Below are 576,716 nucleotides of genomic sequence, written 5' to 3'. Positions count from 1 at the left end.
CTTGAATGGTTGTGCAGGTCAACTCCGGTTTAAAGAGAAAGAACCATTAGGAGGAAAAGCTAGGCCTTGGAATTGCCCATTGACAACATCTGGTCAGCAAACCGAACAAGTGTACAGGTCAACTGATCACAGTCTTCACCACTTGGGTGAGATGTACTCTAGAATAATTATTTCCTAACTTGCATCTCTGTCTATAAATTAGCATATGCATTTTTGAACGAAAATATTTGTCCTCTTGTTTTGGTGAATCATGTTGACAATTCACAAGTGGCCACCTTAGTCAGATGGTCTATATAAGAAGTGTAGAGTGGAGAAGTCAAGGATGGTGAGCAGGAGATAGTAATGAGAAATGAGTGGCCAGCAGAAGGTACTGAAGGAGGCTAGCTCAGAGGGCACAGACACGAGGATGGTTTGGCTTTATGTCCAAGGAAACAGTCAAAAATCTCCAATGCTTGCTGGAAACCTTCTTGACCCCAAACCAGTCCGAGACCAGGAAGCAGGAGCGAACAGGAGATTAGAGCCAGCATCCTCCCTGACTTCTAAATATCTTGGTGGTTGCATGGGGAGAATCCCAGATCAGGAACTGACTAGCAAGGGCAGAGACGGTGGTCCCAGAATGAGGTGCTTAGTTTCCCTTTCCAAAAATAGTTTCTCCCAGCAAGCTGAGCTGCTGTATTCTCTCTTTTTGCATCCTGTTGTGTACTCTGTGCCTTCTCACGCTGCCACCGTAAACAAGCTGTCAGTTTTAATTGGATTGAGCTGTGGAGGGGAAAATATATATATACTTTGATAAAGAAAGAAAGGGCTGGTGACACTTAATGTCCTTGTAGGACTCTGCTGCAAACCTGATCTTCCAGTCTCATTCTCAGGAGCCGGATACAGGAGGCGTTTTCGGTGCATTTGCTAGGACATAGATTTTATTACATTTCCTCTCCTATTCTCCCCTAGGAGTAAGTCAAGCCAGCCTAAAGAGTTCCCTGGTCAAAGATATAAGAAACATTTTGTTTTGCCAAGTAATTCAGAAGGAAGGGAGGCCTAGATCCTAATCCAGACATTGTTTTAAGCAATTAGGTTCCATAAATTGGTGAACCAAATCCAGCAGATTCAAGCACTACATTTTTTAGAAGGTTGGATCTAAACTTTATAACTGATTCCTCTCAAGAGCCACTGTGCCCAGATCCTGTGGTCTGAATGAGGCAAAACAAAGTGAAGGGTACGGGCTCTGACCGATTTTACTTCCTGTTTCAGTTGCACAGCCCCTGCTTACCTTATCTCACTAGTGATGTGCTGAAGGCCTCAGGAGGAGCCAGGTTTAATAAACATTGCTTCTTCACAATTGGGGTCCTGCAGAATGGTCAGAAGGTGCATGACACAGTGCTGAAGCAAAGCGGACTTGAGTCTGGTGGTCACTGCCTAGACAAGGAATGCTGCCTTTGAGTTCCATGAGAGAATGGTGGGATAAAAGTGAAATTTAATTAATTCAAACTGCAGGGCTGCTGGAGGGGCTCCATTTAGCAGTGGCCACATATAATCATAGAATCAAAGAATAGCAGAGCTGGAAGGGTTCTACAAGGCCATTGAGTCCAACCCCCTGCTCAATGCAGGAATCCACCCTAAAGCATCCCTGACAGATGGCTGTCCAGCTGCCTCTTGAATGCCTCTAGTGTGGGAGAGCCCACAACCTCCCTAGGTAACTGGTTCCATTGTCGTACTGCTCTAACAGTCAGGAAGTTTTTCCTGATGTCCAGCTGGAATCTGGCTTCCTGTAACTTGAGCCCGTTATTCTGCACTCTGGGAGGATCGAGAAGAGATCCTGGCCCTCTTCTGTGTGACAACCTTTTAAGTATTTGACATGGCGATGCTCATCACTGTTTGCTCTCTCTCTCTTTCTCTCTTTGGTTGTGTTCGGACATGATAATCAATGGTGTGGTAATAATCAACTTGACAGTTGTTTATCAAGGGGTACTCCCCACACAACATGATAATAATCAATCGTGGTGTGGATTAGGATAAATGTTGAGTTGCCTATTAGTCCACACTGAATTGACTCATTCATCCCCCACTCTCTCTTCCTCCTCAGTCTTCCTGCTAGTATCCCATCAGCCATTGCTGCCGAAAATCTATATTGCTGCCGCTTTGACCACTCCTGCTGTGCAACTCTATGGCTGACAAAATAGCCAATGGTGGCCAAGGAAACAACCAGCAGTGCCCTCCACACAACATGCTAACCAAAGGTGATTCAAATAGCCAACTCTGCACAGCGTTGGTTATTTGGCTGAAATAACCAACCGTTGGTTAAAAAACTCCTGCCACGCAACATGATAATCCACAGTTGGTTAAATAATCAACTGTTGACTATTTAAACCACCATTGGTTATTGTGTTGTCTGAACCCAGTCATAGCCTGACTTGGAAAAAGGCAAGCTTCCTATGTGCCTAAACAGGTGGCATTGTGGTTGCATGTCTGTGGCGCCAGAAGAGAAGTGCATGGGAGGACGCATTTGTACAATAGAGAAGGGCATTGGCCTATGTTTCTCCTGAGGGCAGTTGAATTTGGGTGTCATGAAAGGGCATCCATTTGCTAGTTATTTTAATTTATGATTTCTATAATTTTTTCTTCTGCCAGGGAAGGGAAGGGCCACATGTGGGATTTCCTCGTGTGACAAAATAACTGGCTAGCCTTGGATATGATGCACGTAGAGTTGGGTGGTTACCGGATGGACACAATTTTCTGCTCAACCTGATTTTCAGTACACAGGACAAATACATCTTCTTCACATGCTGCCTCTGGTTGGATTGCCAGGTTGTATCCTTGGCTAAGTTCCCTTCATCCAGTCCTACTTGGCCTCCCAGGAAACATAGAGTGAGTTTCCCTTAAATCAGAATAAGCAGCCATGAGTCTCTCTCTCTCTCTCTCTGTGGCCTTAGCTAGACCTATCTTTTGTTCCAGGGCAGAGGAGGGGAGATCTCGCATTGGGATTAATGCAAGATCTCTGCTCCGTTTACACATAAGGCGCGCCGACCTCAGGAAGAGAGGCGCTGTGCCCACCATTTTTATTTTTTTTAAAAAAAGAGGACGCTTGTGCGCTAAAGGTAACTTTTTCTTAAAATTTAATTTGGTTTCCCCACTCCCCCCACCCTAACCCTGATGGGTGCAGTGCAGCTCCCGGCTCCGTGCGAGTAATGGTGCGGAGCAGAGTCAAGCCATGGAAGTGAGCCGTGATCTCGGGCTCAGCCCAAGACTGTGAAAAAAGCGGGCCCAAAGGGGAGGGCAAGGAAGAGATGATCCCTCCCTGATCCCAGGATCCCCTCTGCATCATGTGGATGCACAGGGACGATCCCGGGGTTTACCCTGGGATATAGCCTGATCTAGCTAAGGCCTCTCTCTCTCTCTCTCTCTCTCTCTCTCTCTCTCTCTCTCTCTCTCTCTCTCTCTCTCTGTGTGTGTGTGTGTGTGTGTGTGTGTGTGTGTGTGTGTTTTCCTACTTGCAGATTCCCCCTTTCTGTACAGGTTTGCCTGAAAAAGAATTACAACAAACTACCACTACAGCCTGAAAAGACACTAGACTGGTTATTTGGCTGTGTATTCTGAGCTCAACTGACAAGGATCCCTCGCTCCAGCCCAGCTGTAGAAATAACAAAAAGAAAGGGGCTTAGAGTGGCTCACTTTCTCAAAGCTCCGAGGATATACAAATTCTACAGGACCTTGTGATATATCCTTAGAACACAAGGGGTAGCTGAATGCTCATGCAGTCTAACACATGGGGAAGATTTTAGCAAGAAATCCCAAGGAAATGCACTCTTTTAAAACCAATGAAGTGACTGTCAATGTATATAAATACAGTTTATTTGGGAAAGGGTTTTTTGATACAGTGGGAAAAACAGAAGGCAGCAAATCACACACAGACTTTCAAATAAAATAAAGTAAATCTGTCAGTGCAATCCTGCCTATAAGGCTCAGTCATATGCCCCACCTGAGTTCAGGTGGGCTTACTCCAAGTTAAGTTGGTACAGGATTGCAGGCAGACTGGTTACATTTTACTTTCTTGAGTAGACTATTGGGTGCTAGAGCATGCGTAGCATTATTGGCAGAAAGCATGACCTGAGAGAACATTAATCTTTTGCAGAGCATTTTCAGTCACCTGATTCATATAGTGCCAAAGCAGACAAAGAAATGGGGGCTTAACACCACATATTTATGGGAGTCTGAGCCCCAGTGGAAGCTAAGCTCCTTCCGAGACAGGGATGTAGTTTGGACCAATGATGAAATAAGCACCATCTCTGATGCAAGTGGTCAAGGTAGCCAATTAGAAATGTACTTAGAGGTTCCACCTTCCTAATGGGCTTGGACCGCCATTACAAAAGACCTAGCAAGTTCAGGTCAGCTGGCTATTGTAAAAAAGGGATTCAACTGGGGAAGTGGATCAGATCTAAACCCAACAATATTGGTCCATGCAGGGGTTCTCAGCAAGGATCCAGAATCCCAGGCACTCTGGATCAGCCTCCTCTAACCTTGACTACAATTCCCATTATCCTGAACCAGCATGTTTGCTGGGGAGGATGGGATATGCAGTTTAGCACACCTGGACAGCACCAGGTTGGGAAAGACCAGTGGGATGGGGTTGCCACAGCAAACGTCTCTTTGACCTAGGGGGGATCTACACTACTGCTTTTAAAGCGCTTTAAAGCACTTTGAAAACGTTTTGAAACCTGTATATGCAGTGTGTCCTGGGCCCCAACAGTTGTCAAAACTGTTATAAAGCGCTTTAAAGCAGTAGTGTAGATCCCCCCACCCTAGTCTCCAGCTTGACTGCATTCCAATCTGGCAGTGGCTCCGATTTCTGCCCACTGAGTTCTGGTGACATTCAAGAGGTCTTGGAATCCAGGTAGTCATGTGTCAAGGCAGGTTATCTAGTTCTCCTTCAAAAAGAAACATGAAAGTAGCCGAAGGCATTGTGAAAAGTTTGGCAGAGGCTTTGTCTGCTATGTGCAAACAGGCAGCAGGAGGAACCGTGAGCAACTTCCACAATGTGAAGTTAGTAGGTCATCTTGAAGAACTTGTGATTAAAAATTGGGTGATGAAATTCTCTAGAGCTTAGGGATGAGCCCATTTGGCAAGTGCCTGATTTCTGCCTAACCTCAGATGTGCATGCACGTTAAATGGGTTGCCTGAGCATGTTGATCACAAACCATGAGCTTCACAATTTGGGGAGATTGTGGTGGTTAGCAAAAAATCAGTTTGTGCTTATGATGGAACAGCTTGTGTGGCTGATTCACCATGAACTGAAAACAAACAGGCTCACTACTGGTGCAGGAGTTGCCTGAATTGGCACTAACACGCTCTTCCCGCAATTTCTGCTGGCAAATAGATTTTGGGTCTACTTTCTTTCAGCCCAGAAATGAACACTGAACAAGTCCCATCGGGCTGACAAGCTCAGGGAAGGAACGTTTTCCTTTGATGGGTTGTAAAACCATGGGAATGTGAGTCCCCAAATCCCCGAAACTAGGTCAGTGTGAAGCTTGACAGAGGTGACCTGAGAACCCAGAACCCTTCCAACATCTTACTTAGGTAGGGTGACCATATTTGGGAAATCAAAAAAGAGGACACCTAGTGTGTGTGTGGGGAAGCAGCTTTCTGAGTCCTGCAGAAAGTACGTTATTCCCCCGCCACCTTAAAGAACCCGATTGGAGTGGAGGAGGGGAAAGGATTTCATTCTGCACCACCACCATCCACTCCAATTGGGGCCTTTTCTATAATGTCCACGAATGACCCACTTTCCCCGTTAAGACCTCAATTGGAGCTCGGGGTGGGGGAATGATGTGCCTCAAGAAAGCATGTCATTCCCTCCTGCCATGCTAATGGCAGCCTTAAAGGGGAAGGTGTGTCATTCCAGGACATTATTGAAAATTATAGAAAATCCCCCCTGACACCATGGAAAGAACAAAAACCAGGACAAATCCGGGGAAATACTGACAGTTGGTCACCCTAACTTAGGCCTGTGTCCACAACATATCCACCCCAGGCACCAGCTATGGATGCTCTGTGCACACAAATCATAGCGTCATAGAGTTGGAGCGTGGAGTGGGTGGGCTTGGACCACCATGCCCTCTAGTCCTATCCCCTGCTCGGTGGATCTCCTGCATTGAGCAGTGGGTAGGACTAGAGGGCATGGTGGTTCAAGCCCACCCCCCCCACGCTCCAACTCTATGGCCAAGATCCTAGCAAAAGATATCAAATGGGCTATAATAGAGCGATGTGGTATCTGAGCTACCGTCCTTGCTTCGCTTGCTCTCATAGACCTCCGCTATAGAATGACAGAGCAGCAGGAGGAGGACTTTGACTGCTTAGGACAGCTTCGTATGCTGATTGGTTATTCCCTGTGCTGTGCTGGTTATTATTTTGTAATGACTCTGGTGTGGGAACTGACAAAAGACTGGAGCATTTGGGACAGAAACCTGGCTCGTCAAACTCTAAACTGCAGCTGTATCGTATGTCTCTGCCACCCCTTGGAGGCTTCACAAAGTGCTAGTCTGCAACTGTGGGTCAGAAAAGGAGAAAGTTCTCACCTCCAGAAGGCCCAGCAAGTGAATTGTGGAGCAAACAGCTGAGTGACAGGATGCATCCTTTCTCTGACAGCCCCCCCTCCCAACCCCTACTGCAGTGCAGAGGTTTCCACTTAAATTTTAATTGCTTTTGCAGATTTGAAAAGAAAAGGAATGTAGGTTAAGACAGAAGCCGGTTCCCAGCTCTCTCTCTCTCTCATTCTCATTGCACTAGAGCAAAACTTCTATTTAAAGGAGCAAAAGCTGAACTGTGCAGGATCTGCAAAGAGGGGAGAAGAACACACACAGGGGGAAAAGATATATTATACAGCACAGGAAATGGATGGTCTAGCTTAAATCCCTCCAAAGAAAGGAATCAATGTACAAGTGCCTCTGGGGATGTAACGCCTTGCTTCAGCTCAAGTGTATCACATGCTTGGTTGTTTTTCCTCCTCCTCCTCCAAATGGAGAGGTAAAAAGGCATTGGTGTGTTGGCAACAGCAAGGTTAACCTTGGCACTAGATCCACAGCAGTTCCCAAAGTCATGCCATTGGGTAGGGAGCCCAGAGGGAGATGTCAGAGAGACACTCCCGGTGCTAAAGAAAGGGTGGGTTCCCCCAGGCATGTTGTCGCTGCCCGAGAAGAGTAGAGCAGCCGCTTCTACATTACTAAAGAGGAGGAACAGCATCACCGCAAAAAGAGAACACCGAGAGGGGACAGATTTGCATAAAAATTGCATATGCTAATTGATATGTATAGATGCACATTTAGAAATGATGACTGTAATTGAAATAAAAATGCATTCCATCTCGCCACAGTGGGGAAGAATTTGACCCGGAGACCTGTGTACGTTTAACCTGGACTTGAACCGGGCAAATAGAGGATGCCTTCAAACAGAGGACTGCCCTCTGTAAAGCAGGACACCAGGCTGCTGTACACACCTGTGTAGGCCACAGCTATGGGTGGGAGAGGGATCTGTAGGGTGTGCAGTGGCGCAGGAGTGCAAGTTGCAGTTCAGGTCATTTGGGAAGTCCGCACTGCTGGGGGGCCACGCAGAGCTCAGGAAAGGTGGGCCCAAAGAGATGGAAGGAGGGCAGCAGCTGGTTGTGTTGGCAGCCTAACAGGTATGACGCCCCTCGTGGCAAAGCAGGAGGTGTTGAATCGTCCCACTGTCAAACATCCCTGTCAGCTTCTAGATTTGTGGCTCAGTGGAGAGTGCGGCCCTGGAGAGCCACAACCCGAGAAGCTCAGAACTTATAAGCCATTAAAGCCCCTTCTATCCTCATTACATTTCCTGCCAGTAACTCACCCATTTCCCTGCAAATTACGTTGATTTGCTGAAACTGTTGTTTTCCACCCCTTGCTTGTCTGCACAATTAAATTAAAGTTTTGTTGACAGCCACAGTGCACAGACATGACAAGAGGCAGCGATGTGAAAAGTTTCCACTCGGTGACTCACATGCTGATTGTGTTCTGTGTTTAATGGGCCTCTGGTTCCTCCTCCTGGGATCGGTGGCCTCAGTGTCAAAGTGCCCGGCATATGGTGCAAGGGAGCTTTGGCCTATCGGCAAGACTGGCACAAAAGCAACTGTTACAACATGGGGACATTGAGCATCATCAGACGGAGGGAAATCTCGTTTCCCCACCATCGCTTTGCCTCCTGCTGCTGTTCCACAATAGGGATGAGCAGCTTCCTCTTTCTTCACATGGGAAAGAAAGAAGAAGCAAGCAACCACCACGTGGCCCGTTTAGTGGGCGTTTTTATCGTGCTGCTTCTCCTGCACACAGCAGGAAATGGTGGCAAGTTTTGCTGCAGTCCCCAAAATCGGATTTTCTCTGTCTTATTTTATAATGGAAAAAAGTCTAGAAGGAGCGGGAGACACACGGGAGGCAGATGCCGTCGTCAAAAGGATCCACGAAAAACTATGAGTGGTCAGTATGAGCTTGCTATAAAATGCTTGTCTGATGAGCCCCTCAATCCATGTCAAAGTGGGGAGAAAAACGTTGGACCCGTGCGTTAAAGGCCGATTTGGATCATTTAAAACTTAACAACAAAATAAGGGTTAAATCATAATATTTCTGTAAATTATATGTTTTAGATTCCTTGAAGGCTCAGCTCAGTGCAGGGGTGCAGCTACGGTTGGACCTAAGGGCCAAGCTCCAGGCCCCCACAGCCTAGGGGGCCAAATGACCAGCAAGGACATTTCTACCTGAGGCTTTCATGCTGAACCTTTACCAAGGCACCTACTTCCAGATTCTTTGCGGAATTAAGATCAGCTCCTTTACATGTACCCCGCCCTAGGGTTTTTCATTGTGTTTCCTTGTGTCAGGGTCTTTCTATGTGTTTCATTGTACAACCACTAGATGGTGCTGTGGTATAGCAGAATTGAGCAATTACAGGAGACTCTTATTCTGCCATTTCCAAATAATATCAGACTTTCATCATTAGGGGAAAAAACAATGGTTGCAAAGCATGGGAATGGTGATGATGACGTCATGCAAAAGACCTGCAAACTACCGTGAGTGAGTAATCAAAAGCACACAATAAAGGCCTCACGTAGAAAGGCTCCTAGAGAGTGGCAGCTGATGGGGGTTACAGCAAGCAGGTTCAACTTCAGCACCTGATCTTGCATGGGCTGCTGCTTACTTCTCTGGGCAGAGATCAAGTTACCGGGAGAGTCCAGCTGGGTGCTACGCTTAGCTTATATCTAATAAGGTGTTGTCTCCCCCCCTCCTTCTTCCTGGTAAGCATGAAATGGGCTGGGAGATTACTGAGTAGCAGAACAACCACAAAACCACATGATTCACAAAATTAAAACAAGGGCAAGCTTTTACTTAATACTTGGAAATTTACCAGCACATGCAAAAATGAAAGAAAACATCTCCCTTTATAGTATCTGAACAAAGAGGGGGAAATAAAACATCGGATAAACATTTACACCAGTGCCTGCTTCTATACACAACCTAAAGATGCAAAAGGACAAACCTCAGTCTGACTTGGCCTTTCCTTGCGATATTTCTATACTGCTTTTCTACATAGCTCAAGCTGAATCTCAGAACATCATCAGACAGGGGGAAGTCGTGTTTCCTTACCATTGCTTCCCCCCCCCCCGCTTCTGTCCCACAATACTACTACTTTCTTTACACGGGGAAGAAAGAGAAAGGAAACAAAGACCATGTGGCCCATTCAGTGGGTGTTTTTATCGCGCTGCTACTCCTGCACACAACAGGAAACAGTGGGACATTTTGCTACAGCTGAAAAAGTCAGATTTTCCAGGTCTTTTTTTTACAATGGGAAAATGAGAAGGGGCTGGAAACGCTTGGGAGGTGATGCTGTCATCAAGAGGACCCATGAAAAAACGTGAGTGTCCAGTAACAAGCGTGTGATAAAACACTCGTCTGATGATGCGCATAGAAAAATGGCGTTGGAAGGTCCATGTCAGCCACCACATTGATTCCCTTGCTCAGTGCAAGGAATCGAGAGCTACAGCATTCCCCAAAGACGGCTGCGCGGCCTCTAATTGAGAACCTCCAGTGAGGCAGAAGCTACTCCACCCCATTAGGCACATTGTTTTAACTGATTTAATAGTTTTACTGCTTTTAAATTCTACATTGTTTTAACTTGGTTTATGGTTTAATTTGTTTTTAGCTGTGTATATTTACTGTTTTTCTGTATGCTTTTATCTGTACCCCACCCTGAGATCTTGTTGATATAGGGCGGGATATAAATGTTTTAAATAAATAAATAAATTAGTACCATTGTCAAGTGGCTCTAACTGTTAAGAAGCTTCTCCTAATGTTTAACCAAAATCTACCCTCCTGCAACTTAAGCCTATTAAATTTAGTCCTACCCTCTGGGGCTGCAGAAAGCAAATCTTCTCCCTCTGTTATGTGAGTGTCCTTCAGGAAGTTGAAGAGATCTCTCATGACCCTCCTCAGTCATTTCTTCTCCATGCAAAACGAGCACAGTTCCGTCAACCTTTCCTCTAAGGCTTGTCTTCCATTGCCTTGACCATTGTCACCAACCTCATCTGAACCCAATCCAATTTGTCTGTACAAGGGATGTTGAACTTCATTCAGCCCTCCCCCTTGGGGGGGGATTCAGTATTAGAGAAGCTCTTGGAGGTGTCAATCCAGTGGTGGGTGGAGCCAAAATACAAGTAAATGAATAAATACCAGCCTATTTTAGAATAAAGCTCTTACTGCCACTAACTGAGCCTTGGGGGAGGCATTCCAACCTTCTGGAATTTTTCTATTTATTTATTTAATTACATTTATATACCGCCCCACAGCCGAAGCTCTCTGGGCAGTTCACAAAAGCTAAAAACAGTAAACATTAAAAATGTGCAACATTTAAAAAACCATCAGAGACATAAAAACAACAGTATAACAGCATGGGGAAAATGCGCAGAAGCTGGGAAACCATCCAATGATAGGTCAGGGAGGAAGGGCAGGAGCAGGGGAAGGACATAGTTGGGAAAGGAATTGGGAATAAAACTGCCCGTCTCATACTGCCTTTATACAAGTCTATGATGTGACCACACTTAGAATACTGTGTACAGTTCTGGTCACCACACTTAAAAAAAAAGGTAGTGTAGTGCTGGAAAAAGTGCAGGAAAGGCCAACTAAAACGATCAAAGGGACAGGGTATCTCCCCTATGAGGAAGGTTACAGCAGCTGGGATTGTTCAGCTTGGAAAAAAGGAGGCTAAGGGGAGACATGATAGAGGTGCACAAAATTATGCATGAGAATGTGGATAGGGAGACATTTTTCTCCCTCTCTCATAATACTAGAACCCAATGGGGTCATCCCATGAAACTGATTGGAGGGAGAGTCGGGACAGAAAAAAGAATTCCTGGAGGAGAAAGCTATCAGTGCCTACTAGTCCTGATGGCTATGTGCTCCCTCCACTATCTGAGGCAGAAAGGCTATATACACCAGTTGCTAGGGAACATGGGTGGGAGGGTGCTGTTGCACCATGTCCTGCTTGTGGGTCCATGGTCAACAGCAGGCATTCCAGAAGGCTGAATCCCCCCTTCCCCATGAGTTGGATTTGGCCCACGGGTGTGAGGTTTCACACACCTGATCTATACCCTAAGTCAGCCTTCCCCAACTTGGTGCCCCCAGATATTTTGGATTACAGCACCCATCACCCTGACCATTGTTATGGTGGCTGTGGTTGATGGGAGTTATAGTCCAGAACATATGGAGGCCCCCACACTGGGAAAGGCTGATTTAGGACATAGAGCTGTGCAGCAGCCTGGAACTGCACGCCGTACTCTAGGAGAGGTCTAGAAGGCCAGAAGGATCCAGTTAACGACACATAGTGCTTGTTCCAAACTATGATGGATGTTAATCCAGTTACCCCAACTGTTTTTGGATGAGATTGGGCATGGCGTGGGGGTTGGCCTCTATCTACTCTGAATGACAAACCTCTCCAGTGGTAAGAAAAGTACTTTATGGGGATCTCACCCAAGCAGGATATAACACTTTAAAAACAGTATGAAAACGGTATATGTAATGTGTCCTGGGCCTGAACAGTTGTCATAACCATTGTAAACCGTTATAAGCAGTAGTGTAGATCCTGCTCAGGTTACTGTGAACTGTGAGAGAAGCGTGTTCTCTGTTGTCTTTCAAATAAACACGCAGGGTCCTGATAAAAGTGAATGATGCCTAAGGTGGGATCTCATTGAGTCCTGATTATCCAAAGCCTTGCTCTTGCTAACCATAGCATTGCCTTGGCCTCTCTGGCAGGTTGCAATAATGAAGCTTTGCTTCTAATTCACCAATTAATATTCCCTGGAAAAGCCGACACTGCCTGATCAACAGCTGGTTCTGGGAATCTTGGCTTTTCATCTTGCTTGTATTGATGTTACATCAATGGGAGATGGGGACTTTGAAATCTGTTTGTGATGTTGGAGCCACGGGGGACAGCTCATAAAGCAAGAGGAGAGAACACAATAAGCAAGGAAAGCGAGCAGCGTTAACCTCGTGGAAAACATGTATGTTGTGACAGAAATGTTTCGGCACCGTGTTTTACCTCATTATATTGTCCGTCTCTGTGAAGTGAATGAGCTAGCTCATGGGGGTTGCTGCCGTTCCAGTAAGTGTTTTGCTTTGTAGTACACACCTGAAAAATATCTATGGTCCTGTTTCCTTCTACTACGTGAAACCACCAGTGTCACCAACATATGCATAGGTTTTATGTCACATTTCCCATTTGTTGTCTCCCAAGCTGCCAGTTGCCAGAAAATAGGTCAGTTTAGCCGATAAATTCACTTACTGCTGCTCTCTTCTTTATAGCCCCTGGGGAAGTTATAATGCATTCTGGGATTATGACATATCCCTTCCTGTGCCTTGTGAAGCACACCTTACTTGCTAGAGCTTTCTGCCTGCTGCCATTGTAAAATAACCACTTTGGTTCAAGAGACCACAGCAGTTTGTGTATCCCAGTTCCCTGCCCCCCCGCCCCATCTTCAGTGCCAGCCAAACACATGCTCCATGCACTATGCCCAAGGCCGTGCAGCTTCTGCCCTCAAAAGAAAGTGGTGGAACACAGGGTCCCAAGCAGAGGCCAAATGATCTGTCTACAGAAGGAAGCCCATCACTTTATGAGCTCTCCTATTCACCATCTCTCTCCCAGAATCACTGGGAGAGAGCCACTGTCATTGCCATGCAACGAGGAATGAAGAGGTAAAGGGTGTCCTTGGAGCCTCGCAGGTGTGCTGGTGAGGGAAGAAGTTGGAAGGTTACAAAGAGCAGATTTCTCTGTTGACTTTTTCACTGCATGGTGTGCTCATGTACAGATCACAACTTCGCTGCATGAAAGCTTGCTGCTTGCTTCTTTCATTTTTCAGCTGTTCTGTCAGTCTTTCCCTGCTCACATAGAGTTGCCTGGCATGGTTTTGGAGCTGTGTGTTCTTCCTGGCAAGGCCAGGCCACGCTATAAAACTTTTCCCCAGGCCTGTCCCACCTCTGCATTTAGTGCCAGATCCCATATAATGGGATAACGTTAGCCATGAGCAAAGAACAGCATTTTCCCCCAGGCGAATAATTCATTTTATTTTCCGTGATTTTACAGCAGCTAGCGGACGTTAGTTTGCATATTTCCAGGATGCATTGTGGGAGAGCGCTAAAACGCTTCCAAACTACCTTGTACTGCTGTTCATTGATGCATTGTCTGACTTCTGATGCTTTAATTAGTGCTTTTAATGGGCTTTTGTGGCTCAGAACTGTAATACTAAACAAGCCCTTCTCTCAAATCGAGCAGTGCAGGATAAACACTCTATTAGCCCTGTTGTAAACAGCAACCAGAGACACTTTTATTGGTAACAGAAGGGAATTTTGCCTCATTTCTCACACCGCATCTCTAACTGGGAGTCATAGGAAGAAAGACCCCAGTGGGGATAAGGTCATTTGCAACCCATATTTAACTTTCTTCCTGAGACATTCTCTAATTATTTATGTTCAAAATAGACCTAGAATGGTCCTGGATAGAGGACACAGGGTTAAACGATAGGTTAAATGGCTAATGGTGCAATTAGCCAGGGTAGCTGAATAGAGCATCCTTGAAGAGAGGCAGTATACCATACCATATACCGAACGTCATAGCATCAGGACAAACAACCGGAGAAGGGGGCCTCTTTCACACTCTGCAGCTTGTGAGCTTTCCAGAAGGATCTGGCTGGCTGCAGTTGCAAAACAGAATGTTGAGCTAGATGGACCCTGGTCTGATCCAGCAAGGCAGATCTTATGTTCTTATGCCATTTGTGTGGTGGGCGAGGGGATGAGTACATGGAAAAATAAGGAGGCTACTTGGCCACCCACCATTTAAATATCATCTTGCCTAGGTTTTCTAGCTTGTTCCTGGCAAAACAGGACTAGGCAAAATTTGAAACCCACACACACAACTTTATTATAGGTTCTCCTCTACAGCCCCTGACCTTTTTCTCTTTGTTTTTCTGTTCCCCTTGCAAAGCAGGAAGTCTAATCCTTAGGCCAGACTGCAGAAGCTCTTAAGGGGCAAATGAGTGGCACACAGGGTTTGCTTTCTTTAAAAAAGAATCTTGCAAATTCCCCTCTCCCCACAAATCTCTGTATTGAATTAATCAATCTAAGGATATAAGAGATGTATAAAAGTTCCTGTTAAACTGCCATCAGGAGAGTCCCATCACAGCGCATCAAAGGATGGCTTGCGAAGTCATACAATTTTCATTGATTTCCTACCATTGAAAGCATGTTTCATGCTCTGCAGCAATGGCATAGCTCATTTATTTAAAGCATTTTAACTCCATGCTTCAGTCAAAAAGGCTTGCAGAGCAGTTTACAATTCAACAAAAACAAGACACGCCCTGCTCTGAGGCTTACACTTTAAAAGACATGACACAAGAGGAAGAAGAGATGGAGAGGGAAGAGGAAAACAAATAAACTTAATAGGGTACTATATCCTATTGTGCCTGTGCACTCATAAGAGTATCTATTTGTGCAATGGAGCTTTCACACTTCTAAAAATAATCTGAAACAGGCAGAGATACTTGTTTCCAGAATGGGGCATATAGTGGAGTTTGTAGAAGGGAGCTCCCCTGACATGTCCCAATCTGGAAATGAGGGTTTCTGCTAATTTCTGGGGTTATTTTTAGAAGCACAAAAGCCCAGTTGCACAAACGGTCACTTCTACAATAGAACCTATGGAGGTGAAGCAGCCCCACTGAGTGCTACCCTCAGGTACCAATTCTTATTGGTATCAAATTCTTGTAACCACCAGTTGGTATCAAAATGGACTGCTTACTGTTGGAAATGGGCAAATAGGCCCACAGTCGGCCAACACTTATGCATGCTCTGGTAACAACAGCTTGTCCGGACTACTGCAAAGCATTGCACATAGGGCTGCCTTTGAAAAAGGTTCAGAAGCTTGAGTTGGTGCAGATAGCAGTGGCCAGATAGCACTGGCACTGTCCACTTGGGTCAAATATCTCCAGTTATTCACTTCCAAGCCCAGTTCTAAGTTCTGGTGCTTACCTTTAAAGTCCTAAATGTCTTGGGACCAAGTACTAGAAAGATCAATCTGCCCGCATGCTAAGGTCATTGGCCTATGCTTTTCTCCAAATGCCACCATTACAAGAGGTAAAGTTAGTAAAAACAAGGGAGAGAGCTTTTTGTACTCCTGCCCCACTTTTGCTTTTAGTCACCATCCATGCAAGAATTGTTTATTCATCCAGGCATTTTAAAACCTGTTAACCATCTTAAGTATTTTAAACTCTTTGGCTTTTAATTGCACATTTATGTACTGTTTATTTTGAGAGTATTGTTGTTTTACGTTTTTGTAAACCACCCAGTGACCTTGTCTGTGGCTCTGTATTTTTTAAATTATTATTATTATTATTATTATTATTATTATTATTATTAATAATAATAATAATAATAATAATATATTTATTTATTACCTGCCTCTCCCTCTGGATCGAGGCGGGGAACAACACTAAATACAATATAATACATGAAATTAATTAAAAGAGCTTATAAAACCAATACAATATTAAAATAACAATTACAGCATCTTAAAATTCTTAGGTTTAAAATTCATCTGGGAAGGCCTGCTGAAAGAGACTAGTCTTTATGGCTGTCTTAAACTCAGAAATAAAAACTCAGAAATAATAAAATAGATTCCCTCCCCACAAAGTCAGTTTGCTTATTTTAAAATGGGTTGTCTGCTTCATGTCTTCTAAGTCTTAAAACACCCGCAGTCATACATTACCAAGTTGCTCTTTGGTCTTTTATGAGTGGCTTGAGGAACTGCACTGCCAAAGAACAGACCTTAACCTCAATCATTCCGGAATAATTACTGTACTTTGACTCAGCTTGGGCTTCCTCCTTGTTTTAATAGGATGCATCGCGAAGTCTAAGAGGGTTACATAACCTCTGCTTACTGTTCAGTGTCTCTGTGTTTTCCCATTCTGCTTAACCTATCAAAACTAGTAACTGGAGAGAGAATTCCCCACTATCAGCAGCCTGGTTTGCCCCTGGCATCTTCCTTACTCTGTTCTGCCTTATAGACTTCTGTGACGGGATGCTGAATATGAAGGATGGTGCCTTGGTCCATGTGGTGGGACTTCCATGATTTTAAGTTTGAGTTAAGATTGATATGTCTAGAATCAGTGGAGGTTGGTGGCTCTGATTTCGGTGGGGCAGTGAATCCATTCCGGGTTTCAATCAGAACCATTCAAAATGCTAAAGGAGCTATCCAAAGTGCTGAACCCTAACCCTCAAATGGGTTCAGAACCTTGAAAAGCTCCCGTAGAGTTCTGGCTGACACTCAGAATGGATTTACTCCCCCACTGAAATAGGAGCTACCAGCCTGCCCTGTCTACACTTCTGAGTGGAACGTCTGAAGATTTCTTTTCCTGCTTTGGTTCGAGAAGCGCCATAGTTCAGTGACACCCAGAATGGATTTACTCCCCCACTGAAATAGGAGCCACCAGCCTGCCCTGTCTACACTTCTGAGTGGAACGTCTGAAGATTTCTTTTCCTGCTTTGGTTCGAGAAGCGCCATGCACATGCACAGTGCATGCAAAAGGTCTCAAGTGTCTCCTTGGAGGGCTGGGAGGGAATCCCATCTGAAACCTTGGGCAGCAACTGTCAGTGTAAACTCTCCGGCGTTGCCCTGGGATGGCAGAGCAGTAGAGAAAACCAGCCTTGCCCTGTTCATCATCTGGAGACGCAGCAGCTGCAGAGAGCTTGTTTCCCCCTCCCCGTCAGAAAGAACATTTGGATCCAACTGCCAGTGGCCCTGGGATGCTGAGCTGAAGAGAAGTGCTCTCCGGTCCTATCCATCAGCCAGGGCACTGAGGGATGCTGGGCAGTGTGGGCTTTGTAGTGTGTGTGTCTGTGTGTTTTGCTGCAATCTTTTGAGGCTCATTTGATCAACAGGCAGGTTAAGTATCTTCTAAATCAGGGGTGTTGAACCTCAGGCTGGGGGGCCAAATCCAGCCTACCTGGGGCCTCAATCTGGCTCTCAGGTATTTTCCAGGTGGTCACACCCCTGTTCCCCAAGCAGCAATCACTTGCTGGGGGCTGCCTAAGCACTTGGAAAGCCCCAGGGTTGGTGTGCAGTGGCACAGCATCGATTATAGGACGCCGCTGCAATCACGCACCCACCTTGGGCTTTCCGCTGAAGCTACGGAGAAAAAAAGCCGTGGACTTACCCCGACATTTTTCTCTGGAGCATGGCAAGTATGTGCAAGACGACAGCAAGACAGCCCCTTGCCTCACTCTGGAGTCGCAGCAGAGGCATGGCTGGGCAGTGCCTGCTGGAAGGTGACCTGCAATCAGTCGCCTTCCACCAGGAAGAGGGCAGGAGCGGCTCCAGTCCCTAGATGGCTGCCCAGAAACCCTGCACAACCTCCTCGGCATCAGGATTACCCGACGCCACCCCAGGGGAAGGGAAGCATAGGGGTTTTCGTGGGACCCAGTGCCATGAAGTTACCCCCTGGTTTCCCAGCTTTTCTTCAGGTTTCCCCACTCTCTTCTAAACGCTTGAACTGCCTCTTGCAAGGATTAGTTCTGGCAGTAAGAGTTTTCAGCTGAAATGTTTTTGGCCCCGCCCCCTTTGCCTCGGGCCCCGCCCAACACTGGGGGGGGGGGGGGCTTCCACAGCTTCTTTGAAACTGAATTTGGCCCGTGAGCTGAAAGAGATTCAACATTCCTGTTCTAAATAAATAATAGACAATACTCACAGATGGGCCAATGGCCTGACCCACGGCTCCCTGTGTTCTTAACTACCTCTACCCAACTTGGTTATTTGAGAACTTGGGTCCAAGATGTCTATTAGCAAGAAAGCCCTTGCACACCTCATGTCCTTCCTGCATTCTTCTGGGTTTATGGGTGCCATTAAGCTCATACTGCAGAACTAACACCCCTGACTATCTCTTTGGATTGGTAAATGAAATGGCTTTGGCAGCATTCCTGATTGCATGTCCGTGATTAAATGCTCCTCTAAAGCAGGTGCTTGTTGCGATCCACTTTCCATGGGAATTTGTCCCAGAACCATGACAAGCAAAAATCAAAACCATGTGTTTTCCATATCTAATTGCAACGACACAGCTTGGTCCACATTCTGAACAGCAGCCATTGTTCTAGGCAAGCTCTAGGGGAAATGGCAATGAATAATTTTGGTGCATAAATCCGATGTGCACAGCCAGACTATATCAGGATGTATGTGTGAAACAACTGATGAAAAATCCATTCCTTGCTGTTTCTATTTGATCCATTAGAGCATTGCTTAGAATACCCCCATTATCATAAGGGGATAATTCACAGGACAGAAGTGATTAAAGGGAGAATTACCCCACTCTTCAAAAACACACTGTAATGGTGTTGATGTGATGGTGAAAATATGCAGGTTTTAATAACTTGAAATGAATAGGTAGTTTTAGCAGGTGGCTGCTAGAGTACCCCTAAAAACAACTGAAGATGGAATAAAATCCTCTCTTTTATCCACATGGAGTCTAATCTCACCTGATTCTCAGCAGCTTTGTTCTTGCCTCACCTGGTTCTTTCCTTAGTTTTCTCCTGTGAGCTGCTTTTCTCAGCTAACTGACCCTGAGCAGCAATGTCAGGCAAGACCCTGATGAGTACCTACCTCTCTGGATGTTTCCTGACCTAGTTACTATTTGCTCACGTAAAGTCTTTGATGAACACGGCTGGTTCGCTGTTCAGTCTCTCTGCCCCATCCAGACAGGTGGTTGCTATTGACAGTTCACAGCACCAATCATTTCTCTGAGTGGCTGTGTATACTCAGGTATGTATACATAGCACTGCATAGGAAGCTTACAGCTGTGCATACATGCATAACTAGATCTATCGGGGGTTCATTTGTTTGGCCTTTTCTCATCAGATATAAGCAAACCTTCATTTTTATTTTTTAAAAAGAGGGTTACTTCCAAAATATTTTTAAGATCTGAAAACTGGTTCCTACATCTCCTTTTCTCTCCCCACCCAGCTCTGCTAACCATTCCAATTCTTTCTATAACTTGCCTTCTAGACCATTGATAGTCTTTACTCCTCTTCACTGAATTTCTTCCAATATGTGCCACCTAGAAATTGATACAATACTGCCATGAAAGGGGAGGGGGGAAAATCAGAGTTCAAGAAAACAGACCTTTTATATCCCAATTCCTGCCTTTTTAGCACAGTTCAGGTGTAGTACCTGCAGAGCACAAGTGGAAACAATCATATCATGGTCTCCATTCCTGGTTTGCAGGCAAACTATGGCTGCACAAACCATGATTTGCCTGGCTTGAGTGTAACAACAAACTATGGTTTGCCACAAAAGAGGAAGCATGAGAGGGAATCTGAGTGTGGAGGGGGAAGAAGAGATAGGAGTGAGGCTTGTTCATGTAATGCCAGATCATAGTTTGGTATTACGTCTGAAGTCAGCTTTGGGTTTAATGGCCGTTTGTGCTATAGGGTTATATTATTGCTGTTTATCCACAGTATTATGTGTTATAGTTCCAACACCCTAGCAATGCTCTTGCTAAGCCATGCCTCTCCTTATAATTTTCCATGTTTCTTTTTTTTTAATGTGTAATTTTTACAGCTGTCTTAACAGCACTTATTAAAATTATGTTGAATGTTTAAAACCTACTCCCATAATAGTTTACTGTTCCTTCCAGTTTTGTATCTGTGAAATCTGAAAATGTAATATATGCTTTATACAGGTAATTAATGGAGGAGTTAAATAGGGCCCAAACTAGGAATTTCTCCATACTTGATACCTCTTTCACATATGTGATTCTCTCCCTATTCCCCCCACCTGCCTGCCCATCTTTTCATCCCCTTTATGGGGATTATGATAATTAATTATTTTTTGTTCTGCTGAGTCTAATCGATTTAATGCACTTATTGGGTTTACTTTAACTAGCATCAGTTGGTTAATCTGCTTGCTAACCTGCAGGGAAGGAGCTGTGCTTTGTCTAAACGGATGAGCTCCCAAACATACTCTTACACATGCCTCACTTCTCCCAAGGGGTGAGCAGATCCTGGAGCACAGTGCTTAACTGGGTTTGGTTACCTTCAGAAGGAGGGGTCCCTGGAGAATTACGACATTTTGTCATTTTTGAGTTGATGTACAATCTTACCGGTTGAGGCATCACTTAACTTCAACAAATAGGACAACTTTTAAATCTGGTCACTCTAGTATAGCTCCTGCAGCTTTAACTGTTGTGATGAAGAGGGAATTTCACTAGGTTCTCCATATATACAAATGACACCTGCTGAAATTCCCTTTTCTATGAAACTGTTAAAGATACAGGAGGCCTGTCCTCCTTTTCATATGGTCACCCTATCTAAAAAAACTTACAGAAAGTGCTGTTTACAAACTGTAATAGTCACGTCATTGCCTAAAGAACCCGTAAACAAGCGTGAGTAGGGAATGACGAGTGCACAATGAATGCCTCGTGTCGAACAGCTCAAAGCTAGCCCACTCTAAATCTGCAATTTCTCTCACAATCACAGAACTTGCTTATATACACAACAAAGTCTCGTGGTACAAACAAATTTATTCTGGCACAAGCTTTCGTGGACCGCTTCATCAGATGGATGAAGTCTTAACCTCAAATTAGCAGATCAATACATCATCCTTAATGGAGGGGTGAGAGAGGGAGAAAAAAAGGTATGTCCCCATTCAAAACAGAACAGTCCAGGGCAGGTTCTACACTACTGCTTTAAAATGGTTTATAACAGTAGGGACAACTGTTGGGGCCCAGGACACACTCCATGCACAGTTTTCAAAATGTTTGTGAAGTGTTATATCCTGCTTGGTGTAGATGTGGCCCAGCTATTTCCTAGCTATTGTGAGAGCATCCCCTGTCCATTTAGCTTGCAATTTCCATAACCAAAGGAAGGCATAGCCATACCTGGTTTGTTCAAGTATAAGCAACCCTTCTGGCCTCATTAACTTTCTCATAACCAAACCCCAAAACTATGATCCAGCATTGCTTCAGGACAAACCCGACCCATAGCCCTGATCATGGAAATCTGATTGCAAAACCCTGTAAAATGTTTATTTTGTCCTCGTTGCCAAAAAGGGTTGTTTACATTGAGGTATCGTAACAATAAACACTTTGGATTAAACAAGATTAAAGGACAAATACATGTTATATTGGTAGCTAAGACCCAAAAGTAATAGAGAGGTGAATCAGGGTGACCATGAAAGATGTAGGCAAGGGAAAGTCAGGAAAATGGCAAGTTGTTGCCCTTATCCAATGCATGTAGTTTCAATGGATTCCCCTCTCCCCCCCACCCCGACACTTGCACAGTAGCTCACCCAACCTGGGGCTCTTCAATTGTTTTGGACCACCATTCCCATCAGCCTCATTCCACATAGCCAGTGGTCTGGGATGATGGGAGTTGTAGTCCAAAAACACCTGGGGAGCTCTGTGTTGGGAAAGCTGCTATACAGCAAAAATTAAATAACTCACTCAGCCGCAAGATGAGGTTAAGTTCCTTCAATAATTCTGTTAATTGTGAATATTATGCCTAGTGCAGTCTCTAGAGTATAATTAGGGTCTTTAAGCTGATGGGTTTTCTAGGACTTTGAATCATGCATTTAAATGTACATGAAGTTGTGCATTCCCTGGGGCAGGTATAGGGAGGGCAGGGCCTTGTTCAGGAGATGCCAGAACAGTGATGAGGTTATGCTGTGCAGCAAACTGTAATAAAGCAAAGCTAATCATGTCAATGGGGCTGCAAGCACCTCTCTAGGTAACGCAGTGAGTCACTTGAAGAATCAGGGGCAGGAGGGTGTCTCAGAACTTTCAGCCCCTGGAATGCTTGGGACATCTCTGCCGTCTTTATCAAGTGCTGTTTGTACTCTGCATGGAGACACTTAGCATTCTGTACCCCTAGCAGTCTGTGTTCTGCGCCAGACGAAGCAAAATTCTCTGGCCTGCCTAAATTATGGAAATGAGAAAAGCTTCCTCTTATTTTGCATAATCCTCACACTTTTTTTTTTCTATTTTGCAGATTTTTTTTTTTTTGAGGGGGAAACAGAGGACACCAAGTCCAAACTCCACCTATGGAAATCTTACTTAGGCCTTAGCTAGACCTAAGGTTTATCCTGGGATTGTCTCGGGGTCATCCCTGCCTGCCCCTGGGATATCCTGTGTGTCATTTACATGAACAGGGATGAACCTGGGATGATCCCGGGATAAACCTTAGGTCTAGCTAAGGCCTTAGTTACTCACACACACACACACACACACACAGAAAGAGAGAGAGAGAGAGTTTCAGAGATTTCAGCAGATGTTGTGCACACACTTAAGCACAACTTGCTTCTCCTTTTTTTAAGAAAAAAGAAAGAAGGAAACAAGCAAGCAGGGATTCCCCCCAAACTGCCCCTCTGTGCCCAGGATCAAGCCCATAAAAAGAAGTGCCCTGGCCCAGCCTTGTCTGGAGTGAGAGGCAACAATACAGGTGCTCAAATGCATTAGGAGGAACAGTTTGAAAACGCAGCGGTGGCACCAGCACACTTAGCGTAGCGCCTTCGAGGACAACCCTCTCTCTGGTCTGGAGAAGCAAGGGAACCATTAACAGACAAGCGAACCCTCTCTTCCCTTCTTACATGCTTTGCATCAAATCGCCCAGCTGTGCAGAAAGTGGCAGGCACAGGGGGATGGCTTCCTAATGGGCCACGTGAAAGAGCAGTAGTCATTATCAGCCAGGCAAAGAGAAAACACTGGATGGACCAGGAGACGCACACAGCATAGGCTTCTCTCCTTCGCGTTCATTTCACACGACCTTCGCTACTCACCAGCCTGAGTGGCACAGCTGCTAGCCCAGTATTTCTTGTGGCTTCTGCAGGCATCCAAATTCCACACACCATCAGCACGTCTTCCAAAGTCAGCTTAAAGGCCAGCCTACAGGGGTTTGAGACACGGATTTGGTTTTAGCTCTAATGGATGACGTTGCCAGCGCCTCACCTGGAAATAGTGCCTATATGCTTAACATTCTCAGTCGAGGGGCAGCTGCTGAAATTTCTGCTCTGTTTCTTTACGGGTCCCATGATCACCCACCCTCCTCACCTGCCGGCTGTGGTCTGAGCACTATAATTTGGATTCACACCCAGTGGGGGGGGGAAAGAGGAAATGAAGCCCATCATTATTGCCCATTTGGTTCCTTGTTTTGGCCCAATTTGCATAGTTCCTCTGTGGCAACTTGTATTGGCCCATGTTTAGGGTGACCATATGAAAAGGAGGACTTTGCTCCTGTATCTTTAACAGTTGCATAGAAAAGGGAATTTCAGCAGGTGTCATTTGGATATATGGAGAACCTGGTGAAATTCCCTCTTCATCACAACAGTTAAAGCTGCAGGAGCTATACTAGAGTGACCAGATTTAAAAGAGGGCAGGGCACCTGCAGCTTTAATTGTTGCGATGAAGAGGGTATTTCACCATATATACAAATGACACCTGCTGAAATTTCCTTTTCTATGCAACTGTTAAAGTTACAGGAGCCCCGTCCTCCTTTTCATATAGTCACCCTACCCATGTTGGAGACGTACGACTGGACTGTGTTAGGGTTGCCAGATCTTAAACCTGGAAATGGTACCTATGCCTTTAAGAAATCTGAAGTGATGTAATTTCTGCCTCCTGCTCTTCCAGAAGTCTCTTCTCCCACCATTTTTTTCTGGCTTGCTGTAGGAAAGTCCTACTTACTACAGGATGGAGTTGGTCAACTAGACGGAGTGAAGAGTAAGGTGGGAGATAGAGTAGTTCCATCCTCTCTTGGTCCTTTAAAGCAGGGGCACAGAACCTCGGGGCTCAGGACCACATCCAGACCTTGTGGGGGTGGGTAGTGTACCTCACAGGGAGTCATTCCCCAGGGGTTAATTTCCCTCCTCTGTGCCCCCCACTTTCCTCTAACTGTTAATGGTTTCCCAGCTTTTGTGGAGCTTTGTCATTAGCAATTAGATTTTGGTATTGTTGCTATTTTGCCCGCCCCACCCCCACCTACCACTAGAATGCCACCCCCTGGAGCTTCAAAATGGAATTTGATCGTTGGGCAGAAAAAGGGCCAACAAGATCTTCTAAAGGTGTAGGTGCACCTTCTGTTAATGCTTGGCGACCCTAGGTGATGATGATAACAACAACTGGACTCACTCCAGAAGGCTATTGTCTTTAGAAGCATGATGTTGCGCATGAGATCAGTGGTAGAACTGGGATTATTTAATCTAAGGGCACAATCCTATGCATGTTTAGACAGAAAAAAAGTCCTGCAACTCCCAGCATGCTCCAGTCAGCAAGGCTGGGAATTGTAGGACTTAATTTTCATCTACTGGGCATTGTAGGACTTAATTTTCATCTACTGGGAATTGTAGGACTTAATTTTCATCTACTGCTCTAATGAGTAGTCTACACTTCCCCACACCCATTTTCATGATTTTGCCAAGTCACCCACAATCTTTTTTTTTTTGCTCTTGCCCTTCTCTCCCTGCACGCGCTGCCCTGACACTGTCACTCAATAAACGTTCTGCATGTACCTCCAGCACAGCTTAAGTGCATCGATTCCCTCAGGGAAGGCAAACGGTTCCAGGGTTGAGAGAGCCACTTATCAATAATAGCCCACCCCAAAGTGGCGCATTCCAGCCAGGCTAACAGAGCGGTGCCACCTCACAAAACACTCTCTTTTGGTGCCTCCTCCATCCCAGAGTGACTTTCACAGTTGACTGCGATGTGAGCTGTGAGATGCTGTTTGACGGCGACATAACTGTGGTGTCACTGTAGATTTGTGCGCGCTATTGATATATTGATGAAAGTGATGAGAGGCAAGAGGAAGTGAGGGTTGCTAGTGGCAGCGGGGGAGGCAGATGACTATGTGCGCTCAACTACTGCGGGGAGTTTGAAGGCGTCACAGTTGCAGCTCTGTAGTTTCTGAGGGCTCCATCACACCAGCGATTTATCACACACTCGCCATGCCTGGTATGCGGTTTTGCAGCCCGGTACTCACATGGCGTCGTCCCTGTCCTGCACTCATTTCTCCTTTCCCCCTCCATTTTTTGTTTCAGTTTGGAGCGGGGAAAGTCTGGTTTTTTTTCCCTCCATGCGAAATAAATGCACTCCTCCCTCCCATGTATTGCTGACCTTGCTTTCTATCAGACCATCTCGTTCTTTGTTGGGGGCGTGTGGGTCTATGGGTGGTCTCACTAACAAAAGAGGAGGGTGGGGCAGTTCTCCTCTCAACTGTGAAGGGGGAGGGAGAGAGGTCCCATTTAACTCTATGTTGTTACTCCTGAGTAGGCATGACCAGAGGTACATTTTCACCTTAAAAGAAATATGGAAAATGCACTGGGACAGGGGTGGTGGTGGCTCACCCCCGCGCCTCCCTAGAACTGCAAAGCTTCGCAGTTAAAGACTTGGGTTTTTAGAAATGGAGTGAGGCAATGCACATTCATTCCCCCTTCCCTCCGGTAAACCTTTCCCAAGCCAAGGGGTAGCAACAGTAGAACCCTTCCCCCACCCCACCCCTCAAAGTCCTTTGGAAGAGAATTGTCTTAAGTGAGTTACTGGAAGTTAACAAGGTGGATAATGCAAGGGAAGAGTTTCATAATCTTGATGCCACCACAGAGGTGTCCCTGTCCTGTGGTACCTCAGAAGTTGGGAAGATAGAAAGTAGAAACACCAAAGATACAATGTTGTATCTCACCAGGATGGCATACATTGTCACCTCCACTTGTTTCTTTAACATTAGGACAGCGACATTGGGGAGATGGGCACATTTGGAATTTTGGGAGTGCCATGGGTGGTGTCACGAAATGTCTGCTATGGTGGGCATGGTGAGTAACAAAACACCCATTTCCTAGAAGATAACTTACACAAGGACATGTACAAGGCAGAGGTGGGATCTGAGTTCCCAAACATAACACTGGTGAATCCACAGTTTTCTGCATAAACTAATAAGGCTCAGATAAAAGTAACTTGACTAAGAATGTCACATTGGACTCAGAGACATTTTTCAAAATAAAAATGGCATATGCTTCTCTTTGCCATATGTCAGCCTCCCAGTTCATTTTTATTTTATTTCTTAAGATTTTTTAAATAATAATAATAATAATAATAATAATAATAATAATAATAATAATACAAATTAAAATAAAATAACTGGGAGACTGGCATGCTGCCAGACAAAGTGCTTCCTTCCATTACTACCTTTATTTAAGTTCAAAAGAGTGACTGTTTGTTTTGGATCTCGGACACCGTCTTCGCTTTGTACCTAGGTTCTTGGGCAAGTTACTTTTCTTTTAGTCTCACCAGTTTGCCTTCTAGGAAATAGTGTTTTGTGACTGGCCATGCCCGCCAAGGCAGCCATTTCAGGAATGAGCAAGCCTAGGGTGACCATATTTGGGAAACCAAAAAAGAGGACACCTAGTGTGTGTGGGGAAGCAGCTTTCTGAGTCCTGCAGAAAGTACGTTATTCCCCCGCCACCTTAAAGAACCCGATTGGAGTGGAGGAGGGGAAAGGATTTCATTCTGCACCACCACCATCCACTCCAATTGGGGCCTTTTCTATAATGTCCACGAATGACCCACTTTCCCCTTTAAGACCTCAATTGGAGCTCGGGGTGAAGGAATGATGTGCCTCAAAAAAGTATGTCATTCCCTCCTGCCATGCTAATGGCAGCCTTAAAGAGGAAGGTGTGTCATTCCAGGACATTATTGAAAATTATAGAAAATCCCCCCTGACACCATGGAAAGAACAAAAACCAGGACAAATCCTGGGAAATCCTGACAGTTGGTCACCCTAAGCAAGCCCTGCGTGGCAGCCATTTTTTGAGACCATCCACGACACTTCCTCAAAATTCCAAATCTGCCCACTGGCCCAGAAAGTGTGGTGCCCCCTGCTGTATGCAATAGATAGGTACTAAACAAGTCAAAACTAAAATCCCCCAATGAAAGAAAGTTCAAGGCTTCAGGTGTACACACACACATTTTGCGGTGGCACAAATTTCAGCTATCCAGGTCAGATGCTGAAATCTGTCAAGTCTTGCCCAGATACATTCCCACCTGAATGCTTCACTCTTCTGAAATTCACCACGGTCTCAGCTTCCAAAGGGTCTTCCCCTTTTCTATTTGACTTGCTGCTCTTTGGCAAAGGGCTTCCTTCCTTCTGGCCCTTCCTTCCTTCCTTCCCTCCCTCCCCGCCTCCCTCCCCACTGTCAAATGCCTACAGAGCCCCCCTACAGTTCTACTTCCATTCTCCTCACCATCCACAGAAATAGCCATTCTTCCAAGTGAAAATGAAAAGCGCATTTGCTCTGTGTGTCAAACCGTTTATTTTTGTGCTGATGTTGTCTAACAGGGGAGGACATAATAAACCAAGAAGAAAGAAATCAGACAGCTGCATTTCATCACTACTGCAGGTAAGTAAATGTTACCTCCATGTCATTAGCTAAATTGAGCCCACTAATTATGCCTTTACAGTCATTGTCTACCTCCACCTCTCTTTCCCTCCTCAGATGGCAAGCTCCTTGAAACATGGACCATGGTCTTACTTGATTATGTACATTGCATTTACCGTTCTTGGTAAAACAGTAATAGTGGTCATGGATTGGTTTCCTACTGGGAAGTGTGTTAATTATAAAACTCAGTCATGGAGAGGTAGTTTTTTGCTTATTGTTTCTAAATCAGGAAAAGAACACATGTCTCTATAACCAGTAGGCCACATTTTTCTGCGGCAAAAAATAGCACATTGGTTTGAGTGGCAAATAATGTTCTCTAATGTCAGATGACAAGCTCTTCAGGAAGTAGTTAGCAGGGGGACGTCTGAGCAGACTTCAAGGTTCCTGGATCTTCTTTCTCTTTTTACTAGAACAACAAGAGTCACCAAACAGTGCCTGGTTCAAAAGATGTACGTGTAAAGTGCAATCATGTGCATGTTTACTCAGAAGTAAGTCCCACGGAATCCAATGGGACTTACTTCCAAATGAGTGTTCATAGGACTGGAGCCTGAGAATTCAAGAATTCTGAGACTAGGAATTCATTTTGTGTAGCAGAACTGAACTCAGCCCACAGACTTTCCATACTAACATCCCACTCCTGATTAACCCAATATTTCTTTATTTCAGATGTATAATTTTTCAGGTGGTACATAATACCATAACAAGAGCCCTGTTGGATCAGACCAAGGGTCCATCTAGTCCAGCACTCTGTTCTCACAGTGGCTAACCAACTGTTGACCAGGAACCAACAAGCAGGACACAGTGCAATAGCACCCTTCCACCCATGTTCCCCAGCAACCGGTGTATATAGGCTTGCTGCCATTTTACGATAACAATAACAACAGAATTACTAAGTAAATGCTGTTATTATTGTTAAACAACCAGCGGTCAGAAATTCTTCCTTAAGTACTGAAAACCACTCAATGATCGATCAGTAGTTTCAGATCTATCTACCCCTGTTGTAAAGAATCTCTTGCTGAGCTCATTTCTCCATTATTAAGCTGGGGCTTGTCTAGATGATGGGTTTGCCCTGGGATGGATTCGCAGTAGCGGCAGGTTATCTACATGACGCAGCCGCCATTATGAAGCCATCCGGGGACAAACCCCAGAAACTCCGCTGAAAAAAAGTTGGACACTTACCCCGACTTTTTTGTCTGCAGAGGCATGTCACAGCCAATGGTGCCCCCTGATTGGGCACCATTGGCTTGACAGGGAAGGAGCTCAGGAGACCCCCTGGTAGATAAAATGGGGGGGGGGGGAGAGAAATGGGCCTGTTCCTCCCCGAGTTTTTTTTTTAAATTATCTATCTGCGAAGCTGTGCAGATCATCATCATCATCATCATCATCATCATCATCATCATCATCATCATCATCCAGGGGAGGGGAAGGAACGGGCAGCCAGAGGGAGGTCAGAGGGAGGAGACGTGGTTCAGGCTCCCTGCGTCCCTCTCCTCGTCCTCCTCTGGCTGCCTCGTTCATCCTCCATCCCTCCCGGTGCTCAGTGCAGCGGCAGCTGTGGCGGAAAGTCCGCATTTGTGTTTCTTCCTGTGCAGATGCTGGGAAGTAACGCAAGAGCCAGAAGCCTCCCGGTGCCAAAGCGCCACTGTCAAGATCGGGGCCTGATGTTGGTGGCAGGACAGAGGAAACAGTTGCAAAAGATGGCCTTTGCCAGCCCTTGTCTGGGTTCTCATGTGTGCTTTGATTTGTTTGAGAAGTGTCTTCCACTCTGTTTTTTGGTAGGGTTCTTTGGTTGCTGCTTCAATGAAGGCTGATGCTGTTAATAACTTCAAAATCTGCACCTTGTGACTGGGGAACGCTACAGCAATCTCATTAATTTATTATGGGACGATTGGCCTCAGCCACGACTCAAGAGAAATAAAAAAATATTGCTTAAGGCATCTGAGAAGCCGCTAATGCAACAACAGTGTGATAGGACAGAGGGAACGAGAAGTGGTCTGTTTGAGGTGAGCTGAAAGAGGGAAGGAGAGGGCAAAGCAGAAAGTGTGAGAGTCATTAGACAGAAGGATGTATGTGCGCAAGACACTTGGCCGTTATCCCTATTTTAAGCAGGGCTGGGCACCATTTTGTTTCCAAATCCCGAACTGAAGTGGGCAGATTTGGACTATTTCCATCCGAATCTGGATTGGGACTAGAGTGGGTCAGATCAGGTCTGAAGCTCTTCAGAATACTTTGGGCCAATCTGGAGCGATGGCGAGCTGCTGCCATCTGCCTGCTGAGTCACATGAGCAGCTAGGACTTACTTGACCCATCCTCTTGTGTACGACAGCCACCCGTCCTCCATGAGAGCTGCTGTTTTTAAGGAAGACGGGGACTTTTGGCGGCTTAATACAGGCGCTGATGACGAGCTATGCTTGCAGTGGGAGGAGTGATGAGTATTCAGATCAGGGGAGGCCGAACTGCAAGATTGTGGGAGTGCATTGGGATTCATTCACAAGAAGGTGCCCAAAGGGACTGACAGGCATGTAGCAGGGTGGCAATCAGGCAGAGGAAAGGCAGAAGGGCCAGGGGAGGAGGAGAAAGAAGGGGCAATTCCTGAGAGGAAAGTTAAATATACCTTGCTCCATCGAGGATGAGTTCTTCTATTGGAGGAACTTGCTGTTAAAACATTGGGCTTTCTGGTTGCACATTCTTCATCAGGCCTAGCCATTCAGAGCAAAAATGAAAAACATGTTCAAGTTGCTGGTAACTAGGATGGTCGCCTATGCCTTACCAAAAAAGAGGAAATGCACCATCAAAAAAGAGGATAAAAAAGGGCACTGGTTTGCATAAAATTTGCATATGCTAATTTATATCTCTAGATATTTATGTTTAGGCTATTGCAGTGTACTCTACATGCAAACAGTGTCCAGAAGTTTCAATTGGTGCAAAATGTGCCAGCAAGGCTGGTAACCGACGCAAGGTATCGCAACCATTTTGCACCTGTCTGGAAAGACCTGCACTTGATTGCTTTCCAGGCTCAATTCAAGATGTTGCTCTTAACCTTAAAGACCCAAACAGCTTAGGACCTTGCTGTCTAGGTGACCACCTGCCTAACTGTGAACCTGCCCTATTATTGAGATCTGCATAAGAGGCCCTTTTGAGGGCACCAATACCTATAGAGGTCTGTTTTGCAGGAACACATAACATGGCTTTCTTCTTTATCGCTCCTAAAGTGTGCAATGCGCTCCCTCAAGATCTACAGTTGACCCCCACTAACTTGGCTTTTAGGAAGGGTAAAAAGATGTATCTTTTTAATGTAGCTTTTTAAAATGTGTGGTTTAATGCGATACCATTTTAATGCTCTCATTTTATTATTTTAAAGTTTGGAAGTTTTAAATTGTTGAACACTGCCATGATGGCTTTTTAGATAAGGCAGTATACAAATGCTAATGCTAATAATAATAATAATAATGCAAATTTTGAAATAAATGAAACAGAAATACAATACCTCTCACCATTGTGGGGATGATTGTGATCAGGCAACTTGTATGCTTGCTGTGGTTGCTGTCCAGATGGAAATTGTCATGGCCCCTCCCTGCTCTCCCATCTGATGGTTCTTTATCTTTGAACCAGACTTGGACTGGACAGCCCTTCAAACAGAGGACACCTTCAAATAGAGGACTATTCCCTGTAATGTAGGCCACCCAGTCACCCAATTGGAAATCCCTGCACCCAACACACTTTAGAACAACCTTCCCCAACTTGGTGCCCTCCAGTAGTTTTGGACTTCAACTCTCATCAGCCCCAGCCAGCATAGCCAATGGTCAGGAAGGCTGGGAGTTATAGTCCAAAGGTCTGGAGGGCCCAGGTTGAGTAAGGCTGCTTTAGAACAAAGGAACTTCTGAACAAGCCCCTTTTCTCTGCTGCATCTATCTATTGCATTTCATTTCCACCTCTCTCTTTGTCATCTTATCAATTGATTGGTTGCAATTGTTGTTAGCCATCCTGAATAGTTCATAAGCACCAGATGGGTAAGATATACATATTTGTATAAATAAATAAAAAATAATTAAGCAGAAACCGCATTAATAATTACCAGGAGCTTGACCTTGCATGAGCTTCCTAGAGACAAGATGGTGTGTGTGTGGCGGGTGGTGGGGCGGAATGCAGCAAAAGAAAATAATGTTTTTGGAGAAACTGTTCATTGCTTTGTGAAGGTTTGCTTATCGCGCAGAAATTGCTAATGTTTGGAGCAATGTGCCATATGCCACTTGTTATGTCACTGTGTGCTTGTCTCCTTCAAACTGAGGTGCAATAGGAAATGTTCAGTTCCTTATTGACAGTGTTGTTCCCCCCGTCTCCAGACAGATGATCCCAGGCATTTCACACATCCTTCAAATTGCACGACTCGGCTTTTTAAGTGATGCAACTTCTTAGAGGCAATAATATCTGTGCACCTAAAGCAAATTTACACTAGGAGTCCTAGGACAACCAGTTGCCAAGAAGCTTGCATTGTCGTTGGTGGTGGGGTGTGTGTGGGGGGAACTGAGTGACCTACGGAGTCCTGAAGGGATCAGTTCTATTCTCCAACTGAAGCCAATGTTCTTTCCCCCCTCACAGTGGCCACCCTCAGCTTCAAGGAAAGAGCTGCAATGTGTGGGATGTCTGAAGGATCTCGCTCCTGCTTTGGCCCTTGGCTGGTCTTTTTATGCCCACCCCCACCCCTTTCAGGAGTGGTGGGTTTCAGGAAATGTTGAGAGACAGGCTTCCATTCTTGGGATCATCATCAGTCAACGAGTCCCCAGCAGTTGAGTTGTGGAGAGGAGGCCTGGTCCTGAGAATGGACACTTTTCACCAGCATTTGTTCTTTTTGCTTCAAGCCTCATGTTAATCATTCCACCCTTAGCTGCCCTTTTTGTATCACAGAATATTCCACAGCACACTCTTTCTCTGGCCACCCTGGTTGTGGAATATTTGACGTTAATGAATGTAACCCACCGGCCTTCGAAGGGTCTGTGTGCAGAACAGCCGTGGCTGGGTATGCCGTAAGCTTACATTTCAGAGGCGCAGACGCTCGATACTTCAAGCGTCTCACACAAGCGAGGCACTTGGTGTGAAGAAGCCCTCAGGATCCAATCCATCCTGTGCACTTTCTGCTGCCCCCGCAGCCCTGGAGGGAGAGATGCCACTCAAACCGTGCGTGGGTGTATGAGAGACCAAAGCAGCGAACACTGCTGGTTTGTGGTTTTTGTCCATAACAATGAGTAGCACAATCCATTTCTCCTGGAGCCTGGGATAAAAAGGATGCAGTGAGTGCAGGGACTAGCAGGTGTGTCCCTTTTTACTCTGAAGACCAATTCTTTCCCTACCTGTGACAGCGGCGGCAGAGGATGTGGTTTTTCACAAATGCCTCCGACAGCCCAATATTCCAAGGTGTCACAACCTGAAGAATTCAATAAGCCACCTTTGCGATGGCTGCTGGCATTGTTTGGTGCTCAGGTGTGTGCCGAGGGGGGTTGAAGAAACTGAACTGCTGGAGGAGACTTCTTTATCTTAGCGGCTATTATGAGAGGGCTAAATTAAACAAGCCAGTTACTGGGAAGAAGCGGGCACTAAAGTCTCCCAGGAAGACTCTCTTGTTAATCAAAACAGAAAAAGCTCTCTCTTTTTTCATTTATGGAACTGAAAGACTCCTGCATGTGTTGACGTTGTGGAGAATTCAGAAGGGGGAGGGGCATGCCACACGGGAGATCTGGTCCAAAGGCCTGCAGTTGTTTTTTTGCTGCCTTTTGTGCTTTAGAATTAAGGCGGGTTAACCCCTTTGACATTGGCTCTCACTGTTGACCATTTCGCAGGTACCGAATGTTAACGTTTATGTTTTACTGCCATGTCAGTGCAGTAAAAAAGGGGGCACAGCAGCAGATGGGTGGGGTAGCCAGAGAGCTACATTAAAAACAGGGCAAGCCTTTTAGGCACACTGCAACAAGAGAATCTGGGCCAGCTTTTCTTTAAGAGGGTGGTTTGATGTACTGTGGTTTTTAAGTTCTTTGTGTCGTCCTTTCTGAGGGTGCACCGAGCAACTTTCATGTGGCTCCTTCAAAGAAGCTGAAATGTGTGAGAGGCAGCGCCGTGCAGGAAAGAAATATGTTACTGTAGGCTCAAGATTTTGTTGCAGGATTTTCACAATGTCAGGGTGTTCATCGCAAGTCCTCACTCATATGGGGGTACATCTTGACACAAACAAAACCAAAGCCCTGTTCGTCCACACTTCATTAGAATGAGGATTAGGGCATAAACAGGTTCCTGTGTCATCCCACGAAACTGATTGGTAGGAGATTCAGGACAAATAAAAGGAAGTACTTCTTCACACAGTGCATAGTTCAGTTATGGAACTCACTACCACAAGATGTAGTAATGGCCACCAATTTGGATGGCTTTAAAATGGGGTTGGACAAATTCCTTGAGGAGAAGGCTATCAATGGCTACTAGCCTTGATGGTTATGTGCTACCTCCAGTATGCAAAGCAGTAAGCCTGATTGCGCCAGTTGCTGGGGAACATGGGTGGGAGGGTGCTGTTGCACTGTGTCCTGCTTTGTTGGTCCCTGGCCAACAGCTGGTTGGCCACTGTGTGAACAGAGTGCTGGACTAGATGTACCCTTGGTCTGATCCAGCAGGGCTCTTCTTATGTTCTTATCTTTAACCCCAACCATGATTACAAGAACTGTCATGATGCATTCCTGCACTTTATCATTTGTTACTATGCCACTGCATCAATTGAGATACACACATGTTTGTATTTGCCCATTGTCATTGTCATTCAATGGTCAGAGAACCACAGAAAGATGCTTCAACAGGAGGCTGACAATATTTGAGCGAGACATCAATGATAAAAGAAAAGAAAGATGTTTCCTTTGTTAAAAATCAAATGGCATGTCCAGTGCTTGCCATTTGAATATTGAATCTGCAGGGCCATTGGCTAGTTTCTTTGAAGGCAGAATATAGATCCAGTACATAGGCGCCTTTGTCCAGACAGCTGGTTTTGATCCCCCTTTTCAGCAAAGGAAGGAGTGCACACCAATAACTGAAGGCAACCCAATAGCTGACTTGTAATAAATTACCACACTAAATGGCAGCTAATTTAGCTTGAATTACGGAGACTAATCAGATCGATAGGTTGGAGTGAAATATGTGAACAAAATCAATGGCTTCTAAAAGATGAATTGTATAATGAAGAAGTGTGGCAAAGGTCAACATTGTTCATTCATTGCTAAGTGAGAAGGGTAATGAATGTTTAGTTACTGCTAAATTGCAGGCAGGGCTTGACTAAGAGCAGAAGGCTATGGCAGGCATACGTTGCTGTGGTGCATCATAGAAAAATAAATACAGAGCTGAAATCAGTGGGGCAGGCTTCAGAGCTCTGGCATGACGGACTTGGGCACTTGAAGCTTGTCAAGTCCCGACTGGGAGCCCATGGGGCAAGAGGAGTTTGCAGGAGGAGAGAGAGAGTTGGCTGTTAATCCATTAGCACAGGGGTGCACAACCTTTTCGGCCCTGAGAGCCTCATATCATGCTGGCTCAGGGGTTCGAGACCAAACATGCACATCTCAGTAATGCCGATACAGATTGCTCTTTCCTCGTTGGTGCTACCAGTGAGGAAGGAGTGATCAGTATCAGGATTGCTGGGTGCAGGGATTTGGTGGCAGTGAGGTTGGTGCACTCTTGGTGGGGGCAGAGTTAAGGCCTTGGAGGCTGCAGGTTGTACACCCCTGCATTAGCAGGTAGGTTTGTCTTTGAATATACAGGACCTTGGACAGCTCCAGTCTGGATCAACTCACTGCCCTGCCTTCTGACCCTTTGAGATTTATTTATTTATTTATTTATTTATTGCATTTTTATAGCGCCCAATAGCCAAAGCTATTGTGTAGAGAAGTTTCAAGAGGCAGTTCACATGCTGGAGCTTTGGATTCTCTTGCTGCTGGACTGTTTCTAGCCAGGTGTGTTTTCTGTTTCTGCAGGTGCGGGAAGGAAGGGGAGATTGGGAAGTCCTTGGGGATAAGGGGTTCCAGCCCTGGGGGTGCCACCCCAATGGACTGCAGTTCAGGGGGTTCTGTTATAGGATGCTCTGGCTGATTAGGTCCCACAATGGATGAGCGGGGTTTGTGTCTCACACCTCTGACACCAATACCACCGGGTTGGATCCAGAATCATTCCTCTGCCCATGTTAGAGTACCACTGGTGGGATGGAATGTCAGGGTCTTCTCCCCCACTTCAGCAGCCCCCATGCCATGCACCTTCCAGATATGCTCTGGAGGGCAGAGGATACAACCTCATGACTTCTCCAGACTTTCAGGTGCCTCTGCTTTTGAATCTTGGCCCTGGTCACTAGTCAGAGCTGGAAACAGTGTCTGTAATAATTCTTGAATGCTTACAAAGAGTGTTATTGATTATATTTACGGGGGAGATGATTCCCCTCATAATAACAAAGGAACTATCAGATTATTCGCTTCTGATGGATATGTGTTATTTGTTTGTCATTAAAACCCTCCCACTTCAGATTCCTTCACTGGAAAAGAAAGGTAGGATTTAGTACATGGTGGAGATATATTCTGCATCCTATGAAGCTAACATGCAGTCAGTAGGTTCCTCGGAAAAGTAATTTCCTTTGGTGGTGAGAACCATCGCTGAAATGAACAGCAAGAATCAGTGTGGAAGAATGACCAAAGTGGTCAACTGAATACCGAAGAGTAATCCCAAATGAGAATGTGTGGGGCTCTGGCCAAATCAATAGTACAATTTATTGGCTTCAGCTGACTGGCTGTCCAGTCAAGGACATATTCAAGATGAGAATGTAGGAGTGAATGAATTGTGGGTATTGAAGAAACAGGACCAGCCCAAGACATTTTGCTGCCTGAAACAAAGAACAAAATGGTGTCCACCCCCACCTCACCTCATTCTCTATACAGAAGCCAACTAGACTAGCAAGTCTGAGGCAGTTGCCTCCCTCAGGGCCAGCCCTGTCCAAAGCTCTTATCCAGTTCTATGCAATGAGGCCCTTTTGGTGTTATCTGAGTGTCCAAGTATCAACTAAGATGAGGATATGATTCACGCAAGTTAGGGGGCTTCACTGAAGTTGGAGTTGGATTCTACCTTCATTTCATCTGCCATTCAATGTTGCTCCTTGACTCTGCAGGTGCAGGGGTGTAGGCATGGCATACCTTTCATTTTCGATGGGTGGTTGGGATATATCCACAAAACCTGGAACCTAAAGAACAGCTTTGAGTGAAAATGCCTCTGCTGTGAATGTCTTGCCTGGGAATTACAGATAAGCTATTAGGAAAATGTCACTTGCCTGGAAAATAAATTAAAGAGGCCTGAAGGCATGTCTGCACCTTCAGTTTGAGGTGCATTCATAGTGCTTTATTTTCAAACGACTATAGCCATTTTGTCACGGCCCACAATGTTGCCCACAATGCGGCCCACAATGTTGCCATATTACACTATTTCCCCTGTTCCAGCTGTGTTGAATGTGATGTTGTCATTTCTCCTGAGAATTCCTTGCATGGATTGCTGGGTTACTTCACTGGCTGCAGTTCAACAGTGGTCCTTCATTGTTTTTTTCCTGTTTCTGCTTGAAATTACCTTATAAGCTTTGGGGAAAGGAGTAGCGATGGTTTAAAAGCACATTTGTGTTGCTCTATTGTGTTTCTGCTGCACACTTGGGGTCGAATATTCATAGTTCCAAAAGCAATATGTGAAGGGATAAACCTGGATGTTTTTTTAATATAGGAACAGAGGAGGAGTGATGCTGAACCAGACCGAAGGCTTATCTAGCACAGCATTTGTTTGCACAGGAACCAACCAGATGCCTAGAAAGCCTGACACAGCTTTACTGCTAGTTATAAAGGCTGCGAGGATCACGCCTTGCCTTAAGGACTACTGGCATGTGAAATCTGCACAATACTCTGGGTAGCCAGAGGAAAGGGAGAGTGGGGCTTCTGTGCCATTAAAAGCAACACAGGTGAGAGAATTTTGGCAGGTACAGCTTGCTGCGCAGAAACAGGTTGCATTTGCTGAAATTCTTTCATCTGCTCAGTCATTAAAGGTCTAGGAGCCCAGTCCTCGTTTGTATCTGGTCACTGTCCCAGTATGCCCATCTTGAAGGCTGCACTGGCTCCAAACAGTACCTCTTACATGATCAGCAGTGTTCCATGGGATGACCTGAGGTCAGCACTACCCCCTGCACAATGGCGTGGAGGTGTTAGAAGAGGTACTGTTAGGATTTCATTTGGAACTCTCCCAACAGGTAGCACTCAATTGCATTGGTTAGAATGAATTACTAAGGGGTAATGCCAGAATAAACTGGTTAGTCTTTAAGGTGCCGCAAGACTGCTGTTTTTATTAATGGTGTAGAAACTCAGGCAGACGACCCCTTTTCTCTCTTTCTGACACCCTCTCCCCAATCTTTCTGACATCCCCTCTCTGACCTCTCTCTCTCTCTCTCTCTCTCTCTCTCTCTCTCTCTCTCTCTCACACACACACACACACACACACACACACACACACACACACACACACACACCTCTTCCCTCTAGTGCTTTCTCCCCACCCAGCAGGGGAAGGACAGATAAGTATTGCCAGAGATCTGAACTGATCACTCATAAAAGGCTTTTGAAATGAGGCCTACGGCTAAATGCAACCCACCCGTTAGCCCACCCCTTGCGGTATCCTGTCCCATTCTCCTGTCTATTGCCTTGGATACGGGGGCAGCTCATGCAGACACAACTTCAGTCATTGGCGCACAAAGGAGCACCAAGTAAATGCTGCTTCCCCCTGCCCCAAGCCTCATGGAGCTCTTCAGTAACTGAAACATTTGCTCGCTCACTGTCACCGGCAGGGATAGGCGCACGCTATTCCATTTTCCCTTCTGCAACTACCCTAACAGTCTGAGATGCAGAGGCGGCATATGAGACAAGTTTGGAGCTCTCCATCCTGGGCGTGTGTGCGATTCAAACCATTGTGTTGCTGATGATCCAGCACACAATACAAACCAGTAGTCCCCTTCCAAGCAACTGATTAGGATGGAAAGCTGCTGGCCCTGCCTGCCAGCCTGATGCATTGTCGGGATTTGACAGGGAAACATAGCTGATTATGACTGTCATCATGGCTTTCTTACTGATGAGCAAACAGGGATTCTAAGCACACTCCTGCCCTCTCTATAGCAATGGGCAGATGAACTTGTAAGACAAATTGACATGGAGAACACCCAATTCCAAGTCTTGCCCAGGTTAATGGTTACCAGCTGTGACAAAGTGAAAATTTTTATCAGAAAAGGGAGAGGATGAGTGATTCTGATGAAAACTCCTCCTCCTCCTCCTCCTAATTTTGCTTAAAGTGACCTCATAAGCTTTGGGCAAGCCTTCACTGCCAAGATAAGCTGCCCACATGGCCTGTTTTGAACTGAATGAGCAATACATTGGGCTTTCCTCTTAATGTGCCTCCAGTGTTTCTGTTTTGCTCTAGCTAAAAATGATGTAATGAGCATCAACCCTGTACTGAGCTATTATGTTGGCAACTGAATATTTTATTTTATTTTATTTTAATTTAATTTATTACATTTATATCCCACCTTTTTTCCCCCAAGGAACCCAAGGCGGCATATGTGGCGTTACACCCCACAAGTCAATTCCAAATGTATGTCTGCCGTTTGTAAGTCTGTGGTTTGTAGAATGTTGGCCTGAGTGGGCGGAGTTAGAATGTCTTGGGAGTGGGGAGGAGTGATATATATATAAGGGAATGACTGAGGGGATTGGGAGTTCTTGTTCTTGTTCTTTTCAGGAAAGCTTTTCAGGGAGACTTGTTAGGGACTCTTAGAGTCTGTAGTGCTCTCTGTATTTATGGTACTTAAGTTCTGGGAAATTTGAGGGTCAGTGTAGTGAGTGGTGTCTTTAGAGTGTGGTGTGCACGTAGTGGAAGTATATTAATCAATACTGATAATAAAGAAAGTTCAAGAGTGATTGTGTGAGAAAAAGGAAAGCGCGAATGTGAGAGTGACAGGATTGTATGGAAGGTTTCAAAAAGGTTTTTAAATGTTGTTATTTGAAACAAAGCTTATGAACTTGTAAAAATAAATTTTGATTGTTTGTTTTAAAACTACCACAAAAATCCCACGTGTCTGTTTGGCGTTTATCATCTTAAGTTTACACATTTAACATCCACTCTGACAATCATTCACCTAAGCAGATATAACTCACAGCGCATTATTATATATATTAAAATCCATTCTCCATTTTAAACCCCTTTCTCCACATAGTTTGGAGGAAGGTGGGCTTTATCCCTTGCCTCAGGCGTATCAAGTGGTGGTGCTTGGCTTGAGCAGGGAGTAGCCTCGGCCGGGTCTGGTGTTCAGAGCCTGTATCGCCCCATAATAAGTGGTGGCAGACGTGAGGTCTGGTGTTCAGAGCCTGTGTCGTGGCAGCATACATAATCCTCCTCCTCTCCATATTATCCTCACAACAACAACCTTGTGAGGTAGGTTGGGCTGAGAGTCTGTCACTGGCCTAAAAGTCATCCAGTGGATTTCTATGGCCGAGTGGGGTCTAGAACCCAGATCACCCAACTCCCAGTCCAATACCTTAGCCACTATACCACACTGGCTATATTAATATATGTTATTTCTTTCTATAGCTATATTGAGTGTACCTTCCCATAGGACAAATTTAAGAGAATCATATTTTTGCAAATTCATTACAACTTCAATGTATAAGAGGAGTTGTTGTGTTGTTGTTGTTTTGCTGGAAGACAGGGGCAACCACAATATATTATTGTGGTTTCTCACCTTTCCTGCTCCCATCTGCTGCACTTGGTCCTACCTGCATACAAGTATGACCATGGCATGTGTAGCAACTATGGGCAGTTTAATTGATATTAAGATTTACATCAGGGACTTTTGCAGTTGTGATAGCTAGCAGTTTTCTGTTCGTTATAAATGGGAACTTGAATTCTCGAGGATTCATGATTTCATGGAAGGGGTGGGCATGACCAATAGTTAGGAATGCTAGGAGTTGAAGTCCAAAACATCTGGAGATCTACATTCTGTCCACTCCTGGTTCTTCCTATTTCACAGGCTGAGGGCAGCATTCCAGTCTTGGGAAAGTTTCGGGGGCTGCATTTTAGTGGAGGACTGGGCTGAAGGCAAAACTCAGCCAACACAAAGTTGCAGACTAAACTCAAAATTCTCCACTGCTAGCAACACAACAGAGATGCAGCACAAATTCCCCCACTACAGAAGAAGCATCCCAGAATCCCAGCCAGCAGCAAAGCAAAGGTCCCAAAAATCTCTAGGGCACATCAGTTTCAGTCTGATATAGGGAGTTAACTACAGCAAGCCTGTAGAGCTCACTCTGATTGGAGCATGCTGTGAAAATAAATACGGCCATGTGTTCTAGCATATGGTGGAGATGAAAAGGTGGCGATATTGCATTGGTCTGCAACCGTACTCTCTGCACTGTGCCTTGTATGCATCTATAGATGGCTTAATGTGGTGTTGTGGGACTGCAGGGCAAAGTGGCAGGAGGATTACTCTATTTCAAATGCTGTACAGAATACTGCCCTGAGCAAACAGAGAATGATATGCACTGGGGTATTTTTTAATGCTTACATTGTCAGAACGAATGGAAAACTAGAAGCACAGAAATTGCGTATGATCTAACGTGCTTAAGATGATGGCAAATATAATCAGGCCTTTCCCGGATACTCTTCTAAATAAGAACATCTTTCTGCTGCCGTTTTTATGAACTTGCTGTAAATTGTTTTTAGACGGTTTGTTGTTTATTGCAATGTTATTGTGTGGGCTAGGCTATAAGCTACTTTGTCTGTGTTAAAATGATCCAGACATTATAGTGGAATTCTGATCTCCATGATAGAAAACACTGGCCTGGTTCAGACAACACGCTAAACCATGCTGCTTAACCACAAAATGGTTAAGGGAATGCATTCCCGTTAAGCAGCATGGTAACGTGTTGTCTGAACCAGGCCACTGAGTCAGTTCCTTAATACATTTAGCCCAGTATTGTTGACACTGGCTGGCAGCAATGGCTTGCCAGGGTTTCAGCCAGGATTTTTCCAGCCCTACCTGGATTTGTCGGGGATCGAACTTGGGACCTTCTGCATGCAAAGCTGATGCACTATCACTGAGCTACAGCTCAGTATGCAGTGGATGGGGGGTGGGGGAGAGTTTTTCTTTTAATGCTCCTCCATGGAAAACAGTCACAACCCTGCATGTAGTTAAAGAATACACCAGAGAAAGACATTTATTATAGCTAGTTTACTACAGTCAGGTTATGTTTTATGTGTGTGTGTAGTAGGGGAGGGGGACAGGCAAAATATGAAACTGCTCCTCATGAGTCTGAAATGGTACTGTATAGAATTCTATACACACCCACACCCACACCCACCCAGGTCTAGCACCTGATGCAGAGCAATGGACAGATGTCGAGTTCAGTCTCCCCCAACCTGGTGCCCTCCAAATGTGCTGGACTAAAACTCCCATCATGGTAAGCAGTAGGAAAGGGCTGGCCTAGCTGCACTGCAGGACAGTTTGTGTTCCAAGAGTGTGTATAACAACAATTTAGAGCTTTTGGTGAGGTAGTGAGTCCTATACAGAGGCCATCAATGGGGGAGGAAGCAGCAGCCAGGTACGTCTCCATTGGGCCTGGGCCGCCTCCCTCCTGCTGCCAACTGTCACTGCTGAACTTTGCAACTAAGAATCTAGTGCCTGAATTTGGTTTTCTCTCCCCTCCCCCCGCCTCCCAATCCTCTTTCCTTTTGTGTCATTTTTTAAAATGTAAGCTTGTGGGCAGGAACTGTCATAAGAAATATTTTTGTAAGCTGCCTTGGGAGCCTTTTTGGCTAAAGGGAAGGATAAAAATGCTAAAATAAATAAATAAATACATACATAAATAAAATATACCACACTTGGACTATTCAGGTCATTACAGTCTTCCAGGATAAGATGCTCCCCACTCATGTAAATGAACAAAACTTCACTGATTAGAGAGCTCTTTTAATTCCATTTGCAGCTAGTTAGAATTTCTCTGTCCTTATCTCTGTCCGTCTTTCCTTCATTTCCAGCAAGGGAATGCAACCAGAGCCAGGATCCTTTTTCATAGCTGACAGTTTATGAATATTTATAGAGGAATATTAAAAAATGGGCACCACAATACAGAATTAGTCACGGAGACTGTGATGGATTGAGAATGCTTGTTTCAGTGGGACGTGAGTTCTTCTTCTTCTGGATCCCCTGGGTTGGCGCGTGAAATGCTGGGCCTCACTGCTGACCTTTTCAAGCCCCAGCATTGGTGGGGCTCCCACATCCCAGCAGGTTCTTCTCTTCCACCCAGCATCCATCTTGCTGCATACCCAAGTTCACTGCCACCACTGGGAGTTTTCCTTCCAATGAAGACAGCAGCCACAGGCTTCCTAATCTGAATTGGGACCGTGGCGGAGGCAAAAATTTAAAGTCTCCTTTCCCCACCTCCACATCACAGTTCCAGTCTGGATCATGGAGCAGGTGGTGGTATTTGCTTAACTAACCTCCCCCCCACCCACACACAAAGCAATTACTAAATCCATGAATAACTCCAGAGTCTCTTTGACCCACAGAAATGAGTGTGCATGTGTGGGGCCAGGGATGCTTCATGTCTACTCCATGCATGGCAGCAGGTGGGGCAGCGTTGCACCCTGTAAAACAAATGGTGCCAATAATTAGAAATGGCCGAGCCTCCTCCTTTTCTAACAGCTCGGGCTCAATTCTCATAGCTTGCACACAATGCACGCCATTAAATCAAACTTGGAACACAAATGGAAACTGATTCAGAACTGAACGCTCATCTCCCAGTCCAGCCATAACATGGAATCTAATCCATCTAAAGTTGCGCTAGTCTCAATTTCTCCCTTGTGCTCACTGAACATTTCCATCTTTTCTCTCCTGCTGTCCATCTATTATATTATATTTAAAACCCACCTGCACTATTGTTAGGAAATTGACGAAGCTAACAGGTCTTGCGTTCGCTACACCGCCGTGCGGTATTATTGTTCCTTGGCCGAGACGGCTCTCTGTCCTGCTGGCCGGAGGAACACAAGTGAGTTGACGAAACTGGTCCCCTGGGTGGCAGTTTCATTGATGGCCGTTTTAATAATCTGGGAGCCTTGCTCAGGCATGTTCCTTTCTCCACGCTTTATGAGGAAGACAGGCCAAAACATATATCCATATTTATTAAAACAAAACAAAACAAAACAAAACCCACCACCACATATGCGGACAAACTCCAAACAAACATTTTGGTTTGTGCTGTGCAGAATACAGCAGAATTGCTTGGGAGGAGGAGGAGGAGGGAACACAGTTTTTGAGCTTCTAAGCGGGTGATGGAGACTGAGCCGAGAGTGAGAAATGAAACTTAATTGGGAAAATGAGTGCTAGACAGAGATATGGGGTACGAGCGTGCATGCATGTGTGTGTGTGTGTGTGTGTGTGTTATGGAGGAGTTCTACCCAGGGATTCATAGCCAATAACATATTTCGCCAGTGGGGTCTGGTCAGAAACAGGACAGAGACTTTTGGGACCATTCACTGCCGTTCCGGCCCAATTACTCTGCACTCTTGCCTTCCAAGCCCTGTCATAGAATCATAGAATCATAGAATAGCAGAGTTGGAAGGGGCCTACAAGGCCATCGAGTCCAACCCCCTGCTCAATGCAGGAATCCTCCCTAAAGCATCCCTGACAGATGGTTGTCCAGCTGCCTCTTGAAGGCCTCTAGTGTGGGAGAGCCCACAACCTCCCTAGGTAACTGATTCTATTGTCGCACTGCTCTAAGAGTCAGGAAGTTTTTCCTGATGTCCAGCTGGAATCTGGCTTCCTTTAACTTGAGTCCATTATTCCGTGTCCTGCACTCTGGGAGGATCGAGAAGAGATCCTGGCCCTCCTCTGTGTGACAACCTTTTAAGTATTTGAAGAGTGCTATCACGTCTCCCCTCAATCTTCTCTTCTCCAGGCTAAACATGCCCAGTTCTTTCAGTCTCTCTTCATAGGGCTTTGTTTCCAGACCCCTGATCATCCTGGTTGCCCTCCTCTGAACACGCTCCAGCTTGTCTGTGTCCTTCTTGAATTGTGGAGCCCAGAACTGGACGCAATACTCTAGATGAGGCCTAACCAGAGCCGAATAGAGAGGAACCCGTACCTCACGTGATTTGGAAGCTATACTTCTATTAATGCAGCCCAAAATAGCATTGGCCTTTCTTGCAGCCATATCGCACTGTTGGCTCATATTCAGCTTGCAATCTACAACAATTCCAAGATCCTTCTCGTTTGTAGTATTGCTGAGCCAAGTATCCCCCATCTTGTAACTGTGCCTTTGGTTTCTATTTCCTAAATGTAGAACTTGGCATTTATCCCTATTAAATTTAATCCTCTTGTTTTCAGCCCAGTACTCCAGCCTATCAAGATCACTTTGAAGTTTGTTTCTGTCTTCCAGGGTATTAGCTATGCCACCCAATTTTGTGTCATTTGCAAATTTGATCAGCGTTCCCTGCACCTCCTCGTCGAAATCATTAATAAAAATGTTGAAGAGCACTGGGCCCAGGACTGAGCCCTGTGGTACCCCACTCGTTGCCTCTCCCCAGTTTGAGAAGGTTCCATTGATAAGTACTCCGATTCTGTAGCCAACAGTCCTTCAACTGCAGTGACAAATATAGGTGTCCAGATGTGGCACTGAGCAAGCAGATGGCAAGGGGAATGATAAGAGGACTGGGGAGCAAATTGGGGAGAATACCTATGGCTTCCTTGGCTCCTGCTGCATATTGAAAGGTCTACATATGGTGGCCAGGGGTTCATCCGCACAGGTGTTTTGTGCCTGAATTGCTTCGGAGTGGCGGCAGGTGATCTACGTGATGCAGACGCCAATCTGATGCAATCCAGGGGCAAAGCCCCTGGCTTTGTAGGTCCTGTTGACCTACAAAGCTTTTCACTATCTAGCTCCTTCTTATCTCTCCTCTCTCCTCTCACACTATTGCCCCGCTCGTGCTCTTCGCTCCTCTGATGCCATGTTTCTCGCCTGCCCAAGGGTCTCTACTTCCCTTGCCTGGCTTCGTCCATTTTCTTCTGCTGCCCCTTATGCCTGGAACGCTCTTCCAGAACATTTGAGAACTACAAGTTCAACCGCAGCTTTTAAAGCTCAGCTAAAAACTTTTCTTTTTCCTAAAGCTTTTAAAACTTGATTTTGTTCTGACTTTATACTGTTAGTTTTACCCTACCCAGTGCCTGTTTACCCTACCCTGTGCCTGTTTGCATTCTCTTCCCCTCCTTAATGTTTTATTATGATTTTATTAGAATGTAAGCCTATGCGGCAGGGTCTTGCTATTTACTGTTTTACTCTGTACAGCACCATGTACATTGATGGTGCTATATAAATAAATAAATAAATAAATAATAATAATAATAATAATAATAATAAATAAAGCCCCAAAGCTCTGCTCTAAAAAAGTCGGGGACTTTTTTCTTAACAAGTCTGCGCCTTGTTAAGAAAGAAAAGAAATAAAGGGGGAATCCCACTAGGGAGGGAGCACCCTGTTCCTATCCCCTTGCTTTTTAAAAACAAACACACACACACACACACCGACTTTTTTTTTTTTTAAAAAAAAACCTTTCGAAGACGGGGCGCAAATGCTCCGAGGCAACCCTGGGCTAGTGGTGTTAGTGCTTGTGTGGGCAGGCGCCACGGCAGCGGCGGGAAAGCCCAGGACTGCACTCCTTCTGATGTAGATGGTCGGAAGGAGTGTCAATGTGGCTTGCACCGCCGGGCGCAGCATTAGTGACATCGTGAAGATGCGGGCCAGGTCAAAAGGTGGTAACTCTACCAGAGATGCAAAATTGACTTAAGCTAGGGATGGGGAACCTCTTCCAGTCTGGGGGCCAAATTCAATTTTAGAGAAGCTCTCGGGGTCCATATTCCAGTGGTGAGTGGGGCCAAAGGCAAAAAGGGGGCAGGGTCAAAATGCTAGCTTAAAGCTTGCCAGTAGCTAAGCCTTAGGAGAAGCATCTCAACCTTTTAGAATTGGGTGAGGGAGGGAAACATACAAAAGCCATTAAGCCATTAAACAATCAGCCACCAGGGGGGAAAGGTTGAGGCCCGGAAGGGGGCATGGTTTCTGGAGAACCCTGGAGGGCTGGATCGGGACCTCAGGTGGGTTGGATTTGGGGTTCAACGCCCTGAATTAAATTGGTTATTTATTTATTTATTTATTTATTTATTGCATCTTCCATCTTTTCTATCTGAATGCGATATTTTCTAGATGAAATCAGAGATGTTTTACAGTGTAAGTCAAACCTACCCAGAGTCACTTTTAAGATACTTTTTGTTCTCGGGAAGTTAGGGCCAGTGTATGGTTATGCCATACACTCTCCATAGGGAGAGGCGGGTAACAAACAAACAAACAAACAAATAAATAATAATGCGTTCAGCAGAATCAAGAGGTACATTTTCCCTAGGTTGTACGGCTCCAGGCTTCAAATGAGAGAATTGCTTTGCTTGTTTGTACGTTCCCCTATGAAAACACCCCTCCCTGAAGCCTGAAGTGGTGCTGTTTGTTTCTGTTGATTGTATAACCCCTGATTCTCAGACAGGGTTGCCAACTGCTGGAGAGAGAAGCAAACAAAAGATAAAGAGGATCTGTTTGTTTCAAATTGTTTATGCATTACTGTAGTGGGGGAACATGGCAGCAACTGCATTTACGTTTCACACCTTGAAGGACTAGCAGAGGCCTGTTGTAATTCTGTTCAAATATACCTAAAGCTGTATTTGTTGACACTCACTGAACACTGAAGACATTTCTGGTTCTTTAGTTGTTAGCAGAGAGACCAGTTATCTGTGTCTGTTTGACAGCAAAACTACTGGAGGAAGTCTCCCTGTGTATTGCCTTGTCTGCCTTCCAGTGTTGCCAGATTATCAATTTGTAAGCCTCTTGTTCTAGGGCCTCAAACCTCCCACTTTTTTGTTTAGGAGTCCTATTCGGAGGGGTGTGTGGGTTGGGAGAGAAACTTTAACCTCCAACAGCATCCTCTTTTTTCTCACACAGAAGCCCCATAAACCACTTCACCTCAACAAAGTGCTTGGGAACAACACAATGACCAGACATCTTAGGGATTTCTCTTTTCACCTCAGTCAGCAGTGACCCCCAGACATATCACCGAGCCTAGTTTAAAGTGGTGTAAGGTTCCATCTCTTGGGTTATCTTCTCCCCTACCTCACCTGCTCTCCTAAAAAAGAACGCCCTCAGCCCATTCCATTTCATTACGTTTATGGGGTGGGTGGGGCGGAATCCTGATGTAGCTGCGAGTTGGTGGCTGCATCATAACACAGCGCCACTGTGCAGCCATGATAGGGTACACAGGGTGTACAGAGAAGCCTCCGGACACAGTACTCCAGGACAAGTCTAGTCTAAGCAGAATTGAGCAGCACCCTTCGCCGTTTCTAGTCCTCATGTGAAATCTCCATGTTGTTCATGCCTGGGTGAAGAGGAGTTAGTGGAGGCTGGAGACTGAGAGAAAACATTAATTATTTTCTCATCAGTGGCTAGCTTGCAGACTGAGTAGTTTATTTTTAAACATGCTTTCGTGGAGTTTTTTGTTTTTGTTTGTTTGTTGCCCCAAGCAACAAAGCCAAGTCTGGATGGTAACTCTTTTTGCCTTCCTCTGACATGAACATGACCAGACAGTTCCATTTTACAAGAGATTGATGAAGAGCATGTTCAAGTCCGGAGGCTCGTTTAGCCTCCTTTAGCCTTGCGATAATTGTGGTATCTAAGTAATTAACCTCTAGTGACAGATGTCCAAAGTCCTGACTGGCTGTTGTAGATCAGCTGTTTTGTGTGCTTCTTTCAGAAGGTAGATTTATTTATTTGTTTATTTTTAATGTGAGTCCATCTGATTTACGGATTCCAGATGAATAAAATATGCCATGGTCTAATCAGGTCACCCTCTTACACACTTACCTGGGAGTAAGTTTCATTGACCTTCATGGGACTTACTTTTTCAGAGGAGGAAGGTGAAGCATTCTCTGTGTCCAAAAATCTTTTGCCTTTTCCCAAAACTGCCACTTTGTCTCCAAACATACAGCTATGCTCTGGGTTTTGAAAAGTTCCATATTGAAAGTTGTCCTTTGAATGGAAACCTTACCTCGTAAAAGTATACAATTTTGAGTAAATTTGTTAACATGGGAGAAAACAGCATTTCCCAATTAAATTATTTTTCTTGGAGGTCTAGCTTTGAGAGTGAAAATGAATAAATTTGCTGGAATGTCATGAAAGTGGAAGACAGCTTGACCCTAGTAGATTTTCAAAACATACTAAGCATTGCTGTTAGCCTTGTCGATATTTAGTGAGAGAACATCTCTCTACTTATACAAAGCACTCTGGGCTTGTGTTAAATGACTAGAGGGTAGAATATTCCTGTGTGAATTAACAGAAACCTCCTCACTTTTCTCTGGGATGGAAATGCTTGTGTAAATAATAACACTTGCTATGTGACTCCATCAAGAGGGGCAGGTTATCCCTTTCTTAGAGGAAGGGCATAGACGTGCCTTCCCCAACCTGGTGTCCTGAAGGAACTCTTGGACTACAACTTCCATAACCCTGACAATTGGTCACGTTGGCTGAAGGTGTTGGGAATTGTGGTCAAACACATCTGGAGGTAGGGATGTACGGATTTTGTTAAACCTGTTCTGTCTGTGTTTTGCACATTGTCTTTTGTTCTGTTGCCTGCTCATAAACAGAACTGGATTTTTTTATATGAGTATTTTGTTAATCTTGCACACTTGCACATTTGCAAATGAAGAAAATTGCGCAAATCCCCCCCCCCAATTATTATTTTTTAAAACAGTTCACAAGTCTGTGGCATCTGGGCAACTTGGAAAAGGTTGGTCGGCTACAGAATCCAAAGGTCAGATTCATAGAAGTATGAACTCATTTGGATCCGTTGTAGATTCCTCTATCCCTATGGAAGGCACCAGGTTGTGGATGTGTGGCATAGATAGTACATCTAAGTCAACTCCTTGCCAGGAGGAAATGTAGAACATATTGGGCAATATTATACGAAAATATCTTACGTAAGAATACGGTAGTGTAAGGCTTATTACTTGAGATCTACCAGACCGATTTACTCATTTTTTTGTTTTACACTGAAGCTTGAGCAGCGTAGATGTGCAGAAAAATTTGAAAGCTCAAAAAAAGTTCAAAGCTCGAGCTTTAATAGCAATTAATTTCCTCTGCCCCATCTCCAGCAGCGGGATGACAAACAGCCCTGCTTGGCCAATCCCTCACATGGTTAGGCTGTCACTGCCAGCGGAGAGGGGGGAAAGGACAGAGGTAGCCAATCAAGGTGTGTGTGACAGAGGAGGTGGGGCTGCACCACAAGCAAATTTCAGAGGGGGGATTCACTATGCATGAGCCACATTTGCATTATTCATGAGCCCCCGTATGGTGAAGCGACTGAGGGGCTAAACACACACACACACACACACACACACAGGGAAAGGAGCAGGACATGGGTTTTACCCTAATGTGTAATGAGTCTTAGTGATAACTGAAAGCACAATCCTATACATGTTTTCTCAAAAATAAGTCCTACCGAGTTTAATGGGGCATACTTCCAAGTCATGGACTGCAGTCCTAAATATGCTCTGTAGAAAGTAAGCTGCCCTGTACTCAGTACGGTTGACTTCTGAGTAAATAGGTTTTTGATTTAGCAGATGGTAAATTATACAAATCTCTATGTATTATCACGTATTTTGTGAACAAATACTTACAAAATACATCAATGAGGGCAGGAGTCCGAAATGAGAAGGAGGGGGAGAATAGCCCCCGGATCCTCCTACATTTGACAACCTTTTCCACAGAAGGCAATGTAGAGCACCCATAGCAATCGTGTCTACTCAGAAGTAATTCCCATTAAGTTGAGTGGGGCTTAGTCCCAGGAAAGTGGGTAGAGGATTGTTCTCTTAACGAGCATGCTTGCCTTTCTGCCTGCACACTATGCCACCTATCACCCTTTGAAACCTTCTTACTCTGTTGTCTTGGATTTACATGGAATATTGTGAATAAACCCAATATGAATTTGATATGAAACATTCTACTGCAATGGGGGAATCATAGAATAGTAGAGTTGGAAGAGGCCTATAAGGCCATCGAGTCCAACCCCTGCTCAACACAGGGACAAAAGACCCCCTAGGTGGTGATGGCTAACAACTGCTGTTGTCCCTGACTATCGGCCATGTTGACTGGGGCTGATGGGAGTTGGACTCCAACAACTTCTGGGAGACCACAGGTTCTCCCATCCCTGGTTTACTCTCTTCTCTGTCCTACTCACACATCTGCATTTCCTAGCATGTTAGCTGATGTTCCAAAGCTCACATACTGTAGGGCAGTGTTCCCCAACCCAGTGCCCTCCAGATGTTGCTGGACTTCAACTCCCATCAGTCCCAGCTAGTATAGCCAATATTTAGGGATGCTGGGAATTGTAGTCCAACAACATCTGGAGCTCACCAACTTGGGGAAAGCTGATGTAGGCATTCCCCCTTTGCTAAGATTTCTGTAGTTCCAATTATTTTCAATGTCAAAAATACATACGCTCTTGCATACACACACACACACACACACACACACACTTCAGTCCCTCATGAGAAATGTCAGGCAAGAGGTGAACTGATGTATGCTAATCCACTGTGACAGCGGTTTTCATAGCCTGTAAGTATCTTTATCAAAGCTGTGACCCAATCTGTCAACAAACCTGACAAGGGATGGAGACCTTGTTTGGACAGGAGTGACTTCATCGCAGGTCGGATAGCGGGATGTGGGAGAGAGAGAGTCATAAATACTTCAAGAAGACAGGCATGCACTGTAATTGCCATCAAATCACATACACCGGGGACTGAAACTCGGTTCTGAGAAATGAAGCTCCTTTCCTCAAAATATAATGTGTAAAACCTTCGAATCATCAAACTCGAAGACGGGAAAGGATTGGAGTGTTATATAGTCCAACCCTATGGAACAAAGCGTAATCTGTGCTGAATGTAATGGCTGTCATGCAGTTATGTTCTTCATCCTTTTTTCCCTTCTAAAGTAAATCAGATAATTCCCCCCCGCTTAGTTGTATTATTCAAACCCAGCACAAGTCTCAACCCTTTCCCTACAAAATAATTGCACTGGAGAAGCAAACATGTGAATGTGATATCACATGTCAAGCCACTCTGCTTCCCTTGTCACCGCTTTGCTACTCCCTCCTTATCCTTGGCACAAGACATACGTTATGAATGGCCCCGCTTATATAAAGTCTAAAATAAACTGTCAACAAAGAAATTGGGGTCAGATAACCTTTGGATGATGTACATATAGGAAATATGAAAGACTTCAGAAGATGTTCAGTATCATCCCAAGCGTGTTTATGCAAGAGTAACTCCCAAGACATTCATTCGGACTTACTCCCTAGTAAGTGTGCATGGAGTCACAGCCTTAAGCTCTATGATAAGGTTTTAAAGAAGGTCTGTCAAATCTCTTTCAGCCCCAGGGCCAAACTCAGTTTCAGAGAAGCTCTTGCGGAGGGCATTCCAGTGGGGTGGGTGGGACGAAAGGCAAAAGGGGGTGGGCCCCAAATACCCCCCCCCAAACCCAGCTTAAAGCTCATACTGCCAGTAACTCAGTCTAAGAAGAGGTATTTCTACCTTTTAAAAATGCATGAAATCCATAATACCACCAAATGATTGGTGGTTGGGAAAAGGGGATGAGGCCAGGGAATGGGGGAGGAGCCATCTGGGGAATCCTGGAAGGCTGGATTGGAGCCCCAGATGACCACATTTGGCCCATGGGCCTGAGGTTCAACACCCCTGTTTTGAAGTTATCCAAAACAACAACAACAGCAACAACAAGAAGAAAGTCTGGTTACTTATCATCCGTTTGTAGTGATCACTTCTTGTCTTCAATTTTAACAATGGCTGTAAATTCCCTTGTTTTGACAATTAGCTTAATGATCTAGAAAGCAAATAACTTATGACTCAGGTTCAACCCAAAAGGTGAGTGGTTCTGGGTGGTTCTGCATGCCAGTTTCTTTGGCTCAGAGCAGTCATTTGACCGGTTTTCACACTTGTCGGGCCCAATGTTCTCTGGAGATGAGGAGAAGACGTACTCATGCTTGTTTCTCTAGCCGAGCTGTAGCTGGACTCTCCTGGAAGCCTCTTACATAAAGCATAAATATTTAAAGATGAAAAATGTTTCCTCTTGGAGGATTGCAGACACACACACACTTAAAACTATGTTCTGATCACAGTTCTTGAGGGAAGAGATTGAGCACTGTGGAATTAAGGGGCAAAGTTGAGTTACTGGGGCAGCATTGCTGGCATGATAGAAGGTTTGGTTCTACAATAATAATTGGCAGATCTGAACATGCTAGAAATGTTGCTCATTCGTGGCTTTTCTGAATGAATGGCAGCACCTTAGGTTCCTGACACACATTACTACAGAGCAGCTTGCCTGTGTGAGTAGGAAGGAGGTGCGCAGTGCAACTCCACTTGTGGTGCATCAAACTCCCACCCAGCATCATGGGAGGCATCAGCTTCTGCCTTCTTAGTTAATAATAGCTTCTAGAATGCTGGATCAGCAGGAAAGGGATAATTACCCTGCCTCTCTATTCCTCAAACTCAGAAGTATCCTCATCTACCTGGCCTGAATGTGCTGATATTAATTGCACTATTGTTTACATCATGGATGGGCAGAAGGTAGTCTGAGAACAACTGGTAGAGAGATTTTAGGTGGACCACTTTGTGCCTACTGGTTGCTGGAATTTGGGCAAAAACTATGTGGACCTTGAGCTGATCAAGAAAGTTACTGCTGATAATTACAAGCCAGATTGCATGGATACTTAGGTGGAGCCCTTAACACGGATTGATAATATGCAGAGGCCAGCAGCAATGTATGGCTCTTCAGATAGCATTAGACTGCATTTCCCATCAGTCCTAGTCAGCATAACCAATGGTGAGGGATGATGGGAGGTGTAGTCATACAACATTTGGAAGGCTGCAAGTTGCCTACCTCTGAATTATGCCTTTACTTGAGAACCAGTGTGGTGTCGTTGTTAGACTGTTGGACTGGTCTAGGACTCCGGAGATCCAGGTTCTAGTCCCCACTTGGCAATGAAACCCACTCCCAGCCTAACCTACCTCACTGTGGGGATAAAATGAAGAAGAGGAGGATCCTGAAAGATGCCTTGGGTTCCTTGCAAGAATGAAAGGGGAGGGGGAAGGCAGGATGTAATAATAAAAACTGTGAAAGTGTTCTCGAGGGTGCTGCCTTGCTTTGTACATGTAAATCACCAGTGGTCCATAAGATTCATGTTAAAAATAAAAAGTAGACCATGAACAATTGAAGTCAGCTCAACCTTGGTTTACATGATCTACAATTGGAAATGTATGTAGCAGTGGTGGGGGACATATGGTCCTCCAGATGTTATTGGACTGCAGTTCTCATCCAGCGTAACTGATGGTAAGGGATGATAGGTGCTGCAGTTCAACAACTTCTGGACGGCCACATGTTCCCCATCCCTAATATGTAGGAAGGGAGTGAGTTCTATTGTGGGATTTACTTCTGAGTAGGACTGGGATGATAGCTTGTTAAATGTTGGTGTCCTCTGAGACAAGAAAAGGTTACTTGATGATTGAATGTCTTCATTTGAGATCGCTATCTCTGAATACATGACAGTGCTGTGTTCCTTCTTGGACATGGGGCAGCTCCCTGAAATCTATTTATTTATTATTTATTTATTTATTACATTTCTATACCACCCAATAGCCGAAGCTCTCTGGGCGGTTCACAAAAATTAGAACCATTGTAAGACAACCAACAGGTTAAAAGCACAAATACAAAATACAATATAAAAAGCACAACCAGAATAAAAACCACACAGCAAAATTGATATAAAATTAAAATACAGAGTTAAAACAGTAAAATTTAAATTTAAGTTAAAATTAAGTGTTAAAATACTGAGAGAATAAAAAGGTCTTCAACTGGCGACAAAAGTAGTACAGTGTAGGCCCCAGGCGGACCTCTCTGGGGAGCTCATTCCACAACCGGGGTGCCACAGCGGAGAAAGCCCTCCTCCTAGTAGCCACCTGCCTCACTTCCTTTGGCACGGGCTCTTAAGGTAGATGACCTTAAGGTCTGGGCAGGTACATATGGGAGGAAGCATTCCTTCAAATAACCTGGCCCCAAACCTTTTAGGGCTTTGAATGTCAATACCAGCATTTTGAATTGGGCCTAGACCTGGACTGGCAGCCAATGAAGTTGTATAAGGACTGGCGTAATGTGATCTCGCCGGCCAGTTCCTGTTAGTAAACAGGCTGCCCTGTTTTGTACCAGCTGAAGCTTCTGGACCGTTTTCAAAGGCAGCCCCACGTATAACGCATTGCAGTAATCCAAACGAGAGGTTATCAGAGCCTGAATAACTCTAGCTAGGCTATCTCTGTCCAGATAAGGGTGTAGTTGGTATATCAACCTAAGCTGATAAAAGGTGCTCTTTGCCACTGAGTTCACCTGTGCCTCAAGTGACAGTTCTGGATCCAAGAGCACCCCCAAACTACGGACCCAATCCTTTAGGGAGAGTGCTGGTCCACTAACGCTGGTGCTCCAGATAGCCTGCCTGCCTTTCCCCAGGATGAATCAGAATTGTACTCTTCTTTCTCTACACCCTCCCTTCATGTCCTTCACCCCCGTGTGACCACTCCTGCTCCTCTCTTTCTTCCTTTGTTCCATGACACTTCAGGACACATCTGCTCATAGAATGGCATTAATGTGTTTTATCTCCTTTGGACTCCCCTGTTCCCAAGCTCTCAGGAAGAATAGAGCTATTTTATTACAGAGGACTGAATTAAGGTTTTGGGAGCTGGGAACATTTGTATAGATGCTCCATGAAGGTTTGGCGCCTTTGTGCAGGCTTTGTTCTTCTCTGTAGCTCTTCCTCGGCTTCAGTCTGGGGCTGGAGGGCAAAGCAGAGACTGCACTCCTCATGAAGCACTTGGAGGGAGGGGCAGCCAGGTGACCTCTTTTACAGAGGAGCATCCTCTGTTTGAAGGGCTGCCCTGAACAATTCCAGTTGCAAGATAAAGAACTATCAGATCTGTTGCTCATCCACAGTTAGCCCAACAGACTGAACAAACAGGCGCACTTTGACGAGATGTATTGTATTTCTATTTAAATTATAATAATGATTTCTAGATTTGCATCGATACGTATAAATGAGCCCATGCAAATGTTATGTGAATCACTGTCTTCTTTTTTTTGGGTGTGTGTGTGACACATTTCCTTCTTTTTGGGGCAATTCATGAATAGTCACCCCAGCAGGTGAGGGACTGAAAGTGAAACCCTTTGAACAGTATCAGATATAATGGCGCAACACAGGAAGCTGACTGATATGGAGAGAGACCATTGGTCTATGTAGGTCAGTATTGTCTACACCAGGGGCAGGCAACTGAAATTGAGTGGGGGACCAGATGACCCCAACCCAGCCCTCCATGTGACAAATGATGTTAAAGGGACAGGGCCATGTCCCCTGACGTCAAATGCAGGGCCACAGCCCTGGATGTCCTTTAGTCTCCAGTGGGTGTGTTGGGAGGATGACTCTTTTGGCACATTTGCCAAGAACCAGCTTTGCTACACACATGGCTTCTTCCATTGGCAGGCATGTCCACCAGGAAGCTCAGAGGGCTGCATTGGGATCCCAGCAGGCTGGATTTGGTCCCCAGATATGAGGCTTTACACCCCTTGGCTGACAGCAGCTCTTCAGGACTTTGGCCAGGTGTTGTTCCCATCTCATCCCTCCCTAGCCTGGAAACTTTTTCATGCAAAAGGTGTGCTCTTCCACTGAATGATGGAGACAGGGATTCCTGTTACCTTCAATAATTTGCGTTGAAGCAGGAATTTTAGCAGATGCAGCTTTTCTCATCCCTGAATGAGAAACATCCGCAAACATTTTCTCTTCCACCTAATTATGATAAAGGTACCAAGATATTATCTTTTGCAGAGGATCCACCACCTTCATGGGGGCATCTTGTTTGTGACTCTTCCATGCATGCAAACGTATTTATTTATTTATTTATTTATTTATTTAGAATATTTATATATCGCTCCCCATTGAAAAATTTCGGAGCGGTGTACAAGGTAAAATGAAAATAAAAACAGAATACAACAGTTAAAACAAAATTTAAAAAGAAGCAATAATCAGAAATCCAAGGCTGCATGTTAAAGAAAGGCTTCTTGGAATAAAGATGCTTTCAGGAGGCGCCGAAAGGAGTACAAGGTTGGAGCCTGCCTGACCTCCAGAGGCAGGGAATTCCACAGGAGGGGCGCCACCACACTGAAGGCTCTTCCCCTGGTGGACTCCAATCGGAGGATGGATCTAGGTGGAACCACCAGGAGCAAGCCCTCGGATGACCTCAGTGACTGGGCAGGTTGGTAAGGGAGAAGGCGCTCTCTCAGGTATCCTGGTCCCAAGTTGTTTAGGGCTTTGTACACAAGTACAAGAACCTTAAACCTGGCCCGGTAGCGAATAGGCAGCCAGCGCAGTTCCCTCAGCAGAGGAGTTACATGCTGGAAAGGGGCAGCTCCAGACAACAGCCGAGCTGCAGCATTCTGCACTAGCTCCAGCTTCCGGAGCAGCTTCAAGGGCAGCCCCACATAGAGCACATTGCAATAATCCAATCTTGAGGTTACCAATGCCTGTACCACCGTGGTCAAGCTATCCTTGTCCAGGAGAGGCCGTAGTTGGCGAACCAACCGAAGATGGTAAAAGGCATTCCGAGCCGTGGCGGCTACTTGAGCCTCCAATGACAGAAATGGGTCTAAGAGTACCCCCAAACTACGAACCTGTTCTTTCAGAGGCAGAGCAACCCCATCCAGAACAGGCAATGAGCCTGTCTCCCGGACTCGGGAACCACCACTCTGGCATTTGCCACATAGAGGGGATCCGAGCCGGATTTTCATTTTGTGTTTCCTGAGCCATGTCTCCTACCAAGACCTTCAACAACAAGACGACACTGCAAAGTGAAATGTTATTATCTTGCTCTGTGAGCAATCCTTTTTATCTGATACTGTGAAATGTTGAGGGTTAAATTCAGGTGGGGATCATGAAGTCATTAACCAGGGGTTGTGGGTTAAGGATAAAAGAATAGTGGAGGGCAGACAATGGAAAGAACAGAACAGAACAGGTGAAGGTTAGCACCCCTAACAAGATATGATAGCAATCATCTCGCCTTTACAAATGGCTCCTGACAAGAGCTGTTCGTTCACTACTAGTGAGTAAAACAAATACTCTGGCACACTCTGAAGTGGTGCTGTGACCTTTTCACCACCTTCACTGTTGGTGGGTTGATGTGCTGAGTATATCAGAGGCCGGACGGCTCAAACTGCGATGGGCAAGGACCCCGGGAAGAAGCACTCTCTTTGAGTACTGTGAAAGGGACCCATCTGGCTGAATAATCAGGTCATCCTCAGCTAGAGAAAAGGCAAGGATTTTGATACCTAAGCCGGCAAGAAGGTGAAATGAGACACTGCGCTGAGTTTAAGGCACGGTTGAAATAACTTGATGGTTGCTCCACATGAATCTGAAAGTGGCTGTGTGCACCATGGGCACTCTTGACATTTCCCATAATGTGAGAGCCAGAGATGCAACCTGGGCCCTTCTATATGCAAAGATTGTGATCCAGTACTGAGCTACAACCCTTCCTATACCGTGAAGTAACAGGGATTGCATGGGTGATGGATACAAGCTTCTGGGAAATGAAACTGCAAGGGTGCTAGCTACAGAAGCCTTTGCTCTGGGCCAGTGTTCCCCAGGCTTCTAATGTTTGAGGCATACTTTTTGTACCTCCATGTTTGTCTTGTATTCTTTTAAATATTTGTAATGTATTTTATATTTTTGACCGTTTGCAGTCTTTTAACAGCCTGTAATCCACCCAGACAACATTGGTTATTGGGTGGATTAAAAACTTATTAAAATACATAAATATTGCTGTTTTATTCTTATGAAAAAGCTCATATTTAGCAGGTGATTGAGGATCTGCTGGCTTCTGCAACACCAGCTGAGCCCCTTCCCCTGCTGCACACACCCAGATCAGGACGTGCGTGGTGTGGGAAGCAGGAGCCCAACTTGGAGAATTTTAAAAAATGTGGGCAGGGCTGGGGCAATGATGTCATAAGGATGGGGCTTCAGCGTGGGACCCCTTGATGTCATCTGGCCTGCCAGCTCAATATGGGGTTATAATCCAGCCCCTAGACCAAAAGTGGTTGCCCTCCCTTGCTATCCTGTTATGCTATTCTCTGTATAGGTTCCTAATTAGAAGCAGGCAAACCCAGAGCCATAACTCATGCAGAGGTGCAAGAGGCAGGCTCTCCTGAAAGCAGGTGGTTCTGCAGGGTCTCCACCTTGGGAGCGGCTGAATGATCCAACCATGCCTGATGCAGACTCACAAAGGCTGATTGCAAGGTGCATAGGCAGAGCCAGGCAGGCTGGGCATTTCTTGTACAGCCTGTCTGAAGTAGAAGTATAGACTATGAATACAGACTGGGGAGATTTCCGGAGCCAGTGTGGTATAGTGGCTAAGGTGTTGGACTGGGAGTTGGGAGATCCGGGTTCTAGTCCCCACTCGGCCATGGAAACCCACTGGGTGACTTTGGGCCAGTCACAGACTCTCAGCCCAACCCACCTTATAGGGTTGTTGTTGTGAGGATAAAATGGAGAGGAGGAGGATTATGTATGCCGCCTTGGGTTCCTTGGAGGAAAAAAGGTGGGATATAAATGTAATAAATAAATAAATTTCTGTCTGGGAGGGGTGTAATGCACAGGACAGAACTCTCCCTCCACTCCTCCATCTACGATGTCCCAACTTTGCTCACACTATATATATATTTTACCCTAGAGTTTCCAGTGGTGCAGCTGGACTTAACGTTCTTTTCAATTTTAGGTCCTGGACTTAATGTTCTTATGGGGGCTCCTTTAGATGGCCATCAGTATTACTTCAATTATGAAGCACACAACGAACCGTTCTTTTCAGCCCCTCCAACTGCCATTTTAATTGTTGTGAACCACCCAGGGAGCTTTGGCTATTGGGCAGTACAGAAAAATACATAGAATTCCATATTTTAAAACTGCTTTTACATTCCTGATATGTTAGAACAACAACAAATCTGTTTGCCACCTCCAATTAAAACACACACCCCATGAGGATGTGCTGTTTTTCATGTTAAACTCACGTAAATCACAGCACCATCATAACACCAGGAATAAAATGGGATTGGCTTCTGCACTTGCCACTCTCGGGGTAGTCATTTGGGGGCTGCCTGGGCTGTGGGCCCCTAGATTTTGGCCCCAATGTCTGGCCCTAGCTGAACTGTGAGAGAGTTCCCTTGGAAGGAGGCCATGCCAAAGCAATGGATCATACAGGGAGGCAGCAGGGAACTTCCTCTGCGGGCACTTTGGTCTCACAGGCACCATTAATGATTGGGTTAATGTATTGCTTGTGGCACACAATTGGGCCATTAGTTGCTCTAGGGGAAAGAGTTTCAGTGGAGACGGCAGCAGCTCCTATGCTCATATTACGGTCCGATGAGCTGTAGCAATGAGAATAGCCAAGCAGTAGTTATGCTGGTCATTCCTTTCAGGAGAAGTTAATATATGTGACTAATGTTCATGCTCAAAGGCCTCTAATTTTCTGGTCACTGCGACTGGCTTGACAGATCCCACTGCAGTGCTCCAGGTAGTACAACCGCCCCCCCCCCAGATGCCCTTTGCTACCTGCGATGAAACAACAAGCGCAGCCTGATTTGTAGCAACCCCCTGACGCCTCGTGTCGACCGGGCAGAGAACACCCCGAACTTGCGTTCCTGCTATCCAAGGTGCCAGGGCACCTGGCCGGACTCCCGGCCTGGGAGGCCTCTTGTTCTCCTGCCAGAGAGGAAGGGACACCTTGTCAGAACGAGTGAGAGTGGAAGGTGTTGCTGCCACGGAGACCCTCCTGAGGAGTTGGCAGCGTGGTTGAGCTGGCTTCTCTCCTAAACCTGTTACTCCCCCCCGCCCCTCTGCACCCCCACCTTCCTCTGGCTGTCAGTTGAATCTTCCACTTCTGCTGGAGTCAGGCAGGAGCACAGGGGGGGGGGGATGGGATGGGACTGTGAAGGTGAAAGTCTCCAAGGATGACAACCAAAGGCTCTTCCTGTGAGGGCTGTAGATTCCTGGCTGTGGAGAGAGAGAGAGATGCAGCTCTAATTTCTCTTCCCACTCTTCTCGCTGGATTCCCTTTCTTCTCTTTCTCTCTCTCTCTCTCTCTCTCTCTCGTCAATCGAAGCTCCTGTTTTAGACTTTAATGAACCTCTCAGTTACTGCCACTAAGGCAGGGCCATAAGATGAGCCTTCATTAACAGGCCATTTGAGACAAATTTCCTCGTGACTGAGTGCAACAGACAGGCCTCAAATGGGCCCGAAGGGGTGACAGCTCGCTTCCCAGGAACCAGGAACAAATGCTCTTATTTCTAATCAGGCTTCATCTGGGGTAAATGAGGCACCAAGATCCCTTTTATCTCCTCAGAACAAGGTGGGGCCTCTTTCCTACCCTATCCCTAAACCAGCCTCCTCTGTGAGCAATTACAGGACTGTTTTGCCTCCCAGAAGAAGGCTGCCCGCTGGGCTCAGGCTGGCGAGAAATTATAAAATGGTGAATAAGTGAGGTCTCTTTCTCTTGCTGCGTCCAGAAGAAAGCAGAGGTCGCCCAAAGGCAAATGCAGAGGGGACAGAGCAGGATGTACAGAGGAAGATGCTGATTCCACAAACACACACACGCACACTCACACACACTGCATTGCTGGCAGAAAGTGCTGCAGAAGAGGAACTGGTGTAAAGGGAGAAGGTGCATAGCATGCCCTCAGGCTGGTAAAGATAGTTGGTGGAATTGCAGACATCTGTATACTGTTGTGACTCAACTGTTTGTGTTCATAGTGATGACCACAACCACATCCAGCATCACAGGTTGGCATAGTTGGGCACTTGTTGAGGGCCCACACCCTAGCAGGGGGTCCACTGAGTAGAGCCCCTAGGAATATAAGAACCTAAGAAGAACCACGCTGGATCAGACCAAGGGTCCATCTTGTCCAGTATTCTGCTCATACAGTGGCTGCCCAGCTGCCCTTAAGAAACCCACAAGCAGGGCATGAGTACAACAGCAACCTTCTGCCCATGTGTCCCCAGCAACTGGTGTACATATACAGCCATCCACAGCCATGGCAAACTGCTTGTTCGCCTACCTCTCACTCTGGCCCAGACAATGGCAGTGGTGTGAAAGACAAGCGGTAGGCTTGTCACTTGCTGGCTTGTTGCCTCTTTGGCTGGCAATCAAGCAGATGGTAGCAATAATCAGGAAGAGGAGCAGCGGCAACTGATGGCACCGAGGGAGGGGGGCATGGAGGATGTCTTGCCCAAGGGCCCTCAGGAACTTGGAGCTGGCAGCGGCCACGATGTGAAGAAACTGCATTTGCAGCAAGTCCATTTCCTGTCCCCAGGGCAAGCACTAAAGAGCTGGCTTCCATTCTTCCCCTTACAGTATCCAGCAGGTAATGAATTTGATTCCAGTCCATGTCTGGAAGGATCTGTCACTTTCCACTATCTGTGCAAGGTGTTGGGGAAGAGACACTCAGAATTGATGTATGCGTCTAGTGTGTCGCGTTTTCATTTTTTGTTTCCACCAACTTTTTTGTCTGTGTAGAAAATCTTTGGCCTCTTTTCCATCCAGCAGGGGGTGCTGAAAGGAAAGGAGCAGAGTAGGTAGGAGTAGCTACTAGCTATTGGGATTGATGAGGATTTCTTTTCCGTGCATTTAAGACCAGGACTTGCCCTGTTTGCATCCTCAAACACGAACACAAGTGCATTTTGCAGGCAAATCTTGCATATACCCCAAGCTTGCAGTGCTCATTTGCAAAATGAACAAGTTAGAAAAACGCACACTTCAAAAATACGCATTTTGAAAAAGAGAGAGGGAGAGAGCCTTTCCACACTTTGGTGTGCATTTTCCTGTTTAAATTGGGGGGGGGGCAGGAAGCTCACAACTGGGAATGGGAATGATGGGAACCAAGCTTTGAGGTGGAACTTGGAGAACCTAAGAACATACGAAGAGCCCTGCTGGATCAGACCAAAGGTCCGTCTAGTCTAGCATTCTGTTCATACAGTGGCCAAGAAGCTGCCTATTAGAAACCCATGAGCAGGACACGGGTGCAACAGCACCCTCCCACCTATGTTCCCCAGCAACTGGTGCACATAGGTGTACTGCCTCTGACACTGGAGGTAGCATATAACCATTAGGACTAGTAGCCATAGATAGTCTCCTGCAGGAATTTGTCTACCCCCCCCCCCTTTTAAAGCCATCCAAATTGGTGGCCATCACTACATCTTGTGGTAGCAAATTCCATGTGCTCTGTGAAGAACTACTTCCTTTTATGTGTTCTGAATGTCACACCAATCAGCTTCATGGGATGACCCCACTGGGCTGTAGTATTATGGGATAGGAAGAAAAATGTCTCCCTATTCCCATTCTCCACACCATGCATAATTTTGTACACCTCAATCAGCTATTCCCTTACCATCTTTTTTTTCTAAGCTAAACACCCCAGCTCTTGAAACCTTCTCCTCTCATAAGGGAGATGCTCCAGCCCCTTGATCATTCCAGTTGCCCCTTTCTGAACCATATCCAAGCTCTGTAATATCTTTTGTTTAGGTGTGGTGTCCAGAACTGTCCACGCTATCCCAAGTTGTGGTTGCACCATAGATTTGTATAAGGGCAATATGACACTGGCATTTTTAGTCTCAGTTCCTCTCCTAATTATGCCTAGTGTGGCATACCTCAACGATCTCAGGCCTTCTTGTTTCTTCCATCTCTAGTAGCAACAATTGCTTCTACCACAACAGGCTACAGCTGAAGCTGGTTGTGGGCACCTGCTACTGAACAATGCATTATGGGAACATCAGAGTGAGAAAGTGACCTAAATATGAGTTAGAAGTGACATGCCAAAAGCCCAATGAAGCCCAAGTGTCTTGGCATGTCTTGAGAGCAGCTGAGAGCCAGAATAGGCAGTTTCCCCTCCTCCTGGCAGCCACCATATGCAGAAATGGTCACGAAAATGACTGAAGACACATCTTTTTAATTTAGCCTTTTAAATTATGTAGTTGCTTTAATGTATTACAGTATTTTTAATTATTATTATTATTGTTTTAAGCTTTTATTGTTTTAAACTGTTGTGTACCACCTTGATGGCTTTTTAGCAAATAAGGTGGCCTCTACATGTCAATCTGTCCATTGGTCAAAATAAGACCTCAAGCACAGTCAATTTGGCTATTGTTTCTGTCAGCCCCCTTTCAATCTGGCCTGTGGAATCATAACCCTGCAAAGTGTTGGCCTGCCATCTCCCATCTTCTATGAGATACGCACAGCCAGATGGGTAACTGCTCCTGGGAGCTGGCTTTTGTGGAACTGAGAGCCAGCATTTCCCTCTTCTTTATCCAGGATTACCGCCACAAACAGGAGGGCGTGGTTTTGTAGCAGGATAATGCAGACTTCTCCTGTGGCAGGAGGACCTCAGAGTCCAGAGATCCTTGTGTGAGGGTCTGTAGACCTGGAGAATGGAACACATGGGGACTGATGGCCAGTCTCTGTCACACAGGGGACAAGGATCCGTTTTCAGCCAGCAAAGGGCACTGCAGGAAATTTGACAGAGAGGCAACTATGGCAAATGTCCAGAGTTTTCCCATTAAATGCAAATAGACCACAGGAGCAGGAATGGGGCAGGGGAGAGTGAGATCACTGTCCTTTCATTTTGTTCCAAAATATTACAATATCATAAGATACTCAACAAACATTATTTAGTCAAATGAATATTTATATATAAGATGGAGGGAAAAGAGAAACAAGGGGAGTTGTATGGAAACATGTGTGAATAGAGGAGCTTGTGTGTGAGAGAGTGGGGGAGGGGGAGAGAGTGTCATAAGGTTGTGGAGCAACCTGTGTGTGCATATGTTGTGAGGTTGTGTATATTTGAAAGCGTGTGTTTCTGTGTCTGCATCTCTGCGAGTCGAGCCAATCTGCTATTTGGACGAGGTCTCGGAAAGGCTTGCTTTGCGTTTGCCTACTTTGCCTGCTCCCTCGTGGTTGGGATAATTCATGGGGTTACTGTATGTCCCTGGTGAGAGAGCTTGCGTGACTCGGTCTGGGTATGAAAACAATGGCAGCAATGAGAAGCCGACTGAGGCACTCCAACGCATTGGCTTCATTTCATCAGAGTATTTAGATCAAAATCTCACCAGCGGAATGCAAATTGGAAGCAGATTTGGGCACAGTGACTGGAGGCAGACGTTCAAAGGTACTGTGAGTGTGTGGGTGTGCGTGTGTAAAAAATAAATAAATGCTTAGCTGAAGAAATGCTGCCATTCTATCACCCTCCAAAGGAGCAGCTCAGCAATGATACAGGGAAGATACGAGGCTCTCAAGGAAGGGCTTCTTATTATTGATTCACGTAAGGTGGACATTCGTATTGCTTCATAGAGGATAGTCCTCTATTGGAAGGGTGGTTCAAACACAGTCCTCTACCTGAAGGTGTTCTCTATTTCAAGGGCTGTCAAGTCCAAGTCTCGTTTCAAGATGATGAACCATAAGAAGAGACAGCAGAGGCCGCGAAGTCGCTCATCAACAGCTGTTAGCACCTGGAGAGCAGGCTGAAAAAGCAGTCTGCCACACTAGGATGAGATGTATCACATTTCTATTTAAATTGTAGAAAATATTTTAAAATGTGCATCTATATGCATGTACATTAGCATCTGCAAATCTTTATGCAAATCTGTGTCCTCTTTTGTCCTCTTTTGAGTGATGTATTCCCTCTGTTTCGGCGATGCTACCTTCACCATATTGCAGAGAACAGAAATGGAACCTTCTAGAAGGCTCACATAGTTCTTAAGGTTGTTCCCCCAAAGGTGCATGACCATTTATTATTGAAACAGATGCTCATGTGTAGCAGGTATGTATATAAGGGTGGATTGGTTCTTCCCTATGCTCAGTGACATTTGCAGTGACCAAGTGGTGTAAATCTATGAATGATGTAGAGAAAATAAATAGAACGAACCCATTTTCTCCCTCTGTCTCTTTCTCTCCTGGAACATGGGCTTATTCAGAGAAACTGGTTGGTAGTAGGTTCAGGATACAAAGATTTCTTGAGACAACGTACAGTTAATCTACGGAATTCATTGCAGCTGGATATTCTGACAGCCATAAACACAAAAGCATTATAAAAAGGATTTGATGAGCAGTTTTTACAGGAACTGTGAGAGATGAAGCAGTTGGAACAGTGGCTTGTGCCAAGGTGGTGGAGAATATAGAATGAATCTGGGGCCCATTTGAAGTCCTACTCCAGAGTGGCACTTGCAGTGAAGAAATCTGTCTTCACTAGCATTGTATCCATAAAGTGTTGGCCGGTGGAGCTAGTTCTTGAAATCTCCTTATGGCAGGGTTGGGTACCTCTGCCCCACATGCCTAATCAGGCCCACAGAGGCTTCCTATCTGGCCCAGGAGCTTCTTCCCCTTTTCTAAGCGCTTTGCATAGGGAAGCACTTATCTCTGTTCAGCTGCTGATTGGCGGTAAGAACTTTTCCTTGCTGGAGAGAAGGCCCAGGGCCATGGGAGGAAGCTGTTGAGAGATTCAGTCCTGCTTCCTTCTGAATCTTGTCCTGCTTGCTTGTGAGTAGATATTATGCTCACGTTTACTTCTGCGTAGACATGCAAAGTCTTGATACTTAGGACGTTATCGAGTGAGTGGCTCAGTTTTGCTTTCTTCTGCTTACACAGCTGTCACCATGTTAGTGAGACTTCTACCGACGGTCCCAGATCCACCCCACAGGCTGCACCCCCAGAAACCAACCAGTGCTACTAAGTGTCCCCTGGGGCTCCGAGCCAGCTGTCTACGCTACCAGAAGAGGACTCTTTCTGCCTCTCTTGCAGAGCCAGTGCAAATGGGATCTCTAGTAAGTGGGGACCTGGGTTTCACATACCTCCATCCTTATATCTAGTATGTCCCTAATTAAACTGTTTGTGCTAAATTCTGGATTTTCTGCAATGGGAGAATGTGGTAAGTCATTCAGTATAATGTCACACATACCAATATATTTTTTATCCATCTGCAATGTCTTTTACCAAAGAGGAAAGAGCCACAATTCATGGGTGTTCCTATCCAGCCAGCGAAGGGGATTTAGTGTCTTCTCTCCCAATAGCTTCTGTTAGTTTTCTGCGTTGCTGTTGGGCTGCTATTGGGGTTTACCAGCTACTGAAAGCACCCCAGAGCTTTCAGGATTCTGGGACAGACAGGAGGCGTTTGCTAGTTCCGTTCCTTTCAGAGACCTTGGGGAACCTGGAAGGAGGAAGGGGAGTTTCGCTCAGTCACTTTCCGAGTATCCATGTAAAAAAAGCAGAAAGAGAAAAAAAGGAAAGAAAGAAAGAAAGAAAGAAAGAAAGAAAGAAGCATCTCTGTAGACTGTTTGTTCGCAAAATCCTGTTTCCATGGTGACATCCATTGCAGTGTATGTATATGTGAGCCAATAAGTGCGAGCCGGCAATGTACTGTACAGGGAAGGAAAACCTCTACCTCCCCCGTCCCCCGCCCCAGTTCTCATTGAGATGCATCTGACAGTGTTGCTGTGCTGAGGGGGAATCCCGGCTTCAAAAGGAGGAAACCCCGGCTCAGCCTTACCTGGCAGAAGAGAAGGAGCTGAGGCAGGAGAGAGAGAGAGAGAGGAGGAAAAGGCCCCCTATATCCCGGCTGGTCTGTCTACGACAGGGAGGGCCGTGGGGTCAGAGAGATACACCCCGACTGGGAGAGTACAACATGTTTTTGCCCAAATGGAAGTTATTTAAGGCCTCGTTTTCCTTCCCCTCCCCTCTCCCCCCACCCACCGATATTCCCGGACTCATTCTCAGTGATTACAAGTATCTCTCCCCGAGCCATAATTATGGAATTAAAACTCAATCCTTTTGGTCCCTTAATAGCTTTATCCAATCTGTCAGCGGCTGTCTGTGTGTGATGGGGGTAGAGAAGAAGGCAGGGGAGAGCCCTTACGTAAGGCTTCAGCAGCACGGGAGCTCCCCCTCCCCATCACCACCAGTGGCAGGCCGGAAAGAGCCCTCCTTGCTCCTCTATCGAAGTAATCACCAGCCCCGTCCTCTGACCTGAGCAAGCTACGCACCGGAGTCAGCCCGTTGTGCAAGGTGGGATTGTAAGGAATGGCCCCGAGCTTCTGGGACTTGAGGATCAGTTGACATATCTTTATCTCTTCAGGCAGCACAGCCAATTCATCCAAATATTCTCCCCCCACCCCTCAGGGTTCACAACTGTTTTATGCATTCTGCTGTTCCAGTTTTAAAAGGAGCCCCTTGTTTTACTTCTGCACAAATGTGCTCTGAAGATGTGCATGAAGTGATTGGGGTCGGGTGGCCGTGTGTGCTGCTTTACAAAGAACGTTCCTCCATCTGAAGGCCTCTTCAAAGGCTCCCTCTGTTTCAGAGGATGGCAACCTCTGGCCCACGTGTTTTAATCCAGCCTGTGCTTGGGCCCAGTCTGGCCCACAGAGGGGTGAGAACCCCCTGCTGGTCCCACCCCACTGGGGAGAGGAATCCACTGGCTATATCTGATCAAAGGGATTCCCTTTTTTGTTGTTCACCCCCTTCCCTCAGAGGACAAGCAGTGCAAAGGGGAATCCCTTTGTTATCTCCAATTGGGGATAAGCTGGGGGTTCCCTGCACCCTGCACCCCCTCCCCTGACATCACTGGCACTGTGTCAGCCACTTTTTTTCCATGCAGAGAGAGGATCAGGACATGAATAGGGTGGGAAGGAGGCATTCAGCCAGTGGTTGTTGAAGCCAGCTCCTACAAACCCTGGCCGTGTCACTTTCTGTGCACTTCAAATGGCTGTATTTCAAAATATCTTAAAGAGAAAGATTAATGTTGATTTTATATGACAGAGGCTTAGGTAGGATCTACACTACTGCTTTATAATGCTTTATAGCGCTACTGACAACTGCTGGGACCCATGACACATTCCATATACCATTTTCAAAGTGCTTTCAAAGTGTTATATCCTGCTTGGTGTAGTGCTGGCCTCAGTGTACTCATAACAACAAACCACGGTTTGGCCATCGGGGCTGTGCATTGTTCTCATACACTCCTCCTTATCCCTTATATATCACAATTCCCCTAGTTTGCCATAATGTCCAAACCGGGCAAACTAGGATTCATGCAAACCGTAGTTTGCCTCCAAACCAGCATTGGGAACCTTGATGTGAAGTGGGTTTTCCATTCTGGTTTGATGATGAACTACAGTCTGTACAATGTGGCTATAATGACAAATTATGGTTTGATCAAATCAGGAAGTGAAGGAAGGAATTGGAACAAATAGGAGGGTTAGAGATGGGGTGCATGAGCCTAAATCTCAGGCATGGATGCCCAAACTATAGTTTGCTATTCCCACAATGTGGGAAACAATCCAGATTTTAAAAAACCAATTCACTCAATATTGACATTTTCTTTTCTTTTTTCAATTCTCACTGAAAAGCAGCCAAAAGGTTAGTTTACATTTGTATATATTCACTCATATACATTTATGATTGTTATTATAAGGCACTGGTAGAATGCACTTGAGGTAAGTGTGAAGAATTTGGACATACCCTCCCCTTTCCTTGGCTCTTAGATGTTTGGGAACAGAATGTTGAGGAATCAGCCGAGGGTGGCAATGTGGTTATTCCCCAGGAAGTGATTGATGAACCTAATATTGTCTTTGGTCTCACAATAACATTTACCCTGCAATTACTTTTTGATCTTTATAATCCCAAAATGAGTGCACAGAGCCACTAACAGTTTGGTTCTACTCTGTCACTCTTCAGATAATAATATACAGGGTTATCTTAGGCTGCTCTTTCAATCTTCAGGCCTGTTGTTAGCTGGTGGTAAAAGAGGGGTTGTTTTGTGTGAACTCAACCGAGAAACAAAGGATATCTTCCAACTGCCCGGCTTTCAGATTCAGCAATTTCCTTCTAGGATTTTTGATGATGAAATGGGAAACATGGGTGGGAGGGTGCTGTTGAACCATGTCCTGGTTATTAATCCCTGGCCGATGGCTGGTTGGCCACGGTGTGAACAGAGTGCTGGACTAGATGGACCCTTGGTCTGATCCAGCAGGGCTCTTCTTATGTTCTTAAATTGTGGGATTGCACTTTGTTTGCACTTGTACTTAATATCTCTACCACCACCGGTTCCCATTTCTTACTTGAATGTGAAACAAATGGGAGCTAAGCTTCTCTGAACACTTGGGCCAATTTCTTGATACAAAACACTTCCAGAAAAAAGAATCTTGAACATAACACTAGATTGATCCAATAAACTTTCAGTCACACACTGGAAAAAGCTCTCTTTTGCTTAATTCTTGGTTTTCTGTTATTCTCATCATAACTACTGCCATTTGGGTAGCAGAGCTGTGCAAGAACCTAGACTGTCGATTCTGACTGTGTGTGTGTGCTTTAGTTACAACATGCTGCTTGTAATCTGCTTTAATCTCTTTCCTGGACTGGAAGGAAATGCCTGACTTGTGGACACATGGCCCTGCCAGACGTGTGGCTCTTGGCTGTATCAGCAGCAGAAGAATTACCCTGTTCCCTGCTCTGACCTTTGTTCAGGCATGGCTTGGCTTTGGTTCACTCAGCAAAGTGTTTACACAAGCCTGGCTTGAATGCTTTTTAATAAAGCATTCAGGTCTTCTAAGGCTTTGCCCTCCAATACACTGAGTGTGGCATGGGCTGGGTGGGGAAGAGAAGTGACCACCCCTTCCATCTCTACACCAAAACTTTAGGAACTTTGCCACGGTACTGAAAATAGCTTTTAGGTCAGTGGTTACAAGTGCCATGTGTAGTCTGGAAACATGGTTGGTGTTGGTCTTCCTGGGATTTCTTTACCAGCCTAGCTTAAAAGCACATTCCATGGGTCAGCATTCAAATTCAGAGCTGCTGTGGAGAGTGGTGAGAGCAAGTGTGGTATAGTGGTTATGACTGGAGGGATCCCAGTCCAACTCCCCACTCAGCCAAGAAACTCACTGGGTGACATTGGGCCTATTTCTATTTCTCACTCCAGCATTCCCCAGCCTGGTGCCTTCCAGATGTTTTGGATGTCAACTCCCATTGAGTCGACTTCTGGCCAGCATGGCAAATGGTCAAGAATTTTAGGAGTTCTAGACTAAAACATCTGTAGGGCTCTAGGTTGAGGAAGGCTCTGTCTCAGCCTAATAAATGGAGGGGAAGTTCACTGTCTTGAACTCCCTTGGGAGGAGGATGGACTACACATGTAACTAATAAAATAACTAGGGGTGTGCACGGACCCCCTGCTCTGCTTCACTTCCAGATCCGTGATTTTCAGATCGGCCCGCTTCGCTCCGCCCCCGCTCCGCCCATGTCCGCTCCGCTCGGAGCTCCGGATCGGAGCTCCGTTTCCCCCCCCCATAGGCTTGCATTACGCTAAAAAAGTATACAACTTTTTTTCTGTGAAAGTTAGAAACCTCAAGTTTGGCACCATGACACCTCATGGAGGTATACACACGCACGCCAAGACTCAAGGCAATCCCATCATCCCCTGATTTTTGGGGAATTTATGAAAATCAGGCACCCCATTCACACCCCTTTCCATAGCTACGTCAATTTGCACGTTAGAAACCTCAAACTCACCACCATGACAGCTTATCCAGGGATACACATGCATGCCCAGACTCAAGGCAGTCCCATCATCCCCTGATTTTTGGGGAATTTAGGAAAATCGGGCACCCCATTCACACCCCTTTCGATAGCTCCGTCAATTTGCATGTTAGAAACCTCAAACTTGCCACCAATGACAGCTTATCCAGGGATACACATGCACACCCAGACTCAAGGCAGTCCCATCATCCCCTGATTTTGGGGGAATTTATGAAAATCCAACACCCCATTCACACCCCTTTCCATAGCTCCATCAATTTGCACATTAGAAAGTAAAACCTCAAACTCACCACCATGATAGCTTATCCAGGGATACAGATGCACGCCCAGACTCAAGGCAGTCCCATCATCCCCTGATTTTTGGCGGGGCTTAAACCTGCAGACATCTCAATGGGGCCATTTCAAAGGAAATCCCAACATGCCATGAATTGGGGAGTAGAGATAAACCTATATGAATCTTCTTCCACACTTGAAAAATGGATTTGGAACTTCCAGAACTCCAAGTGAGCACAGGAAGGACTTCTCCCCTGAGTCAAAGTCAGACACACACAACATCCCTGCAAGGCGGGCAGGGGAGGAGAGAGGGAAGGCCGGCAGCAGACATTTCTGGGGGCATAAGGAAGTGAGCCAAGGATAAGCCAGTAATGCATATAAAATGGAATAAATAAATAAACGAAGGAGGGGTGGAATTAAAAGCAGCAGTGTTGCTGAATAAACAACAAGAACTTTTTTAAAAAGGCTATATCTGTCTTTTACCAGCAATAGGGGGACGTGCCCAGGGGAGGGGGAAGCAGCAGCTGCCAATTTGACTGGTGGTCAACCAGTCTTTTAAGAAGCAAGGCTGTCAGTTCAACTCATGAAAGCCATTGCTTCACCACAACAGAAAAGTGGAACTGTCACTTCAACTCATGATAGGCATCGCTCCACCACTAAGAGAAGTAGACCGCTCACTTCAACTCATGATAGGCATTGCTCCACTGGGTTACTCTCTTTGGAAGGCTCTGATGGCCTTCCAAGTACAGGAGAGAGTGAGGGCACGTCCACATGGGATGCCCTAGGGGAGCTCATCCCCTTGCACCACATCTTTTCAGTTGTTCCCCAAAGTTAGGGTGGGTAGCAGTGCTGTGTTTCTATCTCTTATTATTGGCTTAGTATATGATTTCACAGGTTGTGTTTGTGCATTTGGTGGGGCTACTGTTTTAAAAAACACTGGGAAAAGTCCGTTCAGACTAAGAAAGAGAAGTTCCCAGAATCCCATGTTACCCATTTTGCCTACCCCCTCCTCCAACTTTGGGATCATGTGATCATGACCGGGAGTTGACTCTGCCCCTCAGCCCTTCGAAAAAGGTATTTTTCCCGCCGGTTTTTTTAAAAAATTCTAGCGCGCGACCCGCACCACGCAGAGAGCTGAGAGTAGTCTCAAAATGACCCCCATCCACGACTCTCCAAGCACAAGAATTTTTAGAAAGATAGCTTCAAAAACAACACAGTTATCCCCGATTCTTTTCCGCAATGCAATCCTATGGGCGAAATGTTTCAAGATGGCGATAGAAGCGGAACGCGGAAACTGGAGCGCTCCGAAAATGGGCACTTCTCTTCGCCTTGCTTCTAGGGGTCCGCGGTCCGCTTCTACTCCGCCTCTGGGCAAGGCGGAGCAGGCCAATTCGCTCCTGCTTCTGCGCTTCTAATTGGAGCGGAGCACATGCCTAAAAATAACATAAAACAAAAGATGGATACAACAATAACATTCTCTCACTGCTGGTGTATCGAAAGTGGTAGAAGCCATTTATATTTTTCTCTCTACTTCCCCATGATAGAATCAAATGGAGATAAATTTGGATTCCATGGTGCTAAGAAGAAAGGGATGGAATATATGACGTTTTGGGCACCCTACTTCTTGGGAATTTAAATGTTACGAGTGACAAATCCTGTGGGCAGCCAGTGCCAAAAAAAGTTTGGAAATCGACTTAGATTAATTAGCTCTCAAATCATGAACTAAAAATTAGTGGCAGTCTGGAGCATTCAATATTCCATTGATATTCCAGTGGGTTTGTGGTTATTGTTGTGGTTTGGCGAGCAAATGTATAATGTCGTGTTTTAATAATGGAGATCTTGCTTTTCTGTGGCTTAAATAGCAGCTCACGCGATCATCTCGCATTCAAAAGGAACCTGAATCCAAAACTGGGGAGGGAGAAATAAGCAGCCTTGTAGTGGCATTAAGGTTCAGAAGAAGCTAATGGAAAGTTGGGGCTCTCCTTGGCTGAGTTCCTTCCAAGAGATATTTTGCAAAAGACCTTTAAATGGCACTGTCTATTCGCTTGCACGATATAGCATGCATCTAAATTATGTGCATGATCCAAAGTTCATAGCCATGGCCAAGCTGTTTACATGGGACAACATTGACATGAGCCAGTGACTTTGTGGAATTTTAGTAACGAAAAGCAGCCTTTGTCTCCAGTTTATAATTAGCTCCAGTATCACCACCTGACTCAGACAGAGGGTTGATCTGTGCCAAACAAGAACACTAAAGATCAAGGATACATATTACATTTAAATCTAGCATTATTAGACAGTAATTAAAACTGCATTCAGATGCTGCACAATGCATGTTGAGATAGCAACTGGCTTTATATGTGCCTTCATCTATTAGTACAGTGGCATGGGAGACACTTAAAGTATGGACTCATTCTACACTTCCGCTGTAATGTTTAAGGATATAGAACCATGTGGGCAGAGGTCCTCCCCAGGTCATCGTCTGGCTGGGGTTGGGGGAAAGAATTAGATGAGAAGCACCAGGTGGAGCTGGGCCTTTAAATGTTACGGTGACAACATGGAGCGTCTGCTCTCCCACCCAGGGCTGCAAGAGAGCTTGACCAAGCACAGATGAATAGAACTTTGAAGTTGTCATGTGGCAAACTCTGACTCTCTCTCTCTCTCTCTCGCTCTGTGTGTGTGTGTGTGTGTGTGTGTGTGTGTGTGTGTGTGTGTGAGTGTGTGTGTGTGTGTGTGTGTGAGAGAGAGGGAGAGAAAGTTGTAGTGTCTACCACCACCCTGGATCCATTTTTAATTAGAGCTCATTCCCATTCTGATATGGATTGATTTCAGCTAGGGATGGGTGAACCTGTCAATTTCAGTGTCGTTTGTATCCATTTTCATACAAGCCTTTCAAATATATGCATTTTTGTGTGCAGTGTTTCCCCAGTGTATGCATTATTATGTGCACTTTTTGGTAATCTTTTCCCCATTATAATGCATTTCTGTGTCCAATTTTCACTATTCTGCTCATTTTTGTGCACAATTTCCCCTAGAGTATGGATTTTTGTCTAAAGTGCCTAAATTTTGTCTAAATTTCCTCTAAAGTGCCTGAGGCAGGAGAGCACATGTGCTGCTACTGCATGAGCATTCCCCCACACACCTAAGTACTGTTGTATCATCCCCCACATTTTTGAACATTTCGGGGGTGTGCGAGGAAGTGAATTGCAGAATTTGGAAAAGTGCGATTTTCAGTGTGCAACCATATTCTGGTTCACATATTGGTTCATGTGTGAATTTGGTTAATTTGTATATAAATTCTCACCACCCCCTAGTTTCAGTCCCCCAACAGCTGTCCTGTCAACTCACACATTGGTAATTCAGAGAAGGAGAAGGTATGGAGAGTTCTTGATCGATGGAAGCCTCAGGCAAAGACGGTAGGGCTATGCACTGCCTTGGGTCCAAATCCGGATCCTGAACCAAAGTGGGCTGATTCACCCCACATCAGTCCAAATCCAGATTGGGCCTGGATCAGGCCGAAGAAGTCCAGAGCAGATAAGGCTGCTTTGGCCTGACCTGGGCTTACTTGATTCATCTGGTAGCCACCCATCCTCAGTGAGAGCAGCCATTTTTAAGGAAGATGGCGGCTCTGTCATTTTCTCGATCTAATGTTCAAACTGCAGCCACCAACTTCCTTAAAAATGGCAGCTCTAATCGAGGATGCGTAGCTACTGAACAAGTCAGGTAAGTCCCATGGGTGGGCTGGGACAGTGTGTCACCAGGTTTGCAGGGTGAAGAGGGAGTCCAGTGGACTCCCAGTAGGCCTCATAACCAGGAACTCACACCATCTGACCCACTTCAGATGTATGGATCTCACTCTGGACCCAGATCTGAAGTGGGTTGTACCAAGCCCGAAGTGGCCCAAAGTGGATCGGGCCTGATTCAGAAGTTCCAAATCAGCCTCTGAACCAGATCGGGGTGGGGGTGGGGATTGTCCCTGCACAGCCCTAGTCTGAGGCCTTATTATGTTCTGGATGAAGTCATTAAATAGGTCTAGAGTCTTATGGAACTTGGAATGGGTCTGCTAAAAGAATAGATTCAATTCAGAAATCCAGTGGACATCATACAAATCTATCTATTTTAATAGCTCCATTCCAAATTGAATCCAAGAGATGCAGAGGTGCTCGTCACTACATTGAACGTCTCTGTTTATCCCATATTGAAGTGGGTCTGGAATGCTGTGTAAAACTGAAGGTTTGCCAAGAACAGGGAGTTGCTGCAGGCAGAGGAATAATAAACTGTCAACTATGAAAAGATCAAGCATGTGCTCTAAATTGATGCCAAAGTGCTCTAAGTGATGGTTTCCTGGGTGGATGCACTAATGACAAAAATGGCTAATAATCATGAGCCGTGCCCAACCAAATGCAACAACCAGCTTATTGCATATGAGTAGGAGCGACCAATTTTTCTCTTTCCCCCTGATATCATTGACACAATTGCCCTGAATTTACGAGCTAAACATTGCATTATGCACAAACACATGTTTGGAAGCCTTGGGGAGTCCCCTTCCAGTGCTCTTTTCCTGCTCCAAATTGCCCGTTTGACAAAGGGACATGTGAGAGGTCAGTTAAGTGTGTTTACATACAATGTATGTTTGGCCCTACAGTTGAAGGTAAAATTGGCAAACGAAAACCATTCAGGTAGTAGAGTCAATGAGATGTCTGCATTAAATCCTCTTATCAGTTGTGCTCCCTTCTGGAGTGTTTATTGCTAGGTACATCTATATTAAAAATAAATACAAACCAGGATATTCTCTTGGGCGTATCATGGACTTTTACCCCTTTCTTCCCTCTGGTAGTTATTCCCACTTTGCAATGGGGACTGTAACACAGAAATGTGCTGCTTGCAGGGATCTCTGGGGTCCTGTTCTCCAATCACCTGCACACAGGCAAGGGTCATTTGACCAGTTCTGAATGGAGAATGGTGCTGTGAAGTCTATGGCGTGAGGCCTCAGACAGCTCGGGTTCCCTGTGCAGGATGATAATTTGGAATATTACTAGCCTGGCCAGGATGGAGAGGCAAATACTCCATGTACCAGGCAAGGTTCCAGCAAGAAATAAAGATGAGATGGATACTGGGATGAACAGGATAGAGAGCTTGGTCTAGGATTTGTGCCATAGGCGGAGTTTGTCTTCACATTCCGGCTCTCACCAACAATTACCTCCGTATCACATTTTCTAGTGAGACTGGCGCTTTTGTTTTGTTTGTCATGGGTGTATTTAGACTTCTAGAGTACATGGTGCTCTGGTTGTTTTTTCTCCTTTTTCTTCAAGTGTCCAGCGACATTTAACACAAGGCACTTTATTTCCTGCTCCTGCTCTCTACTAATTTTTTCCACCCTTGTGTGGATGTTGGAGTCAATCTGGGAATGTGCCGAGGGGTCAGTATGGATCGTGGTCTTCAGGTTGTTTGCAGCCCCGGGGATGATCATAATTTGGATCTGTAGATTGTCTGCCACTGCCACCAGAGGGCAAGTGAAGAAAGGGCGCAATCCCAATTCTATGGGGATATAATTCAACCATGTGGCATTTGTGCAAGCATCACTGTGTTGGCCAGTGATGCCATTGGTTCCCAGGGGTCATTTTGGGGTTGGTGGGCACGTTTGGAATTTTGAGAGCATTTCAGGTGTTCTCACAAAATGGCTGCTTGGTAGTTGCCCATTCATTAAATGGCTGCCAGAGTGGGCATGGTTGGTCACAAAACACTCATTTTTGAGGAGACAAAAAAGTGAGACTAAAAGAAAAGTAACTTCCTCAAGAACCCAAGCATAAGGCAGAGGTGGGGTCTGAGATCCAAAACACAAACCACTCCTTTGAACTCAAATGCAGATGGTGTTGAAGGGCAGCACAAAAATATATATCTTAAGAAATAAAATAAAAAACAGGAGAAGCAGGGAGCTGGGTGGGCCCCAAGGGAGGTGTCCATTGGTACCCACAAGCACCGTGTTGGAAACACCAGGTTTATACCATGGTAGGCCACAGCTGTGCCTTTACTATGCAAACCTGTCCAAAGTGCTGCCCCCCCTTTCCACATTACAGAACTGGTAGCCACTAGGTACATGGGCCAAACCACCGTGGTCATGGGCAGGAATGGTGGTGTGTGTAGCACTATTGCATAGGCCACTGTGGGATACTGGGTGTGATTTCTTGAATGTTTGATTGATTATATATACATATTTTATGGTGAGCAGCTTGGGAGCTAAGATTGTAAGAAGTAGAGGGGGCTGCATTTTTCCATGCCCCTCCACTGTACGTAAATGCTGACAGAGGCATAAGACCCCAGAATATAGCTGAGTAGAGGGACCCATATCCTTTAATTTGGCCCTGATCCAAACCGTACCAGACAAGGAATTATCCAGTTTCTCTGAAAAACTACAGGGGAAAAAAATGTAATAACTCCCCTGGGCAACTTGTTCCTTTGGCCAACTGTTCTTGCAAAGTTACAGCTTAAACCCGTTGATTCCTGTCCTTCCCAGAGGTATCCTCTATCGGCTTTATAGCAGCATTTTAAACATGTGAAAACTGTTAATCCCTTTTCCTCCAGGCTTAATGTACCCAGTTTCTTTTTGGTCCACTCTCATTTTTCTTGCATTCAAAACACTTCAACATCTTTGTTGCTCCCCTTTGAATCTTCTCCAATTTGTCCACATCCTCCTTAAAAATCTGGCAAAGGAAGCTGAACATAATAGTTCTTCAGCTTAGCCTTAAGTAGTGCCAAGTAGAGCAGTCCTATTCCTTCCTCTGTTCTGGATAGGATACTTATGGAGGGGAGGGCTAATGCAGCCCAAACTACCATTTTGGTAGGATGAAAAAAGGAAGCCCCTTACTGCAGACTCATGCTCAGCCTGTGATCCACTATGACCTAGGTATGGGGGAGAATTCCACTTGACCCACATTTTCAACTTATGCTACCTGGATTGATGCCACTCTTCTCTGAATGTTGCAATGCAATTCTCAGCTCAAAAATTGCACACAAAATTATTATTTATTTATTACATATTTATACTGCCCAACAGCCTAGGTTCTCTGGGCAGTTTACCACTAAAATCATAATATAACAGTCCAACCTAAAACTTTAAAAGTCTCATAAAAGTAGAGTAAGTTACAGTCCATGGAAGGCTTGTTTAAAAAGTTATGTTTTTAGGAGGCGTTTAAAAGATATTCCATTTTCCAGCCTCCCGAACCGCACGAGGGAGGGTTTTCCAGAGGGTGGGTGCCGCTACAGAGAATATATTAGATACAAAATGCATATAATATATATGAAAAGTTACATACAAAGTGAATACGTTTGGGGAAATTGCATATGAAAATGAACATGAATATTTATTCTAAAAAACATTTGCATTGATGCAGAAATTGGATTGAAGGGACTTCTGATTGAATATATGCGAAACAGACATTGACTGGAAAGAGATTGATTGGTCCATCCTTACCTGTAACCTCCAGATTTCTCTGGTTATTGCCAAATTAGCTATCCCCATCTCCTCTGTATGTGTTTAGCTATTTGCTTGGTGCTTTGTTTTCTCAAATGAGAGATGCTATGTCTCAAGTCTGACCCCAGTATCTGATTCATGAAAGGGCGATTTATTATTGTAGGAATAGGATGGTTCATTTGCGCCAAGACTCAGCCAGTTGCCATTGATACAATGGCAGGGTATGATATAAATGCAGTCATGCATTTTAAATTGTATTTATTATTTTATGATGAACATTTATATCCCGTCCATCCATTGTAACAATGTTTGGGGCAGCTTCTGCATTACAAACAAACCAAAAATAGATCACTAAAATGAGCTATATTGGATAAGTACATCAATCTCATTTCTCTCTCTCTCTCTCTCTCTCACACACACACACACACACTTTTCATAGATTTATTTATTTTCTGTCTCTATATGATAAAATTAATTAAGAATTATTGCTTGTAGCACAGGAGTAAAACTATATAAGGATGATATTTGGGCCAGATCTACACCAAGAAGGACATTGCACCATGAAAGTGGTACGAAAGCAGTATATAAGAGGCAGGAGCCGCACTACTGCTTTAGAGCAGTAGTGAAGTGCACTGGCAACTGTTGGGGCCCATTGACACATACCACATACCGCTTTCATACCACTATATCCTGCTTGGTGTGGCTCCTGTCTCTTATTTACCACTGTCATGCCACTTTCATAGGCCATAGCTAGACAGGGCGATATCCCGGAGCGATCCCCGGGATCATCCCTGTGTGTCCACATGATGCACAGGAGATCCTGGGAGCAGGGAGGAATGATCCCTACCTTGCCCCGGGATCTTGCCCTCCACTTCTAGCCCGCTTTTTCCACAGTCTTGGAACGTGTGGCCGGGTGTTGCGGTTCAACTCGGCTCCTCGCGAGTAACTGCGAGGAGCCTCAGGAGTGCTGTGCCCACTGGGGTGGGGTGGGGTGAGCAGGGATTTATTTATTTATTTTAAAAAAGACTTACCTTCTGCACATGAGTGCTTGTGCGCTCCTTCTTCTTTAAAACAAAAAAAATGGCGGCCGCAATGTTGCGCACCACATGTAGACCACTGCGATGATCTCACAATCATAAAATCGCAGTAAAAAACCCTGGTCTAGCTGAGGCCGTAGTGGTATATCCTGCTTGGTGTCGGTCTGGCTTTGGAGTCAAAAATATCCCCCACCCTGTCCCCACGTTAATTCCTTTGGAGTTTTGTAGATCCAGTTATATTGCCCATGCACTTTTCTTTTCAAAGTTCCCTGGAGATATGATTTTTTTTCCCTTTAAAAAAGAAACCACTAGCACTACCACTGTAGCAGCATCAAGTAGCTTTTGTGCTGTGAGATGATTACTCTGTGGCAGCACACACATGTTTTGCATGGAAATAGTCCCAGGTTCAGAACCCCTGAATGATCAGTTAAAAGATCTCAGCAAGGTGGTGCTTGAAAGGACTCATGGTTACGACCTTCATATTCTGCTGCCAGTCAGCATAGACTAGGGGTGGTCACTGCTCCCCTGTTGCCAAGCGGAAGGCAAAGGAGGCACTCTCCAAGTCTCCCACTCCCGGTGTTCTGGGCAGGAAAGCCATCTACCAGGGCTAGCAAGATTCTTTGGGGGTCTGAAGGCTGGCAGCCAGAGTGCTGATCAGCAGGGGAGCTGTCCAGCACTGTGTCATCAAGAGTCAGGAGGTCCATGTGCTAAACTGCCCAGGAGCTGTCCAGGAGGTTGATGGAACTAGAAACCAACTGGTGCTGTACCAGCAACATCCAGGCAGTAATTGAGGAGGAGGAGGTGGTGGTGGTTGTAGCTAGCCCTGACTTGTGTATTATTGCTGGAGCACCAGTAAGGCACTAATCCTGACCATTCCCAGGGTAAGGATTCCTTCTCCTGAGTAGGCCTCTGAAATGGGGTGTTTCATAGTGCCAGGCAAACGCTGCACCTTCTGGTCTTGGCTGTGGCTTGAGTTCATTGCTGTTCATTGCTTGAAAAGTTCATTGCTTTTCAAGTTCTAGGGATGACCAGATGACTGGGTCTAGAACTAGCATGGTGAGTGCAGTTGGGGTGGATCAGGTCTGCCAGTTCTCCAGGTTCCTTGGGTAGAGTGTCTCCGTGGGCCTGGGTTTTGTGGTTTCCCTCTGGGTGCTCTGCCTGTCCTCCTGCCTGCTGCTTCCCCCCTGGAAATGTCCCCCAACACATTCCAATAGATAAGCAGTGCACAAGGTGCTTAGATGCCTCTTACAAAGAAAATATTTTGTTCTACATTTAGTCATGATATGCAGAGCCCAGCCCAAGACATTCTGTTGCCTCAGGCGAAGAACAAGATGGCAACCCCACCCCCACCCCATATATAAAAATTTAGACTGCTTTTTCAACACTGGTGGTGGACCAGCATCCCCTATTGAAGCTGAAGGTATCATGATAGCTTAGGGAGCATAATGCAGGCCATGAACTACATAGCTCTCTCCTCCAACTTCTTGCTGCCACCTCAGAGCATCTCACACCTGAGGCAACTGCTTTGCCTTGCCTAAGGGTAGGGCCAGCCTCATGGTATGTATTTTTCATGGTAAAAGAGTGCTAGATTTCTTAGCAGGACCAGGCCAACCATTAAGTAGCTGCCACAGGCAGCAGATGCTGGGGAGCAGAGAGAGGCAGCAAACTTTTGGGAGCACACGGTTTTAGGTGCCCACCCTGCACCCTGTAAGCCAGGTCCTGTCTTCACGGCACGGCTTTGCCCCCTCATTGCCAGCAGGGGTGTAGGGGTTCCAGGTACTGGAAACCCCATCCTGCACTCTTCCCAGCATCTGGTGACCAATTAGGGTTGGCGTCTGCCCTGGAATTCCCCTGAGTGAGGTCATATGGCAGAAGAGCCATGGTGACCATGCTCCCAAGGGAAAAAATGGGCTAAATCCCTGACCTTTTTACACTGCAGCTTCAGGGAAAAGTCCCACGGTAGCTGTGAATTCATGGCTGCATCATGTAACCGATGCAGTGCCAATGCGCAGCCACTGCAGGACTTTGAAGGCATATAGACAGCCCCCTGGACTACTGCCTTCAGGTGTGGTGGTGGATGCATTGGTGTCCCATTGCCAGTGCTGAACTAAGATTCAACTGCCAGTCCAGTCAGTTTCTGTGTGTAGTTAGGGATGGTTTGAGGGCGAGACACCATCTTGTCCTTTGCTGCAGGCAGCAATCTAACCTGGGCCAGCCCTGCCTCTTACTAATCTACCTCCTATGTATTTTGGTAGGTTTTAGGGTCTGTAAGAATAACCCAGCCTTATGTGGGGGCACACTCCCATCCCTTCCTTGTTCTCCAAAAAGCCTTTGCCCCCTCGAGTGTTTTTTTCCATATTCTATGCAGCCTTGTGGCGATACCTGTGGGACTCCAGTTCTGTCCTCCTCACAATAATCTGGTAAGGCTGTAACAGGATGGTGCTGTAAAGATTTCAGCAAAAGAATAATTGTATATGAAGAGGTTCAATAACAGTTGTGGCCAAATCTAACAGCAAAAAGACAGCTGCCCAATAGATATATCCCTACTGTGTTTTGAGGAAACTCTTCATTGAGGGAAATATTTAATGCTTCTTGATGAAATTGGCTTGAGACTACTTTTCTACCACAGCTCACCTAATTGTTCAAAGCAGTTTTTATTCAGAGTCATTAAACAACCCTTATCGATTGTTCTGGGGGATTTCATCTTCTTTGCCAAGGCTGCTGGGTTCAGGGCTCTGGACTTCATGGCTGCCATGACAACCACAGGGACGTCTCAACATCTCGTTGGCTCAACAGATGTAAGAAGACACATGCTTGATTTGGTTTTCTTGACTGGGCAAGTGGATGGCGATCTGAAAGTGGGGGAATTAACATTCTAGCCTATTGTCGTAGTTGGATCACTTCCTATTGAGTTTAGACTCTCAGTGGCCTTTCTTCTCTTCAAGGGTGGGGAACCTAATAAAATGGTCTCCACACAGAGGCTAATGGATTCCAGGGGGCTCTGGAGGACTTTCCTGCTGGTATGGTTGGTGCTTCTATTGAAGCTCTGGTCATTCTGTGGAATGCAGAGATGACCCAGGACAAGCACCCTCTCTTTCTGATCAGAACCCAGCTCCTGGAGGTAGGAGCTAAAGGCAATGAAGCAAGAGGGAAAATGGCTGGAATGCAGGTGGAGGAAAACTAGTGTTCAGTCCAACTCCAGTCCAGCTCTGTGGTGGTGAAGGTAGCAAAGAGGAAGTTCTTTTCCACCAGCATTGCATCTTCTCAATGACATCCAGCAGAGCTTTTCTGAGTGGTTCATGGCCTGCTACAATCTGGGCCAGGAAGAGAGATGATGGAATCCTCGGTGGCACTTTATGACAAGTTTGTAGGGCATTTTGAAGTAAAATCACACAAATCCATCATGATTTAGACACTGCAGTTAATGCAGTTCCATTACTAGAGGTGCCAAAAGCATTTCTACTTCTGTATAGGTTGTCTGGGTTGGGAGTTTGAGGCACTCTGTTGTAATGGTTCTGCTCCTTCTTGGATGGCTGATTCTAGAAGATAGTGCTGGAGGATTATTGCTCTATGTCTTGGCAGCTATGCTATAGGCTTTCTTGGGGCTCTATTCTATCCCTGATGCTATTCAACATCTACATGAAACTGTCAGGGTAGGTTATCCAGAGGTGTGGGCTGAAGTGTCATCAATATGCAGATGACACCCAGCTCTATCTCTGCTTTTCATCAAATCCAGGTGAACCAATGGCTGTTCTGAATCAGTGCCTGGGCATGGTAATGGACTGGATAAGGGCCACTCAGTTGGCACAAGATTATGGCTCATCTGCCTGGCTAAGTCATGTTTAACCTGTTCAGGAGGGAGTTGCACTCCTCCTAAAAGATCAGGTTTGTAGTTTTACGGTGCTCTTTTATCCAGCATTGTCACTGGATGCACAAGTGAACGTGGCCACATGGAGCACCTTTTATCAGTTTAGCCTGATATTCCAACAATGTCCTTATCTGGTCAGAGATAGCCTAGCTACAGTTATCCATGTTCTGGTAACCTCTAATCTGGATTACTGCAATGTGTTATAAATGGGGCTGCCTTTGAAAACAGTCCAGAAATTTTAGCTGATTTTAATTGCTGTGAAACACCCAGAGTGCTTTGGCTATTGGGCAGTATAGAAATGTACTAAATAAATAAAATAAAATAAAAACATTGTGCAGCTGTCTTTTTTCTTCATTGGAGAGCTGCGAACACTCAGAGGCACCATATACATCAGCAGGAGTAGCAGTAGCAGCATTGTGTAAAATGGTAACAAAATGGTGGCAATGCCATTAAGGCGATAATCTTTACCCAGTCTTATTGCCAACATTGTGAAGTCAATTATGTATCTGAAGGCAGCCTAAAAGGCTACTAAACACTTTTTAAAAAGGAATACAAAGACATGCTTCAAAACAAAGCAATGTGTAAATTTGGATTGAAGTGTAGGGGTGATGGATGGCAGGAGGAATGGCATGGCAGCACCACAAGAAGTCTGCCTTTTGTATGACAGGTAGTAGTCAGAGGGGGCACAAAGCCCATATATTTACTGTCTTCCAAGAAGCTTTAGAACAAGTTCTAAAGCATCCCTGACAGGTGGTTGTCCAGCTGCCTCTTGAATGCCTCTAGTGTGGGAGAGCCCACAACCTCCCTAGGTAACTGGTTTCATTGTTGTACTGCTCTAACAGTCGGGAAGTTTTTCCTGATGTTCAGCCAGAATCTGGCTTCCTGTATTGAGAAGAGATCCTAGCCCTCCTCTGTGTGAGAACCTTTTAAGTATTTGAAGTACTCAATAAGATCTAGGGGTGTGCACGGACCCCCCGCTTCGGCCTGCTCCGTCTGCGCCGCTCTGCCCATACTCCACTCCTCTTCGCTGCGGAGCTCCGGCTCCGAATCGGAGCTCCGCAGTGGAGGGGAGTGGCACCAGGTAAGGCCGGGAGAGGAGGGCGGGGGGGGGGGTTTACCGGGCCCTGCCGCCGTTGCCGCCCGTGCGGCAATGGCGGCAGAGCCCGCTAAGGGACCAAGGGGGAGGGGGCCTTACCTGCCTCCGTCCGCGGTCCATCGGCTTCTTCAATTGAGCCCGCGGTTCAACCAGGAAGTCTGGGCCGCAAGTGCGGCCTAGACTTCCTGGTTGAACCGTGGGCTCAATTGAAGAAGCCGACGGACCGTGGATGGACGCAGGTAAGGGAGAGGAGGGGGGGTTTACCGGGCCCTGCCGCTGTTGCCACATGGGCGACAGCGGCAGGGCCCAGTAAACCCCACTTACCTTTCCGGCGGAGCTCCGGATCGAGGCGAAGGATCCGCCTTCACCTCGATCCTCTTCGCCACGCTCCGCCAGCCCCCCAATCCTCTTCGCCTCCGCCTTAAGGGCAGGCGAAGCCCCCCGCTCCGCTTCTAATTCGCCAGTCCGATTAGAAGCGGAGCACATCCCTAATAAGATCACTTCCAGCCAGCACCTCTGGGAGTTCTTTAGAAGAATAGAAAGTAAACTGCCTTTATTTCTGTAAATTTCTGAGACTTTTTTGAACTTAAATCAGGGATATCTTTACATAAGCCACAGTTTACATAAAATCTAAGTGGAAAAGAAAGAGGAACAACAGGCCCTCAAACCTCTTTGGGATGGCCTTGTGAATTTACTTTAGGTGGGAATGTAAATGAACTCTTTTTCACAATCAGTTGGACTGAGGTCAAGTCTACAATTTAACCAGTTTTCAATTGTCACGGTTTCTCCCAAGGGCGCCTGGGGAAAGTACTGTGTCAGGGTACTGAAAAGTCTGTGAGAGATCGATAGCTGCCTCACAGAACTACATTGCCCATGTTTCCTTGCAGAGAAACCCTAGCCATTTGCCCAGTCTATGTCAGTAATGTAGACATGCAGAAACTCTTATAGTTACATGTACCACCTACTTGACTCATTTTCAAAGGAAAAGACTTCTAGTTGTCATCTGCACCTGATTTTCCTAATCATTGCATAGTCCTTTAGTAAATCTTATGGCTGAATATTGTTTTAATAATCCATAGGAATTTGCCTTCTTCCTAGCTCTGTGCTGTATCATCGTCTTCATTGCAGGCAGTGTGGATTCTTAACTGGCCCGAGGGATTTTCGTGAAGGTTTTATTTCTAAAGGCTAATAAGTTGCAGCCTGATTACCTAAATGTGGAAAATGTTTCACCAGGCCCAGAATAAGATTTCTGAAATGCTTATAGGCCTGAATTGCTCAGTCAATGCTTTCAGGCTTGCCTATTTATAGAAACAATCATTGTCTTGATGTCTTGGTTTGCTCCCATCTAGCTGGTGTCACATTGCTAGCTTGTGAAAAGGAAACCCATTTTTTTTACTGTTCATGAGACAAGTTCTCTAGCTCTACTCTTCTTATCTGATATCCCATCTTTGGCTGTGGCCACAAAAACCCTCACACAGAGTCTCTCACTGAACTTCTACTTGTTACTGTTGCTACGATTGCTACCTTACAAGGAATATGGCCATGCTCTTCAGTCTTTCACAGGAGTCCGGTACACCAAGATTTAACTTTTTACACCACTTAACTTCCTTTCCAAGAAAAGTGATGCTGGCTTAATTTCTGCATGTTCTGCTTCTGCTAAGGTTACAGGAGGAGCAGGGATAGGGGTAAAAAATTGCTTGGTTCACATTTTAATACGAACCACTTTAATTCTCATTTCCTGGAGTAATACATGAACTGGAATGGGATGATCCTTTCATTTTGCACTTCTCTGAAAGTTGTGATGCAGTTTTCTGATAAAAAAACATACAAAAATACTTGAATTAGGAAAATTTGCATAGGAAAGTGCATACATTAGGGAAATTGCATACAAAAAAGCATATATTAGAGAGATGTGCTTGCAAAAATACATATGAGAAAAGGGTGTCCAAACATGTACACATTTTTCAGTGTGTGAAAATGCACATGAATTTTCAGATAGACTTTTTAAAAAATTGCAAACCGATGTGGAAATGGAATGGAACAAACTTGCACTTGAAGAAATGTAAATGTTACCGAAAGTGGAACAAACAGATTGCTCTTATCCCTAAGGAAAAGAAGAGTCAGCAAAAGATGCTGCAGCACTCTCTTTGGCAAGGAAAACAATTAATACCTGTTTATGCTCTAAATGATGGGTGTGCATCCTGGGCAGGATCTACACTACTGCTTTAAAGTGGTTTGACAACTGTTGGCGCCCAGGACACACTCCACAGACAAATTTCAACCCGTTTCCATATTCAGTTTTCAAAATGTTTTCAAAGTGTTTAATCCTGCTTGGTGTAGATCTGGCCCTGGTGCCTCTGGATGTTGTTGGACTCCAGCTCCCATCAACCCCATACAGCACGGCCAATAGTCAAGGATGCTGTGGGTTGTAGTCCAACAACATCCTGATGACTGCAAGTTCCCCACATCTGCTTTAAATGGTCAGTAAACTCATAGGAGAAAACACCTGCCCTTAAAAAATAAGGCCAAGATTTAAAACCTGATTTTAAATCCAATGAACATTTCAAGCTGGGAATACATTTGCCATTATCGTGACTTAATCTTGGTATAAGGCCAACCACCACACACAAATGTAGCCAGCCTGTGTTTTTAAGTTGCCCACCTCATCACAGTTTGTTTATTCACTGATTTCAGTAAAGTTTCAGCCGCCCAACGGTTCTTGCACAGGTTCCGATCCTAATGCTTCATCATTTCTAATTGACCTTTCATTCAGAAGGAAGGCAGTTCTGACAGTATTGTCTGACAGGTCTCATTTCATTGCCGCAAGTTCATTCATGGCGTTTGCGCTTTGCAAAGTTGCGCTTGTCCCTCTTCATTTTGCTGCTGTTTGTGTATGTAATTGAAGGCATTTCAAGTTGTTCTGCAATTGAGTTTCATGTGTCACAGGCTTGGGTAGCAAGGAAAATAAAACATTATTTAACGTCCTCCACTGGTAATGAAGATTTCCATTTACTGCATTTTGGGTTCTCGGCACATGAATATTCTGCACCACCGCTCTCTGGGTATTAAATTCATCCCTTGTTATGCAATATAATGTTAATGACAGGCAGGAAGCCAGATCTCTTAAAATGGTTAATGCCATTAACTCTTCTTAGCTAGTAGGGGAGTGGCAGGGGGCAGGGAGCATGTAGCTTAAGGACAGGCAGCTATTCAAGTGCTCAATACCTGGAAAAAATTGAGTAAAAAAAAATTAGAGCTTCAGACAACTTAAAATGTTTTCCTGCAGAGCTGCAGTGAGGGAGGTGAGCCACGTGAGTATCATTCACAGAGATTCACAATGAATTCATGCATCCCTGGCTGCAACCCTACGCACTACTGAGTGTACCTGCATAGGATCGGAATGTTCTCCATCTTTCCAAAGATGCATGTTTTCCCCACATGCCCCATTTGTACAGGTACGCATGTAAACTGGTCAGCTTCTGCTGTCCATGGAAATACTCTTACTAAAACCACACCATTAAAAAAAGAAAACAGCACCCTGAGGGCTGTTTTTTGCTGGCATAGTATTGGTAACAACGTTACTGGAAACAGTTTGCATGTGCAACCACATTCTAATGGATGCGCTGTCTTGGTAGAGGGGAAGTACCACATTTTCCCTGAGAACAAAAATGTTGTGGTTTGAATGCTCAGAAAATGCAGGATCCCTGCAACAGAATTACAGCCTCCAAGAAATACATATGGATGGGGCACAGCCAACAGGCATTTATTGCACAAAATACTGATCGCCCTATTCCATCCACCACCACCATCCCCTGAGACATATAAGTGCATATTTTAGTCTAAGCTGGTGGGGAAATCTGTACCACCACATCAGCCATCCCTAATCTGGTGCACTCCTGCTGTGTTGGACTACAACTCCCAGCATCCCCCATCCATTGGCCATGCTGGCTGGGGGGTGATGGGAGTTCTAGTCAAATGCACCTGGAGGGTACCCGCTGGAAGAAAGCTGCTTTACATAAATGTAAAACACAAGAGCTCAAGGGAACCTCTTGTTGCTGCTGAAAGCGAAGCAAGAGAACCGCCTTCAGGGCTCTTTGAAGCTGAGCTGGCAGGGCACAAAGCAATAAATAAAGGAATGAAACCATTGAGCGAGGATGTGCGCCACATAGAGTTACATATAACTCCTGGGGCCCTTCCACACGCCGTACTGAAGGCGCATGCATGCGCCCCAAGTACGACCCCAAAACGATAGTGTGTACTACAGCCAGAAGAGATGGAGGAGGAGGCGGCTGGGGAATCCGGCCGCCTCCTTGCCGCCGCCGCCGCCCCGCCGGCCTCCTGCTGCCTGGGTAAGAGTGACCCAGGTTGGAGAGCTCGGCTTCCGCTTCCACCGAGCTCTCCGACCCGGGTCGCTCTTACCCCAGCAGCAGGAGGCCGGCGGGGAGGCGGTGGCGGCAAGGACGCGCCCGGATTCCCCAGCCGCCTCCTCCTCCTCCGTCTCTTCTGGCTGTAGTCCACACTATCATTTCGGGGTCGTACTTGGGGCGCATGCATGCACCTTCAGTATGGCATGTGGAAGGGCCTGCACACAATGGACTGACATATAGCTTCATCCCATGTACCTGTTTCCCTTGAATTATCCCCTACAGCGTAACATTGTTGTTGTTGCTAGCTAAATCACACTCCGGGCGGTAGCACTCCTAAAATCTTTTGCAATACCAGGAAAGGGGTTAAGAGGGGAGAAATGTAAAAAATCAACGGATGACCCAATCCGATTGAAATTTGGTATGCTTAAAGCGCTCCTTAATATCTATTACTGTGCCAATTTTGATGTCTTTATCTTTAAAACTTACGCAGATGTAAGCATTTGTTTAATTGGTAGTTTAAATCTATCAAATCCTCCTCCTGCGCCCCCAGTGGCCGCTCGGAAAACAACAAATGATTTTCTCTTAAAGGGGTATCAAAATAGGGTGGGTTTTTTGGCTTTATAGCACAATTAAAGCAGGATGCATGGGAGTACTTCACAGTCAAAGCAGATTATAAACTGGAAAACTTCGGAGTCCTTTGCACGCAATTCGCAGTGGTTTCACAGTATAACCCTGGTGTGATGAAGCCTATACTGTTGAATGAATATAAATAAATTGCTAGTTAACAGCCTTCCTAGGAATCTTCGACAAGGACAAAGCAAACCTTGAGATGACAATTAGCAGACTCCTTAAACAACAGAAGTGTCCTGTCTCCATCTCTTTTTCAATATTAATGCCTGCCACCTCAAAAGGCGTTGAACCTGCTCCGCTACAGCCAGACCTCGAAGAGAAGCTTGTGTTTGCATAATGACTGATCCACTGGAGACAGCAAATTCATTTTATGAGTTGTTTTGGGGCTGGAGTCCAAAGGACAGGTGGCAGGTGATTAACTACATCTGCTGGAACATCAAGAAATTCAAATAAAGGTACTAACTCCGAACAGCATTACGAAGGTGAGCAAAGACATCTTGACTCCCAGCTAAGGGAAGGCCTTCCCAGTTCATCTGTTATAGTAGGCACCTGATTCTAAATGAAAGTTAAATGAGCTACTTCACTCCTAAAATGCTTCTGGAGCTCTGGACAAATGGCCCTCCAATCATCTTTGTTTTTTCCTCAGTACCCATCCCCTCTACTTTAATAGCTAGTAATAATAATACTTAGCATTACATAGGACTTTCAGTGTTCAAAGCAATAACCATCATACATGCAACAGCCCTGTGAGGCTGGCAAAAATTAGGATACATTGGGAGGAGGAGGAGGAGGGGTGGATGGAGGCTGAGAGGTAATGGCTCGCCTAAGTACGATTATGTCGGAGGTGGGATTAAAGTACCCCAGAGCATTAGAGAAGCATTATGCCCAATGCTACAGTGGCATTTGAGAGGGAAAGTCCTGGTTTTGAATAATTACTTAGCCATGGGCTTCTGGGATGGCTTTGGACAAATTAGTTATGCCTTATGCCTGACACTAAAGCTAGCGCCAAAGCTAACGGCTTCTTTTTCTTCGCTCGTTGACGCAATCTACATGGAAATGGTATGGGAAGTGCTTTCTGTTATATTGGATTTTTATGAAATCACTTTGGTCCGTCCGCAGCACACAAAGCAAGAAAAAGCAGAGTATGCACTACCTAAAAAAACACGTTTTCATAAATCAATCTGCATTTGAAGCCACAGTATTTCAGGGTTGGGTGGGTGGAGTCCAGTGTTGTGTGTAGCTTGAGTACCAAGGCTGAAAGCAACTACAGTAAACACTACCCATCCTTCCTCAATATGGCGTCCTCCCAGATATGTGGGACCAGCCCCACCACTGCACAGTTTTTGAAGCCCTGCTCCCCACATGAGTTACACTGGCAAAGTGCAACAGAAGGCAATGTGTGAGTAGACATTTTTATGCCCCATGCATGTAACTTTCCTTCTTGCAAACCAGACCCATTTTCATCAGCCCTTGCTGAAGCCAGGTGAGATCACACCGACTCCCAAACTGGACTGAAACTGCTGCGACTGGAGAACCTGTCACAAAATGAGTTTTAAGGGGTGGGGGGTGGGACAGATCCCAGGCAAGAAACACTGTGTGAGCTACAAGGGGTGGGGATGTGTCATCTGACATGATCAACCTGGTGGTGGTGGTGGTGTAGAACCAGAATAAAAGCCCCTGGGGCGGTTAAGGTCCCACCAGCTGCTCCCAGGTTACAGAGTGGCCAAGCGGCTCCTCAAACCACTTAAAGGAGGTTTAGCCTGTGGCTTTGTGGCTTCTTCCAAGTGACCATCATAGGTAGCCAAGTGTCCTCTTTTACAGAGGACCATCCTTTCTTAGAAGTCATTCCCTAGAAGTCATTCCCTAGTTAAAGGGCTGTCCTGCCTAATTCTAGTTTAAAGACAAAGATCCATCAGAACTGTTGCCCAACCACAGTCAGCACCTGGACAGAACAGGCTCACCTAGTCACAGTCTTCCATACTGTAGTGAGATAGACTGTATTTCTATTTAAATTATAATAACTTCTGAATTTGCTTCTATACCAATAAATCACAAAGTCCAAGTGTAATCTCTGTCCTTTTTTTGTCCTTCTTTTGTCCTCTGTTTTGGAGATGTTGTTCCTTTTCTTTGGCAATTCATCCATGGCCCTGCAATGTCCACAGCTGTGGGCATAGGGACCAATGGCTTTAGCAAGTGACAATGGCCCTCCGCTAACAGGAACCCACTCCAGACACATGCCTCCTTCCCAACCCCAAGAAACCCACTTCTAGAGTTTGAAGCCCATCACTCTTGAATGAAAACGTCACACTCCTTACCTGAACTGCTATACGCTCATCCTGCTTCCTCCAATCCTCTTTGCCAGTTTCCCTGGTCATAACGGGAAAGGTACAGGAAACCCCCAGCCCTGAAGTTGTGAGTAAAAGGCAGCAGCTGTGTTTCAGTTGGAAGCCAATTTGAATAGTCCTGACTTGATTTTAACCCCTTGGCATGCATTTGCCATTTGGCAGTGCTCTGGGAGCCATCAATTTGCTTGCAGGTGTTTCAGTTTTCCTATAATGCGCTTCCAGCTGATCTCATATGGCTTGGTGTGCTCAAATCCTACTCCAGGTGTTTCCATTTCTCCCTGCTTGCAGGCCTGTGAGTCTGTGGGGACACAAGTCCGGGAAATGATAGACTTTGTCTGAGCTAGTCAAAGCTTCATCTCCATTTCCTCCAAGACCGAAGCAGACAAAACAAACTGTTTGGAGGAGGGGATGGAGAGGAGGGGGAGTGAAGACTCCTTTCCACCAGAGTCCTTGGGCAGCAGATTGGATTTCCAAATTTCTGTCTGGATCTGCAACTGAGGTCTGCTTTTTCCTGCTGGATAAAGTGTCATTTCCACACACTTACTATACATTTTTTTTTTAAAAAAAGTTCTACTTTACATGAACAAGAGCAGATCTTAAAGGGGCCTATATTTCCTGCATCTGGCACATTTTTGTAAGGTGCAGCTGGCTTTGTGTCTTACTGTGAGTTGTAGATCAACCAAATGGAGATTGTAGCAAGCACCTCGCCTATACTAAAGGGGTAATCAGATGGCACAGATACAGCTCTGCGGCTACTTTAGGTTTCAGTGAGAGTCTGAGTCTCAACTCACAAGAGCCATTAGCCCTAATGACAGGCAGATGGAAAATGTGATTTTGTTCTTTGGTCTGCCCCTAAGTGGAAACCTTGGAAGCCAATCATTTTGGTTAGACAGATGGAAAAAGTCCACCTGGAATGATGAACAAGAGAAAAGTTCAACCATTGGACTTACCTGTAACTATTCTTCATTGAAACTGGTCTTGTATATCCATGCACTGCCGGTGCTTGATTTGATGACATGTACAACAAAATGGGAATGGTTCAGAGAAGATGAGAATGGCCGCTGTGCAGGGATGACAGGCACATTCGTAAAGAATTCCATATTTAGGATGAGGGGAGGGCTGTTGCTCAGTGGTAGATCCCTGGCATCTTCAGGTTGGACTGTGAAAGATGTTTGTTTGAAAACCTGGAGAGCAGCTGCTAGACAGAGTAGAGAGTACTTAGCTAGATGGGGCAATGGTCTGACTCAGTATAAGTTCATTTCCAAGGTTCCTGTGCTGGATCCTGATCACCCTTAGGTAGAAAAGTTTGGGATAAATTGTGTTGCTGTTGTTATTGTTTTTGTTGTTGATGATGATACATGAACACATCCTACACTCTCCTGACCTCTTATTTTGAGTTAATGGGGTTACAATCATGTATGGTCCAGAACAGTAGAGATGGACACAGGCGATTGAAGGATAGCCTGGCAGCATCTGGAAGCCAGAACTGAAGTTAGACATAAGGAAAATTGAAGGTTGAAAGATGGTTCCCAGCAAGCCAGAGAAACCACAATCAGCAACTAAGGACTTGTATATTATAGAGCCTCTTTTGTAAACACTTTCATCTCCTTGCAAGACCAGAGGCTGAACTGCTAACCTTGCCTTTCTTTGTCTCCATTGCATTTCATATGGAACCCATTTGTGCCGGATGTCCTAGGTCTATGGCAAAAATAAAAATAAAAGTATGGCAGCTCATCTAAAGCAGGGTTGGACAAATTGTGGCTCTCCCATCATCTCCCATTATTAGCTATGCTGGCTAGGGCTGATGGAAGTTGTGGAGCAAAACATCTGCAGGGCCACAAGTTGCCCAACACTGCTGTAGAGTCTCTTGAGTGTTGCAGGTTGCATATAGAACCTCTGGATGAACGATTCCCTGGGACTTTAAGAACATTGGAAGAGCCCTGCTGGATCAACCCAAAGGGTCATCTAGTTCAGCATCCTAGTTCCCATTCCCACAGTGGCCAATCAGATGCTTCCAGCAGAGCTTGTAGGTACTATCCCTCTCCCAGCGGTGCTCTCTGGCAACTAGAATTCAGTGGAACTGTGCTGAAAAGAAGGCTGTATAGAGATCAATAGCTATTGAGAGACCTATTGTCCATGATATTTTGGATAGGTAATCTCTTAATTAATGGTACTTTGGAACCCTCCTCTCCCATCTCCCTGAGATCCTTTTCATCTGATGTTGAGGCCTGGGTTACCTTCATGTCAAAAAGTGATTGGCATATAGACCAACTGTTCTGAAGCTATCTAGCAAGCCCTCCCCAAAGCTATCATCTTTCTTTCTTTTTTAACCACTGCTTGCACATAGACAGTAAAGGAAGGGGAAACAGGACAGCGCAGGAAGATAAGTACATTTTGAAGTTCAGGCACTCCTCATGACAGTCCCCATAGCCATGCCCCCAAGAAAAGTTCAAAATTGTAGGCTGCTGTATTGATCCATATCAACAAACCAGTTCTAGCAGTTTTCATCACCATCAGGAACAGGTCTTTGGTAAAGCTTATGGGTCTTAACGACCCATTTAAGACCAGGCCACCCAGGAGCACTCCATGTTACAACAGGGATAGCTTATAACTAAGGATGTTGGAGAAATCAGAAATGGATTCAAATGACTTTGAGTTCTCATGAATCTGACCCATGGATTCCACAGGGGACTGACATTGCCTCTGTTGCACAGGTTCTGCGAATTGTGGACTTTTTTTCTTTTAACTTTCTGGAATGGAATGCAAATTTAGTCATACAAAAGAATGAAAAGTATGCACACACATACATTAAACACATATACTATGCAACATTTTATACATCTCTGATCTCTCTTCAGCCTCTGCTGCACAGCACCCTTTTTTGTGCCCTCTGCTCATTGGTTGTATGCTGAACTAAGAAAAATATGCAAAATGTTGCATGCCAGTGAAAGTTATGTAAATTGTGCTAGTTGTTTTTGCATAGTTTTCTGAAGGGGGCGGGATTCTGAATCCATCAATGAGTGATGGAATTAAAGACTTCTGACAATCGGTGAAACAGATTAGACAAAATCCATACAATCTTACTCAAAGCAATATATTGTTGCTGGGAAAATACATCCCCCAAACGATTGTAAGGATTGCAGCTAAGCTCAGAGGGAACAGAAAATTCTGAAGGAGGGGTGCCAGATGACGTCACCATCTCTGCTAATCAAAAAGTGCTGGTGCTGCATCCCTTGTGAGCCCCGGTTCTATCCCATGGTCTCCGTTTCAGGTAGCAAAATGTCATGGGCCTGCACTGGCTCTAACATATGAAGTGGCCCTCATTTTGTCCTTATTCTTACACCTACCTGCTACTTTTCCTCTTGCTTTCCTATAGGCATGTATATATTTACACATCATAGAATCATAGAATACTAGAGTTGGAAGGGGCCCACAAGGCCATTGAGTCCAACCCCCTGCTCAATGCAGGAATCCACCTTAAGCATCTCTGATAGATGGCTGTCCAGCTGCCTCTTGAATGCTTCTAGTGTGGGAGAGCCCACATCCTCCCTAGGTAATTGGTTCCATAGTCATACTGCTCTAACAGTCAGGACATTTTTCCTGATACCCAGCCGGAATCTGGCTTCCTGTAACTTGAGCCCGTTATTCCGTGTCCTGTACTCTGGGACGATCGAGAAGAGATCCTAGCCCTCTTCTGTGTGACAACCTTTCAAATATTTGAAGAGTGCTATCATGTCTCCCCTCAGTCTTCTCTTCTCCAGGCTAAACATGCCCAGTTCTTTCAGTCTCTCCTCATAGGGCATTGTTTCCAGACCTCCAATCATTCCCATTGCCCTCTTCTGAACCTTCTCCAGCTTGTCTGCATCCTTCTTGAAGTGTGGTAGCCATTAAGACCCTGATTTGTCCATCTAGCTTGGTTTTAGCATTCCCTGACAAGCAATGTCTCCAGCATCCTCAAGGAGAATTATTTTCCAGGCATGCTATCTGAGATCCTTCAGCTCAGCCTTTTCCAACCATGGAATACCAGATGAGTCTGGACTATAGCCCCCATTGTTATCCCCCAAAATGGGGAGGAAGGCTCACTACCCTGCCGCATTATTTCCCAATTAAACACACCAGGCTGGAGAATTCAACTTAACCCTTTATATTCAATGCTGCAGCATTGGTGCTTTGGCAGAAATGCAAATCAAAGCACACAGAACAAAGGAATCTACATACATATATAGGCTCTGGTTACAAAAAGTGTGTTAGCCTCTTCATTGGTCATTGTTAGGTTAGCAAATTAGGTTACAGTGTCGATAGCCAGTTAGAGCACTTACATTTCATGAGTCATAGGTTACATTCGATGCCTCATTGGTTACAGGTTTTCTCTTTGTCTGCTAGCACATGGTGTCTGCCTGAGGAATGTACGCTTGGCATGTAGCCACTTTTGGTAGAGGGGTGGTCCTCAACCCTTCACCTGGTACATAACATTCCTTCACAAAATGAAATTCCCACTGCAGACATCACCATAGCTCCTGAACATTGGCTGGGGATAATGGGGATTATAGTCCAACACCACCTGTGGCTTCAAGGTTGGGAAAGGCTGCTTCAACCAGAGATTCCAGAAATGGGACCTGGGATTTTATCCATTCATAGCATGTGCTTTGCCACTCAGCTATAACTTCTCTCTTTCAATATGGTGGGAATGTTTCCCCCCCATTATGGAATTTTGTACCCCCTTGGATGCTAATGCTAATGCAGTGGTGAACACTGTTAGCTCTTGCTTGATGTCCTTCCTTGCTTGAACTTGCCAATAAATACATAAGCGAGTTCAACTGATGTGGCTCCCCCCACTCCATCTACCCACCATACTTAGCTTTGTGCTAGAACTTTGTTCCAGACCTTTGATCATCCCCCTTCCTTCCTCATCGTCACCTCTCTTCCTCCTCTCTCCCCCCCCCCCCCGGGTCTCTCAAGTACACACTGATTTCTTCTCAGGCCTGCATTCTGGGTGGCCAGCAGGCCTGAACAGAAACACAATGCCCTTGTTCCCTTATATGATAAAAGCAGCAGCAAGCTGAAGAGAAGGCCCAAAGTGCTTTTTAAATTATGTGCTGAAGGGTGGTGGTGGGGGAAGCGGTGCTGGCATTTTGACACTTGGAAGGACGCTAACGACAGACAAGATTACTGGGACAGGTTCAGTGGCAGAGGGCCAGGAGCCATCTGAATGTCTCTTTAAAAGGCAAATGTCAGGTCTGTCTATAAAATAATAACTAATAACCTATAAACAATGACATCACTGTCCACCTCAGTGCTGTGGAGGTGATTTAGAGACACTTTGCCAGCTTGAAATGAGAACAGCTGCTCTCTGCTGGAAAGAGAAGGAAATCTTCTCATTAGCATTAAATTTAAATGAGCCATTCTTCATTTGCATATTTCCGTGGTGCTCTATTTCCGTGAAAGGGTAACTTGGGAGTGACAATTTAGATCAAGGTTCAGTAATCAGGCTCTCCTTGACTGCATGTCTTAAGAGCATAAAACAAGGAGGATGAGCGTCTTTATTTGCCTGCACAGAAACGTCAGCCATCGCCATGCCTCCTCCGTGCCACGGAATAGCTCTGCAGAAGCCCATCTTCTCCACTGAGTGGGACTTTTGTCACCGCCTGCAGCTTCACACCATGACTTAGTTATCATCCATATCTAACAGGGCAAATAAATATTTGAGTGGCCAGTGTCTTATCTCATCTGATCCTGAACTGAAGTTCTGTGGGGCTCTTGTTTCTCCATTGAAACCACAGAGTTGCTTCACTATTATTATTATTATTATTATTATTATTATTATTATTATTATTATTATTATTATTATTATTTTATATAGCACCATCAATGTACATGGTGCTGTACAGAGTAAAACAGTAAATAGCAAGACCCTGCCGCATATATTTGTGGTGTATACCTAAAGTAGGGATGCGGAACTGTAGGTCTGGGGGCCCTATCTGGCCTATCTGGGGTCCCAGTCCAGCCCTCTGGAGTTCCCCAAAAGGCCATGCCTCTTCCCCTAGTCCCACCCCCTTCCCTCTCGACCACCGATCATATCTTCATCTTTTGCAACATTTTAGAAGATGCATGGCATTTTTTGGTATTTTAGCCCTGCCCTTTTTTGTCTTTGGTTCCACCTCCTTTCACCTTTGATCCTGTGGCCACCAAGAGCTTCTCCAAAATGGAATTTAACCCTGGGGTCGAAAGACGTTCTCCAAACCTGATCTAGGGTTTTTGAAGTATGCACCTAAAAATGTAACATGTGGATGAGACAAATCTGTACAGAAGCATGTTTATCAGGGAGTCAGGTGCAGTTGCAGCTTGTGGTGTATACTTCCTGTCAAGTATACACTCAATGGCATACCCATTTTGCTGCCAGGTTATTCCCTACGATCTCTCTCTCTCTCTCTCTCTCTCTCTCTCTGTCATACACAAACACGCACACTCATGTCATGTGTGGCTCATTGTTGAGGGTCTACTACACCTACAGGTTGCTTCACACAACACCATGTCTTTATTTATTTATTTATTTATTGCATATTTATACTGCTCAATAGCCGAAGCACTCTGGGTGGTTTACAAAAATTAAAACCATACAACCCATTCAAAATATAAAACAACCAGTATAAAAGCATAGTATAAAATACAGTATAAAGACACTATCTAAACAACCTGACGGTGGCTAAATATCGTATTGCTTTCTCCAAGGCCAGATGCAATGTTTATTCTATTGAATTACTTCAGGGCAGATATGCTGGTGTCCCCTATCAGGAACGACAGTGCCCCTGTAGGAACATGGAAGTGGAGACGATGGAGCATATCCTTCCATCCTGTAGCTTTTATAATCAGGCCCACCATCTTATGATCACCCCATTGTTGAGCAAACTGTCCAGAAGTTCAGACAAATTTTATGTTAAGTTTCTGTTGGAAGATAAGTCCTCAAGAATAACTTTGGTTGTTGCTAAATTTCTTACAGTGGCGGCCAGGATTAGAGCTCTCTATGTATTAGACATAAGTTGATAATAGCTCCAACTGTATGATTTCATGTTTGATTCTTGTTCTTTGGTTTTTTTCATGGATTTATGGATCGTAATAAAGAAGTATGTATGTATGTATGTATAAAGACACAACCAGGATAAAATCAAGCAGCAATGCAGAAATTAATACAAATTTAAAATACAAATTTAAAACAGCAAAGTTAAAATTAAATTGCGTAACAGTTAAAATGCTTAGAAAATAAAAAGGGTTTCACCTGGCGTTTCAAAGAGTATAGTGTAGGTGCCAGGCGAACCTCTTTAGGGAGCTCATTCCACAGCCGGGGTGCCACAGCAGAGAAGGCCGTCCTCCTGGTAGCCACATGCCTCACTTCCTTATACATGTAAAATGTGTTTATGACAAAAAGCACATTTACGAACATCAGGATTGGCTGTAGTTCTCTGTTGAGTATATGCTGGGTGGCAAACCTGGATTTTCTACCGTCTAATATGTGATGCAGCAAGGCATATGGCTACAGCTGCATGTGCCATATCGGCGACTGCATTTGGGACATGTTGCTTCTGGTTCAATTGGAATCATTTCTCTTGGTAAATTTGTCAGTCACAAAGATGAGCAGAGAGCTTATTATTTCTATATCTCTTCTTCACCTGGAAGAATTCACCTCTGACAGTAAGCTTGCATCAGCCACAACCATCTGGACCACAGTGTGTGTGTGTGTGTTTCCAGGTTCCTTGGGCACCTCCATTTTGGCTGTTGCGCAATCAGGAGAAAGAAATTAAATGCAGAGAAATGAAAACCCCAAGACCACACTTAATGGTTGCTGTGGATATTTTTGAGTGCTCTTGGAACTCGGACAGCCATTTCCCTGTGTAAACCTTTGTGCTGTGTCTTGTGCAGGTGTCTGGATTGGCCACGGGGAGCTGAATACAAACAAAGCTTGAATGAGTCTGGGTTTCCCCTCCCCTCCACCCGCCCCTGCCCCCAAAGACCAACACTTTCACTGATTCACAAATGGTCTTAAATCTAAATTAGGCCAGAGAGAGTGATACAGAAAGAGGGCCAATGCCTTAAACACAGCTGACATCAGGAGATTTAAATCTGAGCCCCAGGGCAAGTGTGGGTGTGTGAGGAAACAGGCAGGGAAGGAAATGAAGCCCATTCTGCAAAATGTGCTGCAGTGCAAACTCAGGCAGGCACTACTGAAAGCTCGGTTAATGTAAGGATGACATAACATCTTATATTGATAAGCGAAGCAGTTCCCTCCAGCGCACTAAGCAATGGCTGCGAATTCCAGGGAAGGCTCTTGGTCATGCCAAGCTCAAACCCATGTTCCTGTTTCACCAACTTTTGCTGTAAGTCAGGAGTGGGCAACTTTGGAAGGTCATGGGGCCGTTTTTGATCCCTGGACCCTCCCACGGCCCACTACAAGTGATGAAAATGGGAAGATTTTGTAAAGGTGTCCAGAGTTGCAACTGAATGTCAGAAAGGCCAAAATTAGCTAATTTGACCCTTTTGCCACTCCATACTTGCTCCAGGCACCATTTTATATGGGCCCACCTGAATTTTAGGGTGTGTTTTCATTGGAGGGCTGCCAGGGCCGGCGCTGCCATAGAGGCAGCTCAGGCGGCGGCCTAGAGCGCCAAGCAAAGGAGGGCACTGAACGGCGCACCCGGAAGCTGCTCTCCTAGTCTGGAGCAAAATAGTCTGGCGCCGGCCATGAGGGCTACATGGGACCACATGAGACCAAATCCTGCTGCAAATGAACCACCCTTTCCTGCTTCTATCCTTCCCTGACTCTTCCTAAAGCAACAGAAATATTTGTTAGGCATGAATAGGGATGGGTGAGAATTTCATTTCAGTTGGTTTTGATAAGAATTTACTAAGAATTTGCAAAAATTCTCCATATTTGGGAACAAAAAAAATTAGAGTTTTAAAAAATGAATGTGGGAAAAACCATTATTATTGTTATTATTATTATTATTATTATTATTATTATTATTATTATTATTTACAATGTTTATACACTGCTGCATATCTAAAATAGATTCTGAAGTGGTGAACAGAGGAATAAAACAATAAAAAGAAAGAAGATTAAAGCAGTACATTAAAACTGTTCAATTTAAAACAAAAGGGCCAATAAAAACAGTGGTCAGTTCAGAAACACTTCCTGGAAAAGAGTTGTTTTTTGGAGCCTCCAGAAGCAGCACAGTGTTGGTGCCTGCCTGACCTCCATGGGCAGGGAGTCCCAAAGAGAAAGGGCCACCACCCTAAAGGCTCATTTGTCCATCCAGGCCCAGGGCCTTGAATTCTCAACTGTGAAAAGTCTGGGTTTGAATCCCTCAGCTAGACCTACCTGTTGTTGTGTGACGGAGGGGTGAAGATCTCGCAATGTGTTTATCGCAAGATCCCCCCTCTGTTTACATGCAGCATGCGACGGCCTTGGAAGGAGAGAATGTCGCAGCCGCCATTTTCTTTTTTTAAAGACAACAGAAGATGCACTCGTGCGCTCAAAGGTAGGGATTTTTTAAAAATATGTATTTTCCCCGCTCCCCCCACCCCACCCCAATGGGTGCAGAGCACCTGAGGAGCTCTGTGCCCCGTGCGCAGTTCCTCACGAGGAGCTGGGACAAACCACGATGCCCAGCCACACGTTCCGCAGGCTCAGGCCCAGCCCAGGACTGCGGAAAAACCAGGCTCGAATGGGAGGGCAAGATCCCGGGGCAAGGGAGGAATCATCTCTCCCTGATCCCGGGATTCCCTGTGCATCATGTGGATGCACAGGGACGATCCTGGGGATTGCCCAGGGATTTCGCCCCATCTAGCTAAGGCCCATGTTAGTTCTGAATTAGGGTGATCATCACCTCTTTTTTTCCTGACAGGCTTTTCATCTCTAAAAGCTACATGACAGGCAGGTACATCCTCTCCATGCTGGGAATAGATGTTCCTATTGAATTTGGCCACTGTAGATGGGCAAGAATTTAGTTTCAGTTTGATTTCAATAAGAATTCCTCAAAATGTGCACAGTGCTTCATATTTAAGAGAGAAAGCACTTGAGATTTAAAACATCTGAATTCGGGAGAAACTGGAACTGAAAGATCCACCCATCCCTAGGCCCAAACTCCTACTGCTCCATGGGCTGGATCAGAGCCATCCGAGGGACAAGGGTCCCTTCCTACTCAGAGGTCACTTGGACTGCTTTCTTCTTCATCTGAAATGGGGGCAGCTGGTCTTTCCTTTGGCCAGTGGCCAGAACCAAAGCCTTCTGTCACTTACCTTTTGCCCCAGAACCAAACCCAAGGACAGTCTGTGGGCACTATGAGAGCGAAGAAACATGCTACATCCATCTCCTCCAGGTATATGACCCACAAGCTGCTGGGCAAAACACAGCAGTGGACATTTTCATATCAGTTGGGCTCAGACTGGATCACAACCAGGGTCAACCTGCACTTGCCAGACCAAAGGAAAGCTCTGCTACACTGCAGGAGGCTCCAATGATCAGATTTCCCCACTTGACATAAGAAGGGTAATATGGCCAAACCTTGCTGTGGACTTGAGTGGCTCTTGCTGTTATCATAGAGGAGAACACACCAAGCTCTTGTTTACCTTTCTGTGCTTGTGCTCATGGTGACATTTGTCAGGGTTAGACCCCAAAGAGTCTGCTTGGCTGGCAGCCTTTGAGCACTAGCCTTGGCACCAGCAGATGGTGTGTTGCTAGGATATTCAGCTTGGAACACCTGGGTTCAGTTCTGCACTCTGCCAAAGGTTTCCCTATGTTGTCTCCTTCATCCAGCTATGTAGAAAACATTCACCAGAACTACAACTTAACATAGCTTTAAACAGGGCTGGATAAATCGGTCAATTTTGTTTTCTCATTGTTCCAGTCTTAAATTCAGTTACTCGAGAGCTATAAGCCTTGAAAAAAGGCACATGGAAATTTCTCACATTCCTCTCAATCTGTACAAACATTTGCCTAAATATACTTTTTTAAATTTTTACAAACAATTGTATTGCATTTTAAACATTGTCCGTCCCCCATTTTTTGGGGGGGGGGGAGGACTCCATTGCAAAATACAGAGAAATGTAAAGTTGGAGGTTAACTGAGGCCTGATCTAGACCTACCATTCTAATGCGATGGAGGGGTGAAGATTTCGCAATGTTTTTATTGCGAGATTCCCCCCTCTGTTTACACACGGCATGCAACAACCTCAGAGGGAGAGGACGTTGCGCCCGCCATTTTGTTTTTTGTTTTGTTAAAGAAGAAGAGCGCACGAATACTCATGCCCAAAAGGTAAGTGTTTTTTATTTTAATTATTTTTCCCCACTCACCCCATCCCGCCCCAGATGGGCGCAGAGCTCCTGCGCCCCATGAGTGGGTCCTGGCTCCTCATGAGTAACTGCGAGGAGCTGGGATAAACCGTGACACCCGCACACATGTTCCGCAGTCTCGGGATCAGCCCAAGACCATGGAAAAAGCTTGCTCAAAGGGCAGGGCGTGATCCCAGGGAAAGGGAGGGATCATCCCTCCCTGCTCCCGGGTTCCCCTGTGCGTCACGTGGATGCACAGGAATGATCCCGGGGATCGCCCTGGGATTTCGCCCCTTCTAGCTATGGCCTGAGTTTCAGTTTTCATATTTCTCAAGAGTGTTGAGAAATATGTCAGTGAGAATAAAAGAGAATTATTTTAAAATTATATGGAGGTGGTACCTAACCCCGGTTAGATTGAATAAGATAAATAATCAGCACTCAGCAAATTGCTGGAGAGGTTGTGGGGGAAAAGGAACGTCCCACCAACATATGTGGTGGGAATGCAAATATGTACAAAGATTGTGGAAGATGGTGTTTCTGGAGATTGAAGAAATAGTGGGAATGAAGATAGAACGAGCACCAAAAGTTGCATTACTGTCACTATTTGAAGATTTAAAATGTAAAAAAGAAATTAAGGAATTGATATCGAATTTGCTGACTGCGGCATGATTGATTGTAGCTAGGAACTGGAAGATTCAAGGCGATTATTGTATTGAAGAATGGTATAAAGAAGTTTGGGATATAGCTATTAATGATAAATTGACTTGTAATATTAAATGGAGAAGAGGTATAGCTAAAACAAATGATTTTGAAGGAATTTGGAAACAGTTCCTAATATTTGTGTTTTCTAAGGGAAGTGGGAAACCGCCAGCAGAAGAAAGTATGAGATTTTGGAATCAGGAATGAGATCCCGAGGTGGGGGGGTGCACTTATATGTTAAGTTTGATTATGTTATGTAGATATGATATTATGTATTCAACATTTATTCAACATTTATGTAGTATGTTGTTTTCTTTAATTGTAATGTTGTATGTTTAAGTATTGTAGAAAAAAATATTATAAAAAAGTGCAAAATTAGGTAAGTTTATATTAAACTGTGAATTGAACAATCCCCCACCCCTATCCCTAGCCTTACATACCCTCTGCATCACACAAAGCGTGATTGAAGAGGAGTAAGAAAGTGTCAAGCAAGTGATGGAATGCGTCTGAGTCATATGAGTGGCTATGGGAATAGTCCAGATTAATTCATCAGGAGTGAAAAACAGGCTGGTCTGGGATAGTAAAAAGGCTCCCAAGGGACAGGCATGAAATTGCGGGGTGAGGGAAAGAATCCATCGCTTTATTTCTTTCTTTTTTAACCATGTATCCTTCCTGTGAATCCACATTATTCTAACCTGCATATTAAATGTGATTGAGAAATGTTTTGTATGGTGATTTCTAATCTAAGGCTGCAATCATAGTAAACACATTTACTGAGGCATAAACCCCATTGGGACTTACTTCTGAGTAAAAGTGAGATTTGCTATAGATTAGTGATTCTGTGTATAAGGAGCGATACCTGGGAGAATCTTCCCTGGTTTTATTATGTGAAATTATGGGGGTGAGGATGAGGTGGGATGGATGGATGGATGGATGGATGGATGGATGGAGAGAACTGGGGTCATGGGTGTTAATGGGGGTAGCATGTAAACATGGGAGGAATACAGAAATGACAAGAATAAAGTCTATTTAGCTGAATGTTCTCAGATGCCCTCTGCTCTATCTAATTCAGACTTTTAGCTGGAACCTGTGAATTGATGTTAACATGCTCTGTATTATTTTTAATGATATTTTCTTTCAAAAGGCCATTCATTATCAAGATTTCCCAGAAGATGCATTAACAGAAACTCGTTCTGCATCAAAAATTGGCTCAACCAGTGTGGCAAATGAAGCCTGATTGCAGAGATGATGATGCTTGGCTACATGAAAAGCACATCACGGAGCTGGGAAAAGTGGAGAAGCACTTTTGTGTGCATCCTGTAGTTTCAGAGAAAAGGCAGGCTGGGATTCTGTTGAAACATCCAAGCTCTGATTCAGCAGTGTTTTCAAGCATGCATCCAAGTTCACAGCTGCTCAAAAACAAAAATATAAACAAGTAGATCTTTGTGCTTATGTTAGTATCATTTTACTTATTCATTTATTAATTACATTTTGATACTGCCCAATAGCCAAAGTTTTCTGGGCAGTTCAAAAAAAATTAAATCCCCGATACATATGATAAAACATTATATAAAATCTTTACAAGTGCAAAAGGAAACTAAAACAGCGTAAAAAACAGCAGCAGGGAAAGATCTAAAAACACAAGACACATTGAAAAACAAAACTGACCCTGGGGTGGGGTGGGGTGGGGTGGGAGTTCTTCACCTGGTGCCAAAAGGATCACAATGAAGGGGCCAGGTGAGCCTCTCTGAGGAGGGCATTCCTCAGCGTGGATGCCATTGCCCCAAAGACCCTAATATACACTGATAGTGCAGTGGCAGAATTGAGCTGGGGAAAAGCCACGGCTCAGTGTTAGAACACACGCCACAGGGGCAGATGAAAGGTCCTAGGTCTAGTCTCTGGCAACTTCTCATAGACTCCTTTCTGAAACCCTGGAGAGTGGCTGCCAGTCAGTGAAAAGAATAAAGGAGGTGGACCAATGATCTGGGGCAGTATAAGGGAGTTTCGAAGAAGAAGAAGGAGGAGGAGGAGGAGGAGGAGGAGGAGGAGGAGGAGGTGCTGCTGCTACTAGAACAAATTCAACTATAATAACTCCATAACCATATTATTCTTCAGAAGTTCCTGGAAGTTCCACCATGGTAGATCTGCGTGCAAAATAGAGCATTTCCCCTCGATATTAGAATGACAAGAGTAAGTCACACATTTCATACATGTGACGAATCCGCTCACAAATTCACATTGAACTAATGGAAAAAAACACAGCCTGGATTATTATTATTATTATTATTATTATTATTATTATTATTATTATTATTATTTAAAGTTTTTCTCCACCTGCTTGCACACAATTGGTTGTATGAATTTAGCCTGATTCAACAAGAAGCAATAGCATAAGAATCTTGCGAGTTGCTATGGCAGGGATGGAGAACAGGTGGCCCTCCAGATGTTTTTGGATTGCAACTCCCATCATACTAGCCAACCTGGCCCAATCATGGGGGATGATGGGATTTGTAGTCTAACAGCAGCGGGAAGACCACACATTTCCCATCTCCATACTGTGGGTTTCTCTCTAGTAATGTTTGGATTAGGTATCCCTGTGAAATGAGTGAAAGGCTGCTGTTGCCTTATGTTAGTTCAAGAAAATGAAAGATTGAGGTATGTGCATGAGAGTCTGCAATTGGGATGGGTGAGAATTCCATTTAGTTCTATTACAAAAATTCACATATTTCCTTATAGCGGGTTGTACCTTGAAAGGTGGCCTACAAATCATTTAAAATAAATAAACAAATGGGATGGAAAAACTTTGAGATTTAAAAAAAAAGTGAATGTGGGGTAAAGCGAGTTTTGCAAGTTTTCAGAGCTTTACAAAGCTCTTTGCATTCTCTTTCCCACAGAGATGATTCAAAGAAAGTTGCCCTCTTATGTACTTTGTGGCTTCAAATATAGGCAGAAAAAGGCATTTTCTAAGCTTACAGGAAATGCTTTTCCTTGAAAGAAACTTTGAGTACTGAAGTGCTGATATAAAATAAAGAGACTAATGAAGTTATACAAAGTAATCGTTTGGATTTAATCCATTTTTATCTAATAAAAAGTTCAGTTTATTTTTTCAGGAATCCAAAGCAGATTGGCAAAATAAGGACATGCACGAAAGTGAATTCCACCCCCCCCTGCAAAAACAAAAACACACACAAAAACCACCATTAAGGCTGCAATCCTATATGCACTGAATATTGAACCCAGTGAACTGAATGGGACTTGCTTCTGAGTAGGCAATTGTACTGTAAGGAAATTGTGTACACACAATTAAACAGGTATTCGCTCTTCATTGCTTCATATTGTAAGGCTTTTTACTGCATCCCCTCTCGGCAAGATCTTAATGACATAATTAGAACCATATGATGAGTCCTATTGAAATGTATGGGATTACTCCCTTGCCTGATGTTGAAGTGATGTTAAACATAAGTTGATGTGTTAAACATGGTGAAGTGCTTTATTGACTATGGCTAGACAGGCACATGGTTACAATTTAGCATATTATGTTAGCTATTTTTTCCCTGCTAGGATCTATACGTTTAAGCCCTTCCCGAGCAATTTGATTTGGGTGTATTGGTTCAATGTGTATATGACAAACTCCCCTTTCAATGTTAATATTGGTCGGTCCATTCATTTTAAGATCTGGAGAGGGCAGATTCATATTCATACAGCTTTATGTGCGTAGAGCTTGACCCTTCATTGAATGTTCATTAGGGTTATATGTGGGTATATGCAGGGAGGAGCCATAGCTCAGTGGTAGAGCAGATGCTTTGCATGCAGAAGGTCCCAGGTTCAACCCCCAGTGTCTCCAGGTAGGACAGGAAAAAACCCTACCTGAAATCCCAGAAAGCCCTTGCCAGTCAGTGTTGACAGTACTGGGGGAGATGGACCAATCAATGATCTGAGTCGAACAAGGCAGCTTTCTATAAGTATTGCAGGTTGCCTCTTCATGCTGCCGATGACAAGTATATAAGTATGATTGAGGCATCAAATGTAACTGACAGAGCTTTTATATTGCCATTGAAAAACATTATCCAGAGAAATGCTATTCCAGCCCTATAAACACATAACACCATCAGCAAAATTCCATCATTTTCATCTGGTTATAACTCACACTCAGTTTGCACACACAGGAAAATGTTTGCATTGCATGGAAGGTGGTGTCACACCTTGGAGAAGAGTCCATAGCCAACAAGTGCCAAATGCTACCAGGTAAGTGCAGGTACATGAAGCCTTTTATTCTGGAAGTTTAACACAGTCTTGGGGCCTTTGTGGTTGACTCACTGTGAGTTGCCTGCTGACTGATTAGGTCTGATTCGGCACTAGTTAGGCCTCATCTTGAGTATTGGGTCCAGTTCTGGGTACCACACTTCAAGAAGGATGCAGAAAAGCTGGAGCGTGTTCAGAGGAGGGCAACCAGGGTGATCAGGGGTCTGGAAACAAAGCCCTATGAAGAAAGACTAAAAGAACTGGGCATGTTTAGCCTGGACAAGAGAGGACTGAGTGGAGGCATGATAGCACTTTTCAAATATTTGAAAAGTTGTCACACAGAAGAGGGCTAGGATCTCTTCTCAATCATCCCAGAGTACAGGACACGGAATAATGGGCTCAAGTTACAGGAAGTCATATTCCGGCTGGGCATCAGGAAAAACGTCCTGACTGTTAGAGCAGTATGACAATGAAACCAATTACCTAGGGATGTTGTGGGCTCTCCCACACTAGAGGCATTCAAGAGGCAGCTGGACAGCCATCTGTCAGGGATGCTTAAGGTGGGTTCTTGAATTGAGCAGGGGGTTGGACTCGATGGCCTTGTGGGCCCCTTCCAACTCTACTATTCTATGATTCTATGATGTGTGAATATAATACATGCCTATAGGAAAGCAAAAGGAAAAGTAGCAGGTAGGTGTAAGAATAAGGACAAAATGAGGGTCACTTCATATGTTAGAGCCAGTGCAGACCCATGACATTTTGCTTATAGGCCCCTTCCAACTCTACTATTCTATGATTCTATGATTCATTTCAACCCACGTGGCTCCCCTGCCACCCCCCACCTCTGGCAGTCTCCTCCTTTAGGAAGGGAATGTTGCTGACTTACAGCAAGCTTCTCCCGCCCAGTGTTCCAGGTCCTTTCCTTCTTTCCTTCCTAGCCAGCCCCTGAAGCTGGTAGGCCTGGTTGGGCCCTTGCCAAGGACCCACACCCCATCAAGACCCCCCCCCCCTAGCAAGAGCCCCTTGGACTGTTCATTGACTTCACTTTTGCTGTGGTCCTGACAACAGAAATGGTGGGAAGGAAGAACAGGAGATGCCACCGCCTACTTGCTCACTGGCTCTCTGCCTGCCAAGCAAACAAGTAGTAAAATAGCAGCTGGTGAAAATGGCTTGAGTGGATACTCAATGAAGAAGGGGACCATTGAGGATGGCTTTTCCAGGAGCCCTCAAAAACCTGGAGCTAGCAATGACAGCCTTCCCCCAGCCCAGAACCAGGCTACCCTATGTATCCCAATCCCTGAAGCACTGTCCCCCTCTTCCCAGCATTGACTGGGGATCCAGCCATCCAGTGTCTGTGACGATGCTCTTTCTGGGCACCGTTGGCTGCAAGAGCCAGCCATTGGTATGCAAATGAGGCAAGAAGGGCTGAGATGCCCCCAATATGTTGCCACAGTGGGGCAGAAGCCTGTTCAGATTAAGCTAAGCCATGTTCAGGCTTGGGAGAAGTGCATTTCTGTGGCTCCATTTTTTCCAGCATGCGGCCTTGAATTCAGCAGATATCAGGGTTCGGGAGAAGCTCAGCCACGAGCCATGCTCCCGAGAGGATTCATTTTTAACTAAGCTGCCATCTCTGCACCTGAACCAGTGTTTCATTTTTCTCCTCTTGTCTTTTTTTGTCAGGGAGGGTTTGAAGATTCAATTATAGAGGGAACTGGCCAGCATGGTGTTGTTGGCGCTTTGCTTCCCCACAGACTTACAGGCTTGCTGTAGAATTTGTGTTGAATGTGCACCAGATTGCATTTTAAGCTAAGATGATAGGTGCGGGGAAAAGACCATGGGAATTAAACTACAGTGACAAAGCAAAGCATACGAGTCAGGAAGAAAAACAGCAGGTGATGTTGTCTTAAAAGGCTTAAGATGTAGAACCAGCATTTTTCTTCTAAAAAGGGTACATAATATTATAGCTGATAAGTTTAAATGCCAATGAAACTTGCATTTCTTGGCCTCAGAAAATGGATTTCAGGGGTTCTGAGATGAGATTAGGAACCTCACATTCTTTTCTGGCTCCAAGGTAGCCCTGTTTCCTGTCTCAGCGGAGTCTTGCTTATGCAACAGATCTGGTGTGACTCTGTTCTCTCTTTCAGTCTCGGCTCTTGGTTTGCCTCCTGATCTAGCTTGCTCTACCCCTGGCTCCTTCGCCAGTTCCACTTCCTGGTTTGCCCCCGATTCTGATTGCTCTTCAACCCAGGTTCCTGGTTCCTGGCTCCCAGTTCACACCAGACTGCTACCCACGGCCCAGCCCAGGCTGGCTGAGATGTAGACTTGCCCTTGCTTTTCTGGCAATTGGCTCAAAAGCAAGAACAAAGACTAATACAAAATATAGTAGGTAGCCATAATCACAGTCAAAATTGAAATCTATTCCAAATGCCGCTTTTGACTGCAAAACCTAGCCATGAGCCTTCACCACATTATACAGTTATGGACATATGGTTCAGCCACAATGTCAACAGCCCATTAAAGACCATGTGTTTACAGATGAGAGGCACAATCTGATTTTTAAGCACATTTTAAGTTCCCTTTGGTAAAAGTTAAATATGTGCTTTGTAGAATGACATGTTCTGAATTGTATCTTCTCTCATTTTGCTGGTTGTAATTTTATCCTGTTTTGTTTTGGGGATTAATAGAATGATATGTTCTGAATTACTTCTTCTCTTGTTAAGCTAGCCACTTTTGAATTCTGTTGGCTTCTTTTAAAGTAATTTTTTATTTTTAAAGCATCTGCAGGCCATACTATAATGCCACCATGGTAATGCTTGGTTGTTAGTTTTTTGATCTATAAACTGAAATGATAATAAAACATAATTTTTAAAGAAGTTCTGCAACCTGATTAGTTAGCTTCCTGGGGCTACACATACATGCTTCATCACCATGCACGCTAGGAAGATGGCTCCTCCCTATGGCTCTGGAACCAGGCATGCAGAAACCCATATGTACCAGTCTTCAGGGGTCTACTTCACTGATTACACATCAGTGGAAAACCCATAACCCTCTGCTGATGGTGCTTATTACTCAAGTAAATATGATGCAGAACAAGAAAGTTTCTGGTCCTTGGCTCTTCTAGGTTTATTACCTAAAACAGGGATGTTGAACCTCAGGCCCGTGGGCCAAAACACAGAGTCCCAATCCAGGCCTATAGGGTTCCTGAGATGGCCATGTCCCTTTCCCCCAACCACTAATCATTTGGTGCTTACCTGGCTGCTACCGTTTCCCCCCACTCAAAAAGGTTGAAATGCCTCTCCTAAGATTTTGTGACTAGCATCAAGAGCTTTAAGCAAAAATATGCTGGCATTTCAGCCCTGCCCCTTTTGCCTCTGGACCTTGCCTTCAGCCTTTCACACCCCTGGAATGCGGCCCCCGAGAGCATCTCCAAAATTGAATTTGGCCCTTAGGCCAAATGGGGTTCAACAATCCTTACCAAAAGCAATGCATGCATACATAGACAGAGGTGTAAAGTACCAAAGGAGAGACTGCCCTACGGTAAAGTACTGAATGCACAGAGAAAGGGTGCTGGTACTGTTTGAGGTGGTCAGTGACTTGCTCGTCAATGAGCAGATGCACAAATGCGCCAGTTCAGGATGCAAAGGGAGAGATGCATTCGTTCCAGTTTTGAATACGCCCTGCTTTACTCTTCCATTGATTTTCAAAGATGATCATTAGCATGCTGTTCTGGGAGAATGTGCTAATAAGTTATTAGTCGTGTGCTGCTTAAAGAGTTGGCTTTGGCAAATGTAAATGCCCTGCAGCCTGATACGACAAGCTTCCATTGCACCAGTGTTGCTCCATTGACTATGTGGATTTAATATTGTGAAACTCCAGGCCTTTCTGGATTTCAGTGTGTTCGAGTAGTTGTGGTATGGAGAACCCTGGGATTCCTCTGAAGGTTATCAAGGCTTTCTCCATGAGATGTCAATTAATGGCCGGTAAAACATTTTGCCCACCACGGCCGATCATCCGCAGCAATACTCAGCCATCAAGGAGCATTGGAAGCGATCTATACAACAAGCAAAGTTCACGCAGACTGAAACGAAGGCTCAAGAGGCTTTGCAAGTGCTCTGTGTGAAGAGTCTGGGCATGCCCTAGAACATTTCCCAGAATGCTGGATCACACGGGGTTCTGTGACAGGTACTACTCAGGGGTTCCTCAACCCTAGGGTGACTATATGAAGAGGAGGACAGGGCTCCTGTATCTTTAACAGTTGCATAGAAAGAAAGGGAAGTTCAGCAGCTGTCGTTTGTATGCATGCAGTTCCTGGTGAAATTCTCTCTTCATCACAACAGTAAAGCTGCAGGAGCTACCCTAGAGTGACCAGATACAAAAGAGGGCAGGGCTCCTGCAGCTTTAACTGTTGTGACAAAGAGGGAATTTCACCAGGTGCTGCATGCTTACAAACGACACCTGCTGAAATTCCCTTTTCAATACCACTGTTAAAGATACAGGAGCCCTGTCCTCCTTTCCATAGGGTCACCCTACTCAACACACGCATCAGTGTGGAAACAAAGTGCTCCCTGAAGCAAGAAAATCTGACGATTGTCTTAGCAGCTATACAGCTACAGATTTATTTATTTTATTCCTCACTTTTCTTTTAAAATGTATATATTCAGAAGTGGTTAAAAGAAATTTACATTCAGCCTAAGACTGTTTTATTCTGCTGGTCCTGTTTTGCTGCAGCTCCTATTATATTTTGAGATGTGCTATGTTCACGTTATGCTTTCGAATGTTTGTTTTGCTTTCCTTTTCCTTTTTTTAATATGTTGTGAGCTGCCTCTGAAACTCTGAAAGGTGGCCTATATATAATGAAATAAATACCATCAAAATCTGTGACATCAAAAATCAGACGGGCTATCATAGCGATGGGGGAAGACAAAAAGACACCTGGAGGATGAATACACCATTGAACAGGTAACCTAATCTGAAATACGATGACGGCCATTTGTGAGAAGTAAAGGGTGTCCACTGATAATTCTGCAGACTCTGAGCAACCAGGACAGGGTGATAAACCCATAAGGCAGTGCCATTTTAATGTACCTACAGCTGCCAATATCCAATTATTATTATTATTATTATTATTATTATTATTATTATTATTATTATTATTATTATTTTATATAGCACCATCAATGTACATGGTGCTGTACAGATTACACAGTAAATAGCAAGACCCTGCCGCATAGGCTTACAATCTAATAAAGTTGTAGTAAACAATAAGGAGGGAAAGAGAATGCAAACAGGCACAGGGAAGTGTAAACAGGCACCGGGTAGGGTGAGGCTAACAGTATAGAGTCAGAACAAACTCAATATTTAAAAGCTATAGGGAAGAGAAAAGTTTTTAGCTGAGTTTTAAAAGCTGTGATTGAGTTGGTAGTTCTCAAGTGTTCTGGAAGAGCGTTCCAGGCGTAAGGGGCAGCAGAAGAAAAAGGACGAAGCCGAGTAAGGGAAGTGGAGGTCCTTGTGGGCAGGTGAGAAGCATGGCATCAGAGGAGCGGAGAGCACGAGCGGGGCAATAGTGTGAGATGAGAGAGGAGAGATAGGCAGGAGCTAGACCGTGAAAAGCTTTGAAGGTCAGCAGGAGAAGTTTCAAATTTCAAATTCATGTGAACTAATTCAAATCAATTCAGGGCTTTCTATTGCTTTAAGAAATCTCTCTTTCTTCTTTGGCAGGACAGCTTCTCCAGCTGTGGTGTGCTGCTGCAGTATTCCAACAGCCTTCTGTAAAGTTTGTGGCACTGGCTGTCAGCTTCAGCAGGGAAGAGGTGAGTGGCTGGACAGTAAGGCTTCCAAATAGCCTTTTTATCAAGAGAACATCTTTCCTTTCAGAACACCCCTGTCCACGGAATTCAAGAGCTGTGTTCTGAAACAAGGAAAGTACAGCTCCGCGGAAGAGATCCCATCACTTCAAAGCACCCCTTGTTTTGCAGAGGGTTTTTTTTTTAAATCAGATAAACCTAGTAGTGGAAGAAGCAGGAGAAGCTTGATTGTTCCTTCCCATGGAACAGTTGCCAGCCAGAACTTGGCAGCCTGAAGTGTACATCTTGCTTCTGCAGGATAAAGGCGGCCGAGTGGCAAGCAAGGGAATGGGGATGACCACAAGCCTTGCAGTGTTCTACGCAAATCCGAACCGTATGTCAAACTGACATGAAGAACTGTGTGGCTATATTATTATTACAAGCAAAGGTATATGGATTTGAAGACCCTGGCTTCTCCCAAAGAATCCTAGGAAGTGTGATTTCATTGACAGTGCTGAGAATTCTGTATCAGAGATCCTCTTAATTAGGGTGACCATATTTGGGAAACCAAAAAAGAGGACACCTAGTGTGTGTGTGGGGAAGCCGCTTTCTGAGTCCTGCAGAAAGTACGTTATTCCCCCGGCACCTTAAAGAACCCGATTGGAGTAGAGGAGGGGAAAGGATTTCATTCTGCACCACCACCATCCACTCCAATTGGGGCCTTTTCTATAATGTCCACGAATGACCCACTTTCCCCTTTAAGACCTCAATTGGAGCTCGGGGTGGGGGAATGATGTGCCTCAAGAAAGCATGTCATTCCCTCCTGCCATGCTAATGGCAGCCTTAAAGGGGAAGGTGTGTCATTCCAGGACATTATTGAAAATTATAGAAAATCCCCCCTGACACCATGGAAAGAACAAAAACCAGGACAAATCTGGGGAAATCCTGACAGTTGGTCACCCTATCTTAATGTACACCTGTGCACAGCTCTGCACATGCATGCATTTACAAACAAGCACAAGTAGAGTTTCCGGGTTTCCCTGGGGAGAAGGAGCTTGATGGTTAAACTAATTCAAATCAAAATCTATATTGTGTGTAGTGAGGTCAAGAAGAGATGAAAGTGGGGGAACTTAGGGTATATTTGAGGCTTTGATGATAAGACAGGCTGTTATTTTGGGCCTTCATCCAGTTCTGTCTACAAAATTACTGCCCCTCCCCCCACTTTCATGAGACCAAAGTGGTGATGTGTTCATAGGCATAGAATGCCTTGATTTCTCTTGTGCCTTTTGCCTTGACCGTGTGTGACTTATCTACAAAAAACAAAACAAAACAGAAAGTCCTGACCCTGTATTACGACAGAAATGCAGGCCAAAGAAATGGGAGGGGGAGCCACAGGTACGGCAAATGCTTTATTGATCAAGATCTACCACTGAAACCCTAATCACATTTACAAGGGAATATACCACAATGAATACGGTGTGACTCACTTCTGAGTAAACGTGCAGGGTTTGCCCTGCGTATGTCCAATGCATTCTGAACAAAAGTATTTCTCAATGATAGAATATGCTCTCTATCCGGACCTAGAGCATACTCTGGAGAATATTGAACTCAGATGGCATCTGAAAACAAAGAGGAAGGTGTTCAGCTCTATAGACGAATAATACAAGGCAGGGTAAGAGCTAGTGTTCATGGTGGCTAAGAGCATGAGCCGAGAAGTCCCCAGATCAGATCTCACTGGGTAGTCTTAAGCAAGCCCCTTTCTCTCTCAGCCTCATCCACCAATCTGTAAAAACATAAGTGCATAAGAATTAATTTATTTATTGAAGCATTTTTATGCCGCCATTCAGCCAAAAAAGGCTCTCACGGCGGCTTACAAAAGTATTTCTTGACAGTCCCTGCCCACAGGCTTACAATCTCAAAGACATGACGCATGGTTTCGACTGATTGCATGCTTTAGAGCCGTGCTGGCTCAGACCAAGGGTCCATCTTGTCCAGCATTCTGTTCATACAGTGGCCAACCAGCTGCCCACAGGAAACCCACAAGCACTACAAGTTCAATCGCAGCTTTTAAAGCTCAGCTAAAAACTTTTCTTTTTCCTAAAGCTTTTAAAACTTGATTTTGCTCTGACTTTTATACTCCCTGTTTGGTGCATTCTCTTCCCCTCCTTATTGTTTTATTATGATTTTATTAGAATGTAAGCCTATGCGGCAGGGTCTTGCTATTTATTGTTTTACTCTGTACAGCACCATGTACATTGATGGCGCTATATAAATAAATAAATAATAATAATAATAATAATAATAATAATAATAAAAGCAGGCATGAGAGCAACAGCATGCTGCCACCCCTGTTCTCCTGCCACTGGTAAAGTGGCAGGGGAACAGCATCCATCTGTCGGGGATGCTTTAGGGTGGATTCCTGCATTGAGGAGGGGGTTGGACTCGATGGCCTTGTAGGCCCCTTCCAACTCTGCTATTCTATGATTCTAAGTATAGGGATAATAAATAATACTGCCTTACTTTACAGGGACGTACTCTATATGAAGTGCTTTGAAACCTTAGGCAATGCAGTAAATATCTTCTAAATGTTTTTAATTATAACAGGATCCTAAGAACTGAATTTAAATATTTGCTAATTGGCTATAACTGAAGGTGGGACTCTGCTCATGCTGCCCTATTGTGGGCAGTCATTTGTTGGGGTGTTTATGAAATCCATATGCCAGTCTATAAAAAAAAAACATTGTCAGGGTGGCTCACTCAATAAAAGGTTAAAAACAATGAATGCAATAAATATAAAAGGCCTTGGAAAAATAATATCATAGTAATAAAAACTTAAAAATATATGAAATACCTGGGGGAAGAGAAATGTTTTTGCATAGAAAGTTAATAGTGTGGGTACCTGGCAAACCTCTTTGGGAGGATATTCCGTAAATGGGCCACCACAACTAAGATGCCCCCCTTTGTTGTAGCCACCTGCCGAACTCCATTCCTGTGACATAGCACCCTCCCACAGAGGCATTATGGGGGGAAATTGCCCCAGACCATGCTAGGAGTGACCCCTTGCCATGGTGGAAAAAATGTTTAAGGGAGAGAAAGAAAGAAAGAAAGAGGGGGGAAATGTCCCTAAGCTGTCCAGAAATTGAAGCCAAGGTAACCCCATAAAATGAAATTGACATTCACCACCCCTGAAAATGGCTGAAAGTGCCTTCCCACTCTTACAGTGTGAGAAGGGTTGTGAAGAAGGGGAGGCCCTTTCCGGCCCACTTTAGCCAGGTTACAGAAGCACATGAGCTGATTGACAGGAGTATTCTTCCTTGCAAGTCCTGAGGACCAGTGGTCATTTCCAATTTGCACAAGTGCTGCTTTCCACCTCTCTCTCTATCTCTCCCCCTACTACTGCTGCTTTAAAGCGCTTTATAACAGTTTTGACAACTGTATATGGAGTGTGTCCTGGGCCCCAATGTTGTCAAAACTGTTATAAAGTGCTTTAAAGCAATTTAAAGTAGTAGTGTAGATCCTGCCCCAATCCCTCTCCCTCCCCCTCTCTCTCCCCCCCTTCTCAACAGGGGCTCTGCAGCTTAGTCTTGTTGTTTGCGTCAGGATTGGGCTGACTAGTGGAGGAGGCTTCAGGGTTGAGGTCAGGAACCCTGCTGTCCATCAGTTGGCTGGAGGGGAGGGAAGAGGGAACTGCAAGAGAAACATGATTGGCTAGCTGCAGTGGTGCATTGTGCCAGCGCTGAAGGTGAAATTGAATGTGCAGGTGAGAGACAAAGTGAGAGCAATGTGCCTTGGTAATGGGAGATGTTACAGCACTGAGCAGAGCATTCTTACAGTGACAAGAAAAAATCCAATGCCAATCCAAGGACCAACTGAGCGTGTCAGAAATTTGTCTGTCTGATGACTGATTGACTGATGAGGCCTTGCTTGGAAGATGTGGAGAGGGATCTGGAGGAGAGGCCCGGAAAGGCATCCAGCTGAGTCCTGTGCACTTGACCAGGGGCTGAGGTTGGGGAACAGAAGAGGTCCTTCATGAATGTAAGAATATAAGACGAGCCCTGCTGGATCAGACCAAGGGTCCATGTAGTCCAGCACTCTGTTCACACAGTGGCCATCCGGCTGTCAACCAGGAACCCACAAGCAGGACAAAGGTGCAACAACACGCTCCCACTCATGTTCCCCAGCAAGTTCTGGCTGGCAACTAGTATAAATGGACTTACTGCCTGGGAAAGCCCCCCTTTCCAAGTGACCCCCAAATGCCTCCTCCTTAACAAATGGGGAGACCACTGATTTACAGTGCAAGACAGATGACTGAAAGTGAAGGGGAAACAAAAAGAGAGACAGGAAATTAGGCCTCCTAGTTCTAGCAAACCGGTGACGCTCTCCCTAATACAATTATCTGCATAAAGTAAGGAATCACATGACTGGGTGGGTTAGCAAAGTCCAATCCAGCATGTACTAGTAACTCTCGAGCACATCATTATGGCTAACCTAAATTTGTAAAAGCCAAAGCAATTACTCTCCCCGTGGAATTTGCTGTCGGTTCCGTCAGAGTTGCGGTTAAGAACAGAGCCAGCTGCTTTACCTGCTATCAAACCGTGTCTTAATAATGTTGCTGAATTTGAATAAACAGTTCTATACGAATCCTAGACCTACCAACCAAGTGTGACAGTGTAAGATGAAATTGAATCTCCACTTCGGTTTTGAAAGTCCTGGAATGAGCAAGCGCCCTTTTCTGAATATAATTTATCAGCTAGCAGCTGAGGCAGCTGCTGCTTACATGGGTTCCAGCCTGTGCTTCTTAGAACTGATCAAAAATATTATCCTGCCTTATTAAAATCACACTGCAGCTTTCCCAGTCAATGTCAACAGGAGAACAAGGGCAGAGCAGCCTCTCTAAGACCAGAACTTACCTTTTAGCAAGGGGGGGGGGCATTTACTAAGATTGAATGTTGCCATTACAAATTAGCAAAGCTCTTGGGATTTTGATAATTATTTTTCATCAGTCATAACCATGGTAGAATATATAGCCTCTTTGTTAAGAGTATATGCTTTTAAATTTCCTTGGGCTATATAAGAACTACATCTCAAGTCATTTCCCCCCTCACAAAACCACATTTGGATAATAGAATCATACATTTATCAAGCATAACAACACTATTTTATGGTGAGAACTGAGTTCCAAATGGTCTCATATTGATTCATTCATTGATTGCATTGCATTGCATTTTTATCCTCGCAACTAGATGCTGCAGAGAATAGCATATCTTAGTGTCTGTCAACAAGTTTGCTGGTTTTCACCTTATTTTTGTAGTTAAGTCAGATGCATACCTTACTGGACATCATGGAATCTACTCCTGCATGTCGTCATGGCCAATGGTGCAGCTAGAGATGGAACTTGAGATGAAAATCCAGGGCCCACCCCCTCCCCAGTGACCACCTAGAGACCAGCGGTTATAGAAGCAAACTCAGGGCTTTGCTAGACCTACCGGGTGTTCCGCCGTTGAGGAGCGGTGAAAGTGGCTTTTCCCGTTCAGCCGTGACGCCTCATCATCCACACCTGCCTTCGATTTGTGGCGGAAGTTTGCGCTGGTTGTGCTGCTGCCGCCGCGGGCACGGTTGCGCAGCCACACCGGCCTGATTGCCGTGGCTTTTTTTTCGCTCGGCGCACGGTTTGCGCAAGTCCGAAAGACCGCAAACTTGCGCAGCCGTCAGCGATGCCGCCGCCAGCCCCAGCGGCGGCGGCGGTGGCAGTGCCAGTGCCAGCTGAAGTGCTGCTGGTGCTATTGAGGGCATTGATGCGCTCACTTCCTGATGGGGGTCGTGGCGGGTGTAATATGACCCGAGGTCAATCGTCTGCATGGGTACTCTGTGCCTACATCTCCCATCATGCCTCTGAGGTGTCGGCGGCGATGACCGCCTCTGTGCCTTCTGCCCCATCCCAAGGAGCCAACCCACATCTGGCTGTAGCCATGGCAGCAGCCCACAAACAGCTCTGCCCTCTGCCAGCCTGGTACGCCCACCGCGAGGAGTCACCAACTCCCCATGAAGGCGCACTGTGGGATGCCCGGCTTTCCGAAAACTGACCCACGCAGAGGTTGCAGTAGAAAAAACAGGCGCACATGCCCCAGCAGCGCACCAGCCACTTTTCCGGTCCTCCGGTCCTGCGCAAATTGTCACTGTGGAAATAATAAAAAAAGCCGCTCCGCGCGCTGCCCCAGCTGGCGGGCTGGGTGCAAATGGCGGAGGCGGCTTGACCGAAGCCGCTGGCCACTCCCCTTAGCACGCCTTTTCCTGACCAGTGCGGACCGCAGTGACCTCCCATCCTCCCACACGTACTCCGAATTAGCGCGGGCCGCCAGGAAAAGGCGCACTAGAACTCACTTTTTTAAAGTCGGGAGAAAGAGGCTTCACCGCAGGATAACGACGGATCCTGTTGAACGTCATCTGGAAGCCTCGACACGACTGCGGAAGGTAACGCGCGCTACAGCCTCGTCTAGTAACGCCCTCAGTTATATTCCTGTAGTTTAAGATGGGGCTATGATGTAAATGAGCATAAAATGCAAAGCCACACATGCTTAACGTTTTGTTTTGTTTTAAAGCAGGGTTCACAAACAGTGGCGGTAGTTGTTTTAACATATCAGGAATGTAGAAGCAGTTTTAAAGCACAGAGTGACAGTGGAAGGTGAGAAATGTTAGCGATGTGCTTCATAACTGAAGTAATGCACATGGGCAGCTAAAGTGGTTGGTGTGTGTGTGCATAAAACCATGAAGTCCAGGGTCTAAAATTAACTAGTTGCACCACTGATCGTGGTAATACCTGTGGAGAGGAACCATGTAGTTTGGGTGAAAGATGTGGTCCCTTTCCACTCCACCGTTGCTCTAGAAGTCATCTCTCATGCTGCTTTGTTATCCTATAAATTCACCTTAAGAGGATACACTGGTGAAAGGCTATCCTCCTAAGAATGCCTGTCCTAACCATCTTCATTGGCAACTTTTATAGATCAGGCACATCTCTTAAAACATGACACCCAATGCACATTACTGATAGTGTGTGGTAGAGAGGGGAAAAGCACCGCTGGACAGGTGATAGACAAGAGATAGGCTCTGGTGCTATTGGAAAGTATAAAATCTTTAATAGTTCTTTTTGTGTCAAAGGCATGAGCCTTTGACACAAAAAGAACTATTAAAGATTTTATACTTTCCAATAGCACCGGAGCGTGTCTCTTGTCTATCACTTGCACATTTAGCCTGATCCTATGGATGTTTATTGGAAGTAAATGCCACTGAGTTCAGCGTGGCGTTTACTCCAAGGTTGGTATGCATTGGATTGCAGCTGTGCAGTGCAATCCTATGCATGTTTACATAGAAGTATCTCCGATTGTGTTCAACCGAGCTTATTCACTTATTCCGGACTTAATGTTCATAGGGTTGCAACCCAAACCATTCTCATATGTTTGGGGCTTATATCAGTCTCCCGGATATCAGATGGGACTAATACTTGCTGCCTGACAGCAGCATTAAATATCTTGTTTTTATGAATGCAAAACCTACGACTTTATTTGTTGACTTGTGGCAGCAAAGGCAGACAATCTCTTTACAGATCTGACATTCAACTGCCATACAGCTTTTGAAAGCCATGTTTCTAAATCTCGCTCTCTCTCCCTTTCTTTCTTGCAGTAAAGTGAAAGATTGGGGCATAGCTGCCTCTTATTCTGAAGCATACCCCCAATGCCTGGCACATAAGGAACACCATTTGGTGTTTGTTAGGACTGTCACCCAATTAATTTATTATTTGTAAGTTTCAGCTAATTAATAAATTATATTTGCATACATTATAGACAATAATTCTGAAAGATTGAGCATTCATTTCTTTGTTTTTAGACAATGCACTCTCGTATCATAGGAGGCACCATCATAAATGGCATTCCTTCTTCTGTGAGAAATCAAGACACTTCTAAGAAGATGCCTGCCATTTGCAGTTTTTTAGAATACTTTCACTGAAAATATTTAACTATTTTTTCACTAGGCAGCAGGCAGAGAAATACACTTTGAGGTCTGGTAGACCCAGCCCTCCACTTTCTTTTGCATCCTGCAGTATTTTAATTTTAACTCTTGGTTTTTTTGCTTACCATATAAACTTAGATATCTCTCTCTGCCACTGCTTAAATGGTAAATCTGATGTTACAATGGGCATTGTTTGGGTTCCACTAGGGTGACCATATGAAAAGGAGGACAGGGCGCCTGTATCTTTAACAGTTGCATGGAAAAGGGAATTTCAGCAGGTGTCATTTGTATATATGGAGAACCTGGTGAAATTCCCTCTTCATCACAGTTAAAGCTGCAGGAGCTATACTAGAGTGACCAGATTTAAAAGAGGGCAGGGCACCTGCAGATTTAACTGTTGTGATGAAGATGGAATTTCACCCGGTTCTCCATGTATACAAATGACACCTGCTGAAATTCCCATTTCTATGCAGCTGTTAAAGGTACAGGAGCCCTGTCCTCCTTTTCCTATGGTCACCCTAGTTCAATAAAAAAAGCCCTACAATTCCCAGCATGCTCAGCCAGCATGTCCGGCTGGGAGTGGTAGGGCTTTTTTCCCTGTTGAAACATGCCTAGGATTGACCTTAAAGGGTTTCTAACTGATTGATCGAACCAATTAACTAGCTAAATGCTGCAGCCCTAGCTTTGTTATGATGATTCACTGCTTCCCAGACAATAAACTGCTGACTAGTCAAAGCCCACAAAACTACAGTAGTTCATTGATAAGTTTTCTGTCACTCACTTCCTTGATACCTTCCTCCTCTGCTACAAGGAAAAACGATCCGTTCCCATCCTTCTGCCCAGGGAAAGCTGAGGTAGCAGCAGGTTGTGTCTTTTCTTTTCTTCCAGAGACTGAGCAGGTTTTCTGCCCATCCCTGCTGGTTCCACTACAACACAATGACTTGCAGTAGTAGTGAAACATGTGTTTGTTGCAATCCCATATTTTCCCAAACATATTTATTTTTATTTATTTATTTATTAAATTTATATACCACCACTCCATAGCCGAAGCTCTCTGGGCGGTTTACAAAAGTTAAAAACAGTGAACATTAAAAAACTATACAAATTTTAAAACCATCAAAAATATAAAAACAACAGTATAAAACAACAATATCCATTTAAACAGCAACAGTTCTGGGGTCCATTTTTTTTAAAAAATTTTTTAGCATATGTTGTTAAATGTTGTTAAATGCCTGGGGGAAGAGAAAAGTTTTGACCTGGCACCGAAAAGATAACAATGTTGGCGCCAGGCGAGCCTCATTGGGGAGATCATTCCATAATTGGGGGGCCACCACTGAAAAGGCCCTCTCCCTTGTTGCCGTCCTCCGAGCTTCCCTACAGACACTGGGGTGGCTACTTACACATCGCCAAGAAGAGGACACCAATTTGCCTAACATTTGCATATCCAAATTTATTTGCATAGCATATAGGTGCCAATTTAAAAACAATAGCTATTATTTAAACAGAAATACAAGCCATGTCACGAAAGTGGGGAGACTGACCAGGGCCAGATCTACACCAAGCAGGATATAGCACTATGAAAGCGGTATGAAAGCAGTATATATGGTATGTATCAATGGGACCCAATAGTTGCCAGTGCACTTCAATACTGTTTTATAGCAGTAGTGTGGCTCCTGCCTTTTATATACCACTTTCATAATGCTATATTCTGCTTCGTGTAGATCTGGCCTGGGTAACCTGTGTGCTGCTGGCTCTGTCTGTTTTCCTGATGCTAACTGTTGATGGGTAGCTTCAAGGCTTCAAGGTTCCTCTCCCTTCTTGTGGTTCTTCAGGCTTGAACCAGGCAGCCCAACAAACAGAGGGTGCTTCCAACTAGAGGAGGCCTCTGACAGCATTTCAGACTGAGGACTGTCCACTGCAATGCACAATACTTGGCCACTTTCCCCCATACAAACACAAATTTTCACTGGTGCAGTCAGGTAATTTTAGCCTCTGGAAGTAATGGGATTACAGAGGGTGGGGCCATTTTGATGGTAATATGTGCAATCCTTCACTTACTTCCAAATGTAGTAGGCTGGCCCCGTTGTGTTTGGGAGGCCCTCCGGCTCATCCTGCCTTCTGCTCTAAAGCCCTACCCTGAAGGAAAATATTTCCCCATACCCTAGATTTGCTCTCAGATGTCCTATAAGGCAGAGGGCAAAGCCCACCTTTATGGCAGGTTGCTTCTCTTCTATATTGCCTTGTTCCTGTGAGGAACCTCTTCATAGTCACCAGCCCTGACGTTCTCCCCGCTACCCTTATTGATTATTCAGAGGCTTCTTATGCAATGCTAACATGAGGACAGCAGAAGAGAGCTGCTGAGCATTCACACAGTCTGGGGACCCAACCCCTATTGTCTCCTCTCTCCCCGCCTCCCTTTTTGGACCATGCAGGCAGGAACTGGGTCTTCCAGCCATCTGTGTCCTCCATGCAAATCCTGGTCAGCTGCCCACGGACTTTGGAACAGCCACCACAAAAGTAGCGCTACCCCCCCCATTTGCCCATATGGCCCACTTCTCATCTCTCCCATGTGCAGGAGATTCCAAGGGACTGCCATAGCGGTAATCTCCTTGCGTTCCGACATTCCAGTGAGTCCAATTTCCTCATTAAGGAGCACAAAGTCTCTCCGTGTTCAGGCCTTCCTGTCCTTGTATCATCTGGGTCATCCTCTGCTCAGTATCATCATTTCCATTTCCATACTATCCTCACAATATAATTAGGTGGCCAGAAGAGTGTATGTGGGGGGGGGGGGGACTGACAAATGTGACCTCATTAGATTCTTAGGCAGTATCACAATATTATCCACTCATTTACATCTCAAATCTTCACTTCCTTTGCATTTAATCCTTTCGGTTGCTTCGTCCTTTGCTGAGGTTGTCAGGGTTTGATTCTCACTCCCCTGTCACTCATGTGTCTGGCAGAGAACACAGCAGAAGGACTCCAGCGTCCCTGGCATCTTAACGAACTCCAAAATAAGCCTACATCCATGCATAACTCAAATGTTTCCTTCCTAATCAGTCAGCCATGCTCCTAAATGTATTTTTAAAGGATGGGAAACTTGCATACTTTTACACAGGGGCCCGCTCCAAAAAAGCTTCAAAGTGCCAGCCGACTCCCCCGTTGCAGAATGATAACAAAAAATGTGGATGGCTTTAAAGGGGGTTTGATTAAATTCCTGGAGGAGAAGGCTATCGATGGCTACTAGCCATGAGGGTTATGTGCTACCTCCAGTATCCAAGGCAGTAGGCCTGTGAGGAACATGGGTGTGTGTGTGCTGTTGCACCGCGTCCTGCTTTGTTGGTCAATGGCTGGTTGGCCACTATGTGAACAGAGTGCTAGACTAGATGGACCCTCGGTCTGATCCAGCATCAGGGCCCTTCTTATGTCCTTACTCACACACATCACCAGGTCTAAGCTCTATGGCTCCCTTCCCTGAGCTGGTGTTCTCCAGAAGTTTGGTAATTCAACTCCCAACAGCCCCAACCAGCATGGCCAATGGTCAGAAATGCTGGGAGTTGATGCCCAAAACTTCTGGATGAAACCAGGATGTAAGGAGGCTGATCTATAGCCATTTGGGCATCAGGATAGCTTCATGTTCTCCCACTTCAGGGCAATCAAAATCCCAGAATTCCCAAGTGGACTTCACTAGTGAGTGTGAAACAGGGTGATCTAAATACACATAGCCTAATCTGTTTAATTGTAAAGAATTTAATTCATGAAATAATTTAATAACATGAAATAATTGGGGTGGGGAGTTTAAAGGGCAAATTAAGAATAGTCTCTGTGCATTTAGGCTTATTGGCCAGCAAATATTGGAAAGAGGGGGCAGGTTTACTTTTGATTGAGCAATTGGTAAAGTACTGCCTGAAAGCTTTTCCTGATTTCTCTATACTTGGTTGATCTAGGGCAGAATCCAATGGGATGCTTCTGACCCCAATGATTCATTTCTGCCCCACAGATTGTGTTGTGTAAGTGGGACCCATTGCTTGAACAATGGCGATTTAGCCCTTCTGGGGCACTTGAAATGAGCAGAAAGGCTTATTTCTGGATGGAGGCTAGTCTGGGGAGCTGACATTAGGGAGCGCTGCTGACCTACCTCCTTCCAGAGATGAGCACTTCCACTCAAGGCTTCCTCTAGGAAGCGCTAAATCTCCCTGGTGTAAGCAGTGGGTCCCACTTTCGCAATGCAGTTGTCAGAACCTATTGCTTGTGGAAGGGAATCAGTGGGGTGGAAAAGAATCGGAGTGGGCATAAGCGTCCCATTAAAGTCTGTCCCCAGAGATGGATGGAAGAAATACATAAATAAATCTGAACATTCAAGGGAAGGGCCTGGAATACCTGTGAGGGATGCAGGGCTTGTTCCTATCCCGGTTTTGAGGTTGTGAGAACTTTCAAAGTTTGGAGGGCCATGTTTGATGCTGTCTGTGTTGCATCTCTCTTTGGTCTGTGTAGAGCATTAGCATTTGACATGTTGGGCCTGTTCAGACAACACACTAAGCCATGATTAGGCTGCTAACATTTTTGCACCATAGAATCATAGAATAGTAGAGTTGGAAGGGATCTAAAAGGCCATCGAGTCCAACCCCCTGCTCAATGCAGGAATCCACCCTATAGCATACTTGACAGATGGTTGTCCAGCTGCCTCTTGAAGGCCTTTAGTGTGGGAGAGCCCACAACCTTCCTAGGTAACTGGTTCCATTGTCGTACTGCTCTAACAGTCGGGAAGTTTTTCCTGATGTCCAGCCGGAATCTGACTTCCTGTAACTTGAGCCCGTTATTCCGTGTCCTGCACTCTGGGAGGATCGAGAAGAGATCCTGGCCCTCCTCTGTGTGACAACCTTTTAAGTATTTGAAGAGTGCTACCATGTCTCCCCTCAATCTTCTCTTCTCCAGGCTAAACATGCCCTGTTCTTTCAGTCTCTCTTCATAGGGCTTTCTTTCCAGACCCCTGATCATCCTGGTTGCCCTCCTCTGAACACGCTCCAGCTTGTCTGCGTCCTTCTTGAATTGTGGAGCCAAGAACTGGATGCAATACTCTAGATGAGGCCTAACCAGGGCCGAATGGAGAGGAACCAATACCACATGTGATTTGGAAGCTATATTTCTATTAATGCAGCCCAAAATAGCATTGGCCTTTCTTGCAGCCATATCGCAGTGTTGGCTCATATTCAGCTTGTGATCTACAACAATTCCAAGATCTTTCTCGTTTGTAGTATTGCTGAGCCAAGTAACCCCCATCTTGTAACTATGCATTTGGTTTCTATTTCCTAGATGTAGAACTTGGCATTTATCCCTATTAAATTCCATTCTGTTGTTTTCAGCCCAGCACTCCAGCCTATCAAGATCACTTTGAAGTTTATTTCTGTCTTCCAGGGTATTAGCTATCTCACCCAATTTTGTGTCATCTGCAAATTTGATAAGCGTTCCCTGCACCTCGTCCTCGTCCAAATCATTAATGAAAATGTTGAAGAGCACTGGGCCCAGGACTGAGCCCTGTGGTACCCCACTCGTTGCCTCTCCCCAGTTTGAGAAGGTTCCATTGATAAGTACTCTTTGAGTCTGATTCTGTAGCCAACTGTGAATCCACCTAATAGTTGTTCCATCTAGCCCACTTTTAGCTAGTTTATTAATCAGAATGCCATGTGGTACTTTGTCAAAAGCTTTGCTGAAGTCAAGATATATGACGTCCACAGCATTCTCACACTCCACAAGGGAGGTTACCCTATCAAAAAATGAGATCAAATTAGTCTGACAGGATTTGTTCCTGACAAATCCATGTTGGCTTCTAGTAATCACTGCATTGATTTCAAGGTGTTTACAGATTGACTTCTTTATAATCTGCTCCAGAATTTTCCCAGAGATGGATGTCAGACTGACTGGTCTGTAGTTCCCAAGTTCCTCCCTTTTGCCCTTTTTGAAGATAGGGACAATGTTAGCCCTCCTCTAGTTGTCTGGCAAATGGTTAGTTCTGTGTTTAAACCATGGTTATGTATCCACCATGGTTAGGGATGGTTCAAATGTCACGCAAAGTCATGGTTCACACAACACACTAAGCCATGATGTTTAGCTCAAAATGCTTAACCACCATGGCTTGGGGCGTCGTCTGAACAGGGTCATTAAATTATGGGGTAACTCCACTGTAGGGGTAGCGGATGCAGGTCCAGGTTCTGTCATCCAGATTCCTTTTTGAAAAAGTGTTGTGACAGTTGCAAAACCACCATGCTGTTAAAAGAAGCATTTTTTGCTGTTATTTTCCCCCTAGGGAGTCCACTGAGGCTTATTACGAGAAAATGTGGATTTCTGTGTATACGCACACAACTAACGAGGCAAGAAAAAGAAAATTACAAAAGTGACAAACTTCTCCTTCTTGATCCCCGGAGGCTGGAGCAGAAAATGGAGTTGAGAAAAAAGGTTACAATGCGCAGGTGATCTTTCAGACAACCTGTTCACATTATTCCAGTCCAGAGGTGCACATTTTGAATGTGCAAGATATTCCATTGGGAAAATGTTTCCCTCCTCAAAAGCAATAATATGCCTGCACAGATTCCCAGATAATTACAATGTGGACAAACCAGCAGGGAATTCTCACTTACATAATGTTGGAAATGAGGTGGAGGCCTGGGCCATACCGTTGATCAAATTGCTACAAAAGTTCCATACCACAGTAATAATAAACTGGCTCCTCTCCCACACTCCTCCTATCCCACTCATGAACTCCTGAAAGGATGATTTGAGGTACATATAAAATGTTCGTGTACCTCCATCTGTGGCATCTGTATCTTATTACAGTGATTTGAGGCACATTTTTAGTGTACTTGATTTGCATTGGCAGGTTTGTCCATCACGGGGAAATTCGACCAGTTTTGGGCCTAGCTCAGCTTGCATTTGTGAACAGAACTGCATGATAGTTCGAGGAACCCAGGAAATTTACTGGGGGTAGGGGAGTTGTATAAAACATGACCATAAATAGCACAATCTGTGCATTATTATTATTATTATTATTATTATTATTATTATTATTATTATTACTTGTATCCCAACTTTTGCCCAATGCTGGGCCTCAAGGCGGCCTAATTACAGCTGTAATTGGTCCATTCTGCTCAAATTATACCGTTTTATGCAAAATGTGCTATTTGCAGCCACAATTTTGTGCAAATTGCAATTTGTGCAACTCCTCCCCACTGAAAAATCCATGCATTGGCGTGACTCATCACCCCAAGTCAGGCCAACTAGCAGATGATGCAGCTGGATCTGAGCAGCTGAGACAATGAGAACTTGCTGAGCTCCAACTCCCATCCCACCCCCAAATGGATTCTTCCAGCATCCCTATGCCTTGGTCATGTAATTTGTATGTTGGATAAAATGGTGGTCATTCACCAGCAGAATGGAAACTTCTACTGGAACAGAGCCCCCACCCCCACCTGTAGCCCCTCTGGAACAGGGGGAGGAGAGCAAGAGGAATTCCCATTGTGTGAGAGAAGGCATCCACTTGCATAACATTGGATAGAGTGGCCCTATGGAAAGGAGGACAGGGCTCCTGTATCTTTAACAGTTGTATACAAAAGGGGATTTCAGCAGGTGTCATTTGCATGCATGCAGCACCTGGTGAAATTCCCTCATCACAACAGTTAAAGCTGCAGAAGCCCTGCCCTCTGTTGTATCTGGATAGCTCCTGCAGCTTTAACTGTTGTGATGAAGAAAGAATTTCACCAGGTGCTGCATGCATACAAATTACCTCTGCTGAAATTCCCTTTTCTATACAACTGTTAAAGGTACAGGAGCCCTGTCCTCCTCTCCATAGGGTCACCCTAGCATTGGACTTAACCCCCAATGAAACCAGGGATGCTGCACATGTTCTTCAAACCACCAGCAACCCATACAGATAGCCGAATGGATATAGTCATTTTTTTTAAAAAAAAGTTATGAACCACTAGTGAGTTTTCATACACTAATATAATCAAGGATACTGTTTGATTTTCCTCCTTCCTATGAGCTGGAGTAAAGGAAGCTTAAAATTATTTGTATTAAATTTGTGTCAGTAACACAGAGAAGCTTCAGGAAAGGAGATGAACTCTGTGCCTTGTCCTGCATGTAGCCATGCTAGTCTCCTCTGGAAAAAAAAAAGAATCCCAAAAGATGTCTCATCTCCCCCCACCTCCGGTCTATCTTGCCCCGATAGCTGCAATGCCATTGTTTCCCTGGGAAGGCAGCTGTCATGAAAAGAGATGCTTCTATCCCCTAATCTTCTTACATATCATATATCTAAGAACTGGGTCTCAACCATTATGCTCAAAAAAAGAAGCAAGAAATGATGTGCAGTGAAAAACTCATGTCATCTTCGGTTTACACTTATCCTTGATCACAGAAGTCATGCAGTCCCCCTCCCTTTTCTTCCCTTCATATTGTAGACGTGGGTAGAGAACCGGCTTTTGTAGTTGGATCAGGATCTGCATCATAATGCGGCCAGAACATGAGGTTATCTAGCCGAGCTCTGTCTACTTTGGTGGTAGATCACTGGGGTCTCTAGCAGCATTGCCATCAGGACAGGGCTTTGGTCCAGTGGTCCAGAACCCTCTCATAGAATAAACACTGCAGGGCTGGCTTGTCCATTTTTGAAGCTAATGAATTGCCATCTAAAGAGGGGGCCCAGAAGATCATGAAGTCCATAGTCTAAACTTACTTAGCTGTATTACTAGTCTAAGTTAGAGATGTGCAGATTTTTGTTTGTGTTCCGCAGATTGCCAGGTGCCTTTTCCCCCCCATCTCCCACTCATTGGCAAAATCAGATTTCCCCCTATTTCCTGAATTTGCACAAATTTGCACCTTCAAAATTGTGCAAATCCCCCCAAATGCACAGATCCCCATGACTATTTTCATGCTTTACCCTATGGGGGAAATGTGCATTTGCAGCTGGTGCTTTTTTTAAAAAAACTTTACTTATTTTTATACAACTAAATTTGTGGAAAATTTTGGAAAGTAAAAGAAGTAGCTTGTAAATTTGTGGAATCTGAGCGACTCACGAAAAGCTGGTCTGCTGTGGAATTCACTAGTTGGATTCATAGAAATCCAAATTCATTTGATTCCATTGTGGATTTCTCCAACATCTCTAGTTTCAGGTAGAGGTCTTTCACACCACATACTGCTTGAGACCATTTTTAATGGAGAAGTTGGGAATTGAACCTGAGACCTTCCAATTAAACCCTTTCAGATGTATGACCAAATGCTTTCATGTGCAAAAACTCCTTTCAAGAGAGGAATAAAGGTTTTATCCTAATATTTTCCCTGATATATTAGTTTATAGTGTGCAGGGAGAGGTTTCAAGCCATTCAAACTTATGATCCTCCCCCTATGTGTGTTCTGAAGTGATACAGTCCCAAGTGGACTGTACCACATGTGCATTTTATGTGTGCTTTGCCCCATGTGCATGTAGATCAGCCTGGAATGCATCAGCCTATAAATGTTGTTCTCTGTTGCTCTAGAAGGGGGAACCTTAATGGAAGTACAGAAAGCAGGAGAGCCGTTTAAAATCAAATGTGCATTCTGGTCAATGTAGGTTTTCCATTCACTTTACAGACATGCAAAATGCAAAAACTGGTTTAAGGGCCATTTGTAAAAATGACTCCAGGGACAGGGAATGGGAGCTAAACTGGACCTAATGATACTCCTAAGTGGACCAGTCTCTGTTATGAGCATCATGTGTAGACTTTCAAGCACTCTCAACAATACTTGATGGTAAATTATACCACCTCTTGCCCACATTTTTCTACTAGAAAATCTCCCATTGCTAGAAAGAAATGCAATTTGACAGAAATGTACAAATTAAAAGGAACAAAATGTAATTAAAATGGTGATAGCACATAATCTGGTAACCCACTTACAGGCTCAGAGCTTTATCTGTTCTCACATATATATATATATATATATATATATATATATATATATATATATATATTTTATTTAAATGGATTTGAAGCAAACAAAATGACACACAAAGGTCCCCTGTACTTTATCAGTTTACAAAGCGAATCAGATCAAAAGTGTCTACTGCGTCCATCTGCTTTATCCGCAATGAGAGAAGCTTGATCTAAGATGGCACTGAGCTTATGCAAATGCATTTCCAGACCTTGCTCCAAAATTACAATATTAATACAGACAGCTAGACCAGTGGTAATGGAATATATATATATATATATATATATATATATATATATATGAACAATTGAAGATTGAGCTTAATATTTACAGAACTACTGACCATGTATGTGATATATAAGAAATACTCTGTGTGTGTGTGTGTGTGTGTGTGTGTGTATAAAAGGAGGGATGGCATTGTAACCCCCAAGAGTATAAGTCTAGTCTCTGAACCAAGTGCTGAGTCAGCCTTTTCTTGCAATGCAATGCAATGCAATGCAATGCAATGCAATGCAATGCAAACTTCCTAGCTACCTTGACTTTGGACCCTAGACTTGAAAGGCATGGATATAATTACAATAACAAAGCAGTCCTATGGAGTGGATCCATGGCAGAAGAACCACCAAATCTAAAATCCTACCAGGGTGGCTTTATTGTTGTCATTAAGTATTTGTCAGTCACAGCTTAACTTTTATATTTTTCCTCCCATTGCTTCCAGTGGAAATTTATTTATTTATTTATTTATTTAATTACATTTATATTCCGCCCCACAGCCGAAGCTCTCTGGGCGGTTTACAACATTTAATAGCTATGCCAGATCTAGGGATGATCAGGACTGGCTTCTCAAGGTGGGTGCCAGGTGAATGGGAGGGCTTTTGATCCAGCAGATCCAAGGGCTTCCCTGATCTGCCCCATTTCAGCTCCTACTGCTGTCAGAGCCTTGATGGCAGAAGACTCATATCGAAGAAGTTTTCTGGTACCTGAACAAGGAGGCTTCTGACAGTAGATCTCCACCCACAGAGAGGGCGGTTCTCAGGACCCTGTGGCAACAGAGGATTGTACCCCCTGTGCAATCAACTTAGGACTGTAGCTTTTGTCATAGGGATGCCAGAGAAATCTGCAATGGGATCAAATGAGTTCAGACTTTTATTAATCCTGCCTGCAGATTCTGCAGCGGATCATCTTTTCCTCAGTTGGGCAGATTCTGTGGACTTGCGGGCCATTTTTCTAATTTCTAATTTCACACATTTGGTAATAGAAAATACATTTTAAAAAAATAGAGCTGAAAATGTGCATTTCCCTTGTAGGCTAAAGCTTGAAAATGCACATTTGGGGGTGATTTGTGAATTTGCACAAAAATCTGTTTTCTTCATTGAGTGGACAATTAAACTAAAGGCACCTGACTAACCATGAAAAGCAGACAGAAGGGATTTTACACAATCTCCCAATTTGATTGTATCCCAGGCCAAATAAATGGTGCTTTTAAAAATAAGTAAATCTCATTCTCTTTGTAGATCTCACTGTAAGGGAGTGTCCTCTCCATAAATGGTTCTCACAGTCATGGTAAGACTCCTAAGTGAAGAAAAAGTGTTTAAATCTGCACCTACACAAACTATGACATGGTGGGTGAAGCCAGTGGGCTCTCAGTTTAAAGCAGCAAACAAACAAATAAACAAAACAAAAAGTAGGTACTGAAAAAGAAGTAACTGCAGTTGCAAAGAAAACTAAAACTAAATAGATAAAGTCATGTTTATTTTATTTATTTATTTATTTATTTATTACATTTATATACTGCCCCATAGCCAAAGCTCTCTGGGCGGTTCATATAGTTCTGAGACATAAGAGCACAAAGTTCACAGTAGCTGTCCAGGCTAGGTCATCCCAGACCAGCACCAATTCAAGCCTAGAAGTTACTGATTACAGCTGCATTCAGAGAATACCATTGTCAACGATGCAGTAATAATCAACTTGACAGTTGTTTATCTAGGGGGCACTCCCTACACAACATGATAATAATCAATTAGGGTCAGCGTTGAGTTGACTATTAGTCCATGCTGAGTTGACTCACTTATCCCCTATCTTCTTCCCCCTTCAGTTTTCCTGTTAGTATCCCATCAGCCATTGCTGCTGAAAATGTATCCTGCTGTCTGGACTAGAGTGGCAGCCTAGTCCAGGAGTGGCACTGCTCTTGCTTTGCAGCTCTGCAGCTGATAAAATAACCAATGGTAGCCGAGGAAATAACCAACAGTGCCCTCCACACAACTTGATAGCCAAAGGCTGTTCAAGTAATCAACTCTGCACAGTGTTATTTCAGCCAAATAAGCAACCATTGGTTAAAAAAATCCCCTCCACACAACACGATAATGCACCCAACCATTGACTATTAAAACCACCATTGGTTATTGTGTTGACCCAGTCAATGAGACACTTCTGAATATGGTGCTTGAATGGACCATTCACACATGAAAACCATCACTTCATCCTGCAGTCATCAAGCGATGAACAGGCATGTGTGATCTATCTCCAACTGATATTTATTTATTAAAGCAGAGGCCTTATTAATAATAATAATAATAATAATAATAATAATAATAATAATAATAATAACAATAACATATATATACCACCCCATAGCCAAAGTTCTCTGGGCGGTTTACAAAGTTTAAGAGTATCTCAGTCATGTTTTCATCTAGCCAGCCTGAGTGTTTGCGTGTTTGTGGCTATGCAATAATGTAGAGTCTAAAGAGACTGGATGGAAATTTTTAGGATAGAACTGGCATTAAATTTGGATTTGAAACCTCTTTGGCTTGAATTACAAATGTGTCCCTTTCAGAATTACCATTCAATCCTAAAGAAACTGAATATGTTTTAAAAGCCAAAACAAAACCACCATATATATATATATATATATATATATATATATATATATATAATCTGGTAGCGAAGTATGAAGAATCTAATTCTAGTTAGTTAACTGAATAAATCAACATTTGAATACTCAGACTTTGAAGTGTTGGGCTTTCAACCTACCAAACTCCAGTGAGCAGTATAGTTAATTGACTTTTAATATGTTGGCAGCTGTCAAAGCTACTCTAATTCCCCCTCTCCCCTCTTCTTCATTTGACGTTCTGACTGAAGCCATCAAGAGCTTCCTTGCTTCCAGGAATCCCAGCTAGGGAGAGACAAGGCCTGCAGGAGGAACCTTTTGTCCATCCACACATTCCCCTTCAAAGTGTCCCTGTTCTGGAAGCCAACTAGATCTTGGCTACTTCCAAAGCTTGTGTTGCTGGGCCAGTTGGAGACAGAATGTGAATTTTCATTGGCCAAGCTCCATGGCAAAACTAGGATGGATTTCGAATTTCTGACAAATGGGAAATGTCCAAAGAGAAAGTTAAATCACAGGGAAGAAAGTGCATAGTGCCCTTAGTTGCACCCTAAACTGCTGCTCCATCAAAAAGAGCAAGTATGAAAGAGGTCAGGGGGTGCCTCACACACTCTGAGGCACAAATATCTTAGAAACAAGGGAGAGGGAGACAACATGGAAAGTTATCACTATTTTTATTCCTGGGGCTATTTGAAAATCTTTAAATATGGGCTATTCCCAACACATGAGGGAGTTATGATTTAAAACCAGTTTAAGGCCCCCATATTGAAGTCTGATAGCATTGGAAGAAGAGCTATTTCAGAGTCCCATCCTTGCCCTCCCTCAAAACACACTGATTGGAGACCCCCTGATAAAATATGCCCTGTGATTAGAAAGTGGGCCTGCCAGTCACTCACCCCCCCTCCCTCCATCAGTGTTTAGAGAAATAAAAGGCAGAACACGCTGTTTATGGAGAGATGCTGTCTGTCTTTCTTAAGCCAAATTGAAAACTTAGCATTGTGCAGTGTCCAGCTTCAGTTCTAGTCACCTCCGGAAGCACCAGAAATGGTCCAAAGGTGCCCCATGTTGCTCAGGCTTTGAGCAACATCCAAAGCTATTACTAACGAAAATCTCCTTCCGCTCCCCCACCCCAAAACTGTCTATATTCTAAACGATACTAAGAGAATGGTTTTTAATTGTGCAAAGGTCAAGTCGTAATTTGAAACCACTTTATTAATGCTGATCACATTTCATGTTAATGTAGAATTAAAATACTTAAGATTAGCATAAAACAGCGAGAATTACTTAGATTAAAATAGAATGGTGAGACTTTCCCATAAATGTCCGTGCAATGGTGGACAAATTCTGAACTGTGACAACCATAAAGCTAGGATTACATATGAAAAGGAGGACAGGGCTCCTGTATGTTTAACAGTTGTATAGAAAAGGGAATTTCAGCAGGTGTCATCTGTATGCATGCAGGAGCCACTCCCTCTTTTGTATCTAGTCAAGAGGGCAGGGCTCCTGCAGCTTTAACTGTAGTGACGAAGAGAGAATGTCACCATGTGCTGCATGCATACTGATGACACCTGCTGAAAGTCCCTTGTCTATACAACTGTTAAATATACAGGAGCCCTGTCCTCCTTTCCATAGGGTCACCCTAAACAAGCCTGAGGAGTGAGCTGGGGATGTGTCCAGGTCTAAATCATGATAGCAGACACTGAAATTCCAAAGATTCATTATACCTTGTGCCATGAACAGGTGGGACAGCACCCATACTTGACTGGATGGGGCACACTTTTCTCTCTGCCCGCCCCCTCAGAATTACCTTCACATAAAATTAGCTTGAGTTGGCATCCCACTTTTCATTTCTATGGCCAGCTTGTAATGTTCTTCATGTATGTCCTCCTCAATAAATACACAGTAGCCCAGGGAAACACTTCATATTTTCTGGCATGGTTAGCCAAAGAACAGTTGTTCCTTGTCTGACGAAGAGGCGGAAAACCGCTCTGTTTTCAGAGAGATGCTCTATTATCGTCAATGGGAATTAACAAAAATGCTTACATCTCTGTCATTGTTTAAGATAAAGAGATGAAAATTGACACCCTGGTAGCTCTTAAGTGGGGCTTTAGCCATGCCAAGTTGAATTCAGATCCCTTCATCTCTTGATTGTTAGGAATTTTTAAAATTTTCTCCCTCCAACCATTCCCCACCCCATATGCGTGCACACACACACACACACACACACACACACACACAAACTTCAGATGCACTTCATCTTCTCTCAAGAGATCTTGCAGAAGTTTCAGAAACTAGCAACCTCCTACAAAAATTGAGGTGCCCTATCTCCATGTGTGGAAAAAGAACACACACACACACACACACACATACGAGCATGGGGTGGTACTGCAAACACCCACAGAGAAAAGAAAACCCAGCAAAGAAAGCTGGCTCTGGCCATGTTGGGAGAGGTGTTTCTTCTGGCCCCACCCTACCCTCGACCAAAATTAGATGCACCCTTTTCTCTGCTGCTGCTGATCCTTCTGAAGTGCAGAAGTCGGGTGTGGGAGGTCTTGAGGCTCCACCCACACCATCTCCTTCAAAACGCAAGTCTAGCACCTGGGATTATTTTTCTTTGGTGGCGGTGGAACCCAGGTGTGCTAGATCTTAAGAGGCGGAGCCCCTTCAAGCCAGTGGTCAGTCTCAGGCTGGCAGCAGCAGCAGCAGCAGTGCTGTGGGCAAGGCTCCCACCCCCTGCACCCAGAGGCAGGCTACTGACCCCACTGGACCAGTAGGGCAATGATAGAGGGGCCTTCAAAATGCCCCCAGATAGGAAGGTGCTAGGAAAAGCTGATGGAACTTTCTCATTTCCACGACTTTCAGTCAGCCTCAGCCACATTGTGAAAGAACAGTGCTACATGCTTTCTTTTATGATTTGCAATCCCTCCTCCTAAGCAATGTGATTGGAGGGGGGTTAGGGATGTGACTGTGGCTATTGGTTAGCCACATATGTCAATCTCAAAACTACCCCTTCCTCACCCCTCAGCATCTTCCTAACATGGAAGTGTTCAGTTAGCTGTCCATCAACATGAAATGAGCCTACACGTCTCGTTTCATTCAGGGCTCCGAACGATCTAAAAACCTTTCATTCAGGGCTCCGAACGATCTAACCACACTGTGGGTTTCCAACGGTTTTGAAACCGCCCTGTAACCACACTGTGATTTTGGAGGTCCATTGGACCCCCGGATTTTGGGTGTGGAGCGCACACCCCTAATAAGCATGTGCTACTTGTCTAATATTTCCACTTAAGGTACCAGCCCAGAGGTTATTCCCATGTTAGAATGACATGGGAATGGCATTTAGAATGTTAGAATGACATTTGGGGCCAAATGGAAGGCTACTAAATGTGACATACATGAATTGTCTGTTTCTTTCATTGACAACTTACTGTACAGCATGCGACACATATTCCTTGATCCACGTCTTCCTCCTTCTCAGGCTGTTCTTCTACACGCTCTTGATCTTGACATCTCCTCTGCTTTCCTCTTCAGCAGCATCCCTCAGACTTCATTTCCTCACCAGCTCTCACTGAACGCCTGTTGTTAAATCCCTGCTCTATTTTGCTGAGAGTGCTAATTCTGCACGCCTTTTGCTCTCTGCCTCTTGCCTGCCTATCCAGACATCAGAAACCCACCAGCCGGGTGACCTGCTTATTACTTGCTGCTTGATACTTATATCCCCAGGCTGTTTTTCCCTTATCAATTCTCTTTCCTTAAGCCATGTGCCTATCTTTCTTTTTTTGTTCCTCTTAAGTGGCATTCCCTCCTTGTGCTCACTCCTTTGCTTAGTTCAGCTGTTTTCTTATCCTGCCCTTCTGTGGTTGTCTTTGGAGGAGACTGAGCCAGAAAAGAGATCTCAGAGCACTAAAAGCTATGGAGTGTAGCGGGCAGGGAGACGTCCAAGGGAGAGGAAGGCGTTGCTGGGCCAAAGCAAGGAAGGGCGCTCTGGTTGCCTCTACACTTGCTAATGTGTAATATGCTTTTTATTTATTCCATTTATATCCCACCCCCTCCTCCAAGGGACCCAGGGTGGCATACATTGTTCTTTCCTTCCCCGGCTCCATTTTATCCTCACAACAAACTTGCAAGGTAGGTTAAGTTGAGAGATAGCAAATGGCCCAAGGCTGCTCAGAGGGCTTCATGGCTGAACCGGGATTCAAACTCAGGTCTTGCTAGTCCAGCATTCTAAGCAGTATGCTACATAGGCAGTATGTGCAACTATGAATGTGTTTTTTCAGCCTCAGTAGTGTTGGGGCAACATCTACCATGGCTAGATGTGTGTGTCTGGTTATCAGGTTGGATCCAAACTTAGTCACAAAGGACATGTAGCCTGCCTAGAGGCTTTCATGGGAAATTAAGATGGCAGTAGGCAGAAGCTCCTACTTCACTTTGAAACAATCCCAGCTGCCAGTAAGCACATTTCGTTCTTTCTTTTTAAAAAATTAAACTAAAATTTGGTAGGAGTAGGATGCCTCGCTGAGCATTGAGAAGGCATCTAGGGACACTTTGGTAGAGAGTGAACTTCTGCACCAGCTACTTCTCCTTTTAAAAAGGGAGCACTGCTCCTCCCTCAGAGACAGCGGCTTTGACCTGACCTGACCTGACCTCCTTCCCCGCCTGGGGAGTGGGAAGAGCCAAACTCCCCTGGGGCAGATTTCCCTTGAAGCTGGAGACGATCCTGCACTGGGTGCAGCCGCAGCACACGGTCAAGCGAGAGATGGGTGATGGCGGCGGACTACCAGGCAGCATCCCTGCCCAATGGCGTGCCAGGATGCGCCCCCTTTGACTTCTCGATCGGCGCCACCCGTCCCCGACCCTGCCCCCGTGGCGGACCGCGGACGTGAGGCGAGGAGCTGGGGATCACCGTCCCGATCCCTCGCCGAACGGCGCCCGGGCTTTCCGTGTCTGCCGCCGGCTCCTCGTCCTCTGTGCCGGCTGCCCAGTTGCTCGGGATCCCTCTCGGTGCGCACGGGCTGCCCGGCTGCCTTCCCTCCCTCTCTCCCGCCCTCGTTCGGTCCCCCTTTGCGCTCGCCTGGGACGCTCTTCTGCCTCCGCCTCCCGATGGGACACCGGGGTCCCCGGTCTGCAGCATCCCAGCCCTCCACGAGGGAACTTGGCGGCGGCGGCGAGCGCTTGGAAGCGCGCTGCGTCCCTGTCCCCGCTCGCGGCCAATCCGAGAGGGGGTTTACCCCGTCCTCTGGCCCCATTGGCTCCCCACGCCCCGTATCAGCAACTAGGCGGCGAGGCGGCGGCGGAGGGCGGGAGGGGACCCGGCGGAGCGCCCGTCCCCGGGGCTGATTCCAGCTGTGGCGGCTCCCTCGCCCTGGCTCTAGCCCTTTCTCACTGCTCCCTCCCGTGGCCAATGAGGAGGGGCCGAGGGGCCGAAGGCGGTGGCGGATTGGGCGACGCGGCGGCTGCGGGGCGGAGCTCCGGCTTGAAGTTGGAGTGAGGGATCCAGCTGTGAGGTGCGCGGAGCTCCCAGCTTCTCGCTCGCTTTTCCCGTCCGACGGAAGCAGCGGCGAGGAGGAGCATCCCTCGTTCTGCAGCTCCAGCTCCGCGCGCTTCTTCGGCTCTTCGCCCTCGCCGCCAAACCCGCCCCACCCTCTTTCTTTCTGACAGCCCCCCTCCCCACGCAGGGCCGAGGAGCCCAGCCCCCCCGGACGCCCCATCTTCTCTGCCCCCACCAGGGTTCCCGCAGGTGCTGACGCCGCGAAGATGAGGCGCTGGCGGGGCAGCAGCGGAGCCTCTGAATTCCGCCGGGCCGTCTGAATCCGGCGCCCCTTCTCCCCGCTCGCCCGGGGGATGCGCCGCGGAGTTGGCGGCGAGCGGAGGAGCGCGCCAGGGAAACGGGCGCTCGGATTCCGTCCTGCTCGTTAATCCGAGACCTCCCGGCTTCTTCCCGGCTGGCTCGGGATTTTAGAGGAGAGGAGGAAGAAGGCACCCAAGTGACGAGGAGCTCCCGCGCCGGCTCTGGTCTCGATCCCGATGGGGAGAGCGGGACTGACGCCACCGCCCGGGCGGGAGCGGACGACCCCTGGCCGGTGCTGCTGAAGCCCCCTTCCCGCCCGATCCGCCCCGTCCCCCGCCCCGCTCATGGCCAGCGCCTTCTCGCCCTCTCCGGGGCCAGCGGCGCCTGCTACCGCCTGAGAGCCGCCTCCGCCTCCCTCGCCCTGCCTGCCTGCCTGCTTGCCTCCCCCCGGGGGGCGCCCCTTCTCCTGCCACTTCGTCGGACCCGGGTCGGTTGGCCCGAGAATGGACGAGGATGTAGCCCGAGGAGGAGCCGAGGAGGAGCAGGAGGATCCCGCCGAGGACAACCTCTCCAAGACCTTCGTGCGCCTGAACGATCTCTCCGGAGATGGAGGTCGCTCGGGCCCGGGGGACAAGGAGAAGGACCCGGGCAGCGGCGACTCGGAGGGCGAAGCGCTCCCTTACCCGGCCCTGGCACCCGTCGTCTTCTTCTACCTGAGCCAGCACAGCCGCCCCAGGAGCTGGTGCCTGCGGATCGTCTGCAACCCATATCCTTTCCCCCGCCCGCCCCCCCCCCCACGAGCTGGCAGCAGGGCAGGTGGCGGCGGCCGCTCCCGCCGCTGCCAAGGTAACCCCTGCAGCAGCGCGGCCCCTCCGCCTCACCCCACCCCGCGGCTTCTAAGGTAAGAGAACTTTTCCGCCGTCCCACCAACACAAGGAGTGATGCCTCGCCTGGGGAAGTTGCAGGGAAGACCCTGGCAGCAACTGCGCACAAGTTCTTCCAGGTGGTTAAAAACGAGCCGGGCGTGGGGGGCAGCGCAACTATTGAAAGAGGGCGAAGCGATTTGTGTGTCCACATGTGTCTCTCCATCGCTCTCCCCGGGGGGGGGGAGACAGGCTCAAAGCCCAAGGGAGATCGGCAGCGCCCCCTTCTCTCTCGCTCGCTCTCGCTCCCCCCCCCTCAGGCGCTTTACCTCTTTCTTTCTTTTCTCTCTCTCTCTCTCTCCCCCCCCCCCCCCAAACAAATCCCATTTCCAAACTTTGACGCGTTTTGTACCGGGCCAGCAGAGGACGGGCGAGTGTGCGTGTGGTGCTAGTGGAGGTCTCCGTCTCTGCGTCTCCCTCGCACGTCTGTCTCCAATTCATGTCTTGGAAGTTTTTCCAGAATCTGTTGAGGGGGTTTCTCAATGTTTCCTGCCCTACTAGGCAGGGATTTCTCTCTCTCGGGCTGAAGTCATAACATGAGATTCCAGAAAAGAACTAGAAAATGGAAACAAGATGTAATTCTCGACGGGAGGGAAGAACGAGGGAAGGAAACAGAGTCTCTCTCTCTCTCTCTCTCTCTCTCTCTCTCTCTCTCTCTCTCTCTCTCTCTTTCTCTCAAGCGCGCTCGCCCTCCGAGACGGATTTGCTCTGATTCCCTCTCGCCTCTCTCCCTCCCCTCCCCGCGCCCGCGTTTCTTTCTCATCTTTTAGCTGAGGAGATGAGATGGAATAAAACTTAACGTGGATAATCCTGGATTGGTTTGATACAAAAACTCGCCATCTAAAGGTCCTTCTACACAGAAAGCTGGGCTAGCGGTGGCTGCAATGATACCATGATCGATGGGGGGTTTGGGAAAGCGGCATACAGCTCTAAGAGAAGTTTAAAGCGAGGTTTTGGTTTTTTTCCTTTTAAAAACCAACCAACCAAACCTTCTGTTCGTTTTTGCTGGGCAGTTCTGATTCAAATACTTGTACGATTTCTAAGGAAAGACGCACACACATGCACACACACACACACCCGCCAGAAACAGAGCTCAGGAAACCCACTGGCATGTATGAATGCAATGCATCTATTTATTTATACACCAAATCTACACCACACCACCCCTACCCCCAAATTTCAAACCCAGACATAACAATGTGTCCGGAGCGCCAATGTATTAAACAAAAGTTAGCATTTTCCAGACGCTTTTCTTTTCACTTAACTGTGGCGGGATGTAGAAAAAGGGTAGGTAAATAAAATCTTTAATAATTTCCCTTGCCTTAATAACCAGGCAGTTTTGGTGGAGTGGAAAGGGGTGTTTCTTAAAAAGTCTCTCTCTCTCTCTCTCTCTCTCTCTCTGTGTGTGTGTGTGTGTGTGTGTGTGTGTGTGCAAATTGGACTATAAGGGAGTTTAGGGAGGCAGAAACCTCTCCATTTCCACTGCAGTGACAAGTGAATGCGTTTCTGTTTTAAAATATAATTATTGTATTTGCATGAGAAAAAGAGAGAGTGTGTGTGTTTCTTTCTAGCAAACACACACACACACACACAAAGCTGTCCTAGCAGCAGTGCTTTTCACACCCATCCTGTTTATGATATGATATATAGTTACAATTGAGAGCACACAGACACACACCAACATTTGTGGCAGGCTCTTAAGGAGAGAAAGCAGTTTGGAATGTAACCTTGGATCTGATGTACATAAGAGAGGAGGGAGAAAGCCAATTAAATGGGAAGGGAGGGGAACGCTTCCTGCTGTAGGCCCCCCCACCCTCTCCTGCATAAGCCCACTGACCTGAATGGGAGTGCTATTACACAGCTCCTGTTCACTTCGAAGAGAGACTTCCTACTGGATTGGGTCCATGATTTCTGTCTACCCAGTGGTGGCAGCAGCAGCAGAGAGCTCACTTACCAGTTCAAATGCAATCCTGAGCCAGCAGCGGGAGTGAAATCTTAAACACTGATTCAGGAAAAGAGAGACAGGAATGTCGCTTGCCCATTCTGTTATTGCTTAAAGGCTGTGAGGATCCTTCCATGGAATTCCTTATGGGTTGCTTTTCTCCACTCTCTGACTCCTTTTTATAAACTTATGGACCACTCAAGGGCCAATCCATACAATTGAATGCCCTGGGGGTGGGAGGGGGCACAATCCTACAGGGAACACCAAATAGCTAGCTGCCAGCCATTTTGCCCAACAAGGAACACTTAGCCACATCGAAATTACAATCTGAACCTATGTTAATTATCAGAATTTCTTTGAAGTATCTTGACAAGTGTACTTTTGTGATTCCAAAGCTGATTATGATTTATTAGAGACCCGTAATCCCATCGTAGTTGTGCTCCTGAGGTTCCTTTGTTGGAAGCCATGAAGCCAGTAGGTAGATTGATGATTATGACACTAGATAAATTAAGCTTGAGAGTTAAGCAAGTTTGAAACTGGGGTACATTTGTCATGTAGACATACCCCAGGTATAGTTGCTAGAGTGAGGCAAACGTCCCATCTATCCATAGATCTTTTGGGAAGTGCGGCCATAAATCCAGACATATGAGGCTCCAGACCTGTGGAAATCGGGAGCATACCTGGAGCTAGCCTGGGATCCATAGGTGATTTTGGGCACAATCCTATGCATGTTTACACAGAGAGAAAAATCCCACAACTCCCAATATGTTGAGTTGTAGAACTTTTAGGGGGTGGGATCTAAACTTGCCTAGGATTGTTCCCAAAATGGATTTGTTTCCCAAAGTCACAGAAGGCAACAAAAGTAGTTCCAATAAATGGGAGGTCTGACTTGGAGCTGAATTTGAGCTGGAGCTCAACAGGCCTTAGCCATGGGACTTGTCTTCCCCAGGGACATAGTGCATTTTCATAAAAGAAGAGATTGCCTTTGAGGATGCACATACTGCCTTTCCTTCACCAATAAATAGACACACAAAAGTGGTCCAACAGGGATTAGAGGAAGGGCTTCCAGGTTAAAGGGAATAACTCCCTGGCAGTTGAACCCCATAATCTCCCCCTTCAGAAGTAACTTAAGTATACTACTGGCCTGGGTTAGATGGCAAGACGTCTAGGCCATCTGGCCCCTACAATTTCAGCCTTGTTCCATTTCACTTGTATTTGATGTAATTTGTATTCCGTTTCACTTGCCTTTGAGGCTACTAGGAGGTCAGTGAGGGAATACAAGATGCCCCAAATCCAGTATCAGAAAGCAATGTTTTGGATAACAACAACCCCTGCCAGTCACACACACACACACACCCCATGCACACACAAGTGTTAATTACTCAAGGTCTACTGCAAGAAATGCAGGTTTTTGGATTTAGGGTTTGTAGTATGCATTTTTTAAACAATGTTTTTAAATATTTTGTCTGGCTATAACAATGCTTCTCTTCTGATCAGGGCAAGTTGCTTCGCGAGAAAAGCCATCAAATCTGAGCAACTGACTATATCGCAACAACCACTTTTTTCTGCTTCAAATGAAAGTTTAGTTTGGGGGTTTTCATATAGAATCAAATAGAATGTGGGCCTTTCTAAACATAACAGGCAGCTGCTCACCCATTTTAAATCTTCAACACAGAGAGAACAGGGGGTGCCGGTGGCCGGCAGGGAAACACTTGAACAGAAATTGAAAAGTAGCAACTCTAAACACACACTTATGAACAGGGCAATTCCAAGCCATTTTGCTGCCTGAGGAAGAGCAGCAAACACACACACACACACACACACACACACCATCCATCAAGGTGCACATCACCTTGATCAAGTTGTCTGGGCAACTGAAGCAGACAAGCCAACAAGTGTTTTTCCATCTCCCTGGCAGTAAGAATACAATAGCAGTAAATAACAAAAACACACGTTGCTGCATTTTCATGTCACCCCAAATCAGTTTCCTGGTGTGGCTGCCTCGCTCTGCCCAAATGTAGTGCCATGCCAGCCCTGTTTATAAATATGCGAGTAACTCTTACGGACTTCATTTGTGTGTACGTCTAGGATGGAGGCCTAGGGTTGCTGGAGAATTCTGCAATGGTTTCAAATGAATACGGATTTTTATGAATCCATCCTTTTTCCAATGGTCTGGACCAGCCCTACTATTAGGCAGAATGAAGCTGCTGCCTCCGAGGTGGGGTGGGTGGGTGGGTAATGGAGGACCGAACAGTGTGCGCCAATTGGCCAGGCCTGTGCCCCCTAAACTAGGCTGTGACCCTCAGGTGTGGTGGCGACATCGCCATCATCAGTGCTGAAGTAAGCTTTGCCAGTCCAGCTGGCTTTTATACATGGAACGGGTGTTCATATGTGTGCCATCTGGTCCTCCACCTCAGGCAGCAAAATGTCTTGAGCAGACCTGGGTTAGAGTTGGTGTCTCTAACCCAGTAGTCTAATTCCAGCAATGGGATGTCCAGAAAAGTGTTCTGTTTGTGTGTCCCTGGTCGGCAGCTGGCTGGCCACTGTGTGAACAGAGTGCTGGATTAGATGGACCCTTGGTCTGATCCAGCAGGGCTCTTCTTCTATACCGCCCAGAGAGCTCTGGCTATTGGGTGGTATAGAAATGTAATAAATAAATAAATAAATGTTCTAAGATTATGACATTCATTGGTTGTTGCCGGTCCCCAGAATCCGACACTGATGAAAGTGTGGAAGGGTGTATTTCTCGCTACCAGAATTAGTTGCTCTTGCAAGAGCTATCCTGCATGAGTTTATCTTTTAAAAAAGTCAATTGTCCAAGATGAATTGTGACACTGAATTTGAGAAGTTTAACATGCATTGATGAAGGACCTCTTTCTACCTCCAATATGCTTCATTGATCCCCACTCTTATGCTTTTCCTCTGTTCACTTTCTCCATGTTGTAAACCTCATTACATCCCTCTCAGTTGCCTTCCCCCGCCCTAAGTCGAACAGTTGTTGTTGACAGTAAATAATAAGGCTATTCTTTTTTATGCAATTATTTATAAATAATGATCTTCCAACATCCTTCCTTTTTTTAGTGATCTCAAACAGGTGTTCATATCTCTGAAACATGCAGGCATTTTGTGTCATCATACCTGATGATAATTTCAATGGTAGAATTTGTTAAATTCCAAAGCACAGGGTTCTGGTAGAGATTTTAGACTTGAATCTTTGTTTATATCCCATTTCAGCTGTGGATTCAGTGATATATACTTTGAGGTTTAGGCGCTGCATTTTAATGTTTCTGTAAAATGGGAATAATAATAATGTTCTTCATGGATTCCTCTGAAGCTGGATGAACCAACAAATTCAAAGCACTGTACACATGCTGTAGAACAGTCCCCTGAAATCCCTGTACACAGGGAAATGACAGGGAAACTGCAGATTATTATTATTATTATTATTATTAATAATAATAATAATAATAATAATAATAATAATTTTATTTGTTAACCACCTCTCCCTCTGGATCGAGGCAGGGTACAACACAAATACAAATGCCATAAAATACATATAACTAATTAAAACATTTAAAACTAAAACATTATTAAAAGCAGCAAATTATTAAAAAGGCGTCTTAAAATTCAACTGGGTAGGCATGCCGAAATAGATCAGTCTTTATAGCTTTCTTAAATGCTAAAAGACTGTTAAGTTGATGAATCTCCTCTGGCAGGCCATTCCACAGTCTGGGAGCAGCAGAAGAGAAGGTCCTCTGGGTAATACTTGTCAGCCTAACTTTGACTGAAGTAGATTCTTCCCAGAGGACCTGAGTGTGCGGGGCGAATTGTACGGGAGAAGGCGATCCCGCAGGTAGCCTGGACCCAAACCATGTAGGGCTTTAAAGGTGATAACCAACACTTTATACTTCACCTGGAAACTAATTGGCAGCCAGTGAAGAGATTTTAAAACTGGTGTAATGTGGTCACCCCTAGATGTACCGGTGATCAGCCTGGCTAAGGCAATGATATGGCCGGTAATGCCATAAGCTCCCTATACCATTTGGAGCCAGGCTATTGGAAAGGTTACCTTCTCCCTTATGAGCCTGCCTAGGTTTTAATATCCTCAGGAGAAGCCTTTCTCTTTGCTCCACCATTATCAGAGGCACTTTTGGTGGGAATGTAAGAGGCCTTCTTCATGGCTGCTCCTAGATTTTGGAACTCCCTAAGTGAGGCAAGGCTAGCTCCATCTTTATCGTCCTTCCACAGGCAAAGCCAAGCCATTTTTATTAGTCAAACTTTTGGCTATGAAGTTTAATTGGTGAGTGCTGTGTTGTTTTTAACGGATGTATTGTTAATGCGCTTTTAACTGGTGTGTTTTATTGATGGGGTTATGTTTTAATTCTGCTCCATTTTATCTGTACTTTATCACTGTTTGCGATGTTGAACATTATTATTAGGAGGAATATAAATTAAACAAACAAATCCTGAGAACTAGAGTGCAGCCGATTGATTCCAATGGAACATACATCCAAGTAAAGCTGCAATCCTTAAGCCTGCTTATTTGGAAGTAAGCCAGGTTGAAATGAATAGAACATGCATCTAAGTAGACATGTTTAGGCTCAGGCTGTAAGCATGTTTAGGATTACAGGCTAGGCCGTTTTCAAATTGAGCTGAATACACCACACTAGCCTCACTATCTCTTTTTCATGCCCATCATCTAGTTGCTCTGCTCAGGATAGATGCTTCTTGTTGTAACTAATAAGTGTCCCCAGAAAGAAGTCAACAAAGCAAAACCAGTTACATTTTTGTCCTTGGGAAATTCATGTTCTTTAAAAAGTCTCCTGCTGGGCACCTGCAGGCACTGGTTCAAAGAAAGGCAGGCACTAATCATAGTCTGGAAAGCCAGAAATTCCGCTAGGTAGTTGCTTCTCGGTAAGGAACAGAGAGCAGAATCAAGAGGGAACCACAGGACCATGCTGGGTAGAGGGAGATGTGCGGTGACCCTTTATCTGTGGTGAAGCAAAAGTTGTCCACAACATCACCAATGAGTACAGAAAGAGTTTAACATGTTAATTTTCTTGCCCCATGATGAGCAGGAGAGCTGCTCTTTTCTCCTCTGGGTATTGATCAGGGCTTGCTGAAAGATTTCAATAAATACCATTAAACCAGCTGGCATCACCCTTCCCTTGGCAAGTGCTTGACTCCTTTTTACTTTTAATTAATGATTGCTGTTGGGAGCTTGGATGTTTGCCTGTTTGTGTTCCCCCTCCCTCCGCTCCCCCCAGCTTCAATAGTCCACTTGTTCAGAACAGCGATTTGGTGCATTACAATGTTTAAGGTTCACGGTAATACACTGGTTGTTTCAATTTGTACTCTGCCCAACTGGCAAATGCCCTCAGGGTGCTTTACGATCATAAATACACATGTACCTTAATTCATTCCAGATTAGATCAGGACACTCCAGGTTTTCCAGTAGTCCCAGCTGACAGTGGTGCCATCAGGACAGGACTTTGAGGCAGCAGCAGCCCAGGGCCTCACTCAGTAGAATGAGCAGAAGGGTCCCCAAATGCAGCAGGGTTACCTGGTCACATTTGGAAGCACACATTATTACCATTGCAAGAAGGGCCCCACTCATAAAATCATGAAGTTCATAGTCTAAAATAATTTAACTGCACCACTGCTACCTGTTTGGATGAAGGGGAGAAAACCACACTTTAGGTGACATCTGATGGAGATGACAGACAGGCAAAGATGGGCAGTACCAAAATTGGCCAAAGATATTTTTTGCCTGAAGCGAAAGACAAGTTGGTGCCCCCATGACATGTACAGAAACCAACTGGACTGGATTTGCAGTTGAACCTTACTTCAGCATTGGCAATTGATAGCAATCCAAGGGCAGCAAGCTAGCTTATTATTATTATTATTATTATTTATTTATTTATTTATTTATTTATTTATATAGCACCATCAATGTACATGGTGCTGTACAGAGTAAAACAGTAAATAGCAAGACCCTGCCGCATAGGCTTACAATCTAATAAAATCATAGTAAAACAATAAGGAGGGGAAGAGAATGCGAACAGGTACAGGGTAGGGTAAGCAGGCACAGGGTAGGGTAAAACTAACAGTAGAAAGTAACAGTAGAAGTCTGCACAACATTAGGGGGCACAGGGCTGGCTGAGCAGCATACACAGCTCTGTCCTCTTCACTGCCATCACCTGCCCCTCAGCATCTGCTGCTGCCTGAGGAGAGTGCTTCACTCTGCATAACAGTAGGGCTGGCCCTGGGTAGCACTACAAGTACAGGAGATGCAGGAACCTTTTCACAGGTGGCTTTTTTCTTTGGTCAAAGGAAAGTGAGAAGTGGCTTAGAAAAAAAAAGTAAAAGGGGATCATCAGGGCAGTAGCTTGGTCCTTTTTGCTTCTCCACACCCCAACAGGCATCCTGCATGATCCGGGAGATAAGATGAAATGCCACAAAGGCTGTGGCACAGTACTTGCTGCACAGTACTTGCTGCATGACCAACCATGCAAAGGATTCTGGGGTCAGATTGCAGACGGCTTCATGGGTGCCCTGAACAGTGCTGCCATGTGGGCTGCTTGCATTTTAGCTCACCACTGGGCAGGATGATCATTCCAGCACTGATTGGCAAAAGATGACTCTTTTGCAAATGTGCACTCTGTGTGGGGCTCATGTATAACAGCATCTGTTTCTTTCCTATTATTTACCTTTTTCAACCTCCCCTCCCCAGTGCCCTTTATTAATTCAATTAATTTACTAGCTGTATTTGTCAGACGAGGACAGATTGCGGAAATGCACTGCTTCCCAATTTGGCAGGGCCTCCTTACCAGTGTGGGCTTTTGTCATATGGTAATAGAAATGATAAACTTTGCCATTTACTTGGGGGGTGTTGGAGTGTTCTGCCAATCCTGGGGCTGTGTCCTTGGCTTCCACTCTGTGTCCCCAAGCTAAGGAGAGGCTTCAAAACAAACCAAGTTTCCTCTTGGCTGGAGCAACCACATAGGGCAGGAGATGGGAAAACTCTACCAAAAGATCTCTACAAAGTGGGCTGCTATTTGGGTTGCCCTTGATTCTAAGGGTGGTGAGGGTAACACTGGGAAGAGATGGAAGGAAAATAACACTGGTTAACTCTTCAGCATAGAGGCTGTGAAGGTCCATTTTGAGAGTGCTTATCTTTAGTATTCTTTTCTTTCACAATTCAATGCCATGGGGCTTTGATGAAGCATGGTTGATGTTTGGCTGCCTGGAATAAGGTAATCGTTATATTCAGGAATGAGGAGAATAGCCTTGTTGCATCTTTTGATTCCCTTCCTTCTAAATCAAGAGAATCTCCTTAGAAGCCAACGATTTCTTCATTTGAATTTCCAGGCTGCATGTCTTAGAAAATATGAATGTGATCTGTTATCTACTCTTTCACATTATGCTAGAACTAGAGGCTGATCTGTAAAGATGTACTATTCTGTTCAAACCAAAAGGAAATATTTGATAGAGTGCATAGACAGTGCAGTGTGCATTCAGTATAGCACAACCAATATTAAAATTTGTATTAATTCATCCCAAACTCAATCCTCGGAACAAAGAGTTCAGAATACAATCTTGGGAATAATTTCCTCTGGGCCCTTAGGAAATGCCACAACCAAAGACAGAATGGATGGTGTGAGATGAACCCAATAAAATTTCCTTTGGGTTGTCCATGGGGTTTTCTCATGTTCAGGGTCATTTGACCTGCAAACTGAAGTCAACAAGGAATTTCTCACTTTTTTGTGCTGGATAAGGTAAAAGGGAGGGCCAAATCCCATTAAAAGTTTGCACATGGCCTAATTACACATTTGAAAGACTATCACAAAGGCTGACAATCTTCACTGACTAGAAGTCAAGGAAGTGAGAGTTCAAGACCCAGCAAAGGCTGACTTAGGGACATATGAGAATTTCGTTTTGCTTGCAAAACATGTGGGCATGCCTTGTTCAAAGCCCTAAATCCGACTGCAAGCATATGTCCACCAAAAATATTAGCAAATTTCTAGACATGTTCAATTTGCACAAATTTCCCTGTTTGATTTTGCCCAGATTTCCCTGTAGGCTGAATCAGCTGCACTTTAGTCCATGAAGGAAAGTTGTTGGAATTAGGAAATATGTGCAAATTTCATGTTCAGTTGCTGCTCAATTTACACAATCACAAACAGCACATGGTTTCCATGCAGGACATCCCAGAGCCCATTCCTGGAATATCCAGTTAAAAATATTCTCTGACAGCAAGGAGAAGATCTCTGCCTGAGACCTCCAGGAGCTGTTGTTTATTAATCAGTAGCACTGGGCTAGGAGCATCAATGGTATAACTCAAGACAAGGCAACTTTACCTGTTCAGTTAGATGCAGGTCAGGAAAATCAACTCTGAATGTCCACTCCTAGGTGTGTTGTCATGGCATGTTCATCAGGAGCCACAGTTTTAATTCAATCCTGTTGAGCCAATTTAGGGATTATGGAAGGACCAGTGTACTGCAAAGGAGAGGTGAAGTACTGATAGTGAGACATTGCTTGCTGAAGCTTACCTTGCATTTCCTTTGTCAAAATAACCACCTGCATAGACTCTGGCCAACAATATAAAATCATGGGGGTAGAGCTGTTGTGTGAATCATCTTATATCAAGGTGAAACAATTTGAGTGGCAAATGTAGTTGTTATGGGTAATTGCAATCTCCAGTAATTTCAATAATGGGTTGTTCAGTATTTTCCATTTTTCTTTCAACCTGATGAATGATGTGGTCATGATTGCAAAGCTAAGAGATATAAATAAATAAATAAATAAATAAATAAATAAATAAATAAAGGGCTATTGTAAGTCAGTACATTTGGAGCCCGTGGTTGCAGAGAGGAGGTTGAAAGCATGATGGCAGTGTATGCTAAATGCTCAGAAATCAGAAGAAGTGAGACAGTGACCTCCTTTGCGCAGGGGTCTTTTTACCCACCTCTTAAGGAAAGGATGAGTATAGTTCTGATTTATAGCACTCTAGAGAGCTTTTAGTCTGTTGATGCTTCAAAGTTATTGGCAGCGAGGAAACATTTCTGTTGTTGTTGACTGATTTCCAAAAGTGTATGGACCCTCCAAATTCAGTATGAGTTTTTGGTTTAAAAATATGTATGACATTAGCATTTTGCCATTGAAACTATAAGCAGATCTTAGGTTTCCATTTGAAAAGCAACAACTCCCATAATCTAAATTAGAAATAGTTTCTTTTGAGAATTATCCAGATCCCCTGATCCTCTTGATACCCTATAAGTCCACATAGTAGTTTGATATCCCCACCGGAGTTTCCTGTAGCATAAGCATATGCAAACACCATTCCAGTTCATCTGAACTGTTGATCGTCCAAAGGTTTTAGCCTTACTCCCAAGCCGGTTGGCTGTGTGTGTATTGGGATGCATAATCATTTCTTTTGACAGACATTAATAAACAGAGAAGTTATTTCAGAGATGTTACAAGGCATTTTCATGCTGGAGGCAGAAAATCAAAATGGCGCCCAGCATGATGTAATAATACTAATAAAAACAACACCGCTAATGTGATACCCCCATTTCTGCTACCTGGTGCAGTCCACTTCGTCCAGTTTCATGGTAGAGTCAGCCCTGTATTGCTCAGAAAGCTTTATGATGTGAAGTGTGAACTATCTGTAACTCTTGGCTAAGTTGTTGCAAAGAAATGGCATTCACACCTTGCAGGATTGAGGCCCTTGACTGAACTTGGAAACTGATCATGCTCTAGTGTCCAATTGTGCAACAGCCAGATTTGGAATGGTGGAGCCTAGCCAGTTTTGTTTTTAATGTTTAAGTTTAAATTGCCTTGAAAAAGCAGATAGTGAGTGCTGGATTCATTCCCTACAGCTGAAATATCACGGCTGACCTTGGAGAGGGTCAAGCAGCTGGGGTGTAAAACATTGACTGCCTCAGCTCTATCCCAATGGCTGACCCAATGCTTGGGCTTCCCTTTTATCATAGACACTGCTTCTGTAACATGATCCACAAGGGATTGACGAACTGCTCAGTCATAGATGGACATGCCAGAATGCACTGTGATAGAGGATAACAGCCACTGGCCTGCTTCTGTCTCTAGCTTGTTTTCTGAGTAAGCAAGAGGATTGCTAGCGTAAGAGCTGTAATTATTTGTTCTTCTGGAATCCGTAGGGAAATTCATCACTGTGGATTTCCATAGTGACACCTGATGATTTGACTTTGAGCAAACTTTTCAGTGGGTTTGACAGTGTATAATGGCATCTCTAACGTTGCAACTCTCAAATACGGCATAAAAACTCTGGATCTCATTTCCCGGCAACATTATTCCATGTGTACTATGATGGTAGGTTGGATTAGTACAGCCACAATGCAGCACAAATTACCTCATGCCTGTGCTTTGGTGTCTCATGTGCCTCACAATCTTCTTACTTTTGTATTGCTGCAACAAACCCTATGTTCAAATCTTTGAACGCTGCACCCACAGGCTGTTCAAAATGGCACATTCACATTTCTAGACTTCAGCATTTTTTTGCCAGTGAAAAAGAAATGTCTTTCAGCATAGAAACATAGTTTGGCCATGTCACACAATGGGTAATGCGACACACCAGCCCTAATGAGAGCCAACACAATATTTTTATGTAGGATCCAGCAAAAATAAATAAATTGCAATCATTGGATTGGGTAAAACTGACAGTCAATGATAGATGCCATCTTAGCTTGCCAGCCAAATAACAGAGAGTCATCAGGAAGCTGGATCACTGGGCAGACCCATCTTTTTGAAACCCCCTGCTTCTGGGAAACCAACTTTTGGCAGATCACAATATAAACTTTAAGCTCACATTTTTGAAAACTCCCAAACTTTAAAAATGGAAAGCTGCTTAAAGGGTTGAACTTTAGACCAGGGTGGGACAACATGTGGCCTTTTTTGCATGTACACCCCCACCGTTGAATTGGCTGTGGTGGTAATGGCAAAAAAAGCTGGGGGTGATTTTACTTCAAAACAAGGGATGTGGAAAGCAAAATCTCTGGGTTTTTTGCCCCTGCTGCTCCACTGAATGTTAGTGACATGGCTGCAAGGGGCAGCCTTTAGTCAGTTCTCAGGTGAGGGGCTATGTCGTCCCCGCAACCCTGCAAGTGGCCTACACTTACTTTAGGCTGATCATTCATCAGAAGTCTTGGCTGCATGTGAACCAGATCCCAACTTGTTTTGGACTACAACTCCCATCACCCCAGCCAATAATCAAGGATAGTGGGAATTGTGGTTCAAAACATTAGGAGGGCAACATATTGGAAAAGGCTGAACTAAGGAAAAGGTGATTTCTATTACCCTTTGGGGGTGGATTGTTGCTTGTAGTACTTCGCTTCTCTCCTCTCCCCGTTTTTCCTTACTTCAACCCCCCCCCCTCTCCCCCTATTTCTTTTTAGGGGAAGGAAGGATGATTTTGGCTATAAGCTGTCCTGTGGGGATTGTTTTTAGGCATAGGATGGGGAATGTGAGAACTCATTTGGATGGGCATTTTGTAAACTGGAAATTACCGTATGAGATAAATACTACTTTTTGAAAACAGTTGTTGTTATGTTATTATTGGAAGAAAACTTTAGGGACAGAAAAACAGAGAGAGAACCATATTACTAACTGTGAAGCATAGTGATCAGGTAACATGTAATGAGAATAATTTGATACAGCTATAGCTAGCACTGACCTTGCAAAAAACATGCATGCTTCTTTCTGGTGTGTGTGTGTGTGTGTGTGTGTGTGTGTGTGTGTGTGTGATGTTCTTACAAGCTCCATGTCTGTAAGAGTCAAGCTGAACAGGTATGAGCTGCCGGGAGTACTGTTGCTTCTTGAGGAGTCCTTTACCAATTGCACTGGCAGCAAATTCAGCCTTTCACTGCTAGGATGATGTAACTGTTGTTGCCTACTAGAAGATGGAAAGAACAGAGCTTCTGGCCTAGAGAGCCAGGGCGGTATAGAGATTAGAGTAGCATCCCCCAATCTGATGCCTTCTGGATGTGTTGGCCACACTGGCTGGTGATGGGAGTTGTAGTCCAAAATATCTGGGGGGTACCAGATTGGGGTAGACGAGGTTTAGCGTGCCAGTTTAGGACTGGAGAGACCCTGGTTCATAATCCCTGCTCAGCCATGAAGTTCTCTGGGTGACCTCAGACCAGTTGCCACCTCTCAGCCTAAACTACCTCACAGGTCTGTTGTGAGGATAAAATCGGCAGGGGAGGACAGTGTATGATGCCTTGAGCTCACTGGAAGAAAGGCAGGATATACTTGTAAGAAATAAATACAATATATCAATGGGGGATGGGGTTGCTTCTTTTCCTGACAAAAGGCTCTCTGCCTTTAAAAGCAGTTATGATGGGTAGAAATTCAATAGTTAAGTAATTCTGCAGTTAGGGTCCAGTCTCCATTTTATGTCATGTCTCAAAAACAAAACAAAAGTCTGTAGTGCCTACTTTCTGTGCATCTTTCATCAGTCCTAGTTAATATTCACCTCAGTTTTCACCCTGAATGCTGTATACTCCACTTATATGATGCCTGCTTAATGTGCACAGATGCTTATACAAGATAAACATTATTAACAGCCACATACCATAAGAGGCAAATGTCTGCCTGTTTTCATTGAAAGGTTCAGAAATGACTCAGCCAATTCACATTGCCAGGTATCAACGGAAAGACTGTGGTGTACAGACAATACTTAAAAGGTTTAATTTAACAAAGAGTTGCGTATGGAACTTGGCATTTCAATTCTAAGATCTTTCCAGACCACTTTACCAGCAGACTAGGAGTAGGCTGCCCAGTCCTTCTTTGACATCAGAGCAGCTAAACCAATAGCAATCACAGGAGCTGTGAAAGCTCCGCCTGCCCAGGTCCATCAGGGCATATTAGCTATACACAATCAGACAACACTCACAGCTCTTTGGGTCTTGGATAATTTCTTGGGGCTGAAACATAAATCTCTACTTTATCAAATCAAGAGCCTCGTGCTTTAAAGGCTTGGGTGAAAGTCACCAAAAAGAATCATAAGACCCTCTTTATATATTGGGTTAGATCTACTAGGATGACCATATTGAAAGGAAGACAGGGCTCCTTCTTCATCACAACAGTTAAAGCTGCAGGAGTTATCCTAGAGTGACCAGATACAAAAGAGGGCAGGGCTCCTGCAACTTTAACTGTGGTCATGAAGAGGGGATTTCACCGGTTGTTGCATGCATACAAATAACACCTGATGAGATGCCCTTTTCTCTACAACTTTTAAAGATACAGTAGCCTTGTCTTCCTTTTCCTATGGTCACCCTAATCTTGCAGGTATGCTCAGAGCTGGAATAGGATTCAGCTAGTGCTGAATCACAATGGCTGCCTCCCATTTTGCAAGCCCTTCTGTGATAGAGTGACCATAGGAAAAGGAGGACAGGGCTCCTGTGTCTTTAACTGTTGCATAGAAAAGGGCATTTCAGCAGGTGTCATTTGTATATGTGGAGAACCTGGTGAAATCCCCTCTTCATCTCAAGAGTTAAAGCTGCAGGAGCTATACTAGAGTGACCAGATTGAAAAGAGGGGAGGGCACCTGAAGCTTTAACTGTTGTGATGAAGAGGGAATTTCACCAGGTTCCCCATATATACAAATGACACCTGCTGAAATTTCCTTTTCAATACAACTGCTAAAGATACAGGAGCCTGTCTTCCTTTTCATATGGTCACCCTACTCTGTGCGGGAGTATTTGGGTGATTCTCCAGGTGTGTGTGTTAAATATAGGTAATGGGGGTTACTGTAAAGACCTTTTCCACCAGGAGCAATCTTGGATGCCGCTAGGTTAGGGTGACCATATGAAAAGGAGGATAAGGCTCCTGTATTTTTAACAGTTGTATTGAAAAGGGAATTTCAGCAGGTGTCATTTGTATATATGGAGAACCGGGTGAAATTTCCTCTTCATCACACCAGTTAAAGCTGCAGGTGCCCTGCCCTCTTTTAAATCTGGTCACTCTAGTATAGCTCCTGCAGCTTTAACTGTTGTGATGAAAAGGGAATTTCACCAGGTTCTCCATATATACAAATGACACTTGCTGAAATTCCCTTTTCTACGCTACTGTTAAAGATATGGGAGCCCTGTCCTCCTTTTCATATGGTCACCCTAACTATGGGCATGATGTGGTGTCATTTCTGGGGGCTTCTGAGAGAAACCATGGCAGCTACCAGGAATAGCTCTCCTTGCCACCACCACTGCTGCAATGGTGGCAAAAAAGCCAAGAGAGGGGGAGACACTAGCACCCCGATTATAAGTGGAAAGCCCTCATCTGAGAACTTTTGGCTTGTCTCTAGCTGCAACTCCCTGTTGAGAGTATACATACTGGCAGAAAAGGATTGTGGCTGTGTAATGTATGAAACAGCCTATAGGCAAATGTAGTAGTGCATGGAAATGTGGACCGTACCCCTGAACCTAATTCTAAAGAAGACTATAGCCCTATTCAGGAGTTTGGATTCCAAGGCATAGAAATGTGATGGGCATTGATGTTCTGGGCCCAATTCCTTCTCCCTCTGAACTCCTGAACTCCCCGTGTTGACAAGAAAGGTCTGAAGTGAAACTGTTATGCAGTTTGGCTGAATACAGTTACAGTGTGCCACATGACTGGAAACCCTGATTGTGCAGGGCTCCCAGTCGGGTGGACCACCATAACCATGTGCAGCTGAATGTGATTATAGTTTCACTTCAGGCCTTTCCTGTTAACATTGGGAGGTCGGTGGTGGAAGTAGAGTGGTCCGGAGTGTCCATCCCTGTGAATCCAAATGCCTGAATAGGGCTTAAGTCTTCCCTGATGCCTTCTTCCCTTGCCTCCTCTTCCTAAAATTTGGGGGATTTATTTGGGAACATGCTTCTGGAGGCTTTCTCCAACCTACAGCCATGTGCATCTGTATAACTTCAAAGCAGCATGACAGAAATCAGCGATGGCACTCCAGATTCATGTCCATGTATGGGTTGAGAATTTGGATTGACCAAATGTCCCAAGGATAGTTCTTGTGCAATCGGAAATCTATAGTAACCCGAATGGTGATATTTCTGCTTCAACTGTGAAGGGAGGAATAATTCCTGGTAAAGAAGGTTAACTTATTCTTGAAAGGGCAGAAAAGAAGCGTAAATGTTCTTGCTGAACATTTGGTGAGGAGTTGGAGAAAGAAATCTTGCCCTTGTCTCTGCCATTCTCCCCTCTCACAATACTGTATAAAATTGTAATGTCCTTGTGGCAGAGATCTGCCTTTTGCTTATGTTATTTTCAATAGAGGCTGGTGGCTCTGATGTCAGTGGGGTGGTGAATCTGCTCTGGGTTTCAATCAGAACCAGTCAGAACTCTAAAGGTACCATCCAAGGTGCAAAGTTCTAACTGGTTCTGACTGAAACCTGGAGTGGATTCACCACCCCACTGACATCAGAGCCACCAGCCTCCACTGGTTATTCTGTAAAAATGCCACGTTTGCTGATGCTGCAATCATTCCAATAATAATAAATGAAGGAAATGAGTAGATAAAATCACCTTTTACTCATTCAAATCAATGAATTCAGCCAAGGTGTAAACTAAATCCAAATGCCACTTATACACCAGTGTACATATCCCTCCATCTATCTACAGATATTTCTGTTCTGTGATTATCTAATTTATCTGACAGGAGAGAGGGAGAGCATGCTTTGTTTGCCTTTTGTGCTTATGTGTAAATTTTTCAAGGAAGTATGTTCATGAATTCCCCCTTCCGGGCTGTTGTGTCACATCTGGAAGTTTGTGTAGGAGTTTATCCAAGCGCTGCAGCACAGTTACAGCTTTTTCTCATTTAAAAATCATGGGCTGGCATTTTGAATTGAGGGCTGGGAAGAGAAGGAGGTGGGGCGGGGAGCTATCTGCCAAATGTGAGGCTGGAGGAGAATTGAAAATGATTTCCAGAAGTTTTCTTGGTCTCTCTCGCTCTCTCTCTCTGTTTCTCTCTCTCTGTCTGTCTGTCTGTCTCTGTGTGTGTGTGTGTGTGTGTGTGTGTGTGTGTGTGTGTCTGTCTGTCTTTGTCTGTTAAAACTGTACTTACGGCCATCTCAGTGAAATTAAATCTTTTGTCACCTTTACCTTTTTCTAATATAAATGACTGAATTACCATCATTTAGGCTTCTTAATGGGTGCCACACAGTGCAATGTAACATGATAGTGAGCAGTGGCTGCTTATACAATGCCCCCAAAGAGGAAATGCATCACCAAAGAAAGCACAACCTAGGAGGAACTCATTTCCATAGACTTCCATAGATACTAACGTATATGCATACAGAAGCAGATTTAGTAAGACTTACTGTAATTTAAAATAGAAATACAAGACATCTCACCATAGCAAAGATGATGGTGAACTGCTCAGTCTGCCATCCAGGTGCGAAGCATTGATGGGCAATGTCAAGGCCTCGGGTCTCTTTTATTATCATTCTTTCTCTTTAAGCCAGACTTGGACTGAGCAGTTTTTCAAGCAGAGGACTGTCTTCCATCAGCGCTTCAAACAGAGGACCATCCTCTGAAAAGGAGGAGCCATGGCCAGCCAAGTTTGGAGGGTGAGAATCCAGGAAAAGGTATCCTCTGCTTTTGGGAAAAGAAGTACTTGTGCAATCACAGCATCCCGAAAGAGGAATCATACTCTTCCGAGTGGTGACAGTCAAATTGGGTTCTGCCTCTTGTAGGAAATCCGGAACAAGGATTCCTACAAGATGTGACTGAAGACCAAGTCTCCCGAGGCCTGGTTTTAATTTGTAAGGGTGAAAGGAATTTCTGCAGTTGTAGCTTCATAGATGGTTTGCCACCTCTTGAGGCGGCGGCGGCGAGGGGGGGGGAGGGGAACAGCTGTTGTTCATTTGCATATGTTAATAATTTAAATGTATGCAGTTTTTAAATTAGCTCAGCCCCAATACTAGGTAATGGGGGTGGAGGGGGCAGGAATGAAAATAGGTATACCTGCTTTCTATGAACAAACAAGGAATAATAATAATAATAATAATAATAATAATAATAATAATAATAATAATTCTACAAACGAGTCAGACTGGTTGTAAACTTGCCAGAGTGTAAGCTTTCCTCAGATGCCAAACAACTTATTATTGTCGTCACTGCTTAAAGGAATTTTACCACGTGGAATGAGCCTCAGTTTAGCAGTCTGAACTGGGCCTCATTTCACTGTCTGGGCTTGGTGAGCTTGATTTAGAGGAGTCTGGAGAAGGCCCCAATTCAAAGCAATCTAGGTTGAGCCCCCAATTTACTGTCTCAACTGGGCCCTGCCTTAAAGCATGCTGAGATTTACTCTCAGGTGTTTGTCTCTGCTTTGATATGATAATATATAGCCTGCTAGGGTGTCCACGTGACCTCTGATACAGAGTGCAGTCCTCTCTTTTGAAGGCATCCTCTGTTTGAAGAGCTGTCCGGTCCAAGTTCAACTTAAAGAGGACGAACCCTAAGAAGAAAAGGAGTTGAATTTGCAGGTTCAGCAGAATGAGCAAGGTAGACAGGTCACCTCCTCAAAGCCTTCCACACAAGATGTATTGTACTTCTATTTTGTTTATAATAATTATTTCTACACTTGCACCAAGACATATAAATTGGCACATGCAAATGTTATGCACATTGGTATTCTATGTTGCTGTTTTGTTAGCTGATTGGACTCCTCTCGTTTGGCAATGTGCAAGTGGCTTCCATAGCTCTGTGTAACCCAACAAGTCACTTTTGAAAGCAATTTTGGGGGAAAGATGGACATCTGCTGTTCAGGGTGCCAGAAGGGAGTGAAACAACCCCAGATGCCTAGGCACTCTTCTGATTCAGCCCAAACAAGACATTAATCAGGTTAGGCATTTTGAGGCTAGGAGAAGTACACGTTTGGCAGTCGTTGTGTGTCTGGAAAGCTGAGTGGCAGGAGAGCAATTTTCAGAGGGCACAAAATAGAGGAGGGGTCCTCCACTCTTCCACCATCGGCCACGTTCCCCCTACAACTCTCCACTTCCCAGTTGTTCCCCTGCCCCCATAAACTCAGATTCTTCTAGACCCAAGTTTTTGATGGAAACCCCAAATAAGAGGAAAGCAATAGTTGCTGCCTGCTGCTTCTCCCCCCCCCCAATTGCTCCCCCACAACACACCCCATTTTGCCTCACCGAAGCATTGGCCAAGCTTTCCAGTTCTACAGTGGCTGCTAACATTCACAAGTTCTGCCTGTTTTGGCTGAGAACATTTTTAGCCTGCATCTCAATCAAATCTTCTCTGGGAAAGGGACACAATAATCAAGAAAATAATAAAGCCAATAAAACAATCAAAGTCCCCAATGGATGAAGATTTTGCCAGTGAAGCACAAGCTACTTATCACCCATGGCTTATTGAGCCTGTCTTGTACGTTTCCCCCTTTCCTTGTGACATGTAACTACTCCCTGCATAATTCCATATTCAAGAAAGAGTTGCTTTGGTCAGCTTGACACCACTGTTCTGCTTCGCAGAGCCTGCTTTTATAGTGTGCGATGCCTCGGATGCACTGCCACAGTTTTTATAAGGAAGAATCTTTATCGAGCCATTCATCCCAAAGCAATTTGTACTATGCAAAGAGTGTGTGTGTCACTCATATAAATGATATAATTACAGGCTACCGCTTCCCCTGCATAGAGAGAACTTTGATCGTGGCATTTGGCTTGCTGTCAGAGAAGATAAGAATCCCTAAGCACTTCAGAGCGCGACAATGCCCCATTTGCAGCGCTTCCCACTCCTCATTGTGGTCCTTATTTGTATCACAGCCAGTAGCACTCAGAGGCCTCAATCAAGATCAGGCGTGCATTGTCCAAAGGTGCGGTAGAAACTCCGACAATCCGGAAGGGAGTTGGGTAATGAGGTAAACGCTTTGTTCCTGGGTGATTTGTGAAGGGTGGCTAAAAAAGAGGGACTGCATCACCAAAGAAAAAGAGGACAAGAGGGTGCAGATTTGCTTAAAAGGGGCATATGCAAATTTATAATGTATACAAGTACTATAACTTTAATAGAGACCCAATATAGTAGATCTCGCCATAGCAGGGAGGACTCTCACCAAGCGACTTGTATATCTTTAAACTGGACTTGAGCTGGACAGCCTTTCAAATAGCAGATGCCTTCAAATAAAGGACTGTCTGCCATAAAGTATGACACATAGCCACCTTGCTTATCTGCATTCGCAGAGTGTGGCAAGCCACCGAAGCCTTTTCCATCATTAGGAAAGGTTGAGGCAAAAGGTGATGAACCAAGCTTTTGTACGTGGGGCAGTCCTCCACAGTTAGCACATGGCCCTCTGACTGCCCACAGATGGACTCACCTTTCTTAAAAATGTCATACTTTTAGTCAAGCCAAAATCTTTAGCCAAGCTCACCACGTGTGTGCTTCAGACTGTGTGTTGCGCTTTTGTAATAAAGGCTACTGCGGCCACAAGCCAACAAAATAACATGAATATTTGGGTACGCAGGTACATTGACATTTATGGCACAGTGGCAGCTAGGCCATCTTGCACCACATCGTAGCCTTCTTACAAATGCCGAGGAATTCTTTCCTCATGGACATATTCCCAGTACTCCAAGCAGCATTAAAAAGGGGACAGCCAGCCAACAGAGCTCACGAACTTGAATCAAGTTTCTGTACATCAAACTTATTGCCCAGAAATTTAGCAGTACACAAAAAAGCCTGCTACATCCTTGAGAACTGTGGACTCTCCCGATAAACAGGTTTATATTTAATAGTGAGAGAAGCTCCACTAGGCTTTTATATAGGTGGGGGATACACTTTCCAAAGATAGGGGGCGGAGTGGGCACTTACACATCACCCCAAAAGGAGGAAATGCATCACCCAATAAGAAGTCAAAAGATACATCAATTTGCATAATATTTGCATATGCTAATTAATATGTATATATGCTAATTTAGAAATGATTATTATAATTTCAATAAAAATACAATACATCTCACCATATTAGGGGAGGCTGTACCCAGATGCTACCTGGCTGGGTGTTTGCTTCACCTGCAGTCCAAGTGCTAACTGTGGATGGGCAACCAAGTCGCCTTCTGCTTTTCCTTCTTATGGTTCTTTAACTTCAAACCAGAGTTGGACTGGGCAGCCCATTAAGTAGAGTGACTTGCTCTAGTCTAGCTATATGCAACCCAGTAATTCCACCTTAAATACAGGAAGGAGAAGTCCTAGTAAGGTTAATAAATACTCTACCACTGAAGCATCATTGAATTAATACCCACTTCATCAGACAGGCAGGGATACAATTCAATTAATATCTGATTTCTTATTGCTGCTAAATGTGCTTATTGACTTACTTTGCTTCGGAAGAACAGTATATAAATCTACTAACATCATATCCTATCCTGATTATTCAGGGATCTCCTTTGAACAATAATTGTGAACTTGGGGTTTATATCACAATTATAAATATTCATCAATTTTCTATCTATTAAAGGAAAGATGAGTGTCTCTGAATAGAAATGTTTGCTCTACCCCCTTCCTATATCTCCCAAACAAACAAATAAAAAAGCCTTGTCTGGGTGGTTTGCTTTTGATGAATAAATAATATAAAGTGGCATGGGACCCCTTTGCCTATAGGCCAGTGGTTTAAAATACACAGGGGGAGGGAAAGCTCAATTAGGAATAAATCCTTTTAAACTCAGCAGGACTTTCTTCTGAGCAAATATGCATAAGGTCTGTCTGCATAGGTGTATCTACCCTATAAACCTACATGATTTTATATAGAAGAATCCTGGGAATGAGTGGGAATACTGTGAATTCCCTTAACAATTCCTTGCCCTCCCTTACAGAGATTCAGTTTCCAGGGTTCCATGGAGAGAGTTTGACTGGGTTCAGATGACACAATAACCAATGGGGGGCGGCGGTAAATAGTCAACGGGGGATTAAATAGCCAATGGTTGGTTATTGTGTCATCTGTTGTGACTTTTTCACACCATGGTTGGTTATTTGGCCGAAATAACCAACGCAAATAACCAATGCTGTGTAGAGTTATTTGAACAACTATTGATTATCGTGTCATGTGTCAGTTACTGTTGACTATTTTGTCACACACAGTTGGTCATTTTCAGTGACTGCAGAGTCCCCTGGCTCTAATCCAGCCAGCAGAACTTGCAATGGCTGATGGGATAACAGCAGGAGGGCTGAGGGGGTGAGAGAGGGTGAGGGATGTGTCAATCAAACACACCGTTGACTAACAGTCAATTCAATGCTGGCCTTAATCCATGGTTGGTTATAACCATGTCATGTGGGAACCCCCTCGATAACCAACCATAGAGTTGACTATTAACGCACCATTGACTATTGTGTTGTCCGAATGCAGCCTTTAAGTCTAGTAAAGATGCCCCTTAAAGCAATTCTCTTGCATTTAGCAACTTAGGAAAGAGGATATTCATTGCCTTTTGCTTGGAAACACAGGAGCATATGCAGATCCTGAAGCCTGGGGGGGGGGGCAAATCCAGTCCTCCTGAGATCCCAATCTGGCCCTTTGGAGTGCCCCTTAAGACCAGACCACCACCCCAGACCACTGATAGTTAGTTGGTTTCCTGAAATGCCTTTCCTAAGGCTTAGTGACTGGCAGTCAGAGCTTTAGGCTAAAATATACTGGTATAGTTTAGCATTTGTGACCACCGCTTTTGGCTTTGGTTCCACCTAGAATGCAGCTCTCGAGGGCTTCCCTCAAAGGACATCTGGCCCTCAAGCTGAAAGTGGTGCAGGGGTGGGCATCTTGTGGCCCTCAAGATATTTTGGCCAATAGCTCCCATCAGCCATCACTGCCGAGGGTGAGAGATGATGGGACTTGTTTGGCAACACATCTGCCCCCCCTGCTTTCGAAGTTGGCAGAAGTGGGGGTGGGAGTGGCTCATTTTGGCTTCCCCACCCGCAGCAAGTTTTGCAGACCCCTCAGAGAAAAGAAAGCTTGTTGTGAGAAGCTGCTCTCTCCATTGGTCAGGAAAATATAAAGTGTGAAGATCTTCCATTCTCCCAAGAGTATTGATTGTGGAACAGAATTGACATTCTGGTGCTGGATTTGAAAATTAGATGAGATCATGCCATAAGTATAATCAGGAGACCACATCTCATGTATATTGCAAATTGAGGGTGCAATTCCATACACATTTAAACAGGGTGGGGGGAGTCCAACACCCCCCAGCATTTCCCAGCCAACATGCATTGCAGGACTTTTTTCTGTCTAAGCATGCATAGGATTGCACCCTAAGTTGCCCAACTATTTGTGGGGTGGGGGATTCACTTTAAAAGAGAAACTTATTGGAACCTTTAATGGGATCTCTCCTGAAGGAGACATGGGTGCTCAGAAACACAGTAGATCTTTTCTTTTCGCAGTGCTCTGGCCTGTGGCTTGCCAGTGCCAGCTGGAGGCCTTTATGTCTGCCTGCAGGAGAGTTTATCGGCGGCTGGCTCACTGTCCTGGAAGAAATGCAACTTCTCTGTAAAAGGCAACGAGAGCCCTGCAGGGTGTCTCAGTAAGTGAGGTGCTTGACCCAGCTGTGCTGTTTGTGCACTGTGGGTGGGAAATGCTGCCATGATTCCACAGGGCTCTGCCAAAGGCCCTTACTACACCATAGGGAGGGGGGAGGATCTTGCAAGATCCTGATTGCGAGATCCTCCCCTTAGTCCACGTGCGGGTGCGACATCCTGGGAGGAAGGAGGGTGTTGCACCCACCATTTTTTTTAAAGAAAGATGAGCACACGTGCGCGCCAATGAAACGTAAGGGTTGTTGTTGTTGTTTTTTAAAAGCCCCGACCCCGCTCTCCTCACCCCCGATTCCTCCTCCCTCCTTCCCTCTACTGATCCCTGCTACTTGCAGGGAGGAGGGAAGAAGCCGGGACAGGTGGCCACACCTCCTGCGGTCTCAGGACAATCCCAAGACCGCAGGAAAAATCGGGTTTTCCCAGGGAGTACTTATCCCTGGGAAAATCTGTTCTAGTCTCTCCTTCCTCCCGGGAGTCCCTGTGCGTCATTTGAACGCACAGGGACTCGGCCGTGACCAGCCCGGATTTTCGAGCTGGTGTAGAAACGGCCATAGAGACTTCTAGGGTGTGGAGTGGGAGAGAGGAGAAAAGCATCGTTCAGACCCCCCTTTCTTTGTCTGTGCTCCTTCACGCAAGGCTGTCTTTATTTTTCATCCGTCCCGAATGAATATTGTACTTGCTGCTACTTCTTCCATCAAACCTCTCAGCTGAGTGCCAGTAAACGTGAGTTTGGCTGCGAAAGGAGTTAACCTCCCCCTCCTTTGCGAAGATGCAACAGGCTTCCTGCCAATGTAGGCTGGGATTGTCTGGCTCGATTTGTGTTAACTCGTGGCTCATGATGACCTTTCCAGATGAACAGTTTATAGTGCAATAAATGAATGTGCAGCTGTCATTCATTTGCAGAGGGGATTCCAAAGGTCTTTCCTTAAGGCGGTGTTTTTGTTGTGCTGAGATTGTCCAAACCCCCCTGCGTTTGGAAAGCTAGCATGTTGTAGAGGAGGGTCCTAGGTTAGTCTTCTCTCTGATCTCCTAACTTTCCACATGCAGGAAGTTTTTAATCCGTGGCCTTTGTTCAAACATGTGATTCGAAACCTTCCCCCCCCCCCCCGCCAATATCCTGAAGTAGCACAAACTCATGAGAACTATACCGCATACTTTTTCAGAATATTTGAATTGGCTGCTGATTCACCTCCCTGAAATCCTCGCTTCCAAGCAGCGGGAGCTCCCTCTGCACATCTTTCAATGCCAATCCATCATCCATAGAGTGGTCATGACACCTCTTGTGAATTTGAGGAAAGATGAACCCTTTTGTGCTTTAATAGCCTGCTGAATGCAGACCTGCCAACTGCTCTTATTTCTCTGCCTTCAGAAGAAAGGGTGGGGTGGGTGGGTGGGGGGGTGGGTGAGGAAATAAACCACTGCTTAATCTGGGCATTTATCAGTACAAAGCCAAGCTTTGAGTATTTCTTACTCCTTTTACGGCTAGAGCCATATAAATGCAAGGATAAAGCTCCAAGAAGGATAAGGCCCTTCTCTTTGCTAAACATTTCCCACAAGATCCATGCTGGCAATCTTCTCCCTTTCTTCCCTCATTCCCTCCATTACCAGATTTGTCTGGCACTCTCCAAGGCAGTATTTGATGAGCTGTTTTTCTGCCTTTGGGTGCTTAAGCCTATAAAATGGAGACCTTTTGCCAGTTTATTGGGTGTGATGAGGAAACCTTAGACACTTCCCCCTTCATCTCTTCCCCCCTCAAAATCCTCTGGGGATATCTGGTGGTGTTCTCTCTCCCCCCACCCCCATATATTGTTACGCCTGCTTCTACCCTTAAAAGAATCCCTTCTGTCATCCAAGCTGAGCATGCTCAGTGTGGGAGTGGTTGGCTTGCTTTGTTTTCATGATTGAAACCACCATTTCTAAGACACGGAAATGAGCAGGCTGTTGGTGCCGTATGAACTTAAGGTGACAAAATGGGTATGTGAGGGGAAAACAAAACAAAGGCAGCTTCAAAAGGGCAAGGAACAAAATGGGTGGTTAGTGGAATCTCAGAACGTTCTGAAAACCCACTCATCAGCTGGCTCAGTTGACCAATAAAGAGGCCCGAAAACAGCCAAAGGAAAATCCACTTCATTAGGACAGGCTTGTTTTCACTTCGGTGCATCAAATTAATAGCTACTTCACCTGCTCTGCCATGAGTTTCTGCCTGCTTCCTGTTTCTGAAAGCCCTTGCCTTTCTTTTCTATTAATTTTTTTTAGCCATCTGCCAGGAGAGCTAATGACAGGGTTCAATAAGTCACACTGAAGGTTGAGTGTGGGTTGTTGTGTTGTGTAAACCCAGCCATGATAACAAACAATGTTTTACTAATCAGTAACAAACCATGAAGAAAACACATGATTTGTTTTTGGGTTATGAACTGTGGGTTGCTCATGCTTAACAAACCATTGTTTGTTAACACAGCTGGGTTCACGCAACACAACAACCCATGGTTCAATGGCAACTAAATTAACCCATACTCAACCTTGAGTGTGGCTTGTCATGCTGTGTGAACCTAGTCATTGGGCCAGTTCACATGCTCAAAATAAGTCATCATGGCTTATTTAAAGCGTGGCCCATACCAGGAGTGGGCAGGGCATGATTTCCATAATTGCCACCCAGACACAAATTGTCATGTCATCCAAATGCAGGTGGTATGGCTCCAATAACCCATGGGCTGTTGTAGGGTCATTGGAGGGTTGTTTCCCCACCCCACATGCCATACTGGCTGGAGAATGATAGGAGTTGTAGGACTTTTTTCTGTCTAAACATGCATAGGATTGTGCCATAAGCCTACCAGTACTTCAGTTATCTACCTCTGAATACCAATCTCTCTCTCTCTCTCTCTCTCTCTCTCTCTCTCTCTCTCTCTCTCTCTCACACACACACACACACACACACACACACACACCATTTGCTAAAATTCTGTTTCTAAACCATAGCCCTTCTTGATGTGGCATGAATCTTTAATTGGTCCCCCCAGCTTCCTTCTCCCCACTGCATTTCTTTCATTCTATTTAAAACAACAATTCCCCTTTGTTTCCCAGTGTTGTAATCCCCACTATTTTGACTTAGTTTTGCCTTAATATTAGTTTATACTTCAGGGGCAGAATGGAAGTTGGTGTATGTGTGATGTAGCTATTCAAGGAGTTGTGATCTCTGCGTTTCATTTTGCAGTTCAGCTGGAAAGATCTCATTTCCAAATACACCCACACACAGATGCAGAGAGAGAGAGAGAGAGAGAGAGAGAGAAAGAGAGAGAGAGAGAGAGAGAGAGAGAGACTTGTGGAGAGCAGGGGAAGATTGGGGAGAAGAATCTGGGGAGATAATGCACAGACGCAAATGAAAGGAAAGAGATGAGAGGCTGGGCTCAGGTGGGGTCAATATGTAGGACACATTGTCTTATCACTCGAGATGCTACGGAAGAGGATGGGGTGGAGGGACACGATCCCCCCTTTTAAAAACCATCAGAGCTCCTGAAAGTGAGCAGCAAAAGCTGCTATATTTGAGTGTGGCTCAGTTAAAAGACAGTAACATAAAATCAAATCTAATACACGCCTCAAAAAAGAGGAATATGCTGTACTAGTAAATACAGATTGCCTTTTGCAAGCATAGCTATACTCTTGGCTGCAACGGGAGATTCCCCATCACTCAGTCTGAATGTTGCTAAGAAACGGTGTGAAGGAGAAAACCCCATATTAGTGTGGCTCCTCCTATTTTCAGTTTCCCCTTCCCCTAATCTGAGGCTGCTTCTACACAGGCCAGTGTTTCATTCCTTCTGTGCTTGGGATTACTCTGCATTGAATTGCAAGGTGCTGTTATGAGGCCTGAATTTCAAGATAGCTCTGTAAATAATGTCCCACTTTCAGACTTCCTTAATAATCAGGGTGTGTTAGACTCTATCTGTACAAGAAAAAAACCCACAACAGTTTTCTATCTGCTGCGGAAACCTCTCAACCGTTTTTGGTACACCTGTCCAGGAGTGACTGAATCAGCGAGGCCAAAGTGTCTCACTCTATACAGCAGATAAAATGAGAGCCAAGAAATGAAACATACTAGGAGAGAATTCTGACAGCAAATTTGCAGAGAAATCTTGGGAGATGATTACGGCCCAAGTTGTTTGCTGGAGTGATTTAATTACAGATTCCTTCAAATGCGTGGGTGAGACAATTAAGATGTTGGAAAGCCAGGTCCAGTAATTGTCTTCTATTGAGCAGCAGACCAGTCCAGTGAATCATGGCGATAGTTGGTGCGTCTTTCCCTAATTTCGCCCCCGTCTCTGCAATGCAAGTCTTGTAGATAGTCATAGAATAATATAAAAGTAGCGTTGGAAGGGGCCTATAAGGCCATCGAGTCCAACCCCCTGCTTAATGCAGGAATCCACATTAAAGCATACCTGACAGATGGTCACAATCCCCCTTTTTAAAAACCATCAGAGCTCAAAGGATACACTGGGGCCTAATCTACACCAATCAGGATATTGCACTATGAAAGCAGTATATAAAAGGCAGGAGCCACACTACAGCTTTATAGTGGTATTGAAGTGCACTGACAACTGTTGGGGCCCATTGACACATACCGCTTTCATACCGCTATATCCTGCCTGGTCCGGCTCCTGCCTTTTATAGACTGCTTTCATAGTGCAATATCCTGATTGGTGTAGATCTGGCCTCAGAAAGCACCAGCGGTGTGGTGGAGCCAGGGCTCACAGGGGATGTAGCGCCAGCACTTTTTGATTAGCAGGAATGTCGACATTGTCTGCCACCCTGCACAGACTTTCCTGTTCCCTCTGGATTTAATTGCAATCCTCACAGTAGTGGGGGTGGGAAAGGAATTTTCCCAGGAACAATATATTATTCCCTGTTGTCATGTGAAGTATTTTGGGGTGGCTTGGCCATAAGTGGGCAATTAAGACCTACTAGCTTCAGAAAAGGCATGCTCCTGCTGGAGATGAAAACTGCTAGAATTAGTTTGTTGATATTATTATTTATTCATTTATTTATTTATTTATTACATTTCTATACCGCCCAATAACCGGAGCTCTCTGGGCGGTTCACAAAAATTAAAACCATTCAAAATATAAAACAACAGTATAAAACCATAATATAAAATACAATATAAAAGCTCAACCAGATAAAAACAAAACAGCAGCAATGCAAAATTACAAATTTATGGATCAACACAGCTACCTGCCGGTTTGGACTCTCCTTGGGGGTGGCCGTGGCTATGGGGACTGTCATGATGAGCACCTGCACTTCAGAATTGACCATTATGCCACTGGATAGCACCCAGTTCACTACATTTGTCAGGGAAAAGGTGTGTGTGTGTGTGGGGGGGAGGCAATAAAACATGGGATGCCTTCCTTGCTTCACCTGGGCATCTGGTCTGGAAAAATGTGGAGCAACTGTCTGTAGGGGCACTCAAACACCACTCAAGTGTCAATTGTCTGTTTGCCATTCAAGCTCTGATTACTGCATCATTGCTTGCAAGATGTAACTGACCGTATGCTGTCTGAGGGCTTCTTCATTCAAGCAAAATAAGATGCGCTCATGACTAGCCACTCACGGAAGTTCACTGGTCCTTTTGACAATGTCTGCAGCCTCCTGCACATCTCCTGTGCCTTCCCCATGTAATTCCATTTGAAAACAACAACAGCAACAAGTTGTGATATCCCAATTCTGTTGAAATATTTCAGAATTTCCTACCATGTACAGGTGAAGTGGTGCTGCCCACTAGAGGGCGCTATTCCATTCAGGGCTATGAGCAGCAAGAGGAGGGGAAGTTTTCCATTATAGACCAGGTGGTTGCCCCTCTCCGTCCATGAAATGCAGCTCCATTACGATTGCACAAGAAAAGCAGGAAGCAAAGCCCTGGTAAAGAAACACCATTCCCCCTTAATCTAAAGAAACCCTGAGTTTAAGAGTTACACAGGAAGAAAAATTCTTCATAATTACTGCTGTGACGTCGAACACCTAGTAGGGGGACTGGAGATATCAACCTGAGCTATTAGAAGTATATACTAATTTAAATAATTATGTTAACATTTTAAATAAAGAGCTATAGACTATTCCATCCCACCTCCCACTTCAGTACCATTTGGGGTGGGGTGGGGGGTACCTCCAGCTAAATATAGTTCCAGAAGTGGTACAAAATGCCATGAAGAAACCAAGTTGTTGTCAGCTAACTAATACAAGGATAGATTGTGTGATTTTTAGGGCACACACTGAAATTTGGCCAGTAAAGCAAAACACTCAAGGGGCCTGTTCTAAGTTTTGGATTGGTTAGTGATGTGATTAACAGCCTGCGTACTAGGTTAGCCCCTCGTGCACCGCCAAAAAAAGAGGAAATGCATCACCAAAAAGAGAGGACAAAAGAAGATACTTTACCTAACATTTGCATATGTTGATACGCATGTCTAAATGAAGATTTAGAAAGAATAACTATAATTTAAATATATATACGTCTCACCATAGTGCAAAGAATGACAAGGTGACCATTTGTGTCTGCTCCGTCTACTGTCCAGGTGTTAATTCTTGATGGGCATCTTTGGGGGGCGGGGCTCTGCTCATTTTTTCTTTAACGTTAAACCACACTTGGACTAGACAGCCCATCAACAGAGGACATCTTTAAATACAGGACTATACTCTGACAGGTTTTCAAAGGAGGACTGTCCTTTGTAAAGTAGGACACTTAGCCACCCTTTCTACAACACACTGAGTTCAACAGGGCTTAATCCTAAGTAAGTGGGTATAGGTTTACACCCTTAGAGAGCAATCCTATGCTCTCTAGTGGTATGGCCAGGGCTCCTGCAGCTTTAACTGTTGTGATGAAGAGGGGATTTCACCAGCTGCTGCATGCATACAAATGACACCTGCTGAAATTCCCTTTTCTGTACAAGTGTTAAAGATACAGGAGCCCCATCCTCCTTTCCATATGGTCACTCTATTTTAACAGCAGCTTGAGATGCAGAAATCAGCGGGTGAAGCTTTTTACAACTTGGTGATAAATATACGATCACCCATTAATGTCTGTGCATCAGACTACCATTCAAGGCTGAGTTACATTGCCTGGTTGGAAAGCTGGTTGTGCCAGAGAATAGCCTGGTAATACCAGACTCTAGGAACATAGGGAGCGCTTTATACACAGTCAGACAATTAGTCCATTTAGCTCAGTAATGTTCACACTGACTGGCAGCTGCTCTCCAAGTGTTCAGGCAGGGTTTCCTCTTTACTGCTCACTGCTCCTTTTCACGAGTTGTCAAGGATTGAGCCTGGGATTTTCTGAATGCAAAGCTTGAGCTTTGCCCTTGAGCAATATCCTCTAGGTATTGGCCTGATTGGTAATCAAGATGGGAGACTCATAAAAGGGACATACATAAAATCATAGTTGGGACTGTAGGGAGGTTTGTAAAAAAACTTTGCTCCTCCAATGACTTTTTTTTTGTATGCCAGAAATGTTGTGAAGCAGCAGCTGCCGCTGCCACCCCAGTGAAGACACCCTGCCTAGTGAGGGTCTCATACCTGGTGGCTCTGGCAGCTGCCAAGAACTGCCTTGGCCCAGAAATCCAGCAGCAGAGTGGCCATTAAAATCTCTGGGGCCTGATGGAGCGACCTTTAAATACTTTTGCCCCACCCTCGTCAATCTTGTCTATTGTATTTTAAATATACTGTAAGCCACATCAAGAACTTTGATTATTTGATGTATAAATATTCCAAATAAATAAGTATTTTGTATAGAAGAAGATGACAAAGATAGATCCCACATCTTGTAAGAAAGAGAAAGTAAGCGAGTTCATGAGCAACTTTTTAAAATGCTTTTTGCTCCTGTTGTCTTTTCCCACTATTAGTCTTGTTTTGGATTCATATATTAAAATAAGGGAAGCAGTGTAATTCTATTTCTTGTGCAAAGTTTTAATAGAACTGTACTTCTGATCAATTTCTTGCTTTTTAACTGTATTTCCCTTTATATACTTGCCGTAAGTTCCATAAGGCAAACTAGGGTGGCCCTATGAAAAGGAGGACAGGGCTCCTGTATCTTTAACAGTTGCATAGAAAAGGGAATTTCAGCAGGTGTCATTTGTATATATGGAGAACCTGGTGAAATTCCCTCTTCATCACAACAGTTAAAGGCGCAGGAGCTATACTAGAATGACCAGATTTAAAAGAGGGCCGGGCACCTGCAGAGCCCTGTCCTCCTTTTCATATGGTCACCCTAAATAAACCCCGTATTTTCCTCAGCCTTTAAAGTAGGGGTGGACAACCTCTGGCCTTCCAGAAGTTTTGACCTACAACTCCCATCATCCCTCATCAGAAACTGTGCTGGCTAGAGTTGATGGGAGTTGTAGGCCAAAACATCTGGAGGGCCACAAGCAAAGCTTTCAAATTCTGAGGAACCACCATGGATTCAGAATAAAGTACATTCAGATTCCCAGTAGAGGCAGGACAAAGGTTACCTTTTATATAATTAAAACAATTATCCAGAACACAACCTATGCTCCATAGTTTCTGTCACCACAAGGAAAGAGAGAAATGGACAGTCTGACATGGTCCTAGCCACGTGACCACACATTTCAGACAATCTGCTGATACCGCTATCTATGCGGCTTTGTGGTTTCACTGCACACTGCCCTCCCGGCGGCTCTGTACCATGTATGATTAGAGAAATGCACAGAGGCCAACGGACCACCTGCCTTCCCTTGTGGCTTTGAGAAGCAGTTATGTGTGGAAACTAATGAGGACTTTTTTTTTTCTTTCTGGCAAGCAAGCTTGATCTTTGCAGCAAAGCTTGCCAGGAAAGTGGCGCCGTGACATACAGCAGTCTGGTCCTCGCCTCTCCTATTTACCTGTCCTCATTTTCAAATTTACCAATGACTGCTTCTCTCCTCCTCCTCCTCCTCCTCCTGTTTTAAAGAACACTACGCCGCTGTCCTCTTTCCTACTACACACCCTGTGATTCTTCTAGTTCATGGCTCACCTGAGCCCCCTTGGAGCTGTCTGCCTTTCTCTGGGATTGATTAGGGAGTGAGGCACAGCCCCACAAAGCAAACCTGTTTCTGATACTTTGAAATCGGAAGCCTACAGAAACAAATGAGAGTTTTAGTGGAATCTTTCTGACACGACCCTTCCTATTTCCTCTGAATGCCAAAAGTTATTTTTCTTGGTGTAGGTATTCAGCTATTCCGCTCCCCCACCCTTGACTCTCTTCCAGCCCCATCCAGTTACTCCATACGTCTGTGTGATTCACAGAAGGCGAGCTTACGGTCGGACGTGGCAACCGTTCAAGCCAGCGTGCAAATTGATGCTCGTGGTTTCCTCTTCTCTGGTCTGATTAAAATCTTAAATTCCTCCATTTTCAAAATGGTTTCAGTGTTCAGTGCTGAGCTGCAAAGTCTCTATAGCAACTGTGGAGGGAAACTTTTCGGCACCAATCTGTCCGTGTGTTAGAGAGGGGTCATTTCTGGCGTAATGATTTGTCTATTTTAAAACCAAATCATATTTCTGGCATCAAGTGCAGCCTGGAAGAGTGGGAGAGGTGTGGAATTCCTTTAAACTGGAGCCACAACTAGCAAGGGTGCTCCTCTCCCCACAGTGTTTCTGGGAGCCTCCAATCTTTCTTGAGATTTTAAATCATGCTTTGTGTTGATTGGCATCACGTTTACAAAAAACCAAAAAAACCAAACCCTTTTATGAGTTTGTAAGAAATAATGAACGATCTCCTTAAACAAAGTATAGGAATTGCTGGATGCTTACCAAAAAAAAATTACTACCAGGCTACTCAAAGGGATACATCTCTGCTAGTTTGAAGTTAATTTAGCAGCACACCTATATGAACAGTATGTTGAATTTTTAACTGACCCAGAATAGTTGTTTTAAATGGATATTGTATGCATTCTGTTTTTATGCTTTTTGTGGTTTTAAATTTTGTATATCGGTTTTTAATGTTCAATGTTTTAATCCTTGTAAACTGCCCAGAGAGTTTCGGCAATGCGGTGGTATAAAAATGATGATAATAATAATAATAATAATAATAATAATAATAATAATAATAATAATAATAGAATAGTCCCCCTACAGCTTTTGCTATACAGGCCATTTTTTACCCTCTTTGTCACCACAGTGGAAAAAACTCTGGTCTATATTTCCTTGTTTCCCCATAATAAGGCATTCAGTGTGTTTCTATATTGGTGTTCTAATAACTATGTAGGCAATTGGATATGATATTAGTAGAGAAGCCAGACCATAGGTGGAGTATGCAAGTACAATGATGTGTGCATAGGTCAAGAACCAAAGAGCTACTTAGGCATACCCAGAATGTTGGTGTGCTCAATGGAACTGTTAACTTTTCTCCTTTATAAGGCAGACGCCCCACACCCCTTCCATTGCACCAAACTGTTTCCTTTAAGTTTAGTGCCACTACTGAAAATGCACTGTTCCTACTGGACACCTACTGCCTGATATCAGCTGATGAGGTACATGGTGCAGGACTTCAGATGCTGAGCAGAGTATATGGGGGCATATATACCTATTTCTTCGATTCTAAGACACACTTTTTCCCCCATATAAACATCTCTAAAAATGAGGTGCGTCTTAGAATCGCGGGTGTGTCTTAGGGTTGTTGTTTTTCTGTTGGTGGTACTGAAATTAGTGTGCGTCTTACAATCGATGGCGTCTTACAATCGAAGAAATACGGTACCTTTAAATACTAATATAGTTATCAAGCCACGGTCTTTGCTCTGCTGTAAAAATGGAAATCAACGCCTTCATTGAAGAAAGATACCAGTAAATCTCTTCTTTTTTATGTACATTTTAAAATTGACTGTGCTGTCAATAGCACAGCAGAAGCAGGCTTTCGAATAACAGGTTCAAAATCTTGTTGGCAAAGAAGCTACTGTATTCTGCTTTCTTATGCTAGCTGTGTCTTTCCAGATATTAGGATTCAGGACTTTAGAAAGAAATGGTAGCCAAGGGAGTAATGTTGACTTTCGTATACCACGGGGTCACTCTCATTATGCTCATCATGTCTCTTAAGGATTCTGCTTTTTTAAAAAAACAACCCATATCTGGCAGGGGCCTGGCAGTATTCCATGTTCTGAAATATGAGTGGGCAGGATTCTCCAAAGGACTGGCAAGAAAATGGTAAAATGCAATAAAAAATGGAAATAAATTAGGGTTGTTCATCCTGCCAAAGGGCATGAGATATAGCTCTTTTTTTTAATGGTGGTGCTATCTTCTGGAATATATACAGAGAGAGAATCTGCACAATTGGACAATTCTAAACAAACAGGTCCATAGTCTGGGAGTGCCATTGGATCTGGTCTTTGGAGGCCCAAGTGACTTTGGTAGCATGGTTCACCTTTCACCAACTGAGGTTGGTGCAGCCCAACTTGGGACAGAGACAGCCTGCCACAGTTGTCCATGCTGTGGTAATATCCTGCTTAGACTACTGCAATGGGTTGTGGGGCTACCTTTGAACACTGCTTGGAAAGTGCTGTAGGTGCTGTGGGATCAAAATACAGCAGCAAACCTACTGACCAGAACTGGGTATATGGAACATATTTCTAAAACAAATGTGATAATAGCTCCTGGCTGGTTACTGAGCACAATTCGAAGTGCTGGTGCTAGCTAGAAATGCTAGCGGTTTGTGAACTGCCCAGAGAGCTTTGGCTATTGGGTGGTATAAAAATGTAATAAATAAATAATAAATGTGAAGAGCTGGAAAAATGGGGCATGGCAGGGAGGAAACCTGAAATGTTTTCCCCAATATTTTTTCCAGGGAGCTTTTGGAAAATTGGGAGCATCACCTTTTTTCTGTCGCCCCCCCACCCCCATTTCCTCCCTCCTCAGGCCTTCACATCTATAGTGGTAACCATTAAACTGTAAACTGCTTGGGGCATGGGTAACTGGGTAGACATGTGAACCTGTCTTGAGTACTATGTTGATTCCCAGAGGCCCTTATCTGGGTTCCCTATTGTCAGAGAAGAGGCAGATGGAGACTGGAGCTATAGCTTAGGGTGGCCAGATGCCCTCTTTTACAGATGACACTCCTCAGTTTGAAGGGCTGTCCTGTCCAATTCTGGTTTAAAGATAATAAACCATAAGAACTATCACCCATCAACACTTAGCATCTGAACAGGTAGGCACACAGGCTGTGTGGTCATAGTCTTCTGTACTATGGTGAGATGTATTGTATTTCTACATTTGCATCTATACATATAAATATACACATGCACATTTTGGTGATGTATTCCCCCCCTCTTTTTTGGGGGGGGATTCTTAAGTGACCACCCTAGCATTTTTGGTTGTGGCACCCTGAATCTGGGAAGTGGTTTGCATGACACAACAATCCACAATAAATCAAGCCATGGTGGTTGTTATCGTGAGTTGTCATGGCAAAAACAAACCATGTAATGTTTAGTCGTTTGGTAGCAGAACCATGGCTTAGCTATAGGTAAAAACAACCCACCGTGGCTTAATTAGACCATGAACTGCCTTGTCATCTAAACTGGCCCTTGAACTCTCTCCACAGGGAGACTTGCCTGGTACTGACTTTGGTTTCTTTTTGGCACCAGATGAATACTTTTTTATTATTATTTTCCCAGGACTTTTAGAGTAATTTCAATGCCAGAATACTGTCTGCTTTGCCATTTATTGTTTTGCTCTCACTTTACTGGCTTTTATTGTTTTATACATTTTGTAAGCCGCTCTGGGAATCCTTTTGTATTGAAGACTGGGATATCACCTTCCTTAAATAAAATTAAAAGAATATATATGGCTGGTTATTCAAGACAAAACCTGAGAGTTATTTCCCACTGACAAAGTGGGACGTCCATCTAAATTACAATAGTAATGCCAATCAGTAATATATACCCCATGTGGGGTATGTTGAATTAGCGCAAAAATCTGATGCAGTCTCTGGCCACTACAATAGATTGATTTGCAACCTTCAGGCTACAATCGTATAACTGCTTTTCTGGGAATAAGCCCCATCGAATTCAATGGGACTTACTTCTGAGTAATCATAACTTGTGCTGTCAGTTGGTAAACCTAAACCAGGGAGTAAGTCCCATTGCACTCAGTGTGGCCTAATTGTGAGTAGATATGCATAGGATTGAGAATATACTTACTACCTGAACCTTTTCAACAGCAAAGCTATTCTGGACAGGCTAACCAATATTTTCTAACCAAATGTCTCAGGCTCTGCCCGTATGATTGAGAATATGCCTATAGGTGTAGGCTTACCAATTCCTCATATTTTGATATTAATTTTGATATGGTTGGCTTATTAAATTCTTAGTTTGTCCATCTCTGAGCTGCTTGCTGGGTAGTGGACATCTTACATGAATTGCTTCTTTACAGTCTATCTCTCAAGATTTATTAGGGTAAGGATGAACTTTCTAAGATGTTATTGACTCCCTTTTGTGACTGGAATGGCTTGTTGAATGGAAGAACCAGTTGTCAAAAATAAGAGATGGACTTTCAGTAGGGGAGTGTTCTAGTCAAAGTTGGCCCTCAGACATGATCTACCAGTTTATGCTTGCAGGGAAATTATTGGAGGGAGACTGAAACACCATCTCAGTCACCAAAATCTCCATCCTATTCCCTCACCATCTTCAAATTTGGCCCAGATAAATTATTTCAGTCTCCAAATGACTCCTTGATATCCAAAACCAATGACCATGCTGGCTGAGGACTGTGGGAGACGTAGTCCAACACATCTGGAGAGCACCAGGTTGGGGAAGACTGTCACAATGGGTGCCAGGCTCTGGTGCTTAGTTTTCCCCAGGATACGGAGTTCTACTTTTATCAGTACGTTTGAATGAAAGCACTGTACTGAAATATATCCCCAAGAAGCACACATTTTCAGTCAAATCCCAACAATATAAAAGGAACAGAGACCTTCTATTATAGGAAGAGGTATTAGTGATGGGAAGTGGAATTTACTAATTGGTGTATCGCTTTGCAAGAAGTACAGGTAGGTGGGTGGTTAGCTTTTCAATTGGATTGTTCAGTGTGGAGAGTACCTTAGCCATCTCCCTGTTAGAAGAAGCTGAACGGCAAGCCGTAAGAGTAAAGAGTGAACAGTATGAGATAATAGACTCAGAAATGCCTCCTATGACTACAGCCCAGGTGATTCTATCCTGACTTTTTTGCCACAAACACTGTAGAAGGCAAGCAGTGTTTGAGGAGTGGGAAATGAACATGTGAACCTGTATTGGAAGGGTCATGGTGCAATGGGCCCTTTGAAGCAGAAATAATGGCAGTGTCTATTAATATTGGCGGTGCATGCTGGGGCCCATCATTTCCCAGTGTCACTAGTGTTGGGATGAGCACACAGGATGTAGACATGATTGTTCCTTATCAAAGTTTAATTCACAATTCCCCAATGTTATGTAATTCTTTGGGTTAAATGTAATAACAAATGGTAGCTCTTTCAGCAGCTTACTCAAAGCATCCCATGCAATGAGAGAATAGGTTATGTCCCCTGTTTATAGAACTCTATAAGATAATTATATAAGTCCTTTTCTATTAAATATCACAAGACTCTGGAGATGTTGCGCTTAAACCTAGTCTCTTTTCTGAGATCAAATTTGCCTTATAATAAGGTAGCAGCAAAAACTCCCCATAATTTACTAATGACATAACCTATTTAAAGGTAGTAGTTTGAAGAGGAGTACATTTTCATATAAGAAGCAAGCCATGCAAGGGGTGCATCTACTCCTGAATGAAGGCTAAATATCGAACTGTTGTGAAATTGTTGATGGTTGTGCTTTACTTGTTAGACTGTTTTATTGCAGCCCAGACGAATTCGTTCTTAAAACCCAACCCTTTGCACTTTACTTCTTAGTTACTTGTTGGTGTCTGCACTGGTTTTGAGTTATTAGGTAAGTGATTTCCTTTCATCCCCCACACCATACAGCCCTAGTTGTAGTTAATGCAGGTCTTAAATATTTGTAGGTCTGTGTGTCTCTGAAAAATAATATACTTCCAGTCCAACTCTGTGTCGGTGTTTTTGTGTGCATGTGAATGCAGCAGCTGACTAGGTGTCTTACCATGTACATATTATGCCTGTGCTAAGGGACCTACAATGGCAGGTTTAAGGTGTTGGTATTATTACACAAAGCTCTATACAAATCTTAACCATGTTACCTCAAGGAACATCTCCCCCTATACCAACCTCCCAGGACATTATAATCTTCAGAGAACACCCTATTGTATGTGCTTCAGCCTATGGATTTCTGTTTGGTAATGGCACAGAGATGGGCCTTCTCTGCAGTGGCACCCACCCTGTGGAATGATCTCTCCTCTGAGGTATGTCAGACCTCAATGTTGGCATAGGCATTTATTGGAAATGTATCTGTTTGCTTTGGCTTTCCCCCAGCCATAGGAGGACCAACCTCATGATACTATAGTTTCAGGGGGCAGTAAGCCTGTATACAGCAGTTGCTGGGGAACATGGGTGGGAGGGTGCTGTTGCACCATGTCCTGCTTGTGGGTCCCTGGTTGACAGCTGGTTGGCCACTGTGTGGATAGAATGCTGGACTAGATGGACCCTTGGTCTGATCCAGCAGAGCTCTTCTTAGGTTCTTACTATTGAGAATGTGTGTGGGGTCTTTTGTACTTGTTCGTTTTGGAATTCCCAGGTATCAGCCATAGTAACTAAACAGAACCTCCATGTTCAGAAGCAATATACCTCTCAACAACAGAGGCTGCACACAAAAAAGGATGGGAGAACAGTTCCTCTTGTAAACTTCCCAGAGGCATTTGATTGGCCAAAGTTAGAAACAAAAGTGTTGAACTAGAACAGGAGTGCAGATGCACAGGCACAAGGGCCAAATCTGGCCTTCTGGAGGTCCCACTCTGGCCCTTTGGGGTTCACCAGATGGCCATGACTCTTTGCCACCAACCACCGATTGTGTGTGGTTTCCTGGCTTTTGTGCAGTTTTCTTCCCCATGTTGAAATGCCTCTTCTAAGTCTTAGTGACTGGCAGTAAGAGCTTAAAACTAAAATATGTTGGTTATTTTGGGCCTGCCCCTTTTGCCCTTGGCCCTACCCACCACTGGAATGTGGTCCCTGAGAGATTTTCCACAATGGAATTTGACTCTCGGGCTGAAAGAAATTCAACTCCCCTGGGCTAGAGGGAATAAAAGAGACTTGCTAACATTACCAACTATGCAAGGCAGCAGAAGTGGGGAATGGGCTCCACACATTCTCTCTCTCTCTCTCTCTCTCTCTCTCTCCCTCTCCCTCCCTCTCTCTCTCTCTCTCTCTCTCTCTCTCTCTCTCTCTCTCTCTCTCTCTCACACACACACACACACACACACACACACACACACACACACACCCTTGCAACCTAGTGATGTTGTGGCTTTCCCAAGGTCACAAACGGAGTACAAAGCAGAACTGGGGTCTGACCTCCAGAGACCCAAAAAAGTACTCCTTAAGTCTCCTCCTCCTAATTCTTTTCCTGACAAAATTAAACTTCACTCTCAAATCCCCCTGAAACAGTTCCCCCAATTAATTTCTTGCTTCCCCTAATTAATTTCCTGAAAACCACTTTCCACCAGTTTACCACAAAGAAACGTTACTGTTTTCTCCTGCAAAGTCTCACAGCAGTGAAAGGGAAAAGCCCTTTGCCTATTCCACCAGATAAGTTTCCTCTACCCCAGTATTTGCCATCTTTGCCAAGTCCTCTTTTGTGTGAATGGACAGTGTGTGTGTGGTGGGAAGAAAAGCTCAGCTCATAATGGGTTTGTGATTTTGAACTGAGGAATCACTAAAAACAACAACAAATAAAACCACCAACCTGATTCCCCCACCTCACACATTCATGCCAATAAGCAGCAGCACCCTTTCTCTGTAGTTTGATCTTTTCCTGCCTCCATCTTAAAGAGGTAGAACTCTTACTTAAGATGCAAAATGTAAAGAATAATATGGAGCTGCACTCCAATCAGTAGCTTCCCCATGACTTCATCCCATGCTATTCTAGCAGCATGTGCATGAAGGATCCAACTGGACACCGGTTGTGGAATGAGCTCCCCAGAGCTCCGCCTGGCTGAAGAACTTTTTATTCTCTCAGTATTTTAACACTTAATTTTAACTTAAATTTAAATTCTACTGTTCTAACTCTGTATTTTTATCTTATATCAATTTTGTTGCGTGGTTTTATCCTGGTTGTGCTTTTTATACTGTATTTTGTGTTTGTGCTTTTAACCTGTTGGTTGTTTTATTATGGTTTTAATTTTTGTGAACCGCCCAGAGAGCTTCGGCTATTGGGTGGTATAAAAATGTAATAAATAAATAAATAAATAAATAAATAAATTGCATTTATATACCGCCCCATAGCCAAAGCTCTCTGGGCTGTTTACAAAAGTTAAAAACAGTAAACATTTAAACAAATATACAAAGTTTAAAAACATAAAACGCAGAAAAATACAGTATCCTTATAAACTGGATGCAGCCAGTTACAAGATTTCTTCTGATTGAGGCATCACCCACCCCTTTTTATTGCTAAGAAAAGTGCTACAATACATACTTAAGATAGTATAGTCTAGAGTCATTGTCCTCTGCAAAGATCTATCCCCAATTAAACATGTACACTTATGAAACTACTAGGGTTTCCGGATCTTGAGATTAAGAATAAAACAAAAACTAGTATTTGGGCAAGGCCTGGGGATGGAATGCAAAGTGATCGGGCATGGAGCTTGGCTGTTTCAGATGGGTCTCAGGATGGACCTTAGTATGCTTGAGCAGTTATGGGGCAGAGCAAATGTTTGGAGCAAATGCAGGGGAGGGGAGGGGACTCCTTTGCTTCCAGACTGACAGCTCCTAGCATTATAAAATCAAAAGACATTGGCTAGATCCACACTACTGCTTTATAGTGGTATTGAAGTACACTGATAACTTTGGGGCACATTTCACATTCCATATACCACTTTCACTGTACTATTTCCTACTTTTTATCCCACATTATCTAAAATACCATAACAAATGTCATTGCGTGTCCTACAAGGTCTAAAAGTGCAAGAGGGATATAGTCTTACTATGATGGGATCATAATGATTTGACACAAGGTTTAGATCGTTCTGTGGCTCTGCCGTCTTTTGTTCCTTAACAGATTTTTTTCTAGTAAGAAAAAAAATGGGAAGAAACACAGGAGGGTAACGAACTGAAGATAATGTTGTCTGGACCTCCTGTCAAATCCCATGAAGAGTCAAAGCAATTGCAGGATAAAAGCCTCATCTGGAAGCATCCTTCATGCAAAAGCTAAGTAGCATCACTTAAAAAATATCTAAGGGGGAGAATTGGCTTTGACCCTGGCCTGAAAGAAAAAACAAAAGCTAGGCCATTCCCACCCACTCCCTCCACCCCACCTGGTTGTTGGTAACCCTACAAGTTACTGAGGCTGGATTGGAGGCAGTGCCACTGTTGTTCTGAGGGGAAAGTTGCTCTCCTTGCTGTTTGAAAATATCATCAGTACATAATGTGGAAAATGGTCAGAAGATTTCTGTGGGTTTGCTGCCTGCATCTTCCCCTACTTGTGACCAGTGAAACTTATTAAACTTGAAACATTTATCCTAGTGGATTTTATGCTTCACAAAATGGCATCATTCAAGTTGAAATTTGAATCCTAAAAACTTCTTCTTGTTAGTTTTTGGTCACATTCCTAGTTGATACATTCCCATGGGATATGAAGTGTGTATGACTAAGCACCAAGTCCATGCTTATCACATGTGGTCTTACCCTTTGGCTTTGAACTTGTGGGCTGAAGTGAATGGAAGGTGTGCTCAAAAAAGCTACCTAACACAGACTACAGGGACAGTTATGCTAGGATGACCATATGAAAAGGAGGACATGGCTCCTGTATCTTTAACAGTTGCATAGAAAAGGGAATTTCAGCAGGTGTCATTTGTATATATGGAGAACCTGGTGAAATCCCCTCTTCATTACAACAGTTAAAGTTGCAGGAGCTATGCTAGAGTGACCAGATTGAAAAGAGGGCAGGGCACCTGCAGCTTTAACTGTTGTGATGAAGAGGAAATTTCATCAGTTTCTCCATATATACAAATGACACCTGCTGAAATTCCCTTTTCAATGCAACTGTTAATTTTTGTGAACCGCCCAGAGAGCTTCGGCTATTGGGCGGTATAAAAATGCAATAAATAAATAGATAAACGATACAGGAGCCCTGTCTTCCTTTTCGTATGGTCACCCTAGTTATGCAAATCAGATCCCTCTGTCTGTGTGTGTGTGTGTGTGTGTGTGTGTGTGTGTGTGTGTGTGTGTGTTATAAGCATTTCCCTGGAGTGTGAACATGGGTTATAAGTAGAACACTTACAATTAGGGTAGGGAAGCTCTGCAGCAGAACCACAAATAAGACTAGTAGAAATGTGTATGCAAAGAAATCCAGTATCCAAGATCATCTTCTCTTGGGGCCTTTTCAGAGTTCAGGCTGAGGAATGGGCACTTTTTCACAACAAGCCGTTTTTGTCAATGCCCCGTTCTTCTGCTGAATGGAGGAGTAGGAGTAGGGAGCCATTCACTGGTGGCAGAGCAGCCTTCTATCTAAAAGCTGGAGGCATTTACTGATTGGCAGAGAAGATGTAGCTCAGAGTTTACACAGGTTCAACCCCAAAGTTGACCTCATTCAGATGTGTTGTCTTACTGTCTCCCCTGCTACTTCTGCCTCCCCTCCAGGCCCTTCACTTGAGGTACTTGAGTGTGATGCTCCCATTAATCTCCAGAAATGGAAGTCCTTATCACACAAATTAGAAATGGAAAAGGACCGGCTGGAATCTGCAATTCTTCTTGCTGCTCAGCCACACAACCGTTTGCTGCAGAATCTCCAGATGGCTGTTTAGTGATTTCCTTTGGAAAGGGGGCACAGAGGGGTCATCGGCATACCTGTTTGGAATCCTTCTGAAAGTCTCTGACTTCAGCACTCACTTTATGTCAGCTCAGCTGGCATTCAAGTCCTGACAGTCGCCATAGCAACATGGGGAGCATGTGACTTCACAGGTCTAAACTGTATGCCTGGAAACCTGTATCACCCAAGGCCTCCGGTAACCATGGTAATTCTATCACATGGTTCTTACCTCTCCCAGGTAACCCTTTAGTCTCCTTGATATAGCTAAGTACCTTAGCTGAAGTGACTGTAAGCAAGACATCCTTGTAGGATTTTAAAGGGACAATGGTGGTGTGTGTGTTTTTAAGAGCTATGGTAACTAATCAGTACTGCATGGTGACACAAACCTTTGGTAACCATGGTAACTGACGAACATCACATAGCAACATGTACCTCATCTCCCCATGGAAACCTTCTCATTAGGTTTTTTAGTATTGATGCATTTTCTAAAAATCCGTGGCATTTATTCTGAGAATAACTTTTATAATGAAATATACTGATGCTGAGTGTTCAGGGCAGCCTGAACTTTTGCTTGACATGACATGTCAGTAACAGAATGGAGACACACTGTGGCCCTAGCTACACATGAAAACATTTTCATGGGGTTATACCTGTTGTGTTGCCTCAGTGATGATGTGAAGCTACAATTAACACCTCTTTACCTAAAAGGGCTCCTAGGCCTTTGTCAGCTGAGAGACTGCTGCTGTGGCACAGGGGTTTTCTTGCCATCATTGCCACCGTCTTGTGGCCAAGAATTTAAGATCCCACTTTTTTGTTCATGTCAGTAGGAAGTAATACCCTGAAAGAAAGAATTGGGAGCTCCTTCCCTCTCTGTAGCTCAGTGGTTTTAGTAGCTGCCTGGCACAAAGAAATTCAAGAGGTAACATTTCTCTCTCCCTGCAGGGAGAGGCAGTGATGAGAGAAGGCTTCAATGGTTGAATTTCTCCTCGTGACATAGTCATTAGAGGCACAGGGGTCCATTTGGGCCAGGGGGGAGGGGGGATGGTGACAATACAATGTGGAGAGTCATAGGCCAGATCAACACCATGCAGGATATACCACTATGAAAGTGGTTTGAAAACAGTATATGAAATGTGTTATAGGCCCCAACAGTTGTCAGTGCACTTCAATCCCGTTATAAAGCGGCAGTGTACATTCTGCCAAAGTCACAGGTCTTCTACTGCACCTCCACTTGAAAACTGAAACAGGGCTTCAGCACTGTTGACCCTAATGATCCCACATCCAATGTAAGTGGGGGCCTTGTGTCCTCTACAAAGTTTGGTTATTTCTCCTTCCCTCTTTCCTTGCCCTCACCACTCTTACTGTGGCCTGTGTGTCCTTCTTCAGAGGTCCCATTTACCCCCATATGCAGGAGGAGAAGAAAAGAGAGGGAAATCACCTTCATTGGAGGAATGGCACAGCTGAATGAACGATGTAGTTTACAGGAGCAATTGGCAAGACCCTACCAGTTTATTCTATCCAGCTCCCATTTCAGGTTTGTTTGTTTTTTTCCTTTGAAAGAACAGAATAACTCTCTAGTCCTCTTGGATGCAGAGTTAAATGTAGGAGTCAAGTGATGGCAATATTCTCCCACTGCATAATGTAAGGACTTTCTTCCTCATGTGGTATCAGAATTGTTGCAGGTCTGTTACTTGCATATAACAAGATCTGTGGGAAAGGCTATAGATTTCCCATGGAACAATGGAAAGGAGATCATTTCTTTCACATCTTACAACCATGATAAGTTTGGGGTTTTTTGTTTTTGTCTTTTTTTCCCTTTTCTTTTTTAAAGCAAAATGTTTTGGAAGAACACGTTTAGGATTTGAATTTGAGTTGCTTATGGTGGAAGCTTATGAAATATTATAATTTAAGCTCTCCTGAGCACCTGCCTCTAAGGCTTTTGGAAGTTTTCCTCTTCATTTGGCGCATTGGGCTGTGATGAGCAGGAGGGCCTTGGCTTCTCCAAGTGTGGTTTGACAGAAAAAGGAAAGAGAGACTTTGCCCTCTAGGCATCTATGAAGTTTATCACAAGGGCAACAGATCCTAGGGAAAATCTATTCGGATTAATGCAGAGAAACATCTGATGGGCTCCTGGCACTGGATCTGAAGGAAATTGTTATTATATAGACATGTACGAATAAAGTGTGGGGGACCAATTTTCTTCAAAACTAGCAGAATAAAGTAGAACCTCCTAGTGTTCAGTTCTGAAACACCCTGTGTGTTTGGGCTAAAGATTCTTTCCCCTTCGAAATTACAAGACGTTTGTTGAATTTTTAGCCTTTTACATTCATTTTGGATAGTCCCAAAAGTAACATTGCACAGGATGACAATTTACAAAGGAGGACAGGGCACCTGTATTTCAAACAGTTGTACAAAACCAAGCATCTCAGCAGGTGCATTTTTTTCTCTCCCCCCCCCCCCTCGAATAACAAGGTGTGCCTGCCAAAATCCCCACCTCTTCAGAAAGGTACAGGAATCCTGTCCTCCTTTTTATTCTGGTCACGTTATTACATCAAAGTGAAGAATTAATTATTGGAGTGTAAACTGGCATAATTACGTCCCATATTTTAAATGATCATCAACTAAAACATCCTGTGCATCATGCCAACTTCAGTGCTCACACCTGCTGAATAGGACCCAGGAGGAGATGAACACAGGATTACCAGGAGAGCCTCCTGTCTGCTGTGCCAATACACAGTTAATTCATTTGGCTTGTTGAATGACTTGAAGTCAGTCCCAGATCCACCAGTCGTTTATATCCCTGGGCAGGGGAGGGGGGAATGATTCTGCTTAGATTCCCTTGTTATCCCCTACTACAGGTAGATTCAGATGATCAGGTAACAGTATCTGACCCCGAGGATCGTATCGCCATGTTTTGGGCTTTCCAGGCACATGAACACTGGATGCATAGTGGCCACTCTAAATTTGTGTAGCAGGTCCCAGTTCGTTGCAAGCCCAAAAGACTGAGTACAAGGCAGAGGTGGGGTGTGATCCCTAACACATAAACAACTCCTCGAAACCCACAGCTTTCAGCACCAACAGAAACTTATTTCACAATGATTCCAGCTTCCAGTAAGCAATGTGTTAATGGGGCAGGGAGTGAGAGTGGTAGGGCATCTTGATGGACACCAAGAAAGGTGTCTGGGGGTCCATTAGTGTCCATCAATACCATGTTGCCTACCGCTGCCTTAGAATGATAAGAAAATGAGACACGTAAGTATAGCAACCCATAGTAAATAAGTTAGCTTTCTAGGTAAAGAATAAAGAAACAGCTATGAAAGTAGAAAGCCAGCACAGCTGTGGGGGCTACCTAGTGTATCACACTGAGGCCTTAGCTAGACCTAAGGTTTATCCCAGGATCAACCCGGGGTCATCCCTGTGCATCTAAATGACACACAGGGGATCCCGGGAGCAGGCAGGGACGACCCCGGGATAAACCTTAGGTCTAGCTAAGGCCTGAGTGTCATGACTATGACTATCTGACTGCTGGACTAAAGTCACAGGTGTGTGCTGTGTTTAATGACCAAAATGCTCAGCGTGATCTCGAGATGGAGAAAGAAATCAGGGAGGCATCCAAAGGAGAAAGTATTGTAGTAATGCATGACTTCAGTTACCCTCACATAGACTGGATAAATGTATCTTTCAGTCACAAGAAAGAGGTAAAATGTCTAGATCCTCTAAATGACTTTGTCCTGGAACTCTTGGTCATGGAACTGACCAGAAGGGAGGTGACCCTGGACTTAAGTGGTGTCCAGAACTTAGTGTGAGATGTGAGTGTCATTGAACCAATTGACAAAAACCCTCACCAAAGACTCCTGAGCAAACTTAGAAGTTATGGGATATGAGGAAAGTTTCTCTTATGAATCAGTTACTGCTTAAAGAACAAAAAGCAGCGAGTATGAATAAACTTAAAGGTTACAGCATTTCAGGCTTTAGGTTTAGTAAGTAAGGAAAGATATAATAGTGATGTATAAAATTAGGCATAATGTGGACAAAGTGGAGAGGAGGAGAGGAGGAAGTTTTTCTCCCGTTGTCATAATATTTTCTTAACACCGCTTATTTTCTCCTTCTCTCATAATACTAGAATATGGGGTCATCCAATGAAATAAAATCATGGGAGATTCAGGACAGATAAAAGGCAGAACATCTTTACACAGCGCATATAGAAAATATGGAATTTATTACCACAAGATGTAGTGAATGCTACAAGCTTGGATGGCTTTGAAAGGGATTAAACAAATTCATGGAGAACAAGGCTCTCATTGGCTACTAGTTATGATACCAGCTGATAGGGAACATGAGCAGGAGGGTGCTATTGTGCTCATCTCCTGTTTGCAGGTCTTCCATCGGGTTCCGGTTGGCCACTGTGGTAAAAGACTGCTAGACTAGATAGGTCTTTGGTCTGATTCAGTAGGGTTCCTTTTAGATATACTTCCTGCAAGTACGCCACTCTTGTTTCTCAGTAGCCCCGTTTTCAGTACTTAGCTGTCATAACTCGTTACCTGAATTTGCAATTAGTATCTATAAATTATTATGACATGTGACAGTGAATGTTCAAAAATATTGGAATTCAAACATGAATGCTCATAAATCAAAGGTACACACCAATGAAATGTAATGGGCACGTTTAGGCTTAACAACATTTGCCAGAGTATCTCTTGCGTTTTCAGACATTAAAAGAATTTGCCTCTACATGCAAAAGTAGAGTTTCACACACTCATTGTAACATAAATATATACACCACTGTTGGTAATGTAGCTGTATGCATGCAGTCCCTGCACAGAAAATCTTTTTTGCCTATAAAGCGTTGTGATGCCGTTGGAATAGAGCAGCATGTGCTCAGTGTGTGCTTAATTTGATTAATTTACCCCCCACATTCCTTCTTTTTCACAAGTTTATCCAGTAACAAATTTAATATTTTTGTAAAGAGCATATTATGTGAGAGCTGCTTAGGATGAGAACAATCTCTTTTGTTCCGTTTTCTGTGCGAGAAAAGCTACCTGCAGGCAAATTCAATGCAGACGCTTAGAGAATTCACTTTTCTTTTTCCCCTTTCTCTGTGGAAACATTAATGACCAGATGAATGTTGGTTTGTAGTAAATATCCTGAAGAGTTATAAAAGAATACTGATCAGTTTCCCCTTCCAATATTGTTTGCAAACAATGATCAACCATCTTTCTCCAATGCTTTTTGAAATCAGGGTAAAAAACCCATTTCCTCCCCCACAAAATGACCAGGTGAAGGCAATCTTTGGCATAATGATTATCAGCACTCTAAAAATCTATTTCAAAAATTATATATGGCTTGCCAACTGTCAGTGAGGCTGGGGGCATGGTGCGGGTGGGGAGGAGGCAGCCGGGTGTGCTGTTGTGCCTTTAACAGGAGCTTGAAATTAGCAGGTGGAACTTTCCATACCATGAAGGTAAACATTATCATCCACTCATGCAATTTAAAGGCACCGTTTCAGATGTTGGTCGGCAGCCCTACTTACTATATTAGCTAGAATATCCCATAAATAAAGTTTGTCCCATGCCCCTTCTAACAGCGCAGTGTTTGCTCATTTGTCAGATGCCAAACCAGGACATGCCGGGCCAGCATCAGGGGTAGGCAGTTCAGTTGGACATAGCCTTCCACAACCATGAAGGGATTTACTATACTTCCACTTAAATTACAATATTTTAAAATTTGCATCTGTATATATAAACATATGTACATTTATGCAAATCAGCATCTACTTTTTTGTCCTTTTTGTGGGGAGGGCAAATCAAAAGTGGCCACCACAAGCAAAGCATGACAACAGAGTTCCAGAAAAAACAGCAAGGCGACTGCAGCTCCTCCTCCTGTTATTATTATTTATTTAGCACCAACAATGTACTTGGTGCTGTACAGAATATACAAATAAAACAGCAATACCCTGCCTAGAGGCTTACAGTCTAAAATTTCTAGGTACCAGTAGATCAGATTGATGATCCAGCTCTAAGTCCAGGGCTTTATAGACCCAAGTGAGCAGAGATTGGCCAGTATGGTCAGCTGACAGTTGCAGCAGCCTGGGTAGCTCCCTTGTGCTGCAGTGCTTAGTGAGCCCGGTTTGCAGGAGATGTTGAGTGCCAATGGTGTAGGAGACAAGGCACCGTCTCCTGACTGCTGGGTGCTCCAGCACAAGACTCCGCCCCCACGACTTGCCATCCAATTATAATTAAGGTATAAAATTAACTATGAGGTCCCTAAATTAATGCTGGAAAACTGATTGGGCATAGGGTCACCTAGGCCACAATCTAGAGGGCTATGCACACACCTGGATTTTTCACAGAGAGGCCTGCTCAGTAATTGCCCACACAGAGCATCCAGATTACCTTTTCCATTTCCAGAATGTGAGAAACCATTTGGAAGCTTTCATGCCCGATTTACTTAAAGAGAAACTGCCCCTGGTATGTGTAGAGGATTGTGTTCTGTAAGTTTTTCTTTTCTTTTCTTCAAACATCTAAAATCCAAAAGCAGAACAACACTGATGTGTGTCCTAGTCCTGATGGCTCTGTGCTACTTCCAGTATCAGAGACAGTAAGCCTACATACACCAGTTGCTGGGGAACATGGGCAGGAGAGTGGTACTGCACTCATGTCCTGCTTGTGGGCTTCCCACGGTTCACACCAATGTGTGAACAGAATGCTGGACTAAATGGACCCTTAGTCTGAACCAGCAGGGATCTTCTTATGTTCTTACATTTCTTAATGCCTCTCTCCCCTCCCTGATTGCAACCCTATTCAGTTATGGATGACTTCTTTCCTAGTGTGACTACTTCATCCTGAATCTCTTGGCCTTTGTCCTAAAATGGGGATCTGAACTACAAATGTTTTAAAAGAAGGACCCTGGAAGCTGAAATTGAAGAAACAAGGAATTAAACGGAGATCTTGGCTTCATAGTTGTGTCTCCACAATAGCAATATCCCCCCACCACCTACACACACATTCCATTTTGCTGAACTCTTGTCTTATTCCACAGCACCTCTCTGCCAATGTTCCTGTGTATCTGAGATCATCTATGTAGTTTTATATACTCATAAAACCTTGCTTCAGTTCAGCTTCACTCTTTAGCTTCTGTCTTCTAATACCCGAAAGCAATGCGGGATTAACCATTTACAGGCCTAGCTCCACAGATTTGGGGGAGCCTGGCAGCCCACCCACAACACAGACTGTCTCCTCTGCTGCCACTTGGGTTTCCTGCAGTGGTGGTGCTGCAGCCTCCAGCCTCAGCCTCCCCCTTGAGGGCAAGCAGATGTACCTGGCCACAGCAGTGCTGTAATGGACCAGGGAGCTGAGCAGCCGCTGTGCCAGTAGTGTCATGGAGCAGGGCTTCCAGGGCCCCAGGCCCAGCACTTTTTGATTAGCAGGGAGAATGACAGCATCCACCAGCTCCATCACCGACTTCTGTGTCCCCCCCCCCCCCCACAATATATTGCTCCTCCTTGTAATGCGAAGTATTTTGGGGTGGCTTGGCCTTGAATGGGCAATTAAGACCCATTAGCTTTACCCAAGACCTGCTCTCGGTGGAGAGAAAAACTGCTAGAACTGGTTTGTTGCTCTGGATCAACACAGCTGCCTCCATTTGGGGGTGGGGGAGGTGGCTATGGGGACTGTCATGATGAACACCTGCACTTCAAAAATGACCATTACATGCCTGTACTATGCCACTGTACTGTGTCAGGGATGCTTTAAGGTGGATTCCTGCATTGAGCAGGAGGTTGGACTCAATGGCTTTATAGGCCCCTTCCAACTCTACTAATCTTAGGAAGTTTTTAACAATGTATATTATGTTTTAATTATTGTTCCCTGCCTCGATCAGAATGGAGAGGCGGGCAAGAAATAAATTCATTATTATCATCATCATCATCATCACCACCACCATCATCATAAAATAGTAATTCTATGAGTCTATGATAGTTAAGCCTATGCACTTAAGAGGGAGGGAATGGGGCAGTATCCAGCCTTCCCCTTTTATGCAGACTTACCCAGTGATGGCAGCCACTAGCCTCACCAGTTCATTTCAGCACCATTGCTGGGTAAGCTGATTTGTGTGCTAGAAGGAGGGGTGGAGCAGCTGCCAAACTCCCCCGTGCAGATGGTCTTACCCAGCAGCAGTGCTTTGAAGGAGTGGGAAATTGAGTGGCTGATCTGCTCACCGGCCCATTACCATGGTGCTGCCAGGTAAGCCAGCTTGCAGTCCAGTGAGCTGGGAGGGCAGGGGGCGGCAGCTGTAGCAGTGTGACCACAGCATTCTGTTCACACAGTGGCCAACCAGCTGTTGACCAGGAACCCAGAAGCAAGACATGAGTGCAACAGCACCCTTCCACCCAAGGCTTACTGCCTCTGTCTCTGTCACTGTCTCTGTCACTGTCCCTGTCTCTGATACTGGAGGTAGCACATAGCCATCAGGACGAGTAGGCATTGATAGCCTTCTTCTCCTGGAATTTATCCAATCCTCCTTTAAAGCCATCACTACACATTATGGTAGAGAATTCCATAGTTTAACTATGTACTTGCTTTTATCTGTCCTGAATTTCCCACCAATTAGATTCATGAGATGGCCTGGAAACTAGTATTTTGAGAGCGGGACAAAAATGTCTCCTTATCCATGTTCTCTGCACCATGCATAATTTTGTACACCTCTGTCATGTCTCCCCTTGGCCTCTTTCCCCCCAAGCGAAATAGTCTGAGCTATTTGCTAAAACTAGCTAAAACTAAAACTAAAACGAGCTAAAACTAAAACTAAAACGAGCTAAAACTTGATTTTGTTCTGACTTTATACTGTTAGTTTTACCCTACCCAGTGCCTGCTTACCCTACCCTGTGCCTGTTTGCATTCTCTTCCCCTCCTTATTGTTTTATTATGATTTTATTAGAATGTCAGCCTATGTGGCAGGGTCTTGCTATTTACTGTTTTACTCTGTACAGCACCATGTACATTGATGGTGCTATATAAAATAATAATAATAATAATAATAATAATAATAATAATAATAATAATAATCTGTTGCAAGCTTCCCTTATAGGGGAGATTCTCCAACCCCTTGATCATTTTAGTTGCCCTTTTCTGTATAGATGATGGAAAACGGGCATTTGATACATTGTAATATGGGAAATGGGCCTCTCTCTCTCTCTCTCTCTCTCTCTCTCTCTCTCTCTCTCTCTCTCTCTCTCTCTCTGTGTGTGTGTGTGTGTGTGTGTGTGTGAGAGAGAGAGAGAGAGAGAGAGAGAGGGAGAGAGGGAGAGAGGGAGAGAGGGAGAGGTGGGGGGAGGATGAGGGATGTGAAGCTTAAAACTTGACAAACAAAATCTGTTCCAACCATCTTACTGTACTTGTTTCTCATTCTTTGTGGAACTCCAAATAAAATCATGAATTGCATCTCCTGTGGAGTGTGAGATTTTCAGCCTGATCCTGTTTACTCAGAAGTAAATCTCACTGAATTGATTTAGGCCTATGCCCCAGTAAGCATGCGTAGGATGGCAGTGCTAAAAAAGTGCAACATTTCTGAGCTCTTGGAGTAAGATTTTGTAATATCATCTCAGAAAGCATGGTTCGCCTTTTGAGTACCCTGTGAGGCAAATACTAAAGTATTGTGTATTACAGGCTGCAAGTGTGCTGTTGTTGTTGTTATTGTTGTTGTTGTTTGGAAATGCTGGGTTCTGCTGCTCTGAAAAAGATTTGATGGAACTGGGCTCTTTATCTAGATAGTTTCCGCTGCATTTCTGCTGCTGGTTCTGGAATTTGCCTGAAATGCACCATTTAAGCTTCATTGGATCAACATGTAGGCCTCCTGTGTCTCAATGGGAAAATGGTGACAATGGCATGGCCAACCCATACACAGTATTCTAGGCCTCAATTCATGAATGGTAAAGACTAGGGGGCTGTAGCAGCTGTGAATCTGCACTGCATCAGTTATATGACATAGCACACAGCCGCAGATTTGCTGACGTGGCAGGACTTTCCTGTGAAGCACAAAAGTGTTGGGGACTTATTCCAACTTTTTCAGCGGGAATGAGGTAAGTACGGCTCTGGGCCAAACTAACGGGGCAGTCCTGGAGGAAGATGACTGGCGATTGGTCACCAGAAAACAGGAAAAGGGGGGCATGGCTCCAGTAGCCAGATGACCACCGGAAACCTGTGCTTGGTCATTGGTTCTTGGTTTTGAGAGAAGGCGACGCCACTCAGCACCGTGAAGACAGCCCCTAGAACAGCACAGGGCCTTACTGGAACTTGAAAGAATCACCGCTAGGTTCTGGAAATCCCCGTTCTAGTTTAGCCCTGAAAACTAGCACTAAATCCCAGTTTAAGTGGAATTCAGGGGTGTCTGTAGTATTTTTGTCCACCCCACCCCTCTAGTGAAATGTGGGAATGCCATGAGGAGAGAGTCTTCTGCTTTTAGACTTTGTGAGGCTTCTAAAACCCTGCGAGCAGAAAACTTGATGCAGATATGTGACTCTCACACCAGGCTTTGGGCTTCGTGTGCATTCGTGCCCACGTTTTGCACACCCTAAAATGCTAACCTGCGTGCAAACTCAAGGGCTATTGGGTGAGAGCACTTTGCTTTGTCTCATTTGCAGGCTTTGTTAAGCCTAATGGCTTTAATGATAGGACTAAGTATGAAATGCACATTTGATCAGCCCCATTAAGTGACAAAAGGAAGGAGTGAGTTGGTTCCCAGTTAATTTAGCAACAACTTGCCAGAGTAATCTGTTTCGACAGCTTTTTATTGCTCGTAGGCCAGGAAGCTACGGCATGGAGTGTACTGCCACATGCCTCTGATTTCAAGGAATCTTATTGCTTCACACATGCTTGTATATTACTTGATGTGTACACTTGATGAATGGCGACAAATTCTGTAAATTCAAAACATTGCATTTTACTTTCAGATGATAGGAGGCAAAACCTATTACTTTTAAATATTTTTAGGCTGCCTTATAGGACAAAGACCTTTTGAAGTAGCATACACCGTTGATAGGTCTGTGAAGGCTGGTTCACACATACAAGCCATTCACTTCATGCCGCCATCATCAGGTTATTCATATGGACGTGTGAATCATGGTAACAACTGTCAGTCATTGTGTCCCGTCCACATCAGACAGCAGGTGCTGGTTGAGCCACTGCTACAGTTAACGATGGTTCAGAAATGACCTCGGCTGTACTGAGAACCTTTAATGTTCTTTCCAGGAACTTCGCCTTTACCTCTCTCATGACTTCCTGCCCACCACAGAAAGAGCTTGAAATTCCATGATTGGACTCTCTTATACTGTATTTACATGTGATGCTGCTTTAATGAGATGGAGTCTATTTTTCCTTTAGGTAGGATTGTACGATAGTAGGAAGATACATTCTTATGAATTCTACCCACAAGGTTTAGACCAGCGTACACCAGATTTTATGGACTACGACTCCCATCATCCCACATAATTGATGATACTGGCTCAGGTTTTTCCATCTGTCTCGCATCCATTCTGAAGAACATTTGCGGTGTGCTTGCTGTTTGCGTGGTCGTTGCTGTTCGCTGTGGGTTCTGGGCTCAGCGAACAGCCAATCAGCTGTGAGGGGCATGTGCCTGGGTATCGGAGGTGTGCGAGGGTAGACCTGTCTGCCATTTGTGCCACATGTTTTGGATGGGTATCGCTGTGTTTTACCACCAAGTGTGCGTTAAAAAAACAACATATCTCTGCATAGGAGCACATATTCAGCAGAGTTCATATCCCCCCTATGTGTTGATGCACGTCTGCGCTCATGTGCATCCCTCATGAGTCATTAAAAACCACCCTCTGCCCTGTACCCATCTCCCTAGCCCTGCCTGCTTCTACCGATATACATGTGCAAGCACTGTAACAGGGCACATGTCCTCCTGCAACTGCACTCCTGTAATTGTGGTAAACACTGATCGCGGGTGCCCCATGAGTGCTGAAGCGGGGAAAAATTGGAAGCAGCTCTTCACCAATTATAAGTCTACTCAGTAGTAGGCAGGAGAAGCCTCTGCATCATGTCTACTCAGAAGCCAGGAGGACTGGATCACTCAGCAGCACTTTCAAATAGCATCCCAAGCACTAATCCTCTGCAGGCCTACTCAGAAGTAAGCAGGACAAGCTTCTGCATGTCTACTCAGAAGCAAGCATGACCGAATCACTCAACAGCACTTTTAAACTGTCTCTTATACCATGCACAGCAATTCCTCTTTCAATCCACCTCAATTCTCTGGGGGTGGGTGGGGGGGAGGGAACCTGTTCATTGTCAGAGCTAATTCTAGGGCCTAATCTACACCAGCTGTTTATTCCAGAATAATATCAAGGTTGTGCCTACCATGCCATGTGATGTTCACCTACTCCCATGGTGATCTAGGGATGACCCCTCAGTCAGGAATATCGCAGACGGCTTTTGCCACATTTCTTTCGGCTCTCTCGCTACGATCCCAAAGTCCATGGCTGGTGTGCTCCCCGCTCTCCGAAGCTGTTGCTGTTCAGTGTGAGCTCCTGGCTTGACGAACAGCCAACCCGCAGTCAGGGGCATGTCCAGCAGTTTCAGAGGTGTACGGAAGCGGGTGGCCGCCATTTTTGGCACATTTTTTATTGGCATGCTTTGGCCCTGACCGTGTGTATTTTTTTTTAACACAAACATATTGATTTGCAGGAGTGCATGTTCGATACAGTACCAATCCCCCCTGTGTTGCTGTGTGTCTGCGCTGGTGCGCATCTTGGGGGAGTTGTTTTTTAAAAAGTGCCCCATACCCATATATCCAGTTCAACCCACTTCTCCCAAAACACCTTCAAAAGCACCGTCATGGGGTTCATGTCCTCCTGCAACGGCTCTCCTTTACTCCCAGGAAACTTCCCTCCTGTGCACCCCATGAGGGACGATCTCAGAAGCTGGAAACCCCATGATCATCTCTCCAACCTCTCAAAAGGGCTCTAGGTATGACAATAGATGAGCCCCAGGTATGACAATTCTGGGATAACCTTCTGCGAGCGCAAAAGCACTGGCTAGTAAGTACTGGTGAAAACGAGGTCGCAATGGATGGGTGGGTGGGAGGAGTATTTTAATAAGAGTGTGTGGGTGTGTGCAGGGAGCCCAGGGAAGCCACGGAGTCTGCATTGCTTCCGTTGGAACGCTTTACAGGCAGAACACCCTGCTAGCTTGCTTTAACAAAGTCAAGCTGGGAAAAGAATTTTTATTCCAGACTCTTTGGTGAATGTGGAAGAAATAAGCCCTGCTCTCTCTCCCCCCCCCTCAACCCGTCCCCACTTCTCTCTGACCTAATGAAGTCAGCGCTCAGTTTTGAGCACATTTTTGGCAATGGCCTGAAAATCCCAGGACTCCATTCAACCAGCAGCAGCATGCTAATAAAAAAATAATAATAGCAAAGGGGAGGGGGGAAATCCTCATGGGCAGCCTGCCCTGACAAGTGTTCCGCTGCTCACGGAACAGGGCTTTAAAAAAAACAACCCAACAAGCTGTAATCGAAAAGCACTACCCCTTCCAGCCAGGGAGTGAATAACTTCCAATCCCTCTTCCCTTGCACAGCTGGGCCTGTAGAGTAGAGGGGGAAATGTCTACCAAGCTGCAGTTTACGCTGGTCCCGCTGCAACGCCAGGGGAGGAACACCTACTTGTGCCGTCTCTTTTCTTAACTCCGCGATCTCTGCCCTGTTGGGACCATGACAAAGCACCGGGGGTTGAAGAAGAGGCGTGGGGGAGCGAGGGACGTGATTCTCCAAAAGTTTACATTTTGAAATTCAGCCTTGACATTTTTGACGCCAGGCTTTTTCTCTCCGGGATTTTGGCTCAAGGAGGGGTGGTGGTTTTTTTTGGATAGAAGATAAAAAGCACTCAGCAGACTGGGAAATAATTGTTTGACAAATTACTATATAATGCCCTTATACTACATAATATGTACACAATTTGTGCATAATAAAAACAAAACTACAAGACTTTCACGACTTGAAATTCTTATAGAAAAGTTTGTATTACACAAATTATTCATAGTAAAGGTTGAGATCTTATTAAGCTTTATGATGCAAATACACACTCACAATAATTATACAAATTGCGCATATTAGAGAGCAGGCTTCCAGGTGTCTGCCTGTTTCATATAAATAACTTCTTCAGTATAATCAAAAAGACCACTTAGGGAACCATTAAAATCTTTCCTCTCTTGATAGTATTGATTACAATGGCTCATGCATGGATCTTTTGAAAGGCAATATCTCCAAAATACAAAAACAACACACACACACACACACAATATCTCTTTTCCACTGGGTGAACAACCTTCAAGGGTTTGTGCGCTAGTGCAAAAAAAGGATGGTTTGCAGCAGCGTTGATACCTGGAAGGAGCAACCATATGGCCCCTAGACAGCATCTGATGGTCAAAACACACTTGGGATTCCTAGATCCAAGGCTGGAGAGAGCACTCCAACTCCAGAGGAGGGAATCAAAGCTCAGCTGGCATAGGAAGAATCTCATTGGCTGTTCTCCGAGGTCGGGAAAGCAACCTCAGAGTGGGGGAGAAGGGGGCAGGGAGAAGAGAAGACTGGAGAGACCAGGATATATGCAATCTGAGGCCTCTCCAGCCTCCTTCCCTCCCCTTCCCAAATGCCATCACTAGGCAGGCAAAGAAGCTGCCTGTCTAGTGATAGCAGGGCAGGAGGATCAGGAGGGCAGGAAAATGCAAGGCAGGAAGACCAGGTGGCAGAGATTGCCTCCCTCACCCCGCCCACTCCACTCTTCATAGGATGACCGTAATCCTCCGAGTGCCGAGGTGTACAATTAGTGCAATAGGGTTGTGCCCTTAGATTGGGTGACCATATGAAAAGGAGGACAGGGCTCCTGTATCTTTAACAGTTGTATTGAAAAAGGGAATTTCAGCAGGTGTCATTTGTATATATGGGGAACCTGGTGAAATTTCCTTTTCATCACCACAGTTAAAGCTGCAGGTGCCCTGCCCTCTTTTAAATCTGGTCACTCTAGTATAGCTCCTGCAGCTTTAAATGTTGTGATGAAGAGGGAATTTCACCAGGTTCTCCATATATACAAATGACACCTGCTGAAATTCCCTTTTCGATGCAACTGTTAAAGATACAGGAGCCCTGTCCTCCTTTTCATATGGCCACCCTACCTTAGAGGTTGTTCACCCTTTGGGAAAAAGGGGTGGGGCCATTGTATGTGGAGATATTGCCTTTGAAATAGGTCCTCCAGTTGGTGCTTCAGTCAGGTAGCTTGCTGTTTTCTGTGCAGGCTTTTCTCAGTTGGGGAAAGCCTGGTTGGAGCGAAGCCTGCTGAGATGACGGCTTCCCTATTCCATCACCATTCCTGCCCAGGGAACGTGAGGGAGGAGCAAAGTCACTGTGATATGGCTCAGTCAATCTCTTGCCTCCTCCTTCCCCTCCTCCTGAGGAGACAGAGCCTGAGGCCCCATGGCCTGAATGGACTGTGCTGATGGGTGAAATTTGACTGATGGACTGGATGTTCTCTATCTCTAAATTTGTACATTAATATCCTAGCTTGGGATATATTTGATTTGATTTCAATCTCAATCTCTCTCTCTCTCTCATTCTCTCTCTCTGTCCTCTAATACAATTATGATTGTGTGAGGGTGAGAGTGGGAACACACTCGCTAGGCGTGCCCCTCCATTGGCTCCCCATCAATTCTAGACCCGGCCACCAGTGCTCTGGAGGATGCAAGGAGCATGCTGACGCACACACATGTACAAGCAGATAAATATATGTGAAGAATTAATATGCTAATTGTTGTCCCTTAACCAAAGAATGCTTGTCAAATTGTGGACATGGAGAGAACATTCCCATTATTTGTCTTTTGTGTTTCTTCTGCTTATATCACATCTATTTCCCATCCAGTGTAAGGCAAAAATATGTCACCAGCATAACCAGTATCCACTCTGTGGTCCTGATGATAATGGTATAGGTATTTTAATATTGAGAGCATTAGCCATCAGAACAGGTTAACTATCCTGTTTCCTAACAAGGTAGCTTCCAAACTTTTATGAACAAGAGAAAAGAGTACTCTCCAAAAGAGTTTGTTTTGACCTCCAGAGGCTTTGTCCTTTGTTCTGATCTGAGTTGTACAACATACCTTTTCCTGGGATTCTCCATAATAAGACTTGATAAGCCTGTAATTTAGTAGATGCCCATCATTGGCAGTTTAATATCTCCTCCTTTATTGGTCTTTCAAGGAAGTGTGTTTGCATGTGTGAGGGAGAAGAGAGGGAGAGCAGTGGGAGAGAATTAAACTGGTTGGCATTTAAGGAGATTTTGAGCACATAGAGTTCTCCAGTTCTGTGGAGTTCATTACTGTGTTCAATATCTCCAAGCATTGTCCAACAGAAGGTATCATCTCTTGTTGTCATTGTTTATTTGTATATTGTATTACAGAAGCATCAAAATCGAGGGCACAGATGCAGTCTGTGCTCTAGTGTTCTGTTTCCATGATTCCCAAATTGGATTCTGGAAACCCCCCCCAAGAGTGTGGTCGGAAGTGAATGTTAAGTGCTTGGCCTTTACATTGTGGACTACCCCTGCCCTCCAAGCTGCTGTGGGGGAACATGACTAGCCAAAGCCATTACAAGTGTGTTCCTGCTAGCAAATCAAATGGATAACAGTTATTCTTCCCACTGTTTGTTTGCTTGTAGTACAAAATATAGTTGCAGTAGTTCATATGAAAGAGGGAATGAGGAGATAAGCCATCCTGGATGGTTGAGATTTTGAACGCTGACTATGGGTTATGATAGTGATCCACAAGACAATGTAAAAGACTTATCATGTTTAAGAAGCAATGGTATAGTCAAGATGTTAGTGTAGAAGAAAGGAGCTATATCTATCCCACATGACAGCTGAAGAAATGATGCTCAGACCCACTGATCCTCAGGGTACTTGTGTTCATGGAGTAATGTCATGACCTCAACTTCAGTCCTCTCTCAAGATCAAGTTTTGAGAATAATTGAGTTGACCACTGAAGCATGTAGCTCGGCAAGAAACTGAACCCACAGATCTCAAGGGTTTAGTCAAGAAGGTTAGCCAAAGACCAAAGATTTCATGAGTCAGAAGAATATTATGAGAGAAACAGATGATTTCAGTTCAGTTATTCAGGAGATTCAATACACTCTCAATACACACACAGTAGTTTCCAGTTTCCCAGATAGTTCTGAGGAAAGATTGTGATAAGTACTTTCTTATTACACCTTGTGGGATCAATCCACCTCTAATTGTTTCAGGTAAATTAATCATGCGACTCCACCAAGAACAGAAGCAACTTGGTTGACAAAATGAAAGTTGCTAGATTATCTGGTGATGTGTTAGGTTTGAACCTTTTTGCTAAGGAATTTCACTTCAAAATCTATATGTTTACTTGGGGTGGACTTGAGATTTCTAACCCAGAAGGGGGCTCCCACTTCAGCCCTTGTTCTGTGCATGTTACAATCACATCCAAGGCTCCTGCCATCTTGAGAATCGCTTCCGTAATGTGGTTCTCCTTTCTTTACTTCCTGAGTTTTTTCATTCTGTTGGAATGCTCTCATTACTAGTTATGGATTCCAGTTATGTTTTCAGCGTGTCATGGTGGGAGTGCAGAAGGAATTTGAAAGTGCCCATTGACATCTTTAAAATTATTTCATGCTGATATTTTTTAAGTGGCAATTCCAGATTTGTCTGTCCCTCCCATTTCTTCAAAAAGCACCCAGTCAGAGAAGAAAAAGCATCTGGCAGCTGTAACTGATATTCACAGTCTATTCACTTGGTGTATGGCTGAATACCAGTGGTTGGTAAAAGATGGCAGCTCATCCTTCCCTGCATGAGTTGCGGTTGGAAGAATGAGTCCATTAGATCACTGGAAGGTATTTATGCTACAAAATAGAACTGGAAAAGCAGATGCCATTCTGTTTACATCCCCTAAGAAGGAGGTGAAGTAAGTGTGTTTGTGTGTGTGTTGAGGGGAGGGGGGAAGCTATTTCTTGGCTCATAGGCCTCATTGTAGCTATAAACTAAGCAGTTTTCAGGCTTACAGATCCTACTTTGTTTTTAACTCTAAAGCCGATAACAACTGGAGCATGGCACACAAGGCACACACTTAGAATTAAAGAATTCTGAATCTAGTTTTGAGGGCCAGAACGGAACAGAACTCACAGTCCTTCTACACAAAAGTCCACTCCTGGTTATCCTAAGCTTTCTTCATTTCAGGAGTACAATGGGGTGTGGGTGTGACATTTTGTTCCTACTATTGTTAAGCAATGACAATCAGAGATCCTTTCCAATCTACTGAAAATCACCCAAAGATCTGCTAGTAGATCCAGATTTATCTTCTGTTATGTAGACCATTGTGGATGGAATGCCTTTATTCTGCCATCTCCAATATAACTCTCAGATCTTAAACACTATAGGTCAGCCTTCCCTAAGCTGGTGCCCTCCATATATGTTGGACTACAACCTCCATAATTCCCAGCCAGCATGGTGAATGGCTAGGAAGTATGGGAGCTCCAGTCCAACATGTCCGGAGGGCACCAAGTTTGGGAAAGTTGATATGGCTGAATGTCAATGGGTGGAACAGGTCTTTCCCTAACATGGGGCAGCAGGATGGCATGGCCAGAGCCATTTTTTGTCCCCCAAGAGGGTTATTGGGACTTTGTGCTCCAAGCTCCTTGCAAGGTTTCCTTCCTCACCATCTGCTCCAAGACTCATACCTGCCAAAGACAGCTGGGACCTGTAGCAGCAGCTGCTTCACTGCTGGATTTCCTTCTAACCTACATGGATTTGTGGTCCTCTGGAGATTGAAGTCTTATCTATGGAGGGGCTGCCTCAGCTTTCCAGCTGGCTCACAGAAGGCTTTCCCTGGTGGTGCTAATGAAGAATTGACTGATCTTAGGGCTATACATGAGCCCGAACTTCAATTTGTTGTTCTTGGATTTTGGGGATGCATGAAAACTGCAGAATGTTTGAGTGGGGGTATTTAGATTAAGTGGCTGGGGGATCTTTCCTCTTTCTTTCTTTCTTTCTTTCTTTCTTTCTTTTAAACTTTGAGCAAAGCTAAGCAGCTGTGTGCTCTGAAAAACTAGTTTCAGATGCCCCTAGGATCTAGACTGAGGGGCCATGGCTCAGTACCAGAGCACATGCTTTGCATGCAGAAGGTTGGGGGAGGCTGGCCTATATAATGATGCTTTTCGACATCTGCAATATGGTTTTATAGGGACTGGGACTGGATTTATCATGGATAAGCAACCCGCTTCCCTCCAGATATTTTGGATTACAACTCCTATAACCCCTGACCACTGCGCATGCTAGCTGGGGCTGATAGGAGTTGAGGTGCCAAACCTTCAGGGGGCATCAGGTTGCCCTACCCATGGACTAGATGACCCACAGGTACCTCCTCAATCTCCTGCCAATCCTGAGGTAGATGCCCACACAATGCATTGATTGTTTCCTTGAGACGTTCTGCTTGCCAGATTGGTCAGTGCAATTGGAGACCTGAAATTGAGACTCCCCTTTCCCATCCCTGATGGAGCAGGTCAGCCATCTTGTGGATTCACCAAAACCACCTGTAAGTGTCTATGTAGAGATCCAGCATCAGAAGCCCCACGCACAATGCCCTTCTTATAGTCATCATGGGTAGCTATGGGATCCATTGGTTTGTTTAAGTACAAAGGCCAAATCAGGGTGTCTGCATACCACCTTGGATGAGATGTACTCGTCACATACACCAATGGCTATTTGGAAACTGCCTGCTCTGCCAAGGCTCAAACATTGTCTTCAGCACCACTTATGCCATCCAGCCTCTTATGGATCGATCAAAATCAGTTTGCTGAAATGCCGAGTATAAACAACCGAGTTAAAAGACTGCTGGACCTTAAAAGGCAGCTTCTGGCTGCTTGGCTGTAACATTTAAATAAACTGAAGCTCGTAGCCACATCCACCCTTCAGTTAATTAAAGGGGAACAATGAAGTACAACTCCGTAGTAATTTGATCTGCCAGGAAAGAAGAGTCGAATCTAGTTTAGAACTGGCTTTTCAACAGCGTGGAGTCTAGAAGTATGCTTCTCTTGGGGTGGGTTAGTTATAGCCACCACCTACATGATGATGGGTCTTTTTTTAATGATACAGGGCTGATTCTGAACAAGGCTTGCACTTGATTCAGACAAATGTTTGGGCATCCCATACAACAAGAGGTTTAATGAGCTTGGAGCGAAATCAATTGCTGACAGGTGGGAAGTTCATACTCATTTGTTGCAGGGGATTGAGACCTCTTTCCTCCAGAAAGTGCTTCTGACATGGGTGGGAATCTCCCTTTCTCCATCTCCGTCCCAATAGTTTGACACTGGCAGAAGTGGCATTGCTTTATTATATTGATATTCCACCTTTCTTTCAAGGACCTCAAGGTGGTGTGCATGGTTTTTCCACCCCAATTTTCCCCCTCACAACGACTCTGAAATGAAGATTAAGAGAAGAGACTGTCACTGGCCCAAGGTTAATATGTAAGCTTCATGGCTGAGTGAGTATCTGAACCTGGGCCACCCCAGTCCTTCTCCCACTCTCTGACCACTACACTACCCTGTCTTCCAGTGGAAAACTAGTTCAGGAGGAAGAGGGAATAGTACCAAAGGAGTGGGTGTCAGAAGTTCCTTCCTAGGACCTCCCTGACCAGATCAGAGAGAAAGTTTGCTGTGCTGATACAGAAGGGCGGTTCTTATCTCCTCTGGGACATTACAAAGAGTGCCCTGTGGGCTGCTGAGACTATAACACATGTTTGCAGGGAACTGAACGTAAACACTGTCACTTTAAATTACATTGCACGCTCGCCATTGCTCAGACGCGAGCAATTCCAGCCTTGATCAAACCTTCTGCAATCTGAGCCTGGGAAGCCAGGGCCAAGAGCAAAAACCTTCCAAACCATGAGCCGGCTGTGTGTCCTTTGTGCTTTGGGAGAGCAGCCTTGCTTGATTAAGAAATGGTTGCATAACCCCTAACAAGGCTGTTTCCTTCTTTAGTTTCCGTCCTGCCTCTCCCCTCCAATTAATTCAGGAAGTGTTTCCCCAAAGAATCATTCCTCAAATGGCAACGGCGGCCGCCCAGATAAAGAGAGCCGTGGACTCCCACTGCTGTATTTACAGTGGGGGAAATGACGCTGCCTACTGGTATTCTCTCTGTAGTTTTTTACATGCACTCCCAGGGCTGGCATCAAGTGTTTGCACAGCTGGGCACATGCCGAGGGCCCATAGCCCAGCAGGGGCCCACTCTGACAAGAGCCCCCTAGACTTGGACAAGATCTATACTACTGCTTGATAACGGTAGGGAGACATGATAGCACTCTTCAAATACTTGAAAGGTTGTCACATAGAGGAGGGCCAGGATCTCTTCTCGATCTTCCGAGAGTACAGGACACGGAATAATGGGCTCAAGTTACAGGAAGCCAGATTCTGGCTGGTCATCAGGAAAAACATCCTGACTGTTAGAGCAGCACGGCAATGGAACCAGTTACCTAGGGAGGTCATGGGCTCTCCCACACTAGAGGCCTTCAAGAACCAGCTAGTCAGCCATCTGCCCAAGATGCTTTAAGATGGATTCCTGCATTGAGCAGGGGGTTGGACTTGATGGCCTTATAGGTCCCTTCCAACACTACTATTCTATGATTCTATGGTATTGACGTGCACTGACAACTGTTGGGGCCCAGGACACATTCCATATACCATTTTAAAACCACTTTTGAAGTGTTATATCCTGCTTGATGTAGATCTGGCCTTACTCCTCCCCTTCCCCATTGCAATCTGCTACTTTGCTCTGGCCCAGACAATGGTGGTGGCGAGAAAGAGAAGCAGTAGGTGCTCCTGCTTTCTTGCTCACCGGCTCTCTGCCTGTCAAGCAATGAAGTGGTAGCAATGATAAGGAAGAGGAGCAAGAGCGGCTGGCGATAACGGTGATGAGAAGGTAGGGGAGGAAGCCCATGGGGGGGGGGCTTGCCCAAGGGCCCTCCGAAACCTGGCCCTGGCCCTGGCCACCACTGCTGTATTTTCCTCGCTTACTCACTGTGCTTACTCATGGCTGAAATATACATACCAGGGCAGTAGTACACAGCAAGGAATTCAAGAGAAGTTCCACTGCTGGAATTATTTAGCCAGTGCGGTGGCCTCCTGTCACGAGTGCAGAATGAAATCTTTCAGGTAGAAAATGAAGAGTTTTTCCAGACTGCATTTGGGTAGAAATAAGACAGGATGATAAACCCGGATGTGTTGATGCAGAATTGGCGTTTTTCAGTGAGTTCACCTGTCTGTGCCTGCCCATAACCATGGAGTTCAGGAAATGTGTGACACAACAGCACCAGGTTGTGCATTTTCTTGCACTCCATCCTCTGCAGTGGCAGCCATTAAGGCTGAATGGGAGTGGGGAAATACCCAACATGGTGCTGTCTCACAACTTTCCATCATAATGACATATTATAGGCACAGGGCAAGGAATTTCACAAGGGACTGGTGCTTGCTGAGGCAAAACCTGTGTTTGTCATTCTGTCTAGGTTGAGTTGCCTACTAATCTAGTTCCCAATATTTGAGTTGCCTAGTCCAGATTTTAAGGTAATAATATTAATATTAATAAATAATAATAATAATAATAATAATAATAATAATAATAATCAGTTGTATAGTGCTTTGAAGTGTTCAAAGTGCCTCATATGCGTTTTCAACCTGCGATCCTTCCAATAATTCTGTAAGGTAGGTCAGTATGATTTGATTTCCTCCCATATTGCAGATGGGGGAATTGAGGCTGATTTCATCAGCTGTAATGCTACAGCAGAAGGGCCATCATGTTGTTTCGATCTGTCTTAGTCTGAGACAGAGAGAAAGAACCCATTTATTCTACACTGAAATCCAGGGCATCTGGCCTACTTTTCTAATGCATTACAAGACATACACCCATAGTCCCTAAAAATGCCTCCTTTAATAATTCTTTGCCAACCATAATTTTGTGAGGGCTATATGCCAAAGCTGCACTGTCTGTACAGCAGGGAGCAAAGCACCCATATTGAACTTAACACTTCAGAGGTTTGCAACCGTGCTTTGTAAAATCTGATGGTCATAGGAAAATAGGAAGCTGCCTTAGAGAGTGACCAGGTTCGCATGATCACCATGAGTTGTCATGGCTTATTTAACCCACACAAGCTGGTACCTGGTTGCCTATTCGGGACACAGTTGTGGCTTGTTGTGTTGTGCAAACCTGGCAAGGGTGGGTTGTTGGAATGGTTAAAGAAACCACACACAACCCTAAAACTGCTCATTGGTTCTGGGTGGTGTTCACCATGCCAACAATCCACAGCTTTGCAAGGTATGACAAGATGCAGTCATAGGTTCAATATTCAAAATGGCCACCTGCCCACACTATGCGAACAGGGCCTGAGTCAGGACTTCTGTCTTCTCTACACTGCTAGGCAGCGGCTCTTCAGCCTCCCAGGCAGGATTCTTTCCCAGCTCTAGCTGAGGATTGAACCTGGGACCTTCCTCATACAAAGCTGGTGCTCTTCCGCTGACAAAGGTAGCTGAGTTCTTCACTTCCATCCCTAATAAAGTGGGTGGCAGGAGACCGCACGCTCTGAGCAGGCAAGCCGGAAAGCAGACATGGCCACTGGAAAGGCTGCCTTTAACCACATTTTACCACAGCCCTTCTCCAACCGCAGACCACCCACCCATTCTCCCCTCCCAGCTGTGGTACTTTGCATTTCCTCCTGAGAAGCATTTGTATAGATAATATATTTATTTTAATACCCGCATGCTCTTTTGTAGAGCTTCATCAATTAAACTAGACATTTACATTTCAGTCCATGCAAAATAGCTGCAGCAGCCTCAGTCCAAAGGAAGAAAGTTTAGGAGAGTGGGCAGAGGAGGAAAGTTTCAAAGTCCAGATTTCTTCTTCTTCTTTTTTTAAATAAGGGAACTTCTTGACAGGCTTTGGGGGCATTGGCATTTCAGTTTCATTACCCTCAAGAAAAACTCTTTTAACCCCTTGTGGTGCAGCCCCCCTCCTCCCCCATACACACCACCACCAAGCACAGTAACCAGTCCACAAGTTCTACAGGCCCTTTATTCTTTCGGCTGCGTGGACAGTTATATGAAACAGGAGGAGCAACTTTGTATTTACAATCACTGTATTGCTAGCACTGGTTCAGTGTTACCAAACCGAATAACTCTAAAAACAAATGGACTGAAGGGAAAGGGGCAGCGTTGACTCCGTTTTCCCAGTTCGAGCTTCTTCCTTTAGTCCAGCCTTCCCCAACCTGGTTCCTTCCAGATGTTTGGGGCTAAAACTTGCCCCTGGAAGAGCCTCTCTCCCAGGCACTGGCCAGTTTGGTGTAGTGATTAGAGCATTGGACTACGACTCAGGAGACCTGGGTTTTGGTCACTACTCAGCCATGATGCCCACTGGGTGACTTTGGGCCAGCTTGTGAAGATAAAATGGCGGGGAGGAGAACCATGTGAGCTGCCTTGCGTTCCTTGGAGGGGAAAATGGTGGGACATAGAAGTAATAATAAAATACAATAAACTCCCATCATTCCAGTCCACTTGCCCTGCTGGGTGGGGCTGATGGGACTTGTAATCCAAACATTTGAAGGTTGGGAAAGACTACTCCAGACCCCTTCAAGTCAATGGAAGGATAAAATTGACTTGACTGGATAACAAGTGACTTCCCATCTATTCAGCTTCAGCACTCCTCGATTATTTTTTATTTTAAGTACGTGTAAGCTGCCAACAGGAAAAGTAGCTTTGCATTGTTTATGTCATCTCTTTTGCCCCAGAAAAGCACAGAGAAGGAACTGCTTCCTTGTAATGTCTGAAGTGGTCCAGGCAGCCTCTTTGGTTGTTGGATTAGACAAGCCTTTGAGTGTCCTGGGGCTCAGAGAGTGTGGGCCAAATGGAATAGGAGCAGTAACCGAGAGAGGTCTGCCATAAATTATTGTCAGGGGCCATAAAGCTATTGGTGATAAATCTGCATTTTTTGATTTACGTTTGAGTTCCCAGCAGCCTTGCATTTTAAAGGTGTTGTGCAAGTTGCCTCTAAAGATGAGGACCAGGAGACTTATAAGGGCAGGCGGGCTCTGTACTCCTCTTTGCAAATCCATGTAGGAGCTCAGTGATCCCCCCCCCCAAGCAATCTATTAAGGGATGCAAAGAGCAGGATGTGTGTACAGCCTACACTGGAGAGCTTTCAGCTGCAGTTATAACTTCATAGTTGTCCCACACCAGGTTATATATACATATAGTGGTACCTGCAATGGTGCCATCTGCAACATCTGTGTATACAGGATTAGTGTTAAGGCCAACTCTGAAGTGGTCCAAAATGGAGATGCATTTGCTGTTCACTCACTTCACTCAGCTTATCTGGGCAAGCGGCAGGGTTGGTGAGGAGGATCCTGATGAACAGGGCTGGCTGAAGTAATTTTCTGCCTGAGGTGAAGGACAAGATGGTGCCCCCTTCCCAGTCCACATACAACTGCACTGGCAGTTACATTTTTACTTCAACACTGGTGAAAGCTCAGCATCCTCCACCTTTGCTGAGGACAGCAGGGCAGGCATATGGCCAACGCCTCACCAATTCTCCCTGCTGCTCACTTCTGCTGCCTGAGCCAGCTGCCTCACTCTTTCTAATGGTAGAGCTGGCCCTGATGCATAAAGGGTTACTTACTGGTGTCTACAGGAGCCATGTCTCCAAGTTCCGGCCAAGTGACCCTTCGGTTGCTGTGTGCTGCCCCAGTCAGGACTGTAAGTGGTGCATGAAGGAGGCTTTCAAATCAGCCAGTGCCTAAAACAGCCTTTCTTCCAAGCGCTGGCCAAGTCCTTTCCTCTGTGCAGAGAGAGGAATAGAGAAATGGGAGGGACAGCGGCAGACAATGTCAGTGGACAGGGCGGGGCTTCAAGGAAGGCCATCTGAGGATTGGTCTAGGGGAGCGATCCAGCCCCCAGACCAAGACTTTGGGACTTTGTTTGATTATGCTGTAAGATGAAAACACACATCCTATAAGTGGAAGTCTATGGCTGTTCCATGCCCTCTATTGCCATTGTTGATCATACACAGGGCTTTGAATCCGCAAAGCATTTGAGAGGCTTCTTCATTGTGTTTGACCTCACCATACCTCTTCAAGGTAGGCCCACTATTATTAGCACTGTACAGATGAGAACTTGCAACTTGAACCGAGGTCTTCCAGATCCAAGTCCTATTCTTTGTTCCAGGACTCTTGTCGTTTTATGATTTCTGACTAAACTGTCAAATCTCTCCCGCTGTAATGTGGATGGAAGAATTGACCTGTAAGTCAAGTCATTCAATATATTAGCTAAGAGGCAGGTTCTCTCTGCCCGCCCTCCGCCCTGCATACCCCCCCCCCAAAGTGTCCCAGATTGCAGCCAGTTTACTTTGTTCCATTCTGCTGAAAGGGAGCCAATGAGAACCAAGCATGCTCTGCCTGTTGAGCTGCATAGCCATGTCCCCAGTTCCATAACAATTTCTTGGTCACATGAGAGTGTGACAAAGGCCAGATCTACACCAAGCAGGATATAGCACTATGAAAGCAGTACGAAAGCAGTATACAGCATAAGAGGCAGGAGCCACACTTTAAGGTGGATTCCTGCATTGAGCAGGGGGTTGGACTAGATGGCCTTATAGGCCCCTTCCAACTCTACTATTCTATGATTCTATTGCTTTATTGAAGTGCAACTGTTGGGGCCCATAAGACACATACCATATACCACTTTCAGACCCCTTTCATAGTGCTAGATCCGGCTTGGTGTAGATCTGGCCAAAGAGATGGAATCCAGGAACTATTTTACCATAGGTAGGTGTGTGTGTGTGTGTGTGTGTGTGTGTGTGTGTGTGTGTGTGTGTGATAATATCGTAGCAATTTTGTTTACAAAGAGGGAATGGAGGCCATTCCTGTATGTCAAGAAGGGAATTAAAGTACACATCATATTGGAATTTGCTGGCAGAGCAAAGCTTTGATCATTTGCCTCCAGAGTCCTTGGAGCGCTCCCTACCTAATGAGCCACTTTTCTTCTCCTGAGCAAAGAAAAAACGTAGCCATGTGAATTCTCTCTCCTGTCTCAATGGCTGGATATGTGAGGTAGGAAGGTCAGGGTCAAGGGGACCAGGCTGCTCTCTGAGAGTCATGTGTTTGCTTTGTACGTAAGGCCAGCGCTGCTGCTCATCACACAGGCATGCTGGGCCTGATCAAGCATTCATGGAAGCCAAAAGGATCAGGATAGGAGCCATTTATAGGCCTAGAAAGGCTGGTTCCAAGCTGTTGGACAGGAAAATACCTGAGCTGCTGCTCACTGCCTATTAAACTGGTGCAGAATTATTGAGAAATTACTGCCTGGCAGGAAGAAAAAGCCTGAAATATTTATTTTGGAGCGCTGTAAAAGGCAACGGAGGGAGAAGCTGGGAAGGGTAAGTGGGGAAGATTCCATTTTTTGTGGCGAGGGGGAGGAGAAAGAAAGGAGAACTTTGTTTTTCGTTCTTTCTGAAACAGAATAACATGACAGGCATGGTTCCGTTGGCCCATATCCCCTTTTTTAAAAATTTAATGCCTCAAGATCACATGGGCCGGCACATCTGGGGTGTCACAAAGATGCCGGGAAACAGGAGAGACCTTGGCCTTGCTGCGGATACTATAAAAGAGGGAGTCGTCTTTCCCTGACTCCAGCAAGAGCCCCTTGGCTTCTGGGGGCGGGGGAGAGATTTGGCAGAGCCTCCTCCTGTCTTGCCATTTGGGTTGCTGTGGCTGAGGGAGGGAGGGAGGGAGGGAGATGTGTGAACCCTTTGGGGAGGCACACAGACGGAGGGGAACGCACACGGCTTTGCTTCCCAAGGTTGGAACAAAAAGAAGAAGAAAAAGGAGAAAGCCACAATGACATTTGAGCATTGCACAATTTGGTACAGCTGGCAGCGGTTTGGTTTTTGTTTCTCAGTTTGTTCGATAATAGCTTTTATTAGAATAGAATGGGTGGTGGGAGGGACTAGGGGGAACTGAAGTTCAGGGCTGAGGACACTGGGGAAGGAGTTTTTGGACGCAGAGGAGGCTGAGGAAGCCGTGACGGAGATATGAACCTTTTGGCAGAAGACACGGTAGCTCGGGACAGCCTTCCCCAACCTGGTGCCCTCCTGATGTTTTGGATGCCAGTTCCCATCAGCCCCAGCCAGCAGGACCAATACTTAAGAATGCTGGGAGTTGTAGTCCAAAGGATGCCAGGCTGGAGGATGCCAGGCTGGAGAAGGCTGGGTTGGGCCATAGGCATCTAGGAAAGGAAACAGGCACATTTCACACATTCACTTCACACAGAGGCACTTTACGCATATTCATAACCTGTCCTTTATCCAAAGAGCTCCTGATAAACCTACATAAGTGCAGAAAAGGGAAACTAAAATGACCGAGGGGCTGGAGCATCTCCCCTATGAGGAAAGGTCACAACAGCTGGGACTGTTTAGCTTGAAGAAAAAGGGGGTAAGGGGAGACATATGAGATGCATGCAAAATTATGCATGGCATGGAGAACATGGACAGGGAGGTATTTTTCTCCCTCTCTCATAATGGGGTCATCTCATGAAGCTGATTGGTGGGAGATCCAAGACAGAGAAAAGGAATTATTTCTTCACACAGTGCATAGTCAAAGTATGGAATTCACTTCCACAAAAGGTAGTGATGGCCAACACTTTGGATGGCTTTAAACGGGGATTGGACAAATCTGTGGAAGATAAAGCTGTCAGCCTCCGGTAGCAATGGCAGTAGGTTTATGTATACCAGTTGTTGGGGAGGGCGCTGTAGCACTCATGCCCTGCTTGTGGGTTACCTGTGGGCAGCTGCGTGGCCCCTGTGAGAACAGAACACTGGACTAGATGGAACCATGGTCTGATCCAGCATGTCTCTTCTTATGTTCTATATGGGTCTTATGCTATTTCCCCTCATACCCACCCCATGATGTCAGTTAGGCTGTGGCCAGTGTCTAGTCCACAGTCATCCAGTGAATGGGAGTTCAAGTCAAGCCCAGGGGGCTGTCTTCATGGCACTGAGTTGGCGCTGCCTTCCCCACTCCCAAATCCCACATTTTTCACTTTCCCAGGGTGGTGAAGGGTAATTCCAATGCCAAGGATGGAGCGCAGGGTTTCCAGCGGTCGTCCAGGTACTGGACCACCACCTCCCCTGGTCCTCTTCCTGACGCAGTGCAGATTCTCAGCCGCCAAAGGGCTTTGGCTGCATATAGGCAGCACCCAGGTCTCCCCCGGCCAACGCTCTTTTCTCTATTCCAAAGAGTTCTGTAGAAATCAATGTAGGTATGTTTAGGTGTAGATGAGGAGGCTTTGGGGGTAGCAGTAGGGCAGGTTCTAGACCAACAGGAGATAGTGGTTATATCCTTAGAGGAGGAATGACATGGTGGGGCCATTTCTGCAGGAACATATATTGGCTGAGAGACCTCAAAGGGCAAGGCTCAAACTGCGTTCCGGTCTGCAAAAGGCTTTGGCAGTGAGGGCCAATATGAGGATGAGGTCAAGAGCCATCGAAGAGCGGAACTAAAATAACTCAAGGGATAAGTTGGAACTGGGAAGCAGTTTGCTAAAGGCTTGGAAGAGCAGTGCTAGTTTATCGAGTAGATGGATTGGGGAGGTGGCCTGATGGATTATGCTGAGTGAGTACCCTGAGGGATCTTGAATCCCTTGCTGTGGGCCCAGCTGAAAAGGGCCCTGAGCCACTTGGAAATGCTCTGCTGGATGACATTCTGCAGTAGGGATGGATGAATCTGTCAGGTTCAGTTTGACTCAGTTTCTCTTCTTTTTTCCCCAGCATTAATTTCGTTCCATCCCATATCTGCATCAGTTTGCAACTTTTACAAATATTCACATGAAAATGTATACATATTTTCATGAATATTTCTCCTAGTATAAGTATTTTCATATACACTTTTCCAAATATGGATATTTTTGTACACACTTTCCCCCAAAATGAGCCTCGTGTGGCACAGAGCAATAAAGCAGCAGTTTCTGAAGCTGAAACTCTCCCCATGGCCTGAGTTCAATCCCAGCAGAAGCTGGTTTCAGGCAGCCGGCTCGAGTCGACTCAGCCTTCCATCCTCCCGAGGTTAGTAAAATGAGTACCCAGTTATCTGGGGGAAAGGTAATAATGGCCGGGGAAGGCAACGGTGCTTGCACGAGAGGTTCCTTTCCGTTTTTCTCCTTTCCTCCAAAATGCATTTTTACAAGCATTTCCTCCCTAAATAATGTGGTTTTATGTGCACTTACCCCAGTTATACACATTACTGTGTACATGTTTCCCTATGCACGTTTTTGTACTTATTTTCCCTACTATAGACATTTTCTCTGCACATTTTAGAATTTGCAAACTGCATTGCAAAGTTCAGAAAATATTGTCGTGCAGCTACACTCTGGTTCATGTGTAGGTTCAGGAAGTGCAAATTTGGTAAGTTCGCATTAAAATGCAAATCACACAAAATTCTCATCCTTTCCAACTCCAAGGATGCGATTGGTAGTGGAGAATATGTTACATATGTTAGTCGTATTCAGTGTGGGCCTTCTGTCACCTAGTTGTCCCCCTACCCCCCTCATCAGCCCTGGCTCTCTGGTAAATCAGCTGACTGGGCTTTACACTGTGGGAAAGGGACACGTGGGGGTGATTCTGTCAACTGAATTTTAACTTGCTTATCTCTGTTGCAATTTCACAAGCACCAGTCTCTTTTTCAATTGATACATTCAGAACCCTGCAATCCCTACCACACCATCTGGGGACTTACTCTACCCTGGGGAGATAGGATCTACAGGATGACATGTCCCATGAGGCTTGCAGGAAGCCCTGGGGATGTGGCTCCTCAGTGGGCAAATGCAAACAGGATCCAGTTCCAGACAAATTGTGCAGTTGAGTTGAAGACAGCCGGCTGGCCCGTTGTTTCCTCCTCGGTGACTTGTCATGACTGAAGGTGTGCACTGTCCTTTGCTCCCAGGAGGCTGGCCTCTATTCTGATGGCTCTTCTGTTTTGGAAGAACTTGGGTAAGATCTTTTGCCTGGGCAGAAGATCCACTAACCTAGGTCTCCATCAAGTGCTGAAGGCTAGAGTGGTGAAGATTAGAAAGGGGGTTGGTGGAGATAATTAAGGAACAGATAGGTGCTACCTGATGCAGCTGGAGGAATTCTATATGTGCATATACAGACTTATGTATAACCTCTGGCCAATAAGTATAGCTCAAAGTTAAAGTGACCGGGTTAACCCCTTGATGTCTGAGCTAGGCCACAGCTAGACCTAAGGTTTATCCTGGGATCATCCAGGGTTCACCCCTGCCTGAGCACTGGATCCCCTGTGTGTCACCTAGATGAACAGGTTTGACCCTGGGACGATCCAGGGATAAACCTTAGATCTAGCTATGGCCTTAGTCTCTAAGTTCAGATCCTAAGCAATATTCCTCTAGTTGGGATAGGAGGAAAGAGCAGGAATCAACGTGACCTGCTTCCATACAGCATCTTAATTGTGCCATTTGGGAACTTTTAAGCTGCTGTAGACCTATTACATTTGCAATGGATAAGAAATTGTGGGACTGCTGAAAGAAACTGGTTTTTCTTGTCTTTTATTTATTTATTACATTTCTATACTGGCCCATAGCTGAAGCTCTCTGAGCGGTTAATCTTTGGCTAATTGTTGTTATGGTGGACCATTCAATTTACTAGCAGGCTGTTATGGTGTCCCTCTTGACAAATGATGTACTCCAGTTGCCTCAGTCCAGTACTTGAAGGAAGGGGTTTGTCCTGTGGGACAGCCTTTGCCTTATGGATCAGCCATCATAACTGTGGTACAGTGTTGCTAGGCCAGTTCTGTGGTGATCTGGGGCTTTGTTCTGTTTCCAAACCCCAAGAAGGATGAGGGAGGCAGCAAGGCAAGACATTGATTGTTCACCCAAACAACTGATTCTGGCAACTGCTCCTTCAGCCCACTCAGGACCAGGACACTGAGATGTGCAGGACAATTTCATATTACTTACATGGATTTGCGCTGTTCACTTATACAGAGGGCAGAACACTTTTGAGGTGTGTGGGGCAGATCAGGCCCACCGTGAGCAGGATGATGTCAGTGGGTGTGGCCCACCCACTGATGTCACATAAGGGTGTGTGGCTTCACCACTGATATCATGTAAGGGGGCATGGCTATGCCTACAGATATCAGTTGAGATAACAGTAGGGGTGCTCTCCAGGGGGATTAGGCCTGTGAGTTGGGGGTTCCTCATCTCTCATTTACCTGTGGGAGGAAATCTGATACCAGATATGTGCCCAGGCAGGGAGAAAATTGCTAAGAGCTACAGGTGCCACAGATTGGGTTTCCTACGTTCCTTTCTGCATGGTTATCATTATCATCACATTTATTATTTATTTATTGTTGCATTTATATCCTCCAAGGAACCAAAGGTGGCGTACATAATCCTCCTCCTCTCCACTTTATCCTCACAACAACCCTGTGAGGTGGGTTGGGCTGAGACCCAGTGGGCTTCCAAAGTCACCCAGTGGGCTTCCATGGCTGAGTGACGACTAGAACCCGGATCTCCCGACTCGCAGTCCAACACTTTAGCTACTACACTACACTTTAGCCACTACACCATTTGTAGCTCCACCCAACTTTTCTTCCCAAGATCTCTGGTGCCATACATGGTTTCATCCCTTGTCCAAATCAAATGCTTTATCCACTGCATGCACCACATTAGCTCTTCACCATTAAAGCTGCAATATAAGGAGTTGGCTATTTTGCAGATCTGGCTTGTGCTCGTCCTGCCGATTCCTTGGGACACATGAGGCTGGCACACTGAAGGTGATCAAATAGGATTTACACATTCATTTACCTAAGACCACTTTAATAGGATCATCCCTCCCCTTTGAGCAACCTGCAAAATTAGAGTCTTATCTTTCTTGCTAAAGATGTTCTCAAACACGAATCCTCGAAACAAGAGGCTTTGTTGTTTACAGCCACCGAGGTGGTCTGCGTGCTCTTTCTCCCTCTCTACACCTCTTGTCTGCTGATTTCCTCCCAGCATGCAAATACCCAGGGAGTTCTCCTTTCCTATTTTGGGCCTGTGTAGCCGCGTTGCAAAGGCAGGTAAGCCCTCCGGGAGCTGGAACTGTGGGAATGCCTCCCGGGACTCATTAACTCTCTACCCTGATAGATGTGCTCTCGCTCCTCCATGCCGAAGTCTCGTGCAAACAAGTTTCATGCTGGCCCCGCACAACCCTTTGCCAAGTGGGCTGGCAGGCTGCACGTGCCCTGGGTTGACAGCTCTGGGAGTTAGCGAACGCTGTACACAAGCACTAACCCAGTTAAAAACACAACTGGGCCGAAAAGCGCCATTTTGTCAAGAGCAACGCCTCTCTCCACAGTTGCGCTGCTGCACCTGGGGTGCCCTGGCTGACATTCATGCTGTCTGCGCACTCTGTGGCATTGAGTTTGGAAATGCTGTTGTTAATTGCGAGAGACACGCTTGGCGCTGAGGGCCGTGTGTGGTTGCACTGGGAGATGGGATGCAATTGGTTCAATTGCAAAGCATACGGCAGGTGCAGAGTGAGAGGCAGGGACCACCTTTCCTGCCCCTTTGGCCCCAGCTGGCTCCCTGGGAAGGCTGGGCTGATGCAATGTTTTCATTCAGGCTGTAAGTGAGCGGGAAATACCTCGCCCAAACTAGCAGACGATGGTAGTGCTTGCAAGGTGCTGCGTTATTTTCACCAAGGCCTGCCCTGTACTACTGCTTTAAAATAGTTTATAACAGTAGGGACAACTGTTGGGGTCCAGGACATACTTCATATACAATTTTCAAAACGTTTTCAAAGCGTCATATCCTGCTTGGTGTAGATCTGGCCCAGGTCTAAAGGGAGCCCCGAGGAGGTCAGAGAGAGCTTCATCATCTTAGCAATGGCAGCAACGAGCATGATGCTGAACTGTGACACGGGAAGCATGCTCCTGTTTCTGGAGTATTCCTCTGACATTTGATGGATGAAAGTAGGGGTGTGCACAGACCCCCCAATCCGCTTCGTGGCCTGATCTGGAAAATCTGGATCGGGCCCGATCCTCTTCGCGCCGCTCCGCCCGTCTCCCGCTCCGCTTCGTGGAGAGAGATCCGGCTTCGCCGCCGTCGCTACATGGACGGCGGCAGCGGCACAAGATAAGCCACCACCCCCGCCCCCTTACCTGCATCCATCACAGGCTTCAATTGAGGCCCCAGTTGAAGCCAAAAGAGGCCTCGGCCTTCACTTCCGGCTTCAACCGGGGCCTCAATTGAAGCCTGCGACGGACGCAGTTAGGTGTCCCTCCTCCCTGCTCCCTTACCTGGCACCGGTGCCGCCACTGCCACATGGATGGTGGCGCCGGCGCCGCCAGGTAGGCCAGCCCCCTGCCCCCGCCCACTTACCTGCATCCCTCACGGGCTTCAATTGAGGCCCCGGTTGAAGCCGGAAGAGGCCTTGGCCTTCACTTCCGCCTTCAACCGGGGCCTCAATTGAAGCCTGCGACGGACGCAGGTAAGCGTCCCTCCTCCCTGCTCCCTTACCTGGAGCCAGCGCCGGCGCATGGATGGCAGCACTGGCAGCGCCAGATGAGTCCCCCTCCCCCCCACTTACCTGCAGGCGAAGCTCCGGATTGAGGCGATCCTCTTCGCCTCGATCCGCAGCCCCCCTGACTCTCTTCGCCTCCGCCTTTTCCGGAGGCGAATTAGGCCGCCTCGCTCCTGCTTCTCTGAACCGAAAAGAAGCGGAGCACATCCCTAGATGAAAGTAGATACTGCTGCATTTACGTTAAGCATGCCAGCCGCCTACTAGTCTCACGAAAACAACAGGGTTTTTTTTAAAAAAAAAAATCTGCATAAATGTAAATAAAACTGGGGATGTATGCAAATTGGGAGGCATGTGATCAGATAAATGCCTGCACAGCTGTTTGAAATAGCCAAGAAATATCACCCCAGGGAGAGAGATTAGAAGGAAACATGTGCCCATGACCCATTTTGGGAAACACCATCATATGAAACTGAAGAGCCTTAATGTGCATGCAGGATTCATTTAGTTGCTTTTCAGGGAAACAAAACAAACCATTTCTGGCAGGCTTTTCACTTGCATCTCTACTTGAGCTGCCATCATTTCTTATGGTAGGATCATCACTGAGGGTTTCTAAGGCTGTAGGGCTCCTACAGTTTTAACTGTTGTGTTGAAGAGGGAATTTCACCAGGTGCTGCAGGCATACAAATGAGACCTGCTGAAATTCCTTTTTCTGAACAAGTGTTAAAGATACAGGAGCCCTGTCCTCCTTTCCATATGGTCACCCTACACACAATGGGACTGCCTCAGCATTGCATTTGTCATTGGAGGCCCTGATCCAAGCCCCACCATACCCCCAAAGTTAGACAGATGGTGACCAGGGAAAGGGCTTTCTTGCTTTTGGTGTTCCATGTGTGGAATGCACCCCCACCCACCCCAGTCAGCTCCAGTAACATGCTGAAAGCCTTGGGCACATAAAAAAGTAAACAAACATGTCTAATTCTTATTCACCTGGTGCTGGAAAGACACCACATATGGCACTAGGTGAATACTTTCTTCTTCTTCTTGTTACATATTTATTTATTTATTTTGTTTGCTCAGGCCTTTCAGCATGTGACTGAAACTAGTTTTAACTGATCGTTGTAATGGCCCTGTTGGATTTTTCTGGGGTACAAGTGTGCTTTCTGCAAGGTTTTATCCTGATCATTAATTATTTTTAACCCTTGCAGCCCCCCCCCCCCAATCCTACGCTCCCCTGGGTTCAATGGGGCTTACTAGGGGTGTGCAGAACAGGTCTGCTCCACTCTGAAATTCGAAGTGGAACTCTGATGATTGGCTTTTCCGCTTTGATTTTTGGAGTGACTCTCTTGCTCCGCTTCTTCAGATTATCCGTCAAAGATCCACTCCGTTTTCGGATAATAACTGCTCCATTGTAGTCTATGGGAATTAACAAAAATGCTTACATATCTGTCATTTTTAAAGATAAAGAGGTGAAACTTGGCACCACAATAGCTCTTCAGTAGCTGGACAGAGGGCAGGGTTGTGTTAATTAATTCCTCTGATGCTGCGTTAATTCACCCCAATTTATATCCGAAACTGCTCATTTGTGGGATCCTTTACTTTGCTGATGCACATCTGTGCATCTCCAGTTTATAAAAATAGAGATCTGCCTGACCGTTTGCTCTAAAGGGGTGGAATTGGGGTGTGGGTGCTATGAGAACCTGTCCCTTCTACGCAGACACCCCACAGAATGCATGAGGTTGCTAAGCAGTCCAGGACGACCCCCAATCCTGCTGAGGCCTTGAGCAGGTGAACAAGTCAGGGACCGGTTCACCTGCTGTTTGGACTGTTCCTTTGCTCCCAAGGATTGGATCTTCCATATTCTGCGTCCAGTGAACTATCTGGAGACTCAAACAAGTCAGTATTTGGGGTCTTTTGCATATCTCTACACTCCATGGCTTGTTTGAGAACCGGAGGAACACTTTTGATTGCTATTTTTTAAAACGAAACCGTCTCTCTCACCCAGCCTGCAGACCGAAACAAACAAACAAAATCAAGATCCACAACATTTTGGCTCAGCTCTTCGTGTTCTTGGAGGGGAAGGCGGGGGAATCATGGCAGCAGCTGCATTCTGCTTTTGCCAGCATTGAAACGGTCTTCTTCCCCACCCGCATGTCTCTTCCCCTGGCACACGCGCTGCTTGTGGCAAGAGCTTCACTGCCAAAGGCACGATACCATATATTTCCAAAATAATCTCACTGATGTTCTCCTGGAATCTATGGGTCTATTCTGTGACTACTCAGAGGTAAACGCAAGGAAGATTACAACCTCTGCTTGAAATAAGTACCCTACCATTGTTGGAGCTGAAATTTAATAAAGCCTTTCAAATAAATAGGTAAAATCTCAGTGTTTATATCCTTAGAATACTCTAATTAGAACAATTTGCATCATCTGAGAAGCACAGTGAGTTACGGACAGATTTTAGATAATTGAATTAAAATGAAGATCCTTTTTTCTTTTCTTTCTTTTTTCTTTTTCTTTTTTCTTTTTTGAATAGCTCGTATCACTGAATTTGTTCAATGCACTTTTTAAAAACCAAAGTTGAACACTAATTATATGTCAGAGAATCTACAAGGCGAAACAAAACTTTACACGGTTGAATTCATTGATTTAAGCCTGGAAGAATCACTCTAATATCCAAGTATTAGTCGTATTGGTTGGAGGGGGTCTGAAGATCACAGTTGTGTGCAGGGATGGGAAACAGAAGGAACGAGTGGGACCAGCAACAGAATATCACGGTATGGAGTGCTCCTTGTTCAGGGTTCCAGCCAGCCATGCCCTTTTTCAGGACACTCCATTCGATCATCTTCCCCTGTTTTCCGATTCACCCCTTCCCTAGTTTTGTGCCCCCCTTGCAAACATCAGCCAATGGTCTACAGCCATGACTGACCCAAAGCCACATAGTGAGCTTCCATGGCCGAGCGAGGACTAGAACCCGGATCTCCCAACTCCCAGTCCAACACTCCAACCACTACACCACACTGCAAAAGCCTTGCATCTATTTCCCCCAGGTATCTTGTGGTTCAGAGAGGTGGTCAGTTTTGAGGAGGCAGTCAGGCTACATGGGCAAGGCCCTCGGGATGATGGATTCCGCTTATTTGTGATCAGTTTCCAATTCTATTCTCACCTCAAACATAGATTCTTGGACTTGAGAGTGAAAATCCATCTTCCTTCTGGGACAAACTCCAGGGAAGCCATCTCCTCCACCCCTGAAACTGAGCTCCTCACTCAGCCTAGCCCGCTCTACTGCCTGCAGCACTTCTTAAAGAGGCAGGCATTGAAGAGATGGCTGCCTGCAGAAAGCTCTGCCTTGTGGAAGAGGTTTGGGACTGATGGTGTTGCATGGGTGTTATGGCTTTTGCTTTATTTTTTTAAAATAGATTTCACAGTTGCAATTTCATTTTTATTTCATTTGGTCTCTTTTATTCCCTCCCCCCAGCAACCATTTGACTCCCTTAAATTATGAGGCCCTTGAGAGCAGAACCATCAACATTTAGAAGCTGCTCTAAACTGCTCTGAGCCTGAGATAGAGAGCTGGATCCAGTAGAGGCTGGTGGCTCCAGTTTCAGTAGGGCTGTGAATCCATTCTGGGTTTTAGTCTGAACTCTAAAGGAGCTCTCCAAGGTGCTGCCAATAAGCACAGCACATCGCATATCTCCTTTAGAGTTCAGGCTGGTTCTGACTGAAACCCAGAATGGATTCATAGCCATACCGAAGTCAAGCCACCAGCCTGCACTGACTGGATATAAATTAAATAAATAACCAAGTGGGACCTGCAACAAAAAGCTGCAGTATAGAATACTGTTGTTCAGGATTCCCGCCACTCCATTCCTTCTACCACCACTATCAGGTTTTCCATTTCCCCTCCCAAAAGCCAGACACTACTCTGTGGCCACTCAGAGTAGTATGTGTTATGTGTATGTGTTATTGGTATGTGTTATTGTTGTTGTTGTTCTAAAGTTTTTGGTTTGTTTTGGGCGGGTTGGGTCCCCCCCCCCCTGTCAGTTAGCCTTGGGGTTCCCCCAAGCCTGCTGGCTCCTCCTAGTGGTGGGTGGGTGGGGGCGCAATTTTGACTTCAAAAAAATTGGCACCTGCTGCCTGAACTTTGGAAAGAGAGGAAATGATCAAACAAACTCACTCGATGGCAAAGCCACATGATTCTTCTCCAAACAGCTAAAGCCCGTGCTGACTCTGAGCTATCACAACTATGTAGATTTCTAGACTCATCACTTCTTGTGCAACAGAGAAGCTCAGAGGACTGCCTTCTCTCTCCCCCTTTTTCAACCATGAAACTAGCTTCTGTAAGAAAAGTAGCTTATGCAGAATAATGTGACATCTTTCTGTGTAAACTACTTTTCTTATTGCAGTGGATTTCATGGCTGTTCCCGACTCAAAGGACCTGCACATTGCTGGAACTCGGCATGATGGAAGGAAGGAAGTGTTTTGCCACCACTACAGCGCAGCTAAAACGCAGGTGAGCCTGAGCCTCACCGTTTCAGACTTCTTACACTGTTAGCACAGAGGTCTAGCTTTTTCATGCAATCTTTTTTTAATGGATTTTTGGAAGTATCCTGGATTACATTTTCTAATAACATTCAAATCTTACAAAAGCAGCAAACGAGGAAACCACATGCACTTTTTCTATAGTCAAAAAAGAAAGAAAGAAAAGAGTCAAGATAATCCTATATATGATGATTTGGGTGCTTGTGTTTTGGAAATATGCTGATTCTGTGGACTTTTTGAGCTTCGCTACAGAGGGCAAATTGTAGAATCAGGGATGAATCGTGGGGAAATCTAGGTCCTTCACTCTGCCCATTGCACTGAGGAAGCAGTGTCCCTGCTAAAACCGCCAACTGTTACTAAGCAACTAAGTGTCCAGCTGTTACCAACGGAGCAATCCAAAGCTCCCAGGGAAGGCAACTGAGTTGGATGCTGAACTGGATGTAGGCAGAGAAGGAGGTCCACAGGTGGAGGTCTAGGGAGGGGCTGTGGCTCAGTGACACATCATCCCCAGCATCTCCAGGTAGAGCTAGGAAAGTCTCCTGCCTGGATTCCTGGAGAGCTGCTGCCAGTCGGTGTTGACAGTACTGACCTAAATGGACCAATGGTTTGACTCAATATAAGGCAGCTTCCTATGTCTCCTAGTGGCAGAAAACTCCACCACCATCACAGTTCCACCTGTTGTGCCCTGGAGGCAGAAGCCTTATTAGGGGGGTGGCAAAGGAGCATCTGCAGGATCCTAAGCTCACTGGACATTGGTGGCTGCATTATCTTTAAACTAGACTTGGACAGGGTAACCCATCAAATAGAGCAAGGCTGGGCAGCATTCCTGACCTTTGGCCTGTGCTGGCAAGGGCTTCTGGGAGTTGAAGTCCGAAACATCTGGCCCACTCCTGAAACAGAGGATGCCTCCAAATAGAGGACTGTCCTCTGACAGCTCTCCAAAACAGAGGGCTGTGCTCTGTAGAGTAGGACACCCACCCACACTACTGCACATCCCCAATTCGAGCTGTTTGTTAGTGTCATCATGACAATGATCAAGGATTCAACCTATGATGAGAAAAATAATATCCAGCCATATCAAGCCACTACTTGAAGTACATCTCTCCTGCATGATTGTGTGACAGGGTAGAACCAGGGTATTCTGCCTTTCCCATTTAAGTTGCAAGCTCCACTCTGCAAAAGAATATCTCTCTCTCTCCCTCTCTCTCCCTGTGTGTGTGTGTGTGTGTGTGTGTGTGTGTGTGTGGCCCTGGGAAAGAGCATGGGCAACGTGGCTAGCAATATGCAGTAAGGGTGGCCAAATTAAAATAAAACAGAAAGAAGGGGCTATTAGAGCTGTGGGGTTCTGGCATGCAGATGTCAGCCATAGGTTCACGTTCTCTCATCCTGTTCCTCCTTCCCCACTGTGTTAATGTGGGAAAGTGGGGTCTGGGGTGGGATGCATCTCCCTGCTCCTATTATCCCCTGCCCTCTGCTCCCCATCGCTGAGTTCCCAGTGTCTGCTTCTCTGACATTTCCCTGTAAGAGGAAAGTGCTTGTTTATAATGGGCTGCTGGTTTTTATAACCCTGAGAATGGATCTCTGAGACATCCGCTTCTCTCCAGAGACTCAGAGGTCACATCAGTGCGAAGGAAATCTCTGACGAGAGCGACATCTATTTAAATAATAAAAAAAACTGTCTGAGATTGCATCAAGTCAAGGATGGGGGGAGGAGAGGAGAGGAAAGGGGGGAGGAAGAGAGAGAGAGAGAAGAGAAGAGAAGAGAAGAGAAGAGAAGAGAAGAGAAGAGAAGAGAAGAGACGAGACTAAGGACAAATGTGTTTGCCACACCAAGCAGTTTTTTCAATGTGCCTTTTTGAACCCACATGTTGGATGCACCTGGGGTGCTCCTTGAAAATATTACTTCTAGCATTAGATTGGATGATTTCTCAGCCATTTAGTGTGGAATTAATTATACAATTGTTGCTTTTTTAATAGAGAATCCAGATGATATTTTTTGCCAACCATTAAGTTCTATTGTTTTCTACACTGTCTTCTAGTCTTTTTTCAGACTTGGTTTGTGGCATATTTCCCCCTCTTACAATGCACACAGCACACACGCCCAGTGATACTGTAGTTATTCAGCGCTACTGTGCCTTTAGTTAGACCTTTCCTCCTTGTGGCTTTTGCCTCTAATTGCTTGCTGTTCAGCATAGAATGGCATTAGTGATGAGTTCTCCTTAATTAGTCAATTCTTGTTCTCTGGGGAATTGATTACTGGTTTCCTTATTATTTCTTTTACTTTAAAAGAATTATTTCTTTTACTTTAAATTATTTCTTTTACTTTAAAATTGTAATTTTGCAGTTAAAAATAAAAAAGAGGCAGCCAATAATTAAAGACCACCTGCCCCAAAGAGGAATTAAGTGACAAATCGTCAGTAACGTTGTGCTATGCTAGACAGCAAGCAATTAAAGGCAGAAACTTCAAGGACGAAGCTTTTAATTAATATTGTAAAGGCCCTTTGCTGATTCCAACTTACATTTGAGTACACATTATGAATGGAATTGGGCCATAGGGTTGGACAGTTGCCAGATAATATAGTGTTGTTGTTGTTGTTTTTTTATTATTATTATTATTATTATTATTATTATTATTATTATTATTATTATTATTATCATTATTATTTGTATACCACCCCATAGCCAAAGCTCTCTGGGTGGTTTATATAATGCCACATGCAACCACTGTTTTAAATTCATATGCTCCTGGGAGTTTTGAATACAGCTGGGGGGGGGGGACAGTTTCACAAATTGAGTGTGCAATCCTATGCATGTTTAGACAGAAAAAAGGCCTACAACTCACATGCATAGGATTGCAGCCTAAGTTTTTTTTTTTTAATAAAAAAATGTACTTAGCCTCAAAAAGGGCACTTTGTCACATCAAGACTATGAAATGTGATGCTTGCTGGCTTAATGCATCAACCTTTTGAACACATTTCTGCCTATGTCCCTGTTCCTCTCATAGCCTGAGGGCTAGAGCAACAATTGTCCCATCCAAATGGCAAAAATAATGAGTGCTATAGCGCTATGACATCTAAAACAAGAAAACCTGATTGTGTTCTGCGTGGGGTTGTAATGTTCCGGAGAAAGAGTCAAAACTGATACTGAAGGGAATAACTCCACCGCGATGTGATAGTACTAAACTGGATGTTGAGCAGGGTGAGGATGCTGGCAATCTTTCCTTCACTGCTGGCTTGCCTCAGTTCCTCCTATTGAATCGGGTATGGTTGGGAGTGTCTCACAACCACTAGTGGATCATGGGTCTAACAAGAGGGACATTTTCTTGCTTTCTACGAAAATAAAGGACTGAATCATAACTGAGTGATTTGCAGCTACTCTGTTGTATTACCCAGGCTATGCAAACTGCTCTATGCTAGCCTTCCCCCAACCCCAACCCCAGCCAGCCAACTCTCTTGCTGACATTACATCTGGTGCTTGATACCCAGAACCCATTGCTTTTTGTAATTGTGAAATCAAGTGGCTCTGATAAGATGTCTTTATCTCAGATCACACACACGCACAGCACAGTGCTCTGAAATGCAGATGTGTATATATGAGAAGAGAGAGAGAGAGAGAGAGAGAGAGAGAGAGAGAGAGAGAGAGAGAGAAGAGTAGTATGAAAAGAGAAAAAGGAGATTGCCTGGGATGACGTGGGAAAAACAACAGAGTAAAATGCAGAGGCCCTTCAATGCGGCATATGAAAGCTGCTGCGCCCCGTTTTTTTAACCACAAAAGAAAAATAATTATGATTTGTGATTGATGTTCACAGCTGTAGCTTTTCCATTGGGTAACAGTCAATAAACCTATCGCATTTATTTATTTGAACAGTGCTGCCCTTTGGTCTGATCTAGCAGGGCTCTTCTTATACCCTTCTGACATCATGACAATGCACCCACACATATATACAGATTTGCATGACTGCATGCAGCCATTTTAGTTACAGAAGCCATTGCCAACCATGGAGGCAAAAATAGCTGCACATGAAAAGATGTGTAACCACTTTTGCCTCTATGGTTGGCAATGGAGGCAAAAGTGGCTGCCAGTGTAGTGTAGTGGTTAGAGTGTTGGACTGGGAGTCAGGAGATCCGGGTTCTAGTCCCCACTCAGCCATGGAAAACTACTGGGTGACTTTGGGCCAGTCACAGACTCTCAGCCCAACCTACCTCACAGGGTTGTTGTTGTGAGGATAAAATGGAGAGGAGGGGGATTATGTACGCCACCTTGGGTTCCTTGGAAGAAAAAAAAAGCAGGATATAAATGCAATAACAAAGAAAGAAAGAAAGAAAGAAAGAAAGAAATGCCAATCCATTTTGAAATGAACACAGCATTTGCAGATAGAATAGGCAACCTGTGTTGTGAAAAACTTTAAATGCACTTGAAAGCCTGCCTCTCAAAACAGAACTGGAATCCCATGAAATTGTGGCTGACCCGTGTCTCAAAATGTCGGTAGTCGCTATGCAACTGCAAAGTGGAGGGTACGGGCAGGTTTTAAATGGGAAAGACAGTGGTCAGGAAGGATGGGGCTGAATCTTTCTTCTCCCCGCAGATTTTCCACCACAGCCCTCTTCTCCCAGGTTGTTTCTCCCACCCACAGAGCTCACTTCAGGTCTCTGAGTCTGGCTGGGAGAAGAGTCCATGCAGACCTAGGGTGGCTTCAGGGACGGATGAGAAATTATTTTCTGCTCATTTCCAAACTTGCAATGTGATTTGTGGACCAAACGAAATGTGTGTGACAGCATGCCATACATTTAAAAAACATGCATGTAAAAACAAGTGTACTTTTTAGGGATGTGCTCCACTTCTAATCGGACCGGCAAATTAGAAGCGGAGCGGGGGGCTTCGCCTGCCCTTAAGGCGGAGGTGAAGAGGATTGGGGGGCCGGCAGAGCGTGGCGAAGAGAATCGAGGTGAAGGAGGATCCTTCGCCTCGATCCAGAGCTCCGCCGGAAAGGTAAGTGGGGTTTACCGGGCCCTGCCGCTGTCGCTGTCGCCCATGCAGCGACAGCAGCAGGGCCTGGTAAACGCCCCCCCTCCTCTCCCTTACCTGCCTCTGTCCGTGGTCCGTCGGCGTCTTGCGGCCCAGACTTCCTGGTGGAACCGGGGGCTCAATTGAAGACGCCGACGGACCGCGGACGGAGGCAGGTAAGGCCCCCCTCCCCCTTACCGGGCTCTGCGGCGATGGGCGGCAGGGCCCAGTAACCCCCCCTATGGGGGGGGGGAACGGAGCTCCGATCCGGATCCGGAGCTCCGAGCGGAGCGGAGTGGGCATAGGTGGAGTGGGGGCGGGGCGGAGCGGCCCGATCCGAAAAATGGCGGGTCCATGCACACCCCTAGTACTTTTGAAAACTGTGCATGGATTTGCAGTAATCAGTGGGATTAATGCACTTTTCAAAGATGTGCACAAATGATAAATACATTTTGAAAAATACACTTGAAAACATGCTCGATTTTCATATGAAAGAAAACCAAAATCAAAAGTTCACAATCTGATACAGACTCAAGTCAGAATGAGTTTCAAGGTGGAATTTGTAGAACGTTGTTGAGCTCATGTTTTGCTGATTTGCACATCCCTAAAATTTAGGATCAGTGGTCAGTAGAAGGGGTTCAGTATCTCTCCTCTGCCTGTAACTTTTCCACTTGAAATCACACACATGCACACAGTGCTTTAGAGGTACTTGGTGGTGGGCTCCAGCCACATATGGCTCCACCGAGCAGTAGCTGCACTGAATGAATCTCCTGCCACCAACCCTCTTCCAGTCACTTTGTCTTCTCTGTTAAAGCTGATGGGACCCATAATCATTGTGCTGAGTGGAGTTCCTCCTGGAACTGTCTGAATCAAATGCTCGATTGATTTCTGAGCCTCCTCCTGCCAGCCGGGCCCATTTGAAGCTCCTTGCCTAAGTCAGCTCAGTGCACTCCGCTGCCTGCTTCTCTCTTTCTTTCAACTGTTGAGTTGGGTGAATAATTCATAAAAGAATAATTTATCTGGCTGATTTATTAACTTGACAAATGTCACCTCTTTCACTCCCCACAAATTGTCCACAAGCAGCTTATGGGCTTTCTTCAAATCAATGTGAATTTATTCACTAGACAATAATTTCTATTCATGAATACTTCTTCGGCTCATAGATTATTTCCAAATAGTTGGTTGTGAGCATTTCAGCCTTTTAAATCTGTCTGTTTCTTAGTTGGGCTCAGAGATCACGGAGCAGAATGGTGATTCCTCGCTGGTCAAGCGTTTCTGAATTGGCCTTTATGCATTAGCTTATTCTCTGGTGCTCTTCTAAAGCAGTGGTGGGCAGCCTGTGGCCCTCCAGATGTTTTGGCTTAGCCCTAGCCAGCATAGCTAATGGTAAGGGATGATGGAAGTTGTAGGCCAAAACAGCTGGAGGGCCATAGGTTGCCCACTACCATTTTAAAGGATAATCCTATCCACAAACAGCAATCCTGAAAGAGGCATGGAAGCAAATGATTGTAACAGTGAAGATGGATGAATGGAAGGTCTTTAACTAGTTAAAATATCAAGAGAACATATTTCCTAGTGCCCATCTGGTTCCATAGGGGTGGATGGAAGCCACCATTACTTCTTCTATATGCTGGGAAGAGAAAGCCCTAAATGTCCATTTAGAAAAGCCAAATATTTTGCACCTGACCCACCATGAGGGGGGTGAGACCAAAGAGGATCCAGATTCTTTGAGTGCCATCAAATCAAATGCCCCATGAAAAGGATCTATAGTGGGCACTGGGATTGGATATCCTAAGTACAGAGATTCCCTGTGGATCTCTGGTGTTCATAAAAGTTGGATTTATTTATTTATTTATGTAGTGCCATCTGCGAACATGGCACTGTACCTAATAAAACAACAAATTCCTGCCCCAAAGGCTTACATTCTAATAGTTATCTTCCTCCGCCCCGTTAAGTGTTTGATGATGGTCTGTAGGATGCTAACATTTGAGAGTGGTTTGCTGGCTCAGAAGAGTGAAGGCTCCTGTCATTAAAAAAACTGGAGTGAAGGGTAGAGTTTTAGATATCTAAAGCCAGTGAAAGAAGCCAAAAGAGAAGTCCACACATTTTTGCTTGGCTGCCCCTAACCACTACCCTCATTTATTTATTTATTTATTTTATTTATTACATTTTTATACCACCCAATAGCCGAAGCTCTCTGGACAGTTCACAAGACTCTTCTGCGTGGACTAGAGTATTCAGGGGAAGGGAAGCGTTTTTCCTCATATCATGATTGTTTTTGGAGCAGGCTATTTCTGCCTGCCCCAAAGCTCAAACAGATACGAGAAACCCCCATCCTACCTCAGGAGAGGCGAGGTGGGGGTCTGTCATATCATGCTAAATGGGGCCTTCACGAGAGGGCCCTGGCAAGTGAATTTGTAGGTGCTGGAGAGAGGCTTGGTAGGTGTGGTGCTGTATTGTTTTAGACCAGTATCTATTAGGGCACAACTCAGTTCAGTGCTTCAATGCTAGTAGAAACTGTCAGAAGAATCCCTGAGAGAAAACTTTCCATTGCTTTTTACAGCAGGACGGCAGTAGTGGCGCGCCCCACATGGCTTGTGCTAGTCTTTTATCTGCAGCGTGGACAGGTGGGATCTGCCCTAGGCTGAAAATCCCAGCAGGCATACACAATCCTTAGGGCTGCATCGTACATTATCCCCCCACCTCCACCCCCCAGACACATACAAACTCTTTTACATATACCCCTAAAATTGTCACAAATGCCACACTCTACCTGCCTGCATCGGGAGGTTAGATTGGCCACAGCGTCCTGCCTCCTGTGCCTGTGGGGGGCGGCAAAGGCAGTATCGCAATGCAATGTGAAGTGGCCCCTCAGTGGGAGGATGCAAGTTCTTGAGTCCCAAAGAATTCAGTGGGCAGAACGATAAGCCTGAGTCTAAGCTAAGAAAGGTTCTGTGAAACCCTCAAGCTTCTTTGGTCCACTCAACAGAAGTTGATGTTGTCCTGACTGTATCCTTTGGAGAAGAACATAGTGCAGGACACTTTGGGTGTTGTTGTTGTCAGAATCCCAGGTGACCTCTCTGTCTTTTTGTCAGTGCGACAGGCTTCGAAACTCTTCTGCAGATGTCAGCAGCGCTCCGCGCGCAATGGTCCTCTAGCAGACCTTAGGCAGGAATGATCAATTGGGCCGGTTGTCGTAAACATTCTACAAAAACAAAGCAGTGTGATATTGCGGAACGGAATTGCAGCCATGTTCTGTGAGACTGTTTTCATCTGTAGGTTATTTATATAACAACAGGCATGTGAGATAGGGAAAGGAATCTGGCTCTTCTACATAAGTTGAAATGCTAACACGGGTAAGAAGCTGATGAGGAATCAGGACGAACAAAGAAAGAAAATTAAAGAAAGGGGAACAGTAAATTCCAAGCACTGGGCTGTGGTTTGCCCTTTTTAAAAAAAATCCTCTTTTCCATGGAAAAGAGCAGCATTGACGACAGTTTTCTAGAAAAGTAAGATCCATAAGGACAGTCCAAGTAGCTCAAACAGATGGCATCCTATCCCTTGACAGTAGGCAGGGCCAGCCCTATTGTGGAGGGCAGTAGGAAGGAGTTGGAGGACAGAAATGTTTGCTGTGCCGCCTGCCCTGTGTGTCCCCTAACCAAGCCTGCTGACTTCAGGTGCAGTGGAGGATGCTGTCCCATCTCTTGTCTTAAAGTAAGATTCAGCTGCCAATCCTGATGATTTTTGTACATGGAATGGGGGGGGTGTGTCACCTTGTGGGTTTGTTTTGCCTCAAGCAGCAAAATGTCTTGGGCAGGCCCTGATGGTAGGCTGTCCCAGTTGTTTTGAGAAGAAGATTGTCATGGATTGTCAAGAGAGAATTCTAAATAGTGTCATCTTCCTGTGGTAGTAGTCTGATGGAAGTATTGGCACCCCCAGCAGAAGAACTTACCTCCCAACAAGGAGGAAAAGGACTGGTGTTGGGGTTGTAAAGTGGCAACCCTAGTGCCCACCCCCATTGTTGAATGCTCTCTCCAGTGATGTTCGCCTAGTGCCACCATTGCCTGATGCTGATGATTGGTGCCAGGTTAACACTTTCTTCTAGACCCAGGCATTTGATAGCATTTGATGGAGCTTCTCAATTCAATTGTTTTATTGGGTCTTAGCATTTTAATTTTTTTAACTGTTCTATTTATTTATTATTTATTAATTATGTTTTTATACCGCCCAATAGCCGAAGCTCTCTGGGCGGTTCACAAAAATTGTTTTAACTCTGCTTGACCCAGTTCAGATGACACACTAAGCCACAGTGGTTAAGCATTTTGAGCTAAACGTTGACCCTGTTCACCACAGTGATTATGGCTTAGTGATCATGTGAACCATGACTTTGTATGTCATGTGAACCATTCCTAATCACAGTGGTTTAAACCATGGTTTAAATATGTACACTAACCATTTGCTGCAAAAAGGTTGGCAGCATAACCATGGCTTAGCGTGTTGTCTGAACAGGCCCTTTATCTTTTAACCCCTGCTGTAAGATGCCTTGCACCTTGTTTTTAGAGAAAAGTATCTAATAAATTCAATAAATAATAATGATGGTGGTGGTATTCTTATCACCTTGTGCTGATAAGCAGTGCTGGCAGGAAATTGAAGTATCTCCTAATATTTTTCAGCAAGTTGTCTTGCTTCCATGGGTGCCTTCTGTCATGGTGATTTGGGATGTGAGAGGTTAAACTGTAAATTAATACATAAATTTGTAGGGCCTGCCACTTAAGAGGGCCTTCCTTCCTGTGAAGCATCATGAAGCAGTCTTTTGAGGCAGAACATTCGGGACAGGTTGCCATTTTCGTACCTCGAGTATATTGTACCATTGAAGAAAGAGAGAGAGCACTCCAGTTCATCAGTCCCAAGTGGGTAGGTAGGCAGGTGTTGACTTGTTGCTTCAGGTGTTAAAGTGACTAACATCAACACTGGCTACATAAACTTGCTACACCACCCCTCTTTCCCCTTTGGTACTGGTTCCATACAAATTCCTTTTACGTGGTCCTTCCAGAACTCCACCCACCGCTCCTGTGCAGAACACACTTCCTTTTTTAAAACAACAACAACAACAACAACAACAACAACCTCATTTCTCCTGCTGCCAGCGCACTGCCACTTATCATAGACTGTTGTAGTATGTTTTTCAGCCTTCCCTTGTGGATGAAACCTTTTCCTTTTCCAGTTTGCTGATTTCTTTTTAAAGGTTACCCTAGCTGAAATATGAACCTATAATCCCTGGTTTTGGAGGGCAGCCCCTCTTCCGTTATGTATTTATGCTGTACCAGCTGGGCTTTTTTGTTGTTTTGTTTTGTTTTTTAAAAGAGTGTTTATGGGGTTTGTGGTTATTTCTGAAGACTGTGGTCTAAATATTTTTTCCCCTGCAACCCTTCCCCTCTTTTTAATCAGCTCATACCAATAGCGTAATTCCATTCTCCCCCCCCCCTCCACACACACACATCTACATTCATTTTATTCAGAGTCTGGCATTTAACAGTCATTGTAGCCAGTATGCCCAGTATTTAAAAGAGGAAGCCGGATTGGGGAGGGAGGCTGAACAACTCTTTTCTTATTCTGCACAATTCCTTAATCTTGAGTGATTTGGCTTCACAGCCCTCTCTTGTTCTTTACTAATTTAGCATCCAGAAGTCCTAGCCGTTAGTCTAAAGTAAAACACTCTGAATAACTTTAAAACACACACACACACAGTGTGAATACTATGGGAGTTAAGTGCTTTAAGCCCTGGTGTGAACACACTTTGAGGGCAATTCCAGACCAAAGGGCCAGTGCGTTGTCTGACACCTGCAACACGCCCATGAAAACTGGGCTGATCACTGTACAGATCACCGCTGGTCCAAACAAATTAACAGAATCAACGAGCATGGGTGGTAGAGCTCCTTTGGCACCAGGCCGGCAGCAGTAGCAAACCAACACCCCTGCTTCTGTCGGTACGCCTGCTGATATTTTCTGCTCCACTTCCTATTCTGCTGGTAGCCATCGTCTGGAAGCACCCTGAAATTCTGCTACATATTACCAGGGGTGGTGTGAAGGGTAGGCATAGCTGGGTACCTGCTGAGGCCCCACAGCCCAGCAGGACCCCACTGAGAAGAGTCCCCTGGAGTTGCTTCTACTCTCCATCATTGCTACCTGCATGTTCACCTGCCTCTCACTCTGGCCCAGACAATGAGCATGGCTAGACAGGGCGATATCCTGGGGAACACCCCGGGATTGTCCCTGTGCGCCCACATGATGCACAGGGGACCCCGGGAGCAGGGAGGGATGATCCCTCCCTTGCCCTGGGATATCGCCCTACCCTTTAGTTGCATTTTTTCCCCACAGTCTCAGGATGATCCCGAGACCACGGGACGTGTGGCCCACCATCGCAGTTTCGTCCTGGCTCCTTGCGAGGAGCCGGGAGGCGAGCACGGGGCATGGAGCTCTTCAGGAGCTCCGTGCCCATCGGGGGTGGAGTGGGGGGAACAGGAGGTGTTTTTTTTTAAAGAATGTTTTCGGTGGAGCGCTCCTGCGCTCTTTCTCGATTAAAAAAAAATGGTGGGCACAACGTCCTACGTCCTTCTGGGACATCGCATGCCGCGTGTAGACTGAGGGGTGGATCTCACATGCATAATACTGTGAGATCCTCCCCCTAGACATGCCCAATTGTGGTGGTGAGAAAGAGAAGCAGTAGGTGCCCCTGCTTTCTTACTCACTGGCTCTCAAGCAAGCAAATGGTAGCAATGAGGAGGAAGAGGAAGTGGAGTGATAGCAGCTAGTGAAAAATGGTTGTGAGAAGGCAGACTCACTGAGGGAAGGGGACCATGGAGACTGCCTTGCTCAAAGCTCTCCAAAACTCAGAGCAGGGACTGCATGTTACCATCGGAATAGCTTTTTGTAGGAGAGAGCCTATGGTGCTCTCACATTTTGTAACAGAGGCAGCACCTGTAGTCATTTGTGAGGATTGCTGAAGTGATAAACCAGTTTTGTCACAGCTTGGCTACAGTCCACAGGTACTTCATTAACAGCACAATCCTATACCTGCCTGCTCAGACATAAGTCCCATTAAATTCAAGGGCAGCTATTTCCAGGTAAGTGGACTCAGGACTGCAGCCAAAGCTGTTTAAAGGTGTATCCTTGGCTTCTATCTGATTTCATAGAAATGGCAGCACAATCCTATACATGAGCACTCAGAAGTAAGTCCTACTGAGTTCTGCCAGTAAGTGTGCATGGGATTGCAGCCTAAATGGCATAAACCTGATTCCCAGGCTGTGGCACTTCAGTGCTCAGTTCTCACAGTTTAGATCTAAGGATGAACAAGAATTTCATTTCAATTTGGAAGTCACTCAAAAAATGCCTTGTCCACAACCACAAACACCAACAGGCATGCATGTTTGCAAATTTCCAAACTTGTGTTTGCATTCAAAAAGTGTCTATTTAAAAAGAAAAGATGGGGGGAAAGCACTTTGGAGCATGCATTTTTACGCACGCAAACACACACACACGCATTTTATAAAAATAAATAAATATACATTTTCACACATTACCCAATGGGGGCGGAATGTGCACTTTTGAAAAATATGCACAGAAATGAGCCCTTTCCCCACTTGAATGAGCCCAAAAACAGAAATGGCAGTGAGCCATCATGGGTTTTGAAGTGGGCTTTGGAGAAATTTGTCGAGCTTGAAAATCGCTGGTTCTCCCATCCCTACGTCACAAATGCATCCTGGCATTTTCCATAATCAGGCCATGCAGAAATAAGCTCTGAAGTGGGAAATTTTAGTTAGTCTGTGAGTGTGCTTTGCGGGGGGAGGGCATGCATGGAAAATAGTTCTATAAGCAAGGCAGGATCTACACTACTGCTTTATACCAGTTTACAACAGTACTGACAACTGTTGAGGCCCAGGACTCACTCCATATATCATTATCAAATTGCTTTCAAAATATTATATAAATGTATATAAGTGTAGATCTGGCCCAAAAGACCCCCATTCTGCAATCAGGATTATGGACCTTAAGATAGAGTGATCATATGAAAGGGAGGACAGGGCTCGTGTATGTTTAACAGTTGCGTCGAAAAGGGAATTTCAGCAGGTGTCATTTGTATACACGCAGCACCTGGTGAAAATCCCTCTTCATCACAACAGTTAAGGCATGCAGGAGCCCTGCCCTCTTTTGTATCTGGTCACCTTAGTATAGCTCCTGCAGCTTTAACAATTGTGACAAAGAGGGGATTTCACCAGGTGCTGCATGCATACAAATAACACCTGCTGAAATCCCCTTTTCAACACAACTGTTAAACATACAGGAGCCCTGCCCTCCTTTCTGTATGGTCCTCCTAGCTTAAGACCATTTGTAGGAATCCATTTACATCTACAAAGTTTTTTCCCTCTGGAAAGTTGTTAAATTTGCATTGTATTTGCAGTCCTACTGAGGGTGCCTCTTTGTGCCAGGGCTGCATTCTGGCACGCATGGACCAATGGAGATGAGAGAGCAGAGGGAAACCCATCCTGCCCTTTCGATCATTGCTTGCTGTTTAGATCATTGTCTGTTCTCCTGCCAGAGTCTAAACGGGATTCCCATAACCAGCCAGGCTTGTGCCAGACTGGCTACCCCCATCATCTCTTCCCGCCCCTCCAATAGCTCCAACGCCATCTGGAGTTGATTGATAAACTGTTTTCAGCACTGAGGCTCCTTCAAAGCTTCATTGCATCCTGTGGGAGGAGCAAGGGAGAAGGTCGTGGCAGCAGCAGGAGGAGGAGGAGAGATGCAAGTCTTCTCAATAAAACTGCTGTTTCGAGCACTAGACTCAAAAGTTATGAAATGAGGCCGGAGGAGAAGACAGCTCCCTCCATCCACACAACCACTGCAGGCAAACTTCAGCTTTGGTTGGCTTAAAACGTCTGTTTCTGAAGAAGGGGCAATATAAAGAAGAATGAGCGAACAGAACCATAGAGCAATAAACAGAACAAGTGGCCAAGGGAAATATAACTCCTGTTACTAGGAATTAGTGCAGGAGGAGGGTGCAAAACACACTGGATGGAATGGACTGGGCAAAAGAATCATGTTCCAGGGTCAGGAAGGTGTCCAATACTCTTATTCGATGAGATGAATGGTGAGTCTCGCCTGGTTTCATCCTGAACAGAGCTTTTCGTCCATTCAGGATCAGTGTCAGCGGTCAGGACTTACTTTAAAACATTGATGCCGATGGTCTGGGAACATCTGAGGGTTTTGCATTGGTGGAGCTAAGCAGGTGCGCATTTGATCAGCTCCTGAAATGGGACACCACTGGGGGTGGGGAGCAGGATGGAAAACTGGTTCAATGAGGCTTACTTAAGTGGCCAGTCCACCACCTAATCTCAGATGAATTTTGAGATTCTTTATTTTATTTATTTATTACTTTTCTATACTGCCCAATCGCTGAAGCTCTCCAAGCAGTTCACAAAAATTAAAACCACAGTGTAAAATACAATACCAAATGCAATGGCTTAAAAATGCCATATAAAAGTGCAATCAGAGTAAAACCCTAGCAGCAGTGCAGAGATTTAAAATGGAATAGATTTAAAACAGCAGAGCTAAAAACTGGAATGCTAAAATGCAAAAAATGCCTGGGAAAATTGAAAGGGCTTCACCTTGCGCTGGGAAGAGCGCAACGTAGGTGCCTGGCAAACCTCTCTTGGAAGCTCATTCCATAGCCAGGGTGCCACAGCAGAAAAGGCCCTGTTCCTGGCAGTCACCTGACTCACTTCTTTTGGCAGGGGCTCCTGGACAAGGACCCCTGAAGATGACCTTAGGGTCCAGGCAAGTACATATGGCTGGAGACGATCCTTCAGGTAACCTGGCCCCAGGCTTTGAATGTTAATGCTGAATTCTTAAATTAAGTGTGAATGGAAAAGCTAGAATCAGAAAGGAAACTCTTCCAGAAGACCACACACACACACACACACACGCCCCTCCAGTCCTTCACATCTTTCTACAAAAAAAATCAGGGTGGGGTTTTGTTTTTTTGTTTTTTGGTTATCTCTCATCTGTAGCCAATGAATGAGGCAGGTAGCTTTAGGGCAAGGAGAATAACTGTGTGAAAGGGGAACCACTTGCTAGCAGGTCTCCCTCCAGTGGCAGCAGAGGGGTTAGGAAAAGAATGCATTGCTGCTCACTACATGATATGTAGTGAGCACTATTCAATAGATGCCCTAAGGCAGAGGTTCTCAAACGGTGATCCATGGACTATTGGTGGTCCGTGAGTTTCATTCAGGTGGCTTGCAGAAGGGTTAGTGTTAGGGGCCAGATCTACACCATGGAGGATATTGCACTCGGTATATAAAAGGCAAGAGCCACACCATGCAGGATATTGCACTGTGAACGCAGCATGAAAGCAGTATATGGAATGTGTCAAGGGCCCCGACAGTTGCCAGTGCACTTCAATACCGCTATAAAGCAGTAGTGTGGCTCCTGCCTCTTATATACTGCTTTCATACCATTTTCATAGTGCTATATCCAGTTTGGTGTAGATCTGGCCAGGGTGGTGTGAGGCTTCAAGTGGCGTGAAGCTCTTGCTGCAACTGCCTGCTGGCCACACTTCCTTTGAATGCCTTGGTTTGCCTTGCAGGTGAGACAAAATTTTGCATCACTCCAAAGGCATTCCAGGAAGTGCAGCTGACCGACAGGAAGCCTGTGATTGGCACAAGGTGTTTTTTGTTTTTTTGTTTTTTTAAAGTAGTAATGCAAGGAAAGAACTGAAAACCCTCTGCCACTTCATAAAGTTAAGTAGAGTAGTTGCAACAATCCCACACACGCACAATTTCACTGAAATTTCTTCCCCCACACCCCCAAGAAATCAGTCCCTGTTTTCTCAGCTGGAGAACATTTTCAGGAAACTTGAGTGGGGATTTTGGCCCAGTCTTAACATAATCTGAAAAGCCTGCTGGGATTTGAGACCACGAGGGGCAAACTGTCCTGCTTGCCTTTATTTTTCCCTTTATTCCAGGTTAAGGGGCACAGTAATACATCTGCAGAAATTGGGCGGGAGAATTTAGGGAGAGGAGTACCTTATCATGCCAGAATGAGTGAGATTGGGCCAGGTTTCCAGGGTCCAGAGCATAAGTGTGGAGGGTCGTACTTGGGGGAAACCCCACATAAATATTCTCTTTGCAATGTGCCTGGTTGCCTTTTATGGTGCCATTTCAAAGGTCCTCCTCTGGCCGTACAGTTCTAGGGAGGTGCAGTGATCCAACAGGGACGGTGCGCATACTGTGCAGCTGGGTTGCTTTGCTCTGTAGTACGTGCGTTTTCCTTCGATTGTCAGCATATGTTTCTGAAGTGCTTTGAGGTCCTTGGGCACAGCACTACCCAAGTGTTAATTATTATGATTTATTACAGTGTCTGGCTGGCTGTGGGATAGCCAGAAAAGCTCCTACAATACTGAAAGCAAACTGTAAAGGTTGGGAGGAATTAAGCAACAGGCGCATGTAGCAGAAGGGATGTCAGATCCCCCATGTGTAAACAGCTGCCATACCTGTTCTTCGCTACTTATTTAGGCAATGTTTTTGTACTTCATTTCTGACTTGACATCGTTACTCCATTTCTTGAATCTCTGCACCTATGTAAATAAATAAGCCCAGTCTAGGTATGTCACTAGGATGACCTTGGATCAGTGCTAAGTCCAGGTTTTTGAGGGCCCTGGGCAAGACACCTTCAAGTGAGTCTACCTTCTCACCACCACTTTCACCAGCTTCTATTGCTCCTCATCCTCTTTGCATGACAGGCAGAGGGCCGGTGAGCAAATACAGAGTGGCAACTACTGCTCTGCTTCTCACCACCATCATGGTTTGGGCCAGAAGAGAGGCAGGTGGACAAATTGGTTACAATGATTGCAAGTAGGAAGAGGAGAAGCAACTCCAGGGAGCTTTTGTCAGTGGGTCCTGCTGCTGGTACCCAACCATGCCAACACTTTGATGTTTGCCCTGCCTTGGATCCAATTCCACCTTGCATTCTGAAAGATAACTTTTTTATGGATAGTTTTCACCCCCTGTTTTAGAGGCCTTTGATTGGTTCTGCTTAGTGATTTGCTGAAATCTTGCATTCGGCAGTTACATGTGCCTAAGGACAATTGATTTCAGTGGGACCTCAGCCTATGTTACTGGCAAGGAGAGCCAGTGTGGTCTAGTTGGTTAGAGTTTTGGACTGGGAGTTGGGAGATCTGGGTTCTAGTCCCCACTCAGCCAGGGGAGCCCACTGGGTGACTTTGGGCCAGCCACAGTCTGTCAGCCCAGCCTACCACACAAGATTGTTGTTGTGAGGATAACAAGAATAGGAGGCTTATGTATGCTGCCTTGGGTTCCTTGGAAGGAAAAGCTGGATATAAATGCAGTACATAAGTAAATAAAAACTCTGAATTTTACTTACCTGGCCAGAATTTTATCCAGGTAATTTTACTCACCTGGCCAGAATTTTTATTGCTACCATAGGAGGTCATAAAGCCAAAGATGAGGTGGAATTTGTGTTTGCAGTATTTTCTCTGTATAATGCAGACATATGTCTGGCAGTCCATGCTTAAACTTGCAGCAAGGCATTCCCTCTAGGGCACTTTGTCCATGCTCAGAAGTACTTTGTACATGCTCAGAAGTAAAAAAATAAGTCTCTTTGCCTAAAAAGAAGTGGTTTCCCTTCACAAACGAAAGGTCTTTTGCACATGCTCAGGGATACTTTCCCCATGGGTCTTTTTGTATGGGAGAGAGTTCACACACACCCATAAAACAAAACTTGGCAACACTAGTAATAGCTCAACACAATATTGCAGATGTGTTTAACTGCATGACTGTAGAACCAAGCAACCTGCTTCATGCCAACTTGCGTAAAAGTGGCTGTTTTATAATCAAATTCCTTCTCTCCCTTCCTCTTGAAGGAAATACAGGATGGTGACTGAAGGGTTAATCAAGAGCCAGGGTGATTCTGTATGGAGAGCAAGTTTCATGTGAGGCCAAGTGTACATGCACACACACAAACACACACATCACACCACACACAGAGAGCCGTGTTTTGATTCGATTCCCTGCCCCCACCCGTGTGACTGAAGCTCTGTGTTTCCCAAGCATTTAGGCATAAGAGGAGTTCTGAGGGTTATGCGAAAGGGAACTGACCCAGATCACATCTGTTACTGGGGCTTCTGATATTCACAAGCTGAGAGTGACTTAAAGGCTCAGGGGGGCAAGAAAGGAGGTTGATGAACATTTCTCCTGACCTGATAATTAATTATATCCTATGTGGGACAAGGACTCTTGCTGAAGAAGTGATCCATATTTCTGTGACTTCCTATGAAACCTTTGTATTCATCAGGAAGTGTTCAGATCCTCCCCAATTTACTCTGAGAGCAATCAGAGTAAAAAAAAAACACCTAAAAAACCACAAAAAGATTCAAACAACATTTAAAATAATGTTTTGAGGCTTACTTGTGAATTGGGCCCAGAGTAATGAAATAGGCATATTTGGGGCAGCAACCTTGACAAGCATTCAGATCCTAGCAACAGTGTCGGTTCCAGGTTTTGTTTTGTTTTGACAGGACAGGGATCCTTGGGCAAGAGGTCTTCAGTGTTGGTCCTCCTTCCCTGAGTTTTTGACCTCCTCCCTGCTTCTGTCACAACTGTGTATTCCTTTGCCTTCTCTCTCTGGCCGCAATTTGCACTACTACCCAGTAGGCGAGGACAAGGCAAATGGAGATTGCTGTTCCTTCCTCTTGCTGCTTGCAGGCTTGGAGAAATCAAGAGAACAGGTAGTGATAGAAAGGAAGAATAGCAGCAGGGGTAAGCTACAGAGGTTGGCAGTGAGCCCACTGCTGTGGAGTGGACCTTAGCAGGTGCCCAGGAAGGCCAACTCCTAACGCTCGCCTTTGTCGGTGAAATAAAAGCACTACGTTTTAAAAGGAGGCACAGAAGCTTTGGGATTCACAAAGACACACAGAGGGATGTCTTGGGCACTTCTATTCTGCAGATCAGGGCTGGATCTCTGGAGGAAAAATAATCCCCCCTGTGACACTTTGGCAGTGCTGCTCCCGTCACACTCTGACCTAAGTTCAAAAATATCTGGAAATGAAAGCGATTGAAAAGCAAATTATTTCCAGATTTCTTTGAACTTCAAAAGCTGGGTTTCCTCCCTCCCCGCCTTCAGGTGGACTCTCCTTTAGTAAAACAAGCTCTTTATCCTCTACCTCTGCGAGGGAGGGAGCGGGACAGGATGATTCTTCATGGAAAAGCAGCAACAGATAAAAAGGTGTTAGCCATGAGAGGCAACTCTAAAAATGTAGTTAGAAATGAATAATGGGAAGGGAACTCCGCATGCGATTGGAACACCTTGTTTTTCCTCTCTGTGCGTATTACAGATGTGTCCACATCCTCTCATGCATCCTGGGGACAAACAATGACTGGACTTTTTCTTTTTTTATCAGTGCCCACTACCGCTCTGAATTCCAGGTACTGCAGTGAGTTCTAGGCCCCTTCACTTTCCATCTGGCAAGTGTCTCTTACTCAAAGTGGAAAGGAAAAACCTTTCTCCATCTTCTGCCTGCCTGCCTGCCTGCCTGCCTGCCCCTCTCCCTCTCCCTCTCTCCCTCTCTCAGCTTAAGTGAGAGATTCCAAAAGTGCTGGGCAGAGAGATGAAATTTTCTTGGGCAAAGCTTTGCTTTTGTTTATTTCAAATCTGGTATGCTGGTGCACTTCTGAATCTATGTGCACCCTCCCTCTCCACCAGTCCCTCCTTCAAAACCTGCACATTGCAGCAACACGATGGTTGGTCATGTGCACTTCCCTCAAGCCCTGGCAGCAGAGGGAAGAGCTCAGTCACCAGCCCTGGGCCACTGGGGAAGAGGGTTTATGTGACAACCTGGCCCGCACCATTGACACACCAGAGCCAGATCTACACCAAGCAGGATATGACACTCTGAAAACATTTTGAAAACTGCATATGGAGTGTGTCCTGGGACCCAACAGTTGTCTCTACTGTTATAAACCTTTTATTTATTACATTTATATAATGCCCCATAGCCGAAGCTCTCTGGGCAGTTTACAAAGGTTAAACACAGTGAACATTAAAAACAAATAAACAAAAATTAAAAACCCATCAAAAGCATAAAAACAACAGTATCCATTTAAAACAACTATTCTGGGGTCAGTTAAAAACTCAGCATATGTTGTTAACAGCCTGGGAGAAGAGAGAAGTCTTGACCTGGTGCTGAAAAGATAACAATGTTGGCACCAGGCGAGCCTCGTTGGGGAGATCATTCCATAAGTGGGGGGCCACCACTGAAAAGGCCCTCTCCCTTGTTGCCATCCTCCGAGCTTCCCTCGGAGTAGGCACTTAGAGGAGGACCTTCGATGCTGAGTGTAGTGTACGGGTAGGTTCATGTCGGGAGAGACGTTCCACCAGGTATTGTGGTCCCAAGCCGTCCCAAGTTTTAAAGCAGTAGTGTGGATCCTGCCCAGGCATTTTCCTCCTGCCAAACAAGGGACTAACAAAGAGGGGGCGGGACAAGCAAGGGAGAGGCAGAGGAACTGGAGTGGGGGAGATGGGTGACTGAGGGACGCAGGAAGCGAATGGGGGGGGGAGGAAGAGGATGGGGCAATGTCCTTCTCTTTCGCCCTTTGTTCTCCCTTCCCCAGCTTCTTCAGTTTCTTGCAGTCAGCCACTTATTACGGCCATGCTCTAGCTGGAGAGAGCCATCTTGACTTCTAGTAGGCATTCAACCTCTCCTCATGAAGAAAATATTTCAAGGGGGAGCAGGGGGAAGAATCTCAGAAAGCTTTATAGGCCCATATTTGGCTATATTCATGATTAAACTGTAAAAAAAAAAGAGCAGTGTATTTTAAGAGCATTTGTTGTGATTACTTTTTGGACTTGGCAAATGATGGATCTGTTTCTGCCATGGATGCTGTGCATTGACCCCAGCTTATTTCGCTAGGGAGCACAGCCTCTCACAAACTTACACCCTGAGATGTTCTAACACTGCTATCAAAATTCACCCATTTAGATAGGATGGATGAGTGAGTAAATTATAGTAAAATAAATTGTATTAAATGTTGTTGCAGGTCAGCTGACAGATATTGTCAAATCCTGATGTTGTATGCCAACTGTTACATATTGCCAAATTTGTGGACTCTTAATGCAAACTTTTATGTCAATCATCGATGACAAATATCAAGAGTTTGGTGAATATTTGTATACCCTGATAATGGTTGGCAAACATTGGCTATAGTCATGCATCCACCTGCCCAATGGAAGAATCCTCTTCTGGACCCTCAGGGGAGATGGCTTCAGATCTTCCCCGTAGAAAGTTCTGTTCTTGAGTAAGAGGGGGTGTTAGCCACCACCCAGCCCCCCAAAATGCCTGAAGGTACAGGCTAAAGCCCTATTTACATATGCAAAGGGGGAGGGTGGGAAGGGGAACTATAGAGCAGGAAGGGGTACAAGGGGGCCCATCACACAAGCCGCAACACTGTGGCACCCCATGGTTCACTTACCCCTCCCAACTCCATGGATAAATTGGTGTCCTCCTGCCACCAGGTATCCTAGTGTTGCAGTGGGGAAAGGAATGCACCAGCTGCTGCAGTTGTCACTATGTGATGGCTACCATTGAAAAAGTCTGCACTAGCTAGAGCATTGCTGAAAGTAATGGATGCTCTTGCTGGCCATCTCACTGGTCCACCATTTTTTTCTGTCCATGCAGCTTCCTCAAACTATGAAGTTCTCATCATGCAAACCACCATCCCTGTTCCATTAGGGTGACCATATGAAAAGGAGGACAGGGCTCCTGTATCTTTAACAGTTGCATAGAAAGGAAATTTCAGCAGGTGTCATTTGTATATATGGGGAACCTGGTGAAATTCCCTCTTCATCACAATAGTTAAAGCTGCAGGAGCTATACTAGAGTGACCAGATTGAAAGAGGGCAGGGCACCTGCAGCTTTAACTGTTGTGATGAAGAGGAAATTTCAACAGGTTCCCCATATATACAAATGACACCTGCTGAAATTTCCTTTTCAATACAACTGTTAAAGATACAGAAGCCCTGTCCTCCTTTTCATATGGTCACTGTGATGTTTTACTGCTTATGACTATGTTATTAAGTATAAAGTATAAGAATTTATTAAGGTTTGCGGAGTTCTAAGTAAGTACTCACTGTATGGTTGTTGCAGATTGGTAAGTATGAACAATAGAGAGGAGAATGAGGGGAGTGCTGATTGGATGTTTGTGTAGAGCATTTGGATTGGCTGTGAGAAGGGGAGGACTATGGAGAATATATATATATATATATATATATATATATATATATATATATATAGGCTGCTTCTGAGCAGAGCAGGTATGGAATGCATTTGAATAGAGACAGGAAGGGTCTCTGTGTTTGTTGTTTTGGTGGATTAGAGTGTGGGAATGAGAACAGTGTAGTTTAGAAAGGGGTAGAGTAGGTAGGAGTACTTGAAGTTATATATTGTGAAACATTAAAGTGAAGTAACCTAAGAAACCATTACGCTTTGTGCTCTGAAACCATACGCTTGTCACTGAGAGAAACCAATAAGCTTTGAAACTGCATAATCATCTTGTAAGATAAATAATGTTCATTTAAACCTGGTGTGGACATTGGAGTACCTGGGGAAGGGTGCAGGTAATTATATGATGGCAGCGAAAGGGAGAAGATTGGGTCAAGGGTGCTGATCTGTGCTGCTGTGGGGGCCTAAGCAGAAGTAGGTGTGCCACAGGGACAGAGTTGGCATCTCCAGCCCTGATGAGTGCACCTGAGTCACAAATGAAGTAAAGTGATCCAGATGTAAACTCAGTGGAGGGTGAGTGTCACAGTCACCCTACATTACCCAGACTGCAGAAGGTGGGTGGGTACTTGAACTATCATGAGGGGTTGGGGGACACACACACACATGACATGCGAACCCACCATAGATTATGTTTTTAAGTGATCCTTGGTGGGTTAGCATGGCATCTGAACAGTCCCTAAGACTATGGCCAGGCAAAAGAGTGCCTGCTTGCAGAAAACACCTTCTCAAGTGTAAAGGCCTCCTCATGAGTAGGACTTTTCCCAGAGAACCTGTGATGAACTGCAGCTGAGTCCTGGGTGAGGCTCAGGGAGTTAAGGCTACATAAGCCTTCAGTTCCAATCCAGCTGCTGCTGGAGTGAGGTCTGTTGGTGTCTTGATTTTTTTGCTTCTTGTGCTGTAGAGCTTCTGTTAAGATCCTGCTTATTGGACTGTTTGTTTTGGGCTGTTTGCCTATGTTCACCTCACACCCTTCTCCCGGATCACTCTCTGCTTGATTGGTAACCTTGTATTACTGACCTCAGCCTGCCTTTGACTAGGCTGGTCATATGAAAAGGAGGACAGGGCTCCTGTATCTTTAACACTTGTACTGAAAAGGGAATTTCAGCAGGTGTCATTTGTATATATGGGCAACCTAGTAAAATGTCCTCTTCATCACAACAGTTAAAGCTGCAGGTGCCCTGCCCTCTTTTAAATCTGGTTACAGTATAGCTGCGGTATAGCTCCTGCAGCTTTAACTTCACCTGGTGCAACATGCATAAATTGACACCTGCTGAAATTCCCTTTTCTATGCAACTGTTAAAGATACAGGAGCTCTGTCCTCCTTTTCATATGGTCAACCTACTTTAACTTTACTAAAAGGATTTGCCCCTAGCTTGCTTCAGGGCTAAACCTGAGCCAACCATAGCAGGAAAGATTGGCATGGTTCTTGAAGAGAATGTTTTGCACAAATATGTTCCAGCTCTAGATTTTTACCCTTGGCATGTATAGTCCCAAATTCAATCCCTGGTAGAGATTGAGCTAGAGTTAGAAAAAACTGTGCCTGAAAACCTGTAGTGCAGCTGCCAGTTATGGTTGGTAATACTGTGCTAGAGGGACCGATAGTCTTTTAGCTAGTGCAATGGAGGTGCTGCTAATAATCAAATGTGGAGGGAATTCCTACCTCCTACCATAGTGTAGTGTTAGAGTGCTAGACTATGATGGGGGAGATGCAGGTTCAAATCTCTGCTCTGCCTGGAAGTTCTGTGGATAACCTTGGGCGATTTCCTACCTCCCCATCTACCCCAGCTCACAAGGTTATTATGAGGATAAAGTGGGAGAGCCTCAGCCACTCCAAACTGATTCAAGAAAGGGTAGGCTATGGGGGGGGAGATATATAATTAAATGTACCCCTCATCCCTCCAAAATACAATGAAGTTAGTTTTATTTTAAAATTTTCTGTCACTGACAATGAACTGCTAGAGAGGCAAACCAGGCTGGGCTGGTTTAAAATGGGCATATTTCTACTTGGGGGATATTTGTCCTGTGGAAACATGACCTATAAAACCACAGTAAATAGTTTACAAGCACATGTCAATTTAAAAAACTGATTTTCAGCCAATAGTGGAGCGACATAATTTTCATCACCATGTATGTTATCAATGTATGCTTACGGCATGCACAGGATGCCTCTAACAGTAGTCATTGATGAATTGACCAAGTATGTTGAAACGATACAATCACTGGTGTTAGAACATCTAAGGGTGTCAACCTGCAAGATGTTGGCTCTGGAACAATAAGCTGGGCTCAGGGCAGAGTACACATTGCAGGAACAGATGCATCATTTGCCAAGTCGAAAGCTGGCTGGGAGACACATTGGGCATCACACACCATGACACTGATACTCAGTCAATATTTGTACACGGGGAGAGCAAGCGGTTGTACATACATTGGTGTTTGTAAAAATTATACCCAAAACCTTTTAAAGTTTGCAGCTGATTCTATTCGGAGATAATTGAGTCTTGGGGTTTTTTTTAGATGTTTTGCCCTTTTTTTCTCCTTGGCCATAAATGTGGTATATTTGTGTTCTGGAGAAATTGACCCTGCTTACTCCAAGGAACTTGTCGAGTGCTGGGAAAGAAACATGGCATGCCAAGTACAGCTTCCAGCTGAGATAAGAGGCAGCCAGAGTCTGGTTGTTTGTCCTCAGTCCTCAGAGGACAGAGCATACCTCTTATGCAGAGCCTGATTTCAATGGGAAAGTGACCTGCTTCCTCCATCATTGTCATCTGTTGATGTTGGTTCTCTAGGATATTGCCTTGATCAGACCCCAAGCAGAAAGGCTCAGTTGATGTTACTCTCAGCAAGCATCTTCTTGTCCTCAGGGCTGCTTGAAGTGCGCTGCTCCATCCAAGAATATACAGTTTGCACCCAGAAAAAAACACATTCTGTGCTCACAAGAATTTATGCAAAATGTGTGGGTTTGCCCGTGAACGCTTTTGCATGCCATTTCTAAGTCCTATGTTTGGGATATGTTGGAACCTTTTGACTAGAAGTGTAGAGGTGTGTATGAAAATTCTGTGTTGGAGTGAAATTTCAATGGATTTTACTACTTCAGTTCTGGCAGATTTCATTCTGTTTCCTCCCACTGGCATCAACTCAGTCTGTAGCGAGTCAATCCAATACATGGATTTCAGTTTTGTTTGTTTTTTAATGGTGGTGTCAATTTACACAAATGGGTTCTGTTTTCCCCCTCTTTGGGTCTTTTCATTTGTGCAAATGAGGTTGTAATATTTTTATTTTTTTATCGGATGTCTTGCACATGTGCACCTGTCGGCTATGTAGCCCTGCAGAAGCACATTCCCATTGTAGACACCCTTATCAGTTTCATCCTCTCCACACACTACCTCCTTTAGCCCAGTAGAGCCATATTACAGGTACATGTCTAAGAACTTGTCAATTTCATCCTCCACTTCTGCTCTCCCTGAGCAAAGACAGGGGAGTTTCTGGACCCCAAAAAATTAAGAACAAGAACACTACCCCATTTGTGCAAATCATGGGACCCGAAAAGAAATTGCATCTATTTAATGTGTGCAGTAAAACCTCAACATTTCTGGAAAGCAACAACAACAGTCCACTACAGTCCTCCACTGCTTACAGGAACAGAAACACTGCAAAATCCTGTTTGTCCTAAACAGAACTGAATCCCCAGCTTTGCACATTCCTAGGTAGAGGACAAGAAAAGGAGAAGGGGTGTGTGTGTCTCAGAGAGAGAGAGAGAGAGAGAGAGACTTTTCTTTACTAAATTCTAGAGCAAGGGCAAGCAACCTGCTGCCCTCTAGATTTTTGAACTACAACTCTCATCATCCCCAGTCAGCATGCCCAATGTAGTCCAAAATATCTGGAGCAGAGTGAGCAGGCATCCACCGGGCACAGTCTTCCCCACTAGGGTGAGATGTATTGTATTTCTATTTAAATTACAGTAATTATTTTAAAACGTGCATCCAGACCTATGAAGTAGGATATGCAGATTTTATGTGAATCAGTGTCCTCTTTACATGACAGTGCATTTCCTCTATTGGGACAATGTGTATATGGGCACCCTATCTTTTGCAAGCCCATGTAGGTATTTGGCACCCTCGGGTGTCCTCCTGGGATATTTCAGCCATGCTTATTCATTGTACTGGAGAGCCACTGGGCACATGGTGGAGTCCTCAAGAGCCCATACAGGAAATGCAAACATCAGGATTCACACATTGTACCCAGAAACATTTATGAGTGCATGAAAAATAAAGCAACCCACTGCACATTGTGCCTACTCTCCAGTGGCTTTTTGTTTGGGTTGACTTTAGGCACTCTGCATTTTTCAGAAGTGCATACTCCTCCCCCCACCCATGACTAAACATGAAAATGCATATTTTTTGAGAAATGTACCTTTTTCAAATGTGATCACAAACTTGGGAATTTACTAACTCTTTTTCTTTAAGTGCTTCTCCTCACCTTAAGAGTTGGGGATGGCGAACAGGACATGTTTGCATGATTTGCAGACTGAAACAAATTCTCTTCCATCCCTATCTCCAGCTGTGTTGGGCCTTCCAAGCCTCTGACCTTCTGTCCAACTTTCCCTTCATGGAAGTCCCTCTTGCTGCTTTCCTGTCCTTTTCCTGCAGCCTTCTGCCTTCCAAGTCTTCACTCAGCTTTGAGGCAACATTGATGTTTTGGTTGGAAAGTTTGGCTCGAAATTTGGATAGCAACTGGAGGAAGGTGGACAGAAACACGGTGACCTTTTCTGACTCTTTGTCAGCACTTATGCACATTCCATGGACCATAACTTAGAGGCAGAGCACATGCTTTGTCAGCAGAAGATTCTAGGTTCAATCCATGGCATCTCTAGTTAAAGAGAGAGAGAGAGAGAAGGATCAGGTTGCTGCTGATTGAAAGGCTATCGGATAACACTGCCAGTCTACACAGACGGTAGTGGGCTAGGTGGGCAAGTCTTCTTTCCTGGCAGAAGGCAGCTTCCCTATGTCCCAATATGTTTCTTCAAGGGAGAGGTAGGGAATGTGTGACACTTCAGATGTTGCTGGACTACTATCATCCTTCATCATTGGCTATGCTAGCTAGGGCTGAAGGAAGTTGCAGCCCAAACAGCACCTGAAGGGCCATACATTCTCCATCCCTGCTTCAGGAATTGTTCCTGCCATGGGTCTTGTTACAGGACCTTAAAGAATGCCAATTTGTAGTCCCTGCTGGTTGGATCCAGCTTTGTTGTTGCACCTGCGGAATGGGTACCGCTGGGGAAATAGGACTTCCATTGAGGGATGCATGGGGTTTGTTCAATGTTTTGTGGGTGGTCAAGCATCTTTTGTTCTGAAGTCTGCTCATTGACCGAATTGTATTCTTTTTTAGGGATAAGAGTTTTGTTCCACTTGTGCACGCTTGCACTAATTTGAAGTTGCACTAATCCCCCTGAAAATGTTTTTTTTTAAAAAAAAAAATGGTCCACCAGTCCATGGAATATGCCTGATTTGGAAAAAGCTGGTCCCCTGTGGAATCTGTAGGTTGGATTCATAGAAATCAAAACTTATTGGAATCTGTTGTGGATTTCTCCGACACCCCTGCTTCCACATCCTGTCATCCCCCTGCAGCTGGACAACTACCTGTCAAGGATGCTTTAAGGCAGCTTCCTGCACTGAGCAGAGGGTTGGGACTCGATGGCCTTGTAGGCCCCTTCCAATTCTACTATTCTATGATTCCTGTGTGCTCTCCAAACCTGCAGACAGTTTCTCGATGAGCAATATATAGTCAGTGAATGAGCCCTCAGTGGGCAAGCCAGCTATACAATGGTGCCTGATGTAAAATATGTACTTCATAACTTGATACTGAAGAGAGAGTTGCATTTAATAAGATTTGGAACTCATGTATACAAGAGGAGGGTGGGATAGAAGTGCTGCAACTAAATAAATAAAGAGACAAACATAAATAAATAAATGTAAAAAGTAAATGAGAGTTATGTCACCAATAACCTCCGTCTTATGCTCCCAGTGGCTATAATCCTTTTCATTTCGCCAATCTTTCCTCTATGACTAGTTGTAGTAGTAATTCATACAGCGTTTTACAGTGAACTACTGTACAAAAATGAGTGTTTTGTTGGTTTGGATGGGCACTGCTGAGGAAGTGAACTCAGAATACAAGTGTGTGCATAGCCACAAATTCAGACATTCAGCTTAATTGCTGCCAGCACTTAGTCATTACTAGATGATGAGCAGCATGTGAGTGCTGCAGTTGCACTCATGTCCTACTGTGGGTTTCCCACAGGCATCTGGTTGGCCACTGTGGAGACAGAAGGTTGGACTAGGTCTGATCAAGCACGGCCCTTCTGACGTCATTATGATTATTTTGATGCACAGAAAGAGAGAGGTATCATCAACTTCATAAAAGCTAAAGAATCAGAAGACTGGTAGATAATTCCATTGGGACAAATTCTGCAGGAAGTGGCCTCCAACGGGAGGAGATGTGATGGTGACATCCCTATTTCTAGGGATGGGACCAGATATCCTGTGGTTAACTCTTCCATGACTGAATTTCCCCTAGTCATGACAAGAACAGTGCCGGACATGGCAGGTGCTTGCTAAGAGGACACATTCGGCATGACATACTGCTCATCTGAGATCACGTGAGAGGGAAGACCAGGGGGAAATCAATTAGTTCATGGGTGGGGGGGACCTTGACACAATGGACAGTAACCTTTAATCCAGCTCAGTCCTTATTTACAGCTGCAGAGAATGAAGGCAAGAGAAAAGCATCCTGGCAAGATCACATAAAGCCGATCTCATCCCCTCTCGGCTGCTGTGTTCTCACTAATGTATTTGCTGGCAGAGGCTGCGGTCCCCAGAGCATGAGCAAGCAGTTCAAGCAGCTCTTTACAGCCAAAGGGAAGTGTGTCAGTTCAGGGGCAGGATCGGGATGTACTCTGGGAGGGTAGAGGAACCTCCAGTTTAATCCACATAACCCCGGAGGAATGGTGGTGATAGCCATATGGCTGATATGCAAGAAGAATGAGCTTGGGGGAGCAAAATGGATAACAATGGGGATTTTGCAGCACATATTTTAGAAAATGAATAGAAATAGTCCTGGTAATCTTCATATTTATCTTCCCATTGAAATTTGGTATGTCTCTGGGAGGTCTGCTGGGAACTTCTATGCAGTGCCAATGGAAAAAAGAAAGTTTAAGGTAGGTATGTCTGAGGCTAACTTTGGGGGATAGGTATTCCATACAGAAGATGGGCTGGCTCTCACCAGCTTACCTCAGAAAAATGTGGAAATGATCTGAGATCTTCTGGTCGGTGGAGTGGGGTGGACCAGAAAACCTTGGATCATCTTCCCAAGGAAGATGTTCTCCTTCCCTTCACTAACAGCTCTCACTGCTTAATGGTGTGTCAGGGTGCACAGCCTGTGGCACTATGGGAAAAGTAGTTTTCCTGAGGCTGCTGTAATTTAGGATGTCAGCATTCATGTGAAATAAAATGTTGTCTCTTTCAGAAATCTAAGATGTGGTCAAAGCTTACCTCCCCACGAAAAGCACTTTGCCTCTTCTATGCCCCCCCCAAATACTTTTTTCTACTGCCACCATTGTGACCGCTTCTCAGCCTAACTTCTCATCTGTAATAATACTTTGGTCAGTATTACTAAACCTGTGTCAAAGGGAATCTGTTATACTGAGGTCCAAGGTGGAAACTGGAGGGAAGGATTGTATTCCCTATAACGAGCACATTTTGCATCTATGCACAACACTTCAATAACATTGATGAAGATACGGTGGATGGTGGGTCTCTTAGCACCATCAAAATCTAGAGCATTGCCTGTTTGTGCAGTATGTGATATGAGGACCAAAGCAACAGATCTTTAGCTTGTTGTGAAGATGACTGCCAATCGATTCTGCAAGTCAAGTCACTTCTATTGCATTTAGCCATGGGCGATTACAACAAAACACGGACCCTGCCTAATAATAGCAGGGAAGGAATTCATTCTACAAGGATTCATGTTCCACAAGGATAAGTAACAACAGAGAGCATTCTGTGCAGTCTGTTATATGGCAACTGTTCGGCAAGCTCAGTTCCAGCTTGCATTTCTCTCCATGAGACTTCTGTCCTTGACTCTGTGCCTTGTTTGATGCGGCAAAGGGGGACTGAGCCCATCCCATCATATCCATTCTTTCTACTCCTCTGAAATAACCCAGAAATGTGCTAATCCCAAAGGCTCAAACTTGGAAACAGCTAGATAGCATAGAATTGTGTAGTTAGATGGGACCACAAGGATAATCTAGCCCAACCCTCTGGAATGTGCAGGAAAACCAGTTAAACTATCCATGAGTGGCGTCTGTCCAGCCTCTTCTTAAAAACTTCCAGAGATGGAGAACCCCACAACCTCTGTAAGTAGACTGTTTCACTGTTGTACAGGAGCCCTGCCCTCTTGAGTGACCAGGTACAAAAGATTGCAAGGCTCCTGCAGCTTTAACTGTTGTGATAAAGAGGGAATTTCACCAGGTGCTGCATTGCATACAAATGATACCTGCTGGAATTCCCTTTTCTATACAACTGTTAAAAGGTACAGGAGCCTTGTCCTCCTTTCCATATGCCACCCTGAGATCTTATTGATATAGGGCGGGATATAAATGTTTTAAATAAATAAATAAATAAATAAATATGGTCACCTTAACTATGGGTATATTTTGATAAGGCTGTATGATTCACTACCTCATGCATCTACGCACACGCGAATGCACACATACACACGCTGCAATGTTTTGTGAACCACCCAGAAAGCTTTGGCTATGGGGTGGTATACAAATGCAATAAATAAATAAATGAAAATAAATTTAAAAATTGCTTTGGGCTTTGTCTCATGGAACAGTCGCTTCTTGTCACAAGTGTTTCAGCCCATTGCAGCTGCACTTTTCAGTCAGCCTGTGTTGGCTTTCTCCTCTTGTGCCATGATAGGTGAGATAATTGTGTGGATATCAGCAGGTGCTTCCAGATGAATGGCTCCCAGAGTTGCTACTCAGAAGGCACTGTGGAGCTATTCCACCTTTTTCTCCTTAATCGGTTTTCTTCATCATGAAGAGAAAAGGCAGAAGAAGCAGTGGGGAAATGCAAGAGGCTAACAATCGGAAGAGGAGTCATTTTAAAATGAATGTTTCATTCTAAAATGTCTGCTTATGTGCTGTTGTCCTTTTCGTCCTTCTTTAATATAGCCCCTGAAGAAGGCCCATACATAACACTGAAATGCATGGGGAAGAAAACTGCCTATATATTTTCGACATCCAGAGAGTTTGTCCCTTTATTTGGATTCTCTCCAGTTTTGTTTGACCCTGACATCAGGACCTGCTGCAAAAATGCGTGAATGAGGCAGTGTGATTGCACAGTAAAAGCCTCCTGTGGATGCACCTGACGGCACATGCTAAAGTCTGCCCAAATAACTTTTTGTCATATTCCTATGGGAAATAGCTTTTGCAAGCACTGTGGCATCACAAAAGCCAGTTCAGGTTGACTTTAGTAAATTCTGTCGGGATGCAGATGAATACCTGAGTCTGTAGAAACATCATGGGAAGCCAGCATGAAGAAAAGCATCTATATAGTGTGCAAAGTGGGGTGGGCAAGGCAGTGGTGACCTGGTAAGAGGGGGGCAGAGAGGTGACCAGGAAGCAAAACACTTTAAAGTCATTAATTGAGGCTTTCAAGACAGTTGTAATCAAACTGGTGCAGTGTCAATATTCCAAAAAATGGCTTTGCAATGTTCAACTTAGAACGCTGTGCGGTCTTTATTTTAATAAAGGTTGATAGCATTACTTGACTGGTTGTGAGCGAATGCAATAAAAATTTTATGAGGCCTAAATGGGTTGGTCATGAGTGCTTCCACCTTTTTTTTCAAAGGATGTGTGTCCTGCTCTTTCTCCTTAGCGTTCAGCCTGTTTAGGAGAAACGTTTGCCTCTCTACTAGCTTTGGGGAAAGACAAATATTAGCATGGCTCGATTTTACCTAATCCTCCCTCTCATCTGCATCACGTCTGCTGTGGTTAGAGAGAAACAGTGTTTTCTGGCTGGAGGATTCATTACAATCCAATCTCAGGGGTTTGGAGGGAATATCAGAGCAGTTGCTAATGAAGGAATGGCAATAGTGAGACCTCATTTCAAAGCAATAATGGCATTAGGAAGAAGACAAACATAGATCAGTCTTGTGTCTGATGTCTTCATTTTCAGCTTCCTGTGTGTGTGTGTGCAGGCACGCGTGTCTTTTACTTTATTAGCTAGAATTAGAACATACATGTTTTATTAGAGGGAATCTGATTAGATCGCATGGGATTAGAAAGAGTTAGTAGCTCCAGGCTATGCTGAAACATCCTGACCACTTCTCTCATTTTTTCAATAGCAATAACAATAACAACAAAAAAAGAAGCTAAGAGAAGCAAAGGAGAAAGTACTTGGGAAGGTGAGGTCATGAGACAGAAAGGGACAGGGCCTGAGAGAGGATGGTGATGGAGACAGAGTCATTTCAACAGCAATCATAATGTGCTATTAATATGAAAATGGCTGCACTTCTTATTTTATTTTATTTGTCTGCAGATAATTTTGGTTAATTTTTAAATAATGCTTAGGTTTCCTTTGCACTCAGATGTGGGAATGTCATTGATTTCAATCAGCCCTTCAACATTTGAACATTTATTTTGCACCATTTGTGGTGTTTAGCTGTAGGGAAATGTTGTGCAAATATACTAGAGAAGATAAACCCTCTTTATTGTAGTAGCTACTTTAGGTAAATGTGCACAGTTACTCTCCCCTGGCACTTCCTTTGCTCTTTTGGCAGTACTCTACCATCCATACAGTTGGATCCCATTATTTTGCTATCTGCGACATAGATCTCATCACAAAATCTGGGGTGCTCCAATACTAGCATTTCCCTTCAAAACTGTCATCATTAGCTCACTTAGGTATTCAGTGGGCAGTATCCAGCTGTGACATTACACCAGTGCAAGTAATGTTGCCTTAGTGAAAGCTAGGTTCTGAACTATGTGCAAAAGAAGAATCCAAGAAACATTGGCACAAATATAGTAGGCAAGCGGTTGTGCGTTACACTTGTGCAACCCGTTACACAACAGAAATACTCAGTGGAGCTCCACTAGCACTATTTGAGTTTGAGGAATTACACCATTGTATACTGCCCCATAGAACCCAGTTGCCATACTGTTGCATTTTAACATTTTCTTCATTGACCTTCCTCCTTATTTTTTTTAAGACATAGTTTGTAGCAATTTTTCTAACTTCCCATGCATTTTAAGTGTCACCCTTTCACAACAGGCAAAGTGTAGTCAATCTGGCACAATTTTTTTAAAAAAAGAATAAATCTTCAGATTTTTGTTTGGGATTACTATGGCTGGCACAGTGATGTGCCACCCAATTTTGTCTTTGCTTTAGGGGGTAGGTATTGTGGGAGTCTATTGGGAAAAATAGCATTATATAAAGTGCTGTATGGAACCACTTCCTGATGACTGAAGAAGAGCAATGCCTCAGTACCACAGAAGCATCCAAATACGGAAGGAGCTCTGGACCATTTTAGCTGAGTGTGAACGTCTCTACGTTAAGGGAAATTGTGTTGTTTACCCAGGGCTTCTATTCTTTCTGGTTATTTGGCATGATTGTTATGGGCTGCATTACACGGGAGGAGAGCAGCGACCACATGCTTTGAACGGAATACTTCCCCTCTGTTCAGTTCCATTGAGACAGTGCTATCTAGTGGTGGAAGATCCTGCTGTTTCCCTGCTATTACCACTTTAAAAGTGGTTCTTTTCATACTGGAATTGACGATGTCATGTAATCAACATGAAAACTGTCATGAGTGACCAATCACGAGCGTGCAATAAATCACTTATTTAGAGGAGCCCTGTGTGAACCACACCTAAGGCAGGTCTGTTCCGGACTTGTATAGACAGCGTTTTTACCAGTGTCTGTCTCACCTTTTATATGAGTCTGGACAAGTCCCAGCCACTGAAAAATCTAGATTCTGAATTTTGCAGATTTGACACAATTACAATTTAAGGATTTAATATATTTACTTATTTAAATTAGTATAGGAAGGGGCACCTTTTGGGCCTGTGGGCATGTTGGGAATTTGAGAAACCATTTTGGGCACAACCATAAAATGGCTGCCAGTAACCTGCCCAGAGGCATTCATGGGAAATTAAGATGGCAGCAGCTAGAACTTCCCATTTCACTTTGAAGCAATCCCAGCTGCCATTAGTTGAATATAAAACTATTTTAAAAATAAAAATTGAGAGGAGTAGGGTGTCTCGTTGGGCATGAAGAAAGAGTCTGCAGGCACTGCCAATGAAGCTATGAGCTCCATCTTGCCTACCCCTGAGTATGGTTAACACATTGATTCATTGTTCACAGAAAAAGGTTGCATCACAAAGGTATCTGTCTCTTAACTTAGGCAGTTACTGTTTTTCTATCGTCAGGGGTTTGTCTGTGTTGTTTAGTCCACTTATCTACAACATGTGACAAGTTATACCTATCACTTTTAAAAATCAGTTCATTCGTTGACAAATTTGCAGCTAGCAGCAATGGAAACCATAAATATACCTTGTGATAAGTTAGTAGCCTTCATTTTTAGATTCAATTGCATTAAAAGGACCTTTGGCTGAATTGTTCATATCACGTTAGGCCAAGTGCTAGCAGGTCTAAAGAGGGCAAGCGGCAACATGGCTGAGAAAGAGGGTAGTTATCCTGAATAAGGAGAAGGACTGGATTTGGTGAGAACACAGCCTGTGGGGGCAGGCAAAGACATCCACACTTCCACTTTGTCTGTTCAGTAGGGCATCTTCAATACCTTTTCAGTGCACTAATTAGCTAACTGGGACTTTGTGTAATCGTTATACGCTGTGCATTGCAAAGCAAATCCTCTTCTTGTGATGGTGTTTCTCCTCTGGCTGGAAGAAACCTGCTTTCTTACCCCCAACCTGGGAGTCTATTTCCTTAATGCTTAAAACTCGGAGAGAAAAGCACCCTGATGGTGCAGTTAATTGACCCCTCCTGTCACCGATGGGTTCTAGCAGGGGAAGCCGGTGTGCGTAGGGATGTGGGGGGCAGGAAACACCAGATGTGCTTCTCTTTGCGTCTCAACTCCTTGCCTGGATCAGCATGAGCAACATATGTGAACTTGTTGGATGTGGCGCTTGACTCCCCCAAAGTGAAGCTTTCTTGCCAAATCAGTCGTCTGAAAACATTGCAGCAATTAGATGGAACCCGAGCAGAAGCAGGGACAGCCGGAGGGGGATGCTTAGCATTTGGCTGTTGCACATCAAGCCACAATGGATGCTTTGAGCCTTCAGTTCTGATAGCATCTGGACCAGGGTCATGCCAATGCCAACTGAGTCATGGTTGTGTGAAGGGGTTGACAGAAGGTTGTAGCTCATGGAGGTATCCTTATTGAGGGGGGGGGGTTCCTATTAATCAAGTTTTTTAAAGGTGATCTGTCCCTCCAAAGAAACAAAACGTACTCTGGCGAACTCTTGTAACTCCTTCCACCTTGCTTACTCCATGTCTTGTAACTCTTTCCACCTTGCTTGCACCATGTACACTCCAAGTTAGTTAAAATGCAGGGGAAATTTGGCACTGCAAGGTTTTTATCTTGAGAAATGACTATCTTCAAGGCTTTTCTTCATTCCATATTGTTAGATATGGATTTCTATGAAGTATTTTTGCTCAGAAATCATGCTGGATGGAATTGTTAGGGTTACACATAGACACACACACACTATGACAGTTGAACACTTGAGCAGCTGCAGCCATGTCCAAGTATATACTCATGTGAACAAAAATGATGCAGAACTTCAGTAATCACAAATATAGCTAGCAGCAATGAGTGTGATTGAGGCTGCTGGAAAAAGTGCTACCCAAATCATGGGAACTGCTGTTGATTATGCTATTGCCCTGTTCGCACATTACCCTTATTCACATAAGTGGGCATGATCAGGACTGCTGATGTGGATGTAAAATATGGTGGGTGTACGAGAAATGCTCCCAAGTCAGGATGGAAGTGATTTTGCAGGAGACAAAATTGAGAGCTGCTATAGATCGTTAAGACATCCAAACCTCTTAAAGGAAATGTCACATCCTAACTACTGGTGGGGCAGTACAGCAGATTGGAAAGCACAAATAAATGACCATTTCTGTGCTAGCAAGATACCTGGTCCTCCTCCTCCTCCTCCTCCTCCTTCTTCTTCTTCTTCTTCTTCTTCTTCTTCTTCTTCTTCTTCTTCTTCTTCTTCTTCTTCTTCGTCTTCTAATTGACGTCAGTGGAAATGCTTTTATGATTTTTTTATACCTATTTCGGGATCTGGGTTGAGCCTCCAGCTGCCACTGTGGGGCTTCCTCCCACTGCTTTCAAGGATGATTTGTTGTCTGCACTCTGTGTTTCCTGGCTTCTGTTTGCTCATGTCAAGCCTTAATATTAATTAAACAGAGTGTTTTGTGTTTAATAGACTGACACGTGAGAGTGGGGCCAGCAGACGGACCTTCTCTTTGCTTAGTTTTTTTTTTTTTTACCTGATTAAGCAGCAGGCTGTGCTGCTGCCAGTCTCTCTTGTTCAAGCCTTCTCAGGTATGTAAGTAAGTGTCAAGGGATGTGGTGCCATCAGGGCCAGACTTTGGGGCAGGAGTCTGGGGCCCCATTCAGCAGAATGAGCAGCAGGGGCCCCTAATGCAGCAGGGCTTACCACATTTTGAAGTAAGTGAAGTAATACACACCGCCAACTAAAGAGGGCTCCCCACTCCCGTAAGATCACTATGTCCAGTGTCTAAAATTGCTAAATTGCTGCAACTGTTCAAGAATGCTGTTGGTTTAGGGTTAGAATGTGAAGGCTGAACATGAGCTGGCAGAGGAGAAGGTATCGAATTCATGATTGCCTACTGATTGGATTAGGAATGTCTAATCTTCAACCAGTGGGTCGCGACCCAAAAGTGGGTCATGAGATCAGTCCACATTGGTCACGGTAAAGCTGTTGCTGCTACATTGAGCAATTGTGAAAGTGGGTCCCATGTTGCAGGTTGAGAGTCTGAAGTGGGTCTCAGATCTGAAGCAGTTGAAGACCAATTTCTTACATTCTTCAGGCATAGTAATTGCAAATGGTTACTTTTCTTACATGATTCCTAACACAGTAAAAGCTGGGAAACACAGCCCAACCAGTAACCCATACCTTCATCTGTATGATTGAGACAAGGGGAATATGTTTTCATTCAAATCTTTTGGGATTAGATGGGAGGAATTTGGGGGGAGGGCAGAAGAGATGGATATGGGTTGGGGAGATACATGGGCTTGAGAACCCCACCTTCTTCTCATCAAAATGTTGGGTAAATGTATGGATGGAGGGCAGATGATATACACATCATTAATAATAGCCACTTCTCCACGTTGAAATAGCAGTTGTGGAGAAGCTTCACCTGTTGCCATGCAGCTATTTAAAGCAAAGAGCATGACCAGAAAAACAGGTGCCAACCCAGTTTTCCCAGGTAAAAATGGAACGGCAAAATATGGACTCTCTCCTGCCATTCTAGAAAATTTTTAAATTTTGTTTTAACTATTTTATTCTGTTTTTATTTTCATTTTACCTTGTACACCGCTCCGAAATTTTTCAATGGGGAGCGGTATATAAATATTCTAAATAAATAAATAAATAAAAAGAGATGTTTGCTTTAACAGCTCAGCAATATAGGGTGACCACTTAAGAATCACCCCAAAAGAGACAATGCATCCCCGAAAAAAGGGACAGTGATTTGCATAACATGTCCATATGCTAATTTGTATGTACAGATGCAAATTTAGAAATGATGATTATAATTTAAATAGAAATACAATATGGTGGCAGACTGTAGTGGATTTTCCCCACCCCTGATTTCAGGAATATTTTCTGCATTCCCCCCCACCCCAGCGCTGTTCTGAAATTTTGTGCGAATTACTTTTTGCACAAATGAGGGGTCTTGAAATTTGCACAGATGAAGCCATAAGTATATTTTAACATGTTTTTTTATTATTATTATTATTGGCTATCTTGCACAAGTGCGCAGGATCGCAAGTCCACCTATCCACTATGTAGCCCCGCAAAGGCATATTCCTCTCTTGTAAAAATCCTTGTCAGTTTCATCCTCTCCACTATTTCCAGCAGAGCCATATCCTGTACTTGTCAAAGAAGTTGTTAATTTCCTCCTCCACTTTGGGGCTTGCCTTGCCAGCGAGCACCTTTTTGTTTAAAGAAAGACTTCTTCATGTTACCAGCACACCCACTCCCAAAGTGCCTTCTCAAAGCAGTGAGTGGGAATGCTAAACATACACAAATGTCATGGCAAAGCAGTAGCAGGGAATGGGAGGGGGAATTGCACAACTTTCAAGCAGAGCAGTATCATGGAGGTGAAAAGGTGTGGGGGCTTAAGCTTTCTCTATTGGCAGTGTTATCCTCTGGCTATTAAGCCTCAAACTGACACTTGGCAGTGTCTCCTCCACCACCACCTTCAACACTTCTTTGAGTCTCAAGGAAGTCAGCAAAGAGGAGATATTGCTCCCCCACCCCAATACTGCTGGAGTGAACTTCAGTTGCCCTTCTCAGCCTCAGGATGATTTCCCCCCTCCCTCTATGGGCATGACTAGACCATGCCTTAGCCCAGGGATCGCCCCAGGATCATCCCTGCGCATCCACATGATGCACAGTGGATCCCGGGGGCAGGGAGGGATGATCCCTCCATTTCCCTGGGATTACCAGGATGGATTTTAGCCCAGTTTTCCCCACGGTCTCAGGATCGTCCTGAGACCGGGGCAGCTGTCCCGGTTTTGTACCAGCTCCTCACGAGTAAACACGAAGAGCCGGGAACTGGGCATGGGACACAGAGCTCCTCAGGCACTCCGTGCCCATTGGGGGTGGCATGGGGGGAGCGGATTTTTTAAAAAATAAAATAAAATGGCCTTTTCATTGGAGTGCTCGTGTGCTCATCTTCAATTAAAAAAAATGGCGGCCGCAATGTCCTCCTTCCTCCTGGGACGTTGCGCGCTGTGTGTGGACTGAAGGGGAGGATCTCGCAATCAGCATATCACGAGATCCTCCCCCTCCCCTCCCCTGGTGTAGACATGCCATAGGAATCATGAAAGGCACCACGGAGGGTCCCAAACACATTCACAACACTTTTGAAAATAAAATGAAATGTTTGCTCCTTCACAAGTGTGCAAGAGGGAATGACAGCTGCTGGAAGAGAAGGCAGGTTGTAATCGAAGCCAGCTCAAAGTGCTGGAAACAAAATGCCAATGTGCTTGTTTAAAACATTTGATCATGTGAAACAACAGTGGATGCATTTCTTTCAGGAATACTCTTTTCAGATACACGTAAATTTGGATTTAGAGATACGTTAATCTGATTATGTTCTTAATCACATGCAGAAACTGTCCAAATTATTTTATCTATTTTTGTTTTTTAAAGTATACATCAACAGTGTACCAAAATCACCCTTTTTCACTCCACATCTCCAGCATGTCATTGTTATTACAGTAAATCCTAGATAGTGTTATAAAGTGTTAAATATCACTGTGAGAGTAATTTGTAGCAATTCTCTCTACTGAAGATATGGTGTATATATTTATATCTTTTCCCACACGTTAATTGGCAGATCATTTTTTAGTTTCCCCCTCCATGTTTGTATCTATCCTAGACCTCCTTCAGTTGCTATATATATAATAATATTTGGCATGTTTTATGATAACAAGTCACTTGATTTTTTTCAGTAGCAGATTTTCAAGATGCAAAGGTGTCCAAAGTGTTACTCCTCATCTTCATAACCATCTTCCTTATCAAAACAATTAATTTCAAAATATCCTAATTCTGGAGGCTTAATTACCTTTACATGTGTGCGCGCACACACACACACACATTTCCTAGAGCTGGTTATAAGATTTTCCATCCAGTACTTACATGGACAAGGCTAAGTTAAGCCCATGTCTGAAAGAAGATAATGCTTCCATTTATATTCAGTTCCCTATCAAATAAAACTGAATAACTAATACCATGGGGACTTGTCTATGTTTATTCCTGACCTTCATGAGGCATGTCTGTTAATAATTATCTGACAGATTCTTCTTCTTTTTACTTCAAAGCAGCCCTATTGAGGGCTGCTAAATTGATTGGGGGAAATGGTAGATGTGAGGTAAGACTTCTCCTCTGTACTATTTCCCTGACTAAAATCACCCTCCACTGAGGCTCCTATTAGCCAAGTGAGCAGTGGGGTTGAGGGGAGAAGGTAGGTAGCGATGTTATTATTATTATTATTATTATTATTATTATTATTATTATTATTATTTATATAGCACCATCAGTGTACATGGTGCTGTACAGAGTAAAAGAGTAAATAGCAAGACCCTGCCGATAGCAGCCTTAGGTGGTCAATTTTGATTATGGAAACAATGCAGGGGGGGTTAAAACCCCTTCCCTCAGAGAAATCAGTATCTCTCCCCCCACTACTTAATAGATGCTTCTGAAGCCAAGAAAAAGACATTGGGAGCCACAAGTATCACTTGTCGTATCTTGGGATGTACAAGAATTTTGTTTCTGTTCAGATAATCATGTCCCATGAAATCTCAATTGTGAACGTGAGAAGCAGGAAGGGATATGTGTCCAGAAATGTTAACAAATTCCTGGATTTATGACTGCATTTGAAAAAAAAAATCATATTTGTATTTATTTTAAAATGTGTGATTTGAAATGCACATTTTTTTAATAAAAACAAAATACACATTTGTTGCTTTTATCAATAGCGGTGGGGTGGGGGAAGGGCGCACTTAAAAATATGTACTAAAATGCACACTTTCCTTATTCAAATGAGCACCAAAAAAAAGTCAAAACCCAAAGGGAGTGAGCCAAAATGAATTCCAAAATAATTTTTGGAGAATTTAGGGGAATTCAAAAAATTACTGGTTCTCCCATTCCTAGTCATGTCTAATTTGGCTGTGAGAGAACCCAATAGTTGAGAAAGACATGTTGAACAACTCCATCAGTCCTACGCAGGTTTACTTTGAAGCCACACCTGCTGTTTTTAATGAGGCTTTACTCTCAAGTAAGCATCCTGAGGCATGCAGCCCAAGCGATTGTGACCTTAAGAGTTCAGTCCTGTTCAGAAGCTGCAGCCATCTCTTTAGTGTCATGGTGCCACCTGGGGCACAGGGAAGAGCACAGCAGGTGTCGAATTATCCATGTTATCTGCCAGGCCACCTAAATAAACACACAAATAGACACACAACCCTCTGCATGTGTAGCCATCATACTTTTCAAAGGGATTTTTTTTTGTAAGGTGATGTTAATATATTGTCAGCTTAAAGCTGCCAAATGCCACAATGCACAAAACCCTGGGAAATTCTTTGGCTTCTTCTTTTCGTGGGGATAATAAGACAAGACAGTCATCCTCTTTTACTCCTCCTTTTCCTCATTCCTCCTCTTCCCCCTCCCTTTTACTTTGACACATGTGGGCTAATTCCTATCAATGTCCGCATAAACAGCGACAATGAAAAATAATGCAAATGTGTCCGGCACGGCAGTGCCTTATATAACAGACTGTAATTTAGCTGTGAGCGAGGAGGGAAAAGAACATGAAAGATCCCCCTAGTTATATAACAGCAGCAGCAAAGCAAGGCTGCTTAAGCAGACAACAGCACAAAGACTAATAACATGGAACTAATGAGGGGTTTCTGAGTGGTTTCTGACATGGGCATTTTGAACTACAGCTCCCTATACTTCCTGCGATTTATAGGATTAATTTTGCAATTGCAGCAGCTGACATCTCTTTGCGCTGCTGCTCCTGCTGCAGACTTTTAAAACATTCATGTTCTATTGCCAAAAAGAGTCTTTCTGAAAGATGGGAGGCACTCTAGGAGAAGGTTGGAGGAGCGGAAGGGTGGGGAAGAGAAGGGTGGTTGTTGTTTTTCATTATCATAGGAGACAGTGAATCTGGAGGGCAGCCTGAAATCTAGAGATCTTAGGCAGGTAGAGAATCGGTTGAAAAGTTGCTGAAATTAGAACTGAAGGCATTCATTGAAGGGCATGATCACTCAACTTTGAATCGGAAAGAGGATATTTAGTACTTGTCCACGGGATTATTTCAGTTTGTAGAGCACTTGGAATATCTGAAAAGGTATCTCTTAGGATTTGACAATCCAAGATTAAAATACAAAACACTCTCATCAGTTAAAGCATTTACAAATCAGAAAACTAACAATTAATGAACTGGGCATCAGAATCAGTCAGGGAAGGCCTGGGTTGCAAGATAGGACTTTAACAGTCACCTAAAGCATGGCACTGTCGACGCCTCCCAAATCCTGGGGTGGGGGAGGCATGCCGCAAGGTGGGTGTCAATTGGTTATAGCACATTGAGCATTCAGGCCCAGTTTTGAGACCATGGCAGGAATCAAAAGCACAGGGTCAATCACATCCACCCTGATTCTCAAGCTGGAGTCGGGCTGGAGTAAATGCTACTCATTTGAGAGATGGCTTTCTCCCGAATGCCACTGTTTTGGCTTCACAGCCAGTCAGGACTATCAGGCCCAGGATGGCATGAAGCCTGTTGAAGGGGGATGGAGGACAAAACCCAATGGAGGCTGGTGACTTGGATAGCTCCTTCAGAGTTCTGGCTGAAACCTAGAACAGATTCACCGCCCCACTGACATCGGAGCCACCAGCCTCCACTGGCCAAACTTTGTGTGGGGAACACCACCAATTTTTGATGAGAATACAGGTAATTACCGAGGTGCCTCCCTTTGCCCAGAATGGGCTTCATGTTAACAGACTTGCCTAGAAGCTCAAAGTAACACTGGCCATGGTACCTGTATTAGGGATGCACGAGAACCCTTAATGGGCAGCTCAGTTCATTGAGAGCAGCCCAATCAAATATCTGCAGAAGCTTGAGCTTTTTGCAAATGTTTAATGTGAACGACAGCCAAAAAAATCCCACTGGCCTCAAAGGCCCTCAGAAAACACCCATTGCCACTGCCTCCACCTTTCCCTGCCCCACGATCCAGGGGCAAGCAAAGTTGGTGGAGGAGGCAAGCGCTCCCGAGGCCCCAATAATGCATCTTTCTCCACTGGGCCCTGGAACTGGAAGTGCCTTCTCCTTGGCGGAAATCATGTATGGAAAGCCAGTTCCCTGCTGGGGATTCTGGAGCTTAGCGTTCCAGAATTAGTGGGAAAAGGCACTCCAAGAGAACCTGGTGAAAACTCCCTGCCACCTTCTCCTGCCTTGCCCCCATGTTACTGGGGGCAGGAAAAGGTGGAGATGGCTCACAGCATGAAGGTATGCTGGCTGTTCTCCTCCTTGGCTCTATGAGTGCTCCTCCTTGAATGCTTGCAGCACCCTTAAAATTATTTATTTATTTATTTATTACATTTTTATACCGCCCAATAGCCGAAGCTCTCTGGGTGGTTCACAAAAATTAAAACCATAATAAAACAACCAACAGGTTAAAACACAAATACAAAATACAGCATAAAAAGCACAACCAGGATAAAACCACGCAGCAAGATTGATATAAGATTAAAATACAGAGTTAGAACAGTAAAATTTAGATTTAAGTTAAAATTAAGTGTTAAGATACTGAGAGAATAAAAAGGTCTTTAGCTGGCGACGAAAAGAGTACAGTATAGGTGCCTGACGTACCTCTCTGGGGAGCTCATTCCACAGCCGGGGTGCCACAATTAATTGCCACACCATTCAAACGGATACCTCAGGACTCAGTCTTTGCCAACCTGGTGTCTTCCCGGCATGTTGGCCTACAGCGCCAATCATCTCCCTTAGCTGGCGCTGCATGGGGATGATAGGAGTACCAAGTCGGCGAAGGCTGGCTTGGCTTGTTTCTGTATCGTCCCAGAATATATGCCAAGGTATCATCTATGTACTGAATTATATAGAAACTACATTGCATTAGGGATTTGTCCAGCTGCTTTTCTAGGTGACGGTCCTGACACAGTTTTGGATTCTTTTGCTTGGAAGTGGTAGGAGGGGGGTGTAATTTGGGAAGGGAAAAGTAGACTAGCAAACTGTGTAGCTTCTGTCCGCTCCAAACCTCTGCAGTGTTACAGTGTCAGGTGTTTTGGGTAGGGGCGGGGAGATGCAAATGGAAAGGCATCACATGCCAGTATATTTCAATGAATAGAAGAGGGGCAGCTTTGACCGACTGCCGGCCACAGGGGTTTGGCTTCGGTTTGGCTTCCTGGTCGGGAAGCACTTTGGGGTGAGTGATTGGCAGTGTGCTCAGGCTGCATGCTGGGCTCTCTTTTATGGGACTTATTCTGCCTTATGTCTTATTTGCCGGCCTCTCATGGCAGAGCCTGAAATATGCATCCCGCCTTGCCCTTCCAAGTCAGCATTTTCTTTTCCCTAACAACTGGCAGCCTCCTTAAGAGGGGTCTTGCTGTGTAGGTTGCCCAGGTAGAGCTGCAGCAGCTGCCATCACAGACCGATGACCTCCCTCGTTGCCTTCCCCCTCCCTAACTCACTCAGCCTCCTTCCAGCGGATCTCTCTCTCTCGTTCCAAAGCCTTTTCACAGCATGGAGCTCCAATCCACAGCAACAAATCCAGGTGCTGCTGACACTGCAAAACACGGTGCTGGTGGCAAAACCGCTTCATCTGTATTCCCAACATTTCCTTGCAGCCGGTTGTCTATGCTGTTGCATCAGGGAGAGGTGATAGCTGGACGGTTGAGCATTTGCTTGGCATTGCAGAGGCTCCAGGTTCAATCCCCAACATCTCCCATTGGAAAGAACAGGTAACAGGTGATGGGAAAGTTTCTTCTCTACCTATGAGCCTAGAGGGACCCTGCCAGGCAGACCAGCCTGGGTGAGATGGGCAAAGAGTCCGACCAAGTATGAGAGGTTTTTTTATTAGTTTACTGTACCCTCCACTTTCCCAGGAACCCAAGGCAAGGTAGGGGTATTGGTTTATGGGGGGAGGGATGTTGGGATGCCAAATATGCTCTAGTTTAGATATTTGCTCCAAAAGTAGCTACTGATCATATTCCTGAAAAAGCTGCCACCATTGAGCATTTGCACAGGTCTGATGCTGTCTGGCATCCTTCCACCCCCTTAGCTGTTGTGGCCATTGCTCAGCACCCTTTCCCTCTTCTTTCTCTGCTCTTACAGTTCTCTGCCTCATTTGCCCCATGCAGCCCACCCGGCTGTGGGTTGTGCGCAAGTGTCCATGATGTCCTGGCATCAGGGCACAGCATTGTGATGGTATTGACAAGATCACATCAATCCAGTCAACAGGATTAAACGGCAGGGTGGGTTTGGCTCTCTCAAGGTTGGTTTGGAGTTTGATGTTATGCATATATTGTGCAGACAGTGCAGAGTTTGTGCATGGAAGAGAAAGCAGGGGAAGAGCAATAACAGATACCTAGAACTCAAGTGGGATAAAAATTGATTTCCCCTGGAATAGGTTTGGCAGGGCGTGGGGGACCAGGAGGGCACCAGAAGAAGAAAGTTATACTTCTCCTCCACCCTGAAACCCTGTCCACCACAGTGTTCATGCCTGACCCTGACATAAGCCGGAATGACTCTTAAGGAGAAGAGCCCAACCTAACAGACCTTAGGCCTTCCTCTCGCCCTCCCCTTGACTTTAGTCATACCCCAGCACCTCTGGCATCAGTAGAAAAGATACACTGGGGCCACCAACAGCAGTGGAACCTGAGAAATCCCTATTGGGCCCCCTGAGGACTGTTCCTCACCTATGGTATCAGGGGAGGAAGCCAAGCATCCACCTACCCCTCGAGTGCGCTCAGCAGAGGGCATTAACCTGCAGTCAACAGTGCAGTAACCTTAAAATACCATACACCATCTTTTAATCTTTGTCTCTGTTACGGAGACTATTTGTGATATCCTGGAGTAAATAAGTATTTTTGTATCATTTGACTTACAATACTGCTGAGTCCATGGTAGCCATGGAAAAGCTACTTCAACATCATGCATAGGATGATACTGGTCCAGTCTTCTCCAACTGGTGCCCTCCAAATATTCTGGACTTCAACTCCCATCAGCCCCAGCCAGCATGGCCAATGGTCAGGAATACTGGAAGTTGTTGTGCAAAACATCAGGTTGGAGAAGGCTCCCCTGCCTCTATCAACTACTATAGGTAAGATTCCATTTTCAGCATATGGCATCAGCAAATGCTCCCAAAATGATGTTGCAATTGCATGACAAGAGGTGAATACTATGTGTGGTGGTGGGGTATATCCACAAGTGGCAATCTAAAGCCCCCACATCAAAAAGTCAAAAGCAAGGTTGACCACAGAGCTATGGGAGTGGTTGTAGTGATCTGGGGGAAAGAATGCAATCCATTATGCTCAATTGCAGGCATTATGTTCTGGAACTCCCAAAGTACTGAAGGCTCTTTGGTTCTCCTTAGCATTTGAGGGTTGTTGGTTTGAATACAAAAACAAGCAGCAAGTTTTGAGTCAACTGGGCAACAAATTTAAAAGGCATCACTTCTTTTCAAAATTCAATTACTGTGATTTTTTTCTAAAGGTTAATTATAATTTCCTAACATTCTAAGTGACTTTGAGAGTCTTTTGTGTGTGTGTGATTACTCAACTTCTAGCATTTTGCTACAAGGGCTTAACATAGACACTGCCCTTTTAAAATGTTGTGGTTCTGTGGTGTGTCATATTGCTAGTAATAACAGCCTACACTGGGCCAGTAGAAAGGGCTGGCAGGGGTACTAGTTTTTCACCCTCTGTTTATTTCTTTCTATTATTGTTCATGACAGAATGGGACAACATTCTATGATGTCACTGACTCCTGTTGCCGGGAAATCTGTTTCTCTTTTGCTCTTTTTTTTTTGCCCCGAGTAGTGGGGATGAGGGCATAGGCTTTAATCCTGATGCTCTCAAACTTTGTTGGTTTATTCATGTTAAAAACTTTTCCTAGTGGAATTAATTCAAACTTTTTGCTATCATATTGAGATTGCCACTTCACTTCCCAATTAGCACCAATTTTGTGGACATATTTTCACCAGGAAGTACCATGTGTCCAACAAATCATTTCACACAGTCTGTTGCCTCATGGTAATGAGTTTCAAGCTCTTGGGAATTTTGACACTGCTTCTTTTTTTTTATTTTTGCACCCATGAAATGATGGAAGCAGGTGAGAACAGCCCGGCATATCAGTGAGCTGAATAGTTTCTTTTTCAGAAATGATTACCGCTCTTGGATCCAATTGCTCATACAGCCAGAATTTGCAAGACAGTTTTGATTATCTGCTGACACCCACAGGGACATTGCCAGTGTAAAATGGAATTGAACCAGTAACCTCTGAGATGCCTCATTCTAGAGTAGGAAAATAGGACTGTTGGATTTATTTAATTACACGAAGCTGACTTTTACAAAAAGAAGATGGAAACTGGCCATGGAGTGAGTTCTTATTTTATTTTTATAAGACATGGTTATGTGCATGTATCTCCTGGGGAAGGGAGTGTTGGAGAGGGAGTTACGGGTTCAAATCCAAATTCACCTATGAAGTTCACAAGGTAGACTTGAGCAAGTCCTAGTCTTAGTGCATGCAGTCTGTTCCCCTCCTGCTTTGTTATTCCTGCTTGTGTGAGCAGGTAAACAAAAGGCATGGATAGCTTAGTGTTACATCTGGACATGGGATTATACTTTATTCCATGTAATCAAGCCAGGATTTATAAACTGGGGGGAAACACACAGCTGTTTTAAAGCTATCGTGAACCTGACTTGTTTGGGGGCATTTAAACTTAATCTTAGGTGCAGACTTAACCATAAGCGATCCATGTCTGGTTTGTTTATCTGCACATGTGAGTGGGACATGCCTCATTCATGGACTTTTCTGGATTGGGGGCTCAGATGTTGTCATCTTGCATTTGAAACCTTCTCATGTTTTCTCACTGCTTCTTCCATCATTTTTCTTTGTATGATAAATCCATCGAGGTGGAAAAGATGGAGTAACTGCACAATGTCTTTTGATTGGTAGCACTAGGAGCCCTCCATCTGGAAGTATCTTTGGCTTCCTCCTGTAAGTTTCCAGTTCCATAGCAGAAGCTGTGAGAGGTCTTCTGTTCCTTTCTGCTATTGAGTGCTTTGATAAAGCTCCATTTCCTATTCTAAAGGTTTACATACAACATTTGAAAACTGATACATATCAACCATGTCACGGAGAGCCCCCTTTCCATCATACGCATCATATTCAAAGCAATTCCTGTTATTAACAATGGTGATCATTTCATTCCTTCTAGGGTGGACTCAAGAGGTCCAAATAGTAAGTCCCTATTCCTTCAACATTGTTGTAGCTCATACAGTACCCAAGACAATTAAGATTATCAAGGACCTTCGTATTGTCATTGATACTTTTCATTTCAACAGTAAGTTGGAGATGTTTTGATGGATTTACATGCTTATTTGTTTCAACAACATTTACAAAACAATGCTATGTGTCTCAAGCTGGCACCTGTTAATGACTTCACCCCCTAGCAGTCCCATTGCTAGGGGCTTCCGTGGATTCTTGTCTGGTAATTATGCAGGCTCCTTGCCATAGTAAGCCCCCCCGCAAAAGATGTAGCAATGATTTTCTGGAGCTGCAAACTCAATGCCAAGTATGCATCCCTTAATTCAGTGCAGTGGAAATTACGAATCTGATCATATTAAATGATCTGATTTGGGGTTGGTTCCATGCAAAGCAGTCAGATTGAATATTTTAAGATGCAGGAAAGCAGTCTCTACCAAGTGGTACCAGTTTCAGCCATGTACCTTATGACATAATTAATGGTCCCTGTTAAGAGTTTTTAGAAGGGTCAGAAATGAGATATACCTCTACAAAGTCAGTCAGATTGGACTGTCTGGAATTATGTACACTATTCCCCAACTGATACTGTTTGTTTCATCCCTGTACCTTATGATGTAAACATTGGTCCCAGAAAGCAGTTGGGGGATTGCTACCCCCTAAATGTCCCCACAGCTACATAAGACTGGAGATTTTGGAGGTGCCTCTACTTTGAGAAGATGTCTAGATAGTCATACCTTTTGTACCTTATGACATAAATATTCTCACATGGGCCCTTTGGCTGTTAGGCCATTTTCTGCCTCTTAGCCTGACTTACCTCACAGGGTTGTTCTGATGATAAAAGTGGGAGGGGGAAGCATGAACTCCTCGGAAGAAGGGCAAGAAAAAATAAAATAACTAACTAAATAAATAAAGGGAGTAGGGCAGGCTACTTCTGTTAGAAGGGGTTCTGCTCATCCGGATTGAAAAACCAGCTTGTTTGTTTGCTCCCCCATGTCACTTTCCCTCCTTCTTACTTAAGTCTGTGATGTGCACTTTATTTGTCATCAATAGAAGCCAAATGAGGATTTTGCAAATGCTGAAATCTTTCTGATCAGCAGGAACACGCTTTTCTTTTTCAATGAAAATAGTGGAAACAAGCTGCTCATTGTGTAGGATAGTATATAAGTGTATACATACATGCACACACTCACACACCCATGTATGAGAAAGACAGAGAGAAGCTGGAGAATGGATACCAGTCTCCACATCAGGGATGTTTCCAGGGGTGGCCTGTGACATTTAGGTACCTTGGACAGCGACTGGCTCCATGAGGATTTAGCATCTCCCATTTTTCTCCATTTCCCACCTCCAGCCACTTGCAGGGCCTCGAGTCCCTTCTACTTGTGAAAATTCCCCCCTCTTTATCCAGACCCACAAGCCACTTCCAAATTGCAGCACTCCCCCTTCAGGGTGCCCCCCTAAACATCGGAACCTTTTTGCTGGACGAGCCTACCTTTTTATCTGAGTGAGTTGAAATGTAGCTCTTCTCTGCAGGTAGCATCCTAGGGAGCAATTTGGTTCTGGCTCAGGGTGAGCAAGCCACCATGGGGGATTTCTTCCTAAAGGAATACACATGGGCGTGCACGTGTATAGGGAAAATGGCCAGGTGTTCCGTCTCTCCTACCTGGAAGAGCTGAGTCAACACTGCTGGGAGTTCTGCCTGTGCTGGCAGGGAGTCCCTGGTAGCAGATCCCTTATGCTCAGAGCCATCAACTATTCTCCTTGGCATGGAGACTATGATCAGCCAGGGGACAGATATGACGAGCATAAGAAATTGCACAGCCCATGCCTGGGAGCCTGGGTTTTAAAGAAAGAAACAGTCCGAACTCCATAGGGACAGAGAGGAGCAGAGATACACGAGGACAGGTCGAAAGTATGCTGGTGAGGATCAAATAAGAGGGAAAGTGAGACTAACAAAGACCAAACTCCAGTTACTTATTACTACTGATTTGCCAAATCTCTTCCGGTCATGGGTCACTTCAGTGACAGCATTTGTCCTTCAAAGGCAACTGCTGCTGTCAAGGTCATTTTTCTTTTACGGATTCAGAGGCTTCAACTAACCCTATCCCAGCTTCATTTTTGAAATATTTTGAATGCATTATATGCTACAGTGATAAACTATGTTGGTGAATTGGCCATTTGTCATATGTGATTAAAATAAGGTATGACTCAGGTAGACCGGGGTGCAGAATCTCAGGCCCAGGTGGCAAATGTAGCCCTCCTTGGCTCACAGTTTGGCCATCTGGTGTTCCTAGAGGACCACACCCAATTCCCCTGGCACCTCCCTCTTCCCTCTGACCATTGATTGTTGGGTGGTTTTCTGGCTTTTATGCAGTTTTCTCTCCCAGTCTAAAAGGTTGAAATGCTACTCCTAAGCCTGAGTTGCTAGCAGTAAGGGCTTTAAGCTACAATATGCTGGCATGTTTTGTATTTTTTTCCCTTGCCCCTTTTGCCTTCATCCCACCCACCACTGGAATGTGGCCCCCGAGAGCGTCACCAAAATAAAATGTGGCCCTCGAGCTGAAAGAGGTTCTGCACCCCTGAGGTAGATGTAGTTCCCATAGACATGAGACCAAATTGTTTTGCATTTCTATAAGCAGGAAATCCAAATCCAGTCACCAAAGCACACTGGGAAAACTTGGGTTTGAATCCTTCCCCATCCCCTGGCATTGAAACTCACTAGGTAGCCTTGGGTATGTCAGTGATATGAACGCCAGGGAGGAAATATGCACTTTTTTCTGTTTTGGTTTACAGGAATTCTTGGCAAATTTGGGGACTGGGGGAGGGGGAGATAGAAATGGTTTCCACCCTAATGTTCAGCTCCCATCCCCATTTTTCTCCCAAGCCTTCCCGTCTCTAGGAGCAAATTTCTGTGATGTTTGCAATGCATCCATCTTAAGAGGCAGCTCATGCGAAATAGTCCTTTCATTGTGGCCTGCCCATGCAGGGCATTCAGCATTGCAGACCACTTGACATTGAATCTGATCCAGCAGCTCTAGCCTTGGGAGAAATAATGGCTGGACCCTGGCGTGAGGCTGTTTGTTTAGCTGCTTTGAATGAGTGACTTTTCCTGACTGCTCTTCCGAGGAGTGTTTTCTCTGGCCCTGTAGCCCAACTCAGAGACAGGAAATTCCCTTTCCACTTTTTCCTGATCTAGATGCTGCTGATGGTGGTGGTGCTGCTGCTGCTAAGGCTGTTGCGAAAGCGAGTAATACAAATGGCTGTAATTGCAGCCACTTCCTGGGCTTCCTCTCCCTATAGCAGAGTTTTGTGGTCCTCGCTTAGTTATCGTGTCTTATTGATTTCCTGACACCCACTTGTTATAGATATTAAGGAAGCACTGAATTAATCAGCGGCTGCTATTGACCCAGTGGAGCTGTAACTTTTCTTGCGCTCCTGTCTCTCAGCTGGCTCATGTTCCCTGCTCTGAATTAATCTTTCATAGGCTCACTTCATGGATTTTTAATAGCTGTGGGATTTGGTCAAAGCACGTGCCAGCTTCAAGCTATGGTGTGTGTGTGTGTGTGTGTGTTTTAATTGAGCAGGATGGGGCTAGCCCTTGGTCTCTAAACCCCAAGGTATGCATAACAGGTCAGGACTTTGGAGGCTGAGGGAGGAAACTCTGGGATTTTTGAGATTTAGAAGCAAGTGACACAAAGCTCTCTGCTGCCAGCTGCTTTGTGCAGATTGCTGCCTGCTCCTTAACCACTGGCTGATTTTTAAAATGTGAACTCTGTACATTTTAATGAGCAACAACAGGGTTTTCCTCTTTTGAAAGAGGTGGAGCCCCATCACAGACGAACGTTCCCTTATTTCCAAGAGAAGTAAGTGCGTATGTATTCGTGCTTATGTATTTTTTGCCCATTGCCTTGGTTTAGAAATGAACTGGGCAGGCAACAACTCCAGGGCAGTCTATAACACCAAAACAAAATCATCTCTAGTTGGAGATGACTGGGATTTCCTCTAGGTGTGAACATGACACTGTTGCTGCAATCACTTAAGTCATGAATCTGGAAAATTCTCAGTGCTTTCCCTGTAGGATCATCCAGTGGTGACTTGGTTAGCAGCAGCACCTCAAAGAATGCATGGTGACATTGGTTATCTTGTCGGATTGTTTTTAAAGGACCATGATGCACTGGAACTTATACTGTAATGTAAACTTATCCCAAGGCTCCATCTTAGTGGAGGTCAGACCATCCACTGAGGGAGCTGGTTGGGGCAGGCTTTGTCCCATGGTGTCTCCAAACCCAGCACCTGATATATTTTTCCCCATGGGAGTGAATGATAGTCGTTCATTTGGACTGGGCTAAACCACTGAGGTTGGAATAAGCCTTCCTTCTGGCCCTGGTGAACCCATTTAGAAATGAAGTAGGTAAGGTCTGACCCCCCATCTCATCTGTGGCACAGATTACAGACCATTTACTTTTCACAATGGCATTTAATGGGAGCCACTGACAACCGAGCCAGCAACCAGCTGTGTGGTGGTGGTGATGATAAGCCCAGTGACTGCATCCCATGATGCCCATTTTTACTCCTACTTAGTTCTCCTTTTCTGGGAATTCCCACATGAAATCTTGAAGCATGAACCTCATTAAAGAGATTTTTAAAAAAGCAACCACCTTCCTGTGATTATCCCAGACAGAAGTCTTACACTCTTCACAGTCAGGGTCCTTTAGCTTCATTATCAGAGCTGTTTTTAAAACTCCGTATTTGTGCTATCCCACAACTCTACTTTTTTTTTTTAATTAATGTTGCTAATTTCTTTTGACAGAAGTGGCTAAACCTTGCCGCTCTGCAATCCCAGGAAAAACCTACTTCATGATCCAATCGCCAAAGTCTTCTCATCGTTTTTAAGGCACATTTCTAGCATAATTCTTCAGATTAAACATTCTTTATGGGAGCAAAATACCCCTCTGAAAGCTTGCTGTTCCAAGAGGAAGAAGTATTATGAACAAGAAATGGACACTGATCAATACCAGACAGCAAGGGGCAATAATAAACATAACTGAAATGTAGTGAGTGTGCTCGTCTGAACAGGTCAGGTCAAGAGTGATGGTGACTTTAAAGTCATCCACTGCTGAGCAGGAATTTGAACCCAGCTCTTCTGCATCCAAGGCCAACACACAGTTTATTAACTCCCCGCTCCAACTCTTAAAATGTGGGGCCTCTGTGTGCTACCTGAGTCTCTGCTATTGAAGCATTCTTTGTGTACTGCTACTGCTTTTACCCTGTGCTCAGGACTTGGATACTTTGCTCACAAAAGAGTCCCCAAAGATATTTTCATGTCCATGGGTCTGAAACATTAAATAGAATCACATTAAATTGTCATTGCTAGATCTTATAAACAGTGATGCACTGATGGATACAATATCCTCATATGCCTCTATGCACAGAGGGCAAAGGAGGTTATTGGGTGTGTGAGGACAGTAATACTAGCATCCATTGGGAGTATATGGGACATCTGCAAAGGCATGCCACTCTTTTGATATTCCTTAGTTCAGTGCCAAGAAAATACTGGTGATCCCAACACTGTCTCTCCACCTGACCCAGTCCCTGTGCTTGCTCTGTGCTAAAACTAAGCTCAAATCAGAGAAAACAGAAATGTAGGGGTTGATAGGCTTTTGACTGGGAGAAAGAGAGAATAGGAATGTTGCCATTGATTGGTTTGTGCTTCTGCTGAGCATGCAGGTTCAGTGCCTTGATTCATATTGATCCTGGATCTTCAGAGTGCAGAGGGAGCCATGGGTCATTTGCACCCATTACCTTGGAAGAGCAATTGCTCAGTGGGAGTGTGCATGCTTTTCTTGCAGAAGATCCCAGGTCCATTTCATGGTATCTCTGGCTACCACTAGGAAAGACTGGAAAGCCATTGCCTATCATGGCTCAATGATCTGACTCAGTATAAGGCAGAGTCCTGTGTTCCTGCTTGTTCAGATTCAGGTCTGGCGACCATCATTCATGCTATCATAATTTCAAGAGCATGCTGTCATAACGTGTTCTACATCCTTGAAGTTTCAGTGTGCATAGAATGTGGTAGATCACTTCCCAGCATTTTGTTATGGTAACATTGGTTATATTATCAGATCATTACATGCACTGAGTCCTCCACATGCAAAGGGTTAGAAATACACATAGGGTTGGATCCAGACTTAATCATACTTGAAATAGGCCCATTCAAATCAATAGGACATAAGTCATTACTAATCTAAGCCCCGTTGATTTTGATGGGTCTATTCTAAATATGGCGAAGTCTGAATCCAACCCATTTTAAAAACGGGCATTCAGCTAGGGATGAAGAAGAGTTTTGTTTTGGTCTGCATTTTAAAGCAAATAGACCTGATTTGCACTTCGTGGACTGATGTGCAGATCAGAACACAGTTATCCTTCAGAATGTACACTTCTCTGAATTTTGTAATGCAGTTCTCAATTCAAAAATTGCATACAAAAATGTGCATACTAGGGAACGTTGCATACAAAAATGTTTGTATATTTGGGAAGCTGCTTACAAAAGTGCCTATACTAGGAAATATTGCATGCAAGAATGCAAATATTATGGGAAGTTGCCTAAAAAACTAAGTGTGTGTGTGTGTGTGTGTGTGTGTGTGTGTGTGTTAAATTGCAGATCAATGCTGAAATCAGACACAACAGTGTTATGATCGAATACATGTGAAACTGTCACAGACTGGTTTGTCCATCCTGGTATTATTATTATTATTATTATTATTATTATTATTATTATTATTTATATAGCACCATCAATGTACATGGTGCTGTACAGAGTAAAACAGTAAATAGTAAGACCCTGCCGCATAGGCTTACAATCTAATAAAATCATAGTAAAACAATAAGGAGGGGAAGAGAATGCAAACAGGCACAGGGTAGGGTAAGCAGGCACAGGGTAGGGTAAAACTAACAGTATAAAGTCCACACAACAACGTATATGTAGGACTTTGCAACTATTACTGCGGATTTATAATTTCTGCCCATGGTAGCTTCCTGACTGACCGATCCTTTTATGATGAGCAGAACGTAACATTTAGGGAGCCACTATTGAAATCCTATTTAGGAGGTTTGTGGTGGCAGGCGGAATTCAACATGTTGGTTGTTTTTGGTTAGACCACGCATTTGCTGTGAGTAGAGAGCTATTGAGATGCTCCATGAATAAAAACATAGAAAGAAGTCACAACAAGCATACAACTTCAGAGGCTTATGGGCGGTGGTTTTGTGCTTCCCCCATCACCACCGTTTTCCTAGGTTTGTCCTCCAAGCATTAGTGGAATGGCAAGTAAATGTATGGGCATTTGCAGTCATCCTTGTTTCCTGTTCAGTGTTGCAGTGCATTCTGGATATTAAATACATGCACGGCAGGAAAAAAATACATGGCAGGAAACGACCAATGTATTGCTACTCAGTCACATCTGTCAACTACTACAACATACAAGTGTGTACTAGGGATGGACATATATATTAGTTTCACTTTCTCCCACATTCAGGCATTTTAAATTTCAAGTTCTTCCCATCCCATTTAGGAAGGGAGTTGTGAATTATGTTAATCAAAAAAGACCAAACTCCACAAATTTCACAACCATCTACACCAGCCAAATTCAATAGGTACAGCTATTCCCAGCATGGAGAGGACCTGCCTGCACACAGCTGTTAAAGTTGAGAAGCATATTGCAGAAACACACCCCTTGTTCAGCTGAATATACAGGGATTCAAACCAAGGCTTTTAAGAGCTAAGCACTCAAAGGCCTCTGGATGTATGAATCTGACATTTTCACTTTCTCCCACTTTTGAAACTTTTGTATCTCAAGTTCTTTCCATCCTGTTTGTGAAGAACTTTGTGAATTTTTGTAAATTGGTATTAAAAAAAATGATCCAAAAATGATCCATTGTACATTTTGGGGTCATCGTACTTCATTGCCGGGTAAAAATGTCTAAAATGAACTTCAGGTTTGTTTTTCTTTTTTAATCCCATCCTTTGCTCTCATGGCTGATACAAGATTCTGCTTTGGAGACTTTGTGTTTCCCATTGTGCTTTTGTCTTCTGTGTAGCATAAAATGCAGAATTCCAGGCAGAGTTTCCTCCATGAAGCCCTGAAGTACCTTGAAAGCAAAAACATTTTTCAAAGCCGAAACTGTGGAAGAAAATACGTAGTATTTTGTCATCCCCTTAAAGATGCTACTCTGTCTATCTTGAAATACCGTGGAATGCTCTTGTGTGTACCCTCTGCCCTATTCAGATCAGGTCCCTTGACTTTACTAAACAACTGCTCTAAGAAAGCCTTCTAATGGATGCTCAGGTTGCATCCCACTTGCCGCTGCTTATTATTATTTATTTATTTATTTATATAGCACCATCAATGTACATGGTGCTGTACAGAGTAAAACAGTAAATAGCAAGACTCTGCCACATAGGCTTACAATCTAATAAAATCATAATAAAACAATAAGGAGGGGAAGAGAATGCAAACAGGCACAGGGTAGGGTAAACAGGCACTGGGTAGGGTAAAACTAACAGTATAAAGTCAGAACAAAATCAAGTTTTAAAAGCTTTAGGAAAAAGAAAAGTTTTTAGCTGAGCTTTAAAAGTATTATGCTTAGTTGTGTGTCCTTGTGAAATCCATTTCATAAACCTACATGTTTCATGGAGAGTTGCTTAAATTTACGTTGCACTTGTGGACATCACTGGAGCTCTGTCCATCCCCATCACTTTATTGTTCACATATTGAAATAAGTAGGGTGACCATGTGGAAAGGAGGACAGAGCTCCTGAATCTTTAACAGTTGAACAGACAGGGGAATTTCAGCAGGTGTCATTTGTATGCATGCAGCACCTGGTGAAATTCCCTCTTCATCACAACAGGATGCAGGAGCCCTGCCCTCTTTTGTATCTGGTCACTCTAGTATAGCTCCTGCAGCTTTAACTGTTGTGATGAAGAGGGAATTTCACCAGGTACTGCATGCATACAAGTGACACCTGCTGAAATTCACTTTTCTATACAACTGTTAAAGATACCGGAGACCTGTCCTCCTTTCCATATGGTCACCGTAGAAAAAAGGGGTAGCATGTGAAAGGTAACTAAAAATAGGCCCTGAAAAAAGGAATAATAAAAAAGCTAATTAATTGATGTATCCCAACTGCACACTGCTGTGGAATGCTATAAAGATTTTATTGCTGTTTGTTTAAGACGGCTCATGTAACGCCCTTCACTTCTTTCACATGTATTCATTGTTCCCAGCAGGGATTATATTGCAGGCCTCTCAAATGAGAGGCAACCAAAATCTTGTCCCAATACCCTGTGTTCTTTATATGTATGAGCATGACTGGGGAGAGACACATGAACCTAAATGGATCGTAAGCCTATGGGCAGGGGCTGTCTTATTTAAATGTTTATTTGTAAGCTCTTCTGGGAGCCTTTTGAGAGGGCTGAGGAGGTATATATATTTTTGGCTGATATATATATATATATATATATATATATATATATATATGTGGTATAAAAATACTTCAATATATATATATATCTATATATCTATATATATATATGGTATAAAAATACTTCAATATATATATATATCTATATATCTATATATATATATGGTATAAAAATACTTCAGATAAATCAACATTAAGGTTGGCAAAGTAGTGCTGCTCAGGCAATGTCAAGTTATGGAATAGCTATGAGATCAGCTCCCATGATCCTGCTTAAGAATTGGGCCTGCCTTGGACAGTGGTGTACCTGCTCCCTGGCTCTGCCTCGTCATCATTCTGAAATTTTAGTTTTTAATTTGCTAATTATATTAATTTTAAATTAATTTCTTTTAAATGGTTTTGTTTTAACACACGGTGAGCTGATATTACTTGGATTCAACGTAAGAAGAGTCCTGCTGGATCAGACCAAGGGTCCATCTAGTCCAGTATTCTGTTCACACACAGTGGCCAAGCAGCTATCGATCAGGGACCCACAAGCAAGACATGGTGCAACAGCACCCTTCCACCCATGTTCCCGAGGAACTGGTGCACATTGGCTTATTGCCTCTGATACTGGGGGTAGCACTTAACCATCAGGGCTATTTGCCCTTGATGGCCTTCTCCTCCAGGAATGTGTCCAATCCACAAATTGGTGGCCATCACTACATCCTGTGGTAGCGAATTCCATAGTTTAACTATGTATTGTGTGAAGAAGTACTTCCTTTTATCTGCCCTGAATCTCCCACTGATCATCTTCATGGGAAGACTCCAGTATCTATTATGAGAGAGGGAGAAAAATCAAGCTTCCCACCACAACCTCAAGATCTCTTTCTTGGTCAGTCACTGCAACGTCCCGTCCCCGCCACGAATGGCCTTGTGTTCCCAGATGTGATGTCCTGCCCAGATCAGCACCTGCCCTTGTTCTGCCAGAACTTTTCTCTAAACCTGATTTGTGGTAGAGACTCTGGAGTCAAGACCCTTTACATTTGCCCGAGATTCACACATCCTAGGCTTATGCAGAGAGGAACCAATTAATTTTGTTAACTATGGATATGATCCAGATTAAAGTTAAGCAATTTTACGTCCCATTGATTTCAGCAGGAGGATTAATCACATACTTAAAATTGTTCTCATTGGAATCAATGGGATTCCAAGGCTACAGTCCTATTCCCACTTCACTGAAAGCTCAGTGGGACTTACCTTTGAGTTGACATGTATAGGCTTGTGCTGTAAAGTGATCATCACTGGCTGGATTGGGCCAAATCACTTTCTTAAAACTTTGACTTGTGCTGTAATTTCCTGTGAGATTTCTGCACCCCCAAAAAACCACAATGAAAGATTCCAGGAGTTGAAATGTAAACTCTTTTCCCACTAGGGCTAGTGATACCTGAATTGGGCCATTCGCAGCAGCTGCCAGTGTTCGTTTCTTTCAGTGCCTTGACATCAGCTGGATAATCAGCTTTTAAGAAGCTGAAAGAGCAGATCTGAAACAGGCACATCTTTTTGTAACTTGCTAATTTTCATCAAGGTGGGGGAACTGCTAAGATGGTCGCAACTGATATAAGCATCAGGAACATGAGGAGTCTAGGAAGAGAATGGCTAAAAAAATATCTGTGTCTCCAATATAATGTATGGGCTGAAGCAATGTGGGGGCCTTTAATTTATGCCTCATGATTGGACCAGAGGTGATGGTGGGGGAACCTCCTTGCCAGTTCTGCTCTCAGGCTCTGCCCCCCAAAAACCAATCAGGGCTGCTGATTAGCCCCCAGGGCTACTCCCAGCCTGCAGCATGGCCAGGAGGCTGCCCAGGTCCAGGTGTTGTTGTTTTTTAGTGTGCAGTTGGACACAAAATGTGCAGTTGGGGGGGAAATGTGCAGTTGGGAATCTGATAATGTGCAGTTGAAAAAAGTGGTGAAAAAATAAGACATGTGTTATGTGTTTATTAAGAACTTAACAATAGACAAAGTCAGGGATGGCATGTAACACAGATTATATAAGGATGCAGGTGAAAGAGCCCTTGATGATGTGACTGATGTTGTTGAGTCCTGTAACAGTGTTTCCTGTATAGATGCGGGGGCAGAGTTGGCACTTGGGTCTATTGCATGGTCTGGTCCCTCTGTCTGTGTCTCTGTCCTGTGTGCTATTGCTGGTTAGCATCTGCTTCAGGTTTGGAGGATGTCTGTAGGCCAGGACTGGTCTGCCTCCCAAGGCTGTGAGAGAGAAGTGTCTGTGCTGATGATGGGTTGGAGTTCACTGATGATCCGTTGCAGTGGTTTCAATTGGGGGCTGTAGGTGACAACCAGTGGTGTACTTCTCTTGATTTGACATCCTTCCTGGGTATCTATATGGCCCTGTCAATCTGTCTTTAAGTTTAAGGTGCTACTAGTGTTGGTGATAATCTGTTCAGTTGTGAAAGAGAAATAATGTTTTTAGCTTGGGCGGGGGCAGGAGGGTGTCTGACAGGGCATTTGTGCAGTTGGAAAATTTGCTTTAAGAAAACCCTGGCTAGGTCAGCCAACTGCACCACAAGTAGAGGACTCTGTCTGCCACCCCTTCCTGAGCCCTACCAACAGGTGCAAATGGGTGCTGCTGGTAGGTGGGGAGCTGAGCTTCCAGAAACAGGTAGCAAGCAACACATGGCCATTAGAAAATGAGCTGCTCATAAATGTTTGACCCCAGCTCATCTGCCTTGCTTGTAAACTCCCAGTAGTACACCATAACTGAAGCATCCAAATCTAATTTGTATTAATGTGGTTAGTGTAAGACCTGTGTGGCTTCAGGGTTAGAACTAATTATGTGCCTTCAGACCATTCTCTTGACTGTGGCTGGGTTCGGACAACACGATAATCAACCGGGTGTATGTGTGTAAAAAGGCAATCGTCCATTGTGTTGATTATTGTGTCGTCTGGGGGGCAACACACAATGGGCACACAACTCACAGTATGTCATTTTCTGGAATTAAACGACAGGGGGAAACAGTGAGCTGCTCTGTTGCTTATCCAGAGACCCATTGATTAACATGTCGTGTGGCCGGCTCCATTGTGTAATCTCCCCCGTCAAGTATACTATTCCAGAAGGTCATAGAGTTCTCCAGCAGGGGTGGCCAAAAGCACCCCAGCCACTCCTCTACAGCTGTAAGAACTCACAATGCATGATGGGATAGGGCCAGGAAGACCGAGGGAGGGAGGGAGAAGGGAGGGAGGAGCACCAGCCACCCAGAAGGACACGGGACTTTCAGCCACACGACGGAGGGAGGGGCAACATGTCATGTGGGAAGTACCTCTGAAATAAGGTACTGTACATTGCCTATTCCCTCCTCTGTTGCCTAAAGTGTCATCCAAACATGACCTGTATCTATTGTTGCTTTTCTCAGCGGTATGGAAAGGCATGGAACAAGGAAGTGGAGAGCACAGGAAAACTGGCATGTGTGGAACAGGCTGGATGTCCATAATACAACTCATTTTGCCAAATTCTCTCCCACTCCCAAAGTACCCAGTGGGTTCAGGGCCGGTGCCAGACTATTTTGCACCCTAGGCAAGGCAAGCTACTTGCACCCCACCCCCTCGAACAATTTTTTTGCCAACTTTGATTCAGCTGTTCAAGAAGAGTTTCTGAACTATTATATTTTCCTTTTATTATGTTTTTTTTTTTAAAAAAAAAAAAACCAGCTAATGTGTATAAAATGGTGACCCTTAAAGGGCAGTACTGCACCCCTCTGAGGTCTGCGCCCTAGGCGGCTGCCTAGTTGGCCTAATGGTAGCGTGGGCCCTGAGTGGGTTTGATCCATTTTTTCTTCCACAAGTGAGAGCAACCCCTGAGCAGAGTTCTACTTGGAACCCTCCCACTGGCAGAATGGGGCAGGGAATCTTTGCTAATTCCCTCTCCCTCTGCAGCCCCCAACTTTCAGAGGGTCCCCCAACCCTCTGAAACAGGTTTGAGGGGGAGTGTAAAGGAAACTGGAGTGGGACAGGGAAACTGACAAAGATTTCCCTGCCCTCCCCCCTCCCTCATTCTACCAGTGGGATTCCCTCACTGTGGATCAGAAGCTTCCTGCAGGTGCCAGGAGCCCTTCTGTCACCGCAGGCTTATGCTGGATCCAACCCACTATAGGGTGACCATATGAAAAGGAGGACAGGGCTCCTGTATCTTTAACAGTTGCATAGAAAAGGGAATTTCAGCAGGTGTCATTTGTATATATGGGGAACCTGGTGAAATGTTCTCTTCATCACAACAGTTAAAGCTGCAGGAGCTATACTAGAGTGACCAGATTTAAAAGAGGATGGGGCATCTGCAGCTTTAACTGTTGTGATGAAGAGGAAATTTCCCCAGGTTCCCCATATTTTATTTATTTATTTATTTATTTATTACATTTTTATACCGCCCAATAGCCGAAGCTCTCTGGGCGGTTCACAAAAATTAAAATCATCATAAAACAACCAACAAGTTAAAAATACAAATACAAAATACAATATAAAAAGCACAACCAGGATAAAACCACGCAGCAAAATTGATATAAGGTTAAAATACAGAGTTAAAACAGTATAATTTAAATTTAAGTTAAAATTAAGTGTTAAAATACTGAGTGAATAAAAAGGTCTTCAGCTGGCGACGAAAGGAGTACAGTGTAGGCGCCAGGCGGACCTCTCTGGGGAGCTCATTCCACAACCGGGGTGCCACAGCGGAGAAAGCCCTCCTCCTAGTAGCCACCTGCCTCACTTCCTTTGGCAGGGGCTCACGGAGAAGGGCCCCTGTAGATGATCTTAAGGTCCGGGTAGGTACATATGGGAGGAGGCGTTCCTTCAAATAACCTGGCCCCAAACCGTTTAGGGCTTTAAATGTCAATACCAGCACTTTGAATCGGGCCCGGACCTGGACTGGCAGCCAATGAAGTTGTAAAAGGACTGGCGTAATGTGATCTCGCCAGCCAGTCCCTGTTAGTAAACGGGCTGCCCTGTTTTGTACCAGCTGAAGCTTCCGGACCGTTTTCAAAGGCAGCCCCACGTATAACGCATTGCAGTAATCCAAACGAGAGGTTATCAGAGCATGGATAACTGTAGCTAGGCTATCACTGTCCAGATAAGGGCGCAGTTGGTATATCAGCCTAAGCTGATAAAAGGTGCTCTTTGCCACTGAGTTCACCTGTGCCTCAAGTGACAGTTCTGGATCGAAGAGCACCCCCAAACTACGGACCCGATCCTTTAGGGAGAGTGCAACCCCGTCCAGGACAGGGCAAACATCACCTCGCCGGACAAATGAACCACCCGCTAACAGTACCTCCGTCTTGTCTGGATTGAGTCTCAGTTTGTTAGCCCTCATCCAGTCCATTACCGTGCCCAGGCACTGGTTCAGAACAGTCACTGCCTCACCTGGGTTTGATGAAAAGGAAAGGTAGAGCTGGGTGTCATCCGCATATTGATGACACCTCAGTCCACATCTCCGGATAACCTCATATATACAAGTGACACCTGCTGAAATTCCCTTTTCAATACACCCTTAAAGATACAGGAGTCCTGTCCTCCTTTTCATATGGTCACCCTAACCCACTAGCTAGTTTCTCCGTAACATGTTCAGGAGTGAATAACAACCGCCATATTCGGGAGTGAATAACAACCACCAAATTCTGTCTATGGAAGTTGGATATTTCTCTAACCCTCCTCATCCTTCCAGAGAGAGGTTGAAAAAGCATTCCTCTCTGTGACTCATACACAAGGTCTACCTTGGTGCAATCTCTCGTTGTCAACATCTTAAACTGGCAAGGGAAACGTCTCTTTTGAGCCGCATTAAACAAGTTTTGTGGAGCTGTCAGCAGGCAAGGGATGAATTATCCATTTTTATGTAACTGAGTCCAGAGCCCCCAAGGTGTTTTGGACTCTGGCAGCTGCTGGGAACAATATGTGACGTTTCCATCAGCCAATGCATTGTGGAAGTAGAGATGTGGAGAAAAGCACTGAAAGGCTTCCACCTCGCCATGGCCCATACGTCTCATATGCCCATATCTCCTGGTGGCAGATGCTATGGGAAAGAATAACGGGTTGGTCTCAGCTGTGGGAAACCAGCAAGTGAATGACAGTGTTTGGCCAAACAGACAACAGGAAGGCACAATAGCATCTGTTTCACTCATAGTCATTGTAGCTTAATTTCAGATCAAAGGTGACAAGTGCTCCTAAAGTACAAGGGAGGATGGGGGAGTCCCACGAAATGTTTGAAGAGGAAGAGATACCAATGAGGAAGGACTTGGACCTCATTTATACCAAGCAGAATATTCCACTATGAAAGCGGTATATAAAAGGCAAGAGCCACACTACTGCTTTACAGTGATATTGAAGTGCACTGACAACTGTTGGGGCCCATTGACACATGCTGTATACCACTTTATCCTGCTTGATGTGCCTCCTGCCTTTTATATACCACTTTCATAGTGGAATATCCTGCTTGGTGTAGATGAGCCCTCAGATTACTTGTGTTGGGACAAATCTAGTGTGCATTACTCCATCACTGTCCATGTCTGATCAGGTAGCAGATGTTGATTATGTTCTCTCCCTTCTTTGTGGAGTCTGGTGTGGTCTCAGTTCTCAGTCTTTCATCAAGGTATTTACTGTGTTGTACAGATCATAAGAAGCAAATTGGCAGCCATACCAGAAGGTTGATTCAGCCTTCTTAAGTTTTGTGTTTGTTGAGCTACAGTCTTGGTGTGGGGTGCCAACTTGTATGGCCCAAGGGCCACATGATGTATTAAGTGGCTACCTGGGGGCCATACACACACACACACACACCCTCTCCTCTTCTTGAGAGAAACCATTGAAAACAGCTAGAGTGGAAAAATGTGCTCTAGTTGTCCATACCCTGTGATTTCCTTCTCAATAATGTCATTCTTCAGAGAGAAACTGTAGAGTTCAATTTTCTAGAGCAGCAAAAATTCCATTTTAGGCCCCCAAGGGAAAAAAATATGCTGCCACCTTATCTCAAGGCCAAGGTTCAGTTCATTTTTTGGATGTGACAAATGTCAACCCTAATTGACCATAACATGCAGTGAACTGTTCATGTGAACCTTGCAACAAGTTGAGTTCACCACGTGGTGAGATCATTTTGGGTTGAATAGCTAAGGGCTAATCTACACCCGCAGCCCTTTCGATTGTTCCCGCTTCCACAATCTCCACTCATGGGGCACACTTGCCCACGGGGCAGAGGTGGGGTTTTTTAATGACTCGTGAAGCGTGCACAGAAGCGCAGATGTGGACCGCTCTGTTGAATATGCACTCCTCTGCAGAGTTTCATATGGAGAGAGAGAGAAACCAAACACACCTGGCAATGAAACAAGCCAATACCCATGGACACAACCCCAGCAGGTGATTGGCTGATTGCTGAGCCCGCAACTCGTGATGAACAGAAACAACATCGCAAAGGGGGGGGGGGGGAATACCGCACACATAGTTAGGAATGGAAGTAAGAGATCCAGAAAAAATGCAACAAAAGTAGTCGGGGATATTCCGGTATAACTGAGAGGTGGAACCGACATCACCGCAGAAGCAGGTGAACGTCATGTGCCCCGTTAGTGATGACTGATAGAATCCTGCAATAAACGGCTGGTGTAGACTCCCCCTAACTTAACTTAAAAAAACTGATCTGGTAGCCGCAGGGCCCTGAAAACAGGACTTTGACTGGCCAGTTCAGACTGCAGAGGGTCAGCTGTAATACTCTGTTTATTCATTGTTGTAAAGATATTGTAAGATGTGTGAACCCCACTTCTGAGCTGTGAGCTGTTTGGGGGATTCTAGCTAGGGTGACCATATGAAAAGGAGGACAGGGCTCCTGTATCTTTAACAATTGTATTGAAAAGAGAATTTCTGCAGGTGTCATTTGTATATATGGGGAACCTGGTGAAACTCACTCTTCATCACAACAGTTAAAGCTGCAGGTGCCCTGCCCTCTTTTAAATCTGGTCACTCTAGTATAGCTCCTGCACTTTAACTGTTGTGATGAAAAGGGAATTTTACCAGGTTTTCCATATATATAAATGACACTTGCTGAAATCCCCTTTTCTATGCAACTGTTAAAGATACAGGAGCCCTGTCCTCCTTTTCATATGGTCACCCTAGTTCTAGCACTCAGCCAGGATTCAGTTTCTATGAAAGGAGGTCACAGGAGCCTTGTGGCATTTCTGTGATATGAGGTTTATGTGGACATAGATACAGACTGAGCATAAGGTGGAGGTCCAAAGTGTTAACACCCCAACAGGTTCCTATTCCCCATCAGATTTCTAGGGGAAGTCGATAGTGCCAAAGGATTTCCTGCAGAGAGCAAAGTTAGCTCTCTGCCTCCTATTCTGAGTCAGCTCCATCGCCAACTAACTTCCTAGACCTCACTCACCCCCTCCTCTCATCTAGTGGAGGGACGAGAGATCTCTGCCCATCAGCCATGCCAGCCTTCTCAGGCTATCCTAGCTTTCATGGAAGCACATCGCCAGAATGTTGTTGTTATTATTATTATTATTATTATTATTATTATTATTTATTTATTTATATAGCACCATCAATGTACATGGTGCTGTACAGATAACACAGTAAATAGCAAGACCCTGCCGCATAGGCTTACAATCTAATAAGTTGTAGTAAACAATAAAGAGGGAAGGAGAATGCAAACAGGCACAGGGAAGTGTAAACAGGCACCGGGTAGGGAGAAGCTAACAGTATAGAGTCAGAACAAACTCAATATTTGAAGGCTATAGGGAAAAGAAAAGTTTTTAGCTGAGTTTTAAAAGCTGCGGTTGAACTTGTAGTTCTCAAGTGTTCTGGAAGAGCGTTCCAGGCGTAAGGGGCAGCAGAAGAAAAAGGACGAAGCCGAGCAAGGGAAGTGGAGGTCCTAGGGCAGGCGAGAAGCATGGCATCAGAGGAGCGGAGAGCACAAGCGGGGCGATAGTGTGAGATGAGAGAGGAGAGATAGGCAGGAGCTAGACCGTGAAGAGCTTTGAAGGTCAGCAGGAGAAGTTTATATTGGATTCTGGAGTGAATTGGAAGCCAATGAAGAGATTACTAGCTATCAAATGTCAGGTCTTAAGAGGCATTGCCTCAGGGGCCCACACTGATAGCTTTACTTACAGAAATTGTAGAGTCAAGAATTAAAGAGTTCAGGGGCATCCTGTGGGGTCGTTTTGACCAGCTCCATCCCATAACAATACCATTGCATTCCCCATTCAAATATTGCAGTGTGCTAAGCTAAGCAAGACATGGATCATTCAGCATTTGAAGATGGTGCCTCAGATGGTATTTGCTCCCTTGTTGGCATTTCAGAGCGTATGATTATTTATTTCGTATTGGTGCTCAGTGGTGTGCTTTGGGAGGAAAGAATGCTTACCAAGTGTTCTCTTTTGGATGGTTTTGTGTAAAACTATGCAGACCTACAGCTGTGCTGGAGAGGGTGAGGGGAAAACTTCAGGGCAACGGAGACCATTTACTTACACACATAGATTAATATGTTTTGTTTGACTAGAACCACTTAAATAATATTGGATAGCTGTAATTGTTCATTTTAGGAAGTCAAAGATAATTAATGAATCTGGAATTATGGTGGTTCTTGCAATGCAATCCTATGCATGTTTACTCTGCAGGAACTCCCACTGTGTGTAATGGGGTTTACTCCCAGTGTACATAGAATTGCAACCTTACTTAGGGTGACCATATGGAAAGGAGGACAGGGCTCCGGTATCTTTAACAGTTGCATAGGAAAGGGAATTTCAGCAGGTGTCATTTGTATATGTGCACAGAACCTGGTGAAATTCCCTCTTCATCACAACAGTTAAAGCTACAGGAGCCCTTCCCTCTTGACCAGATACAAAAGAGGGCAGGTCTCTTGCGACTTTAACTATTGCGATGAAGAGGGAATTTCACCAGATTCAGCATATATACAAATGACACCTGCAGAAATTCCCTTTTTTATCCAACTGTTAAAGATACAGGAGCCCTGTCCTCCTTTCTATAAGGTCACCCTACCTTACTTCTGTCACCATCTAAAATGCATTGTTGCGCTGAAAAGTGTGTGTGTTGTATTTGTGTCTTTATCAGGGGGAATGCTTCTTCTTACACATCTTATTTCTGTGAACAAGGCTCAGTAAAGGATTAATTAACTCTTGTTTTGTGTTTGTGTGTGTGTGTGTGTGTGTGTGTATCCTATATAACAGCAAGGTTTTAATCAACTGCAGGATTAATTGACATGAGTTAATTAACTCATGCTAATTAATCCTGAGTATGCAGCTGTTGGGAAACCATGGAACAGTTGTCTTATTACCACAGAAAGGGGAAGAGCACAGTGGCTCCCCTAGATATTGTGATACATGGTCTTGGCAAATTGTAGCCATTTCTGGACTTGCAATATTGATTCCTCAAGGATGTCTCAGATACCTTTTGATTTGCTTTTTCAGCCTCAACTCCTCCTATAATTTGGAAGCAGAATTCTTTCTTTCTTGCTCTATTGTGCGGAGAATGTTCTGTTTTGCCATAGAGTCTGTCTTTCATGAGCCCACAGGTGTTGCAGAAGTGTTGAAACTGCCATGGAGGGATTTGATTTGGAGTGATTTCCCCTCCCCAAATCACTGTGTTGTCATTTTTCTACTTCTGTGCATTTCTCACATCCTGCAAATCCAACTTCCCTTCTTGGTTTGCGTTGCTCAACGTGCCGTGGTCCTGCAATGGTCCCCATATAGCGCCAAATTGATTTACTGTGAAACAGGATGTGCAAGAGGCTGAAATGAGAGGGGGTACTGCTCACATTATTGGGGGGGCACATGAGTCCTGCCCCCTTACCCTTTGTGTTGGCCCCCTTAGCTACTGTTTTTAGAAGACTAAAGTGGCATAATTTGGATAAATCTGGAAGGAGTCAATTCGGGTGGGTGTCTTGTGAATATTCCCACCTGAACCATCATAATCAGAGTACGTGGAGAAGGAAGCCCTATTCCCACCACCATAATTGGAAGACCTGGAAAAGGAAGCCATACATGAGCATGATGTTCATTCGTATGATGACAAACCCTAATTTGATGTTACATCTGAATTAGCTAAAGTATGGAGGTGCTTTTTTTTTTTAATGCTAAGTTCTTCGCCATGTTGATACAGTATACTGATCTTGATCTTTGTTTTGTTGTCTGAAATGCAGTGCAATTCAGACAACAAAAACACAGCCAAGGTATTATATGCAAACAGTTCTCCGGTGCTTTGAGCGTTGGGCCAGCCCAGAGCGGAAATATTCGTCAATCCCAGCAAAAACTACATAGAGAATGAAAGAAAACAATCCTGGAAACTCGGAAGCCTGAATTCACTTTGTAGGAGCCCAGGAGAAAATCCATTTAAATGCCCAGCATCGTGATAGGAATCCTATAATCCTTTCAGTAGGCTTTGCATTAGGAATCGTTTTCTGCCTGCAGACGCACGCAGTCAAGAGACAAAACTGAAAAGGGGGTTATTTCCGTTGGAGAGACAAGAGAGATTTTGAAGGAATTTTAAACTTGCACCCCCATTGGCTTGGAATTAATGTCTAAAGGCTATTGAGACTCTCCACCCCTTAAAACCCTAACCCTGAAGTCCCATCCTGCTCTTGTCAAGAGGTCTTATTTCTGGAATGCATGATATGAATGAAGCTTAAACACTGCATTCTCATTAATAGCTCTAGCTTAACCTAGTGTCACTCTTTAACTGCCAGGACATGCTGGCACTGTAGTGGAAGGCTGTCATCATTTCAGCCTGATTTTTCTGTATCCCATCTGCACACGCATTCTCTCGGCCCCTGAATATTTGCGATGCGCACTTCCAGGAGGATCTATAATTGTAAAGATCAGAGATGATGACAGCCCCCAATATGCAAGCTGGTGCTTATTCTTCTATGTAGCCAAATTCTAGAGTGTTCACAACCTAAGTCAACACCTCTTTCCAGCTATGGGTCTAGGTCAAATATCGCACCTGTTGTTTTCTACAATCTGATGTTTCGATTACACACTTGGGAAGCATGTATCCTCTTTTATAGCAGACAGGCCTCTTTTAACTAAATATTCATGATCCTTTAGGCTGGACATCTGCTTAGAGGCCAAATATCTTCTGGATATAGTGATAGAGTTACCACGTTGCCTGGGAATATGCCCTGGATCTGCTTCAGTGCTGCATACAAAATTGAATAAAAGAAGGCATGACCCAGCTGTTCTGGTCTTTCAGCAATTCCAGGAGTAGGTCTCAAGTCAGGAGCAGGTCTCAAGACCCTTGGACTGGGAGTCTATAATGACTAGACTCTCTACGTATCCTGTTATGACCCTGACCCAGGACAGTAGCTTATACTCCAAACTAGATGAGGAAACATGGAGGTCCATGGAAGAGCTAGACCAGCCTTCCCCAACCTAGTGGCCCTCTAGATGTTTTGGACTATAACTCCCAGCATTCCGGATTATTGGCCATGCTGAATGGGCTGATGGGAGGTGAAGTCTAAAACATCTGGTGTGCACCAGGTTGAGGAAGGCTGTGTTAGTCCCAGACACAGGTCCCAACATCAGGCTTGAGCCACAGCTTGTCAGCTAAGAAAGCACTGAACAGGAATCTGCAGGGACCACAACAATTGAGCCAGAGGTCTCTGAGGAGTCCCATGTTCCCAATGCAGGCAACAAGCCAGGAAGGGAGATGGAGTTCTACACTCCAGGCCAGGAGACTAGCCCTTCAAGCTCACCTCAAGGGATGGGTGAGAATTTCATTCAGTTCGAGATTTGATAAGAACCTATCCAAATTTCTTCATAAATGGGATGGCAAGGACTAGAGATTTTTAATTCTGGGAGTGTAGTCCAAAACATCTGGAGGTCACCACAGGCTGGTGTAGCTCTTGCATGGACCTCATTGCTGGTCCTTCTGATCAGTTGACGTTTCCTCATCTAGGCTGGAGTCTGAGCTGTTGTCCTGGGCAGGGCTGATGACAGAATGAGAAGCCGGTCTAGTTATTATAGCACAGTTCTAGTTTTGGAATTTGTTTTTATTGTAGTTTAGAAGTGTTTGTTGTTGCCTTTAACCCTATAAGCCTCTGTGTGTGTGTGTGTGTGTGTGTGTGTGTGTGTGTGTGTGTGTGTGTGTGTGTAGATAGATAGATAGATATATTATTATTATTATTATTATTATTATTATTATTATTATTATTATTTATATAGCACCATCAATGTACATGGTGCTGTGAAAGATAAACAGACTAGTAATAGAGTGATTTCAAAATATATTTAGTGCTATATTGATATTTAGTTTTGGCTTTCGTCTTCATCAGTAGCTATGAAGGTGGAAGCTGAAATGTTTAGCAATAAATATATTTTGAAATGATGCTGTTGTTAGTCTAACTATTATTCTTATATATTTTAACTCAACACTGACTGGATCCAGAGACTCCTTGTTGGTTTTGCTGCTGTGCCGCTTTACACCCACCCACCCCTCCCTCTTTCTCTCTAAATAGCAGTAAATATATTTAAATAAATACATGCCAAAAATATTTTTCCAAAGTAATAATAATAATAATTTATTTCTTACCCGCCTCTCCAATTGGATCAAGGTGGGGAACAACAACAAACATAAAATACACAAAATACTGATTAAAAACAGAGCATACACTGTTAAAAACTTCCTAAAAACACCCTAAACGCATATTAAAAGCTCCAAATATGAAATTCAAGGCATCAATAAAAGAGTTTATAAACAAAGCTAATCAACAAATTCTTGCAAAACAAACACAACAGCAACATGACCACATAAAGGCAGAGTTTGGAAATAAAGATCTAATTGGCCTTGAAGGATTTTGTTTTAAGTTTTCATCGGGCCCTGAAAGGACAGCAGACTCAGTGCCTGGTAAATGTCTCTGGGTATTATTATTATTATTATTATTTATTTATATAGCACCATCAATGTACATGGTGCTGTACAGAGTAAAACAGTAAATAGCAAGACCCTGCCGCATAGGCTTACAAAATCATAGTAAAACAATAAGGAGGGGAAGAGAATGCAAACAGGTACAGGGTAGGGTAAGCAGGCACAGGGTAGGGAAAAACTAACAGTAGAAAGTAACCGTAGAAGTCTGCACAACATCAAGTTTTAAAAGCTTTAAATGTAAAAGCTTTAAATGTAAAAAGTTCCAATGCCCGGGTACCACCACTAAGAAGGCCCTATGTTTGGTCACATGTAGTAGCTATGTCATGAGTCATTTCACACATTCACACATTGTATTTTTATGTATATTTTAAAAAAAACTCTTAAGTGTACATATATAAATATAATGTGCGGGAAGTCTTTGGTCTACTCTTTGCATAGGAATGTGGGATACTGAAGGGTGGCAAGCACAATTTATTGGGAGAGAGGGTCTCAGTCCACTCAGCGCAGTGTTTATCTGACAGTTGCTTTACAATGGACTGCTGACACCGAGAAACTTCCCCAGCTAGGAGGAAACAATGGGGAAAGAATTAGTAGCATTGTTTCCTCAGGTTTGTATAACGTTTGGCATTGTTCCACTAGGCAAACCCACTTGTCTAAAAGAAAAGAACCAACAATTCATGAAATGCTTGTCAGTTTCAAAACTGAACTAAATAATTATGTGAAGGGTGTCCTATGATGCATGTTAATTTAACACCTCAGTAGAGACCTACTGAGAGTTTGGGAAAGATTCTCACCCTGCTTTCCAAAGTGCATTTTTGCTCCTTCCCCACATCCTCTGAAGCATCAGCAAGAATCACAAAGGAAGACGGAATATCAGACGGGTTGGTTTTGCACCGCAGAGCTAAGAACGTTTTGTCTTTGAAGAGGCTCCACAGCCAGGTTTTTCTTTCATGCTTTGATTCTACTGATTACCATATGCTGGATTGGGAAGGAATTTTCCCTCTAGATGTATTAGCCAGTGACCCGCCTGGTTCCTTCTCCCTAACTGTGTGTGTGCATGCTTTGCATACAGTAAGTCCTGTTTCCTTGAGCTATCAGGACGCTTAGCTGTCTCTGCCCTGGCACACTTTATCTTTGCTGCTGATCTGTTTGGGCATAGGGCATCCTGCTTCAGGTGATGGGTTAGATAGACCACCCATGAGTTTGCTCATGGCTGCTTTCAATGCAACAGGTCCCCTTTGGCCACCTAGTTGCTGCTTGGGGCACACCTTGTCTAATCAAGGGACCAAATAATGTTCTCTGTACTCGCAAAGGCACCTTGAGTTTGGATTTGGGGAGGAGTCTTGTCCACTTACAAGGACCACATCAACTTGTCAATGCATCAGACTCAAAACACTTGGGCCAGATCTACACCAAGCAGAATGTAACACTTTGAAAACTGTTTGAAAAAACTGTGTGTCCTGGGCCAGAACAGTTGTCAAAACCATTATAAAGCAGTACTGTAGACCCTGCCTTGGATCCTTTGGTATCCCATGCTGAGTTGGTTGACCAGAGACCTAATCTCGCCAGAGCTGCCCCCGATAATTTTGACTGGCGATTTTTTAATCCACGAAATTCTGCCCTTTGTCCTCCCCCACCCCATTTATGGTTGAAGTTGTGGCAGCAGCTGAAAAATTCAATAAGACTGCTTCTACCCTGGCTAATTGAAGTGTTTTCCTTTGTCAGCTGCTCGGTTCAAACAACGTCAAGTACAAAGCAGTAGCCATCAGCACTTTGTGTATCTCCAAAATCCCATTAGTGGTAGAAAGGGCTTGAAGTTTCATTTGGCAGAACAGGAAGGGAGAGAACTTTTTTAAAATGTGCTTGCGGGGGAGGGGACTTCCATCATCTCTGCATTAACATATCTTTATGAACTCAACCAGTCTGAGAGTCACTCATCTCCCACAACCACGAGAATTCCTCATCCAGGCGAAGAGTTATATTAGACTGAAACATATGGGCTGCAGGGAGTCTTATGCTGATCAGAGGATCTGCTGATAAAATTCGGAAATAAATAAATAAGAAACTTTCAGCCTGTACAATGCACTCTCTTTCCTTCCCCTCTCCCTGCCTCCCCCACCCCTCTGGGAGGTATATTTTTTACTGCAAAATTACAGAGGTCTTTCATAGCAGTAACAATGAAATTTTAGGGCTCTGTCGACGCACAGCAAATAAATTACTGCAAAGGTTGGAAGAAAGGGTCAAGCTGCTTAATAGGTTGATGGGGAGGTGATAAATTGTGTCCTTATTCTGCATCATATGCAAGAATATGTGGCATGCTTAGGCAATATCAGAACAGAATCCCCATTATTCAGCCCCAAACCTCCTAATGCAATGATTTATAAGTGCTGCTGAAGGCTGCCTATGGGCTTGTGCGATCTAGTGGATAGCGCTGGGTTTGGACATGGGCGACTCTCGCTAGGTGGTTTTAGGCAAATTCCCTAAACTTTCCCCACAGGGTTGTTGCAGCAATAGATGAGATTAGCAGCATTGATTTGCCTGAAGGGAAGCAGTTTTAGTACGTTGCATCAGAAAGTCAAGGAAATTGTGCGGCTTTGTCTTGATGGAGCTCTCTGGCTGACTTGCCTGTTAATTTATCTGCATGAGTTTGCACACTGGCCCGAAATATTCACCCTCAACTTTTTTGTTGGTTGGGAGTGAAAAACAAAACCCACCTAAAGATTGGATTTTTCTTTGGGAAGACAAACTTCCAAGTGACTGTGTTCCCTCCCACACACATCACAACCCTCTTTTTTCTTTTTAATAAAATTTCCATTTTGTCCCAGGTTAGCAGAGGTGTGTGTGTGTGAGTGAGTGAGAGAGAGAAAGAGAGATCTTTTGAAAAGGAGAAATCCTCAACCACTTCTTTAATGGTCTTTACAACCCATCCAAAAGTTCTTATAATTTGTCCACCCACGCAGGAAATCACTGATAGTATTCCCCCACATTTATAGGGGACAAACAGGGGCAGAGGAGGGAATTTCACCTGGCCATAATATTAGTCCAGCAGATAAGTGAAGTAATTGTGACTTTGATGATAAAAGCATGAAATTTGGCACACTTGTAGACCGTACCATGATGAATATTTTTGGCTATAGAGCCATCTCAGATTCGCCCTATAACAAACTTGGCAGCCGTTTTAAAATATTTATTTATTTATTTATTTAAGGATTTTTATGCCGCCATTCAGCCAAAAAAGGCTCTCATGGCGGCTTACAAAAGTATTTCTTGACAAATATGCCCAACATTCGCTGTTATAATTCCTCAATTTTTGGAGAATCATGCCTATTTTAGGGTTTATGAGCCTTGGTTTGAATTATAACATTAGAAATGTACAAAAAGACTAATGTGACTTAATAACAACAACAACAAAACCCCTCAAGTTCTGTGATAGAATATAGACCTATGTTGGTTTTTTAAAGCTATGCATTAGCAAGAATAACTAAAATAAGAACAGAATGATTGCGGTTTATTTCATGTAAATACAATGTTGGCCTACTACACTAAATATTTTTTTTCAAAGTCAAATACACTTCAGACAGGGTGTGGCATTGCCAGACCAACCAGGAGCCATGGAAAGTCTGCCTTTAAAGGCTGGCTCCGCTTTTCCTCAGTAGTACATTTTGCCATTTGGCTTCACTCCGCCCACCCAGAGCTGGTAGTGTGGAATTTACCAGTTGCCTTTGGGGGTGGGGGTGAGTTGGATAGTTCACACAACTGGCTACACAATGTGGAGCTGTTGGGTGTGTTTGTGGGGGGCTTTTTGACTTATTCAGCTTCAGCATGCATTGGCTGCAATTGGCAGGTTCAGTGCAGCCCGGAGGGGAGGGGAGGGGAGGGGAGGGGCGGGTGGGAATAAGTGCAGGCTCTGCTGCTGAGCACCCTGAAGCATCTTAATGGTGTCCGGCTCAAAGGGTTTTGGCAAGGGACTAATCCTTGGACGATGGTGGCTTCATCCCATCCAAGTCTGTCAAGTGGGGTGGAAGGAAGCTGTCAGGCATCTCTTCAGCACACAGTTTAAGGTGAGCAGTCAAAGAATAGCACAGCTCAGAGAGCTGACCTATCCGGTGCTTGAGCCAGGATCAGCAAACCCAGGTTGTTAGACAGTAAGAAGGTGCCCTCCTAGTACTTGTTTTAAGGCAGCCTTCCCCAATCTAAGTCCTTCCAAATATTTTGGACTCCAACTCCCATCAGCCCCAGCCAGCATAACCAGTGACCAGTGATCATTGGAGCTGTAATCCAGAATATGTGGGGAGCACTAGGTTGGAAGAAACTGCCTCAAGGGATAGGGAGGTAGACTTTTGCTTGATTCCTTTTTTTAAAAAAAATAAGACCATACCAAAATTCACAAATTTCTCTGAGACTTGAGGTTAAAATAATCAGAATACAGGAGAAAACGAAACTAATGATTTGTCTGACCAGGCCAAGGATTTAATTGCTGAGCTCTTAAAGTCTGGGGTTGAATTGCTATGTATGCCGTTATGTTTGTGGTGCCAAATTAGGGGTGCCACCTCTATTTGTCTGATAGGCTCCTCATCTTTAACACAGCAGGCAGGTGCAGCATAAATGATCCTCTCAATGTTGGCAGTAGCTCTACCTATTAGATTTGGCCACTGCAAGTGGGTGAGAATTCCATTTTGGCTTGTTTTTGATAAGAATTTAACCAGTATTTGCATATTTCATATACATAATGGAAAGAATTTGATATTTTAAAAATCTAGAGGAATGAGAAAGCAAAACTGAGACGTTTTCCCGTCACTTGATCTTTGATAAATGTTCTTATCTGATTTTATATATATATATATTTCAATTGCTTGGCTGAGGGTGCAATTCTTCTACACACTTTGCTGCATTACACTCAGTGGGGCTTACTTCTCAGTAGACATGTATAGGATTGCACTGTGAAGGTTAAAATAACCAGGGACTGCGCATGAAGTTCATTCCAGCATCAAAAACGCCTGCCATGATTCCTTGCAGCTCGCCTTTGTCCTCACGCAGGGTCACCTTTCATAGCCAGCATCTTGGAATGTCCTGTAAACAGTAATTGGAAAGAAGAAGAAAAACAATTAGCATTTTGATACATTGGGCTACGGGAATATCAAGCAGGTCAATGTAACTGCAAGGAAAGTGTTACTTGAACCTTATTAGCTTTTCACATGTACTAGCAAAAGAATTGCTGAGTAACAGCATATTGTGAAAGTAGAAGGCAGACTTTCAATGCAGGAGCATGAAAAGATTCAGGTGATTACCACCAGATAATTATGAGTGAAGCAGATGGAAGAACTTGGAAAAGGGGGATATCCCAGCACCTTTCATGACTTTCTTGTTGTAAGTGAGCTTCCTCCCTAGCTTCTGCATGCTTCCTTTAAGCTGTCCTTCCCACCCACACAGCAGAGATTCATCTCCATCTGTCTCAAGGAATCAATGCATGCTTCAAATGAACAACTAGACCCAGAGCACTTTAGATGGAGGAAATAAGTTCCACTTAAACCAGGGTGGCAATTTGTGGCCCTCCAGATGTTTTGAAGCTGCAAGGTGGGTAAGCATGCAAGGTGAACACGAAAAGAGAGAATAATCTCGGGATGTTGCTGCAAACGACCTTATTGATGAAAAGCCTGACATGTTTCGGCCTTTTTCTGTAATCTTTCTGTCTTGTGCTGTAAACACAGAGTGACCATATGGAAAGGAGGACAGGGCTCCTGTATCTTTAACAGTTGAATAGCAAAGGGAATTTCAGCAGGTGTCATTTGTATGCATGCAGCACCTGGTGAAATCCCCTCTTCATCACAACAGTGAAAGCTGCAGGAGCCCTGCCCTCTTTTGTATCTGGTCACTCTAGTGTAGCTCCTGCAGCTTTCACAGTTGTGATGAAGAGCGAATTTCACCAGGTGCTGCATGCATACAAATAACATCTGCTGAAATTCCCTTTGCTATTCAACTGTTAAAGATGCAGGAGCCCTGTCCTCCTTTCCATATGGTCACCCTAGTAAACACTAGTGACTGGGATGGCCACCTGATTTACAGCACAAGACAGTCTATTATAAGAATTTGTACAGACATGAAGAAGACCTAATATTATGGAAAGAGGCCGAAACGCGTTGGACTTTTTGTCAATAAAGTAATTTACAGAATCCTGAGATCATTCTCTTTTCATATCCTGCAGAACTAAAGACTACAGTTACCATCAGCCAGAATGATGGGAGTTGTAGGCCAATAGATCTGGAGGGCCAAAAGCTGCCTCTTATTTTATTTTATTTATTTCATTTCTATACCACGCAACGGCTGAAACTCTCTGGGCAATTCACAAAAATTAAAGTAAACTAAACCAATGAAGCTTCCAAATATATCCCTATTTGTTTAATGCCACTAAGGCAGTTGCATTTACTAAATGTCTTTAATGCAATTTCAGACATTTAAATTTCAAATGCTTTGCGAAAATGATCCCATTTTTTAGGTGGGTGCTAAGGCTGGAAAATTGTAGCTTTGCTGAGTGAGTGAAGGCCTAGACCAGTTTAATTGTTCACTGGAATCAACCTAAAATGTCCTTCAGAGATAGATAATATAAAAAAGAGAGCTGCGGGATCCCAATCCTAGTCATTTGCAGAAGAGAAGACAATGAAAAAGGCAATACCGCTCTGTGGACGGATGGTCCCTATACGGTTGGGTGTTTTTAATTGCTTGCCTTGAAGGGTCTGCTGGAATTCTGCCTTGAATATCTCCCTTCATCCTCGCTCTCGCTCTCTCATATAATTTTAAAGTCATCTCTGTTTCCTGCAACCTATTATTATTTATCATTCAAGGAAAAGGAAATCTGCATTTGTTTAGGAAACTTGTGGTGAATTTCGGCTGGATAATGGGGAAAGAAAGAAAGGAAGGAAAAGGGGTTGTCATTGCCACCATGCAATTAGGCGCACAAAGCAAATCCCCTGAGTGGTTAGAAGAATGCCCCATATTCTAGAGCAGCTTTCCCCAACATGTTGCCCTTCAGATGTTTGGGCCTACAGTTCCCATCATCCCAGACCATTGACCCCTCTTGCTGGTGCTGATGGGATCTATCGTCCAAAACATCTAGAGGGCATCAGGCTAGAGAAGGTGGGGATCCATAGCATCATTGAAGCAGAAAATACCTTTAGATCTTACTATTAGTTTCCTTCCAGTACTAAGAGATTGAAGCTGTTTCTAACTCTCTTTGGTAGATTGGCTGGCACCCTTACTTTGCTGCTGTGGTCCAGCTGTCTGCCTTCCTCCCCACTTGCTCATTACACGTTTTCTATAGAACATAGTAGGCTGGAACTATCCTAAGTTTATAGAGGACAGACGCATGCTCCAGATTCCAAGCAACCCTGAACTCTATGAAAGTCCTCCCATAATAGCACCCTCTCTCACCAAGGTAGGTTTGGGGAATGGAGGAGGCAACAGTGACGATTCCAAGGAGAGGATTGAGAATTAGACCCAGATCTCCCCAGAGTTTGAGCCAAAGCTAAGTGGGTCTTTTTGAGCCACCGGAGCCCTCCCTAGTGACCTCTTCCCATTCCCCAAACTTACTTTGGGAGAAGGGAAGGTGCTTTTGCAATAGGGGCTCCACAGCATCCAGAGCATCCGGAAACCATGGGGATTGTAACATCAGAGAAGCATCCAGAGATGTTGCGTATAATGGGAACTGCATTTCTCAGGCTTTCTGGAGTCACTTCCAGCATCTAAGGGTGCTGTGACAGCATTCAGGCCATGGGTGGCAACTTGTGGCCCTCCAGATATTGGACTGTAACTCCCATCATCCCTCACTATTGGCTGTGCTGGCTAGAGCTGATAGGAGTTGCAGTCCAACAACATCTGCGTAGGGATGTCTGTCATCAAGAAATCCAGCCAGATTTGGGCTAGCTGGAATTCCACAATGTATCCAACTGGCATTTGCAAGCCAAGCTGCAGGTTTTCCCCAAACTCTGGGGACTTCTTACATGTTTTTTGTGTGCCATACATAATTTGTGCAAATAAAGATTTGTGCAAGTTACAGTCACAATTTGCACGAATTTGCATAATTTTTGCAAATCATGGCTGTAATTTGCACAAATTATGTCCGAAATTTCACGATTTAAAAAACACTGAAAATCTATTGGTTGGCCGAGCTTACTGCAGATTGAATCAGGCCAGCTACCAGAAGGCAAATTGAAGTCCAGGTGGCGGAGTCAATGAAAGTTGACCACCACCACCCCAGACAGATTCCTCCAACATCCCTACATCTGGAGGGTCACAAGTTGCCCACACCTAATCTAGCTTCAGCTATTGGGTGGTACAGAAATGTCATAAATAAATCTAAGGTCACATGGGGGCCCTACCATGGAGCCTACTACAAGCTCTCTCTGCTGCCATGGTGTACCAGTAAGTAAAGTCTTTCTTCTTGAATACCAGTTACTGGGGGATGCACATTAGGAGAGAGCTCTTGTGCTCATGTCCTGCTTGTGGGCTTCCCAGAGGCATCTGGCTGGTTACTGTGGAAAACAAGATGATGGAGTAGATAGGGCTCCTCTTGCAGTCTTGTGATCAAGAGGAAAAGGAAGGTAGGAAAATGTAGGGAATGGGCACCTCATTGTCAAAACTGAAGGCCAAATTAGGTGACATTGGGGAACTTCATGAACCATGATAATTTTCTGTTTATATTCAAGGAACTGTTGTGGGGGAGCCCAAATCAACACTTGAGTATTGAACCCAGGGGTGTTGAACCTCTTTCAGCCTGAAGGCCAAGTTTCATTTCAGACAAGCTCTTAGGGGCCCTTCCCACCAACCCAGTGGCCAAAGTACCAGCATATTTTAGTATTTTAGTTTAAAGCTGTTACTACCAATAACTAAGCCTTAGGAGAGGCTTAGGAGAGGTGGTTCAACCTTTTAGAATGGGACATCCCCCATAAACCTTGGGTAACCACCAAACAATTGTCCACCAGAGGGGGATGGGGATATGGCCACCTGGGGGAAAGTTAGAGTGTTGGATTTAGCCTGCAGGTTTAACCCTTTCTCCTAACACTGTCTCACTGATCTAAACCAATCCCCCAATCTCACTATTTGCACTGTGAGAGAAAACTTACAGACATCATTCTAGTGCTTGTATGTTTAAAGCAAATGGAACCTTGGTAGAATCTAGCTGTCTTGAGTGCCATATTTTTGCTACAAAATCAAATGAATGAATAATGTCTGGAGTATTTTCCCCTAGCCTCATGTAAACCCCGAAGGGTGAGGAAATGTATCCCTGGAATGCTCCAAGTGCAATATATGGATTATGAGAATGTTGCGTGTTACACAAAAGGCACCAAGAGATAAAGAGTATGGAAATCTCGAGTGCTGAATCTACAAAGAAGTGGGTTAGCTCAGTTTGTTAAAGAAAGCCGATTATTTTGCTTCAGATGAAAAGAGGCGCCTCTTTTGTGATCCTTAGGTCATCACCATTTGGGGTTCCCCTTAGCAATAGTTTGTTGGGTCATTGCCATGACATCATCAGGTGCTATTTTTCCCTTTTGCTGTCTGTCCTCCAAAAATTCAAGTCGACAACAGCCGAGTCACTTAGTTCCACTGCTATTCTCCATGCTTGTATTGCAGCAGGCCAGGCCTTGAATTTTGCTGCAGTGGCTGGTCATCCACAATAAGGTGTTCACGTTTTAGCTGGGGAGTGGGCGAGAAAGGACCCTCAAGATGTCATGTGCCTCAATCTCCACTGACAAGCCCCCCCTTCCCCAATCTGCACATCAAGTGTATTTTCATCTTCTTACATTACTTTTATTGAGCAATTGCTTTCAAAATTTATTTTAGAGCGTAAATTCCTCAAGCCAGAGATCTTCCATGCACACTGATGGTGCTAGATAAATAAATTCATCAATAACTACCAACAACAACAACAAACCTAATATATACAACTATCCAAAGGCAGCCTTCCCTAACCTATTGCCACTCAGATGTTTGGAACTCTAACTCTCATCAGCCCCAGCCAGCACTGATGATGATCAAGAATGCTGGGAATTGTAGTCCAAGGCATCTGGAGGGCAGCAGATTGGGAAAGGCTGGTTTAAGGGATATTCCAAATGATTTATATAATCTAACATTCAGATGCACAAAAATGGTATTTACTATATCTATGTTCTTCACATTGGACTACTGGAGCGAGAAAGAGAAGGAGCAACATTGTATTTTGATCATTGCCATGCTTAGCACAGGAACCCCCAGACAAGACCCCCAAGGACAGTAGCTCACCTATAAAGAAGAGGTCAAGCATCTTCCCATCCCTAGCACATGCTAGCTCCAGAAGGTGTGGACAAAGGCTGCCACTTGGAGGCAAAGTGCATGCCTCAAGAACTGCAGCAACCAGGCTTACTGGGAGCAAAGGACTCCTCATGAATAGGCCCCACCTCATGAGGAAAATTTCTTCCAGAAACTTCTGCTGTGCCACAGTTGAGTCCTGGGTGGGGCTCTGAAGCTCCAGTTTATAAGCCTTCAGTTAGGACTTACAAGTGGCTAAGACAACACCTTCATCCCAGTATCTTGAAACCTTTCTTCATTGACCTTGCTCTTCCTTGGACTTATATCTTGTGATGCCGACTCCTGAGAAGACTTCGCTTTTGGACTTCCATTTTTGCTGGCGTGGTAATACTGTGTATTACCACACCAGCTATTGTCTGTCTCTTGACTTCTCCTCCTTTGAACTGCTTTTTTTTTTTTTTTTTTTTTGCTGGACTGATCAAACTGTGCTTTGACCCATTGCTTGTTGATTTTGTAAATGGATTTGCCATTTGTTTTGCCATAGGGCTGAGCCTCAATCCAGCCATGGTAGGACAACACTCACAAGCCCTATACAGGCATGCAGGGAGTAATTCCACAGAACTAAGTGAAGTTTGCTTCTAAGTAGACATGCATAGGATTGCACTGTAAGGCTGCCATTCTGTGCATCCTTACCTTGGAAAATTCTCATTGACCTCAGTCTTGATTTTGAGTTGGATAGTTTCAGGCTGATGTAAAGCAAATAAATATGCTATGAGGAATGTTCTTTCAATTTAGTAATGGCTCTGTTAGGTAGGGATGGGCAAATCTGTCAATTTAATTTCCACTCAGTTTCTCATTTTACTGACCATAAGATGGTTTTGGCCCATTTCCACAGCAATTTGCAAATTTGGCACCAAAAAAAAAAGGTCTGTATGAAAATTAGGGATGTGCTCCGCTTCTAATCGGACCGGCAAATTAGAAGCGGAGTGGGGGGCTTTGCCTGCCCTTAAGGCGGAGGTGAAGAGGATTGGGGGGCCGGCGCAGCGTGGCGAAGAGGATCGAGGTGAAGGCGGATCCTTCGCTTCAATCTGGAGCTCCGCCGGAACGGTAAGTGGGGTTTACCTGGCCCTGCCGCTGTCGCTGTCGCCCATGCGGCAACAGTGGCAGGGCCCGGTAACACCCCCCCGCCCCCCTCTCCCTTACCTGCCCCCATCCGCGGTCCGTCGGCTTCTTCAATTGAGCCTGCAGTTCAACCAGGAAGCCCAGACTTCCTGGTTGAACCGCGGGCTCAATTGAAGAAGCCGACGGACCGCGGACAGAGGCAGCTATGGCCTCCCTCCCCCTTGGTCCCTTACCAGGCTCTGCCGCTGTCGCCGCATGGGCGCCGACGGCGGCAGGGCATGGTAACATCCCTGCCCTCCTCTCCCGGCCTTACCTGGCGCCACTCCCCTCCACTGCGGAGCTCCGATTCAGAGCCGGAGCTCCGCAGTGAAGAGGAGCGGAGTATGGGCGGAGCGGCGCGGAGCGGGCCGATCCAAAATTTTTGGATCGGCCCGCGGGGCGGAGTGGGGGGTCCGTGCACACCCCTAATGAAAATCTATTCACTTCTTTATGAACATTTCCTAGTTTGTACACTTTTTGCAAGTGATTTTTCACTAATACAATGGGTGTTTATTCATGCTTTCTCCTAATAAATGCATCTCTGAGTTGCAAACTAGATTGTGAAATTCTGAAAAGTGTGGAACTTGATATGCAAGTGCATTCCAGTTTGTTTATAGCTTCAGGAGGTTCAAATTGGGTACATTCATATAAATATTCAAACCAAACAAATTTTTACTCCATCCCTACTGTATGCTTGATCCTTTTCTTACCTGCCATTTTTGCTCTACTCTTCTCTCCAACCTCTCTTAGAGTAGAAAGCATCCAATCACTCTACTTCCTTACTTCAAAATCACCCTCCCTCAATGTTGCTTTGCGTTACATATATTTACACGTAGTAACAGATAGCTTTATTTAAGCAGGCTTCTTGATATTGCTTGTTAATGCCTTATAGGTATAGGTTCCTGGAAAAGATAATTCATGGAGGGCAAATCAATCAGTGGCTGCTAGGAGGATCAAGAAATGCATCCTTATTCTTAAGACAGCCCTACGTTTGCTGGAAGCTGGGACTAATTAACTAGATGTGTTTCATACTACCAGTGCTTAGGAGGCAGTTCTTAAGTATTTCATCTAAAGCAACCAGCACTGATCCCTGGTTCAAGACATCAGTTGGTTGATATCTGAGCCGCTATATTTCAAAGATGGTTAACTCCTTATCCCATAATTGCAACACACCATCTTCTTCTGTCAAATAGCTTCTTGCATACTGTAGAACTTTAAACGACATGAAAGGCAAGGCAGCACTGTCATCCTACTCTATTTATAGAGCTGGGCTGAAATGCCTTCCTCAAGTTCACCATTCTTTTCAGTAGGTGCGGCGTTGAGGTAGGGTGACCATATTTTGGAAACCAAAAAGGAGGACAACATGGTCGCCCCCCCAAGGGGGCGTGTCCAGCACCAAGGGGGCGTGCCCACCTGAACATAGTCTTGGTCACATGTCTGATTTTACAGCACACATTTAAGACAAATCTGTTCTACATAACATCTTAATGTTAAAATCACTGACATAAAGAACAAGTGAGACATTCAATGTATCTGAAATTAACTTCACTCACTCCTACTTTTGTAGGTTTTGCTGTACTTTGAAGCTTTTGCTATACTCTGTGTGTTACATTCTCCCCTTCCCTCAAATATCTTTTCTGACTGTATCTTCACTCATTGCAAGCTGCTGTTGTTGTTAACAGGGCTTGCTACTGGCCAGCCGGGTGGCTGGCTTTTTTTAATTTCATTTTTTTTAAAAAGCTTGTGTATGATTATCACAAGTTTCTCTACTCTAACATTAGGGTGGGTGTTGTGGCAGTGAACACTACTTTGCCCATTCACACTTCTCACTTGTATACATTAGCTTCTCAAGGCTTGTGTGTTGGCACCACTTCGCACATCCAGACTTAGAGCTCCTGTCTACTTCCTGCACAAACATGCGACTCTGAGACCCTCTTCCTAATGCCCTGCGTTTCATGCCAGCATCATGGGGCTAAGTTACAATAGATGTCTCTGGGTTGTCTGTGCAGCCTCTGTTGTCTCTCACTCTAAGTCATTGCAGACAAACCAAAGCCTCCAGCCTCAAACAATCTCTCTCTCTCTCTCTCTCTCTCTCTCTCTCTCTCTCTCTCCCCCCCCCCAAAGTCTCCCAATGGTCCAGCTAGGCTGCACACTTGCAGCTTGGGATATTGCTTATTGCTTGGTCATGTCTGGTGACATTATTATTATTATTATTATTATTATTATTATTATTATTATTATATCCCACCTTTTGCCCAATACTTTAAAAACCTCTGCCACCAACCACCTCCACCTCCTCTCCTCTTGCACAACTTTGATGCACTCTTAAAACACTCTGCGTGGCAGGCAAGCCTCAGGGCCAAGCTACAGGTGCATCTGGGTTGCCTTAAGCCTCTCTCTGCCTTATGCCAGCCTGCCAACATTTCCAGCCTCAAATAATCCCCCACCCCCTTCTCTGTCTGCCAAAGTCTCCCAATGGTCCAGCCAGGCTGTGCACTTGTACCCTGTGGCTGGGGGTAGGGCAACAGCTTATGGCTTGGTTGCATCCAGTGACTCTTGTTTTTTTTAAAAAAACTCCACCACCAGCCGCCTCTGCCTGCTCCAAAACTAGGCTCTGAGACACTCTTTAAAAGGCTCGGTGTGGTACAGCAGCCTCTCAGGGCTCAGCTACAGCCATCTCTGAGTTGTGGTTTCAGTCTAACTCTGTCTCTAAGAGATATGCCAGCTAGCCAAAGCCACAAATCTATCTATTTTTCTCTGGTATGCATTTCAAATGTTCTGCATTGCATCCCAGCAGTGCAGTCAGAGCCTAGCTCACAAGTGTACAAAGTGAAGTGGAAGGGAAGTGGTAGCGAAGCAAAGCAATGATATGCCAGGTTCCAACATTTGCAGCAACAGGGCATCCGCAAAGAAGAGAGCCTCTCTCTCGACTGGCACCCTACTGTTGGTCGTGAGAGTTTTTCTCTAAAGATGACCCTTCATCACCCATGATATGGAAATTTGAGGAAAAGGCCTCTGGCCCATTCTGTTTTGCCCTGTGGGCAGCTTTGACTGACCTCTCCTTTCCCACATTTTGATTTGTGGATGCCTTGCCTCTGCTGAGCTCCAGGTACCCAACTGCACTCCAAATCTGCAACAGGAAAGGTGCCCTGCTTGCCCAGGACTTCTTACCTAAAGACTAGAGATCCCCTTAATGCCAAGGGCTGAAACTGCTCAGTGTGCAACACCCCAAATAGGTTTGACAATCTGAGTTTGAAGGATATGGCTCCAGCAGTTTTAAAACACAATAATTTTAAAACTTTAAACTTTTTTAAAAATCCTAAAAAAATAATGGATGAACAGATCTGATTCAAACTTGGCATGGCTAAATCTCTCCTTAAGAGCTATCATGGGGCCAGCTTTCAGCCCTTCGTCTTTAAAAATGTCACTTTAAAAAAATAATTTTAAAACCTCAAACTTTAAAAAAAATCCTAAAACTCAATGGATGAATAGATCTGTTTCAAACTTGGCATAGCTAAAGTCCTTGTTAAGAGTAATCATGGTGCCAAGTTTCATCTCTTTATCTTTAAAAATAACATTAAAAAATCCTCAAATTTTAAAAAATTCCTAACAATAAATGGATGAACAGATCTGTTTCAAATTTGGAATGGCTAAAGCTGTACCAATAAGCCATCATGGTGCGAAGTTTCATCTCTTTATCTTTAAAAATGACGATTTTAAGAATAATAATTTTAAAACCTCAATTTTTAAAAAATTCTTTAAAAATCAATGGATGAACGGATCTGTTTCAAATTTGGCATGACTAAAGCCCTTCCTAAGAGCTACCATCATGCCAAGTTTCATGTCTTTATCTTAAAAAATGATGGAGTTATAAGCATTTTTGTTAATTCCTATTAGAGCTGCTCTTTGAAAAAAATCTGGATTTCCCCACCCCCTCCCAGATTTGCCATCAAAAACCCGGACAAATCCGGTCATATGGTCACCCTAGTTGAGGGTAACATTTGTATGTCTCGTGGAGGGGATGTGAAAGGGCATGAAGCTGGCAGCAGAATGATCACTGGTGGCAGCACTCCCTGGTAGTTGGCAACTGCCTTTATTTCTTCCCACTCTTTTTCTTCTTTCCCTGCGCTCTGATTGGCCTTATGGCAATGCTACATGATGATAATAATATGTTGTTATGACGCCAATCAAAGTGAGAGCAATGTTTCCTGCCCTTGGTCTAAGGCAAGGTGCACAGCCTTTTCGATCCTGAGAGCCATATTGGGTGTCTGCTAGAGTGGCAGAGACCACAATATGCCAGCACACTTAAGCATACAACTCTCACACATCCTTCACACACTCACCCAAGCAGCAACATCTTAAATGTTTTGAAGCCCCACCCCAGAGAACTGAAGGTCATCACACACACACACATACACCAGGGATCTAGGAACAGGCTCTATGGTTCCTGCCATGGAGCAGAAACCTCATTCCTAAAACATCCCAGGAAGTAGGCAGGAACCTTCAATCACTGCTTCCTGGGATGCTCTCATCCCAGGAAGCTCTATTGCAGGAACCATATTACGTGTTCCTGGTCCATTTTTTTCTCCCGCACCCGTTTTTCCTTTCCTTTTTTCCTTTCCTTTTTTCCTTTTAGTGGTGGCAGATACAGAGAGTCTGGGGGCAGTCAGACATGCAGCTCACAGGCTACTCCTTTTGGACCTTTGCTGTAAACATTGCTGGGAAAGAAAAAATGGTGGCTGCCATCTGCAGAGATTCTGTGGATATTGCTGTTGCGGCCAAGTGCATAAAACCCATGGTGGTAGCTCCAAAAGTGAACTGGCTGACACTTTTATGAAAGTGTTCACACACTCACATGCTTATTTTTATTTATTTATTTACAATTGATAAAACTCTTTTCATCCACAAGGGATCCCACGGTGTACACATCAAACAACAGCAACTACTCCAGTTTAAAAACTATACAATTACAAATTAAAAGGCAAAATACAACAACATGTGAACCCTCCAATTTTTCAGGGAAAGTTCTAGGAAGGGCGTAGGTCTCAGCTCCAATTTTCTACAACCTAACGACTTCGCAGTGCAGTTTGCTACCTGGTGAAATGTGGTTCTTGCTATAAGAGGCTAATGATGAAGAAGGGTCTCTAATGGTGCAATCCTACTCATGCCTACTCAGAAGTAAGCCTCAAGAGTTGCCGCCTGGGCTTTTGGTTTGGCCTCTTCAGGCATGGTGGCCTTTCATATGTAGAGAGCAATTAAATTCTGTCATGATATTGGTATTTATTAGCTTAAAGTCTCTGCTTTTTATTCTGAGGAAATATTTACACATTATGAGAATAGGAATTCCAGCTGCCAGCCTTAGGTTACAGCTTGGAATATTCATCCCAAATATAGCAATGTGGGGGCAGAGAGAGTAGGCAGCAAAGAGAAAGAGGTAGAACTATCTTGGAGGCTGCCGTTCCTTTCGCCTGACATTGTTTGGATAGCATCCATCTGTGGGAGCCAGTGACTTCCATAACTTTGCCAGTGATGAGCTGCAAAGCCCTTCATAAAACAAAGTACTACAACACAAACTGTTGGGAGATCCCAGATCAACAACAGAATGAATGTGTCAGAAAAGAGCTGGGAACGAGCCTGTAAAACATCCATCATAGGATCCCAAGGGCTTAGAGAATTAACCTATATAGGGCCTCTGTGCACCACTGTAAGCATTGTGACAACTGACTTTTAGTAGTACTGTTTGTGGGGAGGGGCTGCACATTTAAAAACACATTTTATTCCCAAAGCGACATATATGTTTGCAAAGATATCACATTCTTGTGCGCCCAGAAGTACGTTTCGGACTTTGAAAAATGTGGTGCTTCATCTCCCCCGACCCTTGCAATATATTTGTTTCTTCTTTTCCAACCCACCCGCCCCTCTCCCATTCTTCATTCAGAATAAGATTTCAAAATAGATGACAGCAGCAAAAATCCTCACAGCTTAAATAAAAAGGAATTGGAGTCTCGGGAGTGGGGGGGGGAGAGAGAAAGCAGAGAGGAAGGGGGTGAAGCATGTAGTAATTTACAGGTGATGGGGAATGTGTCAACATGATGAAAACCGGAAGAAATGGTTCTACAAACCATGAACCAGGTTATTTTACAGGCCACATAGCTTTGCCACAACTAGTTCAGGAAATGAAATAAACAGGGACCGAGATACATTGCTGTTTAATTTCCCAAAACTAGAAAAAAAGCCAGACAGTCAACTAAGTGTGATGCAGCTAATGCCTCAGCTATCTTGGGGGAGCATTTTATAGTGCTACATGTGTTGCAGTGTGATATGACTAGCCCACCTCAGTTCAGCTCAGCCTAGCCACATCCATGCCTAAATGTTTGGCATCACGCCTGGCACCACAACATGGCATCCTCAGGCACTTCCAATGCCCTGCCAGGACTTACCCTTGGCCGCCCTCCTCCTCCTTCTGGTTCCCAATGGTCACCTTCTTTGTTTTCAACAACTCCTGGGCTGTTTTGGAAGAAAGAAATTGTCTGACACTTGGAATTGCCAGTGGTGCCAAAAGGAACCCCACAAACCCTGCATGGGTTCAGGACCAGCCCACCATTATAAGACTGGGGGCCCTGACAGAGGGGACTTGGCTGAGGGCCACTCCAAGACCAGCTTGGCATTCACATGTCACACTCTTGCATAGCACTTTTCTTCTAGTCTTTTTGTATGAGGTACTCTAACCTGGGCCAGATCTACACGTCGTTGCGAAGGCGCTTCCGTGCGCCTTTTTTAAAGATGTACCTAAAAGAAGCGCCTCTTTCTTTACTGTGTGTGCTGTGAGCTAGGCAGCGCCGCCTGCGGAAGAATCTCTACCCCATTCAAAGACGCTGCTCGGGCCGCTTCCCCCTCGCGTGTTCTTCCATTCGAATAATCCCTCCCTCCCACTCGTCGGCTCTTCTGGCGCGTCCCGGCGGTGGCGGCTCCTCCTCCAAAACACTTTTCTCCCTCGGTGTGTTTGTATTTGCGTTTGCGTGTGCGTGTGCAAGCACACACCGAAGAGAGTCCCGGGGAGATGACACCGCGGGGGAGAGTGAGAGGCAGGAGCTGAACTCGTCCGCTGCGCGCACGCAAACGCAAATGCAAATACAAACACACCGAGGGAGAAAAGTGTTTTGCAGGAGGAGCCGCCGCCGCCGGGACGCGCCAGAAGAGCCGCCGGGTGGGAGGGGGGATTATTCGAATGGAAGAACACGTGAGGGGGAAGCGGCCAGAGCAGAGCAGCGTCTTTGAATGGGGTAGAGATTCTTCCGCAGGCAGCGCTGCCTAGCTCACAGTACACACAGTAAAGAAAGAGGCGCTTCTTTTAGGTACGTCTTTAAAAAAGGCGCACGGAAGCGCCTTCGGAACGACATGTAGATCTGGCCCTGGCAGCATTTTTGTGCCACCACCAAATAGTCTGTAAGAGTGGAACTACTTCACAGGATAATGAGATGGTAGATCTCATGGTTTTATTTAATAAATCAGAAAATGTAAGAGCATCTGTAGGGAAGGCATTGAAACGTGGATACTTTTTTTTCCCCAACAGCAGATTGCTCAAGAAATGATCAAATGTGGTTACAGCAGGGCTGCCATCAGACCAACAAAGACCAACATGCTACAAGGCTGTTGTGTTATCTTGACCATAATATGGCATCTGGCAAAGAACCCTGCAAACGTTCCACCGTGCCCTGCATTGTGACAAGGTGTCGCAAGCATCATGACGCTTCTTCTATTCAGAGTATGAACGTTGTACAGGATGCAAAACTGTATAGCAATGTGGTGAGGGAAAGAGGAGGAGCCCAATAAATGTGCCATGCCTTTTGCAAATGTTCCATGGCAGTGAAAAATGTCATAGAACGCAGACATTGGCAGAGTGGATCAGCCCAGCGGTCCAAGTTGCCAATGCCTCTGGGATCGTGTGAATGCACAGACGTAGAGAGAACTTAGTACTTGTACTGGGATGTCAAGTTCTGCTCTCTTTCGGCCCAAGGCTCTTCAGGCTTAGGCAGTTTCTGTGGTCAAGTGTTAGCTAGATTATCCATCACTCCCCTTTCAGTGCCCAGTTGTTCTCCCACCACATTCCTGCTCATAGGGCCTCTCAGGGCACCTGCTGCCACCCAGTGTTGTCACTACCCCAAGCCCTGGAATAATTTCCAAACCCCATTCAACAATTAACAACAGAATGATTCAAAGCAAGGAAGCTCATGCAGCTGCCTAGACTACACCAGGTTGCTGCCATGTTTAAAGAAAACCTGCACTTTCTCTGCTGCGGTATGGCAGCGGGTAATCCTGAAGAAGAGAAAGTGTGGGGCTTCTGGTGGCCATTTGGCTTCCCAGGCCTGGCCCCTGTGCTCTGACGGGGCAGATAGCAACCAATCAGGGTTGCCACCCACCTGGGATCACCTCCACCACGATGCCGGAGCAAGGTTACACGGCAGATGCTCCATATTCACCTCGCTCCAGTGAAAAAGTCAGGGTAAGTGCCTGACTTTGTTAGCTCGTAGTTTCACAGGAAAGCCCCGCAGTGGGTGTGAGGTGGCTGCTGCGTCGTATAACCGACGCAGCTCCACTGCGCACTCATCATGGGGCTTTCAGAGTGTCTAGGCAGCCCCCATGTCGTTTTGAAGATGTACATTGTTATAGTGGCAGAGGTTTATGCTCACAAGCTGGTTTCCATGTTGTAGCCCTTGGCAAAACAGTCCCAGTGTATTAGTAGTGGCTATATGCTTTATGATCTCTTCACATGTAAATAACTGAGTATTACGAAGTATAGCATATTATGTTATCATATATAGTACGAACACAATTATATCAGACTTTAGGAACCTTGCAACCATTATGGTTCATATTAGCAAGAGCAAAGGTTCTTTGGTATATGCCTAGCTTTCCCATGACCTGCTGTACAAAGACATGAGAACAGGAGATAAAATATGTGCAATTTACAGAACTTAAGTATATGCAGGCATGAGTGTGATCAGTAGCTGTGAGATCTCTGAGACTTCCCTGCACAAGGTCAGTGACAAAGAAGCTGCTTACTTAACAGGGAAATTTTAAAAAAAATCCATAACTACATGTTTTCCACTGTTTTTTCCATGATTGTCTTATCCAATCCTATCGTATATAGATAAGTCACTAGTAGTTATGGGGGAAACTGTCAAGCTCAGTTTTGCTCAGATTCTCATTTTTCCACAAATAAGTCTATCCTGATTCCATATTTTTCTGTCCACAAGAAAATTTGTACGTATTTTTTGCATGTTTTTTTAAAAAAATATTACTTCTGCAAGTGAGAATAAGGCATTTTTAGCATATTTTTCAAAATGTATGGATTTTTTGTAAGCACTCTTTCAATGTACCCCCACACACTTTTTCAAATGTATGTATTTTGTTTTTATGAACTGCATCACAAACCTAGAGCCCAATGTCTAAATGTGTTCCAGGTTTTGTTTAGTTTCAGAAAGTGCAAACTTGGTAAGGGCACCTTGAAATGAATCTGTCACTGATCCCGAGTTACTAGTTTTATGTAAGTTGGCTCTTCGCCACACCCAGAGACAGCTTTTGTGTTCCATGGTAATGTAGTGATTGTCATCTCAAGCCATGCTGAGCCATACCAAAAGCCATAGAGTGTGTTGTTGCTGCTGTTGCTGCTGCTGTTGTGCATATTCTGACTTCATGGAGGCCAAAAATGGATGGAGCATGATATCAAAAACAAAAAGGATCCAGAAAATAGTAATGGTGTTAAGAACACTAATTCCAAAGGTAGGGAGGAAGGAGAACATTATTCAAGCTAAAGTCCAATACAGCATGCAGTGTACTTTATGCTCACCAGACCATTTCTACTTCTATGGAATGCTCTTATTGCTTGACTCCACCAAGGAATCCCATAGTGAAAAGTTCAGAGATCAGACAATGTTTTCAATGATTTATTGGCCAAAGCTACCAGTTCTTTATACCATGTGCTTCCTAGTATTGATATCCTATGTGGAGCCAAAGCACAATTGGCAGGTGAGCTTAAGCATTTCCATTGACCACACTCCAAAGAAATTGGCTCACTTGAGCTGCTCCAAGATCCCATGCATGTTTGCTTGGGAATAAGTGCCGCTGAGATCAAGGCAGCTGACTCACATGTAAGGATTGCTTAGGATCGCAACCTTATTATATTTTTAAAAATCCTACAGTAATGATATAAGGTTATAAAGGTCAACTTCATATTTGTACCCAGGTGTGATAATGGCTAAGTAAAGCAATGCCTCAAGAATGGGCTAGAGTCAAACAGAAGTCTGACAGACAGGGAAAATGAGAAAGTTCCCCATATGTTCCAAGTGTGGACTGAACTGGGTTTCCCCACCCAAGATGCTTCACTGTTTCCCCTATGACATAAGAACTGTAACTAGGTTTAAATGCAACCTAGTAGCGTCTTCAGTAGCAATCAGTAGCGTCTTCTTGCACAACAGGGCTCAGAGGCAGCTTGATGCTAGGTTGGACCCTAGATTGACATTAGAGGGTTTTGTTTTATTTTGTTTTTACCCTCTGGAGCACAGAAGTCATTGGCAATGCCCACTAGAGGGACACAGAGAAATCTCTTTCATTCAGCAGTCAGCCTGAAACTTCTTTATGTGATTTGCTGCTGCAGTTTGGTTTATCCTGTCAGAAAACTGATCAGCTCTAAAAAACCTGGCCCAGCCCAGCATGCGCCTCAGGAACTCTTCTAAAATTAGAAGTCCAATGGATGTTTGGAAAGAGGAAAGGGAAGGGTCAGCAAGCAAATTTGTTTCTCTTCCAGGCATTTTCACCAGCACAGAGATAACTTGCCTGGGGTTCCTTCCAGCCACTCGTGGTTTGGACTGGAAATGACAAATTAAAAGCATTTTACTCAAGACAACAGTGTTCCAGGGACTAAGCCTGGCATGGCAAACAAAATATGGGGTTCTTGTTTAGTGGTGGCGTTAAGTTTTGTGGTGTGTATGTGTGTGTAATGCTAAAATGACTTGTTAGCAGGGAATAAATAGTCTGTTTGTCAGGTTTTATAGAATTCTGTTATTTTTATTTTAACCCACACTCTTGGTAGAAAACAATTTAGAGCCGCCAGACTTTTTATACCTAAATGCAGGGCAGGGCATATCATAATTAAGAATGTCTTTAAATACCACTGGGTGGCTATGTACTACCTTTAGTATCAGAAGTAGTATACCTCTGTATGTGCATTGCTGGGGAATATCAGTCGGGTGGTGCTGTAGTCTTCATGTCCTGGTTGTGGCTTTGCGTGGGCATCTGTTTGGCCACTGAGTGAACGGAATACTGGACTAGATAGGCCTTTAGTCTGATTCAGCAAGGCTCTTCTTATGTTCCCGTTCTGATGAAATGTCAACCAGTAGTTAGGTAAAGCAAACTTTACTTGGTCTGCATATTATATTCACATTTATACGATGCTGCTTTTTAGTCTGCAAAATTTGTCTTTAATATAAGGTGACCATATGAAAAGGAGGACAAGGGCTCCTGTATCTTTAACATTTGTATCGAAAAGGGAATTTCAGCAGGTGTTATTTGTATGGGTGCAGTACCTGGTGAAATTCCCTCTTCATCACAACAGTTAAAGCTGAAGGAGCCCTGCCCTCTTGACCAGATACAAAAGAAGGCAGGGCTCCTGCAGCTTTAACTATTGTGAAGAAGAGGGAATTTCACCAGGTGCTGCACCTATACAAATAACACCTGCTGAAATTCCCTTTTCAATAAACTTAAAGATACAGGAGCCCTGTCCTCCTTTCCATAGGGTTACCCTATTTAATAGCAGCCTTCTTCCCACTCCACCACAGGTAAAAAAACAAACCATTTGGTTGCTGAGTCATAGTAGCCGTTTTTCTATTGTTTTGAAATACATGGGTTTTATTAAAGATTGTCTTCTTTATCATAGGAACCAGGACATGGTCCTCTCTTTCTCTCTTGCTATTTTAAAATGTGTCATCTCTTTGGTCGAGAACATATTGTTTCACACAGACAAAAAAACCTGTTTCAGAGATAGTACACTGAGTGTGCACTAAGTTTATTTATTTATTTATTTATTTATTTATTTATTTATTACATTTCTATACTGCCCAATAGCCGGAGCTCTCTGGGCAGTTCACAAAAATTAAAACCATTCAAAGTATAAAACAACAGTATAAAACCATAATATAAAATACAATATAAAAGCTCAACCAGATAAAAACAGCAGCAATGCAAAATTACAAATTTAAAACACCATGTTAAAATGTATTTATAGATTGTTAAAATGTTGGGAGAATAAAAAGGTCTTCACCTGGCGTCTAAAAGCATATAATGTAGGTGACAAGCGAACCTCCTTAGGGAGCTCATTCCACAGCCGGGGTGCCACAGCAGAGAAGCCCCTCCTCCTGGTAGCCACCTGCCTCACTTCCTTTGGCAGGGGCTCACGGAGAAGGACCCCTGAGGATGACCTTAGGGTCCGGGCAGGTACATATGGGAGGAGGCGTTCCTTCAAATAACCTGGCCCCAAACCATTTAGGGCTTTAAATGTCAATACCAGCACTTTGAATCGGGCCCGGACCTAGACTGGCAGCCAATGAAGCTGGAAAAGGACTGGCGTAATGTGGTCTCGTCGGCCAGTCCCTGTTAGTAAGCGTGCTGCCCTGTTTTGTACCAGTTGAAGTTTCCGGACCGTTTTCAAAGGCAGCCCCACGTATAACGCATTGCAGTAATCCAAACGAGAGGTTATCAGAGCATGGATAACTGTAGCTAAGCTATCTCTGTCCAGATAAGGGCGCAGCTGGTATATCAGCCTAAGCTGATAAAAGGTGCTCTTTGCCACTGAGTTCACCTGTGCCTCAAGTGACAGTTCTGGATCCAAGAGCACCCCCAAACTATGGACCCGATCCTTTAGGGGGAGTGCAACCCCGTCCAGGACAGGGCAAACATCACCTCGCCGGACAGATGAAAGCCCTGCTAACAGTACCTCCATCTTGTCTGGATTGAGTCTCAGTTTGTTAGCCCTCATCCAGTCCATTACCGTACCTAGGCACTGGTTCAGAACAGTCACTGCCTCACCTGGGTTTGATGAAAAGGAAAGGTAGAGCTCGGTATCATCCGCATATTGATGACACCTTGAGACACCTTGAGACATATTGAGTTGTCTCAAAACACACTGAAAACAAAACAAAACAAAGTAGTCAAAAACCTAGCCAACACTTGGAGAACCCTGTGTAGACGTCCAGTCCCGTTTTCTAACAAACTAGGGCCTATCTGGGGAAAACTGAAACAGTAAGTACCCTTGTGTTGCTTAGCAACGTTGTTTGGGTAGTCATTGTAGATATTTTGATTCTGTAATGTCTTGAAAATATCTGAAATGCCAAGAAAAGCCAATCTGCAGTGGTACCTGTAGTACCTAATCATAATAATGATGGTACCACATGAGCAGAAACGCTGAGAAGAGACTATTATATGGTCTCATGGTTTCTTTCATTTTATTGTTGTAAATATGCCACTATCTCTGTTGACTTCAGGGACTAACCAATGCTGTTACTCAATGTGCAGAATTGTAGCCAGTACACAAAAAGTTCACTTCTAAGAGGAAAGACTTGGAGAAAATTAGATATTTTTTCTCCACCCCATGCAACCTCTGTCCATTTTCCTAATGCCTAATAATGTCGTGTTTCTGGTGTTAGTGGGTCCTTCTTAATTTGCACTCTGAAACTGCTGGTTTTCCTTGACTAATTTCCTGTCCACCTGGTTTGAAAGAGTCAGCATGCTGGTTATCCTCCTGAACTGTGTCACTTTGGGCATGTTCCACCCTTGTGAAGATATGGGCTGTGACTCCCCACGCTGCAAGATCCTCCAGGTAAATTTTTAAAACCAAATTTATCACAACATAATTTATGGGGTGCAGGTGTGGGCAAGGAACCATAGCTTGATGGAAGAAATCCAGCTTTGCCCATGGTTTGCCCAGGTTCCATTTCTGGCATTGCCAGTTTTAAAAATGAGGGAGTTTATGATGGGAAGACTGGGTTCCTACAAAGACAGAGTACACAATGATGGTCTGGATGGACAAATGGTTTGACCTGGTATAAGGAAACTTCCTATATTTTATGGGCCCAGACTGGAGGTTAAGTTGCTCCTGTTAGAATAACCTAGCCAAATCTACATCTTGTGTCAAATTATTACAAATGTAGGGAAAAAGCAGGATATAACACCATGAAAGCAGTATATGGAATGTGGATTATGCCCCAACAGTTATCAGTGAACTTCAATACCGCTATAAAGCAGTAGTGTAGATCCAGCCCTTACTTCAACCAACCTGCTCCAGTCCTTACTTCAACCAACCTGCTCCAGTCCTTTTGCCATAAAACAAAATGGATATACCAAGATGAATGTACTAAATATGTCTTACTACCCTCTGTGGACTATACATAGGCCGAACTTTCAGGAGAAATAGTTCCATTTCACATCTGATAGATACTTGGAATAGAAACTTGGGATGAGGTGGTCTATGGATAGATGGAAGTTGGGAATCGTAGGTGAAAACTAAGCTGAGGAGACAACACTTTGATCCTGACAATGCACCAAATGCAGCACATATTGCTGAAACCAGAATGGAATCAGGAGCTAGAATTCAGCAGCACCTTAAGCATTGAATGCACTTGATGCACTGAGGAGTGATGTTTACTCTTTTTAGGATTCTGGAGAGAGAGCAGAAGTCATCACCTCCACTTTTAGACTGTTCCAAGTGGAGAGATACTTCATAATTCAAGAAAGGGGCAAATGGTCTGCCAGATTGAGATAAGCCAGGACAACTAATTCATAGTCCAGTTTGTTCAGAACTTGGCTTCCTGCCTAAGAAAATCTGGCCCTGATTAACAGGCAGATGCACTCCAACTCCAATACAGTTGGAGACGGTATTCTTCAGCCACTCCTGGACCTAGAGAGTAGGAAGTGTCCAGACACATTTTAGTACAGCTCTGCTCACTTTCCCCACTCCTGCTTTGTGAATGAAATGGTTTTCTTGCCAGTCTTCCTTTCAGAGTTTAAAAAGCTGGCAAGCCTACTTGCAGGAAGACATAGCAATGTGTAGTATAAATGACCTTCTTGGACCAGGTTGGAGCCAGGTCCCTTAGACCAGGAGTGGGCAGAAGGTATATCTCCAGATGGTTGGGACTTGAACACCCTGATGCCCCCTGCAAGCATGGGCAATGACCAGGAATTCTGGGAGTTACAAGTTCAAAAGAACTGGTGATTTACTTTCTGCCCATACCCGGCCTTAGACAATGAACTACCACCAATTCCAGTGTTTGTCACTAGGTGCACCTTCTCATCTTGCTTCTTTGTGTTCCAGAGCTTTGATGATTTTATCTTTGCCTTCTTTGCTGTGGAAATGATCATCAAGATGATTGCACTAGGGATTTTTGGGAAGAAGTGCTACCTGGGAGATACGTGGAACCGTCTGGATTTTTTCATCGTTCTAGCTGGGTAAGTCAGAATTCATTCTTAAACAAACAACAACTTTATGCTAACAACAGCTGAGGCTAACTAACTAATCTCCAGCTGAGAAAGAGATGATTGTGTCCATAATATTTCTTCATTCTTCAATGTAGACCAAGTAACTGAACCAGGACAAGTGTGGATTCCTCCCCCCAACCACACTACATTTTAGTATACCTAACAAAAGCTGAATATTACCCAAAGTTTCCAGTTGCTTAATTCTACCTTTAGATGTTTTGAAACATGCAGTAGTGATAGCAAAATGCAACGAAGCTATGATTTACGCCCATATTTAAAATGTATTGATTTTATTTATTTAATGCATTTCTTCACCACCTACCATCTTGAAAATTACAGAACAAATGTCTTTGAACTTTGCCATTGAGTTTCTTTTGTTGCATTTTCAGCTACTCTGAGTCATTAGAGACACTACAAACATCTCCTTGGATGTTTATGAAACAGTTTATAAATGCTAGCAATTTTAAATTTATTTATTTTTGCAAACTTGATAGAATACTCTGAGTTTCCTGCACAAATGGCCTTGCAGTAATTTGCCTTGTCCTTTTGATACAAAGAGTTATTTATATAGGCTTGCAGAGTTGAAGTATTGAAAATGAGGGTGTTGTTAGGGTCCAGGTGGGACATGGAGAGATACCTATGTTGCAAACCAGTTAAACATTTCCCATTGTCCACACTATACTTGCATATTACAAACTGGTCTTTGCATCAGCACAGAGCATCTATCTCAACATAAGTCATTTTTTTTTATCATATACCATACTTCACATTTCCGATTCTCTAAGTGCTCATGGAAAAGTGGGGATACCTTTGAAACTGCAGAGGCAGCCTTACAATGTGACAAGGAGAGACAAATGCCTCAGGTGGCAGATTTGGGACACCCGTTTTAAGAGCAGAAGAGTAGGAGATAGGCAGGTCTGAGGGCTTTTCTATATGAAGCTTTTATTGCATGCTCATGATTGATCATTCACAGAAGTTAGTGGATCCTTTACATGACATCATCAATCTCCAGAACATCTCCCATGCTTTCCCCCCTTTATCCTGCTTTCAAAAATATTGGAGATAATGCAAAAATCAATTGGCTGTGTGAAATGCTGGCGTAGCTCTATAATGACAGCACCATCTAGTGGCTGTAAATTGAAACACACAGAAACATATAGAACTTCCCGAAGAAGGACTTTCCTCGATTCAAACCATGTGTCCACCATGAAAAGGAGCCAACTGTAATCCTACAAAGAAACTGAAAGCAGAAAGCCCTAGTAAGGATGAGCAGGGTTTTTACTTATTGTAGAGAAGCTCTGATTCATGGGCAAAGTCTATCATGGAGATTTTAGTTGCAAGTTTCATTGCAATGCATGCTTCCTCTTGGTTTCAATGGAACTTGAGTGGGCGAGCTTTCCAAAAGATTGTGCTCCGTGATGTTAATTAGCTAGGAGCCATGGCTCCGAGGTAGAGCACTTGCTCCAGGTGCAAATCCCTTGCATCACCAGTTGGAAAGGATCTCAGGTAGCCGGTGATGTGAAAGGTCCCTATCTGAAATCCCAAAGAATAGACCGTACTGACCTAGACGGACCAGTGGTCTGTATCAGCGTAAGGCTCGTCACGATAATGGGGGAGGCGTTGCCATTGGCTTTTCAGCCTGAGGGAGCAAAACGTCTGGGCCAGGCCTGCCAAGGTATGCAGATGCTTCATTCCCTTTTCTGTACGCCTGGAGGCTGCCCTGTGTCTTCTGAGATCATCCAGGAATTCATGTGTGGGAGGAAGCATCCTTGGGCAGCGATCCACCATCACAGCACAACCAGATTAGAAGAACTGAATAAGTACTGTAAACAAAACTATGACATCAACGGCAGACTCTCCCCCTTGTCGTCGTACACACACACACACCCCGCCGCCTCACTTGCCACACAGCGAACAAGCAGCGTGGACAGCACTCGCCATCCACTGCAGTGATCGCAGCTCTCTGCGGCGCTCGTAGTGTTAAGTTTTGCAGACGGCAGCAACAAAAGAAGGCCACAAAACCCGGCTTTCCTTTGTTTCCTGCCAGCCTGTGTGCTGCTTTCCATACTGTAAGGCCTTTTGCTCCGCAGCTTTGGGCGGACTCAGCTGGCACTCTGCTCAAGTATTTTCTCTGGCTCCAGAAATATTGGTAGTCTCAGTTTCATGCAGATTGTCCAAATGGATGAGGTTTCAGCAAGTTTGTTTAAAGCATGGAGGCTGAGTTCCAAAAAGGGAATATTTCAGTCAAAATGTGCGTGATTGCCCTTTTGTTTGGAGGGAACGAGACCAAGTTTTTGCCTTTCATGAAGTGTTTTTCTTTCAGAGGCACCTGGTTTAAATTAAAGGTTCTTTCTAGCACCCGAGAATCTCCTGGCTGCGGCTCGAAATCCACATGAAAAGTTCCTGGGTCCCAGCCAAAAGGGTTAAGTTTCCTTGACACATAGCTTAGAGGCTCTCTCCTCACCTTCCTATTCATAAAGAGTGCCCGGAGTCTATTAGGGTTCTGCCCCTGCTCCCACCCACCCCCCTCCCATATAATTAACTGGAATTTCCTGGAATGGACCAGAGGAGTCTAGAAATAACCCACAACTACAGCATTTCTCCAGGTTAGGAAGTCAGCGGCAAGAGGTCTCCCAGGCTGCTAGAAGGAGCCATACTGGCTTTTTCAAGGATGTTGGATGCTGGTAAAACTACTACTGCTATTACTACCGCTACTACCACTAGTAACAACAACAACAACAACAGCAACTAGCATTTGTATAGTTATATAGAGTCATAGAATAGTAGAGCTGGAAGGGATCTCTAAGGTTTTCAAGTCCAACCCCTGCTCAATGCAGGAATCCACCCATCACTGACAGATGGTTGTCCAGCTGCCTCTTCAAAGCCTTTAGTGTGGGAGAGCCCACAACCTTCCTAGGTAATGGGTTCCATTGTCGTACTGCTCTAACAATCAAGACGTTTTTTCTGATGTCCAGCCGGAATCTGGCTTCCTGTAACTTGAGCCCATTATCCCGTGTCCTGCAGTCTGGGAGGATCAAGAAGAGATCCTGGCCCTCATCTGTGTGCTTTAGAGTTTTCAGAGCATTTACCGTACATTATTTCAGGAATCCTTACAGCAATCTTATAAAGGAGATTGGTCGTATTATCTCTACATTGCAGTTGGCCGGCTTAACGTCCACCTCAACTGAGGGGAGATTTGAATTGTAGACGTCCAAGCTCACATTTTTGGCCATCACAGTACGCCAGCTCTCTAGTATCACCTTAGCTACCACCATCCCAGCTCTACAATGTATGGTCTCACACTGAACCCTAAAACACCCAACAAAGTGTGAATAACTTTAGAATTCTGCATCTTGGAATCAAAGCCACTTGCAGGTTTGAGGGAACCCTCAGCATAGTCCCCACCATTGTGGTGGGTGGTCTAGTCCCGTCTTGTCCCTCCCCTCCTCTTCCTCCTTCCCCTCCTATTTATGCCTGCTAGCTGCAGGTGGTCACCCCTAACTGAGGAGGAAGAGAAGGAGGAGGAAGATCAGTGGTAGGGTTGCTTAGGCACTGCAGGCTATTACAATGGTGGCCACCCAATGCTCCTCAGAGGAGCACCAGCAGAGAAGGGAATCTAGCAGCAGTGGGCCCTTGGCCAGGGGCCAAGGTATGCTGAGGATGCAAACCTGCTTGCACCGGCCTACTTCAGATACAAAGTGCTAATTACCCAGTTTCAGATTAACACCCAGTTGAACAAATGATGAGGTTGAAAAGAGTCCAAGATAGTCAGGTATGGTTTTTAAACCAACTGTGTTCATCTTCCTAGTCAGGTATAGGCAGGGCTTCTGGTAACGCTGCACCATCACGTCTTACTTTCCCAGGGTTGCCCTGTGACAGTGAGTTACAAATCGCAATGCTGTTTAAGATCTGTGGTTCTATTTGAGCAAGGGTGTAACTAGAAGAGCCAACTCCCTTTACGCTGCTTTAAAAAATAATCAGAGACTCTAAAGCAGCTTTTCTCAAACTGGTGCCCCTCAGATGTGTTGGACTACAGTTCCCAACATCCTAAGCCAGTATGGCCTTACCTGCTTGGGGATGATGGGAGTTGTAGTCCAATACATCTGTCGGGCGCTAGGCTGTGCGCTAAAGAAATCTGGCATTTTGGGGCTTCCGTAGACAGGGGACGTGTAAATAGGGGATGCCCTTCGTGTTCATGTTGTACTGGTGTTAAAAGAAAGACCAACCTTAGAATGAGATGACCATACCTTGGTCCCTGGCGCCTTCCATTAAAGCTGGGCAGTTTGTGAATCTACCTCCCTCTCACACTCCAGAATATGATCTGCCCAGCTTCCTAGAAGGCAATGTTGCCAAGCTCCACTGGGCATCCGTTGGCTTTGGCAAAGTGCTGAAGCTAGTCTGATAGACTGAATGAGTGGCAGGAGACTTCCTGCTGTTTTGATCAGCTTTATAGCTTGGAACCTATGATGGCTCCTTTTTTAAAAAAAAGAAAAGAAAATACTCTTAATTTGTTTAACAGGGCAAACCCAACCAAAATTTGGGATGAGATTCACATCTCCCGAGCCAAACCCCAATTAAATGGTAGCTTGGGATATCATGTATGCGCCTGTGTGTCAAAGCAAATACTTCAGCGGGTGCTAGGTATGTACAGCTGCGCTACGAAGCTGCATACACATTCAGGCACACGTTACCCCGGAGGGCCCCAGTTGCATCACGGTAACTGTGAATGCCGCTCAAGAGCCGCAAGTTGCCCTCGGGAAAACTCTGAAGAACATCGAGTGAGTTTGTATGTGTCTGTATTCCTCTCCGGTATCTAAGGTTGCATGCCCTTTTTCTCACCAACGCACTCTGAGAGTCGCGTGCAAAGAAGACAGCCTGTAATTCTGAACATGTGCTAAGCTGGCTGAGTTGAAACCTAGCCTAGGCTTCCCTCCTAGGCTTTCACTTGGCCAATTTAGCACAGTCTAATAACATCTGCAGCGCTTTGTTCTTGCCAGGCTTTGGGGGCCCATTAGAGTGTGCTAGAAAACCCCTTCTAACATACCTTTCAAAGGCTAGTCTGGACAAAATCTTCCTCAGGGTTATCCCCAGTTTGTGTTTTTGTAATGATCCTCGCCTGGCGTATGTGAAAGCTTGTGCAACTTGCCTGCCTTGGCAGTCGATCCCACAGATGAGTGGCTGGAGGGCGAGGAATTGGCAGTGTGGTGTGTCTGGAAGTGTAGCGGGAGCCTGGAGTTTGGGCAATGACAGTCGGGAGGGATTTGGGGTGGGGGAAGAGGGGCTGAAGCTCTCGGGGTCATCACTGTACCAATTCTTTTAAGATGGGTTTCCCAGAAGCTTGCGACAATTTTTATTGCTTCCTTCTGCTTCAAGTCATTCCTGTACTGAACTATTTTATATGTGTATGTGTGTTGATCTTTCTCTCTCTCTCTCTCTCTCTCTCTCTCTCTCTCTCTCTCTCTGTGTGTGTGTGTGTGTGTGTGTGTTTGTATGGGTCTCTGTGTGTTGTGTTTTTGTGTGCATCTTTGTGAGCTTTTAAAGGGCTGGAGAGAGACAGCTTTTTTTCTAACGGAAAAAGTATAAAAGAAGGATTGATGCTTCTGGTGTGTGTATTCTATTCATCCCACTTTTGTCTTTGGTAAAAAGGCTTTGTAGGGTTTTGTATTGTTTCAAAAACCTGCAAAAATTGTTTGATCACAGCTGATAGTCAGATAAAAGAAATATGCATATATACAATAGGAAGTCATAGAATCGTAGAATAGTAGAGTTGGAAGGGGCCTATAAGGCCATCGAGTCCAACCCCCCTTTCAATGATGCCCCTTTCAAATCAATGTCCAACTTCCTTTAAAAACAAATGAACACCATAATGTCTGTCTCTAGACACAGATGAGTTTCACAGTTTCTTCGGGATGATTTGGTGCTAGCAAGGTTTATGCACAATTATCAGTCAAGACTGATTGCAGCAACTTCACATTTAAATCTTCTTCTTTCATTTGAGAAGAGCTGTACAATCTTTGGGGGAACTTCCCTTATAAGAAACTGGTGTGATCAAAATTATTCCCATTTCACAGATGGGGGAAAACCCCAGATCCATGATCACATGAGCATATACTGCCTCCCACCACAATATACTGTGAAGATGCATCAGTGGAGACCTATTCCCACAGTCATTTGGCATGAGGTGACTGCACAAAAAGGACATGAAAACCCTGCCTGTGGCAAGCCCAAGCCTGGGACAACAAAAGGTTAATTAAAGTATCTTGTTGGGAGTCATACAGTATTTAACTACACAACATTTAGTGGTGACACAACAACAACAATAGTTAAAAGTGGCACATGCCCTTTCTGGGCAAGTTCTCCAAGCCCAAGGGTAGAGTTCCTGTGCCAGAGGTACCACAATTTTGCGGATCGACTCCTGCTACCTGATCACCTTTGTCTCTCTTGCTTTAAGGCTTCTCTCGCTGAGTGTCTGAGCGGTTCCCATCTGAGCCCTGTCAAATGCAATCTAGCTGACAAAGGATCAAAGTTGAAATATGAAATGAAATATCCTCTTTTCCTTTCCCCAAGCTCATTGTCTTTCCCCTCTGTTTCTTCGCTGAAGAGGACAGGAGGCCTCTTCCTTTTTCCCTTCGCTCCCTAAAACAGCTCTCCTTTCTCCATCCTAATGAGAAACCTGCTGTAAGGGGCTAAGAATTTTTACTTCTTTCTTAAAAAAAATTCTCTCTGTCCCCAAGCCATCAAAACAGGTATATTGAATGGAGTAGACTGGTACTGAGCTGCTTTATGAAATGGCTTCATGTGGAGGAAGGGGCTGTAACTCAGTGGTAGAGCAGGGCCGGATCTACACTATTGCTTTAAAGCGCTTTATAACAGTTTTATAGCGCTTTAAAGCAGTTAAAGCGCTTTATAACTGTTATAAAGCGCTTTAAAGCAGTAGTGTAGATCCTGCCCAGATGCTTTGCATGCAGAAGGTCCCAGGTTCAATCCTGCACTTCTCCAGGTAGGGCTGGAAAAACTCCTTCCTTAAATTCTGGAGAGCAGCTGCCAGTCAGTGTCGATAATTCTGGGCTAGATGGACCTATGGTCTGACTCAGGCCTTAGCTAGACCTAAGTTTTATCCCGGGGTCATCCCTGTTCATGTAAATGACACACAGGATATCCTGGGAGCAGGCAGGGACGACCCCAGGACGATCCCGGGATAAACCTTAGGTCTAGCTAAGGCCTCAGTATGGTGGCTTCCTATGTGGATCCAGTGGGGTTTCTACTGCTAGGTTTTTCTTGCCCTTTTAGAAAGTGGCTGCTTGTTCCTTCCCACAGAGATCTCTGTAAAGGGCCCCTTACCTTTCTTGTACTTCCATCTGAATCTTTCAAGGAACTGGGAACTTGACATCATGCATGTGCCCTGGATCTTCTGAGCTGTGCCCTGGATCTGTAGAACTGCCCCAGTGCAATCATCTGTCTTAATACAAGCCTGCTTCTTCCCTCTGAGCTCAGCAGCTTTGCAGTTAGACCTTAGGACTCATTTACGAGAGGGAGTGTCTCGCGAAGGCACCACGCTTTTAAACAAGAGGCGAGATTGCCACTTTTCCTTCTACAATGTGCTCATTATTTTCTCCCTGTTTCCCTACTTTTCTGTTCTTACATGCCCGCTGCTGGAAGCGTGCTTGCAATGAGATTTTGAAGCGGGAAGGAGAAGGGCAAGAAGAGCTCCCTGTGAGATACTGGTATTTCACACAGCGTTTGATTTTACTGGCCCAAACTGCAACCTTTGGCTTCTGCAGAAGTTCCGTAGCTTCAGTACAGCAAAGGATTTAATCAGCCTCCAGAAACCTGTTTCTCCCCCTCCACTTTAATTTCTCCCATACAGCTGCGGCCAGCAGATTATACCGAAAGATGGGTTAGGACTATATGACATCATGATCCAGGAAGTGCTGGGGCTTTAAAATGGTTTTTTAAAAAAAGCAAGAAACAGCCCTCAGCCACCTCAAGGCATAAAGTCAATTTAAGTATGTTCACAACTTCCTAAATTCTCTAAATACCACTCCAAAACATGTCATGGTCTGGGGAATTCTTTCTATTTCCTCCCACCCTCCAACCACTATTGTTCTTCTCTTTTTACACCCCCATCCTGGTCGTTCTTTATCTTTTGGGGGAATTTTCCAGAGGGAAGGGTGATGGGCAAGAGAAATTCTGATCTGTATTTGACTTGATGCAAACAGACAAGAGGGTTTTTTTTTTTCTCCTTCTCCTCCTCACCCAAGTCTTTAGGAAAAGGGGATTCACATAGTTGCAGAGGAAGGAATTTTTCAGTTGTCATTACCCAGTAATAGGAAGGGTTGTATCTCAGTGGTAGAGTACATGCTTGGTACACTGTGGGATTCCCTGCCTCTGGAGGTCAGGCAGGCTCCGACCTTGTACTCCTTTCGGCGCCTCCTGAAAGCATCTTTATTCCAAGAAGCCTTTATTTAACATGCAGCCTTGGATTTCTGATTTTTGCTTCTTTTTAAATTTTGTTTTAACTGTTTTATTCTGTTTTTATTTTCATTTTACCTTGTACACTGCTCCGAAATTTTTCAATGGGGAGCTGTATATAAATATTCTAAATAAATAAATAAATAATACGCAGAGGGTCCCAGGTTCAGTCCTTGGCTTCTCTTTATTTCACTGCTAATGTTCGTGAAATGTAAATAAATTCTAGTAATTCTAAATTTGCATGATATAGGGATGTGTATTTGAATTTGGAGAAAGCCTGAAGCCCAAGTAGAATCAGTCAGACTTTATGTATCAAAATAATATATTCTGGTTTAGTTTCTCTAAATGCTGCAGGAGGAAGGAGTGTAGTTGACTGTCTGAGAGGCCCACCATCTAATCCTAGGGCACATTTTACCATGGGATCCAGTCGCTGTGCTTTGGAGGAGGGCAAGGATGGGACCACAAGAGGGCCGTTCCTCCAGTGCCGCCATGTTTCACTATCAAAAAGCCTTCAAGTGGATTTCAGGCATCATAATTCCCTAGCCCCTGTTTCTATCCTTCTGAAACTTTAAAGGTTTCTTTCCCTGGGACAGGTCTATGACCTGTTTAGTAAATTTTCATACAATTTATTAAACAAAAAACCATGGGGGGCAGATAAATGGAAAGCGCAAAGCTAAATCACTTTACCCACCCACCCCAAATTGGGGAACTTGTCTTCCACAAGTACTGCTGCACCTATCCTTCTGAAACTTTTCTATATTCTTACTTAGGAGCACTCTAGGCTACGTAATTTTTAGAACAGTGGCCCACAAGGTCCACAAGAAGATAAGTGTGTCAACACTGATCTTGCACAAACCTCCTGTGGTTATCATTCTGCAATTTGGCAGATGTGATCCCCTCAGATGGGGCAACTTATTCTGAAATGTTCATCCTATTCTGCTAAGAAATAAATACATTATCAGCAGTTCCCTCTAAAAGAAAGTCAAAATATTATGGCATGTAGCACCAAAACGCCTTGCACCTATTTTTCTGACATTGGCAGGTGTAATCCTCTCCTAAGGGGCTACTGCCACTATCCAGTTCTGAGCAAGAAAAAAAGTTACAGCACTTAAAAAAAAAATCAACAGGAATCACAAAGCCTCAGTTTTCTGAACATTGATTTACTTTTAAGTATTGAGTCAAAGTAGATTGACTCCAATTGGTCCAAGCAGAAGCACGTTGATTTCCAAAATGCTGAATCGGGAGATATATATATATATCACACACACAAACACACACACACACAAGCACATGCAAATTTGTGTCATAGGCCTGTGCCCCAGATCTTTTAAGAAACTAGCAACACCTCTGCCTGAGATGTTCCCAGATTATTATTATTATTATTTATTTATATAGCACCATCAGTGTACATGGTGCTGTACAGAGTAAAACAGTAAATAGCAAGACCCTGCCACATAGGCTTACAATCTAATAAAATCATAGTAAAACAATAAGGAGGGGAAGAGAATGCAAATAGGTACAGGGTAGGGTAAGCAGGCACAGGGTAGGGTAAAACTAACAGTAGAAAGTAACAGTAGAAGCAAAGATGTTACATCAGGAGGGCACTGCCCTTAATGCGTCTTGCAAGGAGACAATATTTCTACCATCTAAAGAAAGATCCAAGCTGCAGTAGCCGATCTAGGCCTGGCAAAGTTCCTGCTTGTATGCAGAAGCATTTGAATCTGAGACTGTTTCATGAAATGGTTCTTGTTTCATTTCAGTTTGTAGTATGAACAGCAAACCATTGGCAAGAATGTTAATTCACATTGAAAAATGCTTCTCTTCCACATTCCCTGTCGTAATGAGAATGATCAGATGTTCACGTACACGGTGGAGAAAAAGACTTGAGCCTCACGTGTGATGACGCACTAAGACTGTTTCCTGATGTAAAGGTCCTTTAAAGACATGGCAACGCTGCTTTCTCCTAAAGCGTTACTATATGAGGCTGAGCCTAAAGTTCTGAAGCAGAGTGGTTGTTTTTTGTTGCCTGTAGTGAGGAGAGGCAAAATGTTTTGCAAAAGACCTTTCTCCCCACCCCATAATTCCCCCCTTTTCCTACTGCCAGTGTGTGGTCTTGGTGTTGGTAGCGATTGCACTCCCTTGCTACCACTGAGCACCATTACTAATAAAAGAATTTGTCGCATAATTAAGATAAATAAGGGAACACGGCTGTTGGAAATGGAAAGAAATGGAAAGTGCTTTGCTTGTTGCTAGTAGAATTGAAAAATAGCAGCCAGGTGTGGGGGAATGTATGTTTAACAGAGTGCATTGTGGTATATGATAATGTTCACATAAGCCCAACCTAACCTAGAGTGTTTCCACATGGAGGGTTCTTACTAGCACTACAAGTCAAAAGACATTGTGCAGCTATTCCGTCTTTCTCTCCTTAATGTTTTTTTTGTGTGTGTGTGTGTGTGTGTGTGTGTGTGTAAAAAACAAACACAGAAGAAGTGGTGGGAAAGGTTTCTAATGGAAGATGACAGCATCTTGACTCCCATAAATAATAATAGCCTCATCTGGAAGCATCCTTAGTTTTATAGTGGCCAGTTTTAGCATGTGTGATCCCAGTTTGAAATTCGGGCCATCTCCCCTCCCCTTCTCACATCCATTCAAGTCCAAAATTCAGCTCCATTCCAGTAGATATCCTCATCTTTTGAAGGACTTCGCCTAGGCATTCATGTGTTTCAGGAGTCTCTGAGCAGAATATATGGAATATACAACTGTACTGGATTCAAAAGCATGGGCTCAGAAGAAGCTGATCAAGAATTATATTTGCAACTGGATTGGGTTGGGCTGGGTTGGGTGGGCATTAAGCCCATCTACTAAGCAGAAGCTGTGTACAAGGCAAGAAATGCAATGCTCAGAGTTTCACTGAAGTTTTGTACACCCCAAAAAACAATCTAGGTTGATTGTAATTCATTATTGGTCATGCTGGCTGGGACTTACGGGAGCTGTAGTCCAACATATTTGGAGGGCACCATGTTAGGGAAGGGTGATTTAAGAACTCTGTGTAACATTGGGACCCTCCAAAAATACTGTCTTGCCATAAGGATTGCCCAAACTGAATTGCAGGAGAAGGAATTATTTATTTGTGACAGTATAATGCAACTATTAGCAGTACTCACAGAGGTTGTTGTATTTTGCCATACATCCCTCTAATTATAGCTAGACTTGTTTGAAATGAGAAAGGAAGAGTACCATATTATCAGATCTCATTCTTTTTAAAATACAGCTCTCACTAGAACAGAACTGGACATGATTTTTTTTTTATGTATCACATAATTATGGTCCATTATTTCAAATGGAATAATGGGAATGGATATTGAAAGAGTAGTTGAAGGTTAACAGGAGCTGGGAGACAGACCTTTGCCACCCAAAGAATAATATAATTGTGGCATCTAAAAGTGTAAGATCTTGAAGCACTTAGGGTGAATACTTACATCCCAAAGTATGCAGAATTATTAAAACCAAAGTGCTTCTTAGTGTTGTCCAATATCCATGATAGAATTATGGTGCACTCTGACTTTCTGTCTCTTTGCAATTTTAGTTGTGTGTTCCCCTGAAACACACATGCGCATGCACGCACACACACACACACACACACACACAGAGGCAAGAGAAAAAGTAATGGTGGGCTACAACATGCCTCGCACATACAGGATCCATGGAAGGTATTGAGGAGTTCTCGTCAGCAGATGTATAAAAGTGGAAAGTGTTTCCTGAAGGTAAAAAAGCTCGAGAACAGTTCTGTTCCACCAAAACGCACCAAACGATGCTCAGAAAATAATTCAAATATCAATGCCTAAATAGATACATCAAGCCGCATCACATCTAGGAAGAAACGCACGGTTCCCATCACTTCCTGAAAACAGGAAGTAACGAGGCCCATTCAGTCTGGCAGGAGAGAGAAGCAACCAGAATTTTTCTGGGGGGTTTTGCGTCACAATGAAGGCCAGAAGGGGCGGAAGAAGCAAGAGAGGCAGACAACGTCATGTGAGCAATCCATGAGTGTGCAGTAAAACGCTTGTCGGATGGAGCTTCTCATCAAAGTCTCTAAAACAGTTCATATTACTGTGACCATTTCAAGGTTCCAAATCCAGGGCAGAGAAGGACTTCAGCAAAAAATAAATAAAAAGATGATAGTGATGATGATGAAATTAAAAGACCTAATTACATGCTCACAGTTGCTCCAAAACACCATATATTGTGCTTTCTTTAAAAGTTGATGCTTGTGCCTTAAAGGAATTTGGTCCATCTCCCCATTTTGATTTAGAGCCACATGCTTTCAGAGTGCTAAATAGCCACAATGAAATACCTTAAACGAAGTAAGTTACCATGAAATCATATACTTGGAAGATAGTTTTTTTAACCTGTGCTTGGGCTCTAGATGTATTGACATGCAAATGATTTAGAAAAAGTTCTTCCAGTGGTTGTATAGAAGAAGTGCAATGGTTATGAGGTCATGATCTCTGGGCAAATGTTGCAGTCACTTTCCTGAAGCTAAGCATGTCTGGGTAGTGCCTGAATGAGAGATTGCCTGGGAACTCCATGTAAGTTACCATGTAAGAAGGGCAGGATATTATTGTGCTAAGTAAGTAGAATAAGTGCTATTTTGTGCAGGGACCTCATCTCTGTTGTTGGTTTTAGATCATTCTCAAAATGTGGAATGTTACATCTAAAGGGAGGTGTGAAGAAACAGAACTGTCCTCCATTTTTGTATTTAGTTTGATTTTAGGATATTATAGAGGTGTGTGTGTGTATGTGTGTGTGTATGTGCACTAGTCAGTTTCAGAAGGAAGGACACCCAGGCCATTTCTACACCTGCCTTTTTCCCTGGGATCATCCCTGTGCATGCAAATGACACACATGGGATCCAGGATCAGGCAGGGACGATCCCTCCATTTTCCTGGGATAATCTTTAGGTGCAGAAAGGGACCAAGAGTCCTAGAGGAAAGAGTCAGAATGGTTGGAACTGGAGATATTGCTTGGATAAGAGGCCTGGATAAAATATAGTGAGATTAGCTAGATGTGTTTATCCCTGGTTGTTTCGTTACCCCATTGCTCATTGTGTGTGTGTGTGTGTAAGTAAGTCTAAGTATGTGATGTTTGTATATCCATTCAGAATTTAAAACTTTTTCATTTTAACACTTTTCTTCTGTAAAATGTTAAGCTTTATTATTTGAATATTTATAGCCCCTTTATTTATGGCTTTACCCACCCCATGTCTAATAGCCAACTCCTACATTACCTAAAATAGATATCAGGGAGTTTTAAGGCTCCTTAAGGCATTGTCTACACTACTGCTTTATAATGGTATTAAAGTGCACTGACAGCTGTTGGGGCCCATGACACATTCCATACACCGTTTTCAAATCGCTTTCAAAGTGTTGTATCCTGCTTGGTGCAGATGCGGCCTCAGTGGAAGCAGCCAGAGCAGTCAGGGTTGGGGGAAGCTTTTCACCTGGTGAAAAGCTTACCAGCTTCTGACAAGGGTTCATAGCCTTTTGAGATCCCTTCTTTCACCCCCAAACCACATCACCCTTCTTTTCCATCTGTTCCTCCCTCCTTTCCCTCAGCTTACAGGATTTTCAGTTTTTAATGTTCCAGGAAGAAGGAGGTGCAAGTGTCTTAGCTAAGAGAGACTCACGGTAAAATAATGAAACAAAGAATTCTGGAACTAAGTAATTAAACTCTTTATGTGCATCTTTCATCGGGCTGTCCTGTGGATGGGTAATTGTCTGTGCAAATATTTTTGGCCACCTACACACGCAATTACCCAGTGTGCAATGGTAGCTGCTCTCATTTTGCATGCAAACTGTGAGTGTGCAATCGCCTGTCTGACATTTCTGGAACACCATCCTTCAGTGCAAGCCAATGAGTCTGAGCCAGCCGGCTGTCTGATGAGATGTGCAACAGCTGGGGTAAAGAGAGAGAGTAGGGAAGCTTTGTGTATGCATGTGTAAATAACAATTGTAACTTGCTCTCCCAGATTATCATGAGCCCAAATGTAATTTCTGTACCAATATGCTCTTCCTGGTTCATGGTATGAAACTGCTAGTTGTGACAAATGGGTTGATCTCTTCTTTAATTTTCAATGAATTTAGTGCATGTGAGGGATCATAACAATACTGGGTCAGATCACAATGTTCCATCTGAGTCCAGTTTCTCATACTGCCAATATTGGCTGAGTCAAAGGATCATGGCAAGTGGATCGAGTTGTGTTCCCCCTGATTTCCATCTTTCACCCCATTCCTGTACTTCTAGCCTCAGAAGATCTACTCCAGAATGACAACACATTCCCAGATTCATTTTGACATATAGCCAGGCCAATAGGTGGGACATGGATATGGGGCAGGAGGAGATGAGGATAGAACTGTGCTTGTCTTTCGAGCTTTATCTGAACGTTTTTAAAATACAGTATCTAAAGCTTTTAACTTTTTTAAAAAATAAAAAGTCGATATTTATGAGATTGTTCAATAAAACAAATTCATTCTGAAAACATGGACATTCAGAAGCCCAGGTTTCATGCACATAGAGAATAGTTCATGCTAAAAACTGGAGTACATCTTATTTCTAGAAGGGTGCATCATAATAGTGGACAATTCAGTCCATGTTTACTTGGAAGTAAATCTTATTATGTTCAGTCATGGGGGTTTACTTTTGGTAAATTATTATTAATAATAATAATTTATTTATTTATTACATATTTATACTGCCCGACAGCATAGGCTCTCTGGGCAGTTTACAACTAAAACCATAATATAACAGTCCAATTTAAAACGTTAAAAATCACATAAAAACGCAATAGGTTACAGTCCAGGGAAGGCTTGTCTAAAAAGATACTACATTTTCTGCCTCCCAAACCGCTCGAGGGAGGTTCTTCCAGAGGGTGGGTGCCGCTACAGAGAAGACCTGCTGTTGAGGTTCTTTATGACGACATTCTCTTCGTCTGGGAATGACGAGCAGGGCCTCCTCTGACGATCATAAATGTCACCTGGGTGAATATATGGGAAGGTGGTCTGCTAGGTATCATGGTCCCAAGTTGCTTTGGGCTTTATAAGATAATAGCATGACCTTGTACATGGGCGTACGGTTGCATCTCAGCAGAGCTATTTGTGGGCCAGGGGAGGGAGAATCTGTGATGTGTGAACCAGGACTTCCTATACCCCGCTGGGCCTTGAGACAGTAGTGTTGAAATGGGGTGGGATATTTTTCTCTATCTCTCTTAGCCTTTTCTGGCTATTCCCTCCCCTCCAGATTTTTCTTTCCGATTGCTTTCCATTGGAGGAAATAAACTGTTCCAGCTCCAGGACTGGTTTAGTTTTTCTCCCATTCAGGGGCATGTCAGAGGGATTTCTCCCCCAGAATGCCCTCAAAGCACCTCCTTTTTGCCTTCTCCACTATATGTACTCTAACAACAGAGGAGCAACAGGGGCAGACTTTCCCACTGCCACACAGAGGACGCTATTGAGGGCAGAACCCCTTCTCCGCCTGCAGACCACTCTTTCTATGTGCGGACAGAGAGAGCCACCAAATCCTATGGGGCTATGGGGTCACAGTCATTGAGGCATTGGTCCCTGCCCCAGTAATTCGTTCGCTGCAGGCCTGCCAATGTCTTCTGCTCTGCTAATAAGTTTCTGATAGCCGAGCACTTTGTAAAATAAATGAACTGTTACAATTGGCGACCTGTGATAAAGATGCAATTTGGCATCACGCCCCAGTCTCTAGATTATCATGATTATTTTAGCATTATTCAAGTGGTTCTGGACTACATCAGATGGGCTGATGCCTTTGTGTGCAGTGGCAATGCTTGGGGTAGTGGGTAGGAACTTAAAGCATCCATTGCTAGCTAAGGACTTTTCTAAAATTGCTATTATGTCTAGGGATGTCAGAAAAATCTGCAATGGATTTATTTATTTATTTATTTATTTATTGCATTTATATCCCACCTTTTTTCCTCCAAGGAACCCAAGGCAGCGTACATAATCCTCCTCCTCTCCACTTTATCCTCACAACAGCAACCCTGTGAGGTAGGTTGGGCTGAGAGTCTGTGGCCATAGCTAGACAAGGGCTTATCCCGGGGATCGCCCCAGGATCATCCCCGTGTGTCCAGATGACGCACAGGGGATCCCAGGGGCAGGGAGGGATGATCCTTCCATTTCCCCAGGATTTTGCCCTACCACTCTAGCCCGCTTTTTCCACGGTCCCGGGCTGATCCCGAGACTGTGGCATGTGTGGCCAGGCATCGTGGTTTGTCCTGGCTCTTCACAAGTAACCACCAGGAGCCAGGGGTGGGGTGGAGGGAGCGGGGGAAATGTGTGTTGTTTTTTTAAACCCACTTACCTTCTGCGCACGAGCGTTCGTGCGCTCCGTCTCCTTTAAAACAAATGACGGCTGCAATGTCGCGCGCCACGTGTAAACCAGGGCGGCGATCTCGCAGTCATAAAATCACGAGATCACCTCCCTCCAACCCCCCTCGTCTAGCTGAGGCCTGTGACTGGCCCAAAGTCACCCAGCGGGTTTCCACAGCCGAGTGGGGACTAGAACCTGGATCTCCCGACTCCCAGTCCAACACTTTAGCCACTACACCACACTGAGTTCAGATTCCATGCATCCAACCTGCAGATTCCCCAGGCTTACAGGCCATTGTTGTTGCTGCTGCTGCTGCTGCTGCTGCTGCTTTTGGGAGAGAAACTCACGCTTGCTCTGTGCGCATTAGCTCTGATGCACACTTGCACAAGTCGAATGACATTCTCGTACATCCCTTTAAAAGAAATAATCCATTTTCATCAATGACAGAATGAAAAATGCCTGACAATCTGGGAAGCACAGACAGAATGGATTTAACAAAGCCCAGGCATCTCTAATTATGACAGCACAATGCATTTCTGCAGGAGAAGAGATTTACAAAGTCCCTAGGGAAATAGTAGTGTAGACCAGAATGCTGCCATGTTTGCTGTTGGATTCTGTTTCAGACCAGGATTGATGAGTCCCCATATCCACAGTCCGCATGGCGGTTCTGTGTGGGAACATGTCCCCAATCCCAGCCTGGGGAAGAATACAGCTATTTCTAAAGACGCATTTGCCAGGTTCCCTGCCTTTACCTGTACTGCTGCTCACTGTGTTGATTCCTAATGCATGAACTTGAAGTGTCAGATTTCTTGCCTTCCCGGTTAAGATAACAAGCACCAAGTAATGGACATTGTCTGAATGATAGTTGCCAATGACAAAACCTTCAAGGGTCCATGAACAATTTCTCTCTACTTTTCCAGAGATATTTTTTTAAAAAACACACACACAACAACACCTGGAAATAATCATCTTTCTATCCCCTGATTGCTTAATGCTCTCTTTCTACTGATTGCTCCAATTTGTAGATAATAAGGATCCATGACATCCAACCCAGAAAATCTTCTGGTGATCTTTGAGGATGTGAAATGTAAGGTAGACATTTCTGTTAGAAAAGGCTAAAATGCAGCCCAATCATTTCTTGTAAATAACTTCACATCTTCAGGAAATGGAGCAGGTGTGGACTGGGTATGTGTCGCTCTAGGGAAGGTGCTAGGAGGTTCCTTCCTTCCTGTGTGAGATTACTAATTTGCATGGCGAAATTCCCTATTGTCGAACCATGCCCATGAGGGACTGAACTGAGTGCTACACCTTGATTGCAATCAGCATCAAGATAGCCCCAGGGGCAACTCTCTCTAACTAGCACCACCTGTACATGCATCCAAAGGTCCTACAAAAACAAACACAACACCCAAATATGTCTGCTCCATGTTCCCTGCGTGGAACTCTCTTCAGCTCAGAGAGCCATCTTGTGGCTGATTCACATGAAGCAAGTAAATATAGCATTGCCTACATCGGCTATTGCCTCTTCCAAATTAATCAGTGTTGAGTAATTGCGCCACAAAAATATTTAGAGTTGATACCGCTTGAAATGGCATGGCTTTCCACAAAAGAATTCTGGCAACTGTAGTTGGCCGAGGGTGCTCAGAGTTCTCTGTAAGAATTCCTCTAACCCTCCTCACAGAACTATAGTTTCCTGTAGTGTAGATGTGCCCTCTTAATGTGAAAAAACACAAGTGAGAAGATACTGTTCAAAACTGGAAAACTACATTTATTGGAGCCAATGACAATTAAGAATTGTGGGGTAGAGCCCTCTTGGCACCATTCTAATCCAATGTTCCCAACCAAGTACCCTCCAGGTGCTGTGGATTTCAACTCCTATCAACCCCAGCCAGCACGGCCCATGGCTTGGAATGCTGGAAGTTGCCGTCTAAAATATCTGGAGGGCACCAGGTTGGGGAAGACTATTCTGACCTCTGGTTTATTCATGGGTCTCCCAAATCGAGCTTTATCTAGGATGTTTTGAGTTCCCATATGGGACTGGATGTGTTATGTACAAATATCCCTCTGCTGCCTGTGGCATCCGCAGGAGCATTCTGCGCATGTAGGATTATGATGGCTTCTTTTTCACAAATGTTAGCGTCTAATGCTCCTCCAACTTCACACCTTCTTTTCACATTTTCCCTGGAGCAGTTCTTTTATGCATATGCACAAGTTATTCATAAACGTCCAATCAGCACAAAATGAACTGCTCTGATTTCGCTTTGTATGCAACTTGAATGTTTTCAGATCTCTTGGTGTTAGTAGCTTGGTTGGTCTCTCTTGAGTTTATAATATAAACTTTATATTTTTCTTCTTTTGAGACACGGGCTTACACAGCCTAGTCTCTGAGAAGGAATTGTAGAATTTAAGTATACTTCTGATGCCTGGGAACTTCCTGCAAATGTGGTTTGGTACTTCAGTGCTATGCTTGAAGGATGGAGAAGAGTGTTTTTTTAAAAAAACAAAACAAAACAAAAAACCTCAGAGGTTTTGTACGTCATGATATGAGGCTTCCCATGCCATTTTTATTCTTTTGCCCTTGTGGATTAAGTGGTCCATCCTCATCATGCACTGAGTCAGGAGAGCAATGGGTACTCTGTAGGTCTTAGATGAACCAGTGGCTACATCCAACCCTCCCACCATCTCTGTAAAAGTGCCAGGTCCTTATCACGAAGGGGTTCTGATTCCCTTATGGCTTTGATGGCAGATATTAACTCATGTGCTATTTTAGAAATTCAGCTTTCCTGCTATGATTTGTTTTATTTATTGCATTTATATCCTGCCTTTTTTCCTTCAAGGAACCCAAGGTGGCATACATAATCTTCCTCCTCTCCATTTCATCCTCACAACAACAACCCTGTTTATCTGAGAGTCTGTGACTGGCCAAAGTCATCCAGTGGGTTTCCATGGTCGAGTTGGGACTAGAACTTGGATCTCCCGATTCCCAGTCAAACACTTTAGCCACTACACTACACTGTTGCATTGGCCCATCCATTCTCTCTCTCCTCCCCGCCCCCTCATCTATATATTTGTCAGTGTTGATCTGCTGTTTATTAATATACAAGATTTTTTTTTTTTAAAAAAAATTGCCATTGAGGTCTTCAGATCAGGGAGGAGAATCTGTAACCCTCCAGATGTTGTTGGACTACAGTACCCATCATCCCTGACCACTGGCCATGCTGTCTGATTGGAAGTTGGAGTCCAACAACATCTGGAAAGGGAGCTCAGTTCCCCATGCCTGTCTTAAGGGCAACTACAGTGACAACATCTACAGTGACCTTGATACTCGAGGGAGCGCCTCTCCTTATATATGCCTGGCCGAGACTTGAGATCTGTTGGAGGAGCCCTTCTCCGCATCCCACCAACGCAATACATATGCTATGGTGGGACATGGGAGAGAGCTTTCTCTGTTGTGGCAACCCGACAGTGGAATGCCCTCCCCTTGGAGGCCTGACTGGCGCCAATACTGACTGTAATCCGGCCCCAAGTAAAAACATGGCTTTTTAATAAAGCCTTTAATGGTTAAATTCACCTGGCTTGCATATTGTTTTACCTGTTTTGTTTTTACTGCTTTTAAATTATATATTGGTTAACTTGATTAATGGTTTAATTTGTTTTTAGCTGTGTATATTTATTGTTTGATATTGTATGATTTTAGCTGTACGCCACCCTGAGATCCTAGTGATATAGGGCGGGATACAATTGTTTTAAATAAATAAATAAACATTTATTTCTCATATAGTTCTCATTGTAATGATTTAGACATCCTTTAAATCTAATAAGTATGGCTCTGGCTTCAAAGGATCTTTTCAAACATGCTTCTAGGCACCAGTAGCTACATTTGAGTAGCGGAAATATGGTAAACCACACAGTTTCTTGGGTACATTCCATGGGGTAAAATGAAAGTCATTCTGTGTAGACAGACATAGTTGTGCTTTGTGGTGGTTTCTAGGACCATGAGGTGAAGGGAATGTCTGGAGGCACTCTGGGCTGCTTCTTAAATGACCTCTCCCCCTCCACACATACACAAATGGACATAAGAAAAATGGATACAGCATCATTTCCAGTATGCTGGGCAGGCGTTTTGTTTATCGTATTACAACAAAACAGACAAGCAGTCCTAGGAAATGGGTTTGTTTCTCAAAATCAGAGTCACTAGAAAAACTTAGGCCATAGCTAGACAGGGCGAAATCCTGGAGCGATCCACGGATCGTCCCTGTGCATCCACATGATGTACAGGGGATCAGGGAGGGATGATCCCTCCCTTGCCCTGGGATCTCACCCTGCCCTTTGAGTCCACTTTTTCTGCAGACTCGGGCTGATCCCGAGACCGCAGAACATGTGTGTGGGCAGCGCGGTTGGTCCCAGGTCCTTGTGGTTACTCGCGAGGAGCCGGAACCCATGCACAGGGTGCAGAGCTCTGCACCCATCGGGGGTGGGGTGGGTGGAGTGGGGAAATTATTATTTTTTTTAAAAAAAACACCCACCTTTGAGCGCACGAGCGCTCGTGCGCATCTTCTGTTGTTTTTAGAAAGAAGATGGCGGGCGTGACGTCCTCTCCCTCCGAGTTCATCGCACGCCGCATGTAAACAGAGGGGGGATCTCGTGATAAAAATATCGCGAGATCTTCACCCTTCTGTCATGCAATACCAGGTAGGTTTAGCTGAGGCCAATGCCTCACCAGAAAAAGTACCAACAATTAAAACTACATGGCTTTTCCAACTAGAACTTACTCTGCATTATATTCCTGAATGATTTCTGTTGCATTCTCAGGCTGGGCGGTGGGGGGACGGGACAGAAAGCTGAACTGAATGGATAGCAGAAAAGAATCAACAGTCCATCTCAAAGGCTATTTCATTTTGGTTTGCATGTCCCCCAGTTCACCCTGTTGAAAATGACTGGCACTGTTCTTAATGCTCTGCAACTTGAATCTGTTCTTTCTCCACGGTTCTCCAGCCTTTCCATTGGCTGATAAGAGGCTATCTTCATGCCTGGAGTAGCATGTCAGGGTGGGTGGGGGTCTGTTCTATAGCTAGCAGATAAGTCAGACATTTCTCAAAAGTCATCCATCCATTCTGTAGGCCTTTGGCGAATTATCTGGACCTCTGTCTGTGCCTAGGACTCTTAAAATTCTTCTGTATTTTTTAATGTTTAAAATGTTTTAGTATTGAAGTGTATTTAATTATATTTTTTAACTTTTGTATATTTCTATTTATAGGTTTAAACTGTATATGTTTTAATTTTGTGAAGCCGCCTTGAGGATCAGCATTGGGCAAAATTATTATTATAATATTTATTTATTTATTTATTTATTGCATTTCTATGCTACCCAATAGCCGAAGCTCTCTGGGCAGTTCACAAAAATTAAAACCATTCAAAGTATAAAACAACAGTATAAAACCATGATCTAAAATACAATATAAAAGCACAACCAGGATAAATATGTGGAGCCTTGCATCACTGCATAGCCAAGATACTAATCAGGTCCCTGCCCCAAGGAGCTTGCCACCTAAGCTAAAAGATGGGCAAAAGAGCAGAGGAGAGACATGTTCTTAACACTTGGTTACAGAAGGGAATGAAGACTTAGGGGGGAACTCTTAGGCCATGCAGAAGAGGTGGGTTTTGAGAAGGGATTTGAAGAAAAGAAGAGAGATGGCACCACATCCATGTCCGCAAAGGGAGTCCTGTGAAGAGGATGTAGCAAGGGAGACTGGGCAGGCTGCTCAGTTGAGGAGGGGAACTTCACTTGGCCGGGTTCACTGAGTTGGAGGTAGAGATGGCTGAGTCTGTCAAACTTGACCCCATCAAGGCTGTTGTTATTTCACTATCAAGCTCATTCCGTCCCAGTTCCATGCGAGCCTTTTTTCCCCCTGCATACTTGCGAATGGAGTAATCTTGCATTAAAATGCAAACCAAACTTATTTCTCTCCCCTCCCTACTTGCAGGGGAGGAGGTTGCGGGTAGAGACAAGATAGCAAGAAGGTTGTGCTAGATGTGAAAGGGTACTGGAAGCCAGGAAAGTATCTGAGGAAGGGTGACACGTCGTTTGAGTGATGAGGGAGAGTTAAATGGTTTTGGTGGTGGGATTTTGGATCGAAGTGAGAGGACTGAAATGCAAATGCCAATTGACTACTGAAAGACGGCTGCAACATACTGCCATCAATAAGATCCCTCTCTTGGATTGATTCCGATAGGTATTTTACGTGTGAAAATGATTCTGTGGGTTATATTTATACAAAAAACTCACTCCAAGATGATCCCATAAATTAAGACTTGGCTCTTCCACAAATCTTATTCCTTGGATCACCTTGGATTAGGTCACATGTCTTGAAACCACGGTATAAACCTTGGAAGCCTGACACTATATTATTTTTATGTTGTGAAGATCGATTCCTCTATTTCTGAGCAGTAAAATAATATTTGGGAAACATTTTCCTCTCCAAAACTTTACTACAAAAGAACAACCAAACTGTAGATGATTAGAGGGGAAAGAGGCATTATAAAGTAGTTTTTCCCCCCACATGACCTTTATTCTGGTATGTAAATAACTCATAATTCATTCCTCCAGGACCTGTCCTTCATGGGGAGAAGTCCAGCTAGGGACCATTTGTGAAAAGTTTGCTTTTGGGATGCTTCATCCAACTATTCTCCTACAGAACTCTGATGTGTGTCCTGTGTTTGTGGCTTTTTTTGCAGCATGCTGGAATATTCTTTGGACTTGCAGAATGTCAGTTTCTCAGCTGTTCGGACTGTGAGGGTACTCCGGCCTTTGAGAGCCATTAACAGAGTTCCTAGTAAGTTAAATCACTTTTTCCCTTTTTTCTTTTCTTTCTTCCCCTTGATACTCTCTCATTATTTCTGACAATATGGACCTAGAAGAATAAGTGGGACACCTTACATCCTTTCCAGAATTCCATTTAACAGCCTCACCTACATTCTCTCACTATGCCGACTGCTATTGTGCTATCCCCTTATGTAGAGCTTAATACCAGTGTGCTTTTTTTAATGAATAGTCCATCCACCTCAAGCTGTCTTCTCAAAGGAGTGAATCATTAATCAGACAGATGAAGACTGGCTATTTTGTTTCGAAATACATTTGCTTTCCTTATGTGCTGCTTTCCCTTGCTGAACTGTCTTCTGCAAATGTGTCTCATGTAAATTAGTTTGTAAGAGAATGAAAAGTTAGTTTACAGAGATCAGTGGTGTGCCATGGAAAAGAGAGACATAGTCTGTGTATGTTTGGGGTAGGTATACATGTGTGGATAGATGCATAAACGTCTATGAAATACCTTGTAGGGTAAGGTAAAGAGCCAGTGTGGTGTAGTGGTTAGCGTGTCAGTGAGAGTCGGGAGACCTGGGTTCTAGTCCCCACTTAGCCATGGAAGCTTAACTGGGTGACTTTGGGCTAGTTACAGTCTCTCAGCCCAGCCTACCTCACAGGGTTGTTGTTGTGAGGATAAAATGGAGAGGAGGAGGATTATGTATGCCGCCTTGGGTTCCTTGGAGGAAAAAAGGTGGGATATAAATGTAACGAATAAATAAAAATAAAAGAAAGAAAGAAATCCTCTTCGTAGGCTTGCCAGATATCCCTTGTTGTATGGGAATGACCCTTCTTTCAAACGTAATGGGTCCTTTGATCATACTGGATTCCACTCATTTCAGACCCCGCCCTCAGCGCCATGACTCTCTTCTCTACCTGTTGCTCCTATACATCTTTTTTATTTTATTTTTATTTTCTTTGTTATATTTCTATGCCACCCAATAGCCAAAGTTCTCTGGGTAGTTGACACCTAGCCACATCTTCATCAATGCTATGCCAGTTTTCATCTTTCTCCAGCCAATGATATGACTCATATTCTTTGGGTATGTGTGACAGAAGATTTCTTTGACCTTCCAGACTGTGATGGACCATCTAGGTCATTTTCCTCTCAGGAAACATATGCAGAAAAATGGAATAAAATAATTTGTTTCGGGAGACTGGTTTATTAGACACAAAAAATGACTTCTGAAAATAGTTAGCCTTCTACTCCTATTCCTACTTTTCTTTATGCATCTACCAGGACTTTTTTTTCTCTAGATGACGGATATTTCAGTCCTAGAGATTTACCTGAGCTGGGCAATTCCTTTGCGTTTTTCTTCTCTGTTGTCAGATGTTGATATTTGTAAGCTGCCCTAGTTGGGGGGAGGGATCTTTTTGAAGAGTGAGTAGACATTTTATAATAAATAAATAAATATGGCACAGCCAGCTGCCCATGCATGAGAGGCTAACTAATGTACACTACTGTAGCCAAGGAAGTCCTACCCCATAAACTGTATATACCTGTACTGTTACATTCCAAAGTTTTTGATACAGTATATGCAACTTGATAGTTTCTGTTTTGGACTCTTCTCTAGTTTTACAATACAAAGGTTGACCATGGCACCTTGACTGCAAACTACTGGTCATTATGATTATATTATATATATATTTCATACTGCATATATATTTAGTTACATATATGTGATATGTGCACCTAAATATATGGAACTAATGTTTTAGGATATTTGTTGCATGCATTTTTCTGGTGGAAAAAGTTGATTCCTTTTTTTTAATGATTGAAATTAATTTAAATAAAACCAACATGGCATGGTCAAGATAGTTTGTGCTAAGCATATTAGGACAATAATAAAAGCCCCAAAGCCCAAGGAAACTTTGTGTGCACTGAATGTATCCAATTGACATCAGTGCCCAAATAAATTCAGGCTCTCAGTCCTGCCCCTCTATTTAGCAGTATGTCTGGTGGGTACAAGGCTTCGTAGCAGTAAGTCCAAATCCAGAGGAGAAAAGAAAAAAGGCCCATCTTGTCAAATTAGACTGTTACCTTGACAACATGAGGTATTCAGACCTTGATCCATCTGTCAGAAGCCGGAAATTCCTAGACTCTATTTGCCTTTCTAATCCCATTAAATTGATTTTAATCTGGCAGGATGTTTTTTTGTTGTTGTTGCTTTTATCATTTTATGGCTTGAGAATCTCACTTGTAATCTCCCACCCACCCAAGCCGAGGTGATGGATGGCTGAATTTATCTGCCACTCTCTAAATGTGGATGTAATTCACTTAATGTATTTGCAAATCATGGGTAATTTATCTTTGCTCCCATGCAGTAAAGCTGGGACTGTACAGAAACATAAGGAAGTGAAGCAAGGAACAAGTCTGAATAAATAATAAATGTAGGAACCTAATGCAGGTCATTTAGGAATAGGCTGGAGATGGCATTAGTGGCAGTGGAAGGTAGACTATTATTTTGGCATGGGAGGAGGAAGCAGGTAGAACAATCAGGTGATGTGACGACATAAAAATGAAAAAGTCTTGCTGTGGAATAAAGGTAAAAGAAATGGCATTAAAGGTTTCTTTAAATAAGATCAATGTGAGCAATATTGTAGTTGAAAGAGACAAGGTATGAGAGAGGGGGGAATGAGAAAAAAGAGGCGAAACGGATGAACTGAATACAGAGATGTTGGGGGGAAATATTTTTTTGGGCAAATGTCAAGTTAAGTCTCCATTAATTTGTCTCTCTGTTACAGAACCGAATGTTCCTGACCTTGTGTGAATTAACTGCCTTGTAAAGTCATGTATATTTGTGGAGAAGGATTTAAATGAGCTCAGTGGAATTAGGAGAGGAAGAGGAGTGGGGGCGGGATGGGAAGTATGTGTCTCTGTTGGCTTTGCTGGACCTCTCAGCAGCTTTCGATACCATCAACTGGGGTATCCTTCTAAGAGAATCTGTCTTAGATGGGACTGGAAAGCACTGTGATACGGCGTCTCTGCTCCTTCTTGGAGGGACGATCTCAGAAGGTGGGGCTGGAGGATTTGTGTTCAATGCCATGGCTATTGGGCTGCAGTGACCCTTAGAGTTCCATCTTATCCCCCATGCTACTGAACATATACATGAAACTGCTGGGAGAGATTTCCAGAGTTTTGGGGTTCAGTAGTGCCACTGTAATGCTGGTGACACCCAACTCTGTCTCTCCTTTCTATCAAAATCTAAGTAAACTGTTATTATTTATTTATTTATTTATTTATTTATATAGCACCATCAGTGTCCATTGGTGTCTGATGTTGGTATTTCACTGGATGAGGGCAAACAAATTGAAGCTTAATCCAGACTAAAGATTGGTGCTCTTGTTTAGCCAAAGACAAATACAGGAATAGGGATTCAACCTGTACTGGACTGGGTTACAATCAGTTTTGTAGTTTGGGTGTATTTTTGGATTTGACCTTAAACCTGGATGCCCAGATTATGGCAGTGGCCAGGAGTGCATTTGATGATGATGATGATGATGATGATGATGATGATGATGATAATAATAATAATAATAATAATAATAATAATAATAATAATAATAATAATAATAGCAGCATCCATTCCTAGAGATGTCTGATCTGGCCACCATCACACATGCCTTAATTACATCCTGTTTGGACTACTGTACTGCAGTCTACAAGGGTCTGCCTTATAAAACTGTTCAGAAACTTCAGCTGGTCCAGAATGCAGCCAAACTGTTGACCAGGGCTGATTACAGGGAACACATCACTCCATTATTACCACAGCTTCACTGGCTGCCCATTTGTTTCTGGACAGAATTCAAGGTACTGGTTATGGACTAGGGATGTCCTTCCCTAGAGATGTTGAAGAATTTAATCAGATTCCTGGAAAGGGGTGTGTGTGTCCGGAAAACATTCTATCAGCAACATGAAGGTTTTGCATCTATGTAAATATGTGGTAGATACTAGGACTAAGTAATTAGTTCAAGAACTTAACCTACCAGAATAATAGCAAAATAAGGCTGGGAGGACATCAAGTCTAATCCTTCGCTTTTCTTGGATCCAAGGAGAGCCAGTTCAATAAGACTTCTCCCCTTTAACTATTGCCTTTCCTTTGCTCCTTCAGGTATGCGCATCTTGGTCACACTGCTTTTGGACACCCTTCCCATGTTGGGGAATGTTCTCCTTCTCTGTTTTTTTGTCTTCTTCATATTTGGCATTGTTGGAGTCCAGCTTTGGGCAGGGCTGCTCAGGAACCGCTGCTTCCTACCAGAAAACTTCAGCTTGTAAGTATGAATGAGGCACAATACGTGCCCTAAGGGCAGGGAAGGCAGATATATTGGCCTACAATTCCCCTCACCGTTGGCTGAGCTGGGTAGAGTTGATGGGAATTGTAGGCCAAAACATCTGGAGGGCCACAAGTTGCCCACCCCTGTCTTAAGGTATGTTTTCAAAGGTGTTTTGTAAATGCAAGTAGGCAGGGGTTTCTCTGAATGAAAATACTCATTCCCATAAGCCCTCGTACAAAAAGTCCCTTACATGCGCAAACAGCAATTGGGTAGGAATTCAGGCTGTGCACAAGATTCACAGTCCACACAGAAAAAGACATAAGAGGAAATGTGAACAGGCAAAATCCTTTGCCACATCGTACTTTCTTTTCACGTTGTACCCTGTTGCCATTGCTGCCAACTACCAGGTTGTAGGTGATAGTAAAGATGTCTGAGAATAATTGGGGAGCCACTGGGTTAGATGGTCGTAGACATTTTTTTATGCCAACTTACTAATAAAACACATTAAAAACATAGTATAATGCTAGTAAAACAACAATGAAATCAAATAATGGCAAACAAAACAGCATAGATAAAGTGGAATCACCTCATCAGAGCACTGCCCTGAATTTCGGGGAGGAGCTGACCTGCTCTGCACACCCCTAATGACTACCATTTCTCTTCTCCGACACCCCCTACTGCCTTTCCATGTTTTACAAATGCTTCTACATACCTGATGTTGGAACAACATTAGAAGCATCCCCAGAGGGTGAGACAATCTCTCTTTGGTTGAGACTGAAAGGGGAGCTTATGAGTCACCTTTCCTCCCTCCCTCCAATGCCCCAAGTGCCTTCCTATGCATTTCCTGCCTCAGCATATCTGATCACCCCCTAGTGCTTCTCCCACCCAAGCGCTTCAGCCCCAAACCTACATTTGTTACATCCAGAGCTGACCCTGCTATGAAGGAGGGTGAAGCATCGTGCTGCTTTAGGCGGCACAGTGAGGGGAGGACAGAGGAAGACAGGAATCATTGTCTGAATGGCACAGGAGACTTTTTCAAGAGTTGACTCTAGCAGTGGGTTTGGGCTTTGCTTCAGGCACAAAAGTTGTTGAGCCAGCAGTAGTTATGTCATATTCCAGTTCGTATGTTATTGGTTGGGTTTTCATGCCACAATATATTTATATTATATTTTTTACTACAAAAATTCTCAGATTCTCTTCTTAGCATTACCTCCTGAGGAGCAGCCTCCCCCAACTTGGTTCCCACTGGATGTTTTGAACTACTGCCCTCAGGATCCTTGTATATCAGCCATGCTAGCTGAGGCTGATCGGAGTTAAAGTCCAAAATATCTGGAGGGTTGGGAAAAGCTGCTGTAGAGCAACAGGTTTCAAAACAGCTAACCTCCCCTGACGAAATGAATCCCACAAAACATAAGCAACTCATTATTAATAGTGTTGCCACCAGATAATGAAAAACACACCCTTAAAGTACATAGAGACTTTCTCATTGATTTATGATTGCATGTATTACATCAGACTTTCTTAATCTAGCTAGTAGATAATATTGCCAAATAGTGTACAAAAATAATACATTAAATGCATTTATAATTATACAGAATATATTTACATAGCACTTTAGGGTGTTCAAAGTGTTTCACTTATACTGGCTCTGATCCAGAAAAAGTTAATCATGCTCACGTCCCCTTGATTTCTGTGTTACTTATGCATGACTAACTTGTTCTGGATTTGGGTCATTATTTCAGTAATGAATGTCAAGTCTGTTTTCAATGCAAGTAAAGAATGTGTGTTTTGGGGGAGTGGGAGCCTTCTTGGTAACATTATGAACTGCCTAAGCAGGTTTGAATACAATATCCTTCTGACTAAGGGATAGGCTGTTTCAAGGGCTCCAAAATGGCCCAGATTCAACTCAGGCTGCTTCGAGGCCTGCCCGCCTCACTTTGCACCAAAGCCGAAGCGAGATTCAGCCCCCACAAGTGGTTCGGCCTTTGTGGGGTTCCTGGGTACCACCTGTGCAGCGAGCAACCCAGGAAAGCCCAGGGCAAGGCCTACCAGGAGCCCATTGGACTTCCAACTCCCTGCCTGCCTCCTCTTTCCCCTCCCTCTCCCCCCCGGCCAAACACTGAGTTGCAGCCAGGACTTACCTTCCCACACCCACCTGCCCACCCAGGAATGGTGCAGGGCCAGATGTGACTCCAGTGGACTCACTGGACTCACCTCACCTCCCTGTCCCTCCTGTCCCTCTCTGGTCACCTCTCCCTGCCCCTGCTGCTGCTGGGACTTACCTTCCCCTGTGTCCTCTTCCCTGAGAGCCAAGCTGTGATTTAAAGGTAAGATTGCAGATGCTCTCTTTTTTTAATAGCTCTATGGTCGTAAACTAAGGGAAATGGACCTTTATGGCTGCCATAATTTGCATACATAGAGCTATTAAAAAAGAGACACCCCCCCATGATCTTACTATTAAATTGTGGCACGACTCTCAAGAAAGAGGATGCAGGGCAAGGTAAGTTCCGCCAGTGGCGCAGCAGCACAGTGGTAGCAGGTGACCAGGGAGGGAGGTGAAGTGAGTCCAGTGAATCCATTGGGCTGCTTCCCCTGCCCACACTGACTTTCCCAGGCACGCAGGGGAATGGCCCAGTACCAATCCTAGACATCCCAAGGGTTTGGCACCAACCCACTTCTGCCTCAGGCTGCCTCGGGCCGACCCAGTGCCACTCTAGATTTGTGTCAAGGCAGGCCAAATCAGCCCAGATTCAGGGCTTCAGCCAGAGTCACTGCACAGCCCTACTTCTGACCATGCACAGGAGGTCAGTGCAGATTCCCTCAGTGTTATGAAGGGTGGCATATTGAGTACTTTCTCTTCTACTCCCTGCTTGTGCTTTTAAAATGGGGATGGAATTAAGGTAGGTCAGAAAATAGTGCAGAACCCAGGATTGTGGGAAGTGGGGGCCCCCTGACACCCTAAGCTTTGCAACTTTCCTCTTTTATTAGGATTCCTTCTTCTGCAAAGGGAGTAGAGATTTCATTAACAGACAAAATCCCTTTAGGTAAATCAACCACAACAACAAAACAATGAAGTAAATGTAGTACTGATCAGTTTTGAGTAGATCCAATGCAGCTATTGGTCTGAGTGTGGCTTAATTGAACCAGAATACCAAGAGTTTAGCTAAGCTTTGAACAGCGTTAAAAGAAATACTTCAGGAATTAACGTGACTGAACTCATCTTAAATATGGCTTCTCTGCAAGCTTTAGTGTGAGCCCTCACGGCATTAGGGAAGTAGCCATTTACTGAGGCGGAAAGATGCTAATTTCCAGCAAGGCATCATTCATTTCCTTTGTGCATGAGAGTGAATGTGTTGAATGGGTTTCTGAGAACAGTAGGATCTTCTGAAGGAATTTTGACTTCTAATACCAGAAACACACGGGGACACAAATGGTGCCCGCAACCTGGAGGAAGGCATTTATGAAGCAATGGTGGTAGTTTTCAAAGACACTCTGGGCTAATTCACATGACATGACATCCTAACATAGCTGAATTTAGCTGTGGGGGATGTTGTGTCATGCCGGGCAGCCGCAGGTGCCATTTTTGCAAGGCACCCAGCGGTACCCTGATTACTGTGGCTTGTCGTGTCATGCAAACCCAAGCAGGTGTGGCTTGTTTGGACTGGGGATCAACAAAACAACAGCCCATGGCTTATTTGAAGGTTGCTGCCCCCTCCAACAAGCCATGCCACCCGGGTTCGCATGACAAAGCAACCCGCACTGGCAAGGGGAATTAGGCAAATTCTGCTGGCACACAACTGGAATGGACAGTGAGGGAAATAAGCCACTGTGACCTATTTCCCATGCTATTTCCCATGTTTTACTATGGTTTTAATTTTTGTGAACTGCCCAGAGAGCTTCGGCTATTGGGCGGTATAAAAATGTAATAGAATGTAAGCCTATGCGGCAGGGTCTCGCTATTTACTGTTTTACTATGTAAAGCACCATGTACATTGATGGTGCTATATAAATAAATAAATAAATAATAATAATAATAAATAAATAAATAAATAAAATAAATAAATAAATGCTGAGATCTTGCAAACCTGGGCAGGATCTGCACTACTGCTTTAAAACGGTTTATAATAGTAGTGACAACTGTTGGGGCCCAGGACACACTGCATACACAGTTCTCAAAACGTTTTCAAAGTGTCATATCCTGCTTGGTATAGATCTGGCCCTGGTCTCTGAATCTCAGTGTCGTTTCTTCTGCTGCTGCTGCCTCCTCCAGTTTGAAAAATACTCTAGCCACTCCTTTTTGAATATTGTTATTCGACTAAATAGGCTGAATTTTTTAAATGCACACTGACAATATTGAGGATGTGCGTGCACGCACATACATACACACACATACACCATACTTGAGCCAGTTTAAAACTAGCCATGTGCCCACCCTGTTCCTAGGAGGAGGGAAATAGCATTAACTAGCCAAGACAAATATAAGTAAAGACAATTATTTATTTTTAAGCGCAGCACTAGTTTTAAAATTGCCAGCTCTTGAGCCAAGAACTGTTCAAGTGTAAAAGCTTTATTATAAATGGGCTTAGTTAGAACTGGCTGTCACCTGCCTGGTTGCATCCTTCCTTTTTCACCTTGGGTCCAGGGATGGTAAGGAATGTTCATGAACATTTTTATTTAATGTTCATTTTGAACACTTAAGGCCAGGTTACTAAGAGCCATGACTCTTGGCATCTTTTCTTTCTCACTGACTGACATGCTCTAACTATGCAAGCCACCAGATCTCTGCTGGATTCTGCTTTCCCTCAAATGGCTTTAGTTGTTTTATGTAATCCACAAGGACACAATAATTGCTATACTGAGGTTGGTAAATCTATCCCATCCATCCTGTCTCTGATGATGGCCAGTCTCCAGCAGTTGAAATTGTTCCAAGAAAAAGGGTCATTTTGAAGTGATATATTATCTGACATTAATTCTGAACTTCAAAACATCAGCTATTCAGAGACATTTGAAAAATTAAATTGCACTCCCAGACAATCAAAATGTTCCTATCCTCAATTAATTTGTCTAATTGCTTTGTTTGAACCCAATTATCCTATTGGCCCTGGAAACATCTCAGGGCCATGAGTTCCACAGGTTGCCCTGTTAACTACATCAATAAGTACTTTCCTCTTGTTTGTTTTCAATCTGCTGCCTGCTAAGAAAGTTGTGTGTTCCCAGTTTCTTACAATATAGAAATACTTCCTTATTTGCTTCCCCCATTTCCAATAGGATCTTATCTCCTTGTCATATTTAGCATCTGTTTCAGAGCCTCATGTAGCGCAGAGTGGTAAGCAGCAGTTACTGCAGCCGAAACTCTCCCCACAGCCTGAGTTCGATCCCAGCGGAAGCTGGTTCTCAGGCAGCTGGCTCAGGTCGACTCAGCCTTCCATCCTTCCGAGGTCGGTAAAATGAATACCCAGCTAGCTGGGGGAAAGGTAACTGCGACTGGGGAAGGCAATGGCAAACCACCCCACTACTAAGCCTGCCAAGAAAATGTCAGTGAAAGCAGGCGTCCCTCTAGGTGTCAGCAATGACTCAAGTGCTTGCACGAGACTTTCCTTTCCTTCAGTGAAATAGGTAGAATATAAGCTTTTAAAAATAAAATAAATCTAACCTGCCCCATGTCTGCTCTCTTTAAGCCCTTACACACTAGAGTTGGAACCATACTACCAGACAGAGAATGAAGACGAGAGTCCCTTCATCTGCTCTCAACCTCGAGAGAATGGAATGCGTTATTGCCGCAGTATCCCGACACGGAGGGAAGAAGGCCTGCAATGCACCCTGGACTATTATTCCTACAACGACACCACTAACACTTCTTGTGTCAACTGGAACCAGTATTACACAAATTGTTCTGCTGGGGAGCACAACCCTTTCAAAGGAGCAATCAATTTTGATAACATTGGCTATGCGTGGATTGCAATATTTCAGGTGAATAAAGCGCCAGCCTCACTCTCTTAACAGGCGTATCTTTCAGATACAGGGAGAGTTAGGTCAATGTTTATTCTTGTTTCGAAACAACTTATCATAAAATAGTAGAGTTGGAAGGGACCTATAAGGCCATCTAGTCCAACCCCCTGCTCAGTGCAGGATAAGAGGGGCATAATAATTCATTGGTGGAGAAATCACCAGTTTTTGTTGTTGTTTTCCTATAGACCAATGCTAAATATAAGGTATAACGGTACTAAACTGGTAGGAATATTTTTTTTGCCCAACCTTAATTCTTGGGTATGTGTTGATTTATTGTCATTTCTTAGACATTATATTAATATATCAAATATATGAACTAGAATGAATAACATTGATGTACCTTTTTCCAGTTAAGTACAGATGCCTATTTATTTTTTCTGACTATTACACACTTACACTGCTGATATATGCTATATAACCTACATATCCAGACTTTCGTTAGTTAATGAGCTTCTCCTAAGAATTATACTCAGTGAGTTTCTTTATTTCTTTAGTGTTGTTGTTCTTTTCGTTGTTGTTAACTTTTTTAAAACTTTAATTCATCCATCTTTTCGGGCAGTATCCTCGACAGCCCAAGGCAAGCTTACCAATGACTTTTTTTTTTCTTTTGCTTTATCACAGGTCATCACTTTGGAGGGCTGGGTAGATATCATGTACTTCGTCATGGATGCTCATTCCTTCTACAACTTCATCTATTTCATTCTCCTGATCATTGTGAGTTCTCTCTCCAGTCTTTGTGGCAACTAGAGGCATTACATTCAGGTGGCCATAGAGAACAAGGCAAGATGGGGAGTATGGAAGGAAGGGTGATTGGAGAGAGGAAGGAGGGCGAAATGGATCCTGAAAGAGGGAGCAGCCCTCTTAGCAAAGGATTAGGAATGGGCAAACAAGCAATGTCTGTGTTTCTCAAGGTCTCCCACCACCACCTCTCTGCCCCAATGCTCGGTTTGCCTCATTCTCACTCACAAATGCAACCGAATTGGTTTTTCTGAACAGGAAAACACACTTTTCCAAGTGCACACTCAAAAGCTTACCCTAACCCTATAGATCAAAGTGTAAAAGTGCACGCTTCTTCTTCTTCTTTTTAAGGGCAGCCTAAATTGCACATTTTCACAACACACTAGCAAGTTCAAGAATGTGTGAACTTTATCTGCAAATCACACTTGCATTCACACTCATGTTTGGGGTTGCATTTTTGTCGCTTTTTCGAATGTGAACGACATTCTCATACATCCTTTTACAAAGGAAGTGGTCTAAAACTGTCCATGTGTCTCTTTTGTGTGTACAAGAGTGATAATGTGGCAAATTCGCACTCCAATTACGAGGTGATGAATTTGTTCTAGTCAGAGATAAGGCGTGCCCATTTTGTTAGTGATGGCAACTTCTTCACCCTCCCTTTTCAAATCTGTCATGGGACTCATGCACTCTGTTCTATTCTTTTTTAAAAACAAGCATGAGATTGATATTGAGACAAGCATCTCTTGAAAAAGTGTCCACTACACAGTGCAACCTATGCATGGAGTTAGATGACCCTCATAGTTTGACCTACAATAACAAAGGCAACTGAAGATAGTTTGATCTCTTTCTTGCTCTTGCATCAAAGAAGCCTCTTGACAAGGGATTGTTTTGTTGTGGCCTCGGGCAGCTCCGACATCTTTCTTATAGTATGCATAGCTGAACCAGCTAAATTTCACCTCTCCTTCCCCTACCCCCAGTATAGGTGAAAGAACCGTATCTTTGTTATAAGGGCTAGAGGAGGAATTTAGGACCTGGGTTTTTGATTCTCTGTGGAGAATCTACCCCAGGGATGGGGAACCCTTGGCCTGCTGGCTTAACGTGGCCTGTGGCCTCCCCTCCATGCTCCAGCCCTGTGCAGCAATTCAAGAAGAAGAAGAAGAAGAAGAAGAAGAAGAAGAAGAAGAAGAAGAAGAAGAAGAAGAAGAAGCAGCTTCCGTTCATGGAAGCTTTTTTTTAAGCCTAATTGTTGCACAAGGGTAAGTGGAGCAGGGGTTTGTCACAGACGGAGAGAAAGAAAGGTTAACCCTCCCCTCATGTTGCAGCTTCCCTGAAGCACCCTGTCCAATGGATGGCAATTATGTGTGGAAAAAACCTCTCACTGGCTCCAAGATTGTCTAGTATGCAAGAGGAGGGATGCTTTGTGGAAATTTCAGCTGGGGAGAGAAGGGTTAATGCTCCCCTCCCAATGGGCGTAATTAGCCTTTGAAAAAGCCTCCAATGAGAGGCTTTTTTCAACCCCAGTTGTTGTGCAGGGAGTAGTAAGAATATGCATCTGTGTGTGTAAGTGTATGTGAATGAATAGTGTGTATGTGTGTGTATTATATGTAAGAATGGATGTGAGTGTGGATATGTATGAATGTGTGTCTCTGACCTTAGCTAGACCTAAGGTTTATGCTGGGATCATCCTGGGGTCATCCCTGCCTGCTCCCGGGATATCCTGTGTGTCATTTACATGAACAGGGATGACCCTGGGACAATCCTGGGATAAATCTTAGGTCTAGCTAAGGCCTCTGTATGTGTCCTTCGTGTGTGTGTGTGTGTGTGTGTGTGTGTGTGTGTGTGTGAGAGAGAGAGAGAGAGAGAGAGAGAGAGAGAGAGAGTTTGGAATGGCCTCACCCAGTTTTTGTTATAATAATAATAATAATAATAATAATAATAATAATAATAATAATAATAATTTTATTTCTTACCCGCCTCTCCATTTGGATCGAGGCGGGGAACAACAATAAGTATTAAAAACATAGTATACATTATTAAAACATCCTAAAAACATCCTAAAATTCCACTGGATAGGCCTGCTGGAATAGATTAGTCTTAATAGCTTTCTTAAATGCTAGAAGACTTTTAAGTTTTGGCCCAGGCCACCACTGGCATTTAGCTCCTAGAAAGTTAGCCATGAGGGAATGTGGCCCTACGGCTGAAAAGGGTTCCCCAGCCCTTATCTGTAGAATGAGAGGATGTTGGGAGAAGCTATTCAACACTGTCTGACTGAAGTGATAAGTATTGCTTGTGGGTAGTAAGAAGGAAGTAATGGAAGGCAACAAGGCCTATGGTGTTTGCTCATCTGGAGCATAGCATGCACTTGACATTCTGCTCTGAAAGTCATTTTGCGACATCAAACACCAGTATAAATACAGTTGATATTATCCAGCCAAATGTATGCACTTCTAACAGATTATTTCAGAGGGAAAGTTTTAAGCGCGTGCTTAATGCTTGGGTTGAAATCAACGGAACAGAACAATGCTTAACTTTAGCTGGGTAGTGCCCCAAGCAGTGATGTCAGTTTTCTGGACATTTCTGAACTGGAAAATTTTCCAATGCAAATTAAGCTAATTTGCATAGGATCATTTGCATTGGAAAATTTTCAGTTTGCATCAGAAAATCACTAGAGAGTGATCTAATTTAGCATTACTCTCTAGTGGTTTTCTGATACAACAAAGCTAAAACATTTATTTTTGCCTTGATACACCAAAAGTGTGTGTCCTGAGATATTTGAGAAGGGGATTTAAAATATCAATGTTTATTTATTTTTATTGTTGTACACTAACTTGGCAAGAGTTCTGCCCTGAAAAGTGGACAATATATATTTTAATAAAATAAAATAAATTTAATGTTATATTATATTGACATTTTTATTGGAATATTTGTAAAAATTTAAAGACAATAGCATATACTTCCTTTATTGTTTAAATATAAGAAAGAATCACAGAATAGTAGAGTTGGAAGGGGCCTATAAGGCTATCGAGTCCAACGCCCTAAGGTGCTGAAAACTGTTGACACACTCATTCAGCCTTTCCCAACCTAGGCCTCACCTACACCAAGCAAGATATTTCACTATGAAAGCAGTATGAAAGTGGTATATAAAAGGCAGGAGCCACACTACTGCTTTATAGCAGTATTGAAGTGCGCTGACAACTGTTGGGGCCCATTGATACATACCATACACCGCTTTCATACCACAATATCTGCTTGGTGTGGCTCCTGCCTTTTATATACCACTTTCATAGTGCAATATCCTGCATGGTGTAGATGAGCCACTAGTGTTCTCCAGATATGTTGGACAACTCCTAGCATCCTTCCATTAGCAGCATTTGGGGGGCACCAGGTGGGGGAAGGCTGTACCAATTAATGTTAGCAAACCAAAGAACTGTGCATGGTATACTGACAGCCACTCATCTGTTTCAACCTCTTCCATTGAGGTCGTTGGGGCACCTTCAGTTTCACTGTCACTAACTTATTATTAGTTCCTTTCACACGGAGCCATATGTGTATTGCAATGACATATTTGTCTTCTTTCACGTACTTGCTAGGGATAATCACCAGCAAAACATTAATGCCAACTTTGAAACTGCGAGACTTGCTGAATAATGACCCTGTTCAGAGGACACACTAAGCCACGGGGTTTAAGCATTTTGAGTTGAACATTATGGCTTCAGTGTCATGTGAACCATGAGTTAGCATGTTGTGTGATCCGTACCTAACCATGGTGGCTACATAACCAAGGTAAACACCCTCATTAACCATTTGCTGCAAAAGGATTAGCAGCCTAAATATGGCTTAGTGTGTCATCTGAACAGGCCCATCGTGTTTGCAATGGGCAGCCATTCACTGTTACTAATGAACTTATGAAATGGGGAAAAATTCTGCAGAAAAATAAAAGCACTGGGAAATTTTCTGCCCCACATCACTGGCCCTACGTAAACAGTTCCATCACATAGTATTACGGTTGATAGCACATAATGATAGTTTAGATGTTTCTTAACCTTGGAACAATTTCTTCCCTTCTTATCAGATATAAAGTTAATTGTTCTTGGGCATTTCAAACAAATTAGGGGATACAACTTGCCAAGATCATCCAGGATTCCTTAGGTTGATATGGATGCCTAATCATACCTAAATGGGAGCTCATATGGGCTGAAAGGTAGGGTAAAATTACCTAGTTTGGGCTGAAAGTTAAGTTAAAAATACCTAGCTGAAATATAAGGTAGCATAACATACCTAGGATGCTGGCTCAAGGTTTTCAGTTCATTGCTGATAGGGCAAGCCTTCCCAACCTAGTGCCCTCCAGATGCTGTTGGGCCTTCTTGGTGGCTGCTGCCAGGTTGTGGAACTCCCTGCTGGAGAAGCTGGGTTGGCTTCCTCTCTGCTGCCTTTCCACCAGCAGGCAAATACCATTTTACTCAAGCAAGCCTTTGTCAAGGCAGGTCAGGTGCTGAACCTCCCTGTGGAGAGCATTCCACAACTGGAGTGCCACCATTGAGAAGGCCCTCTCTCTACTGACCACTCGCTTTATCTCAGATGGCAAGAGCACCCTCCCTTGAAGATCTTAATGTACAAGCAGGTACATGTGGAGACAGATACCCTGGTTCCAAGTCATGGAGATCATTGAAGGCCAAAACCAGTATTTTGAACTGGGCCTGGGAATGGTCTGGGAGCCAGTGCCATTGCACAGCATGGGCATTATATGACCATAATACCCAGTCCCCATTACCAATTTAATAGCCACATACTGCAGTTTCCAAAAAGTCCTCAAAGGCAGCCTCGGGGATAGGGCATTACAGTAGTCTAACCTGGGCCGGATCTACACTAGTCTTATAACATTGCTAGTGTCCATTTCTAACGTGGTTCTCTGTATCGGTTCTCTGTATCACGGGGCACATTAGCGTTACTTACGTTTAGCTGTAACGTTACTGCAGGGCACATTGTTAAATTCTTTCATTGTTCTCCCTCCCTCTGAGCGTAGCAGAGTTGCTGGGTTTGCTCCGCCCGCTGCCTGCCTCATTCCTAGCCAGCAGTGCAGGGCAATAGTCATAAGCACACACACAAACCCCCTCCCAAAACATCTTAATGCAGGTCCCAGGGAATAGCTTGAGTGCATAGGAGCCAGCCACTTTGCTGAAACTAAGCAGCGTTGGGTCTGGTCAGGGTTTGGATGGGAGACCAAATTAAAAAGTTTTAGCAGCAGCCGCATTTAAGCCACGCTGGTCATGAGTTTTGGACTGGGACCAAGAGACCCTTGTTAATTTTCCTGCACAGAGCTACAGCGATCCTTTGAGCGCTCCTCAGCTCCTTTGCAAAGAGGGGGGAAATGTTAAAAAAAATCATAAAAAATCAACCGATGACCTAATTTGATTCAAATTTTAAGGCAGGATGCATGGGAGTACTTCACAATAAAAGCAGATTCTAAGGTGGAAAACTTCTGAGTCCTTTGCATGCAATTGTCAGTGATTGCACAGTGTAACACTGGTGTGATTTATCTGCTGTAGCAGATAAGATAGCAAACGGGTGAAGGAAGGAGAACAGGAAGTGGGCGGAGCAAACCCAGCAGCTCTGGGTTGTGAGAGGAAAATTACCGGTAGAACGAGGCACATGAATCTGTAGCCACGCTGGAACTAAGAAATAGAAACTGTAAGTACGACTCATTTACAACGTTGGAGACCCAGGGTCACGTGACGCTGTGCGTCACAGTAACCCATTCAAAACATTAGAATAACACCAGTGTAGATTCCCACCTGAAGGTTGCCAGAGCATGGGTAACCAAGGGATATAATTGCCTTATGTATAGCAGGGCAGCCAGGTGAGCGTGTTGGCCTTCGAATCAGAGGCCAGCCAGCTACACAATCTTCAGGAAGATAACTTACATCACTCTTGCTCATCCTGGTGCTGTCCAGATTTGCTGGACGGCAATCCCTGTCATTCCCAGCCAGCATGACCAATAGCTGGGGATGATGGTAGTTACAGTCCAACACCTCTGGAGGGTGCCAGGTTAGGGGAAGGCTGACCTACATAGCTGGGCAACTACCTGGAATCCTCACAGTTCCGGTACATGACTATAGCAGCCTCCTAAGCAGGTGGGAATGATCAGCGTCTCCCTTCCTCCCCCCCCCCCCGAATGGAACGTCATTCAGCTCCACAGCTGACTGCTCAGGGCATCCAGAAGGAAAGGGAATATAATAAAGGGAGATGAATCAGCATCTTCCTACTGCTGAGATGGCATGAATGGATAGTGTATCTGTAGGGTTAAGGTAGCCAGGAGAGAAGGACTAGTTATTGGCTGCTTTTCAAACCATTCAGACTGAATAATGATCGCCGTCTTCTAGAAACGCAGCCTAATGAAAAGCCTGTTTGAGAGTAAAATATCAAGTCTTTGGCTGCAGACAGCTGCTGTTGTTGGGTAGCAGCATTTCCACGGTTCCCGTTAACAAAGAAGACAATCTATTCACAAAGCTGCCAGGGAATTATCTGTCATGAAAAGGTTTCCAGTGATGAATACATCTGCACGCACACGCGCGCACACACACACACACACACACAAATGCCGCTTAATTGTGATAATTACAAGCACTGACTCCTACGAAGCAAAAACTAGAGGAGCCCTTTAAACTAAGTCCCCATACATCCCGGTTCTGGTTTGAGCTGGGATGTCACCCGTGGAGCTGAGGAGTGGGACTCCCAGAGGTGAGGAAGCTTGAGAGCCTTTTGACGTGGAAGAAAAGGAAAGCGGGGCAGGGAATATCCCCGCGTGAGTCGCACAGGCGGCCACTGCGCCTGAGAGGGAGATGGGTTAGGAGCTGTGTTTCGTATTCCATGAAACCAGCTTGTGCTGTGAGCCACTTCTCCTGTTGTGATTTTTAGACACAGGTGCAGTTCCTGAGTGACTCGTGGGCCTAGGGACATTGGAATGGCAGAGGCTGGAGACCTAGCAGAGGGGAAGGATTTGGCCTCGATAGAGGGGCGGCGGCAGCAGCAGCCACCTACCAAGCCTCCCCTCTCCACTTGGCTGAGCCCTGCTGCCCCTGTACTGTCACTGCCTGTTCACCTGCCCTTGTCAAGCCTGCAAAGAGGGGCAAGGGCAAGGAAGAATGCCATGATTCCAAGGCCTTCCACCGAAATGTGAGACAATAAAGAAGTCTGCCGTGCGATCCACAAAGCTTTATTCAGTAAATAGACATCTCTTCACACCTGAAGTGAGTGTGAAGGCTAGGAGCTATCCTCTAAGCTTAATTAGCCTAACCAAGCAATGCAGTTGCCTATCAACTAAATGGACAGTTTCCCGTTGTGCCCGATAGGCTTTTACCAGATCCCTTCTTCAGGGAGAGTCTTCAAGCTGTAACCTCTGGCGGGTGTCTCGTCTAGCAGAGTGCCTCCCACCTCCTCTCAACTCCGCCCACTTGACTCTGTGGTGGATTCTGAGATCTGTCCATTCCGATGCTCTCTCCCCATCCAACAAAGACTCCGTTCCCAGGGGCGGGGAGGAGGATCTCTGAGCTTGAGCCTCCTGTCCAATAAGCTCCTGGGAAGATTCCTCCTTGACTCCAGGAGAGTCTTGGAGAATTTCCTCCCATTGTTCCCATCTTAGCTGGTTTTCTTCTTCAGGCTCCGAGTCTGATTCCGGATCCACACCAGGGAGACCAGGCCTGATCCTGACACTGCCTCCACTTGCCTTGCCCTCTTCTTCTAGGTGGTGGTGTGTTCTGGGCTTAGGGCTAGCAAATGGACAATGATAACAGCAAGAAGCTGGGGGCACACTGACCACATCCTGCCCATATGGAGTTGACAGGGCCTTGGTGACCTGTTTGTGAGGTTTCTAGATGCATGTGGCTGGCTGTTGTTGGAAAGAGAATGCTGTGTGGGTGGTAGAAGCAGGTCTAAACCTCCACCTCATTCTTGTTTTCCAAAATTCTCTCCCCAACTCTGTGGCTGGGGGATAAAAAAAATGAAGAAAATAGCGTCTATTGCCACAAATAGATGGGCCTCCCTTTTTTTAGCTTCCCATGCAGGGAGGAGGGCAATTTCAGAAAACAAGCAGCTAGGAAGAAGGTTTAGATTTCACCTTCCTTTGTGTGAAGGTCCTAATCCAAATGTAGGCCCTTCACATTTACTTGTAAGTAATAAAGAAAGAAGGGATCAGCTACAAGCTACGTGACTTAACAGGTCACATTGTTTGACTCATAGACACACATGTCCCAGGACTAATGGCGTCACCTCCTCCCCTTTTAGGTGGGCTCATTCTTCATGATAAACCTCTGTCTAGTTGTCATTGCGACTCAGTTCTCAGAAACCAAGCAGCGAGAGAGCCAGCTGATGAAGGAGCAGCGAATCCGCTATCTCTCCAATGCGAGCACCCTGGCCAGCTTTTCGGAGCCGGGGAGCTGCTACGATGAACTTCTCAAATATCTCGTCTACATCCTTCGTAAGGCCAGCAAGCAAGTGGTAGAAGTCTACCGAACAACGGGGGTGAAAATGGGGTTTCTCTCCAGCCCAGGCAGTAAGAGCAGCACGGAGAGGCAGCCGTGTAAGCATCGGCCCCAGAAAAGATCATCGGTGCATCATCTCATTCACCATCACCATCACCATCACCACCACTACCACCTGGGCAATGGAAGCCTACAGGCGCCACGGGCCAGTCCTGAAATTAGTGATGTTGAAACCAGCTCCCTTCACAACGGTGCCAACAGGCTAATGCTTCCTCCAACAGCCAATCCTCATGCAGCTTGCAGCAACACTGAATCTGTTCACAGCATCTACCATGCAGACTGCCATTTTGAGCCAATTCACTGCAGATCATCTCTCCCTCAGCCTGGCCTCAGCTTACCAGCGCCAGAGGTGCTTCCCCAGACTGTGGTTGGCAGCAAGGTCTACCCTACTGTGCACCCAAGTAACTCTCATGAGTTGCTGAAGGATAAAGGCTTAGGAGAGCCCACGTTGAACCCTGGGGCTAGCACCCTGATGAACCTTAACATCCCTCCAGGACCATATAGCCCAATGCAGAAACTACTGGAGACACAGAGCACTGGTAAGTGTGAAAGTTGGATGTCAGCCATGGAATACCTTTTGGGTGGGCGGCAGAGTTGTTGATCTCCCCTATCTTGTCTTTTCAATCTGGATTGTCATTAATAAACTGTGGGGATGAAGTAAGGGGACAATTCAGCTTGTCCTCAGTTCAGAGCCATGATAGAAGTTACCCATCAATAATTTACTCATCAAAATTTACTCATCAATGAAGAGTTAAGGGAAACTCAGACAGTATTCATTTGGGGTTTCCTGTTTTGTTTTGGGTTATGAAAAAGGACAAAGAAATTAATGGTATACAAATTCATATTGGTAGCAAACAGATCATTTCATGGCCTTCTTAAGCTAGAGAATTTGAGGTGAATCAAACTGGTATGAAAAAGGCATTCGGGGCTCTGACCCAGCCATTCTAAACAGCTTTCTCTTAGCTTGCTTATGTTTGGGAGACTGGAGGTGCTGCTTTCAGATTTTGTCTATCAGTTGGAAGCATTGTGTCCAAGTTATGTCCAGGGAGAATGGGTCTGAAGCCTCAATGGTAAGTGGAGCAGAGAGTTGGTCTGAGAGTTGATGTTGCCTTAATATTTGTCAACAAGTAATGAAAGAGAGCAAAAGAAAGGAGTTTGTTCACATATCTCATTGTGAATACTCAAGGCTTTGTAGTTGAATAATATATGTTTACCTCTGCAGCTGTTATTCCCTAGTTGTATCTATCTAACATTGAAAAACATACCAATGACTGATCATTCTTCCTTGACTTCTTAGGAAGTCGACCGCTTCAGCTCCAATCCTAGGTATGCTTACTTCAGAGTGCACTGCATCCAATCACACTGAACACCATGCAACTTACTTCTGAGTAAACATGCTTAGGATCATGCTGCACATGATGGGCTAGGACAGACCAACTGAAATCAATGAAATTTAAGTTGATCATGGCTAACTTGTCCTGTTGATTTCAATGGATCTACTTTAAGCATGGCAAAGTTTGGATCCAACTTTCTATAATTTGTAAAAGGTACCCAATGTGAAAATGCAACTTTTTTCTAAGCAGCCATGATACACTGCAAGTATTTACGAATTCAGGTGTGAAATGCCTTATAGGACTTTTCCCTGTAAGGCATGGACAAGGCTGTCAGTGTAACATAATGGTCAACACTACAGAGACCTACACGGCTCCTTTGCAAAGCACTTTTCAAGATTGCTCTGTGTGTGTGTGTGTGTGTGTGTGTGTGTGTGTGTGTGTGTGTGTGTTTTAAGTGCTTTAGGCAAGAGAAAAAATTCTGAATGCAAAGCAGGGCCAGGCCAGCTAGCCAAAATATTACAATTTGTGTAATAGAGAAGTTCAGCCTAGGTGATCTGAGTTTCCCCTGCTGGCTTTACACTGAGAGAAACGTCTTAGCTGAATTCACAGTGCACTCTGGAGACAAACTCCTCATTCCATCGTAGCTAACACCAACTGGAGACTATTGTCTATGGGGAGCCGAGGGGACCATCTGTCAGCTGGGATCAGCCATTACAAGAAGTGATTTCAGAATGGTGTGTTTTGGGGGAAGCTGTGAATGTTGAAGTATCAGCAAACAGCAGGATGACAAAAGCCGCTTGCTGTCTCTAATTACAGCGCCTAATACTCCAGGTGCCTGAAGAGTTCATTGCTTTCTGATTCACCTTAATGACCAAACCTGTAATGAAACAACTGCGAACTCTTGGCAGTGGGCAGCTATCCCTTGCCCTTTTTTCCGCTGTTGATTTTCTTTGCTCGCCCTCAAATTTAAGCAACCATCTCAAGATTATAAATCTGCATACATTTTTTTAAAAAAAAAAATGAGGATCTGGGAATAAGCAACTTTGAGCTTTAGCATTTTGAGGAGACATTGCAACCCCGCTCCCTGATCCTCTGAGTGTCGAGAACTCCAGAGCTGCAAACCTTTCTCAGGGATAATTTCCTTTGCATGAGGCCACTGGAGACTGACTGGCATTTTGTATTATTTGCATTTATTTACAAATATACAGGTTGAGCATAGGTGGAGATTCACAGGTTAAACTCTTTTAGGAGACACAGCCCTGCTAGGTTTCAGAGCTCCCAAGAAATCTTAATAACTCTGACCTTTCCTCAAACTATTTCCCACCACCACCACCATGGGATGTAAGGAGCTGATTAAACGTGTTCCATCTGTGTCTTGCAAATTATCAGGCGTATTTCATTCTATCGTCCGCTTATTGACAGAATTGGATTTGTTTTTAGGGACATCCAAGAATTTTGTTCCACTTGTGGTAATGCACATTAGCACTAATTGACACTTGTGCTAGTGCACATTACCATAAGTGTAAATTCACGCTAGTGTGCATTAGTGCAAGTGTGAATTTGCCCAAATTCTCCCCAAAAGTGTTTTTAAAAAAAAAAAAAAAAAAAAAGCTGGTCTGCAAGTCTACAGAATCTGTTTGATTTGAAAAAAGCAGGTCTGTTGCAGAATCTGCAGGTTGGATTTATAGAAATCCAAATTAATTGGATTCCATTGTGAATTTCTCCAACATCGCTACCTCCGACTCAAGCTCATTGCATTTTCAGACTGAATTAGATCGTTCTTTACGTGAGGAGGAGAGGGGAATCCTAAGTCATTCCTTGGTCTACCCCAACTTGATAATCATTTGATTAATAAACACACATGGTCAGGCAAGATCTGGCCAACCAAATTCCCTAGTGAGGGGAAATCTCATTCAGTCATTTGCTTAACAGTGCATTAGCCAGTTCCAACTGGTCCAGAAGGTGTGACCAACTTTAATCCATTCAAACTTTCTGATCAGGTTTGGATGACACCCCATGGCTTGTTGTGAGTGAACTCACCATGAGCTGCAGTGCCCTCAGGCACTAATTCACATATCCAACTCCAGCTCGGGTGTTGTCATGTTGTGCGAACCCTGTGAGCATGGGTTATGTGTGGGTTAAACAACAGGGTTAAAATAGACCATGGCTTATAGCATTTTTCTGGTATAGAATTTTTAAGTTTTCCTCTGGTAAAAGCTACAACTAGATGCAGTCATTGTCAGATGGTATGGCTGCTCAAAAAAGGGAATTTTAAGTTGTCTGCTATATTAACAGGGCGGGGGGCGTGTTTGTACTTATTTCAGGTCCTTGTCAAGGCTCCTGCAAGATTTCCAGCCAGTGTGGGAAACCTGACAGTACTTGCAACCCGGATAGCTGTCCATACTGCATGAAGACCTTGGCTTCCAATCCAGAGCAAGCAGACAATGAGATGGGAGACTCCGACAGTGATGGGGTATACGAATTCACCCAGGATGCTCACTACCGTGATCAGAGGGACCCCCAGCATTGGAAAGCCCGGGGACGGAACACGTTAAAACTTCTAGCTTTCTGGAAGGTGGTTTGTGAAACATTTCGGAAGATTGTAGATAGCAAGTACTTTGGACGTGGGATCATGATAGCTATCCTGATCAATACCCTCAGCATGGGGATTGAGTATCACGAGCAGGTAAGCAGAGCCTTGTCTGTGCTTTTTTAGTAGTTATAGTTAGATTCTGCCTACAGCAGAGGAGCCCTAGATGCTGGCCTCATTAGCTCCCTCTTGGTTCTGCTCTTAGCCCCTTGAGCAGAATTTCATACCAGACAGCATTGATTAATGTTGACCCTCTGCTTTATGCCTTGCTCTGCTTAGCTATTGTTGTTCTGTCTGTTGTTATACAAAGCTGCGACATGCTCCAAGGGCAATAAAGCTGGTAGATCTTGAGGGAGCACTTCTTTATGTGCAAGTTAGTGTGGAGGTCTGTATTAGTGAATGGAGGTCAGCTATACTTATTGGTTTGGATATGATATTCCAAACTTGTTGGTTTGGAATATGGCTGTGTCATGTATGCCCCTACTGCTCCGGTATTGGGAGCAGGTGACGCAAAGAATCAATCAGAAACAGATTCTGATTCAGAAGATGCCGAGCCAGTGAGGGAGGAAGTTCACATGGAAGAGCCTCCAACGGCAAATGCGCCCCTCCCAGAGTCTGTCTCCCCAAGGCCAGATCCTATGCTCTCAGGAGACAGGGAGTCAACTTCCGGGGGTGAACATTCCAAAACATTACTGGATGCTAGGAATCGCCGGAAGTTAAAATGTTCAGCGAGATTAGCAGCAAAGAGACAGTCGGAGAGAGTGCGTGAGAAGGCGTCTACGCATCCTCCTCCACCTTGAAGCTTGGGACATTTGAAAAGCCTTTTCTTTCCTTTGAATGGTCAATTGTTTTGCTTAGTTTGCATAGCGTTGCCTAGGGGGGATTTTCCCATAAAGGTGCCTAGTTTGTGTTACAGAAGTGTTAATTGTTTGCAGTAAAGCTTTGTAGATTAGCCTAGGAACTTTCCTTGGTTTTGACTCCTTGGGGACGCTTGAGCAGCTACAGCCCACGACAGCCTGTTGGTTTGGAACATGGAAATGTGAAAGAAGATAGAGCTTATTTAACTGATGGGTTCAGTGGCTGGCAGGGCCGGCCCTATCATTAGGTAAAGTGAGGTGTCTGCCTCAAGTGGTGCATGCAGGGGTGGATGGCAGGTAGGTGGAGCATTGACCAAGCTGTAGCAAGGTGTTGGAAGGCAGAGCTGTGTGTGTGCCACATGGTGTGCCCAGCATCCCCTAAATTAGCCTGCTGTCCACAAGTGCAGTAGAAGATGCTGTCCCGATGCCAGTGTTGCCAGATGGCTTCTCTATGCGGAATATGGGGGGAGCCAGCTTGTCATTGCAAAATGTTTTGGGCTGGCCCTTGTGGCTGGATGCTCAGTACAACGTAATTGCAACCAAGATGGCAACTGAAGCAGAAGTTTCAGTAGCTGAGATTGAGAAAGTTTGTGAGTGAAGCCATGTTTACAAACTGCTGTGCTCTTTTCCATTTTCCAGTAATGGTAGCAGGTTTCCATGAATCTACCAAACGTCTCAAGACTATTTGCTTGCATTAATAAATCATTTAGATTTGATTTTGTAATAGCTACCTTGCAAACAAGATGTCATGAAATATGCAGACTCTACCATGAAATAAGTACTGTAATTGCATGCTTTGGGGTTTTTCGAAACACACACACCATTTCCCATACAGTTTGGATGACGGTGTTGTTGAAATTATTTTGCTCAAGTCAATCATATTGTGGGGAGATCTTTGCTTAGAAATGTATCTGTTATAACAGTAAATTGAGATGACCAAAATCAAGAATATCCACACTAATTGCATTCTGTAACTGCAAGTGCTACATAGTCTCTGATTTGAGATTTGAAACAAGCTCCAATTTCCATAGGTCTATATCAATGCTATTCCTAGTCAAAGGATGAATCAAAGACTTTTGCTTCCATTTCTGTCAAGCCTGACTTTTTTTTAAAAAAAAAAAAATTAAAAAAATCCTATTAAGCATGTATAATAGTAGTGGGCAACTTGTAACCCTCCAGATGTGTGCGAACATCAGATGGCCTCCAGATGGCCTATAACTCCCATGATCCCTCACAAGTGGCTATGCTAGCAAGGGCTCATGGAAGTTGTAGGCCAAAACACCTGGAGGTCCACAAATTGCATATTTTACTTCTTTTCTAGCTTCTTTCCCCTTCTTGGTATAGTCACTTGCTATTGAGTGTGGCTGCATTTGTTCCCATTTTTGTAGCTAGCTCTCCATGTCTGAATTGTAGCTGCAAACTAGATTCTGCAGGTATAATTGTAGATCCCGGTGCCATCCTGGTGTATTAATGCATCACTGGCTGTACATTAGGGGGGCGGAGGCCCAGTTAGTGTTCTAAATGTGTCCCTTCAAGCCAGCATGTTTTCTGAAATCTTAATGCAATGTGGCTGATTAACCTTTGTTTTTGTTATGCCTTAAATGGAAAGGCACTCTTCGCCCTACCAGTAGGATCCGTCACGTGCTGTTTGACCTTCATTTGATGACCTTACTCAAAATATGTCTCTGTAGCCAAAAGAAGGATTGACTGATTGCTTTTGAAATGCATCATTCTTTTAATAATAATGCCAAGTGGATCATTTCTTTGGAGCCTGAGGGAAAACTAGAAAACTTGATGCAAAGTTCACATTCTACATTTTGGATAATTTTAAGAACAAGTGGAAATGTCATTTCTGTACAAGTCAGCTATTGCTTCCTGCTGTGGGGAAGTAACCTTAACAGCTTCTCTGTCCTTCCTGCCATACCAAATGCGGTGCTATGGTCGTGCAGGAGAGGGAATCGTAATGACCTATGTACTTTCATCAGGCTGATGAGAAAATATGGTATCTTTTTCCACATGCACAGGTGGGGGTCATGGGGAGACATGGGTCTGCTAGGTACTAGCAGTGTCCGTAGGAATGTGGACTAAAGATGATTAGGTGATGGGCCCAAATTTGAAGAATTTGGGACTGAGGCAGGAAAAGGGTACTCCATGGGTTTCAGTATGCTATCTTAACAACAACAACAAAATCAGCCTAAAGAATGCAATGTCCCATTTTCCCACCAGACTCTTGGAGTGGATAGGGAATGTTGAATCCTGTTTTTATTAACTCATCTGATTAAAGTGGCAGTAGAGAATAAGAAGATGGGTTTTTTTCTCCTGTAAACTCCTGCAGCTTACAGTGTGCCATTTCATAATCTGACAGTTATGAGATAGGGAATTAGAGCTGAGAATTGATGGCTCTGGTCTTTCAGCTGAGATTATAAATGGTGAATGTGACCTTTTTTCCCTCAAACTTAGGAGCAAACAAATCAACTTCACTAAATGTATCTTTATTGGTAGATCATTTAAAAAGGAATGAAGGGTCTTAAGAGCACTTGACTTGATTAGTTTTTATATTAGGCTTTCTTGCTTCTTTAATGCAGATTTAAAGCATAGGCACTTCCACACACCCTGAACCTTGGCCTTGTAAGTTATACCACGCTGAAGGGTTTGGTATGAAAAATGTTGTTGATATGCCCACAGACTTGGAATACTTAACAGCAGAAAGGAAACAGGATAGGACCACTGACAGGTCTGAAATAAAATAAACGAAGAAATGGTTTTCCAGCTGAGATATTTGGACTCCAACCCTCTTTTAGCATTGATTCCTGCTGTGGGGAGTGGGATTTGCGTCACCTGACACAGGAGATCATGACAAGAGGCAGCTGGACAACCATCTGTCAGGTATGCTTTAGGGTGGATTCCTGCATTGAACAGGGGTTGGACTTGATGGCCTTATAGGCCCCTTCCGACTCTACTGTTCTATGATTCTATGAAGCAGCATGAGCATTAGCACCCGATGTGTCTAGCTTCTTGTAGAGTGAAATCTGAAGATGTGATGTTGCTAAGACAGTGATTGATGCTAGAGTTAACTCTTGGCATGTGACACTCAAATGGCTAGACAGGTGTCCCTTACGGATGGAAGTCCCAAGGATGGACAAACCAGACTCTTTCTGGTCCATGACATTTTTGCATGTGTTCAGTCATAGATCTGTTCCATCCTGTTTCTGAATTAATCTGCAAATGTTATGTTTTAATCTACACGGCAGTTGCATTTAAATACAAGTTTAAAATGTGTTTCCTTTCAAAACACACAGTCCTAAATGAATCTTCTCCCAAAATACGTATTTTTAAAACATTTTGTTATGTCTTTTGAGGTGAGAACTGCATCAGAACTATGAAAGATAGTGGATAATTGAGTACCAATTCGCACATTAGTCCTGGAAGAGCAGAACAGGTCAGTTCATATTACAATTCACAAATACCTAATTTTTCAAGCATCCCTCCTGTCCAAAAAACGGCCAGAGTTTTCTCTCATAGTAATGAACACCCATTGGAAAGGTGCTAAGGCCCAGTGTGGGAGTAATTATTTTAAAGTGCAAAATTATAGCTCTGAAGCTCCAAGCTTGATTTGAGAGCAGGCAGGGCTGAATCAGAGCCACATCCACAGCTATAGTGAATATTCTATAAGCAGCAATTCATCCATGGCTGGCCCAAGATATTTTGCAGCAAATAGCACCCTCACCCCTAAGGTCAAGGTGCATAGTATCCAAGGGGAGTGAAAAAACAAGCCGAAGGCAGGGGCAGAACCAAGGATAATCTTGCAAGTTGTTATTTGTATAGAAAAGGGTTTAATAAAAGCAGCCTACGCATTTCGGACGGAAAACGTCCTTCCTCAGGGTCAAAAAGGTTTATACAGTTGTCACTTCAATGAAATCATAGGGTTAGGGTTAGGGTTATACGTATAAACCTTTTTGACCCTGAGGAAGGACGTTTTCCGTCCGAGACGCGTAGACTGCTTTTATTAAATCCTTTTCTATACAAATAACAACTTGCAAGATTATCCTTGGTTCTGCCCCTGTCTTCGGCTAGTTTTTTCTCTCCCCCACAGGGTTTCCCTTCTCTTCGTGCATAGTATCCAAGGCCAATCAGATTATCTTTGCACCTGACGAGGGGCAATCCTACAAGCACGCTCCATGGCACTAAAAATACAAGAATGAAAAATTAAAAATGTGAACTGACACCCATTTACCCGGGAGTGAGTCCCATTGAACTCAATGGGCCTTACTTTTGAGTAGACATGCCTAGGATTGCACTTTAAATAAATAACAAATATGCTGCCATTTCATGACACCCAAAGCCAGTAGTTACCTGAGGCGGCCACATCGCTCTGTCTAATGGTAGGGCCGGCTGGCCCTGATACTAATCTGTATAGCCTGAATTTCCTATATATCCCACACTGCAGAAAAGAGACACACTAGTTCTCCCTTCAAACTTTCTCTCCTGAGAACAAAAAGAAGAGTGATGTAAATTTTAGAGCCCTCATTAAATGTTCATGACAACCAACCCTAATTTTTTTCATTATTGACTTAAGCACTTTGGCAAGTTTTGCCCATTATTTCAAAATGTGTGTCACTAATGAGACATTCTCATGAACATCATTCTAAAAAACAAAAAAAAATTAAAAATCTTGGCGCATTCATTTTTAGGAAGATCAGCTATTCCTTCAAAAGAAGGAGCTGTCATAATTACTTAAAGCATCATACAAGCCACCCTTAACCAGGTTTCCATAATAAGGAGAAACTGGAAGTTTTGTTATTAATAGAAATAAATGGCACATTTCACCCATGTTTTAGATTTGCCGTCTGTTCTTAAAAATGGGGATGTAACTTGCTGAGAAATTTCAAAAACCATGTTAGCAGAATATGAGACATAAATGCACTTGGATGCAGCTATATTGAACCACTGTGTCCAGGCCCACTCTGTGGAAATTAATGGTACACTTTCTCTGTATATCATCTAGTAAAGAGAATCACTAGTGCTGCTATCCCAACGCTATCACATCAGTCTACATAACGCTCAACTGCTCTGCCTCCCCCATAGATAAAGGACCTTGACCCCACCAATTATTTTGAGCAGAGGACCCCCTAACATGCTGAAAATCAATTGATCTGAAGACACAATTATCCCAGCCGGAGCTAAAATTGGCCTCCAATAGTAGCCCGGGGATTAGATGAAACATTATTGGATGCATGGCAGAGATCCCATTAGGGCAAACCACATGGTAAAGGAAAGAAACTCTAAAAGCTGCAAATAAAGCAGCCTCTTCCAATTTAATCTCAAATAACCAAGCAAAGAGATAATTAGGGTCCTGAAGGAATGGCCTGCGATGGTGGGGGGAATGATAACAAGATTGGCTTGATTGCAGGGGAAGGAACGGAGTTTTTTTTTTTTTTTTTAAAGCCACGGGAGTTGTCCCCATCAACCTCAATCAGAAAACAGAGTGAATAAACTGGTGGTTGTTTTTATTTTGTTCTTTGTTTTTTACTGGCTGCGGTTTTTGCTTTGTTTTTTAAACGTACTTGTTTTTGACCATCCAATTGAAAGGAGAAAAGCAGTCTGAAAGGCAAGCATGTGTTCTGAAGGGGAATGCTAAGAGACTTCTAAATTTCTTCTTGCTACCGTTGAAAAGAGGCATTAGCTTCTGAACACTGGTTTCCTCTAATGAACACCTGAAAACGTAATTTGCTCTCATTGAGCTCGCCACTTCTAATTCACTCTAGTCACCTCTGGGTACTGTTCCACTGGCAACACACCGTCATTCAAGGTTGGAATCTCAAAAGTGTACAAAATCAAGTTAGGTCCAGAGCCCCGGAGGCAGGAGCGCTGGAACTATGCAGCCAGATGGTTCGCTGTGTCTCAGCAAGCTTGAAAGAGGGGGAGATGAATAGGGGAAACCAAACCTGTGGAAGTTGCAGGCGTTGTGGACTGGCCCAGTGGTAAGCAATTGTTTGAAAGTCTAGAAAAGGAAGTAATTCAAAAGAGGGCATATATATAAAATCTTCAAAGAAAGAGCCTCAGAAAATGGTGGCTAATGTGCACACTCCCTTTGCAAAATACCATTGTAACCTTTCCAGGCACTTTTTAAGCTCATTTAAGAGTTTTAAAGCTTAATCCTTAGTGCATCAAACGGCAGGGGTCTTGAGCAGGTGACGGTACAAATGTTGTAAAGTTGTCACTAAGTAACATTAAAACCTAATAACTGCTGCGGCGTGAAAATATCAGCCATCTGTGCCACAGTGTGTAAGAGAGATGTGCTTGCAAAATGGATCAGAGTCAACAAGAGGATTCGAGAGAATGTTTCTTGCGGAAATGTGGGATATCCCTATAGCAGTGGCCATTTGTGGCTAAGAAGTGTTAGTTAAGGAGCGAGAGTCTTTGGTCTGTAGCAGACCAGGTATGAGTAACTTACTGGCTCATTTGATCTAGCTTTTTTCTCTGTTGGTTTACCTCCTGTGGAGAGCCAGTGTGGTGTAGTGGCTAAAGTGTTGGACTGGGAGTCAGGAGATCCGGGTTCTAGTCCCTACTCAGCCATGGAAACCCACTGGGTGGCTTTGGGCCAGTCACAGACTCTCAGCCCAACCCACCTCACAGGGTTGTTGTTGTGAGGATAAAATGGAGAGGGGGGAGGATTATGTATATGCTGTCTTGGGTTCCTTGGAGGAAAAAAGGCGGGATATAAATGCAATAATAAATAAAAAAGAAAGAAAGAAAGAAAGAAAGAAAGAAAGAAAGAAAGAAAGAAGACCTCTCCATCTTGGGAGTCATTGCATAATTTGCAGGGGAAAGCAAATTCCACTTACCCCATCCTAAGCAAGATGATTATGACTTTGTCCTAGAAGAGGAGGAGGAGGAGGTTCAACTAGTTTCATCTCCATGATGGAGACTCCAATACCCTCTCTCAAATCTTTTGTGGCAACAATGGGGACAGCTGAGTTGGGGGCACAGACAGTGAACCTTTGCTTTGCCTAGCCTGTGAAAGCACAAGCAAACACTTTACAGTTCATTTTAGGCTTATTAAATACTATTATTGCTATCATTATCCAGGAACAAATGCATCATAAGAATGTTCAGCAACATGCAATAAATGCCAGAGTTACAGTTAGGACGGGGGAACAAGCAAATGTCAAATTTATCAAGGCTCTCTGATTTCCTTCTTGAAACTTGTTCCGACTCATGTCCATACCAAATTGTGAGCTTTACTGGGGGCATGGGGGTTTCACACAAACATTTGTGCATATTTTCAAGCGTATTTTTCCAAATGTATGCATCCATCGTGTGCATTTTTTAAATGTACACATTTTCTCCCATTGGCTAAAGCATGTTTGTGCACATTTTTCAAATCTATGTATTTTTTATGCACATTTCCCAAATGTACCCATTTTTCAAACTTTTTTGTTGATGTTGCACAAATCACATTGCAAACTTGGAAATACACGAACTTCAGACTGCAGGTTGCATTTGGTTCCTGGAGGTGCAAACTGAATTTACATCTCACCTATCCCTAGTTACACTGCTCGCAGTTTTAAAAACATTTGTTTGTTTATCTTAAGAACATTTCTACCTCACTCGTCATCTCTAGGACCTCCAAGGTGTCTTACTTCAAAAAACTAAAAACAATCCTAAAGGCAACAATTCAAAACAACAATTAAAAACACTTTTACAGAAAAGCCAAGCAGACAATAATTTACAGTGTATACAAGGCCCAACGGCTGCTGAAACAAGTTTTTTTTTTTTGCTCCTTACTGAAAGACAAGAAGTAAGGGGGCTTCCTTTGTGGGGCATTTGAGAATTTAGGTGCCATGACTGAAAAGGCCCTTACTTGTCCACCTATCATACCACTGCCTACCCTACTGCACACACCCATTGCACCACTGATTGTGGGAGAACCAGCACAGGGCTAGGGATGGACAGGTCACTCTATTTCCAAACTCTGAAGAACCTTTACATTTCATGCTTTACCATCTATGCTTTTAGAGGGAAGATATCGAAAGCTCCCATACAATGAACTGACATCCCTCTGTGAAGGAGGGGAAGTGGAAACTATTGGAAATATTTCATTATATTGTTATCAAGAAATTCACTGTGCTTTTATTACACCTATTTTACCAAAAAAAAAAAAATGCCAGGCAGATCAAATGAATATTATCTTCCTGTTCGCCTCTCTGATAAGGGTTCTCAGATTACAGATAAGGTGGCCAGGTTTTGTGCAGCTGCTAGCACTTGCTGCAGACTTTTATTTATTTATTTATTTACAATATTTATATACCGCTCCCCATTCAACATTTTGGAGCGGTGGACAAAATAAAATTGGACAAAACCAGAATAAAACACATTAAAAGAATATTTTGAAAGAAACGAAGTGCAAAATAAACTGCGGCTGGTCATTCAGGTAAGGCTTCCTGGAACAATGACGTTTTCAGGAGGTGCTAGAAGGAATACAAAGTTGGCACCTGCCTGACCTCCAGAGGCAGGGAATTCCATAGGAGGGGCCCCACCACACTGAAGACTCTTCCCCTGGTGGATTCCAATCACACGATAGGTCTATGTGGAACCACCAGAAGCATGTCTTCTGATGACCTCAGTGACTGGGCAGGTTGATAGGGGAGAAGGCGCTCTCGCAGGTATCCTGGTCCCAAGTTGTTTAGTGCTTTGAACAATAGTACAAGAACCTTAAACCTGGCCCAGTAGCGAATAGGTAGCCAGTGCAGTTTCCTCAGCAAAGGAGTTACATGCTGGAAAGGGGCAGCTCCGGACAACAGCCGAGCTGCAGCTTTCTACACTAGCTGCAGCTTCCGGAGGAGCTTTAAGGGCAGCCCCACATAGAGTGCATTGCAGTAATCCAATCTGTACCATGCTGGCCAAGCTGTCCCCGTCCAGGAGAGGCCGTAGTTAGCGAACCAGCTGAAACTGGTAAAAGGCACTCCAAGCTACCGTGGCCACTTGAACCTCCAGCGACAGAGATGGATCTAAGAGTACCCCCAAACTACAAACCTGATCTTTCAGCGGGAGCACAACCCCATCCAGAACAAAATGGTACTTTCCCACCAAGCTGATACTCTGGGATCAATCTAGTTGTTGTTTGGGTTTCAGTATAATTATGTATCTCCAGCAAAGGAGATCGTTACCTTAGGCTGAGCGAAGGAAGATAGATGCTTTTGAACTGTGGTGTTGGAGGAAAATTCTGAGAGTGCCGTAGACTGCAAGAAGATCAAACCAGTCCATACTCCAGGAAATAAAGCCAGACTGCTCCCTTGAGGGAATGGTACTAAAGGCAAAACTGAAGTACTTTGGCCACATAATGAGAAGACAGGATACCCTGGAGAAGAGGCTGATGCTAGGGAAAGTGGAAGGCAAAAGGAAGAGGGGCTGACCAAGGGCAAGATGGATGGATAATATTCTGGAGGTGACAGACTTGACCTTGGGGAAGCTGGGGGTGGCGACAGCCGACAGAAAGCTCTGGCGTGGGCTGGTCCATGAAGTCACGAAGAGTCGGAAACGACTGAACGAATAAACAACAAAATAATTATGTATGTTGTATGTAAGTACTGTGCCTGTAAAGTGATCAATGATCATAATGAAATTTATCTGTCAGTCCATGTCAGTTTTGCATGTGGTAATTTTTATGTCTGTTCTGTCCCATTTCTATCTTAAGCCACAATTGTTCTTAAGATGTGCATGAAATTTTGTATTTAAATATGTATTTTTGAATGTATTTCCCCACAAAATATGCATGTCTAAATGTATTGTCTCTCAGAGTAGACATTTCTAAACATATTTTATCCTAAAATATCCATTTGTATATCCATTTTGGAACCATTTTTTTAAAGCTGAGAACTGCATTGTGCAGAATTCAGTGGAGTGAAGAATCTGAAGGATAACTGCAATCCACAGATTCACCTGAAAGGTGCAGGTCAGGTGGACTCTCTTCAGAATGCAGACCCAATCAAAATCTTCAACCATGACTAAGCAGAGAATCAACCTCAGAGGTTGATCTGGATAAGCAGGCACAGGCGGTCCTGCATATTCTCATGTACTATATAATTTCCTCTGTACCATGAATAAGCATTTTCATTTTTGTAATGCAAAGAAGAGTCTTGGCCACACATTCTCTTTTATTGATTTTCGTGTGACTTATAATAATAACTTGATGGTCATTTATATTAGTGATATTTTGTTCTTTCCCACCAAGCCAGTCATTAAAACAATGTTGGCCTAATGTGGAACTTTGCTGTCGGCTCTCTTTTCTCTTGATGCCCGTGTTCATTTGGATTTTTTGGTGTCATAGTTGAGGATTTATTTCACGTTGTTGGGGTCAAAAGGTGTGTTTGTTTGTTTTTGGTGTAAGTGACATGTTTAGTATACTTTTATATCTGCTTCTTCTGCTTGGCTTCAACTCTAGTCAATGCACTTGGTTCCAAGGTTTGCCATTAGTTCTAACGTACAATATCACCACTAAGCTCAATATGGCTCTTCGCAGTCGGTGGGTGTGCTCTCGCATCTGTTGCACACTCATGGAAATCAGGTGCAAAACAGGCAAATGTCATCTTGAGTTGTGCTAGCCAAAGCACAGTGTTTTAAGTACAAAAAAGTAAGAGTGGCACTTTCTCTACAGCTCTGGTTATACTCCATGTGGAGTACTGTTATCAGTTTTTTGCTCATCAGAACCTAGTAAGTAGGATATGGCTTAATTTGAAAGCAGTCAGTGGATAGCAGGGATAGGCAACATGGTGCAAGCAGGCGCCAGTGTGCCCCCAGACACTGTTCTTGATGCCTGCCAAGGTAGGCTGACCATATGAAAAGGAGGACAGGGCTCCTGTATCTTTAACAGTTGCATAAAAAAGGGAATTTCTGCAGGTGTCATTTGCATATATGGGGAACCTGGTGAAATTTCCTCTTCATCACACCAGTTAAAGCTGCAGGTGCCCTGCCCTCTCTTGAATCTGGTCACTTGAGTATAGCTCCTGCAGCTTTAACTGGTGTGATGAAGAAGGAATTTCACCAGGTTCTCCATATATACAAATGACACCTGCTGAAATTCCCTTTTCTATGCAACTGTTAAAGATACAGGAGCCCTGTCCTCCTTTTCATATGGTCACCCTATGCCAAGGTGCCCTACCCCTCCCACTTTTAAAAATTTATTTAACCTATTTTCCTACCAGCAGCTAGGATTGCAGTGAAATACATTTATGTTGATGCTAAAAACTGCAGGCTCAAAGGAGTTGTTTACTGTGTTGGGGCTCAGATCCTCTTCTGCCATGTACTCAGTCTTTGGGGCAGGTTACTTGTCCTTTGCCATGCCTCCCATGTCAGTCATTTTGTGGTGGTGCTCAGGACAGTTTCTCAAATTACCAGATGTGCCCATGCTCCAAAAAGTTTTCCTAGCACTGTGTAGCAAAGGTCAGCATAAATGATGCATAAACACATTGTGGACATCCTTCTCTTCTTTTACTACCCCATTGAACTCACTTGGTTCTGACGGAAATTACCATGTGGTCCTTGACCGACATTGTGGGCCTGTAAGGACCTACTTTTTGTTATTGCTAACAGTTAGGCACACTTATAAGATGCAGGTCACCTTCTCTGTGTCCAGGAATTATCACAGTTCATCAACTATTAAGGTGGAGGCTGTGCAGGAGAATTTGTGAATTGGCAATTGCAGCAGATCCTTTTGGTTCTAGGACTGTGGGACTTTCAGAATCTCCACAATCAAGTGGTTGGATTGAGTGCTTTGTCAAAACATCTTTTGAGAACATGCTCTTAGAGAAGCTTCATTTGAATCCTTTCAGAATAATTTAGTTGTTTCAGAACTCAAGTAGGAGGGAGCCATGAGCTGGTGACTGTAAGGCTGTTGGATGGACAGCTCTGTCCACCAAATGGGGAGGGGGGTTATGGACAGATCAGCTACACTAGCTAAGGAACACTCCTTACACCAATAGGGCAAAGTTGGTTTAGTGATGTACTCCTACAACTCCTATAAAAGCTTCTGGGTCAGGTTGGTTCACTGGTCTGTGAAATTGTGAGACATGCTTCTACTGGCTGCAGAGCACCTTCTCCATGCATCCTCTCTACTTTTGACTTGCCCTTTCCTCAACTTTCCTGGAGTGAGCCTAACATAACATTCAGGCTCTAAATCATGTATCCTCATTTATGGCTTGGAATGTGTCCCACTTTTCTGCATACGAATTTACTGTCATCTTTCTTGTGATGTGCCAGTATTCCTTTGGCAAGTGATCAGAAGTTTGGCATCATGTTTGTGACTTTTCCCTGTCTTTCTGTCTGCTTTCTCTACCCATCATGGAGCTTGTGTGAATTATCAATTAAAAATCCTCAGCAAAACCATCTGAATAGATTATGTTGATGAGGGTGGTGGCGGGGTAAAGTGCCTTTGCAACATTTAATTGCTTGTTGTTTAAACAGGGATTATTCTTATTAAAGCTATGTTGTTGGAGCCTTTTGGAATGAAATCAATATTAATGGTATCTGTTGGAACTGTTACCCATGATGATGGTTGACTTTCAGAAAGCAACTTCTTGTTTTTTATTGAGAGTAATTAGTGTAATGAATAAGTATCTAATGAGGGCATGTCAACACACATAGCCAAAATCAGCAGATAATTGGTTCTGTCAATCAATGGAATTTGAAACCTAAGAGATGTAAAGGCAAAGAATTACAGTGAAAGATGAACCAGTTTCAAATTTGTTTTGATGAGGGGCCTTCTCAATCAAGGAACTCTTGGAATTTGTACTTTTGCAAAAAGTTTTCAAATTCTCAACAAAGAATTTGCTATATCCTCACAAAACTACTATTCTCAGCATTCTTGGGAGCATGACTGTTAACATAACATGGCTGTTAAGCCGTTTTCAAAGCTTTTTTGGGGGGGGTGTTGTATGATGAATGATCTATTTTCATCTGAACCATTGGAAATGGCCCCAAATGGAAAAGTGAATCTGACAGGGTAGGTAGCTTTGGCTGCAATTCTATGCACATGTTCCTGTGAGTAAGTCTGATTGAATACCATGGGACTTACTTTGGAGTAGACATTCCTCAGATTGTACTGTTGTTAAAATGTTCCAGAAAACATAGACTCAAAAGCATGGGACAAGGGAGTGAAAGAATCTTGTTTGCGCACTCATCCTCTGAATTTTGGCACAGCGTGGCCCATTTGGGGAGGGTACATGAACAGAGATGCCTTCCTGCATTAGTGACACATCTCCATTTGGTAAGAGGCAAGGAGCTTAGAATTCTGCAGCAAGAGTGCAACTAGACTGGTGTTTTTGTGATCTGGTACAGATCAGTGCACAAGGAAGAGATGTAGTGTGCACCATAGCTGTGACTTTCCTGTGCTTAGTGTTTCATTATAAGTATTTGTACCTCATTAAGAGAGTGCAAAGGCTGAGGGGAAAACAGTGAAGCAGGGCTGTTGCCTTCCTGCCCTGCTTCTGGGTTTTCCCAAACACATGTTTTGCCCCAGCTGAACTATGGGCCTTCAGTCTGATCCAGCAGAGCTCCTCTTATTCTGCCTAGGATGTTGCCAGCGGGCACATGATGCAGGAACCTTGTTGAAGCTAAGCAGGTCTGAGCAGCACCATGTACATTGATGGTGCTATATAAATAAATAATAATAATAATAAGTGTGGTCAGTGCCTGGGTGGGTGACAGCTTGATAACCCCATTGAATGCTGATGTGAGCACCATGGAAGAAAAGTGGGATATGTATGTAATCAATCAATCAAGAAGTGTGTTCTGAGACACAGTCCTAACCTTATCAGGCTGTAGCTGCAATGTGACCTGTTCTCACACTGGGGAGTAAGTTCCACTGATTTCACTGGGGTTTATCTCTGTTTAAAGGCCGCATTTGCATGGAATGGTAAGCCAGGATTTTCAGGAACGTGCTGCTGGTGCCTTCAGCCCATTCACTCCTGCTTGCAACCACTAAGCAAAGCAGGAACAGTTTGTTTAGTGTGTCGTCAGAATCATGGGTCCTGGCTTGTTGCTCCCATCCCTTCACAAGCCAGAATCACAACCAAGGGGGTGTTATGATATATGGCTTATGCTGTAGTTGTTCACCATAAGCCAGCCTCCCTTTCCTTTTCTCTGCCTGAACTTGGCAATGCTGTTGCTGTCTCTCAGAGACAGATGATGCAGCTGAGATCCTGGCTTCGTGTGATCCTCCCTTGCAAGTACTCTGCGCTGTCATCTCTTCCCCCATTCCCTTTCACCCCCACAATTCCCACCTTGTTCAACAGTGCTGCATAGGCAGCATGCCACCACAATCCCATTGATCCCTTCCAAAGAGAAAGAGCCTCACGGAAAAGAACTTTAAAAGCACCGTCTCTCCGTGTCTCGCACACACACATGGCAGCCTCATTGCTATTATAGTTGTTTCCTGCTGACTGTAGGCATTTCTTATGTAGAAATTAGTCAGCATTCAGGGTAACTTTACCTGTATAAGAAGCCCGGTTTCAGCAGAGCTCATCAGCAGCTGCAGAGAGAGGATGCGAGGGAGGGAAGGAGGGAGAGAATATCTGATTTCTTCTCAAGGTATATTTTCAAGTAGTAATGGGGAGATAAGTCTAATATAGTTTAGATTAACCAGACATCAATGGCATTAAAGCTCAAGTACTTACAAGGTGTGACCAAGTGGAAATGTACCTTTTTGTTGAGCTTAAGTTCTTTCCATTTCTAGGGATGGAGATGAGCTGGTAGGCAGTTTTTGTATATTGCTAGGATAATATTCTCCCAGAAGTCTCAGGGGAAGATAAAGAATCGAGCCTCAAATCTCTGCTACTCCTGTCAAGAGCTGCTACAATGCAGGAAGGCGCCAGCCCTGGAGAAACTGGGACTGGATTGCTGCCAAAATATTTAAAGGGACACGCCGCCATGTGTGCAGGGCTAATTGTGTGGCTCCTTAAGATGCAGTCATTGCCTGGGTAGGATTCGGAGCAATCGGAGGTGTGACAACAGGCACAAATAGACTCAGCCACACGGCGGCCAGCCTTTGAACGTTGCATCACCTCTATGGGATGAAGCTCATGGACAAGGAGCTGCCAAACTGCTGCTGTGATGTCTAAAGGGCACCTGAATCCAGGCATAATCACAGGCTGGTCCTCCTAGATTAGGAATGGGTAGCCAAACCAGCCAAATTTGACATGCAAACACATCCACCTCATGGTGTCTCTAGAAAGGGCCCAACTCAAAGCCTCATACCCTCAGATGGGAGAGGGGGTTGGAGCTCAAGGCCACAGCTCTTGCCACTTCGCTCTCCCCCTCCCCTTCCCCAACCAGAGAAAGGGAGGGAGAGTGAAGGCCGCTTGGGACTCAGCCATGGCTTTGAGGAGTGCACCTTGGGGCCATGGCTGAGTCCATTTTGCTCCTCCCAGTTAGGGAACATGCAGTAGGAGCAAAGATGGCATAGAATTCAGCGTAGATGGCCTGGAACTGAAGCTGGCATGCGAGTCAGCCAATGCCTTGAATAGCCACTGCATGAGGGAAAGCTGGGAAGGTGTGGTTTCTACTCCAGAATATGTTGATTTGCCTGCAAAGAGAAAAAAAATAAGCATATCTTTAAAATAGGTTCAGATGGTTGATGACAGCCAGACATTCTTTGTCAACACCAGATCCTCTTCCTAACACGGAGCTGACATTGAGCTATATGAGCTGAACAACTTAATTCCCTTCTCTCCATTCCCATCTGCTAGGGGAGAAACGCATTGGCCCACTTTCAATGCGACCATCCTCTGAAGAGCTTGGTAGAAGAGGTCCAGGGCTGAAGCTGGAAAGCTTTTATTTCACACAGAACAGACTGTTCTGAAAACACATGCTATCCATTTAGGGAGTGGTGTGTTCTTAACAGGATGGATGAAAAGTGAAAGATCTCAGAAGAGGTCACCATTCAAAGAAAGAAAGGGGGGAGAGAAGGAAAGCAAAACACCAATGAACATCATGTTTTTTTCTGTGTGTGAATTATTATTTTTCAAATGTCATTTTAACTGGTTCTGTAAAAAAAAAGAAACGAAAAAAAGAGAGGCAATTGGGAAGATTATGAATGCAATAAGATGGGATAGAGCTGTCAATAGGCACGTCCATCACAATAGTCAAAATCCACTTCCTCAAAGAGAGGAAGCTCTGAGACAGTGAATGCCATATCTGCGGATTTGGTTTCTATTAATAATACAGAAAGATGCGTCTTGTAGCTCCTGCAGAGAGCTATGTACCGAAGAAAAGAGACGCTTCTCTGCATAGGGCCATTGCTCTGCAGTGCTTTGCCTGAACCCTCTCTGAGGATAGACAATAAGAACCCTGCAGAGGTGCTATAAGCTGCCCTCCCAATCCTTCCAAAGAAGCCTCAGAACTCTGCAGAGACCCAAAAGGCACATCAGAAATAATGAAGCACATGGGTGTGACAAGGAGAAAAGACGAGAGGATATTTAGAAGACATGCCATTGCTTGACTGGAGCACAGTAGCTAAACCAAAGGAAAGCTTGACATCTTAAGTAAAAGGGGAAAACAACAACAATTCTTCTTTTTTAAAAAAAAAAAAAACTTGGAGCATTTGATACATGTTTCACTGAATGCTTATTTACTAAGAAATAAAGTAACGGGCATGTTCAGCTTCTTGGTTTTTCCCAATTCTGGAGCAGGGGGGAAACAAAGTGAAAACTAAGTTGCAAAAACCCTGTTGGAGGCAGAATCTTGAAAGATGGAGAGTGAAATGACAGGTCTCCCCTCCCCCGGCCATGTTTGGATGAGTATCCCCCCCCCCCAAGCATAGAAACCGTTCCAACCAGCTGTGGCCTGGTCTGACATCTAAGGAGCTGCAGGATTGCTTCCCTCCAACTTAGTGGCTGGAAATGGCTTTCCATCACATAGTCCTGATTGAATTGGAGGGGGATGGCTGATTAAATTAATGCCAGCAACCAAATAAGATGCAACAGTAGCAAGGAATTAGCTTTAAGAAGGTCCTGGCGACTAAGCCCCCGTCTCTCCATCAGGATGATTTAATGAGTTTAGAGGAGAATGGGCTAGAGGGTTACAGCACCCCTGTGTAAGTTTGCAATCAGGTGGGAACATTAAGCAAGCTTAGTGCTGTCAGAAGACGCCAGATGGGCAGCTGTGTAGATTGAGGTCTGTTCTTTTTAACCTCAGAACACATTTAGCTTGTACAGCTGTAATAGAAGTTTGCATGGTACTTCCCTGCCAAATTGCTATGGCCACAAATGTTGATATTTGCATCCTTTCTGGTCTTCTCCAGTAGTGAATCCTACTAAATCCCCATTCCTTAGCCATGATCCTGCAAAGAAGCTGGACCACAGTTTCTGTAGGATCTGGACTTGTTTGTCCCATTTTGATATGAAGCTAGCTATTTATTCCTCAAAGAAAATAACAACAAAACCCTTATGACAACTGCTTTCCCGGGGAAGAAGGTGGGTGGGAATAACCCATCTAGAATACTAGAACCACTGCTCTTTATGTGGGTGGAAAGTCTTTTCATGAATACATGAACTATTCTTGGCAGGGAGAGGAGCATTTTTCTTCTTCACTACTTTTAGCTAAAATTAAACCTAGAGGCTCCATAAGAACATAAGAAGTGCCCTGATGCTGGATCTGACCAAGGGTCCATCTAGTCCAGCACTCTGTTCACACGGTGGCTAACCAGCCATCAACCAGGGATGGACAAGCAGGAATGGTGCAACAGCACCCTCCCGCCCATGTTCCCCAGCAACTGGTGCACACAGGCTTATTGCCTCGAATACTGGAGATAGCACACAACCATCAGGGCTAGTAGCCATTGATAGCCTTAGCCTCCAGGAATTTAGCCAACCCCTTTTTAAAGCCATCCAGATCGGTGGCCATCATTACATCTTGTGGTGTAGTGATGGCCACCATACATGTTCTGTTGTGCTAAGTAATTATTTCTATGGCTCTTGGCCCACAGAACCCTGCAGAAATTCTCATTGCTTGGTGTCGGTAAATCCATACATTTTGTGTTGATTTCTGAACAGTTTATTAGGAGTATTCTTATGGATCCACATCTGCCCTTGTAGCAGGAAAAGAAATCTTGTATTCCTTTTCTTTTTGGTGCTGTTAACTGTTTTTTTAAAAATCAAATATCTTTATATGATGAGTCAGTAAAACATTGTTTGGTGGCTCCTAAGGAATAGCTGAAGTCGCCTCCCCTCTTTCTTCTTTTGTATTTTTTCCTTCAGAATCCTTTGTTACCATGGTAATGGTTTCAGACCGTATTTGTGTTTCAGTGGGTTGGGTTTGTTTTTTTAAAAAAAAACACTGGGAAGTTCTGGGTGCCGAGCGGGCAGAATCATTTGGGTCACCAGGGGCTTTCTGTCTGATCATCCCTGTTCATCTCTTGCCTTGCAGAGGGGCCAATTATGTTAATATTAAAGGGATAAGCATGAAATCCTCTTTTGGACTTTCTGTTATTTGTTGAAGCATGTTGCGAGGAAGGGAAGAGGTAGAGCTACATGATAGAGACAGCTTAGCCTGTCTGATTCCAGTCATTCTCATCAAGGTGCTCTATCAAATGGGGAATTAAACTTAGATTTCTAAATCTACAAAGTAACAGAACAACATTGGGGAACTTAGAAACCCCAAGACACAGATGCAACCTATTTTAAAACTTCAAGAAGTGAAGTTTTGTTAAAATAGCACAAACCTTAACAAAGAAGCAACTGTGGCTCTCCAGATGTTTTGGCCTACAACTGCCTCTCCATTGACTATGCTGGCTAGGGATGATGGGAGTTGTAGTCTAAAACATCCAAAGAACCACAAGTTGCCCACCCCTGTCATATATGAATCAAGCCATGCAGGTTTATCCTGTAATATGGCTATGCAAACACTTTACTTTATGACCAAATATTAAGTTCATATATTTGCACCAATGTAGCTGACTTTGAGGGATATGGAAATTTTTTAGAATGTGGTGTACATGATGCAGCCCATAGCATGTCTCCAACATGCCCCATCTGTATCCAGTAGCAGGTTATATACCTATGTTGTTCAATGCTAGGATGTAGTGTTTGCGGCTGTTCTCAGTGTAACAGTGCTGACCCATATCCCAAATCTGTTTATGATGCTACTGCAAACCAAAGTTATGATATTACATCATTGCAATAGTAGCTAGAGCTGAACAAATGTCATTTTGCTTTCTACCACATTCAGTTTAAAAACAAAACAAAAACAAAACAAAAAAACCTCAAGTTCTTTCCATCCCAAATATGAAGACATTTGTGAATTTGGGTAAATTATTTTTTAAAACTGGACTGACATGGAATTCTCAGCATTTGCAATGGCCAAATTCAAGAGGTCCAGCTATTCCCGGCATGAGGAGGACCACATTGTCCCTGTCTGCCCTACAGCTGTTAAAGATGAGGAGCCTGTTAGAAGAAAGAGGTTGCCATCCTAATTCAGTACCACAAACGTAGCTTAATACACAAGGATTCAAACCAGATTTTTAAGAACTAAGCACTCAAAGCCTTGGACTGGATCTGTCAGTTTCAGTTGCTCTCATACTCATTTTTTAAAAAAATCAAACTCTTAAAATCTCAACTATGAATAAATTTGCGAATTTTGGTATATTCTTATCAAAAAGAAACTGAAACAAAATTCTCACCTATCCTGCAGCCCACACAGATCCTTTTTCGTCTCTGGGTGTATGTAGGTGTTGCTAGTGCAATAATGCATGCAATGGGGCTTTACATTTTAAAATTACATACTGGTGATGTGTACAACCTGTAATTTAGGGATGTTGTGGGCGCTTGACTGAGTCCGGGAGTCCAGCGAACTCCCCCATGTCTTCCCCCCTGGACCCAGCCGGGCACCCACAGCACATTCACAGACTCATGCTCCGAGTGCCTGCAAGGCCTGACAAGCACTTGGCAGCCGTCTGCCCTCACTCCAGAAATTACTCATTTCCCCCATTGCATAAATGGAGGCTGTAAAGGCCCCATTTATGCAATGGGGGAATGAGTAATTTCTGGAGCGAGGGCAGACAGCTGCTGAGCGCTTTCGGGCCTCACTGGGCCTCAAAAGAAGCTCGTGCATCCCAATGAGCAAGGGCAGATGGCGACAGGGTGTGTATCTACGTATTGGACAGATCGCCCATCCCTACGATTTGGTTACTGTGGAGTTTTCTGCTTGCCCATGTTATTAGATATCTCTTGAAAGTCTGCAATGTGGTTTTACATATGCAGAGTCGCACGCATGCACACACACACACAAACAGGCCATAGCTAGTCAGGGCGATATCCCGGGGCGATCCCCGGGATCATCCCTGTGTGTCCATATGACGCACAGGAGATCCCGGGAGCAGGGAGGGATGATCCCTCCCTTTCCCCAGGATCTCGCCCTACCCTTTGAGCCCGCTTTTTCCGGAACGTGTGTGCGGGCGTCACGGTTTGTCATGGCTCCTCGCAGTTACTCACGAGGCGCTGGGATCCATGCACGGGGCGCAGAGCTCCATCAGGGTGGGGTTGGGGGAGCAGGAAAACTATTTAAAATTTAAAAATGTACCTTTTGTGCACAAGCGTTATTGTGCTCTTCTTCTTTAACAAAAAAACCCACAAAATGGCGTGCACGATGTCCTCTCCCTCCGAGGTCGGAGTGCGCCACATGTAAACAGAGGGGGAGATCTCACAATAAAAATATCGCAAGACCTTCACTCCTCTGTCACGCTAGACCGGGTAGGTCTAACTGAGGCCAGACACACACACACACACACTAGGGTGACCATATGAAAAGGAGGACAGGGCTCCTGTATCTTTAACAGTAATCTAGAAAAGCGGATTTCAGCAGGTGTCAATTGAAGAGGGTGAAATTCCCTCTTCATCACAACAGTTAAAGCTGCAGAAGTCCTGCCCTCTTTTGTATCTGGCCACTCTACTATAGCTAGTGTAGCTTTAACTGTTGTGATGAAGAGGGAATTTCAATTGACACCTGCTGAAATTCCCTTTTCTACATTTCTGTTAAAGATACAGGAGCCCTGTCCTCCTTTTCATATGGTCACCCTAACACACACACAGAGAAGTCAGTTGCTGAAACTGATGCACATTATAGCTCTGGGCTGGTTGCTAGTTGCATTGGCTGTGGATAACAATTTGCATTCCATTGAGAGTAATTGAGATGCTGATGGGCATCTGCACTAGAATGTGAATTCTGACACCCATTCATCCTCTGCTCCATCGGCTATCCCCTCTATCTTGCAGAAGAGTTTGTGCACATCACTGCCAATTTCTTATTTTCCCTGGACAGAAAGTAAATTGGATAGAACTGGATATAAGAAAGACTTTGGATAATTGTTTGCATTAGCAGAAGAACAATAACTGCATCAGAAATCCAAGCTTGTTGGATTGTTGCAACATTTTGACCATGTGTACTGCTAATACATATAGCAGACTTCCTCTATGAGTGTGGAATGTATCTCAGCTGTAAGGAAGGCACATATTTTAGAATTGGTAGATCCTCAGCTTTTATTTTTTAAAAGCATGTGAATCAAATGTAGGAATTCTTTAAGACATCTGTGCTTGAATTTGCTGAGAGCCAAAAGCAACAGCTTTACAGACGAGCTGTGCCATTAGTTTCAATTGGGGCTAATCTATCAAAACAATTGCTTGTTAAAAATTCTATACTCACAACTGCATCCTCTGAAAGTGATACTGTGCTGCCAACATTTGGTAGCAATTCGGTGGCAGTGCTGACTTGGGGATAGTTGACCTATAGTATGTGGGCGGAAGATATCTGGGGACTCCCCTAGTTGCTATAGTTGGGCTCACGTGATGATTCCAGGGTACCACATTGAACAGGGGTTCTCAGTGAAGCTCAAGCCCACATTAGAAATAGTGGGGAGACAAATGGCTGCCTCCAGTCAAAGATTGCAGTTGCCACAGTGTAGAGTGGGGAAGTTACTAGATGTCCCTTTTCTTTCCCACTGCTTTTCTGTCTGCACCACTCCCCACTCCACCCACTCCTGAACCAACTTTGATTTTTTAAAAAAATATATGTCAGGAGACTCTTTCAGGTGTTAGCATGAAATGTGTAGTTAGCCCCTAAGTCAGGGATGGGCAACTTATGGCCCATGGACTATATGTAGCCCCTCCAGCCTTTCTTGCAGCCCATACCATCCCCAGGTCACTACTGCCACCAAATTGCTACCAAATCTTGGCAGCACAGTATCAGCCCCGAAAAAGCCACATTTTCACTTTAAGACACATGGGGAGCACACTCCTTGTTTTAATGGAAATTGCAGTCTCCCAGGTTAAAAAACAAACTGGGGTGGGAACCAAAAGCCCATCATACAAGGGACCCTTTTTTGCCACTGCTGACTCATTGCCAAATTGCACTGACTCATCGCCGCTCACTCATCACATTTTGGTGGCTGTGATTTCTTCAGTGGAGGGTATGTGGCCTACAGTGGTTTCTGGGGTTAGGGAATGGGAGCCCAGACCCTCTGAAGTTGCCCACCCCCAAGTGATTCAACATGGACTGGAAATGCAAAATAGGGAATGGATGGTAAAACAGTTGCATAAAGGTTGAATTTTAGCTATACAAGGAGTTGTATTTTGAATAGGTGAGAAAGTTCTCCCCTCTTCCCTTGGATAGGCTAGGAAACTAACTGAGTTATCCCTCAGTCCCCAGCCCACCACTGCCAAACACACATGCACAATTGGAAATAACTTGCATTGTTTTCCGAGCCAATCTATGGATCTAAAAAGCAGGAAAGTAACACATGCTTTTCTCTGTTGCTTTGCTAGGATACTGCTTTGAAGAGATGACCTCAAGAGAACAGGAGGTAGAAGCTAAGGGCTTGTCCATTAAGGACCCCTTTTGTGGAAGGCTTTTTGGCTTCCACCCCAGTTTTCCTGGGGGAATTTCTTCTAAGCAGCCCCTACCAAACCAAGAGAGAAATGTCTCTGTTGCTTTGAGGAATGGAGGGATGCCTGGAAATCTTCTTCATTTTGGAACCTCATCTAAGCTGGAGAAGAATTCAGGGGCTCCTCCTCCTTTCCTCTCCTTTGGGGTGAGCATTTCTGAGTGCCCTATAGCTTGTTTTTGGGCCTGAACCTGGAGATATTCACCAGCTTGTCTATCTTTTAATGTCAACGTACCATTCATTATTTTCAAAGGGACTAACAGAGTAGCTGCACCTGTTCCAAATGATTATTGTTGTTACTGTTGCTGTATGATCTTAGTTTTTCTTGTTATAAGCTGCACCGAACAATGCAAAGCCCAGCGCATGCAAGAGCTCTCATTATCTTCTATGAAGGACTTATTGACCCTGTTCAGACAACGTGCTAAGCCACGGCGGTTAAGTATTTTGAGCTAAACATTATGGCTTATTCCATTCCATTCCATTCCTCTTCCCAAATGGTTTTCCAGTTTACCCCAGCAGACACTCAGCACTATGCTCAGTCCTCAGTGGGCTGATTTGGGGGTGTTTTTTCCACTTATGAGCCTCGTGTGGTGCAGAGCGGTAAAGCAGCAGTTTCTGCAGCTGAAACTCTCCCCACAGCCTGAGTTCGATCCCAGCAGAAACCAGCGGAAGCTGGTTTCAGGCAGCTGGCTCGGGTCGACTCAGCCTTCCATGCTCCCGAGGTCGGTAAAATGAGTACCCAGTTAGCTGGGGGAAAGGTGATAATGGCCGGGGAAGGCAACAGCAAACCACCCCGCTAAAAGGCCTGCCAAGAAAACGTCAGCGAAAGCTGGCGTCCCTCCAAGAGTCAGTAATGACTCAGTGCTTGCACGAGAGGTTCCTTTCCTTTCCTTTCCACTTACAGGGTGTTTTTTTTTTTCAAATATTTTTTTTGTACTTCTGCCAACCTTGGGTTTCCCCCAAGCCTCCCTCTCATGTGTGGATGGTGCAGCTTTGGCTACAGAAAGAGCCCTACTTGGAGAATGAGTTTGCTATTAATACATATAATGATGCTTGGAATGAAATGGCATGCAGACAAGAAGATTATTAGCATGGAAACATTTTCTGTGGGTAGTTTATCCTTGTTTACACAAGTATCTCAGCTCTGACTATGTCTCGATAATAAGCTATTTACAGAAAGAGAATCTTGAAGTCAAGAGTTCAGAGTGGTGTTGATAGGAAGCTGCATTCCTCTATGTTACGTGGATGAGATTTATCTCACAAATGCACAGAATATTGCAGTGTTTCATTTCTATGCTCTAGCAGTGTTCACATTTCCCCAAGCTTCTTTGGGGAAAATACACACAAACCCAACTCCTCATCTTGCAGTAATTCAGCTTTAGTTGTCCTATTCCGGCATGATTTAAACCATTTATGTCAACATGCTAGGGGTGGGGGCTGTGCTGCATAGACCTCCCCCCAATGTCATACACGTCATGTTGCCTCCTAGGCATTCATGCATGCAGCATGAATGTTTGGAGGAGAAGGCTTTACACATGAACCCCTGGGGGTGACATCACATGCATGACATCAGGGACAAGGCTACATGTGTAGCCCTTCACTCATGGTTTGAGGTAAGCAGTTTAAATAATGCCCAAACAGGAGTAGTATCTTACCTTCATTCTGAATATGTGTCAGCACCACTAGCTAAGCAGCTGACTTTCTTGGAACTCCCCCCTCTTCTAGATTTTCATCTGACCCTTATCATAAACTTTACACGCTCATATAAAAATTGATCACATATCTGGTCTAAGTCATTTCAGTGGCAAAAAGCCAAAGGCTCAATTCAAACATGTTGCCAAACATGGTTAAGGGAGCTTGGCTATAGTTTAGTGTGATGTCTGAATTGGCAAACCATAATAATGATGATGATGATGATGATGATGATGATGATGATGATGATGATGATAATAATATTTCTTACTCGCCTCTCCGTTTGGATCGAGGTGGGGAATAACATACAAAAAATACTGATTAAAAACAGAGTATACATTGTTAAACCATTGTTTGAAATCAGCTGGCAAACCAGGATCTGAAACTGTAGTCTGAAATAGGATTGAAAAGCATGATTTGTGCTATCTGTTCTTGATATGACGTCTGAACAGGCAAGCCATAGTTACAGGGATGAAGATAGCTCAGTGGCAGAGTTCATGCTTTGCATGTAGATAGTCCTAGGTTCAATCCCTGCCATCTCTGGTTGAAGGATTAGTTCGCAGATGGTGGTAAAGACCCCTGCCTAGGACCTTGGAGAGCCACTGATGGCTAGAGTAGATGATGCTGGGCTCAATGGACAAATAGTCTGACCTAGTGTAAGGCAGCTTCCTGTGTTCCAGCCATTGCCCACATCCAGAGGAAACAGCACATAGGTCTTGGGGTGCTGAGCAAGCAGAAAATGAATGCAGGCAAGAAGCTATAATCCATGTTCTGCTAATATGTTTGGAAGTTAAAATTTAGGCTCAGATGAAAGGCACTCCCCCTAGGCTTGCCACCCCATTCACACTGTGTGAGGTGGGACATTTCAAGCAATTTGGGGAGTGTTACGAACAGGGATGCTCCCTGTTGCTGTTATGCAGTATTTCATTCCGAGATCCTTCAGTTCCTCTTTCTATCCAGCAATGCTTCCTGTCTTCTGTCCCCACTTTGAAGGTGTCACCCTGAAGCCAAACCAGACTGAGGGCAGGAGAAGAAAGTAAGGTTTCCTGCCCTCACTCTGGTGTATTCATAGGAAGCTTCTCCTCCTATCATAACTGCGTGGGAGCTGCTTCCCCTTCACTTTTCCCCATGCCACAGAACATCTAGGTGGAGAAATTTCATATGGATAGGATGAAGTGGTTCCTTTCCAAGGGAACATTGCCTATGCTTGGTGATGTTCAAAAGGGAAGGAACCAAGCCAATCCAATGTGACTGTTTGTGTGTGGATGTTTGTTTGTTTGTTTGTTTGTTTTGATGTTACCAGAGCCTTCTGGAAGGCCGCAATGGGGAAAGTAGTTCTCCTGCTGCTGTAATATATGACTCAGTGCTCAGTCATGCCCTCCCTCTTCCTCTGCTACAAACTCAGGACAGCAGCATGGAAATGCCTTTGGTTAATTTTCCCTATTGTTTGGTGGACGTTTAATGCAAAGAGAATGTGCACAAGATGGCTCTAAGACTTGGCTCTATTTATGAACAGAATGGAGTTTCTCAGGACGCTATTCCAGACATCTCTATTTTGCACCAGTCAGGCCTCATTTGGTGTACCTTGTCCAGTTTTGGGTGCCACAGTATAAGAAGGGCACTAACTGAAGCATGTCCAGAGGAGGGTGATTGCAATGGCAACAGATCTGGATACTGAGTCCTATGAGGAATGTATGAAAGAGCTGGGTATGTTCAGCCTAGAGAAAAGACTATTAAACAGAGACATGTTAGCTTTCTTCAAATACCTGAATGGCTGTCATGCAGCAGATGGAGGAGGCTTTTTCTCTGTTGCTGCAGAGGGCAGGACTAGAACGAATGGGTTGAAATTGAAGGGAAGCAAATTTCAACTAAACATTAGAAGAAACGTCCTAATAGTATGAACTGTTTGACAGTGGAATAGATTGCCTTGAGAACTGTTTGGCTCTCTTTCACAGGAGGTATTTAAGCAGAGGATGGACAGCTGTAGTTGCAGCCTGCATTGCAGGTCCTGCATTGAACAGTGGGCTGGACCAGATCCTCTCCAAGGTCCCTTCCAACTCTGAGATTCTATGAACGTAGTCATCAGAATCACTTCACATACAATGTTTTAATATTTTTGTCCGAATCCGAGCTCCCTATATTTCTCAGAGAACTGGCTTTCTTTGGGACTGCTTCAAGGTTTCAAGAAAATGTAAATAAATCTGAAGCTATAATACAAAATCTTTCTGCTGACACTCTTCAATCTCTCCAAGAATATTTCTCTGTTGAAGTTGATTTCCTGACCCTAGGGATATCTTGGTATTCAAATCACTAAAACTTGGCCTGATTTGTGTAGCAATAACTTTATGCCATTATTACATTTTGTTAATAACGATCTAGAGGTTATTGGTTAATAACGATCTAGAGGTTATGTCATGGGTTGCCCAAAGAGCAGCAGTTAACATGGTTTTACAGACCTTTTTATTATTATTTCTAGCTATCCCAGTTTACCTAGATTTGTCAAAGCTGAAAGAACGGCCAGCCCTTCTACATGGATTATAACAAAAGGGGTTAAGATTTAAAATGCTGTTCTCTATAGACCCATCAATAACATGAGAGTAACCATGTGTGCATTTCTAGTATGCTTTATTATTTCACTAAATTTGTCCAGAAGCACTAAATAGAACAGGAGGAGGTCTTAGATGGTTGAGATTCATGTCTCAATTTATTCTGAATATCTTTAAGATTGCACATTAAACATTTCAAACCTGTTCACTGCAACTACATTAAGAGTTTAGAAACTGTAGTGCAAGGTTCTTCTTACTGAGTTTTCATCCATTACCTCATTTTGGACTTATAAGCTGGTTTGTGGACGAACACCTGCCCATGCTTCCTTTGCACTTTGCAGAAAGTTGGACCACCAACTTAATTTCAGACCCTTCAGATTAATTTTAAACCCTTCAGATGCTTAATACAAAGGCACCAGAACACAGAGAGCCATGGCTTGATTCAGGAAACCATAATTAAGATTAACCAAAGTTTAGGATTCAGACATAAGGCTAAACTGTGGTTAATCAAAATTACAAGTGAAAACCTCTAATATTCCTGTGGCTGAACCAAAGGAGGAGAGGGAAGAGAGAGATGCTGGCTGGGGATGAGGACTGTTGAATTCCAATACACCTGAAGGGTACCAGGAAGGGGGCGGGGAAGCAAAGCTGTTTTTGAAGTTTAATTCCTGCAAAATAATTCTTAAGACCTCTTCAGGTCAATAAAATATATTGGCTGTATTTGAACATTATGAGGAACTATGGTTCATCATGATGGGAACTAGCCTAGCATTCCTCCAAGCTCATGTGCTCCCTCTTCCCTCTACTCAGGTTCAGCCACAGAAGACCAAAAGTTTTCACTTCTTATTTCGATTAACCACAGTTTGGCGTTAAATAAATTCTGAAGTGCAAGTGCTCAGCATGACAAACCCCATAGCCATGTCCACAAGGAGAGTCCAAATATTTGAGCAATGTTGTTGATCCATATCAACAAACCAGTTCTGCCAGTTTTATCTTTGCCAGGAGCAGGACTTTTGTAAAGCTAATGGGTCATAATTGCTGATTTGAGACCAAAACACCGAAATACTTCACATTACAACAGGGAAAAATACATTGTGATTGAGAAAATATGTTTAATTCCCCACATCCACATACTGTGAGGACTGCAACTAAGCTCAGAAGAAACAAAGAATTTTCAGTGGGGTGGCGGATAGCGTTAGTATCCCTCCTAATAATTATTTATTTATTATTTATTTATTACATTTATATCCCGCCAAGGCGGCATACATAATCCTCCTCCTATCCATGTTATCCCCACAAAAACAACCCTGTGAGGTAGGTTGGGCTGAGAGTATGTGACTGGCCCAAAGTCACCCAGTGAGTTTTCATGGCCAAGTGGGGACTAGAACCCGGATCTCCCATCTCCCAGTACAACACCTTATCCACTACACTACACTACACTGGCCCTGCTTCCACTGGACCACTTATTTTCTGTTGACTCTTCAACCACACTCTCAGAGCAGCTGACAACCATTAAAGCAACAAAGTTTTGAAAAATCAAGCTTTTGGCTCAGCCAGCACTGCTTTGAAGGTAAAAACTGTAGTCAGAAATGGATCAGTTGTTTCAAGACTGATGAAATGTGTTCCATATGACTGGTCCCAGGGGATGGCCATTTATGCATCACCAAAACAAAAAGAGGACAAAAAAGGGAGACAAATTTGCATAAAATGTGCAACTGCTAATTTATATTCAATTTTAGAAGTAATTACTATAATTTAAATCAAAATACAATGCATACACCATAGTGGGGAAGACTTTGATCAGGTAAAACCTGTGTGTCTGCTCATTCAACTGTTGTCCACCGGCCTATCTACACTACTTTGCCCACTACTTTACTGAAGCTTCTAGTCCTAGATTCTTTGCAGGATTAAGATCGGCTTCTTTGCAGGTGTTTTCCCCAGGGTTCCCCCCTCCCTTTCCTATGTTCCATTACACGTGCACTAATTGGTATAGTGGAATTAAATAATTATAATGTTTTTAAGTGTTTTAATCTTATGTAAACCACTCAGAGCTTCAGCTTTGGGGCAGTATACAAATGCAATAAATAATAATAATAATTACACTAGGCTTTATCCCACCATTCACAAATATTACCAGACTTTCCTCATCACAAAACAAACCCTGCTAAAATGGTTGCAAAGTACGGGAGAGGCCCCGAAAAGGACCCGTAAACTGTTATGAGTGCACAATAACTGTCTCATGTAGAAAGGCTCCAGGTGCTAACTGTTGATGGACAACTCTAAGGCCCCTGTGTTTCCTCCCTCCTTTTGGTTCTTTATCTTTAAACCAAACTTGGACAAGATAGGTGTTCAAATAAAGTACACCTTCAAATACAAAACTGCCCTTGTAAAGTAGGACACATGGCAATGGCCTCAGTCAGTAACCTAACTGCAGTATTCTGTACCAATTGAAGTTTTGGGGTATTCTTCAAAGTCATCCCCGCATACAACACATTACAGTAGTTGAAATGAGATATTACCAACTTTTTGCCTGCTAAACAGAGTTTGTATCTAAGTGTTAGAGCTAACTCTTTTGGAGAGAGGAGTGTCGTGGATTTCCTTATTCTATTGGCAAAAACCACCCAAATGACACAGGTTACATTCTCAAGCATCAAAGCGCTTTTAATTGCAAGTCAGAAAACACATCGCGATGGAGTCGCCAACCATGCTAGGAAGGAGACTACCCCTCTGCCTCGAAAGGCTCTGTATTTATAGTACCGTACAAACAGCTTGCTATTCCCCCCACGACCCCCTTTTATTTCTGTCTTTTAAGGTATATTCTAGTGGTTTAAGTTTCTAGAGAGAGAAACTCCTGACTCTCTTATCAGCCATAAATTCATTGTGTCCTTCATTGCCACGGTTCTGCACACTCTTCTAGCTTGTAGCAAGGGGCCCCTTTCTGTGCCACATTCCAGAGATTCTAACTACAAATCCCATCTTAGGAATTCTACTACAATTGTTAGTAACAGACACCTTAACACTTTAACACAGTAGATTAAAATCCATTAAACATATTAAAATCCTTTACAGGAGGGTGCTATTAAAGGCACATGCTGACATAATGCGTTGGTGGGACCGGCCCTTAGCTTTTGCATGTTGGAATATGATTCTGAATATTATAAATCAAATTGCAGGTTACTAGTTAATCCAGCTCATATTCTTTTACATTATGATGACAGTGACTGTATTACACATATTCTAGAAATCTTATCTGCTTCCTGCTGGCAGCTGCTAAATTGTCACTGGCTAGGAAATGGCAGGCTGTACACATTGATTTCTCCTAACAGAGCAAAATAGCAGCTTTGATAGTGGTGGACAATTTCCATCAGAAAAACGTTGCTGGTCAAACCCCACCTCCAGCGCTACAGTTCTGTTCAGAATTCTTCCCCACATGCCTTGTTGCCTTCCCCACTGCTGCTATAGATACAGTTTAAAGAGATAGATTATCTAGTCATGGATGTCCATTAGCTCTACTGAGAAGTTCATCCTCAACCAGATCTACACTACTGCTTTAAAGCGCTTTATAAACGGCTTGGGGCCAGGCTATCTGAAGGAACGCCTCCTCCAGTATGTACCTGCCCGGACCCTAAGGTCATCCTCAGGGGTCCTTCTCCGCGAGCCCCTGCCAAAGGAAGTGAGGCAGGTGGTTACCAGGAGGAGGGCCATCTCTGCTGTGGCATGAGGAATGAGCTCCCTAAGGAGGTTCGCTTGGCACCTACATTATATGTTTTTAGACGCCAAGTGAAGACCTTTTTATTCTCCCAGCATTTTAACAGTCTATAAATAAATTTTAACTTGGTGTTTTAAATTTGTAATTTTGCATTGCTGCTGTTTTTATCTGGTTGAGCTTTTATATTGTATTTTATATTATGGTTTTATATTGTTGTTTTATACTTTGTTCTTAATTTTTGTGAACCGCCCAGAGAGCTCCGGCTATTGGGCGGTATAAAAATGTAATTACCGTATTTCTTCAATTCTAAGACACACTTTTCCCCCCATATAAACATCTTTAAAAACAGGTGCATCTTAGAATCGCAGGTGTGTCTTAGGGTTTTTTTTCTGTTGGTGATACTGAAATTAGTGTGCGTCTTACAATCGATGGCGTCTTACAATTGAAGAAATACGTAATAAAATAAATAAAATATAACAGTTTTGACAACTGTATATGGAGTGTGTCCTGGGCCCCAACAGTTGTCACTACTGTTATAAAGCTCTTTAAAGCGCTTTAAAGCAGTAGTGCAGATCCTGCCCATATTTGAATCACATGAGGCGAGAGGAAAGCTAAGCCATTTGGCCCTGCCCCCTTCCTTGCTTCTTTGTGACCTCTCTCCACAGACCCCCTGTGCTGGAAGGGTGGCTTCGGCAACAAGGATCCTTCTCTTCTTGTGCATGATTTAGAGCCCTGATTTTCCAGAGTTTGTGTGCAGGGTAAACTACTCAATAATTAGTCCCTCAAGAGTTGCAGCTAGTAAACTAAAACCCTATCATGTTTGGGTAACCTGGAACTGCTTCATTGACAAGCAATTAAAAGGACTCACTTCTCAACTGTAAAATATAAAACTATTTTTATCTATTAATACTTTTAGCAATTTGTGCCAGCATTGCATAAATATTTCTGTATACTGTTGAGCCTATGGGAATCTTTTCTTTATTTCAGTAGGATCTTCTCTCACCCGCCCCCTAAATTTCATGTCCTTGCAGCAAATGGCAAAGTGTATTCCTTTTGTTTTCCTTAGTTTGTTGCTGTTGTTTATAACCTGTTCATTTTAATCAAAGAATGTGTGTGTGTGTTTAAGTATAAAACTTAAAATTCCCTTTGGGATAACTTGGTGGATAGATTTTGCTGGCAATCAAAATCTAATTTATCACCATATTTTAGAACAGGGAGGATGTTTTCCTGAGGATAGATAGGAATTGTCCCTACCTTCTTTTGCAGTTTGCCATTGGCTTGTTGCATGAGTCATCTCAAGCTGTCCTGCCACATAAACATCTTCCTGGAGTTCTCCTGTTCTTTGTTTATTGCTTATCCCATTGAAATTCACAATGCATAGGGTCATCTGTCACATACTGGAGGATGGAGAGGTTTGCCTCATAATCACTTTTGTTGCCATGCCTGTCTGAGGTTCCACGTAAACGTACGTAATTTTCAATTCCTGTTCTTAGCTCAGGTTTACAGTTTAATTCATTCCAGGTTTAGGTTTGGGGTTGGGGTTGGTGAGGCGTGTCAGGAAAACTGATAGAGGACTGTGCCAAAAATTTCTCCCACATTTTCTTTAAAAAAATCTCATTTAGTTTGATAGAAAAGAAATTGCTTTCAAAAGGAAATTCAGTGATGAAGAAAGTTTCAGAGAAATTCTCAAAGGTTGGGTTTGGGTTTCTTGTTAGGGCTGTGCATCGCCTTGGGCTGAGGCCCCGAATCTGAGCCAAGGCGGGCTGATTCGGCCTGCCCTGCCTCGGTTCTGGCTCAGCCCAAGTCAGCCCGAAGCCGATTGGCTCTGAAGCTTCGGGGTGCCTTGGGCCGCTTTGGAGCAGCACTGGGCCTTACCTGCTGCCATCGCTGCCTCCCCGCTCCTGCTAGCTTCCGCTGCTGCGAACTATGGCAAACTACGGTGGCCATAGAGGTACTAATCACTCAGAGCCCCCATGATATCTTAAAATTGCTCGCGGCCTGGTTCTTCTCACATGCAGCAGTGGTGGCGGAAGCCGACAGGAGTGAGGAGGAGGTGGTGATGGCAGCGGCAGCAGGTAAATGAGGAGAGTGGGGAAAGGGAGGCTTTTCTGGGTTCCAGCTACACAGCCGGTACCCAGGGACTTCTCAAGCAGCCGACACCTAGAAAATGACAAGTTGCCTCAAAGGGCCCAAATCTTGCCTCGGCTTCAGCACCGAGGTGAGGCGGACAACCCCGAAGCACCCCAAGGTGAATCGGGGCTGCTTCAGGGGCTCCGAACCAGCCTCCAAGGTGAATCGGGGGGTCCCTGCATAGCCCTAGTTCTTGTGCTTACCTTATTCAGGAGATGGCCAAGGAGCGTGTGCGAATGTCCTGCCTTTCATTGTACAATCATCTCTCCAGCAGCTTGTAGCCTCTTTGGCTTCCAACACCTCAATTAAAGCCCAGGGGAAGATACCACGAGGTCTTTTACAGATCAGGAAATGCAGGCAGCCAGAGAGCAATGGAGAAGTATGTAATAGAAAGAAAACACACACGCAGCAAGCTCAGCCAGCTTGCAGAGATTAGGTAAGCTCAAAAACATTGCAAAAAATAAATGAACGAACACCCTGAGAATAAGGCAGAACAATGAAGGCCTCTTAAATGTGGGAAGAAAATTTTCAGGAAATTGGAGAACAGATTTTGGCACAGCACAAGCTCCACCTCTTCCCTGGACCCTGCCCCATCACACCAACATTGTGGTGAATGCAAAATGGGCTTGTGGGCTTTTCTGCCTCAGATGCCCGCAAAAATTGATCAGGCATGGATACTATGCACCTTGAAGGAGGTGGGGAGAACACCATTTGTTATTCCTCCTCAGGCAGCAAAATGTCTTTGGGCCAGCCCTGGACTGCAGCTATGAGGATGTGCTTTGTTGATTGATGTGTGTTACTGGACTTTGGAGCTTTGAGCTACTGCTGTACTAAAAGGCATGTCTTTAATGAAGGAAATTAGAGCAACAGGGCAGAACATTTTGGTTGCAAAGGCTGGACCATTGCTGGGGATCTATGTGTCACATACTGCAAAAGTTTCTGTTCTTGAGCTTTCTTGGGTGCCGCTGGCTGATGCTCACGCCTCCTGAATGCATGTCATGCTAGCAGCAGGGGAGATGACACCTTTTTGAACTGGTTTGGAATGGAGTGAGGAAGGGAGATCTACAAAAAGGCTACAAAACACTTTGCTTCGCCTTGCTTTGCATGTGTAAGATTTTTTCCCTCCCCCTGTCCTTAATTATAGTGGCCTGAGTGGATTGCACAGGAGGGGAATTAGGGCAGGGTTTATTCCTGTGATCAAAATGAGGGATAAAAATATCTGCTATTGAAATGAGACTCCTGCAGTGGATGTAGAGCATGCAGTCTGTACAGTCCTTCCATCCTACACTTGGAATATGCTTGAGTTTTATAGTGACCCAATGAATAATGCAGCTGCAGGGTCAAATTCTGTAATGTGGAGGTGTAGTTTATTTCAAAATATCTTTATGACAAATGATTTTTTTTTTCTGTCAGAAGCTGGCCATACTCTTGAACCTGCGAGTATCAACTCTGACAGAAAAGTGTCAGAATACCAACCTAGAGCACTAGCACCAATTACATTTTCCAGTTACCTCAAAATGTTGTTACCTCAGATGGTTTTTATAGTGGCATCTGGAAGGTAAAGCCCTTCTGAGGTGAGGGTGGAGGAGGGGTGGTGTAGTGTAATTATTCACAGTGCTTTCCGGCACTTCAGGCAACAATAAAGAGGAACTGGATGATTATTTCTACAGACAAAAAGTTCCCTGTTGTTATCTGTGGTTACAGGGGCTGGTATATGAGCAAAGAAAGTAACGGTGTCCATGACATGTTGGGATTAGAGCGACACAGCCTAGAGAAGGCATCCCTGCTGGCTTTTAAAAATGTATTTATGTCCTGTTGTCACATAAATGAATTGAGCACAAAAATACATATAGCCCCAGTACAAAAGTGATTGCTCACCTGTGGATGTTGGAAACATGTTGGAATTATTATATTACATATTTGAAAACTGTTACATGCCTTCTTTCTCCAGACAGTCCCACTGTCCACACACCCAGGCAATGTTAACCAGGGCTGTGCAGGGACACCCAGATCTGCTTCAGAGGCCGATTCGGGGCTTCTGAAACAGCCCCGATCTGCTTCGGTTCCAATCTAATCCACTTTGGTTTCAAATCTGAAGGGATTCTCCGGACAGCTGAAGCAGGTCGGATGTTGTGGGTTCCCAGGTGCAAGGCCGAACAGGAGTCCATTGAACTCCCCATTCACCCCACTCCCCACTTGCCTCCCCAGCTCCCCACTTGCTCCTGAACCTGGCAAGCCACAGTCCCCACCCACCTGCAGGACTTACCTGACTCTTCCAGCAGCCACCCATCCTCCACAAGAGCTGCCATTTTAAGGAAGATGACAGGTCTGACATTTCCTAGATCTAATGTTCAAACTATGGCAGCTATAAAGGGCCATTTTGAAAAAGAAAGAGTTGGGAATTAGATGACTGACAACCCAATTCTAGCTATGCTTACTCAGGCCATACTGGCTGTTGGGGAACCTATCCATAAGATTAAACTTTTCTTCAGGAAAGTGTGCAATGGTTTGGAACTGGAATTAAGAACCTGATCTGAAAGAAGCTGAAAAATGAACTCTTAACAAATGGAATACTAACAATTCCCAGAATACCTACACTGTTCAGTAACCTAACTGCAGTCTAGGCGTACCATAATTTATTTTACTGGGGCAAATGTGGAGGTAGGATGTGAGCTAAGGGATTATGAACAGTAGTTGCTGTGGCATAATTACATGTGTAAGCAGAAATGGTCATTCCAGACTTTTACAAACATTTTATTCTCTTTAATTATTATATTATTATTTTCTCCCCAAATTTAAACCAAAACTATTCTTATTTGTCCTATTCTATGGTTGTATTTACTTAGGTTAATGGAGGTTACATTCACCTTTTTCCACTTAGTGAATATTAGTGTTTATGTATGAAATCTATACCAGTTTCCAAGCAGGAAGAATAAGATTAAAGGTTTCCTAGCTGATTACAGGTAAATATGCAATAGAGTTCTCCTGGTCATGCCCATGTGACCCTGTGTTCTTTGCATCAAGGGAGAAATCTGAATTTGCTGAGGTGGTATCTGCATTTAGTGGGCACTATGAGGGCCATTTCCTAGGAAATCCTGTTGACAAGTTTACATACGTATGCTTTGTTTTTGTTTATTCGTTCAGTCACTTCCGACTCTTCGTGACTTCATGGATCAACCCACGCCAGAGCTTTCTGTCAGCCGTTGCCACCCCTAGCTCCCCCAAGGTCAAGTCTGTCACCTCCAGAATATCATCCATCCATCTTGCCCTTGGTCGGCCCCTCTTCCTTTTGCCTTCCACTTTCCCTAGCATCAGCATCTTCTCCAGGGTGTCCTGTCTTCTCATTATGTGACCAAAGTACTTCAGTTTTGCCTTTAATACCATTCCCTCAAGTGAGCAGTCTGGCTTTATTTCCTGGAGTATGGACTGGTTTGATCTTCTTGCAGTCCAAGGCACTCTCAGAATTTTCCTCCAACACCTCAGTTCAAAAGCATCTATCTTCCTTCGCTCAGCTTTCCTTATGGTCCAACTCTCGCAGCCATAGGTTACTATGAGGAATACCATTGCTTTAACTATGCGGACCTTTGTTGTCAGTGTGGTGTCTCTGCTCTTAACTATTTTATCAAGATTTGTCATTGCTCTCCTCCCAAGAGGCAAACGTCTTCTGATTTCCTGGCTGCAGTCAGCATCTGCAGTAATCTTTGCTAAAATGCAATCTTATACTGTCTACTCTGAAGTAAACCCCATTTAGTTCTAGGCAAGTATAGGATAGTAGCTTCTGTCTTACATGAGGGGCAGAAATGTATACAGGCAACGATCTTGGAAAGTCTATACATTGCAACTGAGCAAAGAATGACTCTTCATTAAGTACATTAATATAAATCAGCTCAAATGTGATCAGGACAAGCTGTAGCATAGGGTGATGTGTGCTCTAGTATCAAGGCCAGGTACTTTGCTCATTTATACAGAGACAAAGTTGTTGAGCACTGTCATATAACATTTATTTGAGATGAGCCAAGCTGTGAACATGGAGTAATTGAGGTCAGAAGTTAGCTTGTAAAGTTCAAGTTACTATAGATGATTTTTGAAAGGAAGGTTTGTCTGCCATATTCCAGATGCATGCCCTGAGAGCTAGAAATAACCTCTCAAGTCATTTTACTTTCAGATTGAGGGAAAGCAATGTTTCCATTTCTTGAGTTTAATACATGGTCATAAGCAAACAATATTTTTTGAGTAAACTTGTGGTGCTTTTAGTTGAAGCTTATATTGAGTAATTGCCCTGCTTCATTCACAGAATTTTACAGGGGGTCCAGACCACGATGTCTACTGTCTGCAACCCTCCTATATTTTCCCACAGAGGCTGGATCTACCCCAATCAGGGTATTGCACTATGAAAGTGATATGAAAGCAATATATAAAAGGCAGGAGCCACACTACTGCTTCATAGAGGTCATCAGTGGGGGAGGAAGCAGCAGCCAGGTACCTCTCCATCATGCCTGGGTCCAGGTCCAGCTGAGGGCCCCCTCCCTCCTGCAACTAACTGTCACTGCTGAACTTTACAACTAAGAATCTAGTGCCTGAATTTGCTTTTCTTTTTTCCCTCGCCTCCTTCCCAATCTCCTTTCCTTTTGTGTCATCTTTTTTAGATTGTAAGCCTGTGGGTAGGGACTGTCTTAAGAAATGTTTTTGTAACCTGTCTTGGGAGCCTTTTTGGCTAAAGGGAGGGATAAAATGCTAAATTAAATAAATAGCGGTACTGAAGTGCACAGACAACTGTTGGGCCCATTGACACATGCCACATACTGCTTTCATACTGTTATATCCTGTTTGTTGCGGCTCCTGCCTCTTATATACAGATTCATAGTGCTATATCCTGCTTGGTATAGATCTGGCTTGTTTCTTCCATCTTTTTTCTTAACACGGACAATTTGTTAAGGAGGGAAAGATAGAATAGCTGTTCACACAACACACTAACCCACACTCAGTAGTTGTGTGTGGGTTGCTTTAAACCATGGGTTGTTTGTTGAACCATGGGTTAGTATGTTGTCTGAACGCAGCATGTTTTCTGCAGGGTGGGTTATCGTGTTGTCTGAACATACCCAGCCTGACTTGTTAAATATGCAGTGTGGCTTGTTAATCACCCTGCACAACCCAAAAACAAAACATGGGTTCTCAAGGTGACTTATTCGAGAAAATAAGACACACTGCATGGTTAACAAGCCACCCTGGCTGCATTCAGACAACACGACAAATTAAATAAAAAAATAAGTAAAAGCAGATACATTGCCCCAGTTTATCCCCATGATGGGGGCCTTGATTACACTTTTGGATGCATGTCATTATAACTTAGTTGGCACAAGGAAATATGTAAGTCACAGTCATTCTACAGGTGCTTCCAGAAAGATGGCTTCTAGCAATACCAGTGAAAATTCATTGTGCATCTATTCCATCTTTTTCTCCTTAATGGATTTTCTGCAATAAATAAAAAGATGGAAGAAGTGGTGGGGAAATGGAGGGTTACAGATTAAAGACGATGTCATCTGCTGAAGATCTTATTGCTCTTGCTACATTTAAACATATCTCCTACAGATGCCAATTTTGTGTGGATTATTATTTAGTTATATGATCTGCTTATATTAATGAATATATTTGAAATGGAAATGTGAAATACTTCTCCACCCCACCCCCTCTCTTTTTTTTCCTTCCACCACATTTTATCCCCTGTTTCTGTTGCTGTTATTGTTGTGGTGTTTGCAAATTATATATAAAAAAGAAAAAGGCAATGCCGTCTGGATCCCTGTAGAATTCCATGAACAATGCAGGGCAATTGCACAATAAAAGCTTCATTTAAAAGCACCCTATTGTTGCAGTAAAGTATTCCATTCCAGCTAGGACGGGCAGTTGTGACTCTGATGCAGGTTTGATTTTCAGGCAACATAGCTGCATGCTGTCCTTCAACTAAGTCTTCTGTTGTTCCCTCTATTATGTACCTTTAATTCTCAGCCATCAGTTTCAAAGTATTATTGCTGTGAAAACTGGATAATGAAGCATACTCAAAAGAAGAAACAGTACCTATCAAAACATTTTGGCAATTAAAAAAAGAAAAGAATGACTCCTGAAATTCTTCTTAATATGTCTGGTTAGCGAGCCAGTGTTTAAAATCTCTTAATAGCATTGCTATTAGTTTACATGATATCAACAAAATCTGTTCTATTAAAGTGACTCTCTTACTGAAAACAACAACGGTAATGCAACATTTGGGGCACTGAGTTTTCTTACAAAGTTTGCTGTTACTGTAAACAGGAGTCTTCTACTGAAGCCACATAGAATTAAAGTCAGGGGCGTAATGGATGCGGAAACCATATCATCATTAGAATCAATGTAAACATTGAGCCACAGTGCCTTTAAAAAGACGGTAATGAAGAAACGAGTTTCTTTCACAGACTTGAATTAAGCTTGGACAGTTGTGATGCATAATTTCCCTATAGGAATACAAAGAGTGGTGAGCGCTGGACTGAGTGACATTTCAAGAAGAAACTGAATAAGAAATTAGTGGGATAATAGATTAAAGGGAAGATTAGTATTTCTACTGCGAGCGTCATCGGTATTTGCTTCTGGAGTAGTGTGGCCTCCAGGATGAAAATGAATGCATGCCAACTCCCATGGTGCTGCTGAGATTGTAAATAAGATATTTTCCCCATTCAAAGCACATGTTTTAATAAGGCCATTTGAAATTGCTTTATAGTGCAGCTTCCCTGCCATATGAGTTCACATACATATTGTATACATCGAGTGGATTAATGGAAAGGTTTATTGATGTTAGATGAAAAATGTGTTTGATATTAAACATGTTTTATTAAAGATGTGCAAGAAAAAGTAAATATATGTACTAATGAGGGCCACCTTGCCTCACTCTCTACCCTCAGTGGACCATAGCAAGGAATTGCACAGTGAGATGGTTAGGATCTCTTTCTAAACTACACAGTCTGCGTTTCTGCAAGAAAGCCATACAAGTTAAAAAGTCTGGTTTGGTGTTCTGTTTTGTTATTTCCTGAGCTGTCTTCAATTTTAAAAGATGTATGTGTGGAGCATCCACCATAGCATCTGTGAAAGGAACAGGACATGTGTATATCCCTGTCCATGTTAATGGAGGACAGTGGATTTCCCAGAGGCTAAGGAGCAAGGCAGAAGGTGCCCACCGTGGAGGAAAACCAGCGCAACTCCCTACGACTGGGGTTCTGTACTCTCCAAGAGATGTGAAAGTAGAGCTTTTCGAGAACTTACCAGACAGGCAGTGCTCTCTGCCCTGCCCCCTGATCCTTAAAACACCACCGGAAAGGTCCCAAAACCAAACAGGCAAGGGACAGATCATGGAGTTTTACAAAACAAAATAAAATATAATTTAGCAGAGCAGCCAAAGGCAGCTGGCCCATTAAATGCTTTCAGAGTCTACAACCTGCCTACCCTTTCCAGGAATATTTGAAAGGGCACTGAAATTGAAGATTCCCAAAGGAATTTAAGATGCTGTCTGGCAACCCTAGTGTTGGGCATTTGACCAAAACCCCTATTGGAGTAGCCCTCTGCAAGTGTCCAAATCTCTAATAAAGGGCCAGCCTCCAGAATGTTACCAATATAGCAGCTGCTCTTGTCTCAGCCGCAGGGGGGGGGGGGATATCTGCATAAACGCCCCCCCCATTTTTATTACATATTCGTGCAAATGTAATCCCTGCTTTGAGGCACAACAAGATGGGGTGCAGCATCACAGGACATCCTAGCCAACGGTACCATTATGTACATATAAGATCGCTTTTGGTGCAAGCTCTCCTCCCACTTTGAAGCAAGAGAATACATGTGCCACCACCTTCCATTGTCACAGCCCCTTCCCCTCACTTGTATCTGTCTCCCTCCCCCTCTCCCCACCACATCTATCTTCATTTCCTGTTTGCCCATGTGCTGTGTCTCCCTCCCTCCCCCTGCTTGCTAATCGTCCCCGTCCCCCATCCACACCCTTGTTTGTCTGACTCTCCCCTTCCTCCCCCACTGCTGCTGCTACCACCTGCTCTGAAAAGCTGCATCAGTTGGAAAAGCAGCTCTTCTCAAAGCCATGGCCAGGCCCAAATGCCTGGCTCTGAGGAGTCCTTCCTTAGAGCCAAGCATTGTAAGCAGAGGATGTCCTTGAAGAGGATCCAGAGCATGGGTGGCAGCAACAGTGGAGGAAGGGAGACATGGTGGCAGCAGAGGAGGAGGAGGAACGGCACCTGGGCAGGCAGCAGGACCTCCTGACGGGAGGGAGCACACAATCCACTGCTTCTCCCAACCTGTTGCCTGAGGTGGGGGATTTACCCTGCCTCATTAGAGGGCCAGCCCTGTACAGATGATGCCAGAAGATAAATGACTCTGGAAGATAAACATTTCCTGAGAGCTAGGCTGAAATCCTGCATTCAGTTTGGCAGCATAAATCCCATCGATTTCAATAGGATTTTACCAACCTGTTTGGGTGGAGGACTGCAACCCTAGTTTGTTATATTGACTGAGCACTTCTGCCATATGGTTCGCTCTGCCCCACTTTCCTAACATACATTGTTGGATTAGCTGCTGTGCCGCAAGACTCTGTGTTGCAGGAGCTGAAGTGATACTATTAGATCAGGCTCCCAGAATATGCCAGTGCCGTAGAGTTTAAGAGGTCCTGAAGTTAGTCTGATGTGACCCTTTCCTCTGCAACCAGATTTTCTATTTCCCGTTGTTCCCAGGAGGACAAATGTACATGAAAGAAATACTCAGACTCACTCTCCAGATTATCAACATCTAAAGAGCACTGCACCATAGTAAATCAAACTCGGATGGCAGAAGCATGTGAATTATACCCCACACCATGGCAATCTAAACTAGTTCAAAGTAGCCAAGTTGCAGAAGATGCATCAAGTTGCAGAAGAGCATCATCTGTTATGTGCACATTGGTTCCGAGGATGTTCTTTTGATGCAGCCTTTCCCCCCTTTATGGGGGCTTAGAGGCTTTGTTACAGCAGCCTCTAACAAGCATCAGCTCAGTTCGCTCTGCATTATATTCCAGTGTCAGGATGATGGTAACATAATTTGGCTGGCTCCAGCTCTGCAGGGTAAAGTGTTGGACTGGATGGTGGAAGGCAAAGACTCTGTGAGCACGTAGGAAGACTTTAAAAACCAAGAAAGACAATTAAATGCACTCAGAAAGTGTTCCAAAGAAATCAGCCAGCCTTGTCTATCTGATATTTCCTATTACTAAAGCTCTCAGCCACTGCGGTAACTTGGAGTGTTGAGACATGGTCAATACTAGCGACCCAATTCTGTGTTCAGCCTTATGACAGATGCCCAACTCCAATTTAATTCAATAAGACTCAAGCACATCTTAATGTATGTATGTGTGGTTTTTTAATATGCTCTGCTGATTAGAGCCGTTTAGACTATTGAAGCTGCAAAATTTAAACCATTTCACTTACAGTACACGGGTTGGGACTAAGCTAGCTAGAACAAAGACTTTGTCTTCTTAACTAGGGAGATGTGACACCCCATGGAGAAATTTCATCACACAATCCATTTTCCCAGCCCAGAGCATTGCATCTCTATAGGAAATGTATTTGTGATTGGGGATTTTGACTACTCTTGTTTGTGGTGTCAGCCTCATCATAGATTGTACTATTATACCAATCTCAATTTTCCAAGTGCCAGTCCTCATGTAACCAAAATGGCACCATCCAGGTATCAGCAGGCTTGGGAAAACCCTAAGATTTGTAGAAGCACACAAAATATTGGAGAAGAAAAAAACTCAAAAGCAGAGGGGGGGGGAATAAACTAATAACAGCTCAGTAAGGACTGAGCATCCTCTTTGGGCATGGAATGGTGACAAGTTTATTGGGGGTGGAGGAATGATAGAAAACCAGGAATGAGAGGGAAATTGAATAAAGTATGCTAAAGCAGGCAGGTGGCATGGCTGTAACCCTGAAAAATACTTCCATACTGCAATATTTTGTTGCAGATTCCACTTGTACTTCCATGTTAGCACTTTCTCACTGCAGTTACAAGCATTGTACGTTTTTCCACAGGCATATATCCCTAACAGTTATACTAGTGATCTTTGATCTGACCCTGCACAGCTCTTCTTTTGCCCTTCTCTCGATTCCCTCCTTGTTAGAGTGAAGAAGATGACAAACTTTTTCTTTGCAGGGCCCCATCTCTGGAACATGCTTCCGAGGCAATGGGCTCACTTTGTTTGCTTTTAGGCACCAGGCAAACTCCTTTTTATTCTCCCAAGCTTTTAAATTTTAGGGTTTTAAAAAATATTGCTGATCGTTCTGTTTTATCTACTTGTTTGTTTGTTTTTATGATGTCATTTTATTGTTTTTTGATACTTAAAGCTGCCTTGGAACCAATTTCAGTGAAGGATGATATATACATTCTTTGGGACCATGTCTCAAACTGCATGCTCAAAAATGAGAAGGTGCACTGAAAATCACTAGTCATTATTCACCAGTATTGTATTTCTTTATTTACAATCAACAGACCAATATAAAACAAGAAGATACACCATTATATAAAACAGTACAAAGTAAGGATAAAAAAGAGGGAGTGTTCAAACTATTAATTTCTTATTGCAATTAATTTTCTGAAGCCTCTTAACTAGTGAGTGTACATGAAGATAAACCTCTGAGTTGCTTACAATACTTTCTTCGTGGGACAGGGATAGCAACCCCTTTTAATAATAATTGTCTTGCTGTACTTAACATGGACTAATTGCTTGCAAAATTTATAATGTTACAGTGACTAATTTAAATTCTTGTGTTGGTAATTTAATACTGCAGACTTGTCACTAGCTGGCAGGGAGGTCTGATTTAAATACCAAATTCCCCTTTGTATTTGCTGTTCATAGTGTCTTAGGATCAGTTTCTGGAGATACAAAAAAGGAGTTTGGGAACTGCAGAAAAATGACTTGTACGCCAGAGATTCTCTAGTTTTGTCTTCCTGACTTTTATGAGTACATTATTTACCGACTTGTTGCCATTCACATGACTTTGGCGTTCTCTGATCTATCAAAGCACATATTAATTAATCCTTGCATTATTATTTTTTGTCCTTTCTGTTCTTCATTTTTGCAGCCTGAAGAGCTCACTAATGCACTGGAAATCAGCAATATTGTCTTCACTAGTCTCTTTGCTCTAGAAATGCTTCTGAAGCTCCTTGTGTATGGCCCTTTTGGCTACATCAAAAATCCATACAATATCTTTGATGGGATCATCGTGGTGATCAGGTACTTGACACAGAGTTGTCTTTATATAACATCGTTGTGATTCCTCCCAAGTGGGCTTTGGAAGAAAGCTGCAGGAAAATAGTAAAGGGCTTTGAAAACTTTACAACATGCCAGATCTACACCAAGCAGAATAAAACACTTTGGAAAAGGTTTGAAAACAGTATATGGAGTGTGTCCTGGGGCCCAACAGTTGTCACTACTGTTATAAAGCATTTTAAAGCGGTAATGTAGATCCTGCCCATGTTGCCTCTTGGCTCTCATGATTTCATACAACCACGCCATTTTGCTGCCTCATGATTACATACAGCCATGCCATTTTGCTGCCTCATGATTACATACAACCACGCCATTTTGCTGCCTTATGATTACATACAACCACGCCATTTTGCTGCCTCATGATTACATACAACCACGCCATTTTGCTGCCTCATGATTACATAAACCACGCCATTTTGCTGCCTCATGATTACATACAACCACGCCATTTTGCTGCCTCATGATTACATACAACCACGCCATTTTGCTGCCTTCTTCAGGGAGACTTCAAGTGTTATATTCTCCTGCATAGGGGAGTTATTGAATGCTCTCTCCTCGTTCCTTGTAGCATTCACATCCAAGAAGTGGGAATTGCTACCACACATATACCTATTTACTTTAACATATAGGGTGGCTACTTACACATCACCAAAAAAGAGGAAAGGCCTCACAGAAAAAGGGGGTGGAAGTAGGCACAAGACTTTCATAAGATTTGTATCTGCTAATTTTATAAGTATGGGTGTAAATTTAGGAATAATTATTATAATTATTTCAAAATATAATACATCTCATTGTAGTAGGGAAGACTGTGTCCAGGGGGCCTGAGTGCCTCTCCAGCCCTTCCCATCTTAAGGTTCTTTATCTTTAAAGCAGACTTGGCCCTTTCAGTAGAGGACTGGCCTCCATAAAGCAGGGCACATGGATACCCTATTAACACATATTCCTTTAAGAAAGTGTATGTAAAGCTACAAGGTATTTTTACCTACTGAGCTGAAGAAATCAGATAACATTAACTCCTCCACCATGGGGTATTTATCCTAAAAATGTTCCTGTACCTATCTGGCTACTTATCTTCACTTTTAGGACATATTAAAAAAATCTATTCAAGTGTACACAGGCATTATTTTTTTAAACTGAGAATGCATGTTTCTAGCTAGACATGTCAAATTTTTCAGAAATCCTAAAACCATGGGGAAAATGGAAATATATGCAATGGAAATATATGCAATACATGCAATTGTATATATTATACAATTTAAAAGAACCCAAAATGCATTTATGAAGAACTTTAGCTGCAGCAGATAAAATAGCATTTTATACATATATGAAATAAAAAGTATAACTTCCTTAGTTTTTATTCAGATCATAACTACTAATATAAAGATGGATCAATATTGTAGTAAACAAAGAGGAAAGTTATATTATTTGCATTTGATAATAGTGTACATACCAACATTATTATGCAGAAACAGAAGGAATTAATGTTTTGAAAGAAAAAGTTCAGAACGTCACAATTCCTGTAAGTAATGAGCCTGGGACTAAGGATCATTGAGCACAACAGGATTTATTTCAGAGTAAATATACATTGAATTGCAGTGTAAATTCCACTGATCATTCTGAAATAAAAATATTCATTAGAGGGGTTTCCTTGCAGTTTATAACAACATTTCTAATGTTTCCAATGGGCCTAACTTTGAATCTGGAAAATAATAAAAAGGAAATGTTTGCTCCCCCATCTTCCCTGTTTGAGCTCCCATAACTCTATGCCAATTGTATGGTGGTCTGAAGACCTTGGAATAGAAAGTATCCTGTGAGCATCCCTATTTCATATCTACATTGTAGTCTACTAGGGATGTCAGATAAATCCACAACGGATTCAAAAGGTTTATGATTTCTGTGGATCCAACCTGCAGATTCTGCAATGGATCGCCTTTTTCTAAATCGCACAGATTCTGTGGACTTGCGGACCGGTTTTTCAGTTTGATGGGGGATTTGTGCTAATTCACATTAACTAATGCTTTTTAGAGGAAATTAATGAGCATTAGTTAATGTGAATGTGCATTAAAGGACAATAGCACTTCCGCATTAACTAATGCTCATTTGTGCAAGTGCATAAATGTATATTACCGCTAATGCAGATTAGCACTTGTGAATTAAGGCTAAGGCAAATTTGCGCAAGTAGAACAAAACTCTGGTTTTAATAAATTTAGTTCAATCAATGAGCAGACAATGGAACAAAAGATGCCTGACAATGCACAAAACATAAATGGAATAGATTTAACAAAATCCGAACATCCCTGAAGCTTGAACTTTGAGCCTTCCCTACTATATGCATGTAGGTTGTGTTTCTTGACATGAATCAATTTATCATTATTCTTTCACTTTTTAGTGTCTGGGAGATAGTGGGACAACAAGGTGGAGGCCTGTCCGTTCTACGAACCTTCCGTCTTATGCGAGTCCTGAAGCTGGTCCGTTTCATGCCCGCTCTCCAACGCCAACTGGTAGTTCTCATGAAAACAATGGACAATGTGGCCACCTTCTGCATGTTACTGATGCTTTTCATCTTTATCTTCAGGTGAATACTTAATAAAAGCCTTTATTTCTTGCAACCTGTTGTTTTCTATGCTTTAAGGTGAAATCTGCCGGGACTCATTTATTTGGTAAGGCAAATATTTGCCAAGAAAGAGGGAAATTTAAGGTATCGTGCTGCAGCTCTGCATATTTTGAAAACCTGTACTTATTACTTTTCCCACCTGAGTTACCTTAGAAATGGTCTGAATCTGAACTGAATTACGTTTTGGTTTGGAAGCATTCCAACCCATAAGATTCAAATCCACTAGTCTTCCTAATTGGAAAAATCCAAAACCCATTGATCTAGTTTTAGGGGGGATCTACACTACTGCTTTAAAGTGCTTTATAACAGTTTTGACAACAGTTGGGGCCCAGGACACACTGCATATACAGTTTTCAAAGCGCTTTAAAGCACTTTAAAGCGCTTTAAAAGCAGTAGTGTAGATCCCCCCTTAGTTTCCCCACAAATGACTCTTATCATGTAAGAGCCTTCAACTGCTAGTTGCCAGAATATATGACGTCAGAGCAGGTAGTAAATAGATTATTGAACTTGTGTTTCTTTTCCGCTTGCAATGGGTTGGGGGAGAGGAGGAATAAGGAACTTTGCTCCAAATACTCTTTGATAATATGGCGGAGTCTCTCTTTCTTGTTCCACACTGTCACGATCTTCTAAACCTTTAATCTGAAATGTCACCCGTTTTCCCCTTGCATTTAGTATCCTTGGGATGCATCTCTTTGGCTGTAAGTTTGCTTCAGAGAGAGATGGAGACACTCTCCCTGACAGGAAGAACTTTGATTCCTTGCTCTGGGCCATCGTTACTGTTTTCCAGGTAAATACTTCAGTCATGGTTGGCCATTCATAACAAACCAACACCTGTGCCTTAAAGAGATTTCAGTCTGGGATTATTCAAAGTGTCATACAGAATGTTAAACGAACAACTAAGGATTTGGGGGATGGATGTGGACAGAAAAGAGTTCCAGAAGCCTGACCATAATATAGAGTACCTAGATTAGGTTAGGTTTGCTAGATTAATATTTTGGAAATCGGGATCTCTGCAGAAATCAGGATCATAAGCAGAGCTTATATGTTTGTTCTGTGAAATGCTGTTGTTCTAGAATTGATGTCAATCTTTAAAATAAAGTGCTGGTTATGACCTATAAAACCATATACAACTTAAGTCCAGGCTGTCTGAAAAATCCCATTCTCCCTGTCTAAGCTTGCTTGGATTTTAAGGTCTCCTGGGGAGATCCATCCCTCACTCCCACTGTCTGAGAGGCACATCTGGTGAGGACGCAAGAGAAGGCGTGTCTCGGTGGCTGCTCCCAGGCTGTGGAACACTCTACCAAGAAAGATTAGGTGTTCCCCTCTCAGTTGCCTTCTGCCAGCAGAAAAATACATTTTTATCAGGCCTTTTGCATGTAAGCAGGCCTGTTGCTGAAGGGCTTTTTTTAATTGGTTGGGTGCTGTTTATTTTATTGTTGTGTTCTTAATTGTGTTTTTAATTTATTTGTTTTTATAATTGTTTTAATTAAGTTTTTTATTTTAATCTTGGTCATTTTTAGGCACACTGAGTGCCATTTTTTGTTGGAAAGGCTGGATACAAATCAAATAAAGAATAAAATAAAGAATGTCCATTAAAAGAAAGGATATCTGACAGCACTAATGGAGATATCTATTCATTCCACCTCAGAAAGTCAAACTGTCTTTAACAAAGACAATTTAACATTGTCCTCAGAATTTTAGAAGATTGAGGTTTGCACAAAGATTTGGTATTGTTGGGAGAAAGAAATGAACATTACGATCACAACAGGGGAAATATTTTAAGATAAAAATGAGCCCTTTCTAAGTTTTTGTTTTTATTTTAATATTGCTACTGGTACCAAATATGCTTTTGGACAGGGAGCTGGGGTTAGTTAGTGATCCTTTAGGAGAAAATATAACACAGTGGTTAGGGAGTGGGAATTATGATCAAAACTGTCATGCTGCACTTTTTATCATTTTACTGATTTGCTGCTGAACTAAGTTCAACCCAATTACTCTGAGTTTTAAATGAGGGGCTAATCTTGGTTATTTTGTGGGCTAAGACAGGAAGAGAAGGATTCAAAAATTCAGGTTGTGACTGATGGAGCCCAAAGGTAGGCGTAGCCAGCATCTAGCTAGGACAATATTATGGTCATCCAGACACCTCTGACAAGAAGAAGTTGTGAGTCTTATGTAGTGGCCAGACCATCAGTCAGGAGGAGGTGAGCATGCTTTTTTTTTAGCCAATAATGAATGAGAATTGTCATCTACAGGGGAAGGGCAGTGTATGCACAGTTATGACACTAAATCTCACAGGCTATGCCTGTAAAGACCTGGATGCTTCTAATATAGTGAGATCTTGTAGGGGGTGGGGGGATGGAAAGTATGTTGTGCGGCATAGTAAGTGCTATACATATAATAAAACCAGTAATTTAAACTGCCTATGCTCAAGATGCTTATCCTTGGGGAATAAAGATTCCCCCAGCTCGAGCACATGTTCGTAGACCGGTAAATGCTGCTCCAGGCTAATGAAGAATAATGATCTGTGCTGCTGTCTCACTTCATGTGGTCCCTTTTTTCATTCCAGATACTTACTCAAGAAGACTGGAACAAAGTCCTGTACAATGGCATGGCTTCTACCTCTTCCTGGGCTGCCCTCTACTTCATTGCCCTCATGACATTTGGGAATTACGTTCTCTTTAATTTGTTGGTTGCCATCTTGGTAGAAGGTTTTCAGACAGAGGTAAAGCCTTGAATAACTTCTTTGTCTTGTGTTTGATAATAGGTAGAATGGAAGATTTAGAACCCACATTTCTAGTGTAATTAGAACTGGCAAAATAAATTTTAAAAGGAAGGTGGAAGAGGTAATAATACTGTTTTCCTTTCCCTAGCAAATGCTTCAGAATAAACCAATGAAGTCTTTAGTTTTATATCAAAGACCAAGCTTAAAGCATGATTAGCATTAACACAGATGCAGAAACTCTGCAATGAGCAATGGGTGGAACAAATGTAATGGCAGTGACCCTGTTCAGATGACATGCTAAACCATGGTGGTCAAACATTTTGAGCTAAACATTATGATTTAGCATGTCATGTGAACCATAACATAACCATGGTTTAAACACACTTACTAACCATTTGCTGCAAAAGGGTTAGCGGCCTAACCATCGCTTAGCATGCTGTACGAACAGCCCCAATGTCATTGAACCAAGATTTGTTGCATTTAGGAACCAGATTAAAAGTGGCTCCGTAAATAATTGTACACACTTAAGAGATGAATGATGGCGTTGTTGTTGTTGTTGTTTGCTACTGCATGCCTGAGTGGATGTTTTCCTACTTCTGCAGGAGCAACACATTGGTGTCTCTTTTATCAATACAATTTTATCCAGGTCTCTATGGACAAATGTTCCAGAGGCTGGATTTTTCATGAGCAAGAGTCCATATCTGCCACCGTCATCTGGCAGTTGGAAAGCAAATCTTTGAATTGAATTCAAAGTCCTCCACGTGATACTAGCAAGCTGGTTTACAATATGAGTCTTCTGAAAACGAGCCATCAAGTAGTTCTGCCTGCAACTCAGGCTAGCAGACAAAAAGCTAGTCTTAAAACAATGAAATGTCAATGTGATGAAGGTCTAAAGGTGGTATTGTTCTGCCCGAAGCCCTGGGCATGCCTATGATAGCAGGCATTATTCTGAGACTTCTAACAGTATGATTTTCTAAATTAAAGTTATTTTGATAAGAGAGGTGTGACAAGAGAATAATAACCATTTGGGTTTGTCACCTCTCTTGCCAACACATTCATTCAAACTATCACACTATAAAACCCCAATTAGCAAACCTCTTGGGCTTTTTATGTATATCTTTCAGTGCAGTTTAAAGAGAAGATTTATTGAGGTCTCTTAGAGCGAGGCAATCGGGGTCACTTTGTCTATTTAATACTATCTTCTCCCGGTCGTTGTATTTCATTTATGTTGTTTCTGCTTGGTATCTTCCCCATGTCTTTATGTAATAGTCTTTTTGTCTTAGATAATGGGGGAACGGCCATTGTGGCAATCCTCTGAGCAGTCAAAGGTTTCTTTTCAAGAACCAGGTGATGCTTCAGGCAGCAGAGGCAAAAATCACTTGCTGGTTTTTGCCGAACAATTAGATGATTTCCTTCTGCAGGGTTGAGTGTGTTGATCCTAGCATCTACCATCCTGGCTGGAATATCTCTTGCTGCCACTTATTGGTTATTAGCATCCTGAAATTTATTTATTTATTTATTACATTTCTATACCACCCAATAGCCGAAGCTCTCTGGTTCACAAACATTAAAATCATAGTAAGACAACCAACAGGTTAAAAGCACAAATACACAATACAATATAAAAAGCACAACCAGAATAAAAACCACGCAGCAAAATTGATAAAATTAAAATACAGAGTTAAAACAGTAAAATTTAAATTTAAGTTAAAATTAAGTGTTAAAATACTGGGAGAATAAAAAGGTCTTCAGCTGGCGACGAAAGGAGTACAGTGTAGGCGCCAGGCGGACCTCTCTGGGGAGCTCATTCCACAACCGGGGTGCCACAGCGGAGAAAGCCCTCCTCCTAGTGAATGAATAGGGTACCTATTCACTAGCCCTCCTAGTGAAATGAATAGGGTACCCCTATATTTAAAGCAGCTATTTAGAGCCAATGGTCAGGGTTGATGGGAGTTGTAGTCCAACACCATGTGGAGGACCAGAGGTTCTCCACCCCGACATATGACATCAATGTACACAGATTTAGGATGGTTTCCTTTTCCTTAATCTTGATTCAAAAATCAAATAGCATTCAAATTGTGTGGGAGTTATTCTGTCCTTACAGTACGTAATGCACACAAATAATTATCTTTACAAAAAAAAGTAGTGAGGCACACTTATGCCTATCACACAAGTCTTTTTTTTTTTTTTAACTCAAAGGCATTTTTGTTCCTTGAGCTCCTCCTTTACTTTTCCTACTTTGGAAACTCCTCTCAGTGCTGCTGATAGTTTTACCTCAGCAATCGTCAAATGCCTTTCTTCAACTCTGGAAACACTTTGTTAATTTTAGCACCAGACTATGCAGGACCTTTTTGTTGCTAAGCAGCAGACATACATAAAAAGTAATGAGGTTGCTCTTACACACACACACAACTTTTTAAATATGTGAGATGTACACGTTGCATGTTTCTTGAGAGTTGGGTTTTGATTTCATTGTGCAGTCTGATAATTATTCTTGTTCCAAATGTTGTGTCTGAACTTGCAGCAGTTATAATGTGTGCAAGAAGAGGAGTGTGAGGACTTGATTTGCTAGAGCTGGTAACGTAAATTTATTGACTGAGTGAGCTGTCAGGTCTCTACCCTGGGGGATTTATCAAAGAAACAAACATTGGCTTCTGGTGAGAGCATTCTGTCAGCGATAAAGCTTCTCTCCTGAGGGACTTCATGATAATATTATCTGTGAAGCACATTCTTTCATTGGTAATCCTTTCATGTACCTTACAATTTCTGTGCTTGTCTCTGACAGTCCTTAGTGGCTGGCTCATCTCTTATCCCACTTTTGTGTTGGGTTCTTCTAACTTCTCCTCTTCAACTGTAAAGCAACTTGTGAGTAAGGATGGAAGGAGCTGACAACACTTCCTAGAGCTGTGTGTAAATAGTAAATGTTCAGAGTGCTTGTCAGGCTGTGCCTCAACAGTATGTGACAACAGGGTTCTAACTCCAAGACAGAGGCAGGAAAATTATTATTTATTTCACTTATCAGTTAGTGATATTTTTGGAATGATCTTGATCATGTCTTGTGCTTAGAACACACTCATTTCACATAAGTATCCTTAAGAAATTTAATGGTGGACATGTTAGTTTTTCCTGGCTTATTCACATGTTTCTACAAGTCAGTTTGATAAGCTACCTAATATGATTGCATTCATATAATAATACCTTGCTTTAATGAGCCAAGATATGAATGAACTTTTTGCCTGCACATACAACCCCTTTTCTCCTCCCTTTGAGCAAGTCGAAAACCAATCTCAGAAGTCTTCAATTAACTATAATTTTCCATTTCATCCAAACTGGGAAACTATGGACAATAGATTCAGAACAAGCCAGGATATTAAGCCAACATCACAATGTGGTTTAATATGTTGGCTTATCCCAGAGCTGTAAACAATAGTTTCCCTGTGTGGACAAAATGGGAAACTTGCTAACAGAAGACTTCCTGGTTTGCTTGCTGGCTCACAAGAAGAGAGGAGCAAAGAGGCTGCATACACAGGCAAACAAAGGCTTCATATCTTAGCATATTAAGTTGAGATATGATTTTCTGAACTCTCCCAGTATCTTTCAAGAGGCATTACTCTTTTGCTTAGGTCCACATTTTAACCAGGGATCCTTTCAAATGGTTCTAAGTTATTGACAGTTTTACCGTAGAAATTAACCTCACAGTTACATCCACCACTAACCATGCCAGGCAAGAGCAAGTTAAGTGTTTGCGTGACACACTGAAAATAATATGAACACTTTGTACAACAGCAACATGTGGCTGAATTAACAAACAGTGTTACCAGCTTTGGTGTTCCAAAACGCTTTTTGCCCTCATTTTACGGATGGAAACTTGAAGTACAGCCAAGGTAATGAAATGCCTTAAATCAGAAGCGGGGATCAAAATTTGATTCTCAAGTTCCAAAATAGTAGACAAACGGTCCTGATATAATTTGCATACATAAACCCAGCATGTATTCTGCTAGAAACTATAGATATTCTGCCCATAAAATATTTTATTTAAAAAACGATTGTCAAATGGAACAACAACATTTAGATTCCCTCTTGCCCTGCACCAAGTATATCACACACCACTAAATAGAATGAGTTTCTACTAATGAGTTAGCCTAATATATCAGGAATATGCTGTAAAACTGACCCAAACCTGTAATAATTTCTCATATTTTAGCCCAAAGAGCTTGCCCCAAAGTAAACTGAAGTTAACTGGGTGTTATGGCCTGCTGTGGTTTGTGATGCTGTGGCTTTCAGTGAAAGGCATAATTTAAAGATTAATCTTTCCAAGACCAGATCTACATCTCGGCCCTTTCTACACCTAAGGGTTATCCCAGGAAAACGGAGGAATCATCCCTGCCTGCTCATGGGATCCTCTGTGTGGCATTATGATGCACAGGAATGATCCTGGGATATAGGGCTAGTGTAGACATGCCCCTCGTGTCATATCAATACGAGCCCATCATTTTGATGCTATATCCCTCTTGAGCATTTATACCCCGTAGTACACACAATGGCATCTGTTGCGGTACTCTGGATAATATGGAACAAAAAGTGGAAATAACACTAGAAAAGTTAGGGTGACCAACTGTCAGGATTTCCCCGGATTTGTCCTGGTTTTTGTTCTTTCCATGGTGTCAGGGGGGATTTTCTATAATTTTCAATAATGTCCTGGAATGACACACCTTCCCCTTTAAGGCTGCCATTAGCATGGCAGGAGGGAATGACATCCTTTCTTGAGGCACGTCATTCCCCCACCCCGAGCTCCAATTGAGGTCTTAAAGGGGAAAGTGGGTCATTCGTGGACATTATAGAAAAGGCCCCAATTGGAGTGGATGGTGGTGGTGCAGAATGAAATCCTTTCCCCTCCTCCACTCCAATCGGGTTCTTTAAGGTGGCGGGGGAATAACGTACTTTCTGCAGGACTCAGAAAGCCGCTTCCCCACACACACACTAGGTGTCCTCTTTTTTGGTTTCCCAAATATGGTCACCCTAGAAAAGTGGTATATGGAATGTGTCCCAGCGGTTACCAGTGCACTTCAATACCAATAAAAAGTGCTAGTGTAGATCTAGCCCCTGTTAGCAACAGAACAACTGTTCATTTGAATGGCCAGTATGGAGGTGCTTATGAAGCTCCATCTGCACGCCCAGGTGCATTGGAAAGTCACTGTATAACCCTGAAGGAATTCTCTCTCCCTTTGTGTCATATTCCTGTCATCATTAAAGTTACAGAGAAGCTGGGCACAAACTGAACCACCTTATAACACTAGTTCTCACTTGTCCAGATTTGAGAGCAGTTAGGTGGGAAGGGAGGGCCTTTCCTGCAGTGGCCCAACAAGTTTGGAATGAGTTGCTATCAGGGGTCTGCAAGGCCCCATCACTGCAGGCTTTTGGGAAGGCCCTGAAAACTTACTTGTGTACTTCCGCCTTCTCATGATTATGTTTTATCGGACTGCATTGTAGTTGCAATTATGTGCGGTAGGTTTTCTCTTACGCTGGTGTTTTGTTGTTCTTTAGAATGTTTGCTGTTTTTATTACTGCTTCAGTTTTTATGATGTGCATTTTACTGCAGAACACTGCCATGGGAGAGCTCCTGCCCTGAAAGGCAGCCAAGAAATATTTTAAATAAATAAATAAATAAAATGTTATTTGAATGCTTCACATACCATTGACTCCATGTGAAATGGAACAGATAGGGCATTTACCTTATCCTTGTTGGAAATGTAAGCTGTGAAGGCATCTTAACGTTGGAGCTAACATTGCAGATCAGGGGTGGGGAATGTGTGGCCATCTAGATGTTACTGGACTACAGTTCCCATCAGCCCTATCCAGCATAGTCAATGGTGATGGGGGATGGGAATTGCATTCCAACTACATCTGGAGGCCACACATTTCCTATCCCTGTTGCAGATGTTTGGCTTTAAGCCTGCTTTATTTGGTCTTTACTCAAATGTTGATACTGTATACTAATCCAGTACTATTGAAATCTGAGCATTCTTGCTTGTTTTATTTGGGAGCTACATATTTTGTCATGGCATCTTTAACAAAAGAAATGAAAATGACCAACATCCAATGAACTGGTTTAGACATGTTACGCCCAGCAGAATTTTTGACTTCCTTTTCCTTCAGACATACACACACACCATGCCATATCACAAACTGCTTGTGAAAGCCCCCTCAGTTTTAAAAGGGGTTTTCCATGTGATATGGGGATGCAAGGTGAGTAAGTATCCAAGATGAACAAACAAAGAGGATAAATGTCTCAGGATGTTGTAGACAATTTTATTGTGAAAAAGCCCAATGCATTTTAGCCTCTTGCTTCCTGTTAGCCCTTCTTCAGGGGGATTGTAACAATGTCTGCAGAAATTATTTACAACAGGTTGTCTCGTGTCTAAACACTGTCGACATGTTAACAAAATAATTTTGTTAACATGTTAGCAATAAATAAACATCTTTCTTCAGAGTTCTTAATTTAAAGGTAAGGATGACTCACCCATAAGGGGATGTTCAACAGCTTGAACTACCATTTATTTGTAAAGGACTGATACAGAAGCGTCAAATGATTCAAGTGTAGAGTAACGTTCCACTGCTTCTCCATGATATGAAATTGACCCCAATGGGTGCCTTCCTCTTCCCTCACCTTTCCCTTTTTGTTTTCATCCTTTTATATCAATATCTTTTTCCCCTTTGATCCATTCTCTCAAATTTGATGTTGAAATTTGTAAAACCTGAAACCCGTCCTTCCTTCCTTCCTTCCTTCCTTCCCTGCCCCTTTCCCCACCCTCCTTCCTCATTTTTACTTCAGGAAATCACCAAACGGGAAGCAGCGAGTAGGCAGTTAAGCTGTATTCAGCTGCCTGTCGACTCGTCGGTGGTACGTAAGACCTTGGCATGAACACCCCAAGCATTGTCTGATAGTTGTCTCTTCCTCTTCCTCTCTCTGTGGTGAACAATCACATCATAGCCGTTGTTCTCATCATGGTAGCTGTTTGGTTTTGAATTTGTTGTCGTCAAGTTGGCCTTGATTTTAAGTCTCTTCCTTCTTTGAGGGATTTAACAGAGCCTCCCTAATAACTGAGAACCTGCTCTGGATTGCTACCTGCTAAGATTCATCTTTATGGACATCTGTCCCCACCCCCCGGACCAAAAGGGAAAGGCCATTTCATGTGATTTGGGGTGGGGGGGGTGTACGTGGCAGTCCAGTTGCATGCCTGGCCCAGTGCTCCCCATCTCATAGCTAGGCATAAGCACCATGCTGCCTATGATTTCCTTATGGCTCGGAGATTTGACTGAGCCACGATTACTGGAGATTGCTTGCATTTACCACATTAATGTGAATGTGGTAAATGCCTGTAGATTTATGCTTCTGATTTGTGGAGAAAGCAAATTATTGTCTCAACTTGCTCAATTATATTGTCGCCAGTGTCAGAAGAGTACTAGCTTAGACCCAGATCCCATTCAAGTTACTGAAAAATTGCCCATTGACCTAAACAAAATTCTAAGAGACTATGGCCCATATTCTTGATCGTGTGCATGGCTTACAAACAGTCCCTTAACTTTATTGCACACCAAGCCTAGTTCCTTTTTAAAAAGAGAGATTGAGATGAGACAAACCCATCAAAGACAGACGGGACCTAAAATCAAGCATGCTTTGTGGATGCTCATGTGTGAGAGCACTCTGTCCTGGAAAAGACAATAATGGTGAGGCGGCTGCAATTAATGCTCATGTCTTTAAAAGAAACGCATCTGCAGGTCCATTCAGAGGACCTGGACATGCCACCACAATCCTTGGGTGAAATTCTCTAGCCTGGTATATGTAGGAGAGGTCGGAACAAAAGTTAATACTTCCTGCCCCCACCCACCCCAGCTCACTCCTTTGTAGGTTTATGAAATGTCGGTAGACCTAAATGCTAACAAGATTCTGTCGCCTTTAACGTTAAAAAAAAAAAGCCAAAACAAATAATGATACAAAAATGAATATGTCAAATGCTAATATCATGCAACTCTACACCCTGCTTTATATCTTTGAAATCAAGCACATTGTTTGCCTCGTTTTCCACCACCTATTCCTTCCTACCATGCGTCTACCCTTTCCCATTTTTCTCTATTTCCATTCAGTATTGGAAGCAGTGGCTTTAATTATTATTGTTATTATTGTTGTTGTTATTATTACTATTTATTGCATTTGTATAACGCCCCATAGCCGAAGCTCTCTGGGCGGTTCACAACATATTCAGTTGTGACCATATGCCACCTTCCCTACATGCTGGTATATCTCCAGTGTCTTTTGGCCCACCTCAAAGTAATCATGGTTCTACAAAAAAATAAAAATAAATGTACATTTGCTCATATAATGCCTTTTTTATCCAGAAAGGCAAACTAGGAATTCGAAAACAGGTAATCATTTCTGTTGGAGCCCCGGTGGGTGACGCTTGCCTGCAGCTAAAAATTAGTGCTTACTATATTGAAGAGGGTGCTGGTGTGGTCTATGGCAGGGATGCTTTATTTTCAGGAAAAGATGGGGTTTGGTGCTGTAAAGCTGGAGGTTAGATATAACCACTCCCCTGCTCACACTGGTTGCTTCTGCATACTTAAGATTATTTGTAAATATTGGATATACCAGCCAAAGTACTTCCTAAAACTTAAAACACTTTTTAGAAACCCAAAATAAACCATGAAACCGCACCTAATTCCAGTTCTTGGAGACTGCAATGTCATTTCGAGGTTTTTAATCCAGTCTCATTCTTTATTTTGAATGAATAGTTCATTTAATTAACCTCTCATACTGATGGTTTTTCACATACTTAGCACTTTCACTTCAAACATTTGTACTGACACCATTGCATGCCATGAACACATAGCATCATTTTATGTGTTATCTACAGCATTGGCATGTTCAACAAGCCTATAAAGACTCAGATCTGCCCAGTAATTTTTCTCACTTTGATAGGGTGCTTTAGTGCCTATTGGAATTTCAGGAAAAGTTGGCTCAAAAAAAAAATGGTTACCTACCAAGAAGACTGTCAAACTACACAAGCCACCCATTCCATCACTTTAGTCAAACCTGAGTTTCCCATTCTTAAGTCCAACTCATCATACTCTGGCCACATTGATTTTGACGCACAGAAACATAGATGGTCTTTGAGAGATAATTAATTAAGTTAGCAATTTATCTACACTAAATAAGAGAACATGTTATTAATGGAGAAATAGTCTTGAATGCATTGTCTGAATGAAGAGAGATATGCAGCTTTTTTTTTTTTTTTTTTTTAACAGCAATGCTATTAGTTCTGGGCATCATTTCACAAGGGACAGTTTAATTAAGATACCACACAGTAAATCTTAAGAGATACAAAACAGATAAAGGTGATATCTTACTTTGGACAAAATTATTTTGGTGTAAGGCATTTGTTGATTATGAAAGAATGAATTGCTTCTACATTTAAATTAATAGGCATTTTGTCCAGTAAGAAACATTACTTTATCTTTGCCTACTTTATGCCTCTTATTTTCTGGAAAAAAACATGGACCTGTACAAACTACTAATGAATCAATCCACTAATTGCGGAGATTAATGGAATACTCTTCTACTCCTGCTTAATCATTCTCTTAACAGGAAGCAGGTAATTTCTAGCATGCCTGTGGGCAAACTTTCCAAAGGAGAGAAATCAGCTTGATGCTTTGTCACAACAACGCCTCATCAGTTCAGGTCCATCTTAACTGAATAGTCCCTCTAGAGACATGTTCCTTTACAATCATCCACCATGAAGCCAGCTGATTGAATGTCTCTAAGCAGACCTGAGGCCCTGCAGAACTGGTGTAGATGTAAAGGCACAGGATTTCATATTTACGAATTCTCTGATGAAGATGCATCTTTGGGGAAAAAACAACTCCACAGCTTGATTGGAGAGAAATACAATTATGTAGATATTCTAATCTACATAGGTAAACAAACACACACTTAATTGGAGAAAATAAAGGTCATTTATGTTGATGAAATGGCCCTGTACTCTCTAATCACTCAAAAACTCCCAATTATTTTCAAAAGTTTGCTATTTAAAATCATCCCCCCCAGCTAGTGCCTGTTCTGCTTTTCATGTTTTGCCCAAGCACCAAATGTCATCAGGGTGAGCTGACGCTTCTTAGCACAGCAGCGTAGACTTCGTTTGGAATTTGCTGGAGTTGCCTTGCTTTCCTAATTTTCTAGCTGAAATAAAGTTTTGCTCGGTTTCTCTGTTATCACTGCATTAACTTCCTCCATTGACTAGATCAAATTTAGTGGAGGCTATTCTTTGCCAGAATTTTGGTTTCTTCAGGAAATCAGATTGGAATCATTTTGGAAATACTCCATTCCTGGTTGATGTATTTGGTTATATCATAGAATCTTAATACCCTCCTACCAAACACCACATGTGGCAATGAATTAGATCAAAGGGCCAAAGGGGAAGGTACTGAGGGTCCCTTTGCTAATGATGTCTGTTCTAAGAAAACTGTCAGTGAAGGAAATGGCAGAGGCTAATGAGCAAGTGAATTATTTAATGTAGAATTAAAGATGCTCTAGGCCAACTTCCTAATAGGGAAAGCTTTTATCAGTTACTAACATCCTAATTTATTAGGAAGGCCTTGCCAGTGTGGTAAAACCCCATTATCTACAGCCAAGTGATCCAAATAATGTGAGTTCAGAGTCAGAAGTTCTATAACAATGCTATAGGTTGGGGAACTCCCATTTATTCAAATCTGAGATCAACTAGAATATCCTTCGAGACATTCAGATAAATGAATTTGTTCTAAATATAAATTAATTATACCAGCTTAAAAAAAAGTGGATTCAGCAGTCTGATTCAAGTCTGTCCAATTGGCTGGAGTGTCTGTTCTTATATTCCTGTTATCCAATACCCTCCCTCATATTTCCATTATTCAATATAATCACCAAGATACGATCTGAGGTTCCAGATTAAAATTTGGGCTATTTGATCTACATGTCAACAGAAATAACAGTGGGTATCTGGGAGTATAGCTGTGTTAGGAGCTCCTCTGAATAGCTAGGAAAGTAAGTTAGGAGGAGAGTCTGTCTGTTTTATGTCAGGTACAGGATTTAGCTGTGCTTCAGCCTGAGATTCCAGCAGAATGGGGGTCCACCATTTTGTTTCTGCCTCACTCAGGACTTCTGTTCCTTTTGATTCATATGAAGCTTCTCTGCCCTTTGTGAAGGGCTACTGCAGCCTTCTCCAACCTGGCCTCCTGCCAGAGGTGTTGGACTACAATTCCCATCATGCTGGCTGGGCATGATGGGAGTTGCAGCCTAACACATCTGGAGGGTACCAGGCCGGGCTACTGCCTAGTTGAAACAGTTGTGGTATAAATATATGCATGCATCATTTTGTGGAAGGTGGTGTCCCATTGTGGTAACAATTTCAGTGGAACAGTGGATATCTTGTTTGCGGGGAAAAGGAACACTTTCATTTCGAAGGGAAATTCTGAACTAACTTTGACTCTTCCACTCTGCTTGCTAAGGTGCTTTGTTTTGCTCTAGGGTGATGCTACAAAGTCTGATTCTGAGGGGGAACTTTTCCCCCGTAGTCTGGAAGAAGACTGTGGACTTAAGAAAAACTTTTCAAATTCAGCTCGTAAGTAACAATGTTGTTTTGCTGCTCCCTCTTTTACTTTAGTATGAATAGCGGGTCTTGTTTCTCTTGAGCGTCTAGCTCCAGAGTAGTCTCATTTATAGTAAAGTTATTTGATTCAAGAGAATGAGAGAGAATGATGGAAGAAAATACCTTGAGAAGAAATGTCCTTATTGGAGCAACTCTGCCCCAATAATGCCTTTAAGGTGATGCTTCAAATTGCAAAAGATTATAAATAAGACTTATGGACCATCAGCTGATGGCTATATGGTATATGGGTCAGTCACCTCCCAAATTCGAGGGGCAAGAGAAAAGACTAATTCCACTGTTCATGATTGTGCTCCATCTCCTAGCCACATTTTTTTATTATTTTTAAGAGTGCCATTAGAGGGCATGGGCTGAGATTGTCCTGGCTAGTATCTCTGAATGGGAGAAGCAGAGTGCTGCTATTTGTAATTCATGAGTAGATAGGAAAAGTGCCTGGAATTAAATCTGAGCAAATTGACATTTGCGGAGAGTCATATTAGAAGAGTGGAAGGGACAAGGAGAAGAAATTCTTGGAAATTCTTAGAAACTCGGGGCAAAGATGGCAGCAGTTCCGGCCACATGAGTTCAGGTGTGTCTGCCTAGAGGGTATGACCTAAATGCACCTTGTTTTTCTCAGTGATGGCTCTTTGTGACCACCCAGAGCTCAAGAAGAGCTTGACCCCTCCGCTCATCATTCACACCGCCGCTACACCTATGCCCATGCCAAAAAGTGCCATCTATGGAGAAGCGGCTCAGGGCTACGATTCCCGAAGAGCTAGCAGCATCTCCATGGATCCTAATACCTATGATCTGAAATCCCCGGTATGTACATTGTCTTTCCTCACATGCTCTGCATTTCTTGTCGTCGTCATTGTTTGTTTCTCGGTATGGGACAGACCTACCCGCCTACCTCCTGCTTTTCGAGCTGATGCCCTCCATTTGATGTCTTGAGGCCTTGCTGAGTCCAGGCCCAAGATGGCGATTGTTTATGACCCCTGAGTTGATTTTCTTCCTGTTCTTGCCTGCTTCACCTCAGGTGAGCATCCGGAGCTCTCCACACAGTCCTTGGAGTGCAGGAAGCAGCTGGAACAGCCGCAGGTCGAGCTGGAACAGCATCGGGCGGGCTCCCAGCTTGAAACGCCGCAACCAAAGTGGAGAGCGCAAGTCGCTTCTGTCAGGGGATGGGAAGCAGAGTTCAGAAGAAGGGGAAAGCTCTGAGGAGGAGCAGTCTAGCCGGACTGGGAGCATCAATGGCTCTCTACCTCACCGCATGGAGTCACTGGAAACCAAAGGCTCCTTTGACTTGCAAGATACCCTGCAGGTGCCTTCTCTTTACCGGACCAGCAGCATACACAGTAGCCACAGCTCTGCATCAGAGCGCCAAGACTGTAATGGTAAAACGGCCTCCAGAGTCCTTATACAACAACTTCATTTGGAAGATCCACTTCCTGAATGTGATGATATGGACGATGAGGGCAACTTGGTAAGTGAGAGCAAGTAGCACACCTAGACCCTTTGTTTGAGTTGTATTTATTTATATTTTTAGGAGAGAAAAGGGAGTTTTGAGTCTTGTATATTTAAAGAAGCATAAAATGTCACTGCTGTACAGGTGAGCCAAGTAATCACCCACTGGGTGCCACAACTCCTTCCGTCATCGGAATCCAAAGCATCTCATGAAGAGAAGCTGCAGTGGCCCTAGTAGCCCAGTATAAGATATGCCTTGGAATTGAAATTGGTTATGTACAGTACTAGGGCAGAGTTGACTCAAGTCCTTAAGCCTAAATACTAAACTATCAAAGATCATGTGGCCAAAAGCCAGAAGCATATGGTACCACCTCCCATCTCTTTTCCTTCACTGTAGTTCTCCACCAAGTATCATAGTCTTTGCTGATGCCAGCATGACTCAGTCCTGTATGAACAAAGCTCTCCCATGACCCCCACTTCTCTATCCTCCCCACAGCTTGGGATGAGATCTCCAAAGAACTCCTACATTGAGCTCCATTGATTTGAGGCTGGTGATCCCTCTGTCTCCTCTCTGGAATGCTCAATCTCATCCTGTGCTAAAGAGAAGGGGGAAGGGTTTGGCAAAGCCCTTACACAGCACATGTGCAAACATATCTATCTGCTGTTTCCCCCATGGTTGATTCCCAGGTCTCCTTGGTAAAGACTGAATGTGTGCATCATGTGACTCATACAGATCATATGGGTAATTCCCATGCCAGCATCAGCAGCTCCCATGGAATTGAGGGGATGGGAACTAGCCAGAGAATTATCCATGTGATCAATATAGTCCATGTGATATGGAACTTCAAACATTGCTGTTATGGAAGGGGAATGTTTCAGTATGTACCATCTTTTGACTGAATATCTGTGAGAATTTCTTCTTAGATCAACTGGTCTATTTAAAGCTTGTGCTATGACTTCTACAGGAAAAGCCCCCCTACCTTGATATATATACATACAGTCTCTGTCTCTGTCTCTGTCTCTGTCTATCTATCTATCTATCTATCTATCTATCTATCTATCTATCTCTATTCCTTCTACCTCCTCCTGCCTTGTTTCTGCTCCAAGAGGAAGGTGCAGGGAAAGAGGAATAGTGCTTCTATTCCAGGTAGATGCTGGGAGGGATGGGGGTGGCAGAGGGGCTGGCCCAAGATATTTTGGTGCCTGAGGTGAAGAACAAGATAGTACCTCCCCACCCCCATCCCAAATACAGAAGTTAACTCGTAACTGGGACACTGGTAGTTGAGTTTAATTTTACTTCAACAGAGACATTGGGGCAGCATCCTCCCCCACACCTGAGCAGGCTGGCTTAGGAGACACAAGATATGCCTTATGGTACACATAGCTCTGGCTTCCAACACCTCACCACTGTTCCATGCTCCCTAGTATCTGCCACCTGAGGCAGCTGCCCCACTCTGTCTAATAGTAGGGCCAGCCCTGCTGTTATCCACCACAACCCCGTCCCTACCTATTATTGAGTATGGGGACATGGAAGGAGGCCGGCCAACTCCTGTCTGTTAGCTGTGTGCAGCCTCCCTTTCCTCGCCTTCCTGTTCTTCTGGCCAAAAAAATCAGGAGAGAGGGAAACAGACACAGGCAATAACACAGTTTCAATGTGGGCCAAGAGCAACATCACAGAACACAGTCAGAACTCTGTCAGTCTACATGGGTAAATAGCCAGAGACTCTGGCAAACACAATAGTAGCAACTGGATTGCCTTCAGCTATTCAGCATGCACCATTCGCAAACACACACACACACGCACAGAGAGAGAGAGAGAGAGAGAGATGGGTGTTCCTTTCTACAAAGATGGGACTATATACTGTCGTCAGTTTCAAGTGGATGATTTCTGCTTCTATAAACCCATTACAGATTTGTAACCTAGGGCAGAAATTGGCCTATAAGTCTCATGGTGCAGTCCTAGTCTTTGTATTAATTTTAGTGTAAAGAGGCAGTACTTTAATTCATTTTGCTCTTTCCTAGGCCAGGGAAGATCCATTTAGAAAATGTTAGTTAAAAGCACGGGTAAAGCCAGTGAAAAATCAGCAGCCCTTTGGAGCTGTTTAGATAGGTGAGGCTACATTCTCCCTGTGTTTCTACCTGCCAATAAGATACCTGCAATTTGCGCTGGGACATGACAGCCAGACTTATGCAAATTCCAGTGCAGCTCAAGAGCACAGAACAACACACACAGCGGATTGCAAAGAAATGAACTGCAAGCTGACAGGCCTCTCCAGCTTCAACTCCATCATGGGCAGTTAGAGAGATTGCACAGGGCATCCATTAGGAAGGAACAAGGCCCCTGGGTACCCGGGAGATGCAGAAGGTGACTAATCAAATAAAAACCTGTAGACAGCCTTCCTTGTATAGCCTGGCTCCTGGAGGGGCATAGCAGGACTCTTGGGACCATTTCTCCTTTCTACATTGCAGGTAGAAAACATGACATTAACATCTGCACCTATTAGAAACAAATTCTAGAAGAGGATCTGTGTTAGTATGTAGCTGATAAATTACAAGCCTTGTGCAAATTGATTGTGGCGTGTGCTTTTTGTTGACAAGAGCCTACTTTAAGTTGCATGAAGTAGGCAGTGAATGTGGGTGTATGTGGGTGTGTTTAGGTAGCTAGATGATTGATAGGCACACAACATGCACACACGGTTCTGGTGAATGGGAGGGAGTGTTTTGCAAGGTGAGATTATAGCATGAATGCACATATACGGAAAGCAAAGATGCCACGCATGAGTCAATCAACAGACTTAAATAAAATTCAATCACAACAGATCAACAAGTCCACAAATGGATCCAACCAATGCAGGTTGGAGCTCAATTTGAATGACACCACATGTGAGACAATTACTGTTTCTAGTTAATTCACCAACCTAAGTAACAACTAAGGCTTGATAAAATTGTGTCAGGCCCGTCAATGAACTCCAATTCAGCAGTCCCACATTTCAAACACTTCCCACCCACCACCACCTTTGAGAACCTAGACATTACTTTAATTGTGTGAATGCAATTAACGTGCATGTTTTTTGTTATACAAGTAAGGACTGAAAAGAAGCCTGACCAGTCATTGGGATCATGGGGTGGGGTGGAGGGGTTTAATTAATTCTTGGTCCCCATGGTCCCAAAGCAGTTCATGCTTCCCCTCAGTTCCTATTTACGTAACAATAACGTGCACATGAATTGCTTCCATACAATTAACATCGCACTTAGTTTGGCCCTGAAATGTTCAGCCAGAGGGTTGTCTGTGTTGCCATTTCTAAAAACTGCTCTGTGTCCAGTTCATTCTCTTAGCAGAGAGTGTTCTGTTCAACCCACTTAAGGATTTTATTATATTTAGTGGTATATAAATATCACAAATAAATAAAATATTTGTGATATATGTGGCCATGTATCATTTTGGAGCATGTTCAGGTCTAGTTGCTTCAATTGCTGGGGAACATGAATGAGAGGGTGCTGTTGCACTCATGTCCTCCTTGTCGGCTTCTTGTGGGCAGCTGGTTAGCGACTGTGAAACAGAATGCTGGACTAGATAGACCCTTGGTCGAAACCAGCATGGCTCTTCTTATGTTCTTCTGATATTGATAGTGTAGCTGGTATTGTTCAGACCTATAATGATGCCGTCCATGTAGGAAAGGAAACAGGGTCTGATTCACATGCTGGAGGACTACAGACAAGTTGCATTCCAGTTCTTATTTTGGATTTTTTTGAGATTCCCCCTTGCAAACAAAATCTTTGAATGGTCATACAATGGGTAGCAGGAGCAGCAGCAGCAGTGGTAGAAGCAGCAGGGGGGAGGTATTAAAGGTGAAACAAGGGGAATATGCTCTTAAACATTTGGAGATTTTTTTTGCTGGCGCCTTTTCAGTTTGGGAACCTGGGCCAGTTCAGTTACAATGCGATTCAGCAGGGATTTAAGCTTTGTTTCTGCAACCCGTTAAAATTAGTGAGGATTCAGGCATTAAGTTCTTGAATTCAAGGTTATACAAAATAATAATAATATTTCTTCTTCTTCTTCTTCTTCTTCTTCTTCTTCTTCTTCTTCTTCTTCTTCTTCTTCTTCTTCTTCTTCTTCTTCTCCTCCTCCTCCTCCTCCTCCTCCTCCTCCTCCTCCTCCTCCTCCTCCTCCTCCTCCTTGTTTTAAACTTTCAGTTTTGCACATCACTGCGACTTGTATTAGAGCTTCAATTTTAACCTTGGATTAGGGTAATCTTAGTTAAAATAATGGCAAGCATTTTTTTCTGTGAACTCTCCCTTGCAAACTCTCCCCTGTGAACTCTCCGTTTTATACCTTCGTCTCCGTAGCTCAAAGGGCTGCATGTCCATTTTTTGTGCCAGTGCTTTTTTCATGGGACTTAAATGTACATGAATAACACTGGAAGTTCTGAACCAAGTAATATCAATACTATGGAATCCCCAAAGAGCTTTTAGGAGGGAAAACCCACTGTAATTTGTAAGTAAAACACCAGTTGATATGCAAGGGAATGAAACACATGTTTCATCCATCAAATGTTGCCCTTGGGTACATATATTCACATTTGGATCTCCAGGGACTTTGCTTGAATTTGAATATTGCAGATTCTCCTCATACTGTTTACTACTTGCTATAGTGTTTTCTTCTTCTACATCTTTATTCATACCAACCAGGTGTGTCTTCTGAAGTAGATGTGGTTTGAATAACATAATTGAGCCATCACTTTGAACATAATGTGAACTCTAGAAGCAATCAAGCTGATTGTAAGCAAGCTTGCATTTCTGTCCTTTACTGAGAAAGAATCTCATGAGTTGCATCAGAAGGACTCTTAAAAAAAACCACTGCAGAATCTGGAATCTGAATGTGTACCAGCTTCCTCTGGGCCAGCCTAGCACTCTCCCATTTTTAAAGTACTATACTTAAGTGTTAATTCTGGTGTCTCAGGTCACACTCAATAATTTTCATAGAATCATAGAATCATAGAATAGCAGAGTTGGAAGGGGCCCACAAGGCCATCGAGTCCAACCCCCTACTCAATGCAGGAATCCACCCTAAAGCATCCCCGACAGATGGTTGTCCAGCTGCCTCTTGAATGCCTCTAGTGTGGGAGAGCCTACAACCTCCCTAGGTAACTGATTCCATTGTCGTACTACTCTAACAGTCAGAAAGTTTTTCCTGATGTCCAGCTGGAATCTGGCTTCCTTTAACTTGGGCCCGTTATTCCATGTCCTGCACTCTGGGAGGATCGAGAAGAGATCCTGGCCCTCCTCTGTGTGACAGCCTTTTAAGTATTTGAAGAGTGCTATCATGTCTCCCCTCAATCTTCTCTTCTCTAGGCTAAACATGCCCAGTTCTTTCAGTCTCTCTTCATAGGGCTTTGTTTCCAGACCCCTGATCATCCTGGTTGCCCTCCTCTGAACACGCTCCAGCTTGTCTGCGTCCTTCTTGAATTGTGGAGCCCAGAACTGGACGCAATACTCTAGATGAGGCCTAACCAGGGCCGAATAGAGAGGAACCAGTACCTCACGTGATTTGGAAGCTATACTTCTATTAATGCAGCCCAAAATACCATTTGCCTTTCTTGCAGCCATATCGTACTGTTGGCTCATATTCAGCTTGTAGTCTACAACAATTCCAAGATCCTTCTCGTTTGTAGTATTGCTGAGCCAAGTATTCCCCATCTTGTAACTGTGCCTTTGGTTTCTATTTCCTAAATGTAGAACTTGGCATTTAACCCTATTAAATTTCATCCTGTTGTTTTCAGCCCAGCACTCCAGCCTATCAAGATCACTTTGAAGTTTGTTTCTGTCTTCCAGGGTATTAGCTATCCCACCCAATTTTGTGTCATCTGCAAATTTGATAAGCGTTCCCTGCACCTCATCCAAATCATTAATAAAAATGTTGAAGAGCACTGGACCCAGGACTGAGCCCTGCGGTACCCCACTCATTGCCTCTCCCCAGTTTGAGAAGGTTCCATTGATAAGTACTCTTTGAGTCCGATTCTGTAGCCAACTGTGAATCCACCTAATAGTTGTTCCATCTAGCCCACTTTTAGCTAGTTTGTTAATCAGAATATCATGGGGCACTTTATCAAAAGCTTTGCTGAAGTCAAGATATATGACATCCACAGCATTCCCACGGTCCATAAGGGAGGTTACCTTATCAAAAAATGAGATCAAATTTGTCTGACAGGACTTGTTCTTGACAAATTTTGTTTGTGAGCATAATTTTGTTTGTCTGTGCAACTTTTAATATCCTAAATTCTCTAAGTGGTTCACAATACATACATAACATAGTATAAAAACAATATAAAAATGTAAAAATAGTAGAAATGAATAAACAGATAATGTAAAAGACCACAGCAGAGACCATGATAAACAGTGTTATAGTCCATTACAAGTCATGGAAATCCTGTGTAAACAAATATGTTTTCAAGAGGTATTTAAAGCTAACCACGGTTTTAGCATCGCAAACAGTACATGGGAGGGGGGGTACCACAAGAAGGCCCGCTTATCTCCTGTTACCTGACAACACTCTATTGGTCATAGAATGACCAATAAGGCCCCCTCGGAAGATCTCAAGGGTCAACTGAATGTATATAGAGCCTCTTTCAGAATACGCAGAATGGTAAATGGGAGATGGAAAATGGGATCACCCTTGCCTTTTTGGTTATCTCATTTAGTCTTTGAATTATTTGCTTGAAACAGTTATACAAACCCAAAATTTCTCTGGTATTAAAACTCGAAAAAAGGCATATAAAGGGCCATTTTGGGCTGCTGACACATTTTGATTTAACTACAAAGCCTGAAGATAAATGCCATGCAATACATTGAATAATAGGTGTCATTGGAACCTATCCAGATTACAAAATTATCTGGACCAAGCTACAGCTATTACTAGATGTCCTGAGGGAGGCCTTCTAGCTAGGACTTCAAGTGGATATAACATCTTTAAATAACTCTGCCTAATTAAGCCAGTTTGACTAGTATTTGGGAGCCAGGTGCTCCACAGAGGTAGGCCATCAGTTCATATTTAGGAGGTGGGGGGACAGTAGAACAATTCTCTGTGGTGAAAATTAGCTTGTTCACTAAACAAAATATAAATTTCACTGTGAGGCAAAGAAGGATCAAGAGTAAGGATCAAGAATAAATTTGTCCTTGTAACCCAAACTGTTCTTAACTTGCTTGACAGGTAGTTTTTTCGCTCCACAGTTCAGTTTATCGCCATGCATTTTCATTACAATGGACATTCTTCCACCAATTACCAGGGGCTAATGAGATATCTAGCTGAGATCGGAGCAAAGCAGAATATATTTTTTCACCTATTCCATTCAATTAGATGGACAGATCTAGTTTTTACTGTCCAAATGACCAAAAATAAACACAACTTTGCTTATCTTTAAGAAGTGCTGAGACTCTGTTGTTTTATGCTGTTTGAAGCATGTTTGAAACTCCAGAGGAGTTTGTAAAAATCAGTATTTGTAAAATACTAATACTGTTTTTACAGAAACCATTTGTAAAAATACAAATTACACCCTGATCCTAAATGTTGAATTGAGCCCCACCATTGTTAATTTCACTGGTTGACTACTGCGTAAATGGAATGCTGGCCTGGATGGGTGTTCTTAGATTCTTAGGTTCTTACGTTCTTTTTTGCCAGAATGGAAAGGAATTTCTCCTCCGGCCCCCCTCCCAGTATTTTTTCAGTGATTGCACTCAGGATTCATTGCTCTCCCACTAGGAGGAAAGACTTAGTGGACTGTGAAGCTTGCAATGGGCCATAGGTTTACTCTCTCTTGTGTATGTCTCAAAATATTTAAGGCTTTACAGGATAAAAACCACACCTTGAATTGCGAACAGAATGTTAAAAGGTAGAGGTATACAACCAAGTGCCCTCTATATCTTTTGGACCACAACACTCATAGGCCCCAGCCAGCATGGCCAATTGTCAGGGATTATGGGTGTTATAGTCCAAAATATTTGGAAGGTACCAGGTTGCCTATACCTGCTACAAGGAACCATTTCCTTGAATTATGATCAAGAGGGCTAAAAAAAAATTAAAAAAAAGCAAGGGATGATGCTGTCTCACCAATAGAGTTGATAAAAATAATTTCTGTCTGCCACTGCAGCCTGTGTATCTAGGGATTTCTCAAGGGTAGTATCCATCTGAAGAGGATGCGAGTAGATGGGAGGAAACACAGAGCTTCTTTAACCTCATACCCTAACTCTATGTTCAAAGCTGTTCCTTCTCCCAAGATATAATCAGTTTTGTTTGGGGTTTGTCTCTGTCAGTACTTGTGCACATGTCTTAACCTCACAGTATATGGTTGCTGTACTCTGAGGACTAGAGCCATGGCTACACCAGGTGATATCCCAGTGATCGCCCTGGGATCATCCCTGTGCGTCCACATGACGCACAGGGCATCCCGGGAGCAGGGAGGGATGATCCCTCTCTTAGCCCAGGATATCGGCATAGCCTTTTAACCCGCTTTTTCCGCCATCTCGGGATAATCCCGAGACTGCGGAATGTGTGGGCAGGCATAGCGGATTGTCCCGGCTCCTCGCAAGGAACCACGAGGAGCTGGGAAGCGGGCATGGGGCACAGAGCTCCTCAGGAGCTCTGTGCCCATCAAGAGTGGGGGGAGGGGAGGGGGGTTTTTTTAATGCACTCCTTTACCTTTAAAAAAAATCCAAAATGGCGGCCGCAATGTCACGCACCGCGTGTAGACGAGAGCAATGATCTCGCAATCATAAAATCATGAGATCATCGCCCTCCAACCCCCTCATCTAGCCATGGCCTAGAAGAATGCAAATGCAAATGACTCTGTCGTTTGCCTTCGCTGATGCCTTCCATGCTCCCTTTAGCTGTTGTCCTTTCAGCCCTCTGTTTGTGACAGGCGGCCAAAGACTTCAGACTTCAGATGGGATTGGTCTCCTTTTCCCTGTTTCAGAATTCACTTGGGGAGGAACATTTAAAGGAAATCCTGAACTGAAGAATGGGGTGGGGGACACAAAGTGATTTGCACCATTTCAGAGGGCAGGGGAGATCATTTACAGTGGAGGTGGTACAGCAACACCAGAAGAGCTCTGGTCACCACCATCTCTCCTTCCCAGAGGCAATCTGCTAGAGAATTATTATTATTATTATTATTATTATTATTATTATTATTATTATTATTATTATTATCTGTACCCTGCCACGCATTGCTGTGGCTCAGTCTGGTTAAATTGAAAAGAAAGAAAAGACAAAGCGGATGTTTCTACTATGTTTAATTTCACAATGCTTGTGGATATACAATATTTTTAGTCGTTCCATTGTCTGTGTAGATATAGAGATTGTCTGGTTTGCCCACTCTAGAACACGCAACATATAATTGTCCATGTGAGAAGCAATCTGTGTCTAGATCTAAACCGCACAATTCTAAAGATTGGCCCTGAGCTTTGTTGATGGTGATTGCAAACGCCAATCGAATTGGGAATTGCAATCTCTTAAATTGAAATGGCATATCTGTTGGAATCATAGGAACGCGAGGAATGAGGACATCTTCACCTTTGAAAGGTCCTGTCAAGATTGTTGCTTCTATGACCTATAAGAGCAAATAGGAGAGAACATGCAAATAGGAGAGGAGGCAGAGGCAGTGGATTGGCCTACTGTTTGGTTTTTAAAAAAGGATGTTTTTACGGTGAGGAGGTTAGTGGAAACTCCTGGCAGTTACCTTTCTTCAGAACGTGCAACTGTCACAGGTGTGACATCTATATTCACTCAGCCAATTGTGAGAGAATATGCAAATAGGAGAGGAGGCAGAGGCAGTGGATTGGCCTACTGGTTGGCAATATCACAATGACTTATAAGAGCAAATAGGAGAGAACATGCAAATAGGAGACAACTGGGACCAAGAAATGCACGCGCCCCACCAGAGTAGTTTTGCCATTTTTAAAAGTATTTTAATTAATAAGGTAGAATGCTAAGAAAAGAAAGAAAATTAGTGCAGGACTACCTGCCCTGTAGCCAAGAGCCCACCCATTTCAAGGTTTTTGAAACAGTTTACTCACCGAATGGTTGATGGGGAGGGAAGGAGGCTTCTCTCTCACACACGCAGATCTGGCGACGAATGTCATCTGATCTGACCACATGTCTGACATCAGTGTGTCAACAACTCACAAATTCACAATGACTGGAATGTATTTAATATTGAATGTTAAATAAAATAGTTTCATGAAATGTGTACTCAGAAAATGCCAGATAAACATGCAACAATAAAACCGTCAGGCTTTTCAAAGCTGAAACAAGGAGGGATTTTCCAGCTTGTGACTAATATTCACATGCTCAGATTATTTGACATATCTTTAGGTTTGCATTTGTCCCCCTGGGAACTTCTCTAATTTGTTTTTGTCTCACTTGCTTTAATTTGCTTTCTAGCAGACTGTGATTTTACATCCTTGTGATCTGACCCATGTAATAGCATGAGCAAATTAGAGTTTTGTTGGGTTTGATTATTTCATTCAGTCATTTTTCCCTGTGCATTTGGACATTCTGCTGAATGACTGTCCCTCAGAATGTCCCTTTGTAAACTCCGAGATCAGGTTGTAACTAGGGTATGTATTTTGAATCAGTTACATTTGTCTACTGAAACTCTAAGATTGTTTCATTATTTCATTCAGTTCTTTTAGCCATGCTTGACAGACAGGCTTCATGAATATAAAGTGCCATTCAGGGCAAGATGGATTATGCAATAACATTCATTTTTGGTAGGGATGTGCTCCGCTCCGATTAGGAGCGTAGAAGCAGTAGCGGATTGGCCTGCTCCGCCTTACCCAGAGGCGGAGTAGGAGCGGACCGCGGACCCCCTAGAAGCAAGGCGAAGAGAAGCGACCATTTTTCGGAGCTCCGAGTTCAGTCGGAGCGCTCCGGTCGCCATCTTGAAAACATTTCGCCATAGGATTGCATTGCGGCAAATAATCGCGCATAACTACGTTGTTTTTGAAGCTATCGTTCTGGAAATTCTTGTGCACAGAGAGTCGTGGATGGGGGTCATTTTGAGACCACTCTCACCTCTCTGCGTGCTGTGGTTCACGTGCAATATTTTTTTAAAAATCGGGGCAACCGCGGGGCTCAAACTGCGTTTCGGCTTTTCGCCCATAGGATTGCATTGAGGGAAAGAATCGGGGATAACTGGGGGGGGGTTTAAGCTATCGTTCTGAAAATTCTTGTGCACAGAGAGTCGTGGATGGGGGTCATTTTGAGACCACTCTCAACTTTCTGCATCGTACGGGTCGCGGGCTAGAAGTTTTTTAAAAATAGGGTCAACCGCGGGGCTCCGTTTCGGCTTTTCGCCCATAGGATTGCATTGAGGGAAAGAATCGGGGATAACTGGGGGGGGGTTTAAGCTATCGTTCTGAAAATTCTTGTGCACAGAGAGTCGTGGATGGGGGTCATTTTGAGACCACTCTCAACTTTCTGCATCGTACGGGTCGCGGGCTAGAAGTTTTTTAAAAATCGGCGGGAAAAATACCTTTTTCAAAGGGCTGAGGGGCAGAGTCAGCTCCCGGTCATGATGATCCCAAAGTTGGAGGAGGGCATAGGCAAAACAGGTAACTTGGGATTCTGGGAAACTTCTCTTTCTTCATCTGAACGGGCTTTTCCCCGTGTTTTTTAACACAGTAGCCCCACCAAATGCACAAACACAACCTGAAATCATATACTAAGCCAAGAATAAGAGATAGAAAACACAGCACTGCTCCCCACCCTAACCTTGGTGAACAACTGAATCGATGTGGTGCAAGGGGATGAGCTCCCCTAGGGCATCTCATCGTGGACGTGCCCCCACTCTCTCCTGCACTGGAAGGCCATAGAGCCTTCCAAAGAGAGTAAAACGGTGGAGCAATGCCTATCATGAGTTGAAGTGAATGGTCACTTTTCAGTGGTGGAGCAATGCCTGTTATGAGTTGAAGTGAGCGTTTTACTTCTTCTCAGAGCTGTTGGTGGCTGTCTTGAACTGGCAGCTACTTCCCCCTCCCCCGGGCACGTCCCCCTATTGCTGGTAAAAGACAGATATAGCCTTTTTTTTTTAATTCTTCTTGCTGTTTATTGAGCAACACTGCTGCTTTTAATTCCACCCCTCCTTTGTTTATTGATTGATTTATTCCATTTTCTATGCATTACTGGCTTATCCTTGGCTCCCTTCCTTATGCCCCCAGAAATGCCAGCTGCATGCCTGCCTGCCTTCCCTCCCTCCTCCCCTGCCCACCTCGCAGGGATGTTGTGTGTGGGGTGCCCGATTTTCAAAAATTCGCCAAAAATCAGGGGATGATGGGATTGCCTTGAAACTTGGCGTGTGTGTGTATACGCCCATGAGGTGTCATGGTGCCAAACGTGAGGTTTCTAACTTCAACGGAAAAAAAGTTGTTTACTTTTTTAGCTTTCAATGCAACCCTATGGGGGGGCAAAAACGGAGCTCCGGATCCGGATCCGGAGCTCCGAGCGGAGCGGAGCGGAAGTGGGCGGAGCGGGGGCGGGGCGGAGCGACCCGCTCCGAAAAATGGCGGATCTGCAAGTGAAGCGGAGCGGGGGGTCCGTGCACACCCCTAATTTTTGGACATTTTTCAACTTTGCTTGACTACCTTTGCCAAGTCTAGCGTAGGGCTCTTTCTCACATTATGGTTGTCATGTGAGAGATGTTACAGTACAGGTCCTTCCGACACCATGCAGTTAATGGCAGAAACCCCAAAACCACCTGAAACATGATCCCAACATAGCCCCACTTTCCAGGAGAAGAGCACTGTCCTGAGGAAGAGCCACAGGATGGACTCCATTACTGTAGTGCCTCCCATGCTGCAAACATTATGTGAGAAGGGTCCATTTCTTGTAATTCTGAGCAATGAAGTGGGTTCGCACATTGCACTGGGACAGGTGTTATAAACACAAGAGTCATCCCATACATATTTCTGCCACGTTACATGAGACTGATATAGTGAAATACTTATTCTATATTACATATATGCCTCACCTTTCCTCCAAGGACCTCAAAAGGGGTTATATAGTTTGCTTCTACACCCACCTCTGATTTTATTGTCACAACAACCCTACAAGGTAGATTAGGGTGAGAGATAGCAACTAGCCCAAAGTTAACCAGTGAGCTTTGCAGCTAAGTAAGGATCTGAACTCAGAATATAGTCCAGCACCCTAACTGCTACATCAAAATGGCTCTCAGCTCCAATTTAAGTGTTATAATGTTCCTGTGAATGCATATCTTGACAACTGCCTACCTGTAAAATGTATCCCTATGTAAAATTTGTCCCTGTGTGTCCCTTGAGAACAGGTGGAGCATTGCCGCAGAGCAGCCTTTCCTAACCTGGTCTGCCAGATGTTTTGGACCTCAACTCTCATCAGCCCCTGCCAGCATGGACACTACTCATGAATACTGGGAGTTGTCATCCAAAACATCTGGAGGGCCCCAGGTTGGGGAAGGCTGCCATAGAGCCTTTACCTTAGACCACACAGGAGTCTTGAGAATTCTGGTGTTGCTGTTTTTGTTACTCCTCTCCTCTGTGGGGTGGGGTGGGGTGGTGATCATGAGGTGGCATAGTAGTAACTTCTATATTCAATAAAATGCCTGTTTATATTTTCCTGATAGATTTCCCTCTTATCTGTTTACCAAATGCCATTTTTGCTATGGAGTAATATCTTGACATTTTTTGTGTTTTGATACTATCTGAGAGGCAGAGACAATGGTATTTATTCTGCCTTAGTGGCTATGTCTGTGTTTTCCTCCCGGTGGCTTGCTTCTAAAGTGCCATTGCTGTGTTGGAGTGGTCTTTAAGCAGATACTGTGCACAGCGGTGCATGTCTCTGCAATAAATTTCTCTAAACCTATACTCCCTCTCAGCCACCTACCTCTTTGCGCGGCTTCTGTAAATGGAGCAGCCTGCCTGTAATGTTAGATATCATTAATCCATTCTTGAACAACACAGCATGGGCTACATCTCCACACAGTCAGATTCATTGTTTTAGTCTTTGTTTTACATCTGAGATGTCCCATTCAGGGATGACCTCCAGCTTGCAGACCTGCGAGATATCTTTAGGACTGATGGGGAAAGATTGGAATTAAAGGATCAGAAGAGCTTTTTGCCTGTCTGATGTTCAGGTTTCAGATCCTGGTTTTTAATGGCTGCTGCAACCATTTAGAGTTACCAAGGGATACCTCAGGGTGAAAGTTCTGAATTTCTGTATGTCTGTCTCTCTCTTTAAGAGTAAAAAGGACCGCATGAAGGCTTGGATAAGGGCACGGCTCCCCACCTGGTGCAAAGAAAGAGATTCCTGGTCTGTCTACATCTTTGCTCCTCAGTCCAAGTAAGGCAACTTAATTCGATTTATAATCATGTGGCAGCAAGGGTCATGGATTCTGTGCTCAAATGTTTGCCGGGTGTGGCAGTCATAGAATTCCTGCAGAATTGTTGCCAAAGAAAAAAGAAAAAAGATCTAGCAGGTGCGGTCAGTTAAAAGATGTGAGCTTGAGCTACCAGTAGCTGCCTGCACCCAGCACCTCTGAAGTCAACAAAGGCCACAGCTAGACCTAAGGTTTATCCTGGGCTCATCCAGGGTTCGCCCCTGCCTGAGCACTGGATCCCCTGTGTGTCACCTAGATGAACAGGTTTGACCCCTGGATGATCCAGGGTTAAACCTTAGGTCTAGCTATGGCCTAATATATTTTATAGCCTTTGCTACAGAACGTAACTGCTAAGAAGATTGGGGCAGGACCATTGCTCAGTGGTAGAGCACATGCTTTGCATGCAGAAGGTTTCAGCATCCCCAGTTTAAAAAATAAGGACCAGATCGTAGGTGTTAGGAAAGACCCTTTTCTGCTTGAGACCCAGGAGAGCCATTGCTGCTGGTCAGAGTAGAGCATCTAAGGCTAGTTGGGCTGTTGTCTGACCTGGTACAGCAATCACATGCAAGAATCAACCTGAGAATCCATAACATTGCCTTAACAAACGTTTCTATAATTTTTGTTACAGCTCCTCTAACAAGGCTATCTTATATGTAATTGCCTTCTCCTTTTCACTCAGTAAACATTCAGGGTTGTGGTGGTGGTCTGTTATAAGACAACTAAAAAGAAATTCTGTATTAGTTGGGATGCGAAGACTCTTCCCTGGCAATTATGTACTATCATTAGTCATATATTTCGGAACAGCAAGCAGTAGCAGCAGCAGTAACCATTTCTGAATTACTTCTCAAGACCAAATCCAGCCCCTTTTTTCCTTTTTGTCTCATCCTCTACCCATTGGCCCCTACTCCCCTCACTATGCCGAGGCTGTCCCCATCTTCTCAAGACGTACCAAATGAAATCCATGTTCCATCAAGAGATATGAATTCTCCAAGCAGTATTATATAAATTAATTTTTCCATGATTCACTGGAATGGAGCAGAAACTTTCCAGAACCCGGAATGGTTGTATCATAGTTTCAAAGTCTTCTGTGCAGACAAGAACCTCCTGGTTCCCACTAAATACAAACAAAGTGGAATTCAGGTTGTGAATGCCCAGCCATTTGATCCACAGAATCAGAGAAGCACTATAGCTCATTGTGATAGAGCACCTGCTTTGCATGCAAAAGGTTGCAGGTTCAAACCCTGGCATCTCCAGATAGGGCTGACAAAACTCCTGTCTGAAACCTTGGAGAGTGGCGGTCAGTCAATGTAGTCCAGGGGCAGGTAACCTGGTGCCCTCCAGAAGTTTTGGACTACAATTCCCATAACCCCAATTACAATTCTTGGCCATGCTGGCTGGATCTGATGGAAGCTGTAGTCCAAAACATCTAGAATTCCTATCCTTGATGTAGATGGTAGTGAGCTAGATTGACCAGTGGTCTGGCTTGGTATAAGGCAGCTTCCTAATATCTTCTGGAAAAGAAGCAGTTAGCTTTCCCCCATCTCTATTTGTATTTCACTTCACACATTTCCAAACTAATCCTCTATGTGGCCATGGAAATATATACGGATGTACCAAAATAACATCTCATATCTCATTCCTGTGATGCTAGACGCATCCCTGAGATATCATCATTCAGAACTACTGTTTAAGCGGGATTTTTTCCCCAAAACCATTGGAAAACTGCCATGATATTGCTACCTGAGCAGCTGCAGCAAATCTGTATCACTGGAACGCTAGAGAGGGTGCCACACAGTCATTTGGCCATCTGGCGATGTTTTCCTGGAACCTTCCCTGGCTTCACATGAGGCTTCCATAGAAGCATTTACAATCAGTTATACATTTAGTAATGTTTTTGTAACACCCCATTGGCCTTGAACAACAACAAATGCCATTCTTTAAATAGGAACTAAGGGCCAAGTTAGATTTAATGTTGGGAGATCGGTGACTGGATCTCCTGTGGGGGTTTTCAAAGGTAAAGCAACTTGGGCAGGGTGGGTGAGTGAGAATATGACAACACTGCTGGGGGAGAAAGGGTGAGCCCTGTCCTCTACTCACTCTTTTCCTGGCCATAACTGCTCTCCCCAAAGGTGCTGTTTGGCCCACTGAGGGAAACACACAGGTACACATGGTGGTGAACAATGAATCTTTGGTGAGCATAGAGTCACCTCTCAAAGTAGAGGTAGATTCGGTTCTTTCCGTTCTGTTTAGTCCTATCAGGCTATTCAAGAAGAGAAAAAGAGAGAGATCATCAAAGCTATAATCTCTGCGTTGCGCTTTTCAAGTAGGATGCTGAAGAATACAGTTGCCTGTTTCTCGTATGTTTATCACAGGATAAGTGTGGATCCTTTTGATTTAAATCTGGAGGAGCTTCAAATCACTATAATTTGTTTTGCAATGTGAAAGTTTGATGCACTCAAGGGGCTTATGGAGACCAGCCAATCAAAATGAACAAACAAAATTAAAATATAAAGTGTCCTTTGCTTGCACACCCAAAAAGGTTTGCTTGATTTTTAAGAGAAGGAATTGCCCTTCCACTGAGGATCCAGCCCCTCCCCCATGTTTCTGCATGGTTGGTTAATCTGGCCTTGCCTTTGATTGGAAAGTGGCACGCACAGACCAGTGAGTCCTGCAGAGACTCAGCGGGCAGCATCTTCTAAGGGTGAGTCACGCTGCTGCCTCTCTGTATCACAAGTGAACGAATGACCCCGTTGTACAGCAAAATTGATTGCCTGTCTCGAGCAGTGGCCAATTGGAAGGAGACCGAGCCAAAGTAGGGAATCATGCAGAGAGACACAGCTGGCAGCCTTCTCTAGGGGTGGCTATTTTGGGCTCACAAGAGCCATTAATGAATGAATTAATGCATGAATTTCTCATGGCATGCGAGCAGTTCTCCCGTGGCACAAAAGTTGGGGCTAATGAAGTATAACGAGTGTGATGTTGCTGGCAGTGGGAATCTTTGAGAAAGAGAGAGGGAGGCAGAGGTGGAGAGATGGGTGCATTCCTTGGAAAAGCTTTGCAAGAAAGAGATGTTTGAGAGGAGAGTTGTGCCCGTCAAGGAAGCTCTGTTCCCAAACAGTTAATAGCAATTACACTTTCAGCCCTAATCAAAGCATGAGTACTGGTGGGGATTCAATTTCCTACGAGAGTGGGGAAGGATTGTTCTAACCATCTGCTTTAGAAAGGAACAGCAGTCTCCATTTATAAGACTCGCAGTTACAACGGCTACCTCTGTCTTCTTTTCCTCTTTCATCCAGATTTCGTGTGATATGCAATAAAATCATCAGTCACAAGATGTTTGATCATATCGTCTTGGTTATAATTTTTCTGAACTGCATCACCATTGCGATGGAACGTCCCAAAATTGAGCCACACAGCGCTGTGAGTAGTAGCCAATCGTGTTACCACCTTGTCGAGCAGGTCGAGCTAATGTCGGACTTATAGCAATATCTGCTTTTGCCGTCAGTCTCGGCGGGGAGGGGCTAATCTCAGCTGGCAAAAAAGGGGAATAAACTAGGGATCCTGGCCTTTGGAGGACCCCCAATTTGTGGGGCAGGCAGCTGGGATGGGGAGCAGTGACAGTCACAATGCCTCAATGTAGCACCACAGAGAACACAGGTTGCAGGCCAGGGCCTGCTCCCAGGGAGCCAATCAGAGTGCTGGTTAGTGCTTTGGGGGTGGGGCTTGGGGCAGACTTGAGTGAGCCTTCTCCTCCTGTCCACCAGAGGGGTATAAATTCCATCCCAGGCCTGCAGCCTCTTCAGTGCTCCAGCTGTTGGACTTTTATACACGTCTGCTCTTGCCATCAATCAAGGTGGGGTGGGCGATGCTAATCTCAGCTGGTGCAAAAAGGGGAAATTGCCTTAAAGTTAAATTCCTCTGACTTATGCTAGAAAATAGTCTTAGCAAGAAATCAGAGCCAATGTAGGCAACTGCCTCAGCATACCATCTCTGCCTGATTATTATCTAAGGATGAGCGCATGCTATGGAAAGCCAGAAGGCTGCAGTTTTCATGTAGCTTCTCCAAGTTTTGAGTGTGCATGCCTGTGCTTCTAAGGTCATGAACATGTAACATGGGAAAGATGAACGAACAACTAGTTCAAGGAGAAATGCACTTTTTTTTTATTCAACCTATTTGCAGAAGCCAACCTTTCTCTTAAGAACTGATGCATGTGTAACCCTTCCAACGCCACTGTTTCACACATCTAAACAAATGAGTGTAAGCACCCTTGTTTTCTAAATACTTCTCTATTCCCATGTGTTGAGAAATTCAAGGCAGGCTTTCCAAGACTAGCTTCCTTGGGAGGACTGAGAGAGCTAGACATGGGGGTGGGGGTGGGGGTGGCATAATGAAAGCCTGTTTTGATTTGTTTTGTTTTTACAAGTGTACAGATCTGAGCAGGCATTATGTGGTCACAGAAACAAGCTTCCAGGCTGTGCTAGTATCCAGGCAACATCAGCACCTTGAATTCCTAAGCCATCTCTCCATCCAAAGCCAAATCACTGCTTTCCACTCCTAATGTGTGCGCACACTGTGTTGCAAAACTGGCTTCAGTTCCCACCCTGGCAGAGCTTGTAGATCTGATGCCCGGCTCCAGCAACGTAGTTCTGCACCTGCCTGTTGTGGATGCAGAATTGACCTCTGGGTTTGCATTTAGGCAGAACAGGCTATATGCTTGCCCTGCTCTTCGTCTATGCATTTTGACTGTAAACGAAGATTAGACCTCGTCTGTTTATAATTGGCTATTGGATGAAGTGGGGGAGGGGGAGGTTTCCGTTCTTCACCTGCATGTCATTAATTTGAGCAATAAATGCTTCTTCCCAGCTGGGAGTGAAAAGGGCTTTCCCTGCTATTCCTGTTACCCCTGCCAAGCTGTCTTTTATGCTGCTCTGCAACATCCAAGAACAACATCCATGTGTTGAAGGCATCAAAACTCCCTTCCCACTCCCACCCCTCTATTTTTTTAGCATCCTTTTTCCCAAGGCAGAACCGGCTTGCTTTAATACTTGACACAGCTATGGCATCTGTCACAATTTTCCTCTCCAATAAACATTCAAACACTTTTTTTTTTTTTTTTGCTTTCTTGGTGTAATGTTGGGTTTTGGTCCTTTCCATCTGTTCTGTGTTGGCATTTGGGGAGAAAAAGGAACGGCTCTTTTTGCACTACTTTTTTCTCCCCCTTTTTTTTCATCTTTGTTTTGATACGAACAAACATCTTCGTTCTAGTTCTCTGCAACATTTATTTTGATAGATTTGCATAATTATTTTTTCCAAGCCAGATCTTCATAGCAACAGTGTCTGTAAATTAAATACCAACCAGATAAGCACATTAATCTGATTGTTCTATTATTTTATTTCAGTTTCTTGCTGCCTGATCCTATTCATGTTTACTCGGACATAAGTCCCACTGAGTTCAATGGGGCTTACATCCTGGTAAGTATGCTTAGGATTGCAGTTTCAGAGATGCAAAAATAGGGGTTGATAGACAACACACACACAACTATCTGTGAGTCACTTCTCTCTAATGTTGTGCAAGGCTATTCAGCCTTCATCCCTATGATTTCCTCTTCCTTCAGCCTAAAACCAGAGCAGAAAGAAAGCAAAACCTTTTGAATTGTTAAATCCAATTAAATGAGTGAATTTCAACCCTTCAATTAAATGAACTGATGTGAGTTTCAGACATTGTATCTGGATGTTTATGAATATATTTTTTAAACTGATTTTAAATTCAAAGTTGACAAGTTAGATGTAAAACACCCATTTGGGTCCTCTGAAGGTCTATGAAATTTTAATATGAAATGACAGAGCAATTCTATGATCCTGAGTGAACATCCCGGGGACCATAGGATGGCTCAGAAAATCCTTTCCAAGGTCGGAGACAATGCTCTGACCTCGGAAGGGGGGATCAGAGATCTGAGCCCCATCTTCTCACTGCCAAAAAACCATGCAAGCTGCCTCTGAGGTCAGGGGGAAAGGAGGGCATTGCAGTGGGTAGGGAGGGGAGGAGACCGGACAGGTTAGGATACTAAGCCTCCTCCAGCTTCCTGCTCTCCCACTCCAAAGTGCCCTTGCTAGATGAGCTGAAAAGCCCATCTAGCGAAAATAAAGGAGATCACAAGATCACTCTCCCTGCCTTGCCGGCTTCAACCCAGCAGAGCATAGGACTCTTGGAAGCTTCCGAGCAGTGAGGACTATGCCCTCTACTACTGAAATGTTTCAAATTCAGAGTACTGGCATTGAAATTTCTGTATTTTGAACTGAACCAAGATGTACAGTTAGTGACATGTTTGGGTACAAGTAGTAGGGTTATTGACATGGGGCACGTCTGTGCCAGGATTCAAACCCGGGCCACCTTACCAAACAAAAAAATGCTAGAAATAGATTTCAGGGTGTTTTTTTACCCAAACTATATTGACAAAACTACAACCCCATGCATTCTCTGAGGATGTGGTACTAAGGACGTAGAGATTTTGTTAAATCCCTTCCGTCTGTGTTTCACAGATAGTCAGGTGTCATCCACTCCTTGATGGAGCTGGATTATTTTAACCAGAATTTCATTGGACTTGCACTAATTCCCATTAGAGTGAATGCACACTTGCACAAATGTGCATTAGCGCTATTCCTTCCCAAAAGTGAAAAATCGCTCCGCAAGTCTGCATGACTGAGAAAAAGCCGGTCCCCTAAAGAATCTGCAGGTCAGATTCAGAGAATTACGAACTCAATTGAATCCATTGCGGATTTCTCTGCCATCTTCATCTGCAAGCATACCTTCACACTCATTCTGCCTTGTCAACATCGTCGCAGGAGTAGCTCCCAGCACCAGTCTGTCCATGCTGCTTTTTAAACTGGGGGAGGGTGGCAGGATTTAAAATGTAAGTTACAGTTAATCACCAGAAGCAGCTACACCAAAATTAATTCTATAGTTTTATATGTGTATGCCCTGTGAGTTGAGTGGGATTTGCTTACAAATAAGTGTGCACCAAATTAGGTTCTCAGATCACCAAATGTTCACCAAAGCTTCTGTCTTACTGGATCATATGCCCCATAGGTTTCAGTGGAGCATCTCCAGATATGGTTTACAGCTTAGCTGCTTCAGACCTGACCTATCATCAAACCAAGATTTCTATAAGTCAGGCGTGGGGGATCTTTTTTCTCTTGAAGGCCACATTCCCTTGGGTTGAAGCCAGTAATGGGAAGAGCTAGAGCCAAAATGGGCTGTCTCTCTCTCTCTCTGCCATCCATTCTGTCTGTCTATCTCCTTCTGCAATCCTCTTATATTTCTTAACCCACAACTCCCTATTCCTCCTTGACCAGGAGGCTGCAGATCACTGTTGCCACAGGGCTTTTGAGAGGGCCATAAGGTGACCACCTTACCTTAACTGGTAAAGCATGTATTTTTGTTTTAGACTATTGCAGGATCCACATTGGCCTGTGGCATAAAACAGACTTAAGGCTCTGCTTTTCCCTTTCTATTCCTTTTTTGCAGAAACCGAACATGTGTGTTAATTAAATAAGCTCTTTATTAAGTCTGGGAGTTTTCAGACTTTTGTCAAGTAGGGCTTTGCATGAAACCCCTTGAAACTGTTAAAGAAAGAACACCCTTCTAATGAGAAAGCATTGACACTGTTCTCTATTAACTGGCTTTTTAAAACAACATTTACGTGAGTGATTTGGATAGAGCAAGAGCTATTTTGGGCTTGGAAGCCCTTATTAACTTTCTGATGCCTATTTTTTAAAAATTCTCCCCCCGCCCTACCCCATTATGTGTTGTCGGGGTGGCTGTTAGGAAATTGCTACACACATTTAAACAAAAAAAATGTCCAGACTAACATCTGGTTTGGTTGAATTTAGCAATTGTTCTTTGCATGCAGGACCTGCTGAAGAATTAAGGAAGTTTTGCTAAGTCTAGAATTAGCATTTTAAGGGTAAATTATTATAGAATTGGTGCCTGTCGACAGAGCACACAGGTTTTCACAGAAAACAGTATGAAACAGAAGGCATTTAAGTATCAGGAGGAAATGGATTTTGTTTCAGGGAGTTCCCTTTTGAGCAGGACCTAGATCTGGAGGCAATAGGAAACATGAGGTGAGGATCAAAGACAAGCACAGAAAGGGTTAAAACATTTCGGACTATGGCCAGAGGGGCTGTGGGGTGAGGATTATCAGAGTGGTGAAGTAGGGAAACCAGGAGGATTGAGTGAGAACCAAGGTGGATGAGGACAGAAATGCCACAAATATTTGGAGCAATGAAGCTTTTATTGGGGAGGAAGGACTTGAGAAACAAGTGTGCACAAACGGGAGAGGCTTGGAATGAAAGTGCATTGATGCACAACCATGGAAATGAATAGCACAGGCGGGATAAAAGAGGAGCCTCACCATGAGTCATGGGCTGGCAGGGGATAGCAGAAGTCTTCTAAGGAAGTACTGGAAGGAGGGCAGTGTAAGACCCCCACCCCCACCCCACCGCAAAGGGAGCCAGGGCTGTGCACCAGGTTCTCCATGTGAGAGTATTTTTGCCTGGAAACCAAAATAGACATTATTTGAGCTTCAGTTGTCTCAAATAATTATTCTTTGCCTTCCAGAGATGTGGATTTTCTAACTGCCTCGAGCCAGTTCTCTTCCTGTCCCAGATCCAGCCAGCCTGTCACCCCAGTGCGGGAAGAGATGTGGGGGTGGGCACTTCTGCCTCTAGACAATGTGAAAATCCCTTCCTGAGAGTTCTGCCTGTGGTCTGCAGAGATTGCACTGAAATGTTTCTGCGCACTTCATACAGAAGAGCCTCCTATCCCAAACCTTTTCTGTCTGCTATTAATATTGAATCGGCATCCCTTAAAGTAGGGCTTTATCCTGGCCTCCAGCAGCTCATCTGCATGGCAGCCTTGCTGAACTTGTAGAGCCATCCTTTTGTGCAGTACTCAAAGGAAGTCCGGGAATGTTTGCCTAGCAAAACTTGTGTGGTCACAGCGGGAGTCTGTAAGATGTGATTCATTATGGACCGCCAGCCTAGGAAGTGACTATTTACTGATTCCTGAGTCATTCTCTGTAAATCATGATCTAGCACATTTGAATTTTCAATCGCATTTTATCTTTTTCTCTCTTGGCATAATCAGAGATTGCAGAGAAAACAGTCTACAGTGCCATTTTTTTCATGATTGTTATAATAAAGTGTAGTTTCCACTAGCTACTTCTGTTATCAGAACCTATTTATTTACCCATGGTAATGTGATCCAGAGAGGTTTCTTAGATCCCCGGGGGAACCTAGGAACTCTGGCTAAGGTATGAACTGTCACAATGGCCTTGGGCTCTTCAAGTAACCTTCAATAATGACAGGGGGTTCTTAAAATGACAGGGGGTTCATGAAAATGAATTAGAACAGGCCTGTTGAGCATGTTGCATTTCACAGTGATATGTAAAGACAACAATAAGTTTTGGTCCCTGTGTTCTGCTTCCCCCCACTGCCACAGTCAAGCTGCCCCTTATATCCAGGGTGGTGCAATTCACACTGGTAAAAAGACCACTCAGAGAGAAATATAAAATATCCCTGAAGGACTACAGGGCTAGAGAAAAAGTGAGGTTTATTGAAAGCAACATTGACTCTGTTTCCAACTTCACTTCTATAATTTCCTTTCAGCCTGTATGGTTTTTTTTTTTCTTTTTATGAGGGTACCAAAATTTGCCAGTGTTCTCACTGTAGAGACTTCCTGGAACCCCTCATTACCTGAGGAGAAAGGAAGAACGTACATGTGACTTACACACACACACACACACACACACACACGTTTGTGTAAGGTATATATCTGTATCTTACACATATTTCTCATTCCCTTCACTAACAGAGAAGTCCTATGCATGTCTACTCAGAGGTACATTTCATTGAATTCAGTGGTACTCCTTGGTAAGTGTATATAGAATGGCAGCCTAAGTTATTTTCTTACTCTCTTCACTAAGTCAAGTGGACATCAACTGCACTGTGGTGAATAGCAGGGTGGAATCTAGATTTCCCTTCCCTTACAAGAGCTCCTTCCTTCCATTGGCTGGGAATGATGGGAGTTGTAGTTCAATACTTCTGGAGGCACCAGGTTGGGGAAGGCTGTTTTACCCCATCATACCAGAAGGATGGTTTTCATTTCATTTGTAAAGCAAGTCACACTGCCAAGGCTCTCAACAATGTATTTAAGAGGATCTGATATTCCCCAGGACATGCAACTACACCACTTCAACTCCTGCCACTTCTGATACCTTCCACTTTCTATTAGCACCATATATTCTGGACTCCTTGGTACAAGCAGTACTGTTCATTCTAGGAATGTGGAAAATGCTTGGAGATAATACTAGTAAATACACTGTACTGGAGAAAAACGGGTTTGCATCCTATTATGTGAGAGCTGGCAGCTGTCCATGGTGCTAATACAGGTAAAAGAATATTAGAAAAGGCAAAGAGACAAATTAAGCTTTATCATATACATATTTGGATTTTTTCCCTTCCTTGGTAGTAAATGTTGATGGGTGTTTGAGCATGAAAGCAGGAAAACATTTAGCAGGTACGTAAACATATACAGCTTGGTAAGCAAAATTGTTAAAATCTCGCAATTCTCATTTTCTCTCTCTCTCTCTCTCTTAAATAGGAGCGGATTTTCCTCACACTCTCCAACTATATTTTCACAGCAATCTTTCTGGCTGAAATGACCATAAAGGTAAATTGTCATTTGGTCTTCTGACCATTACAGCTCACCCCAAAGTCTGATGGTGTGCAACTTCCCTATCCATCCCATCCATCCAAGGTGTGTGCCTGTCTGTCCATGGAGTTTCCCAGGAGCATGGGATTCCTAGTATGCAAATGCAAAAAACTCTGTGTGTAATTGAAACTCATATGCACTCTGGGAGTGGTAGACTCATATTTCTAGGGTGTATTCCATAACCATTACGGAGGCTAGCAACTTGTTTTTAAATAAGCAAAATGATTTTCATGACCTCATATTCTGCATAGGTTCAAGATTCTCTGCTGTGCAACAAGTTTCAGAGACCTGATTTTACCTGCTTGACAAATTTAGCAGTGCAAAGGAGAGATTCCAATAAGTGAATCCTTTGTCAACCAAAGTATATACTTCAGCAGGACTGAAACGCACAACTAAAATTACAGTAGGACTCAATTTTTTTTTACTAAAGATGTTATCATCCTGGAGAGGATATGATGTATTCCTAAGCAAGATGTTTCATAAAATGCCCCACCACAATTCTCCCCTGATGATGATGACGATGACGATGACGGCAATGCCAGCAGTGTGCATGGTACTTGCTCAGTCAGCTTCCAATGTATTATTTAAGGCAGGGAAACAACAGATGGAGCTGGAAGCAGAGGCAGGAGCAAGCAGGAGACAAATATGCCTTTCTACAGTTACACATCCTCAGGTTTAGTTACAGAAGGACTTGGGGACATGGCAGTTATGCCAAAGGCATCTATCCATCTATATATCATACCATACTTCTGGCCTACCTATAAGCAGCCTTTAGTTTCTAAACTGAGGCTGGAGGTTATTCTTTCCAGATAATGTACAAACAATTATGCATTAAATGTTTTAACAGCACTATTGGCCGAGGATGTTAAGATTGCTTTTGAGATGGCAAATTAAGGATGGATCTGTGCAGAGATACAGTTAAGCTTCCAGAGAAAAACATAACTCATCTTGAATGACATTGGCAACATCTTGCAGGGAACAGAATATTCAGTTCTCGTTGCAGAGGGGGGGGGAACAGTAGTAGAAGATGTAGAAGAGCAGTTGGCAGAGCTAGTATGGTGCAGCAGCTAGAGTGTTGGGCTTGGATGTTGGGAAGGTTGTGTTCAAATTCCCATTCATTGGGCGAATTTGTGCATCACTGTCTCTCAGCCTATTATATCTCAGAGTCATTATGAAGTTCTTGTTTCAATCTCCAGAGGGGTAGCTGCATCAGCCTATTGCAATAAAAACAACGAAGAGTGTTACAGTACCTTAAATATTAACAAAATTATTCTGGCATAAACTTTCATAGACTCTTTCATCAGATGCATGAAATTTTATTCTAAGTTGGCTACAACATGGTTGTTGTGTTAGGGGATGGGGGTAGAGTTATAAGCAGAGAGCTCGGGGGAAATGAAATACAAAAGCTACAGATTGTGACAATTATGTTAAAGCCTAAATTTATTATGGGATATAAACAATGGAATATGTACTACTGTCGGTTGCATCCATCTTTGACCGCTTGAATCTGAGACCCTCTGTAGCAGCTTATCATGTTCCATGGGTTTCTAAAGCATATTCCATGAGGACTTTTTTCACTCTCTCTCTCCCTCTCCCTCTCTCTCTCTCTCTCTTTCTATTCTATACATTCTTTTAAAACACTTACCAAGGAACTTGTGAAGAAAATATCCCTCTCCCACTCCCACCAAAGTCTAGGAAGAAGTTAGGAATCTCTCAAAGATTTTGGATTTTGGAAGCTCTTGTGGCCTCCTTCCTTGTTTTACCTAAAATTTGTTTGAATCCTTTTGTCTTCAGCTTCGTAGCCATTTCTCTCTGCTGTAAAAACAATTACGTGTGCCATCCTTTTATGTAATTGCTATACATTATTACAAGCATGCCTGCACAATGAGGTTTTAGCTGCATTAAAAATGCATCAAATATTAAAAGGACAATGTGGGATGTTTCTGCACAGTTATTTTAATGAACCTTAAATTACAGCACTTTGCAGGTTTGGCTAACTTGTGTTACTTTAACTGGGAAGCCAATGCATTTGCAGTCACATATCTGTAAGTAAGGCCTTCAAAATGTATTGGCTGACATATATGACCTTCTTTCAGCAATTCCTCCCTTGGTTTTAATTTACATTCATCTTGTGACATTTCTAATACATCATTGTATGTTAACCATTTATGCATAGATGTCAATTCCCTCCTATGAATAGCCTCCTGGGTAGACACCCAAAGTGGTATTTTCTGACCGAACCTTGGTTTATATTTATTCCATGCTCTTAACACAGCACATCTGATAGAATTTTTGCAAGAAACAGAGAGAAATTATGTATTTGTCTGTGGATTCAGTGTATGAGATATAGTTAAGTTAGAAGAAAGAAAAGAATTTGATTATTGTGTTAAATGTAAATAAGTAATGAGAGAATATAATTCACATTCATGATATGTAGAGAGCCAAAAATACACCTTAACCTTTGTGTTCTTTTTCCTTTCCCCCCCCCATTTTTTCTTCTTTTTCTTCTTATCTTTGCTTTTCTCTCTTTTTTTCTTCTTCTTTTCCCCCTGCATGTTTGTATTTTATGTAATGTTTTTTATGTTATGTATGCTTGTGAAACAATTAAAAAAAAAATACTGCAAAATGTATTGGCTGAATCACTTATGTTTTGTTGCAATTTGGCCTCCTGGCAGGTGGTGGCGCTAGGCTTGTGCTTTGGTGAGAAAGCATACTTGAGAAGCAGTTGGAATTTGCTGGACGGGGTGCTGGTTCTCATCTCTGTGGTTGACATCCTGGTTTCAATGGTTTCTGACAGTGGCACAAAAATCCTTGGAATGCTACGAGTCTTAAGGCTGCTGCGAACTCTCAGACCGCTAAGGTAAGGGAACTATATAGGATAATGCAGGATGGCCAAGTGCTGTAGGCTTGGTGGCAGATGAAACATGTGGGTAATGCAAAGGAATGGGCATGATCTTCTCCTAACCTTTTGTGGATGGAAAGTCTATTCCCAAGAGAGGTCATAGAACTCCACAAGCCTTGTCAGAGGTGTTAGAAGCACATTGCACCACTTCAATGCGCTATTTTCTGTGGCCTTTGGCACAAGCACCCCATTGCTCATGTTAAATAATAAATGGGATTTCTATGACTATAAATGATCTGTGTAACCGTGGATGTGCAGGATGTGACCTTTGACTTTTTGTTTTCTTGGTATTTCCTGTGTTTCCTTACACAGGTTTACGTAATTGTGACTGAAATGTTTAAAGTTTATCAGAGGAGATTGTCTATAAGGAAAAAATGCATCCATTCCTTAAACACATTGACAGTTAATTCCAGTTCTTGAGAGGCAGATCTGCAGGAACTGAAGAGGAAGGCATTAAATGGAAGAGCCATTCAGCCAGGTGTCCAATAAATGCAGACTTTAGCCTACTTTTTGCGCTTAATTCACAAAATGATCCACTTGCATGAGCAATGCAGTGGCATCGGTTGGCTGCTTGGGTTGGTAGGGCAGAGGGCAGCTAGTGGTAGGGAAAGTCAATGGGTCATAACAAGCAGAGTCATTCTCTCCACCCTCCTCCCTTGAGGACGCTTCAGTGATCCATTTCAATGACACAGCATCTAATTAAACTTAAGAAAAGCAAACTGAGGAAATTAACTTCAGGAACATGAGAACAAGGCGAGGGTGAAGATCCACACAGCTATAGAAAAGCACTGTTTTGGATACACACACAGAGAGAGAGAGAGAGAGAGAGAGACTTGACACACATAAAACCTTTTGCTTCCTTTAGGTCTCTGGATTCCTCTAGACACATTCAACTGCACACGCACCAAACACACACACAAGTTACAGAGCACTTGATCTTACTCTCTGCTGTCTCTGTGTGGCTTTTAGTCTCTCACTGAATAAAGCAAGGACAGGAGGAGACCACAGTTCACTGCTCAGTGAGTGTATCCCAGCAATGAAAGCTAAGAACAGGCCTTTCCTCTATTATCACACAACAGCTACTGGCAGTTTCGCTTATCAAATTTTCTTACCAGCAACCACTGTTCCAGCATGTTTGTTTGTTTGTTTATTATTTCATACATTTCTAATCCATCCAATAACTAATACTCTCTGTGCAGATTACAACCAGTTTAAAAACTAAAATGCCATTTTAAAACACAGTTAAAATATAAAAATATTTATTTATTTATTTATTTATTTATTACATTTTTATACCGCCCAATAGCCGAAGCTCTCTGGGCGGTTCACAAAAATTAAAACCGTAATAAAACAACCAACAGGTTAAAAGCACAAATACAAAATACAATATGTAAATCCAATACAAACATTTAAAAGAATAAATAGAATATCACAAACAATAAACAGCATGGAAAACAATAAAACAGCCGCAATAACCTAGAACTTGGTCTCTAAAATGCCTTGGGAGAAAAGAAAGGCCTTTGCCTGGCGTCAAAAAGATGACAATATAGGTGCCAGGTGAATCTCTTTGAGGATATTATTCTATAAGTTAGATGCCACCACTAAGAAGGCCCTTTCTCTTGTAGTCACCCACCTGGCTTCCTTTAGCAGGAGCACCCAGTGCAAGGCCCCTAAAGATGACCTAAGAGTCTGAAAAGGTACATGTGGGAAGAGATGTGCCTTTAGATACTCTGGCACCAAACCTTTTGGGGCTTTAAAGAGTAGCGCCAGTAATCCCATTTACTGAAATTCACTCCCTAAGTTGGAATATGATTGTAGATGCAATTAGTCTCAAAATATATATTTCACTACAATCCTTCAGTTCAATTATTGGAAGCAAATGTATAGAATTAGGTATGTTGGTCTAATGTATGCATATCTTGGATTGCAAAATATGCAATAATTGCAGAACAAGCCCATTTATAGCAATAGAGACAGAAAATATATTTCTAGGAGCAGATGGTCATAGGGAAGGACAGGAAAGCATTTTCAGATTTTTCCTGTTGACTGCCAAGAGGAATCACCATTTTGGTGATTCAGCTTTTAGCCACAAATTCCTGCCCCGCAAGGCAAACCATAGCCCTCCTTATGGTTAAGTGGTGTTGTGTATATGTGTGACTGTGTGAGACAGAACTTGGATTTTCCATCCTGCCCTGAGAAGGGTCTTGAGCAAGGTCAAATCAGTGATTCAGACTGCTATTACAACTGGGAAGCTTCAGTGGAGAGACCAATGAGGGTTAGGAGTTTGATGATTAAGGTCTGTGGACCTCATACATTATAACACCTGGTAAAGATCCTTTAATGGGAAGGGAATTCCGAGTGATGTTTATAGACAACTTTCAGAGGTGTTATGGTATTATTTACTAGTCCCTTGTATGTGTGAATTACTTGCAACCAAAATGTTTCTTCCCAATGTATCCAAGCTGCTGTGGCTGAGATCAAATACAAGTGAAATCTACATTAAAAATGTATTCAGAATAATCTGAATACTATTCTGTCCCGGCTTTGGCTTCCAAAATAGATGCATGAATTATTCACTCTTCATAACACTAGGCTACAAGAGTCATTTCGTAGCTCTTTTCTATCATCTTATCACTTCTCTGAATGTTGAAGGCAACTCTGGTCCCCCCATCACCACGTCCCCGATTTTTGACAAATGCTCTGATCAAGCCAGCAGGCTTAAAGCTTGCAAAGCAAACGTGTTCCAGCAGAGATGAGACTGACAGCAGTTTTGGTCTGTCTGCATGGTTGGAGTTTAGCAGAGGGAATCGGGACCGCTGAGGCCAGCAGAACTGGTAAGAGCTCAGGGGATTAGGGAGGGGAGCTCTGATTGCACACATCCTAACTTCAATTTCCCTCATTTGTCATGCACCTGACACTGACTCAAAACCATTCTCACTGAAGCCTCAGGTGGCTCCCAGGCTGGGATATGTAAAAAGCTCAAATCAACAGAACTTCTTGGCTCCAAATTAACAGTGTGGCGGATTGGAGACTCTAGAGGTGGCAGGCTGAGACAGAGGCACAGCGCTGTACAAGAAATGTGGGGTGATAGCTAAAAGACTGACCTGTTTGAGTTAGCACTAATAGTCTGGAAATGTAGATGCTACATTGGTTGGCAGCGTTTCACAAATGTGATCCAGCTCTTCCTTGAATCAATGAGAAGAACACATGCATTTAACTTCAATGGTCCCTGAAGGCCTTAAGCAAAAACATGTTGCCATCTTTCAGTGATTAGGGATTAGTTGTTTTCTGTAAAAGTCCTTACATTTTTGTTTCCTGCAGACATGAGAACTGCATTAGCATTGAAGCTGAGGAAAGGACTGAGAGGGCTGGGTTGTTTTTTTTTAAAAAAAGCCAAAGCTGTGTGTGTACTTTTCACCAAGAGATCCAAATGTGGTTTCATTGTGCTGGGTAAATGATGCAAGTTGCATAATGCATATTGCAACATTTGCATATGATTGCTTTTCATGATATAATGTACTTCAAGGAATTTGCATTCTTTTCTTGCAAAAAAAATGTAGAAGAACATGGGGTGAGTGGGGAAAGGGAGCAGGAGGCAGGGAATAAGAGACATGAGGAAGGAAAGCGACTGGACTCCCTCTCTAGCTCATCCAAAGCCTTCATCAAAACTTGCCTGCGTACTTTCAAATCTTTTTTTTCTCCCTGACACAGAGTATAACACTGTACTTTCCTTTGGTAGTAGACAGCTTAAACAAAAACTCCTCCTTTTTTTATCCTAAGGGGCGCCACTTCTTACATGCACCCTGTGATGTGGTGGCCACAGGCGATGCAAACCATATGGGCATTGCTCCACATGGTATGCAGTTTGTGTGAAGCTTTGCCCTTGTGATTCAAGCCAATTTTGTAACCACACCAGCCAAGCCCTCGTTTTCATGGAAGTTGTGCAAGCACCATTAATATTGGCCAGAACCATGAGGCCATGGCTTTACTGAAGACCTACCATGAGTACCGGGGCAGGGAACATGTGGTTTGCATCCTTGATGGTCATCACACCGCTGCCATGCAGATATTAACCTCAACTAGGCTAATACATTTGGAAACAGACATGTTAGCAGTGCATGTTTTGTTTCTCAAGAAGTTATATAAAGATTATCCATCTGCTTCCTTTAAAAAAACAATAAAGAAGAGAATCCAATATTCTATTATTAACATAAACTAAGGAATCCTCTGCGTAATTTCTTCCTAGAATTGCTCAGGAAAAGTTATGGAGATGGGAAAATGTGGCATTTCTATTATTGGACATGGGGACTAAGCTGGATTTCTTAGGAAGAGACAATAGAGAAGCAATAAAAAAACATGTAGTTCGTTTGGTTCCAGTGGTTAGAGACATCTGTGCTTGAAACTCAGCACTGAAGGCCACTCATTCAGCATTTCATCTGTGGGGCTACTCAGGTGATAAAAAGATTGACTTGTGACTGGTTCCAGCTAAAAATGAAGAGATATACCAGAGGTGATTGTGGGACAGGCCCTGTGGCAAGGAAGGCTTAAAAACAGATGAGGGAGGCAGGAGGAGGAAGAAAGACGAGAAGGGCAGAGACATTATGCAGATGCCTCAGAAGCCAGCTTGAGGGGAGGGAGGACTGATCCTCAAGTCCCTGTAGAAGCAACCCTAAGAGGACTGGCGATACTTGCAACTCTGAACCACTGGAACAGTAAGGAGGACAATGGGAAAGGTGACTATTCAGCCTGAGAGGCATTGTAAAGTAAGGGACCTCAGGAAAAAAGGAGAAAGTCCCAGTGAGGGACTAGGGGCCCTTGCCTATAACACTTACCGAGGGAAGGGGCAGGGACACACACACACACCCTCTCTTGATCTGTGGAATCCTGATGATTTGTGGACTCTTACAACTGGCTAGGGGCATAGTGGGGGAAAGAATGTTACCATTCCCAGCCATAAGCCAGTGGTCAACAGTGATGCCTCCTACCATCTCCATGGGTAATGTCTACTATCTGAATGAAGTTGCAAGTTCAACAGTGTCACTGAAGGCACAAAGCAGCCTCTATGGCACAGAGCATCTTCCGCCAGTTTCCGCTGTTATGCCAATGGAATGGTCAGGGCTGGCAGATCACAGGGGCGGGGTGGTCGGCACAGAGAAGAAAAAGAAGCGGGGCAGCAACAATGGGTGCTCGCTTCAGGCAGCAACCTGCCTTGGGCTGAGCCTGCCAATGATTCTCCTTTTTGGTCAGCCTGTCCTCAGTCATCAGGTAGTCTCCCAGTTAGACTACTGTAATGTGTTGTATGTGGGGCTCCCTTTGAAGACAGTTCAGAAACTACAAATGATTCAGAATGGTTTGCTAACTGGGACATCACTTTACATTGGTTCTTCCTCTGTTGCTCTGAGTTCAGTTCAGTTCTTAAATGTCAAAGCCCTTCATGGCTTGGGATCAGGATACATGACAGGGACATGGAGCCTCTGTTCTGTGGACTGGGGTGCTCCACATCTGACCCCTGGAGCCTCCCTAGATTCCTCTAGGGGACAGAGCTGGAAGAATCCCTACTGTTATTTCTGATCTCATATGCAAAGGGTGCATATGTGAGAGGCGTGTGAAGGATGGCTCAGCCGGGTCTGGGAAGAGCAGTTCCTCCCAGTGTCAGTGAATCTGTTCATGCACCATGTGCCACGGGGATGATAAGCGATGTGTAAAGCCTGGGACATGGCCGAGTCATCCTTTGCGCATCTCTTGTATACACACCCCTGGGATATGCACTTTCTTTGGAGGTGCTCCTTCGGGTGCCCCATCGCAAATAGCACAGGAGGTGACCAGTGGAAGGGCCTGCTTGGTAGTGGTGTGCCCTGGTCGTGGAATAATAATAATAATAATAATAATAATAATAATAATAATAATAATATAAAATTTATTTCTTACCCGCTTCTCCATTTTGATCGAGGCGGGGAACAACAGTAAATATAAAATACATAAAACTGAATTAAGAACATAATATACATTGTTAAAACATCCTAAGACATCCTAAAATTCCCCTTGGGAAGTTTGCTTGGGATCTACCCTGACGTCATTTCAGCGCCAGGCAGACTCCTTTTTATTTGTCCCAGATAGTTTCACCGTGAGTTTTATCTCTAATGATTCATTTTAACTCTGTTCTACCATCTGTTGTATTAGATGTCAATGGTGTTGTTGCTTTCTGGTATATCTTTTACTTATTTATTTATTCATGTATTTATTTTCTGCTTTTTTTGTCTTATTTTTGTTTTTACTCTACGTGACCCTACGAACTTTCCTTGGACTGTCGGGTATAAAACAATGAAAATCTACAAAGAAGCAAAGAGGAATGCTAGTTTAGTGCTGCCAGTCGTGGAAATGGGGCTGCCCACATGTATAGGAACCCCGCATGCTCATCTCAGAGCACACAGGCTCAGGAACAGGGGTGCTGGCTTTTGAGGATGAGGGGCAAGTGTGTTGGTAATGGGATGCTTTCCTGAGGCTAACATTTGCTAGCGTCCAACAGTACGGGAAGTAGTTTTGGCAGAAGAAACTGCAATGAGACATTTGGGTTTTTCATGCCCGCATGACTGATGCACATGGGCTCCCAGTGGCTCTTGGATGTATTTAATGAGACCAAAGAAAACTTCTCCGCAAAAGGACTCTAAAAATTTCCAACACAGTTTTCTAAGCCATGTTCCTGGGAGTGGATGCCTACAACCACACCTTACTGTTTTTGTTTAGGCAATGCCCACTAAATAGTGGAAGCACAGTACCTCTGCTGGCTGTTCTCAGTCTCCGTATGTCTACATTCATTCTTAAGCCTCTGTGTCCAGACCTGGTAAGCCTGGCAGATCTTTGCTCCTTTCCTCTGCAGCTCACTCTTTTGCTAGGGGTAAGGATGGAGACGAGTGGCCACTGCCACAGCTGCCTTTGCAGCCTTTATAGAACAAGGGGTAGAGCTTAAACTACACCCTCTTCCTCTCCTGCAGCTCTCTTGCCCCAGAGATGTATACATTTATGCATGGTGTGGAGAAAGTGGGTAATACTAGAAGCTGGGGTCACCTAATGAAGGTAAATAGTTGGAGATTCAGGTAGATCATAGAATCATAGAATAGTAGAGTTGGAAGGGGCCTAAAAGTAGGGATGTGCTCCGCTTCTAATCGGACCGGCGAATTAGAAGCGGAGCGGGGTGCTTCGCCTCCCCTTAAGGCGGAGGCGAAGAGGATTGGGGGGCCGGCGGAGCGTGGCGAAGAGGATCGAGGTGAAGGCGGACCTTCGCCTCGATCTGGAGCTCCGCCGGAAAGGTAAGTGGGGTTTACCGGGCCCTGCCGCTGTCGCTGTCGCCCATTCGGCGACAGCGGCAGGGCCCGGTAAACCCCCCCTCCTCTCCCTTACCTGCCTCCGTCCGCGGTCCCTCGGCTTCTTCAATTGAGCCCGCGGTTCAACCAGGAAGTCTAGGCTGCACTTGCGGCCCAGACTTCCTGGCTGAATCACAGGCTCAATTGAAGAAGCCGACGGACCGCGGATGGAGGCAGGTAAGGCCCCCCTCCCCTTGGTCCCTTACCGGGCTCTGCCGCCATCGCCGCACAGGCAGCGACGGCGGCAGGGCCTGGTAAAAAAACCCCGCCCTCCTCTCCCAGCCTTACCTGGCACCACTTCCCTCCACTGTGGAGCTCCGATTCGGAGCCGGAGCTCCGCTGCAAAGAGGAGCGGAGTATGGGCGGCGCAACGCAGAGCGGAGCAGGCTGATCCGAAATTTTCGGATCGGCCCGTGGGGCGGAGCAGGGGGTCCGTGCACACCCCTACCTAAAAGGCCATCGAGTCCAACCCCCTGCTCAATGCAGGAATCCACCCTACAGCATACTTGACAGATGGTTGTCCAGCTGCCTCTTGAATGTCTCTAGTGTGGGAGAGCCCACAACCTCCCTAGGAAAAAGGCAGGGCTCCTTCACACAGTGTGTGGTTAAATGATGGAGCTCAGTACCACAGGATGTAGTGATGGCCACCACCACGGTCAGCTTTGAGGAAAGATTAAACAAATTCATGTAGGATAAGGCTATCTGGTATCAAAGGCCATATGCCTCTCAATACTGGTTGCTGTGGAACATGAGCAAGATGGTGCTCTTGTGATCATGTCCTGCTTGAGGATTTCTCATGGGCAACTGGCTTGGCCACTGCTGAAATAGAACATTGGACAGGCTAGGCCCCCGTCTAGTCCAGCGTGATTCTTATGATCTTACATTCTGGTGTTCAGCACAGACAGTGTCATGAAGGAATTTTTCGTGTAGAACAGTTGCCACCTTGCCACTGATGATGCATGTATGATGATGCATGTAGTCTTATGAAGTTTGCAGACTCAGTGCCAGAAAAGCAGTTTAGAAGGAGAAGAGAGAGAGAGAGAGAGATTATAATAGGGGACTGTTGTGTGCTGAGGGCTGGCTTTCTCTTTGTTTACTTGGGTAAATTGTTAAGGACTTGGTAGCTACCATAAGACAAGCAAACCTCTTCTTAGTTTTGGTACAGCTCTGCCCTTGGTAAGCATTGCCCTTGGTAAGGTGGTGCAGTAATTCTAGCTGCTTTGTTTTCCTGTGTATCTGTCTTGCCTATCGATTGCTTGTTTTCACTCTCTGCAACTGCAGCAGTAAACTCTTAATTCACAGTTATTAAATTTTGTGCTGTATTCCAGAGTGATGCTGTATCACTGAAGGTCGCTGATCAGTATGTTAGTACTGAAAACACCCAATCAAAGCTTCGTGAAGGATAGTTGAAAAAAGTGTAGCAGAACGGTGGTAGTGAAATCAAAGCCTAATTGATTATATGCAATACTGTGATGGCAATGGTAGGAGGGGATTAAAGGGGGGTTGTTGCAATATTGGAGAGAAAATTCAAAAATATTTTTTTTTGAAGCGCCTATAAAAATCAGAATTTATCTGCACCTCATCCACATGGAAAATGGGAAAGACGACTTTGGGCCTCTTCAGGTAACATCCTAAACTATGGTTAGGCTGCTAATCATTTTGCAGCAAAAGGTTAATGAGCTTGTTTAAACTGTGGTTATGTGGCCACTGTGATTAGAAATGGTTCACATGATACACTAAGCCATAATGTTTAGCTCAAAATGCTTCACCACCATGGCTTAGGCCTTAGCTAGACCTAAGGTTTATCCCGGGATCGTCCCGGGGTCGTCCCTGCCTGCTCCCGGGATCCCCTGTGTGTCATTTTCATGAACAGGGATGACCCCGAGACAATCCCGGGATAAACCTTAGGTCTAGCTAAGGCCTTAGTGTGTCATCTGAACAGGGTCTCTTAGTTGCTGTGCAGAGATGTGGAAGGTGAACTCTGCAAAAATCTGATACTCCACTCTGCTCTTCTTAGGGCTGTGAATCTGATAGCTCATGCTTTATATCAAGAAGGTCCCAGGCTCACTCTCTGTCATCTCCAGTGAAAAGCATCTTAGGTGATGTGAAAGATCCCTGCCAGATACCTTGCAGAGCCACTGCTGTTCACAGTAGGCAATGACCATAGTTTAGCATGACATGAACAAGTTGCAGCAAATGTTGGGCTCACACACTCCATCCTGACTTCTCCTCCTCTGGTGTGGCAACAAGGAAGAGTTGAGAAGCTTTGGCTTCCACTTTTGATTATCCACAGCTGGTCGTGACATCTGAACTGACAAACTGTAGCTAATGTTAACTATGGTTGTTCAAAACAATCATGAATTCAAGTTGTTGCTGTTTTTCAAACACACCATAGTTAACATTAACCGTCGTTTGTCAGTTCAGACAATACGACAAGCTGCAGTTAAGCAGAAATGGGAGCAAAAGCTGCTAGAATCTTGTGGCTATGCCAGGCGAGGAGAGGAGAAGGGTGGGGGAGCAGGGGAGCCCAAGCCTCTTTGCAGCTTATTTACATCACACCAAACTATGGTCTAGCATGATGTCTAAACTCTTCCGGGATTGAGCTAGATGGACCAATAGTCTGGCCCTTTATTAAGAGAGCTTCATATGATATATGATCAAGGGATATTTGTTGGGGGAGGGATGCTTTCTCCAGTAATCCGGGTACAAGATTCTGCAGTGTTCTCCCAGTTTGCATATCCCATATCCCTTTTAGTGCCTAAGGGGATTCACTGATAATATCTTACCCAGTGTCCCAGAAAATCTTGAAGCCAAGCCATGCATTTAATCCAGTTCTGTATGCATACGGATGCACATTCAAAGCACATGACGGTTCTGCTGATTTCCAGTAACGTAATCCTTGATAACATGTAACTGACTGTATTTATTAGAAGTATTGAACTGATAAGGGTATTCATAGTCATGCTGATAAAAACGGATTGGTTCATATTGCCCAAATCTGTACATGTGGATCTTCCTGACTTTGAAAACTTGAAAGAAAAGTTCAAGTGGACATTTATCCAAACTAGGTTGCTTAATGAAACAGATTAACAACCAAATGAACAAACCACAATTAACAAATAGTATGAAAAATGTAAATTGTTGCCACATGTTTGGGTGTTATAGTGTCATGCCACAAAGCTCCAGGAAATAAATCAAAGCAAATGAGGCCAATTAAATTAAGAAAATCTTTCTAGTGGGATCAGCAGAAATGTAAGTAAATGTGGTGGTTTTGAGAATGCAATGATGACAATGAATCGAGAGAAAAAATTATATTCACTTCCACTCTGATGAGAGAACTGAGATTATTTCCTTTAAAATATAGAAAATTATAAACTGGTGATGCTTTGAAGAAACAACAGAATAAGTAAAGGAAAGAGATTTTCTCTTAGTGGGCAGCAATTCTCAGAACTCCCAATCAGGAAATAATGCCAGAAGTGCCACTGAGTTAGATTAAAACCATCCGTTCAAACTCTTGGCAGAAGCCAACCATTGTTCAAACGGCAGAAGGGACTGCACTGATGAATGATGCTATGTAATATGGTGCCAAACTCTGTTTACGAGAGCTGAGACTGTTGTCCATGAGGTCAAATGGGATACCATTTAATTTCTCACCCACGGAACATGGGATGTGTGTGGAAGCACTAATGTTGTGTGGTTGTTGCTGTTGATGTTGTTGTGTTACTACTGAGCAAAAAGAAAGGACAAGACAGGAGACAATGGCAAGCGACTAAACTCCGTGCACAAACACAAAATAAAACAAATCTAAGCCAATATCTCCATTGTCTGAGAATATGTTAGGCTAATGTCTTTAATGTGCATCATTCTATAATGTATTTTATCTCCTTTTCTGTAAAAACTGGAGTTCCTGTTGGCATTGGAAGTATTCAGGAGCCATAAGGGGAAGAATATGATCTGCAGTCATAGTCGTGCATTGAGCAGGGTGTTGAACTCAATGGCCTTATAGGCCCCTTCCAACTCTACGATTCTACGATTCTGATTCTTGATAGACGCCAGGTCGCATTGCTTAACCTGTTGCTAGGCAAGATTCTTCAAGAATTTTGTAAATAAAAAGATCTCAACATCTGCCAGATTCTGTGAAATTTCCTACAACTTTCAGACATGGCTGCAACTGCAAAGTTGTTATGGCCATTCTCCATTACAATGCATTTAGGGTGCAATCCAATCCTATGCATGTTTAGATGGAACAAATTCCTACAACTCTCAACATTCGCCAGCCAGCCTTTCTGGGAGTTGTAGGCCTTTTTTCTTTCTAAACATGCATAGGATTGCGCCCTTAGATACTTTGCATCTTTTGCCACAGACTCCCTTCCTTCAAAGTAGAAATAAGAGGACTCCTACTCGAAAACTGCCTCTGTCAGAAATTCTCCCAAGGATAATCTTAAGGAAATCTAAGTGGTCAGCTGCTCCAGAATGCCTAATTTTTCATAATGGTAGTAAAATGTTTCAAATGCTCATGGTAACAGAGATGCATTCTGTATACAAGAGATCCCCAGTGATAAACCAGTATCAGATAGATGTCTTTCTTTACAGATGTCTACCAGCCTCCCCCAACAGGGTGCCTCCAAATGTGTTGGACTACAACTCTCATCATCCCCACAAGGTCATTAGTCATACTGGCTGGGAGTGATGGGAGTTGTAGTACAACACATTTCTGGAGGGGAGCAGGTTGGAGAAGACTGCTCTATAGTCTGTTGGAGGACTGTTTGCAATCCCATTAAGAAGGCTTTTAGGACAACAATGTAGAAGAAAACATGCCAAAAATGCACAGACAGTTTAAGGAAGAAGTGCCACAATTCAGAATCATTACAAAATGATAATACCGTGTAGATGCCACATTTACCCTGCTGCCGTTGTTATCACTGTGGGATAAGTATGTTGTCTAAAAGCACAGAGATTTGTACTTTCTGGGGCTCATTCAAATCTATTGAACTGAACAGGTGTCAGTCAGTCAGTCATTACTCCCCCAATTGCACATTTTCAGCTCCATTTTATCTTTTCTATTTTCTGATTAGAGCCCTTTGATGATTTCTTGAAGGCCCTTCTAGTTGCAATTTCAAATTGCCCTTTTGTTCCATTGCCTTTGAACATGAAAAGGTATACTGTTAGGATATAATTCAATGTGGTACTTTTGCCTTTCAGGGTCATTAGCCGAGCGCAAGGGCTGAAACTGGTGGTGGAAACCCTGATGTCATCCCTAAAACCCATTGGAAACATTGTTGTCATTTGCTGTGCTTTCTTCATCATTTTTGGCATCTTAGGAGTTCAGGTAGGCTTTGTGCAGACTTTACTGGAGATAGTAGGGGACCATAGGGTGTGGTTAAATTCACTACACGGAATTGGAGACCTTCCTACCCACAGACCCATACAAATAATTACTCTAGCAAAATGAATTACCCCACAGGTCCATCTGTTTCAGAGCGGCTTCACATATTACATTTCCCTCCCCCCCACCCCTGCATAGATACATGCAAAATATGCATATAAACACCAGAGAGCTCTGACTAATAGGCAGCATAGAAAAGTAAAAAAATAAATGAATGAATAAATAAATTAATAACTTTGAACATATCAGTAAAACTGTAATACATTAATCTAGCAAAACCTCTCACTTTTCAGAACTCAACCTCCGCTTTGTGGACTTCCTTCATTTATCCTTACTGTCTCCCACTTCCCAGACACAGGCATCATTTGGTGGTCTGTTCCCTGACCTCCTTTGGATTACTTTCCTAATCTGCTGGTTGCAACGCCTAGTATTTGCTTCAGCTGCCATAGACAGTAGCAAATTAAGTATCATGGACACCGAGGTGAGGGGGGAATGGTAATGGTAGGTAGAAGATAGAGAGAGCTAGCACTCTTCAAATACTTGAAAGGTTGTCACACAGAGGAGGACCAGAATCTCTTCTTGATCCTCTCAGAGTGCAGGACATAGAATAATGGGTACAAGTTACAGGAAGCCAGTTTCCAGCTGGACATGTGGAAAAACGTCCTGACTGTTAGAGCAGTACGACAATGGAACCACTTACCTAGGGAGGTTGTGGGCTCTCCCACACTAGAGGCATTCAAGAGGCAGCTGGACAACCATCTGTCAGGGATGCTTTAAGGTGGATTCCTCCATTGAGCAGGAGGTTGGACTCAATGGCCTTATAGGCCCCTTCCAACTCTACTATTCTATGATTCTATGATTCTTTATTGCCCGAGCCTTGCAGAAAGTGTTGTGCTGGGGGAAATCATCAACCACCAATTTGTTTCCAGGGCTGCTTTCAATGTTCCCCCACCACCACCCGAGTATAGTATGTAAAAAGATTAAATGTCACCTTGTAGGAGAGATATGGGTTTGCATTGATCTCTGTTGTTTGGCCTGCTCAAACAGAGCCCTAAAGTTTGGCATCTCTTTCCAAGTTCAAATAAAGAGGCAATATTTGAAGAGCCCGGTGGGAAGGGGACCTGCCATAGGGAAGCAAAGCATGATAATGCCAATATTTTCTGTCACTCAATAAAACAGTGCAGACGTCTCAACCTAGCCTGATACGGGCCACTACACTGACATCCATCATAATAGCCGTCACGCTCTGCCACTTCCTGTTTGCCATTCAGAAAGCGACAAAATTAATCATCTGGGGTCTTGATACCTTTTACCCTGTGGATAATCATATTTGACACTGTTGAAGTCAATGCTACGGGATTACCAGATTCAATACAGCACAATCCTTGTGCTTTAACAGTTGCATGCCCCAGAGAATTTCAGCAGGTGTGATTGCACGCATGGGAGAAGCTGCACCTTTCAAAACTCCCCCTTTCCATGTCAGTTATACGGATATGGGAGCCTTGTCCCTTATTCAATCTCACCACCCTAGCCAGTGTGAGTGAGATGACAGGCAGGGTTTAGGTGTAATCATGTGAATCTCTTTCCCCACCACGTTCATCCTGCTTCTAGTCAGAGCTACCTACACGATAAGCATGTCCTGGTGTTGTTTCCCAGCCACTGGTATTTGGAAGCCTACTGCTTCTGATACTCATGGTAGCAGATGGCCATCATGACTAGTAGCCATTGATAGCCTTATCTTCCCTTAATTTCTCTAATGCCTTTTAAAACTGTCAGAGGGCACGATCTTACCACGTTTAAACAGAAATAAGGCATCCAATTCCAAGCATTGTGAGGAGTGCTGGGACTTGCAGGGCGTTTTCTGTCTAAACATGCGTAGGATTATGCCCTAGGTGGGTGACCTCACCACATCTTGTGGAAGTGAATTCCAAAGATAAACTATGCACTGTGTAAAGAAGTATTTCCTTTTTGTCTGTCCTGAATCTCCCATGGGATGATCCTGGGCTTGAGGGTTATTATAGGGGGCAAAAACTGCTCCTTACCCTCTTTCTCTACAACATGCATAATTCTATTAACCTCTATCATGTACCCCACCCCATGCCTGCCTATTTTCTCAGCTAAAACAAAACAAAACACCCTCCAACCACTGTAATCTTTCTTCATAGAGCTTTAGACTCTTGATCTCTCCTCTCTCATCTCACACTATTGCCCCGCTCGTGCTCTTCGCTCCTCTGATGCCATGTTTCTCGCCTGCCCAAGGGTCTCTACTTCCCTTGCTCGGCTTCGTCCATTTTCTTCCGCTGCCCCTTACGCCTGGAACGCTCTTCCAGAACATTTGAGAACTACAAGTTCAATCGCAGCTTTTAAAGCTCAGCTAAAAACTTTTCTTTTTCCTAAAGCTTTTAAAACTTGATTTTGCTCTGACTTTATACTGTTAGTTTTACCCTACCCAGTGCCTGTTTACCCTACCCAGTGCCTGTTTACCCTACCCAGTGCCTGTTTACCCTACCCAGTGCCTGTTTACCCTACCCTGTGCCTGTTTACCCTACCCAGTGCCTGTTTACCCTACCCTGTGCCTGTTTACCCTACCCAGTGCCTGTTTGCTTTCTCTTCCCCTCCTTATTGTTTTATTATGGTTTTATTAGAATGTAAGCCTATGCGGCAGGGTCTCGCTATTTACTGTTTTACTCTGTACAGCACCATGTACATTGATAGTGCTATATAAATAAATAAATAAATAAATAAATAATAATAATAATAATAATGATCATTTTGATTGCTCTTTTCTGTATTTTCAGCATGTTGTATGCAATGACTATATAGGACCTGCTGTGCGATCCATTTGTTTTGTTTATTTCAAGCATTTATGCCCCCCCCTTTAATCCAATAAATTAATGAGGTGGCTCACAAGCAAATAAAAATATAAATTTTACAACCCAACAAGACACAAATACCAAGATAGCAGGAAAACAAACAAAAACCAATAAAAGCAGCAGCATAACATTATTCACTTTAAAAAAAAACCAACTGGCTCAATCAAACCTTTTGGGTTGTGTTCAAGTGAGCATTAACTGAGCCTCTCTGGGGAAGAAGTTCCATAAATGGGGGACCATCACAAAAAAGGCCATTTCTCTGGTCATCATCACCTGCCAAACCTCCAAATATCAGCCTTGTTAACAAAAAAGCCTTAACCACCATGGTTTAAGGTGTCTTCTGAACAGGGCCATTGTTTCAATGCCCAGGCATTCTCTGTAGGTTATTTGTGATGATTCTTTGCCATTTCTTGGTTTTTACAGTTATTCAAAGGGAAGTTTTTCGTCTGCCAAGGGGAGGACACGAGGAACATCACCAACAAGTCGGACTGTGCAGAAGCCAGCTACAAATGGGTCCGGCACAAGTATAATTTTGATAATCTCGGCCAGGTATTGACGGAATGGTAATCTGCTTCTTTGCTCCTTTATTTCCTTGATCCAAAATGTATGTGAAGTGCTCTTGCAGAGATTGAGCCTCCCTGGCACGTTGCCTAGACCACACCATGTACATGTCCCCATTGTAGCTTTCAGAAGCCTGCACAAATTCCTTTCAGAATTAAGACAATTGCACACACTTTCTTGGAACATTTAATTGCTCTACGACTACACAGCAAACCACATATATCTAGCAAAAAGCCTTGTCTTAGGAAGCTGGACGCTCTGTGCCCAGCACATCCTAATATCTCCATCCATTTACAGCTGCCTCTGGAAACCATCCATATTTTAGCAGCATGGCAGGGACTAATTAGAAGTGAGCGGTAGAAGCCTGGAGGACGAAAAGGCATCAGGCGCTCTGATTTTTGAATTAACTCTCATTCATGGACCAGTATCTGACATTGACATCTAAGCACCTTACTATTATCACCAAGGCAAAATAACAAGTGCAAACTTAAACATGAACAGACGGGAGAACAAAGCAGCACTGCACATAGAGAAGGAGTGTTTTTCCCCCCTGCAGTCCACATGTAACACTTTGTTTCCTCTTGTCTTTCTAGGCCTTAATGTCTCTGTTTGTTTTGGCCTCCAAAGATGGGTGGGTGGACATCATGTATGACGGACTGGATGCTGTAGGAGTGGATCAGCAGGTATGTGGTTGGCATTAAATTCCTAGAAGCCCAACAGAAAGATGCTGCTGGTTTGGGGAATGCAGATCTTCACAGTGTCTCACTATCGTGCACAAAGGACGATCCAATCCTGTTTTGCCCATTTGACAAACCTTAAGCCCCAAACCCTGCTGAATTGTCATTTCAATGGCTTTTTCCTCTACCTTGTAGCCCGTCATGAACTATAACCCTTGGATGCTCCTCTACTTCATCTCCTTCCTGCTGATTGTTGCCTTCTTTGTACTCAACATGTTCGTGGGCGTGGTGGTGGAGAACTTTCATAAGTGTCGTCAGCATCAGGAGGAGGAGGAAGCCAAGAGGCGAGAGGAGAAGAGGCTCAAGCGACTGGAGAAAAAGAGAAGGAGTAAGGAGAAACAGATGGCTGGTCGGTAGTCTTTCCACATCTTTCTGAGTCCTGCTTGACCTTTGACAGCCTTCCCATGCCTCCCTGCCTAGCACCTGAAGCTCAGATTCCTCCCAAAAGCATGTCCAGCTAATAAATTTGCATGAAGGATATAGCACTGGCGTAGGCTAAGCAAAGAGCCATGGAAAAGTAGCAACGGCTGCATGATTTGCAATTACTTTATATGCTAGGTGATTTAAAATACAAGAATTCAAACATTTATTTTTTCATTGCACAAGCTTAGTATTGCCCAAATAGTGCAAAATGCACAGACCAACAGTTCCAGAACAGGCCAAGGATCTTAGGCATGTTTTGCACTGTTGCTGTTAATTAGCTTCACTATTTGGTTTATTACAGCCTTGTAATGTCATAGTGAAATCATTTTTGCCCATTTCTAGGCAATATGGATTGGTGAAATTACACAGTATATTCAAGGATGTAATAATAACAAAGCAGCCTTGTTTTAGAAATGCTTTTAAAAATAGTGCATTTGCTTGAGAAATACAGATTCTTTTTCTTTTAAAAAAGGAAATAACCAGAGACAGAAATTAACCAAATGAAATTAACCAAAACTCGATGGACAGCTGAGAATAATATTTTTATTCTTTTGTAACCACTGTAGACTTTTGTGAAATCTGAGAAACTTCACATATTGTCTTTTTTACCTCAGTTTCTGTTTGATTGAAAAAGCAGGAAATAACGCTCAGGTCAGAGGTCACAGGTCAGAGGAACTCTCCTCCATCTTGCATGCTTTCTATTCTGCTTGGATTTTTTTCCCAAATGCCCATGTACTCATTCATGTATCACTCTTGTTACATCGTTACTCATCATTCAGTGTTCTCATGGCTTTCCCCCCATTATTATCACTTTCAAATTTATTTCATCTCTTTTGGACTGACATCAGTAAATCTGTAGGAATCTCTCTTTATTGTTGATGTTGTCATTTAACATTCTTAATGGTTACTAAAATTTCTGGTGTGTTTCCTTATATGCTCATTCCATAGATTTAACAAGATAAGACCATGCTTTTAAAAAGATGCATTAATCATATCTAATCCATCTCGGTCATATACTTAAGCACTTTTCAACACTTGAAGGGTATATTTTAACTCTGTTTACTTGAGTGTATGGATTCCAGATCAAAAGTTTAAAACCAAGCCACATTTCCATTGTGGCTTCTTATTGAGTTTTGTGAATCAATCTTGTTCTGAATAAGAGGTATCTGTTATGAGCTATGAGGTTGCACGGTGTCCTGGAGACACCTTTCAAAATATTTCAGAACTGACATTATTTTTCAAGAGATAAGTATGCCGATCCATATATCAAGGAATGTACAAATAACCTATAGTTATGATAAGTTATCCATGCGTCTTAGGGTAATTGCATTCTTTCTATGCCAAAGTCCATGGGATTTGTATGCATGGTTCTTCCCACACATACAGGTACAAATGTGAATGTGCTGATGGCAGCTATTCTGGGTAATATATCTACAACGTCTGTGAGAAACACTCCTGCAGCTGTGTTTTGATGGGACAGGATCTGCAAATGTTTTCATGGAAATGACGGGAATTTACACTATACGCATTCTAACGAGCATAACATGCACAAAACCACATGGACTTTGATGCATAAAGGGAGCATGGAAGTCCACCTGTTGTTTCTCGGTGAAGACACAAACTCTCCCAAGCGGGGTAGAATTTTGCCAAATGCATATTCTTGCCAAATGTGGGCCTTCTCTGTGGCAGCACCTACACTCTGGAGGACCCTCCCTCATGCGGTTCGGGAAGCGGAAAACGTAATATCTTTTAAACGCCTCCTGAAGACATGCCTTTTTTACACAGGCTTTCGTTGGTTTTTAATGTAGCTGGTTTTAAGATACCATTTTAACGTTTTAATGTTTTAAATTTATACTTGTTATATTTTATGGTTTTTAATTTTGCACTGCCCAGAAAGCTTCGGCTGATGAGCAGTATAAAAATGTAACAAATAAATAAATAAATAAATAAATAAATAAATAAATGGAAACCTTGTAAATTAACAGTAGAAACACCCCCAGGGAGGATTTAAGAATAGTTGTATACACTCTCCAGAAAAAGAGTTCCTTCTTAAGGGAATGTAAGCTCTGATCATGCTTAAAACACATTTACAAAGCAAATGCACACCCATCGAGTCTCACTTAGAGTTGTGACCCAAACAGGGTGAGATTGGCATAGTAACAACCCTGCATATGACACTATACTATGGGTATGCCGCTTCCCACATGCCCTCTTCTGTACATTCTTAAAGGCCCGCCTCTCCTTCTCCCTTATCTGCCTTCATGCCTCTCAAAGGGCCTCAACCCTGCAGCCTCACGCATTGGCCCACTAGGCTCTTTGCCTGCCCTCCTTCTGCCACAGACTTAACTTGCCTGTGTTGCCCAGCTTTTTCTTGCCCTGCTTTAAATCTCCATGGCATTAGGCTCTCTGTCTTCCCCTCACTATTGGTAGCAGAAACCTACTTTAAGGTTTCCTACTTTAACCCCCATCCTTCTGATGCTGCACTAAGGACATTACCTTAGTCCTTATAGCTTCAGCAGGGGGCAACTTCGTTGCCCCATGCAAAGGCCAGTCTTAGAAATAAGAGACAAATATAAATCTCATCAGATTATATGTGATTCACAGCTTTATGAAGTGGTTACTCCACTGTTGAGAAAAATGGTTTATAATTTTAGCTGGGTTAATTACATGGGTCCAGTTTGTATACAGTTACAGATATCCTTATCACTTTGAATTATGAAGGGGAGAAAATGCAGGTGACCTATTTGCACTAGTAGTGGAGCATTCCCCAAGATGTAAATTATGTAGCGATCTAAGGGCAGAATTTTGTGTTGCACAAAAATGCATTTTTCAAACCCATGATGGCCACTTCAAGACCGTTGGGCAGCTTTGGGAGGGGACAATTGGGGTGGACAAGGAGTTGGGAGGAGCAGGGTCACGTCTCTTCTTCCGCCAAGTGTTTTTGTGGTAAAACTGGGCCAATCCCTTCTTTTCCCTCACAAGTTATCTAAATACAGATCTACCCTCACAAACATACATCTGGAACCCTGGGAAGTAGCTTGAGCAAAGGAGCTGATGCAGAAAAGCAGCGGACGGGGGAAATACTAAGCACCCTTCCCCCTTGCCACACCTCTTCTCTAAATTGCCCACAGTAGAAACAGGCTTGTGTGGGGAGAAGTTGTAACACATGCAATGTGGTGTTTTAAATACACACACCACTCTTTTAATGTTAAGTTCTAAATAGCCCATTAGTTACTCAGTTTTTTGAAACAGAGAGACAACTCTGGGGTAAGTGGCATGAAGACTGTTCTATCTAGAATGTTCCGACCTACTTGCCCATATCACAGACGCCATGAAATTGGCACCTACGTTGGGCTATGCTATGCTGCGCTGCTCTGCGCCCACTACAACCATGTGAGTAAATAGTTACTCAGGTCCAGACTAATCCTGGCACAGCCCCATTGGTGAATGGATTTTGTGGAGACTACCTTGGGCCTAATTCTTTGAGGATTGCTGACCTTGGCTCCTCTTACATTTCTCTTGAAATTATTACTGTGTTCATATTCTTTTCTGATGTAAGTTAGCCCAGATGTCACACTGACAACTTTAATATTGTATTGACTGGGAACAAGGAAGGTGTGACTTATCGTTACATTTGGGGGCTTCCCTTTGCCTGGTGCTGTTATTTACCTATTCCTAGGTTATTTCACTGTGACATATAGATTCCTTACGTTTAAAGCTATATTGGTTTATAAGAGAGGGCATTTTCCCCTTAGCTCTCTGCCATGATCTCACAGTGGAGAAGAACCTCTTATCTTATTCCACTTGTTGTTCATTACGGTGCTGAGAATCCAAAGATCAACTAGTTCTGTGTTTCCAAGAACTGTTTTAGACTTGAATGGGACGGACACACACACACACCAAATGTTGCATGGCAAAAAGACTGGGAAATGACAGGTCTGTATAAGCAGATCTTGATGTGGCACATGGGTCTGCTGCTGCCCCAGCAAAACAAGGTCACCCATTCTTCTAAGTAAGTTCTTGGGCTAGCCTAAAGTAGCTCTCTGAATTCCAGTCTCTCAGTATTTGGGTTCTTTTTATTCTTAATATTGTGATAATACCTCATGGAAATGATACAATTATTAATCTTAGAATCTTAGAATTTCTTAATGTCCATTTGGGGGATTTCAAATTGAAAGGCACGGGAGATGATTATGATGACCACGATGACGATGATGCACCTCAACCATCTAAGCACTGTACAAATGATAAATCCTAAAACAGGCCTTGCCTAGAGGCTTAAGGTCTTGATCCGCCCATTGCTAGGCACAAAGCCCTCCATCTTCTCATGGCGTGGAGTTGGGCACAGCCTACTGCCCATCGCTACCAAGCAACCCCCTTGAAAAGTGATGGGTGTTGCATGGGAAGCTTGTTCGGCTGGTGGAGCTCTTGGTTTGCCTTACTTGAGTAACAGCGAATGAAGTGCTGAAGGGGGAATGAAGGCTTTGCCATGCGTCCTCTCAGGTGATTTAATGCCCTTTCGTTCTTCTAGATCTAATGCTGGATGATGTAATAATGGAGAGCTCAGCCAGTGCAGTGCCAGGTACTGGGAAGTCCTTGCCATCTTTGTCTCACGTGAATGGCAGTGCTGCGTGACTTAACGGCTGGCCACTGGTGCTGTGAGGCATTTTGCTAGACTGTGTGTGTGGTGGAAGGTCTTTCTATGCTTACTCCACATTTCACGCATGCTGTTTTTGTACCCTTTTTACGTTAAAGCATTGGCCTGCTTGGCATACCACTGACACGTTTGATTTTTAATTACGTTTTTCATTCATCCTTTCAGATTTTATTTTTCATCACAATTATTTTCTTTTCCTTTTGCTACTTTCCAAAAGAGATTTTGGGGGGTAATGCTTGGGTCATCCACTTTGGGGTTATTTTTACACATGGCAATCATTCCTGTAGGATCCAGCCCTTAAGCTGCCTGGGCATCTACATCATTATGGGTCCACAAGTTTTGACTCATCTAAGTAATAATAGCCAGCTATGATTTCCCCACCCACCCACAGTCCCTGTGGGTGGGGAGGAATGGTCTTGCCTCATGTTTCATGCTGGGTTTTGAAATAGAAGCAGAGAGGGAGGGAGAGAAACCCTCACACCTTCTTTCCAAAGCCTAGTGCAGAGTGAGATGAGACCCAACTCCTCCTCCGAGTTCTCTGCATTTCCTGGAAGCCTTGAGTGGTTGTCTGTTGTGCTCAGCCAAACACAAAGTGAGAGACCACCCCACTCTGACTTTTCTGCAATGTGTGGAGACTCAGGGATCAAGTCTCTCATTTTGTGCTGGCCTTGACAGGGGCAATTGCCACAGCTAAGCATAAACTTACCACCACCCTGCCCTAGATTGCTGTAAATTCTTCCCCATGCAACGTTGTTACAACCATAACAATGACAGAAGAAATCAAGAATGGCAGGAGTTCATGTGCTCATCATTCTACAACTAATTACCTTAGGGCAATTGACTGCCTTGTCCTAATACTGCATGTGGCTTGATCATATATTCTATTTCAGTGCACCATTTAGCCCAGGGTTAATTTGTTTTACCTTGATGCCATAGACGCTCCCATATTATTATGGAGCAGGCATGCTTGCAATGTTGAGAGAGCGTCATGGGCGCTCTCTGCCGTAGGAGAAAAACTGGTGAGACTAAAAGAAAAGTAACTTGCCCAAGGACCTAAGGACGAGGCAGAAGCAGAGTCTGAGCTCCAAAGCACAAAACCACTCGTTTAAAACCCAAATAAAGATGGTGATGGAAGGCATCACTTTTTTTTTTTTTTTGCGCTATGTCAAACTCCCAGTTAAAAAAAAAAATTCAAAATCTGAAGAAATAAACTAAAACTCAGGAAGAGCAGGGATGCTGGTGTGCACCAAGCTCTACAGTACAGGTACATTGGTGACCATGGGTACCATTTTGGAGACTCCAGTTGTAGAGGCTCCAGTAATTGTGGCTGGCAGCAGCAAGGTATGATGGTGGGGCACAGGAGCAATAACAACATCTACAACAACTGTATAGCTATGAGGAATGCAAAAATCCCACTTCACAAATGTGGGTAAAATCCCTTCCTAGCCCTCGTGAACTGGCACCTCACCCCTTTCCATACCACCCCTTTCTATAAGCAAAAGCAAAACTGGAGAAGGTGTGTGGAGAACTTGGTGATGCCACTGCTGGAGGTGCTGTCTAGGCCCTCTATTTATGGCCTAGGAATGAACCCCGGGGGAGGGGGGCGGTTCTCCTTCCATTGCACCAATGGAGCCAATTGGCTCCTGGAGCAGGAATTGCCCACAACATGCCCAAATAGTGGCCAGAAGAGTCTGCTGCTCTGCTGGCTGCATCCAGAAGAGGGATCAGTTTGCTCCCCACTCCCCGTGTGACTGCCACAAACAGAAGCTTCCTGTAAGCAGAAATTCAAGGGTGACCTGCAGAAGACGATCACTGGCAACTAGGAAATTTCTTGCAGCCACTTCCTCCTTTGCAATCCCCCTTGAAGTCAATGCATTAATGACTTCTTAAGGTAAAATGCTATGTGTGCATAAGCTGTCCCTGTTATAGCCTAGATATTGATCTATGACTATGCACAATCCTCCTAAGCACTGTTATTTGGAAGTAAGATCCACCAAAATCAATGGAAACTATTTCCAAAATGTGTTTAGGATTATGCTGCTAAGTATATAGGAGTCAATCCCTTATCCACATTGGACCTAAGCTTTAGGCCTTTACTGCGGTTGTGCCACTTCAGATTGCCGTTGGGCTCATGTGATTGAATGCCCCTCCATACCTCCCACCTCCCCTCTGCCAAAACCCTATCATTAAAGGTCCATACAAATATAAAACTAACATGTTAGGGAAAAGGCAAACCTTTCCATTGCTCTCAGGGTTTACTCCCAGCAAGAGAGATATAGACATGTAGTCCAAATAAATTCTATAATCTTGGTTCAGCTCAACAATTGATTTCCATTTCCTTCAGCATGCACAGCACCATGCTTTGCCTAATGAAGCACAGCACTTTTCATTCACCTTTAAAAAAATCAAAATAGAAGCAATATTTCAGATGTTCAGCTTATGGCTGCATCTTTATTCAGCATCAGATACCTGATCGTCTTATTGCTGCCAGAAGATCCTTCTAACCAAATTATATATTTGTGAAACCAGACTGGGTAAATTTTGTGTGAGACTCCCAAGTACCTTTTCCACCTCAGTGACTATGCAGGAAGACTTTCCTGGGAGAGAACTGCACCAAACAGGATTTGACACTTTGAAAACATTTTGAAAACTGTATATGGAGTGTGTCCTGGGCCCCAACAGTTGTCACTACTGTTATAAACTGTTTTAAAGCAGTAGTGTAGATCCTGCCCTGGTCTTTGCTGAACTTCTGATCAGCTGTAAGCCAGAAGAAGACACTACCATTAAGCGCTACAATTTTGAAAAGCCAAGAAAAGTTGCATGCATTTGACAGATTTGTTGGAATAACCTAGAAGCAGCTTAACAAGGAGTCTTTTCCAAGTTGGTCAGGGGCTAAATGAATACAGTGCCTTTTTAAGGATATGTACACAACCCCTGACAGATGCAAAGCTAATCTGTGATGCATGCAACTCTTAAGAATAAAAGTAGTGAGTTTTTTAAAGAAATGTTTTACAGTGGAATAAATCAGAAAGGGGTTTTCAGTATTTAAAGACTTGGCTAAAAATGACCCAGTTTGTTTCATTTATTTCTGAATCTCCTCAAACGTTATCATTCTTTATGTTTCATTTCCATGCATTTACACATTTATATTCTCTGTATGGGCTAGGAGATCAGTCCTTGGATAAGGGCTAAAGGAACATCTCCCAGTACCCATAATTCCAGTGTGGTTATGATCTCGATCACATCTTAGATGTACATTTGAGTGTTATGTTTGTTTGTTTCTGTATGCTTTGGATTCATCTTAAATGGACCATTTTCCAGCACAGGCTCAGAAAGAACTTCGTAGTTCGCCCCTTTTTATGTCTGATGTTCAGACTCGTGCTTTGTGTTTCCTTTGTTGTTTCCTCATAGTGGTTCTAACATTTCCAAATATAATGTGATGCTCGTTGGTGTGAAACGATAGAGAGAGGCTCTTTTTCATAAACATCTTAAGCATGTATGATGATGGAAACCCAACAATGCTACCATGCTCTGCAAACTTTCTGTAGCTTAATTCAAACCTAAACCCAGGATGTCTATCTTCCTTTGCATTTTGCAAATCTTGTAGGGTGGAAAGAAAAGGTGATGTTTTCTGCACTGTCTATCTGTGTTGTTTACTGGTATAGAATGGGGATTTTATTTTGGGACCTGCTGTCTATCACAGCTGGAAAACTCTCAATGGGAATAATTTAACCATTTTCCACTTTGTTTCTTTCTTTCTTTCTTATAAATGCCATTCACTAAAAAGACTAATAAAACCACTTGTTTAAATGTCAACATTACTCCCATGCACATCACTTTGGACTTACTATTCTCTGGACAGATTGTAAATCCAGCTGCTTAGTGAGTGATGCATCCCTGACCTCTCATCCATTCTAGGAGGGCTTGGGGGAGTTTTCAACCCCCTGTTTGCAGAACATTATACTGGGCTAGGCCACTTCAGATGTCATTCAAAATGATACGTAAATGCCAACACCATTAGGCAGTCGGTTGCAGCTGCCACACCAAATCACTTCAGAGCATCGTTCCAGTGACTTTGTAGGGAGGGTGGGAGGAGGAATGTGTTTTCCCTGCTTCAGGCTACATCCTGCCTAAGTTGTGAATACAAGGATGCTTTCAGTTGGCATGTTTACTCCCTAGGGTTACAATCACTGTAAGGTCAATATGATGGTTGTATGAGCGTAGTGTGCTCTGACATGGTACGCATCCTCTCCGACAATATTCTGGACAATATCCAATAATCTTTATCATGTTTCATCCTTCCTTCTGGTATGTATATTATACATATATATGCCCATATATAGTCTTCCATGTGACTATGGTAGGGAAGGCTGACATTACCTTAGTAGCAAGTAGCTCTGTAATATCATGAGCATACAAAGCATGTATGAATAGAAATCACGTTTAAATAGATGATGGCAGCATTACATGAAGAGGTGCTTTGCCAGTTCTATCAGAGGCACCTTTAGTTGCCTAGACTGTGTTTTCTGATGACTCTGTTCAGACAACACGCTAAGCCACAGTGGTTAAGCATTTTGAGCTAAATATTATGGCTTAACATGTGATGTGAACCATGATTTAGCATGTCATGTGAACCATTCCTAACCATGGTGGCTACATAACCATGGTTTGAACACGCTCACTAACCATTTGCTGTAAAAGGGTTAGTGGCCTAACCATGGCTTAGCATGTTGTCTGAATAGGCCTTACGTCTCTAAATCAATATAAATCCATTCCTCCTTTTCCAATGTGACGTAGTAAAGCAGCTTGATTTAGAATCACTGTTACTTGCTGGTGCCCACTGCTTTGTTGTGAGCTTTTTTTGTTGTATCTCCTGATTTTCTTGCTTTCTTCTCCTACCATTTTCCTTCTCTTACATGTACATACATACATGCACACCCACACACCCACACCATTGATTGTCTCAGCCAGGTCTGGCATCAGCAGTTGGCATGATGGGTGGGCAGCTGCTGAAGGCCCAAGAAACTCAGAAGTGCCCATGCCTGCCACAATCCTCTTCCCCATCCACTCACCCACCTGGTCAGCCACATCGGCAAAAGGAAGTACTGTGGCTGAGTCCGCAGCACTCCACATTAAAAGTTTTTTAAAAACATACATTTTGAGTAGCAGTGATCAAAACCAATCAGATGCTGCATGGGGGTTGGGGGTGGGGAAGGACTTGGCCAAAGAGGACATTGGATGTCTTGAAGACCATTCTGTGCCTTCATTGCCCATGGCCTCCCAAAGGCATTAACTGATTGGTTCATATTGCTACTACTCAAAACACAAGTACTTTGGTGGAGGGAGGGAGGGAGGGAGGGAGGGAGGGAGAGAGCTTTGGCTAGCAAGCGAGTAGGTGGCTTTGGTGGGCAAGGGGCACGGAAGCAGCAGGAGTCCACTGGCATCACTATGCCCAGGGCTCACTGGAATTTGACACTGGCCCTGCTTTCAGTGTCAGGATATTCTCTTAATCTTTCTAGCATCTTGTTAACTAATTGCAGTGTCCCTGTTGTTCTTGATCTCAGTGTATTGTAGCAGTATTTGTGGTGTTGTGTTATTGTGTGTGATGATCCATCACCCTGGACTTGGACAGATGTCTGTATTTCCCAAGATGTTGGTACCTCTTATATTTTTATAAGTACAAATAATGCTGCTTCATAGGGGGCAGGGATGTCAGATCTACGTAGGACTTCTAAGAACCAATATTTACAGATCATAATATTTACCATCATAAATTTGACTTCTTTATAACACCAGCAAGAAAAATGATGCTTTTATTCAAAAAGAATGTTCCCTGCCCACCTAAATGCAGTACCTGTTATTCTAAAGCCCACAGGAAGCATGGTGTTACTGTTTGTGGTTTATTTCAAGTTAAAAGGTGTAATTTTCACTAATATGCACGACTAGCATGCCAAGCATGAGAAAACTGTTGGTTAGCAGGATTTAAAAGCAGGGCTGACGAAGTGCTATATTAATAAAGGTCTTGAAAGATACTGAAACGTTTATATCAGTGACATTACAGATTTATTTATCTGACACCAATTTTAAAATTAGCTAAAGAAACAGAAAGTAGCATGTGCCTTTGAATCACCATCTAGAGTTATAGTTACATATACAGGGTGAAGACAGACGTTAAGATTTGTGGAACAGTGGTGCTGGCTTATAAGCAGTCATTCAGACCAAAAACTACCTTTTTTCTCAGGAGGAGCTCTGGGTGGTTATGGGGGCATGGCTGTGCAAAGGTGCAGCAAAAACTGTCTGAGACCAGTGTCAGTTGGTCAGTGCCTGTGTCATCATCAAGATGTTTCTTTCTACAATTCCTGGAAGAGTTATACAACTCTTTTTTTAAAAAAAAAAAGTTTCTTTTTTAAATGAGTGTTTTAATATGGCAAAGAATTGAAGTAAAAACAGGTAAACAAACATCACTTTTTAAAAAAAGAAAGAAAGGCCATCAGACCACCTGAGTCATGTAGGAGGGACAAGAGTGATAGTGTTTCAGGATAAAATGTACACCTGTCATGCAAATTATGAAGCTAGGTTCCTGCCACAGGTGAAGAACCTGCTGTGGCTTTTCTTTAAATATTACGTCTGTCTTCACCCACAGTATACAGAATGGAAAATGAGCAACCCTGCTTATAAGGTTATGCTGCCACATGCTTTGTTGCTATGCAGGTAACGTTTTATAATCTCTGTAAAAATCCCTGCTGTATGTTAACAGCCTCTTTTGTTATTGTGTGAGGTTTAGAATTAATCTGCCAGTCATAGCTGAACCCTTGGATTCCAGTGTAATTATTCATAAATAAATCCTTCCAAAGAAAAGGAAGAAATGGTGACATTTTTCCTGCTTGAACGTGAATTATGGATAAGCATTCAACAATAAGAGATCAGCAAATTAGAATGGGGTTTCTCTTTGAAATTATAACTTGGTTCATAGCCAGGGCCCCAGTTCTTAACTTAATTTTATTCAAACATTTTAGTTAATTTCCTCTTCATAGTTTTGCATAATGCCATTGAGATATCTCTGTTTTTATGGATATTTATGCAGAATTTGAGAGCTCTGAGGAAAGTTGTGAGTCACCCAGCTACCAACCTGTCTAGCTTTTTTGTTGATATATTTTTTTAGAAATGCTGAATAAATTCAGCATCAAAATTCATTTTTATATGTCTTTGCTTCAATAATATTCCACGACATTCAGGGTCAGATTATCTGCAGACTGGCAGTCCCGAATGCAAGAATCAGTGTTGTCTCTTACTTTGAGTACTAGAGCAAATATTTGGAATCGCTTGACCAAACCCCATAGAATAAGTTCCTAGATGATTAAGTTTCTTCTCTCTGATTCTCAGACTTTATGGTCTGGGGTGTGTAGAGGGGTAGATTTGGATGTTTCACATAACAAAACAAGACATGCACCATGTAGCCTGTGGCTAGATCCTAGCTCAGGCACCCAGCTAGCTGGATGATAATTTTGCATGGGAGGAACAAGAACATGCCCTCACCAGTGCACACCCAACGCTGCTTGTGGCTTGGGCCCTTTTTGTAAAGGCCCACATGCTCAAGTGCCAAATTCATGTGATTCTTCCATCTCAAAGAAGAAGGAAACATTCCACAAACTGAGCCCTCGGTGTATGGATCTTCATGGGAAGGACGTGTATCACCACATTATTTTAGGTGCCTAGATGGAGGAAAAGCGCACATGGCCGCTCCTCCACCAAGCAAAATGATTGGCCAGCCGGATAAGTGCCTGTCTTAGGACTAATTTAGTCCTATCTTGACTATCTGAGAAGCAAAGTATATACACACTCCCTGCAAAAATGCCATCTCCTAAAAATTAGTTTTGCCTCAAGATCACTGATATCCACACTTTGTCCTACTCTTTCTATTCGGAACGATACATGAAATCCTATATTTGTTCAGTGTTGCTAAATACCACACCATTCAATTCTCTTGGCTCAATAATTTTCATAACCAGTTGATCATCTAATTATGGGCATATTATTATACTCTGACATCTTCAAGACAGTCCTTTTCATTTTGTGCTACATTATAATGCCTGTTTGAAAATTGCCCTGAATTATAGACTCAGAGTTGGCATTTCCTCATTAGAGATTAGGTGCGTAAATGAGTTTATCTGCTGGAACATTCGGGGTCTAAAGAATAAGTGTCATCCCTGATGCAGCCGAACATAGGAAACTAGCAGGGACATCTGCACTTTGGCAATCGCATATAAATGGAAGATCATTTATTTCCTAGACAGAAATTCTGACTGGGCAATCACCCACATTATTTCCTAAATTGTTTTTGTAGCACTGAGAACTTAAGGTGCCGGGGTCTTTCCACCACCACCTCAACATTCCTATGCACCTCAAAATGCTATAAATTAATATGGTTTTTTAAAAAATAGTTTGACTCATATATGTCTATTTATTCTTTTTAAGTTCCAGTATTTCTTCTTAAGACTCTATACTACTTGCCCAATCACAATCTTCTGAAAACTTCTTTTGCCTTGGTTGGAACCCTTTTATTCATTCACACTTATATATATGCTGAGCACAGGGTTCCAAGTTAGATGGGCACTGTATTGTATCTGTATAATAGAACACATATCCATAGGCATGCAAACGTTACTTGGCATACGCTTCCTCCCTCAAATTGTAATGGGAAGCCTTTAAATACAAGATTGCACTGCTCTGCTTCTCTCCTTCTAAAGCCTTTGCAGATCATCTCCAACTTGCTCCAAGACTTGATCTCTCTTCCCCAAGCTCCTTGGGGAAGCTAATGTGGGGCATATGCTCCAGTTAAGCATGCTTCAAGCCACCGTTAATATAAATCCTCTGATCATAGGTTACATACTTTCAATTTTTCTTTTCTTTTACATACATTTTAAAAAGTGTATACTTAATAATATACTTAAACAGTAACCTTTACACCAAAAATTATCTTGGAACCTGAAATGATTCCATGCTATACTCACTTTATCTCTAATCCTGAAAGCCTGGCTGTTGTGCATGTTCTATTGCAGCTGCTTAAACAGATACATGATTTTGTAGCCTTGCTGTGCATTAATGATGGTAACATATAATCTCCTTCCCCCGACCCCATCCCTTGTAAAAAGCCTTATTGTAATAAATTTGAATGCATCAACTTGGAAAGTTTGGAAACCAGTGCTAAACTGGTGGTAAGAAAGGGAGAAAATACCTGATCTGCTTCTCCACTCTTTTCCTTTTCAGAAGCGCAGTGTAAACCATACTACTCCGATTACTCTCGCTTCCGACTTCTGATTCACCAAATGTGCACCACCCATTACCTTGATTTATTCATCACAGGTGTGATTGGGCTCAACGTCATCACCATGGCCATGGAGCACTACCAGCAACCCAAGGTAGGCTGGAAAAGTATTGGTAGATAGTACAGACTGTTAGCAAACATTATCATCCCTTCAAGAAGGAGTTAGATTTGCATCTACTGACTCAGGGGCAAAATGGATGAAACAACAATAATGTTGTTGCCATACTGAAGGAGAGAACATGATGATATAGTGGATCTGTACCCACCCAGCTTTGTCTGTGAAAGCAGTCAAATAACTGTATATAACCAAGCAGTATCAATTGTACTTATTTTGAAACCCAAGAGGGATCTTTTTAAAAGGGAGTCATATTCCTCTATCTCAATATTAAATCAAGACATGAAATTATATACTTTGTCTTGGCTGAATAAATAGCATTTTAATATACACAGATACAACTATGGTTTCATTCCAAAAGATTAATTCATAATCCAGCATGGTGTATCCCCATAAGAATGAGAGACGTTCATTGGGGAGATTCTTCGTATGTGGAGGAAGGTACTTGACAGAGGTTCTTTGAGTGTGTGTTTTTACTATGATAAGATTTGGATCTGTTCCCATGAGTCATGCCGTGGAGTGGGGGAAGCCAACAGTTTAAAAGTTCAGGCATTTTCTTTGTGCAAAGGGACCTCGCAGATGTATCCCATCCTGCCTCTCCTGTTCAACCTTTTTTTTTTTTGAACCATTAAGGCCTATGTCACTGGGATAAATCCATGGGAGTTCAGACTTAGCCCATTTGACAAGGAGCTCCTTTCACTGATCCAGGAATGATTATTTATTTATTTATTTATTTATTTATTTATTTATTTATTTATTTATTGCATTTTTATACCGCCCAATAGCCGAAGCCGTTGTGATTAGCAACATATAGGCAAATATCGGATTAAAGTTGGTTATTCAGAGCAAGAGATAGATGCCCTAATCCAACAAGGGATTCTGGGATCCACATCTGGAAGTGACATCTAGATCAGGGGTAGGAAATTTGGGGTCTTCCAGCTGTTTTGGCCTACAATTCCCATCAGCTCCAGCCAGCATTGCCAATAGTGAGAGATCATGGGACCTGTAGACCAAAACATCTGGAAGACTACAATTTACCAACCCCTGATCTAGAGTATTGCAATGAGTATTATAATTTGCAACACATATCCAGGCCCCACCAAAAAGGCTGGATGCAAATGGGGATGCGAATCCCCACCCAAGGCTATTAGTAGTTTTGCAATCTATCTAATGGCATGTGACTAGAGTTAGAACCAATGAATCTTAATTTGTCAGTATCTAAATATTTTAACACATCATATAGCATCTAGAAGTAGCTTAATTTCAGCAGAGCAGGAATTTTGAAAGGCTAAAAGAGAAAGTCCCCACATGCCACGTAATGCCCTTGCTTAATAACATGCATGTGTGCATATTAAGATGTGTACATGCACAGATCAGTCTATTTCCCATCTGTATGCAAATTTTGTATGTGTTCATTCTGTGCCATTTCTGCATTAATTTGCCTTTTTTAAAAACAAAATCTGCGTAAAAGAATGCTATTTTAAAACTTTTCTTATGAAATATGCATTTCTAAACTTATCCTAAAATCTGCATTTTAATGCAGATTTTTTTATTTTATTTTTGAGCCGAGAACTGTATCATGAAAAAAAAATGATAATTATGTTCTGACTGGAGATGTGGATCAGTTCTAGGGACAGATTAAGACATGTTGAGACCCTAAACCATGACAAGAGTCAGAGGCCCCACACCATAAAAAACAAAGAGGGAAAAGTGAGCTTCGGCTATTGGGCGGTATAAAAATGTAATAAATAAATAAATAAATAAATAAATAAGTGTACAACATTATAATAGAAAGGGTAATGAAAGGGTACCACTCAGCATTAGGAGGTGCTTGTAGTTAAACAGTGTTAGATAGCCTTCTCTAAAGATGTTTATAAAATCACTAATAAAGTAAATTGATTTGAACTTCTTTTAATCTGGCTGTAGTCTGTGTTTATTGCCTCCAATAATAAATGCCGTGTTACCATGCTTCTATATAAGGCAACTCTGCTGTAAGTCAAACTAGACTTTCCACCATATTTACTCAAAGCAATTTCAATTATAATGCATCTTATATATCACCAAAATATTTAGAGTCCCCTCATATTATGAGGCCCTAAGCCATGGCTTACATGGCTTGTTCCTAAATTCAACACTGATTAGTTCATGTCAGAATTCACAAAGATCAGAAGCCATAGCTATAGGTGACTTCCCAGCAGATGTTTACTTGTGTAGTATTGCTACACCTTATCTACACCAATCTAAGTGTGTTTAACATGTTAATTCCTACAAGGAAGGGCCTTCTGTGTAGGAATTTCCTATTATGTGAAGTGATCCAGAACATCATTCATCGCAGAATTGAGATCAATTGAGATTTACACAAAGAACTTGTCCTTTCCTACTTTTATGCTACGTGACTTCTAGGTGGTGCTGTGGTATAGCGAAATTATTACACAAGTGAGGGTATGCATTTAGTTTCATTTTCCCAACTAATACTGCATCTTCCCTGCTCTGAATACCCCCACAAAAGTGCTCTTAAAATCAGAAGGGAAATTGGAAGCTCTTGTCATTGTCTGAAGAACCCATAAACAACCGTTAAGTAAGGAATGACAAATACACAATAAATGCCTCATGTAGAAAAGCTCCATGTGTTCTAGCAGAACAACTGAGCATTAACCCAAGCACTTGTCTAAGACCTTTTCTCCCTGGCAAACTAATCTCTGTGGGAGAGTCTTTCGAGAGGGATCCTTTGTTAATCTTTTTTAAAACTATATTGAATTTGAAGCTGCCTTCATAGATCACAAACAGGTTTTTATCCCGTTACTTTTAATTGCTGCCAAAATAGAATTGGCAAAGATGTGGAGATTATACTCAGGGCCCAGTCCTAAATGCTGGTTCTGTCAGCTTCAGTGTCAGAGAAAAAACACACATCAACTGAAGAAAGGATTAAAGCTGATGACCTTTGCTTATGTGAATGCTGTTCCTGTCATTTGCTAGTGGCAAGAATTCAAGGAACCCAGCAAGTTCAAGACAGTTTTTAGTTTCTTGAAGTATCATTATAGAAACCCTGAATTTCATGTTCCACTATGATATTCAGCATTGACACCATTTTGGGGGGACACTGGGGGGGGTTTTAGCCACCGTTTCTTTGCCAAGTGCCATACAGAAGGACCTTTGCAATTCTTATGAGATTTTCATGTGCACAGTGACACTTAATTGTAATAAAAGTGTTAACTATTTTATTTTTGTCCAAAGGTGACTATCATTGCAAAATGACAGTCCACTTACTTTTCATTCCTGATAATAAATGCATGCATGCATGCATACATACATACATACATAGGTTTGTTTTGTAAAAAGCACTACTAAGTTACACTGGCCACATTGAGATGTCATGCTAAACTAGCTATAGAAGCTGCACAGTGTCTGTTTGGAGTACCTTGGTTAGCAAGCAAACAAACCACACACCATGGCTTATTCTCAGGGTGGCTTATTGTGATATGCAAACTCGCCAAGAGGAAGCTTGCATGGACAGACCATCTCCTTTGCCTGTAGACATCCCTCTGTGCAGGCAGAAAAGGAGTTCTGCTTTATCCTATGGGCCTCTGGGGTGCCCTCCCAGGGACCATAGCATTGTGCCCTTATTTGCCCTTTATTGTACTAGTGATTTATATTGTAGGCTGATTTCAGAGCCCTCTAGAGCTTATTTAAGCAGAGTATAAATTTTGATGATGTTGTTGATTATGGTGGTGGTGGTGGTGGTGGTGGTGATGATGATGATGATGATGATGGTAGGGCTATGACTGGGGTTGGGGGGCATCATTTGATAAACCAGTAAGTTAGGGATTACAATGCCTGTAAAAACACATTCTGCAGATCCGCCCTAAATCAAATTCTGAAATCTTTAGCCTGTTTTAACCCCATTACTGCATTAGCTGACTGTCCAATGTATTCTGCAATCTCAAGGATTTATTATTCAGCGGGACCGAAAACCAACTACCTCTCTTTATTTCTACTGTGGTGACTTAGCATTTTGGCTAAGCAGCAGGCCCTTGGTATATTAGCATGCCAAACTCTTGTATTTAAGATCACATTCAAATTATAATAACAACCACTTACAATGAACTGTCAAATCACTTGCTTATGACAGTTAGGTGGAAATGGCTGCCAGTCTGTGTACTGTGCTTATTTTTATTCCAGACCACTTTGAAAAGGTATAAATGCAATACAAAAGGAAAGGTGAAACAGTTATTGAAGCTAGACAGTACCTGAATGACTAATGTGAATCATTTTAAAAGAAAAAAAAAAGCCAGTGGCATGAAACGCCGTGTTTAAGGTGGGAGTGCATGACCCAGGTGGCTGGTTTGTCTTGTAAATATTGTGGGAAGTTATTATATGATCCCATTCCTTCAAACTGAAATATGTTGTTAGCTGTGCTCTGAACTATGTCTGGCATTGCTGAATGGCACATTTCCTGATTATGAACCAGAGGAAACAAGTTTGCTGTTGCTTTTTACACACTCTGTTAGCTAATTCTACTCAGTAACTCTTGGTATTTATTTAAATAGTAATGGTTTCCTGTCAAACCAACACTGTGCATCCAAATAACAAGGTCCAGGGTTCCACACAGCCATCACTGTCTGAATCATAAGCCACTGTTTAAATTGGATGTGCATTGAATTGTGCACCCAAGTACAGACTTTGTCTACAACACACTGCTTAGTTTTCAGTGGAATGTGCATCCATATACTTTGCCCATAGCTTGATCAATGCGCTGGGAAGCAATAGAGTGCAGATAGTTAGCATCTGTACACAGATATGCATTTGGATGCACATCAGATTTAAGTGAATTTCCTGATCCAGTAAGTAATTGGCACACAGAAGCTTCCTTCTATACAGGGATCTCCTTAGGTGGAACCGAATGTCTTTTATCACTATACTTTATTGTACTGATGGATTCATTGCCTACCCTTGCAATGTGGCAAGACAGAGTATCAGACTGGTTGCCTTGGCAATGGCCCAGTATGAGTTCTATCCAGGTCCGGCCCTACCATTAGGCAGCGTGTGAGGCAGCTTCCTCAGGCAGCAGATGCTGGGGAGCATTGAGCCATGGCTGGAAGTTGGAGAACGGAGTTGTGTGTGGTATGTGGTTTGCCCTGCACTCAGGTACCCTCAGGTACAGTGGAGGATGCAGTCTCTTCACCATTATTGAAGTAAGATTTAAAGGTCAGTCTGGTTGGCTTGTCCCTCACCTCAAGCAGCAAAATGTCTGGGGCCGGCCCTGTCTCTATTTGTTAAGAATGAGGGCAAATGTAAGGGCTTTGTTTGCAGAACATCACCACTTAGCCAACTCTGATTGGCTATTTGGTGCCATAATGCCATCACTCTGGCTGCATGTTGGGACCACGTAGATAGCAGGAGGAATGTATTTTTAAAATGGTGGTAAAGGAACTGCAGGAAGGACGGCACACAGATGTGAAAAGGGTACACTTTAAACCACCTGAAAGTCAAAATAATGTTCACAAAGAGACCCCAATTTTAGCACAGCCCTTCTCTAATAGGGCCTGCTGGGAAAAGCATGCACATTAGGAAGAAACAGGTTGAAATGTGAGCTCTAGAAGGGCAGGATAGATTGTCTCCTTCCTAGACAAGTTGGGTCTGTTGTTATTGGATGGGAGGCATTCTACCTAAAGGAGGGGCAAAAGAAAGTTCAGAATTATTAGCTTAGGAAAGCAGAAAGTCATTATAGCAGTGAAAGATGTATTCTGAGTTATTTTCCGTTTCTTACAAATATGAAGGCAAAGAAGAGATGACATCACCTGAGGCCACTCGTTTGGTTATGGTTTTCTAGAACTGGTCTGGCTGATTGCCTTAAGGGCAGAGCCACGCCAAGTTGGAGCATCATCATCTCAGGTCTTCCTGACACATAATGAGCCCAAAGCCAGAGTAGAATCATGCAACCTGAAGCAACCTGCCAAAAGCATGGTTCCCACTGTGTTTCCATGACACACTGAGGGAGGGGGAAAACAAACTGGGCAAAAGAGCTTTTACGTCATAAAATTCTATGCACCCTGTATATTTCATATGCAGTCCTTAATGGCACCTGTGAAACACTGCATGTGCTTTTTCCTCTGGCACTCAAGGGGCAGCACAGATACATAAGGCTTCCTCTCTCAGGTGGAATGAGGTCCATCCAGATGCAGGAGCTCAGCTCTTGTCGAGCTGTGAATGGCTCCTGTTGTGTGCAGGTATCATGAAAAATGGCAGGGCTTGACTATTGCCCTTATCTCCACTCAGAATGGCAGCAACAATTCAAACTGTGATATGCTTACATTTCTACCTCCTTTTCATTCTGGCTTTTCCTCTCTCTTTTTTCTTCATTAAGGAGAGGATGGAATGGATCCTGTTGAAAACAGGAAAGCAGGTGGTTATAGGCAGCCAAATCATCCTGAAGATATTGTAATAACCTAGAAGTTGTCTCCACATTTTCAGGTTCTTGATGAAGCTCTGAAGATTTGCAATTACATCTTTACAGTCATCTTTGTCATGGAATCTGTTTTCAAACTGATTGCATTTGGGTTTCGACGATTCTTTCAAGACAGGTAATAATAAATCAGTGACACCTTGTACAGTGGGAGTGAGGGCAATTTTTATCAAAAAGTCCCAGTGTGCCTTAGTTACAGTACTTTGTGTCAGTATAAATGTGGGGATGTAGTTGCCCTAATGGAACCTTAGTCACACAGCTCTTAGTGATAATACACTCATCAGAACAAAAAATTACACTCACAGACAGCCAAAGAAAGATAATCTGGTACCTCAACCTGAAAATCTGAAAGGCGCCCACTCCCGTGATGATGATGATAATAATAATGATAATAAACTACATTATTGACATTTTGCTGCTTTTTTAATAGTATCCCAAATCTGCTTCCTACGCCAGGCCACTTCATGGTAGGATCAGCCCTGATTGTGCATGTTAGGGAGAAAATATTGTTTATCTTCTTCCTTGTATTTGTTTGGTTATAAATTACTAATTACCTTTCAGAGAATGTGGCATTAAATGGCCAAATGTAACCAAAAGATTAACATGCTTAGATCACACTGAAATTAGCCCACAGTTCCCAGCTACTCTGCTTACTTCAGGTTTAGACATCCAACACAATTAAGTGGTAGAATCCTAAGCAGTACCACTATAGGCAGCAAGTCAGGGATGCCATTTTAATACTCCCTCCATTAAGGCAGTAAAAAAACAAACACAGCAAGGAGCCACCTGCAAAATACAGCTGTACAAAACACTGCTTGGACAGTGCGGATCCATCCTAGCTTCTGCTTTGCATAGCAGGAGTAAATGACTTGCCTAGACCCCTTGTAGAAATATTATCTAGTAAGGCATGACTTGCAGAAGCTGCAGCTTCCTTGCCTTATATGTGCTCAGTGAGAGTTGGGTGAAAAAATGAAAACAGCAACATGTCCATGCCCTACTCTCCACTCCCACCTCAGCAGTACTAAACCTGGAAATCATGCAGATTTTTTCAGTTGCCACTCTCCTTCCATGGCTGTCTTGTACCTTGAGATGCCTTCCTGTCCCAAACAAGGTGCATTCTGGGCAGGAAGCAGCGGTAAAATATTCATGCCTGACATGAGGGCAGAGGGTGGGTTTGGGTCTCCAGATACTGGGCCTGTTCAGATAACACGCTAAGCCATAATGTTCAGCTCAAAATGCTTAACCACTGTGTTTTAGCATGTCACCTGAACGAGGTGATAGTTATTTATCATTGCTTCATTGAGATGTATAGGCTATGACACTAAACTATGAGCATATGAGCACCACCACTGAGAGATAGATTTCATCCTGGTTTGATATGGTTTCATTGGTGTGCCTGTACCCCACCCTGGAACAATAAGGAAATAAATGAATTCATGCACTTAACACTGTACCTCTACCTTGCCTGCTTTTTATAGCTTTCTCTTTATTAAATATCAAAAGCATGCAAAGTGAAACATCAACAAACCTCGCATAATATCCTGTTCTCGTTTTCTATTAGATCCCTCTCTTTGGTCTTTCTAGGAGACCTCCATATAATCCTAAGAACCTTGCTTCTATCCGGCCCTGTAAGAGTGACTGAGCCTCAGGGCATTTTTAAAAAAAACTTCAGAAAAATTCTCCATTAGTTCAGCAAGAGCCGTACTTGGAAATTTAGCTTGAATAAAACATTTAAAGAAAATTAAACCAACATTGGCTTTCTTTTATCATCTGGGTTGCCCTGCGCATTAATTCAATTACAGTTTTGCCCTTTCTTTTCCAGTCGGTGGTGTGTTCAGACTTGACTAAGTCTGTAATCTAATAATGAATCTTTTGTTTAATGTGTTCCATCTCAAAAACTGCTTGAGGTGGCGTGTCCATTCATGAGTGTTAGAATGACTGAAATGATTGGAATTCCTTTGTCACACAAGTGCCCCCCCGACCCCGCATGCAAATAATTTAGCAGATTTTTCCATTTGATTTTTGTGTCGCCTTCAGATGGAACCAGTTAGACCTGGCAATAGTACTCTTATCCATCATGGGGATCACGCTGGAAGAGATTGAGGTGAATGCATCACTGCCTATCAACCCCACCATTATTCGAATCATGAGGGTCCTGAGGATTGCTCGAGGTCAGTCTCCCATTGCTCCTGAGGCATTCCATCCACACAGCTTTGGGTCCCAGAGGAACTGTTAATTTCTGGCACAGTGGGGATTCCCATATGCCTTGGCTCCAATTTAAGCCTCACCTGCCTGGCTAATACTAATCTGAATGTACTTGGTCCTGCTATTATTATTATGTTGACAACACAAGCCCAACTTACTTATTTACTTAGTCCATTTATATCCCACCTTTCCTCCAACAAGCTCAAGGTCACATGCATGGTTCTCCTCCCACCCAACCCCATTTTATCCTCATAACAACCTTGTAGGGCAGCTTGGGCTGAGAGTGTGGCTGGCTCAAAGTCACCCAGTGAGATTTGAACCTCCGTCTCCGCAGTCCTTGACTGATACCTTTATGTTTACACAGAAGTAGGTTTCTGTCACTGTTGTTAGCAGGCATTGCATATAGTGAAAGACTGGAATTGTTTGGTCCTCAAACATTCTAGATGAACCTCTGCCATCTATATTCCCAACTGAGGGAGTTATCGGCAATGTTATCTGCTCCAAGCAACAAAGTATTAAAGGGTTTGTATAGAAACACTGGAGCTGGTGGCATGGGGTTATAAAGTCCTTAGCTCTGAAGGTCATGAGTTCACTCCCTAAGTGAATCCTGGGTTTAGAATCAAAGACTAAAGATTTTATTTCTTCCCACTTCTTGCTACCACTGAAATCAGTGGGGATACATTTGTTTTCTTAAGTCTTTAGCTTGAAGCTGAATTCTCATATCTGTAGATCAGATAGATTTCTGACCTTTCCAAACCAGTTTACTTTACTCAGTAGCAGCACTCCCTGCCAGGAGAAAAGGTCACACTTGTGTTCCTGGCAGAGTGTCAGCAGCACCCAATTTAGTGAGTGAAAGAGATGGGGTTTCATTTTTGATGCCCCTGGGCGGGCGACGATGTTCACGAGATTCTAACTTCTGACATCCTGGCAGCAATGGAACGCTCCATAGAACATGGCCTTGCATTTGCAGTTCCAGCGGGGGCTGCTTGCCCTGACCCTTGGGGGACCAGATGGTTCTTTTGAAATTTACATGTCCTTCTCACCCACCAGTACTGTGGCAATGATGCAATGAACATTTCATTCTCTGCAGTGTTAAAATTGCTGAAGATGGCTGTAGGGATGAGAGCTCTGCTGGACACAGTCATGCAAGCACTGCCTCAGGTAACCTTTGCGTCTTAAGTTTCCGTCCGTTTTTTCATTGCCTTGAAAAGCCTGTGAGTCATTTGCATTTTCCCCTTTTCTTTTTTTTTTACTTAGAACTATCTTTACTGTGGGTTAAGTGAGAATTCTAATATTTCTCTTCTAACGTTTGGGTAACTGCACAGATCAGATCAGAATTCATTTGTTGCAGTTATTCATATTTTGGATTCAATTTGGTTTGTCCCTTGCTCAGCCTCATTGTCCATTTGCTGCTCGTCATATGTTTGCAGTAAACATATGCTTCCTCCACTTGAGTTAAAAAAATAAAAAGCTAAATGTATGTATTCAGTGTCAAGTACATTGTTATCTTTCTGGCTCCAGGTTAAGACTTTCCTTTTCTCCCAGGCATTCAACAGCATATGCTGAGTTTTAACTAATTCCAATAGCTTTGGCCTGGCTGAGTATTTAAAATTTGTTTTAAATGTTAACAGTTTTTTATGTTTTTAAATTTTGTATATTGATTTTTAATGTTCAGTCTTTTTAATCCAATCTTGGTAATCTTTGTAAAGCACCCAGAGAACTTCGGCTATTGGGCAGAATATAAATGATGATGATGATGATGATGATGATGATGATGATGATGATGATGATGATAATAATAATAATAATTGCATACACCCCCCAAAACAAGCCAAATACCATAATGCAGTGAGCAAAACAACAATGACAGGAGGTTTTTTTCATAGGATTGTAAAACAGCTGGGATTGTGTAAAGTCAGAAATAATCCACCCCAACCATTGAAGAAGGAAATTAACACAAAACACTCAGCATTGTTGCTCATTTTTTAATCATTTTAAAAGCAGTGAAACAAGAGAAAAGCCTGTGCTAATGAAGTAGAAGGGGTGGTAGGGAGGATAAACAAATTATTACGTTTGTCCATCCATGAGCAAGGGGCATTGTGGGACAGTTAGTGCCAGATTAATGAGGAACCAACTTCCCAAGAAAAGACACCAAAGTGGAAAGCTGCTTGATACTGGTCACGTGATACAGTGTGGACTAGGCAAGCCATTTCCTGTATTTCCAAGTACAAATTACACAAATAACCCAGATGGTTATCCTAATTGTGGAACAGAACAAAATGGTGTAATGAAAGTGTGAAGGTCTTGGTAGCCGACTGCTTTTTTCTGGAATATAAGTTAAAGATCCTCTAAAATGAGGGGCGGTCCAACAGCCCAGAAGCACTAGTTCATTTGTACCAGCAGGATTTCTTAGGAAAGTCAGTGCCGTATTCTTGGTATATTTGCATAACGTCATAATCCGTACTACTGTGTTTGCATAAGAAGCAGTGTGAAATGCATTGTCCTAACGCTGCCGTTCTTGGGTTAGAAGAATGCTGCTTGCAGGGCAGAACTCCCAAGCGCTCTTCTTCAGCCCTGCCCCACCATCTTCTGCAGAGCGTCCCCCAGTTCTCTGGAGCAGAATTGAAGGGCATATGGTGGATTGCAGGCAAAAAGGAGACGATGTGGACATTCCATCCCGCAAGTGGTATCCTTCCACTGGTGGACCATTGATGCTGGTTCCAAACTCTTAATAGGATTTGAATGCATATGTTGAGCTTATAAAGTTTAAACCTTTTTTTTTTTTTTTTTACTGAAAAAAACCACCCGATAGAACGGGCAGGCCTTATTTCCATTTAAAACAGATTTGCTTGTTCAGCCAGGTAATTGGCAACAGTAAAAACTTTCAAAGCAACTTCAACCTGCACTTGTATTTCTCTGCCACCTACGTTAGGACTGTCTAGGATAGCAGCCTTTACATATTTTCACTGGCATAGTAAATCTTGGAATTGGACTACTAGTAGTAGGACTTGATAAAACTAATGAAGAAAAAGAGACAGGTAGCATATCCAATGGGAACTAATGTGATATGGCCTTCATTAGGAGTGTTACCTGAGAGTCATGCACCAATGAGGGTTTTAATTTCCTCCATTTCTTTTCTCTTTACAGGTGGGGAATCTAGGTCTTCTCTTCATGTTGTTGTTTTTCATATTTGCAGCTCTTGGAGTGGAGCTGTTTGGAGACCTTGGTAAGTTCTCTGTTCCATCTGTTGCATTAATTGGTTGAGACAGAATAATGTAGGCATTGATAAAGAAACTATGGCTAAATCATCTTTATTTTTGGTCCATTGTACAGAATGTGATGACACTCATCCATGTGAGGGATTAGGGCGGCATGCAACTTTTCGCAACTTTGGGATGGCCTTCCTTACACTTTTCCGTGTGTCCACGGGAGACAACTGGAATGGGATAATGAAGGTAAAATCTTCATCAGAAGAAGTGTTGAATAGAAGTGTTGAATAGAATAGAAGACAGACATTTTCATATTTGAGAAGCTGATGATAGGATGTACTGAATATTTCCCTGTTTTGATTCTTGAGCAAAAATTAGCAATGGCATGTGTATGTATTTACAAATTGCTTGCATTTTTCAATCCTGCTTAATATCAAAATTACCTCTACCTACTTCTGTCTAGGGCTTTTCTCCTCCTTCTTGCATTACTCAGGACGATCCTAGCCAATCAGGGATCACATTGTGATCATGACATCATCTAAGCAGTCATATCTGACATTACCAAGAGCAAAATCAGAGCAAGGGTAATGCTTCCTGAATTAGGTAAACTCTTTCAAAGCACTGTCAATGACTGAAAATGGTCAAAGTCAGGGGATGTGCTTTTTTGCTAAAGGCCCATCTACAGTACATGGAGATTATTTCTGGGGCAATTCTGTTTCAATCCAGATGTTAATGAAATTGGGCTTGCTCCTCCCATGGCAAATGTAAGCAGTAAAGCAGAATGTACATTTAAAAAAAGAAATACCGATTTCTCGGGCAAACAGCTCCTGAAGCCACATTAGTTGGGGGTGGAGTGGGTGGAGTCTCACAAGTAGAACTGAAAGTCATCAACTGTGTAGGTGTGGGGCAGAGAATAAGCAGAGGCTTGTTCCCGCCCCTCTTTTCGCTCCCTTGCTGACTGAAGTTCAATGGAGGATAACAAATTACTTCTGAGTAAATGTGTTTAGCCAATACCTCTCCTCATGATCACCTTTTCTTGGCAGGAATAATGGTCATTTAGGAGTGATCAGCTTTTTAAATCGTTACAGTCTGTCATACCTTCACTCTTCTGTAAGAGCAAAGATTTAAAAGGGCTCTCTGCCCTTTTCTCCACGCACATGCTCGGTGAAGTGCAATGGAAAAGAATGAGTTACTTCCAAGTAGGCATGTTTAGCCAACACCTCTCCTTATGTCCACCCTTTCTCAGCAGGAAGAAGGGTCACTTGGGGCTCATCAGCTTTTAAACTCATTAAACTTATGTGCACATTCGCCGGTCCAGAGATTTAAAAAAGAGCAGACAAAAGGAATTCTTCTAACCCTTCTCTTTGCACGCAGCCAGTAAAGTGCAATTGAAGACCAGGAGTTACTTATGAGTTGACATATTTAGCCCACTCCTCTCCTCGTGTCCACCCTTTCATGACACAACTTTCCCTTCCACCAATCAGCACTGCTCCCCCAGACCCCCATCAAAGACTGGTGTGGTCACATAGCCTCCTAAAAGCACTGAAGTCACTCCAATGGGAAAATCTGTCCCAAAACGAGTTTGCAAAAAACTAAGTTTTACAGCATGAAAAGCCATGCTTGCTATGGAGAGGGATATGCATCATATGCCACAATCATCTGGGAGGCGCAGTAGAATTGGAGTAATTGTCCCATGTAGCTGGGACCTAGGTCTTTGTAGAGACCTCTAGGCACACACCAGAGCACACTAATAGTTTCACTGGTGTGTGCCAGCACCTAAAATCTGCTGCAAAGGTTGCAACCAACATAGAATGGATCAAGCCCATCCTGTTGGAGACATGGGTCATCATGTCTAGATCAACACAGCCTGCAGCCATTGTAAAGGCTCTGAATTCTCTACAGTTCCCATGATGCTCTACAGTTCCAAATGTATTGTGCTTGTGAATGAGTTAGTAAGTAAGCAGCTTTTGCAAAGGCCGTGTCTTGCACAGGCTAATAGGGAGTTCAAGGAAGGCTTAATGTGACAGAACAAGTCTACCAGGCATAGGTGAGAAGGTGCCAAAACCTCCACAGAAAAATTGTGGAGGGATGGAGGAAATTGGTCTGCAGAAATTCTTCAGTGGGCTTTGCCCACTCCTACAAAAACCATTTGGACTTGGAGCTAGAAACAGATTAGTTGAAAGTGCAAATTTAAGAGGAAAGGTGCCTGAAGTTCTCTCATAAGCCACAACCATTTCCACCTACCTTCCCTCTGTTCCCTCCCAGGACACATTGCGAGACTGCGATGAGGAATCCACCTGTTACAACACTGTCATCTCGCCTATCTACTTCGTCTCTTTTGTGCTGACAGCCCAGTTCGTCTTGGTGAATGTGGTGATTGCTGTACTGATGAAGCATCTGGAGGAGAGTAACAAGGAAGCTAAAGAGGAAGCGGAGCTGGAGCTGGAGCTGGAAATGGAAATGAAGACAATAACCCCGGGTCAGCACCCGCCGTCTGACCCTTTCACATGGGCAGGCACTAATGCAGGAGAAAGGCCTGAGAGTCCCGGAGGATATACCAATCCCATGCAAATCAAGGTGGATTCTCAGCTTTCATTGGTTCACCCTATGGTGAGAATCCCTGGTGGTGGGTGAAATGGGGAGAGGCCTTTACATTTCTCAGATAGCATATGCACAAATTCCATAAACAAAGACTTGAGTGTACTGTTATAATAAGGGAGCTGTATTCCTTTTTCCTCTACAAAATTCATGGGATAAAAATTCTCATGCAACAATTGCAGGCCAACAAATCAGGTGTTCACACAGGATTGACGCCCACTAAAAATATAAAATGAGGCTTTAGTTTCTCAGACACATCCCGTTCATTGTTGTCTGTACGTGAGAGAAAATATACAGGGAGGCTGATTCTCTTTTCTTGGACCACCTCTGCTGTGATTTCCACGCTCCTCCAATGAGCATGTATAGATTTGACAGCACGTGTTGGTGCATAAAGGATTCGAAGCAAATGACTGCATGAGATACCTGTTTATTTTCCAAACTGGATGACTGGTATATGTATAGCGCATTTATTCAGACATGTGCCAGATATAACAGGGCATCTTGTACTTTGAGTCCTCCAGAACAAAAGGAAGTTTAATTTCTCCCATAGATGTTCATTTGAGTTCAGCACCAGTGGCCAAAGATTTGGAAACATCCATGCCCTTCCCCTTCAATATCAGATAATTAATTCATTTCACAGGGAGACTCAGTTCACTGTAAAGTGCTCAAATGACAGCCATTGCACTTTTGTTGTTGTTAGGTATCTTTTCAATTACAAAATGACATTGCCATCAGGGATGTGTAGCCAACTGCAGCACCCAAGCAGGTGAAGACTAGGGGGGGAATTTGGCACTTTTATTAGCTACGTGAGTTTTTAGAAGTTATAAATGTTAGCTATTTATTCTTTTCACCACAATTGTAAAAGTGTCTCCTATATTTTCTTTCATTCTTTAAATGTTTGCTCTTCTGCCAAAATAATTTTTTAAAAAAGACCTGCCAAAATAATTTAAAAAGAAAAACACGATTGCTAGAAGCAAACACCTTTGCTAGAAAGGGGTTTGCAAATTATTCCTTGAACCCCTTGTGCAAGTGATATTTTGATTGTCCATAATTCTTTCCCACCACCAGCACCCATTTTTCTTTCAATGAAAACTTGTTTCTTTGAATACATGATGAAAGAGGAATACAGCTCCCATAATGCAATCCTGTAGAGTAATGTGATTGGCATGCTTCATTGCTTGCATGCTCCATAAAATATATGCACTGTGTTCATTAAGTTATGACCATAAGAGTTCATGTCATCATACACATTGGCTCTTGCCTGCATAGAAACTACTGCTTTTAAGTTATCAGGCATCATATTGCTTTAGAAGCTTTATGCTATGTATCGGTATTCAGCTGTAAGCACTTGAGCCAACATTTCTGATGTTGGGAGCCTGACATTTGGAAATCAGGGTAAAATTTTATAAATCTTCTAGGCCTTCTGAATTCTGCTTGCAGAACTATATCAAGCACTATAGATCTAAAGCTGCAATCCTAAACCCATTTATTAGGGAATAAGTCCCATTGGATTCAGTATAAGCATGCATTGGATTGGGTCGTACATTGTTTCTCTCGCCTCAAATTTAATAACTATCATGGAAAGTCAAAGGAAACTGGGGCAGGAGCTACACTACTACTTTAAAGCGCTTTGTAACAGTTTTCACAACTATTGGGCCCCAGGACACACTCCATATACCATTATCAAAACTGTTATAAAGCACTTTAAATCAGTAGTGTAGATCTGGCCTAAGTGATGGCCAGATATCACTTAAACCAGAGTATTTGGATTTCAACTGGGTTAGACCTGTTGAAATGGACAGGTCAGTATTGCAGCATAAGACTCTGGCATTGAAAGACTTACATAAAGTCCTGAGTGTTGTAAGTGCTTTCAGGGTGGGACTGTATTGAAACTGCTTGTGGAAATTATTTCCCACCAAATGAATTCTGAGAGGGATAAATATAATATCTTTAGGCTGATTCCAGACATTACATCTAGTTCAAAAGCAGTGGCAAATCACCCTGTGATGCTCGTTGTTTAGATTTCTTTTTATTCCAGTGGCAACTAGGGTGACCATATGGAAAGGAGGGCACAGATCCTGGATCTTTAACAGTTGTATTGAAAGGGGAATTTCAGCAAGCGTCATTTGTATGCATGCAGCACCTGGTGAAATTTCCTCTTCATCACAACAGTTAAAGCTGCAGGAGCTATACTAGAGTGACCAGGTCCAAAAGAGGGCAGGGCTCCTGCAGGTTTAACTGTTGTGATGAAGAGAGAATTTCACCAGGTGCTGCATGCATACAAATGACGCCTGCTGAAATTCCCTTGTCTAAACAACTGTTAAAGATACAGAAGCCCTGTCCTCCTTTTCATTTGGTCACTTTGGTGGCAACCAAAGAAGTTACAGCAGCATTGCAATGGTGCTGCTATTATAGAGCAGGAGTGGGGATATTGTGGCCCTCTAAATGTTGTTGAATTCCATCTCCCATCAGCCCCAGCCAGCATGGCCAGTGGTCAGGGGTGATGGGAGTTGTGGTTCAACAGCATATGGAGGGCCACTGGTTCCCCACCACTGCTATAGACCTATCTTGGTCTACAACAAAGCAAGGTTAATCCTCAGTCTGGAAAGCAGACTTAAGTGCACTTCTGCATAGATGCTCTGCCTCTGAGGAGCTGGTGCAGTCTACCCAAAAATCCCAAGTCACACAGAGCCCATGAACAGCCCATCCTGCCTTAATGGTGTTGCATTGGTGCCACTTTTCCCCTAAGTCCCACGGTTTCACTCCTATAGGGTTGCATCAGGTAATCCCTACACCAAGGAGGCAGCACAGAGTTTCCGGCAGTCATCCAAATACTGGAGTTGCCGGCCGCCCTCTTCCAGGCTTCCGGCAATCAATCGCCAGACATCATCCTCCCAGAATGCCCTACAAATTGGCCACAGTCAGATGGCAGAAGAGCGGGGGTGACCTCACTCCCACTGAAAAAGTCAGGTTAAGTCACTGACTTTTTAACAGCACAGCTTTGCAGAAAAGCCCCACAGTGGCTGTGAATATGTGGCTGCATCATATAACTGATGCAGCACCGATTTGCAGCCATCACGGGGCTTTGAGCATGTATAGACAGCCCCCCCCCCCCTGGTTTTCCACCTGTCTACACAGCAGTTAGGGGAAATGGTTGGCTCTACACCGGCTGTGCAGTATGCACAAGGAGAAAGCAGTGATGTTCCAAAACAAACACCTCACATCATATCATTTCTTTATTTAAAAGTGCAATGTCGTACTTTGCAGTTTGTACACCAATGTGTAGATCTGAAGAGTATTGATCTGCCCATGTGGATGCCCGTGAGTCATAATGGTTCCAAGCATTTTTTCTCTCCTCTTAGAATTAGTCATCCAGTTTAAGTATAGTTCCGAGGGCCAATACCTGTAGCAGCATATTCAGCCATTCCTACTGTAGTGTAGCATGATTAAGTAGGAAGGGGCTGTGTTCTCCCTTACTAGAACAAGGGAAACAAATATGTGACCCTCCAGATGTTTTTGGACTGCAATTCCCATCAGACCTAGCTAGCATAGCCAGTGGCAAGAGATGCTTGGAGTTGCAGTCCAAGAACATCTGGAGGACAACACATTCCCTACCCATTCTAGAGAATCCCTCTCCTTCGAGAACCAGGCTATTCAGACACTGGTTGCTGACATTAAAAGCTCCTTCCGCATGCCAAGCTGATTTATCTTGTTTCTCTCAGTGTCCCTGCCATCCAGCAATGTACCATGCAAGAACAGTGGCACTCAGGGCTGATTTACATAGCAACATTTTTGGTGGGAGGTTCCATCCCTGGTGGCTTTTGTTTGGGAATTCCTGCCATTGGCCCAGTGCATTACTCAAAATGCATTGGAATGATCAGATGGGGTGGGACACCTTGCAAAGGGATCTTGTGAATCAGCTTTCAGTGCTAAAAGAGGAGACAATAGAGATTCTTACCCAACTCCAAAATCTTGGGGTGTAGTTTAGACTTCCAAACCAGCTTGGTTGTCATTTCCCCATGTCTAGATCCTATACTGTTCCAATAACTTCTGAAAGCCAGAATCAGGTCGGTATTGCTCACATCTGTGTTTGTGATCTGGTGCAGGGTGACTGATTCACTGGCAGCATGTGATCTACCTGCCCTCTGTCATTCCAGCCTTCAAAGTTACTTAAGCAGCATAGGTTCCTGGCTTGGGAAATAACATTGCATTGTCAGCATAGGAAGCAGGCAAGAATCATCCAATGTTGGGAGTGCGAAGAGGAAGCTAAGTATACCAGCACCAGCAGACAACTGGTGGCTGAAAGCCACTATGTTAAGGCACATTCTGTGCTTTTGAAAATTTAATCTTACACCATTCTGTAGACTATAGAGAGTAAATCACAGCGGCCTGATTTTCAGAGAGTCTAAGCTCTTGAGTCACAAGACACTGCGTGTCATCCAGTACCTTTGAATGTCATGCTATTCCCATGCGCAGCTCCAGCATCGCCAATGCGTGGATTTTTCGGGCTTAATCCTGGGCTTCCATCCCCACCTGGCTTTGAAATTGTGCATATTGTTTAGTTCTGCTGCAGTTGTTCCCTGTCATGTCAAGTATGATGGCCCTGCAAAGTAGGTGTATTTTTGCCAATTACTCAATAGCTATTAGTAGCCACTCTGGATGAATGTAATGTGTCCCACCAGCTTTAAAGCACCACTGTGTTTAGTTTTGGTCTAGTGTGTACTAATGTCTGAGAAAGGTTCTGACCATGGTATTACTGCACTGTTCTTTTTCCCCTCTCTGTCTCCGTCTTCCCTTCCTGGCCATTTCAACAACTGCTGTTCTGTCTGAAAACATTTTTTCTTTTTCTGTCTCTCTTCTCCCCTCTTCTGTCTCTTACACATTCTCTCTCTCTCTCTCTCTCTCCCTTTCTATTCTTCTTTCTCCCTACCCTTCTCTCTCTTTGGCCTGGCTTATCCTTCTGCATGCTATATGGCACTCCTCCTAGGAAAGACACTTGTTTGATACCATATCACTGCTGATCCAGGAATCTCTGGAAGGAGAGTTGAAGCTGATGGACAACTTGTCAGGCTCTGTATGCCATCATTATGCCCTTCCAACTACTGACAATTACAACTCTGAGAAACAGGTTAATATTACTAATTTCCTGCAAAGTTTCTATCTAAATATGGATTGAAACCTTTCTTACAAAAACACACAGAGAGGGTTTCTCTTACTTGATTTAAAGTAGGTTTATCTAAGACTAAAGTGTCTTAAGGGCGCAATCTTATGTGTGTTTAGACAGAAATAAATCCTACAACTTATGGCTGTCTTGGGAATGCTGGGAGTTCCAGGACTTATTTCTGTCTAAAAATGCATAGCTCTGATCCCTAAGGGTTCAATCCTATTCACACTTACCTGTGAGTAAATCCCATTGAGTTCAGTGGGGCTTACTTCTGAGTAGACATGTCTTGGATTGCACTGTAACCATGGGACAGCAAATGCATTTCTTTTTGTTTAAGTTGAGATGGGTATTATTTACTGTCCAGTCCTATGCATGTTCAACTAGAAGATTTACTGAATTCAACAGGACATACTCCAAAATCTGTATGCATAGGACTGCAACCATAACTAGGTTCATGTTAGGACAAGTATTTAGTGCCCTGAGGTTGCAATCTTATGTACACTGACCTGGAAGTAAACCCCACTAATACAGTGGAATGTATTTCTGAGCAAACACACATAGGGTTGCCATGTACATTTTATATACGAGAGTGCCTTTAAGACAGTGTAGAGATGAGTTGTTCCATTTATCTGCATGGAAGCCTATGTTGAAGTTTGTGGGCTATATAAGGATGTCAAGAATTAAATATTGACCTGGTCATTACCAGATTTGTTTGTGCATGAAGATCGTTGTCACATTGTTTAGTATATTCCTTGTGTTAAAACAAGTGATGTAATTTAAAATCTAGGACAATTCCAAAGTTATCAGGGTACCTAATTATGATTAGTTCCATGTGAAATTTGAAGGTATGTTTGTTCAAATTTAATGCCCAATTGAGCCAAAATGTTCTAATCTATAAGATTTTTAATATCACATTAAAAGAGCATACCGATTAACAGCAATCCTGTGCCTGTCCAAGGAACACTTCAAATGTTTAAGCTCTGCCAGCAGATGCCCAGCAGGCCAGGAGGAGCAACAGCAGTTATCTTCTCTGGCATCCTTTCTGTTGCTTTGACACTAGACACACTTTTGGCAGCTGGGAGGCTTTAGGATCCTGTGGATCCTCAGCATCTCCCCACCCCACCCCCTCTTGTGCATGCTCACTCAAGGTCAGGACTCCAACCTCGGGAGAGAAAGCTAGTGCAATGCTTTCCATGGCGGTGGCAGGAGTGGGAGGGGCAAGGGGAAATCCCTGTTCAGGTTCTCCCAGCCGGCCAGCCAGCCTGATGTTGTAGCAGTGTCTACAGCCTTGGATGGGGAATTCCACCATATCCTGTGGTCCCTGGGACATTCTCCCAGGTACCCTAGGTTCACTCCCTAAGATGGTATATTAAAATTTTGATTTGAAAAATAGATCCATACTACCTTCAGGTATCTTCATGCCAATTTAAAAGTGATGCTTGCTGGACCCACAAAACACATCTCACCTTGCAGGGTTCCATGGGGCCGGCATGCTTGTTCTAATAGATGGATCACTGCAGCACGCCCTTGTTTCAGTATTTCCTATACACAAAATGACTGTTCATTGCTCCTCTTCACCTTAATGCAGAAGTACAAGTTGTTCAAAACAAAGCATAAATAATGAGCTTCAGTTCCTTCCTCAATATGTCTTTTTTATATTTTGATGACATTTGGTTAATTTTCCTTCTAAACTACACGTACCTGTGCCCCCACAATGGCTTTAACATGAAAGGAGCAGAAGAAGGAGAGACCTCCTTCTGGAATTTGCAATTGGCTTCCCTTTTGAAGCCTAATGGCATCAGGTTATCCAGAATTCTCACACTACTAATAGTGAAAGAAGGGTTTCCAGAAGACACCCATATTGTGATTATCACCCACATTTCCACATTACCAGCAATCAATCATGAAGCATCAATAAAACCTAGTGGCTGAAGTGGTCAATCTGGAAAGGGAGGTTGCAGCTGCTCACAATTAACATAACATAAGGTGGACAGGAAGTCACTACACCACCCAGTAGGTTATCATGTTGTCTGAACGCAATGCGTTTTCCACAGTATGTATTGTATTAAATTATAGATATAAAGTATCTGCTACAAGTGACAGTTTTACAGTTCATTAAAGTTGTTTTTTTTACTCAGTCAGTCAATTAATCCAGGCTTCCAAGGTGTAACATACCTATAATACCTGAATAATGATGACTCCTGTCCAAAATAGCAAGTCTTAATGCTGGGCTAGAAGTCTTGTTTTCAAGAGGGACCTGAGATTATGATGGGCACCTTCTTCCATGGACAAAAGTGAGGTGTATAAATGTTGTGGTGAGAGGAGGTGTGTCCCGTTGTACATGTCCAGCCCAATTTCCTATGCTGTTCTCAATTAGTCTCCTGACAACCAAGCTTACAGTTGTCACTGGCAAGAAGAAGAAACATGGATACATTTTAAAACACAGCAAATAGTGCAGACTAAAATCCTTACTGCTTCCCCACTTATAAGCTATCGATGTGGTGTTTACCATGGGAACCTTTTCTTATTAACACTCAGGCTAAGCACATCTATTAGGAAATAAGTCTTATTGAACTCCATAAGACTTTCTTCCAAGATTGTGCTGTATGGTCTCATTTTGCTTTCAGCAAGCTAGCCTCCACTCTTGTCAGTCACCCCCATTCCTGAAGAGATGTGAAAATGTAGTGAAAACCAGAATATTCTCAGCTCTGTCTGTGTGTAAGAAGATCCATATATGGCAAGACACATGGATCTTCTCTCCAAGATAGAGGCGTGCATTTTGGTTCTCACATTATGCCTGTGTCATTAAAGTAAGAAGCATCCTTAAACTACTTCAAGCAGTAATTTGCAATCATCGCCTCATTTTTACGAAGTTGTAGCATGGGTTTGGTGATATTCATGCTTGTTTATGGCAAACAGAGCTTCCTTCTCAGGGTGGTAGTTCAAGGTTGTTGGCATAGCATTCATTTCCCACTCTTAGGTCCATTCACAACCAAAGACAGAATTGATAAGATACCCTGAATCTTTATTTCTCAAGCAATGCTATTATTATTACTAGAAAAATTATTTCGGAGTAATAGGAAATCATTGGACATTGTGTTACATAAATCAATTGTGTTCCAAATCAAAATGTTTAGTATTGCTTGCATTCAGAAAACAGCTAGATTCATGGATGATTATTTCAGTATCCAATTTCCTGACTCAAATGAGGGTCGTTGAGTCATTAGTAGCTTTCAGTAGCCCTCTTTGAGATTCTCTATGAAATCCATTCATTGCTGGGCTAGATACAACAAGCCCTGCTCTCCATGCTGTATTCTGAAAGATTCATTGGACACAGCTAGCTTGAGCACTTAAAATATAAGCACTAATTCTTTGGCATAAAAATTTAACTTCTGATGTAAAGGAGAAATTGGAGGGCATGGAATAGGCATAGGCCTTGCAGTAATACTATTTGTTTGAGTCAGTTTTATGGCACTGTAAATGTTTCCTACAAAAAAGGAAACCCCAATGTTCTTGTGGAGAAGCTCATTAGAATCCACAAATAAGATGCCAAGATTTGGGAAGATTACTTGGAAATTCGGCTGTCCACATTAAGACCAATAAACGTTGCCTGAGCAGGTGATAGAGCAGAATCGTGACATGGTCTTTGCAACAGAGTCTAAAATGGTGTATAAAATATAATACAAAACAAAAATTGTCATTCATATGTTATATGGACCCTTTCAGGTCTTAAAAGTGATTTATTTGGAGAAAATGTTGATTGCTCATGATAGGTTCCATTTTTTAAAAAAAAATGTTAATAACAGCTGGACCCTAAATCTATTCAGTATAGTAGAAAAATTGGACTTAATATCCTTGAGTTTTCATATCCTCAAATCTTCTGAAGCCATGTACAAGAAGGGTGAACCCATTTACGTTGGATTCATCGGGATTGAAGAGCCACTTTATTTCTAGCGCAGTCTAGAACCACTACCTGTTAAAGATGCACTGAATGTCTGGAAGTTACCCCCTCTTTAATCACACCCTGTCTATAAGATTAAAGGGGTAACTAATCTATATTCTGTCTAGAATCATAGAATAGTAGAGTTGGAAGGGGCCTATTAGGCCATCGAGTCCAACCCTAGAGTTGGAAGGCGCCTATAAGGCCATCGAGTCCAATGCTTACAAGGGAGTAAAGATTAGTGCTGTTGGTAATTTGACACAGTGTTCTGCATTGTGCTTTCTGTCGTGGGCTGTAACACTTCTATGCTTGAAATATTACAGCTCAGCTTGCTTATTTATTTAAAATTGCAGATTCTCAGATAAAAAGGGGATGTCAAAACATTATTACATTCTAAAAGTGTTCAGTACATAGTCACTAGTGTTGGGTAGTTCACGTAGCTGTTGCAAATAAAGTGAAACGAGCCTTGAAACCAATAATTCCTAATTTAGTCTAGCTATTCCATCAGACTTCTAAACTACAGGGCAGGGATCCTCAACCTTTTTGGGTTGGCGGGCACATTTGGAATTTTGAGAGAGTGTTGTGAGTATTCTCACAAAATGGCTGCTCTAGGGGAGCAAGCTTGCCCATTCATAAAATGGCTGCCACAGTTGGCATCGCAAGTCTCAAAACACTCATTTCCCATGAGGCAAACTGGTGAAGCTAAAAGAAAAGTAACTTGTCCAAGAACCTATGTACAAGGCAGAGGTGGGGGTCTGAACTCCAGAACACAAAGCCACTCTTTTCAACCCAAATAAACATGGTCCGAAGGACAGTACTTCACTTTGCAGAGTGCCAGCCTCCCAGTTTAAAAAAATAGTTAATTTAAAAAATCTTAAGAAATAAAGTAGAAATCAGGAGGGTAAGGGAGCCTGTAAGGTGTCATGAGAAATGACCATAGGCACATTGGTGCCCATGGACACCACATTGAAGACCCCACTTATAAGGCATGTGAAAATTCCCCCGAGATGATCTCATCATGGCAATGTAGATTTACAGTGCAAGTTAAGCATTTTAAATTGAGAAGGAAGAGTGCATTGAACCTAGCATTTAAATATAGGGGCTACAATCCAAAGAGCTGTGCAAAATAATTCTACATGCCCAAGGTTTTGGTTGTGTGTGTCTTGAACTGCATCTCCCTCTGCCACTTGAAATTTTCAGAACCAGATTGTGATGAGGCATGGGATTATGCTGTTCGAAGTGTGTGTGTTTGGGGTGGGGGTGTTCATGCCCTCTAACTGAAGTAGTTCTTTGGACTCCAGCTTGCAAATAATAAATAAATTAGAATACAGCAGCTGAACCACTGACCAAACACAAACAAAATATTGCCATGGCAATTGGGAGTGGGAGATAGATAATTATTGAATTTATGAAAGCATGTAACATTTAAATGTAATTAGACTAGGTTTTAAAAAATAATTCTGGAGCTGCTAAGTTGGTCCTTCAAACGATTATATTAATCAGTGCATCTTTAATGTGCAGTTGGTGATTTCCATCTTGCATTATTTGTAAGCCTGTTTAGAATATGCTGTTGTTGTTGTTTTAAAATAGAGAGCTTTAGCTCCATTTCCTTATGGCTTTATCCACATACTAATGTGCATGACACAAATGCTCTTATTAGAAGGGGAAGTACCTTAGTATTTAGATGATAATGATGATGATAATAGCTTTCTTTCGTTCTTTTTTTCTCAAAGACATTTACATGTGTCCTGGTTTCTTATGTTTGATCATCTCTCCCTTGTTTAGATCCCTCTAGCTGAGATGGAGGCTCTGTCTCTGACGTCAGATATTCTCTCTGAAAATTCCTGGTCCTTAGCTCTGACGGATGACTCTTTTCCTGATGATAATAACACACTCTTACTTAATGCCCCGGAGAGCAATGTACATACACTGGTCACTGTATATTCTGATGTTTACAGGGTTCTAAATACTGTTATCAATTGGGTAAACAGCAATGGCATTTCCATAGATAAGCAACAATTCTAACAAGCTTCTAACCTTTTATTTGATTAATAAACACTATTAATACCATTCTATTTGAGCTTACCCTCAATATTATCTCTGAGGTTTTTTCTATTTACTCCACATATTAATTGCTATGAAAAGTTTATTTAGTCTATCAAGCAGCATCATAGAGACTGCATTGTTTATGGACAAGTGGGAAATGCCATGCATAAAAATCCCATTTAAGTTCTGTTCCTTTGAACTGAAAACATTCTAAGAACAGATGGTTTGGCTGCGAATCCCAGTTACAATTTTTGAACTTGGATCTTTGTTAATGCTCCTTGTGTTGTAGACATTCTCATGACCATTTTGATCAGATATTTTAGAATAAAGAATAGCTATTTTCTTTTTATTTATGAAGCATGTAATCAGTATTTTGAGCCCTGCTTTAACCATCTTCTCCTGAAACATTAGACATTTATAGCTGATGTGTAGCGATGAAGTGCTTTATTTCTGCTGTACAACAGACATAACTTCTTTCCAACATTAGTGGTTCCATCCTTGTTTTCTCTTGTTCACATACCTACCCTTAGCTGTGTGTTGTGTCAATGAATTTTCTGCCATTCTAGTAGATTGCCATCATAGCTATTACTTATTTGGGACACATCTCCTTTAAACCGTGACAGTATTTCCCATCATGCTTCATGGCATCATATCCAAAAAAAAAAAAAAGGCTCAGAATTTTAAAGTGAATATTTTTGGAATGGGTCATTTTCTTTGAAAATAAAATATTGCGTAGTCAGGAGAGCATTTTGACCTCTGTCAAGATAAAAGTAGGTTTATTGATCTGACAGATCCTAAATACCTACAGGTTACTTTCATGAAGTCATACGTCAGCCAGCTTGTTGGGTAAAAATATCAAGACAGCTCATTTCTGTCAAAAGATGCCTGCTCTTTTGCTTTCAAATACAGAGGAGCGTAAATAAATTTGAAAAACAATGTTCCTTGAATACAAAGCGTATATTGAATATTTAACAATTTTCATAATAAGATAAAAACAAATAACAACATCCAGGTTTTAATACAATTGAGAAAGCCCACATTTGTTAATGTTGCCATTGAAACGCTATTTTTTTGGTGACATCTCAAGACTTAAGGTGTTTTTTTCAGTATATTGAGAAATTCATCAAAACGTAAATTATACAGTTTTCTTTCAGCACTTGTTTCAAATATATCACAGCTGGAAAATAAAATGGGTTAGGAAACTGTGGGTATGAATTAGGAAGATATGGTTATATCTGCATCAACAACTTGAATTGTATTAGCAAATATTATGAGTGGCTTGTGCAGTCTACACCTAATCTCATGCCTTTCCCCAATTTGTTTTTCACTATTAATAGTGCCTCATAAAACAGGTACTAATTAAACTTACATTGGTGTCCTTAAATGCTACATGTTGGATCCAGAAACGTTCTTCTGCACATGGAAGGCTACTGCTTGCAGAACGAGACTTCCCGTGTCCTCACTTGCACCCTGCAGCCCCCTCCCCCATGTGTGCACCCTCTAAATCTAGTAGCCTTCTGCATGCAGAACTACATTTCTGAATCCAAACCTATGAACCGTTGTTAGGGCAAACATTTTGCAATGCCCTTCATTCCAACCATTATCATGCCCTTCTTCCTCCAACTTTATCAAGGATATTTAATATTTTTATTATTAACGCGCACATGTTGACCAATTCACTAATTTCCACCTAAGCACCTCACTTTCACTCTTTTATCGCCCTGTACAACCCCCAGTTATTTCACAGTACTACAGAGACATCTGATAGGTCTCTGTCCTCTTCCATTTTCATGTTTGTTTTTCTTTTGTCACAACTCAGCACGAATAGTGACTAATCTAAGTATGACTAAGTCTGGATCCAACACAAAAATACTGTAAGAGGAGGAAGTGTGTGTGTAAAAGTAAACATACAAAGCACTGAAGTGGGAAATATTAACAGCTGCCAGAGGCGATGCTGGTACAGACATACCCTAAGCATGATAATGGATGTCAGTCTCATCTTGTCAAAAGAATCTCCCAAATTTCAAATACATTTATTGAAGACATCTGAGTGTGGACTAGCTAATTTCTACAGCGAAACAAAACATATCTTTGCACCAGAGAGAAAAAAATCAATGAATCAATTGACTTCAGTTGTATTAGGATATTCCCTGTATCAAGATTCAATGGGGGGGAAACCCTTGGCATTGGTGTGCAATAGTATTGACTGCGTACGTCTGAATTATTAGATACAGATGAATCTCAAATTTAAACCATCAAATTAAAAAATAATGAAATTCAATCCACATGGCAGGGGAGTAATATATGATTGGCTAAACCTGCAACAGTAATATCTCTTCCTTTTTTCTATTTAAAATAGATTCTCTTTAGTTTTATCATGTTTTACCATGCAAACTAATTATATTTTGTTTTACCGTTTGAGATGTATATTAGAAAATCTTTAGGAGATTTGTACAGCAATGCAATTTTTCAGCTACTATGAAAACAATGGAGTCGGAGATTCTTTTCATTGAACAATATTGTCACAAAGTTCATTTTTACCATTTAGAACATAACCTTTTATTTAAAAACAAGAAGTATTTTTTTGTTGTTGAAAATACGCCATCAAAGTCCCTTTGTAATTTTGCTTTTCCATGCGGCCTATTTTTATTTTTTAGCAACACAAAGTCAATGAAGGTCAAAATAGGATACGTCTTCGATTAAATACCACCTTGTTAAGAATATTAACTAAGATTATGTACATACCCCTGAAAACGTCTGACTTGTTTGGTTGGGGGGTGTTCTTCCTCATTTTAAATGACCAAAGTTTTGCAAAGCATGCAACTGTTACCAGGCCTTGAGGCATGATGCTTGCTCAATTAATCCTGAAATAGTCATGGTTTATAATTGCAGTGTTGTTTGTTTCTCTGTATTGTATGTTTTGTTCTTTTTAAATGTGGTTCATTTTGTGTGTGGTGATTTATTAACAGTTTAAAATTAGGACTGTTACTTCCTGGTCAATCCATCTGTGCAAATTTCATTTGGTTTCAGTAGAATTTGTACATTCTAGTAACATGCATGCTCACTGTATCCGTATCCCATGTCTGTTGCAGTGGTTGTCACGACAAGTTCCAGCAGGCAGCATATTTTCCAGTTCTGTGAGGTCCTCTCTTTTCTTTTTCAGACTGATTTCCCCTCCAGAAATGACCCCTTGCCTCTTTCACCAAGCAAGGATCTGCTGAGTGTAAGGAAGGCTTCTGTAGGCCGCACCCATTCTTTGCCAAATGACAGCTATATGTTTCAGGCTCCAGATAATGGCACTTATGGAGACTCCTCTGGAGAAAAGAATTCATCCTATCAAAAAACCCAATCAGGTACAAAGAGTTTACCTCAGAAAATTCTGTACATGCAACATGTGCATGCAACATTCTGTTGCATGCAACATGCAACATAGGCCTTGAATCTGGAGTTGCTAGGTGTTTTTGTTTTGACATTTTATTTTTATATATGTAGGAACCTATGGAAAACTTACGGTATTTATCTCATTTATTTATTTATTTGGGGGAGGAGGAGCTCTAGTTTTGTGGCGAAAACTACTTTGGATGAGAGATTGGGCAATTAATGGCCTTTAGAGGCTATCTGTGTGCCACTGAGGGCTGAACAGAAGTTGTAAAACTCAGCCCAATGGATTTAAAAAAATATATATCAAGGAGAGGGTGATGTGAAGTGGACAGAAAACAGGGTAACGGTGAAGTCTTTCTCTGCCTGCTGCTTCTCTGCAACAAATCCCTTCCTCTACTGCTTTCCTCATGGTGTTCTGGATGTGTGTTAGGGCCAAGACAGACATTACTTTAAATCTGTGTCACTTTTACCAATAATAGGAACAGGGGGTCTAATCTGAATCAGGAACCTAGTGAGGAGGCGGCTGGGGTTGGATAAGGATCCAGGCTTGTACCCTGAACCTACTCTAGAGTAAAAATGGGGGTGGGGAGAGACATTGCTTCTAGACACAGATTTAAAGTAATGTCCATTTTGTCCCTCAGGGAGCACAGACGCAGACATTTGGATTTGTGAACCATCATAACTATTTTTCATTTTCTGTTTTGAGATACGGGTCAGAAAAAAGGAGAAACGGGTTCTCAGGATGCAAAATATTTATTTTCACAAAGCCCAACGCATTTCGGCCTGTACTTTATTCATTGCCACAAGGGCCTATGCCCATATGTGAGTATTACAAATTTATTAAAATAAATAAATTATTATTATTATTATTATTATTATTATTATTATTATTATTATTATTATTATTATTAACAACTTTTTAACAGAACCAGGTGCCACTAGGGCCTATACATCTATAATATTACTTAAAAGCATATAAAACTGTGATAAAAAATAAAAATCTTTACTTGTTAGAAGATAGAGTCTGCAGAATTTTGTCTTCTGTAATCATCTATGTTGATTGGTCTTGTGGCAATGTGCTTAACCTAAACATATTGTATTATGTGTTATTTTAATGTGTTTTATTGTATTATTAATTTTACAGCCCCCTGAGGAAGGCCTTTGAATAAAGCACAGACCAAAACACATTGGGCTTTGTGAAAATAAACATTTTGCATCCTGGGAACCTGTATCTCCTTTTTTTGACCTGTGTTGGATACTCTTCTCCTTTTGTTTTTGTTTTTTGTTTTGAAATACCACATAATTTTGTCTTGTACTTTGTCGTAGCTTAGCACCTGAGAAATAGCTGTTTTCAGAGCAGAGCAAAGTAGCCTCTCTTTATTGTACACAATTCTTTAAAGTACTGTAATGTTTGTAAAGGCCATACATGACCAGTAAGTAATAACAGGAAAACCGTATTTCAAGTTGGAAAAGAATGTGGTGTTGTCAATAAACATGGCCTTTGTAGGAGGTATTTGGTTGAACAATCCTGCATAATAGAACTGATATTCTGGGAAATATTCCAGGACAAATCAGATTCCTTCTGTGGGAGACAGTCCAGATTAAATGAATTGCTTTCAAAAAAAATACATAAATATATTAGGCTTTGTTAGAAAAGGGTTTACAGGTTTCAGGCTCATTACAGACGTTATTATCCATGAACTAGGAAAAAGAAGATAGCCTGGGGGACAAAACATGGCATGATAGAGAATAGGCACAACATATTGGTGGATTACTCCTTCAATAGCTGGCCCAGAATTGATTTTCCCTCATGTAAAAGTAGCAGTAGGGCACCAGTCCTTCATACCACCCTTGCTGTTGATCAGGTATGGGGCAAGAAATCTAGCCCCATGTCCTACCCCTCTCCTTCCCACACCCCATTTCTTACTGGAGGTGTCAGGGAGGCTTTCACCTGCAACCTGAAGAACTCAGCAGGGTCTGTGGTGCTGTGCACTCATCATACACTTAGGAAAGCTGGGAGCCAAGGAACCCAGCTCTCCCATGCAGATCCAGGGCCTATATCGTGATGTTGCATTTGGGCCACAAATGAAACTTTCTCCTTTCTACAAGCTGAGTAGGGCAGCACTGAGTGCTCTTGAAGGCCACGACCAGTTTTTAGCTTCCAAGCCCTGGCATATTGCTAGGACAGCAATATGACATATCTGGGCCTAATAGGCCCTACCCAGATCTCTTCCCAAAATGGATCCATGAGTGGCTGTGTTCAAACTTCCCCATTTTGGACTCTGTATGGAGCTCTAGTCTCAAGCACATAAATCATGCAGTCATAATTACTGGTTTTCTTATTATTGGAATTTGTTAGGAGAAAGGTAGAGATCATGTTTCTAAAGGGCAATGATATCACAGTTCCATCATAAAGTCAAAGAATCATTGACTAAATAATACATTTTAAAGGGATAATTGAAAGAATTTTATCTGCCTGTCAAAGACAAGATCCAATGAGTGGGAGTTTTATCAGCTAAGAATGGAAGGCATTTCTGCTTGCAACATGGGTGTCAATTTCTTCCCAATATACAGCCCCCAAAAGCTGCTCTGGAACATCCGCCAATCCTCACTGAAATTAGTTTGTGGGGAGACATAGGAGAGGCAGATGGGGAGCATTGATGAGAAGCACACTATGCACACCCACACATCTTCTGATCTTACAGCAGGATCTCTGGATCCAAGCCCAAGTCTTAGCCATAAGCCACAACAACACAGGTTGATGTATGTAGACAAGGAAGTTAAATATTTTAGATTATTTCATTGGAGACTTAATTAGGAAATTAAATGTGTGATATTCAAACTCCTAGTTTCTCATCCTCTTATTCTCAGGCTCAACAACATCAGTGCAATCTCAACCTGCAAACATTGATGCTCTCCTACAAATTCCAAGAGATCTCTTCCACCACCTCAAGCCGCAATACAATCTTGATTGGGAAAGCAAATCCAAAGTCTCTCCACCTGTGCATTCTCCTTCTGCAGAGCGGTTACTTCGCAGGCAGGTAAGCTGAGCTGACGCCATTAGGCCTTGTAAGATTTTATGCCTCTCAAATGTTATGCAGCTGGTCTTTGAGGATTATCGGAGGTAGCCAAAGAATTAGTTTGGAAAAGGAAAAACTTGTGGGTAGCTACATGTTGACAGTGGATTCTGTGAGCATGTCAAGGTGTTTCCAGTTTAAAGAGTGAGCTGGGCTTGGTAGCACCTTCCAGTCTCCACTGTATCTTATGGGCTGGGCTTTTCAGCTTGTGTTAAGTCGCTAACAAATCCATACAGCTGATGTAAACAGCAAGATTTGCTCATTAAAGACCTTGAGTTGGATCCACCTTTGTTGTTGGGCTCACAGAAAAGATCCTGCTGGCAGAACAGGACTTTCACATCCGCTCCTCTCCCCTATAGCCCCCCCCCCCCCCGTGTACCCTCCAAATCTCTGGCAGCGCCCCCAACCCTGTGGAGCAGATTTGAAGGGTGCAGGAGCGGCAGCAGGAGGAAAGAGAGGACATGGGCATCTCACTCCACTGGGATTATCCATTCCGCAGGCTGATCAATGAATTCAACACTTTTTGTCTGTATTTTTAAAACCTCTTAATGGTTCATAGATAGTATATAATACAAAGTGCAAAAGATCATTTTTCATTTCCCGAAATAGCATATCATGCAACTGATTACTTAATAACCCAGTTTATTCAGGCCATTACCTTCCTCTTCCACAATGACAAAATAATGCAGCTAATTTTTTGAGCCCCTCCATGTGAATGTGAAGCTCTAAGGTGAGCATTTTACATTAATCTGGAGTATTAAACTGACAGGCTAAATTCCTAAAGCATATTAGACCAATGCTGAGCTAGCCTGCCAACCTAGTGTACACTAACAAGAAATCTAATTGATTTCATGGTTCCAGCCCATGAATATGCTCCTTGACATCAAAAGGATACCAGTCCAATCCTTTTCAATCAGTACCACATGGATAAGTGATCATATTATCTGCCTTCTTTTCATTCTTGACCATTAAAACGAGTTGCTGAGGAGTGAACATTTTTTAAAAATCAGACTATGATTAGATCCAAGGATTTAGGTTAGCATTTTCAGAAGGCATTTAAGGGTAGAGTTTCAAATGTGTGGATGCTGCAAATAGAGTAGCTCTCATTTCATTTTGGTGTACACCTGAATGTGCTTTCTTTTGGGTCTTGTGTGGACTCAAAACCAGGAGGCAGTTCAGCACCCATGGAACGTCCATTCTGATTCCCTCCCTCTCCCCCTGCTAATACAAGGTGGGTAAGGAAAATTCAGCTTATGCACAGGTACCACAATCCAAACAGGGAAAGATGTAAGTGTTGGAGCAAAAAATCTGGACCCACACCATACCTCCTTTTCCCTAGATCCTTTCCTCATCCTTCTAACTCTGTGTTATGCTCAAATTGGGAGCCTGAAAAAACTTCCAAGTGGAAACAGCCTAAACAACTATTTATGCCAGAGTCCCTGAACAAAAGATAATTGTAAAGGAGCTGGTATTAAATTTTGTATTTTTAAATTATACCTTTTTTATTCTTGAAAATGTTGTTTTATGGCACTGACAGGCAACTCGTCCAGTGCCAAGTACCACCACTGGAAGTAATGAGGTAGACAAAATTCCTGATTAAAGCCTAGCTTGGGGACTGAACTGAGTCTTTAATTCTTAGACCTAGTCTGTGATGCTTTTGAGACATTGTCATGGCCTTAAGTCCTGCAGTAAGTGAATTCTCACAGGAAGATATCCTGTTTCACAGCACTGAGTGGATGATGCCCTTGAAACTATGAAGGGCATAATGTGCATAATAAAAATACAGCCCAGTTGTTCCATCTAGACCAGATTTTTCTCTCTCTCCTTGCCAATGGCCAGCTTTATTGGCTTCACATGAGGTATAAGACCTTCAATATCTAGAGGTTGGCATGTGTCTCAAAATGTTCTTAAAGTCCTCGTGTGAAGTTACAGAAACGTCTGCCTCATGCAATCTATTTCTTGCTAGGATGCCATTGTACTGAACCTTTGAAAATGTATATGTCCTTGAATATCTTTTTCATTTAATATGAGTGTGTGAGTTTCTTGTATTAATTTACTTAGCCTGTGAGTTCTTTCCATCTCCTCACTTGCTAAATGAAAGTACTGAGACCATGACACTATGAGAAGTGCCACGTTTCATTGTTCTATTACCAATTGGAGAGTGCCATACTGTTGCTTGTTAGCAATACCATTTCTGACTAGTTCAAACGAGGTTGTTGACTGGCTGCCTTTCTTGATCCTCCTCCAGCCGTGGAAGCTATTGCCAACCAAGAGAGTGGGAAAGGATAAAAATAATGAGAACAATGAATAGCTTGCCAATCATGATAAATATCCCCTTTTCCCAAAGCCATGGCATGTTGGTGGCCCTTTTCTATCACTTACAGCAATCTCATACATCAACAGCAAAACACTATGGCCAGGGGCCCATTTAGGGAGCACAGTTACCCACCACAGCATCTCTGGTTGGCTCCTTCCATGCACTATTATAATAAACTGTTAAACGGGCATTTTATGCCAAAAGCTCTAATTCACAAATGCTCTTAAATTACTAGTCATTCTCATCAGTGTATTTTTAACTATGAATATACCCAACTATGGGCCTTTATGATTTGCTGAAAATAATTGTCATTGGTATTGCTGTTTTCCAATAATTTGGCTAGTCATTTTTTTACCTTGTCATATTGCTGGCCACAAAGTAGTTCAAGCAGCATATTTGTACATGCAACTGTCGATGTGCTTTATTATTCCTTACATTGTATGCATTTTATTTCATTTCTCTCTCTTCTTTCTCTTTTTCTTCTCCTTCATGTATGTCCTTTCCTTATTCTGTGTATAGTTAAACCTTGTTCACCATATCCCTGGCCCATACACATTCCTTAGTCACTGACACTCCTGTAATTTAGCCTCCCTTCCCTTTCTCAATGCTGTAGAATGGACCAAGTCCCCTGCTGTATGTAAAACCATAGATTCTGGAAGGCCTGGCAGCTAGTGACTAATTCCCTGATGAAGATTAGCCCACCGAATGCATTTAAGGAACAATAAAGTCCTTTTCTCTGTTGAGGAACATACTCCCTGCCAGTGCATTGTAAGAGTGCTTTCTTCAGAAGAATACTACTTTGATTCTTTGGTTCGTGGGCTGGGACTCTAAAACATAGGTGTAAAACACTCCATTATGCAGCTATTAAAATGTCCAATGGGGATCAACACAAGAAATTGTTGTTGTTTTTCTGGGAATGAAATCAATTCAATCAATATTTAAAATTAAATTTTTACTAGCAACAACTAAAGATCCCTGACAGTATAACAAAAATAAATAATTTGTGTTCTTAAATATTCTGCATATTAAAATAAAGAACTGTACCCACAATTGCTTTCCTCGCCGCAATCGTCATAGTTTCTATAGATATTGCCTACATATTGACAGAATTTTCTTCCCTCACAGCTCTCAAGAACCCTGAGATTTATTTTTATTTTATTTATTTTTGCCAAGGGTGAATAACACATGCCCTATGGGCTGCATCAGCCGTTGCTTGCCCTACTATTCTACCAATTCGGTGGGGGGGGGGGAATTAAGGTTTTAGCCTTATAGAGCAGTAAAATTGTCAAATTTAGCTTGTTTGCAAATTAGATTTAACCCTTGTAGCACTCCATGGTGCTATGGTGCGGCTTGCTGCCAAATCTTGACGGCAAACCACCACTAATTGGGGTGGGGAGGACATCCCTGAATTAATGCATCATGTGGGGAGATAAATTAATCTTCTTATCTGTGAGAAATATCTAGGCACCCATTAGAACAAAGGGATAAAACAGGTGAGACAAAACTGGAAAACATCCAAAATAATCAAATGGAAAAAAGAGACAATGTTTCAATATGTTATTTATATTACATGTAATACATATTACTGATGAGGGCAGAAGCCAAAACGCTTAGCACGAAAAATATATTTTTAAAATACTCTGTTGTTAGTCTTTCTCTCTCTCTCTCTGTGTGTGTATCCATCTTGAGACCTTATATCTTTTTTCCATGAGGATCCATCAGAACAGATCTGGAGAGCCTGAGGCCTTTCAAATGTTGTAGAACTCTAATTCCCATCAGCCTCAGCCAGCCTGGCTAATGGTGAGGGGAGTTCTAGTTCATAAGAACATAAGAAGAGCCATGCTGGATTAGACCAAGGGTCCATCTAGACCAGCACTCTGTTCACACAGTGGCCAACCAGCTGTTGACCCACAAGCAGGACACGGTGCAATAGCACCTGCCCACTCATGTCCCCCAACAACTGGTGAATATAGCCTTGCTGCCTCTGATAATGGTTTAACAACTCTGATAATGGTTCAACAATACTTCAACAATTCTGGAGGGCCAGAGGTTCCCAAGCCCTGTGTTAGAAACTCAGTTATAAACACCATAGGAAGACCAATGACTTAAAACCCAACTCCAAACATCTTTACCCACCTGCCAGCGTCTTTTGCCCTAAAACACAACTCTCTGTTTCCTATTCTCTTCTAGACACAAATTGATGATTTTAAACATGGGGTTGGTTTCTGGTATAGTTACACCGAGAGCAGACCCATTGAAATTAATGGGCCTTAAGTTAGTCATGATTAATTTAACTCCCATTTATTTCAGTGGGTCTATTCTAAGCATGACTACATCTGCAACCAACTGATTACTTACATTAAAGGAAACAAAACATTTGCTATTATATCTGCTGACAACCTCTCTGTGTTTTTGCAGCAAAGCCCCACTTTCATAAAGATATAATAAATGTAGATAACCCCCCACAACTGCAGATCCAGTTGACATAAAAGGGACTCTGCAACAAGCAAATGTAGCACATGCAGCACATTTGGTTTCATGACTTTGTAACAACATGTTCGTGCTGGCCTGTCTGCATGTCTGAGCCAAACATTGACCTTTATCTCTTGGTCTGTAAAAAAACCACAAATATGTAAAAGCTTTAATTTATAAAAATGTAGCTTTTGGGGGAGGAGGAAAACCATCTTTCTAGTTTTGCATGTCACAAAATGAGCCTGGGGAGCAGCCTGCCTTATAAGGAAGGGCTTTCATGGGACTAATTTTATGACATGAATAAGCAATAAGTACAAGGCAGGATCTGGTACAGTAGGCATGGCTTACGAAAGCAGAGTATAGTGAGCATTGGACTGCACATCTTATTGAAAGTCAATGTTGCCTAAAAGACTTTCAAGGATAAAATTGGTAATCAGTTTCTATTTGAAATCAATTGTCCTCAAAGTGCTTTCTCCAGAATAGAGATATTGGCTCTGATCCAAACAACCCCTGTAGACCCATCTGAAGTCAGCTCTATCACAACTGTAAGTCATATTCGTGCAAGAGTAAGGGGAAAGGAATTTTGCCTGAGCATGATTTCAACCCAGGAATAAGCTCACAAAATGCCAAATCCCAATATACCATGGGAAAAGTGTTGTTTTTTCATACCTCTTTAACACAAATTCTGCGTTGAGAACGAAATACTGAAATGATAAATTCCTTTTACTTAGTAATGATGGGCCATATTTGATTAGAGCCCATCTTCTAACTATAGACACCTATATTTGTTCCCTCAATTTTGTAATGCACTTCCTAGTTTTTGCATGAAGATATATAAAAAACTACGGTTTCCACCTGTGAGTAATTGGAATGCAGTAGTGCATAACTGGAGAGGTAAATGTACAACCTAGACTTCATGTGCACAGTAGACCATGTGATAGTGGTGGTGTTGTGAATGAAAATGCAGAGTGGGGGAGCATTGAAGAGGGAACTTAGTTGACCAATCATAATTTATACCTCTGCTGTTAAATGACCAAGGTACTATAGCATTCAAAGTACAATTATCACCTTTGTTGTGCCTCTTAATACTTGCACCTTGCCTATACTAACTGTTTTCTTATGTTCCCCTCCACTTCCTTGACATGGCAATAAAGATGGCAATACGGAATGACTCCTCCGACACCCATAGCTCAGAAAGCAGAGAGAACATCCATGCTGAGGTGAGTGAACTCTCTGATCCAAATTTATCAGCTCCATCCACCGAGGATCTGTCTATCGCTCTGATGCCCTCAGAAGCAAAGGAGTCCACCAGCTGGGGGAGATCGAGTGTTCATACTCAACAACATTCCCGCAATCAGTATAACATTTCCAAGCATGTTCCAGATCTGTGTGCCTGTACAGACTCCCTTCAAGAACTACCTGTAGACCCGATGGACCAAGAAGTATCAGAAATAAACAGCTCTTTTACTTCAGGAACTTGTTCAGCCATGAGTGCCTCTTCAGTGGTTCAGCCTGAGACCCCTAAGAGAAGCATAGGCAACAGTGGCAATGTTACCTTGAAGGACCTGAAGAAATGCTACAGTGTAGATACGCAGGGGCTTCTTAAAAAACCATCCTCTTGGTTAGATGATCAAAGGAGACATTCCATAGAAATTTGTTCCATGGAAAACAGCCCTCAGCATCATTCCACATCTAGTTCTTCTGGCTTCATAAGTCAGGTCTTAAGTGAAATGGAAGGCTTGCAAGGAACACGGCCGAAGAAAAAACTGAGCCCCCCATGTATATCAATAGACCCACCTGATGAACAGAGATTGTTACTGAGAGGATCGCGCACTGCATCGCCTCCCAGGGCAGACGTCTGCTTGAGGAGACGTGCGCCATCTTGGGATTCCAAGGATTCGATGGATGCAGGAGACTCAGCACTTCCAGACAGTATGTCAATAACTCCAACCCCAAAGAAAGACTTGTTGACACTCCCTAGTTTTTCCTTTGATCAAACAGACGTGGACCCTTGAGTTTGTTTAATTTCTGTTGTTGGTGCCAAATGTTTCTTTTCTCCCTCTTGTAATAAATTAAACCTCTCTATTAAAAATGGCACTGATTAAAAAAAGAAAAATCCAAAGAACGTTTAAAGAGCTAGCTGGTTTAAGAGTGGTTAAGCTATATCACGCTTACTTAAGCATAGGTTCTGCTTGGGTAAAAGCAATACATTGTTCAGAGTCTATATGTATATTCTATTTTATTAAATTAATTGAACCTAGTATTGCAGGATATAGTACATTTTGTGGCTTAAAGACCTGGTTTATTTTCTTCTGTTTTATGTATCTCAGAATATTCCTGAGATTATGTTGGGTTTTTTTAAATGGATATTTTAACTTTTAAAAAGGCATATTTAATCCTCCCTTTTTCTTTTCTTTTTCTTCTCTTTCTTTTTTTTGCAAAGCACAAGATGTAGCCATTAGTGCATTACTGAGAAAATGTGTCCCATGGTCAACCAGAAATGAGAATTTTTGCAATTATAATGTATTTCACTCACCGACCCATCAACTATTTTCTGTAGAAAATAGCCATTTGGATATTTTTTACAACTGTAATGGCATTTTTAATAATAAAATAATGTCCAAAATGAATTTTATTATGATGTAGAGCAAAAGCAAATGCTCAAACTGAGCAACATATGGGTTCGACTTGCAAAGCTATCTGTTATATAGAGAATTCAGCTCTCTAGCTGTCTTTTGGCAATACACAAGACATGTCTTCTGCACCAGGTCTTTGCTGTGGCTTTCTGTAATGATCCCTAAAAACTTGCTAAGCATTAATATCTAGGATGAGGGCCCCTCTCTTTTTCCATCGTCCTTTCTCCGTATGTTGAGTGTGTCCTGGGGTGGGGGAGAAAAGGCTGTGATACTGCAGGTCTCTATCTTTATCTGGTACTCAAAAAACCCCAATCATAAGCCTACTCTCATCTGTCTTCTTCTAGTGGAAGAGAACAACCCAGTAGTGACAGCAGCTGCTTATGAAATCACTTCATACTGTCACTTCTCCACCCCCGCTCCTGTCCCACATAACTTCCTTTTTCTTCCTGGAGAAGAAAGAGGAAGTAAACAAAGACCACATGGCTCATTCAGGAGGCATTTTTATTGTGTCGCTTTTCCTGCACACAGCAGGAAATGGCAGCATATTTTGTTTCCCAAAAAAAGTTGGATTAAAAGGGGTCCATTTTGTGATGGAAAAAAGGCAAGAAGGAGCGGGAGGCAGGCGGCGGCGTCTAAAGGACGTGCGAAAAACCATGAGTGGGCATTAGCAATAGTGTGATAAAATGCTCATCTGATGAAACTACCACCCCCATCTCTCATGTGCCCCAGGAGAGTGAGTACCACCCAGTCTGGCAGTGCCATCAACTGCCTTTGCCTAATGGCAGTTTTACCACTATTTTCTCTGGTTTCTGACAAAATTACTTCAGCTGGTTTCATCCCAAACTTCTGCAAATAGCAAATTAAGTCCCTGGATGTTATTCACATTTACCCTTATTCAGTACACCCATAGCTCAGCAGAACATCGTTCGAACACCCCTTAACTCCCATGAGAATCACTGTCTCTAGTAGTGGCCATTTAGTAGGTAACTACATGACCATATTCTTGCACTTTTTCACTGCAATCCTAAACACATTTACTAAGAAGTAAGTCCCATTTATTTCAGTGTAATGTGCTTCCAAGGAAGAAGCTGAGGATCATAGCTATAGATATGAAATTCATGTAGATGAAAATAAAGGTTACTATAAATGTAGCAGCTGAAGCTTCTCCTACCACTTTCCTGCCTACTGTAGCTCAATGGCAGAGCACCTGCTTTGCATCCAGACATTCCCAGGTTAAATCACTGGCATCGCCAGGTAGAGCTCAGAAAGACTCCTGCTCAAAACTTAGACAGCCGCTGCCAGTCAGTGTTGGCAATACAGGGCTAGATTGACCAATGGTCTGATTCAGCATAAGGCAGCTTCATATGTTCCACACTAGCAAAGTTGTTAGCTGCTAAATATCTGTCAAACTGCTTATAAAGGAACAAGAGGAGGACCAATGGAGATATCAGTGCTACTGGGAATTGTATATTTCAATTGTTCCATTCCAGGTGCAGTGACTGAAAGCATCATAGTCTCTTTTAGGTGTTCAAGAGCATCATGACACAGGGGGAAATTGCATTTCCTTACCGTCGCTTCTCCGCCCAGGCATTTGTCCCCCCATTACTTCTTCTTTTGAAAGAGGAAATAAACAATGTGCACATGGCCCATTCAGTGGATCGTTTTGATCATGCTGCTTCTCCTGCACATAGCAGGAGATAGCAGCAACTTTCGTCTTTAAAAATAAGTCAGACTTACTGGAGTGGGGGGTGGTTGTGCCGCAAGGAAGGCTAGAAGGGACGGGAGGCACACGGGAGGCAGACAACATTGTGAGAGGGACCCGTGAGCGTGCAATAAAACGCTTGTCTGATGGAACTCCAAGAAAAAATCTATGGATCCTGCAATAATGGGAGGATCATCTTGGGTGCTTTTAAATTATATCGGTCCCCAATTAGTCTAACACAGGATCAACCCCAGACTGTTTTCATTATGCTTTCAACATAATGTTTAGACATCTGGAATAATCACCAAGTCTGGTCTAGCCACACCTAATTATCTTCATGCTAATAATTGAAGCCAAATACATTTTCAATGTACATGGCATAATACTTGCCTGAACCAGGACTGGCATTGGCTAAGCTGTAGGCAAGTTTTGTTTCACTTCAGCTGGTGCTGATTTGTAAAATCCCTACCCATTCTTCCCTGCCTTAAGAGAGAGTCTGTTTTTGTTAGAGTGCCCAAATTTACGGTACTTATTTTTTAAAGAAAAAATAATCCACCATCTTAGAAATGAATGTGTTCAGTTCTCTACTCCTCCCAGTGAAGTCAACATGTTTTATTTTTCAAATTGCAATCATGTGGGCTTGTAGAGAGCATAATAAGTTTATATATACAGAGATGGATTCTGCTGTCATGATATCTCTTGTAAACCTTTATTTACCATTGCCTTCAGTGGAAACAGCTTCCACCCAAGGGTACAATCCACCAAGCCAAATTACTGTCCTCTATTCATTTCAGTGGTGTGAGCAGAGCTTAGGTTGTGCCAGGGCTCAGCTCTGGCATCTGTTTTCAGTGCCAGGGTGCTAAATAAGTACTGTAAATAAGTACCGAATTCGAGGGCTAACCTGGAATACGTGCAGAAAGAATAAATTAAAATGACTCTGAGCAAATTTCTCCCCCCGCCACCACTAAATAAGGAGAGAGAATCCGACATCAGAGGAAGAGCCTCCAGATCAGTGGTTTTTCTAGACACTTGAGCTACAGCATGTCTTTTCCAAGCAAGTAAGCACTGGAAATAAACCTCTGACTTCCACAGGTGTCACAATGAAACCAGTGGAGTTTTCCCAACACGGCCACACTGCTTTGTGGATTGTGCCTTTACAGCTTTATCTTCCCTGCTTACTCCCTCGCCCAGTACAGAAGATGGCACCACATGCTGAATCCCTATGTCTTATATTTGCATCCTGCCTGTCCTCTGAGGAGCTCATGGTATCATTCTGTCCTCCCAACAACCACATTAGCTAGGTGAAGCTCAGAAAGAGTAATTTATCTAAGGCTACCCAGTGAGCTTCCCTAGTGAATCTCAGTTTTGCACACCCTAGATTAACAATCTAGCCATTATGCCACACTGACTCATGCTCCAAAACTGCTTTGTCTTGTTAAAACAGTGTCAAAAGTCTGAGGAAAAGGGGAGAATTTGCTACTAATGTCAGAATTCCCCCAATATCTTACTACCATCACCACAGCCACCACCAGTTCCTTGCACTGATCTACCAAGACGAAGTGGTTATGAGATGCAGTGTCCAAGCATGCCCTCTTGGGTACTGTGGGGGTGGTACTGCTCTTTTCTACAGATCAGGCATAAAATGACTTCCAGTCCTAGCAGGCCAATCTTGTTTTTAAGAACATCATCTGCATTTTGCTAGAATAGTTCCATCCGTTTCAGCTTAACTTGCCTCTATGTAAATGTGTTTAGAACTGCAGTCTGAATATATGCTGTTAACTTAATTAAGGCCAAAAAAAAAAAAAAAAATCTAGGTCATGCACTCCTATAGTCCACCCTTGGCCAAACTTTCAAGCTAAGCCTGGAATAGGAATAGGAATAAGAATAGGAATGGGCTTTCCTCTAGTAAATTTTAAAATTCACTAGAGGAAACCCCATTCCTATTTTAAAATGCCAAGTCCATTCAGATTTTGAAATGTTAAGATACACTCTTAAAAATTCAGAATTGCCACCTGCATGATTATTATCAGATAGACAAGTTCATATTGGACCCTTTACTAAAATGACATTCCATGTGGATCTTGCTAACAGGTGATTATATAAATCTTGTATAAATCTAAACACCATGTCTCCTATGGCAGCCCTGTACGACAGAGGAGTCTTACTTCAATATCATGCCTGCTTGTGCATATCCTGAATGCTTTTATTATTCCACCCCATTGAGTTTGAAATAAAATATGAAATTTTTAATCCAGCAAATTTATCAGCTGGAAGTATTCACTTTTAGACCTACTAAACATGTTATGACAAATCCAGTTTGTACAATTCTTACAAACCAGTCTTTTGTTGTAATTCTTTCTGGTTATAGGTAAGGAGATATTATTATTATTATTATTATTATTATTATTATTATTATTATTATTATTAATAATAATAATAATAATAATAATAATAACAATAACAATAATAATAATAATACAGCACAGTAGGACTGAAATGTTCTCAATCCTTTGCTTTTGAACTCCAAATGCCTTTACGCTCCCCCAGTCCACCATCCCAGTACACTAAAGCCCTCTGCAGATATCCAAGGTAATGCATGGAGAAGATATCAGGATCATGTTCCCTTGCTGTGCCACCTTCCCCTAAATATGCCACCTTCCTCTTGCTATCTGCACATACACCAAGCATGTTTGCATAGGGCCTATACACATAAAGTCCAACACATCTTAGATTGGATCCAGCATTGTTGTTCGCCAGTAGATGGATACCACTATCAGAATGAGACATCTATAGTCTCTCCTCCCCCTCTCCCTCCCTATGTGACCTTCCAATCTGTTGCAGAGGGTCCCCAATCCTCTGGAGCAGACTTGGAGGGCACACAAGGAGGGGCTGCAGAAAGGAGGAGAGGACGCGGACGTTATGTCTATGATATAGATATACACCAGGACAACAGAAGCTCCTTAGAGCCTTAACGTGGAACATACACAACAGACGTCTTGTTCTGCCAGCAGTATTGTTACATGATGCTAGATCCAAGCCATAGATCACAACCTCACAATCTGCAGTCCAAAAAACTAGAGTGTACAGATCGTATGGTTGGATCTACCAACACTGGGCTCTACATACAAGGGCCACAATATTAATGTGACAAACCAATGCACAGATCTCCAATGTGAGATGGGCAAGTGAGTATAATCTTGATCCTCTTACAATGCACAGCCTCAAACATCTGCATAGGGCTTTCTGATAATAAAGTGGTGAAACAATGGTACACAATTTCATCAATTCTTAATTTGTACAGTATTGATCTGGCTGCACTACAAAGTCCACACATACGGAGTATAACACCTGGGTAACACAATGTGCAATATTTTAGGAGAAACTTGCAGTGCAAAATGTAACCTACAGTGAAATCGCGAAAAACTGTAACAAGTAGCCTAAAAAAGCTTTTATAGATGTTTTGTTTTCAGTGCTTGGGGATTTTCCCACTCAGAAGCGTTGTGTGAATATCAATAAAGCAAAGGGTTTGCTTCATAGAAACATATTCAATAAAGTGTGATCAATACAAAACTTACTGTAAGCTAATGCATTCAGGAAAAATGCATGTAAACTACTTTGTGATACAAATATTTTCTAGTTGCCCTTTTGAAAACCTAATTACAGTACTACAGCGTGTGCAATAATCTTCACGGAATTTTGAATACCTTTGGGATGGGCTTTTGTAAAATAAAATTTGACTTTTTAGAAAAAAAAACAAAAAGGTTCTAAAGAGATATACACAAATTCTGTAGAATGGTTATGTTGATATTTTTTTATATTTTTGTAGAAATCTCTAGAGCAATTGTTAAGCATCTTGCAAATAGAAAAGGACTGAGATCTCATACTTTAATATGAGACTTTTGAGGCCAGATCTAGTCCATTTTGAGTTTGGGGGGTGGAGGTCTGCCTGTTTTTTTCCAACGTCATTGATAATTTGTAAAAGAGCTGAGAACTTAATTTACCACCCCGGTCAAAACACATTTCAAAAAGGCTAGTGCTAGTCAAATGACCAGTTTATCATAGGTACAATCCACAGGTGCCATACTCTTGCACGACCATCACTCGTTTCAATGGCTCTTTTGCAAGTCATTTCCCCTGTGGAACATGGCTCAAATGTGTTAGGTTGGGGGTTTTTGCACCATAGAATGGATGTAGCTCTAAAATTAATTTAGGATATGAATCCAATGGAATTAATTTAACTATGTATAAGTCTTTTCTCCACTGACTGGTATAGTTTATAGGCAATAAAACTATCTGTGATAGCTGACAAGTGGAGCTATAAGCTGCAGTCATTTTATCAATGTGCTTAATAAACTAAGACTTAATAAACTAATCTTAAGCAGTACCACCAAATTCAATGAGACTTCCAAATATATATGATTAGGATTGTGTTGGGCAGCTTTAATCACATATTTAGCACAATGATGGGCAGAAAGTAGCTTTCCAAATGTTCTGGATTTCAACTACCAGCATTTCTGACAATTGGCCATGCTGGCAAGGGCTCCTGAGAGTTGAAGTCCAAAAATCTGGATATCTGCCTTCTGCCCACCCTTATTTAGCACACACATACTTAATTAACAGTGGGACAGATGAACATAAGCTCTCATCTGGATCTATCTTGTAGCCCGTATGGGTAGACCGATTCAAGCTTCTCTGGACTCTGCAAATTTGAACAAACTAGTGTATTAGAAAGCTTAGTTACAAAATGCCAGTTGAATGACAAAGTAAAATATAGATCAACTTATGAGCAGTTCACAGAAGGATGTTTCATTTCATATATTATTTGCATTGGAAGGGGAGGGAATTCTACCAATGGTTTTAGATATGCTAATTTCAAGAGCATTTACTCCCTTGATAATTTATTAATCAGTTTAAAAGCCCATGATTAATCAGATAAACATCCAGAAACAGTTGACAGCCCTATTCACAAGTAATGGATGTTTCTAATGGCCAGGCTATCACATGATAGTTGAAATTATGACGAGGTGAGAGGGAGTGGGAAATACGAATTCAGGACTTGTATGTATATGATTCCTACTTCATGGGGACTTTGGTGCATCTGAGTCAGTATAGAATTGGATCTCTCTTGTTCTATGATGCTACCATTCTGAGTTACTTTTTCGAAATGTATTTATCTAAAGCTTATTTCCCCTGGTAAACCCCGATGACAAGTACTATCCAGTTTGTTTTAAAGCACACCAGCACTTTAATATTGTGGATTTACTGTATACTGGCAGGAAGAGAATATTCTGCTTTTGCCAGTGTATATTATGAAGGTAATGTCTGAGAAAAAAAAGACAATGTAAATTCCATACTTGCAAGTATTGCACATAGTATTTCTATACATTTTAGATAGATTACAGGTTATTTAAACTGTAGATAATTTGGAAGAGGGAAGAAGAGAAACAATGTTTTTGACTTCTGTAGATTGCACTCAACAGAACGTTTGGTTTTGGAAAAGAAAAGGGGGTTTACGGTTGTAAAGTATGCCTCAGTTTCCCCTTCTGTGCCCCATTGACTATTATAACCCACATAGAATCTTTCACAAAAATTACTAGAGTAGCCACAGTACCAATGTCCATTAACAACCTAGTAACTATTTTAGAACTTCGTATTTAATAGTTAATATATTGTTATACTGTATCAGGTATAGAGACCGAAAACTGGGTGTTTGGTCAGGGCAACAAAAGGTGGAATTCATGGGGAATATTGGATTAAAATGTTTTTATAAAAAAAAGAAAAAAAAGAGTGTAAATCTTTACAAATGACAAAAACAAATGTGTACTATTAAAAGCTTTTGAAAAGAAAAGACACGCACCGTGATTCTTTTATTCTTGGTGATCTGATCTATGTATGCAAACGACATCTGTTAGTCTGTTATCATATATAGATATGACCTGTGTCGGTCTACAAATAATCTGCAGCAATCTATGGAAACTAAGGTGATCCACTTCAAGGGGCAAAAAATAACTGCTTTATTCAGAATTTTGCTTATAGAGTACAGGGTTGTGTTTCTATGAGTGATTCCAGCTGGAACACTCCTAGCATTACCAATTATTACACATTGTGCCGCTATGCCATCTTTTCCCCCTTAACAGATTTTTTTCTGGAAAGAAAAACACACAAAAGAAGCACTGAGGATGGGGGCGGAGGGGAAAGGAGGGTTTTCAAGTGGAAGAAGATGTCATTTGGACCTCTCCATTTCTGAATGAGGCAAGTGTTTTTAACCTGTTGGTTGTTTTATTATGGTTTTAATTTTTGTGAACCGCCCAGAGAGCTTCGGCTATTGGGCGGTATAAAAATGTAATAAATAAATAAATAAATAAATAAGTCAATCACATGATAAAAACCTCATCTGGAAGCACCCTAAGAGCTTTTCCACAAGAGGCTGTTAATCTGCTATATCTACTTTAGATTTTGTTGCCGAACTGAGATCCAAGCTCTACACAAGAAGCTTTTCCTTTCCTGCTTTTTTGCTACGTAACCTCTAGGCGATGCTGTGCTATAGCAAAATAGTGCAATTACATAAGTGGGGAAAAACATTTCCTTTTACTTTCACACATAACACTTCATTTTCCTCAGTCTAATACCCCTGCAAAAGTGCTCTTTAAAAACAGAAGCAAAACTGGAGGATCACGTCATCTAAAGAACCTGTAAACAACCGTGAGTAAAGAATGAAGCGCACATAAAAAATGCTTCATGTAGAAAAGTTCTAAATTAGGGTGACCATATTTGGGAAACCAAAAAAGAGGACACCTAGTGTGCATGTGGGGAAGCAGCTTTCTGAGTCCTGCAGAAAGTACATTATTCCCCCGCCACCTTAAAGAACCCGATTGGAGTGGAGGAGGGGAAAGGATTTCATTCTGCACCACCACCATCCACTCCAATTGGGGCCTTTTCTATAATGTCCACGAATGACCCACTTTCCCCTTTAAGCCCTCAATTGGAGCTCGGGGTGGGGGAATGATGTGCCTCAAGAAAGCATGTCACTCCCTCCTGCCATGCTAATGGCAGCCTTAAAGGGGAAGGTGTGTCATTCCAGGACATTATTGAAAATTATAGAAAATCCCCCCTGACACCATGGAAAGAACAAAAACCAGGACAAATCCGGGGAAATCCTGACAGTTGGTCACCCTATCTAAATGTCAATGGATATTTCTACCTTCCTGCATGCTCAATTGCAGGAATGCTTATCTGCAAGAGGTGAAGCACGTACACTATTTTTTGCAATGCAAATCTGAATCATTGCTGCCCATTGGCGCACACATGATCATCTAACACACACCCCACACCCTTTTTGATACGCGTGCTTGCAAAAGGCTTGCAGGCACTCTAAATACCTACTGCTATCCACCCTAATTTGAAGAATTTACTTTGGGGCCATAGGAAGGTGGAATCAGCAGTGCAGACAGGTGAGGGTGTTCTGGAGGCCTCAGATGATGATGATGATGATTTATTACATTTCTATTCCACCCCATAGCCGAAGCTCTCTGGGTGGTTTACAAAAGCAGATCATCTTTCCACACCTAGGGACTACCAGTCCCATCATCCATAGTGGAAAATGATACTATCTGTGTCATTTCTGCCAAGGGGAAGGCCCTCCAGTCCTCAGCCTTGGAAGTCCCAGTCCCATCTCTTGCAGGACATGATGCTCCACCAGCGTCTCTGGGGTGCCTATCTCTGCTACCACCTTCCTGTGTGATAAGGTAAGTAAATGGGCCTATGGGGAAGGTGGTGGTGGGCACACACTCAGCGTCAAGTTGAGCAGAACTCTGTTTGCCTTGATCAAAGGAGTTTGCAAATAGGGCCCGGCTCACCTTGATCCTGTTTGTGAGCATTTAGATGGGCAAAATCATAGCCATGTCCAACACAGACAGTACAGACATCCTCAATAGTTTTGTTGTTGGTTTGTCTTTATGGATCCAAAAGTAGCATTCTTAAACCTGCCCGTTCAGGTCAACTACTTGGGCTTTGTTTGTTTGTTTGTTTTTGAATTGGGAGGAGAAAATCACAGATATTCACAAAAACCCTAATAGAATGAATTTTGCTTCTCAAGGAACGCTGCAGTACAGCTGCAACGTCCAACACTACAAGGGGATTCAAACACACCCTTGTATTGTAAATTCTCCCAAAATAAATGTCATCCTGGGTGTTTGGATTCCCCCCCCCCCACCTCAGCATGGATTAGAGCAACCCTCTAGGCTTGAGTATACATCCTTCAAGATTACTTAGGCTGCAGTCCTATACTCACATGGGAATACCTGCCATTGATCTCAATGGGGCTTACTTCTGAATAGATATGTGTAGGATTGCATTGTTTATGTGGATTAGTTCATGCTCTGTCCACCTTTTGAGTTAGACAGTGACTTAATTTGCTTCCATACTAGAGCCACTGAGGTTGCTTTTCTGCAATTAGCTGGATGAGTCCCAGCTAAAATAGTGCTGTATTATCCAGCAATGCCTTTCAACATGGCCAAGACCCTTTTATAATGTTTAGTTAAAAGTAAGTCCAATTCAGCAAAGGTCCCCTGCAATCTTAATTAAAGATCCTCCCCATTTTATTTGCAGATCCTCCCTATTTAATTGCCTCCTGTTCAGCATGGCTGACAGATTAATGATAAAATAACCCTAAAAATAAAAATATTATTTTATTTATTAAGACATTTGTATCCTGCTTTATATCACAAGGATCTTATGACTACTTACTTTACATGAAATCCTGTTCATGACTAGTTACTTTGCATTATTTCCTCCCTTTTCTTTCTTTTATAGTAGGAACAACTACATTATTTTTCTCCCAGAACCAGTACCTAGGCACTGGGCTAATTCCATGGGAAAGGCCCACACAGTTACCCATCAGCTATTTGGCTGTGGGCCTTTAAAACTCACAGTAAAACTGTGAGTTGAATCCACAGAAAAACACCTCTCACAGTTCTGTAATGTTTAACAGACCTTTGAACCTGTGGGAACCCTGAGCTTTATTCAGTACAGGATATTTCCTGCACTTACAGACTCAAAAGGTAGCATAAAAGCTGTTAGCTACTACTGAGCCTGTGGTGATGATAGAGAAAGAGGGGATGGGAAATCTGCTTTCCCCAGTCCAGCTGCACGTGCCTAAATCTGGATCCAACCCAGGACATGCCAGTTATCATATGGAAAGTGACAGAACTCAACAGATGCTTCAGCTAAATAAAAACCAAGCAAAAAACAACTGGAACCCTATTCCAGTAGTTTTTGCTTGATTCCATTTTCCCATAAGTTGTATGAACCAGCAGAGTCCAGGACAATTGGTTCCTTCCATGATTGTCCTAGCTTGGGTATATAAAGACAGCATAATCCTGGTCCAATATTGGGCTGCCTTTGCCATGTATATTTCAAGTCTTCCTAGAGAAGCACAGAAGCTAACATACTCACATCAGGATGGCTGGTGTGCTGTGATGTTTATTTCAAAATGCCTCTCATTTTACTACATCAGCTGGCTGGGGGATGCTGGGAGTTGTAGTCCAATACATCTGGAGGGTACCAGGTTAGGAGAGGTTGGATGATATGATCTCCAAGCCCTGTCCTTTTGATCAACAACCTGTATGGCAACTCCTCTAGCAACATACAGAGGTGCAAATTCTGGCAGTCTCAAAACAATAATCTTCTCTCACCTCTTCTTCCTGACCTGCTTTCCAAATATATACAAGATTCTCCAGTATCTGTCCAGTAGACTTGACAAAATCTCAATTGATTGGCAAAAGAAAACATGCCTTTCTGTTTATCCTCTGTTGAGACTCTAGCACACAACCACCATTGTACACTGAACCAAAATGGAACTGGGACTGCAATCCTGCTCTCTGATCTAGGTGTCTTCACTGGACATTGGTGGTTGTGTGAACAGATGTTACATGTATACAAATTGCTCCTGACTGTGCACACAGAGCCTGCAAGAGTTTGTACGAAATGTCTTCAGAACACACATAATTTAAGGGTGGGCCCCCTCACAGGGTCAAGGTGAGACCACCTGAATGCTGGTGGCCACATGAACAGAGTTCTGCCTTGAAAGAAGAAGGGAGCAGGAGGAGGAGATAGATTCTTTATAGCATGAGGTCACATGGGGTAAATTCTCTCTCAGTCAATGGCTGCAGCCCCTTCAGACATAAATCAAATACATGCACGCTGTTGCACAGTGGTGCTATCCCTCAGTAACACGGCTGTGACATTTGTGTAGATACTTTAACTGCACAAACAGGGCCGATCACGTAGGACCTTTCCACCTGATCGTTGCCCTCCATTTCATTAGCCAGTAGTGGGTCAAAATGTTACCATCTATATAAAAATATCTACTCCCACCATAAGAATGTAGGTTCCATTGCTGCCATCTAGAGGGTAAGTTTAAATTAAACATTTGTCTTAATGTTGAGAAAGGAAAGTTGATAAGACAGGAAAGCTACTAAATACAGAAAGAAACACGTGGGAGTGGTTTAAATTCTCTTCAATGCCTAGTTAAGGAGTGCCATTTAGTCTCATAAACCATTAATACCAAATAGTCAGCTCCCAAGACTGAATGTGTTTGTCACACTCTAGGGGGCTGTCTTTACAGTGCCAGGTTGACGTCACCTCCCTCCAACTCCATGCTTTCCTTCTCCCAGGGGTGTGGGAGAGGTATCAGGTAAACACCAACACCAAGGAGGACTGCAGGGTTTCTGGACAGCCATCCGGGTCCCAGAGACGCCCCAGCCCTCTTCCTGGTGGAAGCTAACCATACAAGGCCATCAAGTCCAACCCCCTGCTCAGTGCAGGAATCCACCTCAAAGCATCCCTGACAGATGGTTGTCCAGCTGCCTCTTTAATGCTAGTTGCCTTTCACCAGGCTCCACCCGGGGTTGGCCCTGGATTGGCCATGGAACAATGTTACATGGTGGAAGCACAGTGTTGACATTGCTCCCTTGGAAAATGTTGGGATAAATCCCCAATATTTTCAAAACGCACCATCACGTGGAAGCCCCACGGTGGCTGTGATCCTGCACCTGAGTTGTCTAACCGAAGAGGCACAGATCCACAGCCACCACAGAGCTTTCCCTGCATGTAGACAGCCCTTAGAACAGAGATATTTAACTTCAGGCCTGTGTGCCAAATGTGGCTCACTTGGTGTCCCAATCTGGCAATTTCCTGGCCCTTGTGTGGGGGTTTTCCCCCTTCTAAAAGGTAGGAATACCTCTCCTAAGGCTTAGTTACTGACAGTAAGACCTTTAAACTAAAATAGGCTGGCATTTTTTTGTATTTTGGCCCCATCGCTTTTGCCTTTGTCCCCACCCACCACGGAACCGCAGCACCCAACAGCAACTCCAAAACTGAATTCAGCCCTTGAGCTGAAGGAGGTTCAACAACACCCCTTTTCTGGAAGGGTTCAACAACACCCCTTCACATATCCAAGTAAACCCACATGGAGGGAAGAGTTGGATAGTGCCTGCCTATGGCCCCTGTATCATGGCCAGCCCCACTCTCCCCATGCATTGTGTGGAAAAGCCTATGGCCATAACTGTGCAAGCACAGGCTTTGTGTGCACAATTGTGGGGCTAACAACCCCTAATGGGTGCAATCCCATCCCCTGAACAGTTGGGACATGAAAGGGGGGTTGTATCGGTCACATTTTACTTTAGAAGTAGGGGGTCATACACCAGGGTGGAAGAGAAGCACTTGTGGTTTTTTCCGCATCAGGTGCCCCAATAACTTGACTACTCTTGAGTAGACTATGCACCATGAGTTTCAGAAGGGGACGACACACACATATTTTCTGCACTGTCTCAGGCAGCAAATCAAACCTCCATCTAGCAGAATCAAGCAGGAATTTTAACCCAGAGCTATTATCTCCAAATTCTTCTTCCTAGGTTTATACACACTCAACAGCCCAATTCCTTTTCTTTTTACCTAACCAGCCAAGCCATTAGCAGTTGTTTCAGGATCCTCCTGCATCCTCCTTCCCACCCACCCCTCTCTCTCTCTGGCATTGGTCTTTCCGAGACTCTCTTGCGCCATCTTCTGCCTAATTATAGCTCTTTGGGGAACATTGAGTGCTACACAAGTGCAAAACTATTGGTTGCAATATTCTTCTAATTGCAATCTTGTTGATGACTGTGCCGCGTCTAATTCCTGCACTCTTCAAATTGCACCTCCTCCCTCCCTCCTGAAGCGTCCAGCATCACAGACATGTTTCAGGATCCTTGGTGTGCAGTGCCCTGGTTTGAGAGTGTGTCCGGAGCGGAAGCTCCTGTATTCAGTATTCACAGCGCTTGCATCTGCAGCTCTTCTGTCCACCTGTTTAATGAGTCGTTGCTCTTCTGGTTTTCCAAATTCCTAAAGGCCAAAGACTTTTCTTGCACAGACAATGGCACAACGCTTAATTCTCAGCCCCCACATTTTGGATGGTAGGACGATGCAAAGCTGTGCGATGTCTAATTACGTGACAGGAGGGATGGATGACTAAACTACCAATGTAGTAATTTAGAAGATCTTTGCCATTTATTCGCATGGATGCAAAACAAAGAATGAGAGGGCAGAGCCTTTGCTCACATTCAGGCCTTTGATAAAAAATATATATATCTACTAGCTGTACCCTGCCACGCGTTGCTGTGGCATTATTTGGATGAAGTAAAGCATTTTGTTTGGTTTTTTAAAAAGGATGTTTTTACGGTGAGGTTAGTGGAAACTCCTGGCAGTTACCTTTCTTCAGAACGTGTAACTGTCACAGGTGTGACATCTATATTCACTCAGCCAATTGTGAGAGAACATGCAAATAGGAGAGGAGGCAGAGGCAGTGGATTGGCCTACTGTTTGGTTTTTAAAAAAGGATGTTTTTACGGTGAGGTTAGTGGAAATTCCTGGCAGTTACCTTTCTTCAGAACGTGTAACTGTCACAGGTGTGACATCTATATTCACTCAGCCAGTTGTGAGAGAACATGCAAATAGGAGAGGAGGCAGAGGCAGTGGATTGGCCAATTGGTTGGCGATGTCACAATGACCTATAAGAGCAAATAGGAGAGAACATGCAAATAGGAGAGAAGGCAGAGGCAGTGGATTGGCCTACTGGTTGGCGATGTCACAATGACCTATAAGAGCAAATAAGAGAGAACATGCAAATAGGAGAGGAGCAGCGTTGCTGTGGCTCAGTCTGGTTAAATTGAAAAGAAAGAAAAGACAAAGCAGATGTTTCTAATATGTTTAATTTCACAATGCTTGTGGATATACAATATTTTTAGTTGTTCCATTGTCTGTGTAGATATAGAGATTGTCTTGTTTGCCGATTCTAGAACACGCAACATATAATTGTCCATGTGAGAAGCAATCTGTGTCTAGATCTAAACCGCACAATTCTAAAGATTGGCCCTGAGCTTTGTTGATGGTGATTGCAAACGCCAATCGAATTGGGAATTGCAATCTCTTAAATTGAAATGGCATATCTGTTGGAATCATAGGAATGCGAGGAATGAGGACATCTTCACCTTTGAAAGGTCCTGTCAAGATTGATCTCCGACTATAACAATTGCCACTTCGTCTATAGTTGGAGCATTGAATCTTCGCACATGTTCTCCAGCAGGCATTTTGTCAGCATGAATAACAATCTTGTGTGTATCAGATGGCATCATGTCAATTGCTGTTTTGAACAAATGTACTAAATTGTTTTTTTCGTGAAGTAGCTGTTACAGTTTTGAAACGACGGACCTTTTTATGCCGGTATAAATTCCGCAGCGTGCATTCAATTCATCATTGCCATCACCAATGAAATACATTTGTAGGAATTTATGTTGACTATCTTGAAACGGAAGGAAGGAGCCGGCTTTATGATAAATTTGTCCTTTGACTTTGAAAGTTGGCATAAATGGAGCTGTGATGATTTCTGCGCCGAACAACGTCATTTGGAAGCATGAGTTGTATTTCCTGATGTTAGATAGGAAATGCTTTGATTCTGCGGTATATCCGGCAAGCAAAGTTTGTAATGGCTCTGGTGGTTCTCCAAGTTGAGGCAGTTTAATTTTTCCAGCAGCGCAACACATTCCTTTTGTTTCTCCATTAAATTTAAGAGCGCTGCAATAAGGACACACTTCAGTCATAGTGCCGATGAGAACATGCCGCCTCAAACTATGATCATCAGCTGGGTTGTACCGGAATGCAAGGCGATTATAATCGTGTGATTGTTTACCACGGAGTCGTGTTTGACGCTGATGTGCTGTTTCTCGTTGACGTCTTTCAGCCACTCTCAGCCTGTCGCGTTCATTATGTTGAGAACAAAGCAGATCTGAAGCTGTAGAACATGATTGCCGTGCTCGCAATCTTGCATCCTCAAGTCTGGCTGAACGTTGCTTGCCTGGTTCCTTGGCACGTATTTGAGGCATTCTTTTTCTTTTTTTCTCGTTTGCTGATGCCCGTTCTTCCTCAGTCTGATTTGCAATTTCTCGTCGCAGTGCTTCCGCTCTGCGAGTACGACGACCTAAGTGTGATCTTCTGTGAGGCATTATTTGGATGAAGTAAAGCAGATTGTTTGGTTTTTAAAAAAGGATGTTTTTACGGTGAGGAGGTTAGCGGAAACTCCTGGCAGTTACCTTTCTTCAGAACGTGTAATTGTCACAGGTGTGACATCTATATTCACTCAGCCAGTTGTGAGAAAACATGCAAATAGGAGAGGAGGCAGAGGCAGTGGATTGGCCTACTGGTTGGCGATGTCACAATGACCTATAAGAGCAAATAGGAGAGAACATGCAAATAGGAGAGGAGGCAGAGGCAGCGGATTGGCCTACTGGTTGGCGATGTCACAATGACCTATAAGAGCAAATAGGAGAGAACATGCAAATAGGAGAGAAGGCAGAGGCAGTGGATTGGCCTACTGGTTGGCGATGTCACAATGATCAGCAGGACTGGTTTTGAGGAGGCCTATTTCTTCGATTTTAAGACAAACCTTTGACCCCATAGAGAACATAGTTACATAACAAAGCTTGCGTATTCGAACGCAACGCTGTGTCAAAATTTCAAAGCAATCGGTGAAGAACTTTCAGAGATATAACGACAGTAACGAACGGTCTTTTTCATTTTTATTTATATAGATAGTGTGCTAAAGGTGTTTTTGGGGATCAGGGCAGTGGCTCTAATGAAACTGCAGGACCAACTGCCAACGTGCTATCAGGGAACATGATGCCAGGGAAATGATCGGCCATGCAGCCCCCTCTAATGTATTTCCTCAGAATGAAATCCCTTGTTTTGCTCAGTGGGTCTAACTCTCAAGTTAGCGTGTATCTGACCACAACCTTGGACTGCAGTGACCGTCCTCTAAACCAAGGGTGTAGAACCTCAGCCTTGGAGTCCTAATCCAGCCCTCCAGGATTCCCAAAGTAGCCCGACCCCCCTTTCCCCATCGCCCGTCTGCCCAGCTTTTGTGCAGTCCCACACCACCACCACCATTCTAAAAGGTTGCCAGGCCTCTCCTGGGATTTCATTACCGACAATAAGAGCTTTAGCCTAAAATGCGCTGGCAATTTTTATTTATCTATCTATTTATTGCATTTTTATACTGCCCAATAGCTGAAGCTCCCTGGGCGGTTCACAAAAATTAAAACCATTCAAAGTATAAAATAAACAGTATAAAAGCATGATGTAAAATACAATATAAAAGCACAATTTTTGCACTTTGGCCCCTGCCTCCTTTGCCCTTCGGCCTCACCCATCACTGGAATGCAGCCCCCTGAGGGCTTCTCCAAAATTGAACTTGGCCTTTAGGCTAAAAGAGGTTCCCCACCCCTACGCTAAACTACGCCAGCCTGGAGCTAGCATAGTCATTTGACTTCCCTGTGGTGTCAGTGGGAGGGAACATAAGGAGAAAAAGGAAAGCCAAAAAGAAGAAAACCGTAAACACCCTCCCACTTCTGCCCTGGCCACAGCAAGCTGGTCGTGCTTAGGAAGATGGCGGCTCCTCTGCCACAGAATCTCTCCAACACTGCCGCCACATTAGGATTGTTCTGTAACTCTTGTTTATATACAAACGCATTCAAAATTGTACGTGAACTCAAGAGCACTTCTGTCACTTGGTCTATTGTGTGCCGAAAGCTCTACCTGCCCTTTTGCAAGTTCTGTTTCCCTGAGAAGGAGGTCGTCGTTTTTCCGCCTCTTTCTCAGGGATGTTGAGAATTTCAGAGAAATCTCTCAGGGGGCAGGGCTTCAGTGCTTACCTGACTGTCAGGAGGTGGCCAAGGGATACGTCCGTGCTTTTTGTTTTACCGTTTTTGTCCCATTCTTTCACCCCCTTCTGTTTTATCTCCAGATGCTGGTGCATTCTGAAACGCCCCCTAGAGGACTTAGCCAGGACTTCCTCCCTTGGGGCTTCCCAGCGCCGCTGTCTCATGAAGGCATTTTGGTGGTGGTTAAAGTGCTTTTAACAAGAACAGCAACAATAATAACTCCTCACTTGGCTCTCAGGCCCTCAACAGGAGGAAGTTCAGGCTAAGACCTGGGGTGGGGGCTTTTCAAAAAGCTCCAGCAGCCAGAGAGGCTGCAAGGACAGAATGGGAAAAAAATAGGGTGACCATATGAAAAGGAAGACAGGGCTTCTGTATCTTTAACAGTTGCATTGAAAAGGGAAGTTCAGCTGGTGTCATTTGTATATATGGAGAACCTGCTGAAATTCCCTCTTCATCACAACAGTTAAAGCTGCAGGTGCCCTGCCCTCTTTTAAATCTGGTCACTCTAGCATAGCTCCTGCAGCTTTAACTGTGGTGCTGAAGAGGGAATTTCAGCAGGTTCTCCATATATACAAATGACAGCTGCTGAAATTCCCTTTTCTATGCAGCTGTTAAAGATACAGGAGCCCCGTCCTCCTTTTCATATGGTCATCCTAGAAAACGGTAAAAGAAAGAGCGCACAAACCAATCCCAACCTTCAGCTACCTCCATCAGTAAGGTAAGCACGGAAGCCCAGCACACTGAGAAATTTCTCTAAAATTCTCACCCCTTCCCACAATTTCTGAGTTGCAATGTCTTTTTGCCCTTCTCCCCAACAAATGATTGAAAACAAATAGATCAAAAAAATTGGCACAGTGCTAATTTAGATTTTAGAGGGGGTGGGGAATGAAGGCATTGAAAACTGTTCACCTGGAAAAAGTCAATTACAACTTTGATATTACATTTCCCTGGTATTGTATCCATTTCATATACCTTGTCTGTCTGGGATTGAATGCCTTGTGGAACAACCTCCTATATTCAGTACCCTACAGGAATAATGACAAATCTTTCCCCTGGCTCCATTTCCCACACCTTCCTCTTTTTCCTTTGTATTAATTTGCAGATTGTAAGCCCATTGCGGCAGGGACCTGACAGACCTGTTTTTCATGAAATACCGTGTACATAGTTGGTGCTTTAAATACACAAATGCAATTAAAAACACTCTGTATTTCTAGTAATGGGGAGAAAGCTGCAGAAAAATATTGCAGTGGGAAAAAAATCCATCCACATTGAGATAAGTGAACTAAAGGGTGGGAAGCCTAAATATTGGAGGACAGTTTGGGCTAAGGAACAGGGATCTTAGACGCTTTGAATTTGTGTTGATGTTAACGTAACACTTTGGGCATTGCTACATGAGGCTTTTATCTTGCAACCTTACCAAGGTTTCTGTTTCTGAATTCTTTGCAAGATTAAGAGGATTAAGATCAGCTCCTTTACATGTGTTTTTTTCCAGGGGTGGGGGTTTTTTCTCTGCCTTTCTTTGTGTTACAACCACCAGATGGTGCTGTGGTATAGCACAATTACACAGTTACATTAGACTCTCATTCTGTCATTTCTAAATATCAGACTTTCCTTGTTAGGAAAAAAAATGTGGTTATGGTTGCAAAGCATGGAAGAGGCCCTGGAGGATGACAACATCATGTAAAGGACCCATAAACTACCGTGAATTAGCAATCACGAGCACACAGTAAAAGCTTTGTGTAGAAAGGCTCTTTGGCTCACAAAAGAATCCATTTTGTTCTAGAAGAACAAGCAGTGCCACAGGCATGAAAAGCTATGTGGAGTACAGGAGTATTGGAGTACCCTGGATGGTTGCATTTGTTCTTCCTCCAGTGATTAGATTAAAGAGTGTTGCTCCCATGGAGCTAAGGAAACTTGCAAATGCCTATCTGATTGCCAAGTCACCGCCCGACCAGCTAACTACCTTTAAATTGGCAAGAGTGCTCTATTCTCCATTCAGACTCCCCATCTTTAGAGCAAATACCAGTTGCATCAGAACCACTGTTAGACAGATCATCCACTGGCTGACCCTGACAATTTACTCACCAATGCCTAAGTGACCCAAGGCTCTTGGAGCATTTTTTTTTGTAACTGTGAAACTGGAGGGTAGTCTGTGTCCACAGTATTTTCTAACTATATCTGCCCAACTAGAACCCAAAGTGAAGTCCTTTGGGTTCCCTTTATTCTGAAGCCAAGTAACGATAATTGCTTATGGTCCATTTCATTTCTTTGTCTCCTTTAAAACCTATCCAGTTCTCCGCTGCAGTCCCTTCATTCTCATGAGCACCTGAGCTCCACTGGCTGTGTAGTTTTCTCAGGCCTCTGGCTTTGCCATTTCCATAGCACTTCTTTCCATGCCTTATTGGGACAATGCTAACTCCCCCCCAATGTTGACCTTTCTCTACCTGTCTGTGAAAATGATTAGAACTAGCATAGTGGTCCATTTGCTAAGGTAGGATTGGGACGGGCAACATGCAAACCCCTATCATCTAGGGTGACCATATGAAAAGGAGGACAGGGCTCCCGTATCTTTAACAGTTGCATAGAAAAGGGAATTTCAGCAGGTGTCATTTGTATATATGGAGAACCTGCTGAAATTCCCTCTTCATCACTGCAGTTAAAGCTGCAGGAGCTATATTAAAGTGACCAGATTTAAAAGAGGGCAGGGCACCTGCAGCTTTAACTGTTGTGATGAAGAGGGAATTTCACCAGGTTCTCCATATACACAAATGACACCTGCTGAAATTTCCTTTTCAATACAACTGTTAAAGATACGGAAGCCCTGTCCTCCTTTTCATATGGTCACCCTACTGTCATCCCTCACTATTAACTATGTTGGCAAGGGAGTTGCAGCCTATGAACATCTGGAGGGCAACAATTCCCCACCCCTATGCTAAGGGCTTGGGATGCTAACCAAGCTAATTTTCTCTTTTGTAATGTGTACATGCACGTTCTGTGAAAATAAAGTCTGCAACTTGGACTTGAATAGTTGTTCGAGTTCATTCCCCCCACACACACACTGGTTGAAACATGGTGCATATCCTGCTGTGAACAAGCCACATTCTCTTTAGTCCCACATGCAGGCTTGCACATATACGCAGGTGTCTTCACATGTGAATGGGGATGCATGACAATGGATGGGTGATGGAAGCAAAAGGACTGAGGAACTGATGAAAAGAAGAAGTATTGAGAGTGAGAAATCCGTGGGGGGAGGTGACCTTATAAACCTAGTAATATGAAATATTGTGTGCTGTTGGGAGGAATGTGGAGAGCGAGGCAGAGGGTTAGTAAAGCAGGGAAGCAAAAGTTGAGAGTAGGATTGCTGCCCCCCTTTTTTTTCTGACAGGACTCCCTATACCTTTAATAGCTGCAAAACAGGAAGGTTTCACCAGATGAAATGTTTTCTGGCATGAAGATGCAGTGACACCCTTCTAGAACCTGGAATGTCAGAAACAGGACATTATGAATGTGTTTGAAGTTAAGCAGCCCATTTGTTCATTTAATCTAGGTCATGCAAGCACTGGATTATTCATTGCTCAGTGCTCAAGAAATATTCTATGCTCGGGAGACTTGCAGAATCAAAGAGGACTTGATATCTGTCCATTACACAGGCTATGCTTCATGAAAGAAGAAATTCACAGAGAATCTTTGCTTTGCTTTTAGTTTGCTCACTTGTTAACTTGCACAGTAATGCTTATTGAACTTTGCTAAAGCTGTAGTTTTCCAGACTCAATAGGACACAATTTCCCAGAAATATGTGCAAGCAAACCCCACTGAAACTAGAGTCTGACAGGTATAGCCTCATGAGATTTGGGGCGTCCCAAATAAGGGGACGCCCCACTGAATAAAGTTTTGGTTGTTGGTATGGTGCATATTTTAATGCTTTTTGTATCACGTTCTTTGAAATGTTGTCCAGGAAACTCTTATTTGCCCTTGTCTGTTTTTCGGTGTCTGTCTCTACAATTCGACGCATGGCAAGAAGTTCCAGGGGCAGCCACTATAGATTTAATTTCCTTGTGAGGAAAGAGCTCTGGCGCATTGAGATGTGTTTGCAATATCTTTAGATATACAAGTAAAGCAGGGAAGGCAAGTGTCCAGGCAGAAAGTGCTAGTCTTTAAAGCAAGTCTTGAGCTCCCCCAAAAGGAAACAGCATACACTTAGAGCTCCATCAGATAAGCATTTAATTGCATGCTTGTTGCTGGACACTCACAGATTTTCGCGGGTCCCTCTCATAATGTCGACTGCCTCCCGCACACCTCCGGCCCCTTCTGGCCTTCCTCATGCTGCAAAAAAACACCCAGAAAGACCGATATATTTTTTAAAACAGAAGTTGCTGCTATCTCCAGCTGTGTGCAGGAGAAGCAGCATGATCAGAACAGCCCACTAAATGGGCCATGTGCACGTTGTTTACTTCCTCTTTTGAAAGAGGAAGTATTAAACAACGAAAGCAGAGGCGGAGAACTGACAGTAGGGAAGCGTGATTTCCCACGCCTCCCACCCCCCGTGTGACGGAGCTCTTAGAAATACCCTTGCTGCAGCCAGCTGTGAGCTCCATAACACCAGCATTATAGCCTGCTGGCACAGTATGTTGCATACAAATGACTCGGATGATGCCGTCCATGTCCTGCCCTGATCTCGCCTCTCCCCCGCCCTCTTTGAGAGATTTCCAAGTGTGGGGAAGGAACGTTTTTTCCAGGAATGCGCTTGACCCTCTATATGTATTTTTATCCCATCATACTCAATCTGATGTTCTGAGGGCGGGCGGCATTGCTGATGAAAGGGAGGGGGCATGCCAGAGCGAGGTGTCCCTGCGAACAACCAATAGATTGTAAGGGGAGGTACAAATGAGATCTGCAGGGTGGGGGGAAACAGCGATTCTGAGGAGAGGTGTGAAGATGAATGAAACGTAAGGCTTTCAAACACTAAGCAAACGGAGGGGGATAATACAAGGGCAAACCTTCAGGTGTGATGGAACTTTGTATCCACAGAGTTCTGTGTTCTTTATTCTTACATTCCAAGGCCCAATCCAGCAGCATGATGCTGCGTATGTGGAACCCTTTTCAAAAAGCAGTAGTCGTGCTGAAAAGTTCTTTGATGGAAAAGGAGGACTACCAACTGGTCTCTCTCCCTAACCAGTGAAGTGATTTGATGACCTTCTTCTTCTTTCTTTTTTAAAAAGTGGACTCCATGCATGCAGCTCCAGCACCTGGGTTAGAGACAGGAACCATGTGCAGAGCATACATTTGTGCACACAGATTTGCATTTAGGTGACACACACCAACATTTGTATCTAATGTTAGTCTAAAAGAACTCCCATTCATTTTAATGCGTCTCCTATAAGTAGGACCAATATACAACCTAGAGATGCTTGCTTCTAAATGTGCACAGTTCCTCTCCAGCCAGCAATTCACTTTGAGGAAGCATCTTTAGCTATGGTCTAAATCAAAAGCTACAAAAAACATTCCTCTCTTCACTTGATGACCATAGTAGTTTTTCTCATTCTTTCACATTAAAGTTTCATCACTTTTACTCCAATGTTAAGGAACAGCAGGCCTAAGATTCTCAAAACACATCTGGGTCACAATGTTGAACTGGAACTCTCAACTGAAATCTTAGGACAAAATCCAGCAAAAGTCCTCCTTAGAATAAACCCATTGAAATGACTAGGATTTAAGTAATTTCATTCCATTTATTTCAATAGGTCTATTTTAAGTGGCACTTATGTTGGATTCTTGCAATTGTTCCCTTGATGACAATGGGAAGAATTGCAATTGGATTAGATCAGCCTTCCTCAACCTGGATGTTTCGGACTTCAACTCCCATCAGCCCCAACCAGTATGGCCAATGATCAGGAATGCTGGAAGTTGTAGTCCAAAATATCTGGCGGGCACCAGATTGAGAAAGACTAGACTAGATACATCGGTCAAAGAGTTGGTATTTTGTCTGTGTTTGCACATTAGTGCATTAAAAACAATTTAGAACATTTTTCCAGTCCTCAGAAGATCAGCATGAATCACTGCATTACAAGCAATGCTGCCAACCAGTCAAAGCTTGTGCAGTACATCTGCTGGTGTGTTCTCTAGGACATTAGTTTGGTACAATAAGCATTACAATCTCTCTATTCTGGGTCAGCATAAATGAGTGCAGATTTCCTTTTGGAAAATAATCCTAAATCTCTTAGCTAAATCCTAACACAGAATTCCCAATCTGCCAGGAACTAATCTGGCACGTGCCTCACTGAAATTAATGAGAGCTGTGCAGGAGAGTCAGTATACTCTTCTTTTCTCTGCCCACAAATTCCTTATCAACATGTGTCTCAAACTCTGCAAAACCAGAAGTTGACTGCAGGAATAAACTAGGCCAATAATTAAAAAATGCAAATCTTCCTGACCTGAGTGACTAACAGGCTGACCCTAATGATTTTTACTGAATCCTGCTGAAACAAAGAAAACTACCCCACTTTAATATTCAGGGTCTCAAACCAAGGACTCTGGCAATCACACCTAGGTGCCTTGCTCCTTGAACCATGTGTGTACTGGCCTATTCTCTATTATGCTTTGGTGCTACCAGTGCAGATGGCCAGAAAAGAGCTATTGGCTCAATAGAGTGGCAACAAGGAACCAATGGATTTCATCCATGACACCAGCAATTTATCGCACTCTCCCTCTGCCTGGTATGCAGTTTTGCAGCCCGGTACCCACGTGACGTTGTCCACATCCTGCACTCATTTCGGCTATTATCCTCCATGTTTCATTTCTTTTTGGAGCACAGAAAGTCTGGATTATGTTCCCTCCCTGTGAAATAAATGCTCTCCTCCCTCCTGTGGTTGTGTTCTATCAACCATCCTGTTCTTTGTTGGGGGGCATGTCAGTCTCGCTAATAAAAGAGGAGGGCAGTGTGATTCTCCACTCAACCATGAAGGGGGAGGGAGAGAGGTCCCATTTAACTCTATGTTCTTACTCCTGAGTAGGCATGACCAGGGGTACATTTTCACCTTAAAAGAAATGTGGATGCCTGCAGCTCCTCCTTGCCTGCAGCTCCCTCATTTTTAAAGATAAAGAGGTCTAAACTAGCACAGTGATAGTTCTTAAGGAGGGTTTTAGCCACCCTAAGTTTGAATTGGATTGGGTCATCCTTTGATTTTAAGGAATTCTTTAAATGGAAATTTTTAAAAATACTTGCATCTGTGTAGGTTTTAAAGATAAAGAGATCAAAGTTGGCACAGTGATCGCTCTTAAGGAGGGCTTTCAGCATGCCAAGTTGGAATCATATTGGTTCATCCCTTGATTTTTTAATGATTTTGTTAATTCTCCCCCTAAACCCATTTTCCTGGTAGTTCTCAAGTACAAAGGATCGATGTTCCATTCCTTTGAAGCTGTGCATCTTCAAGTTCATAAACTACAGATCTGCTAGTTCCCTTACTCAAGAGTAAATCCCACTGATTTCAACTGCATTTACATCCAATTCATACTAAAATCCCATGAATGCTTATTTTTGAGTAAACCTCATTTTAGTTAGTCTGTCTCTGTTCAATGGGGTTTACTCAAAGGTAAGCATGCATGGGATTTTAGTATGAATTGGATGTAAATGCAGTTGAAATCAATGGCATTTACACAACCCTGCAACCCTCTCCAGGGTGAGGTGTCCAACTACCACCAACCAATGAATTGTAGGGGAAGGTACAAAGGAGATCTGAGAGTGCATCTCAATGGAGTAACAGCGATACACTCATGTGCAGGCGAGTTAAGATGAATGAAACATAAAAGCACAAACGTGTAAGTGATCAGGCTTTCACACACTATGAAAACGAAGGCAAATAATTTGAGAGCAAATGTGTAGGTGTGATGGAGCCTTTACTCTCCACCCCTCCAGGCCAGGTTGGCTTCTGGACTCCAGTAGCAAGTATGCTTAGGAATACAGCTTTGCCTGCTACTCTAGGAATTTTTGTGAATATGCTTTTAGAATCTTTGGTATGCAACACTGTACACAACAAGGTTGGATCCAGGATCTGCCTTCCTCAAAAGAAAGAGATCCATCCATGTAGTAGTAATCAAGCTTTATTGTTTCAACCAATGGTTACAACAAGCATAATAAAGACAATGCTAAAACAAATCATACATTCAAGGTCAGAAATTTTGCTCTATACATTTGGGCTGTAAGAGCGAAGTTGGCCAGGGCTAATATGACAGTCTTGTTATTGCATGTGAACAAAAAGTATATTCTTTCTGAATCAGGCCAGCTGGACTTATTCAGAAAAAAATGATCTAAATATTTAGAACGAATTTGAAAGGGCACCCAATTTTTGCGGATCACCCCTCCCCACCATATACACCACAGCTCTCCTCATTCAGCAGGGCCTCCTAACTCTCTGAGTAGCATTTTCAGAAGGCTAGAGGGTTTGTGTGGGAAGGAGGGAGCAGGAAAGTTCAGTTTAAATCTTGATCCAGCCCAATCCCTCCTACCCTGACGTTCTTGTTCCATGGCATCTCTTGCACATCTCTACTGAGAGCTGGTGAAGCAAAGGAGAAGTGAAGCAATATGCCGGCCACTAGAGGGCAGCACTAAATCAGCTCGAGGCACGGACTCTACTATGGCTTTGCTGGGATCTTTAAAACGCCAGACTTGATATTTTCTAGATTTTGCATGCCTTTATGGTGTTTGGCAGAACATAATGCTTCCACTCGCTTTCTTCCCTCTTTTATTTAAAGACTCTGACCTTCTAGTGCTTTGACATTTGAGATTCATGGGAATTTAACTTGCTTTAGAACTCGATAAAACGTTTAAAATTCATTCCTTTTGGATGTGTTTAAAGTAAATTAAATATGTAATCCTGCAGCTTCTTTGCTCTTTTATTGTATTATTGCTGAAGTCAATGTGTGCCATAATTGGCAGTTGTTCAAAGGGGCCTGAATGGATTATCTTTTGCTAACTAACTTTGCATAATATAACAGAAGTCCCCCTGGAGCTACAGCGGAAAAATGAAAGAGTTTTTCTTTGGGGTTGTTTCTTTTAAGCTGTTTAATTACTTATTGTGTTTTCAATTGCTTTCTATTGCCATAATGCAGATAAGATTTTCTAAGCTTTTCAAAAGCTAGTTTGGAAAGAGTTAACTCCACATAAATCAGTTATCTGAAGTAACAGAGTACTGTTGCAGTATGAGCAAAAGATTTAAATAATGGTATCTTTTTGGACCTACTTCTTTAAATCTTTTATTTCACAGCATCTTCTTTAGGAACAGAAGCCCAGAGCAAAGAGCTGAATTCAAAACACCTTCAAGCTGAATCCCATTATATCAAACACACATAAAAACGCATCTTATATGTGTAACCATTGGACCATGCAAGGGCCAGGTTCATAAATGGTGAGCAGCTGTTCTTACTTGACTAAGGTCAACCCCCACCCCGCAAAAAAAATTAAAAAAAAAAAATCCACACATGTGGGAACCCATTCTCAGTAGCAGCAGCCCTTGGGGAAACTACATCTTCCATGGCAGAATTACACCTTCCTTGGCGTCCCTGGCCTTTGCATTCCAGTGTGCTAACAAGCATGTCCGATGGACAAAGAGCAAGATAAGGGGCAACCCCTCTTTCCTGTGCACTGCCACCTTTACCAGCCCTGGCACAAACTCTCTCACCATCCCCACCCCCTTCCCCTTGCCTTGTTGTGCACCCTCACCCCTTCCTCGGTTGCACCGCCTTTCCCTTTACCACCACCACACAGCTGAAAGAAGTCGCTGTGCAGCTCTTGTGAGAGCTCACCTACCTGCTCTCTGGCCAAGAGGATACTCACCTGGAGCCAGAGAGCGGATGGCCAAGAGCAGCTGCCCATCCTCTGTTTTGAGTGAATCAGAGGGCAGGTGGCTGCTCCAGGGAGTCCCACTGGCTGCTCTCTCTGTGTGGCATTTGCCACAAAGGAAGAACGTGGTGAGGCTCTCCAAAGGACCCACTAGTGTCACTGACTGGGAGCTGCTCCAGAGAGCGCCAATGACCCCTGCTCTCCCACTGTGGCAAATACCACAACGAGAGAGCAACTGTTGGGGCAGCAGCAGCAGCACATTCTGGCAGGGTTGGGAGTGACATAATTGGCCATTTCCCTGCTGTGCTGCCTAAGGCAGGTGCTTTACCCTGCTTCATGGGAGGGCTAGCCCTGACTCTTGCCCACCACCACGTGCCGGGGAAAGGGGGAGGCTGATGGGGAGACCCCAGCACAGATTTCTTGGCACCCCCACCCCAAGGTGCCCTACCCTTCCCACAATGTTTAAATTAACAAATGTTTCTACTACTAACTAGAATCACTTCAAAGCAAAGTGAGCACCTGACGCCACTGCCATCTTCATTTCCTTTACCTCTGGGGCCACACATGGAGTTCAGAGACATTTTGGGGAAATGAAGTTGATGGGCTGCTGAAGCTGACGCTTTGCAGTGTACCAGTGCAGGATAATCAGGCAGGAGTCCTTGAGAGTCAACTGGTTTCTTCAGCTATTGATAAGAGTCAGGAAGAGGAACTGTTCCACGGAGAAGCGTTGGAAGTGTTCCACTATTGATTTGTTCCCTCTAATTAAATATTTCAGTACTATTAGAAAAACAGGGTGTTGGCAATTTTCCACAGAATGTTTTCTGCAAAATGTTCCAATTCAGTTTTTTCTCAGGAATGTAATAGGAGAGAAATACATATTGGGGTTTTTTTTTTAAGGGGGGGATTGCAACTTTGTAGCACGTTTACATTAAGCAAAGGAGCTCAGTTCCCCCTCCTGTTTTCCTAGGGTCTGCTTTGTTTCTTGCAAATAAGCAGCTGCCGTAGTCCAGGTGGGGACTTAGCAGCTTGAGTGCTCATACCTTTTGAGTAACAGCAGTGCTAGCCCCAGGTTTTGGAGGGGCCTTGGGCAAAATGCCCTCCACAGGCCCCCTCCTTCAGTAAGTCAACCCTCTCCCTGCCATGGTCACCACCTCTTGTTGCTCCTCGTCCTCTTTCTCACCATTGCTCTCACTCGCTTGGTTAACAGGCAGAGAGGCAGCAGGTTGCAATGATGAAGAGGAGCAGTAAACCCAGGGAGCAGCTGTCAGGAGGCCCTGCTGAGAGGTGGGCCTTTGCCAGGTGCCCAGCTATGCCAACTCTTGACGCCAGCCCTGAGTAATAAGTCAGCCAATCTGGAAAGTGAGAGTTGTAGGTCTGGAACTTTTAAAGAGCCACTGCAAGGTCAGCTTGCTCTCCAGTAGATTAGCAAAGGGACGGTTGCCCTTGAAATATCCTTCCCCTGTTATCTTCTCCCTCTAGTCTGATCAACTTCTGCAGCTGAGTCTTGAGAAATGAGGAGGTAGTTTAGCCTTCCTGGAACAGAAAGCTGAGTCCTGTTGCAAACATCCCAAATATAGTTTCCGAACACAAAAATGCAGAAACAGGCATCTTGCTGCTTTCTACTCCATCCCATATACATCTTTATACCTCCTCCCAAAATGTGAAGTAAGTGCTTCGTCCTCTGGGTGGGTGGCTGCTACACAGTTTTCCCTTCTGACACATTTGTTGCACGTGTATATAATCCGTGCACACTTCAGGCATCTCATGCAGTGGGCTCTAGTCTAGCCCGTTGAACTTTGTGCAGCAATAACGCTGTGAAGTCTTTAAGATGGCACAAGACTTGTTTTGTCTGTGATTGTTGTAACACATTAACATGGCTACGCCTCCAGAATTTGTAACCCTTGAGCTCAAGCAATAGCCAGGCAGTGGGGGCTGGTGGCTCTCATGTCAGTGGGACTGTGAATCTGCTCTGGATTTCACTCAAAAACAGTCAGAACTCTAATGGAGCTATTGAAGGTGCCAAACCAGATTCTTAAAATGGGTTCGGTGTCTTGGACAGTTTCTTTAGAGTTCTGGCTAAAATCCAACACCCATCCTACTTGGAGTGGAACCGTTGAAATGAGTGGGATTTATGTTACCTGTAGCCAGGTAAGCGTGCACAGTTCTGAAGACTATGGATGCATCCCATAGCCCGTTGGTTTTCTTCAGTGATGATAATTCCTTCCCTGGCATGCCAGATCAGTTGTGGCAATGAGCAAGTGGTAATCCCCATGCTTAGTGGTAATGCAAGTGTACTAGCAGGCTCTGGAGTTGATTGGCTAGCTGAGTACCAAGCCTCCGTGGTAACAGAAGTTCTTTAGCATCATTACAATTCAGTGGAGGCTGGGGGCTCCGATGTCGGTGAGTTTCAGCCACAACTCTAAAGGAACTATCCAAGCTGCTGAAGAAACCTGGACCCTCCTTTAGAGTTCAAACTGGTTCTGACTGAAATTCAGAGCAAATTCACCACCCCACTGACATCACAGCCACCAGTTTTCACTGCTTCAGTTAGAGCTTCCAGTCACAAAGGCTATAATTACATTAAAAAGGGGTGGTGGTGAAGATAGACATAATGTTTTTAGAATAGTGGGGTTGGTTAGGAGGCATGTTCAATACATTTACCTTTTCCTCTCTGGAGGTGAGCCCTGCCCAAAAAAAACCCAGCTTTGAACTGGGAGAAAGCCAGCAGCAGTGAAGGTTCCAGGTTGGCTAGTGCTTTGTGATGTCACCGGCACACCTGCCCCGGTCCCAGCCCTGAAGCAGTTTTGCAAGGTTGGTTGGTTTTTTTAGTAAGGTGAAAGTTGCATTTATAAACAAATGTGCATATGCCAATTAAAAAGAAAGAAAACACTTAGCCCAAAAACCAGTATTTGTTTTGCTGGCCTATGTTTTATCATGCAAATTGCTACATTTGGATAATGTGACAGATGAAGAGCATTTGTTACATGTGTATATAATCTGCTGCTTTTTAAAATAGTGCGCAGCTATTGTCACTCTAGCGATTGCAATTTAGGTTATCTGGGGCGCTCCACTCAGTGCAATACTTGGTACTAAGCTGCTAAAGGAATCAACACTTGCTGGGGAAGGAAGAGGAACAATCTTTCCTAGGAGGCCCATGTGAGTTGAGGACAGGCAGCTTGGATTATGAAGCTGAAATGAAGGAAAGCCCTCAAGTGAGCAGGAGTGATATGCTCCATTGATTTACAATTGTTCATTCATCCAGTTAATCTCCCAGTAGCAAGACCTCCTATGGCCAGAGGTATAATACACCCACTGTGAGTTTAATTAACCTCTTAAGACAGTTACAGCAAGCAGGCAATTAATCCATCAAGTGACAGTGAGACCCCACAAGTATTCAGAGGTTTGTTCAGCCAGTTATATTGGTGCTCTCTTTCTGCCCCTGGTGCTGAAGCTGCAGGCTCATTGGAGAGAGCTGCTTGGACCATTCCTCTTATGCAATGGAAACAGAAAGCAGGGTCAATGTAGCAATGCTACTGGGACTATAACAGTGAAGGATGTACTCTTCATCACAGAGGCACCGATAACGTTGCCTCCCGCCCCCTTTATCCAACAGGGAGCTGCTTCTGAATCCTTCCATGAATGGAATGAGCTCTTCCATGAGTGGAATAGCAAAGCTGGTCCAACTTACTGACTTTTAGGACCAAAACAGGTATTACTTGAATGATATCACCAGCAGCACCATTTTTTGTTTTCATTTTTACTCTAGAATCAGCATATGGATCATTATTTTACAATAGAAATTGCAAGCATAGGGAACCTGATCCGGATCATAGCATTGAGGTGTGGAGGCAAGGTAAAACTCCCCTATTCACCACACCACAGTCGTGATCTGGATCAAGCCCCCTGTGACTTTTCTAGAGTAAAACAAAACAAAAGATGTACCTGCTACTTACATTTTTCAAGGAATGTCTGTTTTGGTCCTTCAGCTACTTTCCTAGTGTCACAAAATATAGAAAGCCACAAAAATCTTAATAGAGCAATCTTGGGGCTTGCGCTTGGGAAAGTATGTTTAAGATTGCAAATAATAGCGGGAAATAATAGCCAAATAGCGGGGGAACCAGTACCTCGCACGATTTGGAAGATATACTTCTATTAATGCAGCCCAAAATAGCATTTGCTATTTTTGCAGCCACATCACACTCTTGGCTCATATTCACCTTGTGATTTACAACAATTCCAAGATCCTTCTTATTTGTAGTATTGCTGAGCCAAGTATCCCCCATCTTGTAACTGTTCATTTGGTTTCTTTTTCCTAGATGTAGAACTTGGCATTTATCCCTATTAAATTTCATTCTGTTATTTTCAGCCCAGCACTCCAGCCTATCAAGATCACTTTGAAGTTTGTTTCTGCCTTCCAGGGTATTAGCTATCCCACCCAATTTTGTGTCATCTGCAAATTTGAAAAGCGTTCCCTGCACCCCCTCATCCAAATCATTAATAAAAATGTTGAAGAGCACTGGGCCCAGGACTGAGCCCTGCAGTACTCCACTTGTTACCTCCCCTGAGTTTGAGAAGGTACCATTGATAAGCACTCTTTGAGTCTGATTCTGTAGCCAACTGTGAATCCACCTAATAGTTGTTCCATCTAGCCCACTTTTAGCTAGTTTGTTAATCAGAATATCATGTGGCACATTGTCAAAAGCTTTGCTGAAGTCAAGATATATGACATCCACAGCATTCCCACAGTCCACAAGGGAGGTTACCCGATCAAAAAATGAGATCAGATTAGTCTGACAGGATTTGTTCTTGATAAATCCATGTTGGCTTCTAGTAATCACTGCATTTAGCTCCTTCATTACTCTAAGATGTATTTTATTGGGCCCTGGAGATTTGAACTCATTCAAAGAAATTAGGTGTTCCTTGATCATTTGTTTAGCAATCTCAAACTACAATCCTGCCCCCTCAGCTTGTGTTTCACTTTTTCCGGGGGAGGTGTCATAGACCCGGTTTTGGGAGAAGACTGAGCCAAAGTAGGAATTGAGGACTTCAGCATTTTCTTTGTTATCTGTTGTCAATTTGCCATCCTCATTAAGCAGTTGAACCACCATTTCTTTCCACATCAATTTATTTTTTACGGAAAACCTTCAGAAACTACGCCTACCAAAATATATCCATGCCAACATCCAGAAAACAGTCATACTTAAATGATGTTCAATAGTCAGGAAATTCCTGCATCAGTAAAAGACAGCATGACTTGGCAAAGCCTGTCATGTCCATCTAGAAAAACCACTATGAATGAGAAAAGAGAGATAATAATAACTTTAAAAATGGTCAAAATTTAAAAACAAATTCTGGCTGTTTATGGTACTAGAGTAAAACCAAGATGGAAAGAAAAGAGAGAGAGCACCCAAGTTCTTTACAGCTAAATAATGCAGAATGATTAATAGCAGTCTGAGCAACTTCCCAGGGAAAGCAGAAACAATGAATTATTCAGAAATATTCAAAACCTCCAAGGGCAGAATTAGAGTAATTCAAAATGACAAGTAGAAGAACAAATATATACAAGTGAAGAAATGCCAGGGACAGTTTGGAATACTGGCAAGGGCTCATCACGTTATTCAGAAAAAAACCTAACTGTATTTCTTTCTTTTTATTACACTTCTGTACTGCCAAAGAGCTTAAGTTCTCTGGGTGATTCATAAAACATTTTTAAAAAACCATTAAATACAGTATTATAAAATAATATGTAATATATAAAAATATACAATGATTAAAAATAATAAAATGTAATCTGAGTGTTTTATAAACCCACTGGGAACCCCAAACTGAATCCTGTTTGTGATATCCATGGAGTCTTTGAGATCATGTTGTTATTGCATTTTTATACCGCCCAATACCCGAAGCTCCCTGGGCGGTTCACAAAAACTAAAACAATTCAAAGTGTAAAACAAACAGTATAAAAACATGATATAAAATACACATTAAAATGAATTAAAACATACCATACATGATTAAAACATCCTGAAAACATTCTAAAATTTCACTGGATAGGCCTGCCGGAATAGATCAGTCTTTATTGCTTTTTTTAAATTCTAAAAGACTGTCAAGTTGACAAATCTCCTCCGGCAGGCCATTCCACAGTCTGGGAGCAGCAGAAGAGACGGTCCTCTGAGTAACAGTTATTACCAGTGACCAGCCTGGCTGCAATATTTTGGACTAATTGAAGCTTCTGGACTAGGCACAGAGGTAGCCCCATGTAGAGCGCATTACAGAAGTCAAGCCTCGAAGTAACCAGTGAGTGCACTACCGTCTTTAGGTCTTCCAACTCTAGGAAGGGGCGCAGCTGGCGTATCAGCCGAAGCTGATAGTAGGCACTCCTGGCCGTCGCATCTATCTGGGCTGCCATTTGGAGCGACGGATCCAGAAGCACCCCCAAGCTGCGAACACAGTCTTTCAGGGGGAGTGTAACCCCATCCAGAACCAGTTGACACACCTCCAAACCTAGGTTATGGCCTTTGTCAGCGAGCACCTCCATCTTGTCTGGATTCAGCTTCAGTTTGTTTTTCCTCATCCAGCATTCATTCAGAGGAGACACACTATCCTTGGCTGACGCTGTTGTTGAAGGCATAGAGAAATATATTTGGGTGTCATCAGCATACTGATAGCACCCCGCCCCATGCCTCCGGATGATCTCTCCCAGCGGTTTCATGTAAATATTAAATAGCATTGGGGAAAGGATGGCACCTTGCAGTACACCACACAGCAGCTCGCCCTTTGAGGAGCAGCTATCCCCAAGCATCACCATCTGGAACCTGCCCGAGAGGTAGGACTGGAACCACCAAAGGACAGTGCCCCCGATTCCCAATCCCCTCAGGCGATCCAGAAGGATACCATGGTCAATGGTATCAGAAGCCGCTGAGAGGTCCAAGAGTACCAGCAGGGACACACTCCCCCTGACAATACTCAGGCGTAGATCATCCGCTAAGGTGACCGTGGCAGTCTCAACTCCGTATCCTGCTCTAAGGCCAGTTTGAAATGGGTCTAGAAAATCTGTGTCATCCAAAACTGCTTGGAGTTGGTGAGCAACCGCCCTCTTGATCACCTTGCCCAGAAATGGAAGATTTGATACTAGTCGATAGTTGTTAAGATCCAGAGGGTCCAGGGAGGGCTTTTTTAGAAGTGGCCGTACCACCGCTTCTTTTAAACACGATGGAAAACTCCCCTCCCTGAGAGATGCATTAATAATACATTGTAGTTGTAATCTAACTGCATCTCCTCCCTGGGCGACCAACCAAGAAGGACAGGGATCGAGAGGGCAAGTCGTCTTCCTCACTCTTCCAAGCAGCTTGTCCATGTCCTCGGTACTCACCAACTGAAACTGATCCAGTGTAATCCTGCTCGCTGAGTTGCTGGACACTCCATTGTCAGCTTCTGCTATAATGTGTGTGTCTAAGTCAGCTCTTATCCAAGAGATTTTATCTGTGAAATGATCATTAAAGGCATCACAGCAAACTACCGAAGGCTCTAAAGTTGGGTTCAGGGGTGAAGGTGTCTGCGTTAGACCCCTCACCACCCTGAACAGTTCAGCTGGACGCGAATTCGCAGACGCAATGCGGGCAGAGAAGAAAGCTTTCTTTGCTGCACGTATTGCCACCCCATAGGAACGAAGATGTTCTCTATGTCGTGTCTTGTCAGATATAAGTTGAGTTTTCCACCATCGGTGCTCTAGTTATCGTCCTTCCCTCTTCAGCTCCCTGAGTTCTTCTGTATACCAGGGTGCCCGGTTAGAAACGGGCTGGAGAAGACGTTTGGGGGCAATCGTGTCAATAGACCTAGTTAGGTCTTGATTCCATCTGTTAACCAGGGCTTCACAGGATCATCGACGATACCAGCCATAGAACCCTCTAAGGCTTTCTGGAATCCAAGAGGATCCATCAGCCTTCGAGGGCAGACCATCCTAATAGGTCCACCATCCCTGCAGGAGCAGATAGTAGCTGCGATATTAACCCTGACCAGAAAATGATCTGTCCATGACAACACAGAGGTATTTATCACCTCTGCCCACAGATCTGTCTGTTCAGAACTGAAAACAGCATCGAGAGAGTGACCTGCTGAATGTGTGGGTCCAGAGACCAATTGGGATAGGCCCATGTTTGTCATGGATGCCATGAACTCCCGAGCTGCACCTGACAAACTGGCCTCGAATGGGATGTTGAAGTCACCCAGGACCAAAAGCCTGGGTGACTCCAACACCAGCTCTGAGACCAGTTCCATGAGCTCGGCCAGGGAGTCTGTTAGGCAGCGGGGTGGCCAGTACACTAACAGAATCCCCAGTCTATCCCTGGTCTTTAGACTCAGGTACACACACTCAATGTGATTCAATCATGGACTGGAAGCCTGGTCAGGTTAAGATTATCCCTGTAGACCATAGCTACCCTGCCCCCCCCCCCCCGGCCCACTTTTCCTCACCTGCTCACTAACACAATACCCAGCTGGGAGGGCCTGGGCCCATATCGGGCCGCTGTCATCTCCCAGCCAGGTAAGCATGCCAGGTCAGCCTCCTCAACTAAAAGGAGGTCATAGATGATATTTGGTTTATTTTTAACTGACCTGGCATTGCATAAGAGCAAGGAGAGGTTCTGTGGGTGGCCTGGTTCGTTCTCCAAGTTTCCCAGGGTGGAAGAGCAACCAGAAGGAAAGATGGGTGTTAAGTATCTATCTCTCCTTCCCCCTATAATGGCATGTCGCCCTGCTATCGCCATATCTCCCTCTGCCCTACACAACACATATTGCTGCTCTCGGACACATTATCCTGGCTGGGCTGCAGGTCGCCTTGATGTTCTCAGAGACGCGGTGCCTCCAGCTGCTTCCCTCGTTCTCCTCCTGCCCAGCAGTGTAAACTGCCTCACAGGGGCGGCGGCTCAGTTGGACTGCAGCCTGCTTTGAGTCTCCTGGAGGGCAGGGTGGGTGTGGCCACTTCCAACTGCTTCCCTTGTTCTCCTCCTTCCCGGCGGTGTAAACTGCCTCGCAGGGGCGGCTGCTCAGTTGGACTGCAGCCTGCCTTGAAGTTCCCTACTCCCATTTTGGAGTATGTTATCCCTACTCCAAAACTGCAGCAATCACTTACTAATCTGAACTAGATAGGGGCCTATTTATTCCACCTTCACCATTGGGAATAAATTCCCCTAAACACTCTCTAAACTAATAGACTGCTACTACTACAGGGTGGTAGGCTCAAGCAGTGGAGACTCTTCAAATTCTATCTGGAGTAATTGCTCCATTTTAAAGGTCTCACTAGGAACCTAAGTTATAAACCTACCAGCTTCCAAGTTCTGACACCTCCATATAAATCTTTGTGATATAAGATTGGTTATGCTAAAGAGATTGAAAGTGATGAAGGGCCTAGATATGTTGTACGTTGGATGTCAGACTGACTGGAGCTTTTTAAAGGAGCTTTTTTCCTATCACTAATTGCAGCAAGGGGCCAATTAACCTCTCCATCCTGCATACTGTGGTCCCAATGGAATACCTTCCCACCTCCTCCCAGCTAGGAATACATTCAAAAATCTACTGACGTGGCTGCAAGCTAAGCAATAAATGTAAAATATAGTAAAGCCCTAAAAAAAAAATTGGTCAGGAGACAGGGAGGGTGGCCATTTATCCTACTTTGCAGAGGACTGTCCTCTATTTGATTGGCTGTCTAGTCCAAAGTTTGTTTAAAGATTAATAATTATAAGACGGGAGGAAACACATGGGCCTTGAAGATGCATCTGGACGACAGCCGACTGAGCAGGCACATAGGTCACCTAGTCACAATCTTCCCCACGATGGTGTGGTGCATTGTATTCCTATTTAAATTATAATTATTATTTCTAAATTTGCATCTATACTTACAAATTAGCATGTGCACATTTTATGCAGCTCTGTCCTCTGCTTTGCATTTCCTCTGTTTTGGTGATACTTAGGGATGTATGGATTTTGTTAAATTCGCTCCGTCTATGTTTGCAGATTGTCAGGCGTCTTTTGTTTCATCATCCGCTCAGACTTTTTAAACAAGAATCCTACTTGCAGTAATGCACATTAGCAGAAATTTGCACAAATCCCTCCCAGATGTGAAAAAATGGTCCCCAAGTCCACAGAATTCACGTGACTCCGAAAAACCCATTCCATAACAGAATCCACAGGTTGGATTCTTAGAAATCTGAACCCATTTGAATCTATTGCAGATTTCTCCAACATCCCTAGTAATACATTAGCAGCCACCCTATCAAGCCAACTACAGAGGCATGTACAAGGTAGTTATTGGATCTGAACGGTGCCTGTCTTCTACCATTAGATGGCTGTGGGGCTTCTGGAACATTAGAAGTTGGGAATTTAATTAAGGCCCTTTTGCAGCCAAATCATGAAATAGAAACCTGACATGACAACTTACTATTTTCGGCACAAGAGTCAAAAGCCCAGAAGATAAAATGGAATAACATCAAGCAAGTGTAAAGAGTGCAATTAGGGAAACAATGAGCATTAAGGTTTGACATAATCTGGAACAATGAGATGACACTGTGCATCTTGCGATAGACTGAATTCCATCAAGGAGGAGAACAAAGCCTGATATCCTGCTACAAATTGCCCATTAGGAATTAGCAGAATTGTTGACAAACCCTGCATTTTATACAAGCCATAAATGAGAACATGCCTGGAATATGCAATATTCAAAGGAAGCTGTACGACTGGCTGCTTGAACTGCTGCCTTCCAATGCTGAGGACTCAGGCCCAGAAGCTACTAGGGAACTCCCCATCTGGCCCACACCATCTGTCCTATAGCTGCTGAAATGGGCAATGGCCCTTTAACCAGAGGAGCTTCTCCCACTGGGGCTAGAGCCAGCCACCCAGACTGAACTGCATCTGTATTTAAGGTAGCTTTCTAGATGTGCTGGACTACAACTCCCATCCACCACTCCTCCACCCGCCACCTTGGCCAGGGAGGCCTTGGTACTTTCCCAAACATGCACTGAAGCCAATGACATCAGGGGGTGTGACCCTGTCTCCTTATGTCATTTGGCCTGTAATGGGGTGGGGTAAACCACCCCCAAGCCTTCCAAGTTCTCCATCCTTTCCATAATCCAACACATGTGGAGGGCACCGGATTTCAGGAAAGCTGATTTAACTCTCTGCCTGAGGTAACCAATTGCTGAATGCTCCAGCTTGAGGCACACATGGAACTGCCCAGACTGAATGCCTCACTAAGCTTGCGGGAACCGGAATTCTAGCCATGACCACTCCACATGGACCAGAAGCCACTGGCTACCAGAGTTATCATCTGGAGCAGAACAGGTACTCCATTCCATTCCCACTCAATGGCACTCAACATCTGAAAGTTATTAAGAGATTCTCTACATCATTATGATTAAACCCATACATAATTGCATTGGGTTGGATCCATATTTGTGTGTATGACTATGCAAGTGGGAAACAGACTTTGTCCATTCACAGAAGATGCTTCTGCCTGATTTTCAGGGATTTCCCCCCCCCCAACTTCTCTCCACACCATAGTGTGCCAAAAAATTGCCCCAGAAGTCTTTGCAGCTTGCAAATCTCCTGCACCAACCTGTAGAATAGCCTACTTGCAAATATTTATCCAAAATAGAATTATTGGTCTTCCACGATTCTCTCATAAGCTGCAAAACCTTCCTAAGCTACAATTTTCATAAAGAAACAAATGAAATATTCATATTCCTGGATAAAGTTTAAATCATTTTGGTTCTATCAAGGCATTCCAACAGAAGCATTTGTGCTGACATGCTGTAACCTTTCACTGACTTCTGAGCCTGTTATTGTTAAAGATGCATGGGGAAAATCAAGGCAATACTATTATACAAGTAGACTCAGGAAAAACAAGGTTTCCCATATTAAGTCGGGGAAATGTGCATTAGATAAGAAGGAAAAAAGATTAATTGCTTATAGTCCATAAGTCCAGCATATGACATAAAATATTGTTAAGATGACATAAAATATTGTGAGATGTAAGCAGAAGCAAGAAATACTTCAGATTTAAAATAGCAAAACAACATATCTGTGAAAAAGCAGCAGAAGTTATCCTGTTTGGAGAACTTAAGAAAATGTCCTCACTAGTAGTGACAGCAGATGAGTAAATATATTACTCCTCAAATGATAGCAAGAGACCTTGAGAAAATAATAACTTATTGTTATGAGATCTCACATAAGCAGTGCTAATTAAAAAGTGAGGAAGCATATAAATATATGAGCCAGAGCACAGAAGCTCCAGAACCAAATATCAGTTCTCAAGGATGCAATATTTGTTCTCAAAAGAACAATGTCACTGGTCCTCATTGACTTCTTTACACTCCTTTTTGCTACAAGCTCAGAAATGTTATTGGGCAAGGAACATTAATCTTTAAAGAGGAATGTTCCTAGAACTAAACTTAAAATGCTTTTAAAATGTGTGTGTTTGTTACAATGACACATTTTGTATTTGGTCTGTGCTTTTATTTCAAATGTGAATCGTGTTTAAGGTAAAAGATGCTTAAGATTTTAATGTAAAAGATGAAAAGACACACCTGATCTCAGAGTCCTGTATTTAAAACTCTATGTTAATACTAGGAGTTTTGTAAATGTACAATTTCCAGGCTGACACTTTGCTCTTGGAATATGGCATGGGACATGTTATTTGCTGATCCATGATTCAACTAAATACTGAAACCGTATCATAAAATCCTTAAGAAAAAGGACACATCTGTCACGATAGCCTACTGTGGAGGGAAAGGGGCAATTAAGTCTGCTTCCATCAGCCCAGTGGCCTATGCCTAAATCTTGATCCAATGCATAGGATATAGTAATAAGAAAAGCATCCCCAATGCAATATTGGAAGGCTGGTTTCTTCCTGTGGCATGGCACAGCCAGTCTGAGCTAATGAGATATTTCTCTACCTCTGTAGGAAGAGTTGCCTCTTCAGGGAGCACAAATAGAGATAAATTGCTTTGTGCATTTTGGAGATGTTCAGCTCTCAGAATTAGCTTCTTTTGAAGCAACCATTTTAATAGCTTCTCCTGGAACAAATAATTTTAATCTAAGAGATTTTCATAACAGTAAAATCTATTTCTGGGAATGCTGTGGCAACTAATAGCCTATTAGGCTATTAGTCCTGACATCTTGTTACCTTATGGTATTTGTTCTAATTCTGAAAAGGACTTTGGAGAAGCATTCACTAAAGATAACATTTCTGTAGGAAGTTTATATACCGATGACATTTTATGGAGATTTCCATTTTGAGATTTACCAGCAAGAGGAGCAGAAATTACTGAAATTTGTCACAGTGAGAGGTATTGACTTTGTGGGATGACTGAGCCTGCTGGGCCCCATTCCTCCTGGTGCCCCATCCCAGAGGGAGAACACAGGTGAGCAAGAGAGAGGTCTGCCCAGGCTCCCTCTCCCAAGTCTGGAAAAAAGGGAGGACTGAACTCACTGGGCCCATCCCAAAAAGAGAGTGTGCAGGGGTGCAAGTGAGAGAAAATGGGGGGTTGATTGCCCAAGCAATTAATTCCCTCTGGGTGTGTCGGGAGTAAGGATTGGGCCTTATCCTCTCTTCTGCTCCACCAAGGGGGAAAGGGGGAGCAAGAGGCAGATGTCTCTCCCCCCCTCCACTCCCATCTGGTCTTAGCCACCTCGCAGTGCACCTAAGAAATTTTAAACCATGGAATTAAGGATATTGGGCGGAGGGAGGGCGTTTGTTAGATGGCTATGAATATTACTTCCATTGTGAAGCACACTACTAACATTTCTCTTCTTCCCCACCTCCGCCATCCCCATTTTTTGTTTCTGGATTCCTGATATGTTAGAACAACACCAAAACTCTTTGCCACCTCTAATTTAAAAACAACAACAACCAA

General features: G+C 43.6%; 1 protein-coding gene and 1 non-coding gene across 2 annotated transcripts; both read left to right on the top strand.

The window, feature by feature from the left end:
* Positions 1–93,953: 93,953 nt before the first annotated feature.
* On the top strand, positions 93,954–94,060 carry LOC134397080 (U6 spliceosomal RNA). Its single transcript, XR_010025348.1, has one exon. It is a non-coding gene; the product is annotated as a U6 spliceosomal RNA (small nuclear RNA).
* A 48,048-nt stretch (positions 94,061–142,108) lies between these two features.
* CACNA1G (calcium voltage-gated channel subunit alpha1 G) lies at positions 142,109–534,842 on the top strand. Its single transcript, XM_063120222.1, has 38 exons — positions 142,109–142,393; positions 323,376–323,487; positions 324,979–325,112; positions 348,741–348,838; positions 352,977–353,136; positions 358,818–359,109; positions 359,770–359,862; positions 368,167–368,974; positions 372,094–372,443; positions 417,338–417,489; positions 419,915–420,100; positions 420,812–420,926; positions 422,706–422,861; positions 429,694–429,762; positions 434,422–434,515; positions 435,177–435,361; positions 435,576–436,022; positions 450,268–450,368; positions 453,702–453,825; positions 461,070–461,138; positions 463,856–464,040; positions 476,646–476,772; positions 480,126–480,251; positions 480,857–480,946; positions 481,136–481,328; positions 485,955–486,005; positions 495,348–495,499; positions 501,992–502,101; positions 504,021–504,154; positions 505,279–505,349; positions 507,336–507,414; positions 507,522–507,643; positions 509,663–509,974; positions 515,022–515,123; positions 520,885–521,019; positions 524,309–524,498; positions 527,398–527,567; positions 533,547–534,842. Exons 1-38 carry the CDS (start codon positions 142,131–142,133, stop codon positions 534,405–534,407), a joined length of 7,218 nt encoding a protein of 2,405 aa, XP_062976292.1. The 5' UTR covers positions 142,109–142,130; the 3' UTR covers positions 534,408–534,842.
* The last annotated feature ends 41,874 nt before the right edge of the window (positions 534,843–576,716 follow it).

The sequence above is a fragment of the Elgaria multicarinata genome, chromosome 3 (genome assembly GCF_023053635.1).
Source record: "Elgaria multicarinata webbii isolate HBS135686 ecotype San Diego chromosome 3, rElgMul1.1.pri, whole genome shotgun sequence".
Classification (NCBI taxonomy): Eukaryota; Metazoa; Chordata; class Lepidosauria; order Squamata; family Anguidae; genus Elgaria; species Elgaria multicarinata.
Note: the sequence above shows the minus strand (reverse complement) of the source record. Positions and strands in the feature narration are given on the sequence as shown.

What these genes read in the sequence shown, in the direction of transcription:
- CACNA1G (XM_063120222.1), top strand. Translation starts at nt 142,131, where the DNA reads ATGGACGAGGATGTAGCCCGAGGAGGAGCCGAGGAGGAGCAGGAGGAT. An exon ending in CTACCAGAAAACTTCAGCTT is followed by an intron (nt 353,137 to 358,817) that starts GTAAGTATGAAT and finishes GCTCTCTTTAAG; the next exon opens with CCCTTACACACTAGAGTTGG. An exon ending in AGCACTACCAGCAACCCAAG is followed by an intron (nt 495,500 to 501,991) that starts GTAGGCTGGAAA and finishes CCACATTTTCAG; the next exon opens with GTTCTTGATGAAGCTCTGAA.